Here is a 576,716-nt window from a genome sequence, read left to right as displayed (position 1 = left end):
AGTGTTTTCCTTGGACCTTCACATTGACGATGAAACACAGAAATCGCATCGGAATTAAATACAAAAGGCGCAATGCCGCCTTAAGTACAAGAATATAGACTCAACTTACAGTCGGTGCTTTGAGCATTCCCTGTGAGACCAGTATTAGTTTCTGATACACCACTGCAGGTTCATTGTATTCCTTGGACCTTCACATTGACGATGAAACACAGAAATCGCATCGGAGTTAAAAACAAAGGCACAATGCCGCCTTAAGTACAAGAATAGAGACTCTTCTTACTGTCGGTGCTTTGAGCATTCCCTGTGGGACCAGTATTAGTTTCCGATACACCACTGCCGGTTCATTGTATTCCTTACTCCTTCTCACTGACAATGAAACACAGAAATCGCATCGGAATGAAATACAAAAGGCGAAATGCCGCCTTAAGTACAAGAATAGAGACTCTTCTTACAGACGGTGCCATGAGCATTCCGAGTGAGACCAGTATTAGTTTCCGATACACCACTGCAGGATCAATGAATTCCTTGGACATTCACATTGACGATGAAACACAGAAATCGCATCTGAATTAAATACAAAAGGCGCAATGCCGCCTTAAATCCAAGAATAGAGGCTCTTCTTCCAGTCATTGCTTTGAGCATTCCCTGTGAGACCATTATTACTTTCTGATACACCACTGCAGGTTCAATGTATTCCTTCGACCTTCACATTGACGATGAAAAACAGAAATCGCATCGGAATTAAATCCAAAAGGCACAATGCCGTCATAAGACCAAGAATAGAGACTGTTCTCACAGTCAGTGCTTTGAGCATTCCCTGTGAGACCAGTATTAGTTTCCGATAAACCACTGCGTGTTCAATTTATTCCTTGGACATTCACATTGACGATGAAACACAGAAATCGCATCTGAATTAAATACAAAAGGCGCAATGCCGCCATAAGTACAATAATAGAGACTCTTCTTACAGTCGATGCTTTGAGCATTCCCTGTGAGACCAGTATTAGTTTCCGATACACCACTGCAGGTTCAATGTTTTCCTTGGACCTTCACATTGACGATGAAACACAGAAATCGCATCGGAGTTAAATACAAAAGGCACAATGCGGCCTTAAGTACAAGAATAGAGACTCTTCTTACTGTGGGTGCTTTGAGCATTCCCTGTGAGACCAGTATTAGTTTCCGATTCCCCACTGCAGGTTCAATATATTCCTTGGACCTTCACATTGACGATGAAACACAGAAATCGCATCGGAATTAAATACAAAAGGCGCAATGCCGCCTTAAGTACAAGAATATAGACTCTTCTTACAGTCGGTGCTTTGAGCATTCCCTGTGAGACCAGTATTAGTTTCTGATACACCACTGCAGGTTCATTGTATTCCTTGGACCTTCACATTGACGATGAAACACAGAAATCGCATCGGAGTTAAAAACAAAGGCACAATGCCGCCTTAAGTACAAGAATAGAGACTCTTCTTACTGTCGGTGCTTTGAGCATTCCCTGTGGGACCAGTATTAGTTTCCGATACACCACTGCCGGTTCATTGTATTCCTTACTCCTTCTCACTGACAATGAAACACAGAAATCGCATCGGAATGAAATACAAAAGGCGAAATGCCGCCTTAAGTACAAGAATAGAAGCTCTTCTTACAGTCGGTGCTTTGAGCATTCCCTGTGAGACCAGTATTAGTTTCTGATACACCACTGCAGGTTCATTGTATTCCTTGGACCTTCACATTGACGATGAAACACAGAAATCGCAGCGGAATTAAATGCAAGTGCACAATGCTGTCTTAGGTACAAGAATAGAGACTCTTCTTACAGACGGTGCCATGAGCATTCCGAGTGAGACCAGTATTAGTTTCCGATACACCACTGCAGGATCAATGAATTCCTTGGACATTCACATTGACGATGAAACACAGAAATCGCATCTGAATTAAATACAAAAGGCGCAATGCAGCCTTAAGTACAAGAATAGAGGCTCTTCTTGCAGTCATTGCTTTGAGCATTCCCTGTGAGACCATTATTACTTTCTGATACACCACTGCAGGTTCAATGTATTCCTTCGACCTTCACATTGACGATGAAAAACAGAAATCGCATCGGAATTAAATCCAAAAGGCACAATGCCGTCATAAGAACAAGAATAGAGACTGTTCTCACAGTCAGTGCTTTGAGCATTCCCTGTGAGACCAGTATTAGTTTCCGATAAACCACTGCGTGTTCAATTTATTCCTTGGACATTCACATTGACGATGAAACACAGAAATCGCATCTGAATTAAATACAAAAGGCGCAATGCCGCCATAAGTACAATAATAGAGACTCTTCTTACAGTCGATGCTTTGAGCATTCCCTGTGAGACCAGTATTAGTTTCCGATTCACCACTGCAGGTTCAATGTATTCCTTGGACCTTCACATTGACGATGAAACACAGAAATCGCATCGGAGTTAAATACAAAAGGCACAATGCCGCCTTAAGTACAAGAATTTAGATTCCTCTTACTGTCGGTGCTTTGAGCATTCCCTGTGAGACCAGTATTAGGTTCCGATACACCACTGCAGGATCAATGTATTCCTTGGACCTTCACATTGAGGATGAAACACAGAAATCGCATCGGAATCAAATACAAAAGGCGCAATGCCGCCTTAAGTACAAGAATAGACACTCTTCATACAGTCGGTGCTTTGAGCATTCCCTGTGAGACCAGTATTACTTTCTGATACACAACTGCAGGTTCAATGTATTCCTTGGACCTTCACATTGACGATGAAACACAGAAATCGCATCGGAATTAAATCCAAAAGGCACAATGCCGTCATAAGTACAAGAATAGAGTCTCTTCTTACAGTCGGTGCTTTGAGCATTCTCAGTGAGACCAGTATTAGTTTCCAATACACCACTGCGTGTTCTATTTATTCCTTGGACATTCAAATTGACGATGAAACACAGAAATCGCATCTGAATTAAATACAAAAGGCGGAATGCCGCCTTAAGTACAATAATAGAGACTCTTCTTACACTCGATGCTTTGAGCATTCCCTGTGAGACCAGTATTAGTTTCCGATTCACCACTGCAGGTTCAATGTATTCCTTGGACCTTCACATTGACGATGAAACACAGAAATCGCATCGGAGTTAAATACAAAAGGCACAATGCCGCCTTAAGTACAAGAATTTAGATTCCTCTTACTGTCGGTGCTTTGAGCATTCCCTGTGAGACCAGTATTAGGTTCCGATACACCACTGCAGGTTCATTGTATTCCTTGGACCTTCACATTGACGATGAAACACAGAAATCGCATCGGAGTTAAAAACAAAGGCACAATGCCGCCTTAAGTACAAGAATAGAGACTCTTCTTACTGTCGGTGCTTTGAGCATTCCCTGTGGGACCAGTATTAGTTTCCGATACACCACTGCCGGTTCATTGTATTCCTTACTCCTTCTCACTGACAATGAAACACAGAAATCGCATCGGAATGAAATACAAAAGGCGAAATGCCGCCTTAAGTACAAGAATAGAAACTCTTCTTACAGTCGGTGCTTTGAGCATTCCCTGTGAGACCAGTATTAGTTTCTGATACACCACTGCAGGTTCATTGTATTCCTTGGACCTTCACATTGACGATGAAACACAGAAATCGCATCGGAATTAAATGCAAATGCACAATGCTGTCTTAGGTACAAGAATAGAGACTCTTCTTACAGACGGTGCCATGAGCATTCCGAGTGAGACCAGTATTAGTTTCCGATACACCACTGCAGGATCAATGAATTCCTTGGACATTCACATTGTCGATGAAACACAGAAATCGCATCTGAATTAAATACAAAAGGCGCAATGCCGCCTTAAGTACAAGAATTGAGACTCTTCTTACTGTCGTTGCTTTGAGCATTCCCTGTGAGACCAGTATTACTTTCTGATACACCACTGCAGGTTCAATGTATTCCTTGGACCTTCACATTGACGATGAAACACAGAAATCGCATCGGAATTAAATCCAAAACGCAGAATGCCATCATAAGTACAAGAATAGAGACTCTTCTTACTGTCGATGCTTTGAGCAATCCCAGTGAGACCAGTATTAGTTTCCGATACACCACTGCGTGTTCAATTTATTCCTTGGACATTCACATTGACGATGAAACACAGAAATCGCATCTGAATTAAATACAAACGCCGCAATGCCGCCTTAAGTACAATAATAGAGACTCTTCTTACAGTCGATGCTTTGAGCATTCCCTGTGAGACCAGTATTACAGTCTGATACACCACTGCAGGTTCAATGTATTCCTTGGACCTTCACATTGACGATGAAACACAGAAATCGCATCGGAATTGAATACAAACGGCACAATGCTGCCTTAAGCACAAGAATATAATATCTTCTTACAGTCGGTGTTATGAGCACTCCCTGTGAGACCAGTATTAGTTTCCGATACAACACTGTAGGTTCAATGTATTCCATGGACCTTCACATTGACGATGAAACACAGAAATCGCATCGGAATTAAATTCAAAAGGCACTATGCCGTCTTAGGTACAAGAATAGAGACTCTTCTTACAGTCGGTGCTATGAGCATTCCCTGTGAGACCAGTATTTGTTTCCGATACACCACTGCAGGTTCAATGTATTCCTTGGACCTTCACATTGACGATGAAAGACACAAATCGCATCGGAATTAAATACAAAAGGCGCAATGCCGCCTTAAGTACAAGAATAGAGACTCTTCTTACAGTCGGTGCTTTGAGCATTCCCTGTGAGACCAGTATTAGTTTCTGATACACCACTGCAGGTTCATTGTATTCCTTGGACCTTCACATTGACGATGAAACACAGAAATCGCATCGGAATTGAATGCAAAAGGCACAATGCTGTCTTAAGTACAAGAATAGAGGCTCTTTTTACAGTCGGTGCCATGAGCATACCCTGTGAGACCAGTATTACTTTCTGATACACCACTGCAGGTTCAATGTATTCCTTGGACCTTCACATTGATGATGAAACAGAGAAATCGCATCGGAATTAAATCCAAAAGGCACAAAGCCGTCATAAGTACAAGAATAGAGACTCTTCTTACAGTCGCTGCTTTGAGCATTCCCAGTGAGACCAGTATTAATTTCCGATACACCACTGCGTGTTCAATTTATTCCTTGGACATTCACATTGACGATGAAACACAGAAATCGCATCTGAATTAAATACAAAAGGCGCAATGCCGCCTTAAGTACAATAATAGAGACTCTTCTTACAGTCGATGCTTTGAGCATTGCATGTGAGAACAGTAATAGTTTCCGATACACCACTGCAGGTTCAATGTATTCCTTGGACCTACACATTGACGATGAAACACAGAAATCGCATCGTAATGAAATACAAAAGGCGCAATGCCGCCTTAAGTACAAGAATAGAGACTCTTCTTACAGTCGGTGCTTTGAGCATACCCTGTGAGACCAGTATTACTTTCTGATACACCACTGCAGGTTCAATGTATTCCTTGGACTTTCACATTGATGATGAAACACAGAAATCGCATCGGAATTAAATCCAAAAGGCACAAAGCCGTCATAAGTACAAGAATAGAGACTCTTCTTACAGTCGGTGCTTTGAGCATTCCCAGTGAGACCAGTATTAGTTTCCGATACACCACTGCGTGTTCAATTTATTTCTTGGACATTCACATTGACGATGAAACACAGAAATCGCATCTGAATTAAATACAAAAGGCGCAATGCCGCCTTAAGTACAATAATAGAGACTCTTCTTACAGTCGATGCTTTGAGCATTCCATGTGAGAACAGTAATAGTTTCCGATACACCACTGCAGGTTCAATGTATTCCTTGGACCTACACATTGGCGATGAAACACAGAAATCGCATCGTAATGAAATACAAAAGGCGCAATGCCGCCTTAAGTACAAGAATAGAGACTCTTCTTACAGTCGGTGCTTTGAGCATTCCCTGTGAGACCAGTATTAGTTTCTGATACACCACTGCAGGTTCATTGTATTCCTTGGACCTTCACATTGACGATGAAACACAGTAATCGCATCGGAATTAAATACAAAAGGCACAATGCTGTCTTAAGTACAAGAATAGAGACTCTTTTTACAGTCGGTGCCGTGAGCATTCCCTGTGAAACCAGTATTAGTTTCTGATACACCACTGCAGGTTCAATGTATTCCTTGGACCTTCACATTGACGATGAAACACAGAAATCGCATCGGAATTAAATACAAATGGCACAATGCCGCCTTAAGTACAAGAATAGATAATCTTATTACAGTCAGTGTTTTGAGCATTCCCTGTGAGACCAGTATTAGTTTCCGATACACCACTGCAGGTTCAATGTATTCCTTGGACCTTGACATTGACGATGAAACACAGAAATCGCATCGGTATTAAATACAAAAGGCACAATGCCGCCTTAAGTACAAGAATAGAGTCTCTTCTTACAGTCGGTGCTTTGAGCATTCTCAGTGAGACCAGTATTAGTTTCCAATACACCACTGCGTGTTCTATTTATTCCTTGGACATTCAAATTGACGATGAAACACAGAAATCGCATCTGAATTAAATACAAAAGGCGCAATGCCGCCTTAAGTACAATAATAGAGACTCTTCTTACAGTCGATGCTTTGAGCATTCCCTGTGAGACCAGTATTAGTTTCCGATTCACCACTGCAGGTTCAATGTTTTCCTTGGACCTTCACATTGACGATGAAACACAGAAATCGCATCGGAATTAAATACAAAAGGCGCAATGCCGCCTTAAGTACAAGAATATAGACTCTTCTTACAGTCGGTGCTTTGAGCATTCCCTGTGAGACCAGTATTAGTTTCTGATACACCACTGCAGGTTCATTGTATTCCTTGGACCTTCACATTGACGATGAAACACAGAAATCGCATCGGAGTTAAAAACAAAGGCACAATGCCGAATTAAGTACAAGAATAGAGACTCTTCTTACTGTCGGTGCTTTGAGCATTCCCTGTGGGACCAGTATTAGTTTCCGATACACCACTGCCGGTTCATTGTATTCCTTACTCCTTCTCACTGACAATGAAACACAGAAATCGCATCGGAATGAAATACAAAAGGCGAAATGCCGCCTTAAGTACAAGAATAGAAACTCTTCTTACAGTCGGTGCTTTGAGCATTCCCTGTGAGACCAGTATTAGTTTCTGATACACCACTGCAGGTTCATTGTATTCCTTGGACCTTCACATTGACGATGAAACACAGAAATCGCATCGGAATTAAATGCAAATGCACAATGCTGTCTTAAGTACAAGAATAGAGACTCTTTTTACAGACGGTGCCATGAGCATTCCGAGTGAGACCAGTATTAGTTTCCGATACACCACTGCAGGATCAATGAATTCCTTGGACATTCACATTGACGATGAAACACAGAAATCGCATCTGAATTAAATACAAAAGGCGCAATGCCGCCTTAAGTACAATAATAGAGACTCTTCTTACAGTCAGTGCTTTGAGCATTCCCTGTGAGACCAGTATTCGTTTCTGATATACCACTGCAGGTTCAATGTATTCCTTGGACCTTCACATTGACGATGAAACACAGATATCGCATCGGAGTTAAATACATAAGGCACAATGCCGCCTTAAGTACAAGAATAGAGACTCTTCTTACTGTCGTTGCTTTGAGCATTCCCTGTGAGACCTGTATTAGTTTCCGATACACCACTGCAGTTTCAATGTATTCCTTGGACCTTCACATTGACGATGAAACACAGATATCGCATCGGAGTTAAATACAAAAGGCACAATGCCGCCTTAAGTACAAGAATTGAGACTCTTCTTACTGTCGTTGCCTTGAGCATTCCCTGTGAGACCAGTATTACTTTCTGATACACCACTGCAGGTTCAATGTATTCCTTGGACCTTCACATTGACGATGAAACACAGAAATCGCATCGGAATTGAATACAAACGGCACAATGCTGCCTTAAGCACAAGAATATAATATCTTCTTACAGTCGGTGTTTTGAGCATTCCATGTGAGACCAGTATTAGTTTCCGATACAACACTGTGGGTTCAATGTATTCCATGGACCTTCACATTGACGATGAAACACAGAAATCGCATCGGAATTAAATTCAAAAGGCACTATGCCGTCTTAGGTGCAAGAATAGAGACTCTTCTTACAGTCGGTGCTTTGAGCATTCCCTGTGAGACCAGTATTAGTTTCTGATACACCACTGCAGGTTCAATGAATTCCTTGGACCTTCACATTGACGATGAAACACAGAAATCGCATCGGAATTAAGTATAAAAAGCCCAATGCCGCCTTCAGTACAAGAATAGAGACTCTTCTTACAGTCGGTGCATTGAGCACTCCCTGTGAGACCAGTATTAGTTTCTGATACACCACTGCAGGTTCATTGTATTCCTTGGACCTTCCCATTGACGATGAAACACAGAAATCGCATCGGAATTAATTACAAAAGGCGCAATGCCGCCTTAAGTACAAGAATAGAGACTCTTCTTACAGTCGGTGCTTTGAGCATACCCTGTGAGACCAGTATTACTTTCTGATACACCACTGCAGGTTCAATGTATTCCTTGGACCTTCACATTGATGATGAAACAGAGAAATCGCATCGGAATTAAATCCAAAAGGCACAAAGCCGTCATAAGTACAAGAATGGAGACTCTTCTTACAGTCGCTGCTTTGAGCATTCCCAGTGAGACCAGTACTAGTTTCCGATACACCACTGCGTGTTCAATTTATTCCTTGGACATTCACATTGACGATGAAACACAGAAATCGCATCTGAATTAAATACAAAAGGCGCAATGCCGCCTTAAGTACAATAATAGAGACTCTTCTTACAGTCGATGCTTTGAGCATTCCATGTGAGAACAGTAATAGTTTCCGATACACCACTGCAGGTTCAATGTATTCCTTGGACCTACACATTGACGATGAAACACAGAAATCGCATCGTAATGAAATACAAAAGGCGCAATGCCGCCTTAAGTACAAGAATAGAGACTCTTCTTACAGTCGGTGCTTTGAGCATACCCTGTGAGACCAGTATTACTTTCTGATACACCACTGCAGGTTCAATGTATTCCTTGGACTTTCACATTGATGATGAAACACAGAAATCGCATCGGAATTAAATCCAAAAGGCACAAAGCCGTCATAAGTACAAGAATAGAGACTCTTCTTACAGTCGGTGCTTTGAGCATTCCCAGTGAGACCAGTATTAGTTTCCGATACACCACTGCGTGTTCAATTTATTCCTTGGACATTCACATTGACGATGAAACACAGAAATCGCATCTGAATTAAATACAAAAGGCGCAATGCCGCCTTAAGTACAATAATAGAGACTCTTCTTACAGTCGATGCTTTGAGCATTCCATGTGAGAACAGTAATAGTTTCCGATACACCACTGCAGGTTCAATGTATTCCTTGGACCTACACATTGACGATGAAACACAGAAATCGCATCGTAATGAAATACAAAAGGCGCAATGCCGCCTTAAGTACAAGAATAGAGACTCTTCTTACAGTCGGTGCTTTGAGCATTCCCTGTGAGACCAGTATTAGTTTCTGATACACCACTGCAGGTTCATTGTATTCCTTGGACCTTCACATTGACGATGAAACACAGTAATCGCATCGGAATTAAATACAAATGGCACAATGCTGTCTTAAGTACAAGAATAGAGACTCTTTTTACAGTCGGTGCCATGAGCATTCCCTGTGAGACCAGTATTAGTTTCTGATACACCACTGCAGGATCAATGTATTCCTTGGACCTTCACATTGACGATGAAACACAGAAATCGCATCGGAATTAAATATAAAAAGCCCAATGCCGCCTTAAGTACAAGAATAGAGACTCTTCTTACAGTCGGTGCTTTGAGCATTCCCTGTGAGACCAGTATTACTTTCTGATACACCACTGCAGGTTCAATGTATTGCTTGGACCTTCTCATTGACGATGAAACACAGAAATCGCTTCGGAATTAATTACAAATGTCGCAATGCCACCTTAAGTACAAGAATAGAGACTCTTCCTACTGTCGGTGCTTTGAGCATTCCCTGTGAGACCAGTATTAATTTCTGATACACCACTGCAGGTTCAATGTATTCCTTGGACCTTCACATAGACGATGAAACACAGAAATCGCATCGGAATTAAATACAAACGGCACAATGCCGTCTTAAGTACAAGAATAGATAATCTTCTTACAGTCGGTGTTTTGAGCATTCCCTGTGAGACCAGTATTAGTTTCCGATACACCACTGCAGGTTCAATGTATTCCTTGGACCTTGACATTGACGATGAAACACAGAAATCGCATCGGTATCAAATACAAAAGGCACAATGCCGCCTTAAGTACAAGAATAGAGACTCTTCTTACAGTCGGTGCTTTGAGCATTCCCTGTGAGACCAGTATTAGCTTAGGATACTCCACTGCAGGTTCAATGTATTCCTTGGACATTCACATTGACGATGAAACACAGAAATCGCATCGGAATTAATTATAAAAGGCGCAATGCCACTTTAAGTACAAGAATAGAGACTCTTCCTACTGTCGATGCTTTGAGCATTCCCTGTGAGACCAGTATTAGTTTCTGGTACATCACTGCAGGTACAATGTATTCCTTGGTCCTTCACATTGACTATGAAACACGAAATCGCATCGGAGTTAAATACAAAAGGCACAATGCCGCCTGAAGTACAAGAATAGAGACTCTTCTTACTGTCGGTGCTTTAAGCATTCCCTGTGAGACAAGTATTAGTTTCTGATACAACACGGTACGTTTAATGTATTCCATGGACCTTCACATTGACGATGAAACACAGAAATCGCATCGGAATTAAATTCAAAAGGCACTATGCCGTCTTAAGTACAAGAATAGAGACTCTTCTTGCAGTCGGTGCTTTGAGCATTCCCTTTGAGACCAGTATTAGTTTCCGACACACCACTGCAGGTTCAATGTATTCCTTGGACCTTCACATTGACGATGAAACACAGATATCGCATCGGAGTTAAATACAAGAGGCACAATGCCGCTTTAAGTACAAGAATAGAGACTCTTCTTACTGTCGATGCTTTGAGCATTCCCTGTGAGACCAGTATTAGTTTCCGACACACCACTGCAAGTTCAATGTATTCCTTGTATCTTCACATTGACGATGAAACACAGAAATCGCATCGGAGTTAAATACAAAAGCCACAATGCCGCCTTAAGTACAAGAATTGAGACTCTTCTTACTGTCGGTGCTGTGAGCATTCCCTGTGACACCAGTATTAGGTTCCCATACACCACTGCAGGTTCAATGTATTCCTTGGACCTTCACATTGACGATAAAACACAGAAATCGCATCGGAATTAAATACAAAAGGCACAATGCTGTCTTAAGTACAAGAATAGAGACTCTTTTTAAAGTCGGTGCCATGAGCATTCCCTGTGAGACCAGAATTAGTTTCCGATACACCACTGCAGGATCAATGTATTCCTTGGACCTTCACATTGACGATGAAACACAGAAATCGCATCGGAATTAAATATAAAAAGCGCAATGCCGCATTAAGTACAAGAATAGAGACTCTTCTTACAGTCGGTGCTTTGAGCATTCCCTGTGAGACCAGTATTAGTTTCTGATACACCACTGCAGGTTCAATGTATTGCTTGGACCTTCCCATTGACGATGAAACACAGAAATCGCATCGGAATTAAATACAAAAGTCGCAATGCCGCCTTAAGTACAAGAATAGAGACTCTACTTACAGTCGGTGTTTGAGCATACCCTGTGAGACCAGTGTTACTTTCTGATACACCACTGCAGGTTCAATGTATTCCTTGGACCTTCACATTGATGATGAAACACAGAAATCGCATCGGAATTAAATCCAAAAGGCACAAAGCCGTCATAAGTACAAGAATAGAGACTCTTCTTACAGTCGGTGCTTTGAGCATTCCCAGTGAGACCAGTATTAGTTTCCGATACACCACTGCGTGTTCAATTTATTCCTTGAACATTCACATTGACGATGAAACACAGAAATCGCAGCTGAATTAAATACAAAAGGCGCAATGCCGCCTTAAGTACAATAATAGAGACTCTTCTTACAGTCGATGCTTTGAGCATTCCCTGTGAGACCAGTAATAGTTTCCGATACACCACTGCAGGTTCAATGTATTCCTTGGACCTTCACATTGACAATGAAACACAGAAATCGCATCGTAATGAAATACAAAAGGCGCAATGCCGCCTTAAGTACAAGAATAGAGACTCTTCTTACAGTCGGTGCTTTGAGCATTCCCTGTGAGACCAGTATTAGTTTCTGATACACCACTGCAGGTTCATTGTATTGCTTGGACCTTCACATTGACGATGAAACACAGTAATCGCTTCGGAATTAAATACAAAAGGCACAATGCTGTCTTAAGTACAAGAATAGAGACTCTTTTTACAGTCGGTGACATGAGCATTCCCTGTGAGACCAGTATTAGTTTCTGATACACCACTGCAGGTTCAATGAATTCTTTGGACCTTCACATTGACGATGAAACACAGAAATCGCATCTGAATTAAATACAAAATGCGAAATGCCACCTTAAGTACAATAATAGAGACTCTTCTTACAGTCGGTGCTTTGAGCATTCCCTGTGAGACCGGTATTAGTTTCTGATACACCACTGCAGGTTCAATGAATTCCTTGGACCTTCACATTGACGATGAAACACAGAAATCGCATCGGAATTAAATATAAAAAGCCCAGTGCCGCCTTAAGTACAAGAATAGAGACTCTTCTTACAGTCGGTGCATTGAGCACTCCCTGTGAGACCAGTATTAGTTTCTGATACACCACTGCAGGTTCATTGTATTCCTTGGACCTTCCCATTGACGATGAAACACAGAAATCGCATCGGAATTAAATACAAAAGGCGCAATGCCGCCTTAAGTACAAGAATAGAGACTCTTCTTACAGTCGGTGCTTTGAGCATACCCTGTGAGACCAGTATTACTTTCTGATACACCACTGCAGGTTCAATGTATTCCTTGGACCTTCACATTGATGATGAAACAGAGAAATCGCATCGGAAGTAAATCCAAAAGGCACAAAGCCGTCATAAGTACAAGAATAGAGACTCTTCTTACAGTCGCTGCTTTGAGCATTCCCAGTGAGACCAGTACTAGTTTCCGATACACCACTGCGTGTTCAATTTATTCCTTGGACATTCACATTGACGATGAAACACAGAAATCGCATCTGAATTAAATACAAAAGGCGCAATGCCGCCTTAAGTACAATAATAGAGACTCTTCTTACAGTCGATGCTTTGAGCATTCCATGTGAGAACAGTAATAGTTTCCGATACACCACTGCAGGTTCAATGTATTCCTTGGACCTACACATTGACGATGAAACACAGAAATCGCATCCTAATGAAATACAAAAGGCGCAATGCCGCCTTAAGTACAAGAATAGAGACTCTTCTTACAGTCGGTGCTTTGAGCATACCCTGTGAGACCAGTATTACTTTCTGATACACCACTGCAGGTTCAATGTATTCCTTGGACTTTCACATTGATGATGAAACACAGAAATCGCATCGGAATTAAATCTAAAAGGCACAAAGCCGTCATAAGTACAAGAATAGACACTCTTCTTACAGTCGGTGCTTTGAGCATTCCCAGTGAGACCAGTATTAGTTTCCGATACACCACTGCGTGTTCAATTTATTCCTTGGACATTCACATTGACGATGAAACACAGAAATCGCATCTGAATTAAATACAAAAGGCGCAATGCCGCCTTAAGTACAATAATAGAGACTCTTCTTACAGTCGATGCTTTGAGCATTCCATGTGAGAACAGTAATAGTTTCCGATACACCACTGCAGGTTCAATGTATTCCTTGGACCTACACAATGACGATGAAACACAGAAATCGCATCGTAATGAAATACAAAAGGCGCAATGCCGCCTTAAGTACAAGAATAGAGACTCTTCTTACAGTCGGTGCTTTGAGCATTCCCTGTGAGACCAGTATTAGTTTCTGATACACCACTGCAGGTTCATTGTATTCCTTGGACCTTCACATTGACGATGAAACACAGTAATCGCATCGGAATTAAATACAAAAGGCACAATGCTGTCTTAAGTACAAGAATAGAGACTCTTTTTACAGTCGGTGCCATGAGCATACCCTGTGAGACCAGTATTAGTTTCTGATACACCACTGCAGGATCAATGTATTCCTTGGACCTTCACATTGACGATGAAACACAGAAATCGCATCGGAATTAAATATAAAAAGCCCAATGCCGCCTTAAGTACAAGAATAGAGACTCTTCTTACAGTCGGTGCTTTGAGCATTCCCTGTGAGACCAGTATTACTTTCTGATACACCACTGCAGGTTCAATGTATTGCTTGGACCTTCTCATTGACGATGAAACACAGAAATCGATTCGGAATTAATTACAAATGTCGCAATGCCACCTTAAGTACAAGAATAGAGACTCTTCCTACTGTCGGTGCTTTGAGCATTCCCTGTGAGACCAGTATTAATTTCTGATACACCACTGCAGGTTCAATGTATTCCTTGGACCTTCACATTGACGATGAAACACAGAAATCGCATCGGAATTAAATACAAACGGCACAATGCCGCCTTAGGTACAAGAATAGATAATCTTCTTACAGTCGGTGTTTTGAGCATTCCCTGTGAGACCAGTATTAGTTTCCGATACACCACTGCAGGTTCAATGTATTTCACGGACCTTCACATTGACGATGAAACACAGAAATCGCATCGGAATGAAATACAAAAGGCGCAATGCTGCCTTAAGTACAAGAATAGAGACTCTTCTTACAGTCGATGCTTTGAGCATTCCCTGTGAGACCAGTATTAGTTTCTGATACACCACTACAAGTTCAATGTATTCCTTGGACCTTCACATTGACGATGCAACACAGAAATCGCATCGGTATTAAATACAAAAGGCACAATGCCGCCTTAAGTACAAGAATAGAGACTCTTCTTACAGTCGGTGCTTTGAGCATTCCCTGTGAGACCAGTATTAGCTTCCGATACTCCACTGCAGGTTCAATGTATTCCTTGGACCTTCACATTGACGATGAAACACAGAAATCGCATCGGAATTAATTACAAAAGGCGCAATGCTACTTTAAGTACAAGAATAGAGACTCTTCCTACTGTCGATGCTTTGAGCATTCCCTGTGAGACCAGTATTAGTTTCTGGTACATCACTGCAGGTTCAATGTATTCCTTGGACCTTCACATTGACTATGAAACACGAAATCGCATCGGAGTTAAATACAAAAGGCACAATGCCGCCTTAAGTACAAGAATAAAGATTCTTCTTACTGTCGGTACTTTGAGCATTCCCTGTGAGACCAGTATTAGTTTCCGATACACCACTGCAGGTTCAATGTATTCCTTGGACCCTCACATTGTCGATGAAACACAGAAATCGCATCGGAATGAAATACAAAAGGCGCAATGCCGCCTTAAGTACAAGAATAGAGACTCTTCTTACAGTCGATGCTTTGAGCATTCCCTGTGAGACCAGTATTAGTTTCTGATACACCACTGCAGATTCAATGTATTCCTTGGACCTTCACATTGACGATGAAACATAGAAATCGCATCGGAGTTAAATACAAAAGGCACAATGCCGCCTTAAGTGCTGGTTCAATGTATTGCTTGGACCTTCACATTGACGATGATACACAGAAATCGCATCGGAGTTAAATACAAAAGGCACAATGCCGCCTGAAGTACAAGAATTGAGACTCTTCTTACTGTCGGTGCTTTGAGCATTCCCTGTGAGACCAGTATTAGTTTCAGATACACCACTGCAGGTCCAATGTATTCCTTCTACCTTCACATTGACGATGAAACACAGAAATCGCTTCGAAATTAAATACACAAGGCACAATGACGTCATAAGTACAAGAATAGCGACTGTTCTTACAGTAGGTGTTTTGAGCATTCCCTGTGAGACCAGTATTAGTTTCCGATACACCACTGCAGGTTCAATGTATTCCTTGGACCTTCACATTGACGATGAAACACAGAAATCGCATCGGAATGAAATACAAAAGGCGCAATGCCGCCTTAAGTACAAGAATAGAGACTCTTCTTACAGTCGATGCTTTGAGCATTCCCTGTGAGACCAGTATTAGTTTCTGATACACAACTGCAGGTTCATTGTATTCCTTGGACCTTCACATTGACGATGAAACACAGAAATCACATCGGAATTAAATACAAAATGCGCAATGCCGCCTTAAGTACAAGAATAGAGGCTCTTCTTACAGTCGGTGCTTTAAGCATTCCCTGTGAGACCAGTATTAGTTTCCGATACACCACTGCAGGTTCAATGTATTCCTTGGACCTTCACATTGACGATGAAACACAGAAATCGCATCGGAATTAAATACAAACGGCACAATGCCGCCTTAAGTACAAGAATAGAAAATCTTCTTACAGTCGGTGTTTTGAGCATTCCCTGTGAGACCAGTATTAGTTTCCGATACAACACTGTACGTTTAATGTATTCCATGGACCTTCACATTGACGATGAAACACAGAAATCGCATTGGAATTAAATTCAAAAGGCACTATGCCGTCTTAAGTACAAGAATAGAGACTCTTCTTACAGTCGGTGCATTGAGCATTCACTTTGAGACCAGTATTAGTTTCCGATACACCACTGCATGTTCAATGTATTCCTTGGACCTTCACATTGACGATGAAAGACAGAAATCGCATCGGAATTAAATACAAAAGGCGCAATGCCGCCTTAAGTACAAGAATAGAGACTCTTCTTACAGTCGGTGCTTTGAGCATTCCCTGTGAGACCAGTATTAGTTTCTGATACACCACTGCAGGTTCATTGTATTCCTTGGACCTTCACATTGACGATGAAACACAGAAATCGCATCGGAATTAAATGCAAAAGGCACAATGCTGTCTCAAGTACAAGAATAGAGGCTCTTTTTACAGTCGGTGCCATGAGCATTCCCAGCGAGACCAGTATTAGTTTCCGTTGCACCACTGCAGGATCAATGTATTCCTTGGACATTCACATTGACGATGAAACACAGAAATCGCATCTGACTTAAATACAAAAGGCGCAATGACGCCTTAAGTAAAATAATAGAGACTCTTCTTACAGTCGGTGCTTTGAGCATTCCCTGTGAGACCAGTATTAGTTTCTGATACACCACTGTAGGTTCAATGTATTCCTTGGACCTTCACATTGACGATGAAACACAGATATCGCATCGGAGTTAAATACAAAAGGCACAATGCCGCTTTAAGTACAAGAATAGAGACTCTTCTTACAGTCGGTGCTTTGAGCATACCCTGTGAGACCAGTATTACTTCCTGATACACCACTGCAGGTTCAATGTATTCCTTGGACCTTCACATTGATGATGAATCACAGAAATCGCATCGGAATTAAATCCAAAAGGCTCAAAGCCGTTATAAGTACAAGAATAGAGACTCTTCTTACAGTCGGTGCTTTGAGCACTCCCAGTGAGACCAGTATTAGTTTCCGATACACCACTGCGTGTTTAATTTATTCCTTGGACCTTCACATTGACGATGAAACACAGAAATCGCATCTGAATTAAATAGAAAAGGCGCAATGCCGCCTTAAGTACAATAATAGAGACTCTTCTTACAGTCGATGCTTTGAGCATTCCCTGTGAGACCAGTAATAGTTTCCGATACACCACTGCAGGTTCAATGTATTCCTTGGACCTTCACATTGATAATGAAACACAGAAATCGCATCGTAATGAAATGCAAAAGGCTCAATGCCGCCTTAAGTACAAGAATAGAGACTCTTCTTACAGTCGGTGCCTTGAGCATTCCCTGTGAGACCAGTATTAGTTTCCGATACACCACTTTAGGTTCATTGTATTCCTTGGACCTTCACATTGACGATGAAACACCGTAATCGCTTCGGAATTAAATACAAAAGGCACAATGCTGTCTTAAGTACAAGAATAGAGACTCTTTTTACAGTCGGTGCCATGAGCATTCAGTGTGAGACCAGTATTAGTTTCTGATACACCACTGCAGGAACTATGTATTCCTTGGACCTTCACATTGACGATGAAACACAGAAATCGCATCGGAATTAAATATAAAAAGCCCAATGCCGCCTTAAGTACAAGAACAGAGACTCTTCTTACAGTCGGTGCTTTGAGCATTCCCTGTGAGACCAGTATTACTTTCTGATACACCACTGCAGGTTCAATGTATTGCATGGACCTTCTCATTGACGATGAAACACAGAAATCGCATCGGATTTAATTACAAAAGTCGCAATGCCACCTTAAGTACAAGAATAGAGACTCTTCCTACTGTCGGTGCTTTGAGCATTCCCTGTGAGACCAGTATTAATTTCTGATACACCACTGCAGGTTCAATGTATTCCTTGGACCTTCACATTGACGATGAAACACAGAAATCGCATCAGAATTAAATACAAACGGCACAATGCCGCCTTAAGTACAAGATTAGAAAATCTTCTTACAGTCGGTGTTTTGAGCATTCCCTGTGAGACCAGTATTAGTTTCCGATACGCCACTGCAGGTTCAATGTATTCCTTGGACCTTGACATTGACGATGCAACACAGAAATCGCATCGGTATTAAATACAAAAGGCACAATGCCGCCTTAAGTACAAGAATAGAGACTCTTCTTACAGTCGGTGCTTTGAGCATTCCCTGTGAGACCAGTATTAGCTTCCGATACTCCACTGCAGGTTCAATGTATTCCTTGGACCTTCACATTGACGATGAAACACAGAAATCGCATCGGAATTAATTACAAAAGGCGCAATGCTACTTTAAGTACAAGAATAGAGACTCTTCCTACCGTCGATGCTTTGAGCATTCCCTGTGAGACCAGTATTAGTTTCTGGTACATCACTGCAGGTTCAATGTATTCCTTGGACCTTCACATTGACTATGAAACACGAAATCGCATCGGAGTTAAATACAAAAGGCACAATGCCGCCTTAAGTACAAGAATAAAGATTCTTCTTACTGTCGGTACTTTGAGCATTCCCTGTGAGACCAGTATTAGTTTCCGATACACCACTGCAGGTTCAATGTATTCCTTGGACCCTCACATTGTCGATGAAACACAGAAATCGCATCGGAATGAAATACAAAAGGCGCAATGCCGCCTTAAGTACAAGAATAGAGACTCTTCTTACAGTCGATGCTTTGAGCATTCCCTGTGAGACCAGTATTAGTTTCTGATACACCACTGCAGATTCAATGTATTCCTTGGACCTTCACATTGACGATGAAACATAGAAATCGCATCGGAGTTAAATACAAAAGGCACAATGCCGCCTTAAGTGCTGGTTCAATGTATTGCTTGGACCTTCACATTGACGATGATACACAGAAATCGCATCGGAGTTAAATACAAAAGGCACAATGCCGCCTGAAGTACAAGAATAGAGACTCTTCTTACTGTCGGTGCTTTGAGCATTCCCTGTGAGACCAGTATTAGTTTCAGATACACCACTGCAGGTCCAATGTATTCCTTCTACCTTCACATTGACGATGAAACACAGAAATCGCTTCGAAATTAAATACACAAGGCACAATGACGTCATAAGTACAAGAATAGCGACTGTTCTTACAGTCGGTGTTTTGAGCATTCCCTGTGAGACCAGTATTAGTTTCCGATACACCACTGCAGGTTCAATGTATTCCTTGGACCTTCACATTGACGATGAAACACAGAAATCGCATCGGAATGAAATACAAAAGGCGCAATGCCGCCTTAAGTACAAGAATAGAGACTCTTCTTACAGTCGATGCTTTGAGCATTCCCTGTGAGACCAGTATTAGTTTCTGATACACAACTGCAGGTTCATTGTATTCCTTGGACCTTCACATTGACGATGAAACACAGAAATCGCATCGGAATTAAATACAAAATGCGCAATGCCGCCTTAAGTACAAGAATAGAGGCTCTTCTTACAGTCGGTGTTTTAAGCATTCCCTGTGAGACCAGTATTAGTTTCCGATACACCACTGCAGGTTCAATGTATTCCTTGGACCTTCACATTGACGATGAAACACAGAAATCGCATCGGAATTAAATACAAACGGCACAATGCCGCCTTAAGTACAAGAATAGAAAATCTTCTTACAGTCGGTGTTTTGAGCATTCCCTGTGAGACCAGTATTAGTTTCCGATACAACACTGTACGTTTAATGTATTCCATGGACCTTCACATTGACGATGAAACACAGAAATCGCATTGGAATTAAATTCAAAAGGCACTATGCCGTCTTAAGTACAAGAATAGAGACTCTTCTTACAGTCGGTGCATTGAGCATTCACTTTGAGACCAGTATTAGTTTCCGATACACCACTGCATGTTCAATGTATTCCTTGGACCTTCACATTGACGATGAAAGACAGAAATCGCATCGGAATTAAATACAAAAGGCGCAATGCCGCCTTAAGTACAAGAATAGAGACTCTTCTTACAGTCGGTGCTTTGAGCATTCCCTGTGAGACCAGTATTAGTTTCTGATACACCACTGCAGGTTCATTGTATTCCTTGGACCTTCACATTGACGATGAAACACAGAAATCGCATCGGAATTAAATGCAAAAGGCACAATGCTGTCTCAAGTACAAGAATAGAGGCTCTTTTTACAGTCGGTGCCATGAGCATTCCCAGCGAGACCAGTATTAGTTTCCGTTGCACCACTGCAGGATCAATGTATTCCTTGGACATTCACATTGACGATGAAACACAGAAATCGCATCTGACTTAAATACAAAAGGCGCAATGACGCCTTAAGTAAAATAATAGAGACTCTTCTTACAGTCGGTGCTTTGAGCATTCCCTGTGAGACCAGTATTAGTTTCTGATACACCACTGTAGGTTCAATGTATTCCTTGGACCTTCACATTGACGATGAAACACAGATATCGCATCGGAGTTAAATACAAAAGGCACAATGCCGCTTTAAGTACAAGAATAGAGACTCTTCTTACAGTCGGTGCTTTGAGCATACCCTGTGAGACCAGTATTACTTTCTGATACACCACTGCAGGTTCAATGTATTCCTTGGACCTTCACATTGATGATGAATCACAGAAATCGCATCGGAATTAAATCCAAAAGGCTCAAAGCCGTTATAAGTACAAGAATAGAGACTCTTCTTACAGTCGGTGCTTTGAGCACTCCCAGTGAGACCAGTATTAGCTTCCGATACACTACTGCGTGATTAATTTATTCCTTGGACCTTCACATTGACGATGAAACACAGAAATCGCATCTGAATTAAATAGAAAAGGCGCAATGCCGCCTTAAGTACAATAATAGAGACTCTTCTTACAGTCGATGCTTTGAGCATTCCCTGTGAGACCAGTAACAGTTTCCGATACACCACTGCAGGTTCAATGTATTCCTTATACCTTCACATTGACAATGAAACACAGAAATCGCATCGTAATGAAATACAAAAGGCGCAATGCCGCCTTAAGTACAAGAATAGAGACTATTATTACAGTCGGTGTTTTGAGCATTCCCTGTGAGACCAGTATTAGTTTCTGATACACCACTGCAGGTTCATTGTATTCCTTGGACCTTCACATTGACGATGAAACACAGTAATCGCATCGGAATCATATACAAAAGGCACAATGCTGTCTTAAGTACAAGAATAGAGACTCTTTTTACAGTCGGTGCCATGAGCATTCCCTGTGAGACCAGTATTAGTTTCTGATACACCACTGCAGGATCAATGTATTCCTTGGACCTTCACATTGACGATGAAACACAGAAATCGCATCGGAATTAAATATAAAAAGCCCAATGCTGCCTTAAGTACAAGAATAGAGACTCTTCTAACAGACGGTGCTCTGAGTACTCCCTGTGAGACCAGTATTACTTTCTGATACACCACTGCAGGTTCAATGTATTGCATGGACCTTCTCATTGACGATGAAACACAGAAATCGCATCGGAATTAATTACAAAATTCGCAATGCCACCTTAAGTACAAGAATAGAGACTCTTCCTACTGTCGATGCTTTGAGCTTTCCCTGTGAGACCAGTATTAGTTTCTGGTACATCACTGCAGGTTCAATGTATTCCTTGGACCTTCACATTGACTATGAAACACGAAATCGCATCGGAGTTAAATACAAAAGGCACAATGCCGCCTTAAGTACAAGAATAAAGATTCTTCTTACTGTCGGTACTTTGAGCATTCCCTGTGAGACCAGTATTAGTTTCCGATACACCACTGCAGGTTCAATGTATTCCTTGGACCTTCACATTGACGATGAAACACAGAAATCGCATCGGAATGAAATACAAAAGGCGCAATGCCGCCTTAAGTACAAGAATAGAGACTCTTCTTACAGTCGATGCTTTGAGCATTCCCTGTGAGACCAGTATTAATTTCTGATACACCACTGCAGGTTCAATGTATTCCTTGGACCTTCACATTGACGATGAAACATAGAAATCGCATCGGAGTTAAATACAAAAGGCACAATGCCGCCTTAAGTGCTGGTTCAATGTATTCCTTGGACCTTCACATTGACGATGATACACAGAAATCGCATCGGAGTTAAATACAAAAGGCACAATGCCGCCTGAAGTACAAGAATAGAGACTCTTCTTACTGTCGGTGCTTTGAGCATTCCCTGTGAGACCAGTATTAGATTCTGATACACCACTGCAGGTTCAATGTATTCCTGCTACTTTCACATTGACGATGAAACACAGAAATCGCTTCGAAATTAAATACACAAGGCACAATGACGTCATAAGTACAAGAATAGCGACTGTTCTTACAGTCGGTGTTTTGAGCATTCCCTGTGAGACCAGTATTAGTTTCCGATACACCACTGCAGGTACAATGTATTCCTTGGACCATCACATTGACGATGAAACACAGAAATCGAATCGGAATTAGATACAAAAGGCGCAATGCCGCCTTAAGTACAAGAATAGAGACTCTTCTTACAGTCGGTGTTTTGAGCATTCCCTGTGAGACCAGTATTAGTTTCCGATACACGACTGCAGGTTCAATGAATTCCTTGGACCTTCACATTGACGATGAAACACAGAAATTGCATCGGAATTAAATACAAAAGGCGCAATGCCGCCTTAAGTACAAGAATAAAGACTCTTCTTACAGTCGGTGCTTTGAGCATTCCCTGTGAGACCAGTATTAGTTTCCGATACACAACTGCAGGTTCATTGTATTCCTTGGACCTTCACATTGACGATGAAACACAGAAATCGCATCGGAATTAAATACAAAAGGCGCAATGCCGCCTTAAGTACAAGAATAGAGGCTCTTCTTACAGTCGGTGCTTTAAGCATTCCCTGTGAGACCTGTATTAGTTTCTGATACACCACTGCAGGGTTCAATGTATTCCTTGGACCTTCACATTGACGATGAAACACAGAAATCGCATCGGAATTAAATACAAACGGCACAATGCCGCCTTATGTACAAGAATAGAAAATCTTCTTACAGTCGGTGTTTTGAGCATTCCCTGTGAGACCAGTATTGATTTCCGATACAACACTGTACGTTTAATGTATTCCATGGACCTTCACATTGACGATGAAACACAGAAATCGCATCGGAATTAAATTCGAAAGGCACTATGCCGTCTTAAGTACAAGAATAGAGACTCTTCTTACAGTCGGTGCTTTGAGCATTCCCTTTGAGACCAGTATTAGTTTCCGATACACCACTGCAGGTTCAATGTAATCCTTGGACCTTCACATTGACGATGAAAGACAGAAATCGCACCGGAATTAAATACAAAAGGCGCAATGCCGCCTTAAGTACAATAATAGAGACTCTTCTTACAGTCGGTGCTTTGAGCATTCCCTGTGAGACCAGTATTAGTTTCTGATACACCACTGTACGTTCAATGTATTCCTTGGACCTTCACATTGACGATGAAACACAGATATCGCATCGGAGTTAAATACAAAAGGCACAATGCCGTTTTAAGTACAAGAATAGAGACTCTTCTTACTGTCGGTGCTTTGAGCATTCCCTGTGAGACCAGTATTAGTTTCCGATACACCACTGCAGGTTCAATGTATTCCTTGGACCTTCACATTGACGATGAAACACAGAAATCGCATCGGAGTTAAATACAAAAGGCACAATGCCGCCTTAAGTACAAGAATAAAGACTCTTCTTACAGTCGGTGCTTTGAGCATTCCCTGTGAGACCAGTATTAGTTTCCGATACACAACTGCAGGTTCATTGTATTCCTTGGACCTTCACATTGACGATGAAACACAGAAATCGCATCGGAATTAAATACAAAAGGCGCAATGCCGCCTTAAGTACAAGAATAGAGGCTCTTCTTACAGTCGGTGCTTTAAGCATTCCCTGTGAGACCTGTATTAGTTTCTGATACACCACTGCAGGGTTCAATGTATTCCTTGGACCTTCACATTGACGATGAAACACAGAAATCGCATCGGAATTAAATACAAACGGCACAATGCCGCCTTAAGTACAAGAATAGAAAATCTTCTTACAGTCGGTGTTTTGAGCATTCCCTGTGAGACCAGTATTAATTTCCGATACAACACTGTACGTTTAATGTATTCCATGGACCTTCACATTGACGATGAAACACAGAAATCGCATCGGAATTAAATTCGAAAGGCACTATGCCGTCTTAAGTACAAGAATAGAGACTCTTCTTACAGTCGGTGCTTTGAGCATTCCCTTTGAGACCAGTATTAGTTTCCGATACACCACTGCAGGTTCAATGTAATCCTTGGACCTTTACATTGACGATGAAAGACAGAAATCGCATCGGAATTAAATACAAAAGGCGCAATGCCGCCTTAAGTACAATAATAGAGACTCTTCTTACAGTCGGTGCTTTGAGCATTCCCTGTGAGACCAGTATTAGTTTCTGATACACCACTGTAGGTTCAATGTATTCCTTGGACCTTCACATTGACGATGAAACACAGATATCGCATCGGAGTTAAATACAAAAGGCACAATGCCGCTTTAAGTACAAGAATAGAGACTCTTCTTACTGTCGGTGCTTTGAGCATTCCCTGTGAGACCAGTATTAGTTTCCGATACACCACTGCAGGTTCAATGTATTCATTGGACCTTCACATTGACGATGAAACACAGAAATCGCATCGGAGTTAAATACAAAAGCCACAATGCCGCCTTAAGTACAAGAATTGAGACTCTTCTTACTGTCGGTGCTTTGAGCATTCCCTGTGTCACCAGTATTAGGTTCCCATACACCACTGCAGGTTCAATGTATTCCTTCTACCTTCACATTGACGATGAAACACAGAAATCGCATCGGAATTAGATACAAAAGGCGCAATGCCGCCTTAAGTCAAGAATAGAGACTCTTCTTACTGTCGGTGCTTTGAGCATTCCCTGTGACACCAGTATTAGGTTCCCATACACCACTGCAGGTTCAATGTATTCCTTCTACCTTCACATTGACGATGAAACACAGAAATCGCATCGGAATTAGATACAAAAGGCGCAATGCCGCCTTAAGTCAAGAATAGAGACTCTTCTTACAGTCGGTGTTTTGAGCAATCCCCGTGAGACCAGTATTAGTTTCCGATACACCACTGCAGGTTCAATGAATTCCTTGGACCTTCACATTGACGATGAAACACAGAAATTGCATCGGAATTAAATACAAAAGGCGCAATGCCGCCTTAAGTACAATAATAGAGACTCTTCTTACAGTCTTTGCTTTGAGCATTCCCTGTGAGACCAGTATTAGTTTCCGATACACAACTGCAGGTTCATTGTATTCCTTGGACCTTCATATTGACGATGAAACACAGAAATCGCATCGGAATTAAGTACAAAAGGCGCAATGCCGCCTTAAGTACAAGAATAGAGGCTCTTCTTACAGTCGGTGTTTTAAGCATTCCCTGTGAGACCAGTATTAGTTTCTGATACACCACTGCAGGTTCAATGTATTCCTTGGACCTTCACATTGACCATGAAACACAGAAATCGCATCGGAATTAAATACAAACGGCACAATGCCGCCATAAGTACAAGAATAGAAAATCTTCTTACAGTCGGTGTTTTGAGCATTCCCTGTGAGACCAGTATTAGTTTCCGATACAACACTGTAGGTTTAATGTATTCCATGGACCTTCACATTGACGATGAAACACAGAAATCGCATCGGAATTAAATTCAAAAGGCACTATGCCGTCTTAAGTACAAGAATAGAGACTCTTCTTACAGTCGGTGTTTGAGCATTCCCTTTGAGACCAGTATTAGTTTCCGATACACCACTGCAGGTTCAATGTATTCCTTGGACCTTCACATTGACGATGAAAGACAGAAATCGCATCGGAATTCAATACAAAAGGCGCAATGCCGCCTTAAGTACAAGAATAGAGACTCTTCTTACAGTCGGTGCTTTGAGCATTCCCTGTGAGACCAGTATTAGTTTCTGATACACCACTGCAGGTTCATTGTATTCCTTGGACCTTCACATTGACGATGAAACACAGAAATCGCATCGGAATTAAATGCAAAAGGCACAATGCTGTCTTAAGTACAAGAATAGAGGCTCTTTTTACAGTCGGTGCCATGAGCATTCCCAGTGAGACCAGTATTAGTTTCCGATACACCACTGCAGGATCAATGTATTCCTTGGACATTCACATTGACGATGAAACACAGAAATCGCATCTGAATTAAATACAAAAGGCGCAATGCCGCCTTAAGTACAATAAGAGAGACTCTTCTTACAGTCGGTGCTTTGAGCATTCCCTGTGAGACCAGTATTAGTTTCTGATACACCACTGCACGTTCAATGTATTCCTTGGACCTTCACATTGACGATGAAACACAGATATCCCACCCGAGTTAAATACAAAAGGCACAATGCCACTTTAAGTACAAGAATAGAGACTCTTCTTACTGTCTGTGCTTTGAACATTCCCTGTGGGACCAGTATTAGTTTCCGATACACCACTGCACATTCAATGTATTCCTTGGACCTTCACATTGACGATGAAACACAGAAATCGCATCGGAGTTAAATACAAAAGGTACAATGCCGCCTTAAGTACAAGAATTGTGACTCTTCTTACTGTCGTTGCTGTGAGCATTCCCTGTGAGACCAGTATTAGGTTCCGATTCACCACTGCAGGTTTAATGTATTCCTTGGACCATCACATTGACGATGAAACACAGAAATCGCATCAGAATTAAATACAAAAGGCGCAATGCCGCCTTAAGTACAAGAATAGAGACTCTTCTTACAGTCGGTGCTTTGAGCATACCCTGTGAGATTTCTGATACACCACTGCAGGTTCAATGTATTCTTTGTAGCTTCACATTGACGATGAGACACAGAAATCGCATTGGAATTAAATCCAAAAGGCACAATGCCGTCATAAGTACAAGAATAGAGACTCTTCTTACAGTCGGTGCTTTGAGCATTCCCAGTGAGACCAGTATTAGTTTCCGATACACCACTGCGTGTTCAAATTATTCCTTGGACATTCACATTGACGATGAAACACAGAAATCGCATCTGAATTAAATACAAAAGGCGCAATGCCGCCTTAAGTACAATAAGAGAGACTCTTCTTACAGTCGGTGCTTTGAGCATTCCCTGTGAGACCAGTATTAGTTTCTGATACACCACTGCAAGTTCAATGTATTCCTTGGACCTTCACATTGACGATGAAACACAGATATCGCATCGGAGTTAAATACAAAAGGCACAATGCCGCCTTAAGTACAAGAATTGAGACTCTTCTTACTGTCGGTGCTTTGAGCATTCCCTGTGAGACCAGTATTAGGTTCCGATTCACCACTGCAGGTTCAATGTATTCCTTGGACCTTCACATTGACGATGAAACGCAGAAATCGCATCGGAATTAAATACAAAAGGCGCAATGCCGCCTTAAGTACAAGAATAGAGACTCTTTTTACAGTCGGTGCTTTGAGCATACCCTGTGAGACCAGTATTACTTTCTGATACACCACTGCAGGTTCAATGTATTCCTTGTACCTTCACATTGACGATGAAACACAGAAATCGCATCGGAATTAAATCCAAAAGGCACAATGCCGTCATAAGTACAAGAATAGAAACTCTTCTTACTGTCGGTGCTTTGAGCATTCCCAGTGAGACCAGTATTAGTTTCCGATACACCACTGCGTGTTCAATTTATTCCTTGGACATTCACATTGACGATGAAACACAGAAATCGCATCTGAATTAAATACAAAAGGCGCAATGCCGCCTTAAGTACAATAATAGAGACTCGTCTTACAGTTGATGCTTTGAGCATTCCCTGTGAGACCAGTATTAGTTTCCGATACACCACTGCAGGATCAATGTATTCCTTGGACCTTCACATTGACGATGAAACACAGAAATCGCATCGGAATTAAATATAAAAATCCCAATGCCGCCTTAAGTACAAAAATAGAGACTCTTCTTACAGTCGGTGCTTTGAGCATTCCCTGTGAGACCAGTATTAGTTTCTGATACACCACTGCAGGTTCAATGTATTGCTTGGACCTTCACATTGACGATGAAACACAGAAATCGCATCGGAATTAATTACAAAAGGCGCAATGCCACCTTAAGTACAAGAATAGAGACTCTTCTTACTTCCGGTGCTTTGAGCATTCCCTGTGAGACCAGTATAAATTTCTGATACACCACTGCAGGTTCAATGTATTCCTTGGACCTTCACATTGACGATGAAACACAGAAATCGCATCGGAATCAAATACAAACGGCACAATGCCGCCTTAAGTACATGAATAGAAAATCTTCTTACAGTCGGTGTTTTGAGCATTCCCTGTGAGACCAGTATTAGTTTCCGATACACCACTGCCGGTTCAATGTATCCCATGGACCTTCACATTGACGATGAAACACAGAAATCGCATCGGAATTAAATTCAAATGGCACTATGCCGTCTTAAGTACAAGAATAGGGACTCTTCTTACAGTCTGTGCTTTGAGCATTCCCTGTGAGACCAGTATTAGTTTCCGATACACAACTGCAGGTTCATTGTATTCCTTGGACCTTCACATTGACGATGAAACACAGAAATCGCATCGGAATTAAATACAAAAGGCGCAATGCCGCCTTAAGTACAAGATTAGAGGCTCTTCTTACAGTCGGTACTTTATGCATTCCCTGTGAGACCAGTATTAGTTTCTGATACACCACTGCAGGTTCAATGTATTCCTTGGACCTTCACATTGACGATGAAAAACAGAAATCGCATCGGATTTAAAAACAAACGGCACAATGCCGCCTTAAGTACAAGAATACAGAATATTCTTACAGTCGATGTTTTGAGCATTCCCAGTGAGACCAGTATTAGTTTCTGATACACCACTGCAGGTTCAATGTATTCCTTGGACCTTCACATTGACGATGAAACACAGATATCGCATCGGAGTTGAATACAAAAGGCACAATGCTGTCTTAAGTACAAGAATAGAGGCTCTTTTTACAGTCGGTGCCATGAGGATTCCCAGTGAGACCAGTATTTGTTACCCATACACCACTGCAGGATCAATGTATTCCTTCGACCTTCACATTGACGATGAAACACAGAAATCGCATCGGAATTAAATACAAAAGGCGCAATGCCGCCTTAAGTACAAGAATAGAGACTCTTCTTACAGTCGGTGCTCTGAGCATACCCTGTGAGACCAGTATTACTTTCTGATACACCACTGCAGGTTCAATGTATTCCTTGTACCTTCACATTGACGATGAAACACAGAAATCGCATCGGAATTAAATCCAAAAGGCACAATGCCGTCATAAGGACAAGAATAGCGACTCTTCTTACAGTCGGTGCTTTGAGCATTCCCAGTGAGACCAGTATTAGTTTCCGATACACCACTGCGTGTTCAATTTATTCCTTGGACATTCACATTGACGATGAAACACAGAAATCGCATCTGAATTAAATACAATAGGCGCAATGCCGCCTTAAGTACAATAATAGAGACTCGTCTTACAGTCGATGCTTTGAGCATTCCCTGTGAGACCAGTATTAGTTTCCGATACACCACTGCAGTTTCAATGTATTCCTTGGACCTTCACATTGACGATGAAACACAGAAATCGCATCGGAATTAAATACAAAAGGCGCAATGCCGCCTTAAGAACCAGAATAGAGACTCTTCTTACAGTTGGTGGTTTGAGCATTCCCTGTGAGACCAGTATTAGTTTCTGATATACCACTGCAGGTTCGTTGTATTCGTTGGACCTTCGCATTGACGATGAAACACAGAAATCGCATCGGAATTAAATACAAAAGGCGCAATGCTGTCTTAAGTACAAGAATAGAGACTCTTTTTACAGTCGGTGCCATGAGCATTCCCTGTGAGACCAGTATTATTTTCCGATACACCACTGCAGGATCAATGTATTCCTTGGACCTTCACATTGACGATGAAACACAGAAATCGCATCGGAATTAAATATAAAGAGCCCAATGCCGCCTTAAGTACAAGAATAGAGACTCTTCTTACAGTTGGTGCTTTGAGCATTCCCTGTGAGACCAGTATTAGTTTCTGAAACACCACTGCAGGTTCAATGTATTGCTTGGACCTTCACATTGACGATGAAACACAGAAATCGCATCGGAATTAATTACAAAAGGCGCAATGCCACCTTAAGTACAAGAATAGAGACTCTTCTTACTGTCGGTGCTTTGAGCATTCCCTGTGAGACCAGTATTAATTTCTGATACACCATTGCAGGTTCAATGTATTCTTGGACCTTCACATTGACGATGAAACACAGAAATCGCATCGGAATTAAATACAAACGGCACAATGCCGCCTTAAGTACATGAACAGAAAATGTTCTTACAGTCGGTGTTTTGAGCATTCCCTGTGAGACCAGTATTAGTTTCCGATACACCACTGCCGGTTCAATGTATCCCATGGACCTTCACATTGACGATGAAACACAGAAATCGCATCGGAATTAAATACAAAAGGCGCAATGCCGCCTTAAGAACAAGAATAGAGACTCTTCTTACAGTTGGTGGTTTGAGCATTCCCTGTGAGATCAGTATTACTTTCCGATACACCACTGCAGGTTCAATGTATTCCTTGTACCTTCACAGTGACGATGAAACACAGAAATCGCATCGGAATTAAATCCAAAAGGCACAATGAAGTCATAAGGACAAGAATAGAGACTCTTCTTACAGTTGGTGCTTTGAGCATTCCCAGTGTGACCAGTATTAGTTTCCGATACACCACTGCGTGTTCAATTTAATCCTTGGACATTCACATTGACGATGAAACACAGAAATCGCATCTGAATTAAATACAAAAGGCGCAATGCCGCCTTAAGTACAATAATAGAGACTCGTCTTACAGTCGATGCTTTGAGCATTCCCTGTGAGACCAGTATTAGTTTCCGATACACCACTGCCGGTTCAATGTATCCCATGGACCTTCACATTGACGCTGAAACACAGAAATCACATCGGAATTAAATCCAAAAGGCACAATGCCGTCATAAGGACAAGAATAGAGACTTTTCTTACAGTCGGTGCTTTGAGCATTCCCAGTGAGACCAGTATTAGTTTCCGATACACCACTGCGTGTTCAATTTATTCCTTGGACACTCACATTGATGATGAAACACAGATATCGCATCGGAGTTGAATACAAAAGGCACAATGCTGTCTTAAGTACAAGAATAGAGGCTCATTTTACAGTCGGTGCCATGAGGATTCCCAGTGAGACCAGTATTAGTTTCCGATACACCACTGCAGGATCAATGTATTCCTTGGACCTTCACATTGACGATGAAACACAGAAATCGCATTTGGATTTAAATATAAAAAGCCCAATGCTGCCTTAAGTACAAGAACAGAGACTCTTCTTACAGTCGGTGCTTTGAGCATTCCCTGTGAGACCAGTATTAGTTTCTGATACACCACTGCAGGTTCAATGTATTGCTTGGACCTTCACATTGACGATGAAACACAGAAATTGCATCGGAATTAATTACAAAAGGCGCAATGCCACCTTAAGTACAAGAATAGAGACTCTTCTTACTGTCGGTGCTTTGAGCATTCCCTGTGAGACCAGTATTAATTTCTGATACACCACTGCAGGTTCAATGTATTCCTTGGACCTTCACATTGACGATGAAACACAGAAATCGCATCGGAATTAAATACAAACGGCACAATGCCGCCTTAAGTACATGAATAGAAAATCTTCTTACAGTCGGTGTTTTGAGAATTCCCTGTGAGACCAGTATTAGTTTCCGATACAACACTGCAGGTTCAATGTATCCCATGGACCTTCACATTGACGATGAAACACAGAAATCGCATCGGAATTAAATACAAAAGGCGCAATGTCGCCTTAAGTACAAGAATAGAGACTCTTCTTACAGTCGGTGCTTTGAGCATACCCTGTGAGACCAGTATTACTTTCTGATACACCACTGCAGGTTCAAGGTATTCCTTGTACCTTCACATTGACGATGAAACACAGAAATCGCATCGGAATTAAATCCAAAAGGCACAATGCCGTCATAAGGACAAGAATAGAGACTCTTCTTACAGTCGGTGCTTTGAGCATTCCCAGTGAGACCAGTATTAGTTCCCGATACACCACTGCGTGTTCAATTTATTCCTTGGACATTCACATTGACGATGAAACACAGAAATCGCATCTGAACTAAATACAAAAGGCGCAATGCCGCCTTAAGTTCAATAATAGAGACTCGTCTTACAGTCGATGCTTTGAGCATTCCCTGTGAGACCAGTATTAGGTTCCGATACACCACTGCAGGTTCAATGTATTCCTTGGACCTTCACATTGACGATGAAACACAGAAATCGCATCGGAATTAAATACAAAAGGCGCAATGCCGCCTTAAGAACAAGAATAGAGACTCTTCTTACAGTTGGTGGTTTGAGCATTCCCTGTGAGACCAGTATTAGTTTCTGATATACCACTGCAGCTTTGTTGTATTCGTTGGACCTTCGCATTGACGATGAAACACAGAAATCGCATCGGAATTAAATACAAAAGGCACAATGCTGTCTTAAGTACAAGAATAGAGACTCTTTTTACAGTCGGTGCCATGAGCATTCCCTGTGAGACCAGTATTAGTTTCCGATACACCACTGCAGGATCAATGTATTCCTTGGACCTTCACATTGACGATGAAACACAGAAATCGCATCGGAATTAAATACAAAAGGCGCAATGCCGCCTTAAGTACAAGAATAGAGACTCTTCTTACAGTCGGTGCTTTGAGCATACCCTGTGAGACGAGTATTACTTTCTGATACACCACTGCAGGTTCAGTGTATTCCTTGTACCTTCACATTGACGATGAAACACAGAAATCGCATCGGAATTAAATCCAAAAGGCACAATGCCGTCATAAGTACAAGAATAGAGGCTCTTCTTACAGTCGGTTCTTTGAGCATTCCCAGTGAGACCAGTATTAGTTTCCGATACACCACTCCGTGTTCAATTTATTCCTTGGACATTCACATTGACGATGAAACACAGAAATCGCATCTGAATTAAATACAAAAGGCGCAATGCCGCCTTAAGTACAATAATAGAGACTCTTCTTACGGTCGATGCTTTGAGCATTCCCTGTGAGACCAGTATTAGTTTCCGATACACCACTGCAGGTTCAATGTATTCCTAGGACTTTCACATTGACGATGAAACACAGAAATCGCATCGGAATTAAATACAAAAGGCGCAATGCCGCCTTAAGTACAAGAATAGAGACTCTTCTTACAGTCGGTGCTTTGAGCATTCCCTGTGAGACCAGTATTAGTTTCTGATATACCACTGCAGGTTCGTTGTATTCCTTGGACCTTCACATTGACGATGAAACACAGAAATCGCATCGGAAATAAATACAAAAGGCACAATGCTGTCTTAAGTACAAGAATAGAGACTCTTTGTACAGTCGGTGCTTTGAGCATTCCCTGTGAGACCAGTATTAGTTTCTGATACACCACTGCAGGTTCAATGTATTGCTTGGACCTTCCCATTGACGATCAAACACAGAAATCGCATCGGAATTAATTACAAAAGGCGCAATGCCACCATAAGTACAAGAATAGAGACTCTTCTTACTGTCGGTGCTTTGAGCATTCCCTGTGAGACCAGTATTAGTTTCCGATACACCACTGCCGGTTCAATGTATTCCATGGACCTTCACATTGACCATGAAACACAGAAATCGCATCGGAATTAAATTCAAATGGCACTATGCCGTCTTAAGTACAAGAATAGAGACTCTTCTTACAGTCGGTGCTTTGAGCATTCCCTGTGAGACCAGTATTAGTTTCCGATACACAACTGCAGGTTCATTGTATTCCTTGGACCTTCACATTGACGATGAAACACAGAAATCGCATCGGAATTAAATACAAAAGGCGCAATGCCGCCTTAAGTACAAGAATAGAGGCTCTTCTTACAGTCGGTGCTTTAAGCATTCCCTGTGAGACCAGTATTGGTTTCTGATACACCACTGCAGGTTCAATGTATTCCTTTGACCTTCACATTGACGATGAAACACAGAAATCGCATCGGAATTAAATACAAACGGCACAATGCCGCCTTAAGTACATGATTAGAAAATCTTCTTACAGTCGGTGTTTTGAGCATTCCCTGTGAGACCAGTATTAGTTTCCGATACAACACTGCAGGTTCAATGTATCCCATGGACTTTCACATTGACGATGAAACACAGAAATCGCATCGCAATTAAATACAAAAGGCGCAATGCCGCCTTAAGTACAAGAATAGAGACTCTTCTTACAGTCGGTGCTTTGAGCATACCCTGTGAGACCAGTATTACTTTCTGATACACCACTGCAGGTTCAAGGTATTCCTTGTACCTTCACATTGACGATGAAACACAGAAATCGCATCGGAATTAAATCCAAAAGGCACAATGCCGTCATAAGGACAAGAATAGAGACTCTTCTTACAGTCGGTGCTTTGAGCATTCCCAGTGAGACCAGTATTAGTTTCCGATACACCACTGCGTGTTCAATTTATTCCTTGGACATTCACATTGACGATGAAACACAGAAATCGCATCTGAATTAAATACAAAAGGCGCAATGCCGCCTTAAGTTCAATAATAGAGACTCGTCTTACAGTCGATGCTTTGAGCATTAGCTGTGAGACCAGTATTAGGTTCCGATACACCACTGCAGGTTCAATGTATTCCTTGGACCTTCACATTGACGATGAAACACAGATATCGCATCGGAATTAAATACAAAAGGCGCAATGCCGCCTTAAGAACAAGAATAGAGACTCTTCTTACAGTTGGTGGTTTGAGCATTCCCTGTGAGACCAGTATTAGTTTCTGATATACCACGGCAGCTTTGTTGTATTCGTTGGACCTTCGCATTGACGATGAAACACAGAAATCGCATCGGAATTAAATACAAAAGGCACAATGCTGTCTTAAGTACAAGAATAGAGACTCTTTTTACAGTCGGTGCCATGAGCATTCCCTGTGAGACCAGTATTAGTTTCCGATTCACCACTGCAGGATCAATGTATTCCTTGGACCTTCACATTGACGATGAAACACAGAAATCGCATCGGAATTAAATATAAAAAGCCCAATGCCGTCTTAAGTACAAGAATAGAGACTCTTCTTACAGTCGGTGCTTTGAGCCTTCCCTGTGAGACCAGTATTAGTTTCCGATACACAACTGCAGGTTCATTGTATTCGTTGGACCTTCACATTAACGATGAAACACAGAAATCGCATCGGAATTAAATACAAAAGGCACAATGCCGCCTTAGGTAAAAGAATAGAGGCTCTTCTTACAGTCGGTGCTTTGAGCATTCCCTGTGAGAGCAGTATTAGTTTCTGATACACCACTGCAGGTTCAATGTATTCCTTGGACCTTCACATTGACGATGAAACACAGAAGTCGCATTGGAATTAAAAACAAACGGCACAATGCCGCCTTAAGTACAAGAATAGAAAATATTCTTACAGTCGGTGTTTTGAGCATTCCCTGTGAGACCAGTATTAGTTTCCGATACACCACTGCAAATTCAATGTACTCCGGGGCCTTCACATTGAGGATGAAACACAGAAATCGCATCGGAGTTAAATACAAAAGGCACAATGCCGCCTTAAGTACAAGAATTGAGACTCTTCTTACTGTCGGTGCTTTCAGCATTCCCTGTGAGACCAGGATTAGGTTCCGATTCACCACGGCAGGTTCAATGTATTCCTTGGACCTTCACATTGACGATGAAACACAGAAATCGCATCGGAATTAAATCCAAAAGGCACAATGCCGTCATAAGTACAAGAATAGAGGCTCTTCTTACAGTCGGTGCTTTGAGCATTCCCAGTGAGACCAGTATTAGTTTCCGATACACCACTGCGTGTTGCATTTATTCCTTGGACATTCACATTGACGATGAAACACAGAAATCGCATCTAATTAAATACAAAAGGCGCAATGCTGCCTTAAGTACAATAATAGAGACTCTTCTTACAGTCGATGCTTTGAGCATTCCCTGTGAGACCAGTATTAGTTTCCGATACACCACTGCAGGTTCAATGTATTCCTTGGACCTTCACATTGACGATGAAACACAGAAATCGCATCGGAATTAAATACAAAAGGCGCAATGCCGCCTTAAGTACAAGAATAGTGACTCTTCTTACAGTCGGTGCTTTGAGCATTCCCTGTGACACCAGTATTAGTTTCTGATATACCACTGCAGGTTCGTTGTATTCCTTGGACCTTCACATTGACGATGAAACACAGAAATCGCATCGGAAATAAATACAAAAGGCACAATGCTGTCTTAAGTACAAGAATAGAGACTCTTTGTACAGTCGGTGCTTTGAGCATTCCCTGTGAGACCAGTATTAGTTTCTGATACACCACTGCAGGTTCAATGTATTGCTTGGACCTTCCCATTGACGATCAAACACAGAAATCGCATCGGAATTAATTACAAAAGGCGCAATGCCACCTTAAGTACAAGAATAGAGACTCTTCTTACTGTCGGTGCTTTGAGCATTCCCTGTGAGACCAGTATTAGTTTCCGATACACCACTGCCGGTTCAATGTATTCCATGGACCTTCACATTGACCATGAAACACAGAAATCGCATCGGAATTAAATTCAAATGGCACTATGCCGTCTTAAGTACAAGAATAGAGACTCTTCTTACAGTCGGTGCTTTGAGCATTCCCTGTGAGACCAGTATTAGTTTCCGATACACAACTGCAGGTTCATTGTATTCCTTGGACCTTCACATTGACGATGAAACACAGAAATCGCATCGGAGTTAAATACAAAAGGCACAATGCCGCCTTAAGTACAAGAATTGAGACTCTTCTTACTGTCGGTGCTTTCAGCATTCCCTGTGAGACCAGGATTAGGTTCCGATTCACCACGGCAGGTTCAATGTATTCCTTGGACCTTCACATTGACGATGAAACACAGAAATCGCATCGGAATTAAATACAAAAGGCGCAATGCCGCCTTAAGTACAAGAGTAGAGACTCATCTTACAGTCGGTGCTTTGAGCATACCCTGTGAGACGAGTATTACTTTCTGATACACCACTGCAGGTTCAATGTATTCCTTGTACCTTCACATTGACGATGAAACACAGAAATCGCATCGGAATTAAATCCAAAAGGCACAATGCCGTCATAAGTACAAGAATAGAGGCTCTTCTTACAGTCGGTGCTTTGAGCATTCCCAGTGAGACCAGTATTAGTTTCCGATACACCACTGCGTGTTCCATTTATTCCTTGGACATTCACATTGACGATGAAACACAGAAATCGCATCTGAATTAAATACAAAAGGCGCAATGCTGCCTTAAGTACAATAATAGAGACTCTTCTTACAGTCGATGCTTTGAGCATTCCCTGTGAGACCAGTATTAGTTTCCGATACACCACTGCAGGTTCAATGTATTCCTTGGACCTTCACATTGACGATGAAACACAGAAATCGCATCGGAATTAAATACAAAAGGCGCAATGCCGCCTTAAGTACAAGAATAGTGACTCTTCTTACAGTCGGTGCTTTGAGCATTCCCTGTGAGACCAGTATTAGTTTCTGATATACCACTGCAGGTTCGTTGTATTCCTTGGACCTTCACATTGACGATGAAACACAGAAATCGCATCGGAAATAAATACAAAAGGCACAATGCTGTCTTAAGTACAAGAATAGAGACTCTTTGTACAGTCGGTGCTTTGAGCATTCCCTGTGAGACCAGTATTAGTTTCTGATACACCACTGCAGGTTCAATGTATTGCTTGGACCTTCCCATTGACGATCAAACACAGAAATCGCATCGGAATTAATTACAAAAGGCGCAATGCCACCTTAAGTACAAGAATAGAGACTCTTCTTACTGTCGGTGCTTTGAGCATTCCCTGTGAGACCAGTATTAGTTTCCGATACACCACTGCCGGTTCAATGTATTCCATGGACCTTCACATTGACCATGAAACACAGAAATCGCATCGGAATTAAATTCAAATGGCACTATGCCGTCTTAAGTACAAGAATAGAGACTCTTCTTACAGTCGGTGCTTTGAGCATTCCCTGTGAGACCAGTATTAGTTTCCGATACACAACTGCAGGTTCATTGTATTCCTTGGACCTTCACATTGACGATGAAACACAGAAATCGCATCGGAATTAAATACAAAAGGCGCAATGCCGCCTTAAGTACAAGAATAGAGGCTCTTCTTACAGTCGGTGCTTTAAGCATTCCCTGTGAGACCAGTATTAGTTTCTGATACACCACTGCAGGTTCAATGTATTCCTTTGATCTTCACATTGACGATGAAACACAGAAATCGCATCGGAATTAAATACAAACGGCACAATGCCGCCTTAAGTACATGAATAGAAAATCTTCTTACAGTCGGTGTTTTGAGCATTCCCTGTGAGACCAGTATTAGTTTCCGATACAACACTGCAGGTTCAATGTATCCCATGGACTTTCACATTGACGATGAAACACAGAAATCGCATCGGAATTAAATACAAAAGGCGCAATGCCGCCTTAAGTACAAGAATAGAGACTCTTCTTACAGTCGGTGCTTTGAGCATACCCTGTGAGACCAGTATTACTTTCTGATACACCACTGCAGGTTCAAGGTATTCCTTGTACCTTCACATTGACGATGAAACACAGAAATCGCATCGGAATTAAATCCAAAAGGCACAATGCCGTCATAAGGACAAGAATAGAGACTCTTCTTACAGTCGGTGCTTTGAGCATTCCCAGTGAGACCAGTATTAGTTTCCGATACACCACTGCGTGTTCAATTTATTCCTTGGACATTCACATTGACGATGAAACACAGAAATCGCATCTGAATTAAATACAAAAGGCGCAATGCCGCCTTAAGTTCAATAATAGAGACTCGTCTTACAGTCGATGCTTTGAGCATTCCCTGTGAGACCAGTATTAGGTTCCGATACACCACTGCAGGTTCAATGTATTCCTTGGACCTTCACATTGACGATGAAACACAGATATCGCATCGGAATTAAATACAAAAGGCGCAATGCCGCCTTAAGAACAAGAATAGAGACTCTTCTAACAGTTGGTGGTTTGAGCATTCCCTGTGAGACCAGTATTAGTTTCTGATATACCACGGCAGCTTTGTTGTATTCGTTGGACCTTCGCATTGACGATGAAACACAGAAATCGCATCGGAATTAAATACAAAAGGCACAATGCTGTCTTAAGTACAAGAATAGAGACTCTTTTTACAGTCGGTGCCATGAGCATTCCCTGTGAGACCAGTATTAGTTTCCGATTCACCACTGCAGGATCAATGTATTCCTTGGACCTTCACATTGACGATGAAACACAGAAATCGCATCGGAATTAAATAAAAAAAGCCCAATGCCGTCTTAAGTACAAGAATAGAGACTCTTCTTACAGTCGGTGCTTTGAGCCTTCCCTGTGAGACCAGTATTAGTTTCCGATACACAACTGCAGGTTCATTGTATTCGTTGGACCTTCACATTAACGATGAAACACAGAAATCGCATCGGAATTAAATACAAAAGGCACAATGCCGCCTTAGGTAAAAGAATAGAGGCTCTTCTTACAGTCGGTGCTTTGAGCATTCCCTGTGAGACCAGTATTAGTTTCTGATACACCACTGCAGGTTCAATGTATTCCTTGGACCTTCACATTGACGATGAAACACAGAAGTCGCATTGGAATTAAAAACAAACGGCACAATGCCGCCTTAAGTACAAGAATAGAAAATATTCTTACAGTCGGTGTTTTGAGCATTCCCTGTGAGACCAGTATTAGTTTCCGATACACCACTGCAAATTCAATGTACTCCGGGGCCTTCACATTGAGGATGAAACACAGAAATCGCATCGGAGTTAAATACAAAATTCACAATGCCGCCTTAAGTACAAGAATTGAGACTCTTCTTACTGTCGGTGCTTTCAGCATTCCCTGTGAGACCAGGATTAGGTTCCGATTCACCACGGCAGGTTCAATGTATTCCTTGGACCTTCACATTGACGATGAAACACAGAAATCGCATCGGAATTAAATACAAAAGGCGCAATGCCGCCTTAAGTACAAGAGTAGAGACTCATCTTACGGTCGGTGCTTTGAGCATACCCTGTGAGACGAGTATTACTTTCTGATACACCACTGCAGGTTCAATGTATTCCTTGTACCTTCACATTGACGATGAAACACAGAAATCGCATCGGAATTAAATCCAAAAGGCACAATGCCGTCATAAGTACAAGAATAGAGGCTCTTCTTACAGTCGGTGCTTTGAGCATTCCCAGTGAGACCAGTATTAGTTTCCGATACACCACTGCGTGTTCCATTTATTCCTTGGACATTCACATTGACGATGAAACACAGAAATCGCATCTAATTAAATACAAAAGGCGCAATGCTGCCTTAAGTACAATAATAGAGACTCTTCTTACAGTCGATGCTTTGAGCATTCCCTGTGAGACCAGTATTAGTTTCCGATACACCACTGCAGGTTCAATGTATTCCTTGGACCTTCACATTGACGATGAAACACAGAAATCGCATCGGAATTAAATACAAAAGGCGCAATGCCGCCTTAAGTACAAGAATAGTGACTCTTCTTACAGTCGGTGCTTTGAGCATTCCCTGTGAGACCAGTATTAGTTTCTGATATACCACTGCAGGTTCGTTGTATTCCTTGGACCTTCACATTGACGATGAAACACAGAAATCGCATCGGAAATAAATACAAAAGGCACAATGCTGTCTTAAGTACAAGAATAGAGACTCTTTGTACAGTCGGTGCTTTGAGCATTCCCTGTGAGACCAGTATTAGTTTCTGATACACCACTGCAGGTTCAATGTATTGCTTGGACCTTCCCATTGACGATCAAACACAGAAATCGCATCGGAATTAATTACAAAAGGCGCAATGCCACCTTAAGTACAAGAATAGAGACTCTTCTTACTGTCGGTGCTTTGAGCATTCCCTGTGAGACCAGTATTAGTTTCCGATACACCACTGCCGGTTCAATGTATTCCATGGACCTTCACATTGACCATGAAACACAGAAATCGCATCGGAATTAAATTCAAATGGCACTATGCCGTCTTAAGTACAAGAATAGAGACTCTTCTTACAGTCGGTGCTTTGAGCATTCCCTGTGAGACCAGTATTAGTTTCCGATACACAACTGCAGGTTCATTGTATTCCTTGGACCTTCACATTGACGATGAAACACAGAAATCGCATCAGAGTTAAATACAAAAGGCACAATGCCGCCTTAAGTACAAGAATTGAGACTCTTCTTACTGTCGGTGCTTTCAGCATTCCCTGTGAGACCAGGATTAGGTTCCGATTCACCACGGCAGGTTCAATGTATTCCTTGGACCTTCACATTGACGACGAAACACAGAAATCGCATCGGAATTAAATACAAAAGGCGCAATGCCGCCTTAAGTACAAGAGTAGAGACTCATCTTACAGTCGGTGCTTTGAGCATACCCTGTGAGACGAGTATTACTTTCTGATACACCACTGCAGGTTCAATGTATTCCTTGTACCTTCACATTGACGATGAAACACAGAAATCGCATCGGAATTAAATCCAAAAGGCACAATGCCGTCATAAGTACAAGAATAGAGGCTCTTCTTACAGTCGGTGCTTTGAGCATTCCCAGTGAGACCAGTATTAGTTTCCGATACACCACTGCGTGTTCCATTTATTCCTTGGACATTCACATTGACGATGAAACACAGAAATCGCATCTGAATTAAATACAAAAGGCGCAATGCTGCCTTAAGTACAATAATAGAGACTCTTCTTACAGTCGATGCTTTGAGCATTCCCTGTGAGACCAGTATTAGTTTCCGATACACCACTGCAGGTTCAATGTATTCCTTGGACCTTCACATTGACGATGAAACACAGAAATCGCATCGGAATTAAATACAAAAGGCGCAATGCCGCCTTAAGTACAAGAATAGTGACTCTTCTTACAGTCGGTGCTTTGAGCATTCCCTGTGAGACCAGTATTAGTTTCTGATATACCACTGCAGGTTCGTTGTATTCCTTGGACCTTCACATTGACGATGAAACACAGAAATCGCATCGGAAATAAATACAAAAGGCACAATGCTGTCTTAAGTACAAGAATAGAGACTCTTTGTACAGTCGGTGCTTTGAGCATTCCCTGTGAGACCAGTATTAGTTTCTGATACACCACCGCAGGTTCAATGTATTGCTTGGACCTTCCCATTGACGATGAAACACAGAAATCGCATCGGAATTAAATCCAAAAGGCACAATGCCGTCATAAGGACAAGAATAGAGACTCTTCTTACAGTCGGTGCTTTGAGCATTCCCAGTGAGACCAGTATTAATTTCCGATACACCACTGCGTGTTCAATTTATTCCTTGGACATTCACATTGACGATGAAACACAGAAATCGCATCTGAATTAAATACAAAAGGCGCAATGCCGCCTTAAGTTCAATAATAGAGACTCGTCTTACAGTCGATGCTTTGAGCATTCCCTGTGAGACCAGTATTAGGTTCCGATACACCACTGCAGGTTCAATGTATTCCTTGGACCTTCACATTGACGATGAAACACAGAAATCGCATCGGAATTAAATACAAAAGGCGCAATGCCGCCTTAAGAACAAGAATAGAGACTCTTCTTACAGTTGGTGGTTTAAGCATTCCCTGTGAGACCAGTATTAGTTTCTGATATACCACTGCAGCTTTGTTGTATTCGTTGGACCTTCGCATTGACGATGAAACACAGAAATCGCATCGGAATTAAATACAAAAGGCACAATGCTGTCTTAAGTACAAGAATAGAGACTCTTTTTACAGTCGGTGCCATGAGCATTCCCTGTGAGACCAGTATTAGTTTCCGATTCACCACTGCAGGATCAATGTATTCCTTGGACCTTCACATTGACGATGAAACGCAGAAATCGCATCGGAATTAAATATAAAAAGCCCAATGCCGTCTTAAGTACAAGAATAGAGACTCTTCTTACAGTCGGTGCTTTGAGCCTTCCCTGTGAGACCAGTATTAGTTTCCGATACACAACTGCAGGTTCATTGTATTCGTTGGACCTTCACATTAACGATGAAACACAGAAATCGCATCGGAATTAAATACAAAAGGCACAATGCCGCCTTAGGTAAAAGAATAGAGGCTCTTCTTACAGTCGGTGCTTTGAGCATTCCCTGTGAGACCAGTATTAGTTTCTGATACACCACTGCAGGTTCAATGTATTCCTTGGACCTTCACATTGACGATGAAACACAGAAGTCGCATTGGAATTAAAAACAAACGGCACAATGCCGCCTTAAGTACAAGAATAGAAAATATTCTTACAGTCGGTGTTTTGAGCATTCCCTGTGAGACCAGTATTAGTTTCCGATACACCACTGCAAATTCAATGTACTCCGGGGCCTTCACATTGAGGATGAAACACAGAAATCGCATCGGAGTTAAATACAAAAGGCACAATGCCGCCTTAAGTACAAGAATTGAGACTCTTCTTACTGTCGGTGCTTTCAGCATTCCCTGTGAGACCAGGATTAGGTTCCGATTCACCACGGCAGGTTCAATGTATTCCTTGGACCTTCACATTGACGATGAAACACAGAAATCGCATCGGAATTAAATCCAAAAGGCACAATGCCGTCATAAGTACAAGAATAGAGGCTCTTCTTACAGTCGGTGCTTTGAGCATTCCCAGTGAGACCAGTATTAGTTTCCGATACACCACTGCGTGTTCCATTTATTCCTTGGACATTCACATTGACGATGAAACACAGAAATCGCATCTGAATTAAATACAAAAGGCGCAATGCTGCCTTAAGTACAATAATAGAGACTCTTCTTACAGTCGATGCTTTGAGCATTCCCTGTGAGACCAGTATTAGTTTCCGATACACCACTGCAGGTTCAATGTATTCCTTGGACCTTCACATTGACGATGAAACACAGAAATCGCATCGGAATTAAATACAAAAGGCGCAATGCCGCCTTAAGTACAAGAATAGTGACTCTTCTTACAGTCGGTGCTTTGAGCATTCCCTGTGAGACCAGTATTAGTTTCTGATATACCACTGCAGGTTCGTTGTATTCCTTGGACCTTCACATTGACGATGAAACACAGAAATCGCATCGGAAATAAATACAAAAGGCACAATGCTGTCTTAAGTACAAGAATAGAGACTCTTTGTACAGTCGGTGCTTTGAGCATTCCCTGTGAGACCAGTATTAGTTTCTGATACACCACTGCAGGTTCAATGTATTATTTGGACCTTCCCATTGACGATCAAACACAGAAATCGCATCGGAATTAATTACAAAAGGCGCAATGCCACCTTAAGTACAAGAATAGAGACTCTTCTTACTGTCGGTGCTATGAGCATTCCCTGTGAGACCAGTATTAGTTTCCGATACACCACTGCCGGTTCAATGTATTCCATGGACCTTCACATTGACCATGAAACACAGAAATCGCATCGGAATTAAATTCAAATGGCACTATGCCGTCTTCAGTACAAGAATAGAGACTCTTCTTACAGTCGGTGCTTCGAGCATTCCCTGTGAGGCCAGTATTAGTTTCCGATACACAACTGCAGGTTCATTGTATTCCTTGGACCTTCACATTGACGATGAAACAAGAAAAATCGCATCGGAATTAAATACAAAAGGCGCAATGCCGCCTTAAGTACAAGAATAGAGACTCTTCTTACAGTCGGTGCTTTAAGCATTCCCTGTGAAACCAGTATTAGTTTCTGATACACCACTGCAGGTTCAATGTATTCCTTGGACCTTCACATTGACGATGAAACACAGAAATCGCATCGGAATTAAAAACAAACGGCACAATGCCGCCTTAAGTACAAGAATAGAAAATCTTCTTACAGTCGGTGTTTTGAGCATTCCCTGTGAGACCAGTATTAGTTTCTGATACACCACTGCAGGTTCAATGTATTCCTTGGACCTTCACATTGACGATGAAACACCGATATCGCATCGGAGTTAAATACAAAAGGCACAATGCTGTCTTAAGTACAAGAATAGGGGCTCTTTTTACAGTCGGTGCTATGAGCATTCCCAGTGAGACCAGTATTAGTTTCCGATACACCACTGCAGGATCAATGTATTCCTTGGACATTCACATTGACGATGAAACACAGAAATCGCATCTGAATTAAATACAAAAGGCGCAATGCCGCCTTAAGTACAACAAGTGAGACTCTTCTTACAGTCGGTGCTTTGAACATTCCCTGTGGGACCAGTATTAGTTTCCGATACACCACTGCAAATTCAATGTATTCCTGGGACCTTCACATTGACGATTAAACACAGAAATCGCATCGGAGTTAAATACAAAAGGCACAATGCCGCCTTAAGTACAAGAATTGAGACTCTTTTTACTGTCGGTGCTTTGAGCATTCCCTGTGAGACCAGTATTAGGTTCCGATTCACCACTGCAGGTTCAATGTATTCCTTGGACCTTCACATTGACGATGAAACACAGAAATCTCATCGGAATTAAATAGAAAAGGCGCAATGCCGCCTTAAGTACAAGAATAGACACTCTTCTTACAGTCGGTGCTTTGAGCATACCCTGTGAGACCAGTATTACTTTCTGATACACCACTGCAGGTTCAATGTATTCCTTGTACCTTCACATTGACGATGAAACACAGAAATCGCATCGGAATTAAAACCAAAAGGCACAATGCCGTCATAAGTACAAGAATAGAGACTCTTCTTACAGTCGGTGTTTTGAGCTTTCCCAGTGATACCAGTATTAGTTTCCGATACACCACTGCGTTTTCAATTTATTCCTTGGACATTCACATTGACGATGAAATACAGAAATCGCATCTGAATTAAATACAAAAGGCGCAATGCCGCCTTAAGTACAATAATAGAGACTCTTCTTACAGTCGATGCTTTGAGCATTCCCTGTGAGACCAGTATTAGTTTCCGATACACCACTGCAGGTTCAATGTATTCCTTGGACCTTCACATTGACGATGAAACACAGAAATCGCATCGGAATTAAATACAAAAGGCGCAATGCCGCCTTAAGTACAAGAATAGAGACTCTTCTTACAGTCGGTGCTTTGAGCATTCCCTGTGAGACCAGTATTAGTTTCTGATATACCACTGCAGGTTCGTTGTATTCCTTGGACCTTCACATTGACGATGAAACACAGAAATCGCATCGGAATTAAATACAAAAGGCACAATGCTGTCTTAAGTACAAGAATAGGGACTCTTTTTACAATCGCTGCCATGAGCATTCCCTGTGAGACCAGTATTAGTTTCCGATACACCACTGCAGGATCAATGTATTCCTTGGACCTTCACATTGACGATGAAACACAGAAATTGCATCGGAATTAAATATAAAAACCCCAATGCCGCCTTAAGTACAAGAATAGAGACTCTTCTTACAGTCGGTGCTTTGAGCTTTCCCTGTGAGACAAGTATTAGTTTCTGATACACCACTGCAGGTTCAATGTATTGCTTGGACCTTCCCATTCACGATGAAACAGAGAAATCGCATCGGAGTTAATTACAAAAGGCGCAATGCCACCTTAAGTACAAGAATAGAGAATCTTCCTACTGTCGGTGCTTTGAGCATTCCCTGTGAGACCAGTATTAATTTCTGATACACCACTGCAGGTTCAATGTATTCCTTGGACCCTCACATTGACGATGAAACACAGAAATCGCATCGGAATTAAATACAAACGGCACAATGCCGACTTAAGTACAAGAATAGAAAATCTTCTTACTGTCGGTGGTTTGAGCATTCCCCGTGAGACCAGTATTAGTTTCCGATACACCACTGCCGGTTCAATGTATTCCATGGACCTTCACATTGACGATGAAACACAGAAATCGCATCGGAATTTAATTCAAATGGCACTATGCCGTCTTAAGTACAAGAATAGAGACTCTTCTTACAGTCCGTGCTTTGAGCATTCCCTGTGAGACCAGTATTAGTTTCCGATACCCAACTGCAGGTTCATTGTATTCCTTGGAACTTCATATTGACGATGAAACACAGAAATCGAATTGGAATTAAATACAAAAGGCACAATGCCGCCTTAATTACAAGAAAAGAGGCTCTTCTTACAGTCGGTGCTTTAAGCATTCCCTGCGAGACCAGTATTAGTTTCTGATACACCACTGCAGGTTCAATGTATTCCTTGGACCTTCACATTGACGATGAAACACAGAAATCGCATCGGAATTAAATACAAACGGCACAATGCCGCCTTAAGTACAAGAATAGAAAATCCTCTTACAGTCGGTGATTTGAGCATTCCCTGTGAGACCAGTATTAGTTTCCGATACACCACTGCAGGTTCAATGTATTCCTTGGAACTTCACATTGACGATGAAACACAGAAATCGCATCGGAATGAAATACAAAAGGCGCAATGCCGCCTTAAGTACAAGAATAGAGACTCTTCTTACAGTCGGTGCTTTGAGCATTCCTTGTGAGACCAGTATTAGTTTCTGATACACCACTGCAGGTTCAATGTATTCCATGGACCTTCACATTGACGATGAAACATGGAAATCGCATCGGAGTTAAATACAAAAGGCACAATGCCGCCTTAAGTGCAGGTTCAATGTATTCCTTGAACCTTCACATTGACGGTGATACACAGAAATCGCATCGGAGTTAAATACAAAAGGCACAATGCCGCCTTAAGTACAAGAATAGAGACTCTTCTTACTTTTGGTGCTTTGAGCATTCCCTGTGAGACCAGTATTAGATTCTGATACACCACTGCAGGTTCAATGTATTCCTTCTACCTTCACATTGACGATGAAACACAGAAATCGCATCGAAATTAAATACACAAGGCACAATGCCGTCATAAGTACAAGAATAGAGACTTTTCTTACAGTCGGTGTTTTGAGCATTCCCTGTGAGACCAGTATTAGTTTCCGATACACCACTGCAGGTTCAATGAATTCCTTGGACCTTCACATTGACGATGAAACACAGAAATCGCATCGGAATTAAATACAAAAGGCGCAATGCCGCCTTAAGTACAAGAAATGAGACTCATCTTACAGTCGGTGCTTTGAGCATTCCCTGTGAGACCAGTATTAGTTTCCGATACACAACTGCAGGTTCATTGTATTCCTTGGACCTTCACATTGACGATGAAACACAGAAATCGCATCGGAATTAAATACAAAAGGCGCATTGCCGCCTTAAGTACAAGACCAGATGCTCTTCTTACAGTCGGTGATTTAAGCATTCCCTGTGAGACCAGTATTAGTTTCTGATACACCACTGCAGGTTCAATGTATTCCTTGGACCTTCACATTGACGATGAAACACAGAAATCGCATCGGAATTATATACAAACGGTACAATGCCGCCTAGGGTAGCAGAGTACGTGTGGCGTGGACACGGGGTTTTTTTAGGTTAGATGGACCCCCCCTTGGGCGAAACGATATAATACCTGACGGCTTACCAGAGAGGACATTATCATCGTTGATAAAGGACGTCCGTCCTCAGTGACCAAAAACTTGAAAAGTTACCGTAATATTGGTAAACTGCAGGAGTATCCAGGGCAAGGTTCCTGAATTAGTATCTCTTATTGAAGGAAATAGTGCGCATATAGTATTAGGAACGGAAAGTTGTTTAAGACCTGAAGTGAACAGTAACGAAATCCTAGACACAGAATGGAATATATACCGCAAGGATAGGATAAACGCCAATGGTGGAGGAGTATTTATAGCAGTAAAGAATTCAATAATATCCAGTGAAGTTATTAGCGAATGCGAATGTGAAATAATCTGGGTTAAGTTAAGTATCAAAGGTGGGTCAGATATGATAGTCGGATGCTTCTATAGACCACCTGCATCAGCAACCGTAGTAGTTGAGCGCCTCAGAGAGAACCTGCAGAACGTCGTGAAGAAGTTTCGTGATCATACTATTGTAATAGGGGGAGACTTCAATCTACCAGGTATAGAATGGGATAGTCACACAATCAGAACTGGAGCCAGGGACAGAGACTCTTGTGACATTATCCTGACTGCCTTGTCCGAGAATTACTTCGAGCAGATAGTTAGAGAACCAACTCGTGAAGCTAACGTTTTAGACCTCATAGCAACAAATAGACCGGAACTTTTCGACTCCGTGAATGTAGAAGAGGGTATCAGTGATCATAAGTCAGTGGTTGCATCAATGACTACAAGTGTAATAAGAAATGCCAAGAAAGGAAGGAAAATATATTTGCTTAACAAGAGTGATAGGGCACAAATCGCAGAATATCTGAGTGACCACCATCAAACGTTCATTTCTGAGGAAGAGGATGTGGAACAAAAATGGAAAAAATTCAGAAACATCGTCCAGTACGCCTTAGATAAGTTCGTACCGACTAAGGTCCAAAGAGAGGGGAAAGATCCACCGTGGTATAACAATCATGTACGAAAGGTACTACGGAAACAAAGAAAGCTTCATCGTAGGTTTAAGAGTAGTCGAATCATAGCTGATAAGGAAAAGCTGAACGAAGCGAAAAAGAGCGTAAAGAGAGCAATGAGAGAAGCATTCAACGAATTCGAACATAAAACATTGGCAAACAATCTAAACAAGAACCCTAAAAAGTTTTGGTCATATGTAAAATCGGTAAGCGGATCTAAATCCCCTATTCAGTCACTCGTTGACCACGATGGCACCGAAACAGAGGACGACCGAAGAAAGGCAGAAATACTGAATTCAGTGTTCCGAAACTGTTTCACTGCGGAAAATCGTAACACGGTCCCTGACTTCAGCCGTCGCACGGACGCCAAAATGGAAAATATTGAAATAAACGATATCGGAATTAAAAAACAACTGCTATCACTTAGTAGCGGAAAAGCATCCGGACCAGACGAGATACCCTTAAGATTCTACAGTGATTATGCTAAAGAACTTGCCCCCTTTCTATCAGCAATTTATCGTAGATCGCTGGAAGAACGTAAAGTACCTAGTGACTGGAAGAAAGCGCAGGTCGTTCCCATTTTCAAGAAGGGTCATAAATCAGATGCGAATAATTATAGGCCTATTTCGCTTACGTCAATCTGTTGTAGAATAATGGAACATGTTTTGTGTTCCCGTATTATGATGTTCTTAGATAATACAAATCTCCTTCATCATAACCAACATGGATTCCGCAAACAGAGATCATGTGAAACTCAGCTCGCCCTATTTGCCCAAGAAATTCACAGTGCCGTAGACACTGGCGAGCAGATTGATGCCGTATTCCTGGACATCAGGAAGGCATTTGATACGGTTCCGCACTTACGTTTAGTGAAGAAAATACGAGCTTACGGAATATCGGACCAGATTTGTGATTGGATTCAGGATTTCCTAGAAGAAAGAACACAACATGTCATTCTTAACGGTTCAAAATCTGCAGATGTAGAGGTAATTTCGGGAGTACCGCAGGGAAGCGTGATAGGACCTTTATTGTTTACAATATACATAAATGACTTAGTTGACAACATCGGTAGCTCCGTGAGGCTATTAGCAGATGACACGGTTGTCTACAAGAAAGTAGCAACATCAGAAGACTCGTACGTACGCCAGGAGGACCTGCAGAGGATTAATGCATGGTGCGACAGCTGGCAGCTTTCCCTAAACGTAGATAAATGTAATATAATGCGCATAGATAGGGGCAGAAATCCATTCCAGTATGATTATGCCAGAGGTGGTAAATCATTGGAAGCGGTAACGACCGTAAAATACTTAGGAGTTACTATCCGGAGCGATCTGAAGTGGAATGATCACATAAAACAAATAGTGGGAAAAGCAGGCGCCAGGTTGAGATTCATAGGAAAAATTCTAAGAAAATGTGACTCATCGACGAAAGAAGTAGCTTACAAAACGCTTGTTCGTCCGATTCTTGAGTATTGCTCATCAGTATGGGACCCTTACCAGGTTGGATTAATAGAAGAGATAGACATGATCCAGCGAAAAGCAGCGCGATTCGTCATGGGGACATTTAGTCAGCGCGAGAGCGTTACGGAGATGCTGAACAAGCTCCAGTGGCGGACACTTCAAGAAAGGCGTTACGCAATACGGAGAGGTTAATTATCGAAATTACGAGAGAGCACATTCCGGGAAGAGATAGGCAACATATTACTACCGCCCACATATATCTCGCGTAATGATCACAACGAAAAGATCCGAAAAATTAGAGCAAATACGGAGACTTACAAGCAGTCGTTCTTTCCACGCACAATTCGTGAATGGAACAGGGAAGGGGGGATCAGATAGTGGTACAATAAGTACCCTCCGCCACACACCGTAAGGTGGCTGGCGGAGTATAGATGTAGATATAGAAGTACAAGAATAGAAAATCTTCTTACAGTCGGTGTTTAGAGCATTCCCAGTGAGACCAGTATTAGTTTCCGATACACCACTGCAGGTTCAATGTATTCCTTGGACCTTGACATTGACGATGAAACACAGAAATCGCATCGGTATTAAATACAAAAGGCACAATGCGTTCAATGTATTCCTTGGACCTTCACATTGACGATGAAACACAGAAATCGCATCGGAATTAATTACACAAGGCGCAATGCCACCTTAAGTACAAGAATAGAGACTCTTCCTACTGTCGGTGCTTTGAGCATTCCCTGTGGGACCAGTATTAGTTTCTGATACATCACTGCAGGTTCAATGTATTTCTTGGACCTTCACATTGACTATGAAACACAGAAATCGCCTCGGAGTTAAATACAAAAGGCACAATGCCGCCTTAAGTACAAGAATAAAAACTCTTCTTACTCTCGGTACTTTGAGCATTCCCTGTGAGACGAGTATTAGTTTCCGATACACCACTGCAGCTTCAATGCATTCCTTGGACCTTCACATTTCACGATGAAACACAGCAATCGCATCGGAATGAAATACAAAAGGCGCAATGCCGCCTTAAGTACAAGAATAGAGACTCATCTTACAGTCGGTGCTTTGAGCATTCCCTGTGAGCCCAGTATTAGTTTCTGATACACCACTGCAGGTTCAATGTATTCCTTGGACTTTCACATTGACGATGAAACATAGAAATCGCATCGCAGTTAGATACAAAAGGCACAATGCCGCATAAAGTGCAGGTTCAATGTATTCCTTGGACCTTCACATTGACGATGATACAAAGAAATCGCATCGGAGTTAAATACAAAAAGCACAATGGCGCCTTAAGTACAAGAATAGAGACTCTTCTTACTGTCGGTGCTTTGAGCATTCCCTGTGAGACCAGTATTAGTTTCTGATACACCACTGCAGGTACAATGTATTCCTTCTACCTTCACATTGACGATGAAACACAGTAATCGCATCGAAATTAAATACACAAGGCACAATGCCGTCATAAGTACAAGAATAGAGACTCTTCTTACAGTCGGTGTTTTGAGCATTCCCTGTGAGACCAGTATTAGTTTCCGATACACCACTGCAGGTTCAATGTATTCCTTGGCCCTTCACATTGACGATGAGACACAGAAATCGCATCGGAATTAAATACAAAAGGCGCAATGCCGCCTTAAGTACAAGAATAGAGACTCTTCTTACAGTCGGTGTTTTGAGCATTCCCTGTGAGACCAGTATTAGTTTCCGATACACCACTGCAGGTTCAATGTATTCCTTGGACCTTCACATTGACGATGAAACACAGAAATCGCATCGGAATTAAATACAAAAGGCGGAATGCCGCCTTAAGTACAAGAATAGAGACTCTTCTTACAGTCGGTGCTTTGAGCATTCCCTATGAGACTAGTATTAGGTTCTGATATACCACTGCAGGTTCAATGTATTCCTTGGAGCTTCACATTGACGATGAAACACAGAAATTGCCTCGGAGTTAAATACAAAAGGCACAATGGTGCCTGAGGTACAAGAATAGAGATTCTTCTTACTGTCGGTGCTTTGAGCATTTCCTGTGAGACCAGTATTAGTTTCCGTAACACCACTGCAGGATCAATGTATTCCTTGGACCTTCACATTGACGTTGAAACACAGAAATCGCATCGGAATGAAATACAAAAGTCGCAATGGCGCCTTAAGTACAAGAATAGAGACTCTTCTTACAGTCGGTGGTTTGAGCATTCCCTGTGAGACCAGTATTAGTTTCTGATACACCACTGCAGGTTCAATGTATTCCTTGGACCTTCACATTGACGATGAAACATAGAAATCGCATCGGAGTTAAATACAAAAGGCACAATGCCGCCTTAAGTGCAGGTTCAATGTATTCCTTGGACCTTCACATTGACGATGATACACAGAAATCGCATCGGAGTTAAATACAAAAGGCACAATGCCGCCTTAAGTACAAGAATAGAGACTCTTCTTACTGTCGGTGCTTTGAGCATTCCCTGTGAGACCAGTATTAGTTTCTGATACACCACCGCAGGTTTAATGTATTCCTTCTACCTTCACATTGACGATGAAACACAGAAATCGCATCGAAATTAAATACACAAGGCACAATGCCGTGATAAGTACAAGAATAGAGGCTCTTCTTACAGTCGGTGTTTTGAGCATTCCCTGTGAGACCGGTATTAGTTTCCGATACACCACTGCAGGTTCAATGTATTCCTTGGACCTTGACATTGACGATGAAACACAGAAATCGCATCGGTATTAAATACAAAAGGCACAATGCGTTCAATGTATTCCTTGGACCTTCACATTGACGATGAAACACAGAAATCGCATCGGAATTAAATACAAAAGGCGGAATGCCGCCTTAAGTACAAGAATAGAGACTCTTCTTACAGTCGGTGCTTTGAGCATTCCCTATGAGACTGGTATTAGGTTCTGATATACCACTGCAGGTTCAATGTATTCCTTGGAGCTTCACATTGACGATGAAACACAGAAATTGCCTCGGAGTTAAATACAAAAGGCACAATGGTGCCTGAGGTACAAGAATAGAGATTCTTCTTACTGTCGGTGCTTTGAGCATTTCCTGTGAGACCAGTATTAGTTTCCGTAACACCACTGCAGGATCAATGTATTCCTTGGACCTTCACATTGACATTGAAACACAGAAATCGCATCGGAATGAAATACAAAAGTCGCAATGGCGCCTTAAGTACAAGAATAGAGACTCTTCTTACAGTCGGTGGTTTGAGCATTCCCTGTGAGACCAGTATTAGTTTCTGATACACCACTGCAGGTTCAATGTATTCCTTGGACCTTCACATTGACGATGAAACATAGAAATCGCATCGGAGTTAAATACAAAAGGCACAATGCCGCCTTAAGTGCAGGTTCAATGTATTCCTTGGACCTTCACATTGACGATGATACACAGAAATCGCATCGGAGTTAAATACAAAAGGCACAATGCCGCCTTAAGTACAAGAATAGAGACTCTTCTTACTGTCGGTGCTTTGAGCATTCCCTGTGAGACCAGTATTAGTTTCTGATACACCACCGCAGGTTTAATGTATTCCTTCTACCTTCACATTGACGATGAAACACAGAAATCGCATCGAAATTAAATACACAAGGCACAATGCCGTGATAAGTACAAGAATAGAGGCTCTTCTTACAGTCGGTGTTTTGAGCATTCCCTGTGAGACCGGTATTAGTTTCCGATACACCACTGCAGGTTCAATGTATTCCTTGGACCTTGACATTGACGATGAAACACAGAAATCGCATCGGTATTAAATACAAAAGGCACAATGCGTTCAATGTATTCCTTGGACCTTCACATTGACGATGAAACACAGAAATCGCATCGGAATTAATTACACAAGGCGCAATGCCACCTTAAGTACAAGAATAGAGACTCTTCCTACTGTCGGTGCTTTGAGCATTCCCTGTGGGACCAGTATTAGTTTCTGATACATCACTGCAGGTTCAATGTATTTCTTGGACCTTCACATTGACTATGAAACACAGAAATCGCCTCGGAGTTAAATACAAAAGGCACAATGCCGCCTTAAGTACAAGAATAAAGACTCTTCTTACTCTCGGTACTTTGAGCATTCCCTGTGAGACGAGTATTAGTTTCCGATACACCACTGCAGCTTCAATGCATTCCTTGGACCTTCACATTTCACGATGAAACACAGCAATCGCATCGGAATGAAATACAAAAGGCGCAATGCCGCCTTAAGTACAAGAATAGAGACTCATCTTACAGTCGGTGCTTTGAGCATTCCCTGTGAGCCCAGTATTAGTTTCTGATACACCACTGCAGGTTCAATGTATTCCTTGGACTTTCACATTGACGATGAAACATAGAAATCGCATCGGAGTTAGATACAAAAGGCACAATGCCGCATAAAGTGCAGGTTCAATGTATTCCTTGGACCTTCACATTGACGATGATACACAGAAATCGCATCGGAGTTAAATACAAAAAGCACAATGGCGCCTTAAGTACAAGAATAGAGACTCTTCTTACTGTCGGTGCTTTGAGCATTCCCTGTGAGACCAGTATTAGTTTCTGATACACCACTGCAGGTACAATGTATTCCTTCTACCTTCACATTGACGATGAAACACAGTAATCGCATCGAAATTAAATACACAAGGCACAATGCCGTCATAAGTACAAGAATAGAGACTCTTCTTACAGTCGGTGTTTTGAGCATTCCCTGTGAGACCAGTATTAGTTTCCGATACACCACTGCAGGTTCAATGTATTCCTTGGCCCTTCACATTGACGATGAGACACAGAAATCGCATCGGAATTAAATACAAAAGGCGCAATGCCGCCTTAAGTACAAGAATAGAGACTCTTCTTACAGTCGGTGTTTTGAGCATTCCCTGTGAGACCAGTATTAGTTTCCGATACACCACTGCAGGTTCAATGAATTCCTTGGACCTTCACATTGACGATGAAACACAGAAATCGCATCGGAATTAAATACAAAAGGCGGAATGCCGCCTTAAGTACAAGAATAGAGACTCTTCTTACAGTCGGTGCTTTGAGCATTCCCTATGAGACTAGTATTAGGTTCTGATATACCACTGCAGGTTCAATGTATTCCTTGGAGCTTCACATTGACGATGAAACACAGAAATTGCCTCGGAGTTAAATACAAAAGGCACAATGGTGCCTGAGGTACAAGAATAGAGATTCTTCTTACTGTCGGTGCTTTGAGGATTTCCTGTGAGACGAGTATTAGTTTCCGTAACACCACTGCAGGTTCAATGTGTTCCTTGGACCTTCACATTGACGTTGAAACACAGAAATCGCATCGGAATGAGATACAAAGGCGCAATGCCGCCTTAAGTACAAGAATAGAGACTCTTCTTATAGTCGGTGCTTTGAGTATTCCCTGTGAGACCAGTATTAGTTTCTGATACACCACTGCAGGTTCAATGTATTCCTTGGACCTTCACATTGACGATGAGACACAGAAATCGCATCGGAATTAAATACAAAAGGCGCAATGCCGCCTTAAGTACAAGAATAGAGACTCTTCTTACAGTCGGTGTTTTGAGCATTCCCTGTGAGACCAGTATTAGTTTCTGATACACCACTGCAGGTACAATGTATTCCTTCTACCTTCACATTGACGATGAAACACAGTAATCGCATCGAAATTAAATACACAAGGCACAATGCCGTCATAAGTACAAGAATAGAGACTCTTCTTACAGTCGGTGTTTTGAGCATTCCCTGTGAGACCAGTATTAGTTTCCGATACACCACTGCAGGTTCAATGTATTCCTTGGCCCTTCACATTGACGATGAGACACAGAAATCGCATCGGAATTAAATACAAAAGGCGCAATGCCGCCTTAAGTACAAGAATAGAGACTCTTCTTACAGTCGGTGTTTTGAGCATTCCCTGTGAGACCAGTATTAGTTTCCGATACACCACTGCAGGTTCAATGAATTCCTTGGACCTTCACATTGACGATGAAACACAGAAATCGCATCGGAATTAAATACAAAAGGCGGAATGCCGCCTTAAGTACAAGAATAGAGACTCTTCTTACAGTCGGTGCTTTGAGCATTCCCTATGAGACTAGTATTAGGTTCTGATATACCACTGCAGGTTCAATGTATTCCTTGGAGCTTCACATTGACGATGAAACACAGAAATTGCCTCGGAGTTAAATACAAAAGGCACAATGGTGCCTGAGGTACAAGAATAGAGATTCTTCTTACTGTCGGTGCTTTGAGCATTTCCTGTGAGACCAGTATTAGTTTCCGTAACACCACTGCAGGATCAATGTATTCCTTGGACCTTCACATTGACGTTGAAACACAGAAATCGCATCGGAATGAAATACAAAAGTCGCAATGGCGCCTTAAGTACAAGAATAGAGACTCTTCTTACAGTCGGTGGTTTGAGCATTCCCTGTGAGACCAGTATTAGTTTCTGATACACCACTGCAGGTTCAATGTATTCCTTGGACCTTCACATTGACGATGAAACATAGAAATCGCATCGGAGTTAAATACAAAAGGCACAATGCCGCCTTAAGTGCAGGTTCAATGTATTCCTTGGACCTTCACATTGACGATGATACACAGAAATCGCATCGGAGTTAAATACAAAAGGCACAATGCCGCCTTAAGTACTAGAATAGAGACTCTTCTTACTGTCGGTGCTTTGAGCATTCCCTGTGAGACCAGTATTAGTTTCTGATACACCACCGCAGGTTTAATGTATTCCTTCTACCTTCACATTGACGATGAAACACAGAAATCGCATCGAAATTAAATACACAAGGCACAATGCCGTGATAAGTACAAGAATAGAGGCTCTTCTTACAGTCGGTGTTTTGAGCATTCCCTGTGAGACCGGTATTAGTTTCCGATACACCACTGCAGGTTCCATGTATTCCTTGGACCTACACATTGACTATGAAACATAGAGATCGCATCGGAATTAAATACAAAAGGCGCAATGCCGCCTTAAGTACAAGAATAGAGACTCTTCTTGCAGTCGGTGTTTTGAGCATTCCCTGTAAGACCTGTATTAGTTTCCGATACACCACTGCAGGTTCAATGAATTCCTTGGACCTTCACATTGACGATGAAACACAGAAATCGCATCGGAATTAAATACAAAAGGCGCAATGCGGCCTTCAGTACAAGAATAGAGACTCTTCTTACAGTCGGTGCTTTGAGCATTCCCTGTGAGACCAGTATTAGGTTCTGATACACCACTGCTGGTTCAATGTAATTCTTGGACCTTCACATTGACGATGAAACATAGATATCGCATCGGAATTAATTACAAAAGGCGCAATGCCACCTTAAGTACAAGAATAGAGACTCTTCCTACTGTCGGTGCATTGAGCATTCCCTGTGAGACCAGTATTAGTTTCTGATACATCACTGCAGGTTCAATGTATTCCTTGGACCTTCACATTGACTATGAAACATAGAAATCGCATCGGAGTTAAATACAAAAGGCACAATGCCGCCTAAAGTGCAGGTTCAATGTATTCCTTGGACCTTCACATTGACGATGATACACAAAAATCGCATCGGAGTTAAATACAAAAGGCACAATGCCGCCTTAAATACAAGAATAGAGACTCTTCTTACTGTCGGTGCTTTGAGCATTCCCTGTGAGACCAGTATTAGTTTCCGATACACCACTGCAGGTTCAATGAATTCCTTGGACCTTCACATTGACGATGAAACACAGAAATCGCATCGGAATTAAATACAAAAGGCGCAATGCCGCCTTAAGTACAAGAATAGAGACTCTTCTTACAGTCGGTGTTTTGAGCGTTCCCTGTGAGACCAGTGTTAGTTTCCAATACACCACTGCAGGTTCAATGAATTCCTTGGATATTCACATTGACGGTGAAACACAGAAATCGCATCGTAATTAAATACAAAAGGCGGAATGCCTCCTTAAGTACAAGAATAGAGACTCTTCTTACAGTCGGTGCTTTGAGCATTCCCTGTGAGCCCAGTATTAGTTTCTGATACACCACTGCAGGTTCAATGTATTCCTTGGACTTTCACATTGACGATGAAACATAGAAATCGCATCGGAGTTAGATACAAAAGGCACAATGCCGCCTTAAGTGCAGGTTCAATGTATTCCTTGGACCTTCACATTGACGATGATACACAGAAATCGCATCGGAGTTAAATACAAAAAGCACAATGGCGCCTTAAGTACAAGAATAGAGACTCTTCTTACTGTCGGTGCTTTGAGCATTCCCTGTGAGACCAGTATTAGTTTCTGATACACCACTGCAGGTACAATGTATTCCTTCTACCTTCACATTGACGATGAAACACAGTAATCGCATCGAAATTAAATACACAAGGCACAATGCCGTCATAAGTACAAGAATAGAGACTCTTCTTACAGTCGGTGTTTTGAGCATTCCCTGTGAGACCAGTATTAGTTTCCGATACACCACTGCAGGTTCAATGTATTCCTTGGCCCTTCACATTGACGATGAGACACAGAAATCGCATCGGAATTAAATACAAAAGGCGCAATGCCGCCTTAAGTACAAGAATAGAGACTCTTCTTACAGTCGGTGTTTTGAGCATTCCCTGTGAGACCAGTATTAGTTTCCGATACACCACTGCAGGTTAAATGAATTCCTTGGACCTTCACATTGACGATGAAACACAGAAATCGCATCGGAATTAAATACAAAAGGCGGAATGCCGCCTTAAGTACAAGAATAGAGACTCTTCTTACAGTCGGTGCTTTGAGCATTCCCTTATGAGACTAGTATTAGGTTCTGATATACCACTGCAGGTTCAATGTATTCCTTGGAGCTTCACATTGACGATGAAACACAGAAATTGCCTCGGAGTTAAATACAAAAGGCACAATGGTGCCTGAGGTACAAGAATAGAGATTCTTCTTACTGTCGGTGCTTTGAGCATTTCCTGTGAGACCAGTATTAGTTTCCGTAACACCACTGCAGGATCAATGTATTCCTTGGACCTTCACATTGACGTTGAAACACAGAAATCGCATCGGAATGAAATACAAAAGTCGCAATGGCGCCTTAAGTACAAGAATAGAGACTCTTCTTACAGTCGGTGGTTTGAGCATTCCCTGTGAGACCAGTATTAGTTTCTGATACACCACTGCAGGTTCAATGTATTCCTTGGACCTTCACATTGACGATGAAACATAGAAATCGCATCGGAGTTAAATACAAAAGGCACAATGCCGCCTTAAGTGCAGGTTCAATGTATTCCTTGGACCTTCACATTGACGATGATACACAGAAATCGCATCGGAGTTAAATACAAAAGGCACAATGCCGCCTTAAGTACAAGAATAGAGACTCTTCTTACTGTCGGTGCTTTGAGCATTCCCTGTGAGACCAGTATTAGTTTCTGATACACCACCGCAGGTTTAATGTATTCCTTCTACCTTCACATTGACGATGAAACACAGAAATCGCATCGAAATTAAATACACAAGGCACAATGCCGTGATAAGTACAAGAATAGAGGCTCTTCTTACAGTCGGTGTTTTGAGCATTCCCTGTGAGACCGGTATTAGTTTCCGATACACCACTGCAGGTTCAATGTATTCCTTGGACCTTGACATTGACGATGAAACACAGAAATCGCATCGGTATTAAATACAAAAGGCACAATGCGTTCAATGTATTCCTTGGACCTTCACATTGACGATGAAACACAGAAATCGCATCGGAATTAATTACACAAGGCGCAATGCCACCTTAAGTACAAGAATAGAGACTCTTCCTACTGTCGGTGCTTTGAGCATTCCCTGTGGGACCAGTATTAGTTTCTGATACATCACTGCAGGTTCAATGTATTTCTTGGACCTTCACATTGACTATGAAACACAGAAATCGCCTCGGAGTTAAATACAAAAGGCACAATGCCGCCTTAAGTACAAGAATAAAGACTCTTCTTACTCTCGGTACTTTGAGCATTCCCTGTGAGACGAGTATTAGTTTCCGATACACCACTGCAGCTTCAATGCATTCCTTGGACCTTCACATTTCACGATGAAACACAGCAATCGCATCGGAATGAAATACAAAAGGCGCAATGCCGCCTTAAGTACAAGAATAGAGACTCATCTTACAGTCGGTGCTTTGAGCATTCCCTGTGAGCCCAGTATTAGTTTCTGATACACCACTGCAGGTTCAATGTATTCCTTGGACTTTCACATTGACGATGAAACATAGAAATCGCATCGGAGTTAGATACAAAAGGCACAATGCCGCATAAAGTGCAGGTTCAATGTATTCCTTGGACCTTCACATTGACGATGATACACAGAAATCGCATCGGAGTTAAATACAAAAAGCACAATGGCGCCTTAAGTACAAGAATAGAGATTCTTCTTACTGTCGGTGCTTTGAGCATTCCCTGTGAGACCAGTATTAGTTTCTGATACACCACTGCAGGTACAATGTATTCCTTCTACCTTCACATTGACGATGAAACACAGTAATCGCATCGAAATTAAATACACAAGGCACAATGCCGTCATAAGTACAAGAATAGAGACTCTTCTTACAGTCGGTGTTTTGAGCATTCCCTGTGAGACCAGTATTAGTTTCCGATACACCACTGCAGGTTCAATGTATTCCTTGGCCCTTCACATTGACGATGAGACACAGAAATCGCATCGGAATTAAATACAAAATTCGCAATGCCGCCTTAAGTACAAGAATAGAGACTCTTCTTACAGTCGGTGTTTTGAGCATTCCCTGTGAGACCAGTATTAGTTTCCGATACACCACTGCAGGTTCAATGAATTCCTTGGACCTTCACATTGACGATGAAACACAGAAATCGCATCGGAATTAAATACAAAAGGCGGAATGCCGCCTTAAGTACAAGAATAGAGACTCTTCTTACAGTCGGTGCTTTGAGCATTCCCTATGAGACTAGTATTAGGTTCTGATATACCACTGCAGGTTCAATGTATTCCTTGGAGCTTCACATTGACGATGAAACACAGAAATTGCCTCGGAGTTAAATACAAAAGGCACAATGGTGCCTGAGGTACAAGAATAGAGATTCTTCTTACTGTCGGTGCTTTGAGCATTTCCTGTGAGACCAGTATTAGTTTCCGTAACACCACTGCAGGATCAATGTATTCCTTGGACCTTCACATTGACGTTGAAACACAGAAATCGCATCGGAATGAAATACAAAAGTCGCAATGGCGCCTTAAGTACAAGAATAGAGACTCTTCTTACAGTCGGTGGTTTGAGCATTCCCTGTGAGACCAGTATTAGTTTCTGATACACCACTGCAGGTTCAATGTATTCCTTGGACCTTCACATTGACGATGAAACATAGAAATCGCATCGGAGTTAAATACAAAAGGCACAATGCCGCCTTAAGTGCAGGTTCAATGTATTCCTTGGACCTTCACATTGACGATGATACACAGAAATCGCATCGGAGTTAAATACAAAAGGCACAATGCCGCCTTAAGTACAAGAATAGAGACTCTTCTTACTGTCGGTGCTTTGAGCATTCCCTGTGAGACCAGTATTAGTTTCTGATACACCACCGCAGGTTTAATGTATTCCTTCTACCTTCACATTGACGATGAAACACAGAAATCGCATCGAAATTAAATACACAAGGCACAATGCCGTGATAAGTACAAGAATAGAGGCTCTTCTTACAGTCGGTGTTTTGAGCATTCCCTGTGAGACCGGTATTAGTTTCCGATACACCACTGCAGGTTCAATGTATTCCTTGGACCTTGACATTGACGATGAAACACAGAAATCGCATCGGTATTAAATACAAAAGGCACAATGCGTTCAATGTATTCCTTGGACCTTCACATTGACGATGAAACACAGAAATCGCATCGGAATTAATTACACAAGGCGCAATGCCACCTTAAGTACAAGAATAGAGACTCTTCCTACTGTCGGTGCTTTGAGCATTCCCTGTGAGACCAGTATTAGTTTCTGATACACCACCGCAGGTTTAATGTATTCCTTCTACCTTCACATTGACGATGAAACACAGAAATCGCATCGAAATTAAATACACAAGGCACAATGCCGTGATAAGTACAAGAATAGAGGCTCTTCTTACAGTCGGTGTTTTGAGCATTCCCTGTGAGACCGGTATTAGTTTCCGATACACCACTGCAGGTTCAATGTATTCCTTGGACCTTCACATTGACGATGATACACAGAAATCGCATCGGAGTTAAATACAAAAAGCACAATGGCGCCTTAAGTACAAGAATAGAGATTCTTCTTACTGTCGGTGCTTTGAGCATTCCCTGTGAGACCAGTATTAGTTTCTGATACACCACTGCAGGTACAATGTATTCCTTCTACCTTCACATTGACGATGAAACACAGTAATCGCATCGAAATTAAATACACAAGGCACAATGCCGTCATAAGTACAAGAATAGAGACTCTTCTTACAGTCGGTGTTTTGAGCATTCCCTGTGAGACCAGTATTAGTTTCCGATACACCACTGCAGGTTCAATGTATTCCTTGGCCCTTCACATTGACGATGAGACACAGAAATCGCATCGGAATTAAATACAAAATTCGCAATGCCGCCTTAAGTACAAGAATAGAGACTCTTCTTACAGTCGGTGTTTTGAGCATTCCCTGTGAGACCAGTATTAGTTTCCGATACACCACTGCAGGTTCAATGAATTCCTTGGACCTTCACATTGACGATGAAACACAGAAATCGCATCGGAATTAAATACAAAAGGCGGAATGCCGCCTTAAGTACAAGAATAGAGACTCTTCTTACAGTCGGTGCTTTGAGCATTCCCTATGAGACTAGTATTAGGTTCTGATATACCACTGCAGGTTCAATGTATTCCTTGGAGCTTCACATTGACGATGAAACACAGAAATTGCCTCGGAGTTAAATACAAAAGGCACAATGGTGCCTGAGGTACAAGAATAGAGATTCTTCTTACTGTCGGTGCTTTGAGCATTTCCTGTGAGACCAGTATTAGTTTCCGTAACACCACTGCAGGATCAATGTATTCCTTGGACCTTCACATTGACGTTGAAACACAGAAATCGCATCGGAATGAAATACAAAAGTCGCAATGGCGCCTTAAGTACAAGAATAGAGACTCTTCTTACAGTCGGTGGTTTGAGCATTCCCTGTGAGACCAGTATTAGTTTCTGATACACCACTGCAGGTTCAATGTATTCCTTGGACCTTCACATTGACGATGAAACATAGAAATCGCATCGGAGTTAAATACAAAAGGCACAATGCCGCCTTAAGTGCAGGTTCAATGTATTCCTTGGACCTTCACATTGACGATGATACACAGAAATCGCATCGGAGTTAAATACAAAAGGCACAATGCCGCCTTAAGTACAAGAATAGAGACTCTTCTTACTGTCGGTGCTTTGAGCATTCCCTGTGAGACCAGTATTAGTTTCTGATACACCACCGCAGGTTTAATGTATTCCTTCTACCTTCACATTGACGATGAAACACAGAAATCGCATCGAAATTAAATACACAAGGCACAATGCCGTGATAAGTACAAGAATAGAGGCTCTTCTTACAGTCGGTGTTTTGAGCATTCCCTGTGAGACCGGTATTAGTTTCCGATACACCACTGCAGGTTCAATGTATTCCTTGGACCTTGACATTGACGATGAAACACAGAAATCGCATCGGTATTAAATACAAAAGGCACAATGCGTTCAATGTATTCCTTGGACCTTCACATTGACGATGAAACACAGAAATCGCATCGGAATTAATTACACAAGGCGCAATGCCACCTTAAGTACAAGAATAGAGACTCTTCCTACTGTCGGTGCTTTGAGCATTCCCTGTGAGACCAGTATTAGTTTCTGATACACCACCGCAGGTTTAATGTATTCCTTCTACCTTCACATTGACGATGAAACACAGAAATCGCATCGAAATTAAATACACAAGGCACAATGCCGTGATAAGTACAAGAATAGAGGCTCTTCTTACAGTCGGTGTTTTGAGCATTCCCTGTGAGACCGGTATTAGTTTCCGATACACTACTGCAGGTTCAATGTATTCCTTGGACCTTGACATTGACGATGAAACACAGAAATCGCATCGGTATTAAATACAAAAGGCACAATGCGTTCAATGTATTCCTTGGACCTTCACATTGACGATGAAACACAGAAATCGCATCGGAATTAATTACACAAGGCGCAATGCCACCTTAAGTACAAGAATAGAGACTCTTCCTACTGTCGGTGCTTTGAGCATTCCCTGTGGGACCAGTATTAGTTTCTGATACATCACTGCAGGTTCAATGTATTTCTTGGACCTTCACATTGACTATGAAACACAGAAATCGCCTCGGAGTTAAATACAAAAGGCACAATGCCGCCTTAAGTACAAGAATAAAGACTCTTCTTACTCTCGGTACTTTGAGCATTCCCTGTGAGACGAGTATTAGTTTCCGATACACCACTGCAGCTTCAATGCATTCCTTGGACCTTCACATTTCACGATGAAACACAGCAATCGCATCGGAATGAAATACAAAAGGCGCAATGCCGCCTTAAGTACAAGAATAGAGACTCATCTTACAGTCGGTGCTTTGAGCATTCCCTGTGAGCCCAGTATTAGTTTCTGATACACCACTGCAGGTTCAATGTATTCCTTGGACTTTCACATTGACGATGAAACATAGATATCGCATCGGAGTTAGATACAAAAGGCACAATGCCGCATAAAGTGCAGGTTCAATGTATTCCTTGGACCTTCACATTGACGATGATACACAGAAATCGCATCGGAGTTAAATACAAAAAGCACAATGGCGCCTTAAGTACAAGAATAGAGATTCTTCTTACTGTCGGTGCTTTGAGCATTCCCTGTGAGACCAGTATTAGTTTCTGATACACCACTGCAGGTACAATGTATTCCTTCTACCTTCACATTGACGATGAAACACAGTAATCGCATCGAAATTAAATACACAAGGCACAATGCCGTCATAAGTACAAGAATAGAGACTCTTCTTACAGTCGGTGTTTTGAGCATTCCCTGTGAGACCAGTATTAGTTTCCGATACACCACTGCAGGTTCAATGTATTCCTTGGCCCTTCACATTGACGATGAGACACAGAAATCGCATCGGAATTAAATACAAAATTCGCAATGCCGCCTTAAGTACAAGAATAGAGACTCTTCTTACAGTCGGTGTTTTGAGCATTCCCTGTGAGACCAGTATTAGTTTCCGATACACCACTGCAGGTTCAATGAATTCCTTGGACCTTCACATTGACGATGAAACACAGAAATCGCATCGGAATTAAATACAAAAGGCGGAATGCCGCCTTAAGTACAAGAATAGAGACTCTTCTTACAGTCGGTGCTTTGAGCATTCCCTATGAGACTAGTATTAGGTTCTGATATACCACTGCAGGTTCAATGTGTTCCTTGGAGCTTCACATTGACGATGAAACACAGAAATTGCCTCGGAGTTAAATACAAAAGGCACAATGGTGCCTGAGGTACAAGAATAGAGATTCTTCTTACTGTCGGTGCTTTGAGCATTTCCTGTGAGACCAGTATTAGTTTCCGTAACACCACTGCAGGATCAATGTATTCCTTGGACCTTCACATTGACGTTGAAACACAGAAATCGCATCGGAATGAAATACAAAAGTCGCAATGGCGCCTTAAGTACAAGAATAGAGACTCTTCTTACAGTCGGTGGTTTGAGCATTCCCTGTGAGACCAGTATTAGTTTCTGATACACCACTGCAGGTTCAATGTATTCCTTGGACCTTCACATTGACGATGAAACATAGAAATCGCATCGGAGTTAAATACAAAAGGCACAATGCCGCCTTAAGTGCAGGTTCAATGTATTCCTTGGACCTTCACATTGACGATGATACACAGAAATCGCATCGGAGTTAAATACAAAAGGCACAATGCCGCCTTAAGTACAAGAATAGAGACTCTTCTTACTGTCGGTGCTTTGAGCATTCCCTGTGAGACCAGTATTAGTTTCTGATACACCACCGCAGGTTTAATGTATTCCTTCTACCTTCACATTGACGATGAAACACAGAAATCGCATCGAAATTAAATACACAAGGCACAATGCCGTGATAAGTACAAGAATAGAGGCTCTTCTTACAGTCGGTGTTTTGAGCATTCCCTGTGAGACCGGTATTAGTTTCCGATACACCACTGCAGGTTCAATGTATTCCTTGGACCTTGACATTGACGATGAAACACAGAAATCGCATCGGTATTAAATACAAAAGGCACAATGCGTTCAATGTATTCCTTGGACCTTCACATTGACGATGAAACACAGAAATCGCATCGGAATTAATTACACAAGGCGCAATGCCACCTTAAGTACAAGAATAGAGACTCTTCCTACTGTCGGTGCTTTGAGCATTCCCTGTGGGACCAGTATTAGTTTCTGATACATCACTGCAGGTTCAATGTATTTCTTGGACCTTCACATTGACTATGAAACACAGAAATCGCCTCGGAGTTAAATACAAAAGGCACAATGCCGCCTTAAGTACAAGAATAAAGACTCTTCTTACTCTCGGTACTTTGAGCATTCCCTGTGAGACGAGTATTAGTTTCCGATACACCACTGCAGCTTCAATGCATTCCTTGGACCTTCACATTTCACGATGAAACACAGCAATCGCATCGGAATGAAATACAAAAGGCGCAATGCCGCCTTAAGTACAAGAATAGAGACTCATCTTACAGTCGGTGCTTTGAGCATTCCCTGTGAGCCCAGTATTAGTTTCTGATACACCACTGCAGGTTCAATGTATTCCTTGGACTTTCACATTGACGATGAAACATAGAAATCGCATCGGAGTTAGATACAAAAGGCACAATGCCGCATAAAGTGCAGGTTCAATGTATTCCTTGGACCTTCACATTGACGATGATACACAGAAATCGCATCGGAGTTAAATACAAAAAGCACAATGGCGCCTTAAGTACAAGAATAGAGATTCTTCTTACTGTCGGTGCTTTGAGCATTCCCTGTGAGACCAGTATTAGTTTCTGATACACCACTGCAGGTACAATGTATTCCTTCTACCTTCACATTGACGATGAAACACAGTAATCGCATCGAAATTAAATACACAAGGCACAATGCCGTCATAAGTACAAGAATAGAGACTCTTCTTACAGTCGGTGTTTTGAGCATTCCCTGTGAGACCAGTGTTAGTTTCCGATACACCACTGCAGGTTCAATGTATTCCTTGGCCCTTCACATTGACGATGAGACACAGAAATCGCATCGGAATTAAATACAAAATTCGCAATGCCGCCTTAAGTACAAGAATAGAGACTCTTCTTACAGTCGGTGTTTTGAGCATTCCCTGTGAGACCAGTATTAGTTTCCGATACACCACTGCAGGTTCAATGAATTCCTTGGACCTTCACATTGACGATGAAACACAGAAATCGCATCGGAATTAAATACAAAAGGCGGAATGCCGCCTTAAGTACAAGAATAGAGACTCTTCTTACAGTCGGTGCTTTGAGCATTCCCTATGAGACTAGTATTAGGTTCTGATATACCACTGCAGGTTCAATGTATTCCTTGGAGCTTCACATTGACGATGAAACACAGAAATTGCCTCGGAGTTAAATACAAAAGGCACAATGGTGCCTGAGGTACAAGAATAGAGATTCTTCTTACTGTCGGTGCTTTGAGCATTTCCTGTGAGACCAGTATTAGTTTCCGTAACACCACTGCAGGATCAATGTATTCCTTGGACCTTCACATTGACGTTGAAACACAGAAATCGCATCGGAATGAAATACAAAAGTCGCAATGGCGCCTTAAGTACAAGAATAGAGACTCTTCTTACAGTCATTGGTTTGAGCATTCCCTGTGAGACCAGTATTAGTTTCTGATACACCACTGCAGGTTCAATGTATTCCTTGGACCTTCACATTGACGATGAAACATAGAAATCGCATCGGAGTTAAATACAAAAGGCACAATGCCGCCTTAAGTGCAGGTTCAATGTATTCCTTGGACCTTCACATTGACGATGATACACAGAAATCGCATCGGAGTTAAATACAAAAGGCACAATGCCGCCTTAAGTACAAGAATAGAGACTCTTCTTACTGTCGGTGCTTTGAGCATTCCCTGTGAGACCAGTATTAGTTTCTGATACACCACCGCAGGTTTAATGTATTCCTTCTACCTTCACATTGACGATGAAACACAGAAATCGCATCGAAATTAAATACACAAGGCACAATGCCGTGATAAGTACAAGAATAGAGGCTCTTCTTACAGTCGGTGTTTTGAGCATTCCCTGTGAGACCGGTATTAGTTTCCGATACACCACTGCAGGTTCCATGTATTCCTTGGACCTACACATTGACGATGAAACATAGAGATCGCATCGGAATTAAATACAAAAGGCGCAATGCCGCCTTAAGTACAAGAATAGAGACTCTTCTTGCAGTCGGTGTTTTGAGCATTCCCTGTAAGACCTGTATTAGTTTCCGATACACCACTGCAGGTTCAATGAATTCCTTGGACCTTCACATTGACGATGAAACACAGGAAATCGCATCGGAATTAAATACAAAAGGCGCAATGCGGCCTTCAGTACAAGAATAGAGACTCTTCTTACAGTCGGTGCTTTGAGCATTCCCTGTGAGACCAGTATTAGGTTCTGATACACCACTGCTGGTTCAATGTAATTCTTGGACCTTCACATTGACGATGAAACATAGATATCGCATCGGAATTAATTACAAAAGGCGCAATGCCACCTTAAGTACAAGAATAGAGACTCTTCCTACTGTCGGTGCATTGAGCATTCCCTGTGAGACCAGTATTAGTTTCTGATACATCACTGCAGGTTCAATGTATTCCTTGGACCTTCACATTGACTATGAAACATAGAAATCGCATCGGAGTTAAATACAAAAGGCACAATGCCGCCTAAAGTGCAGGTTCAATGTATTCCTTGGACCTTCACATTGACGATGATACACAAAAATCGCATCGGAGTTAAATACAAAAGGCACAATGCCGCCTTAAATACAAGAATAGAGACTCTTCTTACTGTCGGTGCTTTGAGCATTCCCTGTGAGACCAGTATTAGTTTCCGATACACCACTGCAGGTTCAATGAATTCCTTGGACCTTCACATTGACGATGAAACACAGAAATCGCATCGGAATTAAATACAAAAGGCGCAATGCCGCCTTAAGTACAAGAATAGAGACTCTTCTTACAGTCGGTGTTTTGAGCGTTCCCTGTGAGACCAGTATTAGTTTCCAATACACCACTGCAGGTTCAATGAATTCCTTGGACCTTCACATTGACGGTGAAACACAGAAATCGCATCGTAATTAAATACAAAAGGCGGAATGCCTCCTTAAGTACAAGAATAGAGACTCTTCTTACAGTCGGTGCTTTGAGCATTCCCTGTGAGACCAGTATTAGGTTCTGATATACCACTGCAGGTTCAATGTATTCCTTGGACCTTCACATTGACGATGAAACACAGAAATCGCGTCGGAGTTAAATACAAAAGGCACAATGGTGCCTGAGGTACAAGAATAGAGATTCTTCTTACTGTCGGTGTTTTGAGCATTCCCTGTGGGACCAGTAGTAGTTTCCGTAACACCACTGCAGGTTCAATGTGTTCCTTGGACCTTCACATTGACGTTGAAACACAGAAATCGCATCGGAATGAGATACAAATTCGCAATGCCGCCTTAAGTACAAGAATAGAGACTCTTCTTATAGTCGGTGCTTTGAGTATTCCCTGTGAGACCAGTATTAGTTTCTGATACACCACTGCAGGTTCAATGTATTCCTTGGACCTTCACATTGACGATGAGACACAGAAATCGCATCGGAATTAAATACAAAAGGCGCAATGCCGCCTTAAGTACAAGAATAGAGACTCTTCTTACAGTCGGTGTTTTGAGCATTCCCTGTGAGACCAGTATTAGTTTCTGATACACCACTGCAGGTACAATGTATTCCTTCTACCTTCACATTGACGATGAAACACAGTAATCGCATCGAAATTAAATACACAAGGCACAATGCCGTCATAAGTACAAGAATAGAGACTCTTCTTACAGTCGGTGTTTTGAGCATTCCCTGTGAGACCAGTATTAGTTTCCGATACACCACTGCAGGTTCAATGTATTCCTTGGCCCTTCACATTGACGATGAGACACAGAAATCGCATCGGAATTAAATACAAAAGGCGCAATGCCGCCTTAAGTACAAGAATAGAGACTCTTCTTACAGTCGGTGTTTTGAGCATTCCCTGTGAGACCAGTATTAGTTTCCGATACACCACTGCAGGTTCAATGAATTCCTTGGACCTTCACATTGACGATGAAACACAGAAATCGCATCGGAATTAAATACAAAAGGCGGAATGCCGCCTTAAGTACAAGAATAGGGACTCTTCTTACAGTCGGTGCTTTGAGCATTCCCTATGAGACTAGTATTAGGTTCTGATATACCACTGCAGGTTCAATGTATTCCTTGGAGCTTCACATTGACGATGAAACACAGAAATTGCCTCGGAGTTAAATACAAAAGGCACAATGGTGCCTGAGGTACAAGAATAGAGATTCTTCTTACTGTCGGTGCTTTGAGCATTTCCTGTGAGACCAGTATTAGTTTCCGTAACACCACTGCAGGATCAATGTATTCCTTGGACCTTCACATTGACGTTGAAACACAGAAATCGCATCGGAATGAAATACAAAAGTCGCAATGGCGCCTTAAGTACAAGAATAGAGACTCTTCTTACAGTCGGTGGTTTGAGCATTCCCTGTGAGACCAGTATTAGTTTCTGATACACCACTGCAGGTTCAATGTATTCCTTGGACCTTCACATTGACGATGAAACATAGAAATCGCATCGGAGTTAAATACAAAAGGCACAATGCCGCCTTAAGTGCAGGTTCAATGTATTCCTTGGACCTTCACATTGACGATGATACACAGAAATCGCATCGGAGTTAAATACAAAAGGCACAATGCCGCCTTAAGTACAAGAATAGAGACTCTTCTTACTGTCGGTGCTTTGAGCATTCCCTGTGAGACCAGTATTAGTTTCTGATACACCACCGCAGGTTTAATGTATTCCTTCTACCTTCACATTGACGATGAAACACAGAAATCGCATCGAAATTAAATACACAAGGCACAATGCCGTGATAAGTACAAGAATAGAGGCTCTTCTTACAGTCGGTGTTTTGAGCATTCCCTGTGAGACCGGTATTAGTTTCCGATACACCACTGCAGGTTCCATGTATTCCTTGGACCTACACATTGACGATGAAACATAGAGATCGCATCGGAATTAAATACAAAAGGCGCAATGCCGCCTTAAGTACAAGAATAGAGACTCTTCTTGCAGTCGGTGTTTTGAGCATTCCCTGTAAGACCTGTATTAGTTTCCGATACACCACCGCAGGTTCAATGAATTCCTTGGACCTTCACATTGACGATGAAACACAGAAATCGCATCGGAATTAAATACAAAAGGCGCAATGCGGCCTTCAGTACAAGAATAGAGACTCTTCTTACAGTCGGTGCTTTGAGCATTCCCTGTGAGACCAGTATTAGGTTCTGATACACCACTGCTGGTTCAATGTAATTCTTGGACCTTCACATTGACGATGAAACATAGATATCGCATCGGAATTAATTACAAAAGGCGCAATGCCACCTTAAGTACAAGAATAGAGACTCTTCCTACTGTCGGTGCATTGAGCATTCCCTGTGAGACCAGTATTAGTTTCTGATACATCACTGCAGGTTCAATGTATTCCTTGGACCTTCACATTGACTATAAAACATAGAAATCGCATCGGAGTTAAATACAAAAGGCACAATGCCGCCTAAAGTGCAGGTTCAATGTATTCCTTGGACCTTCACATTGACGATGATACACAAAAATCGCATCGGAGTTAAATACAAAATTCACAATGCCGCCTTAAATACAAGAATAGAGACTCTTCTTACTGTCGGTGCTTTGAGCATTCCCTGTGAGACCAGTATTAGTTTCCGATACACCACTGCAGGTTCAATGAATTCCTTGGACCTTCACATTGACGATGAAACACAGAAATCGCATCGGAATTAAATACAAAAGGCGCAATGCCGCCTTAAGTACAAGAATAGAGACTCTTCTTACAGTCGGTGTTTTGAGCGTTCCCTGTGAGACCAGTATTAGTTTCCAATACACCACTGCAGGTTCAATGAATTCCTTGGACCTTCACATTGACGGTGAAACACAGAAATCGCATCGTAATTAAATACAAAAGGCGGAATGCCTCCTTAAGTACAAGAATAGAGACTCTTCTTACAGTCGGTGCTTTGAGCATTCCCTGTGAGACCAGTATTAGGTTCTGATATACCACTGCAGGTTCAATGTATTCCTTGGACCTTCACATTGACGATGAAACACAGAAATCGCGTCGGAGTTAAATACAAAAGGCACAATGGTGCCTGAGGTACAAGAATAGAGATTCTTCTTACCGTCGGTGTTTTGAGCATTCCCTGTGAGACCAGTAGTAGTTTCCGTAACACCACTGCAGGTTCAATGTGTTCCTTGGACCTTCACATTGACGTTGAAACACAGAAATCGCATCGGAATGAGATACAAAGGCGCAATGCCGCCTTAAGTACAAGAATAGAGACTCTTCTTATAGTCGGTGCTTTGAGTATTCCCTGTGAGTCCAGTATTAGTTTCTGATACACCACTGCAGGTTCAATGTATTCCTTGGACCTTCACATTGACGATGAGACACAGAAATCGCATCGGAATTAAATACAAAAGGCGCAATGCCGCCTTAAGTACAAGAATAGAGACTCTTCTTACAGTCGGTGTTTTGAGCATTCCCTGTGAGACCAGTATTAGTTTCTGATACACCACTGCAGGTACAATGTATTCCTTCTACCTTCACATTGACGATGAAACACAGTAATCGCATCGAAATTAAATACACAAGGCACAATGCCGTCATAAGTACAAGAATAGAGACTCTTCTTACAGTCGGTGTTTTGAGCATTCCCTGTGAGACCAGTATTAGTTTCCGATACACCACTGCAGGTTCAATGCATTCCTTGGCCCTTCACATTGACGATGAGACACAGAAATCGCATCGGAATTAAATACAAAAGGCGCAATGCCGCCTTAAGTACAAGAATAGAGACTCTTCTTACAGTCGGTGTTTTGAGCATTCCCTGTGAGACCAGTATTAGTTTCCGATACACCACTGCAGGTTCAATGAATTCCTTGGACCTTCTCATTGACGATGAAACACAGAAATCGCATCGGAATTAAATACACAAGGCACAATGCCGTCATAAGTACAAGAATAGAGACTCTTCTTACAGTCGGTGTTTTGAGCATTCCCTGTGTGACCAGTATTAGTTTCCGATACACCACTGCAGGTTCAATGCATTCCTTGGCCCTTCACATTGACGATGAGACACAGAAATCGCATCGGAATTAAATACAAAAGGCGCAATGCCGCCTTAAGTACAAGAATAGAGACTCTTCTTACAGTCGGTGCTTTGAGCATTCCCTATGAGACTAGTATTAGGTTCTGATATACCACTGCAGGTTCAATGTATTCCTTGGAGCTTCACATTGACGATGAAACACAGAAATTGCCTCGGAGTTAAATACAAAAGGCACAATGGTGCCTGAGGTACAAGAATAGAGATTCTTCTTACTGTCGGTGCTTTGAGCATTTCCTGTGAGACCAGTATTAGTTTCCGTAACACCACTGCAGGATCAATGTATTCCTTGGACCTTCACATTGACGTTGAAACACAGAAATCGCATCGGAATGAAATACAAAAGTCGCAATGGCGCCTTAAGTACAAGAATAGAGACTCTTCTTACAGTCGGTGGTTTGGGCATTCCCTGTGAGACCAGTATTAGTTTCTGATACACCACTGCAGGTTCAATGTATTCCTTGGACCTTCACATTGACGATGAAACATAGAAATCGCATCGGAGTTAAATACAAAAGGCACAATGCCGCCTTAAGTGCAGGTTCAATGTATTCCTTGGACCTTCACATTGACGATGATACACAGAAATCGCATCGGAGTTAAATACAAAAGGCACAATGCCGCCTTAAGTACAAGAATAGAGACTCTTCTTACTGTCGGTGCTTTGAGCATTCCCTGTGAGACCAGTATTAGTTTCTGATACACCACCGCAGGTTTAATGTATTCCTTCTACCTTCACATTGACGATGAAACACAGAAATCGCATCGAAATTAAATACACAAGGCACAATGCCGTGATAAGTACAAGAATAGAGGCTCTTCTTACAGTCGGTGTTTTGAGCATTCCCTGTGAGACCGGTATTAGTTTCCGATACACCACTGCAGGTTCCATGTATTCCTTGGACCTACACATTGACGATGAAACATAGAGATCGCATCGGAATTAAATACAAAAGGCGCAATGCCGCCTTAAGTACAAGAATAGAGACTCTTCTTGCAGTCGGTGTTTTGAGCATTCCCTGTAAGACCTGTATTAGTTTCCGATACACCACTGCAGGTTCAATGAATTCCTTGGACCTTCACATTGACGATGAAACACAGAAATCGCATCGGAATTAAATACAAAAGGCGCAATGCGGCCTTCAGTACAAGAATAGAGACTCTTCTTACAGTCGGTGCTTTGAGCATTCCCTGTGAGACCAGTATTAGGTTCTGATACACCACTGCTGGTTCAATGTAATTCTTGGACCTTCACATTGACGATGAAACATAGATATCGCATCGGAATTAATTACAAAAGGCGCAATGCCACCTTAAGTACAAGAATAGAGACTCTTCCTACTGTCGGTGCATTGAGCATTCCCTGTGAGACCAGTATTAGTTTCTGATACATCACTGCAGGTTCAATGTATTCCTTGGACCTTCACATTGACTATGAAACATAGAAATCGCATCGGAGTTAAATACAAAAGGCACAATGCCGCCTAAAGTGCAGGTTCAATGTATTCCTTGGACCTTCACATTGACGATGATACACAAAAATCGCATCGGAGTTAAATACAAAAGGCACAATGCCGCCTTAAATACAAGAATAGAGACTCTTCTTACTGTCGGTGCTTTGAGCATTCCCTGTGAGACCAGTATTAGTTTCCGATACACCACTGCAGGTTCAATGAATTCCTTGGACCTTCACATTGACGATGAAACACAGAAATCGCATCGGAATTAAATACAAAAGGCGCAATGCCGCCTTAAGTACAAGAATAGAGACTCTTCTTACAGTCGGTGTTTTGAGCGTTCCCTGTGAGACCAGTATTAGTTTCCAATACACCACTGCAGGTTCAATGAATTCCTTGGACCTTCACATTGACGGTGAAACACAGAAATCGCATCGTAATTAAATACAAAAGGCGGAATGCCTCCTTAAGTACAAGAATAGAGACTCTTCTTACAGTCGGTGCTTTGAGCATTCCCTGTGAGACCAGTATTAGGTTCTGATATACCACTGCAGGTTCAATGTATTCCTTGGACCTTCACATTGACGATGAAACACAGAAATCGCGTCGGAGTTAAATACAAAAGGCACAATGGTGCCTGAGGTACAAGAATAGAGATTCTTCTTACTGTCGGTGTTTTGAGCATTCCCTGTGACACCAGTATTAGTTTCCGTAACACCACTGCAGGTTCAATGTGTTCCTTGGACCTTCACATTGACGTTGAAACACAGAAATCGCATCGGAATGAGATACAAAGGCGCAATGCCACCTTAAGTACAAGAATTGAGACTCTTCTTATAGTCGGTGCTTTGAGTATTCCCTGTGAGACCAGTATTAGTTTCTGATACACCACTGCAGGTTCAATGTATTCCTTGGACCTTCACATTGACGATGAAACATAGAAATCGCATCGGAGTTAAATACAAAAGGCACAATGCCGCCTTAAGTGCAGGTTCAATGTATTCCTTGGACCTTCACATTGACGATGATACACAGAAATCGCATCGGAGTTAAATACAAAAGGCACAATGCCACCTTAAGTACAAGAATAGAGACTCTTCTTACTGTCGGTGCTTTGAGCATTCCCTGTGAGACCAGTATTAGTTTCCGATACACCACTGCAGGTTCAATGTATTCCTTCGAACTTCACATTGACGTTGAAACACAGAAATAGCATCGGAATTAAATAAAAAAGGCGCAATTCCGCCTTAAGTACAAGAATAGAGACTCTTATTACAGACTCTTAATGCTTTGAGCATTCCCTGTGAGACCAGTTTTAGTTTCTGGTACACCACTGCAGGTTCAATGTATGCCTTGGACCTTCACATTGACGATGAAACACAGAAATCGCATCGGAATTAATTACAAAAGGCACAATGCCGTCATAAGTACAAGAATAGAGACTATCTTACAGTCGGTGATTTGAGCATTCCCTGTGAGACCGGTATTAGTTTCCGATACACCACTGCAGGTTCAGTGTATTCCTTGGACCTTCACATTGACGATGAAACCCAGAAATCGCATCGGAATGAAATACAAAAGGCGCAATGCCGCCTTAAGTACAAGATTAGAGACTCTTCTTACAGTCGGTGCTTTGAGCATTCCCTGTGAGACCAGTAGTAGTTTCCGATACACCACTGCAGGTTCAATGTATTCCTTGGACCTTCACATTGACGATGAAACACAGAAATCGCATCGGAATTAAATACAAAAGGCGCAATGCCCCCTTACGTACAAGAATGGAGACCCTTTTTACAGTCGGTGCTTTGAGCATTCCCTGCGAGACCAGTATTAGTTTCCGATACACCACTGACGGTTCAATGTATTCCTTGGACCTTCACATTGACGATGAAACACAGAAATCGCATCGGAATTAAATTCAAAAGGCACAATGCCGCCTTAAGTACAAGAATAGAGACCATTCTTACAGTCGGTGCTTTGAGCATTCCCTGTGAGACCTGTATTAGTTTCCGAAACACCACTGCAGGTTCAATGTATTCCTTGGACGTTGACATTGACGATGAAACACAGAAATCGCATCGGAATTAAGTACAAAAGGCACAATGCCGCCTTATGTACAAGAATAGAGACTCTTCTTACGGTCGGTGATTTGAGCATTCCCTGTGAGACCAGTATTAGTTTCCGATACACCACTGCAGGTACAATATATTCCTTGGACCTTCACATTGGCGATGAAACACAGAAATCGCATCGGAATTAAATACAAAAGGCACAATGCCGCCTTAAGTACAAGAATAGAAACCCTTCTTACAGTCGGTGCTTTGAGCATTCCCTGTGAGACCAGTATTAGTTTCCGATACACCACTGCAGGTTCAATGTATTCCTTGGACATACACATTGACGACGAAACACTGAAATTACATCGGAATTAAATACAAAAGACTCAATGCCGCCTTAAGTACAAGAGGAGTGAGACTTCTTAGAGTCTGTGTTTTTATCCTTTCATGTGAGACCAGTATTAGTTTCCGATACACCACTGCAAGTTCAATATATTCCTTGGTCCTTCACATTGACGATGAAATATAGAAATCGAATCGGAATTAAATACAAAAGGCACAATGCCGCCTTAGGTACAAGAATATAGACTCTTCTTACAGTCGGTGCTTTGAGCATTCCCTGTGAGACCAGTATTAGTTTCTGATACACCACTGCAGGTTCAATGTATTCCTCGGATCTTCACATTGACGATGAAAAAGAGAAAACGCATCGGAATTAATTACAAAAGGCACAATGTTGCCTCAAGTACAAGAATAGTGACTCTTCGTACAGTCGGTGCTTTGAGCATTCCCTGTGATACCAGTATTAGTTTCCGATACACCACTGCAGGTTCAATGTATTGACTGGACATACACATTGACGATGAAACACTGAAATTACATCGGAATTAAATACAAAAGGCACAATGCCGCCTTAAGTACAAGAACAGAGACTCTTCTTACAGTCGGTGCTTTGAGCATTCCCTGTGAGACCAGTATTAGTTTCCAATAAACCACTGCAGGTTCAGTGTATTCCTTGGACCTTCACATTGACGATGAAAGACAGAAATCGCTTCGGAATTAAATACAAAAGGCACAATGCCACCATAAGTACAAGAATAGAGTCTCTTCTTACAGTCAGTGCTTTGCGCATTCCCTGTGAGACCAGTATTAGTTTCCGATAGACTACTGCAGGATCAATGTATTCCTTGGACATACACATTGCCGATGAAAAACAGAAATTATATCGGAATTAAATACAAAAGGCACAATGCCGCCTTAAGTGCAAGTATAGAGACTCTTCTTACAGTCGTTGCTTTGAGCATTCCGTGTGAGACCAGTATTAGTTTCTGATAGACCACTGCAGGGTCAATGTATTCCTAGGACCTTCACATTGACGAAGAAACACAGGAATCGCATCGGAATTAAATACAAAGGGCAAAATGCCGCCTTAAGTACAAGAATACAGACTCTTCTTACAGTCGGTGTTTTGCGCATTCCCTGTGAGACCAGTATTAGCTTCCGATACACCAGTGCAGGTTTAATGTATTTCTTGGACCTTCACATTGACGATGAAACACAGAAATCGCATCGGAACTAAATACAAAAGGCACAAATCCGCCTCAAGTACAAGATTAGAAACTTTTCTTACAGTCGGTGCTTTGAGCATTCCCTGTGAGACCAGTATTAGTTTCCGATAAACCACTGCAGGTTCAGTGTATTCCTTGGACCTTCACATTGACGATGAAAGACAGAAATCGCTTCGGAATTAAATACAAAAGGCACAATGCCACCATAAGTACAAGAATAGAGACTCTTCTTACAGTCGGTGCTTTGAGCATTCCCTGTGAGACCAGTATTAGTTTCCGATAGACCACTGCAGGGTCAATGTATTCCTTGGAGACACACATTGACGATGAAACACTGGAATTACATCGGAATTAAATACAAAAGACTCAATGCCGCCTTAAGTACAAGAAGAGTGAGACTTCTTAGAGTCTGTGTTTTTATCCTTTCCTGTGAGACCAGTATTAGTTTCCGATACACCACTGCAGGTTCAATATATTCCTTGGTCCTTCACATTGACGATGAAACACAGAAATCGAATCGGAGTTAATTCCAAAAGGCACAATGCCGCCTTAAGTACAAGAATAGAAACTCTTCTTACTGTCGGTGCTTTGAGCATTCCCTGTGAGACCAGTATTAGTTTCCGATACACCACTGCCGGTTCATTGTATTCCTTGATCCTTCTCATTGACGATGAAACACAGAAATCGCATCGGAATTAAATACAAAAGGCGAAATGCCGCATTAAGTACAAGAATAGAGACTTATCTTACAGTCGGTGCTTTGAGCATTCCCTGTGAGACCAGTATTAGTTTCCGATATACCACTGAAGGTTCAGTGTATTCCTTGGACCTTCACATTGACGATGAAAGACAGAAATCGCATCGGAATTAAATACAAAAGGCGAAATGCCGCATTAAGTACAAGAATAGAGACTTATCTTACAGTCGGTGCTTTGAGCATTCCCTGTGATACCAGTATTAGTTTCCGATTCACCACTGCAGGTTCAATGTATTGACTGGACATACACATTGACGATGAAACACTGAAATTACATCGGAATTAAATACAAAAGGCACAATGCCGCTTAAGTACAAGAACAGAGACTCTTCTTACAGTCGGTGCTTTGATCATTCCCTGTGAGACCAGTATTAGTTTCCAATAAACCACTGCAGGTTCAGTGTATTCCTTGGACCTTCACATTGACGATGAAAGACAGAAATCGCTTCGGAATTAAATACAAAAGGCACAATGCCACCATAAGTACAAGAATAGAGACTCTTCTTACAGTCAGTGCTTTGCGCATTCCCTGTGAGACCAGTATTAGTTTCCGATAGACTACTGCAGGATCAATGTATTCCTTGGACATACACATTGCCGATGAAAAACAGAAATTATATCGGAATTAAATACAAAAGGCACAATGCCGCCTTAAGTGCAAGTATAGAGACTCTTCTTACAGTCGTTGCTTTGAGCATTCCCTGTGAGACCAGTATTAGTTTCTGATAGACCACTGCAGGTTCAATGTATTCCTAGGACCTTCACATTGACGAAGAAACACAGAAATCGCATCGGAATTAAATACAAAGGGCAAAATGCCGCCTTAAGTACAAGAATACAGACTCTTCTTACAGTCGGTGTTTTGCGCATACCCTGTGAGACCAGTATTAGCTTCCGATACACCACTGCAGGTTTAATGTATTTCTTGGACCTTCACATTGACGATGAAACACAGAAATCGCATCGGAACTAAATACAAAAGGCACAAATCCGCCTTAAGTACAAGATTAGAAACTTTTCTTACAGTCGGTGCTTTGAGCATTCCCTGTGAGACCAGTATTAGTTTCCGATAAACCACTGCAGGTTCAGTGTATTCCTTGGACCTTCACACTGACGATGAAAGACAGAAATCGCTTCGGAATTAAATACAAAAGGCACAATGCCACCATAAGTACAAGAATAGAGACTCTTCTTTCAGTCGGTGCTTTGAGCATTCCCTGTGAGACCAGTATTAGTTTCCGATAGACCACTGCAGGTTCAATGTATTCCTTGGAGACACACATTGACGATGAAACACTGGAATTACATCGGAATTAAATACAAAAGACTCAATGCCGCCTTATGTACAAGAAGAGTGAGACTTCTTAGAGTCTGTGTTTTTATCCTTTCCTGTGAGACCAGTATTAGTTTCCGATACACCACTGCAGGTCCAATATATTCCTTGGTCCTTCACATTGACGATGAAACACAGAAATCGCATCGGAATTAAATACAAAAGGCACAATGCCGCCTTAAGAACAAGAATGGAGACTCTTCTTACAGTCGGTGATTTGAGCATTCCCTGTGAGACCAGTATTAGTATCCGATACACCACTGCAGGTTCAATGTATTCCTTGGACATACACATTGGCGATGGAACAGTGAAATTACATCGGAATTAAATACAAAAGGCGAAATGCTGCCTTAAGTACAAGAATAGAGACTCTTCTTACGGTCGGTGCTTTGAGCATTCCCTGTGAGACCAGTATTAGTTTCTGATACACAACTGCAGGTTCAATGTGTTCCTTGGACCTTCACATTGACGATGAAACACAGAAATCGCATCGGAGTTAATTACAAAAGGCACAATGCCGCCTTACGTACAAGAATAGAGACTCTTCTTACTGTCGGTGCTTTGAGCATTCCCTGTGAGACCAGTATTAGTTTCCGATACACGACTGCCGGTTCATTGTATTCCTTGATCCTTCTCATTGACGATGAAACACAGAAATCGCATCGGAATTAAATACAAAAGGCGAAATGCCGCATTAAGTACAAGAATAGAGACTCTTCTTACTGTCGGTGCTTTGAGCATTCCCTGTGAGACCAGTATTAGTTTCTGATACACCACTGCAGGCTCAATGTATTCCTTCTACCGTCATATTGACGATGAAACACAGAAATCGCATCGAAATTAAATACACAAGGCAGAATGCCGTCATAAGTTCAAGAATAGAGACTCTTCTTACAGTCGGTGTTTTGAGCATTCCCTGTGAGACCAGTATTAGTTTCCGATACACCACTGCAGGTTCAATTTATTCCTTGCACCATCACATTGACGATGAAACACAGAAATCGCATGGGAATTAAATACAAAATGCACAATGCCGTCTTAAGTACAAGAATAGAGACTCTTCTTACAGTCGGTGCTTTGAGCTTTCCCTGTGAGACCAGTTTTAGTTTCTGGTACACCACTGCAGGTTCAATGTATTCCTTGGACCTTCTCATTGACGATGAAACACAGAAATCGCATCGGAATTAAATAGAAAAGGCACAATGCCGCCTTAAGAACAAGAATTGAGACTCTTCTTACAGTCGGTGATTTGAGCATTCCCTGTGAGACCAGTATTAGTTTCCGATACACCACTGCAGGTTCAATGTATTCCTTGGACATACACATTGGCGATGGAACAGTGAAATTACATCGGAATTAAATGCAAAAGGCGAAATGCTGCCTTAAGTACAAGAATAGAGACTCTTCTTACGCTCGGTGCTTTGAGCATTCCCTGTGAGACCAGTTTTAGTTTCTGGTACACCACTGCAGGTTCAATGTATTCCTTGGACCTTCACATTGACGATGAAACACAGAAATCACATCGGAATTAAATACAAAAGGCGCAATGCCTCCTTAAGTGCAGGTTCAATGTATTCCTTGGACCTTCACATTGACGATGATACATAGAAATCGCATCGGAGTTAAATACAAAAGGCACAATGAAGCCTTAAGTACAAGAATAGAGACTCCTCTTACTGTCGGTGCTTTGAGCATTCCCTATGAGACCAGTATTAGTTTCTGATACACCACTGCAGGTTCAATGTATTTCTTCTACCTTCACATTGACCATGAAACACAGAAATTGCATCGAAATTAAATACACAAGGCACAATGCCGTAATAAGTACAAGAATAGAGACTCTTCTTACAGTCGGTGTTTTGAGCATTCCGTGTGAGAGCAGTATTAGTTTCCGATACACCACTGCAGGTTCAATGTATTCCTTGGACCTTCACATTGACGATGAAACACAGAAATCGCATCGGGATTAAATAAAAAAGGCGCAATGCCGCCTTAAGTACAAGAATAACGACTCTTCTTACAGTCGGTGTTTTGAGCATTCCCTGTGAGACCAGTATTAGTTTCCGATACACCACTGCAGGTTCAATGTATTCCTTTTATCTTCACATTGACGATGAAAAAGAGAAATCGCATCGGAATTAAATACAAAGGGCACAATGTCGCCTCAAGTACAAGAATGGTGACTCTTCGTACAGTCGTTGCTTTGAGCATTCCCTGTGAGACCAGTATTAGTTTCCGATACACCACTGCAGGTTCAATGTATTGACTGGACATACACATTGATGATGAAACACAGAAATTACATCGGAATTAAATACAAAAGGCACAATGCCGCGTGAAGAACAAGAATAGAGACTCTTCTTACAGTCGGTGCTTTAAGCATTCCCTGTGAGACCAGTATTATTTTCCAATACACCACTGCAGGTTCAATGTATTCCTTGGACATACACATTGCCGATGAAAAACAGAAATTATATCGGAATTAAATACAAAATGCAAAATGCCGCCTTAAGTGCAAGATTAGAAACTTTTCTTACAGTCGGTGCTTTGAGCATTCCCTGTGGGACCAGTATTAGTTTCCGATACACCACTGCAGTTTCAGTGTATTCCTTGGACCTTCACATTGACGATGAAGCACAGAAATCGCTTCGGAATTAAATACAAAAGGCACAATGCCACCATAAGTACATGAATACAGACTCATCTTACAGTCGGTGCTTTGAGCATTCCCTGTGAGACCAGTATTAGTTTCCGATACACCACTGCAGGTTCAATGTATTCCTTGGACATACACATTGACGATGAAACACAGAAATCGCATAGGAATTAAATACAAAAGGCACAATGCCGCCTTAAGCACGACAATAGAGACTCTTCTTGCAGTCGGTGATTTGAGCATTCCCTGTGAGACAAGTATTAGTTTCCGATACACCACTGCAGGTTCAATGTATTCCTTGGACCTTCACATTGGCGATGAAACACAGAAATCGCATCGGAATTAAATTCAAAAGGCACAATGCCGCCTTAAGTACAGGAATAGAGACCATTCTTACAGTCGGTGATTTGCGCATTCCCTGTGAGACCTGTATTAGTTTCCGATGCACCACTGCAGGTTCAATGTATTCCTTGGACGTTCACATTGACGATGAAACACAGAAATCGCATCGGAATTAAGTACAAAAGGCACAATGCCGCCTTATGTACAAGAATAGAGACTCTTCTTGCGGTCGGTGCTTTGAGGATTCCCTGTGAGACCAGTATTAGTTTCTGATAGACCACTGCAGGTTCAATGTATTCCTAGGACCTTCACATTGACGAAGAAACACAGAAATCGCATCGGAATTAAATACAAAAGGCAAAATGCCGCCTTAAGTACAAGAATACAGACTCTTCTTACAGTCGGTGTTTTGCGCAGTCCCTGTGAGACCAGTATTAGTTTCCGATACACCACTGCAGGTTTAATCATTCCTTGGACCTTCACATTGACAATGAAACACAGAAATCGCATCGGAATTAAATACAAAACGCACAAAGCCGCCTTAAGTACAAGATTAGAAACTTTTCTTACAGTCGGTGCTTTGAGCATTCCCTGTGAGAAAAGTATTAGTTTCCGACACACCACTGCAGTTTCAGTGTATTCCTTGGACCTTCACATTGACGATGAAACACAGAAATCGCTTCGGAATTAAATACAAAAGGCACAATGCCACCATATGTACAAGAATAGAGACTCTTCTTACAGTCGGTGCTTTCAGCATTCCCTGTGAGATTAGTATTAGTTTCCGATACACCACTGCAGGTTCAATGTATTCCTTGGACATACACATTGACGATGAAACACTTTAATTACATCGGAATTAAATACAAAAGACTCAATGCCGCCATAAGTACAAGAAGAGTGAGACTTCTTAGAGTCTGTGTATTTATTCTGTCCTGTGAGACCAGTATTAGTTTCCGATACACAACTGCAGCTTCTATGTATTCCTTGGTCCTTCACATTGACGATGAAACACAGAAATCGCATCGTAATTAAATACAAAAGGCACAAAGCCGCCTTAAGGACAAGAATAGAGACTCTTCTTACAGTCGGTGTTTTGAGCATTCCCTGTGAGACCAGTATTAGTTTCCGATACACCACTGCAGGTTTAATGTATTCCTTGAACATACACATTGGCGACGGAAGAGTGAAATTACAGCGGAATTAAATACAAAAGGCACAATGCTGCCTTGAGTGCAAGAATAGAGGCTCTTCTTACAGTCGGTGCTTTGAGCATTCCCTGTGAGACCAGAATTAGTTTCCGATACACCACTCCAGGTTCAATGTATACCTTGGACCTTCACATTGACGATGAAACACAGAAATCGAATCGGAAAGAAACACTAATAGCAAACTGCCGCGTATGTACAAGAATAGAGACTCGTCTTACAGTCGGTGTTTTGAGCATACCCTGTGAGACCAGTATTAGTTTCCGATACACCACTGCAGGTTCAATGTATTCCTTGCGCCTTCACATTGACGATGAAACACAGAAACCGCATAGGAATTAAATACAAAAGGCACAAAGCCGCCTTAAGAACAAGAATAGAGACTCTTCTTACAGTCGGTGCTTTGAGCATTCCCTGTGAGACCAGTATTAGTTTCCGATGCACGCAGCACGTTAAATGTATCCCTTGGACCTTCACATGGACGATGAAACACAGAAATCGCATCGGAATTAAATTCAAAAGGCACAATGCTGCCTTAAGTACAAAAATAGAGACCATTCTTACAGTCGGTGCTTTGAGCATTCCCTGTGAGACCAGTATTAGTTTCCGATACACCACTGCAGGATCAATGTATTCCTCGGACCTTCACATTGACGATGAAACACAGAAATCGCATCGGAATTAAATACAAAAGGCACAATTCCGCCTTACGTACAAGAATATAGACCCTTCTTACGGTCGGTGCTTTGAGCATTTCCTGTGAGACCAGTATTAGTTTCTGATACACCACTGCTGGTTCAAAGTAATCCTTGGACCTTCACATTGACGATGAAACACAGAAATCACATCGGAATAAATACAAAATGCACAATGCCGTCATAAGTACAAGAATAGAGACTCTTCTTACAGTCGGTGCTTTGAGGATTCCCTGTGAGACCAGTATTAGTTTCTGATAGACCACTGCAGGTTCAATGTATTCCTAGGACCTTCACATTGACGAAGAAACACCGAAATCGCATCGGAATTAAATACAAAAGGCAAAATGCTGCCTTAAGTACAAGAATACAGACTCTTCTTACAGTCGGTGTTTTGCGCAGTCCCTGTGAGACCAGTATTAGTTTCCGATACACCACTGCAGGTTTAATGCATTCCTTGGACCTTCACATTGACAATGAAACACAGAAATCGCATCGGAATTAAATACAAAACGCACAAAGCCGCCTTAAGTACAAGATTAGAAACTTTTCTTACTGTCGGTGCTTTGAGCATTCCCTGTGAGACCAGTATTAGTTTCCGACACACCACTGCAGTTTCAGTGTATTCCTTGGACCTTCACATTGACGATGAAACACAGAAATCGCTTCGGAATCAAATACAAAAGGCACAATGCCACCATATGTACAAGAATAGAGACTCTTCTTACAGTCGGTGCTTTCAGCATTCCCTGTGAGACCAGTATTAGTTTCCGATACACCACTGCAAGTTCAATGTAATCCTTGGACATACACATTGACGATGAAACACTTTAATTACATCGGAATTAAATACAAAAGACTCTATGCCGCCTTAAGTACAAAATGAGTGAGACTTCGTAGAGTCTGTGTATTTATTCTCTCCTGTGAGACCAGTATTAGTTTCCGATACACCACTGCAGGTTCTATGTATTCCTTGGTCCTTCACATTGACGATGAAACACAGAAATCGCATCGGAATTAAATACAAAAGGCACAAAGCCGCCTTAAGAACAAGAACAGAGACTCTTCTTACAGTCGGTGTTTTGAGCATCCCTGTGAGACCAGTATTAGTTTCCGATACACCACTGCAGGTTTAATGTATTCCTTGAACATACACATTGACGATGGAAGAGTGAAATTACAGCGGATTTAAATACAAAAGGCACAATGCTGCCTTGACTGCAAGAATAAAGACTCTTCTTACAGTCGGTGCTTTGAGCATTCCCTGTGAGACCAGAATTAGTTTCCGATTCACCACTCCAGGTTCAATGTATTCCTTGGACCTTCACATTGACGATGAAACACAGAAATCGAATCGGAAAGAAATACTAATAGCAATCTGCCGCGTATGTACAAGAATAGAGACTCGTCTTACAGTCGGTGTTTTGAGCATACCCTGTGAGACCAGTATTAGTTTCCGATACACCACTGCAGGTTCAATGTATTCCTTGCACCTTCACATTGACGATGAAACACAGAAATCGCATAGGAATTAAATACAAAAGGCGCAATGCCGCCTTAAATACAAGAATAGAGACTGTTCTTACAGTCGGTGCTTTGAGCATTCCCTGTGAGACCAGTATTAGCTTCCGATACAACACTGCAGGCACAATGTATTCCTTGGACCTTCAAATTGACGATGAAACACAGAAATCGCATCGGAATTAAATTCAAAAGGCACAACGCTGCCTTTAGTACAAGAATAGAGACCCTTCTTACAGTCGGTGTTTTGATCATACCCTGTGAGACCAGTATTAGTTTCCGATACACCACTGCAGGTTCAATGTATTCCTTGCACCTTCACATTGACGATGAAACACAGAAATCGCATCGGAATTAAATACAAAAGGCACAATGCCGCCTTAAATACAAGAATAGAGACTCTTCTTACAGTCGGTGCTTTGAGCATTCCCTGTGAGACCAGTATTAGCTTCCGATACACCACTGCAGGCACAATGTATTCCTTGGACCTTCAAATTGACGATGAAACACAGAAATCGCATCGGAATTAAATTCGAAAGGCACAATGCCTCCTTAAGTACAAAAATAGAGACCATTCTTACAGTCGGTGCTTTGAGCATTCCCTGTGAGACCAGTATTAGTTTCCGATACAAAACTGCACGTTCAATGTATTCCTTGGACCTTCACATTGACGATGAAACACAGAAATCGCATCGGAATTAAATACAAAAGGCGCAATTCTGCCTTACGTACAAGAATAGAGACCCTTCTTACAGTCGGTGCTTTGAGCATTCCCAGTGAGACCAGTATTAGTTTCTGATACACCACTGCTGGTTCAATGTATTCCTTGGACCTTCACATTGACGATGAAACACAGAAATCGCATCGGAATTAAATACAAAAGGCACAATGCCGTCATAAGTACAAGAATAGGGACTATCTTACAGTCGGTGCTTTGAGCATTCCCTGTGAGACCGGTATTAGTTTCCGATACACCACTGCAGGTTCAATGTATTCCTTGGACCTTCACATTGACGATGAAACACAGAAATCGCGTCGGAATTAAATACAAAAGGCGAAATGCCGCTTTAAGTACAAGATTAGAGACTCTTCTTACAGTCGGTGCTTTGAGCACTCCCTGTGAGACCAGTATTAGTTTCCGATACACCACTGCAGGTTCAATGTATTCCTTGGACCTTCACATTGACGATGAAACACAGAAATCGCATCGGAATTAAATACAAAAGGCGCAATTCCGCCTTACGTACAAGAATAGAGACCCTTCTTACAGTCGGTGCTTTGAGCATTCCCTGTGAGACCAGTATTAGTTTCTGATACACCACTGCTGGTTCAATGTATTCCTTGGGCCTTCACATTGACGATGAAACACAGAAATCGCATCGGAATTAAATACAAAAGGCACAATGCCGTCATAAGTACAAGAATAGAGACTCCTCTTACAGTCGGTGCTATAAGCATTCCCTGTGAGACCAGTATTAGTTTCCGATACACCACTGCAGGTTCAATGTATTCCGTGGACCTTCACATTGACGATGAAACACAGGAATCGCATCGGAATTAAATACAAAAGGCGCAATGCCGCCTTAAGTACAAGAATAGAGACTCTTCTTACAGTCGGTGCTTTGAGCACTCCCTGTGGGACCAGTATTAGTTTCCGATACACCACTGCAGGTTCAATGTATTCCTTGGACCTTCACATTGACGATGAAATACAGAAATCGAATCGGAATTAAATACAAAAGGCACAATGCCGGCTTAAGTACAAGAATAGAGACTCTTCTTAGAGTCGGTGCTTTGAGCATTCCCTGTGAGACCAGTATTAGTCTCCGATACACCTCAGCAGGTTCAATGTATTCCTTTTATCTTCACATTGACGATGAAAAAGAGAAATCGCATCGGAATTAAATACAAAGGGCACAATGTCGCCACAAGTACAAGAATAGTGACTCTTCGTACAGTCGTTGCTTTGAGCATTCCCTGTGAGACCAGTATTACTTTCCGATACACCACTGCAGGTTCAATGTATTGACTGGACATACACATTGACGATGAAACACTGAAATTACATCGGAAGTAAATACAAAAGGCACAATGCCGCCTGAAGTGCAAGAATAGAGATTCTTTTTACAGTCGGTGCTTTAAGCATTCTTTGTGAGACCAGTATTAGTTTCCAATACACCACTGCAGGTTCAATGTATTCCTTGGACATACACATTGCCGATGAAAAACAGAAATTATATCGGAATTAAATACAAAATGCACAATGCCGCCTTAAGTGCAAGAATAGAGACTCTTCTTACAGTCGGTGCCTTGAGCATTCCCTGTGAGACCAGTATTAGTTTCTGATAGACCACTGCAGGTTCAATGTATTCCTAGGACATTCACATTGACGAAGAAACACAGAAATCGCATCGGATTAAATACGAAAGGCAAAATGCCGCCTTAAGTACAAGCATACAGACTCTTCTTACAGTCGGTGTTTTGCGCATTCCCTGTGAGACCAGTATTAGTTTCCGATACACCACTGCAGGTTTAATGCATTCCTTGGACCTTCACATTGACGATGAAACACAGATATCGCATCGGTATTAAATACAAAAGGCACAAAGCCGCCTTAAGTACAAGATTAGAAACTTTTCTTACAGTCGGTGCTTTGAGCATTCCCTGTGAGACCAGTATTAGTTTCCGATACACCACTGCAGGTTCAATGTATTGACTGGACATACACATTGACGATGAAACACTGAAATTACATCGGAATTAAATACAAAAGGCACAATGCCGCCTTAAGTACACGAATAGAGACCATTCTTCAAGTTGGTGGTTTGAGCATTCCCTGTGAGACCTGTATTAGTTTCCGATACACCACACCAGGTTCAATGTATTCCTTGGACCTTCACATTGACGATGAAACACAGAAATCGAATCGGAAAGAAATACTAATAGCAATCTGCCGCGTATGTACAAGAATAGTGACTCGTCTTACAGTCGGTGTTTTGAGCATAACCTGTGAGACCAGTATTAGTTTCCGATACACCACTGCAGGTTCAATGTATTCCTTGCACCTTCACATTGACGATGAAACACTTTAATTACATCGGAATTAAATACAAAAGACTCTATGCCGCCTTAAGTACAAGAAGAGTGAGACTTCTTAGAGTCTGTGTATTTATTCTCTCCTGTGAGACCAGTATTAGTTTCCGATACACCACTGCAGGTTCTATGTATTCCTTGGTCCTTCACATTGACGATGAAACACAGAAATCGCATCGGAATTAAATACAAAAGGCACAAAGCCGCCTTAAGAACAAGAACAGAGACTCTTCTTACAGTCGGTGTTTTGAGCATCCCTGTGAGACCAGTATTAGTTTCCGATACACCACTGCAGGTTTAATGTATTCCTTGAACATACACATTGACGATGGAAGAGTGAAATTACAGCGGATTTAAATACAAAAGGCACAATGCTGCCTTGAGTGCAAGAATAGAGACTCTTCTTACAGTCGGTGCTTTGAGCATTCCCTGTGAGACCAGAATTAGTTTCCGATACACCACTCCAGGTTCAATGTATTCCTTGGACCTTCACATTGACGATGAAACACAGAAATCGAATCGGAAAGAAATACTAATAGCAATCTGCCGCGTATGTACAAGAATTGAGACTCGTCTTACAGTCGGTGTTTTGAGCATACCCTGTGAGACCAGTATTAGTTTCCGATACACCACTGCAGGTTCAATGTATTCCTTGCACCTTCACATTGACGATGAAACACAGAAATCGCATAGGAATTAAATACAAAAGGCACAATGCCGCCTTAAATACAAGAATAGAGACTGTTCTTACAGTCGGTGCTTTGAGCATTCCCTGTGAGACCAGTATTAGCTTCCGATACAACACTGCAGGCACAATGTATTCCTTGGACCTTCAAATTGACGATGAAACACAGAAATCGCATCGGAATTAAATTCAAAAGGCACAATGCCTCCTTAAGTACAAGAATAGGGACCCTTCTTACAGTCGGTGCTTTGAGCATTCCCTGTGAGACCAGTATTAGTTTCCGATACACGACAGCACGTTAAATGTATACCTTGGACCTTCACATGGACGATGAAACACAGAAATCGCATCGGAAATAAATTCAAAAGGTACAATGCTGCCTTAAGTACAAAAATAGAGACCATTCTTACAGTCGGTGCTTTGAGCATTCCCTGTGAGACCAGTATTAGTTTCCGATACACCACTGCAGGTTCAATGTATTCCTTGGACCTTCCCATTGACGATGAAACACAGAAATCGCATCGGAATTAAATACAAAAGGCGCAATTCAACCTTACGTACAAGAATAGAGACCCTCCTTACAGTCGGTGCTTTGAGCATTCCCTGTGAGACCAGTATTAGTTTCTGATACACCACTGCTGGTACAATGTACTCCTTGGACCTTCACATTGACGATGAAACACAGAAATCGCATCGGAATTAATTCAAAAGGCACAATGCCGTCATAAGTACAAGAATAGAGACTCTTCTTACAGTCGGTGCTATAAGCATTCCCTGTGAGACCAGAATTAGTTTCCGATACACCACTCCTGGTTCAATGTATTCCTTGGACCTTCACATTGACGATGAAACACAGAAATCGAATCGGAAAGAAATACAAATAGCAAACTGCCGCGTAAGTACAAAAATAGAGACTCGTCTTACAGTGGTGTTTTGATCATACCCTGTGAGACCAGTATTAGTTTCCGATACACCACTGCAGGTTCAATGTATTCCTTGCACCTTCACATTGACGATGAAACACAGAAATCGCATCGGAATTAAATACAAAAGGCACAATGCCGCCTTAAATACAACAATAGAGACTCTTCTTACAGTCGGTGCTTTGAGCATTCCCTGTGAGACCAGTATTAGCTTCCGATACACCACTGCAGGCACAATGTATTCCTTGGACCTTCAAATTGACGATGAAACACAGAAATCGCATCGGAATTAAATTCGAAAGGCACAATGCCTCCTTAAGTACAAAAATTGAGACCATTCTTACAGTCGGTGCTTTGAGCATTCCCTGTGAGACCAGTATTAGTTTCTGATACACCACTGCACGTTCAATGTATTCCTTGGACCTTCACATTGACGATGAAACACAGAAATCGCATCGGAATTAAATACAAAAGGCGCAATTCCGCCTTACGTACAAGAATAGAGACCCTTCATACAGTCGGTGCTTTGAGCATTCCCAGTGAGACCAGTATTAGTTTCTGATACACCACTGCTGGTTCAATGTATTCCTTGGACCTTCACATTGACGATGAAACACAGAAATCGCATCGGAATTAAATACAAAAGGCACAATGCCGTCATAAGTACAAGAATAGGGACTATCTTACAGTCGGTGCTTTGAGCATTCCCTGTGAGACCGGTATTAGTTTCCGATACACCACTGCAGGTTCAATGTATTCCTTGGACCTTCACATTGACGATGAAACACAAAAATCGCATCGGAATTAAATACAAAAGGCGAAATGCCGCTTTAAGTACGAGATTAGAGACTCTTCTTACAGTCGGTGCTTTGAGCACTCCCTGTGAGACCAGTATTAGTTTCCGATACACCACTGCAGGTTCAATGTATTCCTTGGACCTTCACATTGACGATGAAACACAGAAATCGCATCGGAATTAAATACAAAAGGCGCAATTCCGCCTTACGTACAAGAATAGAGACCCTTCTTACAGTCGGTGCTTTGAGCATTCCCTGTGAGACCAGTATTAGTTTCTGATACACCACTGCTGGTTCAATGTATTCCTTGGACCTTCACATTGACGATGAAACACAGAAATCGCATCGGAATTAAATACAAAAGGCACAATGCCGTCATAAGTACAAGAATAGAGACTCCTCTTACAGTCGGTGCTATAAGCATTCCCTGTGAGACCAGTATTAGTTTCCGATACACCACTGGAGGTTCAATGTATTCCGTGGACCTCCACATTGACGATGAAACACAGGAATCGCATCGGAATTAATACAAAAGGCGCAATGCCGCCTTAAGTACAAGAATAGAGACTCTTCTTACAGTCGGTGCTTTAAGCATTCCCTGTGGGACCAGAATTAGTTTCCGATACACCACTGCATTTTCAATGTATTCCTTGGACCTGCACATTGACGATGAAACACAGAAATCGAATCGGAATTAAATACAAAAGGCACAGTGCCGGCTTAAGTACAAGAATAGAGACTCTTCTTAGAGTCGGTGCTTTCAGCATTCCCTGTGAGACCAGTATTAGTCTCCGATACACCTCAGCAGGTTCAATGTATTCCTTTTATCTTCACATTGACGATGAAAAAGAGAAATCGCATCGGAATTAAATACAAAGGGCACAATGTCGCCACAAGTACAAGAATAGTGACTCTTCGTACAGTCGTTGCTTTGAGCATTCCCTGTGAGACCAGTATTACTTTCCGATACACCACTGCAGGTTCAATGTATTGACTGGACATACACATTGACAATGAAACACTGAAATTACATCGGAATTAAATACAAAAGGCACAATGCCGCCTGAAGTACAAGAATAAAGATTCTTTTTACAGTCGGTGCTTTAAGCATTCCCTGTGAGACCAGTATTAGTTTCCAATACACCACTGCAGGTTTAATGTATTCCTTGGACATACACATTGCCGATGAAAAACAGAAATTATATCGGAATTAAATACAAAATGCACAATGCCGCCTTAAGTGCAAGAATAGAGACTCTTCTTACAGTCGGTGTTTTGCGCATTCCCTGTGAGACCAGTATTAGTTTCCGATACACCACTGCAGCTTTAATGCATTCCTTGGACCTTCACATTGACGATGAAACTCAGAAATCGCATCGGAATTAAATACAAAAGGCACAAAGCCGCCTTAAGTACAAGATTAGAAACTTTTCTTACAGTCGGTGCTTTGAGCATTCCCTGTGAGACCAGTATTAGTTTCCGATACACCACTGCAGGTTCAATGTATTGACTGGACATACACATTGACGATGAAACACTGAAATTACATCGGAATTAAATACAAAAGGCACAATGCCGCCTTAAGTACACGAATAGAGACCATTCTTACAGTTGGTGCTTTGAGCATTCCCTGTGAGACCTGTATTAGTTTCCGATACACCACTGCAGGTTCAATGTATTCCTTGGACCTTCACATTGACGATGAAACACAGAAATCGCATCGGAATTAAGTACAAAAGGCACAATGCCGCCTTAAGTACAAGAATTGAGACTCTTCTTACGGTCGGTGCTTTGAGCATTCCCTGTGAGACCAGTATTAGTTTCCGATACACCACTGCAGGTACAATGTATTCCTTGGACATACGCATTGACGACGAAACACTGAAATTACATCGGAATTAAATACAAAAGACTCAATGCCGCCGTAAGTACAAGAGGAGTGAGACTTCTTAGAGTCTGTGTTTTTATCCTTTCCTGTGAGACCAGTATTAGTTTCCGATACACCACTGCAAGTTGAATGTATTCCTTTGTCCTTCACATTGACGATGAAAAAGAGAAATCGCATCGGAATTAAATACAAAGGGCACAATGTCGCCTCAAGTGCAAGAATAGTGACTCTTCGTACAGTCGGTGCTTTGAGCATTCCCTGTGAGACCAGTATTAGTTTCCGATACACCACTGCAGGTTCAATGTATTGACTGGACATACACATTGACGATGAAACACTGAAATTACATCGGAATTAAATACAAAAGGCACAATGCCGCCTTAAGTACAAGAATAGAGACTCTTCTTACAGTCGGTGCTTTAAGCATTCCCTGTGAGACCAGTATTAGTTTCCAATACACCACTGCAGGTTCAATGTATTCCTTGGACATACACATTGCCGATGGAAAACAGAAATTATATCGGAATTAAATACAAAATGCACAATGCCGCCTTATGTGCAAGAATAGAGACTCTTCTTACAATCGGTGCTTTGAGGATTCCCTGTGAGCCCAGTATTAGTTTCTGATAGACCACTGCAGGTTCAATGTATTCCTAGGACCTTCACATTGACGAAGAAACACAGAAATCGCATCGGAATTAAATACAAAAGGCAAAATGCCGCCTTAAGTACAAGAATACAGACTCTTCTTACAGTCGGTGTTTTGCGCATTCCCTGTGAGACCAATATTAGTTTCCGATACACCACTGCAGGTTTGATGCATTCCTTGGACATACGCATTGACGACGAAACACTGAAATTACATCGGAATTAAATACAAAAGACTCAATGCCGCCGTAAGTACAAGAGGAGTGAGACTTCTTAGAGTCTGTGTTTTTATCCTTTCCTGTGAGACCAGTATTAGTTTCCGATACACCACTGCAAGTTGAATGTATTCCTTTGTCCTTCACATTGACGATGAAAAAGAGAAATCGCATCGGAATTAAATACAAAGGGCACAATGTCGCCTCAAGTGCAAGAATAGTGACTCTTCGTACAGTCGGTGCTTTGAGCATTCCCTGTGAGACCAGTATTAGTTTCCGATACACCACTGCAGGTTCAATGTATTGACTGGACATACACATTGACGATGAAACACTGAAATTACATCGGAATTAAATACAAAAGGCACAATGCCGCCGTAAGTACAAGAGGAGTGAGACTTCTTAGAGTCTGTGTTTTTATCCTTTCCTGTGAGACCAGTATTAGTTTCCGATACACCACTGCAGGTTTAATGCATTCCTTGGACCTTCACATTGACGATGAAACACAGAAATCGCATCGGAATTAAATACAAAAGGCACAAAGCCGCCTTAAGTACAAGATTAGAAACTTTTCTTACAGTCGGTGCTTTGAGCATTCCCTGTGAGACCAGTATTAGTTTCCGATACACCACTGCAGGTTCAATGTATTGACTGGACATACACAGTGACGATGAAACACTGAAATTACATCGGAATTAAATACAAAAGGCACAATGCCGCCTTAAGTACACGAATAGAGACCATTCTTACAGTTGGTGCTTTGAGCATTCCCTGTGAGACCTGTATTAGTTTCCGATACACCACTGCAGGTTCAATGTATTCCTTGGACCTTCACATTGACGATGAAACACAGAAATCGCATCGGAATTAAGTACAAAAGGCACAATGCCGCCTTAAGTACAAGAATTGAGACTCTTCTTACGGTCGGTGCTTTGAGCATTCCCTGTGAGACCAGTATTAGTTTCCGATACACCACTGCAGGTACAATGTATTCCTTGGACATACGCATTGACGACGAAACACTGAAATTACATCGGAATTAAATACAAAAGACTCAATGCCGCCGTAAGTACAAGAGGAGTGAGACTTCTTAGAGTCTGTGTTTTTATCCTTTCCTGTGAGACCAGTATTAGTTTCCGATACACCACTGCAAGTTGAATGTATTCCTTTGTCCTTCACATTGACGATGAAAAAGAGAAATCGCATCGGAATTAAATACAAAGGGCACAATGTCGCCTCAAGTGCAAGAATAGTGACTCTTCGTACAGTCGGTGCTTTGAGCATTCCCTGTGAGACCAGTATTAGTTTCCGATACACCACTGCAGGTTCAATGTATTGACTGGACATACACATTGACGATGAAACACTGAAATTACATCGGAATTAAATACAAAAGGCACAATGCCGCCTTAAGTACAAGAATAGAAACTCTTCTTACAGTCGGTGCTTTAAGCATTCCCTGTGAGACCAGTATTAGTTTCCAATACACCACTGCAGGTTCAATGTATTCCTTGGACATACACATTGCCGATGGAAAACAGAAATTATATCGGAATTAAATACAAAATGCACAATGCCGCCTTATGTGCAAGAATAGAGACTCTTCTTACAATCGGTGCTTTGAGGATTCCCTGTGAGACCAGTATTAGTTACTGATAGACCACTGCAGGTTCAATGTATTCCTAGGACCTTCACATTGACGAAGAAACACAGAAATCGCATCGGAATTAAATACAAAAGGCAAAATGCCGCCTTAAGTACAAGAATACAGACTCTTCTTACAGTCGGTGTTTTGCGCATTCCCTGTGAGACCAATATTAGTTTCCGATACACCACTGCAGGTTTGATGCATTCCTTGGACATACGCATTGACGACGAAACACTGAAATTACATCGGAATTAAATACAAAAGACTCAATGCCGCCGTAAGTACAAGAGGAGTGAGACTTCATAGAGTCTGTGTTTTTACCCTTTCCTGTGAGACCAGTATTAGTTTCCGATACACCACTGCAAGTTGAATGTATTCCTTTGTCCTTCACATTGACGATGAAAAAGAGAAATCGCATCGGAATTAAATACAAAGGGCACAATGTCGCCTCAAGTGCAAGAATAGTGACTCTTCGTACAGTCGGTGCTTTGAGCATTCCCTGTGAGACCAGTATTAGTTTCCGATACACCACTGCAGGTTCAATGTATTGACTGGACATACACATTGACGATGAAACACTGAAATTACATCGGAATTAAATACAAAAGGCACAATGCCGCCTTAAGTAGACGAATAGAGACCATTCTTACAGTTGGTCCTTTGAGCATTCCCTGTGAGACCTATATTAGTTTCCGATACACCACTGCAGGTTCAATGTATTCCTTGGACCTTCACATTGACGATGAAACACAGAAATCGCATCGGAATTAAGTACAAAAGGCACAATGCCGCCTTATGTACAAGAATAGAGACTCTTCTTACGGTCGGTGCTTTGAGCATTCCCTGTGAGACCAGTATTAGTTTCCGATACACCACTGCAGGTACAACATATTCCTTGGACCTTCACATTGGCGATGAAACACAGAAATCGCATCGGAATTAAATACAAAACGCACAATGCCGCCTTAAGTACAAGAATAGAGACCCTTCTTACAGTCGGTGCTTTGAGCATTCCCTGTGAGACCAGTATTAGTTTCTGATAGACCACTGCAGGTTCAATGTATTCCTAGGACCTTCACATTGACGAAGAAACACAGAAATCGCATCGGAATTAAATACAAAAGGCAAAATGCCGCCTTAAGTACAAGAATACAGACTCTTCTTACAGTCGGTGTTTTGCGCATTCCCTGTGAGACCAGTATTAGTTTCCGATACACCACTGCAGGTTTGATGCATTTTTTGGACCTTCACATTGACAATGAAACACAGAAATCGCATCGGAATTAAATACAAAAGGCACAAAGCCGCCTTAAGTACAAGATTAGAAACTTTTCTTACAGTCGGTGCTTGGAGCATGCCCTGTGAGACCAGTATTAGTTTCCGACACACCACTGCAGTTTCACTGTATTCCTTGGACCTTCACATTGACGATGAAACACAGAAATCGCTTCGGAATTAAATGTAAAAGGCACAATGCCACCATAAGTACAAGAATAGAGATTCTTCTTACAGTCGGTGCTTTCAGCATTCCCTGTGAAACCAGTATTAGTTTCCGATACACCACTGCAGGTTCAATGTATTCCTTGGACATACACATTGACGATGAAACACATTAATTACATCGAAATTAAATACAAAAGACTCAATGCCGCCTTAAGTACAAGAAGAGTGAGACATCTTAGAGTCTGTGTATTTATTCTTTCCTGTGAGACCAGTATTAGTTTCCGATACACCACTGCAGGTTCAATGTATTCCTTGGTCCTTCACATTGACGATGAAACACAGAAATCGCATCGGAATTAAATACAAAAGGCACAATGCCGCCATAAATACAAGAATAGAGACTCTTCTTACAGTCGGTGCTTTGAGCATTTCCTGTGAGACCAGTATTAGCTTCCGATACACCACTGCAGGCACAATGTAGTCCCTGCACCTTCAAATTGACGATGAAACACAGAAATCGCATCGGAATTAAATTCAAAAGGCACAATGCCTCCTTAAGTACAAGAATAGAGACCCTTCTTACAGTCGGTGCTTTGAGCACTCCCTGTGAGACCAGTATTAGTTTCCGATACAAGACTGCACGTAAAATGTATCCCTTGGACCTTCACATGGACGATGAAACACAGAAATCGCATCGGAATTAAATTCAAAAGGCACAATGCTGCCTTAAGTACAAAATAGAGACCATTCTTACAGTCGGTGCTTTGAGCATTCCCTGTGAGACCAGTATTAGTTTCCGATACACCACTGCAGGTTCAATGTATTCCTTGGACCTTCACATTGACGATGAAACACGGAAATCGCATCGGAATTAAATACAAAAGGCACAATGCAGCCTTAAGTACAAGAATAGGGACTCTTCTTACGTTCGGTGCTTTGAGCATTCCCTGTGAGACCAGTATTAGTTTCCGATACACCACTGCAGGTTCAATGTATTCTACGGAGTTACACATTGACGATGAAACACAGAAATCGCATCGGATTTAAATACAATAGGCACAATGACGCCTTAAGTACAAGAATAGAGACTCTTCTTACAGTCGGTATTTTGAGTATTCCCTGTGAGACCAGTATTAGTTTCCGATACACTACTGCAGGTTCATTGTATTCCATGGACATACACATTGACGATGAAACACTGAAATTACATCGTAATTAAATACAAAAGACCCAATGCTGCCTTAAGTACAAGAATAGTGAGACTTGTTAGTGTTTGTGTTTTTATCCTTTCCTGTGAGACCAGTATTAGTTTCCGCTACACCACTGCAGGTTCAATGTATTCCTTGGTCCTTCATACTGACGATGAAACACAGAAATCGCAACGGAATTAAATACAAAATGCTCAATGCCGCCTTCAGTACAAGAATAGAGACTCTTCTTACAGTCGGTGCTTTGAGCATTCCGTGTGAGACCAGAATTATTTTCCGATACACCACTGCAGGTTCAAACTATTCCTTGGTCATACACATTGACGATGAAACACAGAAATCGCATCGGAATTAAATACAAAAGGCACAATGGAGCCTTAAGTACAGGAATAGAGACTCTTCTTACAGTCGGTGCTTTAAGCATCCCCTGTGAGACCAGTATTAGTTTCCGATGCACCACTGCAGGTTCAGTGTATTCTTTGGACATATACATTGACGATGAAACACTGAAATTACATCGGAATTAAATACAAAAGGAACAATTCCGCCGTAAGTGCAGGAAGAGTGAGACTTGTTAGTGTTTGTGTTTTTATCCTTTCCTGTGAGACCAGTATTAGTTTCCGCTACACCACTGCAGGTTCAATGTATTCCTTGGTCCTTCATACTGACGATGAAACACAGAAATCGCAACGGAATTAAATACAAAATGCTCAATGCCGCCTTCAGTACAAGAATAGAGACTCTTCTTACAGTCGGTGATTTGAGCATTCCCTGTGAGACCAGTATTTGTTTCTGATACACCACTGCAGGTTCAATGTATTCGTTGGACCTTCACATTGGCGATGAAACACAGAAATCGCATCGGAATTAAATACAAAAGGAACAATGCCGCCTTAAGTACAAGAATAGAGACTCTTCTTACAGTCGGTGATTTGAGCATTCCCTGTGAGACCAGTATTAGTTTCAGATACACCACTGCAGGTTCAATGTATTCCTTCGACTTTCACATTGACGATGAAACACAGAAATCGCATCTGAATTATATACAAAAGGCACAATGCCGCCTTAAGTACAAGAATAGAAACTCTTCTTACAGTCGATGCTTTGAGCATTCCCTGTGAGACTAGTATTAGTTTCCAATACACCACTGCAGGTTTAATGTATTCCTTGGACCTACACATTGACGATGAAACACTGAAATTACATCGGAATTAAATACAAAAGACTCAATGCCGCCTTAAGTACAAGAAGAGTGAGAGTTCTTAGAGTCTGTGTTTTTATCCTTTCCTGTGAGACCAGTATTAGTTTCCTCTACACCACTGCAGGTTCAATGTATACCTTGGTCCTTCATATTGACGATTAAATACAGAAATCGAATCGGAATTAAATACAAAAGGCACAATGCCGCCTTAAGTACAAGAATATAGACACATCTTACAATCGGTGATTTGAGCATTCCCTGTGAGACCAGTATTAGTTTCCGATTCACCACTGCAGGTTCAATGTATTCCTTGCACATACACATTGACGATGAAACACAGAAATCGCATCGGAATTAAATACAAAAGGCCCAATGCCGCCTTAGGTACGAGAATAGAGACTCTTCTTACAGTCGGTGCTTTGAGCATACCCTGTGAGACCAGTATTAGTTTCTGATCCACCACTGCATATTCAATATATTCCTTGGACCTTCACATTGACAATGAGACACAGAAATCGCATCGGAATTAAATAAAAAAGGCACAATGCCGCCTTAAGTACAAGAATACAGACTCTTCTTACAGTCGGTGACTTGCGCATTCCCTGTGAGACCAGTATTAGTTTCCGATACACCACTGCAGGTTTAATGTATTCCTTGGACATACACATTGACGATGAAACACTGAAATTACAAAGGAATTAAATACAAAAGACTCAATGCCGCCTTAAGTACAAGAAGAGTGAGAGTTCTTAGAGTCTGTTTTTTTATCCTTTCCTGTGAGACCAGTATTAGTTTCCGCTACACCACTGCAGGTTCAATGTATTCCTTGGACATACACATTGACGAAGAAACACCGAAATTACATCGGAATTAAATACAAAAGGCACAATGCCGCCTTAAGTGCAAGAAGAGTGAGTGTTCTTAGGGTCTGTGATTTGATCCTTTGGTGTGAGACCAGTTTTAGTTTCCGATACACCACTGCAGGTGCAATGTATTCCTTGGACATTCACATTGACGATGAAACACAGAAATCGCATCGGAATTAAATGCAAAAGGCACAATGATGCTTTAAGTGCAAGAAGAGTGAGACTACTTAGAGTCTGTGCTTTGATCCTTTCCTGTGAGACCAGTATTACTTTCCGATACACCACTGCAGGTTCAATGTATTCCGTGGACCTTCACATTGACGATGAAACACAGAAATCGCATCGGAATTAAATACGAAAGGCACAATGCCGCCTTAGGTACAAGAATAGAAACTTCTTACAGTCGGTGCTTTGAGCATTCCCTGTGAGACCAGTGTTAGTTTCCGATACACCACTGCAGGTTCAATGTATTCCTTGGACCTTCACATTGACGATGAAACACAGAAATCGCATCGGAATTAAATACAAAAGGCACAATTCCGCCTTAAGCACAAGAATAGAAACTCTTCTTACAGTCGGTGTTTTGAGCATTCCCTGTGAGACCAGTGTTAGTTTCCGATACACCACTGCAGGTTCAATGTATTCCTTGGACCTTCACATTGACGAAGAAACACAGAAATCGCATCGGAGTTAAAAACAAAAGGCACAATGCCGTCTTAAGTACAATAATAGAGCCTCTTCTTACAGTCGGTGCCATGAGCATTCCCTGTGAGACCAGTATTAGTTTCCGATACACCACTGCATGCTCAATGTATTCCTTGGACATTCACATTGACGATGAAACACAGAAATCGCATCGGAATTAAATACAAAAGGCCCAATGCCGCCTTAGGTACAAGAATAGAGACTCTTCTTACAGTCGGTGCTTTGAGCATTCCCTGTGAGACCAGTATTACTTTCTGATACATCACTGCAGGTTCAATGTATTCCTTGGACCTTCACATTGACGATGAAACACAGAAATCTCATCGGGGTTAAATACATAATGCACAATGCCGCCTTAAGTACAAGAATAGAGACTCTTCTTACTGTCGGTGCTTTGAGCATTCCCTGTGAGACCAGTATTAGTTTCCGATACACCACTGCCGGTTCATTGTATTCCTTGGACCTTCACATTGACGATGAAACACAGAAATCGCATCGGAATTAAATACAAAAGGCGCAATGCCGCCTTAAGTACAAGAATAGAGACTCTTCTTACAGTCGGTGCTTTGAGCATTCCCTGTGAGACAAGTATTAGCTTCTGATACACCACTGCAGGTTCAATGTATTCCTTGAACCGTCACATTGACGATGAAACACAGAAATCGCATCGGAATTAAATACAAAAGGCACAATGCCGCCTCAGGTACAAGAATAGAAACTCTTCTTACAGTCGTTGTTTTGAGCATTCCCTGTGAGACCAGTGTTAGTTTCCGATATACCACTGCAGGTTCAATATATTCCTTGGACCTTCACATTGACGATGAAACACATTAATCGCATCGGAATTAAATACAAAGACCTAATGCCGCCTTAAGTACAAGAATAGAGACTCCTCTTACAGTCGGTGCTTTGAGCATTCCCTGTGAGACCAGTATTAGTTTCTGATACACCACTGCAGGTTCAGTATATTCCTTGGACCTTCACATTGACGATGAAACACAGAAATCGCATCGGAATTAAATACAAAAGGCAAAATGCCGCCTTAAGTACAAGAATGCAGACTCTTCTTGCAGTCGGTGCCTTGTGCATTCCCAGTGAGACCAGTATTAGTTTCCGATACACCACTGCAGGTTCAATGTATTCCTTGGACATACACATTGACGATGAAACACCGAAATTACATCGGAATTAAATACAAAAGGCACAATGCCGCCTTACGTGCAAGAACAGTGAGAGTTCTTAGAGTCTGTGATTTGATCCTTTCGTGTGAGACCAGTTTTACTTTCCGATACACCACTGCAGGTGCAATGTATTCCTTGGACCTTTACATAGAAGATGAAACACAGAAATCGCATCGGAATTAAATACAAAATGCTCAATGCCGCCTTCATTACAAGAATAGAGACTCTCCTTACAGTCGGTGCTTTGAGCATTCCGAGTGAGACCAGAATTATTTTCCGATACACCACTGCAGGTTCAAAGTATTCCTTGGACATACACATTGACGATGAAACACAGAAATCGCATCGGAATTAAATACAAAAGGCACAATGCCGCCTTAGGTACAAGAATAGAAACTCTTCTTACAGTCGGTGTTTTGAGCATTCCCTGCGAGACCAGTGTTAGTTTCCGATACACCACTGCAGGTTCAATGTATTCCTTGGACCTTCACATTGACGATGAAACACAGAAATCGCATCGGAATTAAATACAAAAGGCACAATTCCGCCTTAAGTACAAGAATAGAAACTCCTCTTACAGTCGGTGTTTTGAGCATTCCCTGTGAGACCAGTGTTAGTTTCCGATACACCACTGCAGGTCCAATGAATTCCTTGGACCTTCACTTTGACGAAGAAACACAGAAATCGCATCGGAGTTAAATACAAAAGGCACAATGCCGTCTTAAGTACAAGAATAGAGCCTCTTCTTACAGTCGGTGCCATGAGCATTCCCTGTGAGTCCGGTATTAGTTTCCGATACACCACTGCAGGTTCAATGTATTCCTTGGACCTTCACATTGACGATGAAACACAGACATCGCATCGGAATTAAATACAAAAGGCCCAATGCCGCCTTAGGTACAAGAATAGAGACCCTTGTTACAGTCGTTGCTTTGAGCATTCCCTGTGAGACCAGTATTAGTTTCTGATACACCACTGCAGGTTCAATGTATTCCTTGGACCTTCACATTGACAATGAAACACAGAAATCGCATCGGAGTTAAATACAAAAGGCACAATGCCGCCTTAAGTACAAGAATAGAGACTCTTCATACTGTCGGTGCTTTGAGCAATCCCTGTGAGACCAGTATTAGTTTCCGATACACCACTGCCGGTTCATTGTATTCCTTGGACCTTCACATTGACGATGAAACACAGAAATCGCATCGGAATTAAATACAAAAGGCGCAATGCCGCCTTATGTACAAGAATAGAGACTCTTCTTACAGTCGGTGCTTTGAGCATTCCCTGTGAGATCAGTATTAGTTTCTGATACACCACTGCAGGTTCAATGTACTCCTTGGACCTTCACATTGACGATGAAACACAGAAATCGCATCGGAATTAAATACAAAAGGCACAATGCCGCCTTAAGTACAAGAAAAGAAACTCTTCTTACAGTCGGTGTTTTGAGCATTCCCTGTGAGACCAGTTTTAGTTTCCGATACACCACTGCCGGTTCATTGTATTCCTTGGACCTTCACATTGACGATGAAACACAGAAATCGCATCGGAATTAAATACAAAAGGCGCAATGCTGCCTTATGTACAAGAATAGAGACTCTTCTTACAGTCGGTGCTTTGAGCATTCCCTGTGAGATCAGTATTAGTTTCTGATACACCACTGCAGGTTCAATGTATTCCTTGGACCGTCACATTGACGATGAAACACAGAAATCGCATCGGAATTAAATACAAAAGGCACAATGCCGCCTTAGGTACAAGAATAGAAACTCTTCTTACAGTCGGTGTTTTGAGCATTCCCTGTGAGACCAGTGTTAGTTTCCGATACACCACTGCAGGTTCAATGTATTCCTTGGACCTTCACATTGACCATGAAACACAGAAATCGCATCGGAATTAAATACAAAAGACGCAATGCCGCCTTAAGTATAAGAATAGAGACTCTTCTTACAGTCGGTGCTTTGAGCATTCCCTGTGAGACCAGTATTAGTTTCTGATATACCACTGCAGGTTCAATATATTCCTTGGACCTTCACATTGACAATGAAACACAGAAATCGCATCGGAATTAAATACAAAAGGCAAAATGCCGCCTTAAGTACAGGAATACAGACACTTCTTACAGTCGGTGCCTTGTGCATTCCCTGTGAGACCAGTATTAGTTTCCGATACACCACTGCAGGTTTAAAGTATTCCTTGGACATACACATTGACGATGAAACACTGAAATTACATCGAAATTAAATACAAAATGCTCAATGCCGTCTTAAGTACAGGAATAGAGACTCTTCTTACAGTCGGTGCTTTGAGCATTACCTGTGAGACCAGTATTAGTTTCCGATACACCACTGCGGGTTCAATGTATTCCTAGGACCTTCACATTGACGAAGAAACACAGAAATCGCATCGGAATTAAATACAAAAGGCAAATGCCGCCTTAAGTACAAGAATACAGACACTTCCTACAGTCGGTGCCTTGTGCATTCCCTGTGAGACCAGTGTTAGTTTCCGGTACACCACTGCAGGTTCAATGTATTCCTTGGACCTTCACATTAACGATGAAACACAGAAATCGCATCGGAATTAAATTCAAAAGGCACTATGCCATCTTAAGTACAAGAATAGAGACTCTACTTACAGTCGGTGCTTTGAGCATTCCCTGTGAGACCAGTATTAGTTTCCGATACACCACTGAAGAATCAATGTATTCCTTGGAGCTTGACATTGACGATGAAACGCAGAAATCGCATCGGAATTAAATACAAAAGGCACAATGCCGCCTTAAGTACAAGAACAGAGACTCTTCTTACAGTCGGTGCTTTGAGCATTCCCTGTGAGACCAGTATTAGTTTCCGATACACCACTGCAGGTTCAATGTATTCCTTGGACCCTCACATTGACGATGAAACGCAGAAATCGCATTGGAATTAATTACAAAAGGCGCAATGCCGCCATAAGTACAAGAATAGAGACTCTTCTTACAGTCGGTGCTTTAAACATTCCCTGTGAGGCCAGTATTAGTTTCTGATACACCACTGCAGGTTCAATGTATTCCTTGGACCTTTACATTGACGATGAAACACAGAAATCGCATCGGAGTTAAATACAGAATGCACAATGCCGCCTTAAGTACAAGAATAGAGACTCTTCTTACTGTCGGTGCCTTAAGCATTCCCTATGAGACCAGTATTAGTTTGCGATACACCACTGCAGGTTCAATGTATTCCTTGGACCTTCACATTGACGATAAAACATAGAAATCGCATCGGAATTAAATTGAAAAGGCGCAATGCCGCCTTACGCACAAGAATAGAGACTCTTCTTACAGTCGGTGCTTTGGGCATTCCCTGTGAGACCAGTATTACTTTCTGATACACCACTGCAGGTTCAATGTATTCCTTGGACCCTCACATTGACGATGAAACGCAGAAATCGCATTGGAATTAATTACAAAAGGCGCAATGCCGCCATAAGTACAAGAATAGAGACTCTTCTTACAGTCGGTGCTTTAAACATTCCCTGTGAGGCCAGTATTAGTTTCTGATACACCACTGCAGGTTCAATGTATTCCTTGGACCTTTACATTGACGATGAAACACAGAAATCGCATCGGCGTTAAATACAGAATGCACAATGCCGCCTTAAGTACAAGAATAGAGACTCTTCTTACTGTCGGTGCCTTAAGCATTCCCTATGAGACCAGTATTAGTTTCCGATACACCACTGCAGGTTCAATGTATTCCTTGGACCCTCACATTGACGATGAAACGCAGAAATCGCATTGGAATTAATTACAAAAGGCGCAATGCCGCCATAAGTACAAGAATAGAGACTCTTCTTACAGTCGGTGCTTTAAACATTCCCTGTGAGGCCAGTATTAGTTTCTGATACACCACTGCAGGTTCAATGTATTCCTTGGACCTTTACATTGACGATGAAACACAGAAATCGCATCGGAGTTAAATACAGAATGCACAATGCCGCCTTAAGTACAAGAATAGAGACTCTTCTTACTGTCGGTGCCTTAAGCATTCCCTATGAGACCAGTATTAGTTTCCGATACACCACTGCAGGTTCAATGTATTCCTTGGACCTTCACATTGACGATGAAACGCAGAAATCGCATTGGAATTAATTACAAAAGGCGCAATGCCGCCATAAGTACAAGAATAGAGACTCTTCTTACAGTCGGTGCTTTAAACATTCCCTGTGAGGCCAGTATTAGTTTCTGATACACCACTGCAGGTTCAATGTATTCCTTGGACCTTTACATTGACGATGAAACACAGAAATCGCATCGGAGTTAAATACAGAATGCACAATGCCGCCTTAAGTACAAGAATAGAGACTCTTCTTACTGTCGGTGCCTTAAGCATTCCCTATGAGACCAGTATTAGTTTCCGATACACCACTGCAGGTTCAATGTATTCCTTGGACCTTCACATTGACGATGAAACACAGAAATCGCATCGGAATTAAATACAAAAGGCGCAATGCCGCCATAAGTACAAGAATAGAGACTCTTCTTACAGTCGGTCCTTTGAGCATTCCCTCTGATGCCAGTAATAGTTTCTGATACACCACTGTAGGTTCAATGTATTCCTTGGACCCTCACATTGACGATGAAACACAGAAATCGCATCCAAATTAAATACAATTGGCACAATGCAGTCTTAAGTACATGAATAGAGACTCTTCTTACAGTCGGTGCTATGAGCATTCCCTGTGAGACCTGTATTAGTTTCCGATACACCACTGCAGGTTCAATGTATACCTTGGACCTTCACATTGACGATGAAACACAGAAATCGCGTCGGAGTTAAATACAAAAGGCACAATGCCGCCTTAAGTACAAGAATAGAGACTCTTCTTACTGTCGGTGCTCTGAGCATTCCCTGTGAGACCAGTATTAGTTTCCGATACACCACTGCAGATTCAATGTATTCCTTGGACCTTTACATTGACTTTGAAACACAGAAATCGCATCGGAATTAAATACAAAAGACTCAATGCCGCCTTAAGTACAGGAAGAGTGAGAGTTCTTAGAGTCTGTGTTTTTATCCATTCCTGTGAGACCAGTATTAGTTTCCGCTACATCACTGCAGGTTCAGTGTATTCCTTGGTCCTTCATATTAACGATTAAATACAGAAATCGAATCGGAATTAAATACAAAAGGCACAATGCCGCCTTAAGTACAAGAATAAGGACTGTTCTTACAATCGGTGATTTGAGCATACCGTGTGAGACCAGTATTAGTTTCCGATACACCACTGCAGGTTCAATGTATTCCTTGGACATACACATTGAAGATGAAACACCGAAATTACATCGGAATTAAATACAAAAGGCACAATGCCGGCTTAAGTGCAAGAAGAGTGAGATTTCTTAGAGTCTGTGATTTGATCCTTTCGTGTGAGACCAGTTTTAGTTTCCGATACACCACTGCAGGTGCAATGTATTCCTTGGACCTTCACATTGACAATGAAACACAGAAATCGCATCGGAGTTAAATACAAAAGGCACAACGCCGCCTTAAGTACAAGAATAGAGACTCTTCATACTGTCGGTGCTTTGAGCATTCCCTGTGAGACCAGTATTAGTTTCCGGTACACCACTGCCGGTTCATTGTATTCCTTGGACCTTCACATTGACGATGAAACACAGAAATCGCATCGGAATTAAATACAAAAGGCGCAATGCCGCCTTAAGTACAAGAATAGAGACTCTTCTTACAGTCGGTGCTTTGAGCATTCCCTATGAGATCAGTATTAGTTTCTGATACACCACTGCAGGTTCAATGTATTCTTTGGACCTTCACATTGACGATGAAACACAGAAATCGCATCGGAATTAAGTACAAAAGGCACAACGCCGCCTTAAGTACAAGAATAGAAACTCTTCTTACAGTCGGTGTTTTGAGCATTCCCTATGAGACCAGTTTTAGTTTCCGATACACCACTGCCGGTTCATTGTATTCCTTGGACCTTCACATTGACGATGAAACACAGAAATCGCATCGGAATTAAATCCAAAAAGCGCAATGCTGCCTTATGTACAAGAATAGAGACTCTTCTTACAGTCGGTGCTTTGAGCATTCCCTGTGAGATCAGTATTAGTTTCTGATACACCACTGCAGGTTCGATGTATTCCTTGGACCGTCACATTGACGATGAAACACAGAAATCGCATCGGAATTAAATACAAAAGGCACAATGCCCCTTAGGTACAAGAATAGAAACTCTTCTTACAGTCGGTGTTTTGAGCATTCCCTGTGAGACCAGTGTTAGTTTCCGATACACCACTGCAGGTTCAGTGTATTCCTTGGACCTTCACATTGACGATGAAACACAGAAATCGCATCGGAATTAAATACAAAAGACGCAATGCCGCCTTAAGTATAAGAATAGAGACTCTTTTTACAGTCGGTGCTTTGAGCATTCCCTGTGAGACCAGTATTAGTTTCTGATATACCGCTGCAGTTTCAATATATTCCTTGGACCTTCACATTGACAATGAAACACAGAAATCGCATCGGAATTAAATACAAAAGGCAAAATGACGCCTTAAGTACAGGAATACAGACACTTCTTACAGTCGGTGCCTTGTGCATTCCCTGTGAGACCAGTATTAGTTTCCGATACACCACTGCAGGTTTAAAGTATTAATTGGACATACACATTGACGATGAAACACTGAAATTACATCGAAATTAAATACAAAATGCTCAATGCCGTCTTAAGTACAGGAATAGAGACTCTTCTTACAGTCGGTGCTTTGAGCATTACCTGTGAGACCAGTATTAGTTTCCGATACACCACTGCGGGTTCAATGTATTCCTAGGACCTTCACATTGACGAAGAAACACAGAAATCGCATCGGAATTAAATACAAAAGGCAAAATGCCGCCTTAAGTACAAGAATACAGACACTTCCTACAGTCGGTGCCTTGTGCATTCCCTGTGAGACCAGTGTTAGTTTCCGGTACACCACTGCATGTTCAATGTATTCCGTGGACCTTCACATTAACGATGAAACACAGAAATCGCATCGGAATTAAATTCAAAAGGCACTATGCCATCTTAAGTACAAGAATAGAGACTCTACTTACAGTCGGTGCTTTGAGCATTCCCTGTGAGACCAGTATTAGTTTCCGATACACCACTGAAGGTTCAATGTATTCCTTGGAGCTTGACATTGACGATGAAACGCAGAAATCGCATCGGAATTAAATACAAAAGGCACAATGCCGCCTTAAGTACAAGAACAAAGACTCTTCTTACAGTCGGTGCTTTGAGCATTCCCTGTGAGACCAGTATTAGTTTCCGATACACCACTGCAGGTTCAATGTATTCCTTGGACCCTCACATTGACGATGAAACGCAGAAATCGCATTGGAATTAATTACAAAAGGCGCAATGCCGCCATAAGTGCAAGAATAGAGACTCTTCTTACAGTCGGTGCTTTAAACATTCCCTGTGAGGCCAGTATTAGTTTCTGATACACCACTGCAGGTTCAATGTATTCCTTGGACCTTTACATTGACAATGAAACACAGAAATCGCTTCGGAGTTAAATACAGAATGCACAATGCCGCCTTAAGTACAAGAATAGAGACTCTTCTTACTGTCGGTGCCTTAAGCATTCCCTATGAGACCAGTATTAGTTTCCGATACACCACTGCAGGTTCAATGTATTCCTTGGACCTTCACATTGACGATGAAACACAGAAATCGCATCGGAATTAAATACAAAAGGCGCAATGCCGCCTTAAGTACAAGAATAGAGACTCTTCTTACAGTCGGTGCTTTGAGCATTCCCTGTGAGACCAGTATTAGTTTCCGATACACCACTGCAGGTTCAATGTATTCCTTGGACCTTCATATTGACAATAAAACATAGAAATCGCATCGGAATTAAATTGAAAAGCCGCAATGCCGCCTTAAGCACAAGAATAGAGACTCTTCTTACAGTCGGTGCTTTGAGCATTCCCTGTGAGACCAGTATTACTTTCTTATACACCACTGCAGGTTCAATGTATTCCTTGGACCTTCACATTGACGATGAAACACAGAAATCGCATCGGAATTAAGTACAAAAGGCACAATGCCGTCATCAGTACAAGAATATAGACTCTTCTTACAGTCGGTGCTTTGAGCATTCCCTGTGAGACCAGTATTAGTTTCCGATACACCACTGCAGGTTCAATGTATTCCTTGGACATTCACATTGACGATGAAACCCAGATATCGCATCGGAATTAAATACAAAAGGCACAATGCCACCTTAAGTACAAGAGTAGAGACTCTTCTTACAGTCGATGCTTTGAGCATTCCCTGTGAGACCAGTATTAGTTTCCGATACACCACGGCAGGTTCAATGTATTCCTTCTACATTCACATATACGATGAAACACAGAAATCGCATCGGAATTAAATACAAAAGACGCAATGCCGTCTTAAGTACAAGAATAGAGACTTTTCTTACAGTCGGAGCTTTGAGCATTACCTGTGAGACCAGTACTAGTTTCTGATACACCACTGCAGGTTCAATGTGTTCCTTGGACCTTCACATTGACGATGAAACACAGAAATCGCATCGGAATTAAAAACAAATGGCACAATGCCGCCTTAAGTACAAGAATAGAGACTCTTCTTACAGTCGGTGCCATGAGTATTCCCTGTGAGAGCAGTATTAGTTTCCGATACACCACTGCAGGTTCTATGTATTCCTTGGACCTTCACATTGACGATGAAACACAGAAATCGCATCGGAATTAAATACAAAAGGCGCAATGCCGCCATAAGTACAAGAATAGAGACTCTTCTTACTGTCGGTCCTTTGAGCATTCCCTCTGAGGCCAGTAATAGTTTCGGATACACCACTGTATGTTCAATGTATTCCTTGGCCCCTCACATTGACGATGAAACACAGAAATCGCATCCGAATTAAATACAATTGGCACAATGCAGTCTTAAGTACAAGAATAGAGACTCTTCTTACAGTCGGTGCTATGAGCATTCCCTGTGAGACCTGTATTAGTTTCCGATACACCACTGCAGGTTCAATGTATACCTTGGACCTTCACATTGACGATGAAACACAGAAATCGCGTCGGAGTTAAATACAAAAGGCACAATGCCGCCTTAAGTACAAGAATAGAGACTCTTCTTACTGTCGGTGCTCTGAGCATTCCCTGTGAGACCAGTATTAGTTTCCGATACACCACCGCAGATTCAATGTATTCCTTGGACCTTCACATTGACTTTGAAACACAGAAATCGCATCGGAATTAAATACAAAAGGCGCAATGCCGCCTTAAGTACAAGAATAGAGACTCTTCTCACAGTCGGTGCTTTGAGCATTCCCTGTGAGACCAGTATTAGTTTCTGATACGAAACTGCAGGTTCAATGTATTCCTTGGACCTTCACATTGACGATGAAACACAGAAATCGCATCGGAATTAATTACAAAAGGCAATTGCCGTCATAAGTACAAGAAGAGAGACTCTTCTTACAGTCGGTGCTTTGAGCATTCCCTGTGAGACCAGTATTAGTTTCCGATACACCACTGCAGGTTCAGTGTATTCCTTGGACCATCACATTGACGATGAAACACAGAAATCGCATCGGAATTTAATACAAAAGGTGCAATGCCGCTTAAGTACAAGAATAGAGACTCTTCTTACAGTCGGTGCTTTCAGCATTCCCTGTGAGACCAGTATTAGTTTCCGATACACCTCAGCAGGTTCAATGTATTCCTGGGACCTTCACATTGACGATGAAACACAGAAATCGCATCGGAATTAAATACAACAGTCACAATGCCGCTTTAAGTACAAGAATAGAGACTCTTCTTACAGTCGGTGCTTTGAGCATTCCCTGTGAGACCAGAATTAGTTTCCGATACACCACTCCAGGTTCAATGTATTCCTTGGACCTTCACGTTGACGATGAAACACAGAAAACGCATTGGAATGAAATACAAAAGGCAAACTGCCGCGTAAGTACAAGAATAGAGACTCGTCTTACAGTCGGTGCTTTCAGCATTCCCTGTGAGACCAGTATTAGATTCCGATACACCTCAGCAGGTTCAATGTATTCCTAGGACCTTCACATTGACGATGAAACACAGAAATCGCATCGTAATTAAATACAAATGGCACAATGTCGCCTTAAGTACAAGAATAGAGACTCTTCTTACAGTCGGTGCTTTGAGCATTCCCTGTGAGACCAGAATTAGTTTCCGATACACCACTCCAGGTTCAATGTATTCCTTGGACCTTCACATTGACGATGAAACACAGAAATTGCATCGGAATGAAATACAAAAGGCAAACTGCCGTGTAAGTACAAGAATAGAGACTCTTCTTGCAGTCGGTGTTTTCAGCATTCCCTGTGAGACCAGTATTAGTTTCCGATACACCTCAGCAGGTTCAATGTATTCCTAGGAACTTCACATTGACGATGAAACACAGAAATCGCATCGGAATTAAAAACAAAAGGCACAATGTCACCTTAAGTACAAGAATACAGACACTTCTTACACTAGGTGCTTTGAGCATTCCCTGTCAGACCAGTATTAGTTTCCGATACACCACTGCAGGTTCAATGTATTCCTTGGACCTTCACATTGACGATGAAACACAGAAATCGCATCGGAATGAAATACAAAAGGCAAACTGCCGCGTAAGTACAAGAATAGAGACTCTTCTTACAGTCGGTGCTTTCAGCATTCCCTGTGAGACCAGTATTAGTTTCCGTTACAACTCAGCAGGTTCAATGTATTCCTAGGACCTTCACATTGACGATGAAACACAGAAATCGCATCGGAATTTAATACAAAAGGCGCAATGCCGCCTTAACTACAAGAATAGAGACTCTTCTTACAGTCGGTGATTTGAGTATTCCGTGTGAGACCAGAATTATTTTCCGATACACCAATGCAGGTTCAAAGTATTCCTTGGACATACACATTGACGATGAAACACAGAAATCGCATCGGAATTAAATACAAAAGGCACAATGCCGTCTTAAGTACAGGAATAGAGACTCTTCTTACAGTCGGTGTTTGAGCATTACCTGTGAGACCAGTATTAGTTTCTGATACACCTCAGCAGGTTCAATGTATTCCTAGGACCTTCACATTGACGAAGAAACACAGAAATCGAATCGGAGTTAAATACAAAAGGCACAATGCCGTCTTAAGTACAAGAATAGAGACTCTTCTTACAGTCGGTGCCATGAGCATTCCCTGTGAGACCAGTATTAGTTTCCGATACACCACTGCAGGTTCAATGTATTCCTTGGACCTTCACATTGGCGATGAAACACAGAGAACGCATCGGAATTAAATACAAAAGGCCCAATGCCGCCTTAAGTACAAGAATAGAGACTCTTCTTACAGTCGGTGTTTTGAGCATTTCCTGTGAGACCAGTGTTAGTTTCCGATACACCACTGCAGGTTCAATGTATTCCTTGCACCTTCACATTGACGATGAAACACAGAAATCGCGTCGGAGGTAAATACAAAAGGCACAATGCCGCCTTAAGTACAAGAATAGAGACTCTTCTTACTGTCGGTGCTCTGAGCTTTCCCTGTGAGACCAGTATTAGTTTCTGATTCAAAACTGCAAGTTCAATGAATTCCTTGGACCTTCACATTGACGATGAATCACAGAAATCGCATCGGAATTAATTACAAAAGGCAAATGCCGTCATAAGTACAAGAATAGAGACTCTTCTTACAGTCGGTGCTTTGAGCATTCCCTGTGAGACCAGTATTAGTTTCCGATACACCACTGCAGGTTCAATGTATTCCTTGCACCTTCACATTGACGATGAAACACAGAAATCGCGTCGGAGGTAAATACAAAAGGCACAATGCCGCCTTAAGTACAAGAATAGAGACTCTTCTTACTGTCGGTGCTCTGAGCATTCCCTGTGAGACCAGTATTAGTTTCTGATTCAAAACTGCAAGTTCAATGAATTCCTTGGACCTTCACATTGACGATGAAACACAGAAATCGCATCGGAATGAAATACAAAAGGCAAACTGCCGCGTAAGTACAAGAATAGAGACCCTTCTTACAGTCGGTGCTTTCAGTATTCCCTGTGAGACCAGTATTAGTTTCCGATACACCACTGCAGGTTCAATGTATTCCTAGGACCTTCACATTGACGAAGAAACACAGAAATCGCATCGGAGTTAAATACAAAAGGCACAATGCCGACTTAAGTACAAGAATAGACACTCTTCTTATAGTCGGTGCCATGAACACTCCCTGTGAGACCAGTATTAGTTTCCGATACACCTCAGCAGGTTCAATGTATTCCTTGGACCTTCACATTGACGATGAAACACAGAAATCGCATCGGAATTAAATACAAAAGGCCCAATGCCGCCTTAAGTACAAGAATAGAGACTCTTCTTACAGTCGGTGTTTTGAGCATTTCCTGTGAGACCAATGTTAGTTTCCGATACACCAATGCAGGTTCAATGTATTCCTTGCACCTTCACATTAACGATGAAACACAGAAATCGCATCGGAATTAAATTCAAAAGGCACTATGCCATCTTAAGTACAAGAATAGAAACTCTACTTACAGTCGGTGCTTTGAGCATTCCCTGTGAGACCAGTATTAGTTTCCGATACACCACTGAAGGTTCAATGTATTCCTTGGACCTTGACATTGACGATGAAACACAGAAATCGCATCGGAATTAAATACAAAAGGCACAATGCCGCCTTAAGTACAAGAATAGAGACTCTTCTTACAGTCGGTGCTTTGAGCATTCCCTGTGAGGCCAGTATTATTTTCCGATACACCACTGCAGGTTCAATGTATTCCTTGGACCTTCACATTGACGATGAAACGCAGAAATCGCATTGGAATTAATTACAAAAGGCGCAATGCCGCCTTAAGTACAAGAATAGAGACTCTTCTCACAGTCTGTGCTTTGAGCATTCCCTGTGAGACCAGTATTAGTTTCTGATACGAAACTGCAGGTTCAATGTATTCCTTGGACCTTCACATTGACGATGAAACACAGAACTCAAATCGGAATTAATTACAAAAGGCAAATGCCGTCATAAGTACAAGAAGAGAGACTCTTCTTACAGTCGGTGCTTTGAGCATTCCCTGTGAGACCAGTATTAGTTTCCGATACACCACTGCATGTTCAGTGTATTCCTTGGACCATCACATTGACGATGAAACACAGAAATCGCATCGGAATTTAATACAAAAGGTGCAATGCCGCTTAAGTACAAGAATAGAGACTCTTCTTACAGTCGGTGCTTTCAGCATTCCCTGTGAGACCAGTATTAGATTCCGATACACCTCAGCAGGTTCAATGTATTCCTAGGACCTTCACATTGACGATGAAACACAGAAATCGCATCGGAATTAAATACAAATGGCACAATGTCGCCTTAAGTACAAGAATAGAGACTCTTCTTACAGTCGGTGCTTTGAGCATTCCCTGTGAGACCAGAATTAGTTTCCGATACACCACTCCAGGTTCAATGTATTCCTTGGACCTTCACATTGACGAAGAAACACAGAAATTGCATCGGAATGAAATACAAAAGGCAAACTGCCGTGTAAGTACAAGAATAGAGACTCTTCTTGCAGTCGGTGTTTTCAGCATTCCCTGTGAGACCAGTATTAGTTTCCGATACACCTCAGCAGGGTCAATGTATTCCTAGGAACTTCACATTGACGATGAAACACAGAAATCGCATCGGAATTAAAAACAAAAGGCACAATGTCGCCTTAAGTACAAGAATACAGACTCTTCTTACACTAGGTGCTTTGAGCATTCCCTGTCAGACCAGTATTAGTTTCCGATACACCACTGCAGGTTCAATGTATTCCTTGGACCTTCACATTGACGATGAAAATCAGAAATCGCATCGGAATGAAATACAAAAGGCAAACTGCCGCTTAAGTACAAGAATAGAGACTCTTCTTACAGTCGGTGCTTTCAGCATTCCCTGTGAGACCAGTATTAGTTTCCGTTACACCTCAGCAGGTTCAATGTTTTCCTAGGACCTTCACATTGACGATGAAACACAGATATCGCATCGGAATTTAATACAAAAGGCGCAATGCCGCCTTAACTACAAGAATAGAGACACTTCTTACAGTCGGTGATTTGAGTATTCCGTGTGAGACCAGAATTATTTTCCGATACACCACTGCAGGTTCAAAGTATTCCTTGGACATACACATTGACGATGAAACACAGAAATCGCATCGGAATTTAATACAAAAGGCACAATGCCGTCTTAAGTACAGGAATAGAGACTCTTCTTACAGTCGATGCTTTCAGCATTACCTGTGAGACCAGTATTAATTTCTGATACACCTCAGCAGGTTCAATGTATTCCTAGGACCTTCACATTGACGAAGAAACACAGAAATCGAATCGGAGTTAAATACAAAAGGCACAATGCCGTCTTAAGTACAAGAATAGAGACTCTTCTTACAGTCGGTGCCATGAGCATTCCCTGTGAGACCAGTATTAGTTTCCGATACACCACTGCAGGTTCAATGTATTCCTTGGACCTTCACATTGACGATGAAACACAGAGAACGCATCGGAATTAAATACAAAAGGCCCAATGCCGCCTTAAGTACAACAATAGAGACTCTTCTTACAGTCGGTGTTTTGAGCATTTCCTGTGAGACCAGTGTTAGTTTCCGATACACCACTGCAGGTTCAATGTATTCCTTGCACCTTCACATTGACAATCAAAAACAGAAATCGCGTCGGAGGTAAATACAAAAGGCACAATGGCGCCTTAAGTACAAGAATAGAGGCTCTTCTTACTGTCGGTGCTCTGAGCATTCCCTGTGAGACCAGTATTAGTTTCTGACTCAAAACTGCAAGTTCAATGAATTCCTTGGACCTTCACATTGACGATGAATCACAGAAATCGCATCGGAATTAATTACAAAAGGCAAATGCCGTCATAAGTACAAGAATAGAGACTCTTCTTACAGTCGGTGCTTTGAGCATTCCCTGTGAGACCAGTATTAGTTTCCGATACACCACTGCAGGTTCAGTGTATTCCTTGGACCATCACATTGACGATGAAACACAGAAATCGCATCGGAATTTAATACAAAAGGTGCAATGCCGCCTTAAGTACAAGAATAGAGACTCTTCTTACAGTCGGTGCTTTCAGCATTCCCTGTGAGACCAGTATTAGTTTCTGATATACCACTGCAGGTTCAATATATTCCTTGGACCTTCACATTGACAATGAAACACAGAAATCGCATCGGAATTAAATACAAAAGACAAAATGCCGCCTTAAGTACAGGAATACAGACTCTTCTTACACTAGGTGCTTTGAGCATTCCCTGTCAGACCAGTATTAGTTTCCGATACACCACTGCAGGTTCAATGTATTCCTTGGACCTTCACATTGACGATGAAACACAGAAATCGCATCGGAATGAAATACAAAAGGCAAACTGCCGCGTAAGTACAGGAATAGAGACCCTTCTAACAGTCCGTGCTTTCAGCATTCCCTGTGAGGCCAGTATTAGTTTCAGATACACCACTGCAGGTTCAATGTATTCCTAGGACCTTCACATTGACGAAGAAACACAGAAATCGCATCGGAGTTAAATACAAAAGGCACAATGCCGTCTTAAGTACAAGAATAGAGACTCTTCTTATAGTCGGTGCCATGAACATTCCCTGTGAGACCAGTATTAGTTTCCGATACACCTCAGCAGGTTCAATGTATTCCTTGGACCTTCACATTGTCGATGAAACACAGAAAACGCATCGGAATTAAATACAAAAGGCCCAATGCCGCCTTAAGTACAAGAATAGAGACTCTTCTTACAGTCGGTGTTTTGAGCATTTCCTGTGAGACCAATGTTAGTTTCCGATACACCACTGCAGGTTCAATGTATTCCTTGCACCTTCACATTAACGATGAAACACAGAAATCGCATCGGAATTAAATTCAAAAGGCACTATGCCATCTTAAGTACAAGAATAGAGACTCTACTTACAGTCGGTGCTTTGAGCATTCCCTGTGAGACCAGTATTAGTTTCCGATACACCACTGAAGGTTCAATGTATTCCTTGGACCTTGACATTGACGACGAAACACAGAAATCGCATCGGAATTAAATACAAAAGGCACAATGCCGCCTTAAGTACAAGAATAGAGACTCTTCTTACAGTCGGTGCTTTGAGCATTCCCTGTGAGACCAGTATTATTTTCCGATACACCACTGCAGGTTCAATGTATTCCTTGGACCTTCACATAGACGATGAAACGCAGAAATCGCATTGGAATTAATTACAAAGGCGCAATGCCGCCTTAAGTACAAGAATAGAGACTCTTCTTACAGTCGGTGCTTTAAACATTCCCTGTGAGGCCAGTATTAGTTTCTGATACACCACTGCAGGTTTAATGTATTCCTTGGACCTTTACATTGACGATGAAACACAGAAATCGCATCGGAGTTAAATACTGAATGCACAATGCCGCCTTAAGTACAAGAATAGGGACTCTTCTCACTGTCGGTGTGTTGAGCATTCCCTATGAGACCAGTATTAGTTTCCGATACACCACTGCAGGTTCAATGTATTCCTTGGACCTTCACATTGACGATGAAACACAGAAATCGAATCGGAATTAAATACAAAAGGCGCAATGCCGCCATAAGTACAAGAATAGAGACTCTTCTTACAGTCGGTGCTTTGATCATTCCCTGTGAGACCAGTATTAGTTTCCGATACACCACTGCAGGTTCAATGTATTTCTTGGACCTTCATATTGACGATGAAACATAGAAATCGTATCGGAATTAAATTGAAAAGGCGCAATGCCGCCTTAAGCACAAGAATAGATTCTCTTCTTACAGTCGGTGCTTTGGGAATTCCCTGTGAGACCAGTATTACTTTCTGATACACCACTGCAGGTTCAATGTATTCCTTGGACCTTGACATTGACAATGAAACACAGAAATCGCATCGGAATTATGTACAAAAGGCACAATGCCGTCATCAGTACAAGAATAGAGACTCTTCTTACAGTCGGTGCTTTGAGCATTCCCTGTGAGACCAGTATTAGTTTCCGACACACCACTGCAGGTTCAATGTATTCCTTGGACATACACATTGACGATGAAACCCAGATATCGCATCGGAATTAAATACAAAAGGCGAACTGCCGCGTAAGTACAAGAATAGAGACTCTTTATACAGTCGGTGCATTCAGCATTCCCTGTGAGACTAGTATTAGTTTCCGATACACCTCAGCAGGTTCAATGTAATCCTAGGACCTTCACATTGACGATGAAACACAGAAATCGCTTCGGAATTAAATACAAAAGGCACAATGTCGCCTTAAGTACAAGAATAGAGACTCTTCTTACAGTCGGTGCCTTGAGCATTCCCTGTGAGACCAGTATTAGTTTCCGATACACCACTCCAGGTTCAATGTAATCCTTGGACATTCACATTGACGATGAAACACAGAAATCGCATCGGAATGAAATACAAAAGGCGAACTGCCGCGTAAGTATAAGAATGGAGACACTTCTTACAGTCGGTGCTTTCAGCATTCCCTGTGAGACTAGTATTAGTTTCCGATACACCTCAGCAGGTTCAATGTAATCCTAGGACCTTCACATTGACGATGAAACACAGATATCGACCGGAATTAAATACAAAAGGCACAATGTCGCCTTAAGTACAAGAATAGAGACTCTTCTCACAGTCGGTGCTTTGAGCATTCCCTGTGAGACGAGAATTAGTTTCCGATACACCACTCCAGGTTCAATGTATTCCTTGGACCTTCACATTGACAATGAAACACAGAAATCGCATCGAAATGAATTACAAAAGGCAAACTGCCGCGTAAGAACAAGAATAGCGACTCTTCTTACAGTCGGTGCTTTCAGCATTCCCTGTGAGACCAGTATTAGTTTCCGATACACCTCAGCAGGTTCAATGTATACCTAGGACTTTCACATTGACGATGAAACACAGAAATCGCATCGGAATTAAATACAAAAGTCACAATGTCGCCTTAAGTACAAGAATAGAGACTCTTCTTACAGTCGGTGCTTTGAGCATTCCCTGTGAGACCAGAATTAGTTTCCGATACACCACTACAGGTTCAATGTATTCCTTGGACATTCACATTGACGATGAAACACAGAAATCGCATCGGAATGAAATACAAAAGGCAAACTGCCGCGTAAGTACAAGAATAGAGACTCTTCTTACAGTCGGTGCTTTCAGCATTCCCTGTGAGACTAGTATTAGTTTCCGATACACCTCAGCAGGTTCAATGTAATCCTAGGATCTTCACATTGACGATGAAACACAGAAATCGCATCGGAATTAAATACAAAAAGCACAATGTCGCCTTAAGCACAAGAATAGAGACTCTTCTTACAGTCGGTGCTTTGAGCATTCCCTGTGAGACCAGAATTACTTTCCGATACACCACTCCACGTTCAGTGTATTCCTTGGACCTTCACATTGACGATGAAACACAGAAATCGCATCGGAATGAAATACAAAAGGCAAACTGCCGCGTAAGTACAAGAATAGAGACTCTTCTTACAGTCGGTGCTTTCAGCATTCCCTGTGAGACCAGTATTAGTTTCCGATACACCTCAGCAGGTTGAATGTATTCCTAGGACCTTCACATTGACGATGAAACACAGAAATCGCATCGGAATTAAATACAAAAGGCACAATGTCGCCTTAAGTACAAGAATAGTGACTCTTCTTACAGTCGGTGCTTTGAGCATTCCCTGTGAGACCAGTATTAGTTTCCGGAACACCACTGCAGGTTCAATGTATTCCTTGGACCTTCACATTGACGATGAAACACAGAAATCGCATCGGAATGAAATACAAAAGGCAAACTGCCGCGTAAGTACATGAATAGAGACTCTTCTTACAGTCGGTGCTTTCAGCATTCCCTTTGAGACCAGTATTAGAGACCAATACACCTCGGCAGTTTCAATGTATTCCTAGGACCTTCACATTGACGATGAAACACAGAAATCGAATCGGAATTAAATACAAAAGCCACAATGCCGTCCCAAGTAAAAGAATAGAGACTCTTCTTACAGTCGGTGCTTTGAGCATTCCCTGTGAGACCAGAATTTGTTTGCGATACACCACTCCAGGTTCAATGTATTCCTTGGACATTCACATTTACGATGAAACACAGAATTCGCATCGGAATGAAATACAAAAGGCAAACTGCCGCGTAAGTACAAGAATAGAGACTCTTCTTACAGTTGGTGCTTTCAGCATTCCCTGTGAGAGCAGTATTAGTTTCCGATACACCTCAGCAGGTTCAATGTATTCCTAGGACCTTCAGATTGACGTTTAGACACAGAAATCGCATCGGAATTAAATACTAAAGGAACAATGTCGCCTTAAGTACAAGAATAGAGACTCTTCTTACAGTCGGTGTTTTGAGCATTCCCTGTGAGACCAGTATTAGTGTCCGATACACCACTGCAGGTTCAATGTAATCCTAGGACCCTCACATTGTCGATGAAACACAGAAATCGCACCGGAATTAAATACAAAAGGCACAATGTCGCCTTAAGTACAAGAATAGAGACTCTTCTTACAGTCGTTGCTTTGAGCATTCCCTGTGAGACCAGTATTAGTATCCGATACACCACTCCAGGTTCAATGTATTCCTTGGACATTCACATTGACGATGAAACACAGAAATCGCATCGGAAAGAAATACAAAAGGCAAACTGCCGCCTAAGTACAAGAATAGAGACTCTTCTTACAGTCGGTGCTTACAGCATTCCCTGTGAGACCAGTATTAATTTCCGATACACCTCAGCAGGTTCAATGTATTCCTAGGACCTTCACATTGATGATGAAACACAGAAATCGCATCTGAATTAAATACAAAAGGCACAGTGTCGCCTTAAGTACAAGAATAGAGACTCTTCTTACAGTCGGTGATTTGAGCGTTCCCTGTGAGACCAGTATTTGTTACCGATACACCACTCCAGGCTCAATGTATTCCTTGGACATTCACATTGACGATGAAACACAGAAATCGCATCGCAATGAAATACAAAAGCAAACTGCCGCGTAAGTACAAGAATAGAGACTCTTCTCGCAGTCGGTGCTTTCAGCATTTCCTGTGAGACCAGTATTAGTTTCCGATACACCTCAGCAGGTTCAATGTATTCCTGGGACCTTCACATTCACGAAGAGACACAGAAATGGCATCGGAATTAAATACAAAAGGCACAATGTCGCCTTAAGTACAAGAATAGAGACACTTCTTACACTCGGTGCTTTGAGCATTCCCTGTGAGACCAGTATTAGTTTCCGATACACAACTGCAGGTTCAATGTATTCCTTGGACCTTCACATTGACGATGAAACACAGAAATCGCATCGGAATGAAATACAAAAGGCAAACAGCCGCGTAAGTACAAGAATAGAGACTCTTCTTACAGTCGGTGCATTCAGCATTCCCTGTGAGACCAGTATTAGTTTCCGATACACCTCAGCAGGTTCAATGTATTCCTAGGACCTTCACATTGACGATGAAACACAGAAATCGCACCAGAATTAAATACAAAAGGCGCAATGCCGCCTTAAGTACAAGAATAGAGACTCTTCTTACAGTCGGCGCTTTGAGCATTCCCTGTGAGACCAGAATTAGTTTCCGATACACCAGACCAGGTTCAATGTATTCCTTGGACATTCACATTGACGATGAAACACAGAAATCGCGTCGGAATGAAATACAAAAGGCAAACTGCCGCGTAAGTACGCGAATAGAGACTCTTCTTACAGTTGGTGCTTTCAGCACTCCCTGTGAGACCAGTATTAGTTTCCGATACACCTCAGCAGGTTCAATGTAGTCCTAGGACCTTCACATTGACGATGAAACACAGAAATCGCTTCGGAATTAAATACAAAAGGCACAATGTCGCCTTAAGTACAAGAATACAGACTCTTCTTACAGTCGGGGATTTGAGCATTCCCTGTGTGACCAGAATTAGTTTCCGATACACCACTCCAGGTTCAATGTATTCCTTGGACCTTCACATTGACGATGAAACACAGAAATCGCATCGGAATGAAATACAAAAGGCAAACTGCCACGTAAGTACAAGAATAGAGACTCTTCTTACAGTCGGTGCTTTCAGCATTCCCTGCGAGACATGTATTACTTTCCGATACATGTCAGCAGGTTCAATGTATTCCTAGGACCTTCACATTGACGATGAAACACAGAAATCGCGTCGGAATTAAATACAAAAAGCGCAATGCCACCTTAAGTACAAGAATAGAGACTCTTCTTACAGTCGGTGCTTTCAGCATTCCCTTTGAGACCAGTATTAGTTTCCGATACACCTCAGCAGTTTCAATGTATTCCTAGGACCTTCACATTGACGATGAAACACAGAAATCGCATCGGAATTAAATACAAAAGGTACAATGCCGTCTTAAGTAAAAGAATAGAGACTCTTCTTACAGTCGGTGCTTTGAGCATTCCCCGTGAGACCAGAATTAGTTTCCGATACACCACTCCAGGTTCAATGGATTCCTTGGACATTCACATTGACGATGAAACACAGAATTCGCATCGGAATGAAATACAAAAGGCAAACTGCCGCGTAAGTACAAGAATAGAGACTCTTCTTACAGTCGGTGCTTTCAGCATTCCCTGTGAGACCAGTATTAGTTTCCGATACACCTCAGCAGGTTCAATGTATTCCTAGGAACTTCAGATTGACGTTGAAACACAGAAATCGCATCGGAATTAAATAAAAAAGGCACAGTGTCACCTTAAGTACAAGAATAGGGACTCTTCTTACAGACGGTGCTTTGAGCATTCCCTGTGAGACCAGTATTAGTTTCCGATACACCACTGCAGGTTCAATGTAATCCTAGGACCTTCACATTGACGATGAAACACAGAAATCGCATCGGAATTAAATACAAAAGGCACAATGTCGCCTTAACTACAAGAATAGAGACTCTTCTTACAGTCGGTGCTTTGAGCATTCTCCGTGAGACCAGTATTAGTTTCCGATACACCACTCCAGGTTCAATGTATTCCTTGGACATTCACATTGACGATGAAACACAGAAATCGCATCGGAATGGAATACAAAATGCAAACTGCCGCGTAAGTACAAGAATAGAGACTCTTCTTACAGTCGGTGCTTTCAGCATTCCCTGTGAGACCAGTATTAGTTTCCGATACACCTCAGCGGGTTCAATGTATTCCTAGGACCTTCACATTGACGATGAAACACAGAAATCGCATCGGAATTAAATACAAAAGGCACAATGTCGCCTTAAGTACAAGAATAGTGACTCTTCTTACAGTCGGTGCTTTGAGCATTACCTGTGAGACCAGAATTAGTTTCCGATAGACCACTCCAGGTTCAATGTATTCCTTGGACTTTCACATTGACGATGAAACACAGAAATCGCATCGGAATGAAATACAAAAGGCAAACTGCCGCGTAAGTACAAGAATAGAGACTCTTCTCGCAGTCGGTGTTTTCAGCATTCCCTGTGAGACCAGAATTAGTTTCCGATACACCTCAGCAGGTTCATTGTATTCCTGGGACCTTCACATTGTCGAAGAAACACAGAAATGGCATCGGAATTAAATACAAAAGGCACAATGTCGCCTTAAGTACAAGAATAGAGACTCTTCTTACACTCGATGCTTTGAGGATTCCCTGTGAGACCAGTATTAGTTTCCGATACACAACTGCAGGTTCAATGTATTCCTTGGACCTTCACATTCACGATGAAACACAGAAATCGCATCGGAATGAAACACAAACGGCAAGCTGCCGCATAAGTACAAGAATAGAGACTCTTCTTACAGTCGGTGCTTTGAGCATTCCCTGTGTGACCAGTATTAGTTTCCGATTCACCACTGCATGTTCAATGTATTCCTTGGACCTTCACATTGACGATGAAACACAGATATCGCATTGGAATTAAATACAAAGGCACAATGCAGCATTAAGTACAAGAATAGAGACTCTTCTTACAGACGGTGCTTTGAACATTCCCTATGAGACCAGTATTAGTTTCCGATACACCACTGCATGTTCAATGTATTCCTTCACATTGACGATGAAACACAGAAATCGCATCGGAATTAAATACAAGAGGCGCAATGCCGCCTTAAGTACAAGAATAGAGACTCTTCTTACAGTCGGTGCTTTGAGCATTCCCTTTGAGACCAGTATTAGTTTCTGATACACCACTGCAATTTCAATGTATTCCTTGGACCTTCACATTGTCGATGAAACTTAGAAATCGCATCGGAATTAATTACAAAAGGCACAATGCCGTCATAAGTACTAGAATAGAGACTCTTCTTACAGTCGGTACTTTGAGCATTCCCTGTGAGACCAGTATTAGTTTCCGATACACCACTGCATGTTCAATGTATTCCTTGGACCTTCACATTGACGATGAAACACAGAAATCGCATCGGAATTAAATACAAAAGGCACAATGCAGCATTAAGTACAAGAATATAGACTCTTCTTACAGTCGGTGCTTTGAGCATTCCCTGTGAGACCAGTATTTGTTTCCGATACACCACTGCAGGTTCAATGTATTCCTTGGACCTTCACATTGACGTTGAAACACAGAAATCGCATCGGAATTAAATACAAATGGCGCAATGCCGCCTTAAGTACAAGAATAGAGACTCTTCTTACAGTCGGTGCTTTGGGCATTCCCTGTGAGACCAGTATTAGTTTCTGATACACCACTGCAGGTTCAATGTATTCCTTGGACCTTCACATTGACGATGAAACACAGAAATCGCATCGGAATTAATTACAAAAGGCACAATGCCGTCATAAATACAAGAATAGAGACTCTTCTTACAGTCGGTGCTTTGAGCATTCCCTGTGACACCAGTATTAGTTTCCGATACACCACTGTTGGTTCAATGTATTCCTTGGACCTTCACATTGACGATGAAACACAGAAATCGCATCGGAATTAAATACAAAATGCGCAATGCCGCCTTTAGTTCAAGAATAGAGACGCTTCTTACAGTCGGTGCTTTGATCATTCCCTTTGAGACCAGTATTAGTTTCTGATACACCACTGCATGTTCAATGTATTCCTTGGACCTTCACATTGACGATGAAACATAGAAATCGCATCGGAATTAATTACAGAAGGCACAATGCCGTCATAAGTACTAGAATAGAGACTCTTCTTACAGTCGGTGCTTTGAGCTTTCCCTGTGAGACCTGTATTAGTTTCCGATACACCACTGCAGGTTCGATGTATTCCTTGGACCTTCACATTGACGATGAAACACAGAGATCGCATCGCAATTAAATACAAAAGGTGCCATGCCGCCTTAAGTACAAGAATAGAGACTTATCTTACAGTCGGTGCTTTGAGCATTCCCTGTGAGACCAGTATTAGTTTCCGATATACCACTGCAGGTTCAATGTATCCCTTGCACCTTCACATTGACGATGAAACACAGAAATCGCATCGGAATTAAATACAAAAGGCACAATGTCGCCTTAAGTACAAGAATAGAGACTCTTCTAACAGTCGGTGCTATGAGCATTCCCTGTGAGACCAGTAATAGTTTCCGATACACCACTGCAGGTTCAATGTATTTCATGGACCTTCACATTGACGATGAAACACAGAAATCGCATCGGAATTAAATACAAAAGGCACAATGCAGCATTAAGTACAAGAAAAGAGACTCTTCTTACAGTCGGTGCATTGAGCATTCCCTGTGAGACCAGTATTAGTTTCCGATACACCACTGCAGGTTCAATGTACTCCTTGGACCTTCACATTGACGTAGAAACACAGAAATCGCATCGGAATTAAATACAAAATGCGCAATGCCGCCTTAAGTACAAGAATAGAGGCTCTTCTTACAGTCGGTGCTTTGGGCATTCCCTGTGAGACCAGTATTAGTTTACGATACATCTCAGCAGGTTCAATGTATTCTTGGGACCTTCAAATTGACGAAGAAATACAGAAATGGAATCGGAATTAAATACAAAAGGCACAATGTCGCCTTAAGTACAAGAATAGCGACTCTTCTTACACTCGGTGCTTTGAGCATTCCCTGTGAGACCAGTATTAGTTTCCCATACACAACTGCAGGTTCAATGTATTCCTTGGACCTTCCCATTGACGATGAAACACAGAAATCGCATCGGAAATAAATACAAAAGGCGCAAAGCCGCCTTAAGTACAAGAATAGAGACTCTTCTTACAGTCGGTGCTTTGAGCATTACCTGTCAGACCAAAATTAGTTTCCGATACACCACTCCAGGTTCAATGTATTCCTTAGACATTCACATTGACGATGAAACACAGAGATCGCATCGGAATGAAATACAAAATGCGCAATGCTGCCTTAAGTACAAGAATAGAGACTCTTCTTACAGTCGGTGCTTTGAGCATTCCCTGTGAGACCAGAATTAGTTTCCGATACACCACTCCAGGTTCAATGTATTCCTTGGACATTCACATTGACGACGAAACACAGAAATCGCATCGGAATGAAATACAAAAGGCATACTGCCGCGTAAGTACAAGAATAGAGACTCTTCTTACAGTCGGTGCTTTCAGCATTCCTGTGAGACCAGTATTAGTTTCCAATACACCTCAGCAGGGTCAATGTATTCCTAGGACCTTCACATTGACGATGAAACACACAAATCGCATCGGAATGAAATACAAAGGCACAACGCTGTCTTAAGTACAAGAAAAGAGACTCTTCTTACAGTCGGTGCTTTCAGCATTCTCTGTGAGACCAGTATTAGTTTCCGATACACCACAACATGTTCAATGTAATCCTAGGACCTTCACATTGTCGATGAAACACAGAAATCGCATGGGAATTAAATACAAAAGGCACAATGTCGCCTTAAGTACAAGAATAGAGACTCTACTTACAGTCGGTGTTTGAGCATTCCCTGTGAGACCAGTATTAGTTTCCGATACACCACTGCAGGTTCAATGTATTGCTTGGACCTTCACATTGTCGATGAAACACAGAAATCGCATCGGAATTAAATACAAGAGGTGCCATGCCGCCTTAAGTACAAGAAAAGAGACTTTTCTTACAGTCGGTGCTTTGAGCATTCCCTGTGAGACCAGTATTAGTTTCCGATATACCACTGCAGGTTCAATGTATTCCTTGCACCTTCACATTGACGATGAAACACAGAAATCGCATCGGAATTAAATACAAAAGGCTCAATGCCGTCTTAAGTACAATAATAGAGACTCTTCTTACAGTCGATGCTATGAGCATTCCCTGTGAGACCAGTATTAGTTTCCGATACACCACTGCAGGTTCAATGTATTCCTTGGACCTTCACATTGACAATGAAACACAGAAATCGCATCGGAATTAAATACAAATGGCCCAATGCCGTCTTAAGTACAAGAATAGAGACTCTTCCTACAGTCGGTGCTTTCAGCATTCCCTGTGAGACCAGTATTAGTTTCCGATACACCTCTGCAGGTTCAATGTATTCCTTGGACCTTCACATTGACGATGAAACACAGAAATCGCATCTGGAATGAAATAAAAAAAGGCAAACTGCCGCGTAAGTACAAGATTAGAGACTCTTCTTACAGTCGGTACTTTCAGCATTCCCTGTGAGACCAGTATTAGTTTCCGATACACCTCAGCAGGTTCAATGTATTCCTAGGACCTTCACATTGACGATGAATCACAGAAATCGCATCGGAATTAAATACAAAATGCGCAATGCCGCCTTAAGTACAAGAATAGCGACTCTTCTTACAGTCGGTGCTTTGAGCATTCCCTGTGAGACCAGAATTAGTTTCCGATACACCACTCCAGGTTCAATGTATTCCTTGGACCTTCACATTGACGATGAAACACAGAAATCGCATCGGAATTAAATACAAAAGGCAAACTGTCGCGTAAGTACAAGAATAGAGACTCTTCTCGCAGTCGGTACTTTCAGCATTCCCTGTGAGACCAGTATTAGTTTCCGATACACCTCAGCAGGTTCAATGTATTCCTGGGACCTTCACATTGACAGAGAAATACAGAAACGGCATCGGAATTAAATACAAAAGGCACAATGTCGCCTTAAGTACAAGAATAGAGACTCCTCTTACACTCGGTGCTTTGAGCATTCCCTGTGCGACCAGTATTAGTTTCCCATACACAACTGCAGGTTCAATGTATTCCTTGGACCTTCACATTGACGATGAAACACCGAAATCGCATCGGAATGAAATACAAAAGGCAAACTGCCGCGTAAGTACAAGAATAGAGACTCTTCTTACAGTCGGTGCTTTCAGCATTCCCTGTGAGACCGGTATTAGTTTCCGATACACCACTGCAGGTTCAATGTATTCCTTGGACCTTCACATTGACGATGAAACACAGATATCGCATCGGAATTATATACAAAAGGCACAGTGCAGCCTTAAGTACAAGAATAGAGACTCTTCTTACAGTCGGTGCTTTGAGCATTCCCTGTGAGACCAGTATTAGTTTCCGATACACCACTGCAGGTTCAATGTACTCCTCGGACATTCACATTGACGCTGAAACACAGAAATCGCATCGGAATTAAATACAAAAGGCGCAATGCCGCCTTAAGTACAAGAATAGAGACTCTTCTTACAGTCGGTGCTTTGGGCATTCCCTGTGAGACCAGTATTACTTTCTGATACACCACTGCAGGTTCAATGTATTCCTTGGACGTTCACATTGACGATGAGACACAGAAATCGCATCGGAATTATATACAAAAGGCACAATGAAGCATTAAGTACAAGAATAGAGACTCTTCTTACGGTCGGTGCTTTGAGCATTCCCTGTGAAACCAGTATTAGTTTCCGATACACCACTGCAGGTTCAATGTAATCCTTGGACCTTCACATTGACGATGAAATACAGAAATCGCATCGGAATTAAATACAAAAGGTGCAATGCCGCCTTAAGTACAAGAATAGAGACTCTTCTTACAGTCGGTGCTTTGAGCATTCCCTGTGAGACCAGTATTAGTTTCCGATACACCACTGCAGGTTCAATGTACTCCTTGGACCTTCACATTGACGTTGAAACACAGAAATCGCATCGGAATTAAATACAAAAGGCGCAATGCCGCCTTAAGTACAAGAATAGAGGCTCTTCTAACAGTCGGTGCTTTGGGCATTCCCTGTGAGACCAGTATTAGTTTACGATACACCTCAGCAGGTTCAATGTATTCCTAGGACCTTCACATTGACGATGAAACACAGAAATTGCAACTGAATTAAATACAAAAGGCACAATGTCGCCTTAAGTACAAGAATAGAGACTCTTCTTACAGTCGGTGCTTTGAGCATTCCCTGTGAGACCAGTATTAGTTTCCGATACACCACTCCAGGTTCAATGTATTCCTTGGACATTCACATTGACGATGAAACACAGAAATCGCATCGGAATGAAATACAGAAGGCAAACTGCCGCGTAAGTACAAGAATAGAGACTCTTCTCGCAGTCGGTGCTTTCAGCAGTCCCTGTGAGACCAGTATTAGATTCCGATACACCTCAGCAGGTTCAATGTATTCTTGTGACCTTCAAATTGACGATGAAATACAGAAATGGCATCGGAATTAAATACAAAAGGCACAATGTCGCCTTAAGTACAAGAATAGAAACTCTTCTTACACTCGGTGCTTTGAGCATTCCCTGTGAGACCAGTATTAGTTTCCCATACACAACTGCAGGTACAATGTATTCCTTGGACCTTCACATTGACGATGAAACACAGAAATCGCATCGGAAATAAATACAAAAGGCGCAATGCCGCCTTAAGTACAAGAATAGAGACTCTTCTTACAGTCGGTGCTTTGAGCATTCCCTGTCAGACCAAAATTAGTTTCCGATACACCACTCCAGGTTCAATGTATTCCATAGACATTCACATTGACGATGAAACACAGAGATCGCATCGGAATGAAATAGAAAATGCGCAATGCCGCCTTCAGTACAAGAATAGAGACTCTTCTTACAGTCGGTGCTTTGAGCATTCCCTGTGAGACCAGAATTAGTTTCCGATACACCACTCCAGGTTCAATGTATTCCTTGGACATTCACATTGACTATGAAACACAGAAATCGCATCGGAATCAAAATACAAAAGGCAAACTGCCGCGTAAGTACAAGAATAGAGACTCTTCTTACAGTCGGTGCTTTCAGCTTTCCTGTGAGACCAGTATTAGTTTCCAATACACCTCAGCAGGGTCAATGTATTCCTAGGACCTTCACATTGACGATGAAACACAGAAATCGCATAGGAATGAAATACAAAGGCACAACGCCGTCTTAAGTACAAGAATAGAGACTCTTCTTACAGTCGGTGCTTTGAGCATTCCCTGTGAAACCAGTATTAGTTTCCGATACACCACTGCAGGTTCAATGTATTCCTTGGACCTTCACATTGACGATGAAACACAGAAATCGCATCGGAATGAAATAAAAAAAGGCAAACTGCCGCGTAAGTACAAGATTAGAGACTCTTCTTACAGTCGGTACATTCAGCATACTCTGTGAGACCAGTATTAGTTTCCGATACACCTCAGCAGGTTCAATGTATTCCTCGGACCTTCACATTGACGAAGAAATACAGAAATGGCATCGGAATTAAATACAAAAGGCACAATGTCGCCTTAAGTACAAGAATAGAGACTCTTCTTACACTCGGTGCTTTGAGCATTCCCTGTGAGACCAGTAATAGTTTCCCATACACAACTGCAGGTTCAATGTATTCCTTGGACCTTCACATTGACGATGAAACACAGATATCGCATCGGAATGGAATACAAAAGGCAAACTGCCGCGTAAGTACAAGAATTGAGACTCTTCTTACAGTCGGTGCTTTCAGCATTCCCTGTGAGACCGGTATTAGTTTCCGATACACCTCAGCAGGTTCAATGTATTCCTGGGACCTTCACATTGACGAAGAAATACAGAAACGGCATCGGAATTAAATACAAAAGGCACAATGTCGCCTTAAGTACAAGAATAGAGACTCCTCTTACACTCGGTGCTTTGAGCATTCCCTGTGAGACCAGTATTAGTTTCCCATACACAACTGCAGGTTCAATGTATTCCTTGGACCTTCACATTGACGATGAAACACCGAAATCGCATCGGAATGAAATACAAAAGGCAAACTGCCGCGTAAGTACAAGAATAGAGACTCTTCTTACAGTCGGTGCTTTCAGCATTCCCTGTGAGACCGGTATTAGTTTCCGATACACCACTGCAGGTTCAATGTATTCCTTGGACCTTCACATTGACGATGAAACACAGATATCGCATCGGAATTATATACAAAAGGCCCAGTGCAGCCTTAAGTACAAGAATAGAGACTCTTCTTATAGTCGGTGCTTTGAGCATTCCCTGTGAGACCAGTATTAGTTTCCGATACACCACTGCAGGTTCAATGTACTCCTCGGACATTCACATTGACGCTGAAACACAGAAATCGCATCGGAATTAAATACAAAAGGCGCAATGCCGCCTTAAGTACAAGAATAGAGACTCTTCTTACAGTCGGTGCTTTGGGCATTCCCTGTGAGACCAGTATTACTTTCTGATACACCACTGCAGGTTCAATGTATTCCTTGGACGTTCACATTGACGATGAGACACAGAAATCGCATCGGAATTATATACAAAAGGCACAATGAAGCATTAAGTACAAGAATAGAGACTCTTCTTACGGTCGGTGCTTTGAGCATTCCCTGTGAAACCAGTATTAGTTTCCGATACACCACTGCAGGTTCAATGTAATCCTTGGACCTTCACATTGACGATGAAATACAGAAATCGCATCGGAATTAAATACAAAAGGTGCAATGCCGCCTTAAGTACAAGAATAGAGACTCTTCTTACAGTCGGTGCTTTGAGCATTCCCTGTGAGACCAGTATTAGTTTCCGATACACCACTGCAGGTTCAATGTACTCCTTGGACCTTCACATTGACGTTGAAACACAGAAATTGCATCGGAATTAAATACAAAAGGCGCAATGCCGCCTTAAGTACAAGAATAGAGGCTCTTCTAACAGTCGGTGCTTTGGGCATTCCCTGTGAGACCAGTATTAGTTTACGATACACCTCAGCAGGTTCAATGTATTCCTAGGACCTTCACATTGACGATGAAACACAGAAATTGCAACTGAATTAAATACAAAAGGCACAATGTCGCCTTAAGTACAAGAATAGAGACTCTTCTTACAGTCGGTGCTTTGAGCATTCCCTGTGAGACCAGTATTAGTTTCCGATACACCACTCCAGGTTCAATGTATTCCTTGGACATTGACATTGACGATGAAACACAGAAATCGCATCGGAATGAAATAGAAAATGCGCAATGCCGCCTTCAGTACAAGAATAGAGACTCTTCTTACAGTCGGTGCTTTGAGCATTCCCTGTGAGACCAGAATTAATTTCCGATACACCACTCCAGGTTCAATGTATTCCTTGGACATTCACATTGACTATGAAACACAGAAATCGCATCGGAATCAAAATACAAAAGGCAAACTGCCGCGTAAGTACAAGAATAGAGACTCTTCTTACAGTCGGTGCTTTCAGCTTTCCTGTGAGACCAGTATTAGTTTCCCATACACCTCAGCAGGGTCAATGTATTCCTAGGACCTTCACATTGACGATGAAACACAGAAATCGCATAGGAATGAAATACAAAGGCACAACGCCGTCTTAAGTACAAGAATAGAGACTCTTCTTACAGTCGGTGCTTTCAGCATTCTCTGTGAGTCCAGTATTAGTTTCCGATACACCACAACATGTTCAATGTAATCCTAGGGCCTTCACATTGACGATGAAACACAGAAATCGCATGGGAATTAAATACAAAAGGCACAATGTCGCCTTAAGTACAAGAATAGAGACTCTTCTTACAGTCGGTGCTTTGAGCATTCCCTGTGAGACCAGTATTAGTTTCCGATACACCACTGCAGGTTCAATGTATTGCTTGGACCTTCACATTGTCGATGAAACACAGAAATCGCATCGGAATTAAATACAAAAGGTGCCATGCCGCCTTAAGTACAAGAAAAGAGACTTTTCTTACAGTCGGTGCTTTGAGCATTCCCTGTGAGACCAGTATTAGTTTATGATATACCACTGCAGGTTCAATGTATTCCTTGCACCTTCACATTGACGATGAAACACAGAAATCGCATCGGAATTAAATACAAAAGGCTCAATGCCGTCTTAAGTACAATAATAGAGACTCTTCTTACAGTCGATGCTATGAGCATTCCCTGTGAGACCAGTATTAGTTTCCGATACACCACTGCAGGTTCAATGTATTCTTTGGACCTTCACATTGACCATGAAACACGGAAATCGCATCGGAATTCAATACAAAATTCCCAATGCCGCCTTAAGTACAAGAATAGAGACTCTTCTTACAGTCGGTGCTTTGAGCATTCCCTGTGAAACCAGTATTAGTTTCCGATACACCACTGCAGGTTCAATGTATTCCTTGGACCTTCACATTGACGATGAAACACAGAAATCGCATCGGAATGAAATAAAAAAAGGCAAACTGCCGCGTAAGTACAAGATTAGAGACTCTTCTTACAGTCGGTACATTCAGCATACTCTGTGAGACCAGTATTAGTTTCCGATACACCTCAGCAGGTTCAATGTATTCCTCGGACCTTCACATTGACGAAGAAATACAGAAATGGCATCGGAATTAAATACAAAAGGCACAATGTCGCCTTAAGTACAAGAATAGAGACTCTTCTTACACTCGGTGCTTTGAGCATTCCCTGTGAGACCAGTAATAGTTTCCCATACACAACTGCAGGTTCAATGTATTCCTTGGACCTTCACATTGACGATGAAACACAGATATCGCATCGGAATGGAATACAAAAGGCAAACTGCCGCGTAAGTACAAGAATTGAGACTCTTCTTACAGTCGGTGCTTTCAGCATTCCCTGTGAGACCGGTATTAGTTTCCGATACACCTCAGCAGGTTCAATGTATTCCTGGGACCTTCACATTGACGAAGAAATACAGAAACGGCATCGGAATTAAATACAAAAGGCACAATGTCGCCTTAAGTACAAGAATAGAGACTCCTCTTACACTCGGTGCTTTGAGCATTCCCTGTGAGACCAGTATTAGTTTCCCATACACAACTGCAGGTTCAATGTATTCCTTGGACCTTCACATTGACGATGAAACACCGAAATCGCATCGGAATGAAATACAAAAGGCAAACTGCCGCGTAAGTACAAGAATAGAGACTCTTCTTACAGTCGGTGCTTTCAGCATTCCCTGTGAGACCGGTATTAGTTTCCGATACACCACTGCAGGTTCAATGTATTCCTTGGACCTTCACATTGACGATGAAACACAGATATCGCATCGGAATTATATACAAAAGGCACAGTGCAGCCTTAAGTACAAGAATAGAGACTCTTCTTACAGTCGGTGCTTTGAGCATTCCCTGTGAGACCAGTATTAGTTTCCGATACACCACTGCAGGTTCAATGTACTCCTCGGACATTCACATTGACGCTGAAACACAGAAATCGCATCGGAATTAAATACAAAAGGCGCAATGCCGCCTTAAGTACAAGAATAGAGACTCTTCTTACAGTCGGTGCTTTGGGCATTCCCTGTGAGACCAGTATTACTTTCTGATACACCACTGCAGGTTCAATGTATTCCTTGGACGTTCACATTGACGATGAGACACAGAAATCGCATCGGAATTATATACAAAAGGCACAATGAAGCATTAAGTACAAGAATAGAGACTCTTCTTACGGTCGGTGCTTTGAGCATTCCCTGTGAAACCAGTATTAGTTTCCGATACACCACTGCAGGTTCAATGTAATCCTTGGACCTTCACATTGACGATGAAATACAGAAATCGCATCGGAATTAAATACAAAAGGTGCAATGCCGCCTTAAGTACAAGAATAGAGACTCTTCTTACAGTCGGTGCTTTGAGCATTCCCTGTGAGACCAGTATTAGTTTCCGATACACCACTGCAGGTTCAATGTACTCCTTGGACCTTCACATTGACGTTGAAACACAGAAATCGCATCGGAATTAAATACAAAAGGCGCAATGCCGCCTTAAGTACAAGAATAGAGGCTCTTCTAACAGTCGGTGCTTTGGGCATTCCCTGTGAGACCAGTATTAGTTTACGATACACCTCAGCAGGTTCAAAGTATTCCTAGGACCTTCACATTGACGATGAAACACAGAAATTGCAACTGAATTAAATACAAAAGGCACAATGTCGCCTTAAGTACAAGAATAGAGACTCTTCTTACAGTCGGTGCTTTGAGCATTCCCTGTGAGACCAGTATTAGTTTCCGATACACCACTCCAGGTTCAATGTATTCCTTGGACATTGACATTGACGATGAAACACAGAAATCGCATCGGAATGAAATACAGAAGGCAAACTGCCGCGTAAGTACAAGAATAGAGACTCTTCTCGCAGTCGGTGCTTTCAGCAGTCCCTGTGAGACCAGTATTAGATTCCGATACACCTCAGCAGGTTCAATGTATTCTTGTGACCTTCAAATTGACGATGAAATACAGAAATGGCATCGGAATTAAATACAAAAGGCACAATGTCGCCTTAAGTACAAGAATAGAAACTCTTCTTACACTCGGTGCTTTGAGCATTCCCTGTGAGACCAGTATTAGTTTCCCATACACAACTGCAGGTACAATGTATTCCTTGGACCTTCACATTGACGATGAAACACAGAAATCGCATCGGAAATAAATACAAAAGGCGCAATGCCGCCTTAAGTACAAGAATAGAGACTCTTCTTACAGTCGGTGCTTTGAGCATTCCCTGTCAGACCAAAATTAGTTTCCGATACACCACTCCAGGTTCAATGTATTCCTTAGACATTCACATTGACGATGAAACACAGAGATCGCATCGGAATGAAATAGAAAATGCGCAATGCCGCCTTCAGTACAAGAATAGAGACTCTTCTTACAGTCGGTGCTTTGAGCATTCCCTGTGAGACCAGAATTAGTTTCCGATACACCACTCCAGGTTCAATGTATTCCTTGGACATTCACATTGACTATGAAACACAGAAATCGCATCGGAATCAAAATACAAAAGGCAAACTGCCGCGTAAGTACAAGAATAGAGACTCTTCTTACAGTCGGTGCTTTCAGCTTTCCTGTGAGACCAGTATTAGTTTCCAATACACCTCAGCAGGGTCAATGTATTCCTAGGACCTTCACATTGACGATGAAACACAGAAATCGCATAGGAATGAAATACAAAGGCACAACGCCGTCTTAAGTACAAGAATAGAGACTCTTCTTACAGTCGGTGCTTTCAGCATTCTCTGTGAGTCCAGTATTAGTTTCCGATACACCACAACATGTTCAATGTAATCCTAGGGCCTTCACATTGACGATGAAACACAGAAATCGCATGGGAATTAAATACAAAAGGCACAATGTCGCCTTAAGTACAAGAATAGAGACTCTTCTTACAGTCGGTGCTTTGAGCATTCCCTGTGAGACCAGTATTAGTTTCCGATACACCACTGCAGGTTCAATGTATTGCTTGGACCTTCACATTGTCGATGAAACACAGAAATCGCATCGGAATTAAATACAAAAGGTGCCATGCCGCCTTAAGTACAAGAAAAGAGACTTTTCTTACAGTCGGTGCTTTGAGCATTCCCTGTGAGACCAGTATTAGTTTATGATATACCACTGCAGGTTCAATGTATTCCTTGCACCTTCACATTGACGATGAAACACAGAAATCGCATCGGAATTAAATACAAAAGGCTCAATGCCGTCTTAAGTACAATAATAGAGACTCTTCTTACAGTCGATGCTATGAGCATTCCCTGTGAGACCAGTATTAGTTTCCGATACACCACTGCAGGTTCAATGTATTCTTTGGACCTTCACATTGTCCATGAAACACGGAAATCGCATCGGAATTCAATACAAAAGGCCCAATGCCGCCTTAAGTACAAGAATAGAGACTCTTCTTACAGTCGGTGCTTTGAGCATTCCCTGTGAAACCAGTATTAGTTTCCGATACACCACTGCAGGTTCAATGTATTCCTTGGACCTTCACATTGACGATGAAACACAGAAATCGCATCGGAATGAAATAAAAAAAGGCAAACTGCCGCGTAAGTACAAGATTAGAGACTCTTCTTACAGTCGGTACATTCAGCATACTCTGTGAGACCAGTATTAGTTTCCGATACACCTCAGCAGGTTCAATGTATTCCTCGGACCTTCACATTGACGAAGAAATACAGAAATGGCATCGGAATTAAATACAAAAGGCACAATGTCGCCTTAAGTACAAGAATAGAGACTCTTCTTACACTCGGTGCTTTGAGCATTCCCTGTGAGACCAGTAATAGTTTCCCATACACAACTGCAGGTTCAATGTATTCCTTGGACCTTCACATTGACGATGAAACACAGATATCGCATCGGAATGGAATACAAAAGGCAAACTGCCGCGTAAGTACAAGAATTGAGACTCTTCTTACAGTCGGTGCTTTCAGCATTCCCTGTGAGACCGGTATTAGTTTCCGATACACCACTGCAGGTTCAATGTATTCCTTGGACCTTCACATTGACGATGAAACACAGATATCGCATCGGAATTATATACAAAAGGCACCATGTCGCCTTAAGTACAAGAATAGAGACTACTCTTACAGTCGGTGCTTTGAGCATTCCCTGTGAGACCAGAATTAATTTCCGATACACCACTCCAGGTTCAATGTATTCCTTGGACCTTCACATAGACGATGAAACACAGAAATCGCATCGGAATGAAATACAAAAGGCAAACTGCCGCGTAAGTATAAGAATAGAGACTCTTCTCGCAGTCGGTGCTTTCAGCATTCCCTGTGAGACCAGTATTAGTTTCCGATACACCTCAGCAGGTTCAATGTATTCCTGGGACCTTCACATTGACGAAGAAATACAGAAATGGCATCGGAATTAAATACAAAAGGCACAATGTCGCCTTAAGTACAAGAATAGAGACTCTTCTTACTCTCGGTGCTTTGAGCATTCCCTGTGAGACCAATATTAGTTTCCCATACACAACTGCAGGTTCAATGTATTCCTTGGACCTTCACATTGACGATGAAACACAGATATCGCATCGGAATTAAATACAAATGGCGCAATGCCGCCTTAAGTACAAGAATAGAGACTCTTCTTACAGTCGGTGCTTTGAGCATTCCCTGTCAGACCAAAATTAGAGTCCGATACACCACTCCAGGTTCAATGTATTCCTTAGACATTCACACTGACGATGAAACACAGATATCGCATTGGAATGAAATACAAAATGCGCTATGCCGCCTTAAGTACAAGAATACTCTTCTTACAGTCGGTGCTTTGAGCATTCCCTGTGAGACCAGAATTAGTTTCCGATACACCACTCCAGGTTCAATGTATTCCTTGGACATTCACATTGACGATGAAACACAGAAATCGCATCGGAATGAAATACAAAAGGCACAACGCCGTCTTAAGTACAAGAATAGAGACTCTTCTTACAGTCGGTGCTTTCAGCATTCTCTGTGAGACCAGTATTAGTTTCCGATACACCATAGCAGGTTCAATGTAATCCTAGGACCCTCACATTGACGATGAAACACAGAAATCGCATGGGAATTAAATACAAAAGGCACAATGTCGCCTTAAGTACAAGAAGAGAGACTCTTCTTACAGTCGGTGCTTTGAGCATTCCCTGTGAGACCAGTATTAGTTTCCGATACACCACTGCAGGTTCAATGTATTCCTAGGACCATCACATTGACGATGAAACGCAGAAATCGCATCGGAATTAAATACAAAAGGCACAATGTCGCCTTAAGTACAAGAATGGAGACTCTTCTTACAGTCCGTGCTTTGAGCATTCCCTGTGAGGCCAGTATTAGCTTCCGATACACCACTTCAGGTTCAATGTATTCCTTGGACATTCACATTGACGATGAAACACAGAAATCGCATCGGAATGAAATACAAAAGGCACAACGCCGTGTTAAGTACAAGAATAGAGACTCTTCTTACAGTCGGTGCTTTCAGCATTCTCTGTGAGACCAGTATTAGTTTCCGATACACCATAGCAGGTTCAATGTAATCCTAGGACCATCACATTGACGATGAAACACAGAAATCGCATGGGAATTAAATACAAAAGGCACAATGTCGCCTTAAGTACAAGAAGAGAGACTCTTCTTACAGTCGGTGCTTTGAGCATTCCCTGTGAGACCAGTATTAGTTTCCGATACACCACTGCAGGTTCAATGTATTCCTAGGACCTTCACATTGACGATGAAACACAGAAATCGCATCGGAATTAAATACAAAAGGCACAATGTCGCCTTAAGTACAAGAATGGAGACTCTTCTTACAGTCGGTGCTTTGAGCATTCCCTGTGAGACCAGTATTAGTTTCCGATACACCACTGCAGGTTCAATGTACTCCTTGGACCTTCACATTGACGTTGAAACACATGAATCGCATCGGAATTAAATACAAAAGGCGCAATGCCGCCTTAAGTACAAGAATAGAGGCTCTTCTTACAGTCGGTGCTTTGGGCATTCCCTGTGAGACCAGTATTAGCTTCTGATACACCACTGCAGGTTCAATGTATTCCTTGGACCTTCACATTGACGATGAAACACAGAAATCGAATCGGAATTATATACAAAAGGCACAATGCAGCATTAAGTACAAGAATAGAGACTCTTCTTACAGTCGGTGCTTTGAGCATTCCCTGTGAGACCAGTATTAGTTTCCGATACACCACTGCAGGTTCAATGTATTCCTTGGACCTTCACACTGACGATGAAACACAGAAATCGCATCGGAATTAAATACAAAATGTGCAATGCCGCCTTAATTACAAGAATAGAGACTCTTCTTACAGTCGGTGCTTTGAGCATTCCCTGTGAGACCAGTATTAGTTTCCGATACACCACTGCAGGTTCAATGTATTGCTTGGACCTTCACATTGTCGATGAAACACAGAAATCGCATCGGAATTAAATACAAAAGGTGCCATGCCGCCTTAAGTACAAGAAAAGAGACTTTTCTTACAGTCGGTGCTTTGAGCATTCCCTGTGAGACCAGTATTAGTTTATGATATACCACTGCAGGTTCAATGTATTCCTTGCACCTTCACATTGACGATGAAACACAGAAATCGCATCGGAATTAAATAAAAAATTCTCAATGCCGTCTTAAGTACAATAATAGAGACTCTTCTTACAGTCGATGCTATGAGCATTCCCTGTGAGACCAGTATTAGTTTCCGATACACCACTGCAGGTTCAATGTATTCTTTGGACCTTCACATTGACCATGAAACACGGAAATCGCATCGGAATTCAATACAAAAGGCCCAATGCCGCCTTAAGTACAAGAATAGAGACTCTTCTTACAGTCGGTGCTTTGAGCATTCCCTGTGAAACCAGTATTAGTTTCCGATACACCACTGCAGGTTCAATGTATTCCTTGGACCTTCACATTGACGATGAAACACAGAAATCGCATCGGAATGAAATAAAAAAAGGCAAACTGCCGCGTAAGTACTAGATTAGAGACTCTTCTTACAGTCGGTACTTTCAGCATACCCTGTGAGACCAGTATTAGTTTCCGATACACCTCAGCAGGTTCAATGTATTCCTCGGACCTTCACATTGACGAAGAAATACAGAAATGGCATCGGAATTAAATACAAAAGGCACAATGTCGCCTTAAGTACAAGAATAGAGACTCTTCTTACACTCGGTGCTTTGAGCATTCCCTGTGAGACCAGTAATAGTTTCCCATACACAACTGCAGGTTCAATGTATTCCTTGGACCTTCACATTGACGATGAAACACAGATATCGCATCGGAATGAAATACAAAAGGCAAACTGCCGCGTAAGTACAAGAATTGAGACTCTTCTTACAGTCGGTGCTTTCAGCATTCCCTGTGAGACCGGTATTAGTTTCCGATACACCACTGCAGGTTCAATGTATTCCTTGGACCTTCACATTGACGATGAAACACAGATATCGCATCGGAATTATATACAAAAGGCACCATGTCGCCTTAAGTACAAGAATAGAGACTACCCTTACAGTCGGTGCTTTGAGCATTCCCTGTGAGACCAGAATTAATTTCCGATACACCACTCCAGGTTCAATGTATTCCTTGGACCTTCACATAGACGATGAAACACAGAAATCGCATCGGAATGAAATACAAAAGGCAAACTGCCGCGTAAGTACAAGAATAGAGACTCTTCTCGCAGTCGGTGCTTTCAGCATTTCCTGTGAGACCAGTATTAGTTTCCGATACACCTCAGCAGGTTCAATGTATTCCTGGGACCTTCACATTGACGAAGAAATACAGAAATGGCATCGGAATTAAATACAAAAGGCACAATGTCGCCTTAAGTACAAGAATACAGACTCTTCTTACACTCGGTGCTTTGAGCATTCCCTGTGAGACCAATATTAGTTTCCCATACACAACTGCAGGTTCAATGTATTCCTTGGACCTTCACATTGACGATGAAACACAGATATCGCATCGGAATTAAATACAAATGGCGCAATGCCGCCTTAAGTACAAGAATAGAGACTCTTCTTACAGTCGGTGCTTTGAGCATTCCCTGTCAGACCAAAATTAGTTTCCGATACACCACTCCAGGTTCAATGTATTCCTTAGACATTCACACTGACGATGAAACACAGATATCGCATCGGAATGAAATACAAAATGCGCTATGCCGCCTTAAGTACAAGAATACTCTTCTTACAGTCGGTGCTTTGAGCATTCCCTGTGAGACCAGAATTAGTTTCCGATACACCACTCCAGGTTCAATGTATTCCTTGGACATTCACATTGACAATGAAACACAGAAATCGCATCGGAATGAAATACAAAAGGCACAACGCCGTCTTAAGTACAAGAATAGAGACTCTTCTTACAGTCGGTGCTTTCAGCATTCTCTGTGAGACCAGTATTAGTTTCCGATACACCATAGCAGGTTCAATGTAATCCTAGGACCTTCACATTGACGATGAAACACAGAAATCGCATGGGAATTAAATACAAAAGGCACAATGTCGCCATAAGTACAAGAAGAGAGACTCTTCTTACAGTCGGTGCTTTGAGCATTCCCTGTGAGACCAGTATTAGTTTCCGATACACCACTGCAGGTTCAATGTATTCCTAGGACCTTCACATTGACGATGAAACGCAGAAATCGCATCGGAATTAAATACAAAAGGCACAATGTCGCCTTAAGTACAAGAATGGAGACTCTTCTTACAGTCGGTGCTTTGAGCATTCCCTGTGAGGCCAGTATTAGCTTCCGATACACCACTTCAGGTTCCATGTATTCCTTGGACATTCACATTGACGATGAAACACAGAAATCGCATCGGAATGAAATACAAAAGGCACAACGCCGTGTTAAGTACAAGAATAGAGACTCTTCTTACAGTCGGTGCTTTCAGCATTCTCTGTGAGACCAGTATTAGTTTCCGATACACCATAGCAGGTTCAATGTAATCCTAGGACCATCACATTGACGATGAAACACAGAAATCGCATGGGAATTAAATACAAAAGGCACAATGTTGCCTTAAGTACAAGAAGAGAGACTCTTCTTACAGTCAGTGCTTTGAGCATTCCCTGTGAGACCAGTATTAGTTTCCGATACACCACTGCAGGTTCAATGTATTCCTAGGACCTTCACATTGACGATGAAACACAGAAATCGCATCGGAATTAAATACAAAAGGCACAATGTCGCCTTAAGTACAAGAATGGAGACTCTTCTTACAGTCGGTGCTTTGAGCATTCCCTGTGAGACCAGTATTAGTTTCCGATACACCACTGCAGGTTCAATGTACTCCTTGGACCTTCACATTGACGTTGAAACACATGAATCGCATCGGAATTAAATACAAAAGGCGCAATGCCGCCTTAAGTACAAGAATAGAGGCTCTTCTTACAGTCGGTGCTTTGGGCATTCCCTGTGAGACCAGTATTAGCTTCTGATACACCACTGCAGGTTCAATGTATTCCTTGGACCTTCACATTGACGATGAAACACAGAAATCGAATCGGAATTATATACAAAAGGCACAATGCAGCATTAAGTACAAGAATAGAGACTCTTCTTACAGTCGGTGCTTTGAGCATTCCCTGTGAGACCAGTATTAGTTTCCGATACACCACTGCAGGTTCAATGTATTCCTTGGACCTTCACACTGACGATGAAACACAGAAATCGCATCGGAATTAAATACAAAATGTGCAATGCCGCCTTAATTACAAGAATAGAGACTCTTCTTACAGTCGGTGCTTTGAGCATTCCCTGTGAGACCAGTATTAGTTTCCGATACACCACTGCAGGTTCAATGTATCCCTTGCACCTTCACATTGACGATGAAACACAGAAATCGCATCGGAATTAAATACAAAAGGCGCAATGCCGCCTTAAGTACAAGAATAAAGACTCTTCTTACTGTCGGTGCTTTGAGCATTCCCTGTGTGACCAGTATTAGTTTCCGATACACCACTCCAGGTTCAATGTATTCCTTGGACATTCACATTTACCATGAAACACAGAAATCGCATCGGAATTAAATACAAAAGGTGCAATGCCGCCTTAAGTACAAGAATAGAGACTCTTCTTACTGTCGGTGCTTTGAGCATTCCCTGTGAGACCAGTATTACATTCCGAAACACCACTGCAGGTTCAATGTATTCCTTGCACCTTCACATTGACGATGAAACACAGAAATCGCATCGGAATTAAATACAAAAGGCGCAATGCCGCCTAAAGTACAAGAATAGAGACTCTTCTTACAGTCGGTGCTTTGAGCATTCCCTTTGAGACCAGTATTAGTTTCTGATACACCACTGCAGGTTAAATGTATTCCTTTGACCTTCACATTGACCATGAAACACAGAAATCGCATCGGAATTAAATACAAAAGGCGCAATGCCGCCTAAATGTCAAGAATAGAGACTCTTCTTACAGTCAGTGCTTTGAGCAATCGCTGTGAAACCAGTATTAGTTTCCGATACACCACTGCAGGTTCAGTGTATTCGTTGGACCTTCACATTGACAATGAAACACAGAAATCGCATCGGAATTAAATTCAAAAGGCACAATGTTGCCTTAAGTACAAGAATAAAGACTCTTCTTACTGTCGGTGCTTTGAGCATTCCCTGTGGGACCAGTATTAGTTTCCGATACACCACTGCAGGCACAATGTATTCCTTGGACCTTCACATTGACGATGAAACACAGAAATCGCATCGGAATGAAATACAAAAGGCAAACTGCCGCGTAAGTACAAGAATAGAGACTCTTCTTACAGTCGGTGTTTTCAGCATTCCCTGTGAGACCAGTATTAGTTTCCGATACACCTCAGCAGGTTCAATGTATTCCTAGGACCTTCACTTTGATGATGAAACACAGATATCGCATCGGAATTAAATACAAAGGGCACAATGTCGCCTTAAGTACAAGAATAGAGACTCTTCTTACAGTCGGTGCTTTGAGCATTCCCTATGAGACCAGTATTAGTTTCCGATACACCACTCCAGGTTCAATGTATTCCTTGGACATTCACATTGACGATGAAACACAGAAATCACATCGGAATGAACTACAAAAGGCAAACTGCCGCGTAATTACAAGAATAGAGACTCTTCTTACAGTCAGTGCTTTCAGCTTTCCCTGTGAGACGAGTATTAGTTTCCGATACACATCAGCAGGTTCAATGTATTCCTAGGACCTTCACATTGACGATAAAACACAGAAATCGCATCGGAATTAAATACAAAAAGCACAATGTCGCCTTAAGTACAAGAATAGAGACTCTTCTTACTGTCGGTGCTTTGAGCATTCCCTGTGAGACGAGAATTAGTTTCCGATACACCACTTCAGGTTCAATGTATTCCTTGGCCCTTCACATTGACGATGATACACAAAAATCGCATCGAAATGAAATACAAAAGGCAAACTGCCGCGTAAGTACAAGAATAGAGACTCTTCTTACAGTCGGTGCTTTCAGCATTCCCTGTGAGACCAGTATTAGTTTCCGATACAACTCATCAGGTTCAATGTATTCCTAGGACCTTCACATTGACGATGAAACACAGAAATCGCATCGGAATTAAATACAAAAGGCACAATGTCGCTTTAAGTACAAGAATAGAGACTGTTCTTAGAGTCGGTGCTTTGAGCATTCCCTGTGAGACCAGTATTAGTTTCCGATACACCACTGTAGGTTCAATGTATTCCTTGGACCTTCACATTGACGATGAAACACAGAAATCGCATAGGAATTAAATACAAAATGCGCAATGCCGCATTAAGTACAAGAATAGAGACTCTTCTTACAGTCGGTGCTTTGAGCATTCCCTGTGAGACCAGAATTAGTTTGCGATACACCACGCCAGGTTCAATGTATTCCTTGGACATTCACATTGACGATGAAACACAGATATCGCATCGGAATGAAATACAAAAGGTGCAATGCCGCGTAAGTACAAGAATAGAGACTCTTCTTACAGTCGGTGCTTTCAGCATTACCTGTGAGACCAGTATTAGCTTCCGATACACCTCTGCAGGTTCAATGTATTTCTAGGACCTTCACAGTGACGATGAAACACAGAAATCGCATCGGAATTTAATACAAATGGCACAATGTCGCCTTAAGTACAAGAACAGAGACTCTTCTTACAGTCGGTGCTTTGAGCATTCCCTGTGAGACCAGTATTAGTTTCCGATACACCACTGCAGGTTCAATGTATTCCTTGGCCCTTCACATTGACAAATGATACACAGAAATCGCATCGAAATGAAATACAAAAGGCAAACTGCCGCGTAAGTACAAGAATATAGACTCTTCTTACAGTTGGTGCTTTAAGCATTCCCTGTGAGACCAGTATTAGTTTCCGATACAACTCAGCAGGTTCAATGTATTCCTAGGACCTTCCCATTGACGATGAAACACAGAAATCGCATCGGAATTAAATACAAAAGGCACAATGTCGCCTTAAGTACAAGAATAGAGACTCTTCTTACAGTCGGTGCTTTGAGCATTCCCTGTAAGACCGGTATTAGTTTCCGATACACCACTGCAGGTTCAATGTATTCCTTGGACCTTCACATTGACGAGGAAACACAGAAATCGCATCGGAATGAAATACAAAAGGCAAACTGCCGCGTAAGTACAAGAGTAGAGATTCTTCTTACAGTCGATGCTTTGTGCATTCCCTGTGAGACCAGTATTAGTTTCCGATACACCAATGCAGGTTCAATGTATTCCTTGGACCTTCACATTGACGATGAAACACAGAAATCGCATCGGAATGAAATACAAAAGGCAAACTGCCGCCTAAGTACAAGAATAGAGACTCTGCTTACAGTCGGTGCTTTCAGCATTCCCTGTGAGACCAGTATTAGTTTCCGATACACCTCAGCAGGTTCAATGTATTCCTAGGACCTTCACATTGACGATGAAACACAGAAATCGCATCGGAATTAAATACAAAAGGCGCAATGCCGCATTAAGTACAAGAATAGAGACTCTTCTTACTGTCGGTGCTTTGAGCATTCCCTGTGAGACCAGAATTAGTTACCGATACACCACTCCAGGTTCAATGTATTCCTTGGACATTCACATTGACGATGAAACACAGATATCGCATCGGAATGAAATATAAAAGGCAAACTGCCGCGTAAGTACAAGAATAGAGACTCTTCTTACAGTCGGTGCTTTCAGCATTCCCTGTGAGACCAGTATTAGCTTCCGATACACCTCTGCAGGTTAAATGTATTCCTAGCACCTTCACATTGACGATGAAACACAGAAATCGCATCGGAATTAAATACAAATGGCACAATGTCGCCTTAAGTACAAGAACAAAGACTCTTCTTTCAGTCGGTGCTTTGAGCATTCCCTGTGAGACCAGTATTAGTTTCCGACACACCACTGCAGGTTTAATGTATTCCTTGGACCTTCACATTGACGATGAAACACAGAAATCGCATCTGAATTAAATACAAAAGGCACAATGCCGTCTTAAGTACAAGAGTAGAGACTCTTCTTACAGTCGGTGCTTTCAGCATTCCCTGTGAGACTAGTATTAATTTCCGATACACCACTGCAGGCACAATGTATTCCTTGGACCTTCACATTGACGATGAAACACAAAAATTGCATCGGAATTAAATTCAAAAGGCACAATGGCGACTTAAGTACAAGAATAGAGACCCTTCTTATAGTCGGTGCTATGAGCATTCCCTGTGAGACCAGTAGTAGTTTCTGATACACCACTGCAGGTTCAATGTATTCCTTGGACCTTCACATTGACGATGAAACACAGAAATCGCATCGGAATTAAATACAATAGGCACAAAGCCGTCTTAAGTACAAGAATAGAGACTCTTCCTACAGTCGGTGCTTTCAGCATGCCCTGTGAGACCAGTATTAGTTTCCGATACACCTCAGCAGGTTCAATGTATTCCTAGGACCTTCACATTGACGATGAAACACAGAAATCGCATCGGAATTAAATACAAAAGGCACAATGTCGCCTTATGTACAAGGATAGAGACTCTTCTTAGAGTCGGTGCTTTGAGCGTTCCCTGTGGGACCAGTATTATTTTCCGATACAACACTCCAGGTTCAATGTATTCCTTAGACATTCACATTGACGATGAAACACAGAAATCGCATCGGAATGAAATACAAAAGGCAAACTGCCGCGTAAGTACAAGAATAGAGACTCTTCTTACAGTCGGTGCTTTCAGCAGTCCCTGTGAGACCAGTATTAAATTCCGATACTCCTCAGCAGGTTCAATGTATTTCTAGGACCTTCATATTGACGATGAAGCACAGAAATCGCATCGGAATTAAATACAAAAGGCACAATGTCGCCTTAAGTACAAGAATAGAGACTCTTCTTACTGTCGGTGATTTGAGTATTCCCTGTGAGACCAGTATTAGTTTCCGATACAACACTGCAGGTTCAATGTATTCCTAGGACCTTTACATTGATGATGAAACACAGAAATCGCATCGGAATTAAATCCAAAAGGCACAATGTCGCCTAAAGTACAAGAATAGAGACTCTTCTTACAGTCGGTGCTTTGAGCATTCCCTGTGAGACCAGTATTAGTTTCCGATACACCACTCCAGGTTCAATGTATTCCTTGGACATTCACATTGACGATGAAACACAGATATCGCATCGGAATTAAATACAAAGGGCACAATGTCGCCTTAAGTACAAGAATAGAGACTCTTCTTACAGTCTGTGTTTTGAGCATTCCCTGTGAGACCAGTATTAGATTCCGATACACCACTATAGGTTCAATGTATTCCTTGGACATTCACATTGACGATGAAACACAGAAATCGCATCGGAATGAAATACAAAAGGCAAACTGCCGCATAAGTACAAGAATAGAGACTCTTCTTACAGTCGGTGCTTTCATCATTCCCTGTGTGACCAGTATTAGTTTCCGATACACCTCAGCAGGTTCAATGTATTCCTAGGACATTCACATTGACGATGAAAGACAGAAATCGCATTGGAATTAAATACAAAAGGCGCAATGCCACCTTACCTACAAGAATAGAGACTCTTCTTACAGTCGGTGCTTTGAGCATTCCCTGTGAGACCAGTATTAGTTTCCGATACACCACTGCAGGTTCAATGTATTCCTTGGACCTTCACATTGACGATGAAACACAGAAATCGATTCAGAATGAAATACAATAGGCAAACTGCCGCGTAAGTACAAGAATAGAGACTCTTCTTACAGTCGGTGCTTTCAGCATTTCCTGTGAGACCAGTATTAGTTTCTGATACACCTCAGCAGGTTCAATGTATTCCTAGGACCTTCACATTGACGATGAAACACAGAAATCGCATCGGAATTAAATACAAAAGGCGCAATGCCACCTTAAGTACAAGAATAGAGATTCCTTACAGTCGGCGCTTTGAGCATTCCCTGTGAGACCAAAATTATTTTCCGATACACCACTCCAGGTTCAATGTATTCCTTAGACATTCACATTGACGATGAAACACAGAAATCGCATCGGAATGAAATACAAAAGGCAAACTGCCGCGTAAGTACAAGAATAGAGACTCTTCTTACAGTCGGTGCTTTCAGCAGTCCCTGTGAGACCAGTATTAGTTTCCGATACACCTCAGCAGGTTCAATGTATTCCTAGGACCTTCATATTGACGATGAAACACAGAAATCGCATCGGAATTAAATACAAAAGGCACAATGTCGCCTTAAGTACAAGAATAGAGACTGTTCTTACTGTCGGTGATTTGAGCATTCCCTGTGAGACCAGTATTAGTTTCCGATACAACACTGCAGGTTCAATGTATTCCTAGAGCCTTCACATTGACGATGAAACGCAGAAATCGCACCAGAATTAAATACAAAAGGCACAATGACGCCTTAAGTTCAAGAACAGAGACTCATCTTACAGTCGGTGCTTTGAGCATTCCCTGTGAGACCAGTATTAGTTTCCGATACACCGCTCCAGGTTCAATGTATTCCTTGGACCTTCACGTTGACGATGAAACACTGAAATTACATCGGAATTAAACACAAAGGGAACAATGCCGCCTTAAGTGCAAGAAGAGTGAGACTTCTTAGAGTCTGTGCTTTGATCCTTCCCTGTGAGACCAGTATTAGTTTCCGATACATCACTACAGGTTCAATGTGTTCCTTGAACCTTCACATTGGCAATGAAACACAGAAATCGCATCGGAATTAAATACAAAGGGCACAATGTCGCCTTAAGTACAAGAATAGAGACTCTTCTTACAGTCTGTGCTTTGAGCATTCCCTGTGAGACCAGTATTAGTTTCCGATACACCACTCCAGGTTCAATGTATTCCTTGGACATTCACATTGACGATGAAACACAGAAATCGCATCGGAATGAAATACAAAAGGCAAACAGCCACGTAAGTACAAGAATAGAGACTCTTCTACAGTCGGTGCTTTCAGCTTTCCCTGTGAGACCAGTATTAGTTTCCGATACACCTCAGCAGGTTCAATGTATTCCTAGGACCTTCACATTGACGATGAAACACAAAAATCACATCGGAATTAAATACAAAGGGCACAATGTCGCCTTAAGTACAAGAATAGAAACTCTTCTTACAGTCGGTGCTTTGAGCATTCCCTGTGAGACCAGAATTAGTTTCCGATACACCACTCCAGGTTCAATGTATTCCTCGTACCTTCACATTGACGATGAAACACAGAAATCGCATCGGAATGAAATACAAAGGGCAAACTGCCGCGTAAGTACAAGAATAGAGACTCTTTTTACAGTCGGTGCTTTCAGCATTCCCTGTGAGACCAGTATTAGTTTCCGATACACCTCAGCAGGTTCCATGTATTCCTAGGACCTTCACATTGACGATGAAACACAGAAATCGCATCGGAATTAAATACAAAAGGCACAATGTCGCCTTAAGTACAAGAATAGAGACTCTTCTTACAGTCGATGCTTTGAGCATTCCCTGTGAGACCAGTATTAGTTTCTGATACACCACTGTAGGTTCAATGTATTCCTTGGACCTTCACATTGACGATGAAACACAGAAATCGGATCGGAATTAAATACAAAAGCACAATGCCGTCTTAAATACAAGAATAGAGACACTTCTTACAGTCGGTGCTTTCAGCATTCCATGTGAGACCACTATTAGTTTCCGATACACCTATGCAGGACCTTCACATTGACGATGAAACACAGAAATCGCTTCGGAATTAAATAAAAAAGGCACAATGCCGCCTTAAGTACAAGAATAGAGACTCTTCTTACAGCCGGTGCTTTGAGCATTCCCTGTGAGACCAGTATTAGTTTCCGATACACCTCTGCAGGCACAATGTATTCCTTGGACCTTCACATTGACGATGAAACACAGAAATCGCATCGGAATGAAATAAAAAAAGGCAAACTGCCGCTTAAGTACTAGATTAGAGACTCTTCTTACAGTCGGTACTTTCAGCATACTCTGTGAGACCAGTATTAGTTTCCGATACACCTCAGCAGGTTCAATGTATTCCTCGGACCTTCACATTGACGAAGAAATACAGAAATGGCATCGGAATTAAATACAAAAGGCACAATGTCGCCTTAAGTACAAGAATAGAGACTCTTCTTACACTCGGTGCTTTGAGCATTCCCTGTGAGACCAGTAATAGTTTCCCATACACAACTGCAGGTTCAATGTATTCCTTGGACCTTCACATTGACGATGAAACACAGATATCGCATCGGAATGAAATACAAAAGGCAAACTGCCGCGTAAGTACAAGAATTGAGACTCTTCTTACAGTCGGTGCTTTCAGCATTCCCTGTGAGACCGGTATTAGTTTCCGATACACCACTGCAGGTTCAATGTATTCCTTGGACCTTCACATTGACGATGAAACACAGATATCGCATCGGAATTATATGCAAAAGGCACCATGTCGCCTTAAGTACAAGAATAGAGACTACCCTTACAGTCGGTGCTTTGAGCATTCCCTGTGAGACCAGAATTAATTTCCGATACACCACTCCAGGTTCAATGTATTCCTTGGACCTTCACATAGACGATGAAACACAGAAATCGCATCGGAATGAAATACAAAAGGCAAACTGCCGCGTAAGTACAAGAATAGAGACTCTTCTCGCAGTCGGTGCTTTCAGCATTCCCTGTGAGACCAGTATTAGTTTCCGATACACCTCAGCAGGTTCAATGTATTCCTGGGACCTTCACATTGACGAAGAAATACAGAAATGGCATCGGAATTAAATACAAAAGGCACAATGTCGCCTTAAGTACAAGAATAGAGACTCTTCTTACACTCGGTGCTTTGAGCATTCCCTGTGAGACCAATATTAGTTTCCCATACACAACTGCAGGTTCAATGTATTCCTTGGACCTTCACATTGACGATGAAACACAGATATCGCATCGGAATTAAATACAAATGGCGCAATGCCGCCTTAAGTACAAGAATAGAGACTCTTCTTACAGTCGGTGCTTTGAGCATTCCCTGTCAGACCAAAATTAGTTTCCGATACACCACTCCAGGTTCAATGTATTCCTTAGACATTCACACTGACGATGAAACACAGATATCGCATCGGAATGAAATACAAAATGCGCTATGCCGCCTTAAGTACAAGAATACTCTTCTTACAGTCGGTGCTTTGAGCATTCCCTGTGAGACCAGAATTAGTTTCCGATACACCACTCCAGGTTCAATGTATTCCTTGGACATTCACATTGACAATGAAACACAGAAATCGCATCGGAATGAAATACAAAAGGCACAACGCCGTCTTAAGTACAAGAATAGAGACTCTTCTTACAGTCGGTGCTTTCAGCATTCTCTGTGAGACCAGTATTAGTTTCCGATACACCATAGCAGGTTCAATGTAATCCTAGGACCTTCACATTGACGATGAAACACAGAAATCGCATGGGAATTAAATACAAAAGGCACAATGTCGCCTTAAGTACAAGAAGAGAGACTCTTCTTACAGTCGGTGCTTTGAGCATTCCCTGTGAGACCAGTATTAGTTTCCGATACACCACTGCAGGTTCAATGTATTCCTAGGACCTTCACATTGACGATGAAACGCAGAAATCGCATCGGAATTAAATACAAAAGGCACAATGTCGCCTTAAGTACAAGAATGGAGACTCTTCTTACAGTCGGTGCTTTGAGCATTCCCTGTGAGGCCAGTATTAGCTTCCGATACACCACTTCAGGTTCCATGTATTCCTTGGACATTCACATTGACGATGAAACACAGAAATCGCATCGGAATGAAATACAAAAGGCACAACGCCGTGTTAAGTACAAGAATAGAGACTCTTCTTACAGTCGGTGCTTTCAGCATTCTCTGTGAGACCAGTATTAGTTTCCGATACACCATAGCAGGTTCAATGTAATCCTAGGACCATCACATTGACGATGAAACACAGAAATCGCATGGGAATTAAATACAAAAGGCACAATGTTGCCTTAAGTACAAGAATAGAGACTCTTCTTACAGTCGGTGCTTTGAGCATTCCCTGTCAGACCAAAATTAGTTTCCGATACACCACTCCAGGTTCAATGTATTCCTTAGACATTCACACTGACGATGAAACACAGATATCGCATCGGAATGAAATACAAAATGCGCTATGCCGCCTTAAGTACAAGAATACTCTTCTTACAGTCGGTGCTTTGAGCATTCCCTGTGAGACCAGAATTAGTTTCCGATACACCACTCCAGGTTCAATGTATTCCTTGGACATTCACATTGACAATGAAACACAGAAATCGCATCGGAATGAAATACAAAAGGCACAACGCCGTCTTAAGTACAAGAATAGAGACTCTTCTTACAGTCGGTGCTTTCAGCATTCTCTGTGAGACCAGTATTAGTTTCCGATACACCATAGCAGGTTCAATGTAATCCTAGGACCTTCACATTGACGATGAAACACAGAAATCGCATGGGAATTAAATACAAAAGGCACAATGTCGCCTTAAGTACAAGAAGAGAGACTCTTCTTACAGTCGGTGCTTTGAGCATTCCCTGTGAGACCAGTATTAGTTTCCGATACACCACTGCAGGTTCAATGTATTCCTAGGACCTTCACATTGACGATGAAACGCAGAAATCGCATCGGAATTAAATACAAAAGGCACAATGTCGCCTTAAGTACAAGAATGGAGACTCTTCTTACAGTCGGTGCTTTGAGCATTCCCTGTGAGGCCAGTATTAGCTTCCGATACACCACTTCAGGTTCCATGTATTCCTTGGACATTCACATTGACGATGAAACACAGAAATCGCATCGGAATGAAATACAAAAGGCACAACGCCGTGTTAAGTACAAGAATAGAGACTCTTCTTACAGTCGGTGCTTTCAGCATTCTCTGTGAGACCAGTATTAGTTTCCGATACACCATAGCAGGTTCAATGTAATCCTAGGACCATCACATTGACGATGAAACACAGAAATCGCATGGGAATTAAATACAAAAGGCACAATGTTGCCTTAAGTACAAGAAGAGAGACTCTTCTTACAGTCAGTGCTTTGAGCATTCCCTGTGAGACCAGTATTAGTTTCCGATACACCACTGCAGGTTCAATGTATTCCTTGGACCTTCACATTGACGATGAAACACAGAAATCGAATCGGAATTATATACAAAAGGCACAATGCAGCATTAAGTACAAGAATAGAGACTCTTCTTACAGTCGGTGCTTTGAGCATTCCCTGTGAGACCAGTATTAGTTTCCGATACACCACTGCAGGTTCAATGTATTCCTTGGACCTTCACACTGACGATGAAACACAGAAATCGCATCGGAATTAAATACAAAATGTGCAATGCCGCCTTAATTACAAGAATAGAGACTCTTCTTACAGTCGGTGCTTTGAGCATTCCCTGTGAGACCAGTATTAGTTTCCGATACACCACTGCAGGTTCAATGTATCCCTTGCACCTTCACATTGACGATGAAACACAGAAATCGCATCGGAATTAAATACAAAAGGCGCAATGCCACCTTAAGTACAAGAATAAAGACTCTTCTTACTGTCGGTGCTTTGAGCATTCCCTGTGTGACCAGTATTAGTTTCCGATACACCACTCCAGGTTCAATGTATTCCTTGGACATTCACATTTACCATGAAACACAGAAATCGCATCGGAATTAAATACAAAAGGTGCAATGCCGCCTTAAGTACAAGAATAGAGACTCTTCTTACTGTCGGTGCTTTGAGCATTCCCTGTGAGACCAGTATTACATTCCGAAACACCACTGCAGGTTCAATGTATTCCTTGCACCTTCACATTGACGATGAAACACAGAAATCGCATCGGAATTAAATACAAAAGGCGCAATGCCGCCTAAAGTACAAGAATAGAGACTCTTCTTACAGTCGGTGCTTTGAGCATTCCCTTTGAGACCAGTATTAGTTTCTGATACACCACTGCAGGTTAAATGTATTCCTTTGACCATCACATTGACCATGAAACACAGAAATCGCATCGGAATTAAATAGAAAAGGCGCAATGCCGCCTAAATGTCAAGAATAGAGACTCTTCTTACAGTCGGTGCTTTGAGCAATCGCTGTGAAACCAGTATTAGTTTCCGATACACCACTGCAGGTTCAGTGTATTCGTTGGACCTTCACATTGACAATGAAACACAGAAATCGCATCGGAATTAAATTCAAAAGGCACAATGTTGCCTTAAGTACAAGAATAAAGACTCTTCTTACTGTCGGTGCTTTGAGCATTCCCTGTGGGACCAGTATTAGTTTCCGATACACCACTGCAGGCACAATGTATTCCTTGGACCTTCACATTGACGATGAAACACAGAAATCGCATCGGAATGAAATACAAAAGGCAAACTGCCGCGTAAGTACAAGAATAGAGACTCTTCTTACAGTCGGTGTTTTCAGCATTCCCTGTGAGACCAGTATTAGTTTCCGATACACCTCAGCAGGTTCAATGTATTCCTAGGACCTTCACTTTGATGATGAAACACAGATATCGCATCGGAATTAAATACAAAGGGCACAATGTCGCCTTAAGTACAAGAATAGAGACTCTTCTTACAGTCGGTGCTTTGAGCATTCCCTATGAGACCAGTATTAGTTTCCGATACACCACTCCAGGTTCAATGTATTCCTTGGACATTCACATTGACGATGAAACACAGAAATCACATCGGAATGAACTACAAAAGGCAAACTGCCGCGTAATTACAAGAATAGAGACTCTTCTTACAGTCAGTGCTTTCAGCTTTCCCTGTGAGACGAGTATTAGTTTCCGATACACATCAGCAGGTTCAATGTATTCCTAGGACCTTCACATTGACGATAAAACACAGAAATCGCATCGGAATTAAATACAAAAAGCACAATGTCGCCTTAAGTACAAGAATAGAGACTCTTCTTACTGTCGGTGCTTTGAGCATTCCCTGTGAGACGAGAATTAGTTTCCGATACACCACTTCAGGTTCAATGTATTCCTTGGCCCTTCACATTGACGATGATACACAAAAATCGCATCGAAATGAAATACAAAAGGCAAACTGCCGCGTAAGTACAAGAATAGAGACTCTTCTTACAGTCGGTGCTTTCAGCATTCCCTGTGAGACCAGTATTAGTTTCCGATACAACTCATCAGGTTCAATGTATTCCTAGGACCTTCACATTGACGATGAAACACAGAAATCGCATCGGAATTAAATACAAAAGGCACAATGTCGCTTTAAGTACAAGAATAGAGACTGTTCTTAGAGTCGGTGCTTTGAGCATTCCCTGTGAGACCAGTATTAGTTTCCGATACAGCACTGTAGGTTCAATGTATTCCTTGGACCTTCACATTGACGATGAAACACAGAAATCGCATAGGAATTAAATACAAAATGCGCAATGCCGCATTAAGTACAAGAATAGAGACTCTTCTTACAGTCGGTGCTTTGAGCATTCCCTGTGAGACCAGAATTAGTTTGCGATACACCACGCCAGGTTCAATGTATTCCTTGGACATTCACATTGACGATGAAACACAGATATCGCATCGGAATGAAATACAAAAGGTGCAATGCCGCGTAAGTACAAGAATAGAGACTCTTCTTACAGTCGGTGCTTTCAGCATTACCTGTGAGACCAGTATTAGCTTCCGATACACCTCTGCAGGTTCAATGTATTTCTAGGACCTTCACATTGACGATGAAACACAGAAATCGCATCGGAATTTAATACAAATGGCACAATGTCGCCTTAAGTACAAGAACAGAGACTCTTCTTACAGTCGGTGTTTTGAGCATTCCCTGTGAGACCAGTATTAGTTTCCGATACACCACTGCAGGTTCAATGTATTCCTTGGCCCTTCACATTGACAAATGATACACAGAAATCGCATCGAAATGAAATACAAAAGGCAAACTGCCGCGTAAGTACAAGAATATAGACTCTTCTTACAGTTGGTGCTTTAAGCATTCCCTGTGAGACCAGTATTAGTTTCCGATACAACTCAGCAGGTTCAATGTATTCCTAGGACCTTCCCATTGACGATGAAACACAGAAATCGCATCGGAATTAAATACAAAAGGCACAATGTCGCCTTAAGTACAAGAATAGAGACTCTTCTTACAGTCGGTGCTTTGAGCATTCCCTGTAAGACCGGTATTAGTTTCCGATACACCACTGCCGGTTCAATGTATTCCTTGGACCTTCACATTGACGAGGAAACACAGAAATCGCATCGGAATGAAATACAAAAGGCAAACTGCCGCGTAAGTACAAGAGTAGAGATTCTTCTTACAGTCGATGCTTTGTGCATTCCCTGTGAGACCAGTATTAGTTTCCGATACACCAATGCAGGTTCAATGTATTCCTTGGACCTTCACATTGACGATGAAACACAGAAATCGCATCGGAATGAAATACAAAAGGCAAACTGCCGCCTAAGTACAAGAATAGAGACTCTGCTTACAGTCGGTGCTTTCAGCATTCCCTGTGAGACCAGTATTAGTTTCCGATACACCTCGGCAGGTTCAATGTATTCCTAGGACCTTCACATTGACGATGAAACACAGAAATCGCATCGGAATTAAATACAAAAGGCGCAATGCCGCATTAAGTACAAGAATAGAGACTCTTCTTACTGTCGGTGCTTTGAGCATTCCCTGTGAGACCAGAATTAGTTACCGATACACCACTCCAGGTTCAATGTATTCCTTGGACATTCACATTGACGATGAAACACAGATATCGCATCGGAATGAAATATAAAAGGCAAACTGCCGCGTAAGTACAAGAATAGAGACTCTTCTTACAGTCGGTGCTTTCAGCATTCCCTGTGAGACCAGTATTAGCTTCCGATACACCTCTGCAGGTTAAATGTATTCCTAGCACCTTCACATTGACGATGAAACACAGAAATCGCATCGGAATTAAATACAAATGGCACAATGTCGCCTTAAGTACAAGAACAAAGACTCTTCTTTCAGTCGGTGCTTTGAGCATTGTCTGTGAGACCAGTATTAGTTTCCGATACACCACTGCAGGTTTAATGTATTCCTTGGACCTTCACATTGACGATGAAACACAGAAATCGCATCTGAATTAAATACAAAAGGCACAATGCCGTCTTAAGTACAAGAATAGAGACTCTTCTTACAGTCGGTGCTTTCAGCATTCCCTGTGAGACTAGTATTAGTTTCCGATACACCACTGCAGGCACAATGTATTCCTTGGACCTTCACATTGACGATGAAACACAAAAATTGCATCGGAATTAAATTCAAAAGGCACAATGGCGACTTAAGTACAAGAATAGAGACCCTTCTTATAGTCGGTGCTATGAGCATTCCCTGTGAGACCAGTAGTAGTTTCTGATACACCACTGCAGGTTCAATGTATTCCTTGGACCTTCACATTGACGATGAAACACAGAAATCGCATCGGAATTAAATACAATAGGCACAAAGCCGTCTTAAGTACAAGAATAGAGACTCTTCCTACAGTCGGTGCTTTCAGCATGCCCTGTGAGACCAGTATTAGTTTCCGATACACCTCAGCAGGTTCAATGTATTCCTAGGACCTTCACATTGACGATGAAACACAGAAATCGCATCGGAATTAAATACAAAAGGCACAATGTCGCCTTATGTACAAGGATAGAGACTCTTCTTAGAGTCGGTGCTTTGAGCGTTCCCTGTGGGACCAGTATTATTTTCCGATACAACACTCCAGGTTCAATGTATTCCTTAGACATTCACATTGACGATGAAACACAGAAATCGCATCGGAATGAAATACAAAAGGCAAACTGCCGCGTAAGTACAAGAATAGAGACTCTTCTTACAGTCGGTGCTTTCAGCAGTCCCTGTGAGACCAGTATTAAATTCCGATACTCCTCAGCAGGTTCAATGTATTTCTAGGACCTTCATATTGACGATGAAGCACAGAAATCGCATCGGAATTAAATACAAAAGGCACAATGTCGCCTTAAGTACAAGAATAGAGACTCTTCTTACTGTCGGTGATTTGAGTATTCCCTGTGAGACCAGTATTAGTTTCCGATACAACACTGCAGGTTCAATGTATTCCTAGGACCTTTACATTGATGATGAAACACAGAAATCGCATCGGAATTAAATACAAAAGGCACAATGTCGCCTAAAGTACAAGAATAGAGACTCTTCTTACAGTCGGTGCTTTGAGCATTCCCTGTGAGACCAGTATTAGTTTCCGATACACCACTCCAGGTTCAATGTATTCCTTGGACATTCACATTGACGATGAAACACAGATATCGCATCGGAATTAAATACAAAGGGCACAATGTCGCCTTAAGTACAAGAATAGAGACTCTTCTTACAGTCTGTGTTTTGAGCATTCCCTGTGAGACCAGTATTAGATTCCGATACACCACTCCAGGTTCAATGTATTCCTTGGACATTCACATTGACGATGAAACACAGAAATCGCATCGGAATGAAATACAAAAGGCAAACTGCCGCATAAGTACAAGAATAGAGACTCTTCTTACAGTCGGTGCTTTCATCATTCCCTGTGTGACCAGTATTAGTTTCCGATACACCTCAGCAGGTTCAATGTATCCCTAGGACATTCACATTGACGATGAAAGACAGAAATCGCATTGGAATTAAATACAAAAGGCGCAATGCCACCTTACCTACAAGAATAGAGACTCTTCTTACAGTCGGTGCTTTGAGCATTCCCTGTGAGACCAGTATTAGTTTCCGATACACCACTGCAGGTTCAATGTATTCCTTGGACCTTCACATTGACGATGAAACACAGAAATCGATTCGGAATGAAATACAGTAGGCAAACTGCCGCGTAAGTACAAGAATAGAGACTCTTCTTACAGTCGGTGCTTTCAGCATTTCCTGTGAGACCAGTATTAGTTTCTGATACACCTCAGCAGGTTCAATGTATTCCTAGGACCTTCACATTGACGATGAAACACAGAAATCGCATCGGAATTAAATACAAAAGGCGCAATGCCACCTTAAGTACAAGAATAGAGATTCCTTACAGTCGGCGCTTTGAGCATTCCCTGTGAGACCAAAATTATTTTCCGATACACCACTCCAGGTTCAATGTATTCCTTAGACATTCACATTGACGATGAAACACAGAAATCGCATCGGAATGAAATACAAAAGGCAAACTGCCGCGTAAGTACAAGAATAGAGACTCTTCTTACAGTCGGTGCTTTCAGCAGTCCCTGTGAGACCAGTATTAGTTTCCGATACACCTCAGCAGGTTCAATGTATTCCTAGGACCTTCATATTGACGATGAAACACACAAATCGCATCGGAATTAAATACAAAAGGCACAATGTCGCCTTAAGTACAAGAATAGAGACTGTTCTTACTGTCGGTGATTTGAGCATTCCCTGTGAGACCAGTATTAGTTTCCGATACAACACTGCAGGTTCAATGTATTCCTAGAGCCTTCACATTGACGATGAAACACAGAAATCGCACCAGAATTAAATACAAAAGGCACAATGACGCCTTAAGTTCAAGAACAGAGACTCATCTTACAGTCGGTGCTTTGAGCATTCCCTGTGAGACCAGTATTAGTTTCCGATACACCGCTCCAGGTTCAATGTATTCCTTGGACCTTCACGTTGACGATGAAACACTGAAATTACATCGGAATTAAACACAAAGGGAACAATGCCGCCTTAAGTGCAAGAAGAGTGAGACTTCTTAGAGTCTGTGCTTTGATCCTTCCCTGTGAGACCAGTATTAGTTTCCGATACATCACTACAGGTTCAATGTGTTCCTTGAACCTTCACATTGACAATGAAACACAGAAATCGCATCGGAATTAAATACAAAGGGCACAATGTCGCCTTAAGTACAAGAATAGAGACTCTTCTTACAGTCTGTGCTTTGAGCATTCCCTGTGAGACCAGTATTAGTTTCCGATACACCACTCCAGGTTCAATGTATTCCTTGGACATTCACATTGACGATGAAACACAGAAATCGCATCGGAATGAAATACAAAAGGCAAACAGCCACGTAAGTACAAGAATAGAGACTCTTCTACAGTCGGTGCTTTCAGCTTTCCCTGTGAGACCAGTATTAGTTTCCGATACACCTCAGCAGGTTCAATGTATTCCTAGGACCTTCACATTGACGATGAAACACAAAAATCACATCGGAATTAAATACAAAGGGCACAATGTCGCCTTAAGTACAAGAATAGAAACTCTTCTTACAGTCGGTGCTTTGAGCATTCCCTGTGAGACCAGAATTAGTTTCCGATACACCACTCCAGGTTCAATGTATTCCTCGTACCTTCACATTGACGATGAAACACAGAAATCGCATCGGAATGAAATACAAAGGGCAAACTGCCGCGTAAGTACAAGAATAGAGACTCTTTTTACAGTCGGTGCTTTCAGCATTCCCTGTGAGACCAGTATTAGTTTCCGATACACCTCAGCAGGTTCCATGTATTCCTAGGACCTTCACATTGACGATGAAACACAGAAATCGCATCGGAATTAAATACAAAAGGCACAATGTCGCCTTAAGTACAAGAATAGAGACTCTTCTTACAGTCGATGCTTTGAGCATTCCCTGTGAGACCAGTATTAGTTTCTGATACACCACTGTAGGTTCAATGTATTCCTTGGACCTTCACATTGACGATGAAACACAGAAATCGGATCGGAATTAAATACAAAAGCACAATGCCGTCTTAAATACAAGAATAGAGACACTTCTTACAGTCGGTGCTTTCAGCATTCCATGTGAGACCACTATTAGTTTCCGATACACCTATGCAGGACCTTCACATTGACGATGAAACACAGAAATCGCTTCGGAATTAAATAAAAAAGGCACAATGCCGCCTTAAGTACAAGAATAGAGACTCTTCTTACAGCCGGTGCTTTGAGCATTCCCTGTGAGACCAGTATTAGTTTCCGATACACCTCTGCAGGCACAATGTATTCCTTGGACCTTCACATTGACGATTAAACACAGAAATCGCATCGGAATTAAATTCAAAAGGCACAATGCCGCCTTAAGTACAAGAATAGAGACCCTTCTTACAGTCGGTGCTATGAGCATTCCCTGTGAGACCAGTATGAGTTTCTGATACACCACTGTAGGTTCAATGTATTCCTTGGACCTTCACTTTGACGATGAAACACAGAAATCGCATCGGAATTAAGTACAAATGCACAATGCCGCCTTATGTACAAGAATAGAGACTCTTCTAACGGTCGGTGCTTTGAGCATTCCCTGTGAGGCCAGTATTAGTTTCCGATACACCACTGCAGGTACAATATATTCCTTGGACCTTCACATTGACGATGAAACACAGAAATCGCATCGGAATGAAATACAAAAGGCAAGCTGCCGCGTAATTACAAGAATAGAGACTTGTCTTACAGTCAGTGTTTCGAGCATTCCCTGTGAGACCAGTATTAGCTCCCGATACACCACTGCAGGTTCAATGTATTCCTTGGACCTTCACATTGACGATGAAACACAGAAATGGAATCGGAATTAAATACAAAAGCACAATGCCGCCTTGACTACAAGAATAGAGACTCTTCTTACGGTCGGTGCTTTGATCATTCCCTGTGAGACCAGTATTAGTTTCCGATACACCACTGCAGGTTCAATGTATTCCTCGGACCTTCACATTGACGATGAAACACAGAAATTACATTGGAATTAAATACAAAAGGCACAATGCCGCCTTAAGTACAAGAATAGAGACTCTTCTTACAGTCGGTGCTTTGAGCATTTCCTGTGACACCAGTATTAGTTTCCAATACACCACTGCAGGTTCAATGTATTCCTTGGACGTACACATTGCCGATGAAAAACAGAAATTATATCGGAATTAAATACAAAAGTCACAATGCCGCCTTAAGTGCAAGAATGGAGACTCTTCTTACAGTCGGTGCTTTGAGCATTCCCTGTGAGACCAAAATTAGTTTCCCATACACCACTGCAGGTTCAATGTATTCCTTGGACCATCACATTGACGATGAAACACAGAAATAGCATCGGAATTAAATACAAAAGGCACAATGTCGCCTTAAGTACAAGAATAGAGACTCTTCTTACAGTCGGTGCTTTGAGCATTCCCTGTGAGACCAGTATTAGTTTCCAATACACCACTGCAGGTTCAATGTATTCCTCGGACATACACATTGACGATGAAACACTGAAATTACATCGGATTTAAATACAAAAGACTCAATGCCGCCTTAAGTACAAGAGGAGTGTGACTTCTTAGAGTCTGTGTTTTTATCCTTTCCTATGAGACCAGTATTAGTTTCCGATACACCACCGCAAGTTCAATGTATTCCTTGGTCCTTCACATTGACGATGAAATACAGAAATCGAATCGGAATTAAATACAAAAGGCACAATGCCGCCTTAGGTACAAGTATATAGACTCTTCTTACAGACGGTGCTTTGAGCATTCCCTGTGAGACCAGTATTAGTTTCTGATACACCACTGCAGGTTAAATGTATTCCTTGGATCTTCACATTGACGATGAAAAAGAGAAATCGCATCGGAATTAAATACAAAAGGCACAATGCCGCCTCAAGTACAACAATAGTGACTCTTCGTACAGTCGGTGCTTTGAGCACTCCCTGTGGGACCAGTATAAGTTTCCGATACACCACTGCAGGTTTAATGAATTGACTGGACATACACATTTACTATGAAACACTGAAATTACATCGGAATTAAATACAAAAGGCACAATGCCGCCTTAAGTACAAGAATAGAGACTCTTCTTACAGTCGGTGCTTTGAGCATTGCCTGTGAGACCAGTATTAGTTTCCAATACACCACTGCATTTTCAGTGTATTCCTTGGACATACACATTGCCGATAAAAAACAGAAATTATATCGGAATTAAATACAAAAGGCACAATGCCGCCATAAGTGCAAGAATAGAGACCCTTCTTACAGTCGGTGCTCTGAGCATTCCCTGTGAGACCAGTATTAGTTTCTGATAGACCACTGCAGGTTCAATGTATTCCTAGGACCTTCACATTGACGAAGAAATACAGAAATCGCATCGGAATTAAATACAAAAGGCAAAATGCCGCCTTAAGTACAAGAATAGATACTCTTCCTTCAGTCGGTGCTTTGAGCATTCCCTGTGAGACCAGTGTTAGTTTCCGATACACCACTGCAGGTTCAATGTATACCTTGGACATACACATTGACGATGAAACACTGAAATTACATCGGAATTAAATATAAAAGACTCAATGCCGCCTTAAGTACAAGAAGAGTGGGACTTCTTAAAGTATGTGTTTTTATCCTTTCCTGTGAGACCAGTATTAGTTTCCGATACACCTCTGCAAGTTCAATGTATTCCTTGGACCTTCACATTGACGATGAAACACAGAGATTGCATCGGAATTAAATACAAAAGGCACAATGCCGCCTTATGTACAAGAATATAGACTCTTCTTACAGTCGGTGCTTTGAGCATTCCCTGTGAGACCAGTATTAGTTCCGATACACCACTGCAGGTGCAATGTATTCCTTGGACCTTCACATTGACGATGTGACATAGAAATCGCATCGGAATTAAATACATAATGCTCAACGCCGCCTTCAGTACAAGAATAGAGACTCTTCTTACAGTCGGTATTTTGAGTATTCCCTGTGAGACCAGTATTAGTTACCGATACGCCACTGCAGGTTCAATGTATTCCTTGGACATACACATTGACGATGAAACACTGAAGTTACATCGGAATTAAATACAAAAGACTCAATGCCGCCTTAAGTACAAGAAGAGTGAGACTTCTTAGAGTCTGTGTTTTTATCCTTTCCTGTGAGACCAGTATTAGTTTCCGATACACCTCTGCAAGTTCAAGGTATTCCTTGGTCCTTCACGTTGACGATGAAATACAGAAATTGCATCGGAATTAAATACAAAAGGCACAATGTTGACTCAAGTACAAGAATAGTGACTCTTCGTACAGTCGGTGCCTTGAGCATTCCCTCTGAGACCAGTATTAGTTTCCGATACACCACTGCTGGTTCAATGTATTGACTGGACATAAACATTGACGATGAAACACTGAATTTACATCGGAATTAAATACAAAAGGCACAATGCCGCCATAAGTACAAGAATAGAGACTCTTCTTACAGTCGGTGCTTTGAGCATTCCCTGTGAGACCAGTATTAGTTTCCAATACACCACTGCAGGTTCAATGTATTCCTTGGACATACACATTGCCGATGAAAAACAGAAATTATATCGGAATTAAATACAAGAGGCACAATGCCACCTTAAGTGCAAGAATAGAGACTCTTCTTAAAGTCGGTGCTTTGAGCATTCCCTGTGAGACCAGTATTAGTTTCCGATAGACCACTGCAGGTTCAATGTGTTCCTATGACCTTCACATTGACGAAGAAACACAGAAATCGCATCGTAATTAAATACAAAAGGCAAAATGCCGCCTTAAAAACAAGAATACAGACTCTTCTTACAGTCGGTGCCTTGCGCATTCCCTGTGAGACCAGTATTAGTTTCCGATACACCACTGCAGGTTTAATGTATTCCTTGGACCTTCACATTGACGATGAAACACAGAAATCGCATCGGAATTAAATACAAAAGTCACAAAGCCGCATCAAGTACAAGATTAGAAACTTATCTTACAGTCGGTGCTTTGAGCATTAACTGTGTGACCAGTATTAGTATCCGATACACCACTGCAGTTTCAGTGTATTCCTTGGACCTTCACATTGACGAAGAAACACAGAAATCGCATCGGAATTAAATACAAAAGGCACAATGCCACCATAAGTACAAGAATAGAGACACTTCTTACAGTCGATGGTTTGACATTCCCTGTGAGACCAGTATTAGTTTCCTATACACCACTGCCGGTCCAATGTATTCCTTGGACCTTCACACAGACGAAGAAACACAGAAATCGCATCGGAATTAAATACAAAATGCTAAATGCCGCCTTTAGTACAAGAATAAAGACTCTTCTTACAGTCGGTGCTTTCAGTATTCCGTGTGAGACCAGAATTAGTTTCCGATACACCACTGCAGGTGCAATGTATTCCTTGGACCTTCACATTGACGATGAGACATAGAAATCGCATCGGAATTAAATACATAATGCTCAATGCCGCCTTCAGTACAAGAATAGAGACTCTTCTTACAAATGGTGCTTTGAGCATTCCATGTGAGACCAGTATTAGTTTCCGATACACCACTGCAGGTTCAATGTATTCCTTCGAACTTCACATTGTCGATGAAACACAGAAATCGCATCTGAATTAAATACAAAAGGCAAACTGCACCGTAACTTCAAGGTTTAGACACTCGTCTTACAGTCAGTGCTTTGAGCATTCCCTGTGAGACCAGTATTAGTTTCCGATAGACCACTGCAGGTTCAATGTATTCCTAGGACCTTCACATTGACGAAGAAACATAGAAATCGCATCGGAATTAAATACAAAAGACTCAATGCCGCCTTAAGTACAAGAATAATGAGACTTCTTAGAGTCTGTGCTTTTATCCTTTCCTGGGAGACCAGTGTTAGTTTCCGATACACCACTGCAGGTTCAATGTATTCCTTGACCCTTCATATTGACGATGAAATACAGAATTCGAATCGGTATTAAATACAAAAGGCACAATGCTGCCATAAGTACAAGAATAGAGACTCTTCTAACAGTCGGTGCTTTGAGCATTCCTTGTGAGACCAGTATTAGTTTCCGATACACCACTGCAGGTTCAACGTATTCCTTGGACATACACATTGACGATGGAACACTGAAATTACATCGGAATTAAATACAAAAGGCACAATGCCGCCTTGAGTGCAAGAACAGAGACACTTCTTACAGTCGGTGCTTTGAGCATTCCCTGTGAGACCAGAATTAGTTTCCGATACACCACTCCAGGTTCAATGTATTCCCTGGAAATTCACATTGACGATGAAAAAAAGAAATCGCATCGGAATGAAATACAAAAGGCAAACTGCCACGTAAGTACAGGAATAGACACTCGTCTTACAGTCAGTGTTTTGAGTATTCTCAGTGAGACCAGTATTAGTTTCCGATACGCCACTGCAAGTTCGATGTATTCCTTGGACCTTCACATTGACGATGAAACACAGAAATCGCATCGGAATTAAATACAAAAGGCACAATGCCGCCTTAAATACAAGAATAGAGACTCTTCTTACAGTCAGTATTTTGAGTATTCCCTGTGAGACCAGTATTAGTTTCCGATACGCCACTGGAGGTTCAATGTATTCCTTGGACATACACATTGACGATGAAACACTGAAGTTACATCGGAATTAAATACAAAAGACTCAATGCCGCCTTAAGTACAAGAAGAGTGAGACTTCTTAGAGTCTGTGTTTTTATCCTTTCCTGTGAGACCAGCATTAGTTTCCGATACACCTCTGCAAGTTCAAGGTATTCCTTGCTCCTTCACATTGACGATGTAATACAGAATTTGCAAAGGTATTAAATACAAAAGGCACAATGCCGCCTAAGGTACAAGAATATAGACTCTTCTTACAGACATTGCTTTGAGCATTCCCTGTGAGACCAGTATTAGTTCCGATACACCACTGCAGGTTCAATGTAGTCCTTGGATCTTCACATTGACGATGAAACACAGAAATTGCATCGGAATTAAATAGAAATGGCACAATGTTGACTCAAGTACAAGAATAGTCACTCTTCGTACAGTCGGTGCCTTGAGCATTCCCTGTGAGACCAGTATTAGTTTCCGATACACCACTGCTGGTTCAATGTATTGACTTGACATACACATTGACGATTAAACACTGAATTTACATCGGAATTAAATACAAAAGGCACAATGCCGCCATAAGTACAAGAATAGAGACTCTTCTTACAGTCGGTGCTTTGAGCATTCCCTGTGAGACCAGTATTAGTTTCCAATACACCACTGCAGGTTCAATGTATTCCTTGGACATACACATCGCAGATGAAAAACAGAAATTATATCGGAATTAAATACAAGAGGCACAATGCCGCCTTAAGTGCAAGAATAGAGACTCTTCTTACAGTCGGTGCTTTGAGCATTCCCTGTGAGACCAGTATTAGTTTCCGATAGACCACTGCAGGTTCAATGTATTCCTATGACCTTCACATTGACGAAGAAACATAGAAATCGAATCGGAATTAAATACAAAAGGCAAAATGCCGCCTTGAAAACAAGAATACAGACTCTTCTTACTGTCGGTGCCTTGCGCATACCCTGTGAGACCAGTATTAGTTTCCGATACACCACTGCAGGATTAATGTATCCCTTGGACCTTCACATTGACGATGAAACACAGAAATCGCATCGGAATTAAATACAAAAGGCACAATGCCACCATAAGTACAAGAATAGAGACACTTCTTACAGTCGATACTTTGACATTCCCTGTGTGACCAGTATTAGTTTAATATACACCACTGCAGGTGCTATGTATTCCTTGGACCTTCACATTGACGATGAAACACAGATATCGCATCGGAATTAAATACAAAATGCTCAATGCCGCCTTTAGTACATGAATATAGACTCTTCTTACAGTCGGTGCTTTCAGCATTCCGTGTGAGACCAGAATTAGTTTCCGATACACCACTGCAGGTGCAATGTATTCCTTGGACCTTCACATTGACGATGAGACATAGAAATCGCATCGGAATTAAATACATAATGCTCAATGTCGCCTTCAGTACAAAAATAGAGACTCTTCTTACAAATGGTGCTTTGAGCATTCCATGTGAGACCAGTATTAGTTTCCGATACACCACTGCAGGTTCAATGTATTCCTTCGACCTTCACATTGACGATGAAACACAGAAATCGCATCTGAATTAAGTACAAAAGGCAAACTGCCGCGTAACTTCAAGGATAGAGACTCGTCTTGCAGTCAGTGTTTTGAGCATTCCCTGTGAGACCAGTATTAGATACCGATACACCACTGATGGTTCAATGTAATCCTTGGACCTTCAGATTGACGATGAGACATAGAAATCGCATCGGAATTAAATACATAATGCTCAATGCCGCCTTAAGTACGAGAATAGAGACTCTTCTTACAATCGGTGTTTGAGCATTCCCTGTGAGACCAGTATTAGTTTCCGAAACACCACTGCAGGCACAATGTATTCCTTGGACCTTCCAATTGACGATGAAACACAAAAATCGCATCGGAATTAAATTCAAAAGGGACAATGCCACCTTAAGTACAAGAATAGAGACCCTTCTTACAGTCGGTATTTTCTGTATTCCCTGTGAGACCAGTATTAGTTTCCGGTACAGCACTGCAAGTTCAATGCATTCCTTGGTCCTTCACATTGACGATGAAATGCAGAAATCGAATCGGAATTTAATACAAAATGCAAAATGCCGCCTTAGGTACAAGAATATAGACTCTTCTTACAGTCGGTGCTTTGAGCATTCCCTGTGAGACCAGTGTTAGTTTCCGATACACCACTGCAGGTTCAATGTATTCCTTGGATCTTCACATTGACGATGAAACACAGAAATTGCATCGGAATTAAATACAAAACGCACAATGTCGCCTCAAGTACAAGTAGTGACTCTTCGTACAGTCGGTGCTTTGAGCATTCCCTGTGAGACCAGTATTAGTTTCCGATAGACCACTGCAGGTTCAATGTATTCCTAGGACCTTCACATTGACGAAGAAACACAGAAATCGCATCGGAATTAAATACAGAAGGCATAATGATGCCTTAAGTACAAGAATACAGACTCTTCTTACAGTCGGTGCCTTGCGCATTCCCTGTGAGACCAGTATTAGTTTCCGATACACCACTGCAGGTTTAATGTATGCCTTGGACCTTCACATTGACGATGAAACACAGAAATCGCATCGCAATTAAATACAAAAGGCACAATGCCACCAAAGTACAAGAACAGAGACACTTCTTACAGTCGGTGCTTTGAGCATTCCCGGTGAGACCAGTATTAGATTCCGATACACCACTGCAGGTACAATGTATTCCTTGGACATATACATTGACGATGAAACACTAAAATTACATCGGAATTAAATACAAGACGAGCAATTCCGCCATAAGTGCAAGAAGAGTGAGACTTCTTAGAGTCTGTGCTTTAATCCTTTCCTGTGAGACCAGTATTAGTTTCCGATACACCACTGCATGTGCAATGTATTCCTTAGAGCTTCACATTGACGATGAAACACAGAAATCGCATCGGAATTAAATACAAAATGCTCAATGCCGCTTTCAGTACAAGAATAGAGACTCTTCCTACAGTCGGTGCTTTCAGCATTCCGTGTGCGACCAGAATTAGTTTCCGATACACCACTGCAGGTTCAATGTATTCCTCGGAGCTTCACATTGACGATGAAACATAGAAATCGCATCGGAATTAAATACAAAATGCACAATGCCGCCTTAAATACAAGAATAGAAACTCTTCTTACAGTCGGTATTTTGAGTATTCCCTGTGAGACCAGTATTAGTTTCCGATACACAACTGCAGGTTCAATGTATTCCTTGGACATACACATTGACGATGAAACACCGAAATTACATCGGAATTAAATATAAAAGACTCAATGCCGCCTTAAGTACAAGAAGAGTGAGACTTCTTAGATTCTGTGTTTTTACCCTTTCCTGTGAGACCAGTATTAGTTTCCTATACACCACTGCAAGTTCAATGTATTCCTTGGTCGTTCACATTGACGATGAAATACAGAAATCGAATCGGAATTAAATACGAAAGGCACAATGCCGCCTTAGGTACAAGAATATAGACTCTTCTTACGTCGGTGAATTTGAGTATTCCCTGTGAGACCAGTATTAGTTTCCGATACACCACTGCAGGTTCAATGTATTCCATGGATCTTCACATTGACGATGAAACACAGAAATTGCATCGGAATTAAATACAAAAAGCACAATGTCTCCTCAAGTACAAGAATAGTGACTCTTCGTACAGTCGGTGCCTTGAGCATTTCCTGTGAGACCAGTATTAGTTTCCGATACACCACTTCAGGTTCAATGTATTGACTGGACATACACATTGACGATGAAACACTGAATTTACATCGGAATTAAATACAAAAGGCACAATGCCGCCTTAAGTACAAGAATAGAGTCTCTTCTTACAGTCGGCGCTTTGAGAATTCCCTGTGAGACAAGTATTAGTTTCCAATACACCACTGCACATTCAATGACTTCCTTGGACATACACATTCCCGATGAAAAACAAAAATTATATCGGAATTAAATACAAGGGGCACAATGCCGCCTTAAGTGCAAGAATAGAGACTCTTCTTGCAGTCGGTGCTTTGAGCATTCCCTGTGAGACCAGTATTAGTTTCCGATACACCACTGCAGGTTCAATCTGTTCCTTGGACATACACATTGACGATGAAACACTGAAATTACATCGGAATCAAATACAAAACGAACAATTCCGCCATAAGTGCAAGAAGAGTGAGACTTCTTAGAGTCTGTGCTTTAATCCTTTCCTGTGACGCCAGTATTAGTTTCCGATACACCACTGCAGGTTCAATGTATTCCTTGGACCTTCATGTTGACGATGAAACACAGAAATCGCATCGGAATTAAATACAAAATGCTCAATGCCGCTTTCAGTACAAGAATAGAGACTCTTCTTACAGTCGGAGCTTTCAGCATTCCGTGTGAGACCAGAATTAGTTTCCGATACACCACTGCAGGTGCTATGTATTCCTTGGACCTTCACATTGACGATGAAACATAGAAATCGCATCGGAATTAAATACATAATGCTAAATGCCGCCTTCAGTACAACAATAGAAACTCCTCTTACAATCGGTGCTTTGAGCATTCCCTGTGAGACCAGTATTAGTTTCCTATACACCACTGCAGGTTCAATGTATTCCTTCGACCTTCACATTGACGATGAAACACAGAAATCGCATGTGAATTAAATACAAAAGGCACAATGCCTCCTTAAGTACAAGTATAGAAACTCTTCTTACAGTCGGTGATTTGAGCATTCCCTGTGGGACCAGTATTAGTTCCCGAAACACCACTGCAGGTTCAATGTATTCCTAGGACCTTCACATTGACGAAAAAAACATAGAAATCGCATCGGAAGTAAATAGAAAAGGCAAAATGCCGCCTTAAGTACAACAATACAGACTCTTCTTACAGTCGGAGCTTTGCGCATTGACTGTGAGACCAGTATTAGTTTCCGATACACCACTGCAGGTTCAATGTATTTCTTGGACATTCACATTGACGATGAAAAACAGAAATCGCATTAGAATTAAATACAAAGGGCACAAAGCCGCCTTAAGTACAATATTAGAAACTTTTTGTACAGTGGGTGCTTTGAGCATTCCCTGTGAGACCAGTATTAGTTTCCGATACACCACTGCAGTTTCAGTGTATTGCTCGGACCTTCACATTGACGATGAAACACAGAAATCGCATCGAAATTAAATATAAAATGCACAATGCCACCATAAGTACAAGACTAGGGACTGTTCTTACAGTCGGTGCTTTGAGCATTCCCTGTGAGACCAGTATTAGTTTCCGATACACCACTGCAGGTTCAATCTGTTCCTTGGACATACACATTGACGATGAAACACTGAAACTACATCGGAATTAAATACAAAAGACTCAATGCCGCCTTAAATACAAGAAGAATGATACTTCTTAGAGTCTGTGCTTTTATCCTTTCCTGGGAGACGAGTATTAGTTTCCGATACACCACCGCAGGTTCAATGTATTCCTTGGCCCTTCATATTGACGATGAAATACAGAAATCGAATCGGAATTAAATACAAAAGGCACAATGCCGCCTTAAGTACAAGCATATAGACTTCTCTTACAGTCGGTGATTTGAGCACTACCTGTGAGACCAGTATTAGTTTCTGATAGACCACTGCAGGTTCAATGTATTCCTTGGATCTTCACATTGACGATGAAACAGGGAAATCGGATCGGAATTAAATACAAAATGCTCAATGCCGCCTTAAGTACAAGAATAGAGACTCTTCTTACAGTCGGTGCTTTGAGCATACCATGTGAGACCAGTATTAGTTTCCGATACACCACTGCAGGTTCAATGTATTCCTTGGATCTTCACATTGACGATGAAACACAGAAATCGCATCGGAATTAAATACATAAGGCACAATGCCGACTTAAGTACAAGAAATGAGACTCTTCTTACAGTCGATGCTTTGAGCATTCCCTGTGAGACCAGTATTAGATTCCGATACACCACTGCAGGTTCAATGTATTCCGTGGACATACACATTGACGATGAAACACAGAAATCGCATCGAAATTAAATACAAAATGCACACTGCCACCATAAGTACAAGAATAGGGACTGTTCTTACAGTCGGTGCTTTGAGCATTCCCTGTGAGACCAGTATTAGTTTCCGATACACCACTGCAGGTTCAATGTGTTCCTTGGACATACTCATTGACGATGGGACACTGAATTTACATCGGAATTAAATACAAAAGGCACAATACCGCCATATGTGCAAGAAGAGTGACACTTCTTGGAGTCTGTGATTTGATCCTTTCCTGTGAGACCAGTATTAGTTTCCGATACACCACTGCAGGTTCAATGTGTTCCTTCGACCTTCACATTGACGATGAAACACAGAAATCGCATGTGAATTAAATACAAAAGGCACAATGCCTCCTTAAGTACAAGTATAGAAACTCTTCTTACAGTCGGTGATTTGAGCATTCCCTGTGGGACCAGTATTAGTTCCCGAAACACCACTGCAGGTTCAATGTATTCCTTGGCCCTTCATATTGACGATGAAATACAGAAATCGAATCGGAATTAAATACAAAAGGCACAATGCTGCCTTAAGTACAAGAATAGAGACTCTTCTTACAGTCGGTGTTTTGAGCATACCCTGTGAGACCAGTATTAGTTTCCGATACATCACTGCAGGCTCAATGTATTCCTGGGACCATCACATTGACGATGAAACAGAGAAATCGCATCGGAATTAAATACAAAAGGCACAATGCCAACTTAAGTACAAGAATAGAGACTCTTCTTACAGTCGGTGCTTTGAGCATTCCGTGTGAGACCAGTATTAGTTTCCCATACACCACAGCAGGTTCAATGTATTCCTTGGACATACACATTGACGATGAAACACAGAAATCGCATCGGAATTAAATACAAAAGGCACAATGCCGACTTAAGTGCAAGATGAGTGACACTTATTGGAGTCTGTGCTTTGATCCTTTCCTGTGAGACCAGTATTAGTTTCCGAAACACCACTGCAGGTTCAATGTATTCCTTCGACCTTCACATTGACGATGAAACACAGAAATCGCATGTGAATTAAATACAAAAGGCACAATGCCTCCTTAAGTACAAGTATAGAAACTCTTCTTACAGTCGGTGATTTGAGCATTCCCTGTGGGACCAGTATTAGTTCCCGAAACACCACTGCAGGTTCAATGTATTCCTAGGACCTTCACATTGACGAAAAAAACATAGAAGTCGCATCGGAATTAAATAGAAAAGGCAAAATGCCGCCTTAAGTACAACAATACAGACTCTTCTTACAGTCGGAGCTTTGCGCATTGACTGTGAGACCAGTATTAGTTTCCGATACACCACTGCAGGTTCAATGTATTTCTTGGACATTCACATTGACGATGAAAAACAGAAATCGCATTAGAATTAAATACAAAGGGCACAAAGCCGCCTTAAGTACAATATTAGAAACTTTTTATACAGTGGGTGCTTTGAGCATTCCCTGTGAGACCAGTATTAGTTTCCGATACACCACTGCAGGTTCAGTGTATTGCTCGGACCTTCACATTGACGATGAAACACAGAAATCGCATCGAAATTAAATATAAAATGCACAATGCCACCATAAGTACAAGTCTAGGGACTGTTCTTACAGTCGGTGCTTTGAGCATTCCCTGTGAGACCAGTATTAGTTTCCGATACACCACTGCAGGTTCAATCTGTTCCTTGGACATACACATTGACGATGAAACACTGAAATTACATCGGAATTAAATACAAAAGACTCAATGCCGCCTTAAGTACAAGAAGAATGATACTTCTTAGAGTCTGTGCTTTTATCCTTTCCATGGAGACGAGTATTAGTTTCCGATACACCACCGCAGGTTCAATGTATTCCTTGGCCCTTCATATTGACGATGAAATACAGAAATCGAATCGGAATTAAATACAAAAGGCACAATGCCGCCTTAAGTACAAGAATATAGACTTTTCTTACAGTCGGTGATTTGAGCACTACCTGTGAGACCAGTATTAGTTTCTGATAGACCACTGCAGGTTCAATGTATTCCTTGGATCTTCACATTGTCGATGAAACAGGGAAATCGGATCGGAATTAAATACAAAATGCTCAATGCCGCCTTAAGTACAAGAATAGAGACTCTTCTTACAGTCGGTGCTTTGAGCATACCATGTGAGACCAGTATTAGTTTCCGATACACCACTGCAGGTTCAATGTATTCCTTGGATCTTCACATTGACGATGAAACACAGAAATCGCATCGGAATTAAATACATAAGGCACAATGCCGACTTAAGTACAAGAATAGAGACTCTTCTTACAGTCGATGCTTTGAGCATTCCCTGTGAGACCAGTATTAGATTCCGATACACCACTGCAGGTTCAATGTATTCCGTGGACATACACGTTGACGATGAAACACAGAAATCGCATCGAAATTAAATACAAAATGCACACTGCCACCATAAGTACAAGAATAGGGACTGTTCTTACAGTCGGTGCTTTGAGCATTCCCTGTGAGACCAGTATTAGTTTCCGATACACCACTGCAGGTTCAATGTGTTCCTTGGACATACTCATTGACGATGGGACACTGAATTTACATCGGAATTAAATACAAAAGGCACAATACCGCCATATGTGCAAGAAGAATGACACTTCTTGGAGTCTGTGATTTGATCCTTTCCTGTGAGACCAGTATTAGTTTCCGATACACCACTGCAGGTTCAATGTGTTCCTAGGACCTTCACATTGACGATGAAACACAGAAATCGCATCGGAATTAAATACAATATGCTCAATGCCGCCTTCAGTACAAGAATAGGGTCTCTTCTTACAGTCGGTGCTTTGAGCATTCCGTGTAAGTCCAGAATTAGTTTCCGATACAACACTGCAGGTTCAATGTATTCCTTGGACATACACATTGACGATGAAACACAGAAATCGCATCGGAATAAATACAAAAGGCACAATGCCGCCTTAAGTACAGAAATAGAGACTCTTCTTACAGTCGGTGCTTTGAGCATTCCCTGTGAGACCAGTATTAGTTTCCGATACACCACTGCAGGTTCAGTGTATTCCTCGGACCTTCACATTGACGATGAAACACAGAAATCGCATCGGAATTAAATACAAATGGCACAATGCCACCATAAGTACAAGAATAGAGACTGTTCTTACAGTCGGTGCTTTGAGCATTCCCTGTGAGACCAGTATTAGTTTCCGATACACCACTGCAGGTTCAATGTATTCCTTGGACATACACATTGACGATGAAACACTGAAATTACATCGGAATTAAATACAAAAGACTCAATGCCGCCTTAAGTACAAGAAGAATGAGACTTCTTAGAGTCTGTGATTTTATCCTTTCCTGTGAGACCAGTATTAGTTTCCGATACACCACTGCAGGTTCAATGTATTCCTTGGCCCTTCATATTGACGATGAAATACAGAAATCGAATCGGAATTAAATACAAAAGGCACAATGCTGCCTTAAGTACAAGAATAGAGACTCTTCTTACAGTCGGTGTTTTGAGCATACCCTGTGAGACCAGTATTAGTTTCCGATACACCACTGCAGGCTCAATGTATTCCTGGGACCATCACATTGACGATGAAACAGAGAAATCGCATCGGAATTAAATACAAAAGGCACAACGACAACTTAAGTACAAGAATAGAGACTCTTCTTACAGTCGGTGCTTTGAGCATTCCGTGTGAGACCAGTATTAGTTTCCCATACACCACAGCAGGTACAATGTATTCCTTGGACATACACATTGACGATGAAACACAGAAATCGCATCGGAATTAAATACAAAAGGCACAATGCCGACTTAAGTGCAAGATGAGTGACACTTATTGGAGTCTGTGCTTTGATCCTTTCCTGTGAGACCAGTATTAGTTTCCGAAACACCACTGCAGGTTCAATGTATTCCTTGGACCTTTACATTGACAATGAAATACAGAAATCGAATCGGAATTAAATACAAAAGGCACAATTCTGCCTTAAGTACAAGAATATAGACACTTCTTACAGTCGGTGATTTGAGCATTCCCTGTGGACCAGTATTAGTTTCCGATACACCACTGCAGGTTCAATGTATTCCTTGGACCTTAACATTGACGATGAAACACAGAAATCGCATAGGAATTAAATACAAAAGGCACAATGACGCCTTAAGTACAAGAATTGAGATTCAGCTTACAGTCGGTGCTTTGAGCATTCCCGGTGAGACCAGTATTAGATTCCGATACACCACAGCAGGTTCAATGTATTCCTTGGACATACACATTGACGATCAAACACCGAAATTACATCGGAATTAAATATAAAAGGCACAATGCCGCCTTAAGTGCAAGAAGAGTGAGACTTCTTAGAGTCTGTGCTTTGATCCTTTCCTGTGAGACCAGTATTAGTTTCCGATACAGCACTGCAGGTTCAATGTATTCCTCGGACTTACACATTGACGATGAAACACTGAAATCGCATCGGAATTAAATACAAAAGGCACAATGCCGCCTTATGTGCAAGAAGAGTGACACTTCTTGGAGTCAGTGCCTTGATCCTTTCCTGTGAGACCATAATTAGTTTCCGATACACCACTGCAGGTTCAATGTATTCCTAGGACCATCACATTGACGATGAAACTCAGAAATCGCATCGGAATAAATTACAAAAGGCACTATGCCGCCTTAAGTACAAGAATAGAGGCTCTTCTTACAGTCGGTGCTTTGAGCATTCCCTGCGAGACCAGTATTAGATTCCGATACACCACTGCAGGTTCAGTGTATTCTTTGGACATACACATTGGCAATGAAACACTGAAATTACATCGGAATTAAATACAAAACGAACAATTCCGCCATAAGTGCAAGAAGAGTGAGACTTCTTAGAGTCCGTGCTTTGTTCCTTTCCTGTGAGACCAGTATTAGTTTCCCATACTCCACTGCAGGTTCAATGTATTCCTTGGTCCTTCACATTGACGATGAAACACAGAAATCGCATCGGAATTAAATACAAAAGGCACAATGCCGCCTTAAGTACAAGAATATAGACTATTCTTACAGTCGGTGTTTTGAGCATTCCCTGTGAGACCAGTAATAGTTTCTGATACACCACTGCAGGTTCAATGTATTCCTTGGATCTTTACATTGACGATGAAACAGGGAAATCGCATCGAAATTAAATACAAAAGGCGCAATGCCGCCACAAGTACAAGAATAGTGACTCTTCGTACAGTCGGTGCTTTGAGCATTCCCTGTGAGACCAGTATTAGTTTCCGATACACCACTGCCGGTTCAATGTATTCCTTGGACATACACATTGGCGATGGAACACTGAAATTACATCATAATTAAATTCAAAAGGCACAATGCCGCCTTATGTGCAAGAAGAGTGAGCCTTCTTAGAGTCTGTGCTTTGATCCTTTCCTGTGAGACCAGTATTAGTTTCCGTTACAGCACTGCAGGTTCAATGTATTCCTCGGACTTACACATTGACGATGAAACACTGAAATCGCATCGGCATTAAATACAAAAGGCTCAATGCCGCCATAAGCGCAAAAAGAGTGACACTTCTTGGAATCTGTGCCTTGATCCTTTCCTGTGAGACCATAATTAGTTTCCGATACACCACTGCAGGTTCAATGTATTCCTTGGACCTTCACATTGACGATGAAACACAGAAATCGCATCGGAATTAAATACAAAACGCACAAAGCCGCGTTAAGTACAACATTAGAAACTTTTCTTACATTGGGTGCTTTGAGCAATCCCTGTGAGACCAGTATTAGTTTCCGATACACCACTGCAGGTTCAGTGTATTCCGCGGACCTTCACATTGACGATTAAACACAGAAATCGCATCGGAATTAAATACAAATGGCACAATGCCACCATAACTACAAGAATAGAGACTGTTCTTACAGTCGGTGCTTTGAGCATTCCCTGTCAGACCAGTATTAGTTTCCGATACACCACTGCAGGTTCAATGTATTCCTTGGACATACACATTGACGATGAAACACTGAAATTACATCAGAATTAATTACAAAAGACTCAATGCCGCCTTAAGGACAAGAAGAATGAGACTTCCTAGAGTCTGTGTTTTTATCCTTTCCTGTGAGACCAGTATTAGTTTCCGATACACCACTGCCGGTTCAATATATTCCTTGGCCCTTCATATTGACGATGAAATACAGAAATCGAATCGTAATTAAATACATAAGGCACAATTCCGCCTTAAGTACAAGAATATAGACTCTTCTTACTGTCGGTGATTTGAGCATTCCCTGTGAGACCAATATTAGTTTCCGATACACCACAGCAGGTTCAATGTATTTCTTGGACATACACATTGACGATGAAACACCGAAAATACATCGGAATTAAATACAAAAGGCACAGTGCCGCCTTAAGTACAAGAATAGAGACTCTTCATACAGTCGGTGATTTGAGAATTCCGTGTGAGACCAGAATTAGTTTCCGATACACCACTGCAGGTTAAATGTAATCCTTGGACATACACATTGACGATGAAACACAGGAATCGCATCGGAATTAAATACTAAAGGCACAATGCCGCCTTAAGTACAGGAATATAGACTCTTGTTACAGTCGGTGCTTTGACCATTCCCTGTGAGACCAGTATTAGTTTCCGATACACCACTGCAGGTTCAGTGTATTCCGCGGACCTTCACATTGACGAAGAAACATAGAAATCGCATCGGAATTAAATAGAAAAGGCAAAATGCCGCCTTAAGTGCAAGAAGAGTGACACTTCTTGGAGTCTGTGCCTCGATCCTTTCCTGTGAGACCATAATTAGTTTCCGATACACCACTGCAGGTTCAATGTATTCCTAGGACCATCACATTGACGAAGAAACACAGAAATCGCATCGGAATAAAATACAAAAGGCACTATGCCGCCTTAAGTACAAGGAATAGAGGCTCATCTTACAGTCGGTGCTTTGAGCATTCCGTGTGGGACCAGTATTCAATTCCGATACACCACTGTAGGTTCAATGTATTCTTTGGACATACACATTGGCAATGAAACACTGAAATTACATCGGAATTAAATACAAAACGAACAATTCCGCCATAAGTGCAAGATGAGTGAGACTTCTTAGAGTCCGTGCTTTGATTCTTTCCTGTGAGACCAGTATTAGTTTCCGATACACCACTGCAGGTTCAATGTATTCCTTGGTCCTTCACATTGACGATGAAACAGAAATCGCATCGGAATTAAATACAAAAGGCACAATGCCGCCTTATGTACAAGAATAGAGACTCTTCTTACAGTCGGTGCTTTGCGCATTCCATGTGAGACCAGTATTAGTTTCTGATACACCACTGCCGGTTCAATGTATTCCTTGGACCTTCACATTGACGATGAAACACAGAAATCGCATCGTAATTAAATACAAGAAGCACAAAACCGCCTTAAGTACATGATTAGAAACTTTTCTAACAGTGGGCGCTTTGAGCATTCCCTGTGAGACCAGTATTAGTTTCCGATACACCATTGCAGGTTCAGTGTATTCCTCGGACCTCACATTGACGATGAAACACAGATATCGCATCGGAATTAACTACAAAAGGCACAATGCCACCATAAGTACAAGAATAGAGACTGTTCTTACAATCGGTGCTTTGAGCATTCCCTGTGAGACCAGTATTAGTTTCCGATACACCACTGCAGGTTCAATGTATTCCTTGGACATACACATTGACGATGAAACTCTGAAATTACATCGGAATTATATACAAAAGTCTCAGTGCCGCCTTAAGTACAAGAAGAATGAGACTTCTTAGAGTCTGTGCTTTTATCCTTTCCTGTGAGACCAGTATTAGTTTCCGATACACCACTGCAGCTTCAATGTATTCCTTGGCCCTTCATATTGACGATGAAATACAGAAATCGAATCGTAATTAGATACGAAAGGCACAATGCCGCCATAAGTACAAGAATATAGACTCCTCTTACAGTCGGTGATTTGAGCATTCCCTGTGAGACCAGTATTAGTTTCCGATACACCACTGCAGGTTCAATGTATACCTTGGACATACACATTGGCGATGGAACACTGAAATTACATCGGAATTAAATTCAAAAGGCACAATGCCGCCTTAAGTGCAAGAAGATTGAGACTTTTTAGAGTCTGTGCTTTGATCCTTTCCTGTGAGACCAGTATTAGTTTCCGATACAGCACTGCAGGTTCAATGTATTCCTCGGACTTACACATTGACGATGAAACACTGAAATCGCATCGGAATTAAATACAAAAGGCACAATGCCGCCATACGTGCAAGAAGAGTGACACTTCTTGGAGTCTGTGCCTTGATCCTTTCCTGTGAGACCATAATTAGTTTCCGATACACCACTGCAGGTTCAATGTATTCCTAGGACCTTCACATTGACGATGAAACACAGAAATCGAATCGGAATTAAATACATAAGGCACAATGCCGCCTTAAGTACAAGAATAGAGGCTCTTCTTACAGTCGGTGCTTTGAGCATTCCCTGTGAGACCAGTATTAGTTTCCGATACACCACTCCTGGTTCAATGTATTCCTTGGACCTTGACATTGACGATGAAACACATAAATCGCATCCGAATTAAATACAAAAGGCACAATGACGCCTTAAGAACAAGAATATTGATTCAGCTTACAGTCGGTGCTTTGAGCTTTCCCTGTGAGACCAGTATTAGTTTCCGATACACAACTGCTGGTTTAATGTATTCCTTGAACCTTCACATTGACGATGAAACACATAAATCGCATCGGAATTAAATACAAAATGCACAAAGCCGCGTTAAGTACAACATTAGAAACTTTTCTTACATTGGGTGCTTTGAGCAATCCCTATGAGACCAGTATTAGTTTCCGATACACCACTGCTGGTTCAGTGTATTCCGCGGACCTTCACATTGACGATGAAACACTGAAATGGCATCGGAATTAAATACAAAAGGCACAATGACGCCTTAAGAACAAGAATGGAGATTCTGCTTACAGTCGGTGCTTTGAGCATTCCCTGTGAGACCAATATTAGTTTCCGATACACCACAGAAGGTTCAATGTATTCCTTGGACATACACATTGACGATGAAACACCGAAATTACATCGGAATTAAATATAAAAGGAACAATGCCGCCTTAAGTGCCAGAAGAGTGAGACTTCTTAGAGTCTGTGCTTTGATCCTTTCCTGTGAGACCAGTATTAGTTTCCGATACACCACTGCAGGTTCAATGTATTCCTTGGACCTTCACATTGACGATAAAACACAGAAATAGCATCGGAATTAAATACAAAAGGCAGAATGCCGCCACAAGTACAAGAATTGTGACTCTTCGTACAGTCGGTGATTTGAGCATTCCCTGTGAGACCAGTATTAGCTTCCGATACACCACTGCAGGTTCAATGTATTAACTGGACATACACATTGACGATGAAACACTGAAATCGCATCGGAATTAAATACAAAATGCACAATGAAGCCTTAAGTACAAGAATAGAGACTCTTCTTACAGTCGGTGCTTTGAGCATACCCTGTGAGACTAGTATTAGTTTCCGATACACCACTGCAGGTTCAATGTATTCCTTGGACCATCACATTGACGGTGATACACAGAAATCGCAACGGAATTAAATACATAAGGCACAATGCCGAATTAAGTACAAGAGTAGAGACTCTTCTTACAGTCGGTGCTTTGAGCATTCCCTGTCTGTCCAGTATTTGTCTCCGATACACCACTGCAGGTTCAATGTATTCCTTGGACATACACATTGTCGATGGAACACTGAAATTACATCGGTATTAAATACAAAAGGCACAATGCCGCCCTAAGTGCAAGAAGAGTGAGACTTCCTAGAGTCTGTGCTTTGATCCATTCCTGTGAGACCAGTATTAGTTTCCGATACAGCACTGCAGGTTCAATGTATTCCTCGGACTTACACATTGACGATGAAACACTGTAATCGCATCGCAATTAAATACAAAAGGCACAATGCCGCCTTAAGTACAACACTAGAAACTTTTCTTACATTGGGTGCTTTGAGCATTCCCTGTGAGACCAGTATTAGTTTCCGATACACCACTGCTGGTTCAGTGTATTCCTCGGACCTTCACATTGACGATGAAACACAGAAATCGCATCGGAATTAAATACAAAAGGCACAATGCCACCATAACTGCAAGAATAGAGACTGTTCTTACAGTCGGTGCTTTGAGCATTCCCTGTGAGACCAGTATTGGTTTCCGATACACCACTGCAGGTTCAATGTATTCATTGGACATACACATTGACGATGAAACACAGAAATCGCATCGGAATTAAATACAAATGGTACAATGCCACCTTAAGTACAAGTATAGAGACACTTCTTACAGTCTGTGCTTTGAGCATTCCCTGTGAGACCTGTATTAGTTTCCGACACACCACTCCAGGTTCAATGTATTCCTTGGACATACGCATTGACGATGAAACACTGAAATTACATCGGAATTAAATACAAAAGGAACAATGCCGCCTTAAGTGCAAGGTATGTGAGACTTCTTAGAGTCTGTGCTTTGATCCTTTCCTGTGAGACCGGTATTAGTTTCCGATACATCACTGCAGGTTCAGTGTGTTCCTTGGACCTTCACATTGATGATGAAACACAGAAATAGCATTGGAATTAAATACAAAAGGCACAATGTCGCCCTAAGTACAAGAATAGAGGCTCTTCTTACAGTCGGTGTTTTGAGCATTCCCTGTGAGACCAGTATTAGTTTCCGCTACACCACTACAGGTTCAATGTATTCCCTGGACATACACGTTGACGATGAAACACTGAAATTCCATCGCAATTAAATATAAAAGACACAATGCCGCTTTAAGTGCAAGAGTAGAGACTCTTCTTACAGTCGGTGCTTTGAGCATTCCCTGTGGGACCAGTATTAGTTTCCGATACACCACAGCAGATTCATTGTATTCCTTGGACATACACATTGATGATGAAACACCGAAATTACATCGGAATTAAATACAAAAGGCACAATGCCTCCTTAAATGCAAGAAGAGTGAGACTTCTTAGAGTCTGTGCTTTAATCCTTTCCTGTGAGACCAGTATTAGTTTCCGATTCACCACAGCAGATTCATTGTATTCCTTGGACATACACATTGACGATCAAACACCGAAATTACATCGGAATTAAATACAAATGGCACAATGCCTCCTTAAATGCAAGAAGAGTGAGACATCTTAGAGTCTGTGCTTTGATCCTTTCCTGTGAGGCCAGTATTAATTTCCGATATACCACTGCAGGTTCAATGTATTTCTTGGACATACACATTGACGATGAAACACAGAAATCGCATCGGAATTAAATACAAATGGCACAATGGCGCCCTATGTGCAAGAAGAGTGAGTCTTCTAAGAGTCTGTTCTTTGATCCTTTCCTGCGAGTCCAGTATTAGATTCCGATACACCACTTCAGGTACAATGTATACCTTGGACCTTCACATTGACGATGAAGCACAGATATTGCATCGGAATTAAGTACAAAAGTTACAATGCCGCCTTAAGTACAAGAATATAGACTCTTCTTACAGTCGGTGCTTTGAGCATTCCCTGTGAGACCAGTATTAGTTCCCGATACACCACTGCAGGTTCAATGTATTCCTTGGAAACTCACATTGACGATGAGACATAGAAATCGGATCGGAATTAAATACATAAGGCACAATGCCGCCTTAAGCAAAAGGATAGAGACTCTTCTTACAGTCGGTGCTTTGAGCATTCTCTGTGAGGGCAGTATTAGTTTCCGATACACCACAGCAGGTTCAATGTATTACTTGGACATACACATTGACGATCAAACACCGAAATTACATCGGAATTAAATACAAATGGCACAATGCCTCCTTAAATGCAAGAAGAGTGAGACTTCTTAGAGTCTGTGCTTTGATCCTTTCCTGTGAGGCCAGTATTAGTTTCCTATACACCACTGCAGGTTCAATGTATTCCTTGGACATGCACATTGACGATGATACACCGAAATTGCATCGTAATTAAAGACAAAAGGTACAATGCCGCCTTAGGTACAAGAATAGAGACTCTTCTTACAGTCGGTGCTTTGAGCATTCCCTGTGAGACCAGTATTAGTTTCCGACACACCACTCCAGGTTCAATGTATTCCCTGGACATACACATTGACGATGAGACACTGAAATTACATCGAAATTAAATACAAAAGGAACAATGCCGCCTTAAGTGCAAGCTATGTGAGACTTCTTAGAGTCTGTGTTTTGATCCATTCCTGTGAGACCGGTATTAGTTTCCGAAACATCACTGCAGGTTCAATGTGTTCCTTGGACCTTCACATTGACGATGAAACACAGAAATCGCATTGGAATTAAATACAAAAGGCGCAATGCCGCCCTAAGTACAAGAATAGAGACTCTTCTTACAGTCGGTGTTTTGAGCATTCCCTGTGAGACCAGTATTAATTTCCAATACACCACTGCAGGTTCAATGTATTCCTTGGACCTTCACTTTGACGATGAAACACAGAAATCACATCGGAATTAAATACAAAAGGCACAATGCCGCCTTAAGTACAAGAATAGAGACTCTTCTTAAAGTCGGTGCTTTGAGCATTCCGTGTGACACCAGTATTAATTTCCGATATACCACTGCAGGTTCAATGTATTTCTTGGACATACACATTGACGATGAAACACAGAAATCGCATCGGAATTAAATACAAAAGGCACAATGCCGCCTTAAGTACAAGAATAGAGACTCTTCTTAAGGTCGGTGCTGTGACCATTCCGTGTGAGACCACTATTAGTTTTCGATACACCACTGCAGGTTCAATGTATTCCTTGGACATACACAATGACAATGAAACACTGAAATTACATCAGAATTAAATACAAATGGAACAATTCCGCCTTAAGTGCAAAACGAGTGAAACTTCTTAAAATCTGTGCTTTGATACTTTCCTGTGAGAGCAGTATTACTTTCCGATACACCACTACAGGGTCAATGTATTTCTTGGAACTTTACATTGACGATGAATCACCGAAATCGCATCGGAATTAAATACAAAAGGCACAATGCCGCCTTAAGTACAAGAATAGAGACTCTTCTTACAGTCGGTGCTTTGAGCATTCCCTGTGAGACCAGTATTAGTTTCCGATACACCACTGCAGGTTCAATGTATTTCTTGGACATACACATTGCCGATGAAACACAGAAATCGCATCGGAATTAAGTACAAAAGGCACAATGCCTCCTTAAGTACAAGAATAGAGACTCTTCTTAAGGTCGGTGCTGTGACCATTCCGTGTGAGACCACTATTAGTTTTCGATACACCACTGCAGGTTCAATGTATTCCTTGGACATACACAATGACAATGAAACACTGAAATTACATCAGAATTAAATACAAATGGAACAATTCCGCCTTAAGTGCAAAACGAGTGAAACTTCTTAATATCTGTGCTTTGATCCTTTCCTGTGAGGCCAGTATTAGTTTCCGATACACCACTACAAAGTCAATGTATTCCTTGGACCTTCAAATTGACGATGAAACACCGAAATCGCATCGGAATAAAATACAAAAGACACAATGCAGCCTTAAGTACAAGAATACAGGCTCTTCTTACAGTCTGTGCTTTGAGCATTCCCTGTGCGACCAGTTCTGGTTTCCGATACACCACTGCAGGTTCAATGTATTCCTTCGACATACACATTGACGATGAAACACAGAAATCGCATCGGAATTAAATACAAAAGGTACAATGCCGCCTTAAGTACAAGTATAGAGACTCTTCTTACAGTCGGTGCTTTGAGCATTCCCTGTGAGACCAGTATTAGTTTCCGATACACCACAGCAGAGTCATTGTATTCCTTGGACATACACATTGACGATGAAACACCGAAATTACATCGCAATTAAATACAAAAGCCACAATGCCTCCTTAAATGCAAGAAGAGTGAGACTTCTTAGAGTCTGTGCTTTGATCCTTTCCTGTGAGACCAGTATTAGTTTCCGATACACCACTGCAGGTTCAATGTATTACTTGGACATACACATTGACGATCAAACACCGAAATTACATCGGAATTAAATACAAAAGGCACAAAGCCGCATCAAGTACAAGAGGCGTGAGACTTCTTAGAGTCTGTGCTTTGGTCCTTTCCTGTAAGAACAATATTAGTTTCCGATACTCCACAACAGGTTCAATGTATTCCTTGGACATACACATTGACGATGAAACACAGAAATCGCATCGGAATTAAATACAAAAGGCACAATGCCGCTTAAAGTACAAGAATAGAGACTCTTCTTACAGTTGGAGCTTTGAGCATTCCCTGTGAGATCAGTATTAGTTTCCGATACCACTGCAGGTTCAATGTATTCCTTGGACATACACATTGACAATGAAACAATGAAATTAAATCCGCCTTAAGTGCAAGAAGAGTGAAACTTCTTAAAATCTGTGCTTTGATACTTTCCTGTGAGAGCAGTATTAGTTTCCGATACACCACTACAGGGTCAATGTATTCCTTGGTCCTTTACATTGACGATGAAACACCGAAATCGCATCGGAATAAAATACAAAAGACACAATGCAGCCTTAAGTACAAGAATACAGGCTCTTCTTACAGTCTGTGCTATCAGCATTGCCTGTGAGACCAGTATTTGTTTCCGATACACCACTGCAGGTTCAATGTATTCCTTGGACATACACAATGACGATGAAACACAGATATCGCATCGGAATTAAATACAAAAGGTACAAAGCCGCCTTAAGTACAAGTATAGAGACTCTTCTTACAGTCGGTGCTTTGAGCATTCCTTGTGAGACCAGTATTAGTTTCCGACACACCACTCCAGGTTCAATGTATTCCTTGGACATACACATTGACGATGAAACACTGAAATTACATCGAAATTAAATACAAAAGGAACAATGCCGCCTTAAGTGCAACCTATGTGAGACTACTTAGAGTCTGTGTTTTGATCCTTTCCTGTGAGACCGGTATTAGTTTCCGAAACATAACTGCAGGTTCAATGTGTTCCTGGGACCTTCACATTAACGATGAAACACAGAAATCGCATTGGAATTAAATACAAAAGGCACAACGCCGCCCTAAGTACAAGAATAGAGACTCTTCTTACAGTCGGTGTTTTGAGCATTCCCTGTGAGACCAGTATTAGTTTCCAATACACCACTGCAGGTTCAATTTATTCCTTGGACATACACGTTGACGGTGAAACACTGAAATTACATCGGAATTAAATATAAAAGGCACAATGCCGCTTTAAGTGCAAGAGTAGAGACTCTTCTTACAGTCGGTGCTTTGAGCATTCCCTGTGAGACCAGTATTAGTTTCCGATACACCACAGCAGATTCATTGTATTCCTTGGACATACACATTGACGATGAAACACCGAAATTACATCGGAATTAAATACAAAAACCACAATGCCTCCTTAAATGCAAGAAGAGTGAGACTTCTTAGAGTCTGTGCTTTGATCCTTTCCTGTGAGACCAGTATTAGTTTCCGATACACCACTGCAGGTTCAATGTATTCCTTGGACATACACATTGACGATGAAACACAGAAATAGCATCGGAATTAAATACAAATGGCACAATGGCGCCCTATGTGCAAGAAGAGTGAGTCTTCTAAGAGTCTGTTCTTTGATCCTTTCCTGCGAGTCCAGTATTAGATTCCGATACACCACTTCAGGTACAATGTATACCTTGGACCTTCACATTGACGATGAAGCACAGATATTGCATCGGAATTAAGTACAAAAGTTACAATGCCGCCTTATGTACAAGAATATAGACTCTTCTTACAGTCGGTGCTTTGAGCATTCCCTGTGAGACCAGTATTAGTTCCCGATACACCACTGCAGGTTCAATGTATTCCTTGGAAACTCACATTGACGATGAGACATAGAAATCGGATCGGAATTAAATACATAAGGCACAATGCCGCCTTAAGCACAAGAATAGAGACTCTTCTTACAGTCGGTGCTTTGAGCATTCTCTGTGAGAGCAGTATTAGTTTCCGATACACCACAGCAGGTTCAATGTATTACTTGGACATACACATTGACGATCAAACACCGAAATTACATCGGAATTAAATACAAAAGGCACAAAGCCGCATCAAGTGCAAGAAGCGTGAGACTTCTTAGAGTCTGTGCTTTGGTCCTTTCCTGTAAGAACAGTATTAGTTTTCGATACTCCACAGCAGGTTCAATGTATTCCTTGGACATACACATTGACGATGAAACACAGAAATCGCATCGGAATTAAATACAAAAGGCACAATGCCGCCTTAAGTACAAGAATAGAGACTCTTCTTAAAGTCGGTGCCTTGAGCATTCCGTGTGACAACAGTATTAGTTTCCGATATACCACTGCAGGTTCAATGTATTTCTTGGACATACACATCGACGATGAAACACAGAAATCGCATCGGAATTAAATACAAAAGGCACAATGCCGCCTTAAGTACAAGAATAGAGACTCTTCTTACAGTTGGAGCTTTGAGCAATCCCTGTGAGATCAGTATTAGTTTCCGATACCAATGCAGGTTCAATGTATTCTTTGGACATACACATTGACAATGAAACACTGAAATTAAATCCGCCTTAAGTGCAAGAAGAGTGAAACTTCTTAAAATCTGTGCTTTGATACTTTCCTGTGAGAGCAGTATTAGTTTCCGATACACCACCACAGGGTCAATGTATTCCTTGGACCTTTACATTGACGATGAAACACCGAAATCGCATCGGAATTAAATAGAAAAGGCACAATGCCGCCTTAAGTACAAGAATAGAGACTCTTCTTACAGTCGGTGCTTTGAGCTTACCCTGTGAGACCAGTATTATTTTCCGATACACCACTGCAGGTACAGTGTATTCCTTGGACATACACATTGACGATGAAACACTGAAATTACATCGGAATTAAATACAAAAGGCACAATGCCGACTTATTTGCATGAAGAGTGGGTCTTCTTAAAGTCTGTGCTTTGATCCTTTCCTGTGAGAAAAGTATTAGTTTCCGATACACCACTGCAGATTCAATGTATTCCACGGACTTTTAAATTGACGATGAAACACTGAAATCGCATCGGAATTAAATACAAAAGGCACAAGCCGCCTTAAGTGCAAGATGAGTGACACTTCTTGGAGTGTGTGCTTTGATCATTTCCTGTGAGACCAGTATTAGTTTCCGATACACCACTGCAGGTTCAATGTATTTCTTGGACATACACATTGACGATGAAACACAGAAATCGCATCGGAATTAAGTACAAAAGGCACAATGCCTCCTTAAGTACAAGAATAGAGACTCTTCTTAAGGTCGGTGCTTTGACCATTCCGTGTGAGACCACTATTAGTTTCCGATACACCACTGCAGGTTCAATGTATTCCTTGGACATACACAATGACAATGAAACACTGAAATTACATCAGAATTAAATACAAATGGAACAATTCCGCCTTAAGTGCAAAAAGAGTGAAACTTCTTAATATCTGTGCTTTGATCCTTTCCTGTGAGGCCAGTGTTAGTTTCCGATACACCACTACAAAGTCAATGTATTCCTTGGACCTTCAAATTGACGATGAAACACCGAAATCGCATCGGAATAAAATACAAAAGACACAATGCAGCCTTAAGTACAAAAATACAGGCTCTTCTTACAGTCTGTGCTTTGAGCATTCCCTGTGAGACCAGTTCTGGTTTCCGATACACCACTGCAGGTTCAATGTATTCCTTTGACATACACATTAACGATGAAACACAGAAATCGCATCGGAATTAAATACAAAAGGTACAATGCCGCCTTAAGTACAAGTATAGAGACTCTTCTTACAGTTGGTGCTTTGAGCATTCCCTGTGAGACCAGTATTAGTTTCCGACACACCACTCCAGGTTCAATGTATTCCTTGGACATACACATTGACGATGAAACACTGAAATTACATCGAAATTAAATACAAAAGGAACAATGCCACCTTAAGAGCAAGCTATGTGAGACTTCTCAGAGTCTGTGTTTTGATCCTTTCCTGTGAGACCGGTATTAGTTTCCGAAACATCACTGCAGGTTCAATGTGTTCCTTGGACCTTCACATTGACGATGAAACACAGAAATCGCATTGGAATTAAATACAAAAGGCACAATGCCGCCCTAACTACAAGAATAGAGACTCTTCTTACAGTCGGTGTTTTGAGAATTCCCTGTGAGACCAGTATTAGTTTCCAATACACCACTGCAGGTTCAGTGTATTCCTTGGACATACACGTTGACGATGAAATACTGAAATTACATCGGAATTAAATATAAAAGGCACAATGCCGCTTTAAGTGCAAGAGTAGAGACTCTTCTTACAGTCGGTGCTTTGAGCATTCGATGTGAGACCAGTATTAGTTTCCGATACACCACAGCAGATTCATTGTATTCCTTGGACATACACATTAACGATGAAACACCGAAATTACATCGGAATTAAATACAAAAGCCACAATGCCTCCTTAAATGCAAGAAGAGTGAGACTTCTTAGAGTCTGTGCTTTGATCCTTTCCTGTGAGACCAGTATTAGTTTCCGATACACCACTGCAGGTTCAATGTATTCCTTGGACATACACGTTGACGATGAAACACTGAAATTACATCGGAATTAAATATAAAAGGCACAATGCCGCTTTAAGTGCAAGAGTAGAGACTCTTCTTACAGTCGGTGCTTTGAGCATTCCCTGTGAGACCAGTATTAGTTTCCGATACACCACAGCAGATTCATTGTATTCCTTGGACATACACATTGACGCTGAAACACCGAAATTACATCGGAATTAAATACAAAAGCCACAATGCCTCCTTAAATGCAAGAAGAGTGAGACTTCTTAGAGTCTGTGCTTTGATCCTTTCCTGTGAGACCAGTATTAGTTTCCGATACACCACTGCAGGTTCAATGTATTCCTTGGACATACACATTGACGATGAAACACAGAAATAGCATCGGAATTAAATACAAAAGGCACAATGGCGCCCTAAGTGCAAGACGAGTGAGTCTTCTTAGAGTCTGTTCTTTGATCCTTTCCTGCGAGACCAGTATTAGATTCCGATACACCACTTCAGGTACAATGTATACCTTGGACCTTCACATTGACGATGAAGCACAGAAATCGCATCGGAATTAAATACAAAAGTTACAATGCCGCCTTAAGTACAAGAATATAGACTCTTCTTACAGTCGGTGCTTTGAGCATTCCCTGTGAGACCAGTATTAGTTCCCGATACACCACTGCAGGTTCAATGTATTCCTTGGAAATTCACATTGACGATGAGACACAGACATCGGAACGGAATTAAATACATAAGGCACAATGCCGCCTTAAGCACAAGAATAGAGACTCTTCTTACAGTCGGTGCTTTGAGCATTCTCTGTGAGAGCAGTATTAGTTTCCGATACACCACAGCAGGTTCAATGTATTACTTGGACATACACATTGACGATCAAACACCGAAATTACATCGGATTTAAATACAAAAGGCACAAAGCCGCATCAAGTGCAAGAAGCGTGAGACTTCTTAGAGTCTGTGCTTTGGTCCTTTCCTGTAAGAACAGTATTAGTTTCCGATACTCCACAGCAGGTTCAATGTATTCCTTGGACATACACATTGACGATGAAACACAGAAATCGCATCGGAATTAAGTACAAAAGGCACAATGCCTCCTTAAGTACAAGAATAGAGACTCTTCTTAAGGCCGGTGCTTTGAGCATTCCGTGTGAGACCACTATTAGTTTCCGATACACCACTGCAGGTTCAATGTATTCCTTGGACATACACAATGACAATGAAACACTGAAATTACATCTGAATTAAATACAAATGGAGAGTGAAACATCTTAAAATCTGTGCTTTGATCCTTTCCTGTGCGACCAGTATTAAGTTTCCGATACACCACTTCAGGTTCAGTGTATTCCTTGGACCTTCATATTGACGATTAAACACAGAAAGTGCATCGGAATAAAATACAAAAGGCACTATGCCGCCTTAAGTACAAAAATAGAGACTCTTCTTGAAGTCGGTGCTTTGAGCCTTCCGTGTGAGACCAGTATTAGTTTCCCATACACCACTGCAGGTTCAATGTATTCCTTGGACATACACATTGACGATGAAACACAGAAATCGCATCGGAATTAAGTACAAAAGGCACAATGCCTCCTTAAGTACAAGAACAGAGACTCTTCTTAAGGTCGGTGTTTTGAGCATTCCGTGTGAGACCACTATTAGTTTCCGATACTCCACTGCAGGTTCATTGTATTCCTTGGACATACACAATCACAATGAAACACTGAAATTACATCAGAATTAAATACAAATGGAGAGTGCAACTTCTTAAAATCTGTGCTTTGATCCTTTCCTGTGAGACCAGTATTAGTTTCCGTTACACCACTGCAGGTTCAATGTATTCCTTGGACATACACATTGACGATGAAACACAGAAATAGCATCGGAATTAATTACAAAAGTCACAATGGCGCCCTAAGTGCAAGAAGAGTGAGTCTTCTTAGAGTCTGTTCTTTGATCCTTTCCTGAGAGACCAGTATTAGATTCCGATACACCACTTCAGGTACAATGTATACCTTGGACCTTCACATTGACGATGAAGCACAGAAATCGCATCGGAATTAAATACAAAAGTTACAATGCCGCCTTAAGTACAAGATTAGAGGCTCTTCTTACAGTCGGTGCTTTGAGCATTCCCTGTGAGAGCAGTATTAGTTTCCGATACACCACTGCAGGTTCAATGTATTCCTTGGAAATTCACATTGACGATGAGACACAGAAATCGGATCGGAATTAAATACATAAGGCACAATGCCGCCTTAGGCACAAGAGTAGAGACTCTTCTTACAGTCGGTGCTTTGAGCATTCCCTGTGAGACCAGTATTAGTTTCCCATACACCACTGCAGGTTAAATGTATTCACTGGACATACACATTGTCGATGAAACACAGAAATCGCATCGGAATTAAATACAAAAGGCACAATGCCGCCATAAGTACAAGAATAGAGACTCTTCTTAAGGTTGGTGCTTTGAGCACTCCGTGTGAGACCAGTATAAGTTTCCGATACACCACTGCAGGTTCAATGTATTCACTGGACATACACATTGACGATGAAACACTGAAATTACATCGTAATTAAATACAAAGTGTACAATGCCATCTTAATGCAAGAACAGTGAGACTTCTTAGAGTCTGTGCTTTTATCCTTCTCTGCGCGACCAGTATGAGTTTCCGATACGCCACTGCAGGTTCAATGTACTCCTTGGACCTTCACATTGACGATGAAACACAGAAATCACATCGGAATTAAATACAAATGGCACAATGCCGCCTTATGTACAAGAATTAAGACTCATCTTGAAGTCGGTGTTTTGAGCATTCCCTGTGAGACCAGTATTAGTTTCCGATACACCACTGCCGCTTCAATGTATTCTTTAGACCTTCACATTGACGATTTAACACAGAAATCGCATCCGAATTCAATACAAAAGGCACAATGCCGCCTTAAGTACAAGAATAGAGACTCTTCTTACAGTCGGTATATTGATCATTCCCTTTGAGACCAGTATTAGTTTCCGATACACCATAGCAGGTTCAGTGTATTCCTTGGACCATCACATAGACGATGAAGCACAGAAATCGCATCGGAATTAAATACAAACGGCACAATGCCGCCTTAAGTACAGGAATAGGGACTCTTCTTACAGTCGGTGCTTTGAGCATTCCCTGTGTGACCAGTATTAGTTTCCGATACACCACTGCAGGTACAGTGTATTCCTTGGACATACACATTGACGATGAAACACTGAAATCGCATCGGAATTAAATACAAAAGGCACAAGCCGCCACAAGTGCAAGAAGAGTGACACTTCTTGGAGTCTGTGCTTTGATCCTTTCCTGTGAGACCAGTATTAGTTTCCGATACACCACTGCAGGTTCAATGTATTACTTGGACATACACATTGACATTGAAACACAGAAATCGCATCGGAATTAAGTACAAAAGGCACAATGCCACCTTAAGTACAAGAATAGAGACTCTTCTTAAGGTCGGTGCTTTGAGCATTCCGTGTGAGACCACTATTAGTTTCCGACACACCACTGCAGGTTCAATGTATTCCTTGGACATACACAATGACAATGAAACACTGAAATTACATCAGAATTAAATACAAATGGAACAATTCCGCCTTAAGTGCAAAAAGTGTGAAACTTCTTAATATCTGTGCTTTGATCCTTTCCTGTGAGGCCAGTATTAGTTTCCGATACACCACTACAAAGTCAATTTTTTCCTTGGACCTTCAAATTGACGATGAAACACCGAAATCGCATCGGAATAAAATACAAAAGACACAATGCAGCCTTAAGTACAAGAATACAGGCTCTTCTTACAGTCTGTGCTTTGAGCATTCCCTGTGAGACCAGTATTGGTTTCCGATACACTACTGCAGGTTCAATGTATTTCTTGGACATACACATTGACGATGAAACACAGAAATCGCATCGGAATTAAATACAAAAGGTACAATGCCGCCTTAAGTACAAGTATAGTGACTCCTCTTACAGTCGGTGCTTTGAGCATTCCCTGTGAGACCAGTATTAGTTTCCGACACACCACTCCAGGTTCAATGTATTCCTTGGACATACACATTGACGATGAAACACTGAAATTACATCGAAAATAAATATAAAAGGAACAATGACGCCTTAAGTGCAAGCTATGTTAGACTTCTTAGAGTCTGTGATTTGATCCTTTCCTGTGAGACCGGTATTAGTTTCCGAAACATCACTGCAGGTTCAATGTGTTTCTTGGACCTTCACATTGACGATGAAACACAGAAATCGCATAGGAATTAAATACAAAAGGCACAATGCCGCCCTAAGTACAAGAATAGAGACTCTTCTTACAGTCGGTGTTTTGAGCGTTCCCTGTGAAACCAGTATTAGTTTCCAATACACCACTGCAGGTTCAATGTATTCCTTGGACATACACGTTGACGATGAAACACTGAAATTACATCGGAATTAAATATAAAAGGCACAATGCCGCTTTAAGTGCAAGAGTAGAGACTCTTCTTACAGTCGGTGCTTTGAGCATTCCCTGTGAGACCAGTATTAGTTTCCGATACACCACAGCAGATTCATTGTATTCCTTGGACATACACATTCACGCTGAAACACCGAAATTACATCGGAATTAAATACAAAAGCCACAATGCCTCCTTAAATGCAAGAAGAGTGAGACTTCTTAGAGTCTGTGCTTTGATCCTTTCCTGTGAGACCAGTATTAGTTTCCGATACACCACTGCAGGTTCAATGTATTCCTTGGACATACACATTGACGATGAAACACAGAAATAGCATCGGAATTAAATACAAAAGGCACAATGGCGCCCTAAGTGCAAGACGAGTGAGTCTTCTTAGAGTCTGTTCTTTGATCCTTTCCTGCGAGACCAGTATTAGATTCCGATACACCACTTCAGGTACAATGTATACCTTGGACCTTCACATTGACGATGAAGCACAGAAATCGCATCGGAATTAAATACAAAAGTTACAATGCCGCCTTAAGTACAAGAATATAGACTCTTCTTACAGTCGGTGCTTTGAGCATTCCCAGTGAGACCAGTATTAGTTCCCGATACACCACTGCAGGTTCAATGTATTCCTTGGAAATTCACATTGACGATGAGACACAGAAATCGGATCGGAATTAAATACATAAGGCACAATGCCGCCTTAAGCACAAGAATAGAGACTCTTCTTACAGTCGGTGCTCTGAGCATTCTCTGTGAGAGCAGTATTAGTTTCCGATACACCACAGCAGGTTCAATGTATTACTTGGACATACACATTGACGATCAAACACCGAAATTACATCGGATTTAAATACAAAAGGCACAAAGCCGCATCAAGTGCAAGAAGCGTGAGACTTCTTAGAGTCTGTGCTTTGGTCCTTTCCTGTAAGAACAGTATTAGTTTCCGATACTCCACAGCAGGTTCAATGTATTCCTTGGACATACACATTGACGATGAAACACAGAAATCGCATCGGAATTAAGTACAAAAGGCACAATGCCTCCTTAAGTACAAGAATAGAGACTCTTCTTAAGGTCGGTGATTTGAGCATTCCGTGTGAGACCACTATTAGTTTCCGATACACCACTGCAGGTTCAATGTATTCCTTGGACATACGCAATGACAATGAAACACTGTAATTACATCTGAATTAAATACAAATGGAGAGTGAAACTTCTTAAAATCTGTGCTTTGATCCTTTCCTGTGCGACCAGTATTAAGTTTCCGATACACCACTTCAGGTTCAGTGTATTCCTTGGACCTTCATATTGACGATTAAACACAGAAAACGCATCGGAATAAAATACAAAAGGCACTATGCCGCCTTAAGTACAAGAATAGAGACTCTTCTTGAAGTCGGTGCTTTGAGCCTTCCGTGTGAGACCAGTATTAGTTTCCCATACACCACTGCAGGTTCAATGTATTCCTTGGACATACACATTGACGATGAAACACAGAAATCGCATCGGAATTAAGTACAAAAGGCACAATGCCTCCTTAAGTACAAGAACAGAGACTCTTCTTAAGGTCGGTGTTTTGAGCATTCCGTGTGAGACCACTATTAGTTTCCGATACTCCACTGCAGGTTCAATGTATTCCTTGGACATGCACAATCACAATGAAACACTGAAATTACATCAGAATTAAATACAAATGGAGAGTGCAACTTCTTAAAATCTGTTCTTTGATCCTTTCCTGTGAGACCAGTATTAGTTTCCGTTACACCACTGCAGGTTCAATGTATTCCTTGGACATACACATTGACGATGAAACACAGAAATAGCATCGGAATTAATTACAAAAGTCACAATGGCGCCCTAAGTGCAAGAAGAGTGAGTCTTCTTAGAGTCTGTTCTTTGATTCTTTCCTGAGAGACCAGTATTAGATTTCGATACACCACTTCAGGTTCAATGTATTCCTTGGACCTTCACATTGACGATGAAGCACAGAAATCGAATCGGAATTAAATACAAAAGTTACAATGCCGCCTTAAGTACAAGATTAGAGGCACTTCTTACAGTCGGTGCTTTGAGCATTCCCTGTGAGAAAAGTATTAGTTTCCGATACACCACAGCAGGTTCAATGTATTCCTTGGACCTTCACATTGACGATGAAACACAGAAATCACATCGGAATTAAATACAAATGGCACAATGCCGCCTTATGTACAAGAATAAAGACTCATCTTGAAGTCGGTGTTTTGAGCATTCCCTGTGAGACCAGTATTAGTTTCCGATACACCACTGCCGCTTCATTGTATTCTTTAGACCATCACATTGACGATGTAACACAGAAATCGCATCCGAATTCAATACAAAAGGCACAATGCCGCCTTAAGTACAAGAATAGAGACTCTTCTTACAGTCGGTATATTGATCATTCCCTTTGAGACCAGTATTAGTTTCCGATACACCATAGCAGGTTCAGTGTATTCCTTGGACCATCACATAGACGATGAAGCACAGAAATCGCATCGGAATTAAATACAAACGGCACAATGCCGCCTTAAGTACAGGAATAGAGACTCTTCTTACAGTCGGTGCTTTGAGCATTCCCTGTGAGACCAGTATTAGCTTGCGATACACCACTGGAGGTTCAATGTATTCCTTGGACATACACATTGACGATGAAACACTGATATTACATCGGGATTAAATACAAAACGCACAAGGCCGCCTTAAGTGCAAGAAGAGTGAGACTTCTTAGAGTCTGTGCTCTGATCCATTCCTGTGAGACCAGTACAAGCTTCCGATACGCATCTGCAGGTTCAATGTATTCCCTGGACATACACATTGACGATGAGACACACAAATCGCATCGGAATGAAATACAAAAGGCACAATGCCGCCTTAAGTAGAAGAATAGCGACTCTTCTTAGAGTCCGTGTTTGAGCACTCCCTGCGAGACCAGTATTAGCTTCCGATACACCACAGCAGGTTCAATGTATTCCTTGGACCTTCACATTGACGATGAAACACAGAAACGCATCGGTATTAAATACAAAAGGCACAATGCCGCCTTAAGTACAAGAATAGAGACTCTTCTCACATTCGGTGCTTTGAGCATTCCCTGTGAGACCACTATTAGTTTCCGATACACCACTGCAGGTTCAATGTATTCCTTGGACATACACAATGACAATGAAACACTGAAATTACTTCAGAATTAAATACAAATGGAACAATTCCGCCTTAAGTGCTAGAAGAGTGAAACTTCTTAAAATCTGTGCTTTGATCCTTTCCTGTGAGACCAGTATTAGTTTCCGATACACCACTCCAGGTTCAGTGTATTCCTTGGACATACACATTGACGATGAAACACTGAAATTACATCGGAATTAAATACAAAAGGGACAATGCAGCCTTATGTGCAAGCTATGTGAGACTTCTTAGAGTCTGTGCTTTGATCCTTTCCTGCGAGACCAGTATTAGATTCCCATACACCACTGCAGGTTCAATGTATTCCTTGGACATACACGTAGACGAAGAAACACTGAAATTACATCGGAATTAAATATAAAAGGCACAATGCCGCCTTAAGTGCTAGAGTAGAGACTCTTCTTACAGTCGGTGCTTTGAGCATTCCCTGTGAGACCAGTATTAGTTTCCGATACACCACAGCAGGTTCATTGTATTCCTTGGACATACACATTGACGATGAAACTCCGAAATTACATCGGAATTAAATACAAAAGGCACAATGACTCCTTAAATACAAGAAGAGTGAGACTTCTTATAGTCTGTGCTTTGATCTATTCCTGTGAGACCAGTATTAGTTTCCGATACACCACTGCAGGTGCAATGTATTCCTTGGACATACACATTGACGATGAAACACTGATATTACATCGGGATTAAATACAAAACGCACAAGGCCGCCTTAAGTGCAAGAAGAGTGAGACTTCTTAGAGTCTGTGCTCTGATCCATTCCTGTGAGACCAGTACAAGCTTCCGATACGCAACTGCAGGTTCAATGTATTCCTTGGACATACACATTGACGATGAGACACACAAATCGCATCGGAATGAAATACAAAAGGCACAATGCCGCCTTAAGTAGAAGAATAGCGACTCTTCTTTGAGTCGGTGTTTGAGCATTCCCTGCGAGACCAGTATTAGCTTCCGATACACCACAGCAGGTTCAATGTATTCCTTGGACCTTCACATTGACGATGAATCACAGAAACGCATCGGTATTAAATACAAAAGGCACAATGCCGCCTTAAGTACAAGAATAGAGACTCTTCTTACATTCGGTGCTTTGAGCATTCCCTGTGAGACCACTATTAGTTTCCGATACACCACTGCAGGTTCAATGTATTCCTTGGACATACACAATGACAATGAAACACTGAAATTACTTCAGAATTAAATACAAATGGAACAATTCCGCCTTAAGTGCTAGAAGAGTGAAACTTCTTAAAATCTGTGCTTTGATCCTTTCCTGTGAGACCAGTATTAGTTTCCGATACACCACTCCAGGTTCAATGTATTCCTTGGACATACACATTGACGATGAAACACTGAAATTACATCGGAATTAAATACAAAAGGGACAATGCAGCCTTATGTGCAAGCTATGTGAGACTTCTTAGAGTCTGTGCTTTGATCCTTTCCTGCGAGACCAGTATTAGATTCCGATACACCACTGCAGGTTCAATCTATTCCTTGGACATACACGTAGACGAAGAAACACTGAAATTACATCGGAATTAAATATAAAAGGCACAATGCCGCCTTAAGTGCTAGAGTAGAGACTCTTCTTACAGTCGGTGCTTTGAGCATTCCCTGTGAGACCAGTATTAGTTTCCGATACACCACAGCAGGTTCATTGTATTCCTTGGACATACACATTGACGATGAAACACCGAAATTACATCGGAATTAAATACAAAAGGCACAATGACTCCTTAAATACAAGAAGAGTGAGACTTCTTATAGTCTGTGCTTTGATCTATTCCTGTGAGACCAGTATTAGTTTCCGATACACCACTGCAGGTTCAATGTATTCCTTGGACATACACATTGACGATGAAACACAGAAATAGCATCGGAATTAAATACAAAAGGCACAATGGCGCCCTAAGTGCAAGAAGAGGGAGTCTTCTTAGAGTCTGTTCTTTGATCCGTTCCTGCGAGACCAGTATTAGATTCCAGTACACCACTTCAGGTTCAATGTATTCCTTGGACCTTCAGATTGACGATGAAGCACAGAAATCGCATCGGAATTAAATACAAAAGTTACAATGCCGCCTTAAGTACAAGAATAGAGACTCTTCTTACAGTCGGTGATTTGAGCAGTCCCTGTGAGACCAGTATTAGTTTCCGATACACCACAGCAGGTTCAATGTATTCCTTGGACCTTCACATTGACGATGAATCACAGAAACGCATCGGTATTAAATACAAAAGGCACAATGCCGCCTTAAGTACAAGAATAGAGACTCTTCTTACAGTCGGTGTTTGAGCATTCCCTGCGAGACCATTATTAGTTTCCGATACGCCACTGCAGGTTCAATGTATTCCTTGGACCTTCACATTGACGATGAAACACAGAAATCGCATCGGAATTAAATACAAACTGCACAATGCCGCCTTAAGTACAGGAATAGGGACTCTTCTTACATTCGGTGTGTTGAGCATTCCCTGTGAGACCGGTATTAGTTTACGATACACCACTCCAAGTTCAATGTATTCCTTGGACATACAAAATGACAATGAAACACTGAAATTACATCAGAATTAAATACAAATGGAACAATTCCGCCTTAAGTGCTAGAAGAGTGAAACTTCTTAAAATCTGTGCTTTGATCCTTTCCTGTGAGACCAGTATTAGTTTCCGATACACCACTCCAGGTTCAATGTATTCCTTGGACATACACATTGACGATGAAACACTGAAATTACATCGGAATTGAATACAAAAGGGACAATGCCGCCTTAAGTGCAAGCTATGTGAGCCTTCTTAGAGTCTGTGCTTTGATCCTTTCCTGTGAGACCGGTATTAGTTTCCGATACATCACTGCAGGTTCAATGTGTTCCTTGGACCGTCACATTGACGATGAAACACAGAAATCGCATTGGAATTAAATACAAAATTCAATGTGCCGCCCTAAATACAAGAATAGAGACTCTTCTTACAGTCGGTGTTTTGAGCATTCCCTGTGAGACCAGTATTAGTTTCCGATACACCACTGCAGGTTCAATGTATTCCTTGGACATACACGTTGACGATGAAACACTGAAATTACATCGAAATTAAATATAAAAGGCACAATGCCGCCTTAAGTGCAAGAGTAGAGACTCTTCTTACAGTCGGTGCTTTGAGCATTCCCTGTGAGACCATTATTAGTTTCCGATACACCACAGCAGGTTCATTGTATTCCTTGGACAAACACATTGACGATGAAACACCGAAATTACATCGGAATTAAATACAAAAGGCACAATGACTCCTTAAATGCAAGACGAGTGAGACTTCTTATAGTCTGTGCTTTGATCTATTCCTGTGAGACCAGTATTAGTTTCCGATACACCACTGCAGGTTCAATGTATTCCTTGGACATACACATTGACGATGAAACACAGAATTAGCATCGGAATTAAATACAAAAGGCACAATGGCGCCCTAAGTGCAAGAAGAGTGAGTCTTCTTAGAGTCTGTTCTTTGATCCTTTCCTGCGAGACCAGTATTAGATTCCGGTACACCACTTCAGGTTCAATGTATTCCTTGGACCTTCAGATTGACGATGAAGCACAGAAATCGAATCGGAATTAAATACAAAAGTTACAATGCCGCCTTAAGTACAAGAATAGAGACTCTTCTTACAGTCGGTGCTTTGAGCATTCCCTGTGAGACCAGTATTAGTGTCCGATACACCACTGCAGGTTCAATGTATTCCTTGGAAATTCACATTGACGATGAGACACAGAAATCGTATCGGAATTAAATACATAAGGCACAAAGTCGCATCAAGTGCAAGAAGCGTGAGACTTCTTAGAGTCTGTGCTTTGATCCTTTCCTGTAAGAACAGTATTAGTTTCCGATACTCCACAGCAGTTTCATTGTATTCCTTGGACTTACCCATTGACGATGAAACACTGAAATCGCATCGGAATTAAATACAAAAGGCACAAAGTCGCATCAAGTGCAAGAAGCGTGAGACTTCTTAGAGTCTGTGCTTTGATCCTTTCCAGTAAGAACAGTATTAGTTTCCGATACTCCACAGCAGTTTCATTGTATTCCTTGGTCATACACATTGACGATGAAACACTGAAATCGCATCGGAATTACATACAAAAGGCACAATGCCGCCAAAAGTACAAGAATAGAGACTCTTCTTGAAGTCGGTGCTTTGAGCATTCCGTGTGAGACCAGTCTTAGATTCCGATACACCACTGCACGTTCAATGTATTCCGTGGACATACACATTGACGATGAAACACTGAAATTACATCGTAATTAAATACAAAAGGTATAATGCCGTCTTAAGTGCAAGAAGAGTGAGTTTTCTTAGAGTCTGTGCTTTTATCCTTTCCTGCGCGACCAGTATCAATTTCCGATACGCCACTGCAGGTTCAATGTATTCCTTGGTCCTTCACATTGACGATGAAACACAGCAATCGCATCGGAATTAAATACAAATGGCACAATGCCGCCTTAAGTACAAGAACAGAGACTCTTCTTACAGTCGGTGCTTTGAGCATTCCCTGTGAGACCAGTATAAGTTTCCGATACACCACTGCAGGTTCAATGTATTCTTTGGACCTTCACATTGACGATGTAACACAGAAATCGCATCCGAATTCAATACAAAAGGCACAATGCCGCCTTAAGTACAAGAAAAGAGACGCTTCTTAAAGTCGGTTCTTTGAGCATTCCCTATGAGACCAGTATTAGTTTCCGATACACCATAGCAGGTTCAATGTATTCCTTGGACCTTCACATTGACGATGAAACACAGAAATCGCATCGGAATTAAATACAAGAGGCAGAATGCTGCCTTAACTACAAGAATAGAGACTCTTCTTACAGTCGGTTCTTTGAGCATTCCCCTTGAGGCCAGTATTAGTTTCCGATACACCATGGCAGATTCAGTGTATTCCTTGGACCTTCACATTGACGATGAAATACAGAAATCGCATCGGAATGAAATACAAAAGGCACAATGCCGCCTTAAGTACAAGAATAGAGACTCTTCTTACAGTCGGGGCTTTGAGCATTCCGTTTGAGACCAGTATTAGTTTCGATATACCACTGCCAGTTCAATGTATTCCTTGAACATACACATTGACGATGAAACACTGAAATTACATGGGAATTAAATACAATAGGCACAATGCTGCCTTAAGTGCAAGAATAGAGGCTCCTCTTACAGTCGGTGCTTTGAGCATTCTCTGTGAGACCAGTATTTGTTTCCGATACACCACTGCACGTTCAATGTATTCCTTGGACCTTCACATTGACGATGAAACACAGAAATCGCATCGGAATAAAATACAAAAGGCACAATGCAGCCTTAAGTACAAGAATACAGACTCTTCTTACAGTCGGTGATTTGAGCATTCCCTGTGAGACCAGTATTAGAGTCCGATACACCACTGCAGGTTCATTGTATTCCTTGGACATACACATTGACGATGAAACACTGAAATTACATCGGAATTAAATACAAAAGGCACAATGCCGCCTTAAGTGCAAGAGTAAGGACTCTTCTTACAGTCGGTGCTTTGAGCATACCCTGCGGAACCAGTATTAGTTTCCGATACACCACTGCAGGTTCAATGTATTCCTTGGACATACACATTAACGATGAAACACAGAAATTACATCAAAAATAAATACAAAAGGTACAATGCCGCCTTAAGTGCAACAAGAGTGAGACTCCTTAGAGTCTGTGCCTTCATCCTTTCCTGTGCGACCAGTATTAGTTTCCGATACGCCACTGCAGGTTCAATGTATTCCTTGGACCTTCACATTGTCGATGAAACACAGAAATGGCATCGGAATAAAATACAAATGGCACAATGCCGCCTTAAGTACAAGAGTAGAGACTCTTCTTACAGTCGGTGCTTTGAGCATTCCCTGTGAGACCAGTATAAGTTTCCGATACACCACTGCAGGTTCAATGTATTCTTTGGACCTTCACATTGACGATGTAACACAGAAATCGCATCCTAATTCAATACAAAAGGCACAATGCCGCCTTAAGTACAAGAAAAGAGACTCTTCTTACAGTCGGTTCTTTGAGCATTCCCTATGAGACCAGTATTAGTTTCCGATACACCATAGCAGGTTCAATGTATTCCTTGGACCTTCACATTGACGATGAAACACAGAAATCGCATCGGAATGAAATACAAAAGGCACAATGCCCCTTAAGTACTGGAATAGGGACTCTTCTTGCAGTCGGTGCTTTGAGCATTGCCCGTGAGACCAGTATTAGCTTGCGATACACCACTGGAGGTTCAATGTATTCCTTGGACATACACATTGACGATGAAACACTGAAATTACATCGGAATTAAATGCAAAACGCACAAGGCCGCCTTAAGTGCAAGAAGAGTTAGACTTCTTAGAGTGTGTGTTTGATCCTTTCCTGTGAGACCAGTATTAGTTTCCGATACACCACTGCAGATTCAATGTATTCCTTGGACCTTCACATTGACGATGAAACACAGAATTAGCATCGGAATTAAATACAAAATTTACAATTAAGCCTTAAGTACAAGAATAGAGAATCTTCTTGAAGTCGGTGCTTTGCGCATTCCGTGTGAGATCAGTATTAGTTTCCGATATACCACTGCCAGATCAATGTATTCCTTGAACATACACATTGACGATGAAACACTGATATTACATGGGTATTAAATACAAAAGGAACAATTCCGCCTTAAGTGCAAGAAGACTGAAACTTCTTAAAATCTGTGCTTTGATCCTTTCCTGTGAGACCAGTATTAGTTTCCGATACACCACTACAGGTTCAATGTGTTCTTTGGACCTTCACATTGACGATGTAACACAGAAATCGCATCGGAATTAAATACAAGAGGCAGAATGCAGCCTTAAGTACAAGAATAGAGACTCTTCTTACAGTCGGTTCTTTGAGCATTCCCTTTGAGGCCTATATTAGTTTCCGATACGCCATGGCAGATTCAGTGTATTCCTTGGACCATCACATTGACGATGAAACACAGAAATCGCATCGGAATTAAATACAAACGGCACAATGCCGCCTTAAGTACAAGAATAGAGACTCTTCTTACAGTCGGTGTTTTGAGCATTCCCCGTGAGACCAGTATTAGCTTGCGATACACCACTGCAGGTTCAATGTATTCCTTGGACATACACATTGACGATGAAACACTGAAATTACATCGGATTTAAATACAAAACGCACAATGCCGCCTTAAGTGCAAGAAGAGTGAGACTTCTTAGAGTCTGTGCTTTGATCCATTCCTGTGAGACCAGTATTAGCTTCCAATACGCCACTGCAGGTTCAATGTATTCCTTGGACATACACATTGACGATGAAACACAGAAATCGCATCGGAATGAAATACAAAAGGCACAATGCCGCCTTAAGTACAAGAATAGAGACTCTTCTTACAGTCGGGGCTTTGAGCATTCCGTTTGAGACCAGTATTAGTTTCGATATACCACTGCCAGTTCAATGTATTCCTTGAACATACACATTGACGATGAAACACTGAAATTACATGGGAATTAAATACAATAGGCACAATGCTGCCTTAAGTGCAAGAATAGAGGCTCCTCTTACAGTCGGTGCTTTGAGCATTCTCTGTGAGACCAGTATTTGTTTCCGATACACCACTGCACGTTCAATGTATTCCTTGGACCTTCACATTGACGATGAAACACAGAAATCGCATCGGAATAAAATACAAAAGGCACAATGCAGCCTTAAGTACAAGAATACAGACTCTTCTTACAGTCGGTGATTTGAGCATTCCCTGTGAGTCCAGTATTAGAGTCCGATACACCACTGCAGGTTCATTGTATTCCTTGGACATACACATTGACGATGAAAAACTGAAATTACATCGGGATTAAATACAAAAGGCACAATGCCGCCTTAAGTGCAAGAGTAGAGACTCTTCTTACAGTCGGTGCTTTGAGCATACCCTGCGGGACCAGTATTAGTTTCCGATACACCACTGCAGGTTCATTGTATTCCTTGGACATGCACATTGACGATGAAACACTGAAATTACATCGGATTTAAATACAAAACGCACAATGCCGCCTTAAGTGCAAGAAGAGTGAGACTTCTTAGAGTCTGTGCTTTGATCCTTTCCTGTGCGACCAGTATTAGTTTCCGATACGCCACTGCAGGTTCAATGTATTCCTTGGACCTTCACATTGTCGATGAAACACAGAAATGGCATCGGAATTAAATACAAATGGCACAATGCCGCCTTAAGTACAAGAGTAGAGACTCTTCTTACAGTCGGTGCTTCGAGAGTTCCCTGTGACACCAGCATTAGTTTCCAACACACTACTGCAGGTTCAATGTATTCCTTGGACCTTCACATTGACGATGAAATACAGAGATCGCATCGGAATTAAACACAAAATTCACAATGCCGCCTTAAGTACAAGAATAGAGACTCTTCTTACAGTCGGTGCTTAGATCATTCCCTGTGAGACCATTATTAGTTTCCGATACACCACTGCAGGTTCCGTGTATTCCTTGGTTCATCACATTGACGATGAAACGCAGAAATGGCATCGGAATTAAACAAAAAATGTACAATGCCGCCTTAACTACAATAATAGAGACTCTTCTTACAGTAGGTGCTTTGAGCATTCCCTGAGAGACCAGTATTAGTTTCCGATACACCACTGCAGGTTCAATGTATTCCTTGCACATACACATTGACGATGAAACACAGAAATTACATCGTAATTAAATACAAAAGGTACAATGCCGCCTTAAGTGCAAGAAGAGTGAGACTTCTCAGAGTCTGTGCTTTGATCCTTTCCTGTGAGACCAGTATTAGTTTCCGATACAGCCCTGCAGGTTCAATGTATTCCACGGACTTTCAAATTGACGATGAAAAACTGAAATCGCATCGGAATTAAATACAAAAGGCACAATGTCGCCTTAAGTGCAAGAAGAGTGACACTTCTTGGAGTCTGTGCTTTGATCCTTTCCTGTGAGACCAGTATTAGTTTCCGATACACCACTGCAGGTTCAATGTATTCTTTGGACATACACGTTGACGATGAAACACTGAAATTACGTCGGAATTAAATACAAAAGGCACAATGGCGCCTTAAGTGCAAGAGTAGAGCCTCTTCTTACAGTCGGTGTTTGAGCATTCCCTGCAGGACCAGTATTAGTTTCCGATACACCACTTCACGTAAAATGTATTCCTTGGACATACTCATTGACGATGAAACACTGAAATTACATAGTAATTAAATACAAAAGGTACAATGCCGCCTTAAGTGGAAGAAGAGTGAGACTTCTTAGAGTCTGTGATTTTATCCTTTCCTGTGCGACCAGTATCAGTTTCCGATACGCCACTGCAGGTTCAACGTATTCCTTGGACCTTCATATTGACGTTGAAACACAGAAATCGCATCGGAATTAAATACAAATGGCGCAATGCCGCCTTAAGTACAAGAATAGAGACTCTTCTTACAGTCGGTGCTTTGAGCATTCCCTGTGAGACCAGTATTAGTTTCCGATACACCACTGCAGGTATAATGTATTCTTTTGACTTTCACATTGACAATGTAACACAGAAATCGCATCGCAATTAAATACAAAAGGCACAATGCCGTCTTAAGTACAAGAATAGAGACTCTTCTTACAGTCGGTTCTTTGAGCATTCCCTCTGAGACCAGTATTAGTATCCGATACACCATAGCAGGTTCAGTGTATTCCTTGGACCTTCACATTGACGATGAAACACAGAAATCGCATCGGAATTAAATACAAAAGGCACAATGCCACCTTAAGTACAAGAATAGAGACTCTTCTTAGAGTCGGTGCTTTGAGCATTCCCCGTGAGACCAGTATCAGCTTGCGAGACACCACTGCAGGTCCAATGTATTCTTTGGACATACACATTGACGATGAAACACTGAAATTACATCGGAATGAAATACAAAAAGCACAATGCCGCCATAAGTGGAAGAATAGAGACTCTTCTTACAGTCGATGCTTTTAGCATTCCACTGCAGGTTCAATGTATTCCTTGGACATACGCATTGACGACGAAACACAGAAATCGCATCGGAATTAAATACAAAAGGCACAATGCCGCCTTAAGTACAAGAATAGAGACTCTTCTTACAGTCGGTATTTTGAGCATTCCTTGTGACATCAGTATTAGTTTCCGATACACCACTGCAGGTTCAATGTATTCCTTGGACATACGCCTTAACGATGAAACACAGAAATCGCATCGGAAATAATACAAAAGGCACAATGCCGACTTAAGTACAAGAATAGAGACTTATCTTACAGTCTTACAGTCGGTGTTTTGAGCATTCCCTGTGAGACCATGAAATAAGTACAAGTATAGCTACTCTTCTTACAGTCGGTGCTTTGAGCATTCCCTGTGAGACCAGTATTAGTTTCCGACACACCACTCCAGGTTCAATGTATTCCTTGGACATACACATTGTCGATGAAACACTGAAATTACATCGGAATTAAATACAAAAGGCACAATGCCACCGTAAGTACAAGAATAGAGACTCTTCATACAGTCGGTGCTTTGAACATTCATTGTGAGATCAGTGTTAGTTTCCGATACCACTGCTGGCTCAATGTATTCCTTGTACATACACGTTGACGATGAAACACTGAAATTACATCGGAATTAAGTACAAAAGGCACAACGCCGCCCTAAGTGCAAGAAGAGTGAGTCTTCTTAGAGTCTGTGCTTTGATAGTATCCTGTGAGACCAGTTTCAGTTTCCGATACACCACTGCAGATTCAATGTATTCCTTGGACATACACATTGACGATGAAACACAGAAATTACATCGTAATTAAATACAAAAGGTACAATACCGCCTTAACTGCAAGAAGAGTGTGACTTCTTAGAGTCTGTGCTTTTATCCTTTCCTGAGCGACCAGTATTAGTTGCCGATACGCCACTGCAGGTTCAATGTATTCCTTGGACCTTCACATTGACGATGAAACTCAGAAATCGCATCGGAATTAAATACAAATGGCACAATGCCGCCTTAAGTACAAGAATAGAGACGCTTCTTACAGTCGGTGCTTTGAGCATTCCCTGTGAGATCAGTATTAGTTTCCGATACACCACTGCAGGTTCAATGTATTCTTTGGACCTTCACATTGACGATGTAACACAGAAATCTCATCGCAATTAAATGCAAAAGGCACAATGCCGCCTTAAGTACAAGAATAGAGACTCTTCTAACAGTCGGTTCTTTGAGCATTCCCCGTGAGACCAGTATTAGCTTGCGATACACCACTGCAGGTTCAATGTATTCCTTGGACATACACATTGACGATGAAACACTGAAATTACATCGAAATAAAATACAAAAGGCACAATGCCGCCTTAAGTGCAAGAGTAGACACTCTTCTTACAGTCGGTGTTCGAGCATTCCCTGCAAGACCAGTATTAGTTTCCGATACACCACTGCACGTTCAATGTATTCCTTGGACATACTCATTGACGATGAAACACTGAAATTACATCGTAATTAAATACAAAAGGTACAATACCGCCTTAACTGCAAGAAGAGTGTGACTTCTTAGAGTCTGGATTTTATCGCTTCCTGTGCGACCAGTATCAGTTTCCGATACGCCACTGCAGGTTCAATGTATTCCTTGGACCTTCACATTGACGATGAAACTCAGAAATCGCATCGGAATTAAATACAAATGGCACAATGCCGCCTTAAGTACAAGAATAGAGACGCTTCTTACAGTCGGTGCTTTGAGCATTCCCTGTGAGATCAGTATTAGTTTCCGATACACCACTGCAGGTTCAATGTATTCTTTGGACCTTCACATTGACGATGTAACACAGAAATCTCATCGCAATTAAATACAAAAATCACAATGACTCCCTACGTACAAGAATAGAGACTCTTCATACGGTCGGTGCTTTGAGCATTCATTGTGAGACCAGTATTAGTTTCCGATACACCTCTGCAGGTTCAATGAATTCCTTGGACCTTCACATTGACGATGAAACACAGAAATCGCATCGGAGTTAAATACAAAAGGCACAATGCCCCCTTAAGTACAAGAATAGAGACTCTTCTTAAAGTCGGTGCTTAGGCATTCCGTGTGAGACCAGTATTAATTTCCGATACACCACTGCAGGTTCAATGTATTCCTTGGACATACACATTGACGATGAAGCACAGAAATCGCATCGGAATTAAATACAAAAGGCACAATGCCGCCTTAAGTACAAGAATAGAGACTCTTCTTACAGTCGGTGCTTTGAGCACTCCCTGTGAGATCAGTGTTAGTTTCCGATACCACTGCAGGTTAAATGTATTCCTTGGACATACACATTGACAATGAAACACTGAAATTAATTCCGCCCTAAGTGCAAGAAGAGTGAAACTTCTTAAAATCTGTGCTTTGATCCTTTCCTGTGAGACCAGTATTAGTTTCCGATACACCACAGCAGGTTCAAGGTATTCCGTGGACATACACATTGACGATCAAACACTGAAATTACATCGGAATTAAATACAAAAGGCACAAAGCGGCCTTAAGTGCAAGAAGAGTGAGACTTCTTAGAGTCTGTGCTTTGATCCTTTCCTGTGAGAACAGTATTAGTGTCCGATACACCACTGCAGGTTCAACGTATTTCTTGGACATACACATTGACGATGAAACACCGAAATCGCAACGGTGTAAAATACAAAAGACACAATGCAGCCTTAAGTACAAGAATGCAGACTCATCTTACAGGCTGTGCTTTGAGCATTCCCTTTGAGACCAGTATTAGTTTCCGATACACCACTGCAGGTTCAATGTATTCCTTGGGCATACACATTGACGATGAAACACTGAAATTACATCGTAATTAAATACAAAAGGTACAATGCCGCCTTAAGTGCAAGAAGAGTGAGACTTCTTAGAGTCTGTCTATTATCCATTCCTGTGCGACCAGTATCAGTTTCCGATACGCCACTGCAGGTTCAATGTATTCCTTCGACCTTCACATAGACGATGAAACACAGGAATCGCATCGGAATTAAATACAAATGGCACAATGCCGCCTTAAGTACAAGAATAGAGACTCTTGTTACAGTCGGTGCTTTGAGCATTCCCTGTGAGACCAGTATTAGTTTCCGATACACCACAGCAGGTTCAAGGTATTCCGTGGACATACACATTGACGATCAAACACTGAAATTACATCGGAATTAAATACAAAAGGCACAAAGCGGCCTCAAGTGCAAGAAAAGTGAGACTTCTAAGAGTCTGTGCTTTGATCCTTTCCTGTGAGAACAGTATTAGTTTCCGATACACCACTGCAGGTTCAACGTATTTCTTGGACATACACATTGACGATGAAACACCGAAATCGCAACGGTGTAAAATACAAAAGACACAATGCAGCCTTAAGTACAAGAATGCAGACTCATCTTACAGGCTGTGCTTTGAGCATTCCCTGGGAGACCAGTATTAGTTTCCGATACACCACTGCAGGTTCAATGTATTCCTTGGGCATACACATTGACGATGAAACACTGAAATTACATCGTAATTAAATACAAATGGTACAATGCCGCCTTAAGTGCAAGAAGAGTGAGACTTCTTAGAGTCTGTCTTTTATCCATTCCTGTGCGACCAGTATCAGTTTCCGATACGCCACTGCAGGTTCAATGTATTCCTTCGACCTTCACATAGACGATGAAACACAGGAATCGCATCGGAATTAAATACAAATGGCACAATGCCGCCTTAAGTACAAGAATAGAGACTCTTGTTACAGTCGGTGCTTTGAGCATATCCTGTGAGACCAGTATTAGTTTCCGATACACCATTGCCGGTTCAATGAATTCTTTGGACCTTCACATTGACGATGTAACACAGAATTCGCATGGGAATTAAATACAAAACGCACAATGTCACCTTAAGTGAAAGAATAGAGACTCTTCTTACAGTCGGTTCTTTGAGCATTCCCTTTGAGACCAGTATTAGTTTCCGATACACCATAGCAGGTTCAGTGTATTCTTTGGACCTTCACATTGACGATGAAACTCAGAAATCGCATCGGAATTAAATACAAATGGCACAATGCCGCCTTAAGTACAAGAATAGAGACGCTTCTTACAGTCGGTGCTTTGAGCATTCCCTGTGAGATCAGTATTAGTTTCCGATACACCACTGCAGGTTCAATGTATTCTTTGGACCTTCACATTGACGATGTAACACAGAAATCTCATCGCAATTAAATACAAAAGGCACAATGCCGCCTTAAGTACAAGAATAGAGACTCTTCTAACAGTCGGTTCTTTGAGCATTCCCCGTGAGACCAGTATTAGCTTGCGATACACCACTGCAGGTTCAATGTATTCCTTGGACATACACATTGACGATGAAACACTGAAATTACGTCGAAATAAAATACAAAAGGCACAATGCCGCCTTAAGTGCAAGAGTAGACACTCTTCTTACAGTCGGTGTTCGAGCATTCCCTGCAAGACCAGTATTAGTTTCCGATACACCACTGCACGTTCAATGTATTCCTTGGACATACTCATTGACGATGAAACACTGAAATTACATCGTAATTAAATACAAAGGGTACAATACCGCCTTAACTGCAAGAAGAGTGTGACTTCTTAGAGTCTGGATTTTATCGCTTCCTGTGCGACCAGTATCAGTTTCCGATACGCCACTGCAGGTTCAATGTATTCCTTGGACCTTCACATTGACGATGAAACTCAGAAATCGCATCGGAATTAAATACAAATGGCACAATGCCGCCTTAAGTACAAGAATAGAGACGCTTCTTACAGTCGGTGCTTTGAGCATTCCCTGTGAGATCAGTATTAGTTTCCGATACACCACTGGAGGTTCAATGTATTCTTTGGACCTTCACATTGACGATGTAACACATAAATCTCATCGCAATTAAATACAAATATCACAATGACTCCTTACGTATAAGAATAGAGACTCTTCATACGGTCGGTGCTTTGAGCATTCATTGTGAGACCAGTATTAGTTTCCGATACACCTCTGCAGGTTCAATGAATTCCTTGGACCTTCACATTGACGATGAAACACAGAAATCGCATCGGAGTTAAATACAAAAGGCACAATGCCCCCTTAAGTACAAGAATAGAGACTCTTCTTAAAGTCGGTGCTTAGGCATTCCGTGTGAGACCAGTATTAATTTCCGATACACCACTGCAGGTTCAATGTATTCCTTGGACATGCACATTGACGATGAAGCGCAGAAATTGCATCGGAATTAAATACAAAAGGCACAATGCCGCCTTAAGTACAAGAATAGAGACTCTTCTTACAGTCGGTGCTTTGAGCACTCCCTGTGAGATCAGTGTTAGTTTCCGATACCACTGCAGGTTCAATGTATTCCTTGGACATTCACATTGACGATGAAACACCGAAATCGCATAGGAATTAAATACAAAAGGCGCAATGCCGCCTTAAGTACAAGAATAGAGACTCTTCTTACAGTCGGTGTTTGAGCAATCCCTGTGAGACCAGTATTAGTTTCCGATACACCACAGCAGGTTCAAGGTATTCCGTGGACATACACATTGACGATCAAACACTGAAATTACATCGGAATTAAATACAAAAGGCACAAAGCGGCCTTAAGTGCAAGAAGAGTGAGACTTCTTAGAGTCTGTGCTTTGATCCTTTCCTGTGAGAACAGTATTAGTGTCCGATACACCACTGCAGGTTCAACGTATTTCTTGGACATACATATGGACGATGAAACACCGAAATCGCAACGGTGTAAAATACAAAAGACACAATGCAGCCTTAAGTACAAGAATGCAGACTCATCTTACAGGCTGTGCTTTGAGCATTCCCTGGGAGACCAGTATTAGTTTCCGATACACCACTGCAGGTTCAATGTATTCCTTGGGCATACACATTGACGATGAAACACTGAAATTACATCGTAATTAAATACAAAAGGTACAATGCCGCCTTAAGTGCAAGAAGAGTGAGACTTCTTAGAGTCTGTCTTTTATCCATTCCTGTGCGACCAGTATCAGTTTCCGATACGCCACTGCAGGTTCAATGTATTCCTTCGACCTTCACATAGACGATGAAACACAGGAATCGCATCGGAATTAAATACAAATGGCAAAATGCCGCCTTAAGTACAAGAATAGAGACTCTTGTTACAGTCGGTGCTTTGAGCATTCCCTGTGAGACCAGTATTAGTTTAAGATACACCACAGCAGGTTCAAGGTATTCCGTGGACATACACATTGACGATCAAACACTGAAATTACATCGGAATTAAATACAAAAGGCACAAAGCGGCCTTAAGTGCAAGAAGAGTGAGACTACTAAGAGTCTGTGCTTTGATCCTTTCCTGTGAGAACAGTATTAGTTTCCGATACACCACTGAAGGTTCAACGTATTTCTTGGACATACACATTGACGATGAAACACCGAAATCGCAACGGTATAAAATACAAAAGACACAATGCAGCCTTAAGTACAAGAATGCAGACTCATCTTACAGGCTGTGCTTTGAGCATTCCCTGGGAGGCCAGTATTAGTTTCCGATACACCACTGCAGGTTCAATGTATTCCTTGGGCATACACATTGACGATGAAACACTGAAATTACATCGTAATTTAATACAAAAGGTACAATGCCGCCTTAAGTGCAAGAAGAGTGAGACTTCTTAGAGTCTGTCTTGTATCCATTCCTGTGCGACCAGTATCAGTTTCCGATACGCCACTCCAGATTCAATGTATTCCTTCGACCTTCACATAGACGATGAAACACAGGAATCGCATCGGAATTAAATACAAATGGCACAATGCCGCCTTAAGTACAAGAATAGAGACTCTTGTTACAGTCGGTGCTTTGAGCATATCCTGTGAGACCAGTATTAGTTTCCGATACACCTTTGCCGGTTCAATGAATTCTTTGGACCTTCACATTGATGATGTAACACAGAATTCGCATGGGAATTAAATACAAAAGGCACAATGTCACCTTAAGTAAAAGAATAGAGACTCTTTATACAGTCGGTTCTTTGAGCATTCCCTTTGAGACCAGTATTAGTTTCCGATACACCATAGCAGGTTCAGTGTATTCCTTGGACCTTCACATTGACGATGAATCACAGAAATCGCATCGGAATTAAATACAAACGGCACAATGCCGCCTTAAGTACAAGAATAGAGACTCTTCTTACTGTCGGTGCTTTGAGCATTCCCCGTGAGACCAGTATTAGTTTCCGACACACCACTCCAGGTTCAATGTATTCCTTGGACATACACATTGACGATGAAACACTGAAATTAAATCGGAATGAAATACAGAAGGGACATTGCCGCCTTAAGTGCAAGATGTGTGAGACTTCTTAGAGTCCGTGCTTTGATCCTTTCCTGTGAGACCAGTATTAGTTTCCGATACATCACTGCAGGTTCAATGTGTTCCTTGGACCTTCACATTGACGATGAAACATAGAAGTCACATAGGAATTAAATACAAAAGGCACAATGCCGCCTTAAGTACAAGAATAGAGACTCTTCTTACAGTCGGTGCTTTGAGCATTCCGTGTGAGACCGGTATTAGTTTCCGATACACCACTGCAGGTACAATGTATTCCTTGGACATTCAAATTGACGATGAAACACAGAAATCGCATCGGAATTAAATACAAAAGGCACAATGCCGCCTTAAGTACATGAATTGAGACTCTTCCTTCAGTCGGTACTTTGAGCATTCCCTTTGAGACCAGTATTAGATTCCGATACACCATACCAGGTTCAGTGTATTCCTTGGACCTTCACATTGACGATAAAACACAGAAATCGCATCGGAATTAAATACAAACGGCACAATGCCGCCTAAAGTACAAGAATAGAGACTCTTCTTACAGTGGTGCCTTGAGCATTCCTCGTGAGACCAGTATTAGCTTGCGATACACCACTGCAGGTTCAATGTATTCCTTGGACATACACATTGACGATGAAACACTGAAATTACATCGTAATTAAATACAAAAGGTACAATGCCGCCTTAAGTGCAAGAAGAGTGAGACTTCTTAGAGTCTGTCTTTTATCCATTCCTGTGCGACCAGTATCAGTTTCCGATACGCCACTGCAGGTTCAATGTATTCCTTCGACCTTCACATAGACGATGAAACACAGGAATCGCATCGGAATTAAATACAAATGGCACAATGCCGCCTTAAGTACAAGAATAGAGACTCTTGTTACAGTCGGTGCTTTGAGCATATCCTGTGAGACCAGTATTAGTTTCCGATACACCATTGCCGGTTCAATGAATTCTTTGGACCTTCACATTGACGATGTAACACAGAATTGGCATGGGAATTAAATACAAAAGGCACAATGTCACCTTAAGTACAAGAAAAGAGACTCTTCTTACAGTCGGTTCTTTGAGCATTCCCTTTGAGACCAGTATTAGTTTCCGATACACCATAGCAGGTTCAGTGTATTCCTTGGACCTTCACATTGACGATGAAACACAGAAATCGCATTGGAATTAAATACAAACGGCACAATGCCGCCTTAAGTACAAGAATAGAGACTCTTCTTACTGTCGGTGCTTTGAGCATTCCCCGTGAGACCAGTATTAGCTTGCGATACACCACTGCAGGTCCAATGTATTCCTTGGACATATACATTGACGATGAAACACTGAAATTACATCGGAATTAAATACAAAACGCACAATGCCGCCTTAAGTGCAAGAAGAGTGGGACTTCTTAGAGTCTGTGCTTTGATCCATTCCTGTTAGACCAGTATTAGCTTCCGATACGCCACTGCAGGTTCAATGTATTCCTTGGACATACACATTGACGATGAAACACAGAAATCGCATCGGAATTAAATACAAAAGGCACAATGCCGCCTTATGTACAGGAATAGGGACTCTTCTTACAGTCGTTGTTTGAGCATTCCCTGTGAGACCAGTATTAGTTTCCGATACACCACAGCAAGTTCAATGTACTCCTTGGACCTTCACATTGACGATGAAACACAGTAATGCATCGGTACTAAATACAAAATGCACAATGCCGCCTTAAGTGCAAGAAAAAAGTCTCTTCTTACAGTCGGTGCTTTGAGCATTTCCTGTGAGACCAGTATCAGTTTCCGTTACTCCACAGCAGCTTCAATATATTCCTTAGACTTACACATTGACGATGAAACACTGAAATTACATCGGAATTAAATACATAAGGCTCAATGCCGCCTTAAGTACGAGAAGAGTGAGTCTTCTTCGAGACTGTGCTTTGATCCTTTCCTGTGAGACCAGTATTAGTTTCCGATACACCACTGCAGGTTCAATGTATTCCTTGGACATTCACATTGACGATGAAACACCGAAATCGCATCGGAATTAAATACAAAAGGCGCAATGCCGCCTTAAGTACAAGAATAGAGACTCTTCTTACAGTCGGTGTTTGAGCAATCCCTGTGAGACCAGTATTAGTTTCCGATACACCACTGCAGGTCCAATGTATTCCTTAGACATATACATTGACGATGAAACCCTGAAATTACATAGGAATTAAATACAAAAGGCACAATGCCGCCTTAAGTACAAGAAAAGTGAGACTTCTTTGAGTCTGTGCTTTGATCCTTTCCTGTGAGACCAGTATTAGTTACCGATTCACCACTGCAGGTTCAATGTATTCCTTGGACATACACCTTGACGATGAAACACAGAAATCGAATCGGAATTAAATACAAAAGGCACAATGCCCCCTTAAGTACAAGAATAGAGACACTTCTTACAGTCTTACAGTCGGTGTTTTGAGCATTCCCTGTGAGACCAGTATTAGTTTCCGACACACCACTCCAGGTTCAATGTATTCCTTGGACATACACATTGACGATGAAACACTGAAATTAAATCGGAATGAAATACAAAAGGGACATTGCCGCCTTAAGTGCAAGATGTGTGAGACTTCTTAGAGTCCGTGCTTTGATCCTTTCCTGTGAGACCAGTATTAGTTTCCGATACGTCACTGCAGGTTCAATGTGTTCCTTGGACCTTCACATTGACGATGAAACATAGATGTCACATAGGAATTAAATAAAAAAGGCACAATGCCGCCTTAAGTACAAGAATAGAGACTCTTCTTACTGTCGGTGCTTTGAGCATTCCCCGTGAGACCAGTATTAGCTTGCGATACACCACTGCAGGTTCAATGTATTCCGTGGACATACACATTGACGATGAAACACTGAAATTACATCGGAATTACATACAAAACGCACAATGCCGCCGCACAATGCCGCCTTAAGTGCAAGAAGAGTGATACTTCGTAGAGTCTGCGCTTTGATCCTTTCCTGTGAGACCAGTATTAGTTTCCGATACACCACTGCAGGTTTAATGTATCCCTTGGACCTTCACATTGACGATGAAACACAGATATCACATCGGAATTAAATACAAATGGCACAAGGCCGCCTCAAGTACAAGAATAGAGACTCTTCTTAGAGTCGGTGCTTTGAGCATTCCCTTTGAGACCAGTATTAGTTTCCGATACACCACTGCAGGTTCAATGTATTCCTTGGACATACACATTGACGATGAAACACAGATATCGCATCGGAATTAAATACAAAAATCACAATGCCGCCTTACGTACAAGAATAGAGACTCTTCTTATAGTCGGTGCTTTGAGCATTCCCTGTCAGACCAGTATTAGTTTCCGATACACCACTGCAGGTTCAATGTATTCCTTAGACATACACATTGACCATGAAACACTGAAATTACATCGGAATTAAATACAAAAGGCACAATGCCGCCATAAGTGCAAGAATAGAGACTCTTCTTACAGTCGGTGCTTTGAGCATTCCACTGCAGGTTCAATGTATTCCTTGGACATACACATTGACGATGAAACACAGAAATCGCATCGGAATTAAATACAAAAGGCACAATGCCGCCTTAAGTGCAAGAATAGAGACTCTTCTTACAGTCGGTGTTTTGAGCATTCCCTGTGACACCAGTATTAGTTTCCGATACACCACTGCAGGTTCAGTGTATTCCTTGGACATACACCTTGATGATGAAACACAGAAATCGCATCGGACTTAAATACAAAAGGCACAGTGCCGACTTAAGTACAAGAATAGAGACTTTTCTTTCAGTCTTACAGTCGGTGTTTTGAGCATTCCCTGTGAGATAATGAAATAAGTACAAGTATAGCTACTCTTCTTACAGTCGGTGCTTTGAGCATTCCCTGTGAGACCAGTATTAGTTTCCGACACACAACTCCAGGTTCAATGTATTCCTTGGACATACACATTGACGATGAAACACTGAAATTACATCGGAATTAAATACAAAAGGCACAATGCCGCCTTACGTACAAGAATAGAGACTCTTCTTACAGTCGGTGTTTTGAGCATTCCCTGTGACACCAGTATTAGTTTCCGATACACCACTGCAGGTTCAATGTATTCCTTGGACATACACATTGACGATGAAGCACAGAAATTGCATTGGAATTAAATACAAAAGGCACAATGCCGCCTTAAGTACAAGAATAGAGACTCTTCTTACAGTCGGTGCTTTGAGCTCTCCCTGTGAGATCAGAGTTAGTTTCCGATACCACTGCAGGTTCAATGCATTCCTTGGACATACACATTGACAATGAAACACTGAAATTAATTCCGCCCTAAGTGCAAGAAGAGTGAGACTTCTTAGAGTCTGTGCTTTGATCCTTTCCTGTGAGACCAGTTTTAGTTTCCGATACACCACTGCAGATTCAATGTATTCCTTGGACATACACATTGACGATGAAACACAGAAATTACATCGTAAATAAATACAAAAGGTACAATGTCGCCTTAAGAGCAAGAAGAGTAAGTCTTCTTAGAGTCTGTGCTTTCATCCTTTCCTGTGCGACCAGTATTAGTTGCCGATACGCCACTGCAGGTTCAATGTATTCCTTGGACTTTCACATTGTCGATGAAACATAGAAATCGCATCGGAATTAAATACAAATGGCACAATGCCGCCTTAAGTACAAGAATAGAGACTTTTCTTACAGTCGGTGCTTTGAGCATTCCCTGTGACACCAGTATTAGTTTCCGATACACCACTGCAGGTTCAATGTATTCCTTGGACCTTCACATTGACGATGAAACACAGAAATCGCATCGGAATTAAACACAAAATCACAATGCCGCCTTAAGTACAAGAATAGAGACTCTTCTTACAGTCGTTGTTAGAGCATTCCCTTTGAGACCATTATTAGTTTCCGATACACCACTGCAGGTTCCGTGTATTCCTTTGACCATCACATTGACGATGAAACACAGAAATGGCATCGGAATTAAATACAAAATGTACAATGCCTCCATAACTACAAGAATTGAGTCTCTTCTTACAGTCGGTGCTTTGAGCATTCCCTGAGAGACCAGTATTAGTTTCCGATACACCATTGCAGGTTCAATGTATTCCTTGCACCTTCACGTTGACGATGAACCACAGAATCGCATTGGAATTAAATACAAAAGGCACAATGCCGCCGTAAGTACAAGAATAGGGACTCTTCCAGAAGTCGGTGCTTTGAGCATTCCGTGTGAGACCAGTATTAGTTTCCCATACACCACTGCAGGTTCAATGTATTCCTTGGACATATACATTGACGATGAAACACAGAAATCGCATCGGAATTAAATAGAAAAGGCACAATGCCGCCTTAAGTACAAGAATAGAGACTCCTCTTAATGTCGGTGCTTTGACCATTCCCCGTGAGACCAGTATTAGCTTGCGATACACCACTGCAGGTCCAATGTATTCCATGGACATACACATTGACGATGAAACACTGAAATTACATCGGAATTAAATACAAAACGCACAATGCCGCCTTAAGTGCAAGAAGAGTGGGACTTCTTAGAGTCTGTGCTTTGATCCATTCTAGTGAGACCAGTATTAGCTTCCGATACGCCACTGCAGGTTCAATGTATACCTTGGACATACACCTTGACGATGAAACACAGAAATCGCATCGGAATTAAATACAAAAGGCACAATGCCCCCTTAAGTACAAGAATAGAGACTCTTCTTACAGTCTTACAGTCGGTGTTTTGAGCATTCCCTGTGAGACCATGAAATTAGTACAAGTATGGAGACTCTTCTTACAGTCGGTGCTTTGAGCATTCCCTGTGAGACCAGTATTAGTTTCCGACACACCACTAAAGGTTCCATGTATTCCTTGGACATACACATTGACGATGAAACACTGAAATTAAATCGTAAATAAATACAAAAGGCACAATGCCGCCTTAAGTACGAGAAAAGTGAGTCATCTTTGAGTCTGTGCTTTGATCCTTTCCTGTGAGACCAGTATTAGTTTCCGATACATCACTGCAGGTTCAATGTGTTCCTTGGACCTTCACATTGACGATGAACCATAGAAGTCACATGGGAATTAAATACAAAAGGCACAATGCCGCCTTAAGTACAAGAATAGAGACTCTTCTTACAGTCGGTGCTTTGAGCATTCCCTGGGAGACCAGTATTAGTTTCCGATATACCACTGCAGGTTCAATGTATTACTTGGACATACGCATTGACGATGAAACACAGAAATCGCATCGGAATTAAATACAAAAGGCACAATGCCGCCTTACGTACAAGAATAGAGACTCTTCTTACAGTCGGTGCTTTGAGCATTCCCTGTGTGGCCAGTATAAGTTTCCGATACACCACTGCAGGTACAATGTATTCCTTGGACCTTCAAATTGCCGATGAAACACAGAAATCGCATCGGAATTAAATACAAAATCCACAATGCCGCCTTAAGTACAAGAATAGAGACTCTTCTTACAGTCATTGCTTTGAGCATTCCCTCTGAGGCCAGTATTGTTTTCCGATACACCACTGCAGGTTCAATGTATTCCTAGGACATACACATTGACAATGAAACACAGAAATCGCATCGGAATTAAACACAAAAGGCACAATGCCGCCATAAGTGCCAGAATAGAGACCCTTCTTACAGACTGTGCTTTGAGCATTCCCTGTGAGACCAGTATTGTTTCCGATACACCACAGCAGGTACAATGTATTCCTTGGAACTTCCAATTGACGATGAAACACAGAAATCGCATCGGAATTAAATACAAAATTCACAATGCCGCCTTAAGTACATGAATTGAGACTCTTCCTACCGTCGATGCTTTGATCATTCCCTGTGAGACCAGTATTAGTTTCCGATACACCACTGCAGGTTCAATGGATTCCTTGGACATACACATTTACGATGAAACACAGAAATCGCCTCGGAATTAATACAAAAGGCACAATGACGCCTTACATACAAGAATAGAGCCTCTTCTTACACTCGGTGCTTTGAGCATTCGCTGTGAGACCAGTATTAGTTTCCGATACACCACTCCAGGTTCAATGTATTCCTTGGACATACTTATTGACGATGAAACACTGGTATTACATCGGTATTAAATACAAAAGGGACAATGCCGCCTTAACTGCAAGATGAGTGAGACTTCTTAGAGTCTGTGCTTTGATCCCTTCGTGTGAGACCTGTATTAGTTTCCGAAATACCACTGCAGGTTCATTGTATTCCTTGGACCTTCGCATTGACGAAGAAACACAGAAATCGCAGTGGAACTAAATTCGAAAGGCACAATGCCGCCTTACGTACAAGAATAGAGACTCCTCGTACAGTCGGTGCTTTGAGCATTCCCTGTGAGACCAGTATTAGTTTCTGATACACCACTGCAGGTTCAATGTATTCCTCAGACATACACATTGACAATGAAACACTGAAATTACATCGGAATTAAATAAAAAAGTCACAATGCTGCCATAAGTGCTAGAACATAGACTCTTCTTACAGTCGGTGCTTTGAGCATTCCCTGCGAGACCAGTACTAGTTTCCGATACACAACTGCAGGTACAATGTATTCCTTGGACATTCACATTGCCGATGGAACACAGAAATGGCATCGGAATTAAATACAAATAGCACAATGCCGCCATAAGTACAAGAATAGAGAGTCTTCTTAGTCGGTACTTTGAGCATTCCCTGTGAGAACAGTATTAGTTTCCTATACACCATTGCAGGGTCTATGTATTCCATGGACCTTCACATTGAAGATGAAACACAGAAATCGCATCGGCATTAAATGCAAAAGGCACAAGCCGTCTTAAGTACAAGAATAGAGACTCTTCTTACAGTCGGTGCATTGAGCATTCCCTGTGAGACCAGTATTAGTTTCCGTTACACCATTGCCGGTTCAATGAATTCTTTGGACCTTCACAATGACGATGAAACACAGAAATCGCATCGGAATTAAATACAAACGGCACAATGCCGCCTTAGGTACAAGAATAGAGACTCTTCTTACAGTCGGTGCTTCGAGCATTCCCCGGGAGACCAGTATTAGCTAGCGATACACCACTGCAGGTCCAATGTATTCCATGGACATACACATTAACGATGAAACACTGAAATTACATCGGAATTAAATACAAAACGCACAATGCCGCCATAAGTGCAAGAAGAGTGGGACTTCTTAGAGTCTGTGCTTTGATCCATTCCTGTGAGACCAGTATTAGCATCCGATACGCCACTGCAGGTTCAATGTAAACCTTGGACATACACATTGACGATGAAACACAGAAATCGCATCGGAATTAAATAGAAAAGGCACAATGCCGCCTTAAGTACAAGAATAGAGACTCCTCTTAAAGTCGGTGCTTTGAGCATTCCGTGTGAGACCAGTATTAGTTTCCGATACACCACAGCAGGTTCAATGTATTCCTTGGACATACACAATGACAATGAAACACTGAAATTACATCGGAATTAAATACAAAAGGAACAATTCCGCCTTAAGTGCAAGAAGAGTGAAAGCTTCTTAAAATCTGTGCTTTGATCCTTTCCTGTGAGACCAGTATTAGTTTCCGATACACCACTACAGGTTCAATGTATTCCTTGGACATTCACATTGACGATGAAACACCGAAACCGCATCGGAATAAAATACAAAAGGCACAATGCCACCTTAAGTACAAGAATAGAGACTCTTCTTATAGTCGGTGCATTGAGCATTCCCTGTGAGACAAGTATCAGTTTCCGATACACCATTGCCGGTTCAATGAATTCTTTGGACCTTCACATTGACGTTGTAACACAGAATTCGCATCGGAATTAAATACAAAATGCACAATGCCACCTTAAGTACATGAATACAGACTCTTCTTACAGTCGGTTCTTTGAGCATTCCCTTTGAGACCAGTATTAGTTTCCGATACACCATAGCAGGTTCAGTGAATTCCTTGGACCTTCACATTGACTATGAAACACAGAAACCGCATCGGAATTAAATACAAACGGCACAATGCGGCCTTAAGTACAAGAATAGAGACTCTTCTTACAGTCGGTGCTTTGAGCATTCCCCGTGCGACCAGTATTAGCTTGCGATACACCACTGCAGGTCCAATGTATTCCATGGACATAGACATTGACGATGAAACACTGAAATTACATCGGAATTAAATACAAAACGCACAATGCCGCCTTAAGTGCAACAAGAGTGGGACTTCTTAGAGTCTGTGCTTTGATCCATTCCTGTGAGACGAGAATTAGCTTCCGGTACGCCACTGAAGGTTCAATGTATTCCTTGGACATACACATTGACGATGAAACACAGAAATCGTATCGGAATTAAATACAAAAGGCACAATGCTGCCTTATGTACAGGAATAGAGGCTCTTCTTACAGTCGTTGTTTGAGCATTCCCTGTGAGACCAGTATTAGTTTCTGAAACACCACAGCAAGTTCAATGTATTCCTTGGACCTTCACATTGACGATGAAACACCGAAATCGCATCGGAATTAAATACAAAAGGCGCAATGCCGCCTTAAGTACAAGAATAGAGACTCTTCTTACAGTCGGTGTTTGAGCTATCCCTGTGAGACCAGTATTAGTTTCCGATACACCACTGCAGGTCCAATGTATTCCTTAGACATACACATGGACGATGAAGCCCTGAAATTACATCGGAATTAAATACAAAAGGCACAATACCGCCTTAAGTACAAGTAAAGTGAGACTTCTTTGAGTCTGTGCTTTGATCCTTTCCTGTGAGACCAGTATTAGTTTCCGATTCACCACTGCAGGTTCAATGTATTCCTTGGACATACACCTTGACGATGAAAAACAGAAATCGCATCGGAATTAAATACAAAAGGCACAATGCCCCCTTAAGTACAAGAATAGAGATACTTCTTACAGTCTTACAGTCGGTGTTTCGAGCATTCCCTGTGAGACCATGAAATTAGTACAAGTATGGAGACTCTTCTTACAGTCGGTGCTTTGAACATTCCCTGTGAGACCAGTATTAGTTCCCGACACACCACTCCAGGTTCAATGTATTCCTTGGACTTAAACATTGACGATGAAACACTGAAATTAAATCGGAATGAAATACAAAAGGGACAATGCCGCCTTGAGAGCAAGATGTGTGAGACTTCTTAGAGTCCGTGCTTTGATCCTTCCCTGTGATACCAGTATTAGTTTCCGATACATCACTGCAGGTTCAATGTGATCCTTGGAGCTTCACATTGACGATGAAACATAGAAGTCACATGGGAATTAAATACAAAAGGCACAATGATGCCTTAAGTACAAGAATAGAGACTATTCTTACAGTCGGTGCATTGAGCATTCCCTGTGAGACCAGTATCAGTTTCCGTTACACCATTGCCGGTTCAATGAATTCTTTGGACCTTCACATTGACGATGTAACACAGAATTCGCATCGGAATTAAATACAAAATGCACAATGCCACCTTAAGTACAAGAATAGAGACTCTTCTTACAGTCGGTTCTTTGAGCATTCCCTTTGAGACCAGTATTTATTTCCGATACACCATAGCATGGTCAGTGAATTCCTTGGACCTTCACAATGACGATGAAACACAGAAATCGCATCGGAATTAAATACAAAGGGCACAATGCCGCCTTACGTACAAGAATAGAGACTCTTCTTACAGTCGGTGTTTTGAGCATTCCCTGTGAGACCAGTATTAGTTTCCGATACACCACTGCAGGTTCAATGTATTCCTTAGACATACACCTTGACGATGAAACACTGAAATTAGATCGGAATCATATACAAAAGGCACAATGCCGCCATCAGTGCATGAATAGAGACTCTTCTTACAGTCGGTGCTTTGAGCATTACCTGTGAGTTCAGTATTAGTTTCCGATACACCACTGCAGGTACAATGTATTCCTTGGACCTTCAAATTGACGATGAAACACAGAAATCGCATCGGAATTACATACAAAAGGCACAATGCCGCCTTAAATACATGAACTGAGACTCTTCCTACCGTCGATGCTTTGATCATTCCCTGTGAGACCAGTATTTGTTTCCGATACACCACTGCAGGTTCAATGGATTCCATGGACATACACATTTACGATGAAACACAGAAATCGCCTCGGAATTAATACAAAAGGCACAATGCCGCCTTACATACAAGAATAGAGCCTCTTCTTACACTCGGTGCTTTGAGAATTCGCTGTGAGACCAGTATTAGTTTCCGATACACCACTCCAGGTTCAATGTATTCCTTGGACATACTCATTGACGATGAAACACTGATATTACATCGGTATTAAATACAAAAGGGACAATGCCGCCTTAACTGCAAGATGTGTGAGACTTCTTAGAGTCCGTGCTTTGATCCTTTCCTGTGAGACCAGTATTAGTTTCCGATACATCACTGCAGGTTCAATGTGTTCCTTGGACCTTCACATTGACGATGAAACATAGAAGTCACATGGGAATTAAATACAAAACGCACAATGCCGCCTTAAGTACTAGAATAGAGACTCTTCTTACAGTCGGTGCTTTGAGCATTCCCTGTGAGACCAGTATTAGTTTCCGATATACCACTGCAGGTTCAATGTATTCCTTCGACATACGCATTGCCGATAAAACACAGAAATCGCATCGGAATTAAATACAAAAGAAAAAATGCCGCCTTACGTACAAGAATAGACACTCTTCTTACAGTCGGTGCTTTGAGCATTCCCTGTGAGACCAGTATTAGTTTCCGATACACCACTGCAGGTTCAATGTATTCCTTAGACATACACCTTGACGATGAAGCACTGAAATTACATCGGAATGAAATACAAAAGGCACAATGCCGCCATATGTGCATGAATAGAGACTCTTCTTACAGTCGGTGCTTTGAGCATTCCCTGTGAGGCCAGTATTAGTTTCCGATACACCACTGCAGGCACTATGTATTCCTTGGACCTTCAAATTGACGATGAAACACAGAAATCGCATCGGAATTAAATACAAAATGCACAATGCCGCCTTAAGTACAAGAATAGAGACTCTTCTAACAGTCGGTGCTTTGAGCATTCCATTTGAGACCAGTATTGTTTTCCGATACACCACTGCAGGTTCAATGTATTCCTTGGACATACACATTGACAATGAAACACAGAAATCGCATCGGAATTAAACACAAAAGGCACAATGCCGCCATAAGTGCCAGAATAGAGACCCTTCTTACAGTCGGTGCTTTGAGCATTCCCTGTGAGACCAGTATTAGTTTCCGATACACCACAGCAGGTACAATGTTTTCCTTGGAACTTCCATTTGACGATGAAACACAGAAATCGCATCGGAATTAAATACAAAATGCACAATGCCGCCTTACGTACAAGAATAGAGACTCTTCTTACAGCCGGTCCTTTGAGCATTCCCTGTGAGACCAGTATTAGTTTCTGATACACCACTGCAGGTTCAATGTATTCCTTGGACATACACGTTGACGATGAAACACAGATATCGCATCGGAATTAAATACAAAAGGCACAATGCTGCCTTACGTACGAGAATAGAGACTCTTCTTACAGTCGGTGCTTTGAGCATTCCATTTGAGACCAGTATTGTTTTCCGATACACCACTGCAGGTTCAATGTATTCCTTGGACATACACATTGACAATGAAACACAGAAATCGCATCGGAATTAAACACAAAAGGCACAATGCCGCCATAAGTGCCAGAATAGAGACCCTTCTTACAGTCGGTGCTTTGAACATTCCCTGTGAGACCAATATTAGTTTCCGATATACCACTGCAGGTTTAATGTATTCCTTAGACATATACATTGACGGTGAAACAATAAAATTACATCGGAATTAAATACAAATGGAACAATGCCGCCATAAGTGCAAGAATAGAGACTCCTCTTACAGTCGGTGCTTTGAGCATTCCCTGTGAGTCCAGTATTAGTTTCCGATACACCACTGCAGGTACAATGTATTCCTTCTACCTTCACATTGACGATGAAACACAGAAATCGCATCGGAATTAAATACAAAAGGCACAATGCCGCCTTAAGTAGAAGAATAGAGACTCTTCTTACAGTCGGTGCTTTGAGCATTCCCTGTGAGACCAGTATTAGTTTCTGATACACCACTGCAGGTTCAATGTATTCCTTGGACATACACGTTGACGATGAAACACAGATATCGCATCGGAATTAAATACAAAAGGCACAATGCTGCCTTACGTACGAGAATAGAGACTCTTCTTACAGTCGGTGCTTTGAGCTTTCCCTGTGAGACCAGTTTTAGTTTCCGATACACCACTCCAGGTCAATGTATTCCTTGGACATACTCATTGACGATGAAACACTGAAATTACATCGGAATTAAATACAAAAGGAACAATGCCGCCTTAACGGCAAGATGAGTAAGACTTCTTAGAGTCTGTGCTTTGATCCTTTCCTGTGAGACCAGTATTAGTTTCCGATACACCACTGCAGGTTCAATGTATTCCTTTGACCTTCGCATTGACGATGAAACACAGATATCGCATCGGAATTAAATACAAAAGGCACTATGCCGCCTTAAGTACAAGAATAGAGACTCTTCTTACAGTCGGTGCTTTGAGCATTCCCTGTGAAACCAGTATTAGTTTCCGATATACCACTGCAGGTTCAATGTATTCCTTGGACATACGCATTGACGATGAAACACAGAAATCGCATCGGAATTAAACACAAAAGGCACAAGGCCGCCTTACGTACAGGAATAGAGACTCTTCTTACAGTCGGTTCTTTGAGCATTCCCTGTGAGACTAGTATTAGTTTCCCATACACCACTGCAGGTTCAATGTATTCCTTAGACATACACATTGACGATGAAACACTGAAATTACATCGGTATTAAATACAAAAGGAACAATGCCGCCTTAACTGCTAGATGAGTGAGACTTCTTAGAGTCTGTGCTTTGATCCTTTCCTGTGAGACCAGTATTAGTTTCCGATACACCACAGCGGGTACAATGTATTCCTTGGAACTTCACATTGACGATGAAACACAGAAATCGCATCGGAATTAAATACAAAATGCACAACGCCGCCTTAAGTACAAGAATTGAGACTCTTCCTACAGTCGATGCTTTGAGCATTCCCTGTGAGACCAGTATTAGCTTCCGATACACCACTGTAGGTTCAATGGATTCCTTGGACATACGCATTGACGATGAAACACAGAAATCACCTCGGAATTAATACAAAAGGCACAATGCCGCCATACGTACAAGAATAGAGACTGTTCTTACAGTCGGTGCTTTGAGCATTCCCTGTGAGACCAGTACTAGTTTCCGATACACAACTGCAGGTACAATGTATTCCTTGGACCTTCACATTGACGATGGAACACAGAAATGGCATCGGACTTAAATACAAATGGCACAATGCTGCAATAAGCACAAGACTAGAGACTCTTCTTACAGTCGTTGCTTTGAGCATTCCCTGTGAGACCAGTATTAGTTTCCGATACACCACTGCAGGTTCAATGTATTCCTTAGACATACACATTGACGATGAAACACTGAAATTACAATGGAATTAAATACAAAAGGCACAATGCCACCATCAGTGCAAGAATAGAGACTCCTCTTACAGTCGGTGCTTTGAGCATTCCCTGTGAGACCAGTATTAGTTTCCGATACACCACTGCAGGTACAATGTATTCCTTGTACCTTCACATTGACGATGAAACACAGAAATCACATCGGAATTAAATGCAAAAGGCACAATGCCGCCTTAAGTACAAGAATAGAGACTCTTCTTACAGCCGGTCCTTTGAGCATTCCCTGTGAGACCAGTATTAGTTTCCGATACACCACTGCAGGTTCAGTGTATTCCTTGGACATACACATTGACGATGAAACACAGAAATCGCATCGGAAGTAAATACAAAATGCACAATGCCGCCTTAAGTACAAGAATGGTGACTTTTCTTACAGTCGGTGCTTTGAGCATTCCCTGTGAGACCAGTAGTAGTTTCTGATACACCACTGCTGGTTCAATGTATTCCTTAGACATACACATTGACAACGAAACACTGATATTACATCGGTATTAAATACAACAGGAACAATGCCGCCTTAAGTGCAAGAAGAATGAGACTTCTTAGAGTCTGTGCTTTGATCCTTTCCTGTGAGACCAGTATTAGTTTCCGATACACCACTGCAGGTGCAATGTATTCCTTGGACCTTCTCATTGACGATGAAACACAGAAATCGCATTGGAATTAAATACAAAAGGCACAATGCCGCCTTAAGTAGAAGAATAGAGACTCTTCTTGCAGTCGGTGCTTTGAGCTTTCCCTGTGAGACCAGTATTAGTTTCCGATACACCACTGCAGGTTCAATGTATTCCTTGGACATACAAATTGACGATGAAACACAGATATTGCATCGGAATTTAATAAAAAAGGCACAATGCCGCCATAAGTACAAGAATAGAGACTCTTCTTACAGTCGGTACTTTGAGCATTCCCTGTGAGACCAGTATTAGTTTCCGATATACCACTCCAGGTTCAATGTATTCCTTGGACCTTGACATTGACGATGAAACACAGAATTCGCATCGGAATTAAATACTAAAGGCATAATGCCGCCTTCAGTACAAGAATAGAGACTCTTCTTACAGTCGGTGCTTTAGCATTTCGTGTGAGACCAATATTAGTTTCCGATACACCACTGCAGGTTCAATGTATTGCTTGGACATACACATTGACGATGAAACACAGAAATCGCATCGGAATTAAATACAAAAGGTACAATGCCGCCTTACGTACAAGAATTGAGACTCAAATAACAGTCGGTGCTTTTAGCACTCCCTGTGAGACCAGTATTAGTTTCCGATACACCAATCGAGGTTCAATGTATTCCTTAGACATACTCATTGACGATGAAACACTGAATTTACATCGGAATTAAATACAAAAGGAACAATGCCGCCTTAACGTCAAGATGAGTGAGACTTCTTAGAGTCTGTGCTTTGATCCTTTCCTGTGAGACCATTATTAGTTTCCGATACACCACTGCAGGTACAATGTATTCCTTGGATCTTCGCATTGACGATGAAACACAGACATCGAATCGGAACTAAATACAAAAGGAACAATGCCGCAATAAGTACAAGAATGGAGACTCTTCTTATAGTCGGTGCTTTGAGCAATCCCTGTGAGACCAGTATTAGATTCCGATACACCACTGCAGGTTCAATGTATTCTTTAGACATACACATTGACGATGAAACACTGAAATTACATCGGAATTAATCACAAATGGCACAATGCCGCAATAAGTGCTAGAATAGAGACTCCTCTTACAGTCGGTGCTTTGAGCATTCCCTGTGAGACCAGTATTAGTTTCCGATACACCACTGCTGGTACAATGTATTCCTTGTACCTTTACATTGACGATGAAACACAGAAATCGCATCGCAATTAAATACAAAAGGCACAATGCCGCCCTAAGTACAAGAATAGAGACTCTTCTTACGGTCGGTGCTTTGAGCATTCCCTGTGAGACCAGTATTAGTTTCCGATACACCACTCCAGGTTCAATGTATTCCTTGGACATACTCAATGACGATGAAACACTGAAATTACATCGGAATTAAATACAAAAGGAACAATGCCGCCTTAACTGCAAGATGAGTGAGACTTCTTAGAGTCTATGCTTTGATCCTTCCCTGTGAGACCAGTATTAGTTTCCGATACATTACTGCAGGTTTTATGTATTCCTTGGACCTTCGCATTGACGATGAAACACAGAAATCGCATCGGAGCTAAATACAAAATGCACAATGCCGCCTTAAGTACAAGAATAGAGACTCTTCTTGCAGTCGGTGCTTTGAGCATTCCCTGTGAGACCAGTATTAGTTTCCGATACACCACTCCAGGTTCAATGTATTCCTTGGACATACTCATTGACGATGGAACACTGAAATTACATCGGAATTAAATACAAAAGGAACAATACCGCCTTAACGGCAAGATGAGTAAGACTTCTTAGAGTCTGTGCTTTGATCCTTTCCTGTGAGACCATTATTAGTTTCCGATACACCACTGCAGGTTCAATGTATTCCTTGGACCTTCGCATTGACGATGAAACACAGAGATCGAATCGGAACTAAATACAAAAGGCACAATGCCGCTATAAGTACAAGAATAGAGACTCTTCTTACAGTCGGTGCTTCGAGCAATCCCTGTGAGACCAGTATTAGATTCCGATACACCACTGCAGGTTCAATGTATTCCTTAGACATACACATTGACGATGAAACACTGAAATTACATCGGAATTAAATACAAATGGCACAATGCCGCCATAAGTGCAAGAATAGAGACTCCTCTTACAGTCGGTGGTTTGAGCATTCCCTGTGCGACCAGTATTAGTTTCCGATATACCACTGCAGGTTCAATGTATTCCTTGGACATACGCATTGACGATGAAACACAGAAATCGTATCGGAATTAAATACAAAAGGCACAATGCCGCCGTACGTACAAAAATAGAGACTCTTCTTACAGTCGGTGCCTTGAGCATTCCCTGTGAGGCCAGTATTAGTTTCCGATACACCACTGCAGGTACAATGTATTCCTTGGACCTTCACATTGACGATGAAACACAGAAATCGCATCGCAATTAAATACAAAAGGCACAATGCCGCCCTAAGTACAAGAATATAGACTCTTCTTACGGTCGGTGCTTTGAGCATTCCCTGTGAGACCAGTATTAGTTTCCGATACACCACTCCAGGTTCAATGTATTCCTTGGACATACTCAATGACGATGAAACACTGAAATTACATCGGAATTAAATACAAAAGGCACAATGCCGCCTTACGTACAAATATAGAGACTCTTCTTACAGTCGGTGCTTTGAGCAATCCCTGTGAGACCAGTATTAGTTTCTGGTACACCACTGCAGGTTCAATGTATTCCTTAGACATACACATTGATGATGAAACACTGAAATTACATCGGAATTAAATACAAAATGCACAATGCCGCCATACGTGCATGAATAGAAACTCTTCTTACAGTCGGTGCTTTGAGCATTCCCTGTGGGGCCAGTATTAGTTTCCGATACACCACTGCAGGTACAATGTATTCCTTGGACCTTCAAATTGACGAGGAAACACAAAAATCGCATCGGAATTAAATTCAAAATGCACAATGCCGCCCTAAGTACAAGAATAGAGACTCTTCTTACAGTCGGAGCTTTGAGCAATCCTTGTGAGACCAGTATTAGTTTCCGATACACCACTGCAGGTTCTATGTATTCTTTAGACATACACATTGACGATGAAACACTGAAATTACATCGGAATTAAATACAAAAGGAACAATGCCGCTATTAGTGCAAGAATAGAGACTCCTCTTACAGTCGGTGCTTTGAGCATTCCCTGTGAGACCAGTATTAGTTTCCGATACACCACTGCAGGTACAATGTATTCCTTGTAACTTCACATTGACGATGAAACACAGAAATCGCATCGGAATTAAATACAAAAGGCACAATGCTGCTTTAAGTACAAGAATAGAGACTCTTCTTACAGTCGGTTCTTTGAGCATTCCCTGTGAGACCAGTATTAGTTTCTGACACACCACTGCAGGTTCAATGTATTCCTTGGACATACACATTGACGATGAGGCACAGAAATCGCATCGGAATTAAATACAAAAGGCACAATGCCGCTTTTCGTACAAGAATAGAGACTCTTCTTACAGTCGGTGCTTTGAGCATTCCCTGTGAGACCAGTATTAGTTTCCGATACACCACTCCAAGTTCAATGTATTCCTTGGACATACTCATTAACGATGAAACACTGAAATTACATCGGAATTAAATACAGAAGGAACAATGCCTTCTTAACTGCAAGATGAGTGAGACTTCTTAGAGTCTGTGCTTTGATCCTTTCCTGTGAGACCAGTATTAGTTTCCGATACACCACTGCAGGTTCAATGTATTCCTTGGACCTTCACATTGACGATGAAACACAGAAATCGCATCGGAATTAAATACAAAAGGCACAATGCCGCCTTAAGTACAAGAATAGAGACTCTTCTTACAGTCGGTGCTTTGAGCATTCCCTGTGAGACCAGTATTAGTTTCCGATATACCACTGCAGGTTCAAAGTATTTCTTGGACATACGCATTGACGATGAAACACAGAAATCGCATCGGAATTAAATACAAAAGGCACAATGCCGCCTTAAGTACAAGAATAGAGACTCTTCTTACAGTCGGTGCTTTGAGCATTCCCTGTGAGACCAGTATTAGTTTCCGATATACCACTGCAGGTTCAAAGTATTTCTTGGACATACGCATTGACGATGAAACACAGAAATCGCATCGGAATTAAATACAAAAGGCACAATGCCGCCTTACGTACAAGAATACAGACTCTTCTTACAGTCGGTGCTTTGAGCTTTCCCTATGAGGCCAGTATTAGTTTCCGATACACCACTGCACGTACAATGTATTCCTTGGACCTTCAAATTGACGATGAAACACAGGAATCGCATCGGTATTAAATACAAAATGCCTAATGCCGCCCTAAGTACAAGAATAGAGACTCTTATTACAGTCGGTGCTTTGAGCATTCTCTTTGAGACCAGTATTGGTTTCCGATACACCACTGCAGGTTCAATGTATTCCTTGGAACATCACATTGACGATGAAACACAGAAATCGCATCGGAATGAAATACAAAAGGCACAATGCCGCCTTAAGTACAAGAATTGAGACTCTTCCTACAGTCGATGCTTTGAGCATTCCCTGTGAGACCAGTATTAGCTTCCGATACACCACTGCAGGTTCAATGGATTCCTTGGACATACGCATTGACGATGCAACACAGAAATCGCCTCGGAATAAATACAAAAGGGACAATGCCTCCTTACGTACAAGAATAAAGACTCTTCTTACAGACGGTGCTTTGAGCATTCCCTGTGAGACCAGTATTAGTTTCCGATACACCACTGCAGGATCAATGTATTCCTTAGACATATACATTGACGAAGAAACACTGAAATTACATTGGAATTAAATACAAAAGGCACAATGCCACCATAAGTGCAAGAATAGAAACTCCTCTTACAGTCGGTGCTTTGAGCATTCCCTGTGAGACCAGTATTATTTTCCGATACACCACTGCAGGCACAATGTATTAATTGCACCTTCACATTGACGATGAAACACAGAAATCGCATCGGAATTAAATGCAAAAGGCACAATGCCGCCTTAAGTACAAGAATAGAGACTCTTCCTACAGTCGGTGCTTTGAGCATTGCCTAAGAGTCCAGTATTAGTTTCCGATACACCACTGCAGGTTCAGTGTATTCCTTGGACATACACATTGACGATGAAACACAGAAATCGCATCGGAATTAAATACAAAAGTCACAATGCCGCCATAAGTGCAAGAACATAGACTCTTCTTACAGTCGGTGCTTTGAGCATTCCCTGCGAGACCAGTAGTAGTTTCCGATACACCACTGCAGGTACAATGTATTCCTTGGACCTTCACATTGACGATGGAACACAGAAATGGCATCGGAATTAGATACAAATGGCAGAATGCCGCCTTAAGTACAAGAATAGAGACTCTTCTTACAGTCGGTGCTTTGAGCATTCCCTGTGAATCCAGTATTAGCTTCCGATACACCACTGCAGATTCCATGTATTCCTAGGACATACACATTGACGATGAAACACTGAAATTACATCGGAATTTAATACAAAAGGAACAATGCCGCCTTAAGTGCAAGAAGAATGAGACTTCTTAGAGTCTGTGCTTTGATCCTTTCCTGTGAGACCAGTATTAGTTTCCGATACACCACTGCAGGTACAATGTATTCCTTGTACCTTCACATTGACGATGAAACACAGAAATCGCATCGGAATTAAATGCAAAAGGCACAATGCCGCCTTAAGTATAAGAATAGAGACTCTTCTTATAGCCGGTGCTTTGAGCATTCCCTGTGAGACCAGTAGTAGTTTCTGATACACCACTGCTGGTTCAATGTATTCCTTAGACATACACATTGACAACGAAACACTGATATTACATCGGTATTAAATACAACAGGAACAATGCCGCCTTAAGTGCAAGAAGAATGAGACTTCTTAGAGTCTGTGCTTTGATCCTTTCCTGTGAGACCAGTATTAGTTTCCGATACACCACTGCAGGTGCAATGTATTCCTTGGACGTTCTCATTGACGATGAAACACAGAAATCGCATTGGAATTAAATACAAAAGGCACATTGCCGCCTTAAGTAGAAGAATAGAGACTCTTCTTGCAGTCGGTGCTTTGAGCTTTCCCTGTGAGACCAGTATTAGTTTCCGATACACCACTGCAGGTTCAATGTATTCCTTGGACCTTGACATTGACGATGAAACACAGAATTCGCATCGGAATTAAATACTAAAGGCATAATGCCGCCTTCAGTACAAGAATAGAGACTCTTCTTACAGTCGGTCCTTTGAGCATTTCGTGTGAGACCAATATTAGTTTCCGATACACCACTCCAGGTTCAATGTGTTCCTTGGACATACTCAATGACGATGAAACACTGAAATTACATCGGAATTAAATACAAAAGGAACAATGCCGCCTTAACTGCAAGGTGAGTGAGACTTCTTATAGACTATGCTTTGATCCTTTCCTGTGAGACCAGTATTAGTTTCCGATACATTACTGCAGGTTTTATGTATTCCTTGGACCTTCGCATTGACGATGAAACACAGAAATCGCATCGGAGCTAAATACAAAATGCACAATACCGCAATATATACAAGAATAGAGACTCTTCTTACAGTCGGTGCTTTGAGCATTCCCTGTGAGACCAGTATTAGTTTCCGATACACCACTGCAGATTAAATGAATTCCTTAGACATACAAATTGACTATGAAACACTGAAATTACATCGGTATTAAATACAAAAGGCACAATGCCGCCATTAGAGCAAGAATAGAGACTCTTCTTACAGTCGGTGCTTTGAGCTTTCCCTGTGAGACCAGTATTAGTTTCCGATACACCACACACGGTTCAATGTATTCCTTGGACATACTCATTGACGATGAAACACTGAAATTACTTCGGAATTAAATACAAAAGGAACTATGCCTTCTTAACGGCAAGATGAGTAAGACTTCTTAGAGTCTGTGCTTTGATCCTTTCCTGTGAGACCAGTATTAGTTTCCGACACACCACTGCAGGTTCAATGTATTCCTTGGACCTTCGCATTGACGATGAAACACAGAAATCGAGTCGGAACTAAATACAAAAGGCACAATGCCGCAATAAGTACAATAATAGAGACTCTTCTTACAGTCGGTGCTTTGAGCATTCCCTGTCAGACCAGTATTAGTTTCCGATACACCACTGCAGGTTCAATGTTGTGCTTAGACATACACATTGACGATGAAACACTGAAATAACATCGGAATTAAATACAAATGACACAATGCCGCCATAAGTGCAAGAATAGAGACTCCTCGTACAGTCGGTGCTTTGAGAATTCCCTGTGAGACCAGTATTAGTTTCCGATACGCCACTGCAGGTACAATGTATTCCTTGTACCTTCACATTGACGATGAAACACAGAAATCGCATCGGAATTAAATACAAAAGGCACAATGCCCCCTTAAGTACAAGAATAGAGACTCTTCTTACAGTCGGTGCTTTGAGCATTCCCTGTGACACCAGAATTTGTTTCTGATGCACCACTCCACGTTCAATGTATTCCTTGGACATACTCATTGACAATGAAACACAGAAATCGCATCGGAATTAAATACAAAAGGCACAATGCCGCCTTTCGTACAAGAATAGAGACTCTTCTTACAGTCGGTGCTTTGAGCATTCCCTGTGAGACGAGTATTAGTTTCCGATACACCACTCCTGGTTCAATGTACTCCTTGGACATACTCATTGACGATGAAACACTGATATTACATAGGAATTAAATACAAAAGGAACAATGCCGCCTTAACTCCAAGATGAGTGAAACTTCTTAGAGTCTGTGCTTTGATCCTCTCCTGTGAGACCAGTATTAGTTTCCGATACACCACTGCAGGTTCAATGTATTCCTTGGACCTTCGCATTGACGATGAAACACAGAAATCGCATCGGAATTAAATACAAAAGGCACAATGCCGCCTTAAGTACAACAATAGAGACTCTTCTTACAGTCGGTGCTTTGAGCACTCCCTGTGAGATCAGTATTAGTTTCCGATATACCACTGCAGGTTCAATGTATTCCTTGGACATACGCATTGACGATGAAACATAGAAATCGCATCGGAATTAAATACAAAATGCACAATGCCGCCTTACGTACAAGAATAGAGTCTCTTCTTACAGTCGGTGCTTTGAGCATTCCCTGTGAGGCCAGTATTAGTTTCCGATACACCACTGCAGGTACAATGAATTCCTTGGTCCTTCAATTTGACGATGAAACACAAAAATCGCATCGGAATTAAATACAAAATGCACAATGACGCCTTAAGAACAAGAAAAGAGACTCTTCTTACAGTCGGTGCTTTGAGCATTCCCTGTGAGACCAGTATTAGTTTCCGATACACCACTGCAGGTTCTATGTATTCCTTAGACATACACATTGACGATGAAACACTGAAATTACATCGGAATTAAATACAAATCGCACAATGCCGCCATAAGTGCAAGACCATAGACTCTTATTACAGTCAGTGCTTTGAGCATTCCCCGCGAGACCAGTACTAGTTTCCGATACACCACTGCAGGTACTATGTATTCCTTGGACCTTCACATTGACGATGGAACACAGAAATGGCATCGGAATTAAATACAAATGGCACAATGCCGCCTTAAGTACAAGAATAGAGACTCTTCTTACAGTCGGTGCTTTGAGCATTCCTTGTTAGACAAGTATTAGCTTCCGATACACCACTGCAGATTCCATGTATTCCTAGGAGATACACATTGACGATGAAACACTGAAATTACATCGGTATTAAATACAAAAGGAACAACGCCGTCTTAAGTGCAAGAAGAATGAGACTTCTTAGAGTCTGTGCTTTGATCCTTTCCTGTGAGACCAGTATTAGTTTCCGATACACCACTGCAGGTGCAATGTATTCCTTGGACATACACCATGACGATGAAACACAGAAATCGCATCGGAATTAAATGCAAAAGGCACAATGCCGCCGTAAGTACAAGAATAGAGACTTTTCTTACAGTCGGTGCTTTGAGCATTCCCTGTGAGACCAGTAGTAGTTTCTGATACACCACTGCTGGTTCAATGTATTCCTTAGACATACACATTGACAACGAAACACTGATATTACATCGGTATTAAATACAACAGGAACAATGCCGCCTTAAGTGCAAGAAGAATGAGACTTCTTAGAGTCTGTGCTTTGATCCTTTCCTGTGAGACCAGTATTAGTTTCCGATACACCACTGCAGGTGCAATGTATTCCATGGACCTTCTCATTGACGATGAAACACAGAAATCGCATTGGAATTAAATACAAAAGGCACAATGCCGCCTTAAGTACAAGAATAGAGACTCTTCTTACAGTCGGTGCTTTGAGCTTTCCCTGTGATACCAGTATTAGTTTCCGATACACCACTGTAGGTTCAATGTATTCCATGGACACACACATTGACGATGAAACACAGATATTGCATCGGAATTTAATAAAAAAGCCACAATGCCACCATAAGTACAAGAATAGAGACTCTTCTTGCAGTCGGTGCTTTGAGCATTCCCTGTGAGACCAGTATTAGTTTCCGATACACCACTGCAGGTTCAAAGTATTCCTTGGACCTTCACATTGACGATGAAACACAGAATTCGCATCGGAATTAAATACTGAAGGCATAATGCTGCCTTCAGGACAAGAATAGAGACTCTTCTTACAGTCGGTGCTTTGAGTATTTCCTGTGAGACCAGTATTAGTTTCCGATACACCACTGCAGGGTCAATGTATTGCTTGGACATACACATTGACGATGAAACACAGAAATCGCATCGGAATTAAATACAAAAGGCACAATGCCGCCTTACGTACAAGAATAGAGACTCATCTTACAGTCGGTGCTTTTAGCATGCCCTGTGAGGCCAGTATTAGTTTCCGATACACCACTCCAGGTTCAATGTATTCCTTGGACATACTCATTGACGATGGAACACTGAAATTACATCGGAATTAAATACAAAAGGAACAATGCCGCCTTAACGGCAAGATGAGTGAGACTTCTTAGAGTCTGTGCTTTGATCCTTTCCTGTGAGACCATTATTAGTTTCCGATACACCACTGCAGGTTCAATGTATTCCTTGGACCTTCGCATTGACGATGAAACACAGAGATCGAATCGGAACTAAATACAAAAGGCACAATGCCGCTATAAGTACAAGAATAGAGACTCTTCTTACAGTCGGTGCTTCGAGCAATCCCTGTGAGACCAGTATTAGATTCCGATACACCACTGCAGGTTCAATGTATTCCTTAGACATACACATTGACGATGAAACAATGAAATTACATCGGAATTAAATACAAATATCACAATGCCGCCATAAGTGCAAGAATAGAGACTCCTCTTACAGTCGGTGGTTTGAGCATTCTCTGTGCGACCAGTATTAGTTTCCGATATACCACTGCAGGTTCAATGTATTCCTTGGACATACGCATTGACGATGAAACACAGAAATCGTATCGGAATTAAATACAAAAGGCACAATGCCGCCTTACGTACAAAAATAGAGACTCTTCTTACAGTCGGTGCTTTGAGCATTCCCTGTGAGACCAGTATTAGTTTACGGTACACCACCGCAGGTTCAATGTATTCCTTAGACATACACATTGATGATGAAACACTGAAATTACATCGGAATTAAATACAAAAGGCACAATGCCGCCATACGTGCATGAATAGAGACTCTTCTTACAGTCGGTGCTTTGAGCATTCCCTGTGAGGCCAGTATTAGTTTCCGATACAACACTGCAGGTACAATGTATTCCTTGGACCTTCAAATTGACGAGGAAACACAAAAATCGGATCGGAATTAAATACAAAATGCACAATGCCGCCTTGAGTACAAGAATAGAGACTCTTCTTACAGTCTGTGATTTGAGCATTCCTTGTGAGACCAGTATTAGTTTCCGATACACCACTGCAGGTTCTATGTATTCTTTAGACATACACATTGACGATGAAACACTGAAATTACATCGGAATTAAATACAAAAGGAACAATGCCGCCATTAGTGCAAGAATAGAGACTCCTTTTACAGTCGGTGCTTTGAGCATTCCCTGTGAGACCAGTATTAGTTTCCGATACACCACTGCAGGTACAATGTATTCCTTGTACCTTCACATTGACGATGAAACACAGAAATCGCATCGGAATTAAATACAAAAGGCACAATGCCGCTTTTCGTTCAAGAATAGGGACTCTTCTTACAGTCGGTGCTTTGAGCATTCCCTGTGAGACCAGTATTGGTTTCCGATACACCACTCCAAGTTCAATGTATTCCTTGGACATACTCATTAACGATGAAACACTGAAATTACATCGGAATTAAATACAAAAGGAACAATGCCGCCTTAACTGCAAGATGAGTGAGACTTCTTAGAGTCTGTGCTTTGATACTTTCCTGTGAGACCAGTATTAGTTTCCGATACACCACTGCAGGTTCAATGTATTCCTTGGACCTTCACATTGACGATGAAACACAGAAATCGCATCGGAATTAAATACAAAAGGAACAATGCCGCCTTAAGTACAAGAATAGAGACTCTTCTTACAGTCGGTGCTTTGAGCATTCCCTGTGAGACCAGTATTAGTTTCCGATATACCACTGCAGGTTCAATGTATTTCTTGGACATACGCATTGACGATGAAACACAGAAATCGCATCGGAATTAAATACAAAAGGCACAATGCCGCCTTACGTACAAGAATAGAGACTTTTTACATTCGGTGCTTTGAGCATTCCCTTTGAGACCGGTATTAGTTTCCGATACACCACTGCAGGTTCAATGTATTCCTTAGACATACACTTTGACGATGAAACACTGATATTACATCGGAATTAAATACAAAAGCCACAATGCCGTCATAAGTGCATGAATAGTGACTCCTTCTTACAGTCGGTGCTTTGAGCTTTCCCTATGAGGCCAGTATTAGTTTCCGATACACCACTGCACGTACAATGTATTCCTTGGACCTTCTAATTGACGATGAAACACAGAAATCGCATCGGTATTAAATAAAAAATGCCTAATGCCGCCTTAAGTACAAGAATAGAGACTCTTATTACAGTCGGTGCTTTGAGCATTCTCTTTGAGACCAGTATTGGTTTCCGATACACCACTGCAGGTTCAATGTATTCCTTGGAACATCACATTGACGATGAAACACAGAAATCGCATCGGAATTAAATACAAAAGGCACAATGCCGCCTTAAGTACAAGAAATGAGACTCTTCCTACAGTCGATGCTTTGAGCATTCCCTGTGAGACCAGTATTAGCTTCCGATACACCACTGCAGGTTCAATGGATTCCTTGGACATACGCATTGACGATGCAACACAGAAATCGCCTCGGAATTAATACAAAAGGGACAATGCCTAATTACGTACAAGAATAAAGACTCTTCTTACAGACGGTGCTTTGAGCATTCCCTGTGAGACCAGTATTAGTTTCCGATACACCACTGCAGGATCAGTGTATTCCTTAGACATACACATTGACGAAGAAATACTGAAATTACATTGGAATTAAATACAAAAGGCAATATGCCACCATAAGTGCAAGAATAGAGACTCCTCTTACAGTCGGTGCTTTGAGCATTCCCTGTGAGACCAGTATTAGTTTCCGATACACCACTGCTGGTACAATGTATTCCTTGGACCTTCACATTGACGATGGAACACAGAACTGGCATCGGAATTAGATACAAATGGCACAATGCCGCCTTAAGTACAAGAATAGAGACTCTTCTTACAGTCGGTGCTTTGAGCATTCCCTGTGAATCCAGTATTAGCTTCCGATACACCACTGCAGATTCCATGTATTCCTGGGGCATACACATTGACGATGAAACACAGAATTCGCATCGGAATTAAATACTAAAGGCCTAATGCCGCCTTCAGTACAAGAATAGAGACTCTTCTTACAGTCGGTGCTTTGAGCATTTCCTGTGAGACCAGTATTAGTTTCCGATACACCACTGCAGGTTCAATGTATTGCTTGGACATACACACTGACGATGAAACATAGAAATCGCATCGGAATTAAATACAAAAGGCACAATGCTGCCTTACGTACAAGAATAGAGACTCATCTTACAGTCGGTGCTTTGAGCATTCCCTGTGAGACCAGTATTAGTTTCCGATACACCACACCAGGTTCAATGTATTCCTTGGACATACTCATTGATGATGGAACACTGAAATTACATCGGAATTAAATTCAAAAGGAACAATGCCGCCTTAACGGCAAGATAAGTGAGGCTTCTTAGAGACTGTGCTTTGATCCTTTCCTGTGAGACCAGTATTAGTTTCCGATACACCATTGCAGGTTCAATGTATTCCTTGGACCATCGCATTGACGATGAAACACAGAGATCGAATCGGAACTAAATACAAAAGGCACAATGCCGCAATAAGTACAAGAATAGAGACTCTTCTTACAGTCGGTGCTTTGAGCATTCCCTGTGAGACCAGTATTTGTTTCCGATACACCACTCAAGGTTCAATGTATTCCTTAGACATACACATTGACGATGAAACACTGATATTACATCGGAATTAAATACAAATGGCACAATGCCGCCATAAGTGGAAGAATGGAGACTCCTCTTACAGTCGGTTCTTTGAGCATTCCCTGTGAGACCAATATTAGTTTCCGATACACCACTGCAGGTACAATGTATTCCTTGTACCTTCACATTGACGATGAAACACACAATTTGCATCGGAATTAAATACTAAAGGCATAATGCCGCCTTCAGTACAAGAATAGAGTCTCTTCTTACAGTTGGTGCTTTGAGCATTTCCTGTGAGACCAGTATTAGTTTCCGATACACAACTGCAGGTTCAATGTATTGCTTGGACATACACATTGACGATGAAACACAGAAATCGCATCGGAATTAAATACAAAAGGCACAATGCCGCCTTACGTACAAGAATAGAGACTCTTCTTACAGTCGGTGCTTTGAGCATTCCCTGTGAGACCAGTATTAGTTTCCGATACACCACTCCAGGTTCAATGTATTCCTTGGACATACTCAATGACGATGAAACACTGAAATGACATCGGAATTAAATACAAAAGGAACAGTGCCGCCTTAACTGTAAGATGAGTGAGACTTCTTAGAGTCTGTGCTTTGATCCTTTCCTGTGAGACCTGTATTAGTTTCCGATACACCACTGCAGGTTCAATGTATTCCTTGGACCTTCGCATTGACGATGAAACACAGAAATCACATCGGAAGTAAATACAAAATGCACAAAACCGCAATAAGTACAAGAGTAGAGACTCTTCTTACAGTCGGTGCCTTGAGCATTCCCTGTGAGACCAGTATTAGTTTCCGATACACCACTGCAGGTTCAATGTATTGCTTGGACATACTCATTGACGATGAAATACTGAAATTACATCGGAATTAAAAACAAAAGGAACAATGCCGCCTTAACTGCAAGATGAGTGGGACTTCTTAGAGTCTGTGCTTTGATCCTTTCCTGTGGGACCAGTATTAGTTTCCGACACACCACTCCAGGTTCAATGTATTCCATGGACATACTCATTGACGATGAAACACTGAAATTACATCGGAATTAAATACAAAAGGAACAATGCCGCCTTAACGGCAAGATGAGTAAGACTTCTTAAGGTCTGTGCTTTGATCCTTTCCTGTGAGACCAGGATTAGTTTCCGATACACCACTGCATGTTCAATGTATTCCTTGGACCTTCGCATTGACAATGAAACACAGAAATCGAATCGGAACTAAATACAACAGGCACAATGCCGCAATAAGTACAAGAATAGAGACTCTTCTTACAGCCGGTGCTTTGAGCGTTCCCTGTGATACCTGTATTAGTTTCCGATACACCACTGCAGGTTCAATGTATTCCTTAGACATACACATTGGCGATGAAACATTGAAATTACATCGGAATTAAATACAAATGGCACAATGCCGCAATAAGTGCAAGAATGGAGACTCCTCTTACAGTCGGTTCTTTGAGCATTCCCTGTGAGACCAATATTAGTTTCCGATACACCACTGCAGGTACAATGTATTCCTTGTACCTTCACATTCACGATGAAACACAGAAATCGCATCGGAATTAAATACAAAAGGCACAATGCCGCCCTACGTACAAGAATAGAGACTCTTCTTACATTCGGTGCTTTGAGCATTCCCTGTGAGACCGGTATTAGTTTCCGATACACCACTGCAGGTTCAATGTATTCCTTAGACATACACATTGACAATGAAACACAGAAATCGCATCGGAATTAAACACAAAAGGCACAATGCCGCCATATGTGCCAGAATAGAGACCCTTCTTACAGTCGGTGCTTTGAGCATTCCCTGTGAGACCAGTATTAGTTTCCGATACACCTCAGCAGGTACAATGTATTCCTTGGAACTTCACATTGACGATGAAACACAGAAATCGCATCGGAATTAAATACAAAAGGCACAATGCCGCCTTAAGTACAAGAATTGAGACTCTTCCTACAGTCGATGCGTTGAGCATTCCCTGTGAGACCAGTATTAGTTTCCGATACACCACTGTAGGTACAATGGATTCCTTGGACATACGCATTGACGATGAAACACAGAAATCGCCTCGGAATTAATACAAAAGGCACAATGCCGCAATAAGCACAAGAATAGAGACTCTTCTTACAGTCGGTGCTTTGAGCATTTCCTGTGAGACCAGTATTAGTTTCCGATACACCACTGCAGGTTCAATGTATTCCTTAGACATACACCTTGACGATGAAACACTGAAATTACATTGGAATTAAATACAAAAGGCACAATGCCACCATAAGTGCAAGTATAGAGACTCCTCTTACAGTCGGTGCTATGAGCATTCCCTGTGAGATCAGTATTAGTTTCCGATACACCACTGCAGGTACAATGTATTCCTTGTACCTTCACATTGACAATGAAACACAGAAATCGCATCGGAATTAAATGCAAAAGGCACAATGCCGCCTTACGTACAAGAATAGAGACTCTTCTTACAGTCGGTGCTTTGAGCATTGCCTGTGAGACCAGTAATAGTATCCGATACACCACTGCAGGTTCAATGTATTCTTTGGACCTTCACATTGACGATGAAACACAGAAATCGCATCGGAATCAAATACAAAAGGCACAATGCCGCCTTAAGTACAAGAATAGAGACTCTTCTTACAGTCGGTTCTTTGAGCTTTCCCTGAGAGACCAGTTTTAGTTTCCGATACACCACTGCAGGATCAATGTATTCCTTGGACCTTCACATTGACGATGGAACACTGAATTCGCATCGGAATTAAATACTAAAGGCATAATGCCGCCTTCAGTACAAGAATAGAGTCTCTTCTTACAGTCGGTGCTTTGAGCATTTCCTGTGAGACCAGTATTAGTTTCCGATACACCACTGCAGGTTCAATGTATTGCTTGGACATACACACTGACGATGAAACATAGAAATCGCATCGGAATTAAATACAAAAGGCACAATGCCGCCTTACGTACAAGAATAGAGACTCATCTTACAGTCGGTGCTTTGAGCATTCCCTGTGAGACCAGTATTAGTTTCCGATACACCACACCAGGTTCAATGTATTCCTTGGACATACTCATTGACGATGGAACACTGAAATTACATCGGAATTAAATTCAAAATTAACAATGCCGCCTTAACGGCAAGATAAGTGAGGCTTCTTAGAGTCTGTGCTTTGATCCTTTCCTGTGAGACCAGTATTAGTTTCCGATACACCATTGCAGGTTCAATGTATTCCTTGGACCATCGCATTGACGATGAAACACATAGATCGAAACGGAACTAAATACAAAAGGCACAATGCCGCAATAAGTACAAGAATAGAGACTCTTCTTACAGTCGGTGCTTTGAGCATTCCCTGTGAGACCAGTATTAGTTTCCGATACACCACTGCAGGTTCAATGTATTCCTTAGACATACACATTGACGATGAAACACTGATATTACATCGGAATTAAATACAAATGGCACAATGCCGCCATAAGTGGAAGAATGGAGACTCCTCTTACAGTCGGTTCTTTGAGCATTCCCTGTGAGACCAATATTAGTTTCCGATACACCACTGCAGGTACAATGTATTCCTTGTACCTTCACATTGACGATGAAACACACAATTTGCATCGGAATTAAATACTAAAGGCATAATCCCGCCTTCAGTACAAGAATAGAGTCTCTTCTTACAGTTGGTGCTTTGAGCATTTCCTGTGAGACCAGTATTAGTTTCCGATACACAACTGCAGGTTCAATGTATTGCTTGAACATACACATTGACGATGAAACACAGAAATCGCATCGGAATTAAATACAAAAGGCACAATGCCGCCTTACGTACAAGAATAGAGACTCTTCTTACAGTCGGTGCTTTGAGCATTCCCTGTGAGACCAGTTTTAGTTTCCGATACACCACTCCAGGTTCAATGTATTCCTTGGACATACTCAATGACGATGAAACACTGAAATGACATCGGAATTAAATACAAAAGGAACAGTGCCGCCTTAACTGTAAGATGAGTGAGACTTCTTAGAGTCTGTGCTTTGATCCTTTCCTGTGAGACCTGTATTAGTTTCCGATACACCACTGCAGGTTCAATGTATTCCTTGGACCTTCGCATTGACGATGAAACACAGAAATCACATCGGAAGTAAATACAAAATGCACAAAACCGCAATAAGTACAAGCGTAGAGACTCTTCTTACAGTCGGTGCCTTGAGCATTCCCTGTGAGACCAGTATTAGTTTCCGATACACCACTGCAGGTTCAATGTATTGCTTGGACATACTCATTGACGATGAAACACTGAAATTACATCGGAATTAAAAACAAAAGGAACAATGCCGCCTTAACTGCAAGATGAGTGGGACTTCTTAGAGTCTGTGCTTTGATCCTTTCCTGTGGGACCAGTATTAGTTTCCGATACACCACTGTAGGTTCAATGGATTCCTTGGACATACGCATTGACGATGAAACACAGAAATCGCCTCGGAATTAATACAAAAGGCACAATGCCGCAATAAGCACAAGAATAGAGACTCTTCTTACAGTCGGTGCTTTGAGCATTTCCTGTGAGACCAGTATTAGTTTCCGATACACCACTGCAGGTTCAATGTATTCCTTAGGCATACACCTTGACGATGAAACACTGAAATTACATTGGAATTAAATACAAAAGGCACAATGCCACCATAAGTGCAAGTATAGAGACTCCTCTTACAGTCGGTGCTATGAGCATTCCCTGTGAGATCAGTATTAGTTTCCGATACACCACTGCAGGTACAATGTATTCCTTGTACCTTCACATTGACAATGAAACACAGAAATCGCATCGGAATTAAATGCAAAAGGCACAATGCCGCCTTACGTACAAGAATAGAGACTCTTCTTACAGTCGGTGCTTTGAGCATTGCCTGTGAGACCAGTAATAGTATCCGATACACCACTGCAGGTTCAATGTATTCTTTGGACCTTCACATTGACGATGAAACACAGAAATCGCATCGGCATCAAATACAAAAGGCACAATGCCGCCTTAAGTACAAGAATAGAGACTCTTCTTACAGTCGGTTCTTTGAGCTTTCCCTGAGAGACCAGTTTTAGTTTCCGATACACCACTGCAGGATCAATGTATTCCTTGGACCTTCACATTGACGATGAAACACTGAATTCGCATCGGAATTAAATACTAAAGGCATAATGCCGCCTTCAGTACAAGAATAGAGTCTCTTCTTACAGTCGGTGCTTTGAGCATTTCCTGTGAGACCAGTATTAGTTTCCGATACACCACTGCAGGTTCAATGTATTGCTTGGACATACACACTGACGATGAAACATAGAAATCGCATCGGAATTAAATACAAAAGGCACAATGCCGCCTTACGTACAAGAATAGAGACTCATCTTACAGTCGGTGCTTTGAGCATTCCCTGTGAGACCAGTATTAGTTTCCGATACACCACACCAGGTTCAATGTATTCCTTGGACATACTCATTGACGATGGAACACTGAAATTACATCGGAATTAAATTCAAAATTAACAATGCCGCCTTAACGGCAAGATAAGTGAGGCTTCTTAGAGTCTGTGCTTTGATCCTTTCCTGTGAGACCAGTATTAGTTTCCGATACACCATTGCAGGTTCAATGTATTCCTTGGACCATCGCATTGACGATGAAACACATAGATCGAATCGGAACTAAATACAAAAGGCACAATGCCGCAATAAGTACAAGAATAGAGACTCTTCTTACAGTCGGTGCTTTGAGCATTCCCTGTGAGACCAGTATTAGTTTCCGATACACCACTGCAGGTTCAATGTATTCCTTAGACATACACATTGACGATGAAACACTGAAATTACATCGGAATTAAATACAAATGGCACAATGCCGCCATAAGTGCAAGAATAGAGACTCCTCTTACAGTCGGTGCTTTGAGCATTCCCTGTGAGACCAATATTAGTTTCCGATACACCACTGCAGGTACAATGTATACTTTGCACCTTCACATTGACGATGAAACCCAGAATTTGCATCGGAATTAAATACTAAAGGCATAACGCCGCCTTCAGCACAAGAATAGAGTCTCTTTTTACAGTCGGTGCTTTGAGCATTTCCTGTGAGACCAGTATTAGTTTCCGATACACCACTGCAGGTTCAATGTATTGCTTGGACATACTCATTGACGATGAAACACTGAAATTACATCGGAATTAAATACAAAAGGAACAATGCCGCCTTAACGGCAAGATGAGTTAGACTTTTTAAGGTCTGTGCTTTGATCCTTTCCTGTGAGACCAGTATTAGTTTCCGATACACCACTGCAGGTTCAATGTATTCCTTGGACCTTCGCATTGACAATGAAACACAGAAATCGAATCGGAACTAAATACAAAAGGCACAATGCCGCAATAAGTACAAGAATAGAGACTCTTCTTACAGTCGGTAGTTTGAGCATTCCCTGTGAGACCAGTATTAGATTCCGATACACCTCAGCAGGTACAATGTATTCCTTGGAACTTCACATTGACGATGAAACACAGAAATCGCATCGGAATTAAATACAAAAGGCACAATTCCGCTTTAAGTACAAGAATAGAGACTCTTCTTACAGTCGGTGCTTTGAGCATTTCCTGTGAGACCAGTATTAGTTTCTGATACACCACTGCAGGTTCAATGTATTCCTTGGACATACACATTGACGATGAAAGACAGAAATCGCATCGGAATTAAATACAAAAGACACAATGCCGCCTTTCGTACAAGAATAGAGACTCTTCTTACAGTCGGTGCTTTGAGCATTCCCTGTGAGACCAGTATTTGTTTCCGATACACCACTCAAGGTTCAATGTATTCCTTAGACATACACATTGACGATGAAACACTGATATTACATCGGAATTAAATACAAATGGCACAATGCCGCCATAAGTGGAAGAATGGAGACTCCTCTTACAGTCGGTTCTTTGAGCATTCCCTGTGAGACCAATATTAGTTTCCGATACACCACTCCAGGTTCAATGTATTCCTTGGACATACTCAATGACGATGAAACACTGAAATGACATCGGAATTAAATACAAAAGGAACAGTGCCGCCTTAACTGTAAGATGAGTGAGACTTCTTAGAGTCTGTGCTTTGATCCTTTCCTGTGAGACCTGTATTAGTTTCCGATACACCACTGCAGGTTCAATGTATTCCTTGGACCTTCGCATTGACGATGAAACACAGAAATCACATCGGAAGTAAATACAAAATGCACAAAACCGCAATAAGTACAAGAGTAGAGACTCTTCTTACAGTCGGTGCCTTGAGCATTCCCTGTGAGACCAGTATTAGTTTCCGATACACCACTGCAGGTTCAATGTATTGCTTGGACATACTCATTGACGATGAAACACTGAAATTACATCGGAATTAAAAACAAAAGGAACAATGCCGCCTTAACTGCAAGATGAGTGGGACTTCTTAGAGTCTGTGCTTTGATCCTTTCCTGTGGGACCAGTATTAGTTTCCGATACACCACTCCAGGTTCAATGTATTCCATGGACATACTCATTGACGATGAAACACTGAAATTACATCGGAATTAAATACAAAAGGAACAATGCCGCCTTAACGGCAAGATGAGTAAGACTTCTTAAGGTCTGTGCTTTGATCCTTTCCTGTGAGACCAGGATTAGTTTCCGATACACCACTGCATGTTCAATGTATTCCTTGGACCTTCGCATTGACAATGAAACACAGAAATCGAATCGGAACTAAATACAACAGGCACAATGCCGCAATAAGTACAAGAATAGAGACTCTTCTTACAGCCGGTGCTCTGAGCGTTCCCTGTGATACCTGTATTAGTTTCCGATACACCACTGCAGGTTCAATGTATTCCTTAGACATACACATTGGCGATGAAACATTGAAATTACATCGGAATTAAATACAAATGGCACAATGCCGCAATAAGTGCAAGAATAGAGACTCCTCTTACAGTCGGTGCTTTGAGCATTCCCTCTGAGACCAATATTAGTTTCCGATACACCACTGCAGGTACAATGTATTCCTTGTACCTTCACATTCACGATGAAACACAGAAATCGCATCGGAATTAAATACAAAAGGCACAATGCCGCAATAAGCACAAGAATAGAGACTCTTCTTACAGTCGGTGCTTTGAGCATTCCCTGTGAGACCGGTATTAGTTTCCGATACACCACTGCAGGTTCAATGTATTCCTTAGACATACACATTGACAATGAAACACAGAAATCGCATCGGAATTAAACACAAAAGGCACAATGCCGCCATATGTGCCAGAATAGAGACCCTTCTTACAGTCGGTGCTTTGAGCATTCCCTGTGAGACCAGTATTAGTTTCCGATACACCTCAGCAGGTACAATGTATTCCTTGGAACTTCACATTGACGATGAAACACAGATATCGCATCGGAATTAAATACAAAAGGCACAATGCCGCCTTAAGTACAAGAATTGAGACTCTTCCTACAGTCGATGCTTTGAGCATTCCCTGTGAGACCAGTATTAGTTTCCGATACACCACTGTAGGTTCAATGGATTCCTTGGACATACGCATTGACGATGAAACACAGAAATCGCCTCGGAATTAATACAAAAGGCACAATGCCGCAATAAGCACAAGAATAGAGACTCTTTTACAGTCGGTGCTTTGAGCATTTCCTGTGAGACCAGTATTAGTTTCCGATACACCACTGCAGGTTCAATGTATTCCTTAGACATACACCTTGACGATGAAACACTGAAATTACATTGGAATTAAATACAAAAGGCACAATGCCACCATAAGTGCAAGTATAGAGACTCCTCTTACAGTCGCTGCTATGAGCATTCCCTGTGAGATCAGTATTAGTTTCCGATACACCACTGCAGGTACAATGTATTCCTTGTACCTTCACATTGACAATGAAACACAGAAATCGCATCGGAATTAAATGCAAAAGGCACAATGCCGCCTTACGTACAAGAATAGAGACTCTTCTTACAGTCGGTGCTTTGAGCATTGCCTGTGAGACCAGTAATAGTATCCGATACACCACTGCAGGTTCAATGTATTCTTTGGACCTTCACATTGACGATGAAACACAGAAATCGCATCGGAATCAAATACAAAAGGCACAATGCCGCCTTAAGTACAAGAATAGAGACTCTTCTTACAGTCGGTTCTTTGAGCTTTCCCTGAGAGACCAGTTTTAGTTTCCGATACACCACTGCAGGATCAATGTATTCCTTGGACCTTCACATTGACGATGAAACACTGAATTCGCATCGGAATTAAATACTAAAGGCATAATGCCGCCTTCAGTACAAGAATAGAGTCTCTTCTTACAGTCGGTGCTTTGAGCATTTCCTGTGAGACCAGTATTAGTTTCCGATACACCACTGCAGGTTCAATGTATTGCTTGGACATACACACTGACGATGAAACATAGAAATCGCATCGGAATTAAATACAAAAGGCACAATGCCGCCTTACGTACAAGAATAGAGACTCATCTTACAGTCGGTGCTTTGAGCATTCCCTGTGAGACCAGTATTAGTTTCCGATACACCACACCAGGTTCAATGTATTCCTTGGACATACTCATTGACGATGGAACACTGAAATTACATCGGAATTAAATTCAAAATTAACAATGCCGCCTTAACGGCAAGATAAGTGAGGCTTCTTAGAGTCTGTGCTTTGACCCTTTCCTGTGAGACCAGTATTAGTTTCCGATACACCATTGCAGGTTCAATGTATTCCTTGGACCATCGCATTGACGATGAAACACATAGATCGAATCGGAACTAAATACAAAAGGCACAATGCCGCAATAAGTACAAGAATAGAGACTCTTCTTACAGTCGGTGCTTTGAGCATTCCCTGTGAGACCAGTATTAGTTTCCGATACACCACTGCAGGTTCAATGTATTCCTTAGACATACACATTGACGATGAAACACTGAAATTACATCGGAATTAAATACAAATGGCACAATGCCGCCATAAGTGCAAGAATAGAGACTCCTCTTACAGTCGGTGCTTTGAGCATTCCCTGTGAGACCAATATTAGTTTCCGATACACCACTGCAGGTACAATGTATACCTTGCACCTTCACATTGACGATGAAACCCAGAATTTGCATCGGAATTAAATACTAAAGGCATAATGCCGCCTTCAGCACAAGAATAGAGTCTCTTTTTACAGTCGGTGCTTTGAGCATTTCCTGTGAGACCAGTATTAGTTTCCGATACACCACTGCAGGTTCAATGTATTGCTTGGACATACTCATTGACGATGAAACACTGAAATTACATCGGAATTAAATACAAAAGGAACAATGCCGCCTTAACGGCAAGATGAGTAAGACTTTTTAAGGTCTGTGCTTTGATCCTTTCCTGTGAGACCAGTATTAGTTTCCGATACACCACTGCAGGTTCAATGTATTCCTTGGACCTTCGCATTGACATTGAAACACAGAAATCGAATCGGAACTAAATACAAAAGGCACAATGCCGCAATAAGTACAAGAATAGAGACTCTTCTTACAGTCGGTAGTTTGAGCATTCCCTGTGAGACCAGTATTAGATTCCGATACACCTCAGCAGGTACAATGTATTCCTTGGAACTTCACATTGACGATGAAACACAGAAATCGCATCGGAATTAAATACAAAAGGCACAATTCCGCTTTAAGTACAAGAATAGAGACTCTTCTTACAGTCGGTGCTTTGAGCATTTCCTGTGAGACCAGTATTAGTTTCTGATACACCACTGCAGGTTCAATGTATTCCTTGGACATACACATTGACGATGAAACACAGAAATCGCATCGGAATTAAATACAAAAGACACAATGCCGCCTTTCGTACAAGAATAGAGACTCTTCTTACAGTCGGTGCTTTGAGCATTCCCTGTGAGACCAGTATTAGTTTCCGATACACCACTCCAGGTTCAATGTATTCCTTGGACATACTCATTGACGATGAAACACTGAAATTTCATGGGAATTAAATACAAAAGGAACAATGCCGCCTTAACTGCAAGATGAGTGAGACTTCTTAGAGTCTGTGCTTTGATCCTTTCCTGTGAGACCAGTATTAGTTTCCGATACACTACTGCAGGTTCAATGTATTCCTTGGACCTTCGCATTGACGATGAAACACAGAAATCGCATCAGAATTAAATACAAAAGGCACAATGCCGCCTTAAGTACAGGAATAAAGACTCTTCTTGGAGTCGGTGCTTTGAGCATTCCCTGTGAGACCAGTATTAGTTTCCGATATACCACTGCAGGTTCAATGTATTCCTTGGACATACGCATTGACGATGAAACACAGAAATCGCATCGGAATTAAATACAAAAGGCACAATGCCGCCCTACGTACAAGAATAGAGACTCTTCTTACATTCGGTGCTTTGAGCATTCCCTGTGAGACCGGTATTAGTTTCCGATACACCACTGCAGGTTCAATGTATTCCTTAGACATACACATTGACAATAAAACATAGATATCGCATCGGAATTAAACTCAAAAGGCACAATGCCGCCATAAGTGCCAGAATAGAGACCCTTCTTACAGTCGGTGCTTTGAGCATTCCCTGTGAGTCCAGTCTTAGTTTCCGATACACCTCAGCAGGTTCAATGTATTCCTTGGAACTTCACATTGACGATGAAACACAGAAATCGCATCGGAATTAAATACAAAAGGTACAATGCCGCCTTAAGTATAAGAATTGAGACTCTTCCTACAGTCGATGCTTTGAGCATTCCCTGTGAGACCAGTATTAGTTTCCGATACACCACTGCAGGTTCAATGGATTCCTTGGACATACGCATTGACGATGAAACACAGAAATCGCCTCGGAATTAATACAAAAAGCACAATGCCGCAATAAGCACAAGAATAGAGACTCTTCTTACAGTCGGTGCTTTGAGCATTTCCTGTGAGACCAGTATTAGTTTCCGATACACCACTGCAGGGACAATGTATTCCTTAGACATACACATTGACGATGAAACACTGAAATTACATTGGAATTAAATACAAAAGGCACAATGCCACCATAAGTGCATGTATAGAGACTCCTCTTACAGTCGGTGCTTTGAGCATTCCCTGTGAGATCAGTATTAGTTTCCGATACACCACTGCAGGTACAATGTATTCCTTGTACCTTCACATTGACGATGAAACACAGAAATCGCATCGGAATTAAATGCAAAAGGCACAATGCCGCCTTAAGTACAAGAATAGAGACTCTTCTTACAGTCGGTGCTTTGAGCATTGCCTGTGAGACCAGTAATAGTATCCGATACACCACTGCAGGTTCAATGTATTCCTTGGACCTTCACATTGACGATGAAACACAGAAATCGCATCGGAATCAAATACAAAAGGCACAATGCCGCCTTAAGTACAAGAATAGAGACTCATCTTACAGTCGGTGCTTTGAGCATTCCCTGTGAGACCAGTATTAGTTTCCGATACACCACACCAGGTTCAATGTATTCCTTGGACATACTCATTGACGATGGAACACTGAATTACATCGGAATGAAATTCAAAAGGAACAATGCCGCCTTAACGGCGAGATAAGTGAGGCTTCTTGGAGTCTGTGCTTTGATCCTTTCCTGTGAGACCAGTATTAGTTTCCGATACACCATTGCAGGTTCAATGTATTCCTTGGACCATCGCATTGACGATGAAACACAGAGATCGAATCGGAACTAAATACAAAAGGCACAATGCCGCAATAAGTACAAGAATAGAGACTCTTCTTACAGTCGGTGCTTTGAGCACTCCCTGTGAGACCAGTATTAGTTTCCGATACACCACTGCAGGTTTAATGTATTCCTTAGACATACACATTGACGATGAAACACTGATATAACATCGGAATTAAATTCAAATGGCACAATGCCCCCATAAGTGCGAGAATAGAGACTCCTCTTACAGTCGGTGCTTTGAGCATTCCCTGTGAGACCAATATTAGTTTCCGATACACCACTGCAGGTACAATATATTCCTTGTACCTTCACATTGACGATGAAACACAGAATTTGCATCGGAATTAAATACTAAAGGCATTATGCCGCCTTCAGTACAAGAATAGAGACTTTTCTTACAGTCGGTGCTTTGAGCATTCCCTGTGAGACCAGTATTAGTTTCTGATACACCACTGCTGGTTCAATGTATTCCTTGGACATACGCATTGACGATGACACACATAAATCGCATCTGAATTAAATACAAAAGGCACAAGGCCGCATTACGTACAAGAAAAGAGACTCTTCTTACAGTCGCTGCTTTGAGCATTCCCTGTGAGACCAGTATTAGTTTCCGATTCACCACTCCAGGTTCAATGTATTCCTTGGACATACTCAATGACGATGAAACACTGAAATTACATCGGAATTAAATACAAAAGGAACAGTGCCGCCTTAACTGCAAGATGAGTGAGACTTCTTAGAGTCTGTGCTTTGATCCTTTCCTGTGAGACCTGTATTAGTTTCCGATACACCACTGCAGGTTCAATGTATTCCTTGGACCATCGCATTGACGATGAAACACAGAAATCACATCGGAACTAAATACAAAATGCACAATACCGCAATAAGTACAAGAGTAGAGACTCTTCTTACAGTCGCTGCCTTGAGCATTCCCTGTGAGACCAGTATTAGTTTCCGATACACCACTGCAGGTTCAATGAATTCCTTAGACATACACATTGACGATGAAACACTGAAATTACATCGGAATTAAATACAAAAGTCACAATGCCGCCATAAGTGCAAGAATAGAGACTCTTCTTACAGTCGGTGCTTTGAGCTTTCCCTGTGAGACCAGTATTAGTCTCCGATACACCACTCCAGATTCAATGTATTCCTTGGACATACTCATTGACGATGAAACACTGAAATTACATCGGAATTAAATACAAAAGGAACAATGCCGCCTTAACGGCAAGATGAGTAAGACTTCTTAAGGTCTGTGCTTTGATCCTTTCCTGTGAGACCAGTATTAGTTTCCGATACACCACTGCAGGTTCAATGTATACCTTGGACCTTCGCATTGACAATGATACACAGAAATCGAATCGGAACTAAATACAAAAGGCACAATGCCGCAATAAGTACAAGAATAGAGACTCTTCTTACAGCGGGTGCTTTGAGCATTCCCTGTGAGACCAATATTAGTTTCCGATACACCACTGCAGGTTCAATGTATTCCTTAGACATACACATTGGCGATGAAACATTGATATTACATCGGAATTAAATACAAATGGCACAATGCCGCCATAAGTGCAAGAATAGAGATTCCTCTTACAGTCGGTGCTTTGAGCATTCCCTGTGAGACCAGTATCAGTTTCCGATACACCATTGCAGGTACAATGTATTCCCTGTACCTTCACATTGACGATGAAACACAGAAATCGCATCGGAATTAAATACAAAAGGCACAATGCCGCCTTAAGTACAAGAATAGAGACTTTTCTTACAGTCGGTGCTTTGAGCATTCCCTGTGAGACCAGTATTAGTTTCTGATACACCACTGCAGGTTCAATGTATTCCTTGGACATACACATTGACGATGAAACACAGAAATCGCATCGGAATTAAATACAAAAGGAACAATGCCGCCTTTCGTACAAGAATAGAGACTCTTCTTACAGTCGGTGCTTTGAGCACTCCCTGTGAGACCACTATTATTTTCCGATTCACCACTCCAGGTTCAATGTATTCCTTGGACATACTCAATGACGATGAAACACTGAAATTACATCGGAATTAAATACAAAAGGAACAGTGCCGCCTTAACTGCATGATGAGTGAGACTTCTTAGAGTCTGTGCTTTGATCCTTTCCTGTGAGACCTGTATTAGTTTCCGATACGCCGCTGCAGGTTCAATGTATTCCTTGGACCATCGCATTGACGATGAAACACAGAAATCACATCGGAACTAAATACAAAATGCACAATACCGCAATAAGTACAAGAGTAGAGACTCTTCTTACAGTCGCTGCCTTGAGCATTCCCTGTGAGACCAGTATTAGTTTCCGATACACCACTGCAGGTTCAATGAATTCCTTAGACATACACATTGACGATGAAACACTGAAATTACATCGGAATTAAATACAAAAGTCACAATGCCGCCATAAGTGCAAGAATAGAGACTCTTCTTACAGTCGGTGCTTTGAGCTTTCCCTGTGAGACCAGTATTAGTCTCCGATACACCACTCCAGGTTCAATGTATTCCTTGGACATACTCATTGACGATGAAACACTGAAATTACATCGGAATTAAATACAAAAGGAACAATGCCGCCTTAACGGCAAGATGAGTAAGACTTCTTAAGGTCTGTGCTTTGATCCTTTCCTGTGAGACCAGTATTAGTTTCCGATACACCACTGCAGGTTCAATGTATTCCTTGGACCTTCGCATTGACAATGAAACACAGAAATCGAATCGGAACTAAATACAAAAGGCACAATGCCGCAATAAGTACAAGAATAGAGACTCTTCTCACAGCCGGTGCTTTGAGCATTCCCTGTGAGACCAATATTAGTTTCCGATACACCACTGCAGGTTCAATGTATTCCTTAGACATACACATTGGCGATGAAACATTGAAATTACATCGGAATTAAATACAAATGGCACAATGCCGCCATAAGTGCAAGATTAGAGATTCCTCTTACAGTCGGTGCTTTGAGCATTCCCTGTGAGACCAGTATTAGTTTCCGATACACCACTGCAGGTACAATGTATTCCTTGTACCTTCACATTGACGATGAAACACAGAAATCGCATCGGAATTAAATACAAAAGGCACAATGCCGCCTTAAGTACAAGAATAGAGACTCTTCTTACAGTCGGTGCTTTGAGCATTCCCTGTGAGACCAGTATTAGTTTCTGATACACCACTGCTGGTTCAATGTATTCCTTGGACATACGCATTGACGATGACACACATAAATCGCATCTGAATTAAATACAAAAGGCACAATGCCGCGTTAAGTACAAGAATAGAGACTCTTCTTACAGTCGGTGCTTTGAGCATTCCCTGTGAGACCAGTATTAGTTTCTGATACACCACTGCTGGTTCAATGTATTCCTTGGACATACGCATTGACGATGACACACATAAATCGCATCTGAATTAAATACAAAAGGCACAATGCCGCCTTACGTACAGGAATAGAGACTCTTCTTACAGTCGGTGCTTTGAGCATTCCCTGTGAGACCAGTATTAGTTTCCGATACACCACTCCAGGTTCAATGTATTCCTTGGACATACTCAATGACGATGAAACACTGAAATTACATCGGAATTAAATACAAAAGGAACAGTGCCGCCTTAACTGCAAGATGAGTGAGACTTCTTAGAGTCTGTGCTTTGATCCTTTCCTGTGAGACCTGTATTAGTTTCCGATACACCACTGCAGGTTCAATGTATTCCTTGGACCTTCGCATTGACGATGAAACACAGAAATCACATCGGAACTAAATACAAAATGCACAAAACCGCAATAAGTACAAGAGTAGAGACTCTTCTTACAGTCGGTGCCTTGAGCATTCCCTGTGAGACCAGTATTAGTTTCCGATACACCACTGCAGGTTCGATGTATTGCCTTGACATACTCATTGACGATGAAACACTGAAATTACATCGGAATTAAATACAAAAGGAACAATGCCGCCTTAACTGCAAGATGAGTGAGACTTCTTAGAGTCTGTGCTTTGATCCTTTCCTGTGGGACCAGTATTAGTTTCCGATACACCACTCCAGGTTCAATGTATTCCTTGGACATACTCATTGACGATGAAACACAGAAATTACATCGGAATTAAATTCAAAAGGAACAATGCCGCCTTAACGGCAAGATGAGTAAGACTTCTTAAGGTCTGTGCTTTGATCCTTTCCTGTGAGACCAGGATTAGTTTCCGATACACCACTGCAGGTTAAATGTATTCCTTGGACCTTCGCATTGACAATGAAACACAGAAATCGAAACGGAACTAAATACAAAAGGCACAATGCCGCAATAAGTACAAGAATAGAGACTCTTCTTACAGCCGGTGCTTTGAGCGTTCCCTGTGATACCTGTATTAGTTTCCGATACACCACTGCCGGTTCAATGTATTCCTTAGACATACACATTAGCGATGAAACATTGAAATTACATCGGAATTAATTACAAATGGCACAATGCCGCAATAACTGCAAGAATAGAGACACCTCTTACAGTCGGTGCTTTGAGCATTCCCTGTGAGACCAGTATTAGTTTCCGATACACCACTGCAGGTACAATGTATTCCTTGTACCTTCACATTCACGATGATACACAGAAATCGCATCGGAATTAAATACAAAAGGCACAATGCCGCCTTTCGTACAAGAATAGAGACCCTTCTTACAGTCGGTGCTTTGAGCATTCCCTGTGAGACCAGTATTAGTTTCCGATACACCACTCCAGGTTCAATGTATTCCTTGGACATACTCATTGACGATGAAACACTGAAATTACATCGTAATTAAATACAAAAGGAACAATGCCGCCTTAACTGCAAGATGAGTGAGACTTCTTAGAGTCTGTGCTTTGATCCTTTCCTGTGAGACCAGTATTAGTTTCCGATACACCACTGCAGGTTCAATGTATTCCTTGGACCTTCGCATTGACGATGAAACACAGAAATCGCATCGGAATTAAATACAAAAGGCACAATGCCGCCCTACGTACAAGAATAGAGACTCTTCTTACATTCGGTGCTTTGAGCATTCCCTGTGAGACCGGTATTAGTTTCCGATACACCACTGCAGGTTCAATGTATTCCTTAGACATACACATTGACAATGATACACAGAAATCGCATCGGAATTAAACACAAATGGCACAATGCCGCCATAAGTGCCAGAATAGAGACCCTTCTTACAGTCGGTGCTTTGAGCATTCCCTGTGAGACCAGTATTAGTTTCCGATACACCTCAGCAGGTACAATGTATTCCTTGGAACTTCACATTGACGATGAAACACAGAAATCGCATCGGAATTAAATACAAAAGGCACAATGCCGCCTTAAGTACAAGAATTGAGACTCTTCCTACAGTCGATGCTTAGAGCATTCCCTGTGAGACCGGTATTAGTTTCCGATACACCACTGTAGGTTCAATGGATTCCTTGGACATACGCATTGACGATGAAACACAGAAATCGCCTCGGAACTAATACAAAAGGCACAATGCCGCAATAAGCACAAGAATAGAGTCTCTTTTTACAGTCGGTGATTTGAGCATTTCCTGTGAGACCAGTATTAGTTTCCGATACACCACTGCAGGTTCAATGTATTCCTTGGACCTTCGCATTGACAATGAAACACAGAAATCGAATCGGAACTAAATACAAAAGGCACAATGCCGCAATAAGTACTAGAATAGAGACTCTTCTTACAGCCGGTGCTTTGAGCATTCCCTGTGAGACCAATATTAGTTTCCGATACACCACTGCAGGTTCAATGTATTCCTTAGACATACACATTGGCGATGAAACATTGAAATTACATCGGAATTAAATACAAATGGCACAATGCCGCCATAAGTGCAAGAATAGAGATTCCTCTTACAGTCGGTGCTTTGAGCATTCCCTGTGAGACCAGTATTAGTTTCCGATACACCACTGCAGGTACAATGTATTCCTTGTACCTTCACCTTGACGATGAAACACAGAAATCGCATCGGAATTAAATACAAAAGGCACAATGCCGCCTTTCGTACAAGAATAGAGACTCTTCTTACAGTCGGTGCTTTGAGCATTCCCTGTGAGACCAGTATTAGTTTCCGATACACCACTGCAGGTTCAATGAATTCCTTAGACATACACATTGACGATGAAACACTGAAATTACATCGGAATTAAATACAAAAGGCACAATGCCGCCATAAGTGCAAGAATAGAGACTCTTCTTACAGTCGGTGCTTTGAGCTTTCCCTGTGAGACCAGGAATAGTTTCTGATACACCACTCCAGGTTCAATGTATTCCTTGGACATACTCATTGACGATGAAACACTGAAATTACATCGGAATTAAATACAAAAGGAACAATGCCGCCTTAACGGCAAGATGAGTAAGACTTCCTAAGGTCTGTGCTTTGATCATTTCCTGTGAGACCAGTATTAGTTTCCGATACACCACTGCAGGTTCAATGTATTCCTTGGACCTTCGCATTGATAATGAAACACAGCAATCGAATCGGAACTAAATACAAAAGGCACAATGCCGCAATAAGTACAAGAATAGAGACTCTTCTTACAGTCGGTGCTTTGAGCATTCCCTGTGAGACCAGTATTAGTTTCCGATACACCACTGCAGGTTCAATGTATTCCTTAGACATACACATTGGCGATGAAACATTGAAATTACATCGGAATTAAATACAAATGGCACAAAGCCGCCATAAGTGCAAGAATAGAGACTCCTCTTACAGTCGGTGCTTTGAGCATTCCCTGTGAGACCAGTAATAGTTTCCGATACACCACTGCAGGTACAATGTATTCCTTGTACCTTCACATTGCCGATGAAACACAGAAATCGCATCGGAATTAAATACAAAAGGCACAATGCCGCTTTAAGTACAAGAATAGAGACTCTTCTTACAGTCGGTGCTTTGAGCATTCCCTGTGATACCAGTATTAGTTTCTGATACACCACTGCAGGTTCAATGTATTCCTTGGACATACACATTGACGATGAAACACAGAAATCGCATCGGAATTAAATACAAAAGGCACAATGCCGCCTTTCGTACAAGAATAGAGACTCTTCTTACAGTCGGTGCTTTGAGCATTTCCTGTGAGACCAGTATTAGTTTCCGATACACAACTGCAGTTTCAATGTATTGCTTGGACATACACATTGACGATGAAACACAGAAATCGCATCGGAATTAAATACAAAAGGCACAATGCCGCGTTAATTACAAGAATAGAGACTCTTCTTACAGTCGGTGCTTTGAGCATTCCCTGTGAGACCAGTATTAGTTTCTGATACACCACTGCAGGTTCAATGTATTCCTTGGACATACGCATTGACGATGACACACATAAATCGCATCTGAATTAAATACAAAAGGCACAATGCCGCCTTACGTACAGGAATAGAGACTCTTCTTACAGTCGGTGCTTTGAGCTTTCCCTGTGAGACCAGTATTAGTTTCCGATACACCACTCCAGGTTCAATGTATTCCTTGGACATACTCAATGACGATGAAACACTGAAATTACATCGGAATTAAATACAAAAGGAACAGTGCCGCCTTAACTGCAAGATGAGTGAGACTTCTTAGAGTCTGTGCTTTGATCCTTTCCTGTGAGACCTGTATTAGTTTCCGATACACCACCGCAGGTTCAATGTATTCCTTGGACCTTCGCATTGACGATGAAACACAGAAATCACATCGGAACTAAATACAAAATGCACAAAACCGCAATAAGTACAAGAGTAGAGACTCTTCTTACAGTCGGTGCCTTGAGCATTCCCTGTGAGACCAGTATTAGTTTCCGATACACCACTGCAGGTTCGATGTATTGCTTGGACATACTCATTGACGATGAAACACTGAAATTACATCGGAATTAAATACAAAAGGAACAATGCCGCCTTAACTGCAAGATGAGTGAGACTTCTTAGAGTCTGTGCTTTGATCCTTTCCTGTGGGACCAGTATTAGTTTCCGATACACCACTCCAGGTTCAGTGTATTCCTTGGACATACTCATTGACGATGAAACACAGAAATTACATCGGAATTAAATACAAAAGGAACAATGCCGCCTTAACGGCAAGATGAGTAAGACTTCTTAAGGTCTGTGCTTTGATCCTTTCCTGTGAGACCAGGATTAGTTTCCGATACACCACTGCAGGTTAAATGCATTCCTTGGACCTTCGCATTGACAATGAAACACAGAAATCGAAACGGAACTAAATACAAAAGGCACAATGCCGCAATAAGTACAAGAATAGAGACTCTTCTTACAGCCGGTGCTTTGAGCGTTCCCTGTGATACCTGTATTAGTTTCCGATACACCACTGCCGGTTCAATGTATTCCTTAGACATACACATTAGCGATGAAACATTGAAATTACATCGGAATTAAATACAAATGGCACAATGCCGCAATAACTGCAAGATGAGTGAGACTTCTTAGAGTCTGTGCTTTGATCCTTTCCTGTGAGACCAGTATTAGTTTCCGATACACCACTGCAGGTTCAATGTATTCCTTGGACCTTCGCATTGACGATGAAACACAGAAATCGCATCGGAATCAAATACAAAAGGCACAATGCCGCCTTAAGTACAGGAATAGAGACTCTTCTTACAGCCGGTGCTTTGAGCATTCCCTGTGAGACCAGTATTAGTTTCCGATATATCACTGCAGGTTCAATGTATTCCTTGGACATACGCATTGACGATGAAACACAGAAATCGCATCGGAATTAAATACAAAAGGCACAATGCCGCCCTACGTACAAGAATAGAGACTCTTCTTACATTCGGTGCTTTGAGCATTCCCTGTGAGACCGGTATTAGTTTCCGATACACCACTGCAGGTTCAATGTATTCCTTAGACATACACATTGACAATGATACACAGAAATCGCATCGGAATTAAACACAAAAGGCACAATGCCGCCATAAGTGCCAGAATAGAGGCCCTTCTTACAGTCGGTGCTTTGAGCATTCCCTGTGAGACCAGTATTAGTTTCCGATACACCTCAGCAGGTACAATGTATTCCTTGTACCTTCACATTGACGATGAAACACAGAAATCGCATCGGAATTAAATACAAAAGGCACAATGCCGCCTTAAGTACAAGAATTGAGACTCTTCCTACAGTCGATGCTTTGAGCATTCCCTGTGAGACCGGTATTAGTTTTGATACACCACTGTAGGTTCAATGGATTCCTTGGACATACGCATTGACGATGAAACACAGAAATCGCCTCGGAATTAATACAAAACCACAATGCCGCAATAAGCACAAGAATAGAGTCTCTTTTTACTGTCGGTGCTTTGAGCATTTCCTGTGAGTCCAGTATTAGTTTCCGATACACCACTGCAGGTTCAATGTATTCCTTAGACATACACATTGACGATGAAACACTGAAATTACATTGGAAATAAATACAAAAGGCACAATGCCACCATAAGTGCAAGTATAGAGACTCCTCTTACAGTCGGTGCTATGAGCATTCCCTGTGAGATCAGTATTAGTTTCCGATACACCACTGCAGGTACAATGTATTCCTTGTACCTTGACATTGACAATGAAACACAGAAATCGCATCGGAATTAAATGCAAAAGGCACAATGCCGCCTTAAGTACAAGAATAGAGACTCTTCTTACAGTCGGTGCTTTGAGCATTGCCTGTGAGACCAGTAATAGTATCCGATACACCACTGCAGGTTCAATGTATTCCTTGGACCATCACATTGACGATGAAACACAGAAATCGCATCGGAATCAAATACAAAAGGCACAATGCCGCCTTAAGTACAAGAATAGAGACTCTTCTTACAGTCGGTTCTTTGAGCTTTCCCTGAGAGACCAGTATTAGTTTCCGATACACCACTGCAGGATCAATGTATTCCTTGGACCTTCACATTGACGATGAAACACAGAATTCGCATCGGAATTAAATACTAAAGGCATAATGCCGCCTTCAGTACAAGAATAGAGTCTCTTCTTGCAGTCGGTGCTTTGAGCATTTCCTGTGAGACCAGTATTAGTTTCCGATACACCACTGCAGGTTCAATGTATTGCTTGGACATACACACTGACGATGAAACATAGAAATCGCATCGGAATTAAATACAAAAGGCATAATGCCGCCGTACGTACAAGAATAGAGACTCATCTTACAGTCGGTGCTTTGAGCATTCCCTGTGAGACCAGTATTAGTTTCCGATACACCACACCAGGTTCAATGTATTCCTTGGACATACTCATTGACGATGGACCACTGAAATTACATCGGAATTAAATTCAAAATTAACAATGCCGCCTTAACGGCCAGATAAGTGAGGCTTCTTAGAGTCTGTGCTTTGATCCTTTCCTGTGAGACCAGTATTGGTTTCCGATACACCATTGCAGGTTCAATGTATTCCTTGGACCATCGCATTGACGATGAAACACAGAGATCGAATCGGAACTAAATACAAAAGGCACAATGCTGCAATAAGTACAAGAATAGGGACTCTTCTTACAGTCGGTGCTTTGAGCATCCCTGTGAGACCAGTATTAGTTTCCGGTACACCACTGCAGGTTCAATGTATTGCTTGGACATACTCATTGACGATGAAACACTGAAATTACATCGGAATTAAATACAAAAGGAACAATGCCGCCTTAACTGCAAGATGAGTGAGACTTCTTAGAGTCTGTGCTTTGATCCTTTCCTGTGGGACCGGTATTAGTTTCCGATACACCACTCCAGGTTCAATGTATTCCTTGGACATACTCATTGACGTTGAAACACTGAAATTACATCGGAATTAAATACAAAAGGAACAATGCCGCCTTAACGGCAAGATGAGTAAGACTTTTTAAGGTCTGTGCTTTGATCCTTTCCTGTGAGACCAGTATTAGTTTCCGATACACCACTGCAGGTTCAATGTATTCCTTGGACCTTCGCATTGACAATGAAACACAGAAATCGAATCGGAACTAAATACCAAAGGCACAATGCCGCAATAAGTACAAGAATAGAGACTCTTCTTACAGTCGGTACTTTGAGCATTCCCTGTGAGACCAGTATTAGATTCCGATACGCCTCAGCAGGTACAATGTATTCCTTGGAACTTCACATTGACGATGAAACACAGAAATCGCATCGGAATTAAATACAAAAGGCACAATGCCGCTTTAAGTACAAGAATAGAGACTCTTCATACAGTCGGTGCTTTGAGCTTTCCCTGTGAGACCAGTATTAGTTTCTGATACACCACTGCAGGTTCAATGTATTCCCTGGACATACACATTGACGATGAAACACTGAAATCGCATCGGAATTAAATACAAAAGACACAATGCCGCCTTTCGTACAAGAATAGACACTCTTCTTACAGTCGGTGCTTTGAGCATTCCCTGTGAGACCAGTATTAGTTTCCGATACACCACTCCAGGTTCAATGTATTCCTTGGACATACTCATTGACGATGAAACACTGAAATTTCATGGGAATTAAATACAAAAGGAAAAATGCCGCCTTAACTGCAAGAAGAGTGAGACTTCTTAGAGTCTGTGCTTTGATCCTTTCCTGTGAGACCAGTATTAGTTTCCGATACACTACTGCAGGTTCAATGTATTCCTTGGACCTTCGCATTGACGATGAAACACAGAAATCGCATCAGAATTAAATACAAAAGGCACAATGCCGCCTTAAGTACAGGAATAGAGACTCTTCTTGCAGTCGGTGCTTTGAGCATTCCCTGTGAGACCAGTATTAGTTTCCGATATACCACTGCAGGTTCAATGTATTCCTTGGACATACGCATTGACGATGAAACACAGAAATCGCATCGGAATTAAATACAAAAGGCACAATGCCGCCCTACGTACAAGAATAGAGACTCTTCTTACATTCGGTGCTTTGAGCATTCCCTGTGAGACCGGTATTAGTTTCCGATACACCACTGCAGGTTCAATGTATTCCTTAGACATACACGTTGACAATAAAACGTAGATATAGCATCGGAATTAAACTCAAAAGGCACAATGCCGCCATAAGTGCCAGAATAGAGACCCTTCTTACAGTCGGTGCTTTGAGCAATCCCTGTGAGACCAGTCTTAGTTTCCGATACACCTCAGCAGGTTCACTATATTCCTTGGAACTTCACATTCACGATGAAACACAGAAATCGCATCGGAATTAAATACAAAAGGTACAATGCCGCCTTAAGTACAAGAATTGAGACTCTTCCTACAGTCGATGCTTTGAGCATTCCCTGTGAGACCAGTATTAGTTTCCGATACACCACTGCAGATTCAATGGATTCCTTGGACATACGCATTGACGATGAAACACAGAAATCGCCTCGGAATTAATACAAAACGCACAATGCCGCAATAAGCACAAGAATAGAGACTCTTCTTACAGTCGGTGCTTTGAGCATTTCCTGTGAGACCAGTATTAGTTTCCGATACACCACTGCAGGGACAATGTATTCCTTAGACATACACATTGACGATAAAACACTGAAATTACATAGGAATTAAATACAAAAGGCACAATGCCACCATAAGTGCATGTATAGAGACTCCTCTTACAGTCGGTGCTTTGAGCATTCCCTGTGAGATCAGTATTAGTTTCCGATACACCACTGCAGGTACAATGTATTCCTTGTACCTTCACATTGACGATGAAACACAGAAATCGCATCGGTATTAAATGCAAAAGGCACAATGCCGCCTTAAGTACAAGAATAGAGACTGTTCTTACAGTCGGTGCTTTGAGCATTGCCTGTGAGACCTGTAATAGTATCCGATACACCACTGCAGGTTCAATGTATTCCTTGGACCTTCACATTGACGATAAAACACAGAAATCGCATCGGAATCAAATACAAAAGGCACAATGCCGCCTAAAGTACAAGAATAGAGACTCATCTTACAGTCTGTGCTTTGAGCATTCTCTGTGAGACCAGTATTAGTTTCTGATACACCACTGCTGGTTCAATGTATTCCTTGGACATACGCATTGACGATGACACACATAAATCGCATCTGAATTAAATACAAAAGGCACAAGGCCGCATTACGTACAAGAAAAGAGACTCTTCTTACAGTCGCTGCTTTGATCATTCCCTGTGAGACCAGTATTAGTTTCCGATTCACCACTCCAGGTTCAATGTATTCCTTGGACATACTCAATGACGATGAAACACTGAAATTACATCGGAATAAAATACAAAAGGAACAATGCCGCCTTAACGGCAAGATGAGTAAGACTTCTTAGGGTCTGTGGTTTGATCCTTTCCTGTGAGACCAGTATTAGTTTCCGATACACCACTTCAGGTTCAATGTATTCCTTGGACCTTCGCATTGACAATGAAACACAGAAATCGAATCGGAACTAAATACAAAAGGCACAATGCCGCAATATGTACAAGAATAGAGACTCTTCTTACAGTCGCTGTATTGAGCATTCCCTGTGAGACCAGTATTAGTTTCCGATACACCACTGCAGGTTCAATGAATTCCTTAGACATACACATTGACGAAGAAACACTGAAATTACATCGGAATTAAATACAAAAGTCACAATGCCGCCATAAGTTCAAGAATAGAGACTCTTCTTACAGTCGGTGCTTTGAGCTTTCCCTGTGAGACCAGTATTAGTCTCCGATACACCACTCCAGGTTCAATGTATTCCTTGGACATACTCATTGACGATGAAACACTGAAATTACATCGGAATTAAATACAAAAGGAACAATGCCGCCTTAACGGCAAGATGAGTAAGACTTCTTAAGGTCTGTGCTTTGATCCTTTCCTGTGAGACCAGTATTAGTTTCCGATACACCACTGCAGGTTCAATGTATTCCTTGGACCTTCGCAATGACAATGAAACACAGAAATCGAATCGGAACTAAATACAAAAGGCACAATGCCGCAATAAGTACAAGAATAGAGACTCTTCTTACAGCCGGTGCTTTGAGCATTCCCTGTGAGACCAGTATTAGTTTCCGATACACCACTGCAGGTTCAATGTATTCTATAGACATACACATTGGCGATGAAACATTGAAATTACTTCGGAATTAAATGCAAATGGCACAATGCCGCCATAAGTGCAAGAATAGAGACTCCTCTTACAGTCGGTGCTTTGAGCATTCCCTGTGAGACCAGTATTAGTTTCCGCTACACCACTGCAGGTACAATGTATTCCTTGTACCTTCACATTGACGATGAAACACAGAAATCGCATCGGAATTAAATACAAAAGGCTCAATGCCGCCTTAAGTACAAGAATAGAGACTCTTCTTACAGTCGGTGCTTTGAGCATTCCCTGTGAGACCAGTATTAGTTTCCGATACACCACACCAGGTTCAATGTACTCCTTGGACATACTCATTGACGATGGAACACTGAAATTACATCGGAATTAAATTCAAAAGGAACAATGCCGCCTTAACGGCAAGATAAGTGAGGCTTCTTAGAGTCTGTGCTTTGATCCTTTCCTGTGAGACCAGTATTAGTTTCAGATACACCATTGCAGGTTCAATGTATTCCTTGGACCATCGCATTGACGATGAAACACAGAGATCGAATCGGAACTAAATACAAAAGGCACAATGCCGCAATAAGTACAAGAATAGAGACTCTTCTTACAGTCGGTGCTTTGAGCACTCCCTGTGAGACTAGTATTAGTTTCCGATACACCACTGCAGATTTAATGTATTCCTTAGACATACACATTGACGATGAAGCACTGATATAACATCGGAATTAAATTCAAATAGCACAGTGCCCCAATAAGTGCAAGAATAGAGACTCCTCTTACAGTCGGTGCTTTGAGCATTCCCTGTGAGACCAATATTAGTTTCCGATACACCACTGCAGGTACAATATATTCCTTGTACCTTCACATTGACGATGAAACACAGAATTTGCATCGGAATTAAATACTAAAGGCATTATGCCGCCTTCAGTACAAGAATAGAGACTCTTCTTACAGTCGGTCCTTTTAGCATTCCCTGTGAGACCAGTATTAGTTTCTGATACACCACTGCTGGTTCAATGTATTCCTTGGACATACGCATTGACGATGACACACATAAATCGCATCTGAATTAAATACAAAAGGCACAAGGCCGCATTACGTACAAGAAAAGAGACTCTTCTTACAGTCGCTGCTTTGAGCATTCCCTGTGAGACCAGTATTAGTTTCCGATTCACCACTCCAGGTTCAATGTATTCCTTGGACATACTCAATGACGATGAAACACTGAAATTTCATCGGAATTAAATACAAAAGGAACAATGCCGCCTTAACGGCAAGATGAGTAAGACTTCTTAAGGTCTGTGCTTTGATCCTTTCCTGTGAGACCAGTATTAGTTTCCGATACACCACTGCAGGTTCAATGTATTCCTTGGACCTTCGCATTGACAATGAAACACAGAAATCGAATCGGAACTAAATACAAAAGGCACAATGCCGCAATAAGTACAAGAATAGAGACTCTTCTTACAGTCGCTGCCTTGAGCATTCCCTGTGAGACCAGTATTAGTTTCCGATACACCACTGCAGGTTCAATGAATTCCTTAGACATACACATTGACGAAGAAACACTGAAATTACATCGGAATTAAATACAAAAGTCACAATGCCGCCATAAGTGCATGAATAGAGACTCTTCTTACAGTCGGTGCTTTGAGCTTTCCCTGTGAGACCAGTATTAGTCTCCGATAAACCACTCCAGGTTCAATGTATTCCTTGGACATACTCATTGACGATGAAACACTGAAATTACATCGGAATTAAATACAAAAGGAACAATGCCGCCTTAACGGCAAGATGAGTAAGACTTCTTAAGGTCTGTGCTTTGATCCTTTCCTGTGAGACCAGTATTAGTTTCCGATACACCACTGCAGGTTCAATGTATTCCTTGGACCTTCGCATTGACAATGAAACACAGAAATCGAATCGGAACTAAATATAAAAGGCACAATGCCGCAATAAGTACAAGAATAGAGACTCTTCTTACAGCCGGTGCTTTGAGCATTCCCTGTGATACCAGTATTAGTTTCCGATACACCACTGCAGGTTCAATGTATTCCTTAGACATACACATTGGCGATGAAACATTGAAATTACATCGGAATTAAATGCAAATGGCACAATGCCGCCATAAGTGCAAGAATAGAGACTCCTCTTACAGTCGGTGCTTTGAGCATTCCCTGTGAGACCAGTATTAGTTTCCGATACACCACTGCAGGTACAATGTATTCCTTGTACCTTCACATTGACGATGAAACACAGAAATCGCATCGGAATTAAATACAAAAGGCACAATGCCGCCTTAAGTACAAGAATAGAGACTCTTCTTACAGTCGGTGCTTTGAGCATTCCCTGTGAGACCAGTATTAGATTCCGATACACCACTCCAGGTTCAATGTATTGCTTGGACATACTCATTGACGATGAAACACTGAAATTACATCGGAATTAAATGCAAAAGGAACAATGCCGCCTTAACTGCAAGATAAGTGAGACTTCTTAGAGTCTGTTTTTTGATCCTTTCCTGTGAGTCCTGTATTAGTTTCCGATACACCACTGCAGGTTCAATGTTTTCCTTGGACCTTCGCATTGACGATGAAACACAGAAATCACATCGGAACTAAATACAAATTGCACAATACCGCAATAAGTACAAGAGTAGAGACTCTTCTTACAGTCGGTGCCTTGAGCATTCCCTGTGAGAGCAGTATTAGTTTCCGATACACCACTGCAGGTTCAATGAATTCCTTAGACATACACACTGACGATGAAACACTGAAATTACATCGGAATTAAATACAAAAGGCACAATGCCGCCATAAGTGCAAGAATAGAGACTCTTCTTACAGTCGGTGCTTTGAGCATTCCCTGCGAGACCAGTATTAGTTTCCGATACACCACTCCAGGTTCAATGTATTGCTTGGACATACTCATTGACGATGAAACACTGAAATTACATCGGAATTAAATACAAAAGGAACAATGCCGCCTTAACTGCAAGATGAGTGAGACTTCTTAGAGTCTGTGCTTTGATCCTTTCCTGTGAGACCAGTATTAGTTTCCGATACACCACTGCAGGTTCAATGTATTCCTTGGACCTTCGCATTGACGATGAAACACAGAAATCGCATCGGAATTAAATACAAAAGGCACAATGCCGCCTTAAGTACAGGAATAGAGACTCTTGTTACAGTCGGTGCTTTGAGCATTCCCTGTGAGACCAGTATTATTTTCCGATATACCACTGCAGGTTCAATGTATTCCTTAGACATACACATTGGCGATGAAACATTGAAATTACATCAGAATTAAATACAAATGGCACAATGCCGCCATAAGTGCAAGAATAGAGACTCCTCTTACAGTCGGTGCTTTGAGCATTCCCTGTGAGACCAGTATTAGTTTCCGATACATTACTGCAGGTACAATGTATTCCTTGTACCTTCACATTGACGATGAAACACAGAAATCGCATCGGAATTAAATACAAAAGGCACAATGCCGCCTTAAGTACAAGAATAGAGACTCTTCTTACAGTCGGTGCTTTGAGCATTCCCTGTGAGACCAGTATTAGTTTCTGATACACCACTGCAGGTTCAATGTATTCCTTGGACATACACATTGACGATGAAACACAGAAATCGCATCGGAATTAAATACAAAAGGCACAATGCCACCTTTCGTACATGAATAGAGACTCTTCTTACAGTCGGTGCTTTGAGCATTCCCTGTGAGACCAGTATTAGTTTCCGATACACCACTCCATGTTCGATGTATTCCTTGGACATACACATTGACGATGAAACACTGAAATTACATCGGAATTAAATACAAAAGGCACAATGCCGCCATAAGTGCAAGAATAGAGTCTCTTCTTACAGTCGGTGCTTTGAGCTTTCCCTGTGAGACCAGTATTAGTTTCCGATACACCACTACAGGTTCAATGTATTCCTTGGACATACTCATTGACGATGAAACACTGAAATTACATCGGAATTAAATACAAAAGCAACAATGCCGCCTTAACGGCAAGATGAGTAAGACTTCTTAAGTTCTGTGCTTTGATCCTTTCCTGTGAGACCAGTATTAGTTTCCGATACACCACTGCAGGTTGAATGTATTCCTTGGACCTTCGCATTGACAATGAAACACAGAAATCGAATCGGAACTAAATACCAAAGGCACAATGCCGCCATAAGTACAAGAATAGAGACTCTTCTTACAGTCGGTGCTTTGAGCATTCCCTGTGAGACCAGTATTAGTTTCCGATACACCACTGCTGGTTCAATGTATTCCTTAGACATACACATTGGCGATGAAACATTGAAATTACATCGGAATTAAATACAAATGGCACAATGCCGCCATATGTGCAAGAATAGAGACTCCTCTTACAGTCGGTGCTTTGAGCATTCCCTGTGAGACCAGTATTAGTTTCCGATACACCACTGCAGGTACAATGTGTTCCTTGAACCTTCACATTGACGATGAAACACAGAAATCGCATCGGAATTAAATACAAAAGGCACAATGCCGCCTTAAGTACAAGAATAGAGACTCTTCTTACAGTCGGTGCTTTGAGCATTCCCTGTGAGACCAGTATTAGTTTCTGATACACCACTGCAGGTTCAATGTATTCCTTGGACATACACATTGACGATGAACACAGAAATCGCATCGGAATTAAATACAAAAGGCACAATGCCGCCTTTCGTACAAGAATAGAGACTCTTCTTACAGTCGGTGCTTTGAGCATTCCCTGTGAGACCAGTATTAGTTTCCGATACACCACTCCAGGTTCAATGTATTCCTTGGACATACTCATTGACGATGAAACACTGAAATTACATCGGAATTAAATACAAAAGGAACAATGCCGCCTTAACTGCAAGATAAGTGAGACTTCTTAGAGTCTGTTCTTTGATCCTTTCCTGTGAGACCTGTATTAGTTTCCGATACACCACTGCAGCTTCAATGTATTCCTTGGACCTTCGCATTGACGATGAAACACAGAAATCACATCGGAACTAAATACAAAATGCACAATACCGCAATAAGTACAAGAGTAGAGACTCTTCTTACAGTCGGTGCCTTGAGCATTCCCTGTGAGACCAGTATTAGTTTCCGATACACCACTGCAGGTTCAATGAATTCCTTAGACATACACATTGACGATGAAACACTGAAATTACATCGGAATTAAATACAAAAGGCACAATGCCGCCATAAGTGCAAGAATAGAGACTCTTCTTACAGTCGGTGCTTTGAGCTTTCCCTGTGAGACCAGTAATAGTTTCCGATACACCACTCCAGGTTCAATGTATTCCTTGGACATACTCATTGACGATGAAACACTGAAATTACATCGGAATTAAATACAAAAGGAACAATGCCGCCTTAACGGCAAGATGAGTAAGACTTCTTAAGGTCTGTGCTTTGATCATTTCCTGTGAGACCAGTATTAGTTTCCGATACACCACTGCAGGTTCAATGTATTCCTTGGACCTTCGCATTGACAATGAAACACAGAAATCGAATCGGAACTAAATACAAAAGGCACAATGCTGCAATAAGTACAAGAATAGAGACTCTTCTTAGAGTCGGTGCTTTGAGCATTCCCTGTGAGACCAGTATTAGTTTCCGATACACCACTGCAGGTTCACTGTATTCTTTAGACATACACATTGGCGATGAAACATTGAAATTACATCGGAATTAAATACAAATGGCACAATGCCGCCATAAGTGCAAGAATAGAGACTCCTCTTACAGTCGGTGCTTTGAGCATTCCCTGTGAGACCAGTAATAGTTTCCGATACAAAACTGCAGGTACAATGTATTCCTTGTACCTTCACATTGACGATGAAACACAGAAATCGCATCGGAATTAAATACAAAAAGCACAATGCGGCTTTAAGTACAAGAATAGAGACTCTTCTTACAGTCGGAGCTTTGAGCATTCCCTTTGAGACCAGTATTAGTTTCTGATACACCACTGCAGGTTCAATGTATTCCTTGGACATACACATTGACGATGAAACACAGAAATCGCATCGGAATTAAATACAAAAGGCTCAATGCCGCCTTTCGTACAAGAATAGAGACTCTTCTTACAGTCGGTGCTTTGAGCATTCCCTGTGAGACCAGTATTAGTTTCCGATACACCACTCCAGGTTCAATGTATTCCTTGGACATACTCATTGACGATGAAACACTGAAATTACATGGGAATTAAATACAAAAGGAACAATGCCGCCTTAACTGCAAGATGAGTGAGACTTCTTAGAGTCTGTGCTTTGATCCTTTCCTGTGAGACCAGTATTAGTTTCCGATACACCACTGCAGGTTCAATGTATTCCTTGGACCTTCGCATTGACGCTGAAACACAGAAATCGCATCGGAAATAAATACAAAAGGCACAATGCCGCCTTAAGTACAGGAATAGGGACTCTTCTTACAGTCGGTGCTTTGAGCATTCAGTGTGAGACCAGTATTAGTTTCCGATATACCACTGCAGGTTCAATGTATTCCTTGGACATACGCATTGACGATGAAACACAGAAATCGCATCGGAATTAAATACAAAAGGCACAATGCCGCCCTACGTACAAGAATAGAGACTCTTCTTACATTCGGTGCATTGAGCATTCCCTGTGAGACCGGTATTAGTTTCCGATACACTACTGCAGGTTCAATGTATTCCATAGACATACACATTGACAATGAAACACAGAAATCGCATCGGAATTAAACTCAAAAGGCACAATGCAGCCATAAGTGCCAGAATAGAGACCCTTCTTACAGTCGGTGCTTTGAGCATTCCCTGTGAGACCAGTATTAGTTTCCGACACACCACTGCAGGTACATTGTATTCCTTGGACATACACATTGACGATGAAACACAGAAATCGCATCGGAATTAAATACAAAAGGCACAATGCCGAATTTCGTACAAGAATAGAGACTCTTCTTACAGTCGGTGCTTTGAGAGTTCCCTGTGAGACCAGTATTAGTTTCCGATACACCACTCCAGATTCAATGTATTCCTTGGACATACTCATTGACGATGAAACACTGAAATTACATCGGAATTAAATACAAAAGGAACAATGCCGCCTTAACGGCAAGATGAGTAAGACTTCTTAAGGTCTGTGCTTTGATCCTTTCCTGTGAGACCAGTATTAGTTTCCGATACACCACTGCAGGTTCAATGTATTCCTTGGACCTTCGCATTGACAATGAAACACAGAAATCGAATCGGAACTAAATACAAAAGGCACAATGCCGCAATAAGTACAAGAATAGAGACTCTTCTTACAGTCGGTGCTTTGAGCATTCCCCGTGAGACCAGTATTAGTTTCCGATACATCACTGCAGGTTCAATGTATTCCTTGGACATACACACTGTCGATGAAACACAGAAATCGCATCGGAATTAAAAACAAAAGGCACAATGCCGCCCTACGTACAAGAATAGAGACTCTTCTTACATTCGGTGCTTTGAGCATTCCCTGTGAGACCGGTATTAGTTTCCGATACACCACTGCAGGTTCAATGTATTCCTTAGACATACACATTGACAATGAAACACAGAAATCGCATCGGAATTAAACTCGAAAGGCACAATGTAGCCATAAGTGCCAGAATAGCGACCCTTCTTACAGTCGGTGCTTTGAGCATTCCCTGTGAGACCAGTATTAGTTTCCGATACACCACTGCAGTTACAATGTATTTCTTGTACCATCACATTGACGATGAAACACAGAAATCGCATCGGAATTAAACACAAAAGGCACAATGTCGCCTTAAGTACAAGAATAGAGACTCTTCTTACAGTCGGTGCTTTGAGCATTCCCTGTAAGACCAGCATTAGTTTCTGATACACCACTGCAGGTTCAATGTATTCCTTGGACATACACATTGACGATGAAACACAGAAATCGCATCGGAATTAAATACAAAAGCCACAATGCCGCCTTTCGTACAAGAATAGAGACTCTTCTTACAGTCGGTGCTTTAAGCATTCCTGTGAGACCAGTATTAGTTTCCGATACACCACTCCAGGTTCAATGTATTCCTTGGACATACTCATTGACGATGAAACACTGTAATTACATCGGAATTAAATACAAAAGGAACAATGCCGCCTTAACTGCAAGATGAGTGAGACTTCTTAGAGTCTGTGCTTTGATCCTTTCCTGTGAGACCTGTATTAGTTTCCGATACACCACTGCAGGTTCAATGTATTCCTTGGACTTCGCATTGACGATGAAACACAGAAATCACATCGGAACTAAATACAAAATGCACAATACCGCAATAAGTACAAGAGTAGAGACTCTTCTAACAGTCGGTGCCGTGAGCATTCCCTGTGAGACCAGTATTAGTTTCCGATACATCACTGCAGGTTCAATGTATTCCTTAGACATACACATTGGCGATGAAACATTGAAATTACATCGGAATTAAATACAAAAGGCACAATGCCGCCATAAGTGCCAGAATAGAGACCCTTCTTACAGTCGGTGCTTTGAGCATTCCCTGTGAGACCAGTATTAGTTTCCGATACACCACTGCAGGTACAATGTATTCCTTGGACATACACATTGACGATGAAACACAGAAATCGCATCGGAATTAAATACAAAAGGCACAATGCCGCATTTCGTACAAGAATAGAGACTCTTCTTACAGTCGGTGCTTTGAGAGTTCCCTGTGAGACCAGTATTAGTTTCCGATACACCACTCCAGGTTCAATGTGTTCCTTGGACATACTCATTGACGATGAAACACTGAAATTACATCGGAATTAAATACAAAAGGAACAATGCCGCCTTAACGGCAAGATGAGTAAGACTTCTTAAGGTCTGTGCTTTGATCCTTTCCTGTGAGACCAGTATTAGTTTCCGATACACCACTGCAGGTTCAATGTATTCCTTGGACCTTCGCATTGACAATGAAACACAGAAATCGAATCGGAACTAAATACAAATGGAACAATGCCGCAATAAGTACAAGAATAGAGACTCTTCTTACAGTCGGTGCTTTGAGCATTCCCCGTGAGACCAGTATTAGTTTCCGATACATCACTGCAGGTTCAATGTATTCCTTAGACATACACATTGGCGATGAAACATTGAAATTACATCGGAATTAAATACAAATGGCACAATGCTGCCATAAGTGCAAAAATAGAGACTCCTCTTACACTCGGTGCTTTGAGCATTCCCTGTGAGACCAGTATTATTTTCCGATACACCACTGCAGGTTCAATGTATTCCTTGGACCTTCGCATTGACAATGAAACACAGAAATCGAATCGGAACTAAATACAAAAGGCACAATGCCGCAATAAGTACAATAATAGAGACTCTTCTTACAGTCGGTGCTTTGAGCATTCTCTGTGAGACCTGTATTAGTTTCCGATACACCACTGCAGGTTCAATGTATTCCTTAGGCATACACATTGGCGATGAAACATTGAAATTACATCGGAATTAAATACAAATGGCACAATGCCGCCATAAGTGCAAGAATAGAGACTCCTCTTACAGTCGGTGCTTTGAGCATTCCCTGTGAGACCAGTATTAGTTTCCGATACACCACTGCAGCTTCAATGTATTCCTTGGACCTTCAGATTGACGATGAAACACAGAAATCGCATCGGAATTAAATACAAAAGGCACAATGCCGCTTTAAGTACAAGAATAGAGACTCTTCTTACAGTCGGTGCTTTGAGCATTCCCTGTGAGACCAGTATTAGTTTCCGATACACCACTCCAGGTTGAATGTATTCCTTGGACATACTCATTGACGATGAAACACTGAAATTACATCGGAATTAAATACAAATGGAACAATGCCCCCTTAACTGCAAGATGAGTGAGACTTCTTAACGTCTGTGCTTTGATCCTTTCCTGTGAGACCAGTATTAGTATCCGATACACCACTGCAGGTTCAATGTATTCCTTGGACCTTCGCATTGACGATGCAACACAGAAATCGCATCGGAATTAAATACAAAAGGCACAATGCCGCCTTAAGTAAAGGAATAGAGACTCTTCTTACAGTCGGTGCTTTGAGCATTCCCTGTGAGACCAGTATTAGTTTCCGATATACCACTGCAGGTTCAATGTATTCCTTGGACATACGCATTGACGATGAAACACAGAAATCGCATCGGAATTAAATACAAAAGGCACAATGCCGCCCTACGTACAAGAATAGAGACTCTTCTTACATTCGGTGCTTTGAGCATTCCCTGTGAGACTGGTATTAGTTTCCGATACACCACTGCAGGTTCAATGTATTCCTTAGACATACACATTGACAATAAAACACAGAAATCGCATCGGAATTAAACTCAAAAGGCACAATGCCGCCATAAGTGCCAGAATAGAGACCCTTCTTACAGTCGGTGCTTTGAGCATTCCCTGTGAGACCAGTATTAGTTTCCGATACACCTCAGCATGTACAATGTATTCCTTGGAACTTCACATTGACGATGAAACGCAGAAATCGCATCGGAATTAAATACAAAAGGCACAATGCCGCCTTAAGTACAAGAATTGAGACTCTTCCTACAGTCGATGCTTTGAGCATTCCCTGTGGGACCAGTATTAGTTTCCGATACACCACTGCTGGTTCAATGGATTCCTTGGACATAGGCATTGACGATGAAACACAGAAATCGCCTCGGAATTAATACAAAAGGCACAATGCCGCAATAAGCACAAGAATAGAGACACTTCTTACAGTCGGTGCTTTGAGCATTTCCTGTGAGACCAGTATTAGTTTCCGATACACCACTGCAGGTTCAATGTATTCCTTAGACATACACATTGACGATGACACACTGAAATTACATTGGAATTAAATATAAAAGGCACAATTCCACCATAAGTGCAAGTATAGAGACTCCTCTTACAGTCGGTGCTTTGAGCATTCCCTGTGAGATCAGTATTAGTTTCCGATACACCACTGCAGGTACAATGTATTCCTTGTACCTTCACATTGACGATGAAACACAGAAATCGCATCGGAATTAAATGCAAAAGGCACAATGCCGCCTTAAGTACAAGAATAGAGACTCTTCTTACAGTCGGTGCTTTGAGCATTGCCTGTGAGACCAATATTAGTTTCCGATACACCACTGCAGGTTCAATGTATTGCTTGGACATACACACTGACGATGAAACATAGAAATCGCATCGGAATTAAATACAAAAGGCACAATGCCGCCTTACGTACAAGAATAGAGACTCATCTTACAGTCGGTGCTTTGAGCATTCCCTGTGAGACCAGTATTAGTTTCCGATACACCACTGCAGGTTCAATCTATTCCTTAGACATACACATTGACGATGAAACGCTGATATTACATCGGAATTAAATACAAGTGGCACAATGCCGCCATAAGTGCAAGAATAGAGACTCCTACTACAGTCGGTGCTTTGAGCATTCCCCGTGAGACCAATATTAGTTTCCGATACACCACTGCAGGTACAATGTATTCCTTGTACCTTCTCATTGACGATGAAACACAGAATTTGCATCGGAATTAAATACTAAAGGCATAATGCCGCCTTCAGTACAAGAATAGAGTCTCTTCTTACAGTCGGTGCTTTGAGCATTTCCTGTGAGACCAGTATTAGTTTCCGATACACCACTGCATGTTCAATGTATTGTTTGGACATACACATTGACGATGAAACACAGAAATTGCATCGGAATTAAATACAAAAGGCACAATGCCGCCTTACATACAGGAATAGAGACTCTTCTTACAGTCGGTGCTTTGAGCATTCCCTGTGAGACCAGTATTAGTTTCTGATACACCACTGCTGGTTCAATGTATTCCTTGGATAGACGCATTGACGATTGAACACTGAAATTACATCGGAATTAAATACAAAAGGAACAATGCCGCCTTAACGACAAGATGAGTAAGACTTCTTAAGGTCTGTGCTTTGATCCTTTCCTGTGAGACCAGTATTAGTTTCCGATACACCACTGCAGGTTCAATGTATTCCTTGGAACTTCGCATTGGCAATGAAACACAGAAATCGAATCGGAACTAAATACAAAAGGCACAATGCCGCAATAAGTACAAGAATAGAGACTCTTCTTACAGTCGGTGCTTTGAGCATTCCCTGTGAGACCAGTATTAGTTTCCGATACACCACTGCAGGTACAATGTATTCCTTGTACCTTCACATTGACGATGAAACACAGAAATCGCATCGGAATTAAATACAAAAGGCACAATGCCGCCTTAAGTACAAGAATAGAGACTCTTCTTACAGTCGGTCCTTTGAGCATTCCCTGTGAGACCAGTATTAGATTCTGATACACCACTGCAGGTTCAATGTATTCCTTGGACATACACATTGACGATGGTACACAGAAATCGCATCGGAATTAAATACAAAAGGCACAATGCCGCCTTTCGTACAAGAATAGAGACTCATCTTACAGTCGGTGCTTTGAGCATTCCCTGTGAGACCAGTATTAGTTTCCGATACACCACTCCAAGTTCAATGTATTGCTTGGACATACTCATTGACGATGAAACACTGAAATTACATCTGAATTAAATACAAAAGGAACAATGCCGCCTTAACTGCAAGATGAGTGAGACTTCTTAGAGTCAGTGCTTTGATCCTTTCCTGTGAGACCAGTATTAGTTTCCGATACACCACTGCAGGTTCAATGTATTCCTTGGACCTTCGCATTGACGATGAAACACAGAAATCGCATCGGAATTAAATACAAAAGGCACAATGCCGCCTTAAGTACAGGAATAGAGACTCTTCTTACAGTCAGTGCTTTGAGCATTCCCTGTGTGACCAGTATTAGTTTCCGATATACCACTGCAGGTTCAATGTATTCTTTGGACATACGCATTGACGATGAAACACAGAAATCGCATCGGAATTAAATGCAAAAGGCACAATGAAGCCCTACGTACAAGAATAGAGACTCTTCTTACATTCGGTGCTTTGAACATTCCCTGTGAGGCCGGTATTAGTTACCGATACACCACTGCAGGTTCAATGTATTCGTTAGACATACACATTGACGATGAAACACAGAAATCGCATCGGAATTAATCTCAAAAGGCACAATGCCGCCATAAGTGCCAGAATAGAGACCCTTCTTACAGTCGGTGTTTTGAGCATTCCCTGTGAGACCAGTATTAGTTTCTGATACACCTCAGCAGATACAATGTATTCCTTGGAACTTCACATTGACGATGAAACACAGAAATCGCATCGGAATTAAATACAAAAGGCACAATGCCGCCTTAAGTACAAGAATTGAGACTCTTCCTACAGTCGATGCTTTGAGCATTCCCTGTGAGACCAGTATTAGTTTCCGATACACCACTGCAGGTTCAATGGATTCCTTGGACATACGCATTGACGATGAAACACAGAAATCGCCTCGGAATTAATACAAAAGGCACAATGCCGCAATAAGCACAAGAATAGAGACTCTTCTTACAGTCGGTGCTTTGAGCATTTCCTGTGAGACCAGTATTAGTTTCCGATACACCACTGAAGGTTCAATGCATTCCTTAGACATACACATTGACGATGAAACACTGAAATTACATTGGAATTAAATACAAAAGGCACAATGCCACCATAAGTGCAAGTATAGAGACTCCTCTTACAGTCGGTGCTTTGAGCATTCCCTGTGAGAACAGTATTAGTTTCCGATACACCACTGCAGGTACAATGTATTGCTTGTACCTTCACATTGACGATGAAACACAGAAATCGCATCGGAATTAAATGCAAAAGGCACAATGCCGCCTTAAGTACAAGAATAGAGACTCTTCTTACAGTCGGTGCTTTGAGCATTTCCTGTGAGACCAGTATTAGTTTCCGATATACCACTGCAGGTTCAATGTATTCCTTGGACATACTCATTGACGATGGAACACTGAAATTACATCGGAATTAAATACAAAAGGAACAATGCCGCCTTAACGGCAAGATGAGTAAGACTTCTTAAGGTCTGTGCTTTGATCCTTTCCTGTGAGACCAGTATTAGTTTCCGATACACCACTGCAGGTTCAATGTATTCCTTGGACCTTCGCATTGACAATGAAACACCGAAATCGAATCGGAAATAAATACAAAAGGCACAATGCCGCAATAAGTACAAGAATAGAGACTCTTCTTACAGTCGGTGCTTTGAGCATAGCCTGTGAGACCAGTAATAGTTTCCGATACACCACACCAGGTTCAATGTATTCCTTGGACATACTCATTGACGATGGAACACTGAAATTACATCGGAATTAAATTCAAAAGGAACAATGCCGCCTTAACGGCAAGATAAGTGAGGCTTCTTAGAGTCTGTGCTTTGATCCTTTCCGGTGAGACCAGTATTAGTTTCCGATACACCATTGCAGGTTCAATGTTTTCCTTGGACCATCGCATTGACGATGAAACACAGAGATCGAATCGGAACTAAATACAAAAGGCACAATGCCGCAATAAGTACAAGAATAGAGACACTTTTTACAGTCGGTGCTTTGAGCATTCCCTGTGAGACCAGTATTAGTTTCCGATACACCACTGCAGGTTCAATGTATTCCTTAGACATACACATTGACGATGAAACACTGATATTACATCGGAATTAAATACAAATGGCACAATGCCGCCATAAGTGTAAGAATGGAGACTCCTCTTACAGTCGGTGATTTGAGCATTTCCTGTGAGACCAGTATTAGTTTCCGATACACCACTCCCGGTTCAATGTATTTCTTGGACATACTCATTGACGATGAAACACTGAAATTACATCGGAATTAAATACAAAAGGAACAATGCCGCCTTAACGGCAAGATGAGTAAGACTTCTTAAGGTCTGTGCTTTGATCCTTTCCTGTGAGACCAGTATTAGTTTCCGATACACCACTGCAGGTTCAATGTATTCCTTGGACCTTCGCATTGACAATGAAACACAGATATCGAATCGGAAATAAATACAAAAGGCACAATGCCGCAATAAGTACAAGAATAGAGACTCTTCTTAGAGTCTGTGCTTTGAGCATTCCCTGTGAGACCAGTATTAGATTCCGATACACCTCAGCAGGTACAATGTATTCCTTGGAACTTCACATTGACGATGAAACACAGAAATCACATCGGAATTAAATACAAAAGGCACAATGCCGCCTTTCGTACAAGAATAGAGACTCTTCGTACAGTCGGTGCTTTGAGCATTCCCTGTGAGACCAGTATTAGTTTCCGATACACCACTCCAGGTTCAATGTATTCCTTGGACATACTCATTGACGATGAAACACTGAAATTACATCGGAATTAAATACAAAAGGAACAATGCCGCCTTAACTGCAAGATGGGTGAGACCTCTTAGAGTCTGTGCTTTGATCCTTTCCTGTGAGACCAGTATTAGTTTCCGATACACCACTGCAGGTTCAATGTAGTCCTTGGACCTTCGCATTGACGATGAAACACAGAAATCGCATCGGAATTAAATACAAAAGGCTCAATGCTGCCTTAAGTACGGGAATAGAGACTCTTCTTACAGTCGGTGCTTTGAGCATTCCCTGTGAGACCAGTATTAGTTTCCGATACACCTCAGCATGTACAATGTATTCCTTGGAACTTCACATTGACGATGAAACACAGATATCGCATCGGAATTAAATACAAAAGGCACAATGCCGCCTTAAGTACAAGAATTGAGACTCTTCCTACAGTCGATGCTTTGAGCATTCCCTGTGAGACCAGTATTTGTTTCCGATACACCACTGCAGGTTCAATGTATTCCTTGGACCTTCACATTGGCGATGAAACACAGAATTCGCATCGGAATTAAATTCTAAAGGCATAATGCCGCCTTCAGTACAAGAATAGAGTCTCTTCTTACAGTCGGTGCTTTGAGCAATTCCTGTGAGACCAGTATTAGTTTCCGATACACCACTGCAGGTTCAATGTATTCCTTGGACCTTCACATTGACGATGAAACACAGAATTCGCATCGGAATTAAATACAAAAGGCGAACTGCCGCGTAAGTACAAGAATAGAGACTCTTCTTACAGTCGGTGCTTTGAGCATTACCTGTGAGGCCAGTATTAGTTTCCGATGCACCACTGCAGGTTCAATGTATCCTTAGACATACACATTGACGATGAAACACTGATATTACATCGGAATTAAATACAAATGGCACAATGCCGCCATAAGTGCAAGAATAGAGACTCCTCTTACAGTCGGTGCTTTGAGCATTCCCTGTGAGACTAGTATTAGTTTCCGATACACCACTATAGGTACAATGTATTCCTTGTACCTTCACATTGACGATGAAACACCGGAATCGCATCGGAATTAAATACAAAAGGCACAATGCCGCCTTAAATACAAGAATAGAGACTCTTCTTACAGTCGGTGCTTTGAGCATTCCCTGTGAGACCAGTATTAGTGTCCGATACACCACTGCAGGTTCAATGTATTCCTTAGACATACACATTGGCGATGAAACATTGAAATTACTTCGGAATTAAATACAAATGGCACAATGCCGCCATAAGTGCAAGAATAGAGACTCCTCTTACAGTCGGTACTTTGAGCATTCCCTGTGAGACCAGTATTAGTTTCCGATACACCACTGCAGGTACAATGTATTCCTTGTACCTTCACATTGACGATAAAACACAAAAATCGCATCGGAATTAAATACAAAAGGCACAATGCCGCCTTAAGTACAAGAATAGAGACTCTTCTTACAGTCGGTGCTTTGAGCATTCCCTGTGAGACCAGTATTAGTTTCTGATACACCACTGAGGGTTCAATGTATTCCTTGGACATATACATTGACGATGAAACACAGAAATCGCATCGGAATTAAATACAAAAGGCACAATGCCGCCTTACGTAGAAGAATATGGGCTCTTCTTACAGTCGGTGCTTTGAGCATTCCCTGTGAGAACAGTATTAGTTTCCGATACACCACTCCCGGTTCAATGTATTCCTTAGACCTCTACATTGACGATGGAACACAGATATGGCATCGGAATTAGATACAAATGGCGCAATGCCGCCTTAAGTACAAGAATGTGGACTCTTCTTACAGTCGGTGCTTTGAGCATTCCCTGTGAGACCAGTATTAGTTTCCGATACACCACTGCAGATTCCATGTGTTCCTAGGACATACACATTGACGATGACACACTGAAATTACATCGGAATTAAATACAAAAGGAACAATGCCGCCTGAAGTGCAAGAAGAATGAGACTTCTTAGAGTCTGTGCATTGATACTTTCCTGTGAGACCAGTATTAGTTTCCGATACACCACTGCAGGTGCAATGTATTCCTTGGACCTTCACATTGACGATGAAACACAGAGATCGAATCGGAACTAAATACAAAAGGCACAATGCCGCAATAAGTACAAGAATAGAGCCTCTTCTTACAGTCGCTGCTTTGAGCATTCCCTGTGAGACCAGCATTAGTTTCCGATACACCACTGCAGGTTCAATGTATTCCTTGTACCTTCACATTGACGATGAAACACAGGAATCGCATCGGAATTAAATACAAAAGGCACAATGCCGCCTTAAGTACAAGAATAGAGACTCTTCTTACAGTCGGTGCTTTGAGCATTCCCTGTGAGACCAGTATTACTTTCTGAGCCACCACTGCAAGTTCAATGTATTCCTTGGACATACGCATTGACGATGAAACACAGAAATCGCATCGGAATTAAATACAAAAGGCACAATGCCGCCTTACGTACATGAATAGAGATTCTTATTACAGTCGGTGCTTTGAGCATTCCCTGTGAGACCAGTATTAGTTTCCGATACACCACTCCAGGTTCAATGTATTCCTTGGACACACTCAATGACGATGAAACCCTGAAATTACATCGGAATTAAATACAAAAGGAACAATGCCGCCTTAAATGCAAGATGAGTGAGACTTCTTAGAGTCTGTGTTTGATCCTTTCCTGTGAGACTGGTATTAGTTTCCGATACACCACTGCAGGTTCAATGTATTCCTTGGACCTTCGCATTGACGATGAAACACAGAAATCACATCGGAACTAAATATAAAATGCACAATGCCGCAATAAGTACAAGAATAGAGACTCTTCTTACAGTCGGTGCTTTGAGCATTCCCTGTGAGACCAGTATTAGTTTCCGGTACACCACTGCAGGTTCAATGAATTCCTTAGACATACACATTGACGATGAAACACTGAAATTACATCGGAATTAAATACAAAAGGCACAATGCCGCCATAAGTGCAAGAATAGAGACCCTTCTTACAGTCGGTGGTTTGAGCTTTCCCTGTGAGACCAGTATTAGTTTCCGATACACCACACCAGGTTCAATGTATTCCGTGGACATACTCATTGACGATGAAACACTGAAATTACATCGGAATTTAATACAAAAGGAACAATGCCGCCTTAACGGCAAGATGAGTAAGACTTCTTAGAGTCTGTGCTTAGATCCTTTCCTGTGAGACCAGTATTAGTTTCCGATACACCACTGCAGGTTCAATGTATTCCTTGGACCTTCGCATTGACGATGAAACACAGAAATCGAATCGGAACTAAATACAAAAGGCACAATGCCGCAATAAGTACAAGAATAGAGCCTCTTCTTACAGTCGCTGCTTTGAGCATTCCCTGTGAGACCAGCATTAGTTTCCGATACACCACTGCAGGTTCAATGTTTTCCTTAGACATACACATTGACGATGGAACACTGAAATTACATCGGAATTAAATACAAATGGCACAATGCCGCCATAAGTGCAAGAATAGAGACTCCTCTTACAGTCGGTGCTTTGAGCATTCCCTGTGAGACCAGTATTAGTTTCTGATACACCACTGAAGGGTCAATGTTTTCCTTGGAACATACACATTGACGATGAAACACAGAAATCGCATCGGAATTAATTACAAAAGGCACAATGCCGCCTTACGTACAAGAATAGAGACTCTTCTTACAGTCGGTGCTTTAAGCATTCCCTGTGAGACAAGTATTAGTTTCCGATACACCACTCCAGGTTCAATGTATTCCTTGGTCATACTCATTGACGATGAAACACTGAAATTACATCGGAATTAAATACAAAAGGAACTATGCCGCCTTAACTGCAAGATGAGTGAGACTTCTTAGAGTCTGTGCTTTGATCCTTTCCCGTGAGACCGGTATTAGTTTCCGATACACCACTGCAGGTTCAATGTATTTCTTGGACCTTCGCATTGACGATGAAACACTGAAATCACGTCGGAACTAAATACAAAATGCACAATGCCGCAATAAGTACAAGAATAGAGACTCTTCTTACAGTCGGTGCTTTGAGCATTCCCTGTGAGACCAGTATTAGTTTCCGATACACCACTGAAGGTTCAATGAATTCCTTAGACATACACATTGACGATGAAACATTGATATTACATCGGAATTAAATACAAAAGGCACAATGCCGCCATAAGTGCAAGAATAGAGACTCTTCTTACAGTTGGTGCTTTGAGCTTTCCTGTGAGACCAGTATTAGTTTCCGATACACCACTCCTGGTTCAATGTATTCCTTGGACATACTCATTGACGATGAAACACTGAAATTGCATCGGAATTTAATACAAAAGGAACAATGCCGCCCTAACGGCAAGATGAGTAAGATTTCTTAGAGTCTGTGCTTTGATCCTTTCCTGTGAGACCAGTATTAGTTTCCGATACACCACTGCAGGTTCAATGTATTCCTTGGACCTTCGCATTGACGATGAAACACAGAAATCGAATCGGAACTAAATACAAAAGGCACAATGCCGCAATAAGTACAAGAATAGAGCCTCTTCTTACAGTCGGTGATTTGAGCATTCCCTGTGAGACCAGAATTAGTTTCCGATACACCACTGCAGGTTCAATGTTTTCCTTAGACGTACACATTGACGATGAAACACTGAAATTACATCGGAATTAAATACAAATGGCACAATGCCGCCATAAGTGCAAGAATAGAGACTCCTCTTACAGTCGGTGCTTTGAGCATTCCCTGTGAGACCAGTATTAGTTTCCGATACACCACTGCAGGTACAATGTATTCCTTGTACCTTCACATTGACGATGAAACACAGAAATCGCATTGGAATTAAATACAAATGGCACAATGCCGCCTTAAGTACAAGAATAGAGACTCTTCTTACAGTCGGTGCTTTGAGCATTCCCTGTGAGACCAGTATTAGTTTCTGATACACCACTGAAGGTTCAATGTATTCCTTGGACATACACATTGACGATGAAACACAGAAATCGCATCGGAATTAAATACAAAAGGCACAATGCCGCCTTACGTACAAGAATAGAGACACTTCTTACAGTCGGTGCTTTGAGCATTCCCTGTGAGACCAGTATTAGTTTCCGATACACCACTTGTGATGTTACGAAATAGAAGTGATGTTGCTATTCAATGGAAAGTTGGAAATTGAGATTTAACTAACTATTTTATCAATCACAATTGGCGTAAGAATCATGGATTGACCATTGTCATAAAATATTGCATTATGAGATGTGAATAGTTTTTACTTGCGGTTTCGCGTGGCTTGAGGCAGTCACAACTAGCGTGCTATTGATTAAGAAGTTGCGTTATCGTCTTTCTAATTACTTCATGATCGTAGATACGATCATACCCGGTTGTGAAGTTATTGTTATGACAAAAAATATTTCCTAAGGGACCAGAAAGTTCTTAAGGGCGCAAAAACAACTGTAACATCACACAAAAGATAAATTCAATATTAAAGCTGATGCAAGAAGACGATAAAACAGTTTTCTTTTTATCAATGTAACACGCACATTGGACTGCTTATCTTGGAGTCTGTAATATTAGCAAAATGCATAATTAAAATGAAAATAATACTGAGGAGATAATAGAAATGAGCACTGCTAAATGATTCACTATTCCCAGAACAAATATTTATTATAACTAAAACATATATCGTACCTTAAGCTTAATACTACAATGACGGTAGATTTTTATGTCCATATCATGTCCATTGAGCGCTCTTTTATATAGCCATTGTCCTCTTGAGTCGCTCGTGCTTCGTCACGGTAAGTTACAACAGTTCTTCTTCCTACACTTCACTCAAAACTTAGACGTAACACGTTTTTATTTATTTAGTAAAAATAATTAGATCAGACCGCCACAAATCTGCGTCCGTCTTACTCGAGAAAAACAGTAAAAGTCTTCTTAGCGCTCAAGGCTTCATTTGTTCTCCAGCGAACAAAATAGTGAAGGATCGCATATCCATCCGTACTTTTCTGTTTATATTGCCGCCCAAAGACGACGAATTACATTATCTAGAAAATTCCACCGTCGCCATGCGACGCCTTATTATATATTAATCATTCTTTATAAACAAGTATTTGCCTTCTGGCTGAATTTGCTGTTTTAATTAAGCCAAAAATAGCGAATATCACATTGCCTCCCATGAGGAGAGAGGGAATGCCGAAGGATTACCTCGATCCTCATGTCCTCATGAGATATTCGTGATTTTTGGTGTGACATTTACATAACGTTACTGGCGTACAAAGTACATAAATTGAAATCACATTTATAAACATATATCCGATATTTATCATTTTTCAAAATAAAGTTTTTCATTCTTTGTTCATCAGTCACTTCATTCCACAATACCAAGATTAACATTTATGTGCACATTTAAGTTTGGTCCATATTTGCTTATAACAATAAGTGAACGTTCATTTCGCACTTCAGGGGATAAAATTCAGGAATTACTTTCTCTTGAGCTTAACAACTAATACATGAGTACAGTGAGTGCTTATTTTCACTAAACTAGAGTGGACAATGTTCGAGCATCTGTTGACTCATTGTGGTTCAATTACAGTTTAATAACGTAGCACTACACTTCATGATGCTTTCACTTTCTGTGTTAGCTGTCTACGGCGTTCATCATGCAGTACATCTGTCCTTTCCGCTGTGGTGCCAGGAATTCATGCGGCTTCCCGGGTTTTTATTTACAATATGAAACAGAAGAAGTGAAAATTATTAGTATAACTTATAACCTATTGGATACATTTGTTAAGGATCGGGACTGGTCTGGAGTTTAGGGTCTTCCTATAGTGCACATTCATTTTCTTTGTCCATCAAGAGACAGGTTTATAATTCATTTTAGCAGTGTTCAGGAGTGCCGGTATTAATGGCTTTAAGGTCTCAGTAATCTAACAATTTACTTCTCACTCATCTTAACTTCAACTCAAGAAAATCGCTTAATTTACATATGAAAATGTAGTCACACAAGTGTACAAATGTCTTTCCTCCAGTATGTACGATTGAAGTCATGGCGGTTAGCAGTTTAAAGTTTGGATTGTTTCGTCACCCACACGTCAGCCACTCACAGCGGCTGCACAGTGTTGCGTGAGCTCCAATACTTAGTATCCGTTCGCGCTCAGGCTGTAACAGAGCTGCTCGTCGTCGATTGCTCCCTTTTTTTTTTTTTTTTGTGAACTTCGTATCACACGAGTGCATTGCTACAAACATCTCGCGCGCGTTTTCCACCGGAGGAGCCGGACACTGAAGCTGCCTCCATACTTCTCTGTCAACTGCCTCCCATGAGGCTCACAGGTAAGTGACGAAGAATGTTTTAGCTGTCGCTGCACTTAGAACAACACTGAACTTTGCGTTGCACCTGTTGTCGTAGCCTTGACTTCCTTTTTTACACTTGCAGTACAACACTACCACTAGTATACAGTGAACAGTTATTTTTATTATGCACGTCGCACTTTAGTGTGCATCTTCACACAGAATTCGTGCTTAGTTCCTTCGCCGATAGAGTTCATTTACAAAACAATCAATTTTGCACGTTTCCTCCACTGGTATAGAAAGACTTATATTCTACTATTTACAAAATATCACTTACGAGCTAATATTTACAATTAATGGTCACTCCTTTTGTTAAGTCCAGTGAACAACTGCTTTATGAATGGACTCTTTATATCTCAAGATTTGCTTTCACTAGTGAACCTAAAAATATTCTTTCAAACTTTCTTTTAAGGGCTCATCTCCTCATTATGAAAACTACAGGTTGCGCAACACTCGTTGCATTTATTCTTTAGTGCACCCAAGATCATTTTCTACTGCCACGCAGCATATCTACTACTTAACGAGTACACATTTAACGCTGAATCTTTTTTTTTGTGCTTGCCAAATCTTTTTTTTATATTTGAGGGCAGACTGGATAACAATAGGTCTCCCTCTTCGCTTCATGTACTCAGCAATCGTTCTCTGATAAAAAAAAAATTGGGTAACGCGTGTCTACTATTTTTCGCATGAATGGAATTACCGACAGTTCACTGGGTTTACACAACCGGTCCATAACAAACATTACCAAAGCTAGCGAAGTTCATCACGCTACGTGTCTCATTTCTCATAAGCACTGCTTTGCCCCGAAGCACATGTGCCTTTTACAAGTCGACCCTTGGTGTGGGTTAATGAACCAAGATCAAAAGGGACGGGCACAAGGAAAATGGATTTCATAAGAGGAGTGTCTTAGGAGACATTTTTGCAATAAAATCTTCATGTAAATCAAATTATCATAATAAACATAGGCACATATATAAATTTCAACCTCTTTCATTACAGCATGCTTTGCTACTTCTACGTCTTACTCTGGTTATAGTCAGTATTATGTTTAAATATCACTGCATTGCTTGTTCTTTAGATTAGCCTTGAATTAGGGTATTGAATGGTCGCTAGATTACACTACAAATTTCTGAAGATCTTTACTTGGACTTATTTATGATACAGGGGGCTTGCTGTGTGGTTATTTAGTACCTTTATTCTACTGAAATCAATTCGTCAGCTAACATTCCTCATATACTCTTTACATTGGGCACAGATCGCAGGGAAATAGTTTACTTTCATAGCAATTAATGGCCTCGTGGAGTACTTACGCTACATTATTGATGCTTCATGGTTTGCCTCTATTTGTATTGTATTTCACCTAACTTAGTTTACTACAGCTTATTGTCTCCTTGCGTGAACACATGTGGGTTACCACTTGTTTTTCCATTTAACAGCACGCTTTAACTGACCTTTAAGCTATTTCTTCTACTCCTGTCCACTGTCTGGACTGTTTGACCATGTACCTTTTTTTTTTTTTTTTTTATTAAGCAGGTAATTTGGGCTTTTACAACAGAACTTCAAGTACTTACATTACTAAAAATAAATCTATAAATCTTCTTGTACCGTGAGAGAAGTGCTTATTTACGCATCCTTCTCCATTTCTCACCTTTACATATTTATTTAGCTCCGGGCAATCACCTCGCAAGCACTTTTTTTCTTATTACTAACTTAAAATTAAATTGAAATTATTGGTGCAACCCCTATTTCCTGCTTCAGCTTGTTGAAGAAATATCAGTTCAATGTCCATCACTACAAACAATTTTTCCATACATAGCATTTAATACTTAAAGTTTACATGTAGTAGCCGTTACCATGTAATCAGTGCGCTGTTCAACACAATACTTATTATTAACAGTTCACACAAGGAAATTTCCAGTAAGCAAGAGGCAGGAAACCGAAACAGATTCTATCTGCAGTTGAAGCTGCGTCTGTAAACTAACTCTCTGTTTCAATAGACCAATCGCTCCCGATATGGAGCACCCCTGAATCGGCAATGATAAAACTTTTGAAACAGAAGACACCTGTCTGAAGAGACATGGTGACATGACATTGATGTTTGTTCCTGTATCAACAACGGCTGTGACAGGAATGTTAGTAATAGAAATCTTAATCGAAGCCTGGACCTGTTCATCATAAATGTCGTTAATGTCTTGAGCTTTGTCAGGTGCAAGGTCATCTCGTAAGTCGGTCTCATGGTCGTACCGTATCGCATTAACATACTCAGAATCAGAGGATTCCTTAGTGCCCCCACTCAAAATTCGCAGCGACCTCTTTGAGGCTGAGAGGCGCTGCCTCTAATTTTCCGCAGGATGTTTAACCTGTTTGTTATTCATGGCCTTAAGTGTTTGTTCCGTTTCATATTGGTGCTAGTTATGTGGTACAAATGCCGGTGTAGAGGGGTAAAATCCACTGGGTGCATTCACTTGTGAATAAAATACTTGAGACGGCTGCTGTCGCCCGATCTTTTGGTTGCCGGCAAAACCATTTCCTTGTGAAGGAAAGTTCGCATTTGGTGCCATTTGAAAATTGTTCCGCGGTCCTCTATTCTGTGAAAAGTTGTTCTGATGTGCTGGGTGGCCTCCGCCTGGCCCATGCCACTTACTATATTTCGACCTATAACTTTGATTGTACACTGGCCCATTTGAAAAATTACCAATCGTTTGTGGAGAATTTCCATACTGCTCAGGCGCAGAATTAAAGGGTGGGTTTCCGTACTGATGTTGTACCTAGTGGTTGTAAATTGGGTGGTATCTCTGCTGATTACTGTAATTGGTTTTCTGCTTCCCTTTAAAGTTATTGCCGTTTGCGTTTTGATAACCGCTGGCAGGTTGGTAACAGCGGTCGCAGTAGCTCGCTCTCTCCTTGGGCGCATTGTTGTCCGCGTGCGATGCATTCTGCTGGCTGCCAGGGAAGAATTTGCCGCTGCCAACCTTGGAGCGCACATCCTCGCTAATTAAATCTAAGGAATCCAGCGCAGAAAGGAATGCATTCGTGTCTTCTTCGGACACATTTACTAGTTTCTCTCTAATAGACACAGGGAGTTTGCTTTTGAGAATCATAATTACGTCCTTGGAAGAAATCGGAGAATCCCAGAATTTAATTTTTGCTAGATACTTCTCAAAGTATCGCCGGAGACTTCCATGCTTCTCATTGAAAATTTCCGCACCATACACCTCCTTCCTTAATCTTTGCTGTACCCCATTACTCCAAAATTTTGCCAAGAACATTTTCTCAAACTCTTCATAATTCCTACACGTGTCTACCATTTCCGTTCCCCATAATGCTGCATCACCAGAAATAAAGCCAGTGACGAACTGAATACGCTGTCTGTCTGTCCAGCTCCTGGGAAATATGCCGGAAAAATTCTTTAGGAACACGATGGGGTGTATTTCTCGCTTCTGCGGATGAAAAACAGGAAAAGTGCGATGCTTGATCACACTTTCCTCTTGCATTAAACTCACAATTGTGGGCGGATCATTTATTTTCCCTACTCGGGACTCAACATGACTGTCGTTTTGCATGTAATCAGGCGGTGAACGATAAGGAGTTGACTGACATTCGTCACCGTCTAAAGAGTTGTTCCCTATAGTTTGCGTATGTGTGTGCGGATTTTCTACCCAGTTTCTCAGCATTCTGACTTCGTCCACTACTTGCTGCTTCCACTCGGGAAGATCCCGTGTAAGTGTCCTCCGAATCTGTCCCAATTCAGAAACTACTGTGTCTCCCGACTTACCAGGAGCAGCTAAGATTTCATAAGTTACATCCTTGACAGTCTCCCTAAGCTCCTCCCTGACCTTCTTTTCGATAAAAATATCTTTACCCTTTATCCATTCACTGTAGTGTTCCGACAATGCCTCCGCGTGTGCTTTCACGGTGCTCTTAACCTGTTCCTCGATATTGATTGAGTCTATCTGCCTCGACAGATCCTCAACTACACCTTCAATGTCAGATACTGCATTTCTAACTGAGTTTATTTCTTTGGTAGCTGCCTGAATTTTTGTGTTTAATGTTCCAGATACTTCAGCTATTTCACTTTTCACCTGTTTCTGCATTTTCTGAATTTGATCACTGATCTTAGTTTGCACCTCACCCAAATGGGTATTTAATTCAGCCGTAATTTCTTTATGCAGATCTGTTTTGATTGTGCCTAGCTCTGTTTTTAATGATTCGCTTACAGCATCTAGTCGGGCGTTAACAATCTCATTTTGTGTTTTTATAGTCTCATTTTGTGTTTTTATATTCTCATTTACTGCGTCAAACTGTTGTTTCAGCATTTCCATTAACGCACCGAGGTCATTTGTAGCTGCAGCGGGACGAGTTTGGACTTCAGGGTCACTTTCCCCTGTTACAGACATGGTTAGTTCAGTTTCCACACGGGAACCTACCATTCGCGATCGTAAAGGGTATGGAATACTATTAACGTCTTCACTCCAGTCTCCTGTTGTCACCTGTCTCTGTTTACTATCTGCCATTTTCGTCAGTAAATCAGGTGCTACGCAAGGCTTTCGTCGTTTGTCAGTGACGTGGTGAGTCCGCTAAGAGCACCGCTCTCGCGTGAGCAACAAATGAAACTCTATCTGGCGAGAAGACAAGATGGAACCTAACCGTTTCAGACAAATGAATGAAGATGCTCTTCACTGCTAATTGCGCACACTATCCACTATGTTGAAAATGCAATACAGGTATACTAACAATGGGGAGAAATAATTTCTATTATCAGACTACGAAGAATTTTACTTTGAAAGATAAAATAAAGCAGATTTTCTATAGCGGGAAGGAGATAGAAAGGATGTGGATCGACTTGGAAAAGCAACGTTGCTACTGAAGCACTACACTGCGTATGCAAAATTCTGACTTACATTTTGATGGCTTGGTTACCGCTATGTTGTCTCAGCAAATTCGCATCTCTTTTCTTTTCCTTTCTCTCGATAATTAAACTGCGTTTTCGACCAGCGTATTTTCTGGCATTCTCACAGAGAGATGATGTGTACATGAAACGACAGAACATATATTAACACAAGCACATAGAAATTTTCCAAGAATTTGAACTAATTTTTGGTCAAGTCCCTGTTCGGGCGACAAGTGTGATGTTACAAAATAGAAGTGATGTTGCTATTCAATGGAAAGTTGGAAATTGAGATTTAACTAACTGTTTTATCAATTACAATTGGCGTAAGAATCATGGATTGACCATTGTCATAAAATATTGCATTATGAGATGTGAATAGTTTTACTTGCGGTTTCGCGTGGCTTGAGGCAGTCACAACTAGCGTGCTATTGATTAAGAAGTTGCGTTATCGTCTTTCTAATTACTTCATGATCGTAGATACGATCATACGCGGTTGTGAAGTTATTGTTATGACAAAAAAAATTTCCTAAGGGACCAGAAAGATCTTAAGGGCGCAAAAACAGCTGTAACATCACACAAAAGAGAAATTCAATATTGAAGCTGATGCAAGAAGACGATAAAACAGTTTTCTTTTTATCAATGTAACACGCACATTGGACTGCTGATCTTGGAGTCTGTAATATTAGCAAATTGCATAATTAAAATGAAAATAATACTGAGGAGATAATGGAAATGAGCACTGCTAAATGATTCAGTATTCCCAGAACAAATATTTATTATAACTAAAACATATATCGTACCTTAAGCTTAATACTACAATGACGGTAGATTTTTATGTCCATATCATGTCCATTGAGCGCTCTTTTATGTAGCCATTGTCCTCTTGAGTCGCTCGTGCTTCGTCACGGTAAGTTACAACAGTTCTTCTTCCTACACTTCACTCAAAACTAAGACGGAACACGTTTTTATTTATTTAGTAAAAATTATTAGATCAGACCGCCACAAATCTGCGTCCGTCTTACTCGAGAAAATCAGTAAAAGTCTTTTTAGCGCTCAAGGCTTCATTTGTTCTAAAGCGAACAAAATAGTGAAGGATCGCATATCCATCCGTACTTTTCTGTTTATATTGCCGCCCAAAGACAACGAATTACATTATCTAGAAAATTCCACCGTCGCCATGCGACGCCTTATTATATGTTAATCATTCTGTATAAACAAGTGTTTGCCTTCTGCCTGAATTTGCTGTTTTAATTAAGCCAAAAATAGCGAATATCACACACTCCAGGTTCAATGTATTCCTTGGACATACTCATTGACGATGAAACACTGAATTTACATCGGAATTAAATACAAAAGGAACAATACCGCCTTCACTGCAAGATGAGTGAGACTTCTTTGAGTCTGTGCTTTGATCCTTTCCTGTGAGACCAGTATTAGTTTCCGATAAACCACTGCAGGTTCAATGTATTCCATGGACCTTCGCATTGACGATGAAACACAGATATCGCATCGGAACTAAATACAAAATGCACATTGCCGCAATAAGTACAAGAATAGAGACTCTTCTTACAGTCGGTGCTTTGAGCATTCCCTGTGAGACCAGTATTAGTTTCCGATACACCACTGCAGGTTCAATGAATTCCTTAGACATACATATTGACGATGAAACACTGAAATTACATCGGAATTAAATACAAAAGGCACAATGCCGCCATAAGTGCAAGAATAGAGACTCTTCTCACAGTCGGTGCTTTGAGCTTTCCCAGTGAGACCAGTATTAGGTTCCGATACACCACTGCAGGTTCAATGTATTCCTTAGACAAACACATTGCCGAAGAAACACTGAAATTACATCGGAATTAAATACAACTGGCACAATGCCGCCATAAGCGCAAGAATAGAGACTCCTCTTACAGTCGATGCTTTGAGCATTCCCTGTGAGACCAGTATTAGTTTCCGATACACCACTGCAGGTACAATGTATTCCTTGTACCTTCACATTGACAATGAAACACAGAAATCACATCGGAATTAAATACAAAAGGCACAATGCCGCCTTAAGTACAAGAATAGAGACTCATCTAACAGTCGGTGCTTTGAGCATTCCCTGTGAGACCAGTATTAGTTTCTGATACACCACTGCAGGTTCAATGTATTCCTTGGACATACACATTGACGATGAAACACAGAAATCGCATCGGAAATAAATACAAATGGCACAATGCCGCCTTACGTACAAGAATAGAGAGTCTTCTTACAGTCGGTGCTTTGAGCATTCCCTGTGAGACCAGTATTAGTTTCCGATACGCCACTCCAGGTTCAATGTATTCCTTGGACATACTCATTGACGATGAAACACTGAAATTAGATCGGAATTAAATACAAAAAGAACAATACCGCCTTAACTGCAAGATGTGTGAGACTTCTTTGAGTCTGTGCTTTGATCCTTTCCTGTGAGACCAGTATTAGTTTCCGATACACCAGTGCATGTTCAATGTATTCCATGGACCTTCGCATTGACGATGAAACACAGAAATCGCATCGGAACTAAATACAAAATGCACAATGCCGCCATAAGTGCAAGAATAGAGACTCTCCTTACAGTCGGTGCTTTGAGCTTTCCCAGTGACACCAGTATTAGTTTCCGATACACCACTGCAGGTTCAATGTATTCCTTAGACATACACATTGCCGAAGAAACACTGAAATTACATTGGAATTAAATACAAAAGTCACAATGCCGCCATAAGTGCAAGAATAGAGACACTTCTTACAGTCGGTGCTTTCAGCATTCCCTGTGAGACCAGTATTAGTTTCCGATACACCACTGCAGGTACAATGTATTCCTTGGACCTTCACATAGACGATGAAACACAGAAATCGCATCGGAATTAAATGCAAAAGGCACAATGCCGCCTTAAGTACAAGAATAGAGACTCTTCTTATAATCGGTGCTTTGAGCATTCCCTGTGAGACCAGTATTAGTTTCCGATACACCACCGCAGGTTCAATGCATTCCTTGGACATACACATTGACGATGAAACACAGAACTCGCATCGCAATTAAATACAAAAGGCACAATGCCGCCTTTCGTACAAGAATAGAGACTCTTCTTACAGTCGGTGCTTTGAGCATTCCCTGTGAGACCAGTATTAGTTTCCGATACACCACCCCAGGTTCAATGTTTTCCCTGGACATACTCATTAACGATGAAACACTGAAATTACATCGGAATTAAATACAAAAGGAACAATGCCGATATAACTGCAAGGTGAGTGAGACTTCTTTGAGTCTGTGCTTTGATTCTTTCCTGTGAGACCAGTATTAGTTTCCGATACACCACTGCAGGCTCAATGTATTCCATGGACCTTCGCATTGACGATGAAACACAGAAATCGCATCGGAACTAAATACAATATGCACAATGCCGCAATAAGTACAAGAATAGAGACTCTTCTTACAGTCGGTGCTTTGAGCATTCCCTGTGAGACCAGTATTAGTTTCCGATACACCACTGCAGGTTCAATGAATTCCTTAGACATACACATTGACAATGAAACACTGAAATTACATCGGAATTAAATACAAAAGGCACAATGCCGCCATAAGTACAAGAATAGAGACTCTTCTTACAGTCGGTGCTTTGAGCTTTCCCAGTGAGACCAGTATTAGTTTCCGATACACCACTGCAGGTACAATGTATTCCTTAGACATACACATTGCCGAAGAAACACTGAAATTACACTAGAATTAAATACAAAAGTCACAATGCCGCCATAAGTGCAAGAATAGAGAATTTTCTTACAGTCGGTGCTTTGAGCATTCCCTGTGAGACCAGTATTAGTTTCCGATACACCACTGCAGGTACAATGTATTCCTTGGACCTTCACATAGACGATGAAACACAGAAATCGCATTGGAATTAAATGCAAAATTCACAATGCCGCCTTAAGTACAAGAATAGAGACTCTTCTTACAGTCGGTGCTTTGAGAATTCCCTGTGAGACCAGTAGTAGTTTCCGATATACCACCGCAGGTTCAATGCATTCCTTGGACATACACATAGACGATGAAACACAGAATTCGCATCGGAATTAAATACAAAAGGCACAATGCCGTTTTCGTACAAGAATAGAGACTCTTCTTACGGTCGGTGCTTTGAGCATTACCTGTGAGACCAGTATTAGTTCCCGATACACCACTCCAGGTTCAATGCATTCCTTGGACATACTCATTGACGATGAAACACTGAAATTACATCGGAATTAAATACAAAAGGAACAATGCCGCCTTAACTGCAAGATGAGTGAGACTTCTTAGAGTCTGTGCTTTGATCCTTTCTACTGTGAGACCAGTATTAGTTTCCGATACACCATTGCAGGTTCAATGTATTCCTTGGACCTTCGCATTGACGATGAAACACAGAAATCGAATCGGAACTAAATACAAAAGGCACAATGCCGCAATAAGTACAAGAATAGAGACTCTTCTTACAGTCGGTGCTTTGAGCATTCCCTGTGAGACCTGTATTAGTTTCCGATACACCACTGCAGGTTCAAAGTATTCCTTAGACATACACATTGACGATGAAACACTGAAAGTACATCGGAATTAAATACAAATGGCACAATGCCGCCATAAGTGCAAGAATAGAGACTCCTCTTACGGTCGGTGCTTTGAGCATTCCCTCTGAGACCAGTATTAGTTTCCGATACACCACTGCAGGTACAATGTATTCCTTAGACATACACATTGTCGATGAAACACAGAACTCGCATCGGAATTAAATACAAAAGGCACAATGCCACCTTTCGTACAAGAATAGAGACACTTCTTACAGTCGGTGCTTTGAGCATTCCCTGTGAGACCAGTATTAGTTTCCGATACACCACTCCAGGTTTAAAAGTTTTCCCTGGACATACTCTTTGACGATGGAACACTGAAATTACATCGGAATTAAATACAAAAGGAACAATGCCGATATAACTGCAAGGTGAGTGAGACTTCTTAGAGTCTGTGCTTTGATCCTTTCCTGTGAGACCAGTATTAGTTTCCGATACACCACTGCAGGTTCAATGTATTCTTTGGACCTTCGCATTGACGATGAAACAAAGAAATCATATCGGAATGAAATACAAAAGGCACAATGCAGCCTTAAGTACAAGCATAGAGACTCTTCTTACAGTCGGTGCTTTGAGCATTCCCTGTGAGACCAGTATTAGTTTCCGATACACCACTGCAGATTCAATGTATTTCTTGGACATACACATTGACGATGAAACACAGAAATCACATCAGAATTAAATACAAAAGGCACAATGCCGCCTTACATACAAGAGGAGAGACTCTTCTTACGGTCGGTGCTTTGAGCATTACCTGTGAGACCAGTATTAGTTTCCGATACACCACTCCAGGTTCAATGTATTCGTTGGACATACTCATTGACGATGAAACACTGAAATTACATCGGAATTAAATACAAATAGCACAATGTCGCCATAGGTGCAAGAATAGAGACTCCTCTTACGGTCGGTGCTTTGAGCATTCTCTGTGAGACCAGTATTAGTTTCCGATACACCACAGCTGGTACACTGTATTCCTTGTACCTTCACATCGACGATGAAACACAGAAATCGCATCGGAATTAAATACAAAAGGCACAATGCCGCCTTAAGTACAAGAATAGAGACTCTTCTAACAGTCGGTGCTTTGAGCATTCCCTGTGAGACCAGTATTAGTTTCTGATACACCACTGCAGGTTCAATGTATTCCTTGGACATACACATTGACGATGAAACACAGATATCGCATCGGAATTAAATACAAAAGGCACAATGCCGCCTTACGTACAAGAATAGAGACTCTTCTTACAGTCGGTGCTTTGAGCATTACCTGTGAGACCAGTATTAGTTTCCGATACACCACTCAAGGTTCAATGTATTCCTTGGACATACTCATTGACGATGAAACACTGAAATTACATCGGAATTAAATACAAAAGGAACAATGCCGCCTTAACTGCAAGATGAGTGAGACTTCTTAGAGTCTGTGCTTTGATCCTTTCTACTGTGAGACCAGTATTAGTTTCCGATACACCACTGCAGGTTCAATGTATTCCTTGGAACTTCGCATTGACGATGAAACACAGAAATCGAATCGGAACTAAATACAAAAGGCACAATGCCGCAATAAGTACAAGAAAAGAGACTCTTCTTACAGTCGGTGCTTTGAGCATTCCCTGTGAGACATGTATTAGTTTCCGATACACCACAGCAGGTTCAATGTACTCCTTAGACATACACATTGACGATGAAACACTGAAATTACATCGGAATTAAGTACAAATGGCACATTGCCACCATAAGTGCAAGAATAGAGACTCCTCTGACAGTCGGTGCTTTCAGCATTCCCTCTTAGACCAGTATTAGTTTCCGATACACCACTGCAGGTACAATGTATTCCTTAGACATACACATTGCCGAAGAAACACTGAAATTACATTGGAATTTAATACAAAAGTCACAATGCCGCCATAAGTGCAAGAATAGAGACTCTTCTTACAGTCGGTGCTTTCAGCATTCCCTGTGAGACCAGTATTAGTTTCCGATACACCACTGCAGGTACAATGTATTCCTTGGACCTTCACATAGACGATGAAACACAGAAATCGCATCGGAATTAAATGCAAAAGGCACAATGCCGCTTTAAGTACAAGAATAGAGACTCTTCTTACAGTCGGTGCTTTGAGCATTCCCTGTGAGACCAGTATTAGTTTCCGATACACCACCGCAGGTTCAATGCATTCCTTGGACATACACATTGTCGATGAAACACAGAACTCGCATCGGAATTAAATACACAAGGCACAATGCCACCTTTCGTACAAGAATAGAGACTTTTCTTACAGTCGGTGCTTTGAGCATTCCCTGTGAGACCAGTATTAGTTTCCGATACACCACTCCAGGTTCAATGTTTTCCCTGGACATACTCATTGACGATGAAACACTGAAATTACATCGGAATGAAATACAAAAGGAACTATGCCGATATAACTGCAAGGTGAGTGAGACTTCTTAGAGTCTGTGCTTTGATCCTTTCCTGTGAGACCAGTATTAGTTTCCGATACACCACTGCAGGTTCAATGTATTCTTTGGACCTTCGCATTGACGATGAAAACAGATATCACATCGGAATGAAATACAAAAGGCACAATGCAGCCTTAAGTACAAGAATAGAGACTCTTCTTACAGTCGGTGTTTGAGCATTCCCTGTGAGACCAGTATTAGTTTCCGATACACCACTGCAGATTCAGTGTATTCCTTGGACATATACATCGACGATGAAACACAGAAATCACATCGGAATTAAAAACAAAAGGCACAATGCCGCCTTACGTACAAGAGGAGAGACTCTTCTTACGGTCGTTGCTTTGAGCAGTACCTGTGAGACCAGTGTTAGTTTCTGATACGCCACTCCAGTTTCAATGGATTCCTTGGACATACTCATTGACGATGAAACACTGAAATTACATTGGAATTAAATACAAAAGAAACAATGCCGCCTTAACTGCAAGATGAGTGAGACTTCTTAAAGTCTGTGCTTTGATCCTTTCTACTGTGAGACCAGTATTAGTTTCCGATACACCACTGCAGGTTCAATGTATTCCTTAGACATACACATTGACGATGAAACACTGAAATTACATCGGAATTAAATACAAAAGGCATAATGCCGCCATAAGTGCAAGAATAGAGACTCTTCTTACAGTCGGTGATTTGAGCTTTCCCAGTGAGACCAGTATTAGTTTCCGATACACCACTGCAGGTTCAGTGTATTCCTAACACATACACATTGCCGAAGAAACACAGAAATCACATCGGAATTACATACAAAAGGCACAATGCCGCCTTACGTCTTACGTAAAAGAATAGAGACTCTTCTTACGGTCCGTGCTTTGAGCATAACCTGTGAGACCAGTATTAGTTTCCGATACACCACTCCAGGTTCAATGTATTCCTTGGACATACTCATTGACGATGAAACACTGATATTACATCGGAATTAAATACAAACGGAACGATACTGCCTTAACAGCAAGATGAGTGAGACTTCTTTGAGTCTGTGCTTTGCTCCTTTCCTGTGAGACCAGTATTAGTTTCCGATACACCAATGCAGGTTCAATGTATACCACGGACCTTCGCATTGACGATGAAACACAGAAATCGCATCGGAACAGAATTCAAAATGCACAATGCCGCAATAAGTACAAGAATAGAGACTCTTCTTACAGTCCGAGCTTTGAGCATTCCCTGTGAGACCAGTATTAGTTTCCGATACACCACACCAGGTTCAATGTATTCCTTGGACATACTCATTGACGATGAAACACTGAAATTACATCGGAATTATATACAAAAGGAACAATGCCGCCTTAACTGCAAGATGAGTGAGACTTCATAGAGTCTGTGCTTTGATCCTTTCCTGTGAGACCAGTATTAGTTTATGATACACCACTGCAGGTTCAATGTATTCCTTGGACCTTCGCATTGACGATGAAACACAGAAATCGCATCGGAACTAAATACAAAAGCACAATGCCGCAATAAGTACAAGAATAGGGACTCTTCTTACAGTTGGTGCTTTGAGCATTACCTTCGGGACCAGTATTAGTTTCCGATATTCCACTGCAGGTTCAATGTATTCCGTAGACATACACATTGACGATGAAACACTGAAATTACATCGGAATTAAATACATAAGGCAAAATGCCGCCATACGTGCGAGAATAGAGAATCTTCTTCCAGTCGGTGCTTTGACCATTCCCTGTGAGACCAGTATTAGTTTCCGATACACCACTCCAGGTTCAATGTATTCCTTGGACATACTCATTGACGATGAAACACTGAAATTACATCGGAATTAAATACAAAAGGCACAATGTCGCCAAGGGTGCAAAAATAGAGACTCCTCTTACAGTCGGTGCTTTGAGCATTCCCTGTGAGATCAGTATTAGTTTCCGATACACCACAGCAGGTACAATGTATTCCTTGTACCTTCACATTGACGGTGAAACACAGAAATCGCATCGGAATTAAATACAAAAGGCACAATACCGCCTTAAGTACAAGTTTAGAGACTCTTCTAACAGTCGGTGCTTTGAGCATTCCCTGTGAGACCAGTATTAGTTTCTGATACACCACTGCAGGTTCAATGTATTCCTTGGACATACACATTGACGGTGAAACACTGAAATTACATCGGAATTAAATACAAAAGGAACAATGCCGATATAACTGCAAGGTGAGTGAGACTTCTTAGGGTCTGTGCTTAGATCCTTTCCTGTGAGACCAGTATTAGTTTCCGACACACCACTGCAGGTTCAATGTATTCCGTAGACATACTCATTGACGATGAAACACTGAAATTACATCGGAATTAAATACAAAAGGCACAATGTCGCCAAGGGTGCAAAAATAGAGACTCCTCTTACAGTCGGTGCTATGAGCATTCCCTGTAAGACCAGTATTAGTTTCCGATACACCACTCCAGGTTCAATGTTTTCCCTGGACATACTCATTGACGGTGAAACACTGAAATTACATCGGAATTAAATACAAAAGGAACAATGCCGATATAACTGCAAGGTGAGTGAGACTTCTTAGGGTCTGTGCTTTGATCCTTCCCTGTGAGACCAGTATTAGTTTCCGATACACCACTGCAGGTTCAATGTATTCCTTGGACCTTCGCATTGACGATGAAACACAGAAATCATATCGGAATGATATACAAAAGGCACAATGCCGCCTTAAGTACAAGAATAGAGACTCTTCTTACAGTCGGTGTTTGAGCATTCCCTGTGAGACCAGTATTAGTTTCCGATACACCACTGGAGATTCAATGTATTCCTTGGACATACACATTGACGATGAAACACAGAAATCACATCCTAATTAAAAACAAAAGGCACAATGCCGCCTTACGCACAACAATAGAGACTCTTCTTACGGTCGGTGCTTTGAGCATTACCTGTGAGACCAGCATTAGTTCCCGATTCACCACTCCAGGTTCAATGCATTCCTTGGACATACTCACTGACGATGAAACACTGAAATTACATCGGAATTAAATACAAAAGGAACAATGCCGCCTTAACTGCAAGATGAGTGAGACTTCTTAGAGTCTGTGCTTTGATCCTTTCTACTGTGAGACCAGTATTAGTTTCCGATACAACAATGCAGGTTCAATGTATTCCTTGGACCTTCGCATTGACGATGAAACACAGAAATCGAATCGGAACTAAATACAAAAGGCACAATGCCGCAATAAGTACAAGAATAGAGACTCTTCTTACAGTCGGTGCTTTGAGCATTCCCTGTGAGACCTGTATTAGTTTCCGATACACCACTGCAGGTTCAGAGTATTCCTTAGACATACACATTGACGATGAAACACTGAAAGTACATCGGAATTAAATACAAATGGTCACAATGCCGCCATAAGTGCAAGAATAGAGACTCCTCTTACGGTCGGTGCTTTGAGCATTCCCTCTGAGACCAGTATTAGTTTCCGATACACCACTGCAGGTACAATGTATTCCTTAGACATACACATTGTCGACGAAACACAGAACTCGCATCGGAATTAAATACAAAAGGCACAATGCCACCTTTCGTACAAGAATAGAGACACTTCTTACAGTCGGTGCTTTGAGCATTCCCTGTGAGACCAGTATTAGTTTCCGATACACCACTCCAGGTTTAAAAGTTTTCCCTGGACATACTCATTGACGATGGAACACTGAAATTACATCGGAATTAAATACAAAAGGAACAATGCCGATATAACTGCAAGGTGAGTGAGACTTCTTGGAGTCTGTGCTTTGACCCTTTCCTGTGAGACCAGTATTAGTTTTCGATACACCACTGCAGGTTCAATGTATTCTTTGGACCTTCGCATTGACGATGAAACACAGAAATCATATCGGAATGAAATACAAAAGGCACAATGCAGCCTTAAGTACAAGAATAGAGACTCATCTTATAGTCGGTGCTTTGAGCATTCCCTGTGAGACCAGTATTAGTTTCCGATACACCACTGCAGATTCAATGTATTTCTTGGACATACACATTGACGATGAAACACAGAAATCACATCAGTATTAAATACAAAAGGCACAATGCCGCCTTACATACAAGAGGAGAGACTCTTCTTACGGTCGGTGCTTTGAGCATTACCTGTGAGACCAGTATTAGTTTCCGATACACCACTCCAGGTTCAATGTATTCGTTGGACATACTCATTGACGATGAAACACTGAAATTACATCGGAATTAAATACAAATGGCACAATGTCGCCATAGGTGCAAGAATAGAGACTCCTCTTACAGTCGGTGCTTTGAGCATTCCCTGTGTGACCAGTATTAGTTTCCGATACACCACAGCAGGTACACTGTATTCCTTGTACCTTCACATCGACGATGAAACACAGAAATCGCATCGGAATTAAATACAAAAGGCACAATGCCGCCTTAAGTACAAGAATAGAGACTCTTCTAACAGTCGGTGCTTTGAGCATTCCCTGTGAGACCAGTATTAGTTTCTGATACACCACTGCAGGTTCAATGTATTCCTTGGACATACACATTGACGATGAAACACAGATATCGCATCGGAATTAAATACAAAAGGCACAATGCCGCCTTACGTACAAGAATAGAGACTCTTCTTACAGTCGGTGCTTTGAGCATTACCTGTGAGACCAGTATTAGTTTCCGATACACCACTCAAGGTTCAATGTATTCCTTGGACATACTCATTGACGATGAAACACTGAAATTACATCGGAATTAAATACAAAAGGAACAATGCCGCCTTAACTGCAAGATGAGTGAGACTTCTTAGAGTCTGTGCTTTGATCCTTTCTACTGTGAGACCAGTATTAGTTTCCGATACACCACTGCTGGTTCAATGTATTCCTTGGAACTTCGCATTGACGATGAAACACAGATATCGAATCGGAACTAAATACAAAAGGCACAATGCCGCAATAAGTACAAGAATAGAGACTCTTCTTACAGTCGGTGCTTTGAGCATTCCCTGTGAGACATGTATTAGTTTCCGATACACCACAGCAGGTTCAATGTATTCCTTAGACTTACACATTGGCGATGAAACACTGAAATTACATCGGAATTGAGTACAAATGGCACATTGCCACCATAAGTGCAAGAATAGAGACTCCTCTGACAGTCGGTGCTGTCAGCATTCCCTCTGAGACCAGTATTAGTTTCCGATACACCACTGCAGGTACAATGTATTCCTTAGACATACACATTGCCGAAGAAACACTGAAATTACATTGGAATTTAATACAAAAGTCACAATGCCGCCATAAGTGCAAGAATAGAGACTCTTCTTACAGTCGGTGCTTTGAGCATTCCCTGTGAGACCAGTATTAGTTCCCGATACACCACTGCAGGTACAATGTATTCCTTGGACCTTCACATAGACGATGAAACACAGAAATCGCATCGGAATTAAATGCAAAAGGCACAATGCCGCCTTAAGTACAAGAATAGAGACTCTTCTTACAGTCGGTGCTTTGAGCATTCCCTGTGAGACCAGTATTAGTTTCCGATACACCACCGCAGGTTCAATGCATTCCTTGGACATACACATTGTCGATGAAACACAGAACTCGCATCGGAATTAAATACACAAGGCACAATGCCACCTTTCGTACAAGAATAGAGACTCTTCTTACAGTCGGTGCTTTGAGCATTCCCTGTGAGACCAGTATTAGTTTCCGATACACCACTCCAGGTTCAATGTTTTCCCTGGACATACTCATTGACGATGAAACACTGAAATTACATCGGAATTAAATACAAAAGGAACTATGCCGATATAACTGCAAGGTGAGTGAGACTTCTTAGAGTCTGTGCTTTGATCCTTTCCTGTGAGACCAGTATTAGTTTCCGATACACCACTGCAGGTTCAATGTATTCTTTGGACCTTCGCATTGACGATGAAAACAGATATCATATCGGAATGAAATACAAAAGGCACAATGCAGCCTTAAGTACAAGAATAGAGGCTCTTCTTACAGTCGGTGTTTGAGCATTCCCTGTGAGACCAGTATTAGTTTCCGATACACCACTGCAGATTCAATGTATTCCTTGGACATATACATTGACGATGAAACACAGAAATCACATCGGAATTAAAAACAAAAGGCACAATGCCGCCTTACGTACAAGAGGAGAGACTCTTCTTACGGTCGGTGCTTTGAGCAGTACCTGTGAGACCAGTGTTAGTTTCCGATACGCCACTCCAGTTTCAATGGATTCCTTGGACATACTCATTGACGATGAAACACTGAAATTACATTGGAATTAAATACAAAAGAAACAATGCCGCCTTAACTGCAAGATGAGTGAGACTTCTTAGAGTCTGTGCTTTGATCCTTTCTACTGTGAGACCAGTATTAGTTTCCGATACACCACTGCAGGTTCCATGTATTCCTTGGACCTTCGCATTGACGATGAAACACGAAATCGAATCGGAGCTAAATACAAAATGCACAATGCCGCAATAAGTACAAGAATAGAGACTCTTCTTACAGTCGGTGCTTTGAGCATTCCCTGTGAGACCAGTATTAGTTTCCGATACACCACTGCAGGTTCAATGTATTCCTTAGACATACACATTGACGATGATGCACTGAAATTACATCGGAATTAAATACAAATGGCACAATGCCGCCATAAGTGCAAGAATAGAGACCCCTCTCACTGTCGGTGCTTTGAGCATTCCCTGTGAGACCAGTATTAGTTTCCGATACTCCACTGCAGGTACAATGTATTCCTTGTACCATCACATTGACTATGAAACACAGAAATCGCATCGGAATTAAATACAAAAGGCACAATGCCGCCTTAAGTACAAGAATAGAGACTGTTCTAACAGTCGGTGCTTTGAGCATTCCCTGTGAGACCAGTATTAGTTTCTGATACACCACAGCAGGTTCAATGTATTCCTTGGACATACACATTGACGATGAAACACAGAAATCGCATCGGAATTAAATACAAAAGGCACAATGCCGCCTTACGTACAAGATTAGAGCCTCTTCTTACAGTCGGTGCTTTGACCATCCCCTGTGAGACCAGAATTAGTTTCTGATACACCACTGCAGGTTCAATGTATTCCTTGGACATACTCATTGACGATGAAACACTGAAATTACATCGGAATTAAATACAAAAGGTACAATACCGCCTTAACTGCAAGATGAGTGAGACTTCTTTGAGTCTATGCTATGATCCTTTCCTGTGAGACCAGTATTAGTTTCCGATACACCACTGCAGGTTCAATGTATTCCATGGACCTTCGCATTGACGATGAAACACAGAAATCGCATCGGAACTAAATACAAAATGCACAATGCCGCAATAAGTACAAGAACAGAGACTCGTCTTACAGTCGGTGCTTTGAGCATTCCCTGTGAGACCAGTATTAGTTTCCAATACACCACTGCAGGTTCAATGAATTCCTTAGACATACACATTGACGATGAAACACTGAAATTACATCGGAATTAAATACAAAAGGCATAATGCCGCCTTACGTCTTACGTACAAGAATAGAGACTCTTCTTACGGTCCGTGCTTTGAGCATAACCTGTGAGACCAGTATTAGTTTCCGATACACCACTCCAGGTTCAATGTATTCCTTGGACATACTCATTGACGATGAAACACTGATATTACATCGGAATTAAATACAAACGGAACGATACTGCCTTAACAGCAAGATGAGTGAGACTTCTTTGAGTCTGTGCTTTGCTCCTTTCCTGTGAGACCAGTATTAGTTTCCGATACACCAATGCAGGTTCAATGTATACCACTTACCTTCGCATTGACGATGAAACACAGAAATCGCATCGGAACAGAATTCAAATTGCACAATGCCGCAATAAGTACAAGAATAGAGACTCTTCTTACAGTCCGAGCTTTGAGCATTCCCTGTGAGACCAGTATTAGTTTCCGATACACCACACCAAGTTCAATGTATTCCTTGGACATACTCATTGACGATGAAACACTGAAATTACATCGGAATTATATACAAAAGGAACAATGCCGCCTTAACTGCAAGATGAGTGAGACTTCATAGAGTCTGTGCTTTGATCCTTTCCTGTGAGACCAGTATTAGTTTATGATACACCACTGCAGGTTCAATGTATTCCTTGGACCTTCGCATTGACGATGAAACACAGAAATCGCATCGGAACTAAATACAAAAGCACAATGCCGCAATAAGTACAAGAATAGGGACTCTTCTTACAGTTGGTGCTTTGAGCATTCCCTTTGGGACCAGTATTAGTTTCCGATATTCCACTGCAGGTTCAATGTATTCCGTAGACATACACATTGACGATAAAACACTGATATTACATCGGAATTAAATACAAAAGGCAAAATGCCGCCATACGTGCGAGAATAGAGAATCTTCTTCCAGTCGGTGCTTTGACCATTCCCTGTGAGACCAGTATTAGTTTCCGATACACCAGTCCAGGTTCAATGTATTCCTTGGACATACTCATTGACGATGAAACACTGAAATTACATCGGAATTAAATACAAAAGGCACAATGTCGCCAAGGGTGCAAAAATAGAGACTCCTCTTACAGTCGGTGCTTTGAGCATTCCCTGTGAGATCAGTATTAGTTTCCGATACACCACAGCAGGTACAATGTATCCTTGTACCTTCACATTGACGGTGAAACACAGAAATCGCATCGGAATTAAATAGAAAAGGCACAATACCGCCTTAAGTACAAGATTAGAGACTCTTCTAACAGTCGGTGCTTTGAGCATTCCCTGTGAGACCAGTATTAGTTTCTGATACACCACTGCAGGTTCAATGTATTCCTTGGACATACACATTGACGATGAAAAACAGATATCGCATCAGAATTAAATACAAAAGGCACAATGCCGCATTACGTACAAGAATAGAGACTCTTCTTACAGTCGGTGCTTTGAGCATTACGTGTGAGACCAGTATTAGTTTCCGATACACCACTCAAGGTTCAATGTATTCCTTGGACATACACATTGACGATGAAACACTGAAATTACATCGGAATTAAATACAAACGGAACAATACTGCCTTAACAGCAAGATGTGTGAGACTTCTTTGAGTCTGTGCTTTGATCCTTTCCTGTGAGACCAGTATTAGTTTCCGATACACCAATGCAGGTTCAATGTATTCCACGGACCTTCGCATTGACGATGAAACACAGAAATCGCATCGGAACTGAATACAAAATGCACAATGCCGCAATAAGTACAAGAATAGAGACTCTTCTTACAGTCGGTGCTTTGAGCATTCCCTGTGAGACCAGTATTAGTTTCCGATACACCACTGCAGGTTCAATGAATTCCTTAGACATACACATTGACGATGAAACACTGAAATTACATCGGAATTAAATACAAAAGGCACAATGCCGCCTTAAGTACAAGAATAGAGACTCTTCTTACAGTCGGTGCTTTGAGCATTCCCTGTGAGACCAGTATTAGTTTCCGATACACCACCGCAGGTTCAATGCATTCCTTGGACATACACATTGACGATGAAACACAGAACTCGCATCGGAATTAAATACAAAAGGCACAATGCCGCCTTTCGTACAAGAATAGAGACTCTTCTTTCTGTCGGTGCTTTGAGCATTCCCTGTGAGACCAGTATTAGTTTCCGATACACCACTCCAGGTTCAATGTTTTCCCTGGACATACTCATTGACGATGAAACACTGAAATTACATCGGAATTAAATACAAAAGGAACAATGCCGATATAACTGCAAGGTGAGTGGGACTTCTTAGAGTCTGTGCTTTGATCCTTTCCTGTGAGACCAGTGTTAGTTTCCGATACACCACTGCAGGTTCAATGTATTCCTTGGACCTTCGCATTGACGATGAAACCCAGAAATCATATCGGAATGAAATACAAAAGGCACAATGCCACCTTAAGTACAAGAATAGAGACTCTTCTTACAGTCGGTGTTTGAGCATTCCCTGTGAGACCAGTATTACTTTCCGATACACCACTGCACATTCAATGTATTCCTTGGACATATACATTGACGATGAAACACAGAAATCACATCGGAATTAAATACAAAAGGCACAATGCCGCCTTACGTACAAGAATAGAGACTCTTCTTACGGTCGGTGCTTTGAGCATTACCTGTGAGACCAGTATTAGTTTCCGATACACCACACCAGGTTCAATGTATTCCTTGGACATACTCATTGACGATGAAACAGTGAAATTACATCGGAATTATATACAAATGGAACAATGCCGCCTTAACTGCAAGATGACTGAGACTTCATAGAGTCTGTGCTTTGATCCTTTCCTGTGAGACCAGTATTAGTTTCCGATACACCACTGCAGGTTCAATGTATTCCTTGGACCTTCGCATTGACGATGAAACACAGAAATCGCATCGGAACTAAATACAAAAGCACAATGCCGAATAAGTACAAGAATAGGGACTCTTCTTACAGTTGGTGCTTTGAGCATTCCCTTTGAGACCAGTATTAGTTTCCGATATTCCACTGCAGGTTCAATGTATTCCTTAGACATACACATTGACGATGAAACACTGATATTACATCGGAATTAAATACAAAAGGCAAAATGCCGCCATACGTGTGAGAATAGGGAATCATCTTCCAGTCGGTGCTTTGACCATTCCCTGTGAGACCAGTATTAGTTTCCGATACACCACAGCAGGTACAATGTATTCCTTGGACCTTCACATTGACGATGAAACACACACATCGCATCGGAATTAAATACAATAGGCACAATGCCGCTTTAAGTACAAGAATAGAGCCCCTTCCTACAGTCGGTGTTTGAGCATTCCCTGTGAGACCAGTATTAGTTTCCGATACACCACTGCGGGTTCAATGTATTCCTTGGCCATACACATTGACGATGAAACACAGAAATCGCATCGGAATTAAATACAAAACGCACAATGCCGCATTACGTACAAGAATAGAGACTCTTCTTACAGTCGGTGCTTTGAGCATTCCCTGTGAGACCAGTATTAGTTTCCGATACACCACTCCAAGTTCAATGTATTCCTTGGACATACTCATTGACGATGAAACACTGAAATTACATCGCTATTAAATACAAAAGGAACAATGCCGCCTTAACTGAAAGATGAGTGAGACATCTTAGAGTCTGTGATTTGATCCTCTCCTGTGAGACCAGTATTAGTTTCCGATACACCACTGCAGGTTCAATGTATTCCTTGGACCTTCGCATTGACGATGAAACACAGAAATCGCATCGGAACTAAATACAAAAGGCACAATGCCGCAATAAGTACAAGAATAGAGACTCTTCTTACAGTCGGTGCTTTGAGCATTCCCTGCGAGACCAGTATTAGATTCCGATACACCACTGCAGGTACAATGTATTCCTTGGACCTTCTCATTGACGATGAAACACAGAAATCGCATCGGAATTAAATACAAAAGGCACAATGCCTCTTCAGTGCATGAATAGAGACTCTTCTTACAGTCGGTGTTTTGAGCATTTCCTGTGAGACCAGTATTAGTTTCCGATACACCACTGCAGGTTCAATGTATTCCTTGGACCTTCGCATTGACGATGAAACACAGAAATCGCATCGGAACTAAATACAAAAGGCACAATGCCGCAATAAGTACAAGAATAGAGACTCTTCTTACAGTCGGTGCTTTGAGCATTCCCTGTGAGACCAGTATTAGTTTCCGATACACCACTGCAAGTTCAATGAATTCCTTAGACATACACATTGACGATGAAACACTGAAATTACATCGGAATTAAATACAAAACGCACAATGCCGCCACAAGTGCAAGAATAGAGACTCTTCTTACAGTCGGTGCTTTCAGCTTTCCCACTGAGACCAGTATTAATTTCCGATGCACCACTGCAGCTTCAATGTATTCCGTAGACATACACATTGTCGAAGAAACACTGAAATTACATCGGAATTAAATACAAAAATCACAATGCCGCCATAAGTGCAAGAATAGGGACTCTTCTTACAGTCGGTGCTTTGAGCATTCCCTGTGAGATCAGTATTAGTTTCCGATACACCACTGCAGGTACAATGTATTCCTTGGACCTTCACATTGACGATGACACACAGAAATCGCATCGGAATTAAATACAAAAGGCACAATGCCGCCTTAAGTACAAGAATAGAGACTCTTCTTACAGTCGGTGCTTTGAGCATTCCCTGTGAGACCAGTATTAGTTTCCGATACACCACCGCAGGTTCAATGCATTCCTTGGACATACACATTGACGATGAAACACAGAACTCGCATCGGAATTAAATACAAAAGGCACAATGCCGCCTTTCGTACAAGAATAGAGACTCTTCTTACAGTCGGTGCTTTGAGCATTCCCTGTGAGACCAGTATTAGTTTCCGATACACCACTCCAGGTTCAATGTTTTCCCTGGACATACTCATTGACGATGAAACACTGATATTACATCGGAATTAAATACAAAATGAACAATGCCGATATAACTGTAAGGTGAGTGAGACTTCTTAGAGTCTGTGCTTTGATCCTTTCCTGTGAGACCAGTGTTAGTTTCCGGTACACCACTGCAGGTTCAATGTATTCCTTGGACCTTCGCATTGACGATGAAACCCAGAAATCATATCGGAATGAAATACAAAAGGCACAATGCCGCCTTAAGTACAAGAATAGAGACTCTTCTTACAATCGGTGTTTGAGCAATCCCTGTGAGACCAGTATTAGTTTCCGATACACCACTGCACATTCAATGTATTCCTTGGACATACACATTCACGATGAAACACAGAAATCACATCGGAATTATATACAAAAGGCACAATGCCGCCTTACGTACAAGAATAGAGACTCTTCTTGCGGTCGGAGCTTTGAGCATTACCTGTGAGACCAGTATTAGTTTCCGATACACCACACCAGGTTCAATGTATTCCTTGGACATACTCATTGACGATGAAACACTGAAATTAATTCGGAATTAAATACAAAAGGAACAATGCCGCCTTAACGGCAAGATGAGTAAGACTTCTTAAGGTCTGTGCTTTGATCCTTTCCTGTGAGACCAGTATTAGTTTCCCATACACCACTGCAGGTACAATGTATTCCTTGGACCATCGCATTGACGATGATACACAGAAATCGCATCGGAACTAAATACAAAAGCGCAATGCCGCGATAAGTACAAGAATAGGGACTCTTCTTACAGTTGGTGCTTTGAGCATTCCCTTTGGGACCAGTATTAGTTTCCGATGCACCACCGCAGGTTCAATGTATTCCTGAGACATACACATTGACGATGAAACACTGATATTACATCGGAATTAAATACAAAAGGCAAAATGCCGCCATACGTGCAAGAATAGAGAATCTTTTTCAGTCGGTGCTTTGAGCATTCCCTGTGAGACCAGTATTAGTTTCCAATAGACCACAGCAGGTACAATGTATTCCTTGGACATTCACACTGACGATGAAACACACACATCGCATCGGAATTAAATACAAAAGGCACAATGCCGCCTTAAGTACAATAATAGACACCCTTCCTACAGTCTGTGCTTTGAGCATGTCCTGTGAGACCAGTATTAGTTTCCGATACACCACTGCAGGTTCAATGTATTCCTTGGACCTTCATATTGACGATGAAACACAGAAATCGCATCGGAACTAAATACAAAAGGCACAATGCCGCAATAAGTACAAGAATAGAGACTCCTTTTACAGTCGGTGATCTGAGCATTCCCTGCGAGATTAGTATTAGTTTCCGATACACCACTGCAGGTTCAATGTATTCCTTAGACATACACATTGACGATGAAACACAGAAATTGCTTCGGAATTTAATACAAATGGCACAAAGCCGCCTTAAGTACAAGAATAGAGACTCTTCTTACAGTCGGTGCTTTGAGCATTCCCTGTGAGACCGGTATTACTTTCCGATACACCACTCCAGGTTCAATGTATTCCATGGACATACTCATTGACGATGTAACACTGAAATTACATCGGAATTAAATACAAAAGGAACAATGCCGCATTAACTGCAAGATGTGTGAGACTTCTTAGAGTCTGTGCTTTGATCCTTTCCTGTGAGACCAGTATTAGTTTTCGATACACCACTGCAGGTTAAATGTATTTCTTAGACATACACATTGACGATGCAACACTGAAATTACTTCGGAATTAAATACAAAAGGCACAATGCCGCCATAAGTGCAAGAATAGAGACTCTTCATCCAGTCGGTGCTTTGAGCATTCCCTGCGAGACCAGTATTAGTTTCCGATACACCACTGCAGGTACAATGTTGTCCTTGGACCCTCACGTTGTCGAAGAAACACAGAAATGGCATCGGAATTAAATACAAATGGCACAATGTCGCCTTAAGTACAAGAATAGAGAGTCTTCTTACAGTCGGTGTTTTGAGCATTCCCTGTGAGACCAGTTTTAGTTTCCCATACACCACTGCAGGTTCAATGTATTCTTCGGACCTTCACATTGACGATGAAGTACAGAAATGGCATCGGAATTAAATACAAATGGCACAATGCCGCCTTAAGTACAAGAATAGAGACACTTCTTAGAGTCGGTGCTTTGAGCATTCCTGTGAGACCAGTATTAGCTTCCAATCCACCATTGCAGATTGCATGTATTCCTTGGACATACACATTGACGATGAAATACTGAAATTACATCGGAATTCAATAAAAAAGGCACAATGCCGACTTAAGTACAAGTATAGAGACTCTTCTTACAATCGGTGCTATGAGCATTCCCTGTGAGACCAGTATTAGTTTCCGATACACCACTGCAGGTCCAATGTATTCCTTGGACATACGCATTGACGATGAACACAGAAATTACATCAGCATTAAATACAAAAGGCACAATGCCGCCTTAAGTGCAAGAAGCGTGAGACTTCTTAGACTCTGTGCGCATATCCTTTCCTGTGAGACCAGTATTAGTTTCCGATACACCACTGCAGGTTCAATGTGTTCCTTGCACCTTCACATTGACGAAGAAACACAGTAATCGCATCGGAATTAAATACAAACGGCACAATGCCGCCTTAAGTACATGAAAAGATACTGTTCTTACAGTCGGTGCTTTGAGCATTCCCTGTGAGACCAGTATTAGCTTCCGATACACCACTGCAGGTTCAATGTATTCCTTGGACCTGCACATTGAAAATGAAACGCAGAAATCGCATTGGAATTAAATGCAAAAGTCACAATGCCGCCTAAGGACAAGAATAGAGACTCTTCTTACAGTCGGTGCTTTGAGCATTCCCTGTGAGACCAGTATTAGTTTCCGATACACCACTGGAGGTTGAATGTATTCCTTTGACATTCACATTGACGATAAAACACTGAAATTAAATCGGAATTAAACACAAAAGGGACAATGCCGCCTTAAGTACAAGAATAGAGACTCTTCATATAGTCGGTGCTTTGAGGAATCCCTGTGAGACCAGTATTAGTTTCCGATACACCAGTGCAGGTTCAATGTTTTCCTTGGACCTTCACATTGACGATGAAACACAGAAATTGCATCGGAATTAAATGCAAAAGCCACAATGCCGCCATAAGTACAAGAATAGAGACTCTTCTTACAGTCGATGCTTTGAGCATTCCCTGTGAGACCAGTATTAGTTTCCTATACACGACTGCAGGTTCAATGTATTCCTTGGACCTTCACATTGACGATTAAACAAAGAAATCGCATCGGAATTAAATACAAAAGCCGCAATGCCGCCTTAAGTACAAATATAGAGACTCTTCTTACAGTCGGTGCTTTGAGCATTCCCTGTGAGACCAGTATTAGTTTCCAATACATTAGTGCAGGTTCAGTGTATTCCTTGGACCTTCGCATTGAGGATGAAACACAGAAATCGCATCGGAATTAAATACAAGAAGCACAATGCCGCCATAAGTACAAGAATAGAGACCCTTCTTACAGTCGGGGCTTTGAGCATTATTTGTGAGACCAGTATTAGTTTCCGATACACCACTGCAATTTCAGTGTATTCCTTGGACCTTCACATTGAGGATGAAGCACATAAATCGCATCGGAATGAAATACAATAGGAACAATGCCGCCTTAAGTACAAGAATAGAGACTTTTCTTACAGTCGGTGCTTGGTGCATTCCCTGTGAGACCAGTATTAGATTCCGATACACCATTGCAGGTTCAATGTATTCCTAATATATCACTTTGACGATGAGACACTGAAATTACATCGGATTTAAATACAAAAGTCACAATGCCGTCTTAAGTACAAGAATAGAGACTCTTCTTACAGACGGTGCTTTGAGCATTCCCTGTGAGACCAGTATCAGTTTCCGATACACCACTGCAGGTTCAATGTATTCCTTGTACTTTCACATTGACGATGAAACACAGAAATCGCATCGGAATTAAATCCAAAACGCTCAATGCCGCCTTAAGTACAAGAATAGAGACTCTTCTTACAGTCGGTGCTTTGAGCATTCCCTGTGAGACCAGTAATAGTATCCGATACACCACTCCAGGTTCAATCTATTCCTTGGACATACACATTGACGATGAAACACTGAAATTACATCGGAATTAAATACAAAAGGGACAATGCCGCCTTAAGTACAAGAATACAGACTCTACTTACAGTCGGTGCTTTGAGCATTAACTGCGAGACCAGTATTAGTTTCCGATACACCACTGCAGGTTCAATGTATTCCTTGGACCTTCACATTGACGATGAAACACAGAAATCGCATCGGAAGCAAATACAAAAGTCACAATGCAGCCTTAAATACAAGAATAGAGACTCTTCTTACAGTCGGTGCTTTGAGCATTCCCTGTGAGACCAGTAATAGTATCCGATACACCACTCCAGGTTCAATCTATTCCTTGGACATACACATTGACGATGAAACACTGAAATTACATCGGAATTAAATACAAAAGGGACAATGCCGCCTTAAGTACAAGAATAGAGACTCTTCTTACCGTCGGTGCTTTGAGCATTCCGTGTGTGACTAGAATTAGTTTCCGATACACCACTGGAGGTTCAATGAATTCCTTGGACATTCACATTGGCGATGAAACACTGAAATTACATCGGAATTAAATACAAAATTCACAATGCCGCCTTAAGTACAAGTATAGAGACTGTTCTTACCGTCGGTGCTTTGAGCATTCCCTGTGACACCAGTATTACTTTCCGCTACACCTCTGCAGGTTCAGTTTATTCCTTGGACCTTTACATTGACGATGAAACACAGAAATGGCATCGGAATTAAATACAAAAGGCACAATGCCGCCTTAAGTACAAGAATAGAGACTCTTCTTACAGTCGGTGCTTTGAGCATTCCCTGTGAGACCAGTATTAGTTTCCGTTACACCTCTGCAGGTTCAGTTTATTCCTTGGACCTTCACATTGACGATGAAACACAGAAATGGCATCGGAATTAAATACAAAATGCTCAACGCCGCCTTAAGTACAAGAATAGAGACTCTTCTTACAGTCGGAGCTTTGAGCATTCCCTGTGAGACCAGTAGTAGTTTCCGATACACCACTGCAGGTTCAATGTATTCCTTGGAACATCACATTGACGATGAAACACAAAAATCGCATCGAAATTAAATACAAAAGGCACAATGCCGCCTTAAGTACAAGAATAGAGACTCTTCTTACAGTCGGTGCTTTGAGCATTCCCTGTGAGACCAGTATTAGTTTCCGCTACACCTCTGCAGGTTCAGTTTATTCCTTGGACCTTCACATTGACGATGAAACACAGAAATGGCATCGGAATTAAATACAAAAGGCACAATGCGCCTTAAATACAAGAATAGAGACTCTTCTTACAGTCGGTGCTATGAGCATTCCCTGTGAGACCAGTATTAGTTTCCGCTACACCTCTGCAGGTTCAGTTTATTCCTTGGACCTTCACATTGAGGATGAATCACAGAAATGGCATCGGAATTAAACACAAAATGCTCAACGCCGCCTTAAGTACAAGAATAGAGACTCTTCTTACAGCCGGTGCTTTGAGCATTCCCTGTGAGACCAGTATTAGTTTCCGCTACACCTCTGCAGGTTCAGTTTATTCCTTGGACCTTCACATTGACGATGAAACACAGAAATGGCATCGGAAATAAATACAAAAGGCACAATGCCGCCTTAAGTACAAGAATAGAGACTCTTCTTACAGTCGGTGTTTTGAGCATTCCCTGTGAGACCAGTATTAGTTTCCGATACACCACTGCAGGTTCAGTTTATTCCTTGGACCTTCTCATTGACGATGAAACACAGTAATGGCATCGGAATTAAATACAAAAAGCGCAATACCGCCTTAAGTACAAGAATAGAGACTCTTCTTACAGTCGGTGCTTTGAGCATTCCCTGTGAGAGCAGTATTAGTTTCCGATACACCACTGCAGGTTCAATGTATTTCTTGGACCTTCGCATTGACGATGAAACACAGAAATCGCATCGGAATTAAATACAAAAGGCACAATGCCGCCTTAAGTACAAGAATAGAGACTCTTCTTACAGTCGGTGCTTTGAGCATTCCCTGTGAGATTAGTATTAGCTTCCGATACACCACTGGAGGTTCAATGAATTCCTTGGACATTCACATTGACGATGAGACACTGAAATTACATCGGAATTAAATACAAAAGGCACAATGCCGCCTTAAGTACAAGAATAGAAACACTTTTTACAGTCGGTGCTTTGAGCATTCCCTGTGAGACCAGTATTAGTTTCTGATACACCACTGCAGGTTCAATGTATTCCTCGGACATACACATTGACGATGAAATACTGATATCACATCGGAATTAAATACAAAAGGCACAATGCCGCCATAAGTGCAAGAAGAGTGAGACTTCTTAGAGTCTGTGTTTTGATCCTTTCCTGTGCGACCTGTATTAGTTTTCGATACGCCACTGCCGGTTCAATGTAATCCTTGGACCTTCACATTGACGATGAAACACAGAAATCGCATCGGAATCAAATACAAAAGGCACAATGCAGCCTTAAGTACAAGAATAGAGACTCTTCTTACAGTCGGTGCTTTGAGCATTCCCTGTGAGACCAGTATTGGTTTCCGCTACACCTCTGCAGGTTCCGTTTATTCCTTGGACCTTCACATTGACGATGAAACGCAGAAATGGCATCGGAATTAAATACAAAACGCACAATGCAGCCATAAGTACAGGAATAGAGACTCTTCTTACAGTCGGTGCTTTGAGCATTCCCTGTGAGACCAGTATTAGTTTCCGACACACCACTGCCGGTTCAATGTATTCCTTGGACCTTGAATTTGACGATGATACACAGAAATCGCATCAGAAGCAAATACAAAAGGCACAATGCCGCCTTAAGTACAAGAAAAGAGACTCTTCTTACAGTCGGTGCTTTGAGCATTCCCTGTGAGACCAGGATTACTTTCCGCTACACCTCTGCAGGTTCAATGTATTCCTTGGACTTTCACATTGACGATGAAACGCAGAAATCGCATCGGAATTAAATACAAAAGGTACAATGCCGCCTTAAGTACAAGAATAGAGACTCTTCTTACAGTCGGTGCTTTGAGCATTCTCTGTGAGACCAGTATTAGTTTCCGATACGCCACTGCAGGTTCAATGTATTCCTTGGACCTTCAAATTGGCGATGATACACAGAAATCGCATCGGAATTAAATACAAAAGGCACAATGCCGCCTTAAGTACAAGAATTGACACTCTTCTTACACTCGGTGCTTTGAGCATTCCCTGTGGGACCAGTATTAGTTTCCGATACACCACTGCAGGTTCAATGTATTCCTTGTACCTTCACATTGACGATGAAACACAGAAATGGCATCGGAATTAAATACAAAAGACACAATGCCGCCTTAAGTACAAGAATAGAGACTCTTCTTACAGTCGGTGCTTTGAGCATTCCCTGTGAGACCAGTATTAGTTTCCGCTACACCTCCGCAGGTTCAGTTTATTCCTTGGACCTTCACATTGACGATGAAACACAGAAATGGCATCGGAATTAAATACAAAAGGCACAATGCGGCCTTAAGTACAAGAATAGAGACTCTTCTCACAGTCGGTGTTTTGAGCATTCCCTGTGAGACCAGTATTAGTTTCCGATACACCACTGCAGGTTCAATGTATTCCTTGGACCTTCACATTGACAATGAAACACAGAAATCGCATCGGAATTAAATCCAAAACGCTCAATGCCGCCTTATGTACAAGAATACAGACTCTACTTACAGTCGGTGCTTTGAGCATTCCCTGTGAGACCAGTATTAGTTTCCGATACTCCACTGCAGGTTCAATGTATTCCTTGGACCTTCACATTGACGATGAAACACAGAAATCGCATCGGAATCAAATACAAAAGGCACAATGCCGCCATAAGTACAAGAATAGAGACTCTTCTTACAGTCGGTGCTTTGAGCATTCCCTGTGAGACCAGTAATACTATCCGATACACCACTGCAGGTTCAATCTATTCCTTGGACATACACATTGACGATGAAACACTGAAATTACATCGGAATTATATACAAAAGGGACAATGCCGCCTTAAGTACAAGAATAGAGACTCTTCTTACCGTCGGTGCTTTGAGCATTCCCTGTGAGACCAGTATTAGTTTCCGATACACCACTGGAGGTTCAATGAATTCCTTGGACATTCACATTGAAGATGAAACACTGAAATTACATCGGAATTAAATACAAAATTCACAATGCCGCCTTAAGTACAAGAATAGAGACTGTTCTTACCGTCGGTGCTTTGAGCATTCCCTGTGAGACCAGTATTAGTTTCCGCTACACCTCTGCAGGTTCAGTTTATTCCTTGGACCTTCACATTGACGAAGAAACACAGAAATGCATCGGAATTAAATACAAAAGGCACAATGCCGCCTTAAGTACAAGAATAGAGACTCTTCTTACAGTCGGTGCTTTGAGCATTCCCTGTGAGACCAGTATTAGTTTCCGCTACACCTCTGCAGGTTCAGTTTATTCCTTGGACCTTCACATTGACGATGAAACACAGAAATGTCATCGGAATTAAATACAAAAGGCACAATGCCGCCTTAAGTACAAGAATAGAGACTCTTCTTACCGTCGGTGCTTTGAGCATTCCCTGTGAGACCAGTAATAGTTTCCTATACACCACTGGAGGTTCAATGAATTCCTTGGACATTCACATTGACGATGAAACACTGAAATTACATCGGAATTAAATACAAAATTCACAATGCCGCCTTAAGTACAAGAATAGAGACTGTTCTTACCGTCGGTGCTTTGAGCATTCCCTGTGAGACCAGTATTAGTTTCCGCTACACCTCTGCAGGTTCAGTTTATTCCTTGGACCTTCACATTGACGATGAAACACAGAAATGGCATCGGAATTAAATACAAAAGGCACAATGCCGCCTTAAGTACAAGAATAGAGACTCTTCTTACAGTCGCTCCTTTGAGCATTCCCTGTGAGACCAGTATTAGTTTCCGATACACCACTGCAGGTTCAATGTATTCCTTGGACATACACAATGACAATGAAACACTGAAATTACATCAGAATTAAATACAAATGGAACAACTCCGCCTTAAGTGCTAGAAGAGTGAAACTTCTTAAAATCTGTGCTTTGATCCTTTCCTGTGAGACCAGTATTAGTTTCCGATACACCACTCCAGGTTCAATGTATTCCTTGGACATACAAATTGACGATGAAACACTGAAATTACATCGGAATTAAATACAAAAGGGACAATGCAGCCTTAAGTGCAAGCTATGTGAGACTTCTTAGAGTCTGTGCTTTGATCCTTTCCTGCGAGACCAGTATTAGATTCCGATACACCACTGCAGGTTCAATGTATTCCTTGGACATACACGTAGACGAAGAAACACTGAAATTACATCGGAATAAAATATAGAAGGCACAATGCCGCCTTAAGTGCTAGAGTAGAGACTCTTCTTACAGTCGGTGCTTTGAGCATTCCCTGTGAGACCAGTATTAGTTTCCGATACACCAGAGCAGGTTCATTGTATTCCTTGGACATACACATTGACGATGAAACACCGAAATTACATCGGAATTAAATACAAAAGGCACAATGACTCCTTAAATACAAGAAGAGTGAGACTTCTTATAGTCTGTGCTTTGATCTATTCCTGTGAGACCAGTATTAGTCTCCGATACACCACTGCAGGTTCAATGTATTCCTTGGACATACACATTGACGATGAAACACAGTCATAGCATCGGAATTAAATACAAGAGGCACAATGGCGCCCTAAGTGCAAGAAGAGTGAGTCTTCTTAGAGACTGTTCTTTGATCCTTTCCTGCGAGACCAGTATTAGATTCCGGTACACCACTTCAGGTTCAATGTATTCCTTGGACCTTCAGATTGACGATGAAGCACAGAAATCGCATCGGAATTAAATACAAAAGTTACAATGCCGCCTTAAGTACAAGAATAGAGACTCTCCTTACAGTCGGTGCTTTGAGCAGTCCCTGTGAGACCAGTATTAGTTTCCGATACACCACAGCAGGTTCAATGTATTCCTTGGACTTACACATTGACGATCAAACACCGAAATTACATCGGAATTAAATACAAAAGGCACAAATCCGCATCAAGTGCAAGAAGCGTGAGACTTCTTAGAGTCTGTGCTTTGATCCTTTCCTGTAAGAACAGTATTAGTTTCCGATACTCCACAGCAGGTTCAATGTATTCCTTGGACATACACATTGACGATGAAACACAGAAATCGCATCGGAATTAAATACAAAAGGCACAATGCCGCCTTAAGTACAAGAATAGGGACTCTTCTTGAAGTCGGTGCTTTGAGCATTCCGTGTGAGACCAGTATTAGATTCCGATACACCACTGCACGTTCAATGTATTCCTTGGACATACACATTGACGATGAAACACAGAAATCGCATCGGAATTAAATACAAATGGCACAATGCCGCCTTAAGTACAAGAATAGAGACTCTTCTTACAGTCGGTGCTTTGAGCATTCCCTGTGAGACCAGTATAAGTTTTCGATACACCACTGCAGGTTCAATGTATTCTTTGGACCTTCACATTGACGATGTAACACAGAAATCGCATCCGAATTCAATACAAAAGGCACAAGGCCGCCTTAAGTGCAAGAAGAGTGAGACTTCTTAGAGTCTGTGCTTTGAATCTTTCCTGTGAGACCAGTATTAGTTTACGATACACCACTGCAGATTCAATGTATTCCTTGGAAATTCACATTGACGATGAGACACAGAAATCGGATCGGAATTAAATACATAAGGCACAAGCCGCCTTAAGTGCAAGAAGCGTGACACTTCTTGGAGTCTGTGCTTTGATCCTTTCCTGTGAGACCAGTATTAGTTTCCGATACACCACTGCAGGTTCAATGTATTCCTTAGACCTTCATATTGACGATGAAACACAGAAATCGCATCGGAATAAAATACAAAAGGCACTATGCCGCCTTAAGTACAAGAATAGAGAATCTTCTTGAAGACGGTGCTTTGAGCGATCCGTGTGAGACCAATATTAGTTTCCCATACACCACTGCAGGTTCAATGTATTCCTTGGACATACACATTGACGATGAAACACAGAAATCCCATCGGAATTAAGTACAAAAGGCACAATGCTCCGTAAGTACAAGAATAGAGACTATTCTTGAAGTCGCTGCTTTGAGCCTTCCGTGTGAGACCAGTATTAGTTTCTTATACACCACTTCAGGCTCAATGTATTCCTTGGACATACACAATGACAATGAAACACTGAAATTACATCAGAATTAAATACAAATGGAACATTTCCGCCTTAAGTGCTAGAAGAGTGAAACTTCTTAAAATCTGTGCTTTGATCCTTTCCTGTGAGACCAGTATTAGTTTCCGATACACCACTCCAGGTTCAATGTATTCCTTGGACATACACATTGACGATGAAACACTGAAATTACATCGGAATTAAATACAAAAGGGACAATGCCGCCTTAAGTGCAAGCTATGTGAGACTTCTTAGAGTCTGTGCTTTGATCCTTTCCTGTGAGACTGGTATTAGCTTCCGATACATCACTGCAGGTTCAATGTGTTCCTTGGACCGTCACATTGACGATGAAACACAGAAATGGCATTGGAATTAAATACAAAATTCACAATGCCGCCCTAAATACAAGTATAGAGAGTCTTCTTACAGTCGGTGTTTTGAGCATTCCCTGTGAGACCAGTATTAGTTTCCGATACACCACTGCAGGTTCAATGTATTCCTTGGACATACACGTTGACGATGAAACACTGAAATTACATCGGAATTAAATATAAAAGGCACAATGCCGCCTTAAGTGCAAGAGTAGAGACTCTTCTTACAGTCGGTGCTTTGAGCATTCCCTGTGAGACCATTATTAGTTTCCGATACACCACAGCAGGTTCATTGTATTCCTTGGACATACACATTGACGATGAAACACCGAAATTACATGGGAATTAAATACAAAAGGCACAATGACTCCTTAAATGCAAGACGAGTGAGACTTCTTATAGTCTGTGCTTTGATCAATTCCTGTGAGACCAGTATTAGTTTCCGATACACCACTGCAGGTACAATGTATTCCTTGGACATACACATTGACGATGAAACACAGAAATAGCATCGAAACTAAATACAAAAGGCACAATGGCGCCCTAAGTGCAAGAAGAGTGAGTCTTCTTAGAGTCTGTTCTTTGATCCTTTCCTGCGAGACCAGTATTAGATTCCGGTACACCACTTCAGGTTCAATGTATTCCTTGGTCCTTCAGATTGACGATGAAGCACAGAAATCGCATCGGAATTAAATACAAAAGTTACAATGCCGCCTTAAGTACAAGAATAGAGACTCTTCTTACAGTCGGTGCTTTGAGCATTACCTGTGAGACCATTATTAGTGTCCGATACACGACTGCAGGTTCAATGTATTCCTTGGAAATTCACATTGACGATGAGACACAGAAATCGGATCGGAATTAAGTACATAAGGCACAATGCCGCCTTAAGCACAAGAATAGAGACCCTTCTTACAGTCGGTGATTTGAGCATTCCCTGTGAGACCAGTATTAGTTTCCGATACACCACAGCAGGTTCAATGTATTCCTTGGACATAAACATTGACGATCAAACACCGAAATTACATCGGAATTAAATACAAAAGGCACAAAGTCGCATCATGAGCAAGAAGCGTGAGACTTCTTAGAGTCTGTGCTTTGATCCTTTCCTGTAAGAACAGTATTAGTTTCCGATACTCCACAGCAGTTTCAATGTATTCCTTGGACATACACATTGACGATGAAACACTGAAATCGCATCGGAATTAAATACCAATGGCACAATGCCGTTTTAAGTACAAGAATAGAGACTCTTCTTGAAGTCGGTGCTTTGAGCATTCCGTGTGAGACCAGTATTAGATTCCGATACACCACTGCACGATCAATGTATTCCTTGGACATACACATTTACGATGAAACACTGAAATTACATCGTAATTAAATACAAAAAGTATAATGCCGTCTTAAGTGCAAGAAGAGTGAGACTTCTTAGAGTCTGTGCTTTTATCCTTTCCTGAGCGACCAGTATCAGTTTCCGATACGCCACTGCAGGTTCAATGTATTCCTTGGACCTTCACATTGACGATGAAACACAGAAATCGCATGGGAATTAAATACAAATGGCACAATGCCGCCTTAAGTACAAGAATAGAGACTCTTCTTACAGTCGGTGCTTTGAGCATTCCCTGTGAGACCAGTATAAGTTTCCGATACACCACTGCAGGTTCAATGTATTCTTTGGACCTTCACATTGACGATGTAACACAGAAATCGCATCCGAATTCAATACAAAAGGCACAATGCCGCCTTAAGTACAAGAAAAGAGACTCTTCTTACAGTCGGTTCTTTGAGCATTCCCTTTGAGACCAGTATTAGTTGCCGATACACCATAGCAGGTTTAATGTATTCCTTGGACCTTCACATTGACGATGAAACACAGAAATCGCATCGGAAAGAAATACAAAAGGCACAATGCCCCCTTAAGTACAAGAATAGAGACTCGTCTTACAGTCGGTGTTTGAGCATTCCCTGCGAGTCCATTATTAGTTTCCGATACGCCACTGCAGGTTCAATGTATTCCTTGGACCTTCACATTGTCGATGAAACAGAGAAATCGCATCGGAATTAAATACAAACGGCGCAATGCCGCCTTAAGTACAGGAATAGGGACTCTTCTTGCAGTCGGTGCTTTGAGCATTGCCTGTGAGACCAGTATTAGCTTGCGATACACCACTGGAGGTTCAATGTATTCCTTGGACATACACATTGACGATGAAACACTGAAATTACATCGGAATTAATTACAAAACGCACAAGGCCACCTTAAGTGCAAGAAGAGTGAGACTTCTTAGAGTCTGTGCTTTGATCCTTTCCTGTGAGACCAGTATTAGTTTCCGATACACCACTGCAGATTCAATGTATTCCTTGGACCTTCACATTGGCGATGAAACACAGAAATCGCATCGGAATTAAATACAAAATTCACAATTAAGCCTTAAGTACAAGAATAGAGACTCTTCTTGAAGTCGGTCCTTTGCGCATTCCGTGCGAGATCAGTATTAGTTTCCGATATACCACTGCCAGATCAATGTATCCTTGAACATACACATTGACGATGAAACACTGAAATTACATGGAAATTAAATGGAAAAGGAACAATTCCTCCTTAAGTGCAAGAAGAGTGATACTTCTTAAAATCTGTGCTTTGATCCTTTCCTGTGAGACCAGTATTAGTTTTCCGATACACCACTACGGTTCAATGTGTTCTTTGGACCTTCACATTGACGATGTAACACAGAAATCGCATCGGAATTAAATACAAGAGGCAGAATGCTGCCTTAAGTACAAGAATAGAGACTCTTCTTACAGTCGGTTCTTTGAGCATTCCCTTTGAGGCCAGTATTAGTTTCCGATACACCATGGCAGGTTCAGTATATTCCTTGGACCTTCACATTGACGATGAAACACAGAAATCGCATCGGAATTAAATACAAACGGCACAATGCCGCCTTAAGTACAAGAATAGAGACTCTTCTTACAGTCGGTGTTTTGAGCATTCCCCGTGAGACCAGTATTAGCTTGCGATACACCACTGCGGGTTCAATGTACTCCTTGGACATACACATTGACGATGAAACACTGAAATTACATCGGATTTAAATACAAAACGCACAATGCCGCCTTAAGTGCAAGAAGAGTGAGACTTCTTACAGTCTGTGCTTTGATCCATTCCTGTGAGACCAGTATTAGCTTCCAATACGCCACTGCAGGTTCAATGTATTCCTTGGACATACACATTGACGATGAAACACAGAAATCGCATCGGAATGAAATACAAAAGGCACAATGCCGCCTTAAGTACAAGAATAGAGACTCTTCTTACAGTCGGGGCTTTGAGCATTCCGTTTGAGACCAGTATTAGTTTCCGATATACCACTGCCAGTTCAATGTATTCCTTGAACATACACATTGACGATGAAACACTGAAATTACATGGGAATTAAATACATTAGGCACAATGCTGCCTTAAGTGCAAGAATAGAGGCTCCTCTTACAGTCGGTGCTTTGAGCATTCTCTGTGAGACCAGTATTTGTTTCCGATACACCACTGCACGTTCAATGTATTCCTTGGACCTTCACATTGACGATGAAACACAGAAATCGCATCGGAATAAAATACAAAAGGCACAATGCAGCCTTAAGTACAAGAATACAGACTCTTCTTACAGTCGGTGATTTGAGCATTCCCTGTGAGACCAGTATTAGAGTTCGATACACCACTGCAGGTTCAATGTATTCCTTGGACATACACATTGACGATGAAACACTGAAATTACATCGGAATTAAATACAAAAGGCACAATGCCGCCTTCAGTGCAAGAGTAGAGACTGTTCTTACAGTCGGTGCTTTGAGCATACCCTGCGGGACCAGTATTAGTTTCCGATACACCACTGCAGGTTCAATGTATTCCTTGGACATACACATTGACGATGAAACACAGAAATTACATCAAAAATAAGTACAAAAGGTACAATGCCGCCTTAAGTGCAACAAGAGTGAGAATCCTTAGAGTCTGTGCCATCATCCTTTCCTGTGCGACCAGTATTAGTTTCCGATACACCACTGCAGGTTCAATGTATTCCTTGGACCTTCACATTGTCGATGAAACACAGAAATGGCATCGGAATTAAATACAAATGGCACAATGCCGCCTTAAGTACAAGAGTAGAGACTCTTCTTACAGTCGGTGCTTTGAGCATTCCCTGTGACACCAGCATTAGTTTCCGATACACTACTGCAGGTTCAATGTATTCCTTGGACCTTCACATTGACGATGAAATACAGAGATCGTATCGGAATTAAACACAAAATTCACAATGCCGCCTTAAGTACAAGAATAGAGACTCTTCTTACAGTCGGTGCTTAGATCATTTCCTGTGAGACCATTATTAGTATCCGATACACCCCTGCAGGTTCAGTTTATTCCTTGGACCTTCACATTGACGATGAAACACAGAAATCGCATCGGAATTAAATACAAACGGCACAATGCCGCCTTAAGTACAAGAATAGAGACTCTTCTTACAGTCGGTGTTTTGAGCATTCCCCGTGAGACCAGTATTAGCTTGCGATACACCACTGCGGGTTCAATGTACTCCTTGGACATACACATTGACGATGAAACACTGAAATTACATCGGAATTAAAGACAAAAAGCACAATGCCGCCATAAGTGCAAGAATAGAGACTCTTCTTACAGTCGGTGCTTTTAGCATTCCACTGCAGGTTCAATGTATTCCTTGGACATACACATTGACGATGAAACACAGAAATCGCATCGGAATGAAATACAAAAGGCACAATGCCCCCTTAAGTACAAGAATAGAGACTCTTCTTACAGTCGGTGTTTGAGCATTCCCTGCGAGTCCATTATTAGTTTCCGATACGCCACTGCAGGTTCAATGTATTCCTTGGACCTTCACATTGTCGATGAAACAGAGAAATCGCATCGGAATTAAATACAAAAGGCACAATGCCGCCTTAAGTACAAGAGTAGAGACTCTTCTTACAGTCGGGGCTTTGAGCATTCCGTTTGAGACCAGTTTAAGTTTCCGATATACCACTGCCAGTTCAATGTATTCCTTGAACATACACATTGACGATGAAACACTGAAATTACATGGGAATTAAATACATTAGGCACAATGCTGCCTTAAGTGCAAGAATAGAGACTTTTCTTACAGTCGGTTCTTTGAGCATTCCCTCTGAGACCAGTATTAGTATCCGATACACCATAGCAGGTTCAGTGTATTCCTTGGACCTTCACATTGACGATGAAACACAGAAATCGCATCGGAATTAAATACAAACGGCAGAATGCCACCTTAAGTACAAGAATAGAGACTCTTCTTATAGTCGGTGCTTTGAGCATTCCCCGTGAGACCAGTATCAGCTTGCGATACACTACTGCAGGTTCAATGTATTCCTTGGACATACGTCTTAACGATGAAACACAGAAATCGCATCGGAATTAAATACAAAAGGCACAATGCCGACTTAGGTACAAGAATAGGGACTTTTCTTACAGTCTTAAAGTCGGTGTTTTGAGCATTCCCCGTGAGACCATGAAATAAGTACAAGTATAGCTACTCTTCTTACAGTCGGTGCTTTGAGCATTCCCTGTGAGACCAGTATTAGTTTCCGACACACCACTCCAGGTTCAATGTATTCCTTGGACACACACATTGTCGATGAAACACTGAAATTACATCGGAATTAAATACAAAAGGCACAATGCCGCCGTAAGTACAAGAATAGAGACTCTTCATACAGTCGGTGCTTTGAACATTCATTGTGAGACCAGTATTAGTTTCCGATACACCACTGCAGGTTCAATGTATTCCTTGGACCTTCACATTGACGATGAAACACAGAAATCGCATCGGAATTAAATACATAAGGCACTATGCCCCCTTAAGTACAAGTATAGAGACTCTTCTTAAAGTCGGTGCTTAGGCATTCCGTGTGAGACCAGTATTAATTTCCGATCACCACTGCAGGTTCAACGTATTCCATGGACATACACATTGACGATGAAGCACAGAAATCGTATCGGAATTAAATACAAAAGGCACAATGCCGCCTTAAGTACAAGAATAGAGACTCTTCTTACAGTCGGTGCTTTGAGCACTCCCTGTGAGATCAGTGTTAGTTTCCGATGCCACTGCAGGTTCAATGTATTCCTTGGACATACACGTTGACGATGAAACACTGAAATTGCATCGGAATTAAGTACAAAAGGCACAACGCCACCCTAAGTGCAAGACGAGTGAGTCTTCTTAAAGTGTGTGCTTTGATCCTATCCTGTGAGACCAGTTTCAGTTTCCGATACACCACTGCAGATTCAATGTATTCCTTGGACATACACATTGACGATGAAACACAGAAATTACATCGTAAATAAATACAAAAGGTACAATGCCGCCTTAAGTGCAAGAAGAGTGAGTCTTCTTAGAGTCTGTGCTTTTATCCTTTCCTGTGCGACCAGTATTATTTGCCGATACGCCACTGCCGGTTCAATGTATTCTTTGGACCTTCACATGGTCGATGAAACACAGAAATCGCATCGGAATTAAATACAAATGGCACAATGCCGCCTTACGTTCAAGAATAGAGACTTTTCTTACAGTCGGTGCTTTGAGCATTCCCTGTGACACCAGTATTAGTTTCCGACACACCACTCCAGGTTCAATGTATTCCTTGGACATACACATTGACGATGCAACACTGAAATTACATCGGAATTAAATACAAAAGGAACAATGCCGCCTTAAGTGCAAGAAGAGTGAGACTTCTTAGAGTCTGTGCATTGATCCTTTACTGTTCGACCAGTATTAGTTTCCGATACATCACTGCAGGTTCAATGTGTTCCTTGGACCTTCACATTGACAATGAAACACAGAAATCGCATTGGAATTAAATACAAAAGGCACAATGCCGCCCTAAGTAGAAGAATAGAGACTCTTCTTATAGTCGGTGCTTTGAGCATTCCCCGTGAGACCAGTATCAGCTTGCGATACACCACTGCAGGTTCAATGTATTCCTTGGACATACACATTGACGATGAAACACTGAAATTACATCGGAATTAAAGACAAAAAGCACAATGCCGCCATAAGTGCAAGAATAGAGACTCTTCTTACAGTCGGTGCTTTTAGCATTCCACTGCAGGTTCAATGTATTCCTTGGACATACACATTGACGATGAAACACAGAAATCGCATCGGAATGAAATACAAAAGGCACAATGCCCCCTTAAGTACAAGAATAGAGACTCTTCTTACAGTCGGTGTTTGAGCATTCCCTGCGAGTCCATTATTAGTTTCCGATACGCCACTGCAGGTTCAATGTATTCCTTGGACCTTCACACTGTCGATGAAACAGAGAAATCGCATCGGAATTAAATACAAAAGGCACAATGCCGCCTTAAGTACAAGAGTAGAGACTCTTCTTACAGTCGGGGCTTTGAGCATTCCGTTTGAGACCAGTTTAAGTTTCCGATATACCACTGCCAGTTCAATGTATTCCTTGAACATACACATTGACGATGAAACACTGAAATTACATGGGAATTAAATACATTAGGCACAATGCTGCCTTAAGTGCAAGAATAGAGACTTTTCTTACAGTCGGTTCTTTGAGCATTCCCTCTGAGACCAGTATTAGTATCCGATACACCATAGCAGGTTCAGTGTATTCCTTGGACCTTCACATTGACGATGAAACACAGAAATCGTATCGGAATTAAATACAAACGGCAGAATGCCACCTTAAGTACAAGAATAGAGACTCTTCTTATAGTCGGTGCTTTGAGCATTCCCCGTGAGACCAGTATCAGCTTGCGATACACTACTGCAGGTTCAATGTATTCCTTGGACATACGTCTTAACGATGAAACACAGAAATCGCATCGGAATTAAATACAAAAGGCACAATGCCGACTTAGGTACAAGAATAGGGACTTTTCTTACAGTCTTAAAGTCGGTGTTTTGAGCATTCCCCGTGAGACCATGAAATAAGTACAAGTATAGCTACTCTTCTTACAGTCGGTGCTTTGAGCATTCCCTGTGAGACCAGTATTAGTTTCCGACACACCACTCCAGGTTCAATGTATTCCTTGGACACACACATTGTCGATGAAACACTGAAATTACATCGGAATTAAATACAAAAGGCACAATGCCGCCGTAAGTACAAGAATAGAGACTCTTCATACAGTCGGTGCTTTGAACATTCATTGTGAGACCAGTATTAGTTTCCGATACACCACTGCAGGTTCAATGTATTCCTTGGACCTTCACATTGACGATGAAACACAGAAATCGCATCGGAATTAAATACATAAGGCACTATGCCCCCTTAAGTACAAGTATAGAGACTCTTCTTAAAGTCGGTGCTTAGGCATTCCGTGTGAGACCAGTATTAATTTCCGATCACCACTGCAGGTTCAACGTATTCCATGGACATACACATTGACGATGAAGCACAGAAATCGTATCGGAATTAAATACAAAAGGCACAATGCCGCCTTAAGTACAAGAATAGAGACTCTTCTTACAGTCGGTGCTTTGAGCACTCCCTGTGAGATCAGTGTTAGTTTCCGATGCCACTGCAGGTTCAATGTATTCCTTGGACATACACGTTGACGATGAAACACTGAAATTGCATCGGAATTAAGTACAAAAGGCACAACGCCACCCTAAGTGCAAGACGAGTGAGTCTTCTTAGAGTGTATGCTTCGATCCTATCCTGTGAGACCAGTTTCAGTTTCCGATACACCACTGCAGATTCAATGTATTCCTTGGACATACACATTGACGATGAAACACAGAAATTACATCGTAAATAAATACAAAAGGTACAATGCCGCCTTAAGTGCAAGAAGAGTGAGTCTTCTTAGAGTCTGTGCTTTTATCCTTTCCTGCGCGACCAGTATTATTTGCCGATACGCCACTGCCGGTTCAATGTATTCTTTGGACCTTCACATGGTCGATGAAACACAGAAATCGCATCGGAATTAAATACAAATGGCACAATGCCGCCTTAAGTACAAGATTAGAGACTTTTCTTACAGTCGGTGCTTTGAGCATTCCCTGTGACACCAGTATTAGTTTCCGACACACCACTCCAGGTTCAATGTATTCCTTGGACATACACATTGACGATGCAACACTGAAATTACATCGGAATTAAATACAAAAGGAACAATGCCGCCTTAAGTGCAAGAAGAGTGAGACTTCTTAGAGTCTGTGCATTGATCCTTTACTGTGCGACCAGTATTAGTTTCCGATACATCACTGCAGGTTCAATGTGTTCCTTGGACCTTCACATTGACAATGAAACACAGAAATCGCATTGGAATTAAATACAAAAGGCACAATGCCGCCCTAAGTAGAAGAATAGAGACTCTTCTTACGGTCGGTGTTTTGAGCATTTCCTGTGAGACCAGTATTAGTTTCCGATACACCACTGCAGGTTCAATGTATTCCTTGGACATACACAGTGACGATGAAACACTGAAATTACATCGGAATTAAATACAAAATGCACAATGCCGCCTTAAGTGCAAGAGTAGACACTCTTCTTACAGTCGGTGTTTGAGCATTACCTGCAAGACCAGTATTAGTTTCCGATACACCACTGCACGTTCAATGTATTCCTTGGACATACTCATTGACGATGAAACACTGAAATTACATCGTAATTAAATACAATTGGTACAATACCGCCTTAACTGCAAGAAGAGTGAGACTTCTTAGAGTCTGTGATTTTATCGTTTCCTGTGCGACCAGTATCAGTTTCCGATACGCCACTGCAGGTTCAATGTATTCCTTGGACCTTCACATTGACGATGAAACTCAGAAATCGCATCGGAATTAAATACAAATGGCACAATGCCGCCTTAAGCACAAGAATAGAGACTCTTCTTACAGTCGGTGCTTTGAGCATTCCCTGTGAGATCAGTATTAGTTTCCGATACACCACTGCAGGTTCAATGTATTCTGTGGACCTTCACATTGACGATGTAACACAGAAATCTCATTGCAATTAAATACAAAAGGCACAATGCCGCCTTAAGTACAAGAATAGAGACTCTTCTAACAGTCGGTTTTTTGAGCATTCCTCGTGAGACCAGTATTAGCTTGCGATACACCACTGCAGGTTCAATGTATTCCTTGGACATACACATTGACGATGAAACACTGAAATTACATCGGAATTACATACAAAACGCACAATGCCCCCTTAAGTGCAAGAAGAGTGAGACTTCTTAGAGTCTGTGCTTTGATCCATTCCTTTGAGACCAGTATTAGCTTCCGATACGCCACTGCAGGTTCAATGTATTTCTTTGACATACACATTGACGATGAAACACAGAAATCGCATCGGAATTAAATACAAAGGGCACAATGCCGCCTTAAGTACAAGATTAGAGACTCTTCTTACAGTCGGTGTTTGAGCATTCCCTGTGAGGCAAGTATTAGTTTCCGATACACCACAGCAGGTTCAATGTTTTCCTTGGATCTTCACATTGACGATGAAACACAGAAACGCAACGGTATTAAATACAAAAGGCACAATGCCGCCTTAAGTGCAAGAATAAAGTCACTTCTTACAGTCGGTGCTTTGAGGATTCCCTGTGAGACCAGTATTAGTTTCCGATACACCACTGCAGGTTCAATGTACTCCTTCGACATACACATTGACGATGAAACACCGAAATTACATCGGAATTTTATACAAAAGGCACAATGCCGCCTTAAGTGCAAGAAGATTGAGACTTCTTAGAGTCTGTGCTTTGATCCCTTCCTGTGAGACCAGTATTAGCTTCCGATACACCACTGCAGGTTTAATGTATTCCTTGGACATACACATTGACGATGAAACACAGAAATCACATCTGAATTAAATACAAAAGGTACAATGCCGCCTTAAGTACAAGAATAGAGACTCTTCTTACAGTCGGTGCATTGAGCACTCCCTTTGAGACCAGTATTAGTTTCCGATACACCACTGCAGGTTCAATGTATTCCTTGGACATACACATTGACGATGAAACACAGATATCGCATCGGAACTAAATACAAAAATCACAATGCCTCCTTACGTACAAGAATAGAGACTCTTCATACGGTCGGTGCTTTGAGCATTCATTGTGAGACCAGTATTAGTTTCCGATACACCTCTGCAGGTTCAATGAATTCCTTGGACCTTCACATTGACGATGAAACACAGAAATCGCATCGGAATTAAATACAAAAGGCACAATGCCGCCTTAAGTACAAGAATAGAGACTCTTCTTACAGTCGGTGCTTTGAGCACTCCCTGTGAGATCAGTGTTAGTTTCCGATACCACTGCAGGTTCAATGTATTCCTTGGACATACACATTGACAATGAAACACTGAAATTAATTCCGCCCTAAGTGCAAGAAGAGTGAAACTTCTTAAAATCTGTGCTTTGATTCTTTCCTGTGGGACCAGTATTAGTTTCCGATACACCACTGCAGGTACAATGTATTCCTTGGACATACACGTTGACGATGAAACACTGAAATTACATCGGAATTAAATACAAAAGGCACAATGCCGCCCTAAGTGCAAGAATAGTGAGTCTTCTTAGATTCTGTGCTTTGATCCTTTCCTGTGAGACCAGTTTTAGTTTCCGATACACCACTGCAGATTCAATGTATTCCTTGGACATACACATTGACGATGAAACACAGAAATTACATCGTAAATAAATACAAAAGGTACAATGCCGCCTTAAGTGCAAGAAGAGTGAGTCTTCTTAGGATTTGTGCATTTATCCTTTCCTGTGCGACCAGTATTAGTTGCCGATACGCCACTGCAGGTTCAATGTGTTCCCTGGACCTTCACATTGTCGATGAAACACAGAAGTCGCATCGGAATTAAATACAAAAGGCACAATGCCGCCTTAAGTACAAGAATAGAGACTCTTCTTACAGTCGGTGCTTTGAGCATTCCCTGTGAGACCACTATTAGCTTGTGATACACCACTGCAGGTTCAATGTGTTCCTTGGACCTTCATAATGATGATGAAACACAGAAATCGCATCGGAATTAAATACAAAAGGCACAATGCCACCATAAGTACAAGAATAGAGACTCATCTTACAGTCGGTGCTTTGAGCATTACCTGCGAGACGAGTATTAGTTTCCGATACACCAAAGCTGCTTCAATGTATACCTTAGACACACACATTGACGAAGAAACACTGAAATTAAATCGGAATTAGATACAAAAGGCTAAATGCCGCCTTAAGTGCAAGAAGAGTGAGACGTCTTAAAGTCTGTGATTTGATCATTTGCTGTGAGACCAGTATGTTTCCGATACACCACTGCAGGTTCAATGTGTTCTTTGGACCATCACATTGACAGTGAAACACAGAAATCGCATCGGAATTAAATACAAAAGGCACAATGCCGCCTTAAGTACAAGAATAGAGACTCTTCTTACAGTCATTGCTTTGGACATACTCCGTGAGACCAGTATTCGATTCCGATACACCACTGCAAGTTCAATGTATTCCTTGGACCATCACATTGACGATGAAACACAGAAATCGCATTGGAATTAAATACAAAAATCACAATGCCGACTTAAGTACAAGAATAGAGACTCTTCTTACAGTCGGTGCTATGACCATTCCCTGTGAGACCAGTATTAGTTTCCGATACACCACTGCAGGTTCAATGTATTTCTTGGACATACACATTGACGATGGAAAACTGAAATTTCATCGGAATTAAATACAAAAGGCACAATGCCGCCTTAAGTGCAAGAAGAGTGAGACTTCTTAGAGTCTGTGCTTTGATCCTTTCCTGTGAGACCAGTATTAGTTTCCGATACAGCACTGCAGGTTCAATGTATTCCACGGACTTTCAATTGACGATGAAACACTGAAATCGCATCGGAATTAAATACGAAAGGCACAATTCCGCCTTCAGTGCAAGAAGAGTGACCCTTCTTACAGTCGGTTCTTTGAGCATTCCCTGTGAGACCAGTATTAGTTTCCGATACACCACTGCAGGTTCAATGTATTCCATGGAAATTCACATTGGCGATGAGACACAGAAATCGGATCGGAATTAAATACAAAAGGCACAATGCCGCCTTAAGCACAAGAATAGAGACTCTTCTTACAGTCGGTGCTTTGAGCATTCCCTGTGAGACCAGTATTAGTTTCAGATACACCACAGCAGGTTCAAGGTATTCCTTGGACATACACATTGACGATCAAACACTGAAATTACATCGGAATTAAATACTAAAGGCACAAAGCGGCCTTAAGTGCAAGAAGAGTGAGACTTCTTAGAGTCTGTGCTTTGATCCTTTCCTGTGAGAACAGTATTAGTTTCCGATACACCACTACAGGTTCAACGTATTCCTTGGACATACACATTGACGATGAAACACCGAAATTGCAACGGAATAAAATACAAAAGACACAATGCAGCCTTAAGTACAAGAATGCAGACTCATCTTACAGGCTGTGCTTTGAGCATTCCCTGGGAGACCAGTATTAGTTTCCGATACACCACTGCAGGTTCAATGTATTCCTTGGGCATACACATTGACGATGAAACACAGAAATCGCATCGGAATTAAATACAAAAAGCACAATGTCGCCTTAAGTACAAGAGTAGAGACTCTTCTTACAGTCGGTGTTTTGAGCATTCCCTGTGAGACCAGTATTAGCTTGCGATACACCACTGCAGGTCCAATGTATTCCTTGGACATATACATTGACGATGAAACACTGAAATTACATCGGAATTAAATACAAAACGCACAATGCCGCCTTAAGTGCAAGAAGAGTGGGACTTCTTAGAGTCTGTGCTTTGATCCATTCCTGTTAGACCAGTATTAGCTTCCGATACGCCACTGCAGGTTCAATGTATTCCTTGGACATACGCATTGACGATGAAACACAGAAATCGCATCGGAATTAAATACAAAAGGCACAATGCCGCCTTATGTACAGGAATAGAGACTCTTCTTACAGTCGTTGTTTGAGCATTCCCTGTGAGACCAGTATTAGTTTCCGATACACCACAGCAAGTTCAATGTACTCCTTGGACCTTCACATTGATGATGAAACACAGTAACGCATCGGTATTAAATACAAAATGCACAATGCCGCCTTAAGTGCAAGAAAAAAGTCTCTTCTTACAGTCGGTGCTTTGAGCATTTCCTGTGAGACCAGTATCAGTTTCCGTTACTCCACAGCAGCTTCAATATATTCCTTAGACTTACACATTTACGATGAAACACTGAAATTACATCGGAATTAAATACAAAAGGCTCAATGCCGCCGTAAGTACGAGAAAAGTGAGTCTTCTTTGAGACTGTGCTTTGATCCTTTCCTGTGAGACCAGTATTAGTTTCCGATACACCACTGCAGGTTCAATGTATTCCTTGGACATTCACATTGACGATGAATCACCGAAATCGCATCGGAATTAAATACAAAAGGCGCAATGCCGCCTTAAGTACAAGAATAGAGACTCTTCTTACAGTCGGTGTTTGAGCAATCCCTGTGAGACCAGTATTAGTTTCCGATACACCACTGCAGGTCCAATGTATTCCTTAGACATACACATTGACTATGAAACCCTGAAATTACATAGGAATTAAATACAAAAGGCACAATGCCGCCTTAAGTACAAGAAAAGTGAGACTCCTTTGAGTCTGTGCTTTGATCCTTTCCTGTGAGACCAGTATTAGTTTCCGATTCACCACTGCAGGTTCAATGTATTCCTTGGACATACACCTTGACGATGAAACACAGAAATCGAATCGGAATTAAATACAAATGGCACAATGCCCCCTTAAGTACAAGAATAGAGACTCTTCTTACAGTCGGTGCTTTGAGCATTCCCTGTGAGACCAGTATTAGTTTCCGATATACCACTGCTGGTTCAATGTACTCCTTGGACCTTCACATTGACGATGAAACACAGTAACGCATCGGTATTAAATACAAAAGGCACAATGCCGCCTTAAGTGCAAGAAAAAAGTCTCTTCTTACAGTCGGTGCTTTGAGCACTTCCTGTGAGACCAGTATCAGTTTCCGTTACTCCACTGCAGCTTCAATATATTCCTTAGACTTACACCTTGACGATGAAACACTGAAATTACATCGGAATGAAATCCAAAAGGCACAATGCCGCCATAAGTGCATGATTAAAGACTCTTCTTACAGTCGGTGCTTTGAGCATTCCCTGTGAGGCCAGTATTAGTTTCCGATACACCACTGCAGGTACAATGTATTCCTTGGACATTCAAATTGACAATGAAACACAGAAATCGCATCGGAATTAAATACAAAATGCACAATGCCGCCTTACGTACAAGAATAGAGACTCTTCTTTCAGTCGGTGCTTTGAGCATTCCCTTTGAGGCCAGTATTAGTTTCCGATACACCACTGCAGGTACAATGTATTCCTTGGACATTCAAATTGACAATGAAACACAGAAATCGCATCGGAATTAAATACAAAATGCACAATGCCGCCTTACGTACAAGAATAGAGACCCTTCTTACAGCCGGTGCTTTGAGCATTCCCTGTGAGACCAGTATTAGTTTCCGATACACCACAGCAGATACAATGTATTCCTTGGAACTTCCAATTGACGATGAAACACAGAAATCGCATCGGAATTAAATACAAAAGGCACAATGCCGCCTTAAGTACATGAACTGAGACTCTTACTTCAGTCGGTACTTTGAGCATTCCCCGTGAGACCAGTATTAGCTTTCGATACACCACTGCAGGTTCAATGTATTCCTTGGACATACACATTGAAGATGAAACACTGAAATTACATCGGAATTACATACAAAACGCACAATGCCGCCTTAAGTGCAAGAAGAGTGATACTTCGTAGAGTCTGCGCTTTGATCCTTTCCTGTGAGACCAGTACTAGTTTCCGATACACCACTGCAGGTTTAATGTATTCCTTGGACCTTCACATTGACGATGAAACACAGAAATCACATCGGAATTAAATACAAAAGGCACAATGCCGCCTCACGTACAAGAATAGAGACTCTTCTTACAGTCGGTGCTTTGAGCATTCCCTTTGAGACCAGTATTAGTTTCCGATACACCACTGCAGTTTCAATGTATTCCTTGGACATACACATTGACGATGAAACACAGATATCGCATCGGAATTAAATACAAAAATCACAATGCCGCCTTACGTACAAGAATAGAGACTCTTCTTATAGTCGGTGCTTTGAGCATTCCCTGTCAGACCAGTATTAGTTTCCGATACACCACTGCAGGTTCAATGTATTCCTTAGACATACACATTGACCATGAAACACTGAAATTACATCGGAATAAAATACAAAAGGCACAATGCCGCCATAAGTGCAAGAACAGAGACTCTTCTTACAGTCGGTGCTTTGAGCATTCCACTGCAGGTTCAATGTATTCCTTGGACATACACATTGACGATGAAACACAGAAATCGCATCGGAATTAAATACAAAAGGCACAATGCCGCCTTAAGTGCAAGAATAGAGACTCTTCTTACAGTCGGTGTTTTGAGCATTCCCTGTGACACCAGTATTAGTTTCCGATTCACATCTGCAGGTTCAATGTATTCCTTGGACATACACCTTGACGATGAAACACAGAAATCGCATCGGACTTAAAACAAAAGGCACAGTGCCGACTTAAGTACAAGAATAGAGACTTTTCTTACGGTCTTACAGTCGGTGTTTTGAGCATTCCCTGTGAGACCATGAAATAAGTACAAGTATAGCTACTCTTCTTACAGTCGGTGCTTTGAGCATTCCCTGTGAGACCAGTATTAGTTTCCGACACACAACTCCAGGTTCAATGTATTCCTTGGACATACACATTGACGATGAAACACTGAAATTACATCGGAATTAAATACAAAAGGCACAATGCCGCCGTAAGTACAAGAATTGAGACTCTTCATACGGTCGGTGCTTTGAGCATTCATTGTGAGACCAGTATTAATTTCCGATACACCACTGCAGGTTCAACGTATTCCTTAGACCTTCACATTGACGATGAAACACAGAAATCGCATCGGAATTAAATACAAAAGGCACAATGCCCCCTTAAGTACATGAATAGAGACTCTTCTTAAAGTCGGTTCTTAGGCATTCCGTGTGAGACTAGTATTAATTTCCGATACACCACTGCAGGTTCAATGAATTCCTTGGACATACACATTGACGATGAAGCACAGAAATTGCATTGGAATTAAATATAAAAGGCACAATGCCGCCTTAAGTACAAGAATAGAGACTCTTCTTACAGTCGGTGCTTTGAGCCCTCCCTGTGAGATCAGTGTTAGTTTCCGATACCACTGCAGGTTCAATGAATTCCTTGGACATACACATTGACAATGAAACACTGAAATTAATTCCGCCCTAAGTGCAAGAAGTGTGAAACTTCTAAAAATCTGTGCTTTGATCCATTCCTGTGAGACCAGTATTAGTTTCCGACACAACACTGAAGGTACAATGTATTCCTTGGACATACACGTTGACGATGAAACACTGAAATTACATCGGAATTAAATACAAAAGGCACAATGCCGCCCTAAGTGCAAGAAGAGTGAGTCTTCTTAGAGTCTGTTCTTTGATCCTTTCCTGTGAGACCAGTTTTAGTTTCCGATACACCACTGCAGATTCAATGTATTCCTTGGACATATACATTGACGATGAAACACAGAAATTACATCGTAAATATATACAAAAGGTACAATGCCGCCTTAAGAGCAAGAAGAGTAAGTCTTCTTAGAGTCTGTGCTTTCATCTTTTCCTGTGCGACCAGTATTAGTTGCCGATACGCCACTGCAGGTTCAATGTATTCCTTGGACATTCACATTGTCGATGAAACATAGAAATCGCATTGGAATTAAACACAAAAAGCACAATGCCGCCTTAAGTACAAGAATAGAGACTCTTCTTACAGTCGTTGTTAGAGCATTCCCTGTGAGACCATTATTAGTTTCCGATACACCACTGCAGGTTCCGTGTATTCCTTTGACCATCACATTGACTATGAAACACAGAAATGGCATCGGAATTAAATACAAAATGTACAATGCCTCCATAACTACAAGAATAGAGACTCTTCTTACAGTCGGTGCTTTGAGCATTCCCTGAGAGACCAGTATTAGTTTCCGATACACCATTGCAGGTTCAATGTATTCCTTGGACCTTCACGTTGACGATGAAACACAGAATCGCATTGGAATTAAATACAAAAGGCACAATGCCGCCGTAAGTACAAGAATAGAGACTCTTCTTACAGTCGGTGCTTTGAGCATTCCCTGTGAGACCAGTATTAGCTTGTGCTACACCACTGCAGGTTCAATGTGTTCCTTGGACCTTCATATTGACGATGAAACACAGAAACGCATCGGTATTAAATACAAAAGGCGAAATGCCGCCATAAGTGCAAGAATAAAGTCTCTTCTTACAGTCGGTGATTTGAGCATTCCCTGTGAGACCAGTATCAGTTTCCGTTACACCACTATAGTTTCAATATATTCCTTAGACTTACACATTGACGATGAAACACTGAAAATAAATCGTAAGTAAATACAAAAGGCACAATGCCGCCTTAAATACGAGAAAAGTGAGTCATCTTAGAGTCTGTGCTTTGATCCTTTCCTGTGAGACCAGTATTAGTTTCCGATACATCACTGCAGGTTCAATTTGTTCCTTGGACCTTCACATTGACGATGAAACATAGAAGTCACATTGGAATTAAATACAAAAGGCACAATGCCGCCTTAAGTACAAGAATAGAGACTCTTCTTACAGTCGGTGCTTTGAGCATTCCCTGTGAGACCAGTATTAGTTTCCGATATACCACTGCAGGTTCAATGCATTACTTGGACATACGCATTGACGATGAAACACAGAAATCGCATCGGAATTAAATACAAAAGGCACAATGCCGCCTTACGTACAAGAATAGAGACTCTTCTTACAGTCGGTGCTCTGAGCATTCCCTGTGAGACCAATATTAGTTTCCGATACACCACTGCAAATTCAATGTATTCCTTAGACATAAGGCACTATGCCGCCATAAGTACATGTATAGAGACTCTTCTTACAGTCGGTGCTTTGAGCATTCCCTGTGAGGCCAGTATAAGTTTCCGATACACCACTGCAGGTACAATGTATTCCTTGTCCTTCAAATTGACGATGAAACACAGAAATCGCATCGGAATTAAATACAAAATGCACAATGCCGCCTTAAGTACAAGAATAGAGACTCTTCTTACAGTCGGTGCTTTGAGCATTCCCTCTGAGACCAGTATTGTTTTCCGATACACCACTGCAGGTTCAATGTATTCCTTGGACATACACATTGACAATGAAACACAGAAATCGCATCGGAATTAAACACAAAAGGCACAATGCCGCCATAAGTGCCAGAATAGAGACCCTTCTTACAGTCTGTGCTTTGAGCATTCCCTGTGAGACCAGTATTAGTTTCCGATACACCACAGCAAGTACAATGTATTCGTTGGAACTTCCAATTGACGGTGAAACACAGAAATCGCATCGGAATTAAATACAAAATTCACAATGCCGCCTTAACTACAGGAATTGAGAATCTTCCTACCGTCGCTGCTTTGATCATTCCCTGTGAGACCAGTATTAGTTTCCGATACACCACTGCAGGTTCAATGGATTCCTTGGACATACACATTTACGATGAAACACAGAAATCGCCTCGGAATTAATTCAAAAGGCACAATGCCGCCTTACATACAAGAATAGAGCCTCTTCTTACACTCGGTGCTATGAGCATTCGCTGTGAGACCAGTATTAGTTTCCGATACACCACTCCAGGTTCAATGTATTCCTTGGACATACTCATTGACGATGAAACACTGATATTACATCGGTATTAAATACAAAAGGGACAATGCCGCCTTAACTGCAAGATGAGTGAGAATTCTTAGAGTCTGATCTTTGATCCTTTCGTGTGAGACCTGTATTAGTTTCCGAAATACCACTGCAGGTTCATTGTATTCCTTGGACCTTCGCATTGACGAAGAAACACAGAAATCGCAGTGGAACTAAATTCGAAAGGCACAATGCCGCCTTACGTACAAGAATAGAGACTCCTCGTACAGTCGGTGCTTTGAGCATTCCCTGTGAGACCAGTATTAGTTTCTGATTCACCACTGCAGGTTCAATGTATTCCTTAGACATACACATTGACAATGAAACACTGAAATTACATCGGAATTAAATACAAAAGTCACAATGCTGCCATAAGTGCTAGAACATTTACTCTTCTTACAGTCGGTGCTTTGAGCATTCCCTGCGAGACCAGTACTAGTTTCCGATACACAACTGCAGGTACAATGTATTCCTTGGACATTCACATTGTCGATGGAACACAGAAATGGCATCGGAATTAAATACAAATAGCACAATGCCGCCTTAAGTACAAGAATAGAGAGTCTTCTTAGTCGGTACTTTGAGTATTCCCTGTGAGAACAGTATTAGTTTCCTATACACCACTGCAGGGTCTATGTATTCCATGGACCTTCACATTGACGATGAAACACAGAAATCGCATCGGCATTAAATACAAAAGGCACAATGCCGCCTTAAGTACAAGAATAGAGTCTCTTCTTACAGTCGGAGCATTGAGCATTCCCTGTGAGACCAGTATTAGTTTCCGATACACCATTGCCGGTTCAATGAAATTCTTGGACCTTCACGTTGACGATGAAACACAGAATCGCATTGGAATTAAATACAAAAGGCACAATGCCGCCGTAAGTACAAGAATAGAGACTCTTCTTACAGTCGGTGCTTTGAGCATTCCCTGTGAGACCAGTATTAGCTTGTGATACACCACTGCAGGTTCAATGTGTTCCTTGGACCATCATATTGACGATGAAACACAGAAACGCATCGGTATTAAATACAAAAGGCGAAATGCCGCCTTAAGTGCAAGAATAAAGTCTCTTCTTACAGTCGGTGCTTTGAGCATTCCCTGTGAGACCAGTATCAGTTTCCGTTACACCACTATAGTTTCAATATATTCCTTAGACTTACACATTGTCGATGAAACCCTGAAATTACATCGGAATTAAATACAAAAGGCACAATGCCGCCTTAAGTACAAGTAAAGTGAGACTTCTTTGAGTCTGTGCTTTGATCCTTTCCTGTGAGCCCAGTATTAGTTTCCGATTCACCACTGCAGGTTCAATGTATTCCTTGGACATACACCTTGACGATGAAACACAGAAATCGCATCGGAATTAAATACAAAAGGCACAATGCCCCCTTAAGTACAAGAATAGAGACTCTTCTTACAGTCTTACAGTCGGTGTTTTGAGCATTCCCTGTGAGACCATGAAATTAGTACAAGTATGGAGACTCTTCTTACAGTCGGTGCTTTGAGCATTCCCTGTGAGACCAGTATTAGTTTCCGACACACCACTCCAGGTTCCATGTATTCCTTGGACATACACATTGACGATGAAACCCTGAAATTAAATCGTAAATAAATACAAAAGGCACAATGCCGCCTTAAGTACAAGTAAAGTGAGACTTCTTTGAGTCTGTGCTTTGATCCTTTCCTGTGAGACCAGTATTAGTTTCCGATACATCACTGCAGGTTCAATGCATTACTTGGACATACGCATTGACGATGAAACACAGAAATCGCATCGGAATTAAATACAAAAGGCACAATGCCGCCTTACGTACAAGAATAGAGACTCTTCTTACAGTCGGTGCTCTGAGCATTCCCTGTGAGACCAATATTAGTTTCCGATACACCACTGCAAATTCAATGTATTCCTTAGACATACACCTTGACGATGAAACACTGAAATTACATCGGAATTAAATACAAAACGCACAATGCCGCCTTAAGTGCAAGAAGAGTGGGACTGCTTAGAGTCTGTGCCTTGATCCATTCCTGTGAGACCAGTATTCGCTTCCGATACGCCACTGCAGGTTCAATGTATTCCTTGGACATACACATTGACGATGAAACACAGAAATCGCATCGGAATTAAATAGAAAAGGCACAATGCCGCCTTAAGTACAAGAATAGAGACTCCTCTTAAAGTCGGTGCTTTGAGCATTCCGTGTGAGACCAGTATTAGTTTCCGATACACCACTGCAGGTTCAATGTATTCCTTGGACATACACAATGACAATGAAACACTGAAATTACATCGGAATTAAATACAAAAGGAACAATTCCGCCTTAAGTGCAAGAAGAGTGAAACTTCTTTATATCTGTGCTTTGATCCTTTCCTGTGAGACCAGTATTAGTTTCCGATACACCACTACAGGTTCGATGTATTCCTTGGACCTTCACATTGACGATGAAACACCGAAACCGCATCGGAATAAAATACAAAAGAAACAATGCAGCCTTAAGGACAATAATGCAGACTCATATTACAGGCTGTGCTTTGAGCATTCCCAGTGAGACCAGTATTAGTTTCCGATACACCACTGCAGGTGCAATGTATTCCTTGGACATACACAATGACAATGAAACACTGAAATTACATCGGAATTAAATACAAAAGGAACAATTCCGCCTTAAGTGCAAGAAGAGTGAAACTTCTTAAAATCTGTGTTTGATCCTTTCCTGTGAGACCAGTATTAGTTTCCGATACACCACTGCAGGTTCAATGTATTCCTTGGACCTTCACATAGACGATGAAACACCGGAATCGCATCGGAATTAAATACAAAAGGCACAATGCCGCCTTAAGTACAAGAATAGAGACTCTTCTTATAGTCGGTGCATTGAGCATTCCCTGTGAGACAAGTATTAGTTTCCGATACACCATTGCCGGTTCAATGAATTCTTTGGACCTTCACATTGACGATGTAACACAGAATTCGCATCGGAATTAAATACAAAATGCACAATGCCACCTTAAGTACAAGAATAGAGACTCTTCTTACAGTCGGTTCTTTGAGCATTCCCTTTGAGACCAGTATTAGTTTCCGATACACCATAGCAGGTTCAGTGAATTCCTTGGAACTTCACATTGACTATGAAACACAGAAATCGCATCGGAATTAAATACAAACGGCACAATGCCGCCTTAAGTACAAGAATAGAGACTCTTCTTACAGTCGGTGCTTTGAGCATTCCCCGTGAGACCAGTATTAGCTTGCGATACACCACTGCAGGTCCAATGTATTCCATGGACATACACATTGACGATGAAACACTGAAATTACATCGGAACTAAATACGAAACGCACAATGCCGCCTTAAGTGCAAGAAGAGTGGGACTTCTTAGAGTCTGTGCATTGATCCATTCCTGTGAGACGAGTATTAGCTTCCGGTACGCCACTGCAGGTTCAATGTATTCCTTGGACATACACATTGACGATGAAGCACAGAAATCACATCGGAATTAAATACAAAAGGCACAATGAAGCCTTATGTACAGGAATAGAGACTCTTCTTACAGTCGTTGTTTGAGCATTCCCTGTGAGACCAGTATTGGTTTCCGATACACCACAGCAAGTTCAATGTATTCCTTGGACCTTCACATTGACGATGAAACACCGAAATCGCATCGGAATTAAATACAAAAGGCGCAATGCCGCCTAAAGTACAAGAATAGAGACTCTTCTTACAGTCGGTGTTTGAGCAATCCCTGTGAGACCAGTATTAGTTTCCGATATGCCACTGCAGGTTCAATGTATTCCTTGGACATACGCATTGACGATGAAACACAGAAATCGCATCGGAATTAAATACAAAAGGCACAATGCCGCCTTACGTACAAGAATAGAGATACTTCTTACAGTCGGTGCTTTGATCATTCCCTGTGAGACCAGTATTAGTTTCCGATACACCACTGCAGGTTCAATGTATTCCTTAGACATACACCTTGACGATGAAACACTGAAATTAGACCGGAATCATATACAAAAGGCACAATGCCGCCATAAGTGCATGAATAGAGACTCTTCTTACAGTCGGTGCTTTGAGCATTACCTGTGAGGCCAGTATTAGTTTCCGATACACCACTGCAGGTACAATGTATTCCTTGGACCTTCAAATTGACGATGAAACACAGAAATCGCATCGGAATTACATACAAAAGGCACAATGCCGCCTTAAATACATGAATTGAGACTCTTCCTACCGTCGATGCTTTGATCATTCCCTGTGAGACCAGTATTAGTTTCCGATACACCACTGCAGGTTCAATGGATTCCATGGACATACACATTTACGGTGAAACACAGAAATCGCCTCGGAATTAATACAAAAGGCACAATGCCGCCTTACATACAAGAATAGAGACTCTTCTTACAGTCGGTGTTTGAGCAATCCCTGTGAGATCAGTATTAGTTTCCGATACACCACTGCAGGTTCAATGTATTCCTTAGACATACACATTGCCGAAGAAACACTGAAATTACATTGGAATTAATTACAAAAGTCACAATGCCGCCATAAGTGCAAGAATAGAGACACTTCTTACAGTCGGTGCTTTGAGCATTTCCTGTGAGACCAGTATTAGTTTCCGATACACCACTGCAGGTACAATGTATTCCTTGGACCTTCACATAGACGATGAAACACAGAAATCGCATCGGAATTAAATGCAAAAGGCACAATGCCGCCTTAAGTACAAGAATAGAGACTCTTCTTACAGTCGGTGTTTGAGCAATCCCTGTGAGACCAGTATTAGTTTCCGATACACCACTGCAGGTCCAATGTATTCCTTAGACATACACATTGACGATGAAACCCTCAAATTACATCGGAATGAAATACAAAAGGCACAATGCCGCCATAAGTGCATGAATCGAGACTCTTCTTACAGTCGGTGCTTTGAGCATTCCCTGTGAGGCCAGTATTAGTTTCCGATACACCACTGCAGGTGCAATGTATTCCTTGGACCTTCAAATTGACGATGAAAAACAGAAATCGCATCGGAATTAAATACAAAATGCACAATGCCGCCTTAAGTACAAGAACAGAGACTCTTCTAACAGTCGGTGCTTTGAGCATTCCCTTTGAGACCAGTATTGTTTTCCGATACACCACTGCAGGTTCAATGTATTCCTTGGACATAGACATTGACAATGAAACACAGAAATCGCATCGGAATTAAACACAAAAGGCACAATGCCGCCATAAGTGCCAGAATAGAGACCCTTCTTACAGTCGGTGCTTTGAGCATTCCCTGTGAGACCAGTATTAGTTTCCGATACACCACTGCAGGTCCAATGTATTCCTTAGACATACACATTGACGATGAAACACTGAAATTACATCGGAATTAAATACAAAAGGAACAATGCCGCCTTAACGGCAAGATGAGTGAGACTTCTTAGAGTCTGTGCTTTGATCCCTTCCTGTGAGACCAGTTTTTGTTTCCGATACACCACTGCAGGTTCAATGTATTACTTGGACCTTCGCATTGACGATGAAACACAGATATCGAATCGGAACTAAATACAAAAGGCACAATGCCGCAATAAGTACAAGAATAGAGATTCTTCTTACAGTCGGTGCTTTAAACATTCCCTGTGAGACCAATATTAGTTTCCGATATACCACTGCAGGTTCAATGTATTCCTTAGACATATACATTGACGGTGAAACACTAAAATTACATTGGAATTAAATACAAATGGCACAATGCCGCCATAAGTGCAAGAATAGAGACTCCTCTTACAGTCGGAGCTTTGAGCATTCCCTGTGAGACCAGTATTAGTTTCCGATACACCACTGCAGGTACAATGTATTCCTTCTACCTTCACATTGACGATGAAACACAGAAATCGCATCGGAATTAAATACAAAAGGCACAATGCCGCCTTAAGTAGAAGAATAGAGACTATTCTTACAGTCGGTGCTTTGAGCATTCCCTGTGAGACCAGTATAAGTTTCTGATACACCACTGCAGGTTCAATGTATTCCTTGGACATACACATTGACGATGAAACACAGATATCGCATCGGAATTAAATACAAAAGGCACAATGCTGCCTTACGTACGAGAATAGACACTCTTCTTACAGTCGGTGCTTTGAGCTTTCCCTGTGAGACCAGTTTTAGTTTCCGATACACCACTCTAGGTCAATGTATTCCTTGGACATACTCATTGACGATGAAACACTGAAATTACATCGGAATTAAATACAAAAGGAACAATGCCGCCTTAAGGGCAAGATGAGTAAGACTTCTTAGAGTCTGTGTTTTGATCCTTTCCTGTGAGACCAGTATTAGTTTCCGATACACCACTGCAGGTTCAATGTATTCCTTTGACCTTCGCATTGACGATGAAACACAGATATCGCTTCGGAATTAAATACAAAAGGCACAATGCCGCCTTAAGTACAAGAATAGAGACTCTTCTTACAGTCGGTGCTTTGAGCATTCCCTGTGAAAACAGTATTACTTTCCGGTATACCACTGCAGGTTCAATGTATTCCTTAGACATACACATTAACGATGAAACACTGAAATTACATCGGAATTAAATACAAAAGGCACAATGCCGCCATAAGTGCATGAATAGAGACTCTTCTTACAGCCGGTGCTTTGAGCATTCCCTATGAGGCCAATATTAGTTTCCGATACACCACTGCAGGCTCAATGTATTCCTTAAACCTTCAAATTGACGATGAAACACTGAAATCGCATCGGAATTAAATACAAAATGCACAATGCCGCCTTATGTACAAGAATACAGACTCTTCTTACAGTCTGTGCTTTGAGCAATCTCTTTGAGACCAGTATTGGTTTCCGATACACCACTGCAGGTTCAATGTATTCCTTGGACATACACATTGACAATGAAACACAGAAATCGCATCGGAATTAAACACAAAAGGCACAATGCCGCCATAAGTGCCAGAATAGAGACGCTTCTTACAGTCGGTGCTTTGAGCATTCCCTGTGAGACCAGTATTAGTTTTCGATACACCACAGCTGGTACAATGTATTCCTTGGAACTTCACATTGACGACCAAACACAGAAATCGCATCGGAATTAAATACAAAAGGCATAATGCCGCCTTAAGTACAAGAATTGAGACTCTTCCTACAGTCGATGCTTTGAGCATTCCCTCTGAGACCAGTATTAGTTTCCGATACACAACTGCAGGTTGAATGGATTCCTTGGACATATGCATTGACGATGAAACACAGAAAACACCTCGGAATTAATACAAAAGGCACAATGCTGCCTTACGTACAAGAATAGAGACTCTTCTTACAGTCGGTGCTTTGAGCATTCGCTGTGAGACCAATATTAGTTTCCGATACACCACTCCAGGTTTAATGTATTCCTTGGACATACTCATAGACGATGAAACACTGAAATTACATCGGTATTAAATACAAAAGGAACAATGCCGCCTTAACTGCTAGATGAGTGAGACTCCATAGAGTCTGTGCTTTGATCCTTTCCTGTGAGACCAGTATTAGTTTCCGATACACCACAGCGGGTACAATGTATTCCTTGGAACTTCACATTGACGATGAAACACAGAAATCGCATCGGAATTAAACACAAAAGGCACAATGCCGCCTTAAGTACAAGAATTGAGACTCTTCCTACAGTCGATGCTTTGAGCGTTCCCTGTGAGACCAGTATTAGACTCCGATACACCACTGCAGGTTCAATGAATTCCTTAGACATACACATTGACGATAAAACACTGAAATTACATCGGAATTAAATACAAAAGGCACAATGCCGCCATAAGTGCAAGAACAGAGACTCCTCTTACAGTCGGTGCTTTGAGCTTTCCCTGTGAGACCAGTATTGGTTTCCGATACACCACTCCAGGTTCAATGTATTCCTTGGACATACTCATTGACGATGAAACACTGAAATTACATCGGAATTAAATACAAAAGGAACAATGCCGCCTTAACGGCCAGATGAGTAAGACTTCTTAGGGTCTGTGCTTTGATCCTTTCCTGTGAGGCCAGTATTATTTTCCGATACACCACTGCAGGTTCAATGTGTTCCTTGGACCGTCGCATTGACGATGAAACACAGAAATCGAATCGGAACTAAATACAAAAGGCACAATGCCGCAATAAGTACAAGAATAGAGACTCTTCTTACAGTCGGTGCTTTAAGCACTCCATGTGAGACCAGTATTATTTTCCGATACTCCACTGCAGGTTCAATGTGTTCCTTGGACCTTCGCATTGACGATGAAACACAGAAATCGAATCAAAACTAAATACAAAAGGCACAATGCCGCCTTACGTACAAGAATAGAGACTCTTCTTACAGTCGGTGCTTTGAGTTTTCCCTGTGAGACCAGTATTGGTTTCCGATACACCACTCCAGGTTCAATGTATTCCTTGGACATACTCATTGACGATGAAACACTGAAATTACATCGGTATTAAATACAAAAGGAACAATGCCGCCTTAACGGCCAGATGAGTAAGACTTCTTAGGGTCTGTGCTTTGATCCTTTCATGTGAGACCAGTATTAGTTTCCGATACACAACTGCAGGTTCAATGTATTCCTTGCACCTTCGCATTGACGAAGAAACACAGAAATCACATCGGAACTAAATACAAAAGGCACAATGCCGCAATAAGCACAAGACTAGAGACTCTTCTTATAGTCGTTGCTTTGAGCATTCCCTGTGAGACCAGTATTAGTTTCCGATACACCACTGCAGGTTCAATGTATTCCTTAGACGTACACATTGACGATGAAACACTGAAATTACAATGGAATTTAATAAAAAAGGCACAATGCCGCCATAAGTACAAGAATAGAGACTCCTCTTACAGTCGGTTCTTTGAGCATTCCCTGTGAGACCAGTATTAGTTTCCGATACACCACTGCAGGTACAATGTATTCCTTGTACCTTCACATTGACGATGAAACACAGAAATCGCATCGGAATTAAATACAAAATGCACAATGCCGCCTTAAGTACAAGAATAGAGACTTTTCTTACAGTCGGTGCTTTGAGCATTCCCTGTGAGACCAGTAGTAGTTTCTGATACACCACTGCTGGTTCAATGTATTCCTTAGACATACACATTGACAACGAAACACTGATATTACATCGGTATTAAATACAACAGCAACAATGCCGCCTTAAGTGCAAGAAGAATGAGACTTCTTAGAGTCTGTGCTTTAATCCTTTCCTGTGAGACCAGTATTAGTTTCCGATACACCACTGCAGGTGCAATGTGTTCCTTGGACCTTCTCATTGACGATGAAACACAGAAATCGCATTGGAATTAAATACAAAAGGCACAATGCCGCCTTAAGTAGAAGAATAGAGACTCTTCTTACAGTCGGTGCTTTGAGCTTTCCCTGTGAGACCAGTTTTAGTTTCCGATACACCACTGCAGGTTCAATGTATTCCTTGGACATACACATTGACGATGAAACACAGATATTGCATCGTAATTTAATAAAAAAGGCACAATGCCGCCATAAGTACAAGAATAGAGACTCTTCTTACAGTCGGTACTTTGAGCAATCCCTGTGAGACCAGTATTAGTTTCCGATATACCACTCCAGGTTCAATGTATTCCTTGGACCTTGACATTGACGATGAAACACAGAATTCGCATCGGAATTAAATACTAAAGGCATAATGCCGCCTTCAGTACAAGAATAGAGACTCTTCTTACAGTCGGTGCTTTAAGCATTTCGTGTGAGACCAATATTAGTTTCCGATACACCACTGCAGGTGCAATGTATTGCTTGGACATACACATTGACGATGAAACACAGAAATCGCATCGGAATTAAATACAAAAGGTACAATGCCGCCTTACGTACAAGAATTGAGACTCAAATAACGGTCGGTGCTTTTAGCATTCCCTGTGAGACCAGTATTAGTTTCCGATACACCTATCGAGGTTCAATGTATTCCTTAGTCATACTCATTGACGATGAATCACTGAATTTACATCGGAATTAAATACAAAAGGAACAATGCCGCCTTAACGGCAAGATGAGTGAGACTTCTAAGAGTCTGTGCTTTGATCCTTTCCTCTGAGACCATTATTAGTTTCCGATACACCACTGCAGGTTCATTGTATTCCTTGGATCTTCACATTGACGATGAAACACAGAGATCGAATCGGAACTAAATACAAAAGGCACAATGCCGCAATAAGTACAAGAATGGAGACTCTTCTTACAGTCGGTGCTTTGAGCAATCCCTGTGAGACCAGTATTAGATTCCGATACACCACTGCAGGTTCAATGTATTCTTTAGACATACACATTGACGATGAAACACTGAAATTACATCGGAATTAAATACAAATGGCACAATGCCGCCATAAGTGCAAGAATAGAGACTCCTCTTACAGTCGGTGCTTTGAGCATTCCCTGTGAGACCAGTATTAGTTTCCGATACACCACTGCTGGTACAATGTATTCCTTGTACCTTCACATTGACGATGAAACACAGAAATCGCATCGCAATTAAATACAAAAGGCACAATGCCGCCTTTCGTACAAGAATAGAGACTCTTCTTACAGTCGGTGCTTTGAGCATTCCCTGTGAGACCAGTATTAGTTTCCGATACACCACTCCAGGTTCAATGTACTCCTTGGACATACTCATTGACGATGAAACACTGAAATTACATAGGAATTAAATACAAAAGGAACAATGCCGCCTTAACTGCAAGATGAGTGAGACTTCTTAGAGTCAGTGCTTTGATCCTCTCCTGTGAGACCAGTATTAGTTTCCGATACACCACTGCAGGTTCGATGTATTCCTTGGACCTTCGCATTGACAATGAAACACAGAAATCGCATCGGAATTAAATACAAAAGGCACAATGCCGCCTTAAGTACAACAATAGAGACTCTTCTTACAGTCGGTGCTTTGAGCACTCCCTGTGAGACCAGTATTAGTTTCCGATATACCACTGCAGGTTCAATGTATTCCTTGGACATACGCATTGACGATGAAACACAGAAATCGCATCGGAATTAAATACAAAATGCACAATGCCACCTTACGTACAAGAATAGAGACTCTTCTTACAGTCGGTGCTTTGAGCATTCCCTGTGAGGTCAGTATTAGTTTCCGATACACCACTGCAGGTTCTATGTATTCCTTAGACATACACATTGACGATGAAACACTGAAATTACATCGGAATTAAATACAAATGGCACAATGCCGCCATAAGTGCAAGACCATAGACTCTTATTACAGTCAGTGCTTTGAGCATTCCCTGCGAGACCAGTACTAGTTTCCGATACACCACTGCAGGTACAATGTATTCCTTGGACCTTCATATTGACGATGGAACACAGAAATGGCATCGGAATTAAATACGAATGGCACAATGCCGCCTTAAGTACAAGAATAGAGACTCTTCTTACAGTCGGTGCTTTGAGCATTCCCTGTTAGACCAGTATTAGCTTCCGATACACCACTGCAGATTCCATGTATTCCTAGGAGATACACATTGACGATGAAACACTGAAATTACATCGGTATTAAATACAAAAGGAACAACGCCGTCTTAAGTGCAAGAAGAATGAGACTTCTTAGAGTCTGTGCTTTGATCCTTTCCTGTGAGACCAGTATTAGTTTCCGATACACCACTGCAGGTGCAATGTATTCCTTAGACCTTCACATTGACGATGAAACACAGAAATCGCATTGGAATTAAATACAAAAGGCACAATGCCGCCTTAAGTACAAGAATAGAGACTCTTCTTACAGTCGGTGCTTTGAGCTTTCCCTGTGAGACCAGTATTAGTTTCCGATACACCACTGCAGATTCAGTGTATTCCATGGACATACACATTGACGATGAAACACAGATATTGCATCGGAATTTAATAAAAAAGGCACAATGCCGCCATAAGTACAAGAATAGAGACTCTTCTTGCAGACGGTGCTTTGAGCATTCCCTGTAAGACCAGTATTAGTTTCCGATACACCACTGCAGGTTCAAAGTATTCCTTGGACCTTCACATTGACGATGAAACACAGAATTCGCATCGGAATTAAATACTGAAGGCATAATGCCGCCTTCTGGACAGGAATAGAGACTCTTCTTACAGTCGGTGCTTTGAGTATTTCCTGTGAGACCAGTATTAGTTTCCGATACACCACTGCAGGTTCAATGTATTGCTTGGACGTACACATTGACGATGAAACACAGAAATCGCATCGGAATTAAATACAAAAGGCACAATGCCGCCTTACGTACAAGAATAAAGACTCTTCTTACAGCCGGTGCTTTTAGCATTCCCTGTCAGACCAGTATTAGTTTCCGATACACCACTCCACGTTCAATGTATTCCTTGGACATACTCATTGACGATGGAACACTGAAATTACATCGGAATTAAATACAAAAGGAACAATGCCGCCTTAACGGCAAGATGAGTGAGATTTCTTAGAGTCTGTGCTTTGATCCTTTCCTGTGAGACCATTATTAGTTTCCGATACACCACTGCAGGTTCAATGTATTCCTTGGACCTTCGCATTGACGATGAAACACAGAGATCGAATCGGAACTAAATACAAAAGGCACAATGCCGCTATAAGTACAAGAATAGAGACTCTTCTTACAGTCGGTGCTTCGAGCAATCCCTGTGAGACCAGTATTAGATTCCGATACACCACTGCAGATTCAATGTATTCCTTAGACATACACATTGACGATGAAACATTGAAATTACATCGGAATTAAATACAAATGGCCCCATGCCGCCATAAGTGCAAGAATAGAGACTCCTCTTACAGTCGGTGGTTTGAGCATTCCCTGTGCGACCAGTAATAGTTTCCGATACACCACTGCTGGTACAATGTATTCCTTGTACCTTCACATTGACGATGAAACGCAGAAATCGCATCGCAATTAAATACAAAAGGCACAATGCCGCCCTAAGTACAAGAATAGAGACTCTTCTTACAGTTGGTGCTTTGAGCATTCCCTGTGAGACCAGTATTAGTTTCCGATACACCACTGCAGGTTCAATGTATTCCTTAGACATACACATTGACGATGAAACACAGAAATCGCATCGGAATTAAATACAAAAATCACAATGCCGCCTTAAGTACAAGAATAGAGACTCCTCTTACAGTCGGTGCTTTGAGCACTCCCTGTGAGACCAGTATTAGTTTCCGATATACCACTGCAGGTTCAATGTATTCCTTGGACATACGCATTGACGATGAAACACAGAAATCGTATCGGAATTAAATACAAAAGGCACAATGCCGCCTTACGTACAAAAACAGAGACTCTTCTTACAGTCGGTGCTTTGAGCATTCCCTGTGAGACCAGTATTAGTTTCCGGTACACCACTGCAGGTTCAATGTATTTCTTAGACATACACATTGATGATGAAACACTGAAATTACATCGGAATTAAATACAAAAGGCACAATGCCGCCATACGTGCATGAATCGAGACACTTCTTACAGTCGGTGCTTTGAGCATTCCTTGTGAGGCCAGTATTAGTTTCCGATACACCACTGCAGGTACAATGTATTCCTTGGACCTTCAAATTGACGAGGAAACACAAAAATCGCATCGGAATTAAATACAAAATGCACAATGCCGCCTTACGTACAAGAATAGAGACTCTTCTTACAGTCGGTGCTTTGAGCATTCCTTGTGAGACCAGTATTAGTTTCCGATACACCACTGCAGGTTCTATGTATTCTTTAGACATACACATTGACGATGAAACACTGAAATTACATCGGAATTAAATACAAAAGGAACAATGCCGCCATTAGTGCAATAATAGAGACTCCTCTTACAGTCGGTGCTCTGAGCATTCCCTGTGAGACCAGTATTAGTTTCCGATACACCAATCCAAGTTCAATGTATTCCTTGGACATACTCATTAACGATGAAACACTGAAATTACATCGGATTTAAATACAAAAGGAACAATGCCGCCTTAACTGCAAGATGAGTTATACTTCTTAGAGTCTGTGCTTTGATCCTTTCCTGTGAGACCAGTATTAATTTCCGATACACCACTGCAGGTTCAATGTATTCCTTGGACCTTCACATTGACGATGAAACACAGAAATCGCATCGGAATTAAATACAAAAGGCACAATGCCGCCTTACGTACAAGAATAGAGACTCTTCTTACAGACGGTGCTTTGAGCATTCCCTGTGAGACCAGTATTAGTTTCCGATACACCACTGCAGGATCAATGTATTCCTTAGACGTACACACTGACGAAGAAACACTGAAATTACATTGGAATTAAATACAAAAGGCACAATGCCACCATAAGTGCAAGAATAGAGACTCCTCTTACAGTCGGTGCTTTGAGCATTCCCTGTGAGACCAGTAATAGTTTCCGATACTCCACTGCAGGTTCAATGTATTGCTTGGACATACACACTGACGATGAAACACAGAAATCGCATCGGAATTAAATACAAAAGGCACAATGCCGCCTTACGTACAAGAATAGAGACTCATCTTACAGTCGGTGCTTTTAGCATTCCCTGTCAGACCAGTATTAGTTTCCGATACACCACTCCAGGTTCAATGTATTCCTTGGACATACTCATTGACGATGGAACACTGAAATTACATCGGAATTAAATACAAAAGGAACAATGCCGCCTTAACGGCAAGATGAGTGAGACTTCTTAGAGTCTGTGCTTTGATCCTTTCCTGTGAGACCATTATTAGTTTCCGATACACCACTGCAGGTTCAATGTATTCCTTGGACCTTCGCATTGACGATGAAACACAGAGATCGAATCGGAACTAAATACAAAAGGCACAATGCCGCTATAAGTACAATAATAGAGACTCTTCTTACAGTCGGTGCTTCGAGCAATCCCTGTGAGACCAGTATTAGATTCCGATACACCACTGCAGGTTCAATGTATTCCTTAGACATACACATTGACGATGAAACACTGAAATTACATCGGAAATAAGTACAAATGGCACAATGCCGCCATAAGTGCAAGAATAGAGACTCCCCTTACAGTCGGTGGTTTGAGCATTCCCTGTGCGACCAGTATTAGTTTCCGATACACCACTGCTGGTACAATGTATTCCTTGTACCTTCACATTGACGATGAAACACAGAAATCGCATCGCAATTAAATACAAAAGGCACAATGCCGCCCTAAGTACAAGAATAGAGACTCTTCTTACAGTCGGTGCTTTGAGCATTCCCTGTGAGACCAGTATTAGTTTCCGATACACCACTGCAGGTTCAATGTATTCCTTAGACATACACATTGACGATGAAACACAGAAATCGCATCGGAATTAACTACAAAAGGCACAATGCCGCCTTAAGTACAAGAATAGAGACTCCTCTTACAGTCGGTGCATTGAGCACTCCCTGTAAGACCAGTATTAGTTCCGATATACCACTGCAGGTTCAATGTATTCCTTGGACATACGCATTGACGAAGAAACACAGATATCGTATCGGAATTAAATACAAAAGGCACAATGCCGCCTTACGTACAAAAATAGAGACTCTTCTTACAGTCGGTGCTTTGAGCATTCCCTGTGAGACCAGTATTAGTTTCCGGTACACCACTGCAGGTTCAATGTATTTCTTAGACATACACATTGATGATGAAACACTGAAATTACATCGGAATTAAATACAAAAGGCACAATGCCGCCATACGTGCATGAATCGAGACTCTTCTTACAGTCGGTGATTTGAGCATTCCCTGTGAGGCCAGTATTAGTTTCCGATACACCACTGCACGTACAATGTATTCCTTGGACCTTCAAATTGACGAGGAAACACAAAAATCGCATCGGAATTAAATACAAAATGCACAATGCCGCCTTAAGTACAAGAATAGAGACTCTTCTTACAGTCGGTGCTTTGAGCATTCCTTGTGAGACCAGTATTAGTTTCCGATACACCACTGCAGGTTCTATGTATTCTTTAGACATACACATTGACGCTGAAACACTGAAATTACATCGGAATTAGATACAAAAGGAACAATGCCGCCATTAGTGCAATAATAGGGACTCCTCTTACAGTCGGTGCTCTGAGCATTCCCTGTGAGACCAGTATTAGTTTCCGATACACCAATCCAAGTTCAATGTATTCCTTGGACATACTCATTAACGATGAAACACTGAAAGTACATCGGAATTAAATACAAAAGGAACAATGCCGCCTTAACTGCAAGATGAGTTATACTTCTGAGAGTCTGTGCTTTGATCCTTTCCTGTGAGACCAGTATTAGTTTCCGATACACCACTGCAGGTTCAATGTATTCCTTGGACCTTCACATTGACGATGAAACACAGAAATCGCATCGGAATTAAATACAAAAGGCACAATGCCGCCTTACGTACAAGAATACAGACTCTTCTTACAGACGGTGCTTTGAGCATTCCCTGTGAGACCAGTATTAGTTTCCGATACACCACTGCAGGATCAATGTATTCCTTAGACATACACACTGACGAAGAAACACTGAAATTACATTGGAATTAAATACAAAAGGCACAATGCCACCATAAGTGCAAGAATAGAGACTCCTCTTACAGTCGGTGCTTTGAGCATTCCCTGTGAGACCAGTATGAGTTTCCGATACACCACTGCAGTTACATGTATTCCTTGTACCTTCACATTGACGATGAAACACAGAAATCGCATCGGAATTAAATGCAAAAGGCACAATGCCGCCTTAAGTACAAGAATAGAGACTCTTCTTACAATCGGTGATTTGAGCATTCCCTGTGAGACCAGTATTAGTTTCCGATATACCACTGCAGGTTCAATGTATTTCTTGGACATACGCATTGACGATGAAACACAGAAATCGCATCGGAATTAAATACAAAAGGCACAATGCCGCCTTACGTACAAGAATAGAGACTCTTCTTACAGACGGTGCTTTGAGCATTCCCTGTGAGACCAGTATTAGTTTCCGATACACCACTGCAGGATCAATGTATTCCTTAGACATACACACTGACGAAGTAACACTGAAATTACATTGGAATTAAATACAAAAGGCACAATGCCACCATAAGTGCAAGAATAGAGACTCCTCTTAATGTCGGTGCTTTGAGCATTCCCTGTGAGACCAGTATTAGTTTCCAATACACCACTGCAGGTACATGTATTCCTTGTACCTTCACATTGACGATGAAACACAGAAATCGCATAGGAATTAAATGCAAAAGGCACAATGCCGCCTTAAGTACAAGAATAGAGACTCTTCTTACAGTAGGTGCTTTGAGCATTGCCTAAGAGACCAGTATTAGTTTCCGATACACCACTGCAGGTTCAGTGTATTCCTTGGACATACACATTGACGATGAAACACAGAAATCGCATCAGAATGAAATACCAAATGCACAATGCCGCCTTACGTACAAGAATAGAGACTTTTCTTACAGTCGGTGCTTTGAGCATTCCCTGTGAGACCAGTATTAGTTTCTGATGCACCACTGCAGGTTCAATGTATTCCTTAGACATACACATTCACAATGAAACACTGAAATTACATCGGAATTAAATACAAAAGTCACAATGCCGCCATAAGTGCAAGAACATAGACTCTTCTTACAGTCGGTGCTTTGAGCATTCCCTGCGAGACCAGTACTAGTTTCCGATACACCACTGCAGGTACAATGTATTCCTTGGACCTTTACATTGACGATGGAACACAGAAATGGCATCGGAATTAGATACAAATGGCACAATGCCGCCTTAAGTACAAGAATAAAGACTCTTCTTACAGTCGGTGCTTTGAGCATTCCCTGTGAATCCACTATTAGCTTCCGATACACCACTGCAGATTCCATGTATTCCTAGGACATACACATTGACGATGAAACACTGAAATTACATCGGAATTTAATACAAAAGGAACAATGCCGCCTTAAGTGCAAGAAGAATGAGACTTCTTAGAGTCTGTGCTTTGATCCTTTCCTGTGAGACCAGTATTAGTTTCCGATACACCACTGCAGGTGCAATGTATTCCTTGGACCTTCACATTGATGATGAAACACAGAAATCGCATTGGAATTAAATACAAAAGGCATAATGCCGCCTTAAGTACAAGAATAGTGACTCTTCTTACAGTCGGTGCTTTGAGCTTTCCCTGTGAGACCAGTACTAGATTCCGATACACCACTGCAGGTTCAATGTATTCCATAGACATACTCATTGACGATGAATCACTGAAATTACATCGGAATTAAATACAAAAGGCACAATGCCGCCATACGTGCATGAATAGAGACTCTTCTTACAGCCGGTGCTTTGAGCATTCCCTGTGAGACCAGTATTAGTTTCCGATACACCACTCTAGGTTCAATGTACTCCTTGGACATACTCATTGACGATGAAACACTGAAATTACATCGGAATTAAATACAAAAGGAACAATGCCGCCTTGACTGCAAGATGAGTGAGACTTCTTAGAGTCTGTGCTTTGATCCTTTCCTGTGAGACCAGTATTAGTTTCCGATACACCACAGCAGGTTCAATGTATTCCTTGGACCTTCGCATTGACGGTGAAACACAGAAATCGCATCGGAATTAAATACAAAAGGCACAATGCCGCTTTAAGTACAAGAATAGAGACTCTTCTTACAGTCGGTGCTTTGAGCATTCTCTTTGAGACCAGTATTGGTTTCCGATACACCACTGCAGCTTCAATGTATTCCTTGGAACATCACATTGACGATGAAACACAGAAATCGCATCGGAATTAAATACAAAAGGCACAATGCCGCCTTAAGTACAAGAATGGAGACTCTTCCTACAGTCGATGCTTTGAGCATTCCCTGTGAGACCAGTATTAGCTTCCGATACACCACTGCAGGTTCAATGGATTCCTTGGACATACGCATTGACGATGAAACACAGAAATCGCCTCGGAATTAATACAAAAGGGACAATGCCGCCTTACGTACAAGAATAAAGACTCTCCTTACAGTCGGTGCTTTGAGCATTCCCTGTGAGACCAGTATTAGTTTCCGATACACCACTGCAGGATCAATGTATTCCTTATACAAACACATTGACGAAGAAACACTGAAATTACATTGGAATTAAATACAAAAGGCACAATGCCACCATAAGTGCAAGAATAGAGACTCCTCTTACAGTCGGTGCTTTGAGCATTCCCTGTGAGACCAGTATTAGTTTCCGATACACCACTGCTGGTACAATGTATTCCTTGTACCTTCACATTGACGATGAAACACAGAAATCGCATCGGAATTAAATGCAAAAGGCACAATGCCGCCTTAAGTACAAGAATAGAGACTCTTCTTACAGTCGGTGCTTTGAGCATTTCCTGAGAGACCAGTATTAGTTTCCGATACACCACGGCAGGTTCAGTGTATTCCTTGGACATACACATTGACGATGAAACACAGAAATCGCATCGGAATGAAATACAAAATGCACAATGCCGCCTTACGTACAAGAATAGAGACTTTTCTTACAGTCGGTGCTTTGAGCATTCCCTGTGAGACCAGTATTAGTTTCTGATGCACCACTGCAGGTTCAATGTATTCCTTAGACATACACATTGAAAATGAAACACTGAAATTACATCGGAATTAAATACAAAAGTCACAATGCCGCCATAAGTGCAAGAACATAGAGTCTTCTTACAGTCGGTGCTTTGAGCATTCCCTGCGAGACCAGTACTAGTTTCCGATACACCACTGCAGGTACAATGTATTCCTTGGACCTTCACATTGACGATGGAACACAGAATGGCATCGGAATTAGATACAAATGGCACAATGCCGCCTTAAGTACAAGAATAGAGACTCTTCTTACAGTCGGTGCTTTGAGCATTCCCTGTGCAACCAGTATTAGCTTCCGATACACCACAGCAGATTCCATGTATTCCTAGGACATACACATTGACGATGAAACACTGAAATTACATCGGAATTTAATACAAAAGGAACAATGCCGCCGTAAGTGCAAGAAGAATGATACTTCTTAGAGTCTGTGCTTTGATCATTTCCTGTGAGACCAGTATTAGTTTCCGATACACCACTGCAGGTGCAATGTATTCCTTATACCTTCACATTGATGATGACACACAGAAATCGCATTGGAATTGAAATACAAGAGGCATAATGCCGCCTTAAGTACAAGAATAGTGACTCTTCTTACAGTCGGTGTTTTGAGCTTTCCCTGTGAGACCAGTACTAGTTTCCGACACACCACTGCAGGTTCAATGTATTCCTTAGACATACGCATTGACGATGAATCACTGAAATTACATCGGAATTAAATACAAAAGGCACAATGCCGCCATACGTGCATGAATAGAGACTCTTCTTACAGCCGGTGCTTTGAGCTTTCCCTGTGAGACCAGTATTAGTTTCCGATACACCACTCCAGGTTCAATGTATTCCTTGGACATACTCATTGACGATGAAACACTGAAATTACATCGGAATTAAATACAAAAGGAACAATGCCGCCTTAACTGCAAGATGAGTGAGACATCTTAGAGTCTGTGCTTTGATCCTTTCCTGTGAGACCAGTATTAGTTTCCGATACACCACTGCAGGTTCAATGTATTCCTTGGACCTTCGCATTGACGGTGAAACACAGAAATCGCATCGGAATTAAATACAAAAGGCACAATGCCGCCTTAAGTACAGGAATAGAGACTCTTCTTACAGTCGGTGCTTTGAGCATTCCCTGTGAGACCAGTATTAGTTTCCGATATACCACTGCAGGTTCGATGTATTCCTTGGAACTTCACATTGCCGATGAAACACAGAAATCGCATCGGAATTAAATACAAAAGGCACAATGCCGCTTTAAGTACAAGAATAGAGACTCTTCTTACAGTCGGTGCTTTGAGCAATCCCTGTGAGACCGGTATTAGTTTCCGATACACCACTGCAGGTGCAATGTATTCCTTAGACATACACATTGACAACGAAACACAGAAATCGCATCGGAATTAAACACAAAAGGCACAATGCCGCCATAAGTGCCAGAATAGAGACCCTTCTTACAGTCGGTGCTTTGAGCATTCTGTGTGAGACCAGTATTAGATTCCGATACACCTCAGCAGGTACAATGTATTCCTTGGAACTTCACATTGACGATGAAACACAGAAATCGCATCGGAATTAAATACAAAAGGCACAATGCCGCCTTTCGTACAAGAATAGAGACTCTTCTTACAGTCGGTGCTTTGAGCATTCCCTGTGAGACCAGTATTAGTTTCCGATACACCACTCCAGGTTCAATGTATTCCTTGGACATACTCATTGACGATGAAACACTGAAATTACATCGGAATTAAATACAAAAGGAGCAATGCCGCCTTAACTGCAAGATGAGTGAGACTTCTTAGAGTCTGTGCTTTGATCCTTTCCTGTGAGCCCAGTATTAGTTTCCGATACACCACTGCAGGTTCAAAGTATTCCTTGGACCTTCGCATTGACGATGAAACACAGAAATCCCATCGGAATTAAATACAAAAGGCACAATGCCGCCTTAAGTACAGGAATAGAGACTCTTCTTACAGTCGGTGCTTGGAGCATTCCCTGTGAGACCAGTATTAGTTTCCGATATACAACTGCAGGATCAATGTATTCCTTTGACATACGCATTGACGATGAAACACAGAAATCGCATCGGAATTAAATACAAAAGGCACAATGCCGCCTTAAGTACAAGAATAGAGACTCTTCTTACAGTAGGTGCTTTGAGCATTGCCTAAGAGACCAGTATTAGTTTCCGATACACCACTGCAGGTTCAGTGTATTCCTTGGACATACACATTGACGATGAAACACAGAAATCGCATCGGAATGAAATACCAAATGCACAATGCCGCATTACGTACAAGAATAGAGACTTTTCTTACAGTCGGTGCTTTGAGCATTCCCTGTGAGACCAGTATTAGTTTCTGATGCACCACTGCAGGTTCAATGTATTCCTTAGACATACACATTGACGATGAATCACTGAAATTACATCGGAATTAAATACAAAAGGCACAATGCCGCCATACGTGCATGAATAGAGACTCTTCTTACAGCCGGTGCTTTGAGCATTCCCTGTGAGACCAGTATTAGCTTCCGATACACCACTCCAGGTTCAATGTATTCCTTGGACATACTCATTGACGATGAAACACTGAAATTACATCGGAATTAAATACAAAAGGAACAATGCCGCCTTGACTGCAAGATGAGTGAGACTTCTTAGAGTCTGTGCTTTGATCCTTTCCTGTGAGACCAGTATTAGTTTCCGATACACCACAGCAGGTTCAATGTATTCCTTGGACCTTCGCATTGACGGTGAAACTCAGAAATCGCATCGGAATTAAATACAAAAGGCACAATGCCGCTTTAAGTACAAGAATAGAGACTCTTCTTACAGTCGGTGCTTTGAGCATTCTCTTTGAGACCAGTATTGGTTTCCGATACACCACTGCAGGTTCAATGTATTCCTTGGAACATCACATTGACGATGAAACACAGAAATCGCATCGGAATTAAATACAAAAGGCACAATGCCGCCTTAAGTACAAGAATGGAGACTCTTCCTACAGTCGATGCTTTGAGCATTCCCTGTGAGACCAGTATTAGCTTCCGATACACCACTGCAGGTTCAATGGATTCCTTGGACATACGCATTGACGATGAAACACAGAAATCGCCTCGGAATTAATACAAAAGGGACAATGCCGCCTTACGTACAAGAATAAAGACTCTCCTTACAGACGGTGCTTTGAGCATTCCCTGTGAGACCAGTATTAGTTTCCGATACACCACTGCAGGATCAATGTATTCCTTATACATACACATTGACGAAGAAACACTGAAATTACATTGGAATTAAATACAAAAGGCACAATGCCACCATAAGTGCAAGAATAGAGACTCCTCTTACAGTCGGTGCTTTGAGCATTCCCTGTGAGACCAGTATTAGTTTCCGATACACCACTGCTGGTACAATGTATTCCTTGTACCTTCACATTGACGATGAAACACAGAAATCGCATCGGAATTAAATGCAAAAGGCACAATGCCGCCTTAAGTACAAGAATAGAGACTCTTCTTACAGTCGGTGCTTTGAGCATTGCCTAAGAGACCAGTATTAGTTTCCGATACACCACTGCAGGTTCAGTGTATTCCTTGGACATACACATTGACGATGAAACACAGAAATCGCATCGGAATGAAATACAAAATGCACAATGCCGCCTTACGTACAAGAATAGAGACTTTTCTTACAGTCGGTGCTTTGAGCATTCCCTGAGAGACCAGTATTAGTTTCTGATGCACCACTGCAGGTTCAATGTATTCCTTAGACATACACATTGAAAATGAAACACTGAAATTACATCGGAATTAAATACAAAAGTCACAATGCCGCCATAAGTGCAAGAACATAGACTCTTCTTACAGTCGGTGCTTTGAGCATTCCCTGCGAGACCAGTACTAGTTTCCGATACACCACTGCAGGTACAATGTATTCCTGGGACCTTCACATTGACGATGGAACACAGAATGGCATCGGAATTAGATACAAATGGCACAATGCCGCCTTAAGTACAAGAATAGAGACTCTTCTTACAGTCGGTGCTTTGAACATTCCCTGTGCAACCAGTATTAGCTTCCGATACACCACTGCAGATTCCATGTATTCCTAGGACATACACATTGACGATGAAACACTGAAATTACATCGGAATTTAATACAAAAGGAACAATGCCGCCGTAAGTGCAAGAAGAATGAGACTTCTTAGAGTCTGTGCTTTGATCATTTCCTGTGAGACCAGTATTAGTTTCCGATACACCACTGCAGGTGCAATGTATTCCTTATACCTTCACATTGATGATGACACACAGAAATCGCATTGGAATTAAATACAAAAGGCATAATGCCGCCTTAAGTACAAGAATAGTGACTCTTCTTACAGTCGGTGTTTTGAGCTTTCCCTGTGAGACCAGTACTAGTTTCCGACACACCACTGCAGGTTCAATGTATTCCTTAGACATACGCATTGACGATGAATCACTGAAATTACATCGGAATTAAATACAAAAGGCACAATGCCGCCTTAAGTACAGGAATAGAGACTCTTCTTACAGTCGGTGCTTTGAGCATTCCCTGTGAGACCAGTATTAGTTTCCGATATACCACTGCAGGTTCGATGTATTCCTTGGAACTTCACATTGACGATGAAACACAGAGATCGCATCGGAATTAAATACAAAAGGCACAATGCCGCTTTAAGTACAAGAATAGAGACTCTTCTTACAGTCGGTGCTTTGAGCAATCCCTGTGAGACCGGTATTAGTTTCCGATACACCACTGCAGGTGCAATGTATTCCTTAGACATACACATTGACAACGAAACACAGAAATCGCATCGGAATTAAACACAAAAGGCACAATGCCGCCATAAGTGCCAGAATAGAGTTCCTTCTTACAGTCGGTGCTTTGAGCATTCCCTGTGAGACTAGTATTAGATTCCGATACACCTCAGCAGGTACAATGTATTCCTTGGAACTTCACATTGACGATGAAACACAGAAATCGCATCGGAATTAAATACAAAGGCACAATGCCGCCTTTCGTACAAGAATAGAGACTCTTCTTACAGTCGGTGCTTTGAGCATTCCCTGTGAGACCAGTATTAGTTTCCGATACACCACTACAGGTTCAATGTATTCCTTGGACATACTCATTGACGATGAAACACTGAAATTACATCGGAATTAAATACAAAAGGAACAATGCCGCCTTAACTGCAAGATGAGTGAGACTTCTGAGAGTCTGTGCTTTGATCCTTTCCTGTGAGCCCAGTATTAGTTTCCGATACACCACTGCAGGTTCAATGTATTCCTTGGACCTTCGCATTGACGATGAAACACAGAAATCGCATCGGAATTAAATACAAAAGGCACAATGCCGCCTTAAGTACAGGAATAGAGACTCTTCTTACAGTCGGTGCTTTGAGCATTCCCTGTGAGACCAGTATTAGTTTCCGATATACCACTGCAGGATCAATGTATTCCTTTGACATACGCATTGACGATGAAACACAGAAATCGCATCGGAATTAAATACAAAAGGCACAATGCCGCCCTACGTACAAGAATAGAGACTCTACTTACATTCGGTGCTTTGAGCTTTCCCTGTGAGACCGGTATTAGTTTCCGATACACCACTGCAGGTTCAATGTATTCCTTAGACATACACATTGACAATGAAACACAGAAATCGAATCGGAATTAAACTCAAAAGGCACAATGCCGCCATAAGTGCCAGAATAGTGACCCTTCTTACAGTCGGTGCTTTGAGCATTCCCTGTGAGACCAGTATTAGTTTCCGATACACCTCAGCAGGTACAATGTATTCCTTGGAACTTCACATTGACGATGAAACACAGAAATCGCATCGGAATTAAATACAAAAGGCACAATGCCGCCTTAAGTACAAGAATTGAGACTCTTCCTACAGTCGATGCTTTGAGCATTCCCTGTGAGACCAGTATTAGTTTCCGATACACCACTGCAGGTTCAATGGATTCCTTGGACATACGCATTGACGATAAAACACAGAAATCGCCTCGGAATTAATACAAAAGGCACAATGCCGCAATAAGCACAAGAATAGAGACTCTTCTTACAGTCGGTGCTTTGAGCATTTCCTGTGAGACCAGTATTAGATTCCGATACACCACTGCAGGTTCAATGTATTCCTTAGACATACACATTGACGATGAAATACTGAAATTACATTAGAATTAAATACAAAAGGCACAATGCCACCATAAGTGCAAGTATTGAGACTCCTCTTACAGTCGGTGCTTTGAGCATTCCCTGTGAGATCAGTATTAGGTTCCGATACACCACTGCAGGTACAATGTATTCCTTGTACCTTCACATTGACGATGAAACACAGAAATCGCATCGGAATTAAATGCAAAAGGCACAATGCCGCCTTAAGTACAAGAATAGAGACTCTTCTTACAGTCGGTGCTTTGAGCATTGCCTGTGAGACCAGTAATAGTATCCGATACACCACTGCAGGTTCAATGTATTCCTTGGACCTTCACATTGACGATGAAACACAGAAATCGCATCGGAATCAAATACAAAAGGCACAATGCCGCCTTAAGTACAAGAATAGAGACTCTTCTTACAGTCGGCTATTTGAGCTTTCCCTGTGAGACCAGTATTAGTTTCCGATACACCACTGCTGGTTCAATGTATTCCTTGGACCTTCACATTGACGATGAAACACAGAATTCGCATCGGAATTAAATACTAAAGGCCTAATGCCGCCTTCAGTACAAGAATAGAGACTCTTCTTACAGTCGGTGCTTTGAGCATTTCCTGTGAGACCAGTATTAGTTTCCGATACACCACTGCAGGTTCAATGTATTGCTTGGACATACACACTGACGATGAAACATAGAAATCGCATCGGAATTAAATACAAAAGGCACAATGCCGCCTTACGTACAAGAATAGAGACTCATCTTACAGTCGGTGCTTTGAGGATTCCCTGTGAGACCAGTGTTAGTTTCCGATACACCACACCAGGTTCAATGTATTCCTTGGACATACTCATTGACGATGGAACACTGAAATTACATCGGAATTAAATTCAAAAGGAACAATGCCGCCTTAACGGCAAGATAAGTGAGGCTTCTTAGAGACTGTGCTTTGATCCTTTCCTGTGAGACCAGTATTAGTTTCCGATACACCATTGCAGGTTCAATGTATTCCTTGGACCATCGCATTGACGATGAAACACAGAGATCGAATCGGAACGAAATACAAAAGGCACAATGCCGCAATAAGTACAAGAATAGAGACTCTTCTTACAGCCGGTGCTTTGAGCATTCCCTGTGAGACCAGAATTAGTTTCCGATACACCACTGCAGGTTCAATGTATTCCTTAGACATACACATTGGCGATGAAACAATGAAATTATATCGGAATTAAATACAAATGGCACAATGCCGCCATAAGTGCAAGAATAGAGACTCCTCTTTCAGTCGGTGCTTTGAGCATTCCCTGTGAGACCAGTATTAGTTTCCGATACACCACTGCAGGTACAATGTATTCCTTGTACTTTCACATTCACGATGAAACACAGAAATCGCATCGGAATTAAATACAAAAGGCACAATGCCGCCTTTCGTACAAGAATAGAGACTCTTCTTACAGTCGGTGCTTTGAGCATTCCCTGTGAGACCAGTATTAGTTTCCGATACACCACTCCAGGTTCAATGTATTCCTTGGACATACTCATTGACGATGAAACACTGAAATTACATCGGAATTAAATACAAAAGGAACAATGCCGCCTTAACTGCAAGATGAGTGAGACTTCTTAGAGTCTGTGCTTTGATCCTTTCCTGTGAGACCAGTATTAGTTTCCGATACACCACTGCAGGTTCAATGTATTCCTCGGAACTTCGCATTGACGATGAAACACAGAAATTGCATCGGAATTAAATACAAAAGGCACAATGCCGCCCTACGTACAAGAATAGAGACTCTTCTTACATTCGGTGCTTTGAGCATTCCCTGTGAGACCAGTATTAGTTTCCGATACACCACTGCAGGTTCAATGTATTCCTTAGACATACACATTGACAATGAAACACAGAATTCGAATCGGAATAAAACTCAAAACGCACAATGCCGCCATAAGTGCCAGAATAGTGACCCTTCTTACAGTCGGTGCTTTGAGCATTCCCTGTGAGACCAGTATTAGTTTCCGATACACCTCAGCAGGTACAATGTATTCCTTGGAACTTCACATTGACGATATAACACAGAAATCGCATCGGAATTAAATACAAAAGGCACAATGCCGCGTTAAGTACAAGAATTGAGACTCTTCCTACAGTCGATGCTTTGAGCATTCCCTGTGAGACCAGTATTATTTTGCGATACACCACTGCAGGTTCAATGGATTCCTTGGACATACGCATTGACGATGAAACACAGAAATCGCCTCGGAATTAATACAAAAGGCTCAATGCCGCAATAAGCACAAGAATAGAGACTCTTCTTACAGTCGGTGCTTTGAGCATTTCCTGTGAGACCAGTATTAGTTTCCGATACACCACAGCAGGTTCAATGTATTGCTTGGACATACACACTGACGATGAAACATAGAAATCGCATCGGAATTAAATACAAAAGGCACAATGCCGCCTTACGTACAAGAATAGAGACTCATCTTACAGTCGGTGCTTTGAGGATTCCCTGTGAGACCAGTATTAGTTTCCGATACACCACACTAGGTTCAATGTATTCCTTGGACATACTCATTGACGATGGAACACTGAAATTACATCGGAATTAAATTCAAGAGGAACAATGCCGCCTTAACGGCAAGTTAAGTGAGGCTTCTTAGAGACTGTGCTTCGATCCTTTCCTGTGAGACCAGTATTAGTTTCCGATACACCATTGCAGGTTCAATGTATTCCTTGGACCATCGCATTGACGATGAAACACAGAGATCGAATCGGAACGAAATACAAAAGGCACAATGCCGCAATAAGTACAAGAATAGAGACTCTTCTTACAGCCAGTGCTTTGAGCATTCCCTGAGAGACCAGTATTAGTTTCCGATACACCACTCCAGGTTCAATGTATTCCTTGGACATACTCATTGACGATGAAACACTGAAATTACATCGGAATTAAATACAAAAGGAACAATGCCGCCTTAACTGCAAGATGAGTGAGACTTCTTAGAGTCTGTGCTTTGATCCATTCCTGTGAGACCAGTATTAGTTTCCGATACACCACTGCAGGTTCAATGTATTCCTCGTACCTTCGCATTGACGATGAAACACAGAAATTGCATCGGAATTAAATACAAAAGGCACAATGCCGCCCTACGTACAAGAATAGAGACTCTTCTTACATTCGGTGCTTTGAGCATTCCCTGTGAGACCAGTATTAGTTTCCGATACACCACTGCAGGTTCAATGTATTCCTTAGACATACACATTGACAATGAAACACAGAATTCGAATCGGAATAAAACTCAAAAGGCACAATGCCGCCCTACGTACAAGAATAGTGACTCTTCTTACATTCGGTGCTTTGAGCATTCCCTGTGAGACCGGTATTAGTTTCCGACACACCACTGCAGGTTCAATGTATTCCTTAGACATACACATTGACAATGAAACACAGAAATCGCATCGGAATTAAACACAAAAGGCACAATGCCGCCATAAGTGCCAGAATAGAGACCCTTCTTACAGTCGGTGCTTTGAGCATTCCCTGTAAGACCAGTATTAGTTTCCGATACACCTCAGCAGGTACAATGTATTCCTTGGAACTTCACATTGACGATGAAACACAGAAATCGCATCGGAATTAAATACAAAAGGCACAATGACGTTTTAAGTACAAGAATTGAGACTCTTCCTACAGTCGATGCTTTGAGCATTCCCTGTGAGACCAGTATTAGTTTCCGATACACCACTGCAGGTTCAATGGATTCCTTTTACATACGCATTGACGATGAAACACAGAAATCGCCTCGGAATTAATACAAAAGGCACTATGCCGCAATAAGCACAAGAATAGAGACTCTTCTTACAGTCGGTGCTTTGAGCATTTCCTGTGAGACCAGTATTAGTTTCCGATACACCAGTGCAGGTTCAATGTATTCCTTAGACATACACATTGACGATGAAACACTGAAATTACATTGGAATTAAATACAAAAGGCACAATGCCACCATAAGTGCAAGTATAGAGACTCCTCTTACAGTCGGTGCTTTGAGCATTCCCTGTGAGATCAGTATTAGTTTCCGAAACACCACTGCAGGTACAATGTATTCCTTGTACCTTCACACTGACGATGAAACACAGACATCGCATCGGAATTAAATGCAAAAGGCGCAATGCCGCCTTAAGCACAAGATTAGAGACTCTTCTTACAGTCGGTGCTTTGAGCATTGCCTGTGAGACCAGTAATAGTATCCGATACACCACTGCAGGTTCAATGTATTCCTTGGACCTTCACATTGACGATGAAACACAGAAATCGCATCGGAATCAAATACAAAAGGCACAATGCCGCCTTAAGTACAAGAATAGAGACTCTTCTTACAGTTGGCTCTTTGAGCTTTCCCTGTGAGACCAGTATTAGTTTCCGATACACCACTGCAGGATCAATGTATTCCTTGGACCTTCACATTGACGATGAAACACTGAATTCGCATCGGAATTAAATACTAAAGGCATAATGCCGCCTTCAGTACAAGAATAGAGTCTCTTCTTACAGTCGGTGCTTTGAGCATTTCCTGTGAGACCAGTATTAGTTTCCGATACACCACTGCAGGTTCAATGTATTGCTTGGACATACACACTGACGATGAAACATAGAAATCGCATCGGAATTAAATACAAAAGGCACAATGCCGCCTTACGTACAAGAATAGAGACTCATCTTACAGTCGGTGCTTTGAGCATTCCCTGTGAGACCAGTATTAGTTTCCGATACACCACTGCAGGTTCAATGTATTGCTTGGACATACTCATTGACGATGAAACACTGAAATTACATCGGAATTAAATACAAAAGGAGCAATGCCGCCTTAACTGCAAGACGAGTGAGACTTCTTAGAGTCTGTGTTTTTGATCCTTTCCTGTGGGACCAGTATTAGTTTCCGATACACCACTCCAGGTTCAATGTATTCCTTGGACATACTCATTGACGATGAAACACTGAAATTATATCGGAATTAAATACAAAAGGAACAATTCCGCCTTAACGGCAAGATGAGTAAGACTTCTTTAGGTCTGTGCTTTGATCCTTTCCTGTGAGACCAGTATTAGTTTCCGATACACCACGGCAGGTTCAATGTATTCCTTGGACCTTCGCATTGACAATGAAACACAGAAATCGAATCGGAACTAAATACAAAAGGCACAATGCCGCAATAAGTACAAGAATAGAGACTCTTCTTACAGTCGGTGCTTTGAGCATTCCCTGTGAGACCAGTACTAGATTCCGATACACCTCAGCAGGTACAATGTATTCCTTGTAACTTCACATTGACGATGAAACTCAGAAATCGCCTCGGAATTAATACAAAAGGCACAATGCCGCAATAAGCACAAGAATAGAGACTCTTCTTACAGTCGGTGCTTTGAGCATTTCCTGTGAGACCAGTATTAGTTTCCGATACACCACTCCAGGTTCAATGTATTCCTTAGACATACACATTGACGATGAAACACTGAAATTACATTGGAATTAAATACAAAAGGCACAATGCCACCATAAGTGCAAGTATAGAGACTCCTCTTACAGTCGGTGCTTTGAGCATTCCCTGTGAGATCAGTATTAGTTTGCGATACACCACTGCGGGTACAATATATTCCTTGTACCTTCACATTGACGATGAAACACAGAAATCGCATCGGAATTAAATGCAAAAGGCACAATGCCGCCTTAAGTACAAGAATAGAGACTCTTCTTACAGTCGGTACTTTGAGCATTGCCTGTGAGACCAGTAAAAGTATCAGATACACCACTGCAGGTTCAATGTATTCCTTGGACCTTCACATTGACGATGAAACACAGAAATCGCATCGGAATCAAATACAAAAGGCACAATGCCGCCTTAAGTACAAGAATAGAGACTCTTCTTACAGTCGGTTCTTTGAGCTTTCCCTGTGAGACCAGTATTAGTTTCCGATACACCACTGCAGGATCAATGTATTCCTTGGACCTTCACATTGACGATGAAACACAGAATTCGCATCGGAATTAAATACTAAAGGCATAATGCCGCCTTCAGTACAATAATAGAGTCTCTTCTTACAGTTGGTGCTTTGAGCATTTCCTGTGTGACCAGTATTAGTTTCCGATACACCACTGCAGGTTCAATGTATTGCTTGGACATACACACTGACGATGGAACATAGAAATCGCATCGGAATTAAATACAAAAGGCACAATGCCGCCTTACGTACAAGAATAGAGACTCATCTTACAGTCGGTGTTTTGAGCATTCCCTGTGAGACCAGTATTAGTTTCCGATACACCACACCAGGTTCAATGTATTCCTTGGACATACTCATTGACGATGGAACACTGAAATTACATCGGAATTAAATTCTAAAGGAACAATGCCGCCTTAACGGCAAGATAAGTGAGGCTTCTTAGAGGTTGTGTTTTGATCCTTTCCTGTGAGACCAGTATTAGTTTCCGATACACCATTGCAGGTTCAATGTATTCCTTGGACCATCGCATTGACGATGAAACACAGAGATCGAATCGGAACTTAATACAAAATGCACAATGCCGCAGTAAGTACAAGAATAGAGACTCTTCTTACAGTCGGTGCTTTGAGCATTCCCTGTGAGACCAGTATTAGTTTCCGATACACCACTGCAGGTTCAATGTATTCCTTAGACATACACATTGACGATGAAACACTGATATTACATCGGAATTAAATACAAATGGCACAATGCCGCCATAAGTGCAAGAATAGAGACTCCTCTTACAGTCGGTGCTTTGAGCATTCCATGTGAGACCAATATTAGTTTCCGATACACCACTGCAGGTACAATGTATTCCTTGTACCTTCACATTGAGGATGAAACACAGAATTTGCATCGGAATTAAATACTAAAGGCATAATGCCGCCTTCAGTACAAGAATAGAGTCTCTTCTTACAGTCGGTGCTTTGAGAATTTCCTGTGAGACCAGTATTAGTTTCCGATACACCACTGCAGGTTCAATGTATTCCTTGGACATACTCATTGACGATGAAACACTGAAATTACATCGGAATTAAATACAAAAGGAACAATGCCGCCTTAACGGCAAGATGAGTAAGACTTCTTAAGGTCTGTGCTTTGATCCTTTCCTGTGAGACCAGTATTAGTTTCCGATACACGACCGCAGGCTCAATGTATTCCTTGGACCTTCGCATTGACAATGAAACACAGAAATCGAATCGGAACTAAATACAAAAGGCACAATGCCGCAATAAGTACAAGAATAGAGACTCTTCTTACAGTCGGTGCTTTGAGCAATCCCTGTGAGACCAGTATTAGATTCCGATACACCTCAGCAGGTACAATGTATTCCTTGGAACTTCACATTGACGATGAAACACAGAAACCGCATCGGAATTAAATACAAAAGGCACAATGCCGCCTTAAGTACAAGAATTGAGACTCTTAATACAGTCGATGCTTTGAGCATTCCCTGTGAGACCAGTATTAGCTTCCGATACACCACTGCAGGTTCAATGGATTCCTTGGACATACGCATTGACGATGAAACACAGAAATCGCCTCGGAATTAATACAAAAGGGACAATGCCGCCTTACGTACAAGAATAAAGACTCTTCTTACAGACGGTGCTTTGAGCATTCCCTGTGAGACCAGTATTAGTTTCCGATACACCACTGCAGGATCAATGTATTCCTTATACATACACATTGACGAAGAAACACTGAAATTACATTGGAATTAAATATAAAAGGCACAATGCCACCATAAGTGCAAGAATAGAGACTCCTCTTACAGTCGGTGCTTTGAGCATTCCATGTAAGACCAATATTAGTTTCCGATACACCACTGCAGGTACAATGTATTCCATGTACCTTCACATTGACGATGAAAGACAGAAATCGCATCGGAAATAAATGCAAAAGGCACAATGCCGCCTTAAGTACAGGAATAGAGACTCTTCTTACAGTCGGTGCTTTGAGCATTGCCTAAGAGACCAGTATTAGTTTCCGATACACCACTGCAGGTTCAGTGTATTCCTTGGATATAAACATTGACGATGAAACACAGAAATCGCATCGGAATTAGATACAAATGGCACAATGCCGCCTTAAGTACAAGAATAGAGACTCTTCTTACAGTCGGTGCTTTGAGCATTCCCTGTGAAAGCAGGATTAGCTTCCGATACACCACTGCAGATTCCATGTATTCCTAGGACATACACATTGACGATGAAACGCTGAAATTACATCGGAATTTAATACAAAAGGAACAATGCCGCCTTAAGTACAGGAATAGAGACTCTTCTTACAGTCGGTGCTTTGAGCTTTCCCTGTGAGACCAGTACTAGTTTCCGACACACCACTGCAGGTTCAATGTATTCCTTAGACATACACATTGACGATGAATCACTGAAATTACATCGGAATTAAATACAAAAGGGACAATGCCGCCTTAACTGCAAGATGAGTGAGACATCTTAGAGTCTGTGCTTTGATCCTTTCCTGTGAGACCAGTATTTGTTTCCGATACACCACTGCAGGTTCAATGCATTCCTTGGACCTTCGCATTGACGGTGAAACACAGAAATCGCATCGGAATTAAATACAAAAGGCACAATGCCGCCTTAAGTACAGGAATAGAGACTCTTCTTACATTCGGTGCTTTGAGCATTCCCTGTGAGACCAGTATTAGTTTCCGATATACCACTGCAGGTTCGATGTATTCCTTGGAACTTCACATTGACGATGAAACACAGAAATCGCATCGGAATTAAATACAAAAGGCACAATGCCGCTTTAAGTGCAAGAATAGAGACTCTTCTTACAGTCGGTGCTTTGAGCAATCCCTGTGAGACCGGTATTAGTTTCCGATACACCACTGCAGGTGCAATGTATTCCTTAGACATACACATTGACAATGAAACACAGAAATCGCATCGGAATTAAACACAAAAGGCACAATGCCGCCATAAGTGCCAGAATAGAGACCCTTCTTACAGTCGGTGCTTTGAGCATTCCCTGTGAGACCAGTATTAGATTCCGATACACCTCAGCAGGTACAATGTATTCCTTGGAACTTCACATTGACGATGAAACACAGAAATCGCATCGGAATTAAATACAAAATGCACAATGCCGCCTTTCGTACAAGAATAGAGACTATTCTTACAGTCGGTGCTTTGAGCATTCCCTGTGAGACCAGTATTAGTTTCCGATACACCACTCCAGGTTCAATGTATTCCTTGGACATACTCATTGACGATGAAACACTGAAATTACATAGGAATTAAATACAAAAGGAACAATGCCGCCTTAACTGCAAGATGAGTGAGACTTCTTAGAGTCTGTGCTTTGATCCTTTCCTGTGAGCCCAGTATTAGTTTCCGATACACCACTGCAGGTTCAATGTATTCCTTGGACCTTCGCAGTGACGATGAAACACAGAAATCGCATCGGAATTAAATACAAAAGGCACAATGCCGCCTTAAGGACAGGAATAGAGACTCTTCTTACAGTCGGTGCTTTGAGCATTCCCTGTGAGACCAGTATTAGTTTCCGATATACCACTGCAGGATCAATGTATTCCTTGGACATACGCATTGACGATGAAACACAGAAATCGCATCGGAATTAAATACAAAAGGCACAATGCCGCCCTACGTACAAGAATAGAGACTCTTCTTACATTCGGTGGTTTGAGCATTCCCTGTGAGACCGGTATTAGTTTCCGATACACCATTGCAGGTTCAATGTATTCCTTAGACATACACATTGACAATGAAACACAGAAATCGAATCGGAATTAAACTCAAAAGGCACAATGCCGCCATAATTGCCAGAGTAGTGACCCTTCTTACAGTCGGTGCTTTGAGCATTCCCTGTGAGACCAGTATTAGTTTCGGATACACCACTGCAGGTACAATGTATTCCTTGTACCTTCACATTGACGATGAAACGCAGAAATCGCATCGGAATTAAATGCAAAAGGCACAATGCCGCCTTAAGTACAAGTATAGAGACTCATCTTACAGTCGGTGCTTTGAGCATTGCCTGTGAGACCAGTAATAGTATCCGATACACCACTGCAGGTTCAATGTATTCCTTGGACCTTCACATTGACGATGAAACACAGAAATCGCATCGGAATCAAATACAAAAGTCACAATGCCGCCTTAAGTACAAGAATAGAGACTCTTCTTACAGTCGGTTCTTTGAGCTTTCCCTGTGAGACCAGTATTAGTTTCCGATACACCACTGCTGGTTCAATGTATTCCTTGGACCTTCATATTGACGATGAAACACAGAATTCGCATCGGAATTAAATACTAATGGCCTAATGCCGCCTTCAGTACAAGAATAGAGACTCTTCTTACAGTCGGTGCTTTGAGCATTTCCTGTGAGACCAGTATTAGTTTCCGATACACCACTGCAGGTTCAATGTATTGCTTGGACATACACACTGACGATAAAACATAGAAATCGCATCGGAATTAAATACAAAAGGCACAATGCCGCCTTACGTACAAGAATAGAGACTAATCTTACAGTCGGTGCTTTGAGCATTCCCTGTGAGACCAGTATTAGTTTCCGATACACCACACCAGGTTCAATGTATTCCTTGGACATACTCATTGACGATGGAAAACTGAAATTACATCGGAATTAAATTCAAAAGGAACAATGCCGCCTTAACGGCGAGATAAGTGAGGCTTCTTAGAGACTGTGCTTTGATCCTTTCCTGTGAGACCAGTATTAGTTTCCGATACACCATTGCAGGTTCAATGTATTCCTTGGACCATCGCATTGACGATGAAACACAGAGATCGAATCGGAACTAAATACAAAAGGCACAATGCCGCAATAAGTACAAGAATAGAGACTCTTCTTACAGTCGGTGCTTTGAGCATTCCCTGTGAGACCAGTATTAGTTTCCGATACACCACTCAAGGTTCAATGTATTCCTTAGACATACACATTGACGATGAAACATTGATATTACATCGGAATTAAATACAAATGGCACAATGCCGCCATAAGTGCAAGAATAGAGACTCCTCTTACAGTCGGTGCTTTGAGCATTCCCTGTGAGACCAATATTAGTTTCCGATACACAACTGCAGGTACAATGTATTCCTTGTACCTTCACATTGACGATGAAACACAGAATTTGCATCGGAATTAAATACTAAAGGCATAATGCAGCCTTCAGTACAAGAATAGAGTCTCTTCTTACAGTCGGTGCTTTGAGCATTTCCTGTGAGACCAGTATTAGTTTCCGATACAAAACTGCAGGATCAATGTATTGCTTGGACATACACATTGACGATGAAACACAGAAATCGCATCGGAATTAAATACAAAAGGCACAATGTCGCCTTAAGTACAAGAATAGAGACTCTTCTTACAGTCGGTGCTTTGAGCATTCCCTGTGAGACCAGTATTACTTTCTGATACACCACTGCTGGTTCAATGTATTCCTTGGACATACGCATTGACGATGACACACATAAATCGCATCTGAATTAAATACAAAAGGCACAATGCCGCCTTACGTACAAGAATAGAGACTCTTCTTACAGTCGGTGCTTTGAGCATTCCCTGTGAGACCAGTATTAGTTTCCGATACACCACTCCAGCTTCAATGTATTCCTTGGACATACTCAATGACGATGAAACACTGAAATTACATCGGAATTAAATACAAAAGGAACAGTGCCACCTTAACTGCAAGATGAGTGAGACATCTTAAAGTCTGTGCTTTGATCCTTTCCTGTGAGACCTGTATTAGTTTCCGATACACCACTGCAGGTTCAATGTATTCCTTGGACCTTCGCATTGACGATGAAACACAGAAATCACATCGGAACTAAATACAAATTGCACAATACCGCAATAAGTACAAGAGTAGAGACTCTTCTTTCGGTCGGTGCCTTGAGCGTTCCCTGTGAGACCAGTATTAGTTTCCGATACACCACTGCAGGTTCAATGTATTGCTTGGACATACTCATTGACGATGGAACACTGAAATTACATCGGAATTAAATACAAAAGGAACAATGGCGCCTTAACTGCAAGATGAGTGAGACTTCTTAGAGTCTGTGCTTTGATCCTTTCCTGTGGGACCAGTATTAGTTTCCGATACACCACTCCAGGTTCAATGTATTCCTTGGACATACTCATTGACGATGAAACACTGAAATTACATCGGAATTAAATACAAAAGGAACAATGCCGCCTTAACTGCAAGATGAGTGAGACTTCTTAGAGTCTGTGCTTTGATCCTTTCCTGTGAGACCAGTATTAGTTTCCGATACACCACTGCAGGTTCAATGTATTCCTTGGACCTTCGCATTGACGATGAAACACAGAAATTGCATCGGAATTAAATACAAAAGGCACAATGCCGCCTTAAGTACAGGAATAGAGACTCTTCTTACAGTCGGTCCTTTGAGCATTCCCTGTGAGACCAGTATTAGTTTCCGATATACCACTGCAGGTTCAATGTATTCCTTGAACATACGCATTGACGATGAAACACAGGAATCGCATCGAAATTAAATACAAAAGGCACAATGCCGCCCTACGTACAAGAATAGAGACTCTTCTTACATTCGGTGCTTTGAGCATTACCTGTGAGACCGGTATTAGTTTCCGATACACCACTGCAGGTTCAATGTATTCCTTAGACATACACATTGACAATGAAACACAGAAATCGCATCGGAATTAAACACAAAAGGCACAATGCCGCCATAACTGCCAGAATAGAGACCCTTCTTACAGTCGGTGCTTTGAGCATTCCCAGTGAGACCAGTATTAGTTTCCGATACACCTCAGCAGGTACAATGTATTCCTTGGAACTTCACATTGACGATGAAACACAGAAATCGCATCGGAATTATATACAAAAGGCACAATGCCGCCTTAAGTACAAGAATTGAGACTCTTCCTACAGTCGATGCTTTGAGCATTCCCTGTGGGACCAGTATTAGTTTCCGATACACCACTGCAGGTTCAATGGATTCCTTGGACATACGCATTGACGATAAAACACAGAACTCGCCTCGGAATTAATACAAAAGGCACAATGCCGCACTACGTACAAGAATAGAGACTCTTCTTACATTCGGTGCTTTGAGCATTACCTGTGAGACCGGTATTAGTTTCCGATACACCACTGCAGGTTCAATGTATTCCTTAGACATACACATTGACGATGAAACACTGAAATTACATTGGAATTAAATACAAAAGGCACAATGCCACCATATGTGCAAGTATAGAGACTCCTCTTACAGTCGGTGCTTTGAGCATTCCCTGTGAGATCAGTATTAGTTTGCGATACACCACTGCAGGTACAATATATTCCTTGTACCTTCACATTGACGATGAAACACAGAAATCGCATCGGAATTAAATGCAAAAGGCACAATGCCGCCTTAAGTACAAGAATAGAGACTCTTCTTACAGTCGGTGCTTTGAGCATTGCCTGTGAGACCAGTAATAGTATCCGATACACCACTGCAGGTTAAATGTATTCCTTGGACCTTCACATTGACGATGAAACACAGAAATCGCATCGGAATCAAATACAAAAGGCACAATGCCGCCAAAAGTACAAGAATAGAGACTCTTCTTACAGTCGGTTCTTTGAGCTTTCCCTGTGAGACCAGTATTAGTTTCCGATACACCACTGCAGAATCAATGTATTCTTTATACCTTCACATTGACGATGAAACACAGAATTCGCATCGGAATTAAATACAAATGGCACAATGCCGCCTTACGTACAAGAATAGGGACTCATCTTACAGTCGGTGCTTTGAGCATTCCCTGTGAGACAAGTATTAGTTTCCGATACACCACACCAGGTTCAATGTATTCCTTGGACATACTCATTGACGATGAAACACTGAAATTACATCGGAATTAAATACAAAAGGAACAATGCCGCCTTAACTGCAACATGAGTGAGACTTCTTAGAGTCTGTGCTTTGATCCTTTCCTGTGGGACCAGTATTAGTTTCCGATACACCACTCCAGGTTCAATGTATTCCTTGGACATACTCATTGACGATGAAACACTGAAATAAAATCGGAATTCAATACAAAAGGAACAATGCCGCCTTAACGGCAAGATGAGTAAGACTTCTTAAGGTCTGTGCTTTGATCCTTTCCTGTGAGACCAGTATTAGTTTCCGATACACCACTGCAGGTTCAATGTATTCCTTGGACCTTCGCATTGACAATGAAACACAGAAATCGAATCGGAACTAAATACAAAAGGCACAATGCCGTAATAAGTACAAGAATAGAGACTCTTCTTACAGTCGGTGCTTTGAGCATTCCCTGTGAGACCAGTATTAGATTCCGATACGCCTCAGCAGGTACAATGTATTCCTTGGAACTTCACATTGACGATGAAACACAGAAATCGCCTCGGAATTAATACAAAAGGTACAATGCCGCAATAAGCACAAGAATAGAGACTCTTCTTACAGTCGGTGCTTTGAGCATTTCCTGTGAGACCAGTATTAGTTTCCGATACACCACTGCAGGTTCAATGTATTCCTTAGACATACACATTGACGATGAAACACTGAAATTACATTGGAATTAAATACAAAAGGCACAATGCCACCATAGGTGCAAGTGTAGAGACTCCTCTTACAGTCGGTGCTTTGAGCATTCCCTGTGAGATCAGTATTAGTTTCCGATACACCACTGCAGGTACAATGTATTCCTTGTACCTTCACATTGACGATGAAACACAGAAATCGCATCGGAATTAAATGCAAAAGGCACAATGCCGCCTTAAGTACAAGAATAGAGACTCTTCTTACAGTCGGTGCTTTGAGCATTGCCTGTGAGACCAGTAATAGTATCCGATACACCACTGGAGGTTCAATGTATTCCTTGGACCTACACATTGACGATGAAACACAGAAATCGCATCGGAATCAAATACAAAAGGCACAATGCCGCCTTAAGTACAAGAATAGAGACTCTTCTTACAGTCGGTTTTTTGAGCTTTCCCTGTGAGACCAGTATTAGTTTCCGATACACCACTGCAGGATCAATGTATTCCTTGGACCTCCACATTGACGATGAAACACAGAATTCGCATCGGAATTAAATACTAAAGGCATAATGCCGCCTTCAGTACAAGAATAGAGTCTCTTCTTACAGTTGGTGCTTTGAGCATTTCCTGTGAGACCAGTATTAGATTCCGATACACCACTGCAGGTTCAATGTATTGCTTGGACATACACACTGACGATGAAACATAGAAATCGCATCGGAATTAAATACAAATGGCACAATGCCGCCTTACGTACAAGAATAGAGACTCATCTTGCAGTCGGTGCTTTGAGCATTCCCTGTGAGACCAGTATTAGTTTCCGATACACCACTGCAGGTTCAGTGTATTGCTTGGACATACTCATTGACGATGAAACACTGAAATTACATCGGAATTAAATACAAAAGGAACAATGCCGCCTTAACTGCAAGATGAGTGAGACTTCTTAGAGTCTGTGCTTTGATCCTTTCCTGTGGGACCAGTATTACTTTCCGATACACCACTCCAGGTTCAATGTATTCCTTGGACATACTCATTGACGATGAAACACTGAAATTACATCGGAATTAAATACAAAAGGAACAATGCCGCCTTAACGGCAAGATGAGTAAGGCTTCTTAAGGTCTGTGCTTTGATCCTTTCCTGTGAGACCAGTATTAGTTTCCGATACACCACTGCAGGTTCAATGTATTCCTTGGACCTTCGCATTGACAATGAAACACAGAAATCGAATCGGAACTAAATACAAAAGGCACAATGCCGCCTTACGTACAAGAATAGAGACTCATCTTACAGTCGGTGATTTGAGCATTTCCTGTGAGACCAGTATTAGTTTCCGATACACCACTGCAGGTTCAATGTATTCCTTGGTCCTTCACATTGACGATGAAACACAGAATTCGCATCGGAATTAAATACTAAAGGCATAATGCCGCCTTCAGTACAAGATTAGAGACTCATCTTACAGTCGGTGCTTTGAGCATTCCCTGTGGGACCAGTATTAGTTTCCGATACACCACACCAGGTTCAATGTATTCCTTGGACATACTCATTGACGATGGAACACTGAAATTACATCGGAATTAAATTCAAAAGGAACAATGCCGCCTTAACGGCAAGATAAGTGAGGCTTCTTAGAGTCTGTGCTTTGATCCTTTCCTGTGAGACCAGTATTAGTTTCCGATACACCACTGCAGGTTCAATGTATTCCTTGGACCTTCGCATTGACAATGAATCACAGATATCGAATCGGAACTAAATACAAAAGGCACAATGCCGCAATAAGTACAAGAATAGAGACTCTTCTTACAGTCGGTCCTTTGAGCATTCCCTGTGAGACCAGTATTAGATTCCGATACACCTCAGCAGGTACAATGTATTCCTTGGAACTTCACATTGACGATGAAACACAAAGTCGCCTCGGAATTAATACAAAAGGCACAATGCCGCAATAAGCACAAGAATAGAGACTCTTCTTACAGTCGGTGCTTTGAGCATTTCCTGTGAGACCAGTATTAGTTTCCGATACACCACTGCAGGATCAATGTATTCCTTGGACCTTCACATTGACGATGAAACACAGAATTCGCATCGGAATTAAATACTAAAGGCATAATGCCGCCTTCAGTACAAGAATAGAGTCTCTTCTTACAGTTGGTGCTTTGAGCATTTCCTGTGAGACCAGTATTAGTTTCCGATACACCACTGCAGGTTCAATGTATTGCTTGGACATACACACTGACGATGAAACATAGAAATCGCATCGGAATTAAATACAAAAGGCACAATGCCGCCTTACGTACAAGAATAGAGACTCATCTTACAGTCGGTGCTTTGAGCATTCCCTGTGAGACCAGTATTAGTTTCCGATACACCACACCAGGTTCAATGTATTCCTTGGACATACTCATTGACGATGGAACACTGAAATTACATCGGAATTAAATTCAAAAGGAACAATGCCGCCTTAACGGCAAGATAAGTGAGGCTTCTTAGAGTCTGTGCTTTGATCCTTTCCTGTGAGACCAGTATTAGTTTCCGATACACCATTGCAGGTTCAATGTATTCCTTGGACCATCGCATTGACGATGAAACACAGAGATCGAATCGGAACTAAATACAAAAGGCACAATGCCGCAGTAAGTACAAGAATAGAGACTCTTCTTACAGTCGGTGCTTTGAGCATTCCCTGTGAGACCAGTATTAGTTTCCGATACACCACTGCAGGTTCAATGTATTCCTTAGACATACACATTTACGATGAAACACTGATATTACATCGGAATTAAATACAAATGGCACAATGCCGCCATAAGTGCAAGAATAGAGACTCCTCTTACAGTCGGTGCTTTGAGCATTCCGTGTGAGACCAATATTAGTTTCCGATACACCACTGCAGGTACAATGTATTCCTTGTACCTTCACAATGACGATGAAACACAGAATTTGCATCGGAATTAAATACTAAAGGCATAATGCCGCCTTCAGTACAAGAATAGAGTCTCTTCTTACAGTCGGTGCTTTGAGCATTTCCTGTGAGACCAGTATTAGTTTCCGATACACCACTGCAGGTTCAATGTATTCCTTGGACATACTCATTGACGATGAAACACTGATATTACATCGGAATTAAATACAAAAGGAACAATGCCGCCTTAACGGCAAGATGAGTAAGACTTCTTAAGGTCTGTGCTTTGATCCTTTCCTGTGAGACCAGTAATAGTTTCCGATACACCACTGCAGGTTCAATGTATTCCTTGGACCTTCGCATTGACAATGAAACACAGAAATCGAATCGGAACTAAATACAAAAGGCACAATGCCGCAATAAGTACAAGAATAGAGACTCTTCTTACAGTCGGTGCTTTGAGCATTCCCTGTGAGACCAGTATTAGATTCCGATACACCTCAGCAGGTACAATGTATTCCTTGGAACTTCACATTGACGATGAAACACAGAAATCGCCTCGGAATTAATACTAAAGGCACAATGCCGCAATAAGCACAAGAATAGAGACTCTTCTTACAGTCGGTGCTTTGAGCATTTCCTGTGAGACCAGTATTAGTTTCCGATACACCACTGCAGGTTCAATGTATTCCTTAGACATACACATTGACGATGAAACACTGAAATTACATTGGAATTAAATACAAAAGGCACAATGCCACCATAAGTGCAAGTATAGAGTCTCCTCTTACAGTCGGTGCTTTGAGCATTCCCTGTGAGATCAGTATTAGTTTCCGATACACCACTGCAGGTACAATGTATTCCTTGTACCTTCACATTGACGATGAAACACAGAAATCGCATCGGAATTAAATGCAAAAGGCACAATGCCGCCTTAAGTACAAGAATAGAGACTCTTCTTACAGTCGGTGCTTTGAGCATTGCCTGTGAGACCAGTAATAGTATCCGATACACCACTGCAGGTTCAATGTATTCCATGGACCTACACATTGACGATGAAACACAGAAATCGCATCGGAATCAAATACAAAAGGCACAATGCCGCCTTAAGTACAAGAATAGAGACTCTTCTTACAGTCGGTTCTTTGAGCTTTCCCTGTGAGAATAGTATTAGTTTCCGATACACCACTGCAGGATCAATGTATTCCTTGGACCTTCACATTGACGATGAAACACAGAATTCGCATCGGAATTAAATACTAAAGGCATAATGCCGCCTTCAGTACAAGAATAGAGTCTCTTCTTACAGTCGGTGCTTTGAGCATTTCCTGTGAGACCAGTATTAGTTTCCGATACACCATTGCAGGTTTAATGTATTGATTGGACATACACACTGACGATGAAACATAGAAATCGCATCGGAATTAAATACAAAAGGCACAATGCCGCCTTACGTACAAGAATAGAGACTCATCTTACAGTCGGTGCTTTGAGCATTCCCTGTGAGACCAGTATTAGTTTCCGATACACCACTGCAGGTTCAATGTATTGCTTGGACATACTCATTGACGATGAAACACTGAAATTACATCGGAATTAAATGCAAAAGGAACAATGCCGCCTTAACTGCAAGATGAGTGAGACTTCTTAGAGTCTGTGCTTTGATCCTTTCCTGTGGGACCAGTATTAGTTTCCGATACACCACTCCAGGTTCAATGTATTCCTTGGACATACTCATTGACGATGAAACCCTGAAATTACATCGGAATTAAATACTAAAGGAACAATGCCGCCTTAACGGCAAGATGAGTAAGACTTCTTAAGGTCTGTGCTTTGATCCTTTCCTGTGAGACCAGTATTAGTTTCCGATACACCACTGCAGGTTCAATGTATTCCTTGGACCTTCGCATTGACAATGAAACACAGAAATCGAATCGGAACTAAATACAAAAGGCACAATGCCGCAATAAGTACAAGAATAGAGACTCTTCTTACAGTCGGTGCTTTGAGCATTCCCTGTGAGACCAGTATTAGATTCCGATACACCTCAGCAGGTACAATGTATTCCTTGGAACTTCACATTGACGATGAAACACAGAAATCGCCTCGGAATTAATACAAAAGGCACAATGCCGCAATAAGCACAAGAATAGAGACTCTTCTTACAGTCGGTGCTTTGAGCATTTCCTGTGAGACCTGTATTAGTTTCCGATACACCACTGCAGGTTCAATGTATTCCTTAGACATACACATTGACGATGAAACACTGAAATTACATTGGAATTATATACAAAAGGCACAATGCCACCATAAGTGCAAGTATAGAAACTCCTCCTACTGTCGGTGCTTTGAGCATTCCCTGTGAGATCAGTATTAGTTTCCGATACACAACTGCAGGTACAATGTATTCCTTGTACCTTCACAATGACGATGAAACACAGAAATCGCATCGGAATTAAATGCAAAAGGCACAGTGCCGCCTTAAGTACAAGAATAGAGACTCTTCTTACAGTCGGTGCTTTGAGCATTGCCTGTGAGACCAGTAACAGTATCCGATACACCACTGCAGGTTCAATGTATTCCTTGGACCTTCACATTTTGATGAAACACAGAAATCGCATCGGAATCAAATACAAAAGGCACAATGCCGCCTTAAGTACAAGAATAGAGACTCTTCTTACAGTCGGTTCTTTGTGCTTTCCCTGTGAGACCAGTATTAGTTTCCGATATACCACTGCAGGATCAATGTATTCCTTGGACCTTCACATTGACGATGAAACACAGAATTCGCATCGGAATTAAATACTAAAGGCATAATGCCGCCTCCAGTACAAGATTAGAGACTCATCTTACAGTCGGTGCTTTGAGCATTCCCTGTGGGACCAGTATTAGTTTCCGATACACCACACCAGGTTCAATGTATTCCTTGGACATACTCATTGACGATGGAACACTGAATTTACATCGGAATTAAATTCAAAAGGAACAATGCCGCCTTAACGGCAAGATAAGTGAGGCTTCTTAGAGTCTGTGCTTTGATCCTTTCCTGTGAGACCAGTATTAGTTTCCGATACACCACTGCAGGTTCAATGTATTCCTTGGACCTTCGCATTGACAATGAACCACAGATATCGAATCGGAACTAAATACAAAAGGCACAATGCCGCAATAAGTACAAGAATAGAGACTCTTCTTACAGTCGGTGCTTTGAGCATTCCCTGTGAGACCAGTATTAGATTCCGATACACCTCAGCAGGTACAATGTATTCCTTGGAACTTCACATTGACGATGAAACACAAAGTCGCCTCGGAATTAATACAAAAGGCACAATGCCGCAATAAGCACAAGAATAGAGACTCTTCTTACAGTCGGTGCTTTGAGCATTTCCTGTGAGACCAGTATTAGTTTCCGATACACCACTGCAGGTTCAATGTGTTCCTTAGACATACACATTGACGATGAAACACTGAAATTACATTGGAATTAAATACAAAAGGCACAATGCCACCATAAGTGCAAGTATAGAGACCCCTCTTACAGTCGGTGCTTTGAGCATTCCCTGTGAGATCAGTATTAGTTTCCGATACACCACTGCAGGTACAATGTATTCCTTGTACGTTCACATTGACGATGAAACACAGAAATCGCATCGGAATTAAATGCAAAAGGCGCAATGCCGCATTAAGTACAAGAATAGAGACTCTTCTTACAGTCGGTGCTTTGAGCATTGCCTGTGAGACCAGTAATAGTATCCGATACACCACTGCAGGTTCAATGTATTCCTTGGACCTTCACATTGACGATGAAACACAGAAATCGCATCGGAATCAAATACAAAAGGCACAATGCCGCCTTAAGTACAAGAATAGAGACTCTTCTTACAGTCGGTTCTTTGAGCTTTCCCTGTGAGACCAGTATTAGTTTCCGATACACCACTCCAGGTTCAATGTATTGCTTGGACATACACACTGACGATGAAACATAGAAATCGCATCGGAATTAAATACAAAAGGCACAATGCCGCCTTACGTACAAGAATAGAGACTCATCTTACAGTCGGTGCTTTGAGCATTCCCTGTGAGACCAGTATTAGTTTCCGATACACCACTGCAGGTTCAATGTATTGCTTGGACATACTCATTGACGATGAAACACTGAAATTACATCGGAATTAAATACAAAAGGAACAATGCCGCCTTAACTGCAAGATGAGTGAGACTTCTTAGAGTCTGTGCTTTGATCCTTTCCTGTGGGACCAGTATTAGTTTCCGATACACCACTCCAGGTTCAATGTATTCCTTGGACATACTCATTGACGATGAAACACTGAAATTACATCGGAATTAAATACAAAAGGAACAATGCCGCCTTAACGGCAAGTTGAGTAAGACTTCTTAAGGTCTGTGCTTTGATCCTTTCCTGTGAGACCAGTATTAGTTTCCGATACACCACTGCAGGTTCAATGTATTCCTTGGACCTTCGCATTGACAATGAAACACAGAAATCGAATCGGAACTAAATACAAAAGGCACAATGCCGCAATAAGTACAAGAATAGAGACTCTTCTTACAGTCGGTGCTTTGAGCACTCCCTGTGAGACCAGTATTAGATTCCGATACACCTCAGCAGGTACAATGTATTCCTTGGAACTTCACATTGACGATGAAACACAGAAATCGCATCGGAATTAAATGCAAAAGGCACAATGCCGCCTTAAGTACAAGAATAGAGACTCTTTTTACAGTCGGTGCTTTGAGCATTGCCTGTGAGACCAGTAATAGTATCCGATACACCACTGCAGGTTCAATGTATTCCTTGGACCTTCACATTGACGATGAAACACAGAAATCGCATCGGAATCAAATACAAAAGGCACAATGCCGCCTTAAGTACAAGAATAGAGACTCTTCTTACAGTCGGTTCTTTGAGCTTTCCCTGTGAGACCAGTGTTAGTTTCCGATACACCACTGCAGGATCAATGTATTCCTTGGACCTTCACATTGACGATGAAACACAGAATTCGCATCGGAATTAAATACTAAAGGCATAATGCCGCCTTCAGTACAAGAATAGAGTCTCTTCTTACAGCTGGTGCTTTGAGCATTTCCTGTGAGACCAGTATTAGTTTCCGATACACCACTGCAGGTTCAATGTATTGCTTGGACATACACACTGACGATGAAACATAGAAATCGCATCGGAATTAAATACAAAAGGCACAATGCCGCCTTACGTACAAGAATAGAGACTCATCTTACAGACGGTGCTTTGAGCATTCCCTGTGAGACCAGTATTAGTTTCCGATACACCACACCAGGTTCAATGTATTCCTTGGACATACTCATTGACGATGGAACACTGAAATTAAATCGGAATTAAATTCAAAAGGAACAATGCCGCCTTAACGGCAAGATAAGTGAGGCTTCTTAGAGTCTGTGCTTTGATCCTTTCCTGTGAGACCAGTATTAGTTTCCGATACACCATTGCAGGTTCAATGTATTCCTTGGACCATCGCATTGACGATGAAACACAGAGATCGAATCGGAACTAAATACAAAAGGCACAATGCCGCAGTAAGTACAAGAATAGAGACTCTTCTTACAGTCGGAGCTTTGAGCATTCCCTGTGAGACCAGTATTAGTTTCCGATACACCACTGCAGGTTCAATGTATTCCTTAGACATACACATTTACGATGAAACACTGATATTACATCGGGATTAAATACAAATGGCACAATGCCGCCATAAGTGCAAGAATAGAGACTCCTCTTACAGTCGGTGCTTTGAGCATTCCGTGTGAGACCAATATTAGTTTCCGATACACCACTGCAGGTACAATGTATTCCTTGTACCTTCACAATGACGATGAAACACAGAATTTGCACCGGAATTAAATACTAAAGGCATAATCCCGCCTTCAGTACAAGAATAGAGTCTCTTCTTACAGTCGGTGCTTTGACCATTTCCTGTGAGACCAGTATTAGTTTCCGATACACCACTGCAGGTTCAATGTATTCCTTGGACATACTCATTGACGATGAAACACTGATATTACATCGGAATTAAATACAAAGGGAACAATGCCGCCTTAACGGCAAGATGAGTAAGACTTCTTAAGGTCTGTGCTTTGATCCTTTCCTGTGAGACCAGTATTAGTTTCCGATACACCACTGCAGGTTCAATGTATTCCTAGGACCTTCGCATTGACAATGAAACACAGAAATCGAATCGGAACTAAATACAAAAGGCACAATGCTGCAATAAGTACAAGAATAGAGACTCTTCTTACAGTCGGTGCTTTGAGCATTCCCTGTGAGACCAGTATTAGATTCCGATACACCTCAGCAGGTACAATGTATTCCTTGGAACTTCACAGTGACGATGAAACACAGAAATCGCCTCGGAATTAATACTAAAGGCACAATGCCGCAATAAGCACAAGAATAGAGACTCTTCTTACAGTCGGTGCTTTGAGCATTTCCTGTGAGACCAGTATTAGTTTCCGATACACCACTGCAGGTTCAATGTATTCCTTAGACATACACATTGACGATGAAACACTGAAATTACATTGGAATTAAATACAAAAGGCACAATGCCACCATAAGTGCAAGTATAGAGACTCCTCTTACAGTCGGTGCTTTGAGCATTCCCTGTGAGATCAGTATTAGTTTCCGATACACCACTGCAGGTACAATGTATTCCTTGTACCTTCACATTGACGATGAAACACAGAAATCGCATCGGAATTAAATGCAAAAGGCACAATGCCGCCTTAAGTACAAGAATAGAGACTCTTCATACAGTCGGTGCTTTGAGCATTGCCTGTGAGACCAGTAATAGTATCCGATACACCACTGCAGGTTCAATGTATTCCATGGACCTTCACATTGACGATGAAACACAGAAATCGCATCGGAATCAAATACAAAAGGCACAATGCCGCCTTAAGTACAAGAATAGAGACTCTTCTTACAGTCGGTTCTTTGAGCTTTCCCTGTGAGACCAGTATTAGTTTCCGATACACCAATGCAGGATCAATGTATTCCTTGGACCTTCACATTGACGATGAAACACAGAATTCGCATCGGAATTAAATACTAAAGGCATAATGCCGCCTTCAGTACAAGAATAGAGTCTCTTCTTACAGTCGGTGCTTTGAGCATTTCCTGTGAGACCAGTATTAGTTTCCGATACACCACTGCAGGTTTAATGTATTGATTGGACATACACACTGACGATGAAACATAGAAATCGCATCGGAATTAAATGCAAAAGGCACAATGCCCCCTTACGTACAAGAATAGAGACTCATCTTACAGTCGGTGCTTTGAGCATTCCCTGTGAGACCAGTATTAGTTTCCGATACACCACACCAGGTTCAATGTATTCCTTGGACATACTTATTGACGATGGAACACTGAAATTACATCGGAGTTAAATTCAAAAGGAACAATGCCGCCTTAACGGCAAGATAAGTGAGGCTTCTAAGAGTCTGTGCTTTGATCCTTTCCTGTGATACCAGTATTAGTTTCCGATACACCATTGCAGGTTCAATGTATCCCTTGGACCATCGCATTGACGATGAAACACAGAGATCGAATCGGAACTAAATACAAAAGGCACAATGCCGCAGTAAGTACAAGAATAGTGACTCTTCTTACAGTCGGTGCTTTGAGCATTCCCTGTGAGACCAGTATTAGTATCCGATACACCACTGCAGGTTCAATGTATTGCTTGGACATACTCATTGACGATGAAACACTGAAATTACATCGGAATTAAGTACAAAAGGAACAATGCCGCGTTAACGGCAAGATGAGTAAGACTTCTTAAGGTCTGTGCTTTGATCCTTTCCTGTGAGACCAGTACTAGTTTCCGATACACCACTGCAGGTTCAATGTATTCCTTGGACCTTCGCATTGACAATGAAACACAGAAATCGAATCTGAATTAAGTACAAATGGCACAATGCCGCCCTACGTACAAGAATAGAGACTCTTCTTACATTCGGTGCTTTGAGCATTCCCTGTGAGACCGGTATTAGTTTCCGATACACCACTGCAGGTTCAATGTATTCCTTAGACATACACATTGACAATGAAGCACAGAAATCGCATCGGAATTAAACTCAAAAGGCACAATGCCGCCATAAGTGCCAGAATAGAGACCCTTCTTACAGTCGGTGCTTTGAGCATTGCCTGTGAGACCAGTAATAGTATCCGATACACCACTGCAGGTTCAATGTATTCCTTGGACCTTCACATTGACGATGAAACACAGAAAACGCATCGGAATTAACTCAAAAGGCACAATGCCGCCATAAGTGCCAGAATAGAGACCCTTCTTACAGTCGGTGCTTTGAGCATTGCCTGTGAGACCAGTATTAGTTTCCGATACACAGCTGCAGGTTCAATGTATTCCTTGGACCTTCACATTGACGATGAAACACAGAATTCGCATCGGAATCAAATACTAAAGGCTTAATGCCGCCTTCAGTACAAGAATTGAGTCCCTTCTTACAGTCGGTGCTTTGAGCATTTCCAGTGAGACCAGTATTAGTTTCCGATACACCACTGCAGGTTCAATGTATTCCTTAGACATACACATTGGCGATGAAACATTGAAATTACATCGTAGGTAATTACAAATGGCACAATGCCGCCATAAGTGCAAGAATAGAGACCCCTCTTACAGTAGGTGCTTTGAGCATTCCCTGTGAGACCAGTATTAGTTTCCGATACACCACTGCAGGTACAATGTATTCCTTGTACCTTCACATTGACGATGAAACACAGAAATCGCATCGGAATTAAATACAAAAGGCACAATGCCGCCTTAAGTACAAGAATAGAGACTCTTCTTACAGTCGGTGCTTTGAGCATTCCCTGTGAGACCAGTATTAGTTTCTGATACACTACTGCAGGTTCAATGTATTCCTTGGACATACACATTGACGATGAAACACAGAAATCGAATCGGAATTAAATACAAAACGCACAATGCCGCCTTTCGTACAAGAATACAGACTCTTCTTACAGTCGGTGCTTTGAGCATTCCCTGTGAGACCAGTATTAGTTTCCGATACACCACTGCATGTTCAATGTATTCCTTGGACCTTCGCATTGACGATGAAACACAGAAATCGCATCGGAATTAAATACAAAAGGCAAAATGCCGCCTTAAGTACAGGAATAGAGACTCTTCTTACAGTCGGAGCTTTGAGCATTCCCTGTGAGACCAGTATTAGTTTCCGATATACCACTGCAGGTTCAATGTATTCCTTGGACATACGCATTGACGATGAAACACAGAAATCGCATCGGAATTAAATACAAAAGGCACAATGCCGCCCTACGTACAAGAATAGAGACTCTTCTTACATTCGGTGCTTTGAGCATTCCCTGTGAGACCGGTATTAGTTTCCGATACACCACTGCAGGTTCAATGTATTCCTTAGACATACACATTGACAATGAAACACAGAAATCGCATCGGAATTAAACTCAAAAAGCACAATGCCGCCATAAGTGCCAGAATAGTGACTCTTCTTACAGTCGGTGCTTTGAGCATTCCCTGTGAGACCAGTATTAGTTTCCGATACACCACTGCAGGTACAATGTATTCCTTTTAACCTCACATTGACGATGAAACACAGAAATCGCATCGGAATTAAATACAAAAGGCACAATGCCGCCTTAAGTACAAGAATAGAGACTCTTCTAACAGTCGGTGCCTTGAGCATTCCCTGTGAGACCAGTATTAGTTTCCGATACACAACTGCAGGTTCAATGAACTCCTTAGACATACACATTGACGATGAAACACTGAAATTACATCGGAATTAATTACAAAAGGCACAATGCCGCCATAAGTGCAAGAATAGAGACTCTTCTTACAGTCGGTGCTTTGAGATTTCCCTGTGAGACCAGTATTAGTTTCCGATACACCACTCCAGGTTCAATGTATTCCTTGGACATACTCATTGACGATGAAACACGGAAATTACATCGGAATTAAATACAAAAGGAACAATGCCGCCTTAACGGCAAGATGAGTAAGACTTCTTAAGGTCTGTGCTTTGATCCTTTCCTGTGGAACCAGTATTAGTTTCCGATACACCACTGCAGGTTCAATGTATTCCTTGGACCTTCGCATTGACAATGAAACACAGAAATCGAATCGGAACTAAATACAAATAGCACAATGCCGCAATAAGTACAAGAATAGAGACTCCTCTTACAGTAGGTGCTTTGAGCATTCCCTGTGAGACCAGTATTAGTTTCCGATACACCACTGCAGGTACAATGTATTCCTTGTACCTTCACATTGACGATGAAACACAGAAATCGCATCGGAATTACATACAAAAGGCACAATGCCGCCTTAAGTACAAGAATAGAGACTCTTCTTACAGTCGGTGCTTTGAGCATTCCCTGTGAGACCAGTATTAGTTTCTGATACACCCCTGCAGGTTCAATGTATTCCTTGGACATACACATTGACGATGAAACACAGAAATCGCATCGGAATTAAATACAAAACGCACAATGCCGCATTTCGTACAAGAATAGAGACTCTTCTTACAGTCGGTGCTTTGAGCATTCCCTGTGAGACCAGTATTAGTTTCCGATACACCACTGCAGGTTCAATGTATTCCTTCGACCTTCGCATTGACGACGAAACACAGAAATCGCATCGGAATTAAATACAAAAGGCACAATGCCGCCTTAAGTACAGGAATAGAGACTCTTCTTACAGTCGGTGCTTTGAGCATTCCCTGTGAGACCAGTATTAGTTTCCGATATACCACTGCAGGTTCAATGTATTCCTTGGACATACGCATTGTCGATGAAACACAGAAATCGCATCGGAATTAAATACAAAAGGCACAATGCCGCCCTACGTACAAGAATAGAGACTCTTCTTACATTCGGTGCTTTGAGCATTCCCTGTGAGACCGGTATTAGTTTCCGATACACCACTGCAGGTTCAATGTATTCCTAAGACATACACATTGACAATGAAACACAGAAATCGCATCGGAATTAAACTCAAAAGGCACAATGCCGCCATAAGTGCAAGAATAGAGACTCTTCTTACAGTCGGTGCTTTAAGATTTCCCTGTGAGACCAGTATTAGTTTCCGATACACCACTCCAGGTTCAATGTATTCCTTGGACATACTCATTGACGATGAAACACAGAAATTACATCGGAATTAAATACAAAAGGAACAATACCGCCTTACCGGCAAGATGAGTAAGACTACTTAAGGTCTGTGCTTTGATCCTTTCCTGTGAGACCAGTATTAGTTTCCGATACACCACTGCAGGTTCAATGTATTCCTTGGACCTTCGCATTGACAATGAAACACAGAAATCGAATCGGAACTGAATACAAAAGGCACAATGCCGCAATAAGTACAAGAATAGAGACTCTTCTTACAGTCGGTGCTTTGAGCATTCCCCGTGAGACCAGTATTAGTTTCCGATACACCACTGCAGGTTCAATGTATTCCTTAGACATACACATTGGCGATGAAACATTGAAATTACATCGGAATTAAATACAAATGGCACAATGCCGCCATAAGTGCAAGAATAGGGACTCCTCTTACAGTCGGTGCTTTGAGCATTCCCTGTGAGACCAGTATTAGTTTCCGATACATCACTGCAGGTACAATGTATTCCTTGTACCTTCACATTGACGATGAAACACAGGAATCGCATCGGAATTAAATACAAAAGGCACAATGCCGCCTTAAGTACAAGAATAGAGACTCTTCTTACAGTCGGTGCTTTGAGCATTCCCTGTGAGACCAGTATTAGTTTCTGATACACCACTGCAGGTTCAATGTATTCCTTGGACATACACATTGACGATGAAACACAGAAATCGCATCGGAATTAAATACAAAAGGCACAATGTTGCCTTTCATACAAGAATAGAGACTCTTCTTACAGTCGGTGCTTTGAGCATTCCCTGTGAGACCAGTATTAGTTTCCGATATACCACTGCAGGTTCAATGTATTCCTTGGACATACGCATTGACGATGAAACACAGAAATCGCATCGGAATTAAATACAAAAGGCACAATGCCGCCCTATGTACAAGAATAGAGACACTTCTTACATTCGGTGCTTTGAGCATTCCCTGTGAGACCGGTATTAGTTTCCGATACACCACTGCAGGTTCAATGTATTCCTTGGACATACTCATTGACGATGAAACACTGAAATTACATCGGAATTAAATACAAAAGGAACAATGCCGCCTTAACTGCAAGATGAGTGAGACTTCTTAGAGTCTGTGTTTGATCCTTTCCTGTGAGACCTGTATTAGTTTCCGATACACCACTGCAGGTTCAATGTATTCCCTGGACCTTCGCATTGACGATGAAACACAGAAATCACATCGGAACTAAATACAAAATGCACAATACCGCAATAAGTACAAGAGTAGAGACTCTTCTAACAGTCGGTGCCGTGAGCATTCCCTGTGAGACCAGTATTAGTTTCCGATACACAACTGCAGGTTCAATGAATTCCTTAGACATACACATTGACGATGAAACACTGAAATTACATCGGAATTAAATACAAAAGGCACAATGCCGCCATAAGCGCAAGAATAGAGACTCTTCTTACAGTCGGTGTTTTGATCTTTCCCTGTGAGACCAGTATTAGTTTCCGATACACCACTCCAGGTTCAATGTATTCCTTGGACATACTCATTGACGATGAAACACTGACATTACATCGGAATTAAATGCAAAAGGAACAATGCCGTCTTAACGGCAAGATGAGTAAGACTTCTTAAGGTCTGTGCTTTGATCCTTTCCTGTGAGACCAGTATTAGTTTCCGATACACCACTGCAGGTTCAATGTATTCCTTGGACCTTCGCATTGACAATGAAACACAGAAATCGAATCGGAACTAAATACAAAAATCACAATGCCGCAATAAGTACAAGAATAGAGACTCTTCTTACAGTCGGTGCTTTGAGCATTCCCCGTGAGACCAGTATTAGTTTCCGATACACCACTGCAGGTTCAATGTATTCCTTAGACATACACATTGGCGATGAAACATTGAAATTACATCGGAATTAAATACAAATGGCCAATGCCGCCATAAGTGCAAGAACAGAGACTCCTCTTACAGTCGGTGCTTTGAGCATTCCCTGTGAGACCAGTATTAGTTTCCGATACATTACTGCAGGTACAATGTATTCCTTGTACCTTCACATTGACGATGAAACACAGAAATCGCATCGGAATTAAATACAAAAGGCACAATGCCGCCTTAAGTACAAGAATAGAGACTCTTCTTACAGTTGGTGCTTTGAGCATTCCCTGTGAGACCAGTATTAGTTTCTGATTTACCACTGCAGGTTCAATGTATTCCTTGGACATACACATTGACGATGAAACACAGAAATCGCATCGGAATTAAATACAAAAGGCACAATGCCACCTTTCGTACAAGAATAGAGACTCTTCTTACAGTCGGTGCTTTGAGCATTCCCTGTGAGACCAGTATTAGTTTCCGATACACCACTCCAGGTTCAATGTATTCCTTGGACATACACATTGACGATGAAACTCTGAAATTACATCGGAATTAAATACAAAAGGCACAATGCCGCCATAAGTGCAAGAATAGAGTCTCTTCTTACAGTCGGTGCTTTGAGCTTTCCATGTGAGACCAGTATTAGTTTCCGATACACCACTACAGGTTCAATGTATTCCTTGGACATACTCATTGACGATGAAACACTGAAATTACATCGGAATTAAATACAAAAGGAACAATGCCGCCTTAACGGCAAGATGAGTAACACTTCTTAAGTTCTGTGCTTTGATCCTTTCCTGTGAGACCAGTATTATTTTCCGATACACCACTGCAGGTTCAATGTATTCCTTGGACCTTCGCATTGACAGTGAAACACAGAAATCGAATCGGAACTAAATACAAAAGGCACAATTCCGCTTTAAGTACAAGAATAGAGACTCTTCTTACAGTCGGTGCTTTGAGCATTCCCTGTGAGAACAGTATTATATTCCGATACACCTCAGCAGGTACAATGTATTCCTTGGAACTTCACATTGACGATGAAACACAGAAATCGCCTCGGAATTAATACAAAAGGCACAATGCCACAATAAGCACAAGAATAGAGACTCTTCTTACAGTCGGTGCTTTGAGCATTTCCTGTGAGACCTGTATTAGTTTCCGACACACCACTCCAGGTTCAATGTATTCCTTTGACATACTCATTGACGATGAAACACTGAAATTACATCGGAATTAAATACAAAAGGAACAATGCCCATTTAACTGCAAGATGAGTGAGACTTCTTAGAGTCTGTGCTTTGATCCTTTCCTGTGAGACCAGTATTAGTTTCCGATACACCACTGCAGGTTCAATGTCTTCCTTGGACCTTCGCATTGACGATGAAACACAGAAATCGCATCGGAATTAAATACAAAAGGCACAATGCCGCCTTAAGTACAGGAATAGAGACTCTTCTTACAGTCGGTGCTTTGAGCATTCCCTGTGAGACCAGTAGTAGTTTCCGATATACCACTGCAGGTTCAATGTATTCCTTGGACATACGCATTGACGATGAAACACAGAAATCGCATCGGAATTAAATACAAATGGCACAATGCCGCCCTACGTACAAGAATAGAAACTCTTCTTACATTCGGTGCTTTGAGCAATCCCTGTGATACCGGTATTAGTTTCCGATACACCACTGCAGGTTCAATGTATTCCTTAGACATACACATTGACAATGAAACACAGAAATCGCATCGGAATTAAACTCAAAAGGCACAATGCCGCCATAAGTGCCAGAATAGAGACCCTTCTTACAGTCGGTGCTTTGAGCATTCCCTGTGAGACCAGTATTAGTTTCCGATACACCTCAGCATGTACAATGTATTCCTTGGAACTTCACATTGACGATGAAACACAGAAATCGCATCGGAATTAAATACAAAAGGCACAATGCCGCCTTAAGTACAAGAATTGAGACTCTTCCTACAGTCGGTGCTTTGAGCATTGCCTGTGAGACCAGTATTAGTATCCGATACACCACTGCAGGTTCAATGTATTCCTTGGACCTTCACATTGACGATGAAACACAGAAATCGCATCGGAGTCAAATACAAAAGGCACAATGCCGCCTAAAGTACAAGAATAGAGACTCTTCTTACAGTCGGTTCTTTGAGCTTTCCCTGTGAGAACAGTATTAGTTTCCGATACACCACTGCAGGTTCAATGTATTCTTTGGACCTTCACATTGACGATGAAACACAGAATTCGCATCGGAACTAAATACTAAAGGCATAATGCCGCCTTCAGTGCAAGAATAGAGTCTCTTCTTACAGTCGGTGCTTTGAGCATTTCCTGTGAGACCAGTATTAGTCTCCGATACACCACTGCAGGTTCAATGTATTGCTTGGACATACACACTGACGATGAAACATAGAAATCGCATCGAAATTAAATACAAAAGGCACAATGCCGAATAACGTACAAGAATAGAGACTCATCTTACAGTCGGTGCTTTGAGCATTCCCTGTGAGACCAGTATTAGTTTCCGATACACCACACCAGGTTCAATGTATTCCTTGGACATACTCATTGACGATGGAACACTGAAATTACATCGGAATTAAATTCAAAAGGAACAATGCCGCCTTAACGGCAAGATAAGTGAGGCTTCTTAGAGTCTGTGCTCTGATCCTTTCCTGTGAGACCAGTATTAGTTTCCAATACACCATTGCAGGTACAATGTATTCCTTGGGCCATCGCATTGACGATGAAACACAGAGATCGAATCGGAACTAAATACAAAAGGCACAATGCTGCAATAAGTACAAGAATAGAGACTCTTCTTACAGTCGGTGCTTTGAGCATTCCCTGTGAGACCAGTATTAGTTTCCGATACATCACTGCAGGTTCAATGCATTCCTTAGACATACACATTGACGATGAAACGCTGATATTACATCGGAATTAAATACAAATGGCACAATGCCGCCATAAGTGCAATAATAGAGACTCTTCTTACAGTCGGTGCTTTGAGCTTTCCATGTGAGACCAGTATTAGTTTCCGATACACCACTACAGGTTCAATGTATTCCTTGGACATACTCATTGACGATGAAACACTGAAATTACATCGGAATTAAATACAAAAGGAACAATGCCGTCTTAACGGCAAGATGAGTAAGACTTCTTAAGGTCTGTGCTTTGATCCTTTCCTGTGAGACCAGTATTAGTTTCCGATACACCACTGCAGGTTCAATGTATTCCTTGGACCTTCGCATTGACAATGAAACACAGAAATCGAATCGGAACTAAATACAAAAATCACAATGCCGCAATAAGTACAAGAATAGAGACTCTTCTTACAGTCGGTGCTTTGAGCATTCCCCGTGAGACCAGTATTAGTTTCCGATACACCACTGCAGGTTCAATGTATTCCTTAGACATACACATTGGCGATGAAACATTGAAATTACATCGGAATTAAATACAAATGGCCAATGCCGCCATAAGTGCAAGAATAGAGACTCCTCTTACAGTCGGTGCTTTGAGCAATCCCTGTGAGACCAGTATTAGTTTCCGATACATTACTGCAGGTACAATGTATTCCTTGTACCTTCACATTGACGATGAAACACAGAAATCGCATCGGAATTAAATACAAAAGGCACAATGCCGCCTTAAGTACAAGAATAGAGACTCTTCTTACAGTCGGTGCTTTGAGCATTCCCTGTGAGACCAGTATTAGTTTCTGATACACCACTGCAGGTTCAATGTATTCCTTGGACATACACATTGACGATGAAACACAGAAATCGCATCGGAATTAAATACAAAAGGCACAATGCCACCTTTCGTACAAGAATAGAGACTCTTCTTACAGTCGGTGCTTTGAGCATTCCCTGTGAGACCAGTATTAGTTTCCGATACACCACTCCAGGTTCAATGTATTCCTTGGACATACACATTGACGATGAAACTCTGAAATTACATCGGAATTAAATACAAAAGGCACAATGCCGCCATAAGTGCAAGAATAGAGTCTCTTCTTACAGTCGGTGCTTTGAGCTTTCCATGTGAGACCAGTATTAGTTTCCGATACACCACTACAGGTTCAATGTATTCCTTGGACATACTCATTGACGATGAAACACTGAAATTACATCGGAATTAAATACAAAAGGAACAATGCCGCCTTAACGGCAAGATGAGTAACACTTCTTAAGTTCTGTGCTTTGATCCTTTCCTGTGAGACCAGTATTATTTTCCGATACACCACTGCAGGTTCAATGTATTCCTTGGACCTTCGCATTGACAGTGAAACACAGAAATCGAATCGGAACTAAATACAAAAGGCACAATTCCGCTTTAAGTACAAGAATAGAGACTCTTCTTACAGTCGGTGCTTTGAGCATTCCCTGTGAGAACAGTATTATATTCCGATACACCTCAGCAGGTACAATGTATTCCTTGGAACTTCACATTGACGATGAAACACAGAAATCGCCTCGGAATTAATACAAAAGGCACAATGCCACAATAAGCACAAGAATAGAGACTCTTCTTACAGTCGGTGCTTTGAGCATTTCCTGTGAGACCTGTATTAGTTTCCGACACACCACTCCAGGTTCAATGTATTCCTTTGACATACTCATTGACGATGAAACACTGAAATTACATCGGAATTAAATACAAAAGGAACAATGCCCCCTTAACTGCAAGATGAGTGAGACTTCTTAGAGTCTGTGCTTTGATCCTTTCCTGTGAGACCAGTATTAGTTTCCGATACACCACTGCAGGTTCAATGTCTTCCTTGGACCTTCGCATTGACGATGAAACACAGAAATCGCATCGGAATTAAATACAAAAGGCACAATGCCGCCTTAAGTACAGGAATAGAGACTCTTCTTACAGTCGGTGCTTTGAGCATTCCCTGTGAGACCAGTAGTAGTTTCCGATATACCACTGCAGGTTCAATGTATTCCTTGGACATACGCATTGACGATGAAACACAGAAATCGCATCGGAATTAAATACAAATGGCACAATGCCGCCCTACGTACAAGAATAGAAACTCTTCTTACATTCGGTGCTTTGAGCAATCCCTGTGATACCGGTATTAGTTTCCGATACACCACTGCAGGTTCAATGTATTCCTTAGACATACACATTGACAATGAAACACAGAAATCGCATCGGAATTAAACTCAAAAGGCACAATGCCGCCATAAGTGCCAGAATAGAGACCCTTCTTACAGTCGGTGCTTTGAGCATTCCCTGTGAGACCAGTATTAGTTTCCGATACACCTCAGCATGTACAATGTATTCCTTGGAACTTCACATTGACGATGAAACACAGAAATCGCATCGGAATTAAATACAAAAGGCACAATGCCGCCTTAAGTACAAGAATTGAGACTCTTCCTACAGTCGGTGCTTTGAGCATTGCCTGTGAGACCAGTATTAGTATCCGATACACCACTGCAGGTTCAATGTATTCCTTGGACCTTCACATTGACGATGAAACACAGAAATCGCATCGGAGTCAAATACAAAAGGCACAATGCCGCCTAAAGTACAAGAATAGAGACTCTTCTTACAGTCGGTTCTTTGAGCTTTCCCTGTGAGAACAGTATTAGTTTCCGATACACCACTGCAGGTTCAATGTATTCTTTGGACCTTCACATTGACGATGAAACACAGAATTCGCATCGGAACTAAATACTAAAGGCATAATGCCGCCTTCAGTGCAAGAATAGAGTCTCTTCTTACAGTCGGTGCTTTGAGCATTTCCTGTGAGACCAGTATTAGTCTCCGATACACCACTGCAGGTTCAATGTATTGCTTGGACATACACACTGACGATGAAACATAGAAATCGCATCGAAATTAAATACAAAAGGCACAATGCCGAATAACGTACAAGAATAGAGACTCATCTTACAGTCGGTGCTTTGAGCATTCCCTGTGAGACCAGTATTAGTTTCCGATACACCACACCAGGTTCAATGTATTCCTTGGACATACTCATTGACGATGGAACACTGAAATTACATCGGAATTAAATTCAAAAGGAACAATGCCGCCTTAACGGCAAGATAAGTGAGGCTTCTTAGAGTCTGTGCTCTGATCCTTTCCTGTGAGACCAGTATTAGTTTCCAATACACCATTGCAGGTACAATGTATTCCTTGGGCCATCGCATTGACGATGAAACACAGAGATCGAATCGGAACTAAATACAAAAGGCACAATGCTGCAATAAGTACAAGAATAGAGACTCTTCTTACAGTCGGTGCTTTGAGCATTCCCTGTGAGACCAGTATTAGTTTCCGATACATCACTGCAGGTTCAATGCATTCCTTAGACATACACATTGACGATGAAACGCTGATATTACATCGGAATTAAATACAAATGGCACAATGCCGCCATAAGTGCAATAATAGAGACTCTTCTTACAGTCGGTGCTTTGAGCTTTCCATGTGAGACCAGTATTAGTTTCCGATACACCACTACAGGTTCAATGTATTCCTTGGACATACTCATTGACGATGAAACACTGAAATTACATCGGAATTAAATACAAAAGGAACAATGCCGTCTTAACGGCAAGATGAGTAAGACTTCTTAAGGTCTGTGCTTTGATCCTTTCCTGTGAGACCAGTATTAGTTTCCGATACACCACTGCAGGTTCAATGTATTCCTTGGACCTTCGCATTGACAATGAAACACAGAAATCGAATCGGAACTAAATACAAAAATCACAATGCCGCAATAAGTACAAGAATAGAGACTCTTCTTACAGTCGGTGCTTTGAGCATTCCCCGTGAGACCAGTATTAGTTTCCGATACACCACTGCAGGTTCAATGTATTCCTTAGACATACACATTGGCGATGAAACATTGAAATTACATCGGAATTAAATACAAATGGCCAATGCCGCCATAAGTGCAAGAATAGAGACTCCTCTTACAGTCGGTGCTTTGAGCAATCCCTGTGAGACCAGTATTAGTTTCCGATACATTACTGCAGGTACAATGTATTCCTTGTACCTTCACATTGACGATGAAACACAGAAATCGCATCGGAATTAAATACAAAAGGCACAATGCCGCCTTAAGTACAAGAATAGAGACTCTTCTTACAGTCGGTGCTTTGAGCATTCCCTGTGAGACCAGTATTAGTTTCTGATACACCACTGCAGGTTCAATGTATTCCTTGGACATACACATTGACGATGAAACACAGAAATCGCATCGGAATTAAATACAAAAGGCACAATGCCGCCTTTCGTACAAGAATAGAGACTCTTCTTACAGTCGGTGCTTTGAGCATTCCCTGTGAGACCAGTATTAGTTTCCGATACACCACTCCAGGTTCAATGTATTCCTTGGACATACACATTGACGATGAAACTCTGAAATTACATCGGAATTAAATACAAAAGGCACAATGCCGCCATAAGTGCAAGAATAGAGTCTCTTCTTACAGTCGGTGCTTTGAGCTTTCCATGTGAGACCAGTATTAGTTTCCGATACACCACTACAGGTTCAATGTATTCCTTGGACATACTCATTGACGATGAAACACTGAAATTACATCGGAATTAAATACAAAAGGAACAATGCCGCCTTAACGGCAAGATGAGTAACACTTCTTAAGTTCTGTGCTTTGATCCTTTCCTGTGAGACCAGTATTACTTTCCGATACACCACTGCAGGTTCAATGTAGTCCTTGGACCTTCGCATTGACAGTGAAACACAGAAATCGAATCGGAACTAAATACAAAAGGCACAATTCCGCTTTAAGTACAAGAATAGTTACTCTTCTTACAGTCGGTGCTTTGAGCATTCCCTGTGAGACCAGTATTAGATTCCGATACACCTCAGCAGGTACAATGTATTCCTTGGAACTTCACATTGACGATGAAACACAGAAATCGCCTCGGAATTAATACAAAAGGCACAATGCCGCAATAAGCACAAGAATAGAGACTCTTCTTACAGTCGGTGCTTTGAGCATTTCCTGTGAGACCTGTATTAGTTTCCGATACACCACTCCAGGTTCAATGTATTCCTTTGACACACTCATTGACGATGAAACACTGAAATTACATCGGAATTAAATACAAAAGGAACAATGCCCCCTTAACTGCAAGATGAGTGAGACTTCTTAGAGTCTGTGCTTTGATCCTTTCCTGTGAGACCAGTATTAGTTTCCGATACACCACTGCAGGTTCAATGTCTTCCTTGGACCTTCGCATTGACGATGAAACACAGAAATCGCATCGGAATTAAATACAAAAGGCACAATGCCGCCTTAAGTACAGGAATAGAGACTCTTCTTACAGTCGGTGCTTTGAGCATTCCCTGTGAGACCAGTAGTAGTTTCCGATATACCACTGTAGGTTCAATGTATTCCTTGGACATACGCATTGACGATGAAACACAGAAATCGCATCGGAATTAAATACAAATGGCACAATGCCGCCCTACGTACAAGAATAGAAACTCTTCTTACATTCGGTGCTTTGAGCAATCCCTGTGATACCGGTATTAGTTTCCGATACACCACTGCAGGTTCAATGTATTCCTTAGACATACACATTGACAATGAAACACAGAAATCGCATCGGAATTAAACTCAAAAGACACAATGCCGCCATAAGCGCCAGAATAGAGACGCTTCTTAGAGTCGGTGCTTTGAGCATTCCCTGTGAGACCAGTATTAGTTTCCGATACACCTCAGCATGTACAATGTATTCCTTGGAACTTCACATTGACGATGAAACACAGAAATCGCATCGGAATTAAATACAAAAAGCACAATGCCGCCTTAAGTACAAGAATTGAGACTCTTCCTACAGTCGGTGCTTTGAGCATTGCCTGTGAGACCAGTATTAGTATCCGATACACCACTGCAGGTTCAATGTATTCCTTGGACCTTCACATTGACGATGAAAAACAGAAATCGCATCGGAGTCAAATACAAAAGGCACAATGCCGCCTAAAGTACAAGAATAGAGACTCTCCTTACAGTCGGTTCTTTGAGCTTTCCCTGTGAGAACAGTATTAGTTTCCGATACACCACTGCAGGTTCAATGTATTCTTTGGACCTTCACATTGACGATGAAACACAGAATTCGCATCGGAACTAAATACTAAAGGCATAATGCCGCCTTCAGTGCAAGAATAGAGTCTCTTCTTACAGTCGGTGCTTTGAGCATTTCCTGTGAGACCAGTATTAGTCTCCGATACACCACTGCAGGTTCAATGTATTGCTTGGACATACACACTGACGATGAAACATAGAAATCGCATCGAAATTAAATACAAAAGGCACAATGCCGAATAACGTACAAGAATAAAGACTCATCTTACAGTCGGTGCTTTGAGCATTCCCTGTGAGACCAGTATTAGTTTCCGATACACCACACCAGGTTCAATGTATTCCTTGGACATACTCATTGACGATGGAACACTGAAATTACATCGGAATTAAATTCAAAAGGAACAATGCCGCCTTAACGGCAAGATAAGTGAGGCTTCTTAGAGTCTGTGCTCTGATCCTTTCCTGTGAGACCAGTATTAGTTTCCAATACACCATTGCAGGTACAATGTATTCCTTGGGCCATCGCATTGACGATGAAACACAGAGATCGAATCGGAACTAAATACAAAAGGCACAATGCTGCAATAAGTACAAGAATAGAGACTCTTCTTACAGTCGGTGCTTTGAGCATTCCCTGTGAGACCAGTATTAGTTTCCGATACATCACTGCAGGTTCAATGTATTCCTTAGACATACACATTGACGATGAAACGCTGATATTACATCGGAATTAAATACAAATGGCACAATGCCGCCATAAGTGCAATAATAGAGACTCCTATTACAGTCGGTGCTTTGAGCATTCCCTGTGAGAGCAATATTAGTTTCCGATACACCACTGCAGGTACAATGTATTCCTTGTACCTTCACATTGACGATGAAACACAGAATTTGCATCGGAATTAAATACTAAAGGCATAATGCCGCCTTCAGTACAAGAATAGAGTCTCTTCTTACAGTCGGTGCTTTGAGCATTTCCTGTGAGACCAGTATTAGTTTCCGATACACCACTGCAGGTTCAATGTATTGTTTGGACATACACATTGACGATGAAACACAGAAATCACATCGGAACTAAATAGAAAATGCACAATACCGCAATAAGTACAAGAGTAGAGACTCTTCTTACAGTCGGTGCCTTGAGCATTCCCAGTGAGACCAGTATTAGTTTCCGATACACCACTGCAGGTTCAATGAATTCCTTAGACATACACATTGACGATGAAACACTGAAATTACTTCGGAATTAAATACAAAAGGCACAATGCCGCCATAAGTGCAAGAATAGAGACTCTTCTTACAGTCGGTGCTTTGAGCTTTCCCTGTGAGACCAGTATTAGTTTCCGATACACCACTCCAGGTTCAATGTATTCCTTGGACATACTCATTGACGATGAAACACTGAAATTACATCGGAATTAAATACAAAAGGAAAAATGCCGCCTTAACGGCAAGATGAGTAAGACTTCTAAAGGTCTGTGCTTTGATCCTTTCCTGTGAGACCAGTATTAGTTTCCGATACACCACTGCGGGTTCAATGTATTCCTTGGACCTTCGCATTGGCAATGAAACACAGAAATCGAATCGGAACTAAATACAGAAGGCACAATGCCGCAATAAGTACAAGAATAGAGACTCTTCTTACAGTCGGTGCTTTGAGCATTCCCTGTGGGACCAGTATTAGTTTCCGATACACCACTGCAGGTTCAATGTCTTCCTTAGACATACACATTGGCGATGAAACATTGAAATTACATCGGAATTAAATACAAATGGCACAATGCCGCCATAAGTGCAAGAATAGAGACGCCTCTTACAGTCGGTGATTTGAGCATTCCCTGTGAGACCAGTATTAGTTTCCGATACACCACTGCAGGTACAATGTATTCCTTGTACCTTCACATTGACGATGAAACACAGAAATCGCATCGGAATTAAATACAAAAGGCACAATGCCGCCTTAAGTACAAGAATAGAGACTCTTCTTACAGTCGGTGCTTTGAGCATTCCCTGTGAGACCAGTATTAGTTTCTTATACACCACTGCAGGTTCAACGTATTCCTTGGACATACACATTGACGATGATACACAGAAATCGCATCGGAATTAAATACAAAAGGCACAATGCCGCCTTTCGTACAAGAATAGAGACTCTTCTTACAGTCGGGGCTTTGAGCATTCCCTGTGAGACCAGTATTAGTTTCCGATACACCACTCCAAGTTCCATGTATTCCTTGGACATACTCATTGACGATGAAACACTGAAATTACATCGGAATTAAATACAAAAGGAACAATGCCGCCTTAACTGCAAGATGGGTGAGACTTCTTAGAGTCTGTGCTTTGATCCTTTCCTGTGAGACCAGTATTAGTTTCCGATACACCACTGCAGGTTCAATGTATTCCTTGGACATACACATTGACAATGAAACACAGAAATCGCATCGGAATTAAACTCAAAAGGCACAGTGCCGCCATAAGTGCCAGAATAGAGACCCTTCTTACCGTCGGTGCTTTGAGCATTCCCTGTGAGACCAGTATTAGTTTCTGATACACCTCAGCAGGTACAATGTATTCCTTGTAACTTCACATTGACGATGAAACACAGAAATCGCATCGGAATTAAATACAAAAGGCACAATGCCGCCTTATGTACAAGAATTGAGACTCTTCCTACAGTCGATGCTTTGAGCATTCCCTGTGAGACCAGTATTAGTTTCCGACACACCACTGCAGGTTCAATGGATTCCTTGGACATACGCATTGACGATGAAACACAGAAATCGCATCGGAATTAAATACAAAAGGTACAATGAAGCCCTACGTACAAGAATAGAGACTCTTCTTACATTCGGTGCTTTGAGCATTCCCTGTGAGACCGGTATTAGTTTCCGATACACCACTGCAGGTTCAATGTATTCCTTAGACATACACATTGACAATGAAACACAGAAATCGCATCGGAATTAAACTCAAAAGGCACAGTGCCGCCATAAGTGCCAGAATAGAGACCCTTCTTACAGTCGGTGCTTTGAGCATTTCCTGTGAGACCAGTATTAGTTTCCGATATACCACTGCAGGTTCAATGTATTGCTTGGACATACTCATTGACGATGAAACACTGAAATTACATCGGAATTAAATACAAAAGGAACAATGCCGCCTTAACTGCAAGATGAGTGAGACTTCTTTGAGTCTTTGCTTTGATCCATTCCTGTGAGACCAGTATTAGTTTCCGATACACCACCCCAGGTTCAATGTATTCCTTGGACATACTCATTGACGATGAAACACTGAAATTACATCGGAATTAAATACTAAAGGAACAATGCCACCTTAACGGCAAGATGAGTAAGACTTCTTAAGGTCTGTGCTTTGATCCTTTCCTGTGAGACCAGTATTAGTTTCCGATACACCACTGCAGGTTCAATGTATTCCTTGGACCTTCGCATTGACAATGAAACACAGAAATCGAATCGGAAATAAATACAAAAGGCACAATGCCGCAATAAGTACAAGAATAGAGACTCTTCTTACAGTCGGTGCTTTGAGCATTGCCTGTGAGACCAGTAATAGTTTCCGATACACCACTGCAGGTTCAATGTATTTCTTAGACATACACATTGACGATGAAACACTGATATTACATCGGAATTAAATACAAATGGCACAATGCCGCCATAAGTGCAAGAATGGAGACTCCTCTTACAGTCGGTGCTTTGAGCATTCCCTGTGAGACCAATATTAGTTTCCGATACACCACTGCAGGTACAATGTGTTCCTTGTACCTTAACATTGACGATGAAACACAGAATTTGCATCGGAATTAAATACTAAAGGCATAATGCCGCCTTCAGTACAAGAATAGAGTCTCTTCTTACAGTCGGTGCTTTAAACATTTCCTGTGAGACCAGTATTAGTTTCCGATATACCACTGCAGGTTCAATGTATTGCTTGGACATACTCATTGACGATGAAACACTGATATTACATCGGAATTAAATACAAAAGGAACAATGCCGCCTTAACTGCAGGATGAGTGAGACTTTTTAGAGTCTTTGCTTTGATCCTTTCCTGTGAGACCACTATTAGTTTCCGATACACCACTCCAGGTTAAATGTATTCCTTGGACATACTCATTGACGATGAAACACTGAAATTACATCGGAATTAAATACAAAAGGAACAATGCCGCCTTAACGGCAAGATGAGTAAGACTTCTTAAGGTCTGTGCTTTGATCCTTTCCTGTGAGACCAGTATTAGTTTCCGATACACCACTGCAGGTTCAATGTATTCCTTGGACCTTCGCATTGACAATGAAATACAGAAATCGAATCGGAAATAAATACAAAAGGCACAATGCCGCAATAAGTACAAGAATAGAGACTCTTCTTACAGTCGGTGCTTTGAGCATTCCCTGTGAGACCAGTATTAGATTCCGATACACCTCAGCAGGTACAATGTATTCCTTGGAACTTCACATTGACGATGAAACACCGAAATCGCATCGGAATTAAATACAAAAGGCACAATGCCGCTTTAAGTACAAGAATAGAGACTCTTCTTACAGTCGGTGCTTTGAGCATTCCCTGTGAGACTAGTATTAGTTTCTGATACACCACTGCAGGTTCAATGTATTCCTTGGACATACACATTGACGATGAAACACAGAAATCGCATCGGAATTAAATACAAAAGGCACAATGCCGCCTTTCGTACAAGAATAGAGACTCTTCTTACAGTCGGTGCTTTGAGCATTCCCTGTGAGACCAGTATTAGTTTCCGATACACCACTCCAGGTTCAATGTATTCCTTGGACATACTCATTGTCGATGAAACACTGAAATTACATCGGAATTAAATACAAAAGGAACAATGCCGCCTTAACTGCAAGATGAGTGAGACTTCTTAGAGTCTGTGCTTTGATCCTTTCCTGTGAGACCAGTATTAGTTTCCGATACACCACTGCAGGTTCAATGTATTCCTTCTACCTTCGCATTGACGATGAAACACAGAAATCGCATCGGAATTAAATACAAAAGGCACAATGCCGCCTTAAGTACAGGAATAGAGACTCTTCTTACAGTCGGTGCTTTGAGCATTCCCTGTGAGACCAGTATTAGTTTCCGATAAACCACTGCAGGTTCAATGTATTCCTTGGACATACGCATTGACGATGAAACACAGAAATCGCATCGGAATTAAATACAAAAGGCACAATGCCGCCCTTTGTACAAGAATAGAGACTCTTCTACATTCGGTGCTTTGAGCATTCCCTGTGAGACCGGTATTAGTTTCCGATACACCACTGCAGGTTCAATGTATTCCTTAGACATACACATTGACGATGAAACACAGAAATTACATTGGAATTAAATACAAAAGGCACAATGCCACCATAAGTATAGGTATAGAGACTCCTCTTACAGTCGGTGCTTTGAGCATTCCCTGTGAGATCAGTATTAGTTTCCGATACACCACTGCAGGTACAATGTATTCCTTGTACCTTCACATTGACGATGAAACACAGAAATCGCATCGGAATTAAATACAATAGGCACAATGCCGCTTTAAGTACAAGAATAGAGACTCTTCTTACAGTCGGTGCTTTGAGCATTCCCTGTGAGACCAGTATTAGTTTCTGATACACCACAGCAGGTTCAATGTATTCCTTGGACATACACATTGACGATGAAACACAGAAATCGCATCGGAATTAAATACAAAAGGCACAATGCCGCTTTAAGTACAAGAATAGAGACTCTTCTTACAGTCGGTGCTTTGAGCATTCCCTGTGAGACCAGTATTTGTTTCCGATACACCACTGCAGGTTCAATGTATTCCTTAGACATACACATTGACGATGAAACACAGAAATCGCATCGGAATTAAATACAAAAGGCACAATGCCGCCTTAAGTACAAGAATTGAGACTCTTCCTACAGTCGATGCTTTGAGCATTACCTGTGAGACCAGTATTTGTTTCCGATACACCACAGCAGGTTCAATGGATTCCTTGGACATACGCATTGACGATGAAACACAGAAATCGCCTCGGAATTAATACAAAAGGCACAATGCCGCAATAAGCACAAGAATAGAGACTCTTCTTACAGTCGGTGCTTTGAGCATTTCCTGTGAGACCAGTATTAGTTTCCGATACACCACTGCAGGTTCAATGTATTACTTAGACACACACATTGACGATGAAACACTGAAATTACGTTGGAATTAAATACAAAAGGCACAATGCCACCATAAGTGCAAGTATAGAGACTCCTCTTACAGTCGGTGCTTTGAGCATTCCCTGTGAGATCAGTATTAGTTTCCGATACACCACTGCAGGTACAATGTATTCCTTGTACCTTCACATTGACGATGAAACACAGAAATCGCATCGGAATTAAATGCAAAAGGCACAATGCCGCCTTAAGTACAAGAATAGAGACTCTTCTTACAGTCGGTGCTTTGAGCATTGCCTGTGAGACCAGTAATAGTATCCGATACACCGCTGCAGGTTCAATGTATTCCTTGGTCCTTCGTATTGACGATGGAATACAGAATTCGCATCGGAATTAAATACTAAAGGCATAATGCCGCCTTCAGTACAAGAATAGAGTCTCTTCTTACAGTCGGTGCTTTGAGCATTTCCTGTGAGACCAGTATTAGTTTCCGATACACCACTGCAGGTTCAATGTATTCCTTGGACCTTCACATTGACGATGAAACACAGAGATCGAATCGGAACTAAATACAAAAGGCACAATGCCGCAATAAGTACAAGAATATAGACTCTTCTTACAGTCGGTGCTTTGAGCATTCCCTGTGAGGCCAGTATTAGTTTCCGATGCACCACTGCAGGTTCAATGTATTCCTTAGACATACACATTGACGATGAAACACTGATATTACATCGGAATTAAATACAAATGGCACAATGCCGCCATAAGTGCAAGAATAGAGACTCCTCTTACAGTCGGTGCTTTGAGCATTCCCTGTGAGACCAGTATTAGTTTCCGATACACCACTGCAGGTACAATGTATTCCTTGTACCTTCACATTGACGATGAAACACAGGAATCGCATCGGAATTAAATACAAAACGCACAATGCCGCTTTAAATACAAGAATAGAGACTCTTCTTACAGTCGGTGCTTTGAGCAATCCCTGTGAGACCAGTATTAGTTTCCGATACACCACTGCAGGTTCAATGTATTCCTTAGACATCCACATTGGCGGTGAATCATTGAAATTACATCGGAATTAAATACAAATGGCACAATGCCGCCATAAGTGCAAGAATAGAGACTCCTCTTACAGTCGGTGCTTTGAGCATACCCTGTGAGACCAGTATTAGTTTCCGATACACCACTGCAGGTACAATGTATTCCTTGTACCTTCACATTGACGATGAAACACAAAAATCGCATCGGAATTAAATACAAAAGGCACAATGCCGCCTTAAGTACAAGAATAGAGACTCTTCTTACAGTCGGTGCTTTGAGCATTCCCTGTGAGACCAGTATTAGTTTCTGATACACCACTGCAGGTTCAATGTATTCCTTGGACATACACATTGACGATGAAACACAGAAATCGCATCGGAATTAAATACAAAAGGCACAATGCCGCCTTACGTACAAGAATAGAGGCTCTTCTTACAGTCGGTGCTTTGAGCATTCCCTGTGAGACCAGTATTAGTTTCCGATACACCGCTCCCGGTTCAATGTATTCCTTAGACCTTCACATTGACGATGGAACACAGATATGGCATTGGAATTAGATACAAATGGCACAATGCCGCCTTAAGTGCAAGAATAGAGACTCCTCCTAGAGTCGGTGCTTTGAGCATTCCCTGTGAGACCAGTATTAGTTTCCGATACACCACTGCAGGTACAATGTATTCCTTGTACCTTCACATTGACGATGAAACACAAAAATCGCATCGGAATTAAATACAAAAGGCACAATGCCGCATTAAGTACAAGAAGAGAGACTCTTCTTACAGTCGGTGCTTTGAGCATTCCCTGTGAGACCAGTATTAGTTTCTGATACACCACTGCAAGTTCAATGTATTCCTAGGACATACACATTGACGATGAAACACAGAAATCACATCGGAACTAAATATAAAATGCACAATGCCGCAATAAGTACAAGAATAGAGACTCTTCTTACAGTCGGTGCTTTGAGCATTCCCTGTGAGACCAGTATTAGTTTCCGATACACCACTGCAGGTTCAATGAATTCCTTAGACATACACATTGACGATGAAACACTGAAATTACATCGGAATTAAATACAAAAGGCACAATGCCGCCATAAGTGCAAGAATAGAGACTCTTCTTACAGTCGGTGCTTTTAGCTTTCCCTGTGAGACCAGTATTAGTTTCCGATACACCACACCAGGTTCAATGTATTCCTTGGACATACTCATTGACGATCAAACACTGAAATTACATCGGAATTTAATACAAAAGGAACAATGCCGCCTTAACGGCAAGATGAGTAAGACTTCTTAGAGTCTGTGCTTTGATCCTTTCCTGTGAGACCAGTATTAGTTTCCGATACACCACTGCCGGTTCAATGTATTCCTTGGACCTTCGCATTGACGATGAAACACAGAAATCGAATCGGAACTAAATACAAAAGTCACAATGCCGCAATAAGTACAAGAATAGAGCCTCTTCTTACAGTCGCGGCTTTGAGCATTCCCTGTGAGACCAGCATTAGTTTTAGATACACCACTGCAGGTTCAATGTATTCCTTAGACATACACATTGACGATGGAACACTGAAATTACATCGGAATTAAATACAAATGGCACAATGCCGCCTTAAGTACAAGAATAGAGACTCTTATTACAGTCGGTGCTATGAGCATTGCCTGTGAGACCAGTAATAGTATCCGATACACCACTGCAGGTTCAATGTATTCCTTGGACTTTCGCATTGACGATGAAACACAGAAATCGCATCGGAATCAAATACAAAAGGCACAATGCCGCCTTAAGTACAAGAATAGAGACTCTTCTTACAGTCGGTTCTTTGAGCTTTCCCTGTGAGACCAGTATTAGTTTCCGATACACCACTGCAGGTACAATGTATTCCTTAGACATACACATTGACGATGAAACACTGAAATTACATCGGAATTAAATACAAAAGGCACAATGCCGCCATAAGTGCAAGAATAGAGACTCCTCTTACAGTCGGTGCTTTGAGCATACCCTGTGAGACCAGTATTAGTATCCGATACACCACTGCAGGTTCAATGTATTCCTTGGACCTTCACATTGACGATGAAACACAGAAATCGCATCGGAGTCAAATACAAAAGGCACAATGCCGCCTAAAGTACAAGAATAGAGACTCTTCTTACAGTCGGTTCTTTGAGCTTTCCCTGTGAGAACAGTATTAGTTTCCGATACACCACTGCAGGTTCAATGTATTCTTTGGACCTTCACATTGACGATGAAACACAGAAATCGCATCGGAGTCAAATACAAAAGGCACAATGCCGCCTAAAGTACAAGAATAGAGACTCTTCTTACAGTCGGTTCTTTGAGCTTTCCCTGTGAGAACAGTATTAGTTTCCGATACACCACTGCAGGTTCAATGTATTCTTTGGACCTTCACATTGACGATGAAACACAGAATTCGCATCGGAACTAAATACTAAAGGCATAATGCCGCCTTCAGTGCAAGAATAGAGTCTCTTCTTACAGTCGGTGCTTTGAGCATTTCCTGTGAGACCAGTATTAGTCTCCGATACACCACTGCAGGTTCAATGTATTGCTTGGACATACACACTGACGATGAAACATAGAAATCGCATCGAAATTAAATACAAAAGGCACAATGCCGAATAACGTACAAGAATAGAGACTCATCTTACAGTCGGTGCTTTGAGCATTCCCTGTGAGACCAGTATTAGTTTCCGATACACCACACCAGGTTCAATGTATTCCTTGGACATACTCATTGACGATGGAACACTGAAATTACATCGGAATTAAATTCAAAAGGAACAATGCCGCCTTAACGGCAAGATAAGTGAGGCTTCTTAGAGTCTGTGCTCTGATCCTTTCCTGTGAGACCAGTATTAGTTTCCAATACACCATTGCAGGTACAATGTATTCCTTGGGCCATCGCATTGACGATGAAACACAGAGATCGAATCGGAACTAAATACAAAAGGCACAATGCTGCAATAAGTACAAGAATAGAGACTCTTCTTACAGTCGGTGCTTTGAGCATTCCCTGTGAGACCAGTATTAGTTTCCGATACATCACTGCAGGTTCAATGCATTCCTTAGACATACACATTGACGATGAAACGCTGATATTACATCGGAATTAAATACAAATGGCACAATGCCGCCATAAGTGCAATAATAGAGACTCTTCTTACAGTCGGTGCTTTGAGCTTTCCATGTGAGACCAGTATTAGTTTCCGATACACCACTACAGGTTCAATGTATTCCTTGGACATACTCATTGACGATGAAACACTGAAATTACATCGGAATTAAATACAAAAGGAACAATGCCGTCTTAACGGCAAGATGAGTAAGACTTCTTAAGGTCTGTGCTTTGATCCTTTCCTGTGAGACCAGTATTAGTTTCCGATACACCACTGCAGGTTCAATGTATTCCTTGGACCTTCGCATTGACAATGAAACACAGAAATCGAATCGGAACTAAATACAAAAATCACAATGCCGCAATAAGTACAAGAATAGAGACTCTTCTTACAGTCGGTGCTTTGAGCATTCCCCGTGAGACCAGTATTAGTTTCCGATACACCACTGCAGGTTCAATGTATTCCTTAGACATACACATTGGCGATGAAACATTGAAATTACATCGGAATTAAATACAAATGGCCAATGCCGCCATAAGTGCAAGAATAGAGACTCCTCTTACAGTCGGTGCTTTGAGCAATCCCTGTGAGACCAGTATTAGTTTCCGATACATTACTGCAGGTACAATGTATTCCTTGTACCTTCACATTGACGATGAAACACAGAAATCGCATCGGAATTAAATACAAAAGGCACAATGCCGCCTTAAGTACAAGAATAGAGACTCTTCTTACAGTCGGTGCTTTGAGCATTCCCTGTGAGACCAGTATTAGTTTCTGATACACCACTGCAGGTTCAATGTATTCCTTGGACATACACATTGACGATGAAACACAGAAATCGCATCGGAATTAAATACAAAAGGCACAATGCCGCCTTTCGTACAAGAATAGAGACTCTTCTTACAGTCGGTGCTTTGAGCATTCCCTGTGAGACCAGTATTAGTTTCCGATACACCACTCCAGGTTCAATGTATTCCTTGGACATACACATTGACGATGAAACTCTGAAATTACATCGGAATTAAATACAAAAGGCACAATGCCGCCATAAGTGCAAGAATAGAGTCTCTTCTTACAGTCGGTGCTTTGAGCTTTCCATGTGAGACCAGTATTAGTTTCCGATACACCACTACAGGTTCAATGTATTCCTTGGACATACTCATTGACGATGAAACACTGAAATTACATCGGAATTAAATACAAAAGGAACAATGCCGCCTTAACGGCAAGATGAGTAACACTTCTTAAGTTCTGTGCTTTGATCCTTTCCTGTGAGACCAGTATTACTTTCCGATACACCACTGCAGGTTCAATGTAGTCCTTGGACCTTCGCATTGACAGTGAAACACAGAAATCGAATCGGAACTAAATACAAAAGGCACAATTCCGCTTTAAGTACAAGAATAGTTACTCTTCTTACAGTCGGTGCTTTGAGCATTCCCTGTGAGACCAGTATTAGATTCCGATACACCTCAGCAGGTACAATGTATTCCTTGGAACTTCACATTGACGATGAAACACAGAAATCGCCTCGGAATTAATACAAAAGGCACAATGCCGCAATAAGCACAAGAATAGAGACTCTTCTTACAGTCGGTGCTTTGAGCATTTCCTGTGAGACCTGTATTAGTTTCCGATACACCACTCCAGGTTCAATGTATTCCTTTGACACACTCATTGACGATGAAACACTGAAATTACATCGGAATTAAATACAAAAGGAACAATGCCCCCTTAACTGCAAGATGAGTGAGACTTCTTAGAGTCTGTGCTTTGATCCTTTCCTGTGAGACCAGTATTAGTTTCCGATACACCACTGCAGGTTCAATGTCTTCCTTGGACCTTCGCATTGACGATGAAACACAGAAATCGCATCGGAATTAAATACAAAAGGCACAATGCCGCCTTAAGTACAGGAATAGAGACTCTTCTTACAGTCGGTGCTTTGAGCATTCCCTGTGAGACCAGTAGTAGTTTCCGATATACCACTGTAGGTTCAATGTATTCCTTGGACATACGCATTGACGATGAAACACAGAAATCGCATCGGAATTAAATACAAATGGCACAATGCCGCCCTACGTACAAGAATAGAAACTCTTCTTACATTCGGTGCTTTGAGCAATCCCTGTGATACCGGTATTAGTTTCCGATACACCACTGCAGGTTCAATGTATTCCTTAGACATACACATTGACAATGAAACACAGAAATCGCATCGGAATTAAACTCAAAAGACACAATGCCGCCATAAGCGCCAGAATAGAGACGCTTCTTAGAGTCGGTGCTTTGAGCATTCCCTGTGAGACCAGTATTAGTTTCCGATACACCTCAGCATGTACAATGTATTCCTTGGAACTTCACATTGACGATGAAACACAGAAATCGCATCGGAATTAAATACAAAAAGCACAATGCCGCCTTAAGTACAAGAATTGAGACTCTTCCTACAGTCGGTGCTTTGAGCATTGCCTGTGAGACCAGTATTAGTATCCGATACACCACTGCAGGTTCAATGTATTCCTTGGACCTTCACATTGACGATGAAAAACAGAAATCGCATCGGAGTCAAATACAAAAGGCACAATGCCGCCTAAAGTACAAGAATAGAGACTCTCCTTACAGTCGGTTCTTTGAGCTTTCCCTGTGAGAACAGTATTAGTTTCCGATACACCACTGCAGGTTCAATGTATTCTTTGGACCTTCACATTGACGATGAAACACAGAATTCGCATCGGAACTAAATACTAAAGGCATAATGCCGCCTTCAGTGCAAGAATAGAGTCTCTTCTTACAGTCGGTGCTTTGAGCATTTCCTGTGAGACCAGTATTAGTCTCCGATACACCACTGCAGGTTCAATGTATTGCTTGGACATACACACTGACGATGAAACATAGAAATCGCATCGAAATTAAATACAAAAGGCACAATGCCGAATAACGTACAAGAATAAAGACTCATCTTACAGTCGGTGCTTTGAGCATTCCCTGTGAGACCAGTATTAGTTTCCGATACACCACACCAGGTTCAATGTATTCCTTGGACATACTCATTGACGATGGAACACTGAAATTACATCGGAATTAAATTCAAAAGGAACAATGCCGCCTTAACGGCAAGATAAGTGAGGCTTCTTAGAGTCTGTGCTCTGATCCTTTCCTGTGAGACCAGTATTAGTTTCCAATACACCATTGCAGGTACAATGTATTCCTTGGGCCATCGCATTGACGATGAAACACAGAGATCGAATCGGAACTAAATACAAAAGGCACAATGCTGCAATAAGTACAAGAATAGAGACTCTTCTTACAGTCGGTGCTTTGAGCATTCCCTGTGAGACCAGTATTAGTTTCCGATACATCACTGCAGGTTCAATGTATTCCTTAGACATACACATTGACGATGAAACGCTGATATTACATCGGAATTAAATACAAATGGCACAATGCCGCCATAAGTGCAATAATAGAGACTCCTATTACAGTCGGTGCTTTGAGCATTCCCTGTGAGAGCAATATTAGTTTCCGATACACCACTGCAGGTACAATGTATTCCTTGTACCTTCACATTGACGATGAAACACAGAATTTGCATCGGAATTAAATACTAAAGGCATAATGCCGCCTTCAGTACAAGAATAGAGTCTCTTCTTACAGTCGGTGCTTTGAGCATTTCCTGTGAGACCAGTATTAGTTTCCGATACACCACTGCAGGTTCAATGTATTGTTTGGACATACACATTGACGATGAAACACAGAAATCACATCGGAACTAAATAGAAAATGCACAATACCGCAATAAGTACAAGAGTAGAGACTCTTCTTACAGTCGGTGCCTTGAGCATTCCCAGTGAGACCAGTATTAGTTTCCGATACACCACTGCAGGTTCAATGAATTCCTTAGACATACACATTGACGATGAAACACTGAAATTACTTCGGAATTAAATACAAAAGGCACAATGCCGCCATAAGTGCAAGAATAGAGACTCTTCTTACAGTCGGTGCTTTGAGCTTTCCCTGTGAGACCAGTATTAGTTTCCGATACACCACTCCAGGTTCAATGTATTCCTTGGACATACTCATTGACGATGAAACACTGAAATTACATCGGAATTAAATACAAAAGGAAAAATGCCGCCTTAACGGCAAGATGAGTAAGACTTCTAAAGGTCTGTGCTTTGATCCTTTCCTGTGAGACCAGTATTAGTTTCCGATACACCACTGCGGGTTCAATGTATTCCTTGGACCTTCGCATTGGCAATGAAACACAGAAATCGAATCGGAACTAAATACAGAAGGCACAATGCCGCAATAAGTACAAGAATAGAGACTCTTCTTACAGTCGGTGCTTTGAGCATTCCCTGTGGGACCAGTATTAGTTTCCGATACACCACTGCAGGTTCAATGTCTTCCTTAGACATACACATTGGCGATGAAACATTGAAATTACATCGGAATTAAATACAAATGGCACAATGCCGCCATAAGTGCAAGAATAGAGACGCCTCTTACAGTCGGTGATTTGAGCATTCCCTGTGAGACCAGTATTAGTTTCCGATACACCACTGCAGGTACAATGTATTCCTTGTACCTTCACATTGACGATGAAACACAGAAATCGCATCGGAATTAAATACAAAAGGCACAATGCCGCCTTAAGTACAAGAATAGAGACTCTTCTTACAGTCGGTGCTTTGAGCATTCCCTGTGAGACCAGTATTAGTTTCTTATACACCACTGCAGGTTCAACGTATTCCTTGGACATACACATTGACGATGATACACAGAAATCGCATCGGAATTAAATACAAAAGGCACAATGCCGCCTTTCGTACAAGAATAGAGACTCTTCTTACAGTCGGGGCTTTGAGCATTCCCTGTGAGACCAGTATTAGTTTCCGATACACCACTCCAAGTTCCATGTATTCCTTGGACATACTCATTGACGATGAAACACTGAAATTACATCGGAATTAAATACAAAAGGAACAATGCCGCCTTAACTGCAAGATGGGTGAGACTTCTTAGAGTCTGTGCTTTGATCCTTTCCTGTGAGACCAGTATTAGTTTCCGATACACCACTGCAGGTTCAATGTATTCCTTGGACATACACATTGACAATGAAACACAGAAATCGCATCGGAATTAAACTCAAAAGGCACAGTGCCGCCATAAGTGCCAGAATAGAGACCCTTCTTACCGTCGGTGCTTTGAGCATTCCCTGTGAGACCAGTATTAGTTTCTGATACACCTCAGCAGGTACAATGTATTCCTTGTAACTTCACATTGACGATGAAACACAGAAATCGCATCGGAATTAAATACAAAAGGCACAATGCCGCCTTATGTACAAGAATTGAGACTCTTCCTACAGTCGATGCTTTGAGCATTCCCTGTGAGACCAGTATTAGTTTCCGACACACCACTGCAGGTTCAATGGATTCCTTGGACATACGCATTGACGATGAAACACAGAAATCGCATCGGAATTAAATACAAAAGGTACAATGAAGCCCTACGTACAAGAATAGAGACTCTTCTTACATTCGGTGCTTTGAGCATTCCCTGTGAGACCGGTATTAGTTTCCGATACACCACTGCAGGTTCAATGTATTCCTTAGACATACACATTGACAATGAAACACAGAAATCGCATCGGAATTAAACTCAAAAGGCACAGTGCCGCCATAAGTGCCAGAATAGAGACCCTTCTTACAGTCGGTGCTTTGAGCATTTCCTGTGAGACCAGTATTAGTTTCCGATATACCACTGCAGGTTCAATGTATTGCTTGGACATACTCATTGACGATGAAACACTGAAATTACATCGGAATTAAATACAAAAGGAACAATGCCGCCTTAACTGCAAGATGAGTGAGACTTCTTTGAGTCTTTGCTTTGATCCATTCCTGTGAGACCAGTATTAGTTTCCGATACACCACCCCAGGTTCAATGTATTCCTTGGACATACTCATTGACGATGAAACACTGAAATTACATCGGAATTAAATACTAAAGGAACAATGCCACCTTAACGGCAAGATGAGTAAGACTTCTTAAGGTCTGTGCTTTGATCCTTTCCTGTGAGACCAGTATTAGTTTCCGATACACCACTGCAGGTTCAATGTATTCCTTGGACCTTCGCATTGACAATGAAACACAGAAATCGAATCGGAAATAAATACAAAAGGCACAATGCCGCAATAAGTACAAGAATAGAGACTCTTCTTACAGTCGGTGCTTTGAGCATTGCCTGTGAGACCAGTAATAGTTTCCGATACACCACTGCAGGTTCAATGTATTTCTTAGACATACACATTGACGATGAAACACTGATATTACATCGGAATTAAATACAAATGGCACAATGCCGCCATAAGTGCAAGAATGGAGACTCCTCTTACAGTCGGTGCTTTGAGCATTCCCTGTGAGACCAATATTAGTTTCCGATACACCACTGCAGGTACAATGTGTTCCTTGTACCTTAACATTGACGATGAAACACAGAATTTGCATCGGAATTAAATACTAAAGGCATAATGCCGCCTTCAGTACAAGAATAGAGTCTCTTCTTACAGTCGGTGCTTTAAACATTTCCTGTGAGACCAGTATTAGTTTCCGATATACCACTGCAGGTTCAATGTATTGCTTGGACATACTCATTGACGATGAAACACTGATATTACATCGGAATTAAATACAAAAGGAACAATGCCGCCTTAACTGCAGGATGAGTGAGACTTTTTAGAGTCTTTGCTTTGATCCTTTCCTGTGAGACCACTATTAGTTTCCGATACACCACTCCAGGTTAAATGTATTCCTTGGACATACTCATTGACGATGAAACACTGAAATTACATCGGAATTAAATACAAAAGGAACAATGCCGCCTTAACGGCAAGATGAGTAAGACTTCTTAAGGTCTGTGCTTTGATCCTTTCCTGTGAGACCAGTATTAGTTTCCGATACACCACTGCAGGTTCAATGTATTCCTTGGACCTTCGCATTGACAATGAAATACAGAAATCGAATCGGAAATAAATACAAAAGGCACAATGCCGCAATAAGTACAAGAATAGAGACTCTTCTTACAGTCGGTGCTTTGAGCATTCCCTGTGAGACCAGTATTAGATTCCGATACACCTCAGCAGGTACAATGTATTCCTTGGAACTTCACATTGACGATGAAACACCGAAATCGCATCGGAATTAAATACAAAAGGCACAATGCCGCTTTAAGTACAAGAATAGAGACTCTTCTTACAGTCGGTGCTTTGAGCATTCCCTGTGAGACTAGTATTAGTTTCTGATACACCACTGCAGGTTCAATGTATTCCTTGGACATACACATTGACGATGAAACACAGAAATCGCATCGGAATTAAATACAAAAGGCACAATGCCGCCTTTCGTACAAGAATAGAGACTCTTCTTACAGTCGGTGCTTTGAGCATTCCCTGTGAGACCAGTATTAGTTTCCGATACACCACTCCAGGTTCAATGTATTCCTTGGACATACTCATTGTCGATGAAACACTGAAATTACATCGGAATTAAATACAAAAGGAACAATGCCGCCTTAACTGCAAGATGAGTGAGACTTCTTAGAGTCTGTGCTTTGATCCTTTCCTGTGAGACCAGTATTAGTTTCCGATACACCACTGCAGGTTCAATGTATTCCTTCTACCTTCGCATTGACGATGAAACACAGAAATCGCATCGGAATTAAATACAAAAGGCACAATGCCGCCTTAAGTACAGGAATAGAGACTCTTCTTACAGTCGGTGCTTTGAGCATTCCCTGTGAGACCAGTATTAGTTTCCGATAAACCACTGCAGGTTCAATGTATTCCTTGGACATACGCATTGACGATGAAACACAGAAATCGCATCGGAATTAAATACAAAAGGCACAATGCCGCCCTTTGTACAAGAATAGAGACTCTTCTACATTCGGTGCTTTGAGCATTCCCTGTGAGACCGGTATTAGTTTCCGATACACCACTGCAGGTTCAATGTATTCCTTAGACATACACATTGACGATGAAACACAGAAATTACATTGGAATTAAATACAAAAGGCACAATGCCACCATAAGTATAGGTATAGAGACTCCTCTTACAGTCGGTGCTTTGAGCATTCCCTGTGAGATCAGTATTAGTTTCCGATACACCACTGCAGGTACAATGTATTCCTTGTACCTTCACATTGACGATGAAACACAGAAATCGCATCGGAATTAAATACAATAGGCACAATGCCGCTTTAAGTACAAGAATAGAGACTCTTCTTACAGTCGGTGCTTTGAGCATTCCCTGTGAGACCAGTATTAGTTTCTGATACACCACAGCAGGTTCAATGTATTCCTTGGACATACACATTGACGATGAAACACAGAAATCGCATCGGAATTAAATACAAAAGGCACAATGCCGCTTTAAGTACAAGAATAGAGACTCTTCTTACAGTCGGTGCTTTGAGCATTCCCTGTGAGACCAGTATTTGTTTCCGATACACCACTGCAGGTTCAATGTATTCCTTAGACATACACATTGACGATGAAACACAGAAATCGCATCGGAATTAAATACAAAAGGCACAATGCCGCCTTAAGTACAAGAATTGAGACTCTTCCTACAGTCGATGCTTTGAGCATTACCTGTGAGACCAGTATTTGTTTCCGATACACCACAGCAGGTTCAATGGATTCCTTGGACATACGCATTGACGATGAAACACAGAAATCGCCTCGGAATTAATACAAAAGGCACAATGCCGCAATAAGCACAAGAATAGAGACTCTTCTTACAGTCGGTGCTTTGAGCATTTCCTGTGAGACCAGTATTAGTTTCCGATACACCACTGCAGGTTCAATGTATTACTTAGACACACACATTGACGATGAAACACTGAAATTACGTTGGAATTAAATACAAAAGGCACAATGCCACCATAAGTGCAAGTATAGAGACTCCTCTTACAGTCGGTGCTTTGAGCATTCCCTGTGAGATCAGTATTAGTTTCCGATACACCACTGCAGGTACAATGTATTCCTTGTACCTTCACATTGACGATGAAACACAGAAATCGCATCGGAATTAAATGCAAAAGGCACAATGCCGCCTTAAGTACAAGAATAGAGACTCTTCTTACAGTCGGTGCTTTGAGCATTGCCTGTGAGACCAGTAATAGTATCCGATACACCGCTGCAGGTTCAATGTATTCCTTGGTCCTTCGTATTGACGATGGAATACAGAATTCGCATCGGAATTAAATACTAAAGGCATAATGCCGCCTTCAGTACAAGAATAGAGTCTCTTCTTACAGTCGGTGCTTTGAGCATTTCCTGTGAGACCAGTATTAGTTTCCGATACACCACTGCAGGTTCAATGTATTCCTTGGACCTTCACATTGACGATGAAACACAGAGATCGAATCGGAACTAAATACAAAAGGCACAATGCCGCAATAAGTACAAGAATATAGACTCTTCTTACAGTCGGTGCTTTGAGCATTCCCTGTGAGGCCAGTATTAGTTTCCGATGCACCACTGCAGGTTCAATGTATTCCTTAGACATACACATTGACGATGAAACACTGATATTACATCGGAATTAAATACAAATGGCACAATGCCGCCATAAGTGCAAGAATAGAGACTCCTCTTACAGTCGGTGCTTTGAGCATTCCCTGTGAGACCAGTATTAGTTTCCGATACACCACTGCAGGTACAATGTATTCCTTGTACCTTCACATTGACGATGAAACACAGGAATCGCATCGGAATTAAATACAAAACGCACAATGCCGCTTTAAATACAAGAATAGAGACTCTTCTTACAGTCGGTGCTTTGAGCAATCCCTGTGAGACCAGTATTAGTTTCCGATACACCACTGCAGGTTCAATGTATTCCTTAGACATCCACATTGGCGGTGAATCATTGAAATTACATCGGAATTAAATACAAATGGCACAATGCCGCCATAAGTGCAAGAATAGAGACTCCTCTTACAGTCGGTGCTTTGAGCATACCCTGTGAGACCAGTATTAGTTTCCGATACACCACTGCAGGTACAATGTATTCCTTGTACCTTCACATTGACGATGAAACACAAAAATCGCATCGGAATTAAATACAAAAGGCACAATGCCGCCTTAAGTACAAGAATAGAGACTCTTCTTACAGTCGGTGCTTTGAGCATTCCCTGTGAGACCAGTATTAGTTTCTGATACACCACTGCAGGTTCAATGTATTCCTTGGACATACACATTGACGATGAAACACAGAAATCGCATCGGAATTAAATACAAAAGGCACAATGCCGCCTTACGTACAAGAATAGAGGCTCTTCTTACAGTCGGTGCTTTGAGCATTCCCTGTGAGACCAGTATTAGTTTCCGATACACCGCTCCCGGTTCAATGTATTCCTTAGACCTTCACATTGACGATGGAACACAGATATGGCATTGGAATTAGATACAAATGGCACAATGCCGCCTTAAGTGCAAGAATAGAGACTCCTCCTAGAGTCGGTGCTTTGAGCATTCCCTGTGAGACCAGTATTAGTTTCCGATACACCACTGCAGGTACAATGTATTCCTTGTACCTTCACATTGACGATGAAACACAAAAATCGCATCGGAATTAAATACAAAAGGCACAATGCCGCATTAAGTACAAGAAGAGAGACTCTTCTTACAGTCGGTGCTTTGAGCATTCCCTGTGAGACCAGTATTAGTTTCTGATACACCACTGCAAGTTCAATGTATTCCTAGGACATACACATTGACGATGAAACACAGAAATCACATCGGAACTAAATATAAAATGCACAATGCCGCAATAAGTACAAGAATAGAGACTCTTCTTACAGTCGGTGCTTTGAGCATTCCCTGTGAGACCAGTATTAGTTTCCGATACACCACTGCAGGTTCAATGAATTCCTTAGACATACACATTGACGATGAAACACTGAAATTACATCGGAATTAAATACAAAAGGCACAATGCCGCCATAAGTGCAAGAATAGAGACTCTTCTTACAGTCGGTGCTTTTAGCTTTCCCTGTGAGACCAGTATTAGTTTCCGATACACCACACCAGGTTCAATGTATTCCTTGGACATACTCATTGACGATCAAACACTGAAATTACATCGGAATTTAATACAAAAGGAACAATGCCGCCTTAACGGCAAGATGAGTAAGACTTCTTAGAGTCTGTGCTTTGATCCTTTCCTGTGAGACCAGTATTAGTTTCCGATACACCACTGCCGGTTCAATGTATTCCTTGGACCTTCGCATTGACGATGAAACACAGAAATCGAATCGGAACTAAATACAAAAGTCACAATGCCGCAATAAGTACAAGAATAGAGCCTCTTCTTACAGTCGCGGCTTTGAGCATTCCCTGTGAGACCAGCATTAGTTTTAGATACACCACTGCAGGTTCAATGTATTCCTTAGACATACACATTGACGATGGAACACTGAAATTACATCGGAATTAAATACAAATGGCACAATGCCGCCTTAAGTACAAGAATAGAGACTCTTATTACAGTCGGTGCTATGAGCATTGCCTGTGAGACCAGTAATAGTATCCGATACACCACTGCAGGTTCAATGTATTCCTTGGACTTTCGCATTGACGATGAAACACAGAAATCGCATCGGAATCAAATACAAAAGGCACAATGCCGCCTTAAGTACAAGAATAGAGACTCTTCTTACAGTCGGTTCTTTGAGCTTTCCCTGTGAGACCAGTATTAGTTTCCGATACACCACTGCAGGTACAATGTATTCCTTAGACATACACATTGACGATGAAACACTGAAATTACATCGGAATTAAATACAAAAGGCACAATGCCGCCATAAGTGCAAGAATAGAGACTCCTCTTACAGTCGGTGCTTTGAGCATACCCTGTGAGACCAGTATTAGTTTCCGATACACCACTGCAGGTACAATGTATTCCTTGTACCTTCACATTGACGATGAAACACAAAAATCGCATCGGAATTAAATACAAAAGGCACAATGCCGCCTTAAGTACAAGAAAAGAGACTCTTCTTACAGTCGGTGCTTTGAGCATTCCCTGTGGGACCAGTATTAGTTTCTGATACACCACTGCAGGTTCAATGTATTCCTTGGACCTTCACATTGACGATGAAACACAGAGATCGAATCGGAACTAAATACAAAAGGCACAATGCCGCAATAAGTACAAGAATATAGACTCTTCTTACAGTCGGTGCTTTGAGCATTCCCTGTGAGGCCAGTATTAGTTTCCGATGCACCACTGCAGGTTCAATGTATTCCTTAGACATACACATTGACGATGAAACACTGATATTACATCGGAATTAAATACAAATGGCACAATGCCGCCATAAGTGCAAGAATAGAGACTCCTCTTACAGTCGGTGCTTTGAGCATTCCCTGTGAGACCAGTATTAGTTTCCGATACACCACTGCAGGTACAATGTATTCCTTGTACCTTCACATTGACGATGAAACACAGGAATCGCATCGGAATTAAATACAAAAGGCACAATGCCGCCTTAAATACAAGAATAGAGACTCTTCTTACAGTCGGTGCTTTGAGCAATCCCTGTGAGACCAGTATTAGTTTCCGATACACCACTGCAGGTTCAATGTATTCCTTAGACATCCACATTGGCGGTGAAACATTGAAATTACATCGGAATTAAATACAAATGGCACAATGCCGCCATAAGTGCAAGAATAGAGACTCCTCTTACAGTCGGTGCTTTGAGCATACCCTGTGAGACCAGTATTAGTTTCCGATACACCACTGCAGGTACAATGTATTCCTTGTACCTTCACATTGACGATGAAACACAAAAATCGCATCGGAATTAAATACAAGAGGCACAATGCCGCCTTAAGTACAAGAATAGAGACTCTTCTTACAGTCGGTGCTTTGAGCATTCCCTGTGAGACCAGTATTAGTTTCTGATACACCACTGCAGGTTCAATGTATTCCTTGAACATACACATTGACGATGAAACACAGAAATCGCATCGGAATTAAATACAAAAGGCACAATGCCGCCTTACGTACAAGAATAGAGGCTCTTCTTACAGTCGGTGCTTTGAGCATTCCCTGTGAGACCAGTATTAGTTTCCGATACACCGCTCCCGGTTCAATGTATTCCTTAGACCTTAACATTGACGATGGAACACAGATATGGCATCGGAATTAGATACAAATGGCACAATGCCGCCTTAAGTGCAAGAATAGAGACTCCTCCTAGAGTCGGTGCTTTGAGCATTCCCTGTGAGACCAGTATTAGTTTCCGATACACCACTGCAGGTACAATGTATTCCTTGTACCTTCACATTGACGATGAAACACAAAAATCGCATCGGAATTAAATACAAAAGGCACAATGCCGCATTAAGTACAAGAAGAGAGACTCTTCTTACAGTCGGTGCTTTGAGCATTCCCTGTGAGACCAGTATTAGTTTCTGATACACCACTGCAAGTTCAATGTATTCCTAGGACATACACGTTGACGATGAAACACAGAAATCACATCGGAACTAAATATAAAATGCACAATGCCGCAATAAGTACAAGAATAGAGACTCTTCTTACAGTCGGTGCTTTGAGCAATCCCTGTGAGACCAGTATTAGTTTCCGATACACCACTGCAGGTTCAATGAATTCCTTAGACATACACATTGACGATGAAACACTGAAATTACATCGGAATTAAATACAAAAGGCACAATGCCGCCATAAGTGCAAGAATAGAGACACTTCTTACAGTCGGTGCTTTTAGCTTTCCCTGTGAGACCAGTATTAGTTTCCGATACACCACACCAGGTTCAATGTATTCCTTGGACATACTCATTGACGATCAAACACTGAAATTACATCGGAATTTAATACAAGAGGAACAATGCCGCCTTAAGTACAAGAATAGAGACTCTTCTTACAGTCGGTGCTTTGAGCATTGCCTGTGAGACCAGTAATAGTATCCGATACACCACTGCAGGTTCAATGTATTCCTTGGACTTTCGCATTGACGATGAAACACAGAAATCGCATCGGAATCAAATACAAAAGGCACAATGCCGCCTTAAGTACAAGAATAGAGACTCTTCTTACAGTCGGTTCTTTGAGCATTCCCAGTGAGGCCAGTATTAGCTTCCGATGCACCACTGCAGGTTCAATGTATTCCTTAGACATACACATTGACGATGAAACACTGATATTACATCGGAATTAAATACAAATGGCACAATGCCGCCATAAGTGCAAGAATAGAGACTCCTCTTACAGTCGGTGCTTTGAGCATTCCGTGTGAGACCAGTATTAGTTTCCGATACACCACTGCATGTACAATGTATTCCTTGTACCTTCACATTGACGATGAAACACAGGAATCGCATCGGAATTAAATACAAAAGGCACAATGCCGCCTTAAATACAAGAATAGAGACTCTTCTTACAGTCGGTGCTTTGAGCATTCCCTGTGAGACCAGTATTAGTTTCCGATACACCACTGCATTTTCAATGTATTCCTTAGACATACACATTGGCGGTGATACATTGAAATTACATCGGAATGAAATACAAATGGCACAATGCCGCCATAAGTGCAAGAATAGAGACTCCTCTTACAGTCGGTGCTTTGAGCATTCCCTGTGAGACCAGTATTAGTTTCCGATACACCACTGCAGGTACAATGTATTCCTTGGACTTTCGCATTGACGATGAAACACTGAAATTACATCGGAAATAAATACAAAAGGCACAATGCCGCCATAAGGGCAAGAATAGAGACTCTTCTTTCAGTCGGTGCTTTGAGCTTTCCCTGTGAGACCAGTATTAGTTTCCGATACACCACACCAGGTTCAATGCATTCCTTGGACATACTCATTGACGATGAAACACTGAAATTACATCGGAATTTAATACAAAAGGAACAATGCCGCCTTAACGGCAAGATGAGTAAGACTTCTTAGAGTCTGTGCTTTGATCCTTTCCTGTGAGACCAGTATTAGTTTCCGATACACCACTGCAGGTTCAATGTATTCCTTGGACTTTCGCATTGACGATGAAACACAGAAATCGAATCGGAACTAAATACAAAAGGCACAATGCCGCAATAAGTACAAGAATAGAGCCTCTTCTTACAGTCGCTGCTTTGAGCATTCCCTGTGAGACCAGCATTAGTTTCCGATACACCACTGCAGGTTCAATGTATTCCTTAGACATACACATTGACGATGGAACACTGAAATTACATCGGAATTAAATACAAATGGCACAATGCCGCCTTAAGTGCAAGAATAGAGACTCCTCTTACAGTCGGTGCTTTGAGCATTCCCTGTGAGACCAGTATTAGTTTCTGATACACCACTGAAGGTTCAATGTATTCCTTGGACATACACATTGACGATGATACACAGAAATCGCATCGGAATTAATTACAAAAGGCACAATGCCGCCTTACGTACAAGAATAGAGACTCTTCTTACAGTCGGTGCTTTGAGCATTCCCTGTGAGACAGGTATTAGTTTCCGATACACCACTCCAGGTTCAATGTATTCCTTGGACATACTCATTGACGATGAAACACTGAAATTACATCGGAATTAAATACAAAACGAACATAACCGCCTTAACTGCAAGATGAGTGAGACTTCTTTGAGTCTGTGCTTTGATCCTTTCCTGTGAGACCAGTATTAGTTTCCGATACACCACTGCAGGTTCAATGTATTCCATGGATCTCCGCATTGACGATGAAACACAGAAATCGCATCGGAACTAAATACAAAATGCACAATGCCGCAATAAGTACAAGAATAGAGGCTCTTCTTACAGTCGGTGCTTTGAGCATTCCCTGTGAGACCAGTATTAGTTTGCGATACACCACTGCAGGTTCAATGAATTCCTTAGACATACACATTGACGATGACACACTGAAATGACATCGGAATTAAATACAAAAGGCACAATGCCGCCATAAGTGCAATAATAGAGACTCTTCTTACAGTCGGTGATTTGACCTTTCCCAGTGAGACCAGTATTAGTTTCCGATACACCACTGCAGGTTGAATGTATTCCTTAGACATACACATTGCCGAAGAAACACTGAAATTACATTGGAATTAAATACAAACGTCACAATGCCGCCATAAGTGCAAGAATAGAGACTCTTCTTACAGTCGGTGCTTTGAGCATTCCCTGTGAGACCAATATTAGTTTCCGATATACCACTGCAGGTTCAATGTATTACTTAGACACACACATTGACGATGAAACACTGAAATTACATTGGAATTAAATACAAAAGGCACAATGCCACCATAAGTGCAAGTATAGAGACTCCTCTTACAGTCGGTGCTTTGAGCATTCCCTGTGAGATCAGTATTAGTTTCCGATACACCACTGCAGGTACAATGTATTCCTTGTACCTTCACATTGACGATGAAACACAGAAATCGCATCGGAATTAAATGCAAAAGGCACAATGCCGCCTTAAGTACAAGAATAGAGACTCTTCTTACAGTCGGTGCTTTGAGCATTGCCTGTGAGACCAGTAATAGTATCCGATACACCACTGCAGGTTCAATGTATTCCTTGGACTTTCGCATTGACGATGAAACACAGAAATCGCATTGGAATCAAATACAAAAGGCACAATGCCGCCTTAAGTACAATAATAGAGACTCTTCTTACAGTCGGTTCTTTGAGCTTTCCCTGTGAGACCAGTATTAGTTTCCGATACACCACTGCAGGTTCAATGTATTCCTTGAACCTTCGCATTGACGATGAAACACAGAATTCGCATCGGAATTAAATTCTAAAGGCATAATGCCGCCTTCAGTACAAGAATAGAGACTCTTCTTACAGTCGGTGCTTTGAGCAATTCCTGTGAGACCAGTATTAGTTTCCGATACACCACTGCAGGTTCAATGTATTCCTTGGCCTTCACATTGACGATGAAACACAGAATTCGCATCGGAATTAAATACTAAAGGCATAATGCCGCCTTCAGTACAAGAATAGAGTCTCTTCTTACAGTCGGTGCTTTGAGCATTTCCTGTGAGACCAGTATTAGTTTCCGATACACCAATGCAGGTTCAATGTATTCCTTGGACCTTCACATTGACGATGAAACACAGAGATCGAATTGGAACTAAATACAAAAGGCACAATGCCGCAATAAGTACAAGAATATAGACTCTTCTTACAGTCGGTGCTTTGAGCATTCCCTGTGAGGCCAGTATTAGCTTCCGATGCACCACTGCAGGTTCAATGTATTCCTTGTACCTTCACATTGACGATGAAACACAGGAATCGCATCGGAATTAAATACAAAAGGCACAATGCCGCCTTAAATACAAGAATAGAGACTCTTCTTACAGTCGGTGCTTTGAGCATTCCCTGTGAGACCAGTATTAGTTTCCGATACACCACTGCAGGTACAATGTATTCCTTGTACTTTCACATTGTCGATGAAACACAAAAATCGCATCGGAATTAAATACAAAAGGCACAATGCCGCCTTAAGTACAAGAATAGAGACTCTTCTTACAGTCGGTGCTTTGAGCATTCCGTGTGAGACCAGTATTAGTTTCCGATACACCACTGCATGTACAATGTATTCCTTGTACCTTCACATTGACGATGAAACACAGGAATCGCATCGGAATTAAATACAAAAGGCACAATGCCGCCTTAAATACAAGAATAGAGACTCTTCTTACAGTCGGTGCTTTGAGCATTCCCTGTGAGACCAGTATTAAATTCCGATACACCACTGCAGGTTCAATGTATTCCTTAGACATACACATTGGCGGTGAAACATTGAAATTACATCGAAATTAAATACAAATGGCACAATGCCGCCATAAGTGCAAGAATAGAGACTCCTCTTACAGTCGGTGCTTTGAGCATTCCCTGTGAGACCAGTATTAGTTTCTGATACACCACTGAAGGTTCAATGTATTCCTTGGACATACACATTGACGATGATACACAGAAATCGCATCGGAATTAATTACAAAAGGCACAATGCCGCCATAAGTGCAAGAATAGAGACTCTTATTACAGTCGGTGCTTTGAGCATTCCCTGTGAGACAGGTATTAGTTTCCGATACACCACTCCAGGTTCAATGTATTCCTTGGACATACTCATTGACGATGAAACACTGAAATTACATCGGAATTAAATACAAAACGAACAATACCGCCTTAACTGCAAGATGAGTGAGACTTCTTTGAGTCTGTGCTTTGAACCTTTCCTGTGAGACCAGTATTAGTTTCCGATACACCACTGCAGGTTCAATGTATTCCATGGATCTCCGCATTGACGATGAAACACAGAAATCGCATCGGAACTAAATAAAAAATGCACAATGCCGCAATAAGTACAAGAATAGAGGCTCTTCTTACAGTCGGTGCTTTGAGCATTCCCTGTGAGACCAGTATTAGTTTCCGATACACCACTGCAGGTTCAATGATTTCCTTAGACATACACATTGACAATGAAACACTGAAATGACATCGGAATTATATACAAAAGGCACAATGCCGCCATAAGTGCAATAATAGAGACTCTTCTTACAGTCGGTGATTTGACCTTTCCCAGTGAGACCAGTATTAGTTTCCGATACACCACTGCAGGTTCAATGTATTCCTTAGACATACACATTGCCGAAGAAACACTGAAATTACATTGGAATTAAATACAAACGTCACAATGCCGCCATAAGTGCAAGAATAGAGACTCTTCTTACAGTCGGTGCTTTGAGCATTCCCTGTGAGACCAATATTAGTTTCCGATATACCTCTGCAGGTTCAATGTATTCCTTGGACATACGCATTGACGATGAAACACAGAAATCGCATCGGAATTAAATACAAAAGGCACAATGCCGCCCTACGTACAAGAATAGAGACTCTTCTTACATTCGGTGCTTTGAGCATTCCCTGTGAGTCCGGTATTAGTTTCCGATACACCACTGCAGGTTCAATGTATTCCTTAGACATACACATTGACAATGAAACGCAGAAATGGCATCGGAATTAAATGCAAAAGGCACAATGCCGCCATAAGTGCCAGAATAGAGACCCTTCTTACAGTCGGTGCTTTGAGCATTCCCTGTGAGACCAGTATTAGTTTCCGATACACCTCAGCATGTACAATGTATTCCTTGGAACTTCACATTGACGATGAAGCACAGAAATCGCATCGGAATTAAATACAAAAGGCACAATGCCGCCTTAAGTACAAGAATTGAGACTCTTCCTACAGTCGATGCTTTGAGCATTCCCTGTGAGACCAGTATTTGTTTCCGATACACCACTGCAGGTTCAATGGATTCCTTGGACATACGCATTGACGATGAAACACAGAAATCGCCTCGGAATTAATACAAAAGGCACAATGCCGCAATAAGCACAAGAATAGAGACTCTTCTTACAGTCGGTGCTTTGAGCATTTCCTGTGAGACCAGTATTAGTTTCCGATACACCACTGCAGGTTCAATGTATTACTTAGACACACACATTGACGATGAAACACTGAAATTACATTGGAATTAAATACAAAAGGCACAATGCCACCATAAGTGCAAGTATAGAGACTCCTCTTACAGTCGGTGCTTTGAGCATTCCCTGTGAGATCAGTATTAGTTTCCGATACACCACTGCAGGTACAGTGTATTCCTTGTACCTTCACATTGACGATGAAACACAGAAATCGCATCGGAATTAAATGCAAAAGGCACAATGCCGCCTTAAGTACTAGAATAGAGACTCTTCTTACAGTCGGTTCTTTGAGCTTTCCCTGTGAGACCAGTATTAGTTTCCGAAACACCACTGCTGGTTCAATGTATTTCTTGGACCTTCACATCGACGATTAAACTCAGAAATCGCATCGGAATTAAATGCAAAAGGCACAATGCCGCCTTAAGTACAAGAATAGAGACTCTTCTTACAGTCGGTGCTTTGAGCAATTCCTGTGAGACCAGTATTAGTTTCCGATACACCACTGCAGGTTCAATGTATTCCTTGGCCTTCACATTGACGATGAAACACAGAATTCGCATCGGAATTAAATACTAAAGACATAATGCCGCCTTCAGTACAAGAATAGAGTCTCTTCTTACAGTCGGTGCTTTGAGCATTTCCTGTGAGACCAGTATTAGTTTCCGATACACCAATGCAGGTTCAATGTATTCCTTGGACCTTCACATTGACGATGAAACACAGAGATCGAATTGGAACTAAATACAAAAGGCACAATGCCGCAATAAGTACAAGAATATAGACTCTTCTTACAGTCGGTGCTTTGAGCATTCCCTGTGAGGCCAGTATTAGCTTCCGATGCACCACTGCAGGTTCAATGTATTCCTTGTACCTTCACATTGACGATGAAACACAGGAATCGCATCGGAATTAAATACAAAAGGCACAATGCCGCCTTAAATACAAGAATAGAGACTCTTCTTACAGTCGGTGCTTTGAGCATTCCCTGTGAGACGAGTATTAGTTTCCGATACACCACTGCAGGTACAATGTATTCCTTGTACCTTCACATTGACGATGAAACACAGGAATCGCATCGGAATTAAATACAAAAGGCACAATGCCGCCTTAAATACAAGAATAGAGACTCTTCTTACAGTCGGTGCTTTGATCATTCCCTGTGAGACCAGTATTAGTTTCCGATACACCACTGCAGGTTCAATGTATTCCTTAGACATACACATTGGCGGTGAAACATTGAAATTACATCGGAATTAATTACAAATGGCACAATGCCGCCATAAGTGCAAGAATAGAGACTCCTCTTACAGTCGGTGCTTTGAGCATTCCCTGTGAGACCAGTATTAGTTTCCGATACACCACTGCAGGTTCAATGGATTCCTTGGACATACGCATTGACGATGAAACACAGAAATCGCCTCGGAATTAATACAAAAGGCACAATGCCGCAATAAGCACAAGAATAGAGACTCTTCTTACAGTCGGTGCTTTGAGCATTTCCTGTGAGACCAGTATTAGTTTCCGATACACCACTGCAGGTTCAATGTATTACTTAGACACACACATTGACGATGAAACACTGAAATTACATTGGAATTAAATACAAAAGGCACAATGCCACCATAAGTGCAAGTATAGAGACTCCTCTTACAGTCGGTGCTTTGAGCATTCCCTGTGAGATCAGTATTAGTTTCCGATACACCACTGCAGGTACAGTGTATTCCTTGTACCTTCACATTGACGATGAAACACAGAAATCGCATCGGAATTAAATGCAAAAGGCACAATGCCGCCTTAAGTACTAGAATAGAGACTCTTCTTACAGTCGGTTCTTTGAGCTTTCCCTGTGAGACCAGTATTAGTTTCCGAAACACCACTGCTGGTTCAATGTATTTCTTGGACCTTCACATCGACGATTAAACTCAGAAATCGCATCGGAATTAAATGCAAAAGGCACAATGCCGCCTTAAGTACAAGAATAGAGACTCTTCTTACAGTCGGTGCTTTGAGCAATTCCTGTGAGACCAGTATTAGTTTCCGATACACCACTGCAGGTTCAATGTATTCCTTGGCCTTCACATTGACGATGAAACACAGAATTCGCATCGGAATTAAATACTAAAGACATAATGCCGCCTTCAGTACAAGAATAGAGTCTCTTCTTACAGTCGGTGCTTTGAGCATTTCCTGTGAGACCAGTATTAGTTTCCGATACACCAATGCAGGTTCAATGTATTCCTTGGACCTTCACATTGACGATGAAACACAGAGATCGAATTGGAACTAAATACAAAAGGCACAATGCCGCAATAAGTACAAGAATATAGACTCTTCTTACAGTCGGTGCTTTGAGCATTCCCTGTGAGGCCAGTATTAGCTTCCGATGCACCACTGCAGGTTCAATGTATTCCTTGTACCTTCACATTGACGATGAAACACAGGAATCGCATCGGAATTAAATACAAAAGGCACAATGCCGCCTTAAATACAAGAATAGAGACTCTTCTTACAGTCGGTGCTTTGAGCATTCCCTGTGAGACGAGTATTAGTTTCCGATACACCACTGCAGGTACAATGTATTCCTTGTACCTTCACATTGACGATGAAACACAGGAATCGCATCGGAATTAAATACAAAAGGCACAATGCCGCCTTAAATACAAGAATAGAGACTCTTCTTACAGTCGGTGCTTTGATCATTCCCTGTGAGACCAGTATTAGTTTCCGATACACCACTGCAGGTTCAATGTATTCCTTAGACATACACATTGGCGGTGAAACATTGAAATTACATCGGAATTAATTACAAATGGCACAATGCCGCCATAAGTGCAAGAATAGAGACTCCTCTTACAGTCGGTGCTTTGAGCATTCCCTGTGAGACCAGTATTAGTTTCCGATACACCACTGCAGGTTCAATGTATTCCTTGTACTTTCACATTGACGATGAAACACAAAAATCGCATCGGAATTAAATACAAAAGGCACAATGCCGCCTTAAGTACAAGAATAGAGACTCTTCCTACAGTCGGTGCTTTGAGCATTCCCTGTGAGACCAGTATTAGTTTCTGATACACCACTGCAGGTTCAATGTATTCCTTGGACATACACATTGACGATGAAACACAGAAATCGCATCGGAATTAAATACAAAAGGCACAATGCCGCCTTACGTACAAGAATAGAGGCTCTTCTTACAGTCGGTGCTTTGAGCATTCCCTGTGAGACCAGTATTAGTTTCCGATACACCACTCCCGGTTCAATGTATTCCTTGGACACACTCAATGACGATGAAACCCTGAAAGTACATCGGAATTAAATACAAAAGGAACAATGCCGCCTTAAATGCAAGATGAGTGAGACTTCTTAGAGTCTGTGCTTTGATCCTTTCCTGTAAGACCGGTATTAGTTTCCGATACACCACTGCAGGTTCAATGTATTCCTTGGACCTTCGCATTGACGATGAAACACAGAAATCACATCGGAACTAAATATAAAATGCACAATGCCGCAATAAGTACAAGAATAGAGACTCTTCTTACAGTAGGTGCTTTGAGCATTCCCTGTGAGACCAGTATTAGTTTCCGATACACCACTGCAGGTTCAATGAATTCCTTAGACATACACATTGACGATGAAACACTGAAAGTACATCGGAATTAAATGCAAAAGGCACAATGCCGCCATAAGGGCAAGAATAGAGACTCTTCTTACAGTTGGTGCTTTGAGCTTTCCCTGTGAGATAAGTATTAGTTTCCGATACACCACACCAGGTTCAATGTATTCCTTGGACATACTCATTGACGATGAAACACTAAAATTACATCGGAATTTAATACAAAAGGAACAATGCCGCCTTAACGGCAAGATGAGTAAGACTTCTTAGAGTCTGTGCTTTGATCCTTTCCTGTGACACCAGTATTAGTTTCCGATACACCACTGCAGGTTCAATGTATTCCTTGGACCTTCGCATTGACGATGAAACACAGAAATCGAATCGGAACTAAATACAAAAGGCACAATGCCGCAATAAGTACAAGAATAGAGCCTCTTCTTACAGTCGCTGCTTTGAGCATTCCCTGTGAGACCAGCATTAGTTTCCGATACACCACTGCAGGTTCAATGTATTCCTTAGACATACAAATTGACGATGGAACACTGAAATTACATCGGAATTAAATACAAATGGCACAATGCCGCCTTAAGTGCAAGAATAGAGACTCCTCTTACAGTCGGTGCTTTGAGCATTCCCTGTGAGACCAGTATTAGTTTCTGATACACCACTGAAGGTTCAATGTATTCCTTGGACATACACATTGACGATGATACACAGAAATCGCATCGGAATTAATTACAAAAGGCACAATGCCGCCTTACGTACAAGAATAGAGACTCTTCTTACAGTCGGTGCTTTGAGCATTCCCTGTGAGACAGGTATTAGTTTCCGATACACCACTCCAGGTTCAATGTATTCCTTGGACATACTCATTGACGATGAAACACTGAAATTACATCGGAATTAAATACAAAACGAACAATACCGCCTTAACTGCAAGATGAGTGAGACTTCTTTGAGTCTGTGCTTTGATCCTTTCCTGTGAGACCAGTATTAGTTTCCGATACACCACTGCAGGTTCAATGTATTCCATGGATCTCCGCATTGACGATGAAACACAGAAATCGCATCGGAACTAAATACAAAATGCACAATGCCGCAATAAGTACAAGAATAGAGGCTCTTCTTACAGTCGGTGCTTTGAGCATTCCCTGTGAGAATAGTATTAGTTTCCGATACACCACTGCAGGTTCAATGAATTCCTTAGACATACACATTGACGATGAAACACTGAAATGACATCGGAATTAAATACAAACGTCACAATGCCGCCATAAGTGCAAGAATAGAGACTCTTCTTACAGTCGGTGCTTTGAGCATTCCCTGTGAGACCAATATTAGTTTCCGATACTCCACTGCAGGTACAATGTATTCCTTGTACCTTCACATTGACGATGAAACACATGAATCGCATCGGAATTAAATACAAAAGGCACAATGCCGCCTTAAGTACAAGAATAGAGACTCTTCTTACAGTCGGTGCTTTGAGCATTCCCTGTGAGACCAGTATTAGTTTCTGATACACCACTGCAGGTTCAATGAATTCCTTGGACATACGCATTGACGATGAAACACAGAAATCGCATCGGAATTAAATACAAAAGGCACAATGCCGCCTTACGTACAAGAATAGAGACTCTTCTTACAGTCGGTGCTTTGAGCATTCCCTGTGAGACCAGTATTAGTTTCCGATACACCACTCCAGGTTCAATGTATTTCTTGGACATACTCAATGACGATGAAACACTGAAATTACATCGGAATTAAATACAAAAGGAACAATGCCGCTTTAACTGCAAGATGAGTGAGACTTCTTAGAGTCTGTGCTTTGATCCTTTCCTATGAGACCGGTATTAGTTTCCGATACACCACTGCAGGTTCAATGTATTCCTTGGACCTTCGCATTGACGATGAAACACTGAAATCACGTCGGAACCAAATACAAAAGGCACAATGCCGCAATAAGTACAAGAATAGAGCCTGTTCTTACAGTCGGTGATTTGAGCATTCCCTGTGAGACCAGTATTAGTTTCCGATACACCACTGCAGATTCAATTTATTCCTTAGACATTCTCATTGACGATGAAACACTGAAATTACATCGGAATTAAATACAAATGGCACAATGCCGCCATAAGTGCAAGAATAGAGACTCCTCTTACAGTCGTTGCTTTGAGCATTCCCTCTGAGACCAGTATTAGTTTCCGATACACCACTGCAGGTACAATGTATTCCTTGTACCTTCACATTGACGATGAAACACAGAAATCGCATCGGAATTAAATACAAAAGGCACAATGCCGCCTTAAGTACAAGAATAGAGACTCTTCTTACAGTCGGTGCTTTGAGCATTCCCTGTGAGACCAGTATTAGTTTCTGATACACCACTGAAGGTTCAATGTATTCCTTGGACATACACATTGACGATGAAACACAGAAATCGCATCGGAATTAATTACAAAAGGCACAATGCCGCCTTACGTACAAGAATAGTGACTCTTCTTACAGTCGGTGCTTTGAGCATTCCCTGTGAGACAAGTATTAGTTTCTGATACACCACTGCAGGTTCAATGTATTCATTGGACATACACATTGACGATGAAACACAGAAATCGCATCGGAATTAAATACAAAAGGCACAATGCCGCCTTACGTACAAGAATAGAGACTCTTCTTACAGTCGGTGCTTTGAGCATTCCCTGTGAGACTAGTATTAGTTTCCGAAACACCACTTGTGATGTTACAAAATAGAAGTGATGTTGCTATTCAATGGAAAGTTGGAAATTGAGATTTAACTAACTATTTTATCAATCACAATTGGCGTAAGAATCATGGATTGACCATTGTCATAAAATATTGCATTATGAGATGTGAATAGTTTTTACTTGCGGTTTCGCGTGGCTTGAGGCAGTCACAACTAGCGTGCTATTGATTAAGAAGTTGCGTTATCGTGTTTGTAATTACTTAATGATCGTAGATACGATCATACCCGGTTGTGAAGTTATTGTTATGACAAAAAATATTTCCTAAGGGACCAGAAGGTTCTTAAGGGCGCAAAAACAACTGTAACATCACACAAAAGAGAAATTCAATATTAAAGCTGATGCAAGAAGACGATAAAACAGTTTTCTTTTTATCAATGTAACACGCACATTGGACTGCTGATCTTGGAGTCTGTAATATTAGCAAATTGCATAATTAAAATGAAAATAATACTGAGGAGATAATAGAAATGAGCACTGCTAAATGATTCAGTATTCCCAGAACAAATATTTATTATAACTAAAACATATATCGTACCTTAAGCTTAATACTACAATGACGGTAGATTTTTATGTCCATATCATGTCCATTGAGCGCTCTTTTATGTAGCCATTGTCCTCTTGAGTCGCTCGTGCTTCGTCACGGTAAGTTACAACAGTTCTTCTTCCTACACTTCACTCAAAACTTAGACGGAACACGTTTTTATTTATTTAGTAAAAATAATTAGATCAGACCGCCACAAATCTGCGTCCGTCTTACTCGAGAAAAACAGTAAATTTTAGCGCTCAAGGCTTCATTTGTTCTCCAGCGAACAAAATAGTGAAGGATCGCATATCCATCCGTACTTTTCTGTTTATATTGCCGCCCAAAGACGACGAATTACATTATCTAGAAAATTCCACCGTCGCCATGCGACGCCTTATTATATATTAATCATTCTTTATAAACAAGTATTTGCCTTCTGGCTGAATTTGCTGTTTTAATTAAGCCAAAAATAGCGAATATCACATTGCCTCCCATGAGGAGAGAGGGAATGCCGAAGGATTACCTCCATCCTCATGTCCTCATGAGATATTCGTGATTTTTGGTGTGACATTTACATAACGTTACTGGCGTACAAAGTACATAAATTGAAATCACATTTATAAACATATATCCGATATTTATCATTTTTCAAAATAAAGTTTTTCATTCTTTGTTCATCAGTCACTTCATTCCATAATACCAAGATTAACATTTATGTGCATATTTAAGTTTGGTCCATATTTGCTTATAACAATAAGTGAACGTTCATTTCGCACTTCAGGGGATAGAATTCAGGAATTACTTTCTCTTGAGCTTAACAACTAATACATGAGTACAGTGAGTGCTTATTTTCACTAAACTAGAGTGGACAATGTTCGAGCATCTGTTGACTCATTGTGGTTCAATTACAGTTTAATAACGTAGCACTACACTTCATGATGCTTTCACTTTCTGTGTTAGCTGTCTACGGCGTTCATCATGCAGTACATCTGTCCTTTCCGCTGTGGTGCCAGGAATTCATGCGGCTTCCCGGGTTTTTATTTACAATATGAAACAGAAGAAATGGAAAATTATTAGTATAACTTATAACCTATTGGATACATTTGTTAAGGATCGGGACTGGTCTGGAGTTTAGGGTCTTCCTATAGTGCACATTCATTTTCTTTGTCCATCAAGAGACAGGTTTATAATTCATTTTAGCAGTGTTCAGGAGTGCTGGTATTAATGGCTTTAAGGTCTCAGTAATCTAACAATTTACTTCTCACTCATCTTAACTTCAACTCAAGAAAATCGCTTAATTTACATTTGAAAATGTAGTCACACAAGTGTACAAATGTCTTTCCTCCAGTATGTACGATTGATGTCATGGCGGTTAGCAGTTTAAAGTTTGGATTGTTTCGTCACCCACACGTCAGCCACTCACAGCGGCTGCACAGTGTTGCGTGAGCTCCAATACTTAGTATCCGTTCGCGCTCAGGCTGTAACAGAGCTGCTCGTCGTCGATTGCTCCTTTTTTTTTTTTTTTTTTTTTGTGAACTTCGTATCACACGAGTGCATCGCTACAAACACCTCGCGCGCGTTTTCCACCGGAGGAGCCGGACACTGAAGCTGCCTCCATACTTCTCTGTCAACTGCCTCCCATGAGGCTCACAGGTAAGTGACGAAGAATGTTTTAGCTGTCGCTGCACTTAGAACAACACTGAACTTTGTGTTGCACCTGTTGTCGTAGCCTTAACTTCCTTTTTTACACTTGCAGTACAACACTACCACTAGTATACAGTGAACAGTTATTTTTATTATGCACGTCGCACTTTAGTGTGCATCTTCACACAGCATTCGTGCTTAGTTCCTTCGCCGATAGAGTTCATTTACAAAACAATCAATTTTGCACGTTTCCTCCACTGGTATAGAAAGACCTATATTCTACTATTTACAAAATATCACTTACGAGCTAATATTTACAATTAATGGTCACTCCTTTTGTTAAGTCCAGTGAACAACTGCTTTATGAATGGACTCTTTATATCTCAAGATTTGCTTTCACTAGTGAACCTAAAAATATTCTTTCAAACTTTCTTTTAAGGGCTCATCTCCTCATTATGAAAACTACAGGTTTCGCAACACTCGTTGCATTTATTCTTTAGTGCACCCAAGATCATTTTCTACTGCCACGCAGCATATCTACTACTTAACGAGTACACATTTAACGCTGAATCTTTTTTTTTTGTGCTTGCCAAATCTTTTTTTTATATTTGAGGGCAGACTGGATAACAATAGGTCTCCCTCTTCGCTTCATGTACTCAGCAATCGTTCTCTGTTAAAAAAAAATAGGGTAACGCGTGTCTACTATTTTTCGCATGAATAGAATTACCGACAGTTCACTGGGTTTACACAACCGGTCCATAACAAACATTACTAAAGCTAGCGAAGTTCATCACGCTACGTGTCTCATTTCTCATAAGCACTGCTTTGCCCCGAAGCACATGTGCCTTTTACAAGTCGACCCTTGGTGTGGGTTAATGAACCAAGATCAAAAGGAACGGGCACAAGGAAAGTGGATTTCATAAGAGGAGTGTCTTAGGAGACATTTTTGCAATAAAATCTTCATGTAAATCAAATTATCATAATAAACATAGGCACATATATAAATTTCAACCTCTTTCATTACAGCATGCTTTGCTACTTCTACGTCTTACTCTGGTTATAGTCAGTATTATGTTTAAATATCACTGCATTGCTTGTTCTTTAGATTAGCCTTCAATTAGGGTATTGAATGGTCGCTAGATTACACTACAAATTTCTGAAGATCTTTACTTGGACTTATTTATGATACAGGGGGCTTGCTGTGTGGTTATTTAGTACCTTTATCCTACTGAAATCAATTCGTCAGCTAACATTCCTCATATACTCTTTACATTGGGCACAGATCGCAGGGAAATAGTTTACTTTCATAGCAATTAATGGCCTCGTGGAGTACTTACGCTACATTATTGATGCTTCATGGTTTGCCTCTATTTGTACTGTATTTCACCTAACTTAGTTTACTACAGCTTATTGTCTCCTTGCGTGAACACATGTGGGTTACCACTTGTTTTTCCATTTAACAGCACGCTTTAACTGAACTTTAAGCTATTTCTTCTACTCCTGTCCACTGTCTGGACTGTTTGACCATGTACCTTTTTTTTTTTTTTTTTTTAAGCAGGTAATTTGGGCTTTTACAACAGAACTTCAAGTACTTACATTACTAAAAATAAATCTATAAATCTTCTTGTACCGTGAGAGAAGTGCTTATTTACGCATCCTTCTCCATTTCTCACCTTTACATATTTATTTAGCTCCGGGCAATCACCTCGAAAGCACTTTTTTTCTTATTACTAACTTAAAATTAAATTGAAATTATTGGTGCAACCCCTATTTCCTGCTTCAGCTTGTTGAAGAAATATCAGTTCAATGTCCATCACTACAAACAATTTTTCCATACATAGCATTTAATACTTAAAGTTTACATGTAGTAGCCGTTACCATGTAATCAGTGCGCTGTTCAACACAATACTTATTATTAACAGTTCACACAAGGAAATTTCCAGTAAGCAAGAGGCAGGAAACCGAAACAGATTCTATCTGCAGTTGAAGCTGCGTCTGTAAACTAACTCTCTGTTTCAATGGAGCAATCGCTCCCGATACGGAGCACCCCTGAATCGGCAATGATAAAACTTTTGAAACAGAAGACACCTGTCTGAAGAGACATGGTGACATGACATTGATGTTTGTTCCTGTATCAACAACGGCTGTGACAGGAATGTTAGTAATAGAAATCTTAATCGAAGCCTGGACCTGTTCATCATAAATGTCGTTAATGTCTTGAGCTTTGTCAGGTGCAAGGTCATCTCGTAAGTCGGTCTCATGGTCGTACCGTATCGCATTAACATACTCAGAATCAGAGGATTCCTTAGTGCCCCCACTCAAAATTCGCAGCGACCTCTTTGAGGCTGAGAGGCGCTGCCTCTAATTTTCCGCAGGATGTTTAACCTGTTTGTTATTCATGGCCTTAAGTGTTTGTTCCGTTTCATATTGGTGCTGGTTATGTGGTACAAATGCCGGTGTAGAGGGGTAAAATCCACTGGGTGCATTCACTTGTGAATAAAATACTTGAGACGGCTGCTGTCGCCCGATCTTTTGGTTGCCGGCAAAACCATTTCCTTGTGAAGGAAAGTTCGCATTTGGTGCCATTTGAAAATTGTTCCGCGGTCCTCTATTCTGTGAAAAGTTGTTATGTGCTGGGTGGCCTCCGCCTGGCCCATGCCACTTACTATATTTCGACCTATAACTTTGATTGTACACTGGCCCATTTGAAAAATTACCAATCGTTTGTGGAGAATTTCCATACTGCTCAGGCGCAGAATTAAAGGGTGGGTTTCCGTACTGATGTTGTACCTGGCGGTTGTAAATTGGGTGGTATCTCTGCTGATTACTGTAATTGGTTTTCTGCTTCCCTTTAAAGTTATTGCCGTTTGCGTTTTGATAACCGCTGGCAGGTTGGTAACAGCGGTCGCAGTAGCTCACTCTCTCCTTGGGCGCATTGTTGTCCGCGTGCGATGCATTCTGCTGGCTGCCAGGGAAGAATTTGCCGCTGCCAACCTTGGAGCGCACATCCTCGCTAATTGAATCTAAGGAATCCAGCGCAGAAAGGAATGCATTCGTGTCTTCTTCGGACACATTTACTAGTTTCTCTCTAATAGACACAGGGAGTTTGCTTTTGAGAATCATAATTACGTCCTTGGAAGAAATCGGAGAATCCCAGAATTTAATTTTTGCTAGATACTTCTCAAAGTATCGCCGGAGACTTCCATGCTTCTCATTGAAAATTTCCGCACCATACACCTCCTTCCTTAATCTTTGCTGTACCCCATTACTCCAAAATTTTGCCAAGAACATTTTCTCAAACTCTTCATAATTCCTACACGTGTCTACCATTTCCGTTCCCCATAATGCTGCATCACCAGAAATAAAGCCAGTGACGAACTGAATACGCTGTCTGTCTGTCCAGCTCCTGGGAAATATGCCGGAAAAATTCTTTAGGAACACGATGGGGTGTATTTCTCGCTTCTGCGGATGAAAAACAGGAAAAGTGCGATGCTTAATCACACTTTCCTCTTGCATTAAACTCACAATTGTGGGCGGATCATTTATTTTCCCTACTCGGGACTCAACATGACTGTCGTTTTGCATGTAATCAGGCGGTGAACGATAAGGAGTTGACTGACATTCTGTAATATTAGTAATTTTCGCCTCACAAACATTGATATACGCTCAATAGTAAACGCCTGATGGCCTAAAGTTATCGAACAGTTGTAAAGTAAAAGAAATGAATCATCGCATAGCAGCGACAGAATCTATTATTCTTTATCTTTACCGTTCTTGCGCGGTGCCAGTAAATCTCTATGTACATGTATCGATTAATGGTGTAAAAAAGAATTCTGTTGTTTCAAGACAAATGAGGCTGTTGGCGCCTCACCTTTTACTGTTTGTGTTCCATGAGAGGCGGACGCAGACTTGCTGCGTTCCACAACTGTATTTTATATTTGATGTGAAAATATTGAGTGAATATGCTAATTGTTATTTTTTCCAATCACAAAAGATGTAGTTTCTTGTAACTGATATCGAACAGACAGAATCAAGAGAACATTTTGACTGTTATGTATAAAGTATTTAACCACAATGGTCATCTATTGTAATTTAATATGAAAAGGTACGTAGCATTAAAAAAACGTGTGTTAAAGATAAGTGTGCTTATTTTCGTAAATTAACCTTGATGAGTCCATCTCCTTATTTACTTAACTTAATTATTTTGTGTTACTTCATCATCAGAAATTACGATCATGCTGATGGGCCGAACGCAGCATGAGGCAGAAGGAACATTATCGTTTTCCTATTATTTCTGAACCAACTCTTTTTAATTGTGTAGTGTTGCATTTCTTTTAAAGTCTATAAATCTTCTGGTCCCTTAGTGTTGATCCGGGTATGACTACATCGCGACTATAAAAATGCACAGAAATGATAATGTTTCTTCCGAGCGATCTCAAATATATGTATATCAATATGCTGCTCTTATTCAGGTATTTAATGGTCAACGTATGTTATTATAATAGTGTAATAAATCCCTGATTCTGTTGCCAAGTGGCCCACCAAAATATTCACTTTTTCGACAAAAAAAAAAAGTAACAATTCTTTTTATTTTTTTGTCCCCCAAGAGCAACGCTACACTTGGCGCCCGAACAGGGACTTGATCAAAAAATCATTTCATGTATGTGTTTAAAAAATTTTCTTTGCTTGTTCTAATAACTGTTTCATTTTTTCATGTGGATGCAATTCAACCGAGAAAGAGAAGTGGGAAAACCTTTTAATTAATTCAGAAGAACGATTGATGAAATTACCAAAAAACGCGAGTATCCAGCTGTATCATTATCAAGACAGCCATAGTAAGTCAAATTTTTATACGCAGTAGCCAAGCTTTCGTAGTGACGTAGCATCTTTCGAGTTGATCAGAACGTAAACCTGTCTTTCCTTGCCTTGAAACAGCTTTATTTCAATTTGTCCATAGTCCATTCTTACGTAGTTAAATTCAGTGAAAGTGTAACATTGTTGTCAGTGCATAAAAAAATTACGATATGGCGGATAACTACGCTCAAAACCGGTAAAACGTGTGATATTTCATTTGTTTGTAATTAGTAGGAACCATCTTGTCTTCTTGGCGTAAATGAACGTCAGTTGTTACCCAGAGTTAAAATTTTATCTTAGGTCCCAGTAAGCCATAGCACTACGTCACAGACAAACGACTGACGGCAGTGACAAACAATATCTGTAGCATTTTGACGTTTGACAAATAATTCATGAACATGGCTGACGGTAAACAGCGGACACAAACAAAACCAGACGACAGCGGTGATGCGAATGGACCTCACTATCCATTACGATCACGCGCGATAGGTACACGAGCGGAGGCAGAAGCAGCCTCGACCGAAGTTTTAGAAGCTGGTCCTAGTGTGCAAACTATTCCCGCTTTTGAAAAAAATGACTTGGCTGCAATGATCGAAGCAATAATGGAACGCAAGTTCGAAAGTCAAAGACAGAGAGAGGCGCAAAGACAGGAACGTGAAAAGCAGGAAAAATTAGATGAAAAGGCCCGCGAAGAAAAAGAGAAGGCCGAAAGACGGCATAATAAAAATCAGGTCCTTACAAATCTGTGCAACTCAGTAAAAGAAGACATAAATTCAGTAAAAACAGAAATAAATTCGGTAAAAACAGACATAAATTCAGTAAAAACAGATCTGCAAACGGAGATAAATGACCTAAATACACGGTTAAATTCGGTAAAGGCCGAACTAAAGGCAGACATAACAGCTGATTTAAATACCCTGTTGGGTAATGTCCAAAGCCAAATCAGCAGTCAGATCACGATCATGAGGCTAGAAATTGACACACAAGTAGAGTCAAAAATAGAGGATATTTCAAAACGGTTAGATGAAAAAATCGAAGCAGCCAAGGGAGAGATAAATTCAAAAGTGATAGGATATCAAAAACAAGCTGCGACCTTAAAAGAAGATTATACTGCAATCTCTGATGAGGTCAAAGGAGTTAAAACCGCAGTAGACACGATCGAGAATGTTGTTGATGATCTTTCGAAACAGATTGAGACTCTTAATGTAGAGGACCAAATAAAGAATACTGTTAAGGCACATGCTGAAGCATTGTCTGATCACTACCAAGAGTGGATTAAAAACAAAGACGGATTCATAGAAAACAAGGTCAAGAACGAACTCAGGGAAACTGTCAAAAACATGACCTTTGAAATATTGGCAGCCCCTGGAAAAACAGGAGACACGGTGATGTCAGAATTAGGCCAGACAAGACGAACGTTAGCTCAAGATTTACCTGAATGGCGTCAACAGATAGTTGATGAAGTTCGTACACTAAAATGTCAAGTTGAAAATTCCCCACCTCCCGTGTCAGGAAACTGGAATAATTCACCACGAAGTAATGAACAACAGCAGGTACATTACCGTTCACCATTTGATAACGCTCAAACTCATAGTTCTATAGAAGCACAAGTTAACCAGACTACCAGCCCATCCACTTTTGTCAGTTTGATGCAGGAGGAAAGCGTGATCAAACATCGTATTTTTCCGACCTTTCACCCACAGAAAAGAGAAATTCATCCTATAGTGTTCCTCCGAAATTTTTCAGGAATTTTCCCGAGTAGCTGGAGTGACCGCCAGCGAATTCAATTTGTTAGTGGATTTATCGTAGGCGATGCTGCCTTATGGGGAACCGAAATGGTCGACTCTTGTAAAAGTTACAAAGAGTTTGAATAGATGTTTTTAGCTAAATTCTGGAGTTCTGGTGTGCAGCAGCGCCTGAGAAAAGAGGTTTACAACGCCGAAGTGTTTAACAGTAAGCGCGGTAGTTTGAGAAGATATTTTGAAAAGTATTTAGCGAAAATCAAGTTCTGGGATTCGCCGATCACCGCCAAAGACGTTATTATGATTCTAAAAACTAAGCTACCGATTGCGATCAGAGAAAAGTTAGTAAACGTGTCTGAGGACGATACGGACACTTTCCTATCTGTGTTAGACTCGTTAGATCTGATTTACGAGGACGCTAGAGTTGATGTTGGCAACGCCCACTTCAGTGCAGGCGGCCAGCACAATACAGAATACGCAGGCAACAATGGTGGCCGAGCGAAAGCGCGTCACAGCGACAGCCAGTACCAACCCCACAACGGTTTCAAAAATAAACACACTACGTACTCCAACAGCAAATACAAAAATAAGTACAATAACGGCCAGAGATACAATCCAATATATAATTCGTCACCACCTCAGTACGAAAATACACATTATAGCACACAGCCCCAGCAATATGGAAACACGCAACCGATCAACGGTAATTATCAAAACGATCAGTCTTACGATTCAAATCGTCAGTGGAAAAGAAATAAATGGCATAATCAAGGTGGAGACCAATGTACACCTTTCAGTAACGGTTACAATCAACACAAGCCACAGCAAAATACCTTTCAGCCACAAAATATACACTTCACGCAACAAGCGAACGGACCTTCGGGAACTCTGAAGCCTAAACGCCCGCATAATACGCAAATTTATTATGCGCAAGCGAATACGCCAGGACAACAAGATCCGTTTCCAACCGAGTTCGTACCACAAAACCAACACCAGTTCCAGACGGAAGAAACATTAAGAAATATAAATCAGCAGGAAAGTAAGCGTCGAGCGGAAAATTAAAAGCAGCACCTTTGAGCCTCCTAGAGGATGCTGCAGGTTTGAATGGGGCACCCCGTCCCTTAGTCCACACGAAATTAAAGCAATTAGGTATGACAAAGAGACAAACTTACGGGATGATCTAGTAGCAGACACTGAGACGAAAGGCAATGATGACGTATGGGACGAACAAGTTCAAGCTTCCATAAGGGTATCAATTGCCAACATACCAGTAACAGCTATTGTAGATACAGGAGCTAATATAAATGTCTTATCTTTATGTTTATTTAAGCAAATATCCTCTGTATGCAAAGTTTTATCACTTCCAATTCAAGGTTGCACCATATCGGGAGCAATTGGTCCACTAACACAACGTGTAAATCTTCAGACTCAGCTTCAAATCCAGATAGAGTCTATTTCAGTAACGTGCATTTTTCTTATTGTTAAAAACCTATCAGTGCCATGTATCCTGAGTATGGAACTCTTGAGGCAGACGAAAGCTAAAATTGACATCGAGTGTGGAATCTGTACTCTAGTAGCGAGCCAGCAACAAGTAACTGTAAATTTGTTAAGAAGTAAGGTGAAGACAAACTTTGGGGTGCTTCCAACAGCAGTACGGCCATGGACTAAAAGACAACAGTACAGTCAGACAGAAGACATGACAGATCTTGAAAGTGTTAATGACGATGAGTATAAAGACCTAATTCCCGATCAGAATGAATTATACGGTAAAGCTAGTGAGCCCATTGAATTATCCAAACAACAGAAGAATGAGCTTTACAATTTGTTAACAGATTACGTTCAAGTATTTTCTAAGAAACCTGGACTAATAAAAGGCTTTGAATATCGAATGGATGTCCTGCCCCATTCAACCTACTGTAGAACAAGCTATTCCATTCCATATGCGAGACGCGAAGCTGTCAAGTGCGAGATCAAGAAAATGTTACGCTGGAATGTGATAGAAGTATCTCATTCACCTTATTCGAGTCCTTTATTGTCTGTGCTAAAATCAGATGGTAGCGTAAGGCTAGTCCTAGATGCAAGATTAATCAATAAAATTATAGTACCCATAAGAACGAGACCAGAGGCTCTTGAAGAGCATCTGCAGAAGTTTCTTGGAGTTAGTTATTAGTCAGGACTCACTTTAAACCATCCCTGATGTTAAAGAAGAATCGTAAGTGGCAACACATTTATGAAGGTCCCTTTGTGATAATGAGGAAACCACACATTGGTAGCTATTTGTTATCTGACCCTGCCACGAATAAAATCAAAGGATTGTTCCACCATCAAGATTTAAGAAAATTTTATAACGCCAGGAATTAAGTTAATTTAAGCTGTAAGAAAATTCTAAGGTATTGGAGATCAGGATTAACCAATGAGTAACAAGAACGGAACTGAACTGACTACGGACGTTAACCGGTGCTGAAAGGAAACCTTGTGTATTAAAACAACGCGTCTGGAAAATAAAATACAGAATAAGTTGCAGACAAGTATTTACATGAATAATCTTTATGTAAACAGGAGGACATGTCCTAGAGGCGATTTTCAATTTTAGTTATAAGTTAGTATGTAAGGAAAATGATGTACTCGAGAGGTATTAATTAGCCCCGAGGTACTAAAATGAGGAAAGAGGAAGGAGCGAATAATGCACTTCTCTCGCTAAATAGTAATTTGAGAATGAGCAGGAAGGAGCGAATAATGCACTTCTCTCACTAAATAGTAATATGAAAATGTGATTATATGTGCTTAGTATTAGTAAGTGAAATTTAATCGAGGACAAATTAATGACCTGTTTTAAAAGGAAATACTTAAACGTCCAGACAAAATAGGAAAGTTGTAAGAAAAGATTCGATTCCATGAGGTTATTCCCTATTTTCAAAGGTGACGTAAATAAGGCACCACCTGTTAGCGTAAAACAGTCGGTAGATTTAACTTGTAAATTCCAGCACAGTGCTGTGCCAGCGATAAAATAACATCTCTTTGAAGTGAACAGATACCTAGGATTAAGCAGGAACAGATTGATAACGCAGTGCAATTGTTCTAAAAAGGCCTGACGTTAACCTTCAGTAAAAGCGTGATGGAATAAAAAGGAAGTTTATTATATAACGCAAAGTAAGATGAGTCCAGACTATAAACAAGCTGAGTAAAAGAACATATGAGTAACATGGTTTATTATGCCAACTTCACGGTACTATTGAGCATTAGCGATACTGCAAATTCACAAGCTAGCAGCACATATAATAAGGATCTCGCCCAAGCTTCACAGGTAGCGACAGCAGCAAAAAACAACACTCTAGTGAGAGGCTTATATATACAAATGATAATTAATACCCAAATGCGTAATGCATAAACTTGACTTAGTCTAAGAAATGAGCAAAGAGTAGTAAGCAAGCTGCAGCAAGATACATATTAGATATACATGCTTGAAGTGATAGATTTTATTTTAAGTGTGCACTGCAATATTTATTGTTTTCTCTGTGATTATGTGATTATTGAATCCCTTTCCTAAGTGCAAATCCTTTAAGATCCTTGATCCTATCCACTCCTCAGAATCAACTTGTAAAGATGCACGTGTGCTTAGGAAGTGAGGCACTACATATAAAAATGAGTAGGTTCGCGACGCGCATATTGCTTTTGTAATGCGCAAGGTAAATTAAATTTTCGACCTGGTTGAGGAGTAATTTAGATTCTGTCGACGATCCGCGAGTAGACCCGCTTTTCCCACCTTTCTTTTTTCGACTGTTTGTATTTCTACACGAAACTCAGAGGCGGAATTGCTATTTTCAAATCTGTCCTCGAACTTTCTTTAAGTACAAGCACATACGAGAAAAACTTTTGACATAAATGAAGCTCCCCTCACAAGTCACTAAATAAGACGTGCACTAAAAAAAAAAAAGTATTGGTCCTACAAAACGAGTAAGCAAGCGTGATAAAGATTACTATGAATGAAATTAATTTGTAAAGGAGATTGGAATGGATTTGGTCAAAGAAAAAGTACTTATAATAGCCTACCTGTGACCGTAGGCTTAAATAAAAAAAAAGACTAATTAAGAAACAATTGTTTTGATTCAAAGTGGTCAATTAGATTATTTCTCGATTTAAATGAACTCTTGTAAATAATAGTATGTAAATCAACTTGTAAACACCGTGTGATGTTATGACGCGAGAATTTCTTTTAATACACCGTTCACGCAGACGCTCACCACAGTGCAAGTGAAGTTTTAAAGTTCGACGATTGTCAGTGGCAGTATTCTACTGCACCATATGTGTGAACAATTTCGTTGATGTGTGCAGTGTGTAATAATCAGTGTCATTCCACACATGCAGTTGCAGCGGTAGCTACCACTTACCTGTGAATCCGTAACTGGATAGTGGACAGGAAGTGATGTGAGGCAGTTTCGGTGGCAGAAGCTCCCTCCAGCAATCTAAAAAGCACAAAGCCACGATCCGCCGAACAAAAGCGACGCACGGCACCTCAAGCGTGAAATCAACGCTCTGCAAGAAAGCTCCGGTCACGTGCGCGCGCACAGACTGAATTTCAAGATTGCTCGCAACAGTGGAGGCGGACAGCCACCACGTGACGAAATAATGTAAACGTTCAACCGCCAACACAGTTGCTGTGCGCTACATTCTGTAGCAAAAACATTCACACCCAGTACTGAAAACATTTTGTATGTATCATAAACCTTCCGAGAGACTCTAAAATAGAGAAGTTAACGTAATTATTATAATGACTGATTGTACACAGAGACAAGTCACAAGGTCACCTCTGAACACTGTTGAAATGTAAACTTTAACGAAAGGTCACGATACGAATGAAAATAAGCACACGAAAATACGTCAAAGGATCCGATCCTTCCTATATCCCATCCCAATTGTATATAAAATTAGTTTTGTAAGCTATTCTAATATAAGACATTTTATCTGTTTCATATGTGAAATAATTCGGAGAGCCACACTCGAACCCTGAAAGTGAAAGATATGGACTTCCTTTTCGAAGCCATCACCAGTGGCCGCTCTACAATCCAAGTCTATCATAAATAGTGTATGTGCGACGAAAATAAATGTATAATTAAATGCGACGACGGACAAGGCAATCAATCGACAAGACGATGACAATATAATGAATACTGTCAAAACTGAAAGTTGTGTACCAGTTGTGATAGTCAAATTACTTTTGCAACGATGAAAAATGAAGTGTGACTCTATTTCCTTATAAATTTTGTAAATATGTGTACTTATAGCCTTAATTTTAAGAATCATCAAGATAGAATGAATCCATACAAACACTGATAGAAACACAGAACAAATTCACAATGATCCACCGTCAGTAATTACAAATTGAAACGTTGATTCTTTTATTATGGAATGAATATGAAATGAGACTTTTAATAACCTGTATGTTACACTCGAAAATTACAAATATTCCAATGTGCATGAGGATGAAAGCAATACCTTCGGTATTCCTTCCCTCCTCATGGGAGGCAGTGTAATATTAGTAATTTTCGCCTCACAAACATTGATATACGCTCAATAGTAAACGCCTGATGGCCTAAAGTTATCGAACAGTTGTAAAGTAAAAGAAATGAATCATCGCATAGCAGCGACAGAATCTATTATTCTTTATCTTTACCGTTCTTGCGCGGTGCCAGTAAATCTCTATGTACATGTATCGATTAATGGTGTAAAAAAGAATTCTGTTGTTTCAAGACAAATGAGGCTGTTGGCGCCTCACCTTTTACTGTTTGTGTTCCATGAGAGGCGGACGCAGACTTGCTGCGTTCCACAACTGTATTTTATATTTGATGTGAAAATATTGAGTGAATATGCTAATTGTTATTTTTTCCAATCACAAAAGATGTAGTTTCTTGTAACTGATATCGAACAGACAGAATCAAGAGAACATTTTAACTGTTATGTATAAAGTATTTAACCACAATGGTCATCTATTGTAATTTAATATGAAAAGGTACGTAGCATTAAAAAAACGTGTGTTAAAGATAAGTGTGCTTATTTTCGTAAATTAACCTTGATGAGTCCATCTCCTTATTTACTTAACTTAATTATTTTGTGTTACTTCATCATCAGAAATTACGATCACGCTGATGGGCCGAACGCAGCATGAGGCAGAAGGAACATTATCGTTTTCCTATTATTTCTGAACCAACTCTTTTTAATTGTGTAGTGTTGCATTTCTTTTAAAGTCTATAAATCTTCTGGTCCCTTAGTGTTGATCCGGGTATGACTACATCGCGACTATAAAAATGCACAGAAATGATAATGTTTCTTCCGAGCGATCTCAAATATATATATATCAATATGCTGCTCTTATTCAGGTATTTAATGGTCAACGTATGTTATTATAATAGTGTAATAAATCCCTGATTCTGTTGCCAAGTGGCCCACCAAAATATTCACTTTTTCGACAAAAAAAAAAAGTAACAATTCTTTTTATTTTTTTGTCCCCCAAGAGCAACGCTACAATTCGTCACCGTCTAAAGAGTTGTTCCCTATAGTTTGCGTATGTGTGTGCGGATTTTCTACCCAGTTTCTCAGCATTCTGACTTCGTCCACTACTTGCTGCTTCCACTCGGGAAGATCCCGTGTAAGTGTCCTCCGAATCTGTCCCAATTCAGAAACTACTGTGTCTCCCGACTTACCAGGAGCAGCTAAGATTTCATAAGTTACATCCTTGACAGTCTCCCTAAGCTCCTCCCTGACCTTCTTTTCGATAAAAATATCTTTACCCTTTATCCATTCACTGTAGTGTTCCGACAATGCCTCCGCGTGTGCTTTCACGGTGCTCTTAACCTGTTCCTCGATATTGATTGAGTCGATCTGCCTCGACAGATCCTCAACTACACCTTCAATGTCAGATACTGCATTTCTAACTGAGTTTATTTCTTTGGTAGCTGCCTGAATTTTTGTGTTTAATGTTCCAGATACTTCAGCTATTTCACTTTTCACCTGTTTCTGCATTTTCTGAATTTGATCACTGATCTTAGTTTGCACCTCACCCAAATGGGTATTTAATTCAGCCGTAATTTCTTTATGCAGATCTGTTTTGATTGTGCCTAGCTCTGTTTTTAATGATTCGCTTACAGCATCTAGTCGGGCGTTAACAATCTCATTTTGTGTTTTTATAGTCTCATTTTGTGGTTTTATATTTTCATTTACTGCGTCAAACTGTTGTTTCAGCATTTCCATTAACGCACCGAGGTCATTTGTAGCTGCAGCGGGACGAGTTTGGACTTCAGGGTCACTTTCCCCTGTTACAGACATGGTTAGTTCAGTTTCCACACGGGAACCTACCATTCGCGATCGTAAAGGGTATGGAATACTATTAACGTCTTCACTCCCGTCTCCTGTTGTCACCTGTCTCTGTTTACTATCTGCCATTTTCGTCAGTAAATCAGGTGCTACGCAAGGCTTTCGTCGTTTGTCAGTGACGTGGTGAGTCCGCTAAGAGCACCGCTCTCGCGTGAGCAACAAATGAAACTCTATCTGGCGAGAAGACAAGATGGAACCTAACCGTTTCAGACAAATGAATGAAGATGCTCTTCACTGCAAATTGCGCACACTATCCACCATGTTGAAAATGCAATACAGGTATTCTAACAATGGGGAGAAATAATTTCTATTATCAGACTACGAAGAATTTTACTTTGAAAGATAAAATAAAGCAGATTTTCTATAGCGGGAAGGAGATAGAAAGGATGTGGATCGACTTGGAAAAGCAACGTTGCTACTGAAGCACTACACTGCGGATGCAAAATTCTGACTTACTTTTTGATGGCTTGGTTACCGCTATGTTGTCTCAGCAAATTCGCATCTCTTTTCTTTTCCTTACTCTCGATAATTAAACTGCGTAATCGACCAGCGTATTTTCTGGCATTCTCACAGAGAGATGATGTGTACTTGAAACGACAGAACATACATTAACACAAGCACATAGAAATTTTCCAAGAATTTGAACTAATTTTTGGTCAAGTCCCTGTTCGGCCGCCAAGTGTGACGGTACAAAATAGAAGTGATGTTGCTATTCAATGGAAAGTTGGAAATTGAGATTTAACTAACTGTTTTATCAATCACAATTGGCGTAAGAATCATGGATTGACCATTGTCATAAAATATTGCATTATGAAATGTGAATAGTTTTACTTGCGGTTTCGCGTGGCTTGAGGCAGTCACAACTAGCGTGCTATTGATTAAGAAGTTGCGTTATCGTCTTTCTAATTACTTCATGACCGTAGATACGATCATACCCGGTTGTGAAGTAATTGTTATGACAAAAAAAATTTCCTAAGGGACCAGAAAGATCTTAAGGGCGCAAAAACAACTGTAACATCACACAAAAGAGAAATTCAATATTAAAGCTGATGCAAGAAGACGATAAAACAGTTTTCTTTTTATCAATGTAACACGCACATTGGACTGCTGATCTTGGAGTCTGTAATATTAGCAAATTGCATAATTAAAATGAAAATAATACTGAGGAGATAATAGAAATGAGCACTGCTAAACGATTCAGTATTCCCAGAACAAATATTTATTATAACTAAAACATATATCGTACCTTAAGCTTAATACTACAATGACGGTAGATTTTTATGTCCATATCATGTCCATTGAGCGCTCTTTTATGTAGCCATTATCCTCTTGAGTCGCTCGCGCTTCGTCACGGTAAGTTACAACAGTTCTTCTTCCTACACTTCACTCAAAACTTAGACGGAACACGTTTTTATTTATTTAGTAAAAATAATTAGATCAGACCGCCACAAATCTGCGTCCGTCTTACTCGAGAAAATCAGTAAAAGTCTTTTTAGCGCTCAAGGCTTAATTTGTTCTACAGCGAACAAAATAGTGAAGGATCGCATATCCATCCGTACTTTTCTGTTTATATTGCCGCCAAAAGACAACGAATTACATTATCTAGAAAATTCCACCGTCGCCTTGCGACGCCTTATTATATATTAATCATTCTTTATAAACAAGTATTTGCCTTCTGCCTGAATTTGCTGTTTTAATTAAGCCAAAAATAGCGAATATCACACACTCCAGGTTCAATGTATTCCTTGGACATATTCATTGACGATGAAACACTGAAATTACATCGGAATTAAATACAAATGGAACAATACCGCCTTCACTGCAAGATGAGTGAGACTTCTTTGAGTCTGTGCTTTGATCCTTTCCTGTGAGACCAGTATTAGTTTCCGATAAACCACTGCAGGTTCAATGTATTCCATGGACCTTCGCATTGACGATGAAACACAGATATCGCATCGGAACTAAATACAAAATGCACAATGCCGCAATAAGTACAAGAATAGAGACTCTTCTTACAGTCGGTGCTTTGAGCATTCCCTGTGAGACCAGTATTAGTTTCCGATACACCACTGCAGGTTCAATGAATTCCTTAGACATACATATTGACGATGAAACACTGAAATTACATCAGAATTAAATACAAAAGGCACAATGCCGCCATAAGTGCAAGAATAGAGACTATTCTTACAGTCGGTGCTTTGAGCTTTCCCAGTGAGACCAGTATTAGGTTCCGATACACCACTGCAGGTTCAATGTATTCCTTAGACATACACATTGCCGAAGAAACACTGAAATTACATCGGAATTAAATACAACTGGCACAATGCCGCCATAAGTGCAAGAATAGAGACTCCTCTTACAGTCGGTGCTTTGAGCATTCCCTGTGAGACCAGTATTAGTTTCCGATACACCACTGCAGGTACAATGTATTCCTTGTACCTTCACATTGACGATGAAACACAGAAATCGCATCGGTATTAAATACAAAAGGCACAATGCCGCCTTAAGTACAAGAATAGAGACTCTTCTAACAGTCGGTGCTTTGAGCATTCCCTGTGAGACCAGTATTAGTTTCTGATACACCACTGCAGGTTCAATGTATTCCTTGGACATACACATTGACGATGAAACACAGAAATCGCATCGGAAATAAATACAAATGGCACAATGCCGCCTTACGTACAAGAATAGAGAGTCTTCTTACAGTCGGTGCTTTGAGCATTCCCTGTGAGACCAGTATTAGTTTCCGATACGCCACTCCAGGTTCAATGTATTCCTTGGACATACTCATTGACGATGAAACACTGAAATTACATCGGAATTAAATACAAAAGGAACAATACCGCCTTAACTGCAAGATGAGTGAGACTTCTTTGAGTCTGTGCTTTGATCCTTTCCTGTGAGACCAGTATTAGTTTCCGATACACCACTGCATGTTCAATGTATTCCAAGGACCTTCGCATTGACGATGAAACACAGAAATCGCATCGGAACTAAATACAAAATGCACAATGCCGCAATAAGTACAAGAATAGAGACTCTTCTTACAGTCGGTGGTTTGAGCATTCCCTGTGAGACCAGTATTAGTTTCCGATACACCACTGCAGGTTTAATGAATTCCTTAGACATACACATTGACGATGAAACACTGAAATTACATCGGAAGTAAATACAAAAGGCACAATGCCGCCATAAGTGCAAGAATAGAGACTCTCCTTACAGTCGGTGCTTTGAGCTTTCCCAGTGAGACCAGTATTAGTTTCCGATACACCACTGCAGGTTCAATGTATTCCTTAGACATACACATTGCCGAAGAAACACTGAAATTACATTGGAATTAATTACAAAAGTCACAATGCCGCCATAAGTGCAAGAATAGAGACACTTCTTACAGTCGGTGCTTTGAGCATTTCCTGTGAGACCAGTATTAGTTTCCGATACACCACTGCAGGTACAATGTATTCCTTGGACCTTCACATAGACGATGAAACACAGAAATCGCATCGGAATTAAATGCAAAAGGCACAATGCCGCCTTAAGTACAAGAATAGAGACTCTTCCTATAGTCGGTGATTTGAGCATTCCCTGTGAGACCAGTATTAGTTTCCGATACACCACCGCAGGTTCAATGCATTCCTCGGACATACACATTGACGATGAAACACAGAACTCGCATCGGAATTAAATACAAAAGGCACAATGCCGCCTATCGTACAAGAATAGAGACTCTTCTTACAGTCGGTGCTTTGAGCATTCCCTGTGAGACCAGTACTAGTTTCCGATACACCACTCCAGGTTCAATGTTTTCCCTGGACATACTCATTAACGATGAAACACTGAAATTACATCGGAATTAAATACAAAAGGAACAATGCCGATATAACTGCAAGGTGAGTGAGACTTCTTTGAGTCTGTGCTTTGATCCTTTCCTGTGAGACCAGTATTAGTTTCCGATACACCACTGCAGGTTCAATGTACTCCATGGACCTTCGCATTGACGATGAAACACAGAAATCGCATCGGAACTAAATACAATATGCACAATGCCGCAATAAGTACAAGAATAGAGACTCCTCTTACAGTCGGTGCTTTGAGCATTCCCTGTGAGACCAGTATTAGTTTCTGATACACAACTGCAGGTTCAATGTATTCCTTGGACATACACATTGACGATGAAACACAGAAATCGCATCGGAAATAAAAACAAATGGCACAATGCCGCCTTACGTACAAGAATAGAGAGTCTTCTTACAGTCGGTGCTTTGAGCATTCCCTGTGAGACCAGTATTAGTTTCCGATACGCCACTCCAGGTTCAATGTATTCCTTGGACATACTCATTAACGATGAAACACTGAACTTACATCGGAATTAAATACAAAAGGAACAATACCGCCTTAACTGCAAGATGAGTGAGACTTCTTTGAGTCTGTGCTTTGATCCTTTCCTGTGAGACCAGTATTAGTTTCCGATACACCACTGCATGTTCAATGTATTCCATGGACCTTCGCATTGACGATGAAACACAGAAATCGCATCGGAACTAAATACAAAATGCACAATGCCGCAATAAGTACAAGAATAGAGACTCTTCTTACAGTCGGTGGTTTGAGCATTCCCTGTGAGACCAGTATTAGTTTCCGATACACCACTGCAGGTTTAATGAATTCCTTAGACATACACATTGACGATGAAACACTGAAATTACATCGGAAGTAAATACAAAAGGCACAATGCCGCCATAAGTGCAAGAATAGAGACTCTCCTTACAGTCGGTGCTTTGAGCTTTCCCAGTGAGACCAGTATTAGTTTCCGATACACCACTGCAGGTTCAATGTATTCCTTAGACATACACATTGCCGAAGAAACACTGAAATTACATTGGAATTAATTACAAAAGTCACAAAGCCGCCATAAGTGCAAGAATAGAGACACTTCTTACAGTCGGTGCTTTGAGCATTTCCTGTGAGACCAGTATTAGTTTCCGATACACCACTGCAGGTACAATGTATTCCTTGGACCTTCACATAGACGATGAAACACAGAAATCGCATCGGAATTAAATGCTAAAGGCACAATGCCGCCTTAAGTACAAGAATAGAGACTCTTCCTATAGTCGGTGATTTGAGCATTCCCTGTGAGACCAGTATTAGTTTCCGATACACCACCGCAGGTTCAATGCATTCCTCGGACATACACATTGACGATGAAACACAGAACTCGCATCGGAATTAAATACAAAAGGCACAATGCTGCCTATCGTACAAGAATAGAGACTCTTCCTACAGTCGGTGCTTTGAGCATTCCCTGTGAGACCAGTACTAGTTTCCGATACACCACTCCAGGTTCAATGTTTTCCCTGGACATACTCATTAACGATGAAACACTGAAATTACATCGGAATTAAATACAAAAGGAACAATGCCGATATAACTGCAAGGTGAGTGAGACTTCTTTGAGTCTGTGCTTTGATCCTTTCCTGTGAGACCAGTATTAGTTTCCGATACACCACTGCAGGTTCAATGTACTCCATGGACCTTCGCATTGACGATGAAACACAGAAATCGCATCGGAACTAAATACAATATGCACAATGCCGCAATAAGTACAAGAATAGAGACTCCTCTTACAGTCGGTGCTTTGAGCATTCCCTGTGAGACCAGTATTAGTTTCCGATACACCACTGCAGATTCAATGAATTCCTTAGACATACACATTGACGATGAAACACTGAAATTACATCGGAATTAAACAAAAGGCACAATGCCGCCATAAGTGCAAGAATAGAGACTCTTCTTACAGTCGGTGCTTTGAGCTTTCCCAGTGAGACCAGTATTAGTTTCCGATACACCACTGCAGGTACAATGTATTCCTTAGACATACACATTGCCGAAGAAACACTGAAATTACATTGGAATTAAATACAAAAGCCACAATGCGCCATAAGTGCAAGAATAGAGAATTTTCTTACAGTCGGTGCTTTGAGCATTCCCTGTGAGACCAGTATTAGCTTCCGATACACCACTGCAGGTTCAATGTATTCCTTGGACCTACACATAGACGATGAAACACAGAAATCGCATTGGAATTAAATGCAAAAGGCACAATGCCGCCTTAAGTACAAGAATAGAGACTCTTCTTACAGTCGGTGCTTTGAGCATTCCCTGTGAGACCAGTATTAGTTTCCCATATACCACCGCAGGTTCAATGCATTCCTTGGACATACACATTGACGATGAAACACAGAACTCGCATCGGAATTAAATACAAAAGGCACAATGCCGCATTTCGTACAAGAACAGAGACTCTTCTTACAGTCGGTGCTTTGAGCATTCCCTGTGAGAACAGTATTACTTTCCGATAACCCACTCCATGTTCAATGTTTTCCCTGGACATACTCATTGACGGTGAAACACTGAAATACATCGGAATTAAATACAAAAGGAACAATGCCGATATAACTGCAAGGTGAGTGAGACTTCTTAGAGTTTGTGCTTTGATCCTTTCCTGTGAGACCAGTATTAGTTTCCGATACACCACTGCAGGTTCAATGTATTCCTTGGACCTTCGCATTGACGATGAAACACAGAAATCGAATCGGAACTAAATACAAAAGGCACAATGCCACAATAAGTACAAGAATAGAGCCTCTTCTTACAGTCGGTGCTTTGAGCATTCCCTGTGAGACCTGTATTAGTTTCCGATACACCACTGCAGGTTCAAAGTATTCCTTAGACATACACATTGACGATGAAACACTGAAATTACATCGGAATTAAATACAAATCTCACAATGCCGCCATAAGTGCAAGAATAGAGACTCCTCTTACAGTCGGTGCTTTGAGCATTCCCTCTGAGACCAGTATTAGTTTCCGATACACCAATGCAGGTACAATGTATTCCTTAGACATACACATTGTCGATGAAACACAGAACTCGCATCGGAATTAAATACAAAAGGCACAATGCCACCTTTCGTACAAGAATAGAGACTCATCTTACAGTCGGTGCTTTGAGCATTCCCTGTGAGACTAGTATTAGTTTCCGATACACCACTCCAGGTTTAAAAGTTTTCCCTGGACATACTCATTGACGATGAAACACTGAAATTACATCGGAATTAAATACAAAAGGAACAATGCCGATATAACTGCAAGGTGAGTGAGACTTCTTAGAGTCTGTGCTTTGATCCTTTCCTGTGAGACCAGTACTAGTTTCCGATACACCACTGCTGGTTCAATGTATTCTTTGGACCTTCGCATTGACGATGAACCAAAGAAATCATATCGGAATGAAATACAAAAGGCACAATGCAGCCTTAAGTACAAGAATAGAGACTCTTCTTACAGTCGGTGTTTGAGCATTCCCTGTGAGTCCAGTATTAGTTTCCGATACACCACTGCAGATTCAATGTATTTCTTGGACATACTCATTGATGATGAAACACTGAAATTACATCGGAATTAAATACAAATGGCACAATGTCGCCATAGGTGCAAGAATAGAGACTCCTCTTAATGTCGGTGCTTTGAGCATTCAATGTGAGACCAGTATTAGTTTCCGATACACCACAGCAGGTACAGTGTATTCCTTGTACCTTCACATCGACGATGAAACACAGAAATCGCATCGGACTTAAATACAAAAGGCACAATCCCGCCTTAAGTACAAGAATAGAGACTCTTCTAACAGTCGGTGCTTTGAGCATTCCCTGTGAGACCAGTATTAGTTTCTGATACACCACTGCAGGTTCAATGTATTCCTTGGACATACACATTGACGATGAAACACAGATATCGCATCGGAATTAAATACAAAAGGCACAATGCCGCCTTACGTACAAGAATAGAGACTCTTCTTACAGTCGGTGCTTTGAGCATTACCTGTGTGACCAGTATTAGTTTCCGATACACCACTCAAGGTTCAATGTATTCCTTGGACATACTCATTGACGATGAAACACTGAAATTACATCGGAATTAAATACAAAAGGAACAATGCCGCCTTAACAGCAAGATGAGTGAGACTTCTTAGAGTCTGTGCTTTGATCCTTTCTACTGTGAGACCAGTATTAGTTTCCGATACACCACTGCAGGTTCAATGTATTCCTTGGACCTTCGCATTGACGATGAAACACAGAAATCGAATCGGAACTAAATACAAAAGGCACAATGCCGCAATAAGTCCAAGAATAGAGACTCTTCTTACAGTCGGTGCTTTGAGCATTCCCTGTGAGACCAGTATTAGTTTCCGATACACCACTCCAGGTTCAATGTTTTCCCTGGACATACTCATTAACGATGAAACACTGAAATTACATCGGAATTAAATACAAAAGGAACAATGCCGATATAACTGCAAGGTGAGTGAGACTTCTTTGAGTCTGTGTTTTGATCCTTTCCTGTGAGACCAGTATTAGTTTCCGATACACCACTGCAGGTTCAATGCATTCCTTGGACCTTCGCATTGACGATGAAACACAGAAATCGAATCGGAACTAAATACAAAAGGCACAATGCCGCAATAAGTCCAAGAATAGAGACTCTTCTTACAGTCGGTGCTTTGAGCATTCCCTGTGAGACCTGTATTAGTTTCCGATACATCACTGCAGGTTCAATGTATTCCTTAGACATACACATTGACGATGAAACACTGAAATTACATCGGAATTAAATACAAATGGAACAATGCCACCATAAGTGCAAGAATAGAGACTCCTCTTACAGTCGGTGCTTTGAGCATTCCCTCTGAGACCAGTATTAGTTTCCGATACACCACTGCAGGTACAATGTATTCCTTAGACATACACATTGCCGAAGAGACACTGAAATTACATTGGAATTAAATACAAAAGTCATAATGCCGCCATAAGTGCAAGAATAGAGACTCTTCTTACAGTCGGTGCTTTGAGCATTCCCTGTGAGACCAGTATTAGTTTCCGATACACCACTGCAGGTACAATGTATTCCTTGGACCTTCACATAGACGATGAAACACAGAAATCGCATCGGAATTAAATGCAAAAGGCACAATGCCGCCTTAAGTACAAGAATAGAGACTCTTCTTACAGTCGGTGCTTTGAGCATTCCCTGTGAGACCAGTATTAGTTTCCGATACATCACAGCAGGTACAATGTATTCCTTGTACCTTCACATTGACGATGAAACACAGAAATCGCATCGGAATTAAATACAAAAGGCACAATACCGCCTAAGTACAAGATTAGAGACTCTTCTAACAGTCGGTGCTTTGAGCATTTCCTGTGAGACCAGTATTAGTTTCTGATACACCACTGCAGGTTCAATGTATTCCTTGGACATACACATTGACGATGAAACACAGATATCGCATCGGAATTTAATACAAAAGGCACAATGCCGCCTTACGTACAAGAATAGAGACTCTTCTTACAGTCGGTGCTTTGAGCATTACCTGAGAGACCAGTATTAGTTTCCGATACACCACCGCAGGGTCAATGCATTCCTTGGACATACACATTGTCGATGAAACACAGAACTCGCATCAGAATTAAATACACAAGGCATAATGCCAACTTTCGTACAAGAATAGAGACTCTTCTTACAGTCGGGGCTTTGAGCATTCCCTGTGAGACCAGTATTAGTTTCCGATACACCACTCCAGGTTCAATGTTTTCCCTGGACATACTCATTGACGATGAAACACTGAAATTACATCGGAATTAAATACAAAATGAACAATGCCGATATAACTGCAAGGTGAGTGAGACTTCTTAGAGTCTGTGCTTTGATCCTTTCCTGTGAGACCAGTATTAGTTTCCGATACACCACTGCAGGTTCAATGTATCCTTTGGACCTTCGCATTGACGATGAAAACAGAAATCATATCGGAATGAAATACAAAAGGCACAATGCAGCCTTAAGTACAAGAATAGAGACTCTTCTTACAGTCGGTGTTTGAGCATTCCCTGTGAGACCAGTATTAGTTTCCGATACACCACTGCAGATTCAATGTATTCCTTGGACATATACATTGACGATGAAACACAGAAATCACATCGGAATTAAATACAAAAGGCACAATGCCGCCTTACGTACAAGAGGAGAGACTCTTCTTACAGTCAGTGCTTTGAGCAGTACCTGTGAGACCAGTATTAGTTTCCGATACGAAACTCCAGGTTCAGTGTATTCCTTGGACATACTCATTGACGATGAAACACTGAAATTACATTAGAATTAAATACAAAAGAAACAATGCCGCCTGAACTGCAAGATGAGTGAGACTTCTTAGGGTCTGTGCTTTGATCCTTTCTACTGTGAGACCAGTATTAGTTTCCGATACACCACTGCAGGTTCAATGTATTCCTTGGACCTTCGCATTGACGATGAAACACGAAATCGAATCGGAGCTAAATACAAAAGGCACAATGCCGCAATCAGTACAAGAATAGAGACTCTTCTTACAGTCGGTGCTTTGAGCATTCCCTGTGAGACCAGTATTAGTTTCCGATACACCACTGCAGGTTCAATGTATTCCTTAGACATACACATTGACGATGATACACTGAAATTACATCGGAATTAAATACAAATGGCACAATGCCGCCATAAGTGCAGGAATAGAGACCCCTCTATCAGTCGGTTCTTTGAGCATTCCCTGTGAGACCAGTATTAGTTTCCGATACACCACTGCAGGTTCAATGTATTCCTTAGACATACACATTGCCGAAGAAACACAGAAATCACATCGGAATTACATACAAAAGGCACAATGCCGCCTTACGTCTTACGTACAAGAATAGAGACTCTTCTTACGGTCCGTGCTTTGAGCATAACCTGTGAGACCAGTATTAGTTTCCGATACACCACTCCAGGTTCAATGTATTCCTTGGACATACTCATTGACGATGAAACACTGAAATTACATCGGAATTAAATACAAATGGCACAATGTCACCAAGGGTGCAAAAATAGAGACTCCTCTTACAGTCGGTGCTTTGAGCATTCCCTGTGAGATCAGTATTAGTTTCCGATACATCACAGCAGGTACAATGTATTCCTTGTACCTTCACATTGACGATGAAACACTGAAATCGCATCGGAATTAAATACAAAAGGCACAATACCGCCTTAAGTACAAGATTAGAGACTCTTCTAACAGTCGGTGCTTTGAGCATTCCCTGTGAGACCAGTATTAGTTTCTGATACACCACTGCAGGTTCAATGTATTCCATGGACATACACATTGACGATGAAACACAGATATCGCATCGGAATTAAATACAAAAGGCACAATGCCGCCTTACGTACAAGAATAGAGACTCTTCTTACAGTCGGTGCTTTGAGCATTACCTGAGAGACCAGTATTAGTTTCCGATACACAACTCAAGGTTCAATGTATTCCTTGGACATTCTCATTGACGATGAAACACTGAAATTACATCGGAATTAAATACAAACGGAACAATACTGCCTTAACAGCAAGATGAGTGAGACTTCTTTGAGTCTGTGTTTTGATCCTTTCCTGTGAGACCAGTATTAGTTTCCGATACACCAATGCAGGTTCAATGTATTCCACGGACCTTCGCATTGACGATGAAACACAGAAATCGCATCGGAACTGAATACAAAATGCACAATGCCGCAATAAGTACAAGAATAGAGACTCTTCTTACAGTCGGTGCTTTGAGCATTCCCTGTGAGACCAGTATTAGTTTCCGATACACCACTGCAGGTTCAATGAGTTCCTTAGACATACACATTTTCGATGAAACACTGAAATTACATCGGAATTAAATACAAAAGGCACAATGCCGCCTTAAGTACAAGAATTGAGACTCTTCTTACAGTCGGTGCTTTGAGCATTCCCTGTGAGACCAGTATTAGTTTCCGATACACCACCGCAGGTTCAATGCATTCCTTGGACATACACATTGACGATGTAGCACAGAACTCGCATCGGAATTAAATACAAAAGGCGCAATGCCGCCTTTCGTACAAGAATAGAGACTCTTCTTATAGTCGGTGCTTTGAGCATTCCCTGTGAGACCAGTATTAGTTTCCGATACACCACTCCAGGTTCAATGTTTTCCCTGGACATACTCATTGACGATGAAACACTGAAATTACATCGGAATTAAACACAAAAGGAACAATGCCAATATAACTGCAAGGTGAGTGAGACTTCTTAGAGCCTGTGCTTTGATCCTTTCCTGTGAGACCAGTGTTAGTTTCCGATACACCACTGCAGGTTCAATGTATTCCTTGGACCTTCGCATTGACGATGAAACCCAGAAATCATATCGGAATGAAATACAAAAGGCACAATGCCGCCTTAAGTACAAGAATAGAGACTCTTCTTACAGTCGGTATTTGAGCATTCCCTGTGAGACCAGTATTAGTTTCCGATACACCACTGCACATTCAATGTATTCCTTGGACATCCACATTGACGATGAAACACAGAAATCACATCGGAATTAAATACAAAAGGCACAATGCCGCCTTACGTACAAGAATAGAGACTCTTCTTACGGTCGGTGCTTTGAGCATTACCTGTGAGACCAGTATTAGTTTCCGATACATTACACCAGGTTCAATGTATTCCTTGGACATACTCATTGACGATGAAACACTGAAATTAAATCGGAATTATATACAAAAGGAACAATGCCGCCTTAACTGCAAGATGAGTGAGACTTCATAGAGTCTGTGCTTTGATCCTTTCCTGTAAGACCAGTATTAGTTTCCGATACACCACTGCAGGTTCAATGTATTCCTTGGAAATTCGCATTGACGATGAAACACAGAAATCGCATCGGAACTAAATACAAAAGCACAATGCCGCAATAAGTACAAGAATAGGGACTCTTCTTACAGTTGGTGCTTTGAGCATTCCCTTTGGGTCCAGTATTAGTTTCCGATATTCCACTGCAGGTTCAATGTATTCCTTAGACATACACATTGACGATGAAACACTGATATTACATCGGAATTAAATACAAAAGGCAAAATAGCGCCATACGTGCGAGAATAGAGAAACTTCTTCCAGTCGGTGCTTTGTCCATTCCCTGTGAGACCAATATTAGTTTCCGATACACCACTCCAGGTTCAATGTACTCCTTGGACATACTCATTGACGATGAAACACCGAAATTACATCGGAATTAAATAAAAATGGCTCAATGTCGCCAAGGGTGCAAAAATAGAGACTCCTGTTACAGTCGGTGCTTTGAGCATTCCCTGTGAGATCAGTATTAGTTTCCGATACACCACAGCAGGTACAATGTATTCCCTGTACCTTCACATTGACGATGAAAAACAGATATCGCATCGGAATTAAATACAAAAGGCACAATGCCGCCTTACGTACAAGAATAGAGACTCTTCTTACAGTCGGTGTTTTGAGCATTACCTGTGAGACCAGTATTAGTTTCCGATACACCACTCAAGGTTCAATGTATTCCTTGGACATACTCATTGACGATGAAACACTGAAATTACATCGGAATTAAATACAAACGGAACAATACTGCCTTAACAGCAAGATGAGTGAGACTTCTTTGAGTCTGTGCTTTGATCCTTTCCTGTGAGACCAGCATTAGTTTCCGATACACCAATGCAGGTTCAATGTATTCCAAGGACCTTCGCATTGACGATGAAACACAGAAATCGCATCGGAACTGAATACAAAATGCACAATGCCGCAATAAGTACAAGAATAGAGACTCTTCTTACAGTCGGTGCTTTGAGCATTCCCTGTGAGACCAGTATTAGTTTCCGATACACCACTGCAGGTTCAATGAATTCCTTAGACATACACATTGACGATGAAACACTGAAATTACATCGGAATTAAATACAAAAGGCACAATGCCGCCTTAAGTACAAGAATAGAGACTCTTCTTACAGTCGATGCTTTGAGCATTCCCTGTGAGACCAGTATTAGTTTCCGATACACCACCGCAGGTTCAATGCATTCCTTGGACATACACATTGACGATGAAACAATGAACTCGCATCCGAATTAAATACAAAAGGCACAATGCCGCCTTTCGTACAAGATTAGAGACTCTTCTTACTGTCGGTGCTTTGAGCATTCCCTGTGAGACCAGTATTAGTTTCCGATACACCACTCAAGGTTCAATGTTTTCCCTGGACATACTCATTGACGATGAAACACTGAAATTACATCGGAATTAAATACAAAAGGAACAATGCCGATATAACTGCAAGGTAAGTGAGACTTCTAAGAGTCTGTGCTTTGATTATTTACTGTGATACCAGTGTTAGTTTCCGATACACCACTGCAGGTTCAATGTATTCCTTGGACCTTCGCATTGACGATGAAACCCAGAAATCATATCGGAATGAAATACAAAAGGCACAATGCCACCTTAAGTACAAGAATAGAGACTCTTCTTACAGTCGGTGTTTGAGCATTATCTGTGAGACCAGTATTAGTTTCCGATACACCACTGCACATTCAATGTATTCCTTGGACATACACATTGACGATGAAACACAGAAATCACATCGGAAATAAATACAAAAGGCACAATGCCGCCTTACGTACAAGAATAGAGACTCTTCTTACGGTCGGTGCTTTGAGCATTACCTGTGAGATTAGTATTAGTTTCCGATACACCACACCAGGTTCAATGTATTCCTTGGACATACTCATTGACGATGAAACACTGAAATTACATCGGAATTAAATACAAAAGGAACAATGCCGCCTTAACTGCAAGATGAGTGAGACTTCATAGAGTCTGTGCTTTGATCCTTTCCTGTGAGACCAGTATTAGTTTCCGATACACCACTGCAGGTTCAATGTATTCCTTGGACCTTCGCATTGACGATGAAACACAGAAATCGTATCGGAACTAATTACAAAGGCACAATGCCGCAATAAGTACAAGAATAGGGACTCTTCTTACAGTTGGTGCTTTGAGCATTCCCTTTGGGACCAGTATTAGTTTCCGATATTCCACTGCAGGTTCAATGTATTCCTTAGACATACACATTGACGATGAAACACTGATATTACATCGGAATTAAATACAAAAGGCAAAATGCCGCCATACGTGCGAGAATAGAGAATCTTCTTCCAGTCGGTGCTTTGACCATTCCCTGTGAGACCAGTATTAGTTTCCGATACACCACAGCAGGTACAATGTATTCCTTATACCTTCACATTGACGATGAAACACACACATCGCATTGGAATTAAATACAAAAGGCACAATGCCGCTTTAAGTACAAGAATAGAGACCCTTCCTACAGTCGGTGCTTTGAGCATTCCCTGTGAGACCAGTATTAGTTTCCGATACACCACTGCAGGTTCAATGTTTTCCTTGGACATACACATTGACGATGAAACACAGAAATCGCATCGGAATTAAATACAAAACGCACAATGCCGCATTACGTACAAGAATAGAGACTCTTCTTACAGTCGGTGCTTTGAGCATTCCCTGTGAGACCAGTATTAGTTTCCGATACACCACTCCAAGTTCAATGTATTCCTTGGACATACTCATTGACGATAAAACACTGAAATTACATCGCTATTAAATACAAAAGGAACAATGCCGCCTTAACTGAAAGATGAGTGAGACATCTTAGAGTCTATGATTTGATCCTCTCCTGTGAGACCAGTATTAGTTTCCGATACACCACTGCAGGTTCAATGTATTCCTTAGACCTTCGCATTGACGATGAAACACAGAAATCGCATCGGAACTAAATACAATAGGCACAATGCCGCAAAAAGTACAAGAATAGAGACTCTTCTTACAGTCGGTGCTTTGAGCATTCCCTGCGAGACAAGTATTAGATTCCGATACACCACTGCAGGTACAATGTATTCCTTGGACCTTCACATTGACGATGAAACACAGAAATCGCATCGGAATTAAATACAAAAGGCACAATGCCGCTTCAGTACATGAATAGAGACTGTTCCTACAGTCGGTGCTTTGAGCATTTCCTGTGAGACCAGTATTAGTTTCCGATACACCACTGCAGGTTCAATGTATTCCTTGGACCTTCGCATTGACGATGAAACACAGAAATCGCATCGGAACTAAATACAATAGGCACAATGCCGCAAAAAGTACAAGAATAGAGACTCTTCTTACAGTCGGTGCTTTGAGCATTCCCTGTGAGTCCAGTATTAGTTTCCGATACACCACTCCAGGTTCAATGTTTTCCCTGGACATACTCATTGACGATGAAACACTGATATTACATCGGAATCAAATACAAAAGGAACAATGCCGATATAACTGCAAGGTGAGTGAGACTTCATAGAGTCTGAGCTTTGATCCTTTCCTGTGAGACCAGTATTAGTTTCCGATACACCACTGCAGGTTCAATGTATTCCTTGGACCTTCGCATTGACGATGAAACACAGAAATCGCATCGGAACTAAATACAAAAGCACAATGCCGCAATAAGTACAAGAATAGGGACTCTTCTTACAGTTGGTGCTTTGAGCATTCCCTTTGGGACCAGTATTAGTTTCCGATACACCACTGCAGGTTCAATGTATTCCTTAGACATACACATTGACGATGAAACACTGATATTACATCAGAATTAAATACAAAAGGCAAAATGCCGCCATACGTGCAAGAATAGAGAATCTTCTTCAGTCGGTGCTTTGAGCATTCCCTGTGAGACCAGTATTAGTTTCCGATAGACCACTCCAGGTTCAATGTATTCCTTGGACATACTCATTGACGATGTAACACTGAAATTACATCGGAATTTAATACAAAAGGAACAATGCCGCATTAACTGCAAGATGAGTGAGACTTCTTAGAGTCTGTGCTTTGATCCTTTCCTGTAAGTCCAGTATTAGTTTCCGATACACCACTGCAGGTTAAATGTATTTCTTAGACATACACATTGACGATGCAACACTGAAATTACTTCGGAATTAAATACAAAATGCACAATGCCGCCATAAGTGCAAGAATAGAGACTCTTCTTCCAGTCGGTGCTTTGAGCATTCCCTGCGACACCAGTATTACTTTCCGATACACCACTGCAGGTCCAATGTATTCCTTGGACATACGCATTGACGATGAAACACAGAAATTACATCAGCATTAAATACAAAAGGCACAATGCCGCCTTAAGTGCAAGAAGCCTGAGACTTCTTAGACTCTGTGCTTTGATCCTTTCCTGTGAGACCAGTATTAGTTTCCGACGCACCACTGCAGGTTCAATGTGTTCCTTGCACCTTCACGTTGACGAAGAAACACAGAAATCGCATCGGAATTAAATACAAACGGCACAATGACGCCTTAAGTACATGAGTAGATACTGTTCTTACAGTCGGTGCTTTGAGCATTCCCTGTGAGACCAGTATTAGTTTCCGATACACCACTGCAGGTTCAATGTACTCCTTGGACCTGCACATTGAAAATGAAACGCAGAAATCGCATTGGAATTAAATACAAAAGTCACAATGCCGCCTTAAGTACAAGAATAGAGACTCTTCTTACAGTCGGTGCTTTGAGCATTCCCTGTGAGACCAGTATTAGTTTCCGATACACCACTGGAGGTTGAATGTATTCCTTTGACATTCACATTGACGATAAAACACTGAAATTAAGTCGGAATTAAACACAAAAGGCACAATGCCGCCTTAAGCACAAGAATAGAGACTCTTCATATAGTCGGTGCTTTGAGGAATCCCTGTGAGACCAGTATTAGTTTCCGATACACCAGTGCAGGTTCAATGTTTTCCTTGGACCTTCACATTGACGATGAAACACAGAAATTGCATCGGAATTAAATGCAAAAGCCACAATGCCGCCATAAGTACAAGAATAGAGACTCTTCTTACAGTCGATGCTTTGAGCATTCCCTGTGAGACCAGTATTAGTTTCCAATACATTAGTGCAGGTTCAGTGTATTCCTTGGACCTTCGCATTGACGATGAAACACAGAAATCGCATCGGAATTAAATACAAGAAGCACAATGCCGCCATAAGTACAAGAATAGAGACCCTTCTTACAGTCGGGGATTTGAGCATTCCTTGTGAGACCAGTATTAGTTTCCGATACACCACTGCAATTTCAGTGTTTTCCTTGGACCTTCACATTGAGGATGAAGCACATAAATCGCATCGGAATGAAATACAATAGGAACAATGCCGCCTTAACTACAAGAATAGAGACTTTTCTTACAGTCGGTGCTTGGAGCATTCCCTGTGAGACCAGTATTAGATTCCGATACACCATTGCAGGTTCAATGTATTCGTTGGATATCACACAGACGATGAGACACTGAAATTACATCGGAATTAAATACAAAAGGCACAATGCCGTCTTAAGTACAAGAATAGAGACTCTTCTTACAGTCGGTGCTTTGAGCATTCCCTGTGAGACCAGTATCAGTTTCCGATACACCACTGCAGGTTCAATGTATTCCTCGGACATACACATGGACGATCAAATACTGATATCACATCGGAATTAAATACAAAAGGCACAATGCCGCCTTAAGTGCAAGATGAGTGAGACTTCTTAGAATCTGTGTTGTGATCCATTCCTGTGCGACCTGTATCAGTTTTCGATACGCCACTGCAGGTTCAATGTATTCCTTGGACCTTCACATTTACGTTGAAACACTGAAATGGCATCGGAATTAAATACAAAAGGAACAATGCCGCCTTAAGTATAAGAATAGAGACTCTTCTTACAGTCGGTGCTTTGAGCATTCCCTGTGAGACCAGTATTAGTTTCCGATACACCACTGCAGGTTCAATGTATTCCTTGGACCTTCACATTGACGATGAAACACAGACATCGCATCGGAATTAAATACAAAAGGCACAATGCCGCCTTAAGTACAAGAATAGACACTCTTCTTACAGTCGGTGCTTTGAGCATTCCCTGTGAGACCAGTATTAGTTTCAGATACACCACTGCAGGTTCAATGTATTCCTTGGACCTTCACATTGACGATGAAACACAGAAATGGCATCGGAATTAAATACAAAAGACACAATGCCGCCTTAAGTACAAGAATAGAGACTCTTCTTACAGTCGGTGCTTTGAGCAATCCCTGTGAGACCAGTATTAGTTTCCGCTACACCTCCGCAGGTTCAGTTTATTCCTTGGACCTTCGCATTGACGATGAAACACAGAAATGGCATCGGAATTAAATACAAAAGGCAAAATGCCGCCTTAAGTACAAGAATAGAGACTCTTCTCACAGTCGGTGCTTTGAGCATTCCCTGTGAGACCAGTATTAGTTTCCGATACACCACTGCAGGTTCAATGTATTCCTTGGACCTTCACATTGACGATGAAACACAGAAATCGCATCGGAATTAAATCCAAAACGCTCAATGCCGCCTTATGTACAAGAATACAGACTCTACTTACAGTCGGTGCTTTGAGCATTCCCTGTGAGACCAGTATTAGTTTCCGATACACCACTGCAGGTTCAATGTATTCCGTGGAGCTTCACATTGACGAAGAAACACAGAAATCGCATCGGAATCAAATACAAAAGGCACAATGCCGCCTCAAGTACAAGAATAGAGACTCTTCTTACAGTCGGTGCTTTGAGCATTCCCTGTGAGACCAGTAATAGTATCCGATACACCACTGCAGGTTCAATCTATTCCTTGGACATACACATTGACGATGAAACACTGAAATTGCATCGGAATTAAATACAAAAGGGACAATGCCGCCTGAAGTACAAGAACAGAGACTCTTCTTACCGTCGGTGCTTTGAGCATTCCCTGTGAGACCAGTATTAGCTTCCGATACACCACTGGAGGTTCTTTGAATTCCTTGGACCTTCACATTGACGATGAAACACTGAAATTACATTGGAATTAAATACAAAATTCACAATGCCGCCTTAAGTACAAGAATAGAGACTGTTCTTACCGTCGGTGCTTTGAGCATTCCCTGTGAGACCAGTATTAGTTTCCGCTACACCTCTGCAGATTCACTTTATTCCTTGGACCTTCACATTGACGATGAAACACAGAAATGGCATCGGAATTAAATACAAAAGGCACAATGCCGCCTTAAGTACAAGAATAGAGACTCTTCTTACAGTCGGTGCTTTGAGCATTCCCCGTGAGACCAGTATTAGTTTCCGCTACACCTCTGCAGGTTCAGTTTATTCCTTGGACCTTCACATTGACGATGAAACACAGAAATGGCATCGGAATTAAATACAAAAGGCACAAAGCCGCCTTAAGTACAAGAATAGAGACTCTTCTTACAGTCGGTGCTTTGAGCATTCCCTGTGAGACCAGTATTAGTTTCCGATACACCACTGCGGGTTCAATGTGTTCCTTGGAACTTCACATTGACGATCAAACATAGAAATCGGATCGGAATTAAATACAAAAGGCGCAATGCCGCCTTAAGTACAAGAATAGGGACTCTTCTTACAGTCGGCGCTTTGAGCATTCCCTGTGAGACCAGTATTAGATTCCGCTACACCACTGCAGGTTCAGTTTATTCCTTGGACCTGCACATTGACGATGAAACACAGAAATGGCATCGGAATTAAATACAAAAGGCATAATGCCGCCTTAAGTACAAGAATAGAGACTCCTCTTACAGTTGGTGCTTTGAGCATTCCCTGTGAGACCAGTATTAGTTTCCGCTACACCTCTGCAGGTTCAGTTTATTCCTTGGACCTTCACATTGACGATGAAACACAGAAATGGCATCGGAATTAAATACAAAATGCAGAATGCCGCCTTAAGTACAAGAATAGAGACTCTTCTTACAGTCGGAGCTTTGAGCATTCCCTGTGAGACCAGTATTAGTTTCCGATACTCCACTGCAGGTTCAATGTATTCCTTGGAACTTCACATTGTCGATGAAACACAGAAATCGCATCGGAATTAAATACAAAAGGCACAATGCCGCCTTAAGTACAAGAATAGAGACTCTTCTTACAGTCGGTGCTTTGAGCATTCCCTGTGAGACCAGTATTAGTTTCCGCTACACCTCTGCAGGTTCAGTTTATTCCTTGGACCTTCACATTGACGATGAAACACAGAAATGGCATCGGAATTAAATACAAAAGGCACAATGCGTCTTAAGTACAAGAATAGAGACTCTTCTTACAGTCGGTGCTATGAGCATTCCATGTGAGACCAGTATTAGTTTCCGCTACACCTCTGCAGGTTCAGATTATTCGTTGGACCTTCACATTGACGATGAAACACAGAAATGGCATCGGAATTAAATACAAAAGGCACAATGCCGCCTTAAGTACAAGAATAGAGACTCTTCTTACAGTCGGTGCTTTGAGCATTCCCTGTGAGACCAGTATTAGTTTCCGATACACCACTGCAGATTCAGTTTATTCCTTGGACCTTCACATTGACGATGAAACACAGTAATGGCATCGGAATTAAATACAAAAGGCACAATCCCGCCTTAAGTACAAGAATAGAGACTCTTCTTACAGTCGGTGCTTTGAGCATTCCCTGTGAGACCAGTATTAGTTTCCGATGCACCACTGCAGGTTCAATGTATTCCTTGGACCTTCACATTGACGTTGAAACACAGAAATCGCATCGGAATTAAATACAAAAGGCACAATACCGCCTTATGTACAAGAATAGAGACTCTTCTTACAGTCGGTGCTTTGAGCATTCCCTGTGAGACAAGTCTAAGCTTCCGATACACCACTGGAGGTTCAATGAATTCCTTGGACATTCACATTGACGATGAGACACTGAAATTACATCGGAATTAAATACAAAAGGCACAATGCCGCCTTAAGTACAAGAATAGAGACTCTTCTTACAGTCGGTGCTTTGAGCATTCCCTGTGAGACCAGTATTAGTTTCCGATACACCACTGCAGGTTCAATGTATTCCTCGGACATACACATTGACGATGAAATACTGATATCACATCGGAATTAAATACAAAAGGCACAATGCCGCCATAAGTGCAAGAAGAGTGAGACTTCTTAGAGTCTGTGTTTTGATCCTTTCCTGTGCGACCTGTATTAGTTTTCGATACGCCACTGCAGGTTCAATGTATTCCTTGGACCTTCACATTGACGATGAAACACAGAAATGGCATCGGAATTAAATACAAAAGACACAATGCCGCCTAAAGTACAAGAATAGAGACTCTTCTTACAGTCGGTGCTTTGAGCATTCCCTGTGAGACCAGTATTAGTTTCCGCTACGCCTTCGCAGGTTCAGTTTATTCCTTGGACCTTCACATTGACGATGAAACACAGAAATGGCATCGGAATTAAATACAAAAGGCAAAATGCCGCCTTAAGTACAAGAATAGAGACTCTTCTCACAGTCGGTGCTTTGAGCACTCCCTGTGAGAGCAGTATTAGTTTCCGATACACCACTGCAGGTTCAATGTATTCCCTGGACCTTCACATTGACGATGAAACACAGAAACCGCATCGGAATCAAATACAAAAGGCACAATGCCGCCTTAAGTACAAGAATAGAGACTGTTCTTACCGTCGGTGCTTTGAGCATTCCCTGTGAGACCAGTATTAGTTTCCGCTACACCTCTGCAGGTTCCGTTTATTCCTTGGACCTTCACATTGACGATGAAACACAGAAATGGCATCGGAATTAAATACAAAAGGCACAATGCCGCCTTAAGTACAAGAATAGAGACTCTTCTTACAGTCGGTGCTTTGAGCATTCCCTGTGAGACCAGTATTAGTTTCCGCTACACCTCTGCAGGTTCAGTTTATTCCTTGGACCTTCACATTGACGATGAAACACAGAAATGGCATCGGAATCAAATACAAAAGGCACAATGCCGCCTTAAGTACAATAATAGAGACTCTTCTTACAGTCGGTGCTTTGAGCATTCCCTGTGAGACCAGTATTAGCTTCCGTTACACCACTGCGGGTTCAATGTGTTCCTTGGAACTTCACATTGACGATGAAACATAGAAATCGCATCGGAATTAAATACAAAAGTCGCAATACCGCCTTAAGTACAAGAATAGAGACTCTTCTTACAGTCGGTGCTTTGAGCATTCCCTGTGAGACCAGTATTAGATTCCGCTACACCACTGCAGGTTCAGTTTATTCCTTGGACCTGCACATTGACGACGAAACACAGAAATGGCATAGGAATTAAATACAAAAGGCACAATGCCGCCTTAAGTACAAGAATAGAGACTCCTCTTACAGTCGGTGCTTTGAGCATTCCCTGTGAGACCAGTATTAGTTTCCGCTACACCTCTGCAGGTTCAGTTTATTCCTTGGACCTTCACATTGACGATGAAACACAGAAATGGCATCGGAATTAAATACAAAATGCACAATGCCGCCTTAAGTACAAGAATAGGGACTCTTCTTACAGTCGGAGCTTTGAGCATTCCCTGTGAGACCTGTATTAATTTCCGATACACCACTGCCGGTTCAATGTATTCCTTGGAACTTCACATTGACGATGAAACACAGAAATCGCATCGGAATTAAATACAAAAGGCACAATGCCGCCTTAAGTACAAGAATAGAGACTCTTCTTACAGTCGGTGCTTTGAGCATTCCCTGTGAGACCAGTATTAGTTTCCGCTACACCTCTGCAGGTTCAGATTATTCCTTGGACCTTCACATTGACGATGTAACACAGAAATGGCATCGGAAATAAATACAAAAGGCACAATGCGCCTTAACTACAAGAATAGAGACTCTTCTTACAGTCGGTGCTATGAGCATTCCCTGTGAGACCAGTATTAGTTTCCGCTACACCCCTGCAGGTTCAGTTTATTCGTTGGACCTTAACATTGACGATGAAACACACAAATGGCATCGGAATTAAATACAAAAGGCTCAATGCCGCCTTAAGTACAAGAATAGAGACTCTTCTTACAGTCGGTGCTTTGAGCATTCCCTGTGAGACCAGTATTAGTTTCCGATACACCACTGCAGATTCAGTTTATTCCTTGGACCTTCACATTGACGATGAAACACAGTAATGGCATCGGAGATAAATACAAAAGGCACAATGCCGCCTTAAGTACAAGAATAGAGACTCTTCTTACAGTCGGTGCTTTGAGCATCCCCTGTGTGACCAGTATTAGTTTCCGATACACCACTGCAGGTTCAATGTATTCCTTGGACCACCACATTGACGATGAAACACAGAAATCGCATCGGAATTAAATACAAAAGGCACAATGCCGCCTTAAGTACAAGAATAGAGACTCTTCTTACAGTCGGTGCTTTGAGCATTCCCTGTGAGACCAGTATTAGCTTCCGATACACCACTGGAGGTTCAATGAATTCCTTGGACATTCAAATTGACGATGAGACACTGAAATTACATCGGAATTAAATACAAAAGGCACAATGCCGCCTTAAGTACAAGAATAGAGACTCTTCTTACAGTCGGTGCTCTGAGCATTCCCTGTGAGACCAGTATTGGTTTCCGATAAACCACTGCAGGTTCAATGTATTCCTCGGACATACACAATGACGATGAAATACTGATATCACATCGGAATTAAATACAAAAGGCACAATGCCGCCATAAGTGCAAGAAGAGTGAGACTTCTTAGAGTCTGTGTTTTGATCCTTTCCTGTGCGACCTGTATTAGTTTTCGATACGCCACTGCAGGTTCAATGTATTCCTTGGACCTTCACATTGACGATGAAAAACAGAAATGGCGTCGGAATTAAATACAAAAGACTCAATGCCGCCTTAAGTACAAGAATAGAGACTCTTCTTACAGTCGGTGCTTTGAGCATTCCCTGTGAGACCAGTAATAGTATCCGATACACCACTGCAGGTTCAATCTATTCCTTGGACATACACATTGACGATGAAACACTGAAATTACATCGGAATTAAATACAAAAGGGACAATGCCGCCTTAAGTACAAGAATAGAGACTCTTCTTACCGTCGGTGCTTTGAGCATTGCCTGTGAGACTAGTATTAGTTTCCGATCCACCACTGGAGGTTCAATGAATTCCTTGGACATTCACATTGACGATGAAACACTGAAATTACATCGGAATTAAATACAAAATTCACAATGCCGCCTTAAGTACAAGAATAGAGACTGTTCTTACCGTCGGTGCTTTGAGCATTCCCTGTGAGACCAGTATTAGTTTCCGCTACACCTCTGCAGGATCAGTTTATTCCTTGGACCTTCACATTGACGATGAAACACAGAAATGGCATCGGAATTAAATACAAAAGGCACAATGCCGCCTTAAGTACAAGAATAGAGACTCTTCTTACAGTCGGTGCTTTGAGCATTCCCTGTGAGACCCGTATTAGTTTCCGATACACCACTGCGGGTTCAATGTGTTCCTTGGAGCTTCACATTGACGATGAAACATGGAAATCGCATCGGAATTAAATACAAAAGGCTCAATGCCGCCTTAAGTACAAGAATAGAGACTCTTCTTACAGTCGGTGCTTTGAGCATTCCCTGTGAGACCAGTATTAGATTCCGCTACACCACTGCAGGTTCAGTTTATTCCTTGGACCTGCACATTGACGATGAAACATAGAAATGGAAGCGGAATTAAATTCAAAAGGCACAATGCCGCCTTAAGTACAAGAATAGAGACTCCTCTTACAGTCGGTGCTTTGAGCATTCCCTGTGAGACCAGTTTTAGTTTCCGCTACACCTCTGCAGGTTCAGTTTATTCCTTGGACCTTCACATTGACGATGAAACACAGAAATTGCATCGGAATTAAATACAAAATGCACAATGCCGCCTTAAGTACAAGAATAGAGACTCTTCTTACAGTCGGAGCTTTGAGCATTCCCTGTGAGACCAGTATTAGTTTCCGATACACCACTGCAGGTTCAATGTATTCCTTGGAACTTCACATTGACGATAAAACACAAAAATCGCATCGGAATTAAATACAAAAGGCACAATGCCGCCTTAAGTACAAGAATAGAGACTCTTCTTACAGTCGGTGCTTTGAGCATTCCCTGTGAGACCAGTATTAGTTTACGCTACACCTCTGCAGGTTCAGTTTATTCCTTGCACCTTCACATTGACGATGAAACACAGAAATGGCATCGGAATTAAATACAAAAGTCACAATGCGCCTTAAGTACAAGAATAGAGACTCTTCTTACAGTCGGTGCTATGAGCATTCCCTGAGAGACCAGTATTAGTTTCCGCTACACCCCTGCAGGTTCAGTTTATTCGTTGGACCTTAACATTGACGATGAAACACAGAAATGGCATCGGAATTAAATACAAAAGGCTCAATGCCGCCTTAAGTACAAGAATAGAGCCTCTTCTTACAGTCGGTGCTTTGAGCATTCCCTGTGAGACCAGTATTAGTTTCCGATACACCACTGCAGATTCAGTTTATTCCTTGGACCTTCACATTGACGATGAAACACAGTAATGGCATCGGAATTAAATACAAAAGGCACAATGCCGCCTTAAGTACAAGAATAGAGACTCTTCTTACAGTCGGTGCTTTGAGCATTCCCTGTGAGACCAGTATTAGTTTCCGATACACCACTGCAGATTCAGTTTATTCCTTGGACCTTCACATTGACGATGAAACACAGTAATGGCATCGGAGATAAATACAAAAGGCACAATGCCGCCTTAAGTACAAGAATAGAGACTCTTCTTACAGTCGGTGCTTTGAGCATCCCCTGTGTGACCAGTATTAGTTTCCGATACACCACTGCAGGTTCAATGTATTCCTTGGACCACCACATTGACGATGAAACACAGAAATCGCATCGGAATTAAATACAAAAGGCACAATGCCGCCTTAAGTACAAGAATAGAGACTCTTCTTACAGTCGGTGGTTTGAGCATTCCCTGTGAGACCAGTATTAGCTTCCGATACACCACTGGAGGTTCAATGAATTCCTTGGACATTCAAATTGACGATGAGACACTGAAATTACATCGGAATTAAATACAAAAGGCACAATGCCGCCTTAAGTACAAGAATAGAGACTCTTCTTACAGTCGGTGCTCTGAGCATTCCCTGTGAGACCAGTATTGGTTTCCGATAAACCACTGCAGGTTCAATGTATTCCTCGGACATACACAATGACGATGAAATACTGATATCACATCGGAATTAAATACAAAAGGCACAATGCCGCCATAAGTGCAAGAAGAGTGAGACTTCTTAGAGTCTGTGTTTTGATCCTTTCCTGTGCGACCTGTATTAGTTTTCGATACGCCACTGCAGGTTCAATGTATTCGTTGGACCTTAACATTGACGATGAAACACAGAAATGGCGTCGGAATTAAATACAAAAGGCTCAATGCCGCCTTAAGTACAAGAATAGAGCCTCTTCTTACAGTCGGTGCTTTGAGCATTCCCTGTGAGACCAGTATTAGTTTCCGATACACCACTGCAGATTCAGTTTATTCCTTGGACCTTCACATTGACGATGAAACACAGTAATGGCATCGGAATTAAATACAAAAGGCACAATGCCGCCTTAAGTACAAGAATAGAGACTCTTCTTACAGTCGGTGCTTTGAGCATTCCCTGTGAGACCAGTATTAGTTTCCGATACACCACTGCAGATTCAGTTTATTCCTTGGACCTTCACATTGACGATGAAACACAGTAATGGCATCGGAGATAAATACAAAAGGCACAATGCCGCCTTAAGTACAAGAATAGAGACTCTTCTTACAGTCGGTGCTTTGAGCATCCCCTGTGTGACCAGTATTAGTTTCCGATACACCACTGCAGGTTCAATGTATTCCTTGGACCACCACATTGACGATGAAACACAGAAATCGCATCGGAATTAAATACAAAAGGCACAATGCCGCCTTAAGTACAAGAATAGAGACTCTTCTTACAGTCGGTGCTTTGAGCATTCCCTGTGAGACCAGTATTAGCTTCCGATACACCACTGGAGGTTCAATGAATTCCTTGGACATTCAAATTGACGATGAGACACTGAAATTACATCGGAATTAAATACAAAAGGCACAATGCCGCCTTAAGTACAAGAATAGAGACTCTTCTTACAGTCGGTGCTCTGAGCATTCCCTGTGAGACCAGTATTGGTTTCCGATAAACCACTGCAGGTTCAATGTATTCCTCGGACATACACAATGACGATGAAATACTGATATCACATCGGAATTAAATACAAAAGGCACAATGCCGCCATAAGTGCAAGAAGAGTGAGACTTCTTAGAGTCTGTGTTTTGATCCTTTCCTGTGCGACCTGTATTAGTTTTCGATACGCCACTGCAGGTTCAATGTATTCGTTGGACCTTAACATTGACGATGAAACACAGAAATGGCATCGGAATTAAATACAAAAGGCTCAATGCCGCCTTAAGTACAAGAATAGAGCCTCTTCTTACAGTCGGTGCTTTGAGCATTCCCTGTGAGACCAGTATTAGTTTCCGATACACCACTGCAGATTCAGTTTATTTCTTGGACCTTCACATTGACGATGAAACACAGTAATGGCATCGGAATTAAATACAAAAGGCACAATGCCGCCTTAAGTACAAGAATAGAGACTCTTCTTACAGTCGGTGCTTTGAGCATTCCCTGTGAGACCAGTATTAGTTTCCGATACACCACTGCAGATTCAGTTTATTCCTTGGACCTTCACATTGACGATGAAACACAGTAATGGCATCGGAGATAAATACAAAAGGCACAATGCCGCCTTAAGTACAAGAATAGAGACTCTTCTTACAGTCGGTGCTTTGAGCATCCCCTGTGTGACCAGTATTAGTTTCCGATACACCAATGCAGGTTCAATGTATTCCTTGGACCACCACATTGACGATGAAACACAGAAATCGCATCGGAATTAAATACAAAAGGCACAATGCCGCCTTAAGTACAAGAATAGAGACTCTTCTTACAGTCGGTGCTTTGAGCATTCCCTGTGAGACCAGTATTAGCTTCCGATACACCACTGGAGGTTCAATGAATTAATTGGACATTCAAATTGACGATGAGACACTGAAATTACATCGGAATTAAATACAAAAGGCACAATGCCGCCTTAAGTACAAGAATAGAGACTCTTCTTACAGTCGGTGCTCTGAGCATTCCCTGTGAGACCAGTATTGGTTTCCGATAAACCACTGCAGGTTCAATGTATTCCTCGGACATACACAATGACGATGAAATACTGATATCACATCGGAATTAAATACAAAAGGCACAATGCCGCCATAAGTGCAAGAAGAGTGAGACTTCTTAGAGTCTGTGTTTTGATCCTTTCCTGTGCGACCTGTATTAGTTTTCGATACGCCACTGCAGGTTCAATGTATTCCTTGGACCTTCACATTGACGATGAAAAACAGAAATGGCGTCGGAATTAAATACAAAAGACACAATGCCGCCTTAAGTACAAGAATAGAGACTCTTCTTACAGTCGGTGCTTTGAGCATTCCCTGTGAGACCAGTAATAGTATCCGATACACCACTGCAGGTTCAATCTATTCCTTGGACATACACATTGACGATGAAACACTGAAATTACATCGGAATTAAATACAAAAGGGACAATGCCGCCTTAAGTACAAGAATAGAGACTCTTCTTACCGTCGGTGCTTTGAGCATTGCCTGTGAGACTAGTATTAGTTTCCGATCCACCACTGGAGGTTCAATGAATTCCTTGGACATTCACATTGACGATGAAACACTGAAATTACATCGGAATTAAATACAAAATTCACAATGCCGCCTTAAGTACAAGAATAGAGACTGTTCTTACCGTCGGTGCTTTGAGCATTCCCTGTGAGACCAGTATTAGTTTCCGCTACACCTCTGCAGGATCAGTTTATTCCTTGGACCTTCACATTGACGATGAAACACAGAAATGGCATCGGAATTAAATACAAAAGGCACAATGCCGCCTTAAGTACAAGAATAGAGACTCTTCTTACAGTCGGTGCTTTGAGCATTCCCTGTGAGACCCGTATTAGTTTCCGATACACCACTGCGGGTTCAATGTGTTCCTTGGAGCTTCACATTGACGATGAAACATGGAAATCGCATCGGAATTAAATACAAAAGGCTCAATGCCGCCTTAAGTACAAGAATAGAGACTCTTCTTACAGTCGGTGCTTTGAGCATTCCCTGTGAGACCAGTATTAGATTCCGCTACACCACTGCAGGTTCAGTTTATTCCTTGGACCTGCACATTGACGATGAAACATAGAAATGGAAGCGGAATTAAATTCAAAAGGCACAATGCCGCCTTAAGTACAAGAATAGAGACTCCTCTTACAGTCGGTGCTTTGAGCATTCCCTGTGAGACCAGTTTTAGTTTCCGCTACACCTCTGCAGGTTCAGTTTATTCCTTGGACCTTCACATTGACGATGAAACACAGAAATTGCATCGGAATTAAATACAAAATGCACAATGCCGCCTTAAGTACAAGAATAGAGACTCTTCTTACAGTCGGAGCTTTGAGCATTCCCTGTGAGACCAGTATTAGTTTCCGATACACCACTGCAGGTTCAATGTATTCCTTGGAACTTCACATTGACGATAAAACACAAAAATCGCATCGGAATTAAATACAAAAGGCACAATGCCGCCTTAAGTACAAGAATAGAGACTCTTCTTACAGTCGGTGCTTTGAGCATTCCCTGTGAGACCAGTATTAGTTTACGCTACACCTCTGCAGGTTCAGTTTATTCCTTGCACCTTCACATTGACGATGAAACACAGAAATGGCATCGGAATTAAATACAAAAGTCACAATGCGCCTTAAGTACAAGAATAGAGACTCTTCTTACAGTCGGTGCTATGAGCATTCCCTGAGAGACCAGTATTAGTTTCCGCTACACCCCTGCAGGTTCAGTTTATTCGTTGGACCTTAACATTGACGATGAAACACAGAAATGGCATCGGAATTAAATACAAAAGGCTCAATGCCGCCTTAAGTACAAGAATAGAGCCTCTTCTTACAGTCGGTGCTTTGAGCATTCCCTGTGAGACCAGTATTAGTTTCCGATACACCACTGCAGATTCAGTTTATTCCTTGGACCTTCACATTGACGATGAAACACAGTAATGGCATCGGAATTAAATACAAAAGGCACAATGCCGCCTTAAGTACAAGAATAGAGACTCTTCTTACAGTCGGTGCTTTGAGCATTCCCTGTGAGACCAGTATTAGTTTCCGATACACCACTGCAGGTTCAATGTATTCCTTGGACCTCCACATTGACGATGAAACACAGAAATCGCATCGGAATTAAATACAAAAGGCACAATGCCGCCTTAAGTACAAGAATAGAGACCCTTCTTACAGTCGGTGCTTTGAGCATTCCCTGTGAGACCAGTATTAGCTTCCGATACACCACTGGAGGTTCAATGAATTCCTTGGACATTCAAATTGACGATGAGACACTGAAATTACATCGGAATTAAATACAAAAGGCACAATGCCGCCATAAGTGCAAGAAGAGTGAGACTTCTTAGAGTCTGTGTTTTGATCCTTTCCTGTGCGACCTGTATTAGTTTTCGATACGCCACTGCAGGTTCAATGTATTCCTTGTACCTTCACATTGACAATGAAAAACAGAAATGGCATCGGAATTAAATACAAAAGACACAATGCCGCCTTAAGTACAAGAATAGAACTCTTCTTACAGTCGGTGCTTTGAGGATTCCCTGTGAGACCAGTAATAGTATCCGATACAATACTGCAGGTTCAATCTATTCCTTGGACATACACATTGACGATGAAACACTGAAATTACATCGGAATTAAATACAAAAGGCACAATGCCGCCTTAAATACAAGAATAGAGACTCCTCGTACAGTCGGTGCTTTGAGCATTCCCTGTGAGACCAGTATTAGTTTCCGCTACACCTCTGCAGGTTCAGTTTATTCCTTGGACATTCACATTGACGATGAAACACAGAAATTGCATCGGAATTAAATACAAAATGCACAATGCCGCCTTAAGTACAAGAATAGAGACTCTTCTTACAGTCGGAGCTTTGAGCATTCCCTGTGACACCAGTATTAGTTTCCGATACACCACTGCAGGTTCAATGTAATCCTTGGAACTTCACATTGACGATGAAACACAAAAATCGCATCGGAATTAAATACAAAAGGCACAATGCCGCCTTAAGTACAAGAATAGAGACTCTTCTTACAGTCGGTGCTTTGAGCATTCCCTGTGAGACCAGTATTAGTTTACGCTACACCTCTGCAGGTTCAGTTTATTCCTTGCACCTTCACATTGACGATGAAACACAGAAATGGCATCGGAATTAAATACAAAAGGCACAATGCGCCTTAAATACAAGAATAGAGACTCTTCTCACAGCCGGTGCTTTGAGCATTCCCTGTGAGACCAGTATTAGTTTCCGCTACACCTCTGCAGGTTCAGTTTATTCCTTGGACCTTCACATTGACGATGAAACACAGAAATGGCATCGGAATTAAATACAAAAGGCACAATGCCGCCTTAAGTGCAAGAATAGGGACTCTTCTTGCAGTCTGTGCTTTGAGCATTCCCTGTGAGACCAGTATTAGTTTCCGATACACCACTGCAGGTTCAGTTTATTCCTTGGACCTTCACATTGACGATGATACACAGTAATGGCATCGGAATTAAATACAAAAGGCACAATGCCGCCTTAAGTACAAGAATAGAGACTCTTCTTACAGTCGGTGCTTTGAGCATTCCCTGTGAGACCAGTATTGGTTTCCGCTACACCTCTGCAGGTTCAGATTATTCCTTGGACCTTCACATTGACGATGAAACACAGAAATGGCATCGGAATTAAATACAAAAGGAACAATGCCGCCTTAAGTACAAGAATAGAGACTCTTCTTACAGTCGGTGCTTTGAGCATTCCCTGTGAGACCAGTATTAGTTTCCGATACACCACTGCAGGTTCAATGTATTCCTTGGACCTTCACATTGAAGATGAAACACAGAAATCGCATCGGAATTAAATACAAAACGCACAATGCAGCCATAAGTACAGGAATAGAGACTCTTCTTACAGTCGGTGCTTTGAGCATTCCCTGTGAGACCAGTATTAGTTTCCGACACACCACTGCCGGTTCAATGTATTCCTTGGACCTTGAATTTGACGATGATACACAGAAATCGCATCGGAAGCAAATACAAGAGGCACAATGCCGCCTTAAGTACAAGAATAGAGACTCTTCTTACAGTCGGTGCTTTGAGCATTCCCTGTGAGACCAGGATTACTTTCCGCTACACCTCTGCAGGTTCAATGTATTCCTTGGACCTTCACATTGACGATGAGACGCAGAAATCGCATCGGAATTAAATACAAATGACACAATGCCGCCTTAAGTACAAGAACAGAGACTCTTCTTACAGTCGGTGCTTTGAGCATTCCCTGTGAGACCAGTATTAGTTTCCGCTACACCTCCGCAGGTTCAGTTTATTCCTTGGACCTTCACATTGACGATGAAACACAGAAATGGCATCGGAATTAAATACAAAAGGCACAATGCCACCTTAAGTACAAGAATAGAGACTCTTCTCACATTTGGTGCTTTGAGCATTCCCTGTGAGACCAGTATTAGTTTCCGATACACCACTGCAGGTTCAATGTATTCCTTGGACCTTCACATTGAATGATGAAACACAGAAATCGCATCGGAATTAAATCCAAAACGCTCAATGCCGCCTTATGTACAAGAATACAGACTCTACTTACAGTCGGTGCTTTGAGCATTTCCTGTGAGACCAGTATTAGTTTCCGATACACCACTGCAGGTTCAATGTATTCCTTGGACCTTCACATTGACGATGAAACACAGAAATCGCATCGGAATCAAATACAAAAGGCACAATGCCGCCTTAAGTACAAGAATAGAGACTCTTCTTACAGTCGGTGCTTTGAGCATTCCCTGTGAGACCAGTAATAGTATCCGATACACCACTGCAGGTTCAATCTATTCCTTGGACATACACATTGACGATGAAACACTGAGATTACATCGGAATTATGACCAAAAGGGACAATGCCGCCTTAAGTACAAGAACAGAGACTCTTCTTACCGTCGGTGCTTTGAGCATTCCCTGTGAGACCAGTATTATTTTCCGATACACCACTGGAGGTTCAATGAATTCCTTGGACATTCACATTGACGATGAAACACTGAAATTACATCGGAATTAAATACAAAATTCACAATGCCGCCTTAAGTACAAGAATAGAGACTGTTCTTACCGTCGGTGCTTTTAGCATTCCCTGTGAGACCAGTATTAGTTTCCGCTACACCTCTGCAGGTTCAGTTTATTCGTTGGACCTTCACATTGACGATGAAACATAGAAATGGCATCGGAATTATATACAAAAGGCACAATGCCGCCTTAAGTACAAGAATAGAGACTCTTCTTACAGTCGGTGCTTTGAGCATTCCCTGTGAGACCAGTATTAGTTTCCGATACACCACAGCAGGTTCAATGTATTCCTTGGAACTTCACATTGACGATGAAACACAGAAATCGCATCGGAATTAAATACAAAAGGCACAATGCCGCCTTAAGTACAAGAATAGAGACTCTCCTTAGAGGCGGTGCTTTGAGCATTCCCTGTGAGACCAGTAGTAGTTTCCGCTACACCTCTGCAGGTTCTGTTTATTCCTTGGACCTTCACATTGACGATGAATCACAGAAGTGGCATCGGAATTAAACACAAAAGGCACAACGAAGCCTTAAGTACAAGAATAGAGACTCTTCTTACAGCCGGTGATTTGAGCATTCCCTGTGAGACCAGTATTAGTTTCCGCTACACCTCTGCAGGTTCAGTTTATTCCTTTGACCTTCACATTGACGATGAAACACAGAAATGGCATCGGAATTAAATACAAAAGGCACAATGCCGCCTTAAGAACAAGAATAGAGACTCTTCTTACAGTCGGTGCTTTGAGCATTCCCTGTGAGACCAGTATTAGTTTCCGATACACCACTGCAGGTCCAGTTTATTCCTTGGACCTTCACATTGACGATGAAACACACTAATGGCATCGGAATTAAATACAAAAGGCACAATGCCGCCTTAAGTACAAGAATGGAGACTCTTCTTACAGTCGGTGCTTTGAGCATTCCCTGTGAGACCTGTATTAGTTTCCGATACACCACTGCAGGATCAATGTATTCCTTGGACCTTCACATTGACGATGAAACACAGAAATCGCAACGGAATTAAATACATAAGGCACAATGCCACCTTAAGTACAAGAATAGAGATTCTTCTGTCAGTCGGTGCTTTCAGCATTCCCTGTGACACCAGTATTAGTTTCCGCTACACCTCTGCAGGTTCAGTTTATTCTTTGGACAATCACATTGACGATGAAACACAGTAATGGCATCGGAATTAAATACAAAAGGCACAATGCCGCCTTAAGTACAAGAATAGAGACTCTTCTTACAGTCGGTGCTTTGAGCATTCCCTGTGAGACCAGTATTAGTTTCCGTTACACCTCTGCAGGTTCAGTTTATTCCTTGGACCTTCACATTGACGATGAAACACAGAAATGGAATCGGAATTAAATACAAAAGGGAAATGCCGCCTTAAGTACAAGAATAGGGACTCTTCTTACAGTCGGTGCTTTGAGCATTCCCTGTGAGACCAGTATTAGTTTCCGATACACCACTGCAGGTACAATGTATTCCTTGGAACTTCACATTAACGTTGAAATACAGATATCGCATCGGAATTAAATACAAAAGGCACAATGCCGCCTTAAGTACAAGAATAGAGACTCTTCTTACAGTCGGTGCATTGAGCATTCCTTGTGAGACCAGTATTAGTTTCCGCTACACCTCTGCAGGTTCAGTTTATTCCTTGGACCTTTACATTGACGACGAAACACAGAAATGGCATCGGAATTAAATACAAAAGGCACAATGCCGCCTTAAGTACAAGAATAGAGACTCTTCTTACAGTCGGTGTATTGAGCATTCCCTGTGAGACCAGTATTAGTTTCCGATACACCACTGCGGGCTCAATGTATTCCTTGGAACTTCACATTGACGACGAAACATAGAAATCGCATCGGAATTAAATACAAAAAGCACAATGCCGCCTTAAGTACAAGAATAGAGACCCTTCGTACAGTCGGTGCTTTGAGCTTTCCCTGTGAGACCAGTATTAGTTTCCGCTACACCTCTGCAGGTTCAGTTTATTCCTTGAACCTTCACATTGACGATGAAACACAGAAATGGCATCGGAATTAAATAGAAAAGGCACAATGCCCCCGTAAGTACAAGAATAGAGACTCTTCTTACAGTCGGTGCTTTGAGCATTCCCTGTGAGGCCAGTATTAGATTCCGATACACCACTGCCGGTTCAATGTATTCCTTGGAACTTCACATTGACGATGAAACACAGAAATCGGATCGGAATTAAATACAAAGGGCACAATGTTGCCTTAAGTACAAGAATAGAGACTCTTCTTACAGTCGGTGCTTTGGGCTTCCCTGTGAGACCAATATTAGTTTCCGCTACACCTCTGCAGGTTCTTTTTATTCCTTGGACCTTCACATTGACCATGAAACACAGAAATGGCATCGGAATTAAACACAAAAGGCACAACGCCGCCTTATGTACAAGAATAGAGACTTTTCTTACAGTTGGTGCTTTGAGCATTCCCTGTGAGACCAGTATTACTTTCCGCTACACCTCTGCAGGTTCAGTTTATTCCTTGGACCTTCACGTTGACGATGAAACACAGAAATGGCATCGCAATTAAATACATAATTCATAATGCCGCCTTAAGTACAAGAATAGAGGCTCTTCTTACAGTCAGTGCTTTGAGCATTCCCTGTGAGACCAGTATTAGTTTCCGATACACCACTGCAGGTTCAATGTATTCCTTGGAACTTCACATTGACGATGAAACACAGAAATCGCATCGGAATTAAATACAAAAGGCACAATGCCGCCTTACGTGCAAGAATAGAGACTCTTCTTACAGTCGGTGTTTTGAGCATTCCCTGTGAGGCCAGTATTAGTTTCCGCTACACCTCTGCAGGTTCAGTTTATTCCTTGGACCTTCACATTGACGATGAAACACAGAAATGGCATCGGAATTAAATACAAAACGAACAATGCCGCCTTAAGTACAACAATAGAGACTCTTCTTACAGTCGGTGCTTTGAGCATTCCCTGTGAGGCCAGTATCAGTTTCCGATGCACCACTGCAGGTTCAATGTATTCCTTGGACCTTCACATTGACGATGGAACACAGAAGTCGCATCGGAATTAAATTCAAAAGGCACAATGCCGCCTTAAGTACAAGAATAGAGACTCTTCTTACAGTCGGTGCTTTGAGCATTCCCTGTGAGACCAGTATTAGTTTCCGCTACACTTCTGCAGGTTCAGTTTATTCCTTAACCAACACATTGACGATGATACACAGAAATGGCATCGGAACTAAATACAAAAGGCACAATGCCGCCTTAAGTACAAGAATAGAGACTCTTCTTACAGTCGGTGCTTTGAGCATTCCCTGTGAGACCAGTATTAGTTTCTGATACACCACTGCAGGTTCAATGTATTCCTTGGAACTTCAAATTGACGATGAAACACAGAAATGGCATCGGAATTAAATACAAAAGGCACAATGCCGCCTTAAGTACAAGAATAGAGACACTTCTTACAGTCGGTGCTTGGAGCATTCCCTGTGAGACCAGTATTAGTTTCCGCTACACCTCTGCAGGTTCAGTTTATTCCTTGGACCTTCACATTGACGATGAAACACAGAAATGGCATCGGAATTAAATAGAAAAGGCACAATGCCGCCGTAAGTACAAGAATAGAGACTCTTCTTACAGTCGGTGCTTTGAGCATTCCCTGTGAGACCAGTATTAGATTCCGATACACCACTGCAGGTTCAATGTATTCCTTGGAACTTCACATTGACGATGAAACACAGAAATCGCATCGGAATTAAATACAAAGGGCACAATGTTGCCTTAAGTACAAGAATAGAGACTCTTCTTACAGTCGGTGCTTTGGGCTTCCCTGTGAGACCAATATTAGTTTCCGCTACACCTCTGCAGGTTCTTTTTATTCCTTGGACCTTCACATTGACGACGAAACACAGAAATGGAATCGGAATTAAACACAAAAGGCACAACGCCGCCTTAAGTACAAGAACAGTGACTCTTCTTACTGTCGGTGCTTTGAGCATTCCCTGTGAGCCCAGTATTAGTTTCCGCTACACATCTGCAGGTTCAGTTTATTCCTTGGACCTTCACATTGATGATGAAACACAGAAATGGCATCGGAATTAAATACAAAACGAACAATGCCGCCTTAAGTACAACAATAGAGACTTTTCTTACAGTCGGTGCTTTGAGCATTCCCAGTGAGGCCAGTTCGGTTTCCGATACACCACTGCAGGTTCAGTGTATTCCTTGGACCTTCACATTGACGATGGAACACAGAAATGGCATCGGAATTAAATACAAAAGCACAATGCCGCCTTAAGTACAAGAATAGACTCTTCTTACAGTCGGTGCTTTGAGCATTCCCTGTGAGCCCAGTATTAGTTTCCGCTACACCTCTGCAGGTTCAGTTTATTCCTTGGACCTTCACATTGACGATGAAACACAGAAATGGCATCGGAAATAAACACAAAAGGCACAATGCCGCCTTAAGTACAAGAATAGAAACTCTTCTTACAGTCGGTGCTTGGAGCATTCCCTGAGAGACCAGTATTAATTTCCAATACACCACTGCAGGTTCAATGTATTCCTTGGAACTTCATATTAACGATGAAACACAGAAATGGCATCGGAATTAAATACAAAAGGCACAAAGCCGCCTTAAGTACAAGAATAGAGACTCTTCTTACAGTCGATGCTTTGAGCATTCCCTGTGAGACCAGTATTAGTTTCCGATACACCACTGCAGGTTCAATGTATTCCTTGGAACTTCACATTGACCATGAAACACAGAAATCGCATCGGAATTAAATACAAAAGGCACAATGCCGCCTTAAGTACAAGAAAAAGACTCTTCCCACAGTCGGTGCTTGGGCATTCCCTGTGAGACCGGTATTAGTGTCCGCTACACCTCTGCAGGTTCAGTTTATTCCTTGGACCTTCACATTGACGATGAAACACAGAAATTGCATCGCAATTAAATACATAAGGCACAATGCCGCCTTAAGTACAAGAATAGAGACTCTTCTTACAGTCGGTGCTTTGAGCATTCCCTGTGAGACCAGTATTAGTTTCCGATACACCACTGCAGGTTCAATGTATTCCTTGAAACTTCACATTGACGATGAAACACAGAAATCGCATCGGAATTAAATACAAATGGCACAATGCCGCCTTACGTACAAGAATAGAGACTCTTCTTACAGTCGGTGTTTTGAGCATTCCCTGTGAGGCCAGTATTAGTTTCCGCTACACCTCTGCAGGTTCAGTTTATTCCTTGGACCTTCACATTGACGATGAAACACAGAAATGGCATCGGAATTAAATACCAAACGAACAATGCCGCCTTAAGTACAACAATAGAGACTTTTCTTACAGTCTTTGCTTTGAGCATTCCCTGTGAGGCCAGTTCAGTTTCCGATACACAACTGCAGGTTCAGTGTATTCCTTGGACCTTCACATTGACGATGGAACACAGAAATCGCATCGGAATTAAATTCAAAAGGCACAATGCCGCCTTAAGTACAGGAATAGAGACTCTTCTTACAGTCGGTGCTTTGAGCATCCCCTGTGAGACCAGTATTAGTTTCCGCTACACCTCTGCAGGTTCAGTTTATTCCTTGGACCATCACATTGACGATGAAACACAGAAATGGCATCGGAATTAAACACAAAAGGCACAATGCCGCCTTAAGTACAAGAATAGAGACACTTCTTACAGTCGGTGCTTTGAGCATTCCCTGTGAGACCAGTATTAGTTTCCGATACACAACTGCAGGTTCAATGTATTCCTTGGAACTTCACATTGACGATGAAACACAGAAATCGCATCGGAATTAAATACTAAAGGCACAATGCCGCCTTAAGTACAAGAATAGAGACTCTTCCTACAGTCGGTGCTTTGTGCATTCCCTGTGAGACCAGTAGTGGTTTCCGCTACACCTAAGGAGGTTCAGTTTATTCCTTGGACCTTCACATTGACGATGAAACACAGATATGGCATCGGAATTAAATACAAAAGGCACAATGCCGCCTTACGTACAAGAATAGAGACTCTTCTTACAGTCGGTGTTTTGAGCATTCCCTGTGAGACCAGTATTAGTTTCCGATACACCACTGCAGGTTCAATGTATTCCTTGGAACTTCACTTTGACGATGAAACACAGAAATCGCATCGGAATTAAATACAAAAGGCACAATGCCGCCTTAAGTACAAGAATAGGGACTCTTCCTACAGTCGGTGCTTTGGGCATTCCCTGTGAGACCAGTATTAGTTTCCGCTACACCTCTGCAGGTTCAGTTTATTCCTTGGACCTTCACATTGACGATGGAACACAGAAATGGCATCGGAATTAAATACATAAGGCACAATGCCGCCTTAAGTACAAGAATAGAGACTCTTCTTACAGTCGGTGCTTTGAGCATTCCCTGTGAGACCAGTATTAGTTTCCGATACACCACTGCAGGTTCAATGTATTCCTTGGAACTTCACATTGACGATGAAACACAGAAATCGCATCGGAATTAAATACAAAAGGCACAATGTCGCCTTAAGTACAAGAATAGAGACTCTACTTACAGTCGGTGCTTTGAGCATTCCCTGTGAGACCAGTATTAGTTTCCGCTACACCTCTGCAGGTTCAGTTTATTCCTTGGACCTTCACAATGACGATGAAACACAGAAATGGCATCGGAATTAAATACAAAAGGCACAATGCCGCCTTAAGTACAAGAATAGAGACTCTTCTTACAGTCGATGCTTTGAGCATTCCCTGTGAGACCAGTATTGGTTTCCGCTACACCTAAGGAGGTAAAGTTTATTCCTTGGACCTTCACATTGACGATGAAACACAGAAATGGCATCGGATTTAAATACAAAAGGCACAATGCCGCCTTACGTACAAGAATAGAGACTCTTCTTACAGTCGGTGTTTTGAGCATTCCCTGTGAAGCCGGTATTAGTTTCCGTTACACCTCTGCAGGTTCAGTTTTTTCCTTGGACCTTCACATTGACGATGAAACACAGAAATGGCATAGGAATTAAATACAAAACGAACAATGCCGCCTTAAGTACAACAATAGAGACTCTTCTTACAGTCGGTGCTTTCAGCATTCCCTGTGAGACCAGTATCAGTTTCCGATACACCACTGCAGGTTCAATGTATTCCTTGGACCTTCACATTGACGATGAAACACAGAAATCGCATCGGAATTAAATACAAAAGGCACAATGCCGCCTTAAGTACAAGAATAGAGACTCTTCTTACAGTCGGTGCTTTGAGCATTCCCTGTGAGACCAGTATTAGTTTCCGCTACACCTCTGCAGGTTCAGTTTATTCCTTGGACCTTCACATTGACGATGAAACACAGAAATGGCATCGGAATTAAATACAAAAGGCACAATGCCGCCTTAAGTACAAGAATAGAGACTCTTCTTACAGTCGGTGCTTTGAGCATTCCCTGTGAGACCAGTATTGGTTTCCGCTACACCTAAGGAGGTAACGTTTATTCCTTGGACCTTCACATTGACGATGAAACACAGAAATGGCATCGGATTTAAATACAAAAGGCACAATGCCGCCTTACGTACAAGAATAGAGACTCTTCTTACAGTCGGTGTTTTGAGCATTCCCTGTGAGGCCAGTATTAGTTTCCGTTACACCTCTGCAGGTTCAGTTTATTCCTTGGACCTTCACATTGACGATGAAACACAGAAATGGCATAGGAAATAAATACAAAACGAACAATGCCGCCTTAAGTACAACAATAGAGACTCTTCTTACAGTCGGTGCTTTGAGCATTCCCTGTGAGACCAGTATCAGTTTCCGATACACCACTGCAGGTTCAATGTATTCCTTGGACCTTCACCTGACGATGAAACACAGAAATCGCATCGGAATTAAATACAAAAGGCACAATGCCGCCTTAAGTACAAGAATGGAGACTCTTCTTACAGTCGGTGCTTTGAGCATTCCCTGTGAGACCAGTATTAGTTTCCGCTACACCTCTGCAGGTTCAGTTTATTCCTTGGACCTTCACATTGACGATGAAACACAGAAATGGCATCGGAATTAAATACAAAAGGCACAATGCCGCCTTAAGTACAAGAATAGAGACTCTTCTTACAGTCGGTGCTTTGAGCATTCCCTGTGAGACCAGTATTAGTTTCTGATACACCACTGCAGGTTCAATGTATTCCTTGGAACTTCACATTGACGATGAAATACAGAAATCGCATCGGGATCAAATACGAAAGGCACAATGCCGCCTTAAGTACAAGAATAGAGACTCTTCTTACAGTCGGTGCTTTGAGCATTCCCTGTGAGACCAGTATCAGTTTCCGATACACCTCTGCAGGTTCAGTTTAATCCTTGGACCTTCACATTGATGAAGAAACACAGAAATGACATCGGAATGAAATACAAAAGGCACAATGCCGCCTTAAGTACAAGAATAGAGACTCTTCTTACAGTCGGTGCTTTGCGCATTCCCTGTGAGACCAGTATTAGTTTCCGATACACCACTGCAGGTTCAATGTATTCCTTGGAACTTCACATTGACCATGAAACACAGAAATCGCATCGGAATTAAATACAAAAGGCACAATGCCGCCTTAAGTACAAGAAAAAGACTCTTCCCACAGTCGGTGCTTGGGCATTCCCTGTGAGACCAGTATTAGTGTCCGCTACACCTCTGCAGGTTCAGTTTATTCCTTGGACCTTCACATTGACGATGAAACACAGAAATTGCATCGCAATTAAATACATAAGGCACAATGCCGCCTTAAGTACAAGAATAGAGACTCTTCTTACAGTCGGTGCTTTGAGCATTCCCTGTGAGACCAGTATTAGTTTCCGATACACCACTGCAGGTTCAATGTATTCCTTGGAACTTCACATTGACGATGAAACACAGAAATCGCATCGGAATTAAATACAAAAGGCACAATGCCGCCTTACGTACAAGAATAGAGACTCTTCTTACAGTCGGTGTTTTGAGCATTCCGTGTGAGGCCAGTATTAGTTTCCGCTACACCTCTGCAGGTTCAGTTTATTCCTTGGACCTTCACATTGACGATGAAACACAGAAATGGCATCGGAATTAAATACAAAACGAACAATGCCGCCTTAAGTACAACAATAGAGACTTTTCTTACAGTCGGTGCTTTGAGCATTCCCTGTGAGGCCAGTTCAGTTTCCGATACACCACTGGAGGTTCAGTGTATTCCTTGGACCTTCACATTGACGATGGAACACAGAAATCGCATCGGAATTAAATTCAAAAGGCACAATGCCGCCTTAAGTACAAGAATAGAGACTCTACTTACAGTCGGTGCTTTGAGCATTCCCTGTGAGACCAGTATTAGTTTCCGCTACACCTCTGCAGGTTCAGTTTATTCCTTGGACCATCACATTGACGATGAAACACAGAAATGGCATCGGAATTTAATACAAAAGGCACAATGCCGCCTTAAGTACAGGAATAGAGACACTTCTTACAGTCGGTGCTTTGAGCATTCCCTGTGAGACCAGTATTAGTTTCCGATACACAACTGCAGGTTCAATGTATTCCTTGGAACTTCACATTGACGATGAAACACAGAAATCGCATCGGAATTAAATACAAAAGGCACAATGCCGCCTTAAGTACAGGAATAGAGACTCTTCCTACAGTCGGTGTTTTGGGCATTCCCTGTGAGACCAGTATTAGTTTCCGCTACACCTCTGCAGGTTCAGTTTATTCCTTGGACCTTCACATTGACGATGAAACACAGAAATGGCACCGGAATTAAATACATAAGGCACAATGCCGCCTTAAGTACAAGAATAGAGACTCTTCTTACAGTCGGTGCTGTGAGCATTCCCTGTGAGACCAGTATTAGTTTCCGATACACCACTGCAGGTTCAATGTATTCCTTGGAACTTCACATTGACGATGAAACACAGAAATCGCATCGGAATTAAATACAAAAGGCACAATGCCGCCTTAAGTACAAGAATAGAGACTCTACTTACAGTCAATGCTTTGAGCATTCCCTGTGAGACCAGTATTAGTTTCCGCTACACCTCTGCAGGTTCAGTTTATTCGTTGGACCTTCACATTGACGATGAAACACAGAAATGGCATCGGAATTAAATACAAAACGAACAATTCCGCCTTAAGTACAACAATAGAGACTCTTCTTACAGTCGGTGCTTTGAGCATTCCCTGTGAGACCAGTATTAGTTTCCGCTACACCTCTGCAGGTTCAGTTTATTCCTTGGACCTTCACATTGACGATGAAACACAGAAATGGCATCGGAATTAAATACAAAAGGCACAATGCCGCCTTAAGTACAAGAATAGAGACTCTTCTTACAGTCGGTGCTTTGAGCATTCCCTGTGAGACCAATATTAGTTTCTGATACACCACTGCATGTTCAATGTATTCCTTGGAACTTCACATTGACGATGAAACACAGAAATGGCATCGGAATTAAATACAAAAGGCACAATGCCGCCTTAAGCACAAGAATAGAGACTCTTCTTACAGTCGGTGCTTTGAGCATTCCCTGTGAGACCAGTATTAGTTTCCGATACACCACTGCAGGTTCAATGTATTCCTTGGAACTTCACTTTGACGATGAAACACAGAAATCGCATCGGAATTAAATACAAAAGGCACAATGCCGCCTTAAGTACAACAATAGAGACTCTTCTTACAGTCGGTGCTTTGAGCATTCCCTGTGAGACCAGTATCAGTTTCCGATACACCACTGCAGGTTCAATGTATTCCTTGGACCTTCACATTGACGATGAAACACAGAAATCGCATCGGAATTAAATACAAAAGGCACAATGCCGCCTTAAGTACAAGAATAGAGACTCTTCTTACAGTCGGTGCTTTGAGCATGCCCTGTGAGACAAGTATTAGTTTCCGCTACACCTCTGCAGGTTCAGTTTATTCCTTGGACCTTCACATTGACGATGAAACACAGAAATGGCATCGGAATTAAATACAAAAGGCACAATGCCGCCTTAAGTACAAGAATAGAGACTCTTCTTACAGTCGGTGCTTTGAGCATTCCCTGTGAGACCAGTATTAGTTTCTGATACACCACTGCAGGTTCAATGTATTCCTTGGAACTTCACATTCACGATGAAACACAGAAATCGCAACGGGATCAAATACAAGAGGCACAATGCCGCCTTAAGTACAAGAATAGAAACTCTTCTTACAGTCGGTGCTTTGAGCATTCCCTGTGAGACCAGTATTAGTTTCCGATACACCTCTGCAGGTTCAGTTTAATTCTTGGACCTTCACATTAATGATGAAGCACAGAAATGACATCGGAATGAAATACAAAAGGCACAATGCCGCCTTAAGTACAAGAATAGAGACTCTTCTTACAGTCGGTGCTTTGCGCATTCCCTGTGAGACCAGTATTAGTTTCCTATACACCACTGCAGGTTCAATGTATTCCTTGGACCTTCACATTGACGATGAAACAAAGAAATCGCATCGGAAATAAATACAAAACGCACAATGCCGCCTTAAGTACAAGAATAGAGAATCTTCTTACAGTCGGTGCTTTGAGCATTCCCTGTGAGACCAGTATTAGTTTCCGCTACACCTCGTCAGATTCAATGTATTCCTTGGACCTTCACATTGACGATGATACACAGAAATCGCATCGGAATTATATACAAAAGGCACAATGCCGCCTTAAGTACAAGAATAGGGACTCTTCTTACAGTCGGTGCTTTGCGCATTCCCTGTGAGACCAGTATTAGTTTCTTATACACCACTGCAGGTTCAATGTATTCCTTGGACCTTCACATTGACGATGAAACAAAGAAATCGCATCGGATTTAAATACAAAACGCACAATGCCGCCTTAAGTACAAGAATAGAGAATCTTCTTACAGTCGGTGCTTTGAGCATTCCCTGTGAGACCAGTATTAGTTTCCGCTACACCTCGTCAGGTTCAATGTATTCCTTGGACCTTCACATTGACGATGATACACAGAAATGGCATCGGATTTAAATACAAAAGGCACAATGCCGCCTTACGTACAAGAATAGAGACTCTTCTTACAGTCGGTGTTTTGAGCATTCCCTGTGAGGCCAGTATTAGTTTCCGTTACACCTCTGCAGGTTCAGTTTATTCCTTGGACCTTCACATTGACGATGAAACACAGAAATGGCATAGGAATTAAAAACAAAACGAACAATGCCGCCTTAAGTACAACAATAGAGACTCTTCTTACAGTCGGTGCTTTGAGCATTCCCTGTGAGACCAGTATCAGTTTCCGATACACCACTGCAGGTTCAATGTATTCCTTGGACCTTCACATTGACGATGAAACACAGAAATCGCATCGGAATTAAATACAAAAGGCACAATGCCGCCTTAAGTACAAGAATAGAGACTCTACTTACAGTCGGTGCTTTGAGCATTCCCTGTGAGACCAGTATTAGTTTCCGCTACACCTCTGCAGGTTCAGTTTATTCCTTGGACCTTCACATTGACGATGAAACACTGAAATGGCATCGGAATTAAATACAAAAGGCACAATGCCGCCTTAAGTACAAGAATAGAGACTCTTCTTACAGTCGGTGCGTTGAGCATTCCCTGTGAGACCAGTATTAGTTTCTGATACACCACTGCAGGTTCAATGTATTCCTTGGAACTTCACATTGACGATGAAACACAGAAATCGCATCGGGATCAAATACAAAAGGCACAATGCCGCCTTAAGTACAAGAATAGAGACTCTTCTTACAGTCGGTGCTTTGAGCATTCCCTGTGAGACCAGTATTAGTTTCCGATACACCTCTGCAGGTTCAGTTTAATCCTTGGACCTTCACATTGATGATGAAACACAGAAATGACATCGGAATTAAATACAAAAGGCACAATGCCGACTTACGTACAAGAATAGAGACTCTTCTTACAGTCGGTGTTTTGAGCATTCCCTGTGAGGCCAGTATTAGTTTCCGCTACACCTCTGCAGGTTCAGTTTATCCCTTGGACCTTCACATTGACGATGAAACACAGAAATGGCATCGGAATTAAATACAAAACGAACAATTCCGCCTTAAGTACAACAATAGAGACTCTTCTTACAGTCGGTGCTTTGAGCATTCCCTGTGAGACCAGTATTAGTTTCCGCTACACCTCCGCAGGTTCAGTTTATGCCTTGAACCTTCACATTGACGATGAAACACAGAAATGGCATCGGAATTAAATACAAAAGGCACAATGCCGCCTTAAGTACAAGAATAGAGACTCTTCTTACAGTCGGTGCTTTGAGCATTCCCTGTGAGACCAGTATTAGTTTCTGATACACCACTGCACGTTCAATGTATTCCTTGGAACTTCACATTGACGATGAAACACAGAAATGGCATCGGAATTAAATACAAAAGGCACAATGCCGCCTTAACCACAAGAATAGAGACTCCTCTTACAGTCGGTGCTTTGAGCATTCCCTGTGAGACCAGTATTAGTTTCCGATACACCACTGCAGGTTCAATGTATTCCTTGGAACTTCACATTGACTATGAAACACAGAAATCGCATCGGAATTAAATACAAAAGGCACAATGCCGCCTTAAGTACAAGAATAGGGACTCTTCCTACAGTCGGTGCTTTGGGCATTCCCTGTGAGACCAGTATTAGTTTCCGCTACACCTCTGCAGGTTCAGTTTATTCCTTGGACCTTCACATTGACGATGGAACACAGAAATGGCATCGGAATTAAATACATAGGGCACAATGCCGCCTTAAGTACAAGAATAGAGACTCTTCTTACAGTCGGTGCTTTGAGCATTCCCTGTGAGACCAGTATTAGTTTCCGATACACCACTGCAGGTTCAATGTATTCCTTGGAACTTCACATTGACGATGAAACACAGAAATCGCATCGGAATTAAATACAAAAGGCACAATGCCGCCTTAAGTACAAGAATAGAGACTCTACTTACAGTCGGTGCTTTGAGCATTCCCTTTGAGACCAGTATTAGTTTCCGCTACCCCTCTGCAGATTCAGTTTATTCCTTGGACCTTCACATTGACGATGAAACACAGAAATGGCATCGGAATTAAATACAAAAGGCACAATGCCGCTTTAAGTACAAGAATAGAGACTCTTCTTACAGTCGGTGCTTTTAGCATTCCCTGTGAGACCAGTACTGGTTTCCGCTACACCTAAGGAGGTTCAGTTTATTCCTTGGAACTTCACATTGACGATGAAACACAGAAATGGCATCGGATTTAAATACAAAAGGCACAATGCCGCCTTACGTACAAGAATAGAGACTCTTCTTACAGTCGGTGTTTTGCGCATTCCCTCTGAGGCCAGTATTAGTTTCCGTTACACCTCTGCAGGTTCAGTTTATTCCTTGGACCTTCACATTGACGATGAAACACGGAAATGACATCGGAATTAAATACAAAAGGCACAATGCCGCCTTCAGTACAAGAATAGAGACTCTTCTTACAGTCGGTGCTTTGAGCATTCCCTGTGAGACCAGTATTAGTTTCTGATACACCACTGCAGGTTCAATGTATTCCTTGGAACTTCACATTGACGATGAAACACAGAAATCGCATCGGAATCAAATACAAAAGGCACAATGCCGCCTTAAGTACAAGAATAGAGACTCTTCTTACAGTCGGTGCTTTGAGCATTCCCTGTGAGACCAGTATTAGTTTCCGATACACCTCTGCAGGTTCAGTTTATTCCTTGGACCTTCACATTGACGATGAAACACAGAAATGGCATCGGAATGAAATACAAAAGGCACAATGCCGCCTTAAGTACAAGAATAGAGACTCTTCTTACAGTCGGTGCTTTGCGCATTCCCTGTGAGACCAGTATTACTTTCCTATACACCACTGCAGGTTCAATTGTTTCCTTGGACCTTCACATTGACGATAAAACAAAGAAATCGCATCGGAATTAAATACAAAACGCACAATGCCGCCTTAAGTACAAGAATAGAGACTCTTCTTACAGTCGGTGCTTTGAGCATTCCCTGTGAGACCAGTATTAGTTACCGCTACACCTCGTCAGGTTCAATGTATTCCTTGGACCTTCACATTGACGATGATACACAGAAATGGCATCGGAATTAAATACAAAAGGCACAATGCCGCCTTAAGTACAAGAATAGAGACTCTTCTTACAGTTGGTGCTTTGAGTATTCCCTGTGAGACGAGTATTAGTTTCCGATACACCACAGCAGGTTCATTGTATTCCTTGGAACTTCACATTGACGATGAAACACAGAAATCGCATCGGAATCAAATACAAAAGCCACAATGCCGCTTTAAGTAAAAGAATAGAGACTCTTCTTACAGTCGGTGCTTTGAGCATTCCCTGTGAGACCAGTATTAGTTTCCGCTACACCTCTGCAGGTTCAGTTTATTCCTTGGACCTTCACATTGACGATGAAACACAGAAATCGCATCGGAAACAAATACAAAAGGCAGAATGCCGCCTTAAGTACAAGAATAGAGACTCTTCTTACAGTCGGCGATTTGAGCATTCCCTGTGAGACCAGTATTAGTTTCTGATACACCACTGCAGGTTCAATGTATTCCTTGGAACTTCACATTGACGATGAAACACAGAAATCGCATCGGAAACAAATACAAAAGGCACAATGCCGCCTTAAGTACAAGAATAGAATCTTTTCTTACAGTCGGTGCTTTGAGCATTCCCTGTGAGACCAGTATTAGTTTCCGATACACCTCTGCAGGTTCAGTTTATTCCTTGGACCATCACATTGACGATGAAACACAGAAATGGCATCGGAATGAAATACAAAAGGCACAATGCCGCCTTAGGTACAAGAATAAATACTCTTCTTACAGTCGGTGCATTGCGCATTCCCTGTGAGACCAGTATTAGTTTCCTATACACCACTGCAGGTTCAATGTATTCCTTGGACCTTCACATTGTCGATGAAACAAAGAAATCGCATCGGAATTAAATACAAAACGCACAATGCCGCCTTAAGTACAAGAATAGAGACTCTTCCCACAGTCGGTGCTTTGAGCATTATCTGTGAGACCAGTATTAGTTTCCGCTACACCTCGCCAGGTTCAATGTATTCCTTGGACCTTCACATTGACGATGATACACAGAAATCGCATCGGAATTAAATACAAAAGGCACAATGCCGCCTTAAGTACAAGAATAGAGACTCTTCTAACAGTCGGTGCTTTGAGCATTCCCTGTGAGACGAGTATTAGTTTCCGATACACCACTGCAGGTTCAATGTATTCCTTGGAACTTCACATTGACGATGAAACACAGAAATCGCATCGGAATCAAATACAAAAGCCACAATGCCGCTTTAAGTACAAGAATAGAGACTCTTCTTACAGTCGGTGCTTTGAGCATTCCCTGTGAGACCAGTATTAGCTTCCGATACACCTCTGAAGGTTCAGTTTATTCCTTGGACCTTCACATTGACGATGAAACACAGAAATGGCATCGGAATTAAATACAAAAGGCACAATGCCGCCTTAAGTACAAGAATAGAGACTCTTCTTACAGTCGGTGCTTTGAGCATTCCCTGTGAGACCAGTATTAGTTTCCGATACACCACTGCAGGTTCAATGTATTCCTAGGAACTTCACATTGAGGATGAAACACAGAAATCGCATCGGAATTACATACAAAAGGCACAATGCCGCCTTAAGTACAAGAATAGAGACTCTTCTTACAGTCGGTGCTTTGAGCATTCCCTGTGAGACCAGTATTAGTTTCCGCTACACCTCTGCAGGTTCAGTTTATTCCTTGGACCTTCACATTGTCGATGAAACACAGAAATCGCATCGGAATTAAATACAAAAGGCACAATGCCGCCTTAAGTACTAGAATAGGGACTCTTCTTACAGTCGGTGCTTTGAGCATTCCCTGTGAGACCAGTATTAGTTTCCGATACACCACTGCAGGTTCAATGTATTCCTTGGAACTTCACATTGACGATGAAACACAGAAATGGCATCGGAATTAAATACAAAAGGCACAATGCCGCCTTAAGTCCAAGAATAGAGACTCTTCTTACAGTCGGTGCTTTGAGCATTCCCTGTGAGACCAGTATTAGTTTCCGCTACACCTCTGCAGGTTCAGTTTATTCCTTGGACCTTCACATTGTCGATGAAACACAGAAATCGCATCGGAATTAAATACAAAAGGCACAATGCCGCCTTAAGTACAAGAATTGAGACTCTTCTTACAGTCGGTGCTTTGAGCTTTCCCTGTGAGACCAGTATTAGTTTTCGATACACCACTGCAGGTTCAACGTATTCCTTGGAACATCACATTGACGATGAAACACAGAAATAGCATCGGAATTATATACAAAAGGCACAATGCCGCCTTAAGTACAAGAATAGAGACTCTTCTTACAGTCGGTGCTTTGAGCATTCCCTGTGAGACCAGTATTAGTTTCCGCTACACCTCTGCAGGTTCAGTTTATTCCTTGGACCTTTAAATTGACGATGACACACAGAAATGGCATCAGAATTAAATACAAAAGGCACAATGCCGCCTTAAGTACAAGAATAGAGACTCATCTTACAGTCGGTGCTTTGAGCATTCCCTGTGAGACCAGTATTAGTTTCCGCTACACCTCTGCAGCTTCAGTTTATTCCTTGGACCTTCACATTGACGATGAAACACAGATATGGCATCGGAATTAAATACAATAGGCACAATGCCGCCTTTAGTACAAGAATAGAGACTCTTCTTACAGTCGGTGCTTTGAGCATTCCCTGTGAGACCAGTATTAGTTTCCGATACACCACTGCAGGTTCAATGTATTCCTTGGAACTTCACATTGACGATGAAACACAGAAATCGCATCGGAATTAAATACAAAAGGCACAATGCCGCCTTAAGTACAAGAATAGAGACACTTCTTACAGTCGGTGCTTTGAGCAATGCCTGTGAGACCAGTATTAGTTTCCGCTACACCTCTGCAAGTTCAGTTTATTCCTTGGACCTTCACATTGACGATGAAACACAGAAATGGCATCGGAATTAAACACAAAATGCACAATGCGCTTTCAGTACAAGAATAGAGACTCTTCTTACAGTCGGTGCTTTGAGCATTCCCTGTGAGACCAGTATTAGTTTCCGCTACACCTCTGCAGGTTCAGTTTATTCCTAGGACCTTCACATTTACGATGAACCACAGAAATGGCATCGGAATTAAATACAAAAGGCACAATGCCGCCTTAAGTACAAATAAAGAGACTCTTCTTACAGTCGGTGCTTTGAAATTCCCTGTGAGACCAGTATTAGTTTCCGCTACACCTCTGCAGGTTCAGTTTATTCCTTGTACCTTCACATTGACGATGAAACACAGAAATGGCATCGGAATTAAATACAAAAGGCACAAAGCCGCCTAAAGTACAAGAATAGAGACTCTTCTTACAGTCGGTGCTTTGAGCATTCCCTGTGAGACCAGTATTAGTTTCCGATACACCACTTCAGGTTCAATGTATTCCTTGGACCTTCACATTGACGATGAAACACAGAAATCGCATCGGAATTAAATACAAAAGTCACAATGCTGCCTTAAGTACAAGAATAGAGACTCTTCTTACAGTCGGTACTTTGATCATTCCCTGTGAGACCAGTATTAGTTTCCGCTACACCTCTGCAGGTTCAGATTATTCCTTGGACCTTCACATTGACGATGAAACACAGAAATGGCATCGGAATTAAATACAAAAGGCACAATGCCGCCTTAAGTACAAGAATAGAGACTCTTCTTACAGTCGGTGCTTTGAGCATTCCCTGTGAGACCAGTATTAGTTTCCGATACACCACTGCAGGTTGAATGTATTCCTTGGAACTTCACATTGACGATGAAACACAGAAGTCGCATCGGAATTAAATACAAAAGGCACAATGCCGCCTTAAGTACAAGAATAGAGACTCTTCTTACAGTCGGTGCTTTCAGCATTCCCTGTGAGACCAGTATTAGTTTCCGCTACACCTCTGCAGGTTCAGTTTATTTCTTGGACCTTCACATTGACGATGAAACACAGAAATGGCATCGGAATTAAATACAAAAGGCACAATGCCGCCTTAAGTACAAGAATAGAGACTCTTCTTACAGTCGGTGCTTTGAGCATTCCCTGTGAGACCAGTATTAGTTTCCGATACACCACTGCAGGTTCAATGTATTCCTTAGACCTTCACATTGACGATGAAACACAGAAATCGCATCGGAATTAAATACAAAAGGCACAATGCCGCCTTAAGTACAAGAATAGAGACTCTTCTTACAGTCGGTGCTTTGAGCATTCCCTGTGAGACCAATATTAGTTTCCGCTACACCTCTGCAGGTTCAGTTTATTCCTTGGACCTTCACATTGACGATGAAACACAGAAATGGCATCGGAATTAAATACAAAAGGCACAATGCCGCCTTAAGTACAAGAATAGAGACTCCTCTTACAGTCGGTGCTTTGGGCATTCCCTGTGAGACCAGTATTAGTTTCCGATACACCACTGCAGGTTGAATGTATTCCTTGGATCTTCACATTGACAATGAAACACAGAAATCGCATCGGAATTAAATACAAATCGCACAATGCCGCCATAAGTACAGGAATAGAGACTCTTCCTACAGTCGGTGCTTTGAGCAATCACTGTGAGACCAGTATTAGTTTCCGCTACACCTCTGCAGGTTCAGTTTATTCCTTGGACCTTCACATTGACGATGAAACACAGAAATGGCATCGGAATTAAATACAAAAGGCACAATGCCGCCTTAAGTACAAGAATAGAGACTCTTCTTACAGTCGGTGCTTTGAGCATTCCCTCTGAGACCAGTATTAGTTTCCGATACACCACTGCAGATTCAATGTATTCCTTGGACCTTCGCATTGATGATGAAACACAGAAATCGCATCGGAATTAAATACAAAAGGCACAATGCCGCCTTAAGAACAAGAATAGAGACTCTTCTTACAGTCGGTGCTTTGAGCATTCCCTGTGAGACCAGTATTAGTTTCTGTTACACCTCTGCAGGTTCAGATTATTCTTTGGACCTTCACATTGACGATGAAACACAGAAATGGCATCGTCATTAAATACAAAAGGCACAATGCCGCCTTAAGTACAAGAATAGAGATTCTTCTTACATTCGGTGCTTTGAGCATTCCCTGTGAGACCAGTATTAGTTTCCGCTACACCTCAGCAGGTTAAGTTTATTCCTTGGACCTTCACATTGACGATGAAACACAGAAATGGCATCGGAATTAAATACAAAAGGCACAATGCCGCCTTAAGTACAAGAATAGAGACTCTTCTTACAGTCGGTGCTTTGAGCATTCCCTGTGAGACCAATATTAGTTTCCGATACACCACTGCAGGTTGAATGTATTCCTTGGAACTTCACATTGACGATGAAACACAGAAATGGCATCGGAATTAAATACAAAAGGCACAATGCCGCCTTAAGTACAAGAATAGAGACTCTTCTTACAGTCGGTGCTTTGAGCATTCCCTGTGAGACCAGTATTAGTTTCCGCTACACCTCTGCAGGTTCAGTTTATTCCTAGGACCTTCACATTGACGATGAAACACAGAAATGGCATCGGAATTAAATACAAAAGGCACAATGCCGCCTTAAGTACAAGAATAGAGACTCTTCTTACAGTCGGTGCTTTGAGCATTCCCTGTGAGACCAGTATTAGTTTCCGATACACCACTGCAGATTCAATGTATACCTTGGACCTTCGCATTGATGATGAAACACAGAAATCGCATCGGAATTAAATACAAAAGGCACAATGCCGCCTTAAGTACAAGAATAGAGACTCTTCTTACAGTCGGTGCTTTGAGCATTCCCTGTCAGACCAGTATTAGTTTCCGATACACCACTGCAGGTTGAATGTATTCCTCGGAACTTCACCTTGACGATGAAACACAGAAATCGCATCGGAATTAAATTCAAAAGGCACAATGCCGCCTTAAGTACAAGAATAGAGACTCTTCTTGCAGTCGGTGCTTTGAGCATTCCCTGTGAGACCAGTATTAGTTTCCGCTACACCTCTGCAGGTTCAGTTTATTCCTTGGACCTTCACATTGACGATGAAACACAGAAATGGCATCGGAATTAAATACAAAAGGCACAATGCCGCCTTAAGTACAAGAATAGAGACTCTTCTTACAGTCGGTGCTTTGAGCATTCCCTGTGAGACCAGTATTAGTTTCCGATACACCACTGCAGATTCAATGTATTCCTTGGACTTTCGCATTGATGATGAAACACAGAAATCGCATCGGAATTAAATACAAAAGGCACAATGCCGCCTTAAGTACAAGAATAGTGACTCTTCTTACAGTCGGTGCTTTGAGCATTCCCTGTGAGACCAGTATTAGTTTCCGATACACCACTGCAGGTTCAATGTATTCCTTGGACCTTCAAATTGACGATGAAACACAGAAATTGCATCGGAATTAAATACAAAAGGCACAATGCCGCCTTAAGTACAAGAATAGAGACTCTTCTTACAGTCGGTGCTTTGAGCATTCCCTGTGAGACCAGTATTAGTTTCCGCTACACCTCTGCAGGTTCAGTTTATTCCTTGGACCTTCATATTGACGATGAAACACAGAAATCGCATCGGATTTAAATACAAAAAACACAATGCCGCCTTAAGTACAAGAATAGAGACTCTTCTTACAGTCGGTGCTTCGAGCATTCCCTGTGAGACCAGTATTAGTTTCCGATACACCACTGCAGGTTCAATGTATTCCTTGGAACTTCACATTGACGATGAAACACAGAAATCGCATCGGAATTAAATACAAAACGCACAATGCCGCCATAAGTACAGGAATAGTGACTCTTCTTACAGTCGGTGCTTTGAGCAATCCCTGTGAGACCAGTATTAGTTTCCGCTACACCTCTGCAGGTTCAATGTATTCCTTGGACCTTCACATTGACGATGATACACAGAAATCGCATCGGAATTAAATACAAAAGGCACAATGCCGCCTTAAGTACAAGAATAGAGACTCTTCTTACAGTCGGTGCTTTGAGCATTTCCTGTGAGACAATTATTAGTTTCCGATACACCTCTGCAGCTTCAGTTTATTCCTTGGACCTTCACATTGACGATGAAACACAGAAATGGCATCGGAATTAAATACAAAAGGCACAATGCCGCCTTAAGTACAAGAATAGAGCCTCTTCTTACAGTCGGTGCTTTGAGCATTCCCTGTGAGACCAGTATTAGTTTCCGCTACACCTCTACAGGTTCAATGTATTCCTTGGACCTTCACATTGACGATGATACACAGAAACCGCATCGGAATTAAATACAAAAGGCACAATGCCGCCAAAAGTACAAGAATAGAGACTCTTCTTACAGTCGGTGCTATGAGCATTCCCTGTGAGACCAGTATTAGTTTCCGCTACACCTCTGCAGGTTCTTTTTATTCCTTGGACCTTCACATTGACGACGAAACACAGAAATGGCATCGGAATTAAATACAAAAAGCACAATGGCGCCATAAGTACAAGAATAGAGACTCTTCTTACAGTCGGTGCTTTGAGCATTCCCTGTGAGACCACTATTAGTTTCCGATACACCTCTGCAGGTTCTTTTCATTCCTTGGACCTTCACATTGACGATGAAACACAGAAATGGCATCGGAATTAAATACAAAAGGCACAATGGCGCCATAAGTACAAGAATAGAGACTCTTCTTACAGTCGGTGCTTTGAGCATTCCCTGTGAGACCAGTATTAGTTTCCGCTACATCTCTGCAGGTTCTTTTTATTCCTTGGACCTTCACATTGACGATGAAACACAGAAATGACATCGGAATTAAATACAAAAGGCACAATGGCGCCATAAGTACAAGAATAGAGACTCTTCTTACAGTCGGTGCTATGAGCATTCCCTGTGAGACCAGTATTAGTTTCCGCTACACCTCTGCAGGTTCTTTTTATTCCTTGGACCTTCACATTGACGATGAAACACAGAAATGGCATCGGAATTAAATACAAAAGGCACAATGGCGCCATAAGTACAAGAATAGAGACTCTTCTTACAGTCGGTGCTTTGGGCATTCCCTGTGAGACCAGTATTAGTTTCCGATACACCACTGCAGGTTGAATGTATTCCTTGGATCTTCACATCGACAATGAAACACCGAAATCGCATCGGAATTAAATACAAAAGGCACAATGCCGCCTTAAGTACAAGAATAGAGACTCTTCTTACAGTCGGTACTTTGATCATTCCCTGTGAGACCAGTATTAGTTTCCGCTACACCTCTGCAGGTTCAGTTTATTCCTTGGACCTTCATATTGACGATGAAACACAGAAATGGCATCGGAATTAAATACAAAAGGCACAATGCCGCCTTAAGTACAAGAATAGAGACTCTTCTTACAGTCGGTGCTTTGAGCATTCCCTGTGAGACCAGTATTAGTTTCCGATACACCACTGCAGGTTGAATGTATTCCTTGGAACTTCACATTGACGATGAAACACAGAAGTCGCATCGGAATTAAATACAAAAGGCACAATGCCGCCTTAAGTACAAGAATAGAGACTCTTCTTACAGTCGGTGCTTTGAGCATTCCCTGTGAGACCAGTATTAGTTTCCGATACACCACTGCAGATTCAATGTATTCCTTGGACTTTCGCATTGATGATGAAACACAGAAATCGCATCGGAATTATATACAAAAGGCACAATGCCGCCTTAAGTACAAGAATAGAGACTCTTCTTACAGTCGGAGCTTTGAGCATTCCCTGTGAGACCAGTATTAGTTTCCGATACACCACTGCAGGTTCAATGTATTCCTTGGACCTTCAAATTGACGATGAAACACAGAAATTGCATCGGAATTAAATACAAAAAACACAATGCCGCCTTAAGTACAAGAATAGAGACTCTTCTTACAGTCGGTGCTTCGAGCATTCCCTGTGGGACCAGTATTAGTTTCCGATACACCACTGCAGGTTCAATGTATTCCTTGGAACTTCACATTGACGATGAAACACAGAAATGGCATCGGAATCAAATACAAAAGGCACAATGCCGCCTTAAGTACAAGAATAGAGACTCTTCTTACAGTAGGTGCTTTGAGCATTCCCTGTGAGACCAGTATTTGTTTGCGATACACCCCTGCAGGTTCAGTTTATTCCTTGGACCTTCACATTCACGATGAAACACAGAAATGGCATCGGAATTAAATACAAAAGCACAATGCCGCCTTAAGTACAAGAATAGAGACTCTTCTTACAGTCGGTGCTTTGGGCATTACCTGTGAGACCAGTATTACTTTCCGATACACCACTGCAGGTTGAATGTATTCCTTGGAACTTCAAATTGACGATGAAACGCAGAAAACGCATCGGAATCAAATACAAAAGGCACAATGCCGCCTTAAGTACAAGAATAGAGACTCTTCTTACAGTCGGTGCTTTGAGCATTTCCTGTGAGACAATTATTAGTTTCCGATACACCTCTGCAGCTTCAGTTTATTCCTTGGACCTTCACATTGACGATGAAACACAGAAATGGCATCGGAATTAAATACAAAAGGCACAATGCCGCCTTAAGTACAAGAATAGAGCCTCTTCTTACAGTCGGTGCTTTGAGCATTCCCTGTGAGACCAGTATTAGTTTCCGCTACACCTCTGCAGGTTCAGATTATTCCTTGGACCTTCACATTGACGATGAAAGACAGGAATGGCATCGGAATTAAATACAAAAGGCACAATGCCGCCTTAAGTACAAGAATAGAGACTCTTCTTACAGTCGGTGCTTTGAGCATTCCCTGTGAGACCAGTATTAGTTTCCGATACACCACTGCAGATTCAATGTATTCCTTGGACTTTCGCATTGATGATGAAACACAGAAATCGCATCGGAATTATATACAAAAGGCACAATGCCGCCTTAAGTACAAGAATAGAGACTCTTCTTACAGTCGGTGCTTTGAGCATTCCCTGTGAGACCAGTATTAGTTTCCGATACACCACTGCAGGTTCAATGTATTCCTTGGACCTTCAAATTGACGATGAAACACAGAAATTGCATCGGAATTAAATACAAAAGGCACAATGCCGCCTTAAGTACAAGAATAGAGACTCTTCTTACAGTCGGTGCTTTGAGCATTCCCTGTGAGACCAGTATTAGTTTCCGCTACACCTCTGCAGGTTCAGTTTATTCCTTGGACCTTCACATTGACGATGAAACACAGAAATCGCATCGGAATTAAATACAAAAAACACAATGCCGCCTTAAGTACAAGAATAGAGACTCTTCTTACAGTCGGTGCTTCGAGCATTCCCTGTGGGACCAGTATTAGTTTCCGATACACCACTGCAGATTCAATGTATTCCTTGGACTTTCGCATTGATGATAAAACACAGAAATCGCATCGGAATTATATACAAAAGGCACAATGCCGCCTTAAGTACAAGAATAGAGACTCTTCTTACAGTCGGTGCTTTGAGCATTCCCTGTGAGACCAGTATTAGTTTCCGATACACCACTGCAGGTTCAATGTATTCCTTGGACCTTCACATTCACGATGAAACACAGAAATGGCATCGGAATTAAATACAAAAGGCACAATGCCGCCTTAAGTACAAGAATAGAGACTCTTCTTACAGTCGGTGCTTTGAGCATTCCCTGTGAGACCAGTATTAGTTTCCGCTACACCTCTGCAGGTTCAGTTTATTCCTTGGACCGTCACATTGACGATGAAACACAGAAATCGCATCGGAATTAAATACAAAAAACACAATGCCGCCTTAAGTACAAGAATAGAGACTCTTCTTACAGTCGGTGCTTCGAGCATTCCCTGTGGGACCAGTATTAGTTTCCGATACACCACTGCAGGTTCAATGTATTCCTTGGAACTTCACATTGACGATGAAACACAGAAATGGCATCGCAATCAAATACAAAAGGCACAATGCCGCCTTAAGTACAAGAATAGAGACTCTTCTTACAGTCGGTGCTTACAGCATTCCCTGTCAGACCAGTATTAGTTTCCGATACACCACTGCAGGTTGAATGTATTCCTCGGAACTTCACCTTGACGATGAAACACAGAAATCGCATCGGAATTAAATTCAAAAGGCACAATGCCGCCTTAAGTACAAGAATAGAGCCTCTTCTTACAGTCGGTGCTTTGAGCATTCCCTGTGAGACCAGTATTAGTTTCCGCTACACCTCTGCAGGTTCAGATTATTCCTTGGACTTTCACATTGACGATGAAAGACAGGAATGGCATCGGAATTAAATACAAAAGGCACAATGCCGCCTTAAGTACAAGAATAGAGACTCTTCTTACAGTCGGTGCTTTGAGCATTCCCTGTGAGACCAGTATTAGTTTCCGATACACCACTGCAGATTCAATGTATTCCTTGGACTTTCGCATTGATGATGAAACACAGAAATCGCATCGGAATTAAATACAAAAGGCACAATGCCGCCTTAAGTACAAGAATAGAGACTCTTCTTACAGTCGGTGCTTTGAGCATTCCCTGTGAGACCAGTATTAGTTTCCGATACACCACTGCAGGTTCAATGTATTCCTTAGACCTTCACATTGACGATGAAACACAGAAATCGCATCGGAATTAAATACAAAAGGCACAATGCCGCCTTAAGTACAAGAATAGAGACTCTTCTTACAGTCGGTGCTTTGAGCATTCCCTGTGAGACCAATATTAGTTTCCGCTACACCTCTGCAGGTTCAGTTTATTCCTTGGACCTTCACATTGACGATGAAACACAGAAATGGCATCGGAATTAAATACAAAAGGCACAATGCCGCCTTAAGTACAAGAATAGAGACTCCTCTTACAGTCGGTGCTTTGGGCATTCCCTGTGAGACCAGTATTAGTTTCCGATACACCACTGCAGGTTGAATGTATTCCTTGGATCTTCACATTGACAATGAAACACAGAAATCGCATCGGAATTAAATACAAATCGCACAATGCCGCCATAAGTACAGGAATAGAGACTCTTCCTACAGTCGGTGCTTTGAGCAATCACTGTGAGACCAGTATTAGTTTCCGCTACACCTCTGCAGGTTCAGTTTATTCCTTGGACCTTCACATTGACGATGAAACACAGAAATGGCATCGGAATTAAATACAAAAGGCACAATGCCGCCTTAAGTACAAGAATAGAGACTCTTCTTACAGTCGGTGCTTTGAGCATTCCCTCTGAGACCAGTATTAGTTTCCGATACACCACTGCAGATTCAATGTATTCCTTGGACCTTCGCATTGATGATGAAACACAGAAATCGCATCGGAATTAAATACAAAAGGCACAATGCCGCCTTAAGAACAAGAATAGAGACTCTTCTTACAGTCGGTGCTTTGAGCATTCCCTGTGAGACCAGTATTAGTTTCTGTTACACCTCTGCAGGTTCAGATTATTCTTTGGAGCTTCACATTGACGATGAAACACAGAAATGGCATCGTCATTAAATACAAAAGGCACAATGCCGCCTTAAGTACAAGAATAGAGATTCTTCTTACATTCGGTGCTTTGAGCATTCCCTGTGAGACCAGTATTAGTTTCCGCTACACCTCAGCAGGTTAAGTTTATTCCTTGGACCTTCACATTGACGATGAAACACAGAAATGGCATCGGAATTAAATACAAAAGGCACAATGCCGCCTTAAGTACAAGAATAGAGACTCTTCTTACAGTCGGTGCTTTGAGCATTCCCTGTGAGACCAATATTAGTTTCCGATACACCACTGCAGGTTGAATGTATTCCTTGGAACTTCACATTGACGATGAAACACAGAAATGGCATCGGAATTAAATACAAAAGGCACAATGCCGGCTTAAGTACAAGAATAGAGACTCTTCTTACAGTCGGTGCTTTGAGCATTCCCTGTGAGACCAGTATTAGTTTCCGCTACACCTCTGCAGGTTCAGTTTATTCCTAGGACCTTCACATTGACGATGAAACACAGAAATGGCATCGGAATTAAATACAAAAGGCACAATGCCGCCTTAAGTACAAGAATAGAGACTCTTCTTACAGTCGGTGCTTTGAGCATTCCCTGTGAGACCAGTATTAGTTTCCGATACACCACTGCAGATTCAATGTATACCTTGGACCTTCGCATTGATGATGAAACACAGAAATCGCATCGGAATTAAATACAAAAGGCACAATGCCGCCTTAAGTACAAGAATAGAGACTCTTCTTACAGTCGGTGCTTTGAGCATTCCCTGTCAGACCAGTATTAGTTTCCGATACACCACTGCAGGTTGAATGTATTCCTCGGAACTTCACCTTGACGATGAAACACAGAAATCGCATCGGAATTAAATTCAAAAGGCACAATGCCGCCTTAAGTACAAGAATAGAGACTCTTCTTGCAGTCGGTGCTTTGAGCATTCCCTGTGAGACCAGTATTAGTTTCCGCTACACCTCTGCAGGTTCAGTTTATTCCTTGGACCTTCACATTGACGATGAAACACAGAAATGGCATCGGAATTAAATACAAAAGGCACAATGCCGCCTTAAGTACAAGAATAGAGACTCTTCTTACAGTCGGTGCTTTGAGCATTCCCTGTGAGACCAGTATTAGTTTCCGATACACCACTGCAGATTCAATGTATTCCTTGGACTTTCGCATTGATGATGAAACACAGAAATCGCATCGGAATTAAATACAAAAGGCACAATGCCGCCTTAAGTACAAGAATAGTGACTCTTCTTACAGTCGGTGCTTTGAGCATTCCCTGTGAGACCAGTATTAGTTTCCGATACACCACTGCAGGTTCAATGTATTCCTTGGACCTTCAAATTGACGATGAAACACAGAAATTGCATCGGAATTAAATACAAAAGGCACAATGCCGCCTTAAGTACAAGAATAGAGACTCTTCTTACAGTCGGTGCTTTGAGCATTCCCTGTGAGACCAGTATTAGTTTCCGCTACACCTCTGCAGGTTCAGTTTATTCCTTGGACCTTCATATTGACGATGAAACACAGAAATCGCATCGGATTTAAATACAAAAAACACAATGCCGCCTTAAGTACAAGAATAGAGACTCTTCTTACAGTCGGTGCTTCGAGCATTCCCTGTGAGACCAGTATTAGTTTCCGATACACCACTGCAGGTTCAATGTATTCCTTGGAACTTCACATTGACGATGAAACACAGAAATCGCATCGGAATTAAATACAAAACGCACAATGCCGCCATAAGTACAGGAATAGTGACTCTTCTTACAGTCGGTGCTTTGAGCAATCCCTGTGAGACCAGTATTAGTTTCCGCTACACCTCTGCAGGTTCAATGTATTCCTTGGACCTTCACATTGACGATGATACACAGAAATCGCATCGGAATTAAATACAAAAGGCACAATGCCGCCTTAAGTACAAGAATAGAGACTCTTCTTACAGTCGGTGCTTTGAGCATTTCCTGTGAGACAATTATTAGTTTCCGATACACCTCTGCAGCTTCAGTTTATTCCTTGGACCTTCACATTGACGATGAAAGACAGAAATGGCATCGGAATTAAATACAAAAGGCACAATGCCGCCAAAAGTACAAGAATAGAGACTCTTCTTACAGTCGGTGCTATGAGCATTCCCTGTGAGACCAGTATTAGTTTCCGCTACACCTCTGCAGGTTCTTTTTATTCCTTGGACCTTCACATTGACGACGAAACACAGAAATGGCATCGGAATTAAATACAAAAAGCACAATGGCGCCATAAGTACAAGAATAGAGACTCTTCTTACAGTCGGTGCTTTGAGCATTCCCTGTGAGACCACTATTAGTTTCCGATACACCTCTGCAGGTTCTTTTCATTCCTTGGACCTTCACATTGACGATGAAACACAGAAATGGCATCGGAATTAAATACAAAAGGCACAATGGCGCCATAAGTACAAGAATAGAGACTCTTCTTACAGTCGGTGCTTTGAGCATTCCCTGTGAGACCAGTATTAGTTTCCGCTACATCTCTGCAGGTTCTTTTTATTCCTTGGACCTTCACATTGACGATGAAACACAGAAATGACATCGGAATTAAATACAAAAGGCACAATGGCGCCATAAGTACAAGAATAGAGACTCTTCTTACAGTCGGTGCTTTGAGCATTCCCTGTGAGACCAGTATTAGTTTCCGCTACACCTCTGCAGGTTCTTTTTATTCCTTGGACCTTCACATTGACGATGAAACACAGAAATGGCATCGGAATTAAATACAAAAGGCACAATGGCGCCATAAGTACAAGAATAGAGACTCTTCTTACAGTCGGTGCTTTGGGCATTCCCTGTGAGACCAGTATTAGTTTCCGATACACCACTGCAGGTTGAATGTATTCCTTGGATCTTCACATCGACAATGAAACACCGAAATCGCATCGGAATTAAATACAAAAGGCACAATGCCGCCTTAAGTACAAGAATAGAGACTCTTCTTACAGTCGGTACTTTGATCATTCCCTGTGAGACCAGTATTAGTTTCCGCTACACCTCTGCAGGTTCAGTTTATTCCTTGGACCTTCATATTGACGATGAAACACAGAAATGGCATCGGAATTAAATACAAAAGGCACAATGCCGCCTTAAGTACAAGAATAGAGACTCTTCTTACAGTCGGTGCTTTGAGCATTCCCTGTGAGACCAGTATTAGTTTCCGATACACCACTGCAGGTTGAATGTATTCCTTGGAACTTCACATTGACGATGAAACACAGAAGTCGCATCGGAATTAAATACAAAAGGCACAATGCCGCCTTAAGTACAAGAATAGAGACTCTTCTTACAGTCGGTGCTTTGAGCATTCCCTGTGAGACCAGTATTAGTTTCCGATACACCACTGCAGATTCAATGTATTCCTTGGACTTTCGCATTGATGATGAAACACAGAAATCGCATCGGAATTATATACAAAAGGCACAATGCCGCCTTAAGTACAAGAATAGAGACTCTTCTTACAGTCGGAGCTTTGAGCATTCCCTGTGAGACCAGTATTAGTTTCCGATACACCACTGCAGGTTCAATGTATTCCTTGGACCTTCAAATTGACGATGAAACACAGAAATTGCATCGGAATTAAATACAAAAAACACAATGCCGCCTTAAGTACAAGAATAGAGACTCTTCTTACAGTCGGTGCTTCGAGCATTCCCTGTGGGACCAGTATTAGTTTCCGATACACCACTGCAGGTTCAAAGTATTCCTTGGAACTTCACATTGACGATGAAACACAGAAATGGCATCGGAATCAAATACAAAAGGCACAATGCCGCCTTAAGTACAAGAATAGAGACTCTTCTTACAGTCGGTGCTTTGAGCATTCCCTGTGAGACCAGTATTTGTTTGCGATACACCCCTGCAGGTTCAGTTTATTCCTTGGACCTTCACATTCACGATGAAACACAGAAATGGCATCGGAATTAAATACAAAAGCACAATGCCGCCTTAAGTACAAGAATAGAGACTCTTCTTACAGTCGGTGCTTTGGGCATTACCTGTGAGACCAGTATTACTTTCCGATACACCACTGCAGGTTGAATGTATTCCTTGGAACTTCAAATTGACGATGAAACGCAGAAAACGCATCGGAATCAAATACAAAAGGCACAATGCCGCCTTAAGTACAAGAATAGAGACTCTTCTTACAGTCGGTGCTTTGAGCATTTCCTGTGAGACAATTATTAGTTTCCGATACACCTCTGCAGCTTCAGTTTATTCCTTGGACCTTCACATTGACGATGAAACACAGAAATGGCATCGGAATTAAATACAAAAGGCACAATGCCGCCTTAAGTACAAGAATAGAGCCTCTTCTTACAGTCGGTGCTTTGAGCATTCCCTGTGAGACCAGTATTAGTTTCCGCTACACCTCTGCAGGTTCAGATTATTCCTTGGACCTTCACATTGACGATGAAAGACAGGAATGGCATCGGAATTAAATACAAAAGGCACAATGCCGCCTTAAGTACAAGAATAGAGACTCTTCTTACAGTCGGTGCTTTGAGCATTCCCTGTGAGACCAGTATTAGTTTCCGATACACCACTGCAGATTCAATGTATTCCTTGGACTTTCGCATTGATGATGAAACACAGAAATCGCATCGGAATTATATACAAAAGGCACAATGCCGCCTTAAGTACAAGAATAGAGGCTCTTCTTACAGTCGGTGCTTTGAGCATTCCCTGTGAGACCAGTATTAGTTTCCGATACACCACTGCAGGTTCAATGTATTCCTTGGACCTTCAAATTGACGATGAAACACAGAAATTGCATCGGAATTAAATACAAAAGGCACAATGCCGCCTTAAGTACAAGAATAGAGACTCTTCTTACAGTCGGTGCTTTGAGCATTCCCTGTGAGACCAGTATTAGTTTCCGCTACACCTCTGCAGGTTCAGTTTATTCCTTGGACCTTCACATTGACGATGAAACACAGAAATCGCATCGGAATTAAATACAAAAAACACAATGCCGCCTTAAGTACAAGAATAGAGACTCTTCTTACAGTCGGTGCTTCGAGCATTCCCTGTGGGACCAGTATTAGTTTCCGATACACCACTGCAGATTCAATGTATTCCTTGGACTTTCGCATTGATGATAAAACACAGAAATCGCATCGGAATTATATACAAAAGGCACAATGCCGCCTTAAGTACAAGAATAGAGACTCTTCTTACAGTCGGTGCTTTGAGCATTCCCTGTGAGACCAGTATTAGTTTCCGATACACCACTGCAGGTTCAATGTATTCCTTGGACCTTCACATTCACGATGAAACACAGAAATGGCATCGGAATTAAATACAAAAGGCACAATGCCGCCTTAAGTACAAGAATAGAGACTCTTCTTACAGTCGGTGCTTTGAGCATTCCCTGTGAGACCAGTATTAGTTTCCGCTACACCTCTGCAGGTTCAGTTTATTCCTTGGACCGTCACATTGACGATGAAACACAGAAATCGCATCGGAATTAAATACAAAAAACACAATGCCGCCTTAAGTACAAGAATAGAGACTCTTCTTACAGTCGGTGCTTCGAGCATTCCCTGTGGGACCAGTATTAGTTTCCGATACACCACTGCAGGTTCAATGTATTCCTTGGAACTTCACATTGACGATGAAACACAGAAATGGCATCGCAATCAAATACAAAAGGCACAATGCCGCCTTAAGTACAAGAATAGAGACTCTTCTTACAGTCGGTGCTTACAGCATTCCCTGTCAGACCAGTATTAGTTTCCGATACACCACTGCAGGTTGAATGTGTTCCTCGGAACTTCACCTTGACGATGAAACACAGAAATCGCATCGGAATTAAATTCAAAAGGCACAATGCCGCCTTAAGTACAAGAATAGAGCCTCTTCTTACAGTCGGTGCTTTGAGCATTCCCTGTGAGACCAGTATTAGTTTCCGCTACACCTCTGCAGGTTCAGATTATTCCTTGGACCTTCACATTGACGATGAAAGACAGGAATGGCATCGGAATTAAATACAAAAGGCACAATGCCGCCTTAAGTACAAGAATAGAGACTCTTCTTACAGTCGGTGCTTTGAGCATTCCCTGTGAGACCAGTATTAGTTTCCGATACACCACTGCAGATTCAATGTATTCCTTGGACTTTCGCATTGATGATGAAACACAGAAATCGCATCGGAATTATATACAAAAGGCACAATGCCGCCTTAAGTACAAGAATAGAGACTCTTCTTACAGTCGGCGCTTTGAGCATTCCCTGTGAGACCAGTATTAGTTTCCGATACACCACTGCAGGTTCAATGTATTCCTTGGAACTTCACATTGACGATGAAACACAGAAGTCGCATCGGAATTAAATACAAAAGGCACAATGCCGCCTTAAGTACAAGAATAGAGACTCTTCTTACAGTCGGCGCTTTGAGCATTCCCTGTGAGACCAGTATTAGTTTCCGATACACCACTGCAGGTTGAATGTATTCCTTGGATCTTCACATTGACAATGAAACACAGAAATCGCATCGGAATTAAATACAAATCGCACAATGCCGCCATAAGTACAGGAATAGAGACTCTTCCTACAGTCGGTGCTTTGAGCAATCACTGTGAGACCAGTATTAGTTTCCGCTACACCTCTGCAGGTTCAGTTTATTCCTTGGACCTTCACATTGACGATGAAACACAGAAATGGCATCGGAATTAAATACAAAAGGCACAATGCCGCCTTAAGTACAAGAATAGAGACTCTTCTTACAGTCGGTGCTTTGAGCATTCCCTCTGAGACCAGTATTAGTTTCCGATACACCACTGCAGATTCAATGTATTCCTTGGACCTTCGCATTGATGATGAAACACAGAAATCGCATCGGAATTAAATACAAAAGGCACAATGCCGCCTTAAGAACAAGAATAGAGACTCTTCTTACAGTCGGTGCTTTGAGCATTCCCTGTGAGACCAGTATTAGTTTCTGTTACACCTCTGCAGGTTCAGATTATTCTTTGGACCTTCACATTGACGATGAAACACAGAAATGGCATCGGAATTAAATACAAAAGGCACAATGCCGCCTTAAGTACAAGAATAGAGATTCTTCTTACATTCGGTGCTTTGAGCATTCCCTGTGAGACCAGTATTAGTATCCGCTACACCTCAGCAGGTTAAGTTTATTCCTTGGACCTTCACATTGACGATGAAACACAGAAATGGCATCGGAATTAAATACAAAAGGCACAATGCCGCCTTAAGTACAAGAATAGAGACTCTTCTTACAGTCGGTGCTTTGAGCATTCCCTGTGAGACCAATATTAGTTTCCGATACACCACTGCAGGTTGAATGTATTCCTTGGAACTTCACATTGACGATGAAACACAGAAATGGCATCGGAATTAAATACAAAAGGCACAATGCCGCCTTAAGTACAAGAATAGAGACTCTTCTTACAGTCGGTGCATTGAGCATTCCCTGTGAGACCAGTATTAGTTTCCGCTACACCTCTGCAGGTTCAGTTTATTCCTAGGACCTTCACATTGACGATGAAACACAGAAATGGCATCGGAATTAAATACAAAAGGCACAATGCCGCCTTAAGTACAAGAATAGAGACTCTTCTTACAGTCGGTGCTTTGAGCATTCCCTGTGAGACCAGTATTAGTTTCCGATACACCACTGCAGATTCAATGTATACCTTGGACCTTCGCATTGATGATGAAACACAGAAATCGCATCGGAATTAAATACAAAAGGCACAATGCCGCCTTAAGTACAAGAATAGAGACTCTTCTTACAGTCGGTGCTTTGAGCATTCCCTGTCAGACCAGTATTAGTTTCCGATACACCACTGCAGGTTGAATGTATTCCTCGGAACTTCACCTTGACGATGAAACACAGAAATCGCATCGGAATTAAATTCAAAAGGCACAATGCCGCCTTAAGTACAAGAATAGAGACTCTTCTTGCAGTCGGTGCTTTGAGCATTCCCTGTGAGACCAGTATTAGTTTCCGCTACACCTCTGCAGGTTCAGTTTATTCCTTGGACCTTCACATTGACGATGAAACACAGAAATGGCATCGGAATTAAATACAAAAGGCACAATGCCGCCTTAAGTACAAGAATAGAGACTCTTCTTACAGTCGGTGCTTTGAGCATTCCCTGTGAGACCAGTATTAGTTTCCGATACACCACTGCAGATTCAATGTATTCCTTGGACTTTCGCATTGATGATGAAACACAGAAATCGCATCGGAATTAAATACAAAAGGCACAATGCCGCCTTAAGTACAAGAATAGTGACTCTTCTTACAGTCGGTGCTTTGAGCATTCCCTGTGAGACCAGTATTAGTTTCCGATACACCACTGCAGGTTCAATGTATTCCTTGGACCTTCAAATTGACGATGAAACACAGAAATCGCATCGGATTTAAATACAAAAAACACAATGCCGCCTTAAGTACAAGAATAGAGACTCTTCTTACAGTCGGTGCTTCGAGCATTCCCTGTGAGACCAGTATTAGTTTCCGATACACCACTGCAGGTTCAATGTATTCCTTGGAACTTCACATTGACGATGAAACACAGAAATCGCATCGGAATTAAATACAAAACGCACAATGCCGCCATAAGTACAGGAATAGTGACTCTTCTTACAGTCGGTGCTTTGAGCAATCCCTGTGAGACCAGTATTAGTTTCCGCTACACCTCTGCAGGTTCAATGTATTCCTTGGACCTTCACATTGACGATGATACACAGAAATCGCATCGGAATTAAATACAAAAGGCACAATGCCGCCTTAAGTACAAGAATAGAGACTCTTCTTACAGTCGGTGCTTTGAGCATTTCCTGTGAGACAATTATTAGTTTCCGATACACCTCTGCAGCTTCAGTTTATTCCTTGGACCTTCACATTGACGATGAAAGACAGAAATGGCATCGGAATTAAATACAAAAGGCACAATGCCGCCTTAAGTACAAGAATAGAGCCTCTTCTTACAGTCGGTGCTTTGAGCATTCCCTGTGAGACCAGTATTAGTTTCCGCTACACCTCTACAGGTTCAATGTATTCCTTGGACCTTCACATTGACGATGATACACAGAAACCGCATCGGAATTAAATACAAAAGGCACAATGCCGCCAAAAGTACAAGAATAGAGACTCTTCTTACAGTCGGTGCTATGAGCATTCCCTGTGAGACCAGTATTAGTTTCCGCTACACCTCTGCAGGTTCTTTTTATTCCTTGGACCTTCACATTGACGACGAAACACAGAAATGGCATCGGAATTAAATACAAAAAGCACAATGGCGCCATAAGTACAAGAATAGAGACTCTTCTTACAGTCGGTGCTTTGAGCATTCCCTGTGAGACCACTATTAGTTTCCGATACACCTCTGCAGGTTCTTTTCATTCCTTGGACCTTCACATTGACGATGAAACACAGAAATGGCATCGGAATTAAATACAAAAGGCACAATGGCGCCATAAGTACAAGAATAGAGACTCTTCTTACAGTCGGTGCTTTGAGCATTCCCTGTGAGACCAGTATTAGTTTCCGCTACATCTCTGCAGGTTCTTTTTATTCCTTGGACCTTCACATTGACGATGAAACACAGAAATGACATCGGAATTAAATACAAAAGGCACAATGCCGCCTTAAGTACAAGAATAGAGACTCTTCTTACAGTCGGTGCTTTGAGCATTCCCTGTGAGACCAGTATTAGTTTCCGATACACCACTGCAGATTCAATGTATTCCTTGGACTTTCGCATTGATGATGAAACACAGAAATCGCATCGGAATTATATACAAAAGGCACAATGCCGCCTTAAGTACAAGAATAGAGACTCTTCTTACAGTCGGTACTTTGAGCATTCCCTGTGAGACCAGTATTAGTTTCCGATACACCACTGCAGGTTCAATGTATTCCTTGGACCTTCAAATTGACGATGAAACACAGAAATTGCATCGGAATTAAATACAAAAGGCACAATGCCGCCTTAAGTACAAGAATAGAGACTCTTCTTACAGTCGGTGCTTTGAGCATTCCCTGTGAGACCAGTATTAGTTTCCGCTACACCTCTGTAGGTTCAGTTTATTCCTTGGACCTTCACATTGACGATGAAACACAGAAATCGCATCGGAATTAAATACAAAAAACACAATGCCGCCTTAAGTACAACAATAGAGACTCTTCTTACAGTCGGAGCTTCGAGCATTCCCTGTGGGACCAGTATTAGTTTCCGATACACCACTGCAGGTTCAATGTATTCCTTGGAACTTCACATTGACGATGAAACACAGAAATGGCATCGGAATCAAATACAAAAGGCACAATGCCGCCTTAAGTACAAGAATAGAGACTCTTCTTACAGTCGGTGCTTTGAGCATTCCCTGTGAGACCAGTATTAGTTTCCGATACACCCCTGCAGGTTCAGTTTATTCCTTGGACCTTCACATTCACGACGAAACACAGAAATGGCATCGGAATTAAATACAAAAGCACAATGCCGCCTTAAGTACAAGAATAGAGACTCTTCTTACAGTCGGTGCTTTGGGCATTACCTGTGAGACCAGTATTAGTTTCCGATACACCACTGCAGGTTGAATGTATTCCTCGGAACTTCACCTTGACGATGAAACACAGAAATCGCATCGGAATTAAATTCAAAAGGCACAATGACGCCTTAAGTACAAGAATAGAGACTCTTCTTACAGTCGGTGCTTTGAGCATTCCCTGTGAGACCAGTATTAGTTTCCGCTACACCTCTGCAGGTTCAGTTTATTCCTTGGACCTTCACATTGACGATGAAAGACAGAAATGGCATCGGAATTAAATACAAAAGGCACAATGCCGCCTTAAGTACAAGAATAGAGACTCTTCTTACAGTCGGTGCTTTGAGCATTCCCTGTGAGACCAGTATTAGTTTCCGATACACCACTGCAGATTCAATGTATTCCTTGGACTTTCGCATTGATGATGAAACACAGAAATCGCATCGGAATTATATACAAAAGGCACAATGCCGCCTTAAGTACAAGAATAGAGACTCTTCTTACAGTCGGTGCTTTGAGCATTCCCTGTGAGACCAGTATTAGTTTCCGATACACCACTGCAGGTTCAATGTATTCCTTGGACCTTCAAATTGACGATGAAACACAGAAATTGCATCGGAATTAAATACAAAAGGCACAATGCCGCCTTAAGTACAAGAATAGAGACTCTTCTTACAGTCGGTGCTTTGAGCATTCCCTGTGAGACCAGTATTAGTTTCCGCTACACCTCTGTAGGTTCAGTTTATTCCTTGGACCTTCACATTGACGATGAAACACAGAAATCGCATCGGAATTAAATACAAAAAACACAATGCCGCCTTAAGTACAACAATAGAGACTCTTCTTACAGTCGGAGCTTCGAGCATTCCCTGTGGGACCAGTATTAGTTTCCGATACACCACTGCAGGTTCAATGTATTCCTTGGAACTTCACATTGACGATGAAACACAGAAATGGCATCGGAATCAAATACAAAAGGCACAATGCCGCCTTAAGTACAAGAATAGAGACTCTTCTTACAGTCGGTGCTTTGAGCATTCCCTGTGAGACCAGTATTAGTTTCCGATACACCCCTGCAGGTTCAGTTTATTCCTTGGACCTTCACATTCACGACGAAACACAGAAATGGCATCGGAATTATATACAAAAGCACAATGCCGCCTTAAGTACAAGAATAGAGACTCTTCTTACAGTCGGTGCTTTGGGCATTACCTGTGAGACCAGTATTAGTTTCCGATACACCACTGCAGGTTGAATGTATTCCTTGGAACTTCAAATTGACGATGAAACGCAGAAAACGGATCGGAATCAAATACAAAATGCACAATGCCGCCTTAAGTACAAGAATATAGACTCTTCTTACAGTCGGTGCTTTGAGCATTTCCTGTGAGACAATTATTAGTTTCCGATACACCTCTGCAGCTTCAGTTTATTCCTTGGACCTTCACATTGACGATGAAACACAGAAATGGCATCGGAATTAAATACAAAAGGCACAATGCCGCCTTAAGTACAAGAATAGAGCCTCTTCTTACAGTCGGTGCTTTGAGCATTCCCTGTGAGACCAGTATTAGTTTCCGCTACACCTCTGCAGGTTCAGTTTATTCCTTGGACCTTCACATTGACGATGAAAGACAGAAATGGCATCGGAATTAAATACAAAAGGCACAATGCCGCCTTAAGTACAAGAATAGAGACTCTTCTTACAGTCGGTGCTTTGAGCATTCCCTGTGAGACCAGTATTAGTTTCCGATACACCACTGCAGATTCAATGTATTCCTTGGACTTTCGCATTGATGATGAAACACAGAAATCGCATCGGAATTATATACAAAAGGCACAATGCCGCCTTAAGTACAAGAGTAGAGACTCTTCTTACAGTCGGTGCTTTGAGCATTCCCTGTGAGACCAGTATTAGTTTCCGATACACCACTGCAGGTTCAATGTATTCCTTGGACCTTCAAATTGACGATGAAACACAGAAATTGCATCGGAATTAAATACAAAAGGCACAATGCCGCCTTAAGTACAAGAATAGAGACTCTTCTTACAGTCGGTGCTTTGAGCATTCCCTGTGAGACCAGTATTAGTTTCCGCTACACCTCTGCAGGTTCAGTTTATTCCTTGGACCTTCACATTGACGATGAAACACAGAAATCGCATCGGAATTAAATACAAAAAACACAATGCCGCCTTAAGTACAAGAAAAGAGACTCTTCTTACAGTCGGTGCTTCGAGCATTCCCTGTGGGACCAGTATTAGTTTCCGATACACCACTGCAGATTAAATGTATTCCTTGGACTTTCGCATTGATGATGAAACACAGAAATCGCATCGGAATTATATACAAAAGGCACAATGCCGCCTTAAGTACAAGAATAGAGACTCTTCTTACAGTCGGTGCTTTGAGCATTCCCTGTGAGACCAGTATTAGTTTCCGATACACCACTGCAGGTTCAATGTATTCCTTGGACCTTCAAATTGACGATGAAACACAGAAATTGCATCGGAATTAAATACAAAAGGCACAATGCCGCCTTAAGTACAAGAATAGAGACTCTTCTTACAGTCGGTGCTTTGAGCATTCCCTGTGAGACCAGTATTAGTTTCCGCTACACCTCTGCAGGTTCAGTTTATTCCTTGGACCTTCAAATTGACGATGAAACACAGATATCGCATCGGAATTAAATACAAAAAACACAATGCCGCCTTAAGTACAAGAATAGAGACTCTTCTTACAGTCGGTGCTTCGAGCATTCCCTGTGGGACCAGTATTAGTTTCCGATACACCACTGCAGGTTCAATGTATTCCTTGGAACTTCACATTGACGATGAAACACAGAAATGGCATCGGAATCAAATACAAAAGGCACAATGCCGCCTTAAGTACAAGAATAGAGACTCTTCTTACAGTCGGTGCTTTGAGCATTCCCTGTGAGACCAGTATTAGTTTCCGATACACCCCTGCAGGTTCAGTTTATTCCTTGGACCTTCACATTCACGATGAAACACAGAAATGGCATCGGAATTAAATACAAAAGGCACAATGCCGCCTTAAGTACAAGAATAGAGACTCTTCTTACAGTCGGTGCTTTGAGCATTCCCTGTGAGACCAGTATTAGTTTCCGCTACACCTCTGCAGGTTCAGTTTATTCCTTGGACCTTCACATTGACGATGAAACACAGAAATCGCATCGGAATTAAATACAAAAAACACAATGCCGCCTTAAGTACAAGAATAGAGACTCTTCTTACAGTCGGTGCTTCGAGCATTCCCTGTGGGACCAGTATTAGTTTCCGATACTCCACTGCAGGTTCAATGTATTCCTTGGAACTTCACATTGACGATGAAACACAGAAATGGCATCGGAATCAAATACAAAAGGCACAATGCCGCCTTAAGTACAAGAATAGAGACTCTTCTTACAGTCGGTGCTTTGAGCATTCCCTGTGAGACCAGTATTAGTTTCCGCTACACCTCTGCAGGTTCAGTTTATTCCTTGGACCTTCACATTGACGATGAAAGACAGAAATGGCATCGGAATTAAATACAAAAGGCACAATGCCGCCTTAAGTACAAGAATAGAGACTCTTCTTACAGTCGGTGCTTTGAGCATTCCCTGTGAGACCAGTATTAGTTTCCGATACACCACTGCAGATTCAATGTATTCCTTGGACTTTCGCATTGATGATGAAACACAGAAATCGCATCGGAATTATATACAAAAGGCACAATGCCGCCTTAAGTACAAGAATAGAGACTCTTCTTACAGTCGGTGCTTTGAGCATTCCCTGTGAGACCAGTATTAGTTTCCGATACACCACTGCAGGTTCAATGTATTCCTTGGACCATCAAATTGACGAAGAAACACAGAAATTGCATCGGAATTAAATACAAAAGGCACAATGCCGCCTTAAGTACAAGAATAGAGACTCTTCTTACAGTCGGTGCTTTGAGCATTCCCTGTGAGACCAGTATTAGTTTCCGCTACACCTCTGCTGGTTCAGTTTATTCCTTGGACCTTCACATTGACGATGAAACACAGAAATCGCATCGGAATTAAATACAAAAAACACAATGCCGCCTCAAGTACAAGAATAGAGACTCTTCTTACAGTCGGTGCTTCGAGCATTCCCTGTGGGACCAGTATTAGTTTCCGATACACCACTGCAGGTTCAATGTATTCCTTGGAACTTCACATTGACGATGAAACACAGAAATGGCATCGGAATCAAATACAAAAGGCACAATGCCGCCTTAAGTACAAGAATAGAGACTCTTCTTACAGTCGGTGCTTTGAGCATTCCCTGTGAGACCAGTATTAGTTTCCGATACACCCCTGCAGGTTCAGTTTATTCCTTGGACCTTCACATTCACGATGAAACATAGAAATGGCATCGGAATTAAATACAAAAGCACAATGCCGTCTTAAGTACAAGAATAGAGACTCTTCTTACAGTCGGTGCTTTGGGCATTACCTGTGAGACCAGTATTAGTTTCCGATACACCACTGCAGGTTGAATGTATTCCTTGGAACTTCAAATTGACGATGAAACGCAGAAAACGCATCGGAATCAAATACAAAAGGCACAATGCCGCCTTAAGTACAAGAATAGAGACTCTTCTTACAGTCGGTGCTTTGAGCATTTCCTGTGAGACAATTATTAGTTTCCGATACACCTCTGCAGCCTCAGTGTATTCCTTGGACCTTCACATTGACGATGAAACACAGAAATGGCATCGGAATTAAATACAAAAGGCACAATGCCGCCTTAAGTACAAGAATAGAGCCTCTTCTTACAGTCGGTGCTTTGAGCATTCCCTGTGAGACCAGTATTAGTTTCCGCTACACCTCTGCAGGTTCTTTTTATTCCTTGGACCTTCACATTGACGATGAAACACAGAAATGGCATCGGAATTAAATACAAAAAGCACAATGGCGCCAAAAGTACAAGAATAGAGACTCTTCTTACAGTCGGTGCTATGAGCATTCCCTGTGAGACCAGTATTAGTTTCCGCTACACCTCTGCAGGTTCTTTTTATTCCTTGGACCTTCACATTGACGACGAAACACAGAAATGGCATCGGAATTAAATACAAAAGGCACAATGGCGCCATAAGTACAAGAATAGAGACTCTTCTTACAGTCGGTGCTTTGAGCATTCCCTGTGACACCAGTATTAGTTTCCGCTACACCTCTGCAGGTTCTTTTTATTCCTTGGACCTTCACATTGACGATGAAACACAGAAATGGCATCGGAATTAAATACAAAAGGCACAATTGCGCCATAAGTACAAGAATAGAGACTCTTCTTACAGTCGGTGCTTTGAGCATTCCCTGTGAGACCAGTATTAGTTTCCGCTACACCTCTGCAGGTTCTTTTTATTCCTTGGACCTTCACATTGACGATGAAACACAGAAATGGCATCGGAATTAAATACAAAAGGCACAATGGCGCCATAAGTACAAGAATAGAGACTCTTCTTACAGTCGGTGCTTTGAGCATTCCCTGTGAGACCAGTATTAGTTTCCGCTACACCTCTGCAGGTTCTTTTTATTCCTTGGACCTTCACATTGACGATGACACACAGAAATGGCATCGGAATTAAATACAAAAGGCACAATGGCGCCATAAGTACAAGAATAGAGACTCTTCTTACAGTCGGTGCTTTGGGCATTCCCTGTGAGACCAGTATTAGTTTCCGATTCACCACTGCAGGTTGAATGTATTCCTTGGATCTTCACATCGACAATGAAACACCGAAATCGCATCGGAATTAAATACAAAAGGCAAAATGCCGCCTTAAGTACAAGAATAGAGACTCTTCTTACAGTCGGTACTTTGATCATTCCCTGTGAGACCAGTATTAGTTTCCGCTACACCTCTGCAGGTTCAGTTTATTCCTTGGACCTTCACATTAACGATGAAACACAGAAATGGCATCGGAATTAAATACAAAAGGCACAATGCCGCCTTAAGTACAAGAATAGAGACTCTTCTTACAGTCGGTGCTTTGAGCATTCCCTGTGAGACCAGTATTAGTTTCCGATACACCACTGCAGGTTGAATGTATTCCTTGGAACTTCACATTGACGATGAAACACAGAAGTCGCATCGGAATTAAATAAAAAGGCACAATGCCGCCTTAAGTACAAGAATAGAGACTCTTCTTACAGTCGGTGCTTTCAGCATTCCCTGTCAGACCAGTATTAGTTTCCGATACTCCACTGCAGGTTGAATGTATTCCTCGGAACTTCACCTTGACGATGAAACACAGAAATCGCATCGGAAATAAATTCAAAAGGCACAATGCCGCCTTAAGTACAAGAATAGAGACTCTTCTTACAGTCGGTGCTTTGAGCATTCCCTGTGAGACCAGTATTAGTTTCCGCTACACCTCTGCAGGTTCAGTTTATTACTTGGACCTTCACATTGACGATGAAACACAGAAATGGCATCGGAATTAAATACAAAAGGCACAATGCCGCCTTAAGTACAAGAATAGAGCCTCTTCTTACAGTCGGTGCTTTGAGCATTCCCTGTGAGACCAGTATTAGTTTCCGATACACCACTGCAGATTCAATGTATTCCTTGGACTTTCGCATTGATGATGAAACACAGAAATGGCATCGGAATTAAATACAAAAGGCACAATGGCGCCATAAGTACAAGAATAGAGACTCTTCTTACAGTCGGTGCTTTGAGCATTCCCTGTGAGACCAGTATTAGTTTCCGCTACACCTCTGCAGGTTCAGTTTATTCCTTGGACCTTCACATTGACGATGAAACACAGAAATCGCATCGGAATTAAATACAAAAAACACAATGCCGCCTTAAGTACAAGAATAGAGACTCTTCTTACAGTCGGTGCTTCGAGCATTCCCTGTGAGACCAGTATTAGTTTCCGATACACCACTGCAGGTTCAATGTATTCCTTGGAACTTCACATTGACGATGAAACACAGAAATGGCATCGGAATCAAATACAAAAGGCACAATGCCGCCTTAAGTACAAGAATAGAGACTCTTCTTACAGTCGGTGCTTTGAGCATTCCCTGTGAGACCAGTATTAGTTTCCGATACACCTCTGCAGGTTCAGTTTATTCCTTGGACCTTCACATTCACGATGAAACACAGAAATGGCATCGGAATTAAATACAAAAGCACAATGCCGCCTTAAGTACAAGAATAGTGACTCTTCTTACAGTCGGTGCTTTGGGCATTACCTGTGAGACCAGTATTAGTTTCCGATACACCACTGCATATTGAATGTATTCCTTGGATCTTCACATTGACAATGAAACACAGAAATCGCATCGGAATTAAATACAAAACGCACAATGCCGCCATAAGTACAGGAATAGTGACTTCTTACAGTCGGTGCTTTGAGCAATCCCTGTGAGACCAGTATTAGTTTCCGCTACACCTCTGCAGGTTCAATGTATTCCTTGGACCTTCACATTGACGATGATACACAGAAATCGCATCGGAATTAAATACAAAAGGCACAATGCCGCCTTAAGTACAAGAATAGAGACTCTTCTTACAGTCGGTGCTTTGAGCATTCCCTTTGAGACCAGTATTAGTTTCCCATACACCACTGCAGGTTCAATGTATTCCTTGGAACTTCAAATTGACGATGAAACACAGAAATCGCATCGGAATCAAATACAAAAGGCACAATGCCGCCTTAAGTACAAGAATAGAGACTCTTCTTACAGTCGGTGCTTTGAGCATTTCCTGTGAGACAATTATTAGTTTCCGATACACCTCTGCAGCTTCAGTTTATTCCTTGGACCTTCACATTGACGATGAAACACAGAAATGGCATCGGAATTAAATACAAAAGGCACAATGCCGCCTTAAGTACAAGAATAGAGCCTCTTCTTACAGTCGGTGTTTTGAGCATTCCCTGTGAGACCAGTATTAGTTTCCGCTACACCTCTGCAGGTTCTTTTTATTCCTTGGACCTTCACATTGACGATGAAACATAGAAATCGCATCGGAATTAAATACAAAAAGCACAATGGCGCCAAAAGTACAAGAATAGAGACTCTTCTTACAGTCGGTGCTATGAGCATTCCCTGTGAGACCAGTATTAGTTACCGCTACACCTCTGCAGGTTCTTTTTATTCCTTGGACCTTCACATTGACGATGAAACACAGAAAAGGCATCGAAATTAAATACAAAAGACACAATGGCGCCATAAGTACAAGAATAGAGACTCTTCTTACAGTCGGTGCTTTGAGCATTCCCTGTGAGACCAGTAATAGTATCCGATACACCACTGCAGGTTCAATCTACTCCTTGGACATACACATTGACGATGAAACACAGAAATTACATCGGAATTAAATACAAAAGGAACAATGCCGCCTTAAGTACAAGAATAGAGATTGTTCTTACAGTCGGTGCTTTGAGCATTCCCTGTGAGACCAGTATTAGTTTCCGCTACACCTCTGCAGGTTCTTTTTATTCCTTGGACCTTCACATTGACGATGAAACACAGAGATGGCATCGAAATTAAATACAAAAGGCACAATGGCGCCATAAGTACAAGAATAGAGACTCTTCTTACAGTCGGTGCTTTGAGCATTCCCTGTGAGACCAGTATTAGTTTCCGCTACACTTCTGCAGGTTCTTTTTATTCCTTGGACCTTCACATTGACGATGAAACACAGAAATGGCATCGGAATTAAATACAAAAGGCACAATGGCGCCATAAGTACAAGAATAGAGACTCTTCTTACAGTCGGTGCTTTGAGCATTCCCTGTGAGACCAGTATTAGTTTCCGCTACACCTCTGCAGGTTCTTTTTATTCCTTGGACCTTCACATTGACGATGAAACACAGAAATGGCATCGGAATTAAATACAAAAGGCACAATGGCGCCATAAGTACAAGAATAGAGACTCTTCTTACAGTCGGTGCTTTGGGCATTCCCTGTGAGACCAGTATTAGTTTCCGATACACCACTGCAGGTTGAATGTATTCCTTGGATCTTCACATCGACAATGAAACACCGAAATCGCATCGGAATTAAATACAAAACGCACAATGCCGCCATAAGTACAGGAATAAAGACTCTTCTTACAGTCGGTGCTTTGAGCATTCCCTTTTGAGACCAGTATTAGTTTCCCATACACCACTGCAGGTTCAATGTATTCCTTGGAACTTGACATTGACGATGAAACACAGAAATCGCATCGGAATCAAATACAAAAGGCACAATGCCGCCTTAAGTACAAGAATAGAGACTCTTCTTACAGTCGGTGTTTTGAGCATTCCCTGTGAGACCATTATTAGTTTCCGATACACCTCTGCAGGTTCAGTTTATTACTTGGACCTTCACATTGACGATGAATCACAGAAATGGCATCGGAATTAAATACAAAAGGCGCAATGCCGCCTTAAGTACAAGAATAAGGACTCTTCTTACAGTCGGTGCTTTGAGCATTCCCTGTGAGACCAGTATTAGTTTCCGCTACACCTCTGCAGGTTCTATTTATTCCTTGAACCTTCACATTGACGATGAAACACAGAAATGGCATCGGAATTAAATACAAAAGGCACAATGGCGCCATAAGTACAAGAATGGAGACTCTTCTTACAGTCGGTGCTTTGAGCATTCCCTGTGAGACCAGTAATAGTATCCGATACACCACTGCAGGTTCAATCTATTCCTTGGACATACACATTGACGATGAAACACAGAAATTACATCGGAATTAAATACAAAAGGAACAATGCCGCCTTAAGTACAAGAATAGAGATTCTTCTTACAGACCGTGCTTTGAGCATTCCCTGTGAGACCAGTATTAGTTTCCGCTACACCTCAGCAGGTTCAGTTTTTTTCCTTGGACCTTCACTTTGACGATGAAACACAGAAATGGCATCGGAATTAAATACAAAAGGCACAATGGCGCCATAAGTACAAGAATAGAGACTCTTCTTACAGTCGGTGCTTTGAGCATTCCCTGTGAGACCAGTATTAGTTTCCGCTACACCTCTGCAGGTTCTTTTTATTCCTTGGACCTTCACATTGACGATGAAACACAGAAATGGCATCGGAATTAAATACAAAAGGCACAATGGCGCCATAAGTACAAGAATAGAGACTCTTGTAACAGTCGGTGCTTTGGGCATTCCCTGTGAGACCAGTATTAGTTTCTTATACACCACTGCAGGTTGAATGTATTCCTTGGATCTTCACATTGACAATGAAACACAGAAATCGCATCGGAATTAAATACAAAACGCACAATGCCGCCATAAGTACAGGAATAGTGACTTCTTACAGTCGGTGCTTTGAGCAATCCCTGTGAGACCAGTATTAGTTTCCGCTACACCTCTGCAGGTTCAATGTATTCCTTGGACCTTCACATTGACGATGATACACAGAAATCGCATCGGAATTAAATACAAAAGGCACAATGCCGCCTTAAGTACAAGAATAGAGACTCTTCTTACAGTCGGTGCTTTGAGCATTCCCTTTGAGACCAGTATTAGTTTCCCATACACCACTGCAGGTTCAATGTATTCCTTGGAACTTCAAATTGACGATGAAACACAGAAATCGCATCGGAATCAAATACAAAAGGCACAATGCCGCCTTAAGTACAAGAATAGAGACTCTTCTTACAGTCGGTGCTTTGAGCATTTCCTGTGAGACAATTATTAGTTTCCGATACACCTCTGCAGCTTCAGTTTATTCCTTGGACCTTCACATTGACGATGAAACACAGAAATGGCATCGGAATTAAATACAAAAGGCACAATGCCGCCTTAAGTACAAGAATAGAGCCTCTTCTTATAGTCGGTGCTTTGAGCATTCCCTGTGAGACCAGTATTAGTTTCCGCTACACCTCTGCAGGTTCTTTTTATTCCTTGGACCTTCACATTGACGATGAAACACAGAAATCGCATCGGAATTAAATACAAAAAGCACAATGGCGCCAAAAGTACAAGAATAGAGACTCTTCTTACAGTCGGTGCTATGAGCATTCCCTGTGAGACCAGTATTAGTTTCCGCTACACCTCTGCAGGTTCTTTTTATTCCTTGGACCTTCACATTGACGATGAAACACAGAAATGGCATCGGAATTAAATACAAAAGGCACAATGGCGCCATAAGTACAAGAATAGAGACTCTTCGTACAGTCGGTGCTTTGAGCATTCCCTGTGAGACCAGTAATAGTATCCGATACACCACTGCAGGTTCAATCTACTCCTTGGACATACACATTGACGATGAAACAAAGAAATTACATCGGAATTAAATACAAAAGGAACAATGCCGCCTTAAGTACAAGAATAGAGATTGTTCTTACAGTCGGTGCTTTGAGCATTCCCTGTGAGACCAGTAATAGTATCCGATACACCACTGCAGGTTCAATCTACTCCTTGGACATACACATTGACGATGAAACACAGAAATTACATCGGAATTAAATACAAAAGGAACAATGCCGCCTTAAGTACAAGAATAGAGATTGTTCTTACAGTCGGTGCTTTGAGCATTCCCTGTGAGACCAGTATTAGTTTCCGCTACACCTCTGCAGGTTCTTTTTATTCCTTGGACCTTCACATTGACGATGAAACACAGAAATGGCATCGGAATTAAATACAAAAGGCAAAATGGCGCCATAAGTACAAGAATAGAGACTCTTGTAACAGTCGGTGCTTTGGGCATTCCCTGTGAGACCAGTATTAGTTTCTTATACACCACTGCAGGTTGAATGTATTCCTTGGATCTTCACATTGACAATGAAACACAGAAAACCGCATCGGAATTAAATACAAAACGCACAATGCCGCCATAAGTACAGGAATAGTGACTTCTTACAGTCGGTGCTTTGAGCAATCCCTGTGAGACCAGTATTAGTTTCCGCTACACCTCTGCAGGTTCAATGTATTCCTTGGACCTTCACATTGGCGATGATACACAGAAATCGCATCGGAATTAAATACAAAAGGCACAATGCCGCCTTAAGTACAAGAATAGAGACTCTTCTTACAGTCGGTGCTTTGTGCATTTCCTTTGAGACCAGTATTAGTTTCCCATACACCACTGCAGGTTCAATGTATTCCTTGGAACTTCAAATTGACGATGAAACACAGAAATCGCATCGGAATCAAATACAAAAGGCACAATGCCGCCTTAAGTACAAGAACAGAGACTCTCCTTACAGTCGGTGTTTGAGCATTTCCTGTGAGACAATTATTAGTTTCCGATACACCTCTGCAGCTTCAGTTTATTCCTTGGACCTTCACATTGACGATGAAACACAGAAATGGCATCGGAATTAAATACAAAAGGCACAATGCCGCCTTAAGTACAAGAATAGAGCCTCTTCTTACAGTCGGTGCTTTGAGCATTCCCTGTGAGACCAGTATTAGTTTCCGCTACACCTCTGCAGGTTCTTTTTATTCCTTGGACCTTCACATTGACGATGAAACACAGAAATCGCATCGGAATTAAATACAAAAAGCACAATGGCGCCAAAAGTACAAGAATAGAGACTCTTCTTACAGTCGGTGCTATGAGCATTCCCTGTGAGACCAGTATTAGTTTCCGCTACACCTCTGCAGGTTCTTTTTATTCCTTGGACCTTCACATTGACGATGAAACACAGAAATGGCATCGGAATTAAATACAAAAGGCACAATGGCGCCATAAGTACAAGAATAGAGACTCTTCGTACAGTCGGTGCTTTGAGCATTCCCTGTGAGACCAGTAATAGTATCCGATACACCACTGCAGGTTCAATCTACTCCTTGGACATACACATTGACGATGAAACACAGAAATTACATCGGAATTAAATACAAAAGGAACAATGCCGCCTTAAGTACAAGAATAAAGATTGTTCTTACAGTCGGTGCTTTGAGCATTCCCTGTGAGACCAGTACTAGTTTCCGCTACACCTCTGCAGGTTCTTTTTATTCCTTGGACCTTCACATTGACGATGAAACACAGAAATGGCATCGAAATTAAATACAAAAGGCACAATGGCGCCATAAGTACAAGAATAGAGACTCTTCTTACAGTCGGCGCTTTGAGCATTCCCTGTGAGACCAGTATTAGTTTCCGCTACACCTCTGCAGGTTCTTTTTATTCCTTGGACCTTCACATTGACGATGAAACACAGAAATGGCATCGGAATTAAATACAAAAGGCACAATGGCGCCATAAGTACAAGAATAGAGACTCTTCTTACAGTCGGTGCTTTGAGCATTCCCTGTGAGACCAGTATTAGTTTCCGCTACACCTCTGCAGGTTCTTTTTATTCCTTGGAACTTCACATTGACGATGAAACACAGAAATGGCATCGGAATTAAATACAAAAGGCACAATGGCGCCATAAGTACAAGAATAGAGACTCTTCGTACAGTCGGTGCTTTGAGCATTCCCTGTGAGACCAGTAATAGTATCCGATACACCACTGCAGGTTCAATCTATTCCTTGGACATACACATTGACGATGAAACACAGAAATTACATCGGAATTAAATACAAAAGGAACAATGCCGCCTTAAGTACAAGAATAGAGATTCTTCTTACAGACGGTGCTTTGAGCATTCCCTGTGAGACCAGTATTAGTTTCCGCTACACCTCAGCAGGTTCAGTTTTTTTCCTTGGACCTTCACTTTGACGATGAAACACAGAAATGGCATCGGAATTAAATACAAAAGGCACAATGGCGCCATAAGTACAAGAATAGAGACTCTTCTTACAGTCGGTGCTTTGAGCATTCCCTGTGAGACCAGTATTAGTTTCCGCTACACCTCTGCAGGTTCTTTTTATTCCTCGGACCTTCACATTGACGATGAAACACAGAAATGGCATCGGAATTAAATACAAAAGGCACAATGGCGCCATAAGTACAAGAATAGAGACTCTTGTAACAGTCGGTGCTTTGGGCATTCCCTGTGAGACCAGTATTAGTTTCTTATACACCACTGCAGGTTGAATGTATTCCTTGGATCTTCACATTGACAATGAAACACAGAAATCGCATCGGAATTAAATACACAACGCACAATGCCGCCATAAGTACAGGAATAGAGACTCTTCTTACAGTCGGTGCTTTGAGCATTCCCTGTGAGACCAGTATTAGTTTCCGCTACACCTCTGCAGGTTCAATGTATTCCTTAGACCTTCACATTGTCGATGATACATAGAAATCGCATCGGAATTAAATACAAAAGGCACAATGCCGCCTTAAGTACAAGAATAGAGACTCTTCTTACAGTCGGTGCTTTGAGCATTCCCTGTGAGACCATTATTAGTTTCCGATACACCTCTGCAGGTTCAGTTTATTCCTTGGACCTTCACATTGACGATGAAACACAGAAATGGCATCGGAATTAAATACAAAAGGCACAATGCTGCCTTAAGTACAAGAATAGAGCCTCTTCTTACAGTCTGTGCTTTGAGCATTCCCTGTGAGACCAGTATTAGTTTCCGCTACACCTATGCAGGTTCTTTTTATTCCTTGGACCTTCACATTGACGATGAAACACTGAAATGGCATCGGAATTAAATACAAAAGGCACAATGGCGCCATAAGTACAAGAATAGAGACTCTTCGTACAGTCGGTGCTTTGAGCATTCCCTGTGAGGCCAGTAATAGTATCCGATACACCACTGCAGGTTCAATCTACTCCTTGGACATACACATTGACGATGAAACACAGAAATTACATCGGAATTAAATACAAAAGGAACAATGCCGCCTTAAGTACAAGAATAGAGATTGTTCTTACAGTCGGTGCTTTGAGCATTCCCTGTGAGACCAGTATTAGTTTCCGCTACACCTCAGCGGGTTCAGTTTTTTTCCTTGGACCTTCACATTGACGATGAAACACAGAAATGGCATCGGAATTAAATACAAAAGGCACAATGCCGCCTTAAGTACAAGAATAGAGACTCTTCTTACAGTCGGTGCTTTGAGCAATGCCTGTGAGACCAGTATTACTTTCCGATACACCACTGCAGGTTGAATGTATTCCTTGGAACTTCACATTGATGATGAAACACAGAAATCGCATCGGAAAGAAATACAAATGGCACAATGCCGCCTTAAGTACAAGAATAGAGACTCTTCATACAGTCGGTGGTTTGAGCATTCCCTGTAAGACCAGTATTAGTTTCCGATACACCACTGCAGATACAATGTATTCCTTGGACCTTCGCATTGATGATGAAACACAGAAATCGCATCGGAATTAAATACAAAAGGCACAATGCCGCCTTAAGTACAAGAATAGAGACTCTTGTAACAGTCGGTGCTTTGAGCATCCCCTGTGAGACCATTATTAGTTTCCGATACACCTCTGCAGGTTCTTTTTATTCCTTGGACCTTCACATTGACGATGAAACACAGAAATGGCATCGGAATTAAATACAAAAAGCACAATGGCGCCATAAGTACAAGAATAGAGACTCTTCTTACAGTCGGTGCTATGAGCATTCCCTGTGAGACCAGTATTAGTTTCCGCTACACCTCTGCAGGTTCTTTTTATTCCTTGGACCTTCACATTGACGATGAAACACAGAAATCGCATCGGAATTAAATACAAAAGGCACAATGGCGCCATAAGTACAAGAATAGAGACTCTTCTTACAGTCGGTGCTTTGAACATTCCCTGTGAGACCAGTATTAGTTTCCGATACACCACTGCAGGTTCAATGTATTCCTTGGAACTTCACATTGACGATGAAACACAGAAATCGCATCGGAATTAAATACAAAAGGCGCAATGCCGCTTTAAGTACAAGAATAGAGATTCTTCTTACTGTCGGTGCTTTGAGCATTCCCTGTGAGACCAGTATTAGTTTCCGCTACACCTCTGCAGGTTCTTTTTATTCCTTGGACCTTCACATTGACGATGAAACACAGAAATGGCATCGGAATTAAATACAAAAGACACAATGGCGCCATAAGTACAAGAATAGAGACTCTTCTTACAGTCGGTGCTTTGAGCATTCCCTGTGAGACCAGTATTAGTTTCCGCTACACCTCTGCAGGTTCTTTTTATTCCTTGGACCTTCACATTGACGATGAATCACAGAAATGGCATCGGAATTAAATACAAATGGCACAATGGCGCCATAAGTACGAGAATAGAGACTCTTCTTACAGTCGGTGCTTTGGGCATTCCCTGTGAGACCAGTATTAGTTTCCGATACACCACTGCAGGTTGAATGTATTCCTTGGATCTTCACATCGACAATGAAACACCGAAATCGCATCGGAATTAAATACAAAACGCACAATGCCGCCATAAGTACAGGAATAGAGACTCTTCTTACAGTCGGTGCTTTGAGCATTCCCTTTTGAGACCAGTATTAGTTTCCCATACACCACTGCAGGTTCAATGTATTCCTTGGAACTTGACATTGACGATGAAACACAGAAATCGCATCGGAATCAAATACAAAAGGCACAATGCCGCCTTAAGTACAAGAATAGAGACTCTTCTTACAGTCGGTGCTTTGAGCATTCCCTGTGAGACCAGTATTAGTTTCCGATACACCTCAGCAGGTTCAGTTTTTTTCCTTGGACCTTCACTTTGACGATGAAACACAGAAATGGCATCGGAATTAAATACAAAAGGCACAATGGCGCCATAAGTACAAGAATAGAGACTCTTCTTACAGTCGGTGCTTTGGGCATTCCCTGTGAGACCAGTATTAGTTTCCGATACACCACTGCAGGTTGAATGTATTCCTTGGATCTTCACATTGACGATGAAACACAGATATGGCATCGGAATTAAATACAAAAGGCACAATGCCGCCTTAAGTACAAGAATAGAGACTCTTCTTACAATCGGTGCTTTGAGCATTCCCTGTGAGGCCAGTATTAGTTTCCGATGCACCACTGCAGGTTCAATGTATTCCTTGGACTTTCACATTGACGATGAAACACAGAAATGGCATAGGAATTAAATACAAAAGGCACAATGCCGCCTTAAGTACAAGAATTGAGCGTCTTCTTACAGTCATTGCTTTGAGCATTCCCTGTGAGACCAGTATTAGTTTCCGATACACCACTGCAGGTCCAATGTATTTCTTGGAACTTCACATTGACGATAAAACACAGAAATCGCATCGGAATTAAATACAAAAGGCACAATGCCACCTTATGTACAAGAATAGAGACCCTTCTTACAGTCGGTGCTTTGAGCATTCCCTGTGAGACCAGTATTAGTTTCCGCTACACCTCTGCAGGTTCAGTGTATTCCTTGGACCTTCACATTGACGATGATACACAGAAATCGCATCGGAATTAAATACAAAAGGCACAATGCCGCCTTAAGTACAAGAATAGAGACTCTTCTTACAGTCGGTGATTTGAGCATTCCCTTTGAGACCAGTATTAGTTTCCCATACACCACTGCAGGTTCAATGTATTCCTTGGAACTTCACATTGACGATGAAACACAGAAATCGCATCGGAATCAAATACAAAAGGCACAATGCCGCCTTAAGTTCAATAATAGAGACTCTTCTTACAGTCGGTGCTTTGAGCATTCCCTGTGAGACCATTATTAGTTTCCGATACAGCTCTGCAGGTTCAGTTTATACCTTGGACCTTCACATTGACGATGAAACACAGAAATGGCATCGGAATTAAATACAAAAGGCACAATGCCGCCTTAAGTACAAGAATAGAGCCTCTTCTTACAGTCGGTGCTTTGAGCATTCCCTGTGAGACCAGTATTAGTTTCCGCTACACCTCTGCAGGTTCTTTTTATTCCTTGGACCTGCACATGACGATGAAACACAGAAATGGCATCGGAATTAAATACAAAAGACACAATGGCGCCATAAGTACAAGAATAGAGACTCTTCTTACAGTCGGTGCTTTGAGCATTCCCTGTGAGACCAGTAATAGTATCCGATACACCACTGCAGGTTCAATCTGTTCCTTGGACATACACATTGACGATGAAACACAGAAATTACATCGGAATTAAATACAAAAGGAACAATGCCGCCTAAAGTAGAAGAATAGAGATTCTTCTTACAGTCGGTTCTTTGAGCATTCCCTGTGAGACCAGTATTAGTTTCCGCTACACCTCAGCAGGTTGAGTTTTTTTCCTTGGACCTTCACTTTGACGATGAAACAGAGAAATCGCATCGGAATTAAATACAAAACGCACAATGCCGCCATAAGTACAGGAATAGAGACTCTTCTTACAGTCGGTACTTTGAGCATTCCCTGTGAGACCAGTATTAGTTTCCGCTACACCTCTGCAGGTTCAATGTATTCCTTGGACCTTCACATTGTCGATGATACACAGAAATCGCATCGGAATTAAATACAAAAGGCACAATGCCGCCTTAAGTACAAGAATAGAGACTCTTCTTACAGTCGGTGCTTTGAGCATTCCCTTTTGAGACCAGTATTAGTTTCCCATACACCACTGCAGGTTCAATGTATTCCTTGGAACTTGACATTGACGATGAAACACAGAAATCGCATCGGAATCAAATACAAAAGGCACAATGCCGCCTTAAGTACAAGAATAGAGACTCTTCTTACAGTCGGTGCTTTGAGCATTCCCTGTGAGACCAGTATTAGTTTCCGATACACCTCAGCAGGTTCAGTTTTTTTCCTTGGACCTTCACTTTGACGATGAAACACAGAAATGGCATCGGAATTAAATACAAAAGGCACAATGGCGCCATAAGTACAAGAATAGAGACTCTTCTTACAGTCGGTGTTTTTGGGCATTCCCTGTGAGACCAGTATTAGTTTCCGATACACCACTGCAGGTTGAATGTATTCCTTGGATCTTCACATTGACGATGAAACACAGAAATGGCATCGGAATTAAATACAAAAGGCACAATGCCGCCTTAAGTACAAGAATAGAGACTCTTCTTACAATCGGTGCTTTGAGCATTCCCTGTGAGGCCAGTATTAGTTTCCGATGCACCACTGCAGGTTCAATGTATTCCTTGGACTTTCACATTGATGATGAAACACAGAAATGGCATAGGAATTAAATACAAAAGGCACAATGCCGCCTTAAGTACAAGAATTGAGCGTCTTCTTACAGTCATTGCTTTGAGCATTCCCTGTGAGACCAGTATTAGTTTCCGATACACCACTGCAGGTCCAATGTATTTCTTGGAACTTCACATTGACGATAAAACACAGAAATCGCATCGGAATTAAATACAAAAGGCACAATGCCACCTTATGTACAAGAATAGAGACCCTTCTTACAGTCGGTGCTTTGAGCATTCCCTGTGAGACCAGTATTAGTTTCCGCTACACCTCTGCAGGTTCAGTGTATTCCTTGGACCTTCACATTGACGATGATACACAGAAATCGCATCGGAATTAAATACAAAAGGCACAATGCCGCCTTAAGTACAAGAATAGAGACTCTTCTTACAGTCGGTGATTTGAGCATTCCCTTTGAGACCAGTATTAGTTTCCCATACACCACTGCAGGTTCAATGTATTCCTTGGAACTTGACATTGACGATGAAACACAGAAATCGCATCGGAATCAAATACAAAAGGCACAATGCCGCCTTAAGTTCAATAATAGAGACTCTTCTTACAGTCGGTGCTTTGAGCATTCCCTGTGAGACCATTATTAGTTTCCGATACAGCTCTGCAGGTTCAGTTTATACCTTGGACCTTCACATTGACGATGAAACACAGAAATGGCATCGGAATTAAATACAAAAGGCACAATGCCGCCTTAAGTACAAGAATAGAGCCTCTTCTTACAGTCGGTGCTTTGAGCATTCCCTGTCAGACCAGTATTAGTTTCCGCTACACCTCTGCAGGTTCTTTTTATTCCTTGGACCTGCACATGACGATGAAACACAGAAATGGCATCGGAATTAAATACAAAAGACACAATGGCGCCATAAGTACAAGAATAGAGACTCTTCTTACAGTCGGTGCTTTGAGCATTCCCTGTGAGACCAGTAATAGTATCCGATACACCACTGCAGGTTCAATCTGTTCCTTGGACATACACATTGACGATGAAACACAGAAATTACATCGGAATTAAATACAAAAGGAACAATGCCGCCTAAAGTAGAAGAATAGAGATTCTTCTTACAGTCGGTTCTTTGAGCATTCCCTGTGAGACCAGTATTAGTTTCCGCTACACCTCAGCAGGTTGAGTTTTTTTCCTTGGACCTTCACTTTGACGATGAAACAGAGAAATCGCATCGGAATTAAATACAAAACGCACAATGCCGCCATAAGTACAGGAATAGAGACTCTTCTTACAGTCGGTACTTTGAGCATTCCCTGTGAGACCAGTATTAGTTTCCGCTACACCTCTGCAGGTTCAATGTATTCCTTGGACCTTCACATTGTCGATGATACACAGAAATCGCATCGGAATTAAATACAAAAGGCACAATGCCGCCTTAAGTACAAGAATAGAGACTCTTCTTACAGTCGGTGCTTTGAGCATTCCCTGTAAGACCAGTATTAGTTTCCGATTCACCACTGCAGATTCAATGTATTCCTTGGACCTTCGCACTGATGATGAAACACAGAAATCGCATCGGAATTAAATACAAAAGGCACAATGCCGCCTTAAGTACAAGAATAGAGACTCTTCTTACAGTCGGTGCTTTGAGCATTCCCTGTGAGACCAGTATTAGTTTCCGCTACACCTCTGCAGGTTCAGTTTATTTCTTGGACCTTCACATTGACGATGAAAAACAGAAATGGCATCGTCATTAAATACAAAAGGCACAATGCCGCCTTAGGTACAAGAATGGAGACTCTTCTTACAGTCGGTGCTTTGGGCATTCCCTGTGAGACCAGTATTAGTTTCCGATACACCACTGCAGGTTGAATGTATTCCTTGGATCTTCACATTGACGATGAAACACAGAAATGGCATCGGAATTAAATACAAAAGGCACAATGCCGCCTTAAGTACAAGAATAGAGACTCTTCTTACAATCGGTGCTTTGAGCGTTCCCTGTGAGGCCAGTATTAGTTTCCGATGCACCACTGCAGGTTCAATGTATTCCTTGGACTTTCACATTGATGATGAAACACAGAAATGGCATCGGAATTAAATACAAACGGCACAATGCCGCCTTAAGTACAAGAATAGAGCCTCTTCTTACAGTCGGTGCTTTGAGCATTCCCTGTGAGACCAGTATTAGTTTCCGCTACACCTCTGCAGGTTCAATGTATTACTTGGACCTTCACATTGACGATGATACACAGAAATCGCATCGGAATTAAATACAAAAGGCACAATGCCGAATTAAGTACAAGAATAGAGACTCTTCTTACAGTCGGTGATTTGAGCATTCCCTTTGAGACCAGTATTAGTTTTCCATACACCACTGCAGGTTCAATGTATTCCTTGGAACTTGACATTGACGATGAAACACAGAAATCGCATCGGAATCAAATACAAAAGGCACAATGCCGCCTTAAGTACAAGAATAGAGACTCTTCTTACAGTCGGTGCTTTGAGCATTCCCAGTGAGACCATTATTAGTTTCCGATACACCTCTGCAGGTTCAGTTTATTCCTTGGACCTTCACATTGACGATGAAACACAGAAATGGCATCCGAATTAAATAAAAAAGGCACAATGCCGCCTTAAGTACAAGAATAGAGCCGCTTCTTACAGACGGTGCTTTGAGCATTCCCTGTGAGACCAGTATTAGCTTCCGCTACACCTCTGCAGGTTCTTTTTATTCCTTGGACCTTCACATTGACGATGAAACACAGAAATGGCATCGAAATTAAATACAAAAGGCACAATGGCGCCATAAGTACAAGAATAGAGACTCTTCTTACAGTCGGTGCTTTGAGCATTCCCTGTGAGACCATTAATAGTATCCGATACACCACTGCAGGTTAAATCTATTCCTTGGACATACACATTGACGATGAAACACAGAAATTACATCGGAATTAAATACAAAAGGAACAATGCCGCCTTAAGTACAAGAATAGAGATTCTTCTTACAGTCGGTGCTTTCTGCATTCCCTGTGAGACCTGTATTAGTTTCCGCTACACCTCAGCAGGTTCAGTTTTTTTCCTTGGACCTTCACTTTGACGATAAAACACAGAAATGGCATCGGAATTAAATACAAAAGGCACAATGGCGCCATAAGTACAAGAATAGAGACTCTTCTTACAGTCGGTGCTTTGAGCATTCCCTGTGAGACCAGTATTAGTTTCCGCTACACCTCTGCAGGTTCTTTTTATTCCTAGGACCTTCACATTGACGATGAAACACAGAAATGGCATCGGAATTAACTACAAAAGGCACAATGGCGCCATAAGTACAAGAATAGAGACTCTTCTTACAGTCGGTGCTTTGGGCATTCCCTGTGAGACCAGTATTAGTTTCCGATACACCACTGCAGGTTGAATGTATTCCTTGGATCTTCACATTGACAATGAAGCACAGAAATCGCATCGGAGTTAAATACAAAACGCACAATGCCGCCATAAGTACAGGAATAGAGACTCTTCTTACAGTCGGTGCTTTGAGCATTCCCTGTGAGACCAGTATTAGTTTCCGCTACACCTCTGCAGGTTCAAAGTATTCCTTGGACCTTCACATTGACGATGATACACAGAAATCGCATCGGAATTAAATACAAAAGGCACAATGCCGCCTTAAGTACAAGAATAGAGACTCTTCTTACAGTCGGTGCTTTGAGCATTCCCTTTGAGACCAGTATTAGTTTCCCATACACCACTGCAGGTTCAATGTATTCCTTGGATCTTCACATTGACGATGAAACACAGAAATTACATCGGAATTAAATACAAAAGGCACAATGCCGCCTTAAGTACAAGAATAGAGACTCTTCTTACAATCGGTGCTTTGAGCATTCCCTGTGAGGCCAGTATTAGTTTCCGTTGCACCACTGCAGGTTCAATGTATTCCTTGGACTTTCACATTGATGATGAAACACAGAAATCGCATCGGAATTAAATACAAACGGCACAATGCCGCCTTAAGTACAAGAATAGAGACTCTTCTTACAGTCGGTGATTTGAGCATTCCCTTTGAGACCAGTATTAGTTTCCCATACACCACTGCAGGTTCAATGTATTCCTTGGAACTTGTCATTGACGATGAAACACAGAAATCGCATCGGAATCAAATACAAAAGGCACAATGCCGCCTTAAGTACAAGAATAGAGCCTCTTCTTACAGTCGGTGCTTTGAGCATTCCCTGTGAGACCAGTATTAGCTTCCGCTACACCTCTGCAGGTTCTTTTTATTCCTTGGACCTTCACATTGACGATGAAACACAGAAATCGCATAGGAATCAAATACAAAAGGCACAATGCCGCCTTAAGTACAAGAATAGAGACTCTTCTTACAGTCGGTGCTTTGAGCATTCCCTGTGAGACCATTATTAGTTTCCGATACACCTCTGCAGGTTCAGTTTATTCCTTGGACCTTCACATTGACGATGAAACACAGAAATGGCATCGGAATTAAATACAAAAGGCACAATGCTGCCTTAAGTACAAGAATAGAGACTCTTCTTACACTCGGTGCTTTGAGCATTCCCTGTGAGACCAGTATTAGTTTCCGCTACACCTCTGCAGGTTCTTTTTATTCCTTGGACCTTCACATTGACGATGAAACACAGAAATGACATCGGAATTAAATACAAAAGTCACAATGGCGCCATAAGTACAAGAATAGAGACTCTTCTTACAGTCGGTGCTTTGAGCATTCCCTGTGAGACCAGTAATAGTATCCGATACACCACTGCAGGTTCAATCTATTCCTTGGACATACACATTGACGATGAAACACAGAAATTACATCGGAATTAAATACAAAAGGAACAATGCCGCCTTAAGTACAAGAATAGAGATTCTTCTTACAGTCGGTGCTTTGAGCATTCCCTGTGAGACCAGTATAAGTTTCCGCTACACCTCAGCAGGTTCAGTTTTTTTCCTTGGACCTTCACATTGACGATGAAACACAGAAATGGCAACGGAATTAAATACAAAAGGCACAATGCCGCCTTAAGTACAAGAATAGAGACTCTTCTTACAGTCGGTGCTTTGAGCATTCCCTGTGAGACCAGTATTAGTTTCCGATAAACCACTGCAGGTTGAATGTATTCCTTGGAACTTCACATTGACGATAAAACACAGAAATCGCATCGGAATTAAATACAAAAGGCACAATGCCACCTTATGTACAAGAATAGAGACCCTTCTTACAGTCGGTGCTTTGAGCATTCCCTGTGAGACCAGTATTAGTTTCCGCTACACCTCTGCAGGTTCAGTGTATTCCTTGGACCTTCACATTGACGATGATACACAGAAATCGCATCGGAATTAAATACAAAAGGCACAATGCCGCCTTAAGTACAAGAATAGAGACTCTTCTTACAGTCGGTGATTTGAGCATTCCCTTTGAGACCAGTATTAGTTTCCCATACACCACTGCAGGTTCAATGTATTCCTTGGAACTTGACATTGACGATGAAACACAGAAATCGCATCGGAATCAAATACAAAAGGCACAATGCCGCCTTAAGTTCAATAATAGAGACTCTTCTTACAGTCGGTGCTTTGAGCATTCCCTGTGAGACCATTATTAGTTTCCGATACAGCTCTGCAGGTTCAGTTTATACCTTGGACCTTCACATTGACGATGAAACACAGAAATGGCATCGGAATTAAATACAAAAGGCACAATGCCGCCTTAAGTACAAGAATAGAGCCTCTTCTTACAGTCGGTGCTTTGAGCATTCCCTGTGAGACCAGTATTAGTTTCCGCTACACCTCTGCAGGTTCTTTTTATTCCTTGGACCTGCACATGACGATGAAACACAGAAATGGCATCGGAATTAAATACAAATGACACAATGGCGCCATAAGTACAAGAATAGAGACTCTTCTTACAGTCGGTGCTTTGAGCATTCCCTGTGAGACCAGTAATAGTATCCGATACACCACTGCAGGTTCAATCTGTTCCTTGGACATACACATTGACGATGAAACACAGAAATTACATCGGAATTAAATACAAAAGGAACAATGCCGCCTAAAGTAGAAGAATAGAGATTCTTCTTACAGTCGGTTCTTTGAGCATTCCCTGTGAGACCAGTATTAGTTTCCGCTACACCTCAGCAGGTTGAGTTTTTTTCCTTGGACCTTCACTTTGACGATGAAACAGAGAAATCGCATCGGAATTAAATACAAAACGCACAATGCCGCCATAAGTACAGGAATAGAGACTCTTCTTACAGTCGGTACTTTGAGCATTCCCTGTGAGACCAGTATTAGTTTCCGCTACACCTCTGCAGGTTCAATGTATTCCTTGGACCTTCACATTGTCGATGATACACAGAAATCGCATCGGAATTAAATACAAAAGGCACAATGCCGCCTTAAGTACAAGAATAGAGACTCTTCTTACAGTCGGTGCTTTGAGCATTCCCTGTAAGACCAGTATTAGTTTCCGATTCACCACTGCAGATTCAATGTATTCCTTGGACCTTCGCACTGATGATGAAACACAGAAATCGCATCGGAATTAAATACAAAAGGCACAATGCCGCCTTAAGTACAAGAATAGAGACTCTTCTTACAGTCGGTGCTTTGAGCATTCCCTGTGAGACCAGTATTAGTTTCCGCTACACCTCTGCAGGTTCAGTTTATTTCTTGGACCTTCACATTGACGATGAAAAACAGAAATGGCATCGTCATTAAATACAAAAGGCACAATGCCGCCTTAGGTACAAGAATGGAGACTCTTCTTACAGTCGGTGCTTTGGGCATTCCCTGTGAGACCAGTATTAGTTTCCGATACACCACTGCAGGTTGAATGTATTCCTTGGATCTTCACATTGACGATGAAACACAGAAATGGCATCGGAATTAAATACAAAAGGCACAATGCCGCCTTAAGTACAAGAATAGAGACTCTTCTTACAATCGGTGCTTTGAGCGTTCCCTGTGAGGCCAGTATTAGTTTCCGATTCACCACTGCAGGTTCAATGTATTCCTTGGACTTTCACATTGATGATGAAACACAGAAATGGCATCGGAATTAAATACAAACGGCACAATGCCGCCTTAAGTACAAGAATAGAGCCTCTTCTTACAGTCGGTGCTTTGAGCATTCCCTGTGAGACCAGTATTAGTTTCCGCTACACCTCTGCAGGTTCAATGTATTACTTGGACCTTCACATTGACGATGATACACAGAAATCGCATCGGAATTAAATACAAAAGGCACAATGACGACTTAAGTACAAGAATAGAGACTCTTCTTACAGTCGGTGATTTGAGCATTCCCTTTGAGACCAGTATTAGTTTTCCATACACCACTGCAGGTTCAATGTATTCCTTGGAACTTGACATTGACGATGAAACACAGAAATCGCATCGGAATCAAATACAAAAGGCACAATGCCGCCTTAAGTACAAGAATAGAGACTCTTCTTACAGTCGGTGCTTTGAGCATTCCCAGTGAGACCATTATTAGTTTCCGATACACCTCTGCAGGTTCAGTTTATTCCTTGGACCTTCACATTGACGATGAAACACAGAAATGGCATCCGAATTAAATAAAAAAGGCACAATGCCGCCTTAAGTACAAGAATAGAGCCGCTTCTTACAGACGGTGCTTTGAGCATTCCCTGTGAGACCAGTATTAGCTTCCGCTACACCTCTGCAGGTTCTTTTTATTCCTTGGACCTTCACATTGACGATGAAACACAGAAATGGCATCGAAATTAAATACAAAAGGCACAATGGCGCCATAAGTACAAGAATAGAGACTCTTCTTACAGTCGGTGCTTTGAGCATTCCCTGTGAGACCATTAATAGTATCCGATACACCACTGCAGGTTAAATCTATTCCTTGGACATACACATTGACGATGAAACACAGAAATTACATCGGAATTAAATACAAAAGGAACAATGCCGCCTTAAGTACAAGAATAGAGATTCTTCTTACAGTCGGTGCTTTCAGCATTCCCTGTGAGACCTGTATTAGTTTCCGCTACACCTCAGCAGGTTCAGTTTTTTTCCTTGGACCTTCACTTTGACGATAAAACACAGAAATGGCATCGGAATTAAATACAAAAGGCACAATGGCGCCATAAGTACAAGAATAGAGACTCTTCTTACAGTCGGTGCTATGGGCATTCCCTGTGAGACCAGTATTAGTTTCCGATACACCACTGCAGGTTGAATGTATTCCTTGGATCTTCACATTGACAATGAAACACAGAAATCGCATCGGAGTTAAATACAAAACGCACAATGCCGCCATAAGTACAGGAATAGAGACTCTTCTTACAGTCGGTGCTTTGAGCATTCCCTGTGAGACCAGTATTAGTTTCCGCTACACCTCTGCAGGTTCAAAGTATTCCTTGGACCTTCACATTGACGATGATACACAGAAATCGCATCGGAATTAAATACAAAAGGCACAATGCCGCCTTAAGTACAAGAATAGAGACTCTTCTTACAGTCGGTGCTTTGAGCATTCCCTTTGAGACCAGTATTAGTTTCCCATACACCACTGCAGGTTCAATGTATTCCGTGGATCTTCACATTGACGATGAAACACAGAAATTACATCGGAATTAAATACAAAAGGCACAATGCCGCCTTAAGTACAAGAATAGAGACTCTTCTTACAATCGGTGCTTTGAGCATTCCCTGTGAGGCCAGTATTAGTTTCCGTTGCACCACTGCAGGTTCAATGTATTCCTTGGACTTTCACATTGATGATGAAACACAGAAATCGCATCGGAATTAAATACAAACGGCACAATGCCGCCTTAAGTACAAGAATAGAGACTCTTCTTACAGTCGGTGATTTGAGCATTCCCTTTGAGACCAGTATTAGTTTCCCATACACCACTGCAGGTTCAATGTATTCCTTGGAACTTGTCATTGACGATGAAACACAGAAATCGCATCGGAATCAAATACAAAAGGCACAATGCCGCCTTAAGTACAAGAATAGAGCCTCTTCTTACAGTCGGTGCTTTGAGCATTCCCTGTGAGACCAGTATTAGCTTCCGCTACACCTCTGCAGGTTCTTTTTATTCCTTGGACCTTCACATTGACGATGAAACACAGAAATGGCATCGGAATTAAATACAAAATGCACAATCTCGCCATAAGTACAAGAATAGAGACTCTTCTTACAGTCGGTGCTTTGAGCATTCCCTGTGAGACCATTAATAGTATCCGATACACCACTGCAGGTTAAATCTATTCCTTGGACATACACATTGACGATGAAACACAGAAATTACATCGGAATTAAATACAAAAGGAACAATGCCGCCTTAAGTACAAGAATAGAGATTCTTCTTACAGTCGGTGCTTTGAGCATTCCCTGTGAGACCTGTATTAGTTTTCGCTACACCTCAGCGGGTTCAGTTTTTTTCCTTGGACCTTCACTTTGACGATGAAACACAGAAATGGCATCGGAATTAACTACAAAAGGCACAATGGCGCCATAAGTACAAGAATAGAGACTCTTCTTACAGTCGGTGCTTTGGGCATTCCCTGTGAGACCAGTATTAGTTTCCGATACACCACTGCAGGTTGAATGCATTCCTCGGATCTTCACATTGACAATGAAACACAGAAATCGCATCGGAATTAAATACAAAACGCACAATGCCGCCATAAGTACAGGAATAGAGACTCTTCTTACAGTCGGTGCTTTGAGCATTCCCTGTGAGACCAGTATTAGTTACCGCTACACCTCTGCAGGTTCAATGTATTCCTTGGACCTTCACATTGACGATGATACACAGATATCGCATCGGAATTAAATACAAAAGGCACAATGCCGCCTTAAGTACAAGAATAGAGACTCTTCTTACAGTCGGTGCTTTGAGCATTCCCTTTGAGACTAGTATTAGTTTCCCATACACCACTGCAGGTTCAATGTATTCCTTGGAACTTCACATTGACGATGAAACACAGAAATCGCATAGGAATCAAATACAAAAGGCACAATGCCGCCTTAAGTACAAGAATAGAGACTCTTCTTACAGTCGGTGCTTTGAGCATTCCCTGTGAGACCATTATTAGTTTCCGATACACCTCTGCAGGTTCAGTTTATTCCTTGGACCTTCACATTGACGATGAAACACAGAAATGGCATCGGAATTAAATACAAAAGGCACAATGCTGCCTTAAGTACAAGAATAGAGACTCTTCTTACACTCGGTGCTTTGAGCATTCCCTGTGAGACCAGTATTAGTTTCCGCTACACCTCTGCAGGTTCTTTTTATTCCTTGGACCTTCACATTGACGATGAAACACAGAAATGACATCGGAATTAAATACAAAAGTCACAATGGCGCCATAAGTACAAGAATAGAGACTCTTCTTACAGTCGGTGCTTTGAGCATTCCCTGTGAGACCAGTAATAGTATCCGATACACCACTGCAGGTTCAATCTATTCCTTGGACATACACATTGACGATGAAACACAGAAATTACATCGGAATTAAATACAAAAGGAACAATGCCGCCTTAAGTACAAGAATAGAGATTCTTCTTACAGTCGGTGCTTTGAGCATTCCCTGTGAGACCAGTATAAGTTTCCGCTACACCTCAGCAGGTTCAGTTTTTTTCCTTGGACCTTCACATTGACGATGAAACACAGAAATGGCAACGGAATTAAATACAAAAGGCACAATGCCGCCTTAAGTACAAGAATAGAGACTCTTCTTACAGTCGGTGCTTTGAGCATTCCCTGTGAGACCAGTATTAGTTTCCGATAAACCACTGCAGGTTGAATGTATTCCTTGGAACTTCTCATTGACGATGAAACACAGAAATCGCATCGGAATTAAATACAAATGGCACAATGCCGCCTTAAGTACAAGAATAGAGACTCTTCTTACAGTCGGTGCTTTGAGCATTCCCTGTAAGACCAGTATTAGTTTCCGCTACACCTCTGCAGGTTCAGTTTATTCCTTGGACCTTCACATTGACGATGAAACACAGAAATGGCATCGGAATTAAATACAAATGTCACAATGCCGCCTTAAGTACAAGAATAGAGACTCTTCTTACAGTCGGTGCTTTGAGCATTCCCTGTGAGACCAGTATTAGTTTCCGATACACCACTGCAGATTCAATGTATTCCTTGGACCTTCGCATTGATGATGAAACACAGAAATCGCATCGGAATTAAATACAAAAGGCACAATGCCGCCTTAAGTACAAGAATAGAGACTCTTCTTACAGTCGGTGATTTGAGCATTCCCTGTGAGACCAGTATTAGTTTCCGCTACACCTCTACAGGTTCAGTTTATTCCTTGGACCTCCACATTGACGATGAAACGCAGAAATGGCATCGTCATTAAATACAAAAGGCACAATGACGCCTTAGGTACAAGAATAGAGACTCTTCTTACAGTCGGTGCTTTGGGCATTCCCTGTGAGACCAGTATTAGTTTCCGATACACCACTGCAGGTTGAATGTATTCCTTGGATCTTCACATTGACGATGAAACACAGAAATGGCATCGGAATTAAATACAAAAGGCACAATGCCGCCTTAAGT

Source organism: Schistocerca serialis, chromosome 6, assembly GCF_023864345.2.
Source record: "Schistocerca serialis cubense isolate TAMUIC-IGC-003099 chromosome 6, iqSchSeri2.2, whole genome shotgun sequence".
NCBI classification, from domain to species: Eukaryota; Metazoa; Arthropoda; class Insecta; order Orthoptera; family Acrididae; genus Schistocerca; species Schistocerca serialis.
Note: the sequence above shows the minus strand (reverse complement) of the source record.